Source organism: Pan paniscus, chromosome 4 (genome assembly GCF_029289425.2).
Source record: "Pan paniscus chromosome 4, NHGRI_mPanPan1-v2.0_pri, whole genome shotgun sequence".
NCBI lineage: Eukaryota > Metazoa > Chordata > Mammalia > Primates > Hominidae > Pan > Pan paniscus.
The window spans coordinates 173087524-173628397 of NC_073253.2; the positions used below are offsets into that span (position 1 = coordinate 173087524).

Below are 540874 nucleotides of genomic sequence, written 5' to 3' on the forward strand. Positions count from 1 at the left end.
CTTGTAGAGATCCAGGTGATGATGGGCAGCCTGGTGTACCTGCGGCTGGGCTTGGAGAAGTCACCCTACTGCCACCTGCTGGACAGCAGCCACTGGGCAGAGATCTGTGAGACCTTTACCCGGGACGCCTGTTCCCTGCTGGGGCTTTCTGTGGAGTCCCCCCTTAGCGTCAGGTACAACCCAGCCCTGTGAGGGCAGCACAGGTGGGAGGGTAGAGAGGGAATCATCATTTGCCAAGGCCCTGCCATGTGCCAGGAACAGTGCTCGGTGCTTTCAGAGACCGAAACTGGCTTTCTTAGTCATTCTTCAGGAGAGGAATTACCTGTTTTTACAGTTAAACTGAGACTAGGAAGAGTTATGGCCCGAGGTCACCATGAGGTCAGTGGCATGGTCAAGGTTCCCATTTTGTAAGGTCTCCTGAATGAGGTCCCTGCCTCTCTTGCACCTCACCCTGGATCATTGCAAGACCTTCCCAGCTAACCCACGCCCCTCTGCAGCCCGCCTTCCTCATGACCTAATGTCTTAAACACCACTTGCCTTCAGGGGAGATGTGAGTGGTTGAGTAATATGTATTCAGCACTGCTGCTGACACCTCCCTCAGAGCTCCCAGCAACCCTGGGAGGGAGAGCCACTGTTATCCTCCTTCTACAGATGAGGAAATGGAGGCCCAAGATGTGCACGCACTTGCCCAAGGCCTCGTAGGGAATAATGGGCACTTGAACCTGACCCCAGAGCCACACGCTCCGCCACAGTGGACAGCTGTCACTGTGTATTTAGACTGTTGATGGCACCTCAATATAGTGGACGGATTCTACGCTCATCTAATTTGTTACCATGGACTCAGTTTATAGAACGTCATTTCCCAGCAAGAACAACATCAGCACCTTAGGATGATTCTGTTGTGCAGGACTACCCTGTGCACTGTGGGGTATTCAGCATCTGAGGTTCCAGCCAGTAGGCTCCCTTCCCCATGCAACTGTCACGAGAAGGGAACCCCAACCTCCATTTGTTAGGCGGCCTAGTTGATAGCCACCATTATAAAGATGTGTTATGACTACACAGCAGGGTACGTCCTACAGGCAGGCTGGGGCCCTTTGGAACTGCTCACTGTTCCCTAGTCACACCAAGGACTTTTCAGTCATTAGGATGAGCAGGTATCTGCCCCTAGAGCTATAGGAAGTCTTCCCTGTAGGTTCTCAAATTTTGGGGTGCATTAGAATGAGTCTCTAGAGTCAGACATACATAAGTACATATGTGGCACCTTATGAACAATGTGAGGGATCTTTGAGGACCGATTTGACTGTGCACCATTTTAGAGCCCTGTCTCAAGGTCCATGCTGAAGCATGGCGCGCTGGCCCTTTTTGCCTGTCTGCTGTGATCTGAGCCACTCTAGCCCCTGTTCCTTGTCTGCAGCTTTGCCTCTGGCTGTGTGGCGCTGCCCGTGTTGATGAACATCAAGGCTGTGATTGAGCAGAGGCAGTGCACTGGGGTCTGGAATCACAAGGACGAGTTACCGGTGAGGCCTGGTCTGGGGAATCGTGGGCAAGAGGCACTGGGGAGGACAGCCATGACAGGAAGTGGAACTCACCCGCTTTGCTGCCCTTCCCAGATTGAGATTGAACTAGGCATGAAGTGCTGGTACCACTCCGTGTTCGCTTGCCCCATCCTCCGCCAGCAGACGTCAGATTCCAACCCTCCCATCAAGCTCATCTGCGGCCATGTTATCTCCCGAGATGCACTCAATAAGCTCATTAATGGAGGAAAGTAAGTTCCCCGTGCTCTACTCCACCTTGGCTTGGCTCTCCTACTGGCCACCCCGAGACGTTCTCGGTTCTCCTCCCTTTGCAGGCTGAAGTGTCCCTACTGTCCCATGGAGCAGAACCCGGCAGATGGGAAACGCATCATATTCTGATTCCTACCTGGAAGGAATTTTGTTGAAAGGGGTTTTCACCTGTGAGCCTTGGTCTGTCCCGGTAGGGTGGTCAACTTCAGTGGACTGTGGTTGGTTTCAGAGCGCCTGGCTGAGGAGTTCCACTGAGGGGAGCGCTGGAGCAGCCCTTTGGCAGGGGCTGAGGAGGGAGATGGACCAGCCCACGCCTGGCACCTGGCTCCATGGCATAAGGAAAGGGAGATGCTGGCCTCTGTGCTCCTGCTGTCTCTTCCTGTTTCTGTTTGACTTAGTAGCAACCGACAGAGTGGCAAGGGATTTGGTCTTCAGCAGTGGACATCCTTCCACCCCTGCCCTCAGCCAAGTCTCTTGCTGCCATGCCAATGCTATGTCCACCCTTGCCCCTCGGCCCAAGGGTGTCCAGCGGTGGCCCACCTCTTCCTCCCACTACAGCCTCAACAGTATGTACCATCTCCCACTGTAAATAGTCCCAGTTAGAACAGAATGCCGTTGTTTTATAACTTTGAACAAATGTATTTGCTGCCCTTCTCATTTCTCCTGGCCAACCTTTAGCCTCACTGACAAATTATGACCACATGTCTACCACACACAGGGACTGGGCACGGCCTGGTGGCTGCTGCAAACAAAAACATGGCCAGCAGGCATCCAGTGTCCAGGCAGGAAGAACCCAACTTGCATCCCTGACTGCGGGGAGCTTAGATGTCAGACCCCAGGCAAGGTGCTTTTACATATACCCATACCAGATCTTACTAACTCCATAGGAGAAATCCGTGTAATGGGATTCAGGAAAATGAAGTAACTTGCACAACAGGGTTCACAGCTGAGAAAGGAGAGAGCTTGGAGTTTTAACCAGATCTGACCCTCAAGCCCAAGCTATTTCCAGTTTATTCCAGGGTGCCTGAACTTGGCTGTTATGTATACTGAGTCCTGTGCAGGGCCTCTGACAGCAGGAAGGGGCCCCAAGTCTAAAATACTTGAAGGGATTGGGTTACTAGGGCCATTATGTTAAGCAAGAGAGCTTGGGGGGGATGCATTTTAGCTTCATATTCCTATTTAAAATGTGCTGTGTGGGTGGGTAAATTGCTTCCATAAGCTTCACAGTGGCATTTAAGGCTCCTGGGTTAAGTTAGGAATGGGGGTGTTCCTGATGTGGGGGCTTTAGGCTTCCATGAAGTGGGTCTGGGCCCCCTGCCTTACCTCACAGCCCCCATCTACCCTGGAAGAGGGAGTTGAAAATGCTGGGATAGCAGCAGGATCAGTTCTCAGCTTGAGCCAAAGCACCCGGCCCTGGGCAGCTGAGCATCAGCACAGAACCCTCTGAGTCCTTCGGGCTCTCTGCTGAGGAAGACTGCTTCACTCTTCCCGCCCACCAACTCGCTGGCCCAACCAGCAGCTGCTGCTTAAGAAAACACCCACAGACTCACCACATTTTAGTCTTAGCATTTACTTTCCCTACCCCACATTCTTGGAACAGCCTTTAGTTCTACAGGAAATGGCACTGATGGACAGAAGACTAGCATTACCTTCATGAAAGGGCTGTTAGAGCTGCCTGGGAAGAAGGCGTGCCTTGGGGAACTGGGAAGATGCCGTCAGTGTGGGTGGGCAGGAGGACAGCCAGTCGTCCTGCCGCCAGCCCAATAGCTTCCAGCGGCAGGTGCCCAGGTGCTACCGGAGCCCCTCATAGGGGTAGGGGCAGGGACTGCACCTCCTCCAGGCACTCATCGTAAGCCTCCTGGTACTCCTCATGGGGCTTGACCATTATCACACAGGTGGGGCGCTTGGAGCCTGCGGCTGCACCCAGGTCCTACAGAGGGGAAAGAAGTGCTGTTTGGAAAAAAGCTGTACAACCTGTATGCCAGGAAGTCACCAACTGATGACCCACCAGCCTAATCTGGCCCACAACCATGTTCTGTTCGGTCCATGTTCTATTTAAAAGCATCTTGAATTGGTTGCCATCATTTAAACTCAATCAGACTTTGAAGGCATGGTCCAGCCACACAGGGCCTACATTCCCACATGGCAACTATGAAAGGGCTCCAGCCCAGCAGGGGCTGTCCCAGTCCCTGCCACCCCCACTTCCTGTGCCTCAGATCTGGCCCCTGCTACGTAAGATAAGGACAGCTACAGGTCCCTCTGAGCCTAAACCCACCTAACCAGACTAACATGGGTGAAGCATCTTAGCTTACAAAGCTCTTTCACATACATCTATCTCTTTATTCTCATAGTCCACAGATAACTGACTATTCGGTTCTTACCATCAGGCCAAACGGTAAGTTCCTTCAGAACAGGGCCTCCTGCTTTATCCCAAGAAGTGATACTGTAGGTACCCAAGATCCACCCCCAGCCTCTATTTTTTTTTTGAGACAGGGCCTCACTCTGTCATGCAGTCTGAAGTGTGGTGGTGTATGATCATGGCTCACTGCAGCCTCGAACTCCTGGGTTCAAATGATCTCCTGCTTTAGCCTCCCAAGTGGCTGGGACTACAGGCATGTGCCACCACACCCAGCTAATTAAAAACATTTTTTGTAGAGATGGAGTCTCACTTTGTTGCGCAGGTTATTCCTGAACTCCTGTCCTCAACTGATCCTCCTGTCTTGGCCTCCCAGAGCACTAGGATTACAGGTGTGAGCCACAGCGCCTGGGCTGGGATTCCCACTTTACAAGATGGGAACTGAAATGCAAGAAGTAACATATCTGTAGTCCCAAAACTAAGAAGATGTGGAGCTGAGAATCCATCCAGGCCTGTCTTAGCTCCAACACTCCTGGCTCTTTCCCACACTCTCCTGCTATGGCAGACTATCCCAGACACCCCAGTGCTGAGCAAGGTCAGGGGGCCACGTGCTCCTTACCGTCTTAGAGGGGATATAGACATAGGGCAAATTTCGGTCCTCACACATGACTGGGAGATGGCAGTATACCTCAATGGGCAGTGTGTCTCCTGCCAAAACCATGATCCTGAAATGAGAGAAAACACTGTCATCTCTGGCTTGCTCCTTCCTTCTTTCAGTTTTAAGTGCTGCCCTGGGCTGGGTCTTAGGGATAGAGACAAAATTGTGTTTGGTGAGCTCTTTGGGGGTGATCTCTACCTCTTGGCAACATACAGGTGCCACCAAAGTGATGTAGTGCTCGGACAGGTGAAGTACAGGATGGGTGCCAAGGTGTATGAGCTCAGCTCTCTTTGGAGAGTCAAAAAAGGGTTCAACCAGGAGGTGAAACTTGAACAGCACGCTGATGGATGTGTGTCAGGCAGCCCACGGAGGGGCTGGGGCGGGGGTAGAGCATGTGGTGCGAGAATCAGAACGGCACCAGACACAGCCGAGAGACTGGCAGGGGACACCCCCAAGACCTTGAGTACCAGGCTAAGAAGCATGGGCTCTGTCCCAAGAGTGACAGGCAATGAAAGCTTGCCAGAGACTCCTCAGCCAGGGTTCCTAGCTGGCCAGGTGTCAAGGCTGGGGGGCAAGGGCCTCAGGAGCCTAAGACACAGAAGGAAAAGTCTGCTCTCCCATGCTGGATAACAGGCGGACGGACACACAAGGACAGAGCCCTCGGCTGAAAGAATGCTTCCGCACTCCTAGTGCTCCTCTGGGCCCTCTGCTGGCTCCCCTTCTGTTAAGCGCCTTTAACTGTGAGTGTTCCTCACAGCCTTGTCCTCGGCTGCCCTCTCCTCTCAGGACCTTCTTCCTGGCTGACCGGAGCCACTGCCATGGGGTCAGGTGCCATCTATGTGCTGAAAACTCCCAGATCTACTATCTCCAGCCTGGCCCTCTCTCTTCCATGCTCCAAACCCCTATAGCCATCTGCCTATTTGACAGTTCTCCTGGTGTGGGGAGGGGTGGAAGTCATGTGTCTCTACAGCACCTCAAAAACTTACCCAGAACCAAACTTGTGATCTTTCTACACAAATCTGGTCCCCCTCCACTGTTCACATCTCAGATTGGGCCCTCTGTCCCTCCAGCTGGGCATGTCAGAACCTAGAAGTCGTCAATACCTCCCCAATCTCCACATCTAAAAGTCCTTTCAAATCTGTCCCCTTTAACTCTGTCTCCACCATCACCTCTCCAGGACTACAGTAGTCTACTACCTGAACTTTCCCAAACCTACGCGTACCTCTCTAATCCTTTCTTCAATTGTCAGAAAAATCTTAGGGTGTAAAAAATAATAAAAATTATGTCACTTCCTGGCTTTAACCCCTAATAGCCTCCAAAGTGCTGAGTATAAAAACTAAATTTACTGTGGCCTACAATGCCCCCTAAGAAGGTAGCACTTCTGCTCACCAGACCCTCTCCTGCCCAGAGGCCCACTCTTTCTTCTGGCAGGATCCTCCCACCCGGCCCCCCCCAAATTAATCCCTGTGTCTTGAGAGCTCAGCTGAAATGTGACTGCTGAGGGAAACCCCCAGATGCGCCCTCCCCAGCTAGGTTAGATGCCGTTGAGCATCAGGTCTGCCCAACATTACTGATCTCTTGAGCACCTACAGTTTCACTTCTTGGGTTAAAGCAAGGAGGCCCTGTTCTGAAGGAGCTTACCATCTGGCCTGAGAGGGTGATAAAGGGAAGAAAAATGTAAACAAGGTTCAAACTTTGATAAATGCCATTAAGAAAAGTGGGGTGATGAAGTAATTATCATTGCACTCTGTTATTTTCCTTCATGGCTATCTATCACAACTGTAATTAGTTGTGTGTGTATCATTATCTGATGAATGAATGTCACTGTTTCCCCCATAACACAGTGCCTGAAAAAGAGTACATTCAATTGTTAAGGCTGCCAGGCGCGGTGGCTCATGCCTGTAATCCCAACGCTTCGGGAGGCTGAGGCAGGAGGATTCCTTGAGCCCAGGAGTTCAAGACCAGCCCGGGCAACATGGCGAGACTCCTCTGTCTCTGCAAAACAACAATAACAACAGCCAGGCGTGGCAAAACCTGTGGTCTCAGCTATTCGGGAGGCTGAGGTGGGAGGATCGCTTGAGTCCAGGGGGACGAGGCTGCAGTGAGCTGTGATCGCACCACCGCACTCCAACCTGGGTGAGAGCTAGACCCATCTCAAAAACAAACAAAAACGTTAACGTTCAGTTCCTTAAATACAGAGCCGGAGAGGGGTCATCCCTAGGACTGAGATTCAGGGCTGAGAGGATTAGGGCGGGGGCCGGAGGTAATCTGAGGCAAGGAGCGGAGCCCGGGGAGGAGGGTCCCTGAATTAATGAAGGTGGGTCTACTCTACGGGACTTAGCTTACACAATTCGCTTCACTTTGGAATTCACTTGGAGCTGGTATACGTGGTGCACCGGTATTGTTGTACCGGTATTGTACCAAAGGGACTTTACCGACTGCTTGATTGGCTTCTGTATATGGGGCTAGGTCAGAGTTAACCTTTTTACTGCGCGCCTACTAAGTAGAGATTTCTCCGTTAACGTTTAGAAATGCAAAATCCAGAGGAAGGAAGGTTCTTACCCTTTTTCTCCTTTGTTGACAAATTTCTGAACCTCTTTCACCCCGCGCCGAATCTGCTTCTGCTTCACCGCTGCAACGACAGAAGAGTCGGTCGGGGGCCTCGCTCAGCCACCCGCGCAGCCATCCCACCCGCGCACCCATCCCGGCCACGCCGCCGTCCGCCTCACCTTTCTTGATGCATTTGTAGAGCTTCCGCGTGAGGCGGCGAGAAGCCAGGGGCTGCGCGATGGGGTTCTGGTTGACCAGCAGCTCCTGGTAGGTGCGCTCCCCGGAACACGCCTCCGCCTGAGCCTCGGGCCCGTCGGGATCTGCCTTTATTTTGGTCATCGCAGCGGCCGCTGAAACCTAGTCCCAGGGAGGCGAGCCCACGCGGTCCACAGCTTTAGGCATCACTTCCAGGTCATCAGCTGCGCGAGAAGCCGCCGTACAACACGGCCAATCAGGAAAGGAAGTCTCCGACTCAGCCCAATCGTTGACGCCCAGCTTCGTAACTACGGAGAGCGGAGAGGGGCGGAGTCATGGTCCTTAAGGCGGGGCCATCCCCGGACCAAGGGACTGGGCGGAACCGATTAGGGCGGAGCGGAGGGAATGTGAGGCAAGGGGCGGAGCCCTGGGAATCGGGGCCGGAGAGGGCGGGGCTCTGGGTGCTGGAAAGGCTGCCTCCTTTTTTTTCTTTTTTGAGGCAGAGTTTCGCTCTTATTGCCCAGGCTGGAGTACAGTGGCGCAATCTCGACTCACTGCAACCTCCGCCTCCCGGGTTCAAGCGATTCTCCTACTTCAGCCTCCCGAGTAGCTGGGATTGCAGGCATGCGCCACCACGCCCAGATAATTTTGTATTTTTACTAGAGACAGGGTTTCTCCATGTTAGTCAGGCTGGTCTTGAACTCCTGACCTCAGGCGATCCGCCCGCCTCGGCCTCCCAAAGTGCTGGGATTACAGGCGTGAGCCACCGCGCCCGGCCTAAGGCTGCCTCCTTTCTTGCATAATTTTTCTTTGTTTTCTGACCCCTGGACCCGGCTGCGCAGGTGTGAAAGATACAGAGCAAGGAATGACCCCACTGACCTGCGTCTGCACCGCTTTTCCACAGATAGCGTGTGGCTCACTCTCATCCCGCAGGGTTCCGTTTCAGTGTTTCCCATGGGAGAGGTTTCCCTGGTGATTTTATCTAAAATTGCAGTCCCCTCTCTCTCCAAACCAGCATCCCTTCACCCGCTATTTTCCCGCAGTTCTTACCATTGCCTGACGCTACACATGCAGAGGGCCTAGCCGAGAAGCCAGCCGGGGCTGAGGGAAGGACGGCCCCAGCGAAGCCGGGAACAGCGGAGGGAAGGCTTTGGGGACTGAGCTCCCTGCCGTGCAGGGTGAGAGCTATGAGGAGCTGCCCTCTGGACGGGTCTGTAGAAGGTAAAGGGACAGAGCTGCCAGGGCGTGGGGGGCGGTGGCAGGCCGAGAACCAGTGGATCTTGGTATCTCTGATTAGCCTCTTCCACTATATTTTGGAACTCTGGATGGATATTAATTAGATAATCGCTGCAAATTACTAATTTGTAATACTAATTACCTTTGATCCTGATGTGGCAGGCCTGCCATTTTTGTGTTGCTGGAACAGGCCAGTAAGTAGAAACTTAGAAGTGTTCTGGTAGTTGTGGGTGGGAGCATAGGTCAGTTAAACCAACTTAAAAATTGGCCTTTCCCGGGTGTGGTGACTCGTGCCTGTGGTTCCAGCTACCCGGGAGGCTGAGAGGGGGCTCGCTTGAGCCCAGAAGTTAGAGGCTTCAGTGAGCCATGACTGCACCTGTGAATAGCCACTGCACTCCAGTCTGGGCCACCCAGAAAAATCTTGTCTCTAAAACAAAACAACAACAAAAACCTTGTAACTCTGAACTAAAGTGCAATAAATTTTGTTTTGCATCAAATAAAAACAAATAGGCTGGGCGCGGTGCCTCACGCCTGTAATCCCAGCACTTTGGGAGGCCGAGGCGGGCAGATCATGAGGTCAGGAGATCGAGACCATCCTGGCTAACACGGTGAAACCCCCGTCTCTACTAAAAATCACTCTGTCCAGCAGAGTGATGGAGAATTTCATTCCTGAGAACCCAGTTCAAACAAATTCAAACAAATGGGCTCGCTTGACTGACCTCACTCAGAGCCTCGGTTGTGAAGTCCCTTCAGCTCTTACATGGAAGGAAAAAGAAAGTTAACATTTATGTGGCGAGCATATTATATACAATATCTCATTCAGTGCTCACCAAAAAATACCTCTATGGTAAAGGTAAAGACTTTACCATCCTTTTACCAGGAATATATAACTTTATATTCACAATTTACTGACACACATAAAGGTGAATAGTTTGGTACAGCTCACACAAAGCTGGATTTGAACCCAGGTCCACTTGTCTCCAAGCCCAGACTTTACCCATACCTGTGATTTGACATTTGACTTCAGCTCAAAAGGATATGTAAATAGTGAAAGTGTAGGAACCTCAGCTTGGCCCAGGTCACACGTGTCTGCATTTTGAGCCATAAGACAGTGAAGCGCTGAGAACAAATATGTCTTCAGAAAACCACAGTGTTTTCTTTTTCTTTTTCTTTTTTTTTTTTTTTTGAGATGGAGTCTCGCACTTTGGCCCAGGCTGGAGTGCAGTGGCACCATCTCGGCTCACTGCAAGCTCCACCTCCCAGGTTCACGCCATTCTCCTGCCTCAGCCTGCCAAGTAGCTGGGACTACAGGCACCCACCACCACGTCCGGCTAATTTTTTGTATTTTTAGTAGAGACAGGGTTTCACTAGGGTTTCACCGTGTTAGCCAGGACGGTCTCGATCTCCTGACCTCGTGATCTGCCCGCCTCGGCCTCCCAAAGTGCTGGGATTACAAGCGTGAGCCACCGCGCCTGGCCCCCTTTTTTTTTTTTTAAGACAGAGTCTCCCTTTGTCACCCAGGCTGTGGCATGATCTCAGCTCACTGCAATATCTGCCTCCCAGGTTCAAGTGATCCTACTGCCTCAGCCTCCCAAGTAGCTGGGATTACAGGCACCCACCACCATGCCCAGCTAATTTTTGTATTTTTAGGAGAGATAGGGTTTTACCATGTTGGCCAGGCTGGCCTCGAACTCCTGACCTCAAGTGATCCACTCGCCTTGGCCTCCCAAAGTGTTGGGATTACAGATGTAAGCCACCGCACCTGGCCTGTTTTCTTTTTTTGTTGTTAACACACTGTGTATTTCTTATCTTTTTTTTTTTTTCGAGACGGAGTCTCGCTCTGTCACCCAGGCTGGAGTATAGTGGCCCCATCTTGGCTCGCTGCAAGCTCTGCCTCCTGGAATCACGCCATTCTCCTGCCTCAGCCTCCCGAGTAGCTGGGACTACTGGTGCCTGCCACTATGCCTAGCTAATTTTTGTTTGTTTGTTTGTTTGTTTGAGACAGAGTCTCACTCTGTCGCCCAGGCTGGAGTGCAGTGCCACGATCTTGGCTCACCACAACCTCCACCACCCGGGTTCAAGCGATTCTCCTGCCTCAGCCTCCCGAGTAGCTGGGATTACAGACACCTGCCACTGCACCCAGCTAATTTTTGTAGTTTTAGTAGAGACGGGGTTTCACCATCTTGGCCACGCTGGTCTTGAACTCATGACCTCATGATCCACCCGCCTCGGCCTCCCAAAGTGCTGGGATTACAGGTGTGAGCCACTGTGCCCGGCCACACCCAGCTAATTTTTTGTATTTTGAGTAGAGATGGGGTTTCACTGTGTTATTCAGGATGGTCTTGATCTCTGACCTTGTGATCTGCCTGCCTGGGCCTCCCAAAGTGCTGGGATTACAGGTGTGAGCCACCGCGCCCAGCCAACACATTGTGTATTTCTAAAGCCAGACTCAGAAATCTGTTCTGAACCGAGGTAGTTTTGCATGACTTTATTACTTTATGGATTTTGTTGGAATGGCTATTTGAGCTTACTTTTTTTTTTCTTTTTTCTTTTTTTTTTGAGATGGAGTCTTGCTCTGTTGCCCCAGCTGGAGTGCAGTAGCGCAATCTCGGCTCACTGCAACCTCTGCCTCCCGGGTTCAAGCGAGTCTCATGCCTCAGCCTCCCAAGTAGCTGGGATTACAGGCATGCACCACCACACCTGGCTAATTTTTGTATTTTAGTAGAGACAGAGGTTCACCATGTTGGCCAGGCTGGTCTCAAACTCCTGACCTCACGTGATCTGCCCACCTCGAACTCCCAAAGTGCTGGGATTACAGGTGTGAGCTACTGTGCCCAGCTGAGTTTACTTTAAGCAGTGTACAGTGACTGATAACATAAAAATTAATGGACACTGGTCCAGAGCTCTAAATGACAAATGACTTTAGGCAAGTCATTTAGCCTCTCTGGGCGTCAGTGCTTCACCATAAAGTGAGAAAGTTAGATCTAGATGGACTAAGGTCCATCTTTTAAAAAATTGGGGAGGATTTATTTATTTATTTATTTATTTATTTATTTATTTATTTATTTATTTTGAGACGGAGTCTTGCTCTGTCACCCAGGCTGGAGTGCAGTGGCACGATCTCAGCTCACTGCAAGCTCCGCCTCCCGGGTTCACGCCATTCTCCTGCCTCAGCCTCTTGAGTAGCTGGGACTACAGGCGCCCGCCACCACGCCTGGCTAATTTTTTGTATTTTTAGTAGAGACGGGGTTTCACTGTGTTAGCCAGGATGGTCTCGATCTCCTGACCTCGTGATCCGCTGGCCTCGGCCTCCCAAAGTGCTAGGATTACAGGCGTGAGCCACCGCGCCCGGCCAGGAGAGAATCTCTTGAGCCCAGGAGATCGAGACTAACCTGCAGGAGGACCACCTGAGTCTGGGAGATCAAGGCTGTGGGGAGCTGTGATTGTGCCAATGAACTCCAGCCAGGGTGACACAGCGAGACCCCCACCTCAAAAAAAAAAAAAGGAAAAGAAAAAAGAAACACTGTACCCTTTAGCTATCACCCTCTGACCTCCTTATCTTTCCTGAACTCTAAGCTACCACTAATCTACGTTCTGTCTCTATCCATTTCTGTGTTCTGGACATTTCATAGAAATAGAATCATGTAATATGCAGTTTTTGTGACTAGCTTCTTTTACTTAGAATAACATTTTCAAGGTTTGTCCATGTTACAGCATTTATTAGTGCTTTATTATTATTATTATTATTTTGAGATGGAGTCTCGCTCTGTTGGCCAGGCTGGAGTGCAATGGCATGATCTCAGCTCACTGCAACCTCTGCCTCCTGGGTTCCAGCAATTCTCCTGCCTTGGCCTCTCTAGTAGCTGAGATTACAGGCACGTGCCACCACGCCCAGCCAATTTTTGCATGTTTAGTAGAGACGGGGTTTCACCATGTTGGCCAGGCTGGTCTCGAACTCCTGACCTCGTGATCTGCCCACCTCTGCCTCCCAAAGTGCTGGGATTACAGGCGTGAGCCACCATGCCCAACCTAGTGCTTTATTATTAAATAATATTCCATTGTATAGATATACCACATTTTATCCATTCATCAGTTCATGGATTGGGTTGTTTCCACCTTTTGACTATTGTGAATAATGCTGATATGAACATTCGTGGACACGTGTTTGTGTGGGTATATTTTGCCGTTCCCTTGGGTAGATACCCAGAATGAAAATGGCTGGGTCAAATGGTAACTCTATGTTTAACTTTTTGGGGAAAGGCTAGGCTGTTTTCCAAAGTGGCTGCCCCATTCCTACCAACAGTGTATAAACATTCCAATATCTTTACATTTTTAACACGTTGTTATCTGACAAATCCAGTTTCTTGGAAAGAAACATTTCAAAGGGACTTATGAACAGAAGCCACGTCTGTGTCTCCAGTGGTGGGGAGACAAAATCGTAGATCCCCGCAGCAGTATCCCCAGATCCACAGCTTCTGTACCAAGGGAACGGGTTATTCAGAAGGGATGTGTGGACAAGCAAAGTATGATAACATCAAGGCTGTTTGACTTAATGGTAGGATTGATGGTAAGTACAGTCTCCTGTACAAGGAACAATAGATAAACTGGAAATCTTAGAGGCCTTCCTGGAACAGGAGTTAATCAGAAGCCAACATAGTAGATTAGCATCCAAGATGGAGTTGCTTTAGCCTCAACAGAGGAGTCTTAGGCTCATAGCAACATTGAGAGGGAGGTAGAGAGATTTCCTATCTGCCCCCTGCCCCACGCATGCACCTCCTCTCCCATTGTCATCTTCCACCAGAGGGTACATTTGTTACAGTTGATCAACTTAACATTGTCACATCATTACCACCCAAAGTCTATTGTTGACATGAGGGTGTGCCACAAGAGGGATGGCACCTGTAGGCTCTGGCCGGGGGGAGGGGGTGGCTATTGAATCCATTATCAGCCACAGATCCCCAGTTGCAGTTGGAGACAGGCTTTACTCTGGGCCACCAAAGTCTGAGCTTTTCCCAGACAGATTTGGTTTTGTTTTTGTTTTTGTCGTTTTTGAGATGGAGTCTTGCTCTGTTGCCCAGGCTGGAGTACAATGGTGCAAGTACAGCTCACTGCAAACTCTGCCTCCCAGGCTCAAGCGATCCTCCCACTTCAGCCTCCTGAGTAGCTGGGACCACAGGCATGCGCCACCACGCCTGGCTAATTTTTATATTTTTTGTAGAGACAGAGTCTTGCCATGTTTTTATATTTTTTGTAGAGACAGACTCGCCATGTTGCCCACGCTGGCCTCAAACTCCTGACCTCAAGCAATCCTCCTGCCTTGGCCTCCCAAAGCACTTGGATCATAGGCATGAGCCACCACCCCCGGACCCAGAGATAAATTTTTTGTCTGGGGGTTTCTAGAGGAACAGGAGGTGGTGGCGGATGCCAAGTGCAGCAGCTGTTTTAGTCCTGACTCTCACTTCCCGCTTCCTGGTCCTGGGGTGCCTGGTGGCTTGGTCTCCCTTGCAGTCCCCTTGCAGCCTTTCCTGGGCTGTGGCCCTCGACACCTGTTTCATCTATTGCCTTCTTCTATTCACTTTCCATAGTCTCAAAAGTCAGAAAAATGTTTCCTCTGTTGGGGCCTTTCCCTCTCATTTTCTTTGCTGTTTTGCTAAAGGCTGGCAGGCATTGTTGGGGGCATGTGTATGTCCACGTGTGCACAAAACCTGCCCTTCTCCACAGCACCATGCTGCCACCCACTGCTTAACAGGACTCTTGAGCAAGTAGTTCTTTTTTTTTTTTTTTTTTTTTTTGAGATGGAGTCTTGGTCTGTCGCCCAGGCTGGAGTGCAGTGGTGCGATCTCGACTCACTGCAACCTCGACCTCCTGGGTTCAAGCAATTCTCCTGCCTCAGCCTCCCAAGTAGCTGGGATTACAGGCATGCGCCACCACCCCGCCCGGCTAATTTTTGTATTTTTAGTAGAGACGGGGTTTCACCATGTTGGCCAGGCTGGCCTAGGACTCCTGACCTCAAGTGATCCACCCACCTCGGCCTCCCTTACAGGCGGGAGCCACCATGCCTGGCCTCTTGAGTAAGTTCTTGATGGTCACATTTTTTGTTCTTGTGCCCAGAAAATGCCTTCCCTTCTTCCAGGCCCCTTGGAATTGACATTGATGTTCCTGCCAGACTTTATTATTATTATTATTTTTTGAGATGGAGTCTCACTCTGTCGCCCAGGCTGGAGTGCAGTGGCATGATCTCGGCTCACTGCAAGCTCTGCCTCCCGGGTTCATGCCATTCTCCTGCCTCAGCCTCCCGAGTAGCTGGGACTACAGGCGCCCACCACCACGCCCGGATAATTTTGTGTATTTTTAGTAGAGACAGGGTTTCGCCATGTTAGCCAGGGTGGTCTCGATCTCCTGACCTCATGATCTGCCCGCCTTGGCCTCTCAAAGTGCTGGGATTACAGGCATGTGCCACCGCGCCCGGCCCAGACTTTGTTTTTTCTTGTTGTTGTTTGTTTTTGAGACAGTCTCCCTCCGTCACCCAGGCTGGAGTGCAGTGGCACTATCTCGGTTCACTGCAACCCCTGCCTCCCGGGTTCAAGTGATTCTCGTGCTTCAGCCTCCCAAGTAGCTGGGACTACAGGCATGCCACCATGCCCGACTAATTTTTGTATTTTTAGTAGAGATGGGGCTTCACCATGTTGCCTAGGCTGGTCTTGAACTCCTGACCTCAAGTGATCTGCCACCTCAGCCTCCCAAAGTGCTGGGCTACAGGTATGAGCCACGGCACCCAGCCTCCTTCCAGACTTTGTGCCATGGAGATGTGGGGGCCAGGACCATTGGCCCCTAAAGGTTCACTGAAAAATCACTGGCACAAGGCAGACAATTATTAGGAGTAAAGGGAATCTCACGAGGTTTGGGTCTGCACCGTGCATATTGGACTTTCCCTTCATTCAGAACAACTTACTGAGCGTCTTTATGTGCCCAACACTGTGCTGGGCATCGGGGGAGCCATGGTGAGCTAGACAGAGAGTGCTGGTCTCCCAAGGGTTCCGCAGGGGAAGTACCAGCCGTGGGAGCAATATAGAACTGGAATCTAGGAAGGGATCTGGGAAAAGTGCTCCCTACAGGATTTGTTGGATGTGACAGGGTAGAGGAGGAGGGTACTGGGAAGACCTAGGGGTGAGGAGGGAACGAGGGCAGGGCCGGCTGGAACAGCCACCCTTAGTGCTTACTGCAGCCTTCTTCATGGTTGAATCTTCCCATCCTACAAGGCAGGAAGCTACAGGAGGTGCCTGGTGGAGAGTCCGTCCTCAGAAATCATTTGAACAAATGACTTTTACAGACTTTTGTTCATCCCCTGAAGCTCCTGGGGTACCACTGCAGGATTTTAAATTGGGGAGTAGCATGGTTAGCTTTGTGTTTTTGGAAGAGCATCTAGGCTACAGCAGGGGAACCAGAGGGTGGGCAGGATGCCTGGGGAAGAGGGAGAAGAATGAGAGCAGCGAGGGAGCTGCGAGTGTGGCCTGACCCAGGATGATGGCCGTGAGGCTGAGCTAAGGGAGTTGGTGAGAGCGATATACAGGACACAAAAGGACTTTGAGATATGGGGTGTGGCAGTGGAACAAGAGGATGGGTCAGGCAGACAGAATTTCTAAGATAGCCCCCCAGAGATGCCCTGCCCAGAACCTGTGAGTATGAGGAGCTGTCACTCCTGCATATCTTCTTATTTGGCACAGTTGACTCAGACAGGGAGACAATCCGGGATTATCCGGGTTAGCCCACTGTAATCCCTTGAGACCTTAAAGCAGAGAGCTTTCTCTGACTGACGGCAGAGGGGCAATGACAGAGATCCCAAGAGCAAGCAGGATCTGAACGCTGCTCCCGGCTGTGAGGATGGGGGGACCATGTGTGAGGACCAAAAAGCAACCGCAGGAGCTGAAAGTGGCTGGATGACAGGAGGCGGGACCCAGGTCCTACAATCACCAGGAACTGAACTCTTCCAGCAAGAAGAGTGAGCCTGAGGCCAGGCGCGCTGGCTCACGCCTGTAATCCCAGCACTTTGGGAGGCTGAGGTGGGTGGATCACGAGGTCAGGAGATCGAGACCATCCTGGCTAACACAGTGAAACCCCGTCTCTACTAAAAATACAAAAAATTAGCCGGGCGTGGTGGCGGGTGCCTGTAGTCCCAGCTATTCGGGAGGCTGACGCAGGAGAATGGCGTGAACCTGGGAGGTGGAGCTTGCAGTGAGCCGAGATTGCGCCACTGCACTCCAGCCTGGGCAACAGAGCGAGACTCTGCCTCAAAAAAAAAAGAAAAAAGAAGAGTGAGCCTGGAAGGGGATTCCAAGCACCAGATGAGATCACGGCAGGTGGAGACTTTGATGGGAACCTTCAGCCCAAGCCCTGACCTCCAGGACTTCTGATGTACAGACCCGTGAGATAATACATGGGTGTCGTTCTCAGCCACTGAGTGGTCAGTTGTTACAGCAGCAATGGGGAGCGAATGCACCAGATTTCTGGACACATTCACTTCAGTGAAAACCAACATAGGGACCTGGCATGGTGGCTCACGCTTGTAATCCCAGCTCTTTGGGAGGCCGAGGCAGGTGGATCACTTGAGGCCAGAAGTTCAAGACCAGCCTGGCCACCATGGTGAAACCCTGTCTCTACCAAAAATACAAAAATTAGCTGGGCGTGGTAGTGGGCACCTGTAATCCCAGCTACTTGGGAGGCTGAAGCAGGAGAATCGCTTGAACCCGGGAGGCAGAGGTTGCAGTGAGCTGAGATTGTGCCACTGCACTCCAGCCTGGTGACAGAGCAACGCTCCATCTCAAAGGAAAAAAAAAAGAGAGAGAGAGAGAAAGGAAGGAAGGAGAAAGAAAAAGAAAAGAAAACCAATGTAGAGGGCGAGGCAGGGCAGGCTGGGAAAGAAAATTTAAAAAAAGGAAGGAAGGGAGGTAAAAGAGAAAAAAGAAAAGAAAGAAAGGAAGGAAGACCAATGTAGAGGGTGAGGCAGGGAAGGCTAGGAAAGTAAAAGAAAAAAGAGAAGAAATGAGGAGAGGACAGAAGAGAAAAGAAGGAAGGAAGAAGAGAAAGAAAAGAGAGAAGAGAGAAAGAAAAAGAGAGAGAAAGGGAGGGAGGGAGGGAAAAGAAAAGAAAACCAATGTAGAGGGGAGGCAGGGCAGGCTGGCAGGGGAAAGAGGTCCGGGGGCTCGGGATGGATAATAAGGGTCCCTACCTCATCAGGCTGTTGGGAGAGCCAAGTGCATGTACTGTAAGTGCGGCCGCAGCTGGAACCGGGAGACCTACGGTGGAAATGGGAATGGAGATCTGTGAGTTGTGGCAGAAAGGCCTCCACCTCCCACTGAGGCGTGACGGGCGGGGAAAGCAGGTGGCATTGTGCTGCCTGAGCCACCGTGCGTGGCCCCGTCGCCCGGGAGCCCGCTGTGGCCTCCTCTCCCTCGCCTGTACCGCCACCTCGTGGAGCAGTGTGGAATCGCCAGCAGTCAGGGCGGGCTTTGGTTCTGGGAGTCAGTACTTCTTATGACCATGCTCGTCTGACATCCGGCCTCTTGCTTCGCAGGAGGCAGACAGGCCATGCTCCTGCCCTAGAAAGTGAGCCCACTTCTAGTGAAGGGTCTTTAGAGCCCATTGATTCACCCTCCCGTCAACGGAGTGGAATGACGGAGGCCAGGCCCACACCCCTGAGCAAATCAGGTTCCGAGGTGGGAGGGGAACCCAGGCAGCCCTCCCTCATTCATTCCTTGGCACCTGTTCAGCCTCTGGCTTCCCGTTGGCCATGGAGAGGAGGAAAGGCAGGGAGCAGTGCGCCTCCCCCCTTCTGACCTGTGCTTATTCTCCAGCAGCAGACACCTGGCGCTGCTGGCCTTCCTTTTCTCGTGAGAGAGGAGGCATCTGTTTTTCTCTTTCTTCGTGAAAGACAGACAGGAGAGCAGCCAGGCCAGAATGGGGGATTGCGGGGGGCGTGGAGAACTGGGCTGAGGGTGTTTGGGGCTTGCTAGGCAAAGGGCTTGAGTGTCCGTCCAATTGATTTAGATCGAGGTCAGAAGATATTCTCTGTTAAGGGCCAGACAGTAAACATTTTAGGCTCCGTGGACTATACAGTCTCTATCGTAACTCCTCAGCCCTGCTGTTATAGTAGGAAAGCACCCAGAGACAATATGTAATCAAATGGAGTGGCTATGTACCAATAAAACTTTATTTATAAAAACATGGGGGCCGGGTGTGGTGGCTCATGCCTGTAATCCCAGCACTTTGGGAGGCTGAGGTGGGCGGATCACGAGGTCAGGAGATCGAGACCAGCCTGGCCAACATAGTGGAACCCCGTCTCTACTAAAAATACAAAAAATTAGCCGAGCATGGTGGTGGGCGCCTGCGGGAGGCCGAGGCAGGAGAATCGCTTGAACCAGGGAGGCGGAGGTTGCAGCGAGCTGAGATCGCGTCACTGCACATCAGCCTGGGTGACAGTGCGAGACTGTCTCAAAACAAACAAACAAACAAGCAAGCAAGCATGGGTCCGCGGGTCGTAGTTCGCTGACCACTGATTTGGACGGTGGTGGTGCCTACAGGTTTTTCCAATCAGATGCAACAGCTGAGGCTGGGGGCCGTGGCTCACGCCTGTAATCCCCGTGTTTTGGAAGGCCGAGGCGGGAGGATCACTTGAGCCCAGAAGTTTATCAGCAGCCTGGGCAACACACAAGACTTCTGTCTCAACAACAACAACAACAGCATTAAAGAAAGAAAAAATGATGCGCCGGGGTCGCGTCGGGCTGGGCCGGGGCGCGCCGTGCGAGCCGGATGTCCGGCCTGCGGGCGCTGCCGGGCTCGGGCTGCTGGCTGCGGCTCGCGCCTGCGCGAATCAAAAGCCAGACCAGCGCCTGCCGCTCGGGACCCACCTAGTGGGGACCGCAGCGGCTGAACTCGGGTGGCCGCTGGGACTCAGCGGTCATGGCGAGCATAGCGGTGAAGCACCTGAGCCAGGAGGAAGCCCAGGCCGTGGACCAGGAGCTATTCAACGAGTACTAGTTCAGCGTGGACCGACTTGTGGAGCTGGCCGGGCTGAGCTGTGCCGCAGCCATCGCCGAGGCATATTCCCCCACGTCCATGTCCAGGAGCTCCACTACTGTCCTGGTCATCTGTGGCCCGGGGAATAATGGAGGAGATGGTCTGGTCTGTGCTCCGCACCTCAAACTCTTTGGCTAACCAGCCAACCCTCTATTACCCCAAAAGGCCTAACAAGCCCCTCTTCATTGCGTTGGTGACCCCGCGTCAGAAAATGGACATCCCTTTCCTTGGGGAAATGCGCTCAGAGCCCGTGATGATTGAGCTGTATGAGCTGGTGGTGGATGCCATCTTCGGCTTCAGCTTCGAGGGTGATGTTCGGGAACGTTCCACAGCATCCTGAGGGTCCTGAAGGGATTCACCGTGCCCACTGCCGGCATCAACATTCCCTCAGGATGGGATGTGGAGAAGGGAAACTCTGGAGGGATCCAGCCAGACTTGCTCATCTCCCTCACAGCACCCAAAAAGTCTGCAACCCAGGTTACCCGGTCGCCACCATTACCTGGGGGGTCGTTTTGTGCCACCTGCTCTGGAAAAGAAGTAGCAGCTGAACCTGCCCCCTACCCTGACACCAAGTGTGTGTATGGTCCGCAGTGAGGGAAGGTGGGTGGGTATTCTTCCCAATAAAGACTTAAAATCGCCCCCTCAGAAAAGAAAGAAAGAAAGAGAGAGAAAGAAAGCGAGAGAAAGGAAAAAATGTAAATTAAAAAAGAAAAACATCACGCCATTGCACACCAGCCTAGTTGACAGAGCAAGACTCCATCTCGAACAAAAAGAAAAAAATTAAAAAGAAGCAACCGATGGGATCCACTTCCAACACTGCATTCTGCAAATATTCTGTATGTATACGCAGTACACAATGCTATCCTTCCCGTTTTTTCCACCTTTTTCTTAGGAAGTGTCCATGCTCTCTTCACAGAAATAGTAGCATACTACGCACAGCATTCTGCATTTTGCTTTTTAACATTTTTTAAAAGTAATTTCAGTTTTTATTTTGGATTCAGAGAGGCCATGTGCAGTTTGTTACCGGGGTATATTGCGTGATGCTGAGGTTTGGGGTATAATTGTTCCCATCGCCCAGGTACTCAGTATAGTACCCAACAGTTCGTTTTTCACTACTCATCCCCTTTCTCTCCTCTCACGTTGGCCAGGCTGGTCTTGAACTCCTGACCTTAGGTAATCCACCTGTCTCGGCCTCCCAAAATGCTGGGATGACAGGCGTGAACCACAGCGCCCGGCCTAGCTCCTACTTCTAAGTGAGAACCTGCAGTGTTTGGTTTTCTGTCCCTGTATTAATTGGCTTAGGATGATGGCCTCCAGCTGCGACCATGTTGCTGCAAGGACATTATTTCGGGTTTTTTGGCTGCACAGTATTCTGTGGTGAATGTGTGCCACATTAAAAAAAATTATTTTTACTTATTAAATGTTTCATATCTTCATTTTATTTTTTTTCTCTTTTTCTCCCCCTCAAGTTGAACTTCATTTTCTTTATCCAATCCACCACTGATGGGCACCTAGGTTGATTCTGTATCTTTGCTGTTGTGAACATTGCTGTGATAAACATACATGTGCCTGTGTCTTTTTGGTAGAAAAATCTGTTTTATTTTTAATATGTATCTACTAATGGGATTGCTGGGTCAAATGGTAGCTCTGTTTTTTGTTTGTTTGTTTTTGTTTTTGGAGACAGAGTTTTGCTTTTGTTGCCCAGGCTGGAGTGCAGTGGCACAATCTCAGCTCCCCTCAATCTCCACCTCCCAGGTTCAAGCGATTCTCCTGCCTCAGCCTCCCGAGTAGCTGGGATTACAGGTATGCGCCACCACGCCCAGCTAATTTTGTATTTTTAGGAGAGATAGGGTTTCTCCATGTTGGCCTGGCTAGTCTCGAACTCCCGATCTCAGGTGATCCACCTGCCTCAGCCTCCCAGAGTGCTGTGATTACAGGCGTGAGCCACCACGCCCGGCCTGTAGCTCTGTTTCAAGTTCTTTGAGAAACCTCCTAACTACTTTACACAGTGGCGGGATGAATTGACATTGCCAGCAGCAGTGTATTAGCATTCTCTTTTCTCCACAGCGTTGCCAGCAGCTGCTGTTTTTGACTTTTTAATAATGGCTGTTCTGACTGGTGTGAGGTAGTATCTCACTGTGGTTTTGATTTACGTTTCTCTAATGATTAGTGATGCTGAACATTTTTTCATACGCTGGTTGGCTACTTGTTGGCATCTTCTTTTGAGAAATGTCTGTTCATGTCTTTTACCCATTTTTAAATGGGATTATTTGGTTTTTGCTTGTTCAATTGTTGAAGTTCCTTATATATTTTGGATATTAGACCTTTGTCAGGTGCATAGTTTGCAAATATTTCTTCTATTCTGTAGGTTGTCTATTTATTCTGTTGATAGTTACTATTACTGTGCAGAAGCTCTTTAGTTTAATTAGGCCCCACTTGTCAAATTTTGTTTTTGTTGCCATTGCTTTTGAGGACTTAGTCATAAATTCTTTCCCAAGGCTGATGTCCAGAATGGTGTTTCCTAGGTTTTCTTCTTGGATTCTTATAGTTTCAGGTCTTACATTTAAATCTTTAATCCATCTTGAGTTGTTGTTGTTATTATTATTATTATTATTATTATTATTATTATTATTATTGAGACAGAGTCTTGCTCTGTTGCCCAGGCTGGAGTGTAGTGGCACAATGTCAGCTCACTGCAACCTCTGCCTCCCGGGTTCAAGTGATTCTCCTGCCTCAGCCTCCCGAGTAGCTGGGATTACAGGCACACATCACCATGCCCGGCTAATTTTTTGTATTTTTTTGTAGAGACAGGGTTTCACCATGTTGGCCAGGCTGGTCTCGAACTCCTGACCTCAAGTGATCTGCCCACCTCAGCCTCGCAAAGTGTTGGGATTACAGGCATGAGCCACCTTGCCCAGCCTTGAGTTAATTTTTGTATATGGTGAAAGAAAGTTGGTCCAGTTTCGATCTTTGGCATATGGCTAGCCAGCTATCCCAGCACCATTTATTGAATAGGGAGTCCTTTCCCTATTGCTTGTTTTTGTTGACTTTGTCAAAGATCAGATGGCTGTAGGTGTGTGGCTTTATATCTAGGCTCTCAGTCCTGTTCCATTGGTCTATGTGTCTGTTTTTGTACCAGTACCGTGCTGTTTTGGTTACTGGAGCCTTATAGTATAGTTTGAAGCTGGGTAATGGGAAGCCTCCAGCTTTATTCTTTTTGCTTAGGATCGCTTTGGCTATTTGGGATCTTTTTTGGTTCCAGATGAATTTTTAAATAGTTTTTTTTCTAGTTCCGTGGAAAATGACATTAGTAGCTTGATAGGAAGAGCACTGAATCTGTAGATTGCTTTGGGCAGTGTGACCATTTTAATGGTATTGATTCTTCCAATTCTTGGGCATGGAATGTTTTCATTTGTTTGTGTCCTGTATGATTTCTTTCAGCAGTGTTTTGTAGTTCTTCCTGTAGAGATGTGCCTGCTTCCCTTCGCCTTCTGCCATGATTATAAGTTTCCTGAGGCCTCCTCAGCCATGCTTACTGTACAGCCTGCAGAGCTGTGAGCCTATTGAATCTCTTGTCTTTATAAATTACCCAGTCTCAGACAGTACAGGGTGAGAACGGATTAATACAGAAAATATATGTTGAAATCCTAGCTACTTGAGAGGCTGAGATGGAAGGATTGCGTGAGTCTAGCAGTTCAAGGCTGCAGTAAGCCATGATCACACCATTATGTAACTGAACAGAAGGTGAGTTGCTTGCCATATGCAGAGTCCAATTAACGAGATCAAGATCTGGTAGAAATAAGATGATTTATTCCAAAGCTAGCTTAGGGGAAGAGGCACAGGCATCCTGCCTTTAAATGTGCCACTTCACCTTTGGAGCAGAAAGCAGGAACTTTTAAAAGGCCTGGAAGGAAGTGAGCAAGGTAGGGGGTCCTTATCTGCCAGCAGTAGAGCTGGTGACTGCTGGCATGTTCGTGGGCAGGCTGGTATCTCTCAAGGCAACCTCTTTAGGGTGAGAGTTTCTTAGCAGGAATGCTTCAGTTTGCAAATCAACTGTTAACTCTTGAGAGTTCCATCTTGGAGTCCAGTTAGATAAACTTGCCCGTAGGGAGTCTGGTGAAAGGGAGGTAGAAGGCTATATTTGTGGGTTTTTTTGTTTTGCTTTGTTTTGTTTTGTTTTTGAGATGGAGTCTCCCTCTGTCACCCAGGCTGGAGTGCAGTGGCACAATCTTGGCTCACTGCAACCTCCGCCTCCCAGGCTCAAGCGTTTCTCCTGCCTCAGCCTCCTGAGTAGCTAGGATTACAGGTGCCAACCACCACGCCCGGCTACTTTTTGTATTTTTAGTAGAGACGGGGTTTCACCATATTGTCCAGGCTGGTCTCGAACTCCTGACCTCAAGCGATCTGCCTGCTTTGGCCTCCCAAAGTGCTGGGATTACAGGTGTGAGTCACTGCACCCAGCCTATATTTCCATTTCTAAAAGGCTAAGTATAAAGTGGGCAACCGGGGGAAAGAGAAAAGAAGAGAGAGGAAAAATTAAACTACCCCCTAGAAAAATGGGGGTACTCAGTTACATTTCCCCACTGACAAATTCCATTCCATTTCTATGGGATCTGGGCACCATATTCATTCTGGCTACTTCCTGCTGAAAGGGAGCATAGCCTTTGGGCATCGGAATGGAACTGATGTATTTGGAGTTGTGAATATTCATGAGTACTTGGGCTTGCAGATGATGTTTGTTGGAGCAATATGGTGCGAGGTCTCGAGAGCCTCTGAGAGAATGCCTGTCTTGCATTCCTATACAGAGGGTGCAACAGCAGTGGACCCTACAACAGAGGGATATGCCCATCTCTGCAATCAGGGCCAATGTTACAAGCAGCTTTGCCACCAGGATGGTTCTGACCTGGACCAGGATGCCAACCGCTGGTCTAGCAACAGTGTGGGGTCAGACACACCTTTGATTTGTTGGTGCATGTTTCACATGGCTATCCGAGGCACTTCCTGAATTCTTAATTATCATGCAGGTTCACCACTGCCAATTTTAAGTGGATATGATGACAGGTTGGTTGGGTATATATATTTGACAGGCTACAAAAAGAGCTATGAATCCTCATGAAAGTGTCTCGTTTTTGAGAAAGGATCAGCTTAAATAGCTGTGTCTCATCCAGAAGGTGGCATTGGAGATGGGCTAGGCCTCTGCATGTGATGAAGGCAAACAGATTTTTAATAGGAGGTGTTTCCATGGAAACAGAAGAAAAACAAAGGTTAATGTTGGGCAGTTTATCCAGATGTTAGGCTCAAAGCATCCTTAATTACAGAGGAGGAAGGCAGTGGCAGTCTGACATGTTTTTCTCACCTGTATTGCAAAGAATAATATAGTAGTAATTTCACTGAGTCCAACTCAGAAAAATGGAAGAAAAATTTAGAAGGATTAATTTGGGATTGTATCCTGGGAAGAATTCAGGATTTAGTCCAAATTGCAGAAAATAATAAAAGCTCAAAAACAGTAGACAAGACTAGAATCTAACAACAGGTATACTATAGTTTTTTCTGAAACATAATTTTTCTCTCTCCAGTTCCCATTTTTACTAAAGACAAATCATAGTAGGACAAATTTATTTGAAAAATAACTTTTAGGGCCAGGCGTGGTGGCTCATGCCTGTAATCCCAGCACTTTGGGAGGCTGAGGTGGGTGGATCACAAGGTCAGCAGATCGAGACCATCCTGGCTAACGCAGTGAAACCCTGTCTCTACTAATAATACAAAAAATTAGCCGGGCGTGGTGGCAGGCACCTGTAGTCCCAGTTACTCGGGAGGCTGAGGCAGGAGAATGGCGTGAACCTGGGAGGCGGAGCTTGCAGTGAACAGAGATCGCATCACTGCACTCCAGCCTGGGCGACAGAGCAAGACTCTGTCTCCAAGAAAAAAAAAGAAAAAGAAAAAGAAGTTTTAGTCTTACAATACTTGGCCTGAGTATTTGCATAAAGTACAGCAAGAATAATTATTTGTCATATCGGCTTTTTTAAAAATTGGCTTTACTGGAACTTTGTTTTATAAGGAATCTCAGATTAAGACTTTTTAAAGCCTTGAGTCCAGCCGTGAATTTATCTGTGCCTGCAAATGCTATAGGAACTGGGTGAATTCCTCTCCTCAAGGTCCCAAGATAACTTGGGGTTCCTGGGCCTGTCAGAAAGTGACACTCTTGGCCAGGCACGGTGGCTCACGCCTGTAATCAGAGAACTTTGGGAAGCCAAGGCGGGTAGATCATGAGGTCAGGAGTTCGACACCAGCCTGGCCAAGATAGTGAAACCCCATCTCTGCTAAAAATACAAAAATTTGCCAGGCATGGTGGCGTGAGCCTGTCCCAGCTACTTGGGAGGCTGAGGCAGGAGAATCGCTTGAACCCGGGAGGCAGAGGTTGTGGTGAGCCAAGATTGTGTCACTGCACTCCAGCCTGGTGACAGAGCGAGACTCTATTTCAAAAAAAAAAAAAGTGATACTCTTTACTTACCATGGGTCAGGAAATGCTGTACAGGGACTATGTTGACAAGGTATGAGACCAGCTTTTCCAAGGGGCTTTATAGGCTCTGTAAATCAACTTTCATTCCTTAAAGCAGTCTGTTTATACCTGAAAGTAGCCATTCCAGTCAAAGCCTTGGTAAAGTGTCTCCAGTGGTGTCCTGTTACAAAGAAAACAGATTTGGGCCAGGCACGGTGGCTCACGCCTGTAATCCCAGCACTTTGGGAGGCTGAGGAGGGCAGATCACTTGAGGTCAGGAGTTTGAGACCAGCCTGTCCAACATGGTGAAACCCTGTCCCTACTAAAAATACAAAAATTAGCCAGGCGTGGTGGTGCACACCTGTAATCCCAGCTACTCGGGAGGCTGAGGCAGGAGAATCGCTTGAACCTGGGAGGCGGAGGTTGCAGTGAGCCCAGATGGCGCCACTGCACTCCAGCTGGGCCAACAGAGCGAGACTCCATCTCAAAAAACAAAAAAAAAAAAAAAAAGAGAAAAAACAGATTTGTATTGACCTTATGCAAATAACTATACTGCCATAAATTAAGTATACTTACAAATACTGACACCTAGCCAACCCCATGTTGGTCTTGAACTCATGAGCTCAAGTGATCTGCCTACCTCGGCCTCCCAAATGCTGGCATTATAGGCGTAAGCCCCTACACCCAGCCTAGGTTTAAGCACTTGATATTACAAAATAGAATCCCAGGTCATTATAAGTAAAAGGGAAACATCTTTAATCACGGACAGAGGGAATACTCAGTTCTGAATGGGACCCAGTAAAGACAGCATGAGGCCAGCTGAATCTGTCTTTTTTCTCTTCCCCCCTTTTTTTGGTCATTTATTCAAAAGGCAAACAAAAATCTTTCATTATCTTTTTTTTTTTTTTTGAGACAGAATCTCACTCTGTCACCTAGGCTGGCATGCAGTCACACGATCTTGGCTCACTGCAACCTCCATCTCCTGGGTTCAAGTGATTCTCCTGCCTCAGCTTCCCAAGTAGCTGGGATTACAAGTATGCACCATTACACCCGGCGAATTTTTGTATTTTTACTCGAGACAAGGTTTTGCCATGTTGGCCAGGCTAGTCTTGAACTTCTGGCCTCAAGTGATCCACCCACCTTGGCCTCCTAAAGTGCTGGGATTACAGGCGTGAGCCACCATATACAGCCAAAAATCTTTTATTATCTTTTAATATTGCACTAAAATCTTGTTCAAAAGAGAAAGCCAAATTTCACCTTTGCATTAGCATACTATTAATGTTAAACCTGATTCTTTTGTTTTGTTTTTTTTTTGAGATGAAGTCTCACTTTTGTCCCCCAGGCTGGAGTGCAATGGCGTGATCTCGGCTCACTGCAACCTCCGCCTCCTGGATTCAAGTGATTCTCCTGCCTCAGCCTCCCAAGTAGCTAGGATTACAGGCGCCTGCCACCACACCTGGTTAATTTTTGTATTTTTAGTAGAGAAGGGGTTTCACCATGTTGGCCAGGCTGGTCTTGAACTCCTGACCTCAGGTGATCCACCTGCCTCAGCCTCCCAAAGTGTTGTGATTACAGGTGTGAGCCACCACGCCTGGCTAAACCTGATTTGTTTTTTTGAGATGGAGTCTCACTCTGTCGCCCAGGCTGGAGTGCAGCGGCGTGATCTCAGCTCACTGCAAGCTCCGCCTTCCAGGTTCACGCCATTCTCCTGCCTCAGCCTCCTGAGTAGCTGGGACTACAGGCGCTCACCACCAAGTCTGGCTAATTTTTTTTGTATTTTTAGTAGAGACGGGGTTTCACTGTGTTAGCCAAGATGGTCTGGATCTCCTGACCTCATGATCCACCCGCCTTGGCTTCCCAAAGTGCTGGGATTACAGGCGTGAGCCACCATGCCCAGCCCTGTAAACCTGATTCTTAATAAAACCTTATAGACAAATCTATCCAATCCTAATTAGTTTGACCATAATGTAACATTTCCATAAGCCTTTTATAGCCCTTTACAAGTTTCTGTTAAACAGCAGCTCAATTCAAGAACACCTTGTTATTCAGACACATGGGCCCAGTTTTGGCCCTGCATCAATATACTCTTTTTTTTTTTTTTTTTTTTAAGACGGAGTCTCGCTCTGTCACCCAGGCTGGAGTGCATTGGTGCCATCTTGGTTCACTGCAACCTCTGCCTCCTGGGTTCAAGTGATTTTCCTGCCTCAGCCTCCCGAGTAGCTGGGATTACAGGCACCTGCCACCATACCATTTTTAGTAGAGACGGGGTTTCATTCTGTTGGCCAGGCTGGTTTCGAACCCTGATCTCAAGTGATCTGCCCACCTCGGCCTCCCAAAGTGCTGGGATTACAGTCATGAGCCACCATATCTGACCAATGTACTTTTATTTCAATATTCAACCTACAGAAAAACAAAATAATCTCCTCAAAATCTTAGCCAACTTGCTCAAACCCACAGAATTTTCTTTACAAGATCAATCCTTCAGAAATCCTTTACGACTTATCTAAATCTTCAATTTTGTCCCATTACTCTTTTAGATTAGACAATCCTTAAGAACTTCTGAATTAGACAAAATCATATTCCCTTGAACAAAAAATATATTTTCATATCTTACAATCTTTTACCAAAAACACATTCTACCTTCCTTATGCACCTTGCGTGTAAAACCTGTTTCTCTGGTAGTCTCAAGCATGTGTTACAATGTGAACTCTCAGCAGCTTTTACTTTTTGATGAAAATCCTCGTAGGTAAGCAATGTTAACCATGTATCAGGTTGTATATTAAAAGTCATAGAAGCAGTTTATGGCCTTAAAGTATCTAGCAGATAGTACCTGGCCTGCCTAATTTAGACCAAATGTATACATTTATTTTTTATTTTTTATTTTTTTGAGACAAAGTTTCACTCTTGTTGCCCAGGCTGGAGTGCAATGGCGTGATCTCGGCTCACCGCAACCTCCGCCTCCCAGATTCAAGTGATTCTCCTGCCTCAGCCTCCCGAGTAGCTGGGATTACAGGCATGCGCCACCACACCCGGCTAATTATGTATTTTTAGTAGAAACCGGGTTTCTCCATGTTTGTCAGGCTGGTCTGAAACTCCTGACCTCAGGTGATCCCCTCGCCTTGGCCTCCCAAAGTGCTGGGATTGCAGGCATGAGCCACTGTGCCTGACTTTTTTTTTTTTTTTTTGAGACAGAGTTTTGCTCTGTCACCCAGCCTGGAGTGCAGTGGCACGATCTTGGCTCACTGCAACCTCCACCTCGCAGGTTCAAGCGATTCTTCTGGCTTAGCCTCCTGTAGCTGAGTAGCTGGGATTATAGGTATGTGCCACCACGTCTGACTAATTTTTGCATTTTTAGTAGAGACAAGGTTTCACTATGTTGGTCAGGCTGGTCTCGAACTCCTGACCTCAGGTGATCCACCCACCTTGGCCTCCCAAAGTGCTGGGATTACAGGCATGAGCCACTGTGTCTGGCCCAAATGTATAAATTTTGAAGATGTTTTTATTTTACTTTATCAAGAATCTTTAAACACATGACCTAAAAGGCATTAATGTTTCTATCTTACTTTTTTTTTTTGAGACGGAGTCTCTGTCGCCCAGGGTGGAGTGCAGTGGTGCGATCTTGGCTCACTGCAAGCTCTGCTTCCCAGGTTCAAGTGATTCTCCTGCCTCAGCCTCCCCACTAACTAGGATTACAGACGCCTGCCATCACACCCGGCTAATTTTTGTATTTTTAGTAGAGATGGGGTTTCACCCTATTGGCCAGGCTGGTCTCCAACTCCTGACCACAAGTGATCCACCTGCCTTGGCCTCCCAAAGTACTGGGATTACAGACATGAGCCACCACGCCCAGCCTAAAGTTTCTATTTTTCTGACAACATATGTTTGATTTAAGCGATTATTATTATTATTTTTGAAATGGAGTTTGGCTGTGTCGCCCAGGCTGGAGTGCAGTGGCATGATCTTGGCTCACTGCAACCTCTGCCTCCTGGATTCAAGCAATTCTCCTCTCTCAGCCTCTCAAGTAGCTGGGATTACAGGTGCCCACCACCACGCCCAGTTAATTATTGCATTTCTAGTAGAGACGGGGTTTTGCCATGTTGGCCAGGCTGGTCTTGAGCTCCTGACCTCAGGTAATCCACCTGCCTCGGCCTCCCAAAGTGCTGGAATTACAGGCATGAGCCACCATGGCTGGCCTAGCTGTTTTATTCTTTTTATTTTCCTTTTTTTTAGAGAAGGGGTCTCACTATGTTGCCCAGGCTGGTCTTGAACTCCTGGGCTCAAGTGAGCCTCCCACCTTGGCCTCCCAAAGTGTTGAGATTACAGGCAGGAGCCCAGCCTGTTTTTATTAAATGTCTTATTTATCAAAAATTTCACAAAGATCATTCTGTTTGGATCAAAATTTTGCATTATAGTTTTATAACTCTTATGCAAACTTTTTTTTTTTTTTTTTTTAAATGGAGTCTCACTCTGTCGCCCAGGCTGGAGTGTAGTGGTTTGATCTCGGCTCACTGCAAGCTCCGCCTCCCGGGTTCACGCCATTCTCCTGCCTCAGCCTCCCAAGTAGCTGGGACTACAGGCGCCCACCACCACGCCCGGCTAATTTTTTGTATTTTTAGTAGAGATGGGGTTTCACCATGTTAGCCAGGACGGTCTCGATCCACCCACCTCAGCCTCCCAAAGTGCTGGGATTACAGGCGTGAGCCACCGCGCCCGGCTTTATGCAAAATTTTTACACCTAATAACATCTGGCAGAGATCAACATGAAACCACTTGATCAATGAATCCAAACGAAAATGTATGTTGACAATTCTTAAGACATTTCTAATATTATTTTGCCAATAATTTTAAGGCCAGCTTATTTTTTAAAGACTTTACTTAATTTATGAGTACTTCTTAACTTTAAGCCAATTTGGCACCTTGTGGCCACAACATGAAACAAAATGCCTGTACATACACATAAACACACACATACACACTCATGTAAAGCAGGCAGAAAACAAAATAGAGGAAGATAGAGCCTGGCTGGCTTCCACATAGGAGCCAGGTTTTACAAGTGGGGTGAGAGAAAGAAAGGAGGGGAAGGAAAAAAGATAAAGCAACCGAAAGGAAACGCTCCAGCCACTATAGAATGTGGGGTCGCTATCCACACTGTTATTGTTTGTTGAAGAAGGGATCACGGCCCACACACAAAGTCATACATTCATACGTGCAAACAAACAGCGTACTTCCAAAGGAGTCCAATCAGAGAGGCTGGGTGGGGTCTTCAATTTCCCTCCGCAGTTCCAAATGACTCTGCGGACTGCTGAGTCCCATCTGAGTAGAGCTCTCTTGGCGCCCCACATGCAGACGAACGCAAATGCTCAAATGTTATCACTGACAGCCAAATCTTTCTTTTTTATTTTTTTGAGATGGAGTTCCGCTCTTGTTGCCCAGGCTGGAGTGCAGTGGCATGATCTTGGCTCACTGCAACCTCCGCCTCCCAGGTTGAAGCGATTCTCTGGCCTCAGCCTCCCAAGTAGCTGGAATCACAGGCGCCCACCACCACATCTGGCTAATTTTTGTATTTTTAGTAGAGGCGGGGTTTAGCCATATTGGCCAGGCCGGTCTCGAACTGCTGACCTTAGGTGATCTGCCCGCCTTGGCCTCCCAAAGTGCTGGGATTTCAGGTGTGAGCCACTGCGCCCCGCCCAGCCAAATCTTAAGTAGAGCAGTGACACCCAAAACAAGGCAGAGGGCAGTCAGGTGCACTCCAACCAACTTAACCAGCTCCTAATGATGGTGGCTTCCCCCCACCCCACAAAAAAAGTGAACAAAGAAAGTGAACTTTCTTTGAACCAGGGAAGCATTGAAGGCAGCCAACATTGTGCCAGGAGGCAAAAGGGAGGTTTCCCAAAAACAAAAGCATTTTTGGCCGCTTCTGAGAAGTTCCTTAACATCCCCATCATGGGGTCTACTAGCCACGAGCGGCTGGTGCTCACAGGTGACCCGAGGCCTCACTCAGTAGTGAAAGCAGGTGGTCAAGCACAGGCCTGCCCGGAGCGCACAGCACTTCCCAGTCTGGGCCACCAGAACTGTAACCCAATAGCAGGTGAGTTGCTTGCTGCGTGCAGAGTTCAATTAGCAAAAGTGAGGTCTGATAGAAAGAAAGTAATGTATTATGAAGCTAGTTTAGGGGAAAAGGCACCACAAGCATCCTGCCTTTAAATATGCCACTTGGCCTTTGGAGCAAAAAGCAGGCACTTTTAAAAAGCAAGGGAGAAAGTGAGCAAGGTGGGGGGGTCTCTGTGTTAACTTGGTGCCTTACCTACTGGGCCATTGTGCTGGTGACTGCTGCCATCTTTGTGGGCAAGCTGGTGTCTCTCAGGCAGCCTGCTATAGGGTGAGAGTTCCTTAGCCGGCATGCTTCAGTTTGCAAATCAACTGTTAACCCTTGGTTTGTTCTGTCTTGGAGCCCATAGTTAGATAAACTTTCCCTGGGAGGAGTCTGGTGACGGGGAGGTAGAAGGCTATATTTGTATTTCTAAAAGGCTAAGTAGGAAACGGGGAAGGGGGGGAACAAGAAAAGAAGAGAGAAAAAATAATTAAATCATTCCTTAGATAGAGGTACTCAGTTACAACTGCACTCCAGCCTGTGTGACAGAGTGAGACCTTGTCTCTAAAATTGTTTTCAATGAAGTATGGCAATGTGTGCTTGTAGTCCTGGCTACTCAGGGAGGCAAGATGGGAGGATTCCTTGTGCCCAGGAGTTCGAATCCAGCCTGGGCAACTTATGGAGACCCTGTCTCCAAAACAAAACACAGAAAGAAAAAGAAAAAAGACGATGGCTCACGCCTGTAATCCCAGCACTTTGGGAGGCTGAGGTGGGTGGATCACCTGAGTCAGGTGTTTGAGACCAGCCTGGCCAACATGGTGAAACCCTGTCTCTACTAAAAATACAAAAATTAGCCAGGCGTGGTGGCGCACACCTGTAATCCTAGCTACTTGGGAGGCTGAGGCACAAGAATCACTTGAACCCCAGAGGCGGAGGTTGCAGTGAGCTGAGATTGTGCCACTGCACTCCAGCCTGGGTGACAGATCGAGACTTTGTCTCAAAAAAAAAAAAAAAAAAAAAAGGCCGGGAGCGGTGGCTCACACCTGTAATCCCAGCACTGTGGGAGGCTGAGGCAGGCAGATCAAGAGGTCAGGAGATCGAGACGATTCTGGCTAACATGGTGAAACCCTGTCTCTACTAAAAATACAAAAAAATTAGCCGGGTGTGGTGGCAGATGCCTGTAGTCCCAGCTACTTAGAAGGCTGAGGCAGGAGAATGGCGTGAACCTGGGAGGCAGAGCTTGCAGTGAGCCGAGATCGTGCCACTGCATTCCAGCCTGGGCAACAGAGCAAGACTCTGTCTCAAAAAAAAAAAAAAAAGAAGAAAAAAAGTTGAAATTTATCAACTGCCTTGTTAGTAGGTATTGATAAGACTGGTATCTTTTCTCATTTTATCTATTTATGTAATGAATTATATTAATTGAGTTTCTAATATTAAACCATCCTTGCCTGTCTGGAATAAGTCCACTTGAATATCATTTTAAATTATATTTAAGTGCTATTGGATTGTTGTTGAGATATAGGAAAAGCCAAAGTGTTATTCCTAGTCTCTCACTCAACAGTCAATACACCTGTGACCCCAGATGTGTGTATTTTCCCTCTACACAGCAAGCAAGCAATTCTCTGTCAGACACCTGCTGTGTGTCCTCTAATTCAGTTTAACTCTAACAGTATTTACCTGACGTTAGTGTCGGATCCCACACATTGAGGGCTCAGTCCCACAAGACTGTCCCCCACTTCAGATGTCAGTTGCAAGTCCAGACCTTTGGAACTTCTGACCAACTGGCTATACATTGGGGTTCCCATGACCCCTCCTCAGGTTTTATTAATTTGCTAGAGTAGCTCCCAGAACTCAGGCAAACACTTACATTTACCCATTTACTATAAAGGATATCACACAGGCCGACAGAAGAGATGCATAGAGCGAGGTATGGAGAAAGGAGTGTGCCACCCTGCAGGAACCTCCACGTGTTTGGCTAGCTGGGAGCCCCCTGAATCCCGTTTTTTGGGGTTTTAATGGAGGCATGATTGATTAAATCACTGGCCACTGGTGATCAGCTTAACCTTCAGCCCCTCTCCCTTCCTGGGAGGTTGGGGGCGGGGCAGGGGCGGGGTAGAGGGTGGGGCGTGGAGCTGAAAATCCCAGTCCTCTAAATGTGCCTTGGTCTTTCCAGTGACCTGCCCACCTCCTGAAGCTACCTAGGGGTCCCCCAGCCAGCAGTCATCTCATTAGCATATCAAAGACACTCTTACCTCTCTGGAGATTCCTCAGGTTTTAAGAACAATGTATCAGGAAGTGGAGAGGAAGACTATTTGTGGAGCTCAGGGGAAAAGGCCAGATTAGAGAAAGAGATTTGAATCATTTTCATAAAGGTGGGATTTCATGCCAGGAAACTGGATGAGCTCACCTAGGGGCGGAATGTAGACAGAGAAGGCAGAAGACGCAGGACCCAGCACTATTTCAAGGTTCATCCTCTGGGGGCATGCCAGCAGCTGTGCCAACAGGAAAAGGCTACCTGGGGGTCAGGCATGTTCAACATGAAGGCTCCATCTTCCCTTTTCTTCGTCAGGCACGTGTACAGTAAGGAGCAGACAACATGGTGCTCTCCAGGTAGGAAGCTCATTTGCATAATAAAACATTACAGTGGGGTGGACACTAAACGTCACACCTGGTCCAGCCAATCTTTGGGCCCTATGTAAATCAGACACCACATCCTCAAGCTCGTGTATGAAACCCGGTGCATTGCACCACTAACCAGAAGAGCCACTCAGCGGCCTCTGTCTCTCTGCAGGAGAGAACTATTCTTCTTTCTCTTTCTTTTGCCTATTAAACCTCCACGCTCTTTCTTTGTTTTTGTTTTTGTTTTTTTTTTTTGAGACAGAGTCTCACTCTGTCACCCAGGCTGGAGTGCAATGGAGCAATTTCGGCTCACTGCAACCTCCACTTCCCGGGGTCAAGCAATTCTCCAGCCTCAGCCTCCCAAGTAGCTGGGATTACAGGTGCCCACCACCATGCCCGGCTAATTTTTTGTATTTTTAGTAGAGACAGGGTTTCACCATGTTGGTCAGGCTGGTCTCGAACTCCTGACCTTGGATGATCTACCCACCTCAGTCTGTCAAAGTGCAAAGTGCTGAGGTTATAGGTGTGAGCCACTGCGCTGGCTTGAATGTCTACATTTAAACTAAAAAAAAAAAAAAAAAAAGGTTCATCCTCTGAGGGGGAACCAGCAAAAAAATATACGTATATAGAAAATTCCTTGGTAATGAAGAGGAAAGAGACACTAATACATGCTGCAGTGTAGCTGACCTTGAAAACACTACGGCAAGTGAAAGAAGCTAGACACAAAAGGCCACATATTATATGATTCCATTTATGTAAAATTTCTAGGCTGAGCGCGGTAGCTCATGCCTGTTATCCCAGCACTTTGGGAAGTGAAGGTGGGAGGATCACTTGCGCCCAGGAGTTCAAGACCAGCCTCAGCAACACCACCATCTCTACAAAAAAAAAAAAAAAAAAAGCTGGGCATGATGGCATGCATCTGTAGTCCTAGCTACTTGAGAGGCTGAGGAGGGAGGATTGCTTGAGCCTGGGAGGTCAAGGCTGCAGTGAGTTGTGATTCTGCCACTACACTCCAGCCTGGGCAACAGAGCGAGATCCTGTCTCAAAAAACATTTTTTGGCCGGGTGCTGTGGCTTGTGCCTGTAATCCCGGCACTTTGGGAGGCCGAGGCAGCAGATCACCTGAGGTCAGGAGTTTGAGACCAGCCTGACCAACATGGTGAAACCCCGTCTCTACTAAAAACACAAAAATTAGCCAGACATGTTGGCAGGTGCCTGTAATCCCAGCTACTTGGGAAGCTAAGGCAGGAGAATCGATTGAACCCCGGAGGCAGAGGTCACAGTAAGCTGAGATGGCGCCACTGCACTCCAGCCTGGATGACAGCACAAGACTCCATCTCAAAAACAAAAACCTTTTTTTTTTTTTTTTTTTTTTTTTTTTTTGAGACGGAGTCTCGCTTTGTCGCCCAGGCTGGAGTGCAGTGGCAAGACCTCGGTTCATTGCAAGCTCCGCTTTCCGGGTTCACGCCATTCTCCTGCCTCAGCCTCCAGAGTAGCTGGGACTACAGGCGCCCGCCACTGCGCCCAGCTAATGTTTTGTATTTTTAGTAGAGACGGGGTTTCGCCGTGGTCTCGATCTCCTGACCTCGTGATCCGCCCTCCTCGGCCTCCCAAAGTGCTGGGATTACACGCGTGAGCCACCGCGCCCAGCCCACAAAAACCATTTTTTAATATAAAATTTCCAGAATAGGCAAATCTATAGAGACAAAATAGACGAATGGTTGCCTAGGGCTCGGGGGAGTGTAGAGATGGGGAATGACTGATAACGAGTAAAGGATTTATTTTGTATGTGATGCAAGCACTCTAAACCTGTGAGGTGATGACTGCCCAGCTCCAAGTATGCTAAAACTATCGAATCGTGAACCCTAAGTGAATTTTGTGGTATGTTAATTATGTCTCAATAAAAACGTGGGGGACAAAAACAGAAGAAATGGCTAGAATGTAGAAAGATAATCTGGTGACTGTGGCATCCAAAGCTGCTTCCACCCTAGTGTGGAGTCCTGATAGGGAAGCCACACTGAGGAAGGGGTCCCAGGTGCGGGGGAACAACTGTTCCAAGAGACAGCTAATCACAGACAGCCTGCTGGCACAACATCCTGTTTCCAAATACCTTGCTCCTCATGTAGCCCCAGAAGTACAACTTCCTTCTGCACGTAGCTTCCTCCAGCATGACCCTATAAAACTTCCCTCCAGCCCTGCCTCTTTGCAGACAGCCCCTTCTCTGCTGTGCTGCCCACTGTAACCTTGCAATGTAGCTTTGAACTTTCTCAAATAAATCTGCCATTCTTTACCTATGACTGTCTCAGTAAATTCCTTTACTGCCTGTGACACCAGCCCCAGCCAGTTGCACCTGGTCAGGGTGCACTGGTCCCACCCATGAGAGGCCAGTTTTCACTTTTTTTGGCAAAATGGAGAAACATTAATTGGGGCCAAGAGTGCCTGTTGGAAACTCATTTCTTGACTAGCATTCTTATAAAAACAATTGTTTTTTAAAGACAGGGCCTCCCTCTGTCACCCAGGCTGGAGTGCAGTGGTGCAATCACAGATCCCTACAGCTTCAAACTCCTGGGCTCAAGTGATTCTCCTCCTGAGTAACTGGGACTACAGGTATGTGCCACCATGCCCAGGTAATTTTACAAAAATTTTTCTTTCATAAACCATAGTTTATACAATATCTTAGCTTACACTATTAACACTTTATTGAAAATATTTCTTTTTTTTTTATTATCTTTTTTTTTTGAGATGGAGTCTTGCTCTGTCGCCCAGGCTGGAGTGCAGTGGTGCAATCTCGGCTCACTGCAAGCTCCACCTCCCGGGTTCACGCCATTCTCCTGCCTCAGCCTCCTGAGTAGCTGGGACTACAGGCGCCCGCCACCACGCCCGGCTAATTTTTTTTGTATTTTTAGTAGAGATGGGGTTTCACCGTGTTAGCCAGGATGGTCTTGATTTCCTGACTTTGTGATCCGCCTGCCTTGGCCTCCCAAAGTGCTGGGATTACAGGTGTGAGCCAGCGCGCCCGGCCTATTGAAAATATTTCTATTGAAAAGAACATACTATGCAAACACATAAAAGTGTTTGGTAAGAAAACAAAAGCACATGTTTACTACCAGTGTGAATTACTAGCTGACAATGATCAACTTCTCAAATAAGAACATTAACCTACTCGTGATTGAAGAAAGAATTATCCTGTCTATGGGTGACATAAGCAACGTGGCCAGGACAGAACCAGTGGATGAAACCATATATCATTCCAATTTGGCCAGTTAACTTATGTAAGTGTAATGAAACAGTTAACTTTATTCATTAATATACTCAAACATTATCTTTCCTTCCAAGATTTTCAAAAATTTAATTATCCAAATAATTTAAGTTTGGTATTTCTATATTTTTCAATACATAAAGGGTCAGGAACCTCTTATACAGTAATGAGACGGAAAGAAAACAACAGCTTCCCATGAAGGAGGCCTAATATAGTCAAATATAAAAATAAGTAACGTAACCTCTTTTTTTTCGAGACGGAATCTCACTCTGTCATCTAGGTTGGAGTGCAGTGGTGCGATCTCCGCTCACTGCAACCTCTGCCTCCCGGGTTCAAGTGATTCTCCTGCCTCAGCCTCCCAAGTAGCTGAGATTACAGGCGTGTGCCACCACGCCCGGCTTATTTTTATTTTGTATTTTTAGTAGAGATGGGGTTTTACCATGTTGCTCATAGCTGATCTTAAACTCCTCAAATGATCCGCCTGCCTCGGCCTCCCAAAGTGCTGTGCTTACATGTGTGAGCCACCATGCCCGGCTGACGCCCAGCTGAAATGTAACCTCTTGATAACAGCCAAATCACTGTATTAGAAACATTTAAATCCAGCTCTGGGGGTCAAGGGTGAGGCATTTAAAAGGTTCCTTTAAATTAAACCAAGTAGATGAATTTTAAAAGAAAAAGCAATTTATGAACCTATGGACATATCATTAAGAAAGAAAAAAATTATTAGTAAATTCCAAAAGTTAAAAGGAGTTGGAAAAAAATCTAACTAGAAAGAAAAAAAATGTTGGTTTCAATTAAGGGGGGTTTTTTGGTCCATTTCATATAAGAGCTTACTTAATCTTTTTCCAAATGCGCATTTATTATTTGCACAGATACATACAAATTATTCCCATTTTAAAAGCCAGAATAAAAATATACATTAACCACAGAAGTACTTACTCTAACTGGAAAGAAAATGAACATGGCTCTATTCAAAACAGCAATAAACACAAAAGGTCAACATATATAAATCATGACAAGTGTACATCTTATTTTTGACAAAAATAAGTTCCATTTTTACATTAATGCGTCATCAGCTTCTATATTAGATCCTCTGACCTTATTTACATTTACTATGAAATTGCTGTTAGCATGTCACTCAAAGCCACTCAACTCAGAGGGTATCAAGTCCTGAGCTTAAGTAGGAAACAAAACTCCCAACTAAAATTTGAACATAAATAATTGTAAAGATCAGAGAATATTAAAATGTTTAAAAGTATAATATCTGGTACATAAATAACTCAAAAACTAATAATAAAGATGTACAGACTGTCAAAGAAAAGACAAGAAATACCCCTGGAATCAAACTGATTTTTCACTCATTCAAGATCATTTGAAGGTGTGAAGCTAACTTTCATTGTTCTTAAAATCCTAGGAAAGCCAAATTTTAAAAAATAGCATATGACAATGCTTAAGTTTAAAAAAAGTTTCTCAGCTTAGTCTCCAAACCAGGAAGAAAGTATTTAATGATTAAAAACAAGTATGAACTGGAAAGATATTAGACTAAAAGGAGGAATCATAATGAGCAGGTAAAAATATTAAAGGAAAGCTTTAAATGCCCCAGCTCAAAAGAGCATTTCTAATTGGCCATCCAAATTATTCTTTTAGATTATTTTAGCCAAATAAAAATAAATTTACAGATGGATAACTGAGGTCCACTAACATAAGGTAGAAAAAAAGTTTAAGCTAAAAATTAAATCTATATTTTGTTGCAGATAAATGTGAGATTTACCTACAGTCATTTTCTGCTGATGCTGAATTAAAAGCATGAGTTGACATCGTACTGACAGAAATGGTTTGACAGATATTTTCTTGGCTTTAAAATGGTTTTTTTTTGTATATGCATAGAAATGCAATGAGGATAAGAATAGTCTTCTGTATTGTCCGTACAGTTCATAAGGCCTTTGTCATTGTTAGTCACCTTAGATGTGAATATCAGTAGGGCCATTAAATTAAAGCTGGCCTGAAAGTTTTCAAAGTGCTACTGTTTCCAACTGATGAGATCTTCAGTTTTCTGGATTTTCTGGGTGACGATTATTTTCAATTCCTTTTTCTGGTGATATATACAAGAAGTTACAGCAGATATATAAAGGGAAGGTCAGAAACCTGCTGTCCAAGTTCATCACCACTTGTTCCTGATCCTTTTTAAGTATAAGTATTTGATAGCCAGTTGTTCTACTACATACTAGTTTTCCACTACTATCAAAAGAAGCCAAGCGTAATCTAAATGCTATGCTCCTTCGAGGCCGTAAACTGACAGACCCGCTGCCTGGCTGATTCAGTGTATTGCGTTTGAAAATGATGTATCCATTGGTGTAAATTACAAGTAGGTCAAAGCCGAAGTTAAAACCCGTCCAACACCAGCAGTATTCACCATCTTTGGCAAGCTTTCTACCACACCTCATGCTATTTCCCTCTAGGTCTTCTTTATTGATTTCTTGAGGCCCTACCTCACGGTCTTGTTCTGCCCGCAGCATAGCAAACCACTGCTGTTTATACACAGAAGACAGCCATTCTGAAGGTACTATAGCATCTTGTTCAATAATTCTTGCAGAAGCTAGGTCACTGATAATATATTGTAACCTTAAATGTCTGAATACTGACACAAACGGTTTTCCTGGTTCAGTTTCAAGAAAGGCCATACCTTCAAAATCTTTTCTCTGTTTAGAACACCAGACATCTGCTTCTGTCAAAAGCTGTTTTAAAGATCCATTCCAAGAAGGCACAAGTTGAAGGAACATCCACTTTTTTAGAGTGGTGTATACATCCATCTCCACTTGCATCACAAATAAGTTAGAGGAACCAATGAGCTGTTTCATGACATTTATACCGAGTTCTTTAAAAAGTTTAACATTCTGGTGAGTCATCAAATTGTTTAGAAGCCATTCAAGGCACTTTTTCTTTACAGAATCTAATCCATAGATCTCTACTGATGTGTAATAACCGCATACAGTTTTCACACTAATTGTTTCCTTCATTGTCTCACCACACTGCTGTATTAAACCATCCAGCTGCAGCATACAAGCTGCTGCCAAAATGGCAACAACTCGACTGGGTTTTATCAAGACATCATCTCGATACAGTGAACCAAACGCAACCTGCAGTGCCTCTACATCAATGTTCTGGTCAGGAATCTCCAGTTCAATAATATTCATGCTGGATTCTTTCCAAGAACCACTGAACATACTAGAAAAGTAGCCAGATTGACATAAATATATTTTGTGTAATCGCCATTCTTCTCCTAGAGCACAAATCTTAATGTCACTGTTTTCACCATTCAAAAATAATGTTTGATAAATATATTTGGATGTACTCCTTAATTTTTTCCTTGCAGGGGTGTTGAGGAGCGGCTGCTGCTTGTCCCCCTCCTCCTCATCCTCGTCCCTGTGCGAGTCCGGGTGACAGTAGCAGCAGGGCCCGCTGCTCCGCTTGCGCTTGTGACTGCCCGGGCAGTAACAGAAGCCGCAGCCCGCCGCATCGTCTCCAGTGTACGGCCTCCGGGCCGAGCCCCTGGCCCTGGCACCCTGTTCCTTCTGGGCAAGGGCTCGCCTCGGCTGGCCCAGCACCCGGCTGCTCGACGATCCCATGGGTCACGGCTCCCCAGGACTTCAGGGAGCCCAGAGGAGGGGGTCTCTGGCCATGGCCCGGCCGCCGCCGCCAGCCTTCCCCGAGCGCAGGTGCCTACACCGCCACCTTCGCACGCGCAGCCCCAACCGTTGCGGCGGACACTGCCGCCTCCAACCTCCGCACCCCTCCCCCACATTTTTTTTTTTTTTTTTTTTTTTTTGAGACGGAGTCTTGCTCTGTCGCCCAGGCTGGAGTGCAGTGGCGCGATCTCGGCTCACTGCAAGCTCCGCCTCGCGGGTTCAAGTGATTCTCCTGCCTCAGCCTCCCGAGTAGCTGGGATTACAGGCGCTCGCCACCACACCTGGGTAATTTTTGTATTTTTAGTAGAGGCGGGGTTTCCCCATGTTGGCCAGGCTGGTCTCAAACTCCTGACTTCAGGTGATCCTCTTACCTTGGCCTCCCAAAGTGCTGGGACTACAGGCGTGAGCCACTGCCTCCGGCCTAAAACAATTTCTTTTAGAGACAAGGTTTCACTGTGTTTCTCCGGGTGGTCTTGAACTCCTTGGACAGCATTCTTCATTGCTGGAAGCAATTCTCATCTGGCAGCCAAAACCAAGGTCCGTTTTAGAAGGACCACTTCCCTAGGAGCAAAGGTTTATTTGCAAGACCTGACAAAGGAAAATGTGTGTACCAGACGCTTGAGCCTAACCAGTCCAATGTAAATTTGCCACCAGGCACAAAAATAAAATAACATAATAAAATAAAATAGGCCAGGCTCGGTGGCTCATGCCTATAATCCCAGCACTTTGGGAGGCCGAGGTGGGTGGATCACATGAGCTCAGGAGTTTGAGACCGGCCTGGCCAACATGGTGAAACCCCATCTCTACTAATAATATAAAATTTAGCCAGGTGTGGTGGTGCACACCTGTAATCCCAGCTTTTCGGGAGGCTGAAATGGAGAATTGCTTGAACCCAGGAGGCAGAAGTTGCGGTGAGCCAAAATCTCACCATTACATTCCAGCCTGGACGACAAGAGCGAAACTCCATCTCCAAAAAAAAAATAATAAGATAAAATAAAATAAAATAGAATAAAGAGTTGAAGTCAAGCCAGGTACGGTGGCTGCTCACACCTGTAATCCCAGCACTTTGGGAGGCTAAGGTGGGCAGATCACGAGGTCAGGAGTTCAAGACCAGCCTGGCTAATATGGTGAAAGTGACCATGGCTGGGTGAAATGATCACTGCAGCCGGTCTGGGAAGGCAGAAGCAAGCAGAGGGCCTGGGCAGGATAGGCAGGGATTCTCTGCGGGGAGGATCTGTGGAGACAGGGGCAGCAGGATTAGGATGTCGGAATTGAGGAGGCTTTTGTCCTTGGGGGATGGAGTGGAGAAGCGGGGCATGGTCCTGGAAATTTGCCCTGCAGCCTCACCAGGCCATCTGGAAGCTACTTGTTGGGAACCCGTGTGTGTAAAGGGCTGACCCAGGCCCAGACCCGGAGGAACTGGAGAAGGGCACACACTGAGACCACCCGAGGGGTGTGCTGGAACTGCTTGGCCAGTCCTTGGGGATGGGATGGCTGGGGCATGTGGGTGTCCTCCTGTAAGAAAACAGGACTTGATGAGGAAGGTGGGAGGCTGTTCCAGGCAGATGGAGGTCTGTGCCCCCAGAGCAATGTAGGAGTCGCCATGTGGGGCTCCATCTTTGGTACGGTGGGGGCAGAGATTGGTGAGGGGCATCAGGGCCAGATATGTAGGTGTGGGGAGCCCTAGACGGGCCAGTGCTGCAGGGGGAGGCAAGGTCATGCCAGCGAGGTGGATGGGACGCTGGACACAAGTGAAGAGTGACCAGCCCTGTGGCTTCCTCAAACCTATGTGAGTGCCTGCCCCATTCCCAGATGAAGAAAACAGAGGTTTCAATAGGGAAAGTGACTTGTTCTAAATCCCAGAGTTGGGAAGTCAGGAAGCTCAGCCTCCTGATTCCAAAGGCAAATCTGGAGTTTCTGTTGGAGTTAAGGGGCCAGGTGAATGGTCTATGTTGACCAAAAAAAAAAAAAAAAAAAAAAAAAGCTCTGTAAAATGTTTAAAGAAGTTTATTCTCTGGCGTGAACCTGGGAGGCAGAGCTTGCGCCACTGCACTCCAGCCTGGGTGACAGAGCGAGACTCCATCTCAAAAAAAAAAAAAAAAAGAAGTTTATTCTCAGCTGATATGAGTGACCATGGCCTGGGGTACAGTCTCAAGAGGTCCTCAGAAAGTGTGCCTCAGATGGTTGGGTTATAGTTTGGTTTTATACATTTTAGGGAGACAGAGGTTACAAGCAAATACATCAATCAATACATGTAAAGTACACATTGCTTCAGCCTATAAGGGCAGGACAACTCCAGGGGAGTTACAGGTCATAGGTGATTCAAAGGTTTTCTGATTGGCAATTGGTTGAAAAAGTTAAGCTTTGTCTAAAGAGTTGAAGTGACTGGGTACAATGACTGACATCTGTAATCCCAGCACTCTGAGAGGCCGAGGAGGATGGCTTGATCCCAGGAGTTTTCAACAAGCCTGGGCAGCATAGTGAGACCCGGTGTCTACAAAAAAATTTTAAAAATTAATTGGGCATTGTGATGTGCACCTGTAGTCCCAGTTACTTGGGAGGCTAAGGTGGGAGGGTTACTTAAGCCCAGGAGGTCGAGCCTACGGTGAGCCATGACTGTGGCACTGCATTCCAACTCGGGGGACAAAATGAGACCCTGTCTCAAAAATAAAATAAAACAGGCCAGTTGCAGTAGCTCACACCTGTAATCCCAGCACTTTGGGAGGCCAAGGCAGATGGATCACTTGAGGTCAGGAGTTCGATACCAGCCTGGCCAATATGGTGAAACCCCATCTCTACTAGAAGTAGAAAAATTAGCTGGGAGTGGTGGCATGCATCTGTAATCCCAGCTACTCTGGAGCCTGAGGCAGGATAATTGCCTGAACCTGGGAGGTGGATGTTGCAGTGAGCCGAGGTCGCACCATTGCACTCCAGCCTGGGCGACAAGAGTGAAACTCCATCTCCAAAAAAAATAGTAAGATAAAATAAAATAAAGAGTTGAAGTCAAGCCAGGCATGGTGGCTCATGCCTGTAATCCCAGCAGTTTGGAGGCTAAGGAGGGCAGATCACGAGGTCAGGAGATCGAGACCAGCCTGGCCAATATGGTGAAACCCTGTCTCTACTAATAGTACAAAAATTAACTGGGTGTGGTAGCACACATCTGTAGTCTCAGCTACTCTGGAGGCTGAAGCAGGAGAATCGCTTGAACCCAGGGAGGCGGAGGTTGCATTGCACTCCAGCCTGGGCGACAGAGCGAGATTCCATCTCAAAAAAAAAAAAAAAAAAAAGCGTTGAAGTCAGTGGGAAGAAATGCTTGGGTTAAGAAAGGGGTTGTGGAAGCTGAGGTTCTTGTTACGTAGATGAAGCCTCTGGGTAGCAGACCTCAGAATAGATAGTGAATGTCTCTTTTCAGACCTTCAAAAGTCTCAGACTCTCATTGAATCTCTCCTAAATCTGAGAAAGTCCTGGCTACATTAATGGAAATTCTCTACAGATGCAAATTTCCCCCATGGGAGACAGCTTTGCAGGGCCATTTCAAAATATTGTCAAATAAATATATTTTGGGGTAAAATATTTTGATGCCCTTCAGGGTCTGCTATCTGTTATGTGATGTACCAGAGTCAGGTAGAAATTTGGCATCTTATTGCTATAAAAATTCTGTTTTGAGCCAGGCATGGTGTCTCACACCTGTAATCCCAGCACTTTGGGAGGCTGAGGTGGGTGGATCACCTGAGGTCAAGAGGTCAAGAGTTTGAGAGCAGCCTGGCCAACATAGTGAAACCCCATCTCTACTAAAAATACAAAAAATTAGCTGGATGTGGTGGTGGGCGCCTGTATTCCCAGCTACTCAGGAGGCTGAGGCAGAAGAATTACTTGAACCCGGGGGCCAGAGGTTGCAGTGAGCCAAGATCATGCCATTGCACTCCAGCCTGGGCAACAAGAGCGAAACTCTGTCTAAAAAAAAAAAGTCTGTTTTGTCAGTCTTATGATCTCTATTTTATTTATTTATTTTTAATTTATTTTATTTTATTTTTGAGACAGAGTTTCACTCTCGTTGCCCAGGCTGGAGTGTAATGATGCTATCTTGGCTCACTGCAACTTCTACCTCCCAGGGTCAGACAATTCTTGTGCCTCAGCTTCCCAAGTAGCTGAGATTACAGGCATGTGCCACCATGCCTGGCTAATTTTTTGAATTTTTTGTAGAGATGGGGTTTCATCATGTTGGCCAGGTTGGTCTCGAACTCCTGACCTCAAGTGATCCACCTGCCTTGGCCTCCCAAACTGCTGGGATTACAGGAATGAGCCACCATGCCTGGCTAGAATAAATATTTTATGCTTTGGGCCAACAGGCAAAATTGAGGGTATGAAGTGGGTAAATACATAACAAGAAATAAAACAAACTTCCATAATTTGGGGGGATTGTTATTGACAGAATGTAAAAGTTAATTTATGGATGCTGAAAGTTGAATTTCATACAATTTTTATGTGTCATGAAATATTATTATTTTGATTATTTATTTATTTATTTATTTATTTATTTTTGATACAGAGTCTTGCTCTGTCATCCAGACTGTGATCTCAGCTCACTGCGACCTCTGCCTTCTGGGTTCAAGCGATCCTCCTGCCTCAGCCTCCCAAGTAGCTGGGATTACAGGCACATGCCACCACACCCGGCTAATTTTTTTGTATTTTTAGTAGAGATGGGGTTTCACCATGTTCAAGGCCAGGCTGGTCTTGAACTCCTGACCTCAAGTGATCTGCCTGCCTCAGCCTCCCAAAGTGCTGGGATTATAGGTGTGAGCCACTGCACTCAGCCTGATTTTTTTTCAATGATTTAAAAATGTAAAAACCATTCTTTGTTCAGGGATCATATAAAATCAAGCAGTAAGCAAAATTTGGGCTATGGGCCATAGTTTGCCAACTCCTGGTCTAGATCTGCCCTGTTCATCATAGTAGCCACTGGCTACATGCAGCTATTGAGTACTTGAAATGTGGCCAGGGACAGTCACGATGGCTCACACCTGTAATCTCAGCACTTTTGGAGGTTAACGTGGGAGGATGGCTTGAACCCAGGAGTTTCAAGTTACAGCAAACTATGATTGCAACACTGCATCCCAAACCTGGGTGACAGGGAAAGAAAGAAAAAGAGAGAGAGAGAGGGAGGGAGAGAGAGAGAGAGAAGGAGGAGGAGGAGGAGGAGGAGGAGAAAGAGAGAAAAGAAAGAAAGAGAAAGAAAGAAGAAAAAGAAAGAAGAAAGAAAATAAGAAATAAGAAAGGAAGAAAAAAGAAAGAAAGAGGGAGGGAGAAAGGGGGGAAGGAAGGGAAGGGAGGGAGGAAAAGAAAAAGAAATGTGGCTGTACTGAATTAAAATATGCTTAGGTGTAAAATACACACTAGATTTTGAAGACGGTACAAAAAGAAAATATCCCAATAACTTTTTGTTTATTATATTTTGGATATCTCAGAATAAGTAAAATATATTATTGAAATTAACTTCACCCCCCCCCTTTTTTTTTTTACTTTTTTTAACTTTGTCTTAGTCCACTTTCTGTTGTTCGAATATCTGAGACTGGATAATTTTTAAAGAAAAGAGGTTTATTTAGCTCACGGTTCTGCAGGCTGGGAAGTTCCAGATTGGACGGCTGCATCTGGCAGCTTCTGGTGAGGGCTGTGTGCTGCACCAAAACGTGGCAGAGAAATGGAAGGCGGACCAGGTGCGTGGGGGAAAGGGGGAAAACACGAGGGGCAACCTTGCTTGATGACAACCCAACTCTGAAGGTAACTGATCCAGACCCAAGAGAGTGAGAACTCACTTCTGTGGGACTTGCATTAATATCCTGTCATGAAGGCCCATCCCTCATGATCCAAACACCCCTGAAAGGTCCCCCCACGTCTCAATGCCATTATATTGGCAATTAAATTTCAACATGAGTTTTGCTAGGGGCAAACCACATCCAAACCATAGCATCTTCTCACTGTTGAGTCACTTTTTAATGTGGCTATTAGAAAAATTAAAATGATACATGTGTTTGCACTTGTGGCTGTTTTGCATCCGTATCTGGTATACAGTGCTGCTCTAGTAGTGAAGGTGGAGCGCCCCGAGTGAGATGACCCCGATTTGCCTCGGGGGAAGTGGAAGGGCGTGGCCTGGTGTTCAGCAGTGGAGTGTGGGATCACGGAGGGACAGCTGGATCTCATTAAGGTGAAGTGGAGGGGCAGGGTTCACGGAGGCACACACTGAGGAAGCTTCTGCAGCAGTGAGTTGAGGGAGTGGTTAGGCTTTGCGGGTAGGGGACTGAGCTGTTTGAGGGTATCTGTAAGAGGCTGTGCAGCAAGGCAGGTGGCAAGAAGCAAGATGTTGGCTGGGCATGGTGGCACATGCCTGTAATCCCAGCACTTCGGGAGGCCAAGGCAGGAGGATTGCTTGAGGCTGGGAGTTTGAGACCAGCCTGATCAACATAGTGAGACCACGTCTCTATAAAAAATAAATAAATAAATAAAATTTAAAAAGCAAGATGTTGCCAAGCAGTTGGCCGAGGAGTGGTGAGTATGAAAGAGAGAGACCCTGCCCTGAGGGCTTTCTGTCTCTCACCCACCTGGATCAGCACACAGCATGTATTTGTCTTCCACTCCAAGCCTACATCCTGGCCCCTGTTGGAGAAGGGCTCTGACCAGTTCACTGGCAGAATATGAAAATTGTATGTTAAGACATGCATGGCATGAAGCCCTAAGAAGCCAAGAATCCTTTCTTTTCACAGCAGGAGAAGGCCTCTGGCTGTTTCCCTGTGTTGACTGGAGGCTGAGTCTCTGTCCTCGACACCCCACCCACTGCTGCCTCCTCTGCCCTGCCTGGGGAGCCCTGCCTTGTCTGGCCCTGTGCTGGGAACGGCCAGAGCTGGGGCTTCTTGCGCTTCCTGTTCACACCCGCGGAGCCAGCTTTGCCTTCCCCTCTGCTGTGCAGGGAGAAGGGAGGTGGGAGGTGCGGAGGGGATGGTCCTGTCTGTGGCTTCCTATTTCTTGGCTGGCAGGAGAAAGGCAGGCTTTCTGTGTCTATGTCTCTGTGGTCTTTCAGACTCAGCACTTGGGTAGGAAGATGAAAACCTCGGAGTGCCCCTTGTCTCTTTCCCTTGGGTCTGATCAGAGCAAAGGCTGGTGTGGTGGAGGAGGTGAAAGGACCTGGCATGGGGAGGCTGGAAGCCCAGCGCTGCCCTGCTCACTTTCCCCTCTGCCAGCCTTTGTTACCAAAAGGTTTGGACTTGAGCTTGGAAATGGATCATCTCTTGATCCTTCTCTAGCCTTTAGGGACAAATATACTAGAAGAAATGGTCAAGACAATTGGTGCCACCAGCAGGAGGCATAGCCAGGAAGCAGGGGGTGGAAGGGTTTCTCCTTGAGAGAAGCAAGCCTCTGAGTCCAAGGCCCTCCACCAAGCGGCTCTGGTCCAGTGTTCCAGCCTCATTGCCCATCCTGCTCCATGTATGGAGTTGGGGGTTGTCACCACACACAAACACAACGTTCTGCCAACTCACCCTCCTCGATGTCTCTGTTCATCCCCTCCTTCCCATCTCCTCCACTGGACCACTGCCATAGCAGTATTCACTGACTTCCAGTTTCCTGCGGGATAAATCTGAACCCTTTGTCGTGGCACCCAAAGCCCTTGCCCAGCTGCGCTGTCCCAGCTCCTCTTCATCGTGTGGAGCAACTTGCAGTTCTCCAAGCAGCCTCTGCTTTCTCAAGCTTGGAACCTGAGCTGTGTCGTCTTCTCTGCCTGCACCCCTTCTTTTCCATCTCTGCTGGAGAACCCCTGCTTAGCCTCAGTAAAGATGTTTAAGGGACAGTTATGCATGAGGGTTTAGAGCTCACAGACCCAGTCTGTCCTGGAGGTCAAGGGCATTTTGCTGGCAATTGCAGCCTCAACAATTCAATTGAGTAAATACATGAGTGAATAGATGAATTGTGGAATCAGAAACTGAGGCTCGGCCGGGCATGATGGCTGACGCCTGTAATCCCAGCACTTGGGGAGGCCGAGGCGGGCGAATCATGAGGTCAGGAGATCGAGACCATCCTGGCTAACACGGTGAAACCCCGTCTCTACCAAAAAAAATACAAAAAGTTAGCCGGGCATGGTGGCGGGTGCCTGTAGTTCCAGCTACTCCAGAGGCTGAGGCAGGGGAATGGTGTGAACCCAGCAGGCGGAGCTTGCAGTGAGCCGAGATTGCACCACTGCACTCCAGCCTGGGCGACAGAGCGAGAGTCTGTCTCAAAAAAAAAAAAAAGAAAAGAAACTGAGGCTCAATCTGGGCACGGTGGCTCACGCCTATAATTCCAGCACTTTGGGAGGCTGGGGTGGGTGGATCACGTGAGGTCAGGAGTTTGAGACCAGCCTGGCCAACATGGCGAAACCCCGTCTCTACTAAAAATACAAGAATTAGCTGGGCATGGTGGTGGGCGCATGTAATCCCAGCTACTAGGGAGGCTGAGGCAGGAGAATCGCTTGAACTTGGGAGATGGAGGTTGCAGTGAGCCGAGATCACACCACTGCAATCCAGCCTGGGCCAGAGAGTAAGACCCTGTCTAAAAAAAAAAAAAAAAAAAAGAAAGAAAAAAAGAAACTGAGGCTCAAAGAAAGAGCCCGCAGGTCCACACTGACCTAGTGGCAATGCAGACATAAACATAAACAAAGCCTGTTTTAGGAGCCACTGCTGCCTCTCAGAGGGAGACAGAAATTTCCCAGTTTAATAGGCTTTCTCCCCACCTAATCTGCAGTAGTGAGTCCTAAAATCTGTCCCTGTCCCAATGACTGGTGCCTAGAATGCTTCATAAAAGTGAGAGTCCAGCCCCAGAGGTCAGGGAGTCTGAAGTTTCAAAGACTACACAGGGGATAGTGTTGCAGACGAGGCCGGGCCCCTGTGTGAGCTGTGCCCACTGTGTGCAGCTTTGTGAGCTCTCCAGGAAACTGGGAGGATTAGGGTTTTGTATGTGAATCACATACTTCATTAAGGACTGATTCCAGAATAGGGCTCTAGCCATTTCTGATTGGTTTCTGATGGACAGAGGCTGCCTCTGAGACTCAGCAGGGCGTGGGGTGGCTGTTGCAAGAATGTGTGATTTTAGGGAGGCCGCCAGCAGATTCTCTCTCCAGATCTCTTACTTGTCTGTTTCAAGGATTTGACTTGAGATGTATTTTGAGATATATTGTTGCGGGGTGGCTGGGGGCCTGGGGGTGTCAGCAGGCAAAGGAATGTTCCCTTGGATGCTTCCACTGTTGCTGTTAGCAGTCACAGCAGCTCTCACAGCGGGCGCTGTTCTAAACCCCTAGCAGCCATCCTCCCATAGCCCTGCAGGACGGTGGAGAGACAGGTGCCGTTCTCTTTTTTTTTAAGATGAAGTAGGTTGGGAGCGGTGGCTCATGCCTGTAATCCCAGCCCTTTGGGAAGTTAAGGCAGGCAGATGGCTTGAGCCCAGGAGTTTGAGACTAGCCTGGGCAACACAGGGAGACCCTGTCCCTAGCTAAATAAATAAATAAGCTGGGTGTGGTGGTGCATGCCTGTAGTCCCAGCTAAGTGAGAGGCTGAGACGGGAGGATCACTTGAGCCCAGGAGGTCGAGGCGAGCCGTGATCACATCACTGCACTCAGAGCAAGACCCTGTCTCAGAAAAAATGTAAAAAAAGATGAAGAAGCTGAACTTCATGGAGGTCTGCTTAGGGATCCACATCTCAGATGCTCTTGGTCAATGTCAATAGGTTTAGTGGGACCCTGGAAGAAGACATTAGAACATGGTGGGGGCTGGGTTTAGCTGGACAGTGCCTGCCTCATCCGCTGGGGGTCACTGTGACTCAGCTCCCGCTGATTCTGGACACAGGACACTGTGGCCCAGTGTGACCTTAGCTGACAATTTTTCAAAAGTAACTGGATATATAACCTTGTGTAGAAATGCCATCATCTGGCAGGGCGCGGTGGCTCACACCTGTAATCCTAGCACTTTGGGAGGCTGAGGCGGGTGGATCACGAGGTCAGGAGTTCGAGATCTGCCTGGCCAACATGATGAAACCCTTTCTCTACTAGAAATACAAAAATTAGCGTGGTGGTGCATGCTTGTAATCCCAGCTACTTGGGAGGCTAAGGCACAAGAATCGCTTGAACCCAGGAGGTGAAGGTTGTAGTGAGCCAAGATCATGTCACTGCACTCCAGCCTGGGCGACACAGTGAGACTCCATCTAAAAAATATACATATATGTGTATATATATGTGTGTGTATATATATGTATATATGTGTACATATATATACATATATTCACATATATACATATATACACACATATATATGTGTGTGTGTGTGTGTGTATATATATATATATGAAAGAAATGTCATAATCCATAAATGTTGGCAAACAATTTTTTCAAATGAGCCAAACACTGTGTAGGACTGGGTGAGGTGGTGTGCAACTTTAGTCTCAGCTGCTAGGGAGGTTGAAGCGGGACGATCATTTGAGGCCAGTAGTTTGAGGCTACACTGAGCTGCAATCACGCAGGTGAATAGCGACTGCACTCCAGCCTGGGCGACACAGCGAGACCTCATCTCAAAAACAAAAACAGAACAAAGCACTGTACAGGGCAAGCAAGTAGGTTCAAGAGTCAACTTTAGTCCACAAGGTGCTGGTTTGAAACAGTATTAGTCTGTTTTCACATTGCTATAAGGAAATACCTGAGACTTGGTAATTTATAAAGGAAAGAGGTTTAATGGACTCAGTTCCGCATGGTGGGGAGGCCTCAGGAAACTTACAATCATGGCGGAAGGCACCTCTTCACAGGGCAGCAGGAGAGAGGATGAGTGCCAGCAGGGGAAATGCCAGACGCTTATAAAACCATCAGATCTCGTGAGCACTCACTATCACTAGAACCGCATGGGGGAAACCGCCCCCACGATTCGATCACCTCCCACCAGGTCCCTCCGATGACACATGGGGATTATGGGGATTACAGTTCAAGATGAGATTTGGGGCTGGGCGCAGTGGCTTACGCCTGTAATCCCAGCACTTTGGGAGGCCGAACTCCAGAGGTCAGGAGTTTGAGAGCAGCCTGGCCAACACAGTGAAACCCTGTCTCTACTAAAAGTACAAAATTAGCCAGGTGTGGTGGCGCACACCTGCAATCCCAGCTACTCGGGAGACTGAGGCATGAGAATCGCTTGAACCCAGGGGGCAGAGGTTGCAGTGAGCTGAGATCATGCCACTGCACTCCAGCCTGGGCAACAGAGCGAAACTCTGTCTCAAAAAAAAAAAAAAGATCTTGCATTCATTCTGCAGGCACTGGCGTGCCCACCGTAGGAGTCAGGGTGGAGGAGACAGACCTGATGCAGGGTCTCAGGGCGCTCACAGTCAATGTCAACAGTGTGGCCCATGTTCTGAGGGGCACCCTTCCTCGGGGTATGACACAACACTTCCCATAGGAGGAGGGGGAAGTCTGTTGAATGTTGTGTTTGGTTTCTGGGGCTGCTGTGATCAAGTGCCGCAACCCGGTGGCTTACAGCAACCCAGCTGTATTCTCTCACAGTTCTTGAGGCTGGAAGTCTAAAGTCAAGCTGTCAGCAGGGCCTGTGCTCCCTCTGAAGGCTTCAAGGGAGGATCTTTGCCCCGCTCCTAGTTTCCGGTGTTGCCGGCAATCCTCAGTGCTTCTTGGCCTATAGATGCATCACTGCCATCTCTGCCTCCGTGGTCATGTGGCATTTTCCCTGTGTGTCTGTCTTTCCCCCTCTAAAGTTCCCCAGTCATACAGGATTAAAGGCCCACCCTACTCCCATGTGGGCCTTTAATCCTCATACTCCAGTTTGACCTCATCTTAACTTGATTCCACCTGAAAAGACTATTTCCAAGTAAGGCCACATTCAGAGGCACCAGGAGTTAGGATTTGAACGTAACTTTTTTTTTTTTTTTTGAGACAGTCTCACTCTGTTGCCCAGGCTGGAGTGCAGTGGCACGATCTTGGCTCACTGCAAGCTCCACCTCCCAGGTTCACGCCATTCTCCTGCCTCAGCCTCCTGAGTAGCTGGGACTACAGGTGCCCACCACCACGCCTGGCTAATTTTTTGTATTTTTAGTAGAGACGGGGTTTCACTGTTAGCCAGGATGGTCTCGATCTCCTGACCTCGTGATCCGCCCACCTCGGCCTCCCAAAATGCTGGGATTACAGGAGTAAGCCACCATGCCCGGCTGTGAACATGTCTTTTGCGGGGGCACACAATTCAACTCCCAATGTGTACAGTAGTTAGGTGACATTTGGGAAGACTGTTCCAGGTAGAGAGAACAGCAGGTGAAAAGGCCCAAAGGCAGGAGGGCACTGGTGAGTTCTAGGAAGTAAAAGAAATTCAGCACAGCTGGAGTGGAGAGTGGCAAGGAGGTGCAGCTGAGGCGACTCATGCTGGACCTTATAGGCCAGGTGGGAGGGTGAGAGTAGGCCAGGCTACAGTTTGAGAGAAAAAAAAAATCCCAAATCTCAGTGCCAGGCCCAGTACAGGTTCATTTTCAGCTTGTGTCAAATCTGATGTGGGCCAAACAGCTCTTCTCCATAAGGTAGCTCAGCCGTGTAGAACACATGGTCGCGGGGTGAAGGGAAGTCTGGACAAGGCCCCCAGTCTCCATGGCCCCAGCCTGAAAGGAACTCTTCCACTCACAGACCACACAGCAAGGGAGGCTGGCAAGGTGGGGACACAGATTTCTGGGAGCCCCAACTGTCTGTCCCACTCGTATTCACCCGAAGTCAAGGCTAAGACTTCATCCTGACAGCACTGGGAAGTCAGCCAGGGTTTTCACACAGAGGTAGTGGCAAGATGGGACTTGCATTTTCAGTTTTTCCTTTTTTCACTGTAGCTCTCAGATCTTATGACTTGTGTTTTAGAAAGATTCATCTGGCTAGAGGACTCCCCTGAAGCAGGGGAGCTGGAGTTTGGTGGAGCGGGGAAAGTGGCTGCAGCGGGAGTTGGCCACAGCAGAGGCACAATATATTTGTAGTTAACTCATGCAACTTCCACCTTGCAGGCTCAGCCAAAAAACCGAAAAAAAGAATGTGAGAAAAATCAATTCATGTAATTAAAAAACAATCCAAAAGCATTTGTGTATGTCCTTTCCTAGATTGGAGATTGTCCTCATTTTATGCATATATTCTGAATAGCCCAAACCCAGGGAGTGTGTACTCTATGGGCCTTTTAAGAGATTTTCAGGGGTAACTGAGCTCCTGGCTGACTTGAGAACCTCACTGTCATGGAATTGCCCTCTACTCAGGCTGTGTAACTGAACCTAATAACAAAAGTAGGGAGGCTTGTGTCAAAAGGACTTCCTGCTGTTTCCCAAACAGTGTGGTGCCTTGCCTCTGGCAGAAACACCCTTGGATACAATATGAAGGCTTTGTTTATTTATTTATGTAATTTCATTTTTTCGAGACAGAGTCTGGCTCTGTCCCCCAGGCTGGAGTGCAGTGGCACGATCTCGGCTCACTGCAAGCTCTGCCTCCCGGGTTCACACCATTCTCCTGCCTCAGCTTCCCGAGTAGCTGGGACTACAGGCGCCCCCCCCACCACGCCCGGCTAATTTTTGTATTTTTAGTAAAGACAGGGTTTCATCGTGTTAGCCAGGATGGTCTCGATCCGCCTGCCTCGGCCTCCCAATGTGCTGGGATTACAGGCGTGAGCCACTGCACCCGGCCCGGCATTTTTTATTTTTTGCTGAGACTGACCCCTACCTGCCTGCAGTTCTTTCTAGTTTATGAAGTGTTTTCTAAGCCATTACCTTATTTGAGCTTCAGGATTATTTATTTATTTATTTATTTATTTATTTATTTATTTATTTATTTTGAGACAGAGTCTCGCTGTGTCACTTAGCCTGGAGTGTAGTGGTGCGATCTTGGCTCGATGCAACCTCCATTCTCCCAGGTTCGAGTGATTCTTGTGCCTCAGCCTCCCGAGCAGGGGGGACTACAGGCCTGGGCCACCATGCCCAGACTTTTTTTTGTATTTTTAGTAGAGATGGGGGTTCCACTATGTTGCCCAGGCTGGTCTCAAACTCCTGGCCTCATGGGATTCTCCTGCCTTGGCTTACCAAAGTGGTGGGATTACGGGCGTCAGCCACCACGCCCAGCTGAGCCTCAGAATAAATTAGATCTTTGATAGGAGATCTAATTTACATCAAGGAACTCAGAAGCTCAGACATACCTTGTCCCACAGTAGCCAGGAGCCCTGGAAACAATCCCCAATGTGGAGTTGGACGTGTGGGTTTCATGGCCACAGTTTTAGCTGTGGTTTCAGTATTCTTGTGTATAAAATATGGGTAACTTCACAAAGCTATTTTGAAGCTCCAGTAAAGCAAGGTTGGTGAAAGCATTTTGCAAACTGCTAAGCGCTGTCCAAATGTTGTATCCTCAGACTTTACACGTCACTGAAAGTGTTTCTGAGTCGTGCTAAAGAAATCCACGTGGAAGATTAAGGGAATTTATGCCTGCAGTAATGTCTTTGGGCTGCACCTACACTATTTTGACTTTGAACTTAATTTCCTGAATTACCTTCACTGCTTGGGGAGCTGTGCCCATCATCTCCTGCAGGCCACAGCCCTGGCCCTCATTTCTGTGGGTTGGCAAGGGCTGGGGTGGAGGTGGGGTGAGCAGTTTGTTAGAGACCTTCCTGAAAGCCTTGCTGCCAGATCTCAGTGACATGAGTAAGGTCGTGTGGAAATATGTGACTTCCTGTTATGGAATTAGCCTGGGACAGTGAAGAGTGGCCTTGGGGTGAACCAGAGGGCACTTGCTCACCTGGGTATGGGTATCCCAGCTGCACTTGATTGTTACTTTGGGGGAATGCAGTACAGTGTGAGCTAAATCTTCGGACTTTCCTAGAGAAGCCTGAAGTCCATGTATCTTCATTTTTCATTCTCAGGGCAACTCCAGTGCCTGGGTGGAGTTAGTGCCTGAGTTGGTTGTGTAGCTTTGGGCCGCTGCTCTTGACTTCAGTTTTCTCATTTAAAATTGGTGATCCACCTGAGGTCAGGAGTTCAAGACCAGCCTGGTCAACATGGTAAAACCCCATCTCTACTAAAAATACAAAAATTAGCCCGGCATGGTGGAACACACCTGCAATCCCAGCTACTCAGGAGGCTGAGGCAGGAGAATCGCTAGAACCCGGGAGGTGGAGGTTGCTGTGAGCTGAGATGGCTCCACTGTACTCCAGCCTGGGCGACAGAGCGAGACCCCCGTCTCAAAGAAAAAAAAAAATTGGTGATCTAGCTGGGCAACATAGGGAGACCCTGTGTTTACAAAAAATTCGCTTGGCGTGGTGGCCACGCTTCTGGTTCCAGCTACTTGGGAGGCTGAGGCAGGAGGCTCATTTGAGCCCGGGAGGTTGAAGCTGCAGTAAGCTGTGATCATGCCACTGGACTCCAGCCTGGGTTACAGAACAAAACCTTGTGTCAAAAAATAAAATAATAAAAATAAAATTGGTGACCATACCACCTTACTTTGGTTGTTAAGATACAGAAGAGAAAATGGAATGCCCAGCCCACCACACTGGTCCTGGCTGCAGGAATCCACTGGAAACGCTAGTTCCTTGTGTTCTGGGTTGCTATTTGGTAACCTGCAGGCTTCAGAGGTTGTAATCCTGCTTGCCTTGGGGCCCGCCACCCATATGATTAAAAGGAATAACGGGATTACCCAGGCCTTTAACATTTTGTGGTCAAGGAGATAATATAAAGGAGTTTTGTGTATTAGGAAGAGAACAACGCCCCCACCCTGTCCTTTACCTCGTGAGTTCACGAGTGGTGTATTTGTTTTGTTTTGTTTTTGAGACGATGTCTCGCTCTGTCGCCCAGGCTGGAGTGCAGTGGCGCGATCTCCGCTCACTGCAAGCTCCGCCTCCCGGGTTCACGCCATTCTCCTGCCTCAGCCTCCCGGTAGCTGGGACTACAGGCGCCCACCACCACGCCCGGCTAATTTTTTTGTATTTTTAGTAGAGACGGGGTTTCACCATGTTGGCCAGGATGGTCTCGATCTCCTGACCTCGTGATCCGCCCGCCTGGGCCTCCCAAAGTGCTGGGATTACAGGTGGGAGCCACCGCGCCCGGCCTCCGTATTTGTTTAAAAAAAAAAAAAAAAAAAAAAGGCCGCACGCGGTGGCTCACGCCTGTAATCCCAGTACTTTGCGAGGCCCAGGCGGGCGGATCACGAGGTCAGGAGATCGAGACCACCCTGGCCAGCATGGTGAAACCCCGTCTCTACTAAAAAAACAAAAAAATTAGCCAGGCGTGGTGGCGCATGCCTGTAATCCCAGCTACTCGGGAGGCTGAGACAGGCTTGAACCCGGGAGGCGGAGGTTGCGGTGAGCCGAGATCGCGCCTTGCACTACAGTCTGGGCGACAAGAGAAGACTCCATCAAAAAATAAAATAAAAAGGAAGAAAAAGAAAGACAAATGATTTACAGGAAAAAATTTAAGTAAACAAAAGTACAAATGCGATGTCAATCGTTCAGGTGGTGCCAGGGGACAGAGGACCGGGGAACACCAAGGTCTCATCGTCCCTGCAGAGCATCTCTGGGGGAGGCGACGGACAGGGCGCGAGCGCGGGGCTTGGAGGGCACCAAGGTCCAGGGGGATGGCGGGTTCAGTCCCAATCCCTCCGACCCGTGCTGAGGGCCTTGGAGGACCCCACTCGCCCAACCTCGGAAGCCCGGGTTCTGCCACTTCCAGCCACGCGTCCTTGGGCTGCGAAACTTTCTCCAGCCCAGTTTCCTCTTTTGGGACATGGGGAGGCGGAGGCTGCCAATGCTGGGATGGAGTCCTCGAGAGCAAGAGACCAGCGGCCTCGACGAGCTTACAATCCGATTAGGCCCTCCCACCGATGTGCTGTAGCTGCCCGCCGCCCTGGACCCGGCGCCGTCCCGCCCGGCTTCGGGAGCCCTCCGTAGCGGCCGTACTCGCGCGCGTTCTAAAATGAGGACAAAGCCCGCCCAGGTCTAGAGCGCGCGCGCCGTCGCGGCCAATGGGACGCTGACGCTAGGTTGAGTGACGGACTTGAGCAGCCAATGAGCGTGCAGTTTGTTGCGAGGTGGCACCCGGCTCCGGCATTATAAAGGGCGCCACGAGTCGGCATTGTCAGGCGGCGGCACCGCGCGGGAGGGAGCTTGGCTGTTGGTCGGTGGGTTCCCGTGCGGCGGCGGCCAAGGAGGAGGAGACACAGTTGGAGCAGCTCCGTGGGCTGACTGAGGCGAGGCCTCAGCAGCGCGAGCTTGAGTGCGGCCGAGCCCGCGGCGCCTTCCCCTGCTGGTGGGGACGAGCGGGCCCCGCGGCGTCATCGGCGGCGAGGTGAGCGGCGGCCGGCGGGCGGGAGCTCTGGCGGGAGCCGCGCCGGCCTGACGCGCTGTCGCCGCTGGTTGCAGGAGCCGCCGCGCCTCGGCCTAGCATGTCGGAAGCGGGCGAGGAGCAGCCCATGGAGACGACGGGCGCCACCGAGAACGGACATGAGGCCGTCCCCGAAGGCGAGTCGCCGGCCGGGGCTGGCACGGGCGCCGCGGCGGGGGCTGGAGGCGCGACCGCGGCGCCCCCGAGCGGGAATCAGAACGGCGCCGAGGGCGACCAGATCAACGCCAGCAAGAACGAGGAGGACGCGGGGTAGGTGCGGCCGCGGGCGGACGGGGGCGCCGCCTTTGTTCCGGGGCCGCCTTTTGTTGGCGCCACGCGGCGGGGGGAGGGGCGGCGGCCTGGCCCGGGTCGGGGCTGGTGCGGCCCGCGGACTGTCGCCGCTGCGTTCGCGGGCCGGGCCTGGCGCTGCCACTCGCGCTGGAGTTTGCGGGAGTTTGTTGGGTCGACTTTGGCGCCGCCCCGGGGCCGCTCGCGCGCTGCCAGGGCCAGGGCCAGGGCCGGAGCCGGCGCAGGGGCGGGCGGATGGCCCGGAAGAGGGAAAGCGCTCGGACCCGGGGCCCGGCGGCGTCTTGGGCCGCGCCGGGGGCTGCGTGGGCGGAGTTGGCGCGAGCCGGGGCCCGGACCTCCCTCCTCCGCCTCTCCCGGGGGCGGAGTCACCGTCTGAACCCTGGGCGGGCTTGGCCCCCGGAAGCATCGAGTTCCTTGAAACGAGTTCTCAGGAGTTGGTGAAGACGCTGGCCCTTTGCTACATGGTTGTAGAGCACATGAATTTCCAGTTATGAGTGGTTAGGTCCATACCCCTGGTGAGGTGGTCCTTTCTTTGCTTCTCACAGGCTGGGGCTGCAGAGCCTTGTTAAGCCTCGTTAGGGTCCTGGTTGAGTTCAATTTGGAGGGTAGTGGAGATTTAACATCTTTCTAAGGTGCTCCTTGCAGACTCTAAGGGTAGCTGTAGACTTCGTGAGAACTTTGCCAGGGCCAGTCCTTTCCAAAATCACAGCTTGCTTACAAGACTTGTTGCCATGTGTCTCACCCTGCCATTTCAGAAAAATGTTCGTTGGTGGCCTGAGCTGGGATACTAGCAAAAAAGATTTAAAAGACTATTTTACTAAATTTGGAGAGGTCGTTGACTGTACAATAAAAATGGATCCCAACACTGGACGGTCAAGAGGGTTTGGGTTTATCCTGTTCAAAGATGCAGCCAGTGTGGAGAAGGTAAGCTGGGTACTGGATTTCAGCAGTCTCGGTGGAAACGATTTGAATTCTAAGAGGACACCTTTCTTACAGCATGACTAGTTTGTGTGGTCCGCATGTGATTTGAGTGCTTTGGGCAAAACCCAAAGCCAGAGGTTATGTTCCGGTTTTTGAGGGGATGAAAATACAAATTAAGCTGGGAGTGAGAGAATGTGCTGGAGTGGTTCGGGAAGATGATAGTTGACATTCATTACCTTTTATGTGCCTATTCTGGGTGCGGTGCTAAACATCTGGGAGGATTACAAGAGAGTCCATGATTGGTATGATAGGCTTTTAGCCCCATTTTACAGGACAAAAACCAAAACCCTAAGGCTCAGAAATGTAAGTAGAAGAGGTCACAGCTAGTAGGGAGTGGAGGGAGGATTCCTTCCCCTGTGGCCCATCTTCAGCCTATGCTCTGAGTCCGTGCTGTTTTGCTTCTGGAGATGGGCGTCACGCTGGGACTGCTTGGGCAGGAAGAGCATGATCAAAGGCTTAAGTGTGAGGACTGTTTTCTAGGTGTCGAGGTAAACCAGCTGTACTTGAGGTTTGATGAAAATTGGGTTGGGAGGTTAAGCTGGGGTAGAATTTGGAGGGGGTGAAACACGTTTGTATCTGTACTGGTGTCTTTATGGCTTAGAGAGAAGGGCCTTGTCTGGCTCGTGCTGCTGAGTCAGCCTGACCCCTTTCTGTTGGAACAGGTCCTAGACCAGAAGGAGCACAGGCTGGATGGCCGTGTCATTGACCCTAAAAAGGCCATGGCTATGAAGAAGGACCCGGTGAAGAAAATCTTCGTTGGGGGTCTGAATCCTGAAGCCACTGAGGAAAAGATCAGGGAGTACTTTGGCGAGTTTGGGGAGGTGAGTGTGGCTCTGGGAATAGCCCATCAGCTGCCCCTAAGGCTGCCTTCTTTCTGGTCCTTGGTATCCTTGGCTGGCTAGAACCTCCCAGGCAGGGCTTATTTTTCACCCTCTGCCTTCAATGGGGTCTTTTCTCCTGTGAGTCCCCTATATGCTCTGGGGTAGGGAGGTATTGGGCCTGAGTTTGCCTATGCTTTTTGCAGATTGAGGCCATTGAATTGCCAATGGATCCAAAGTTGAACAAAAGACGAGGTTTTGTGTTTATCACCTTTAAAGAAGAAGAACCCGTGAAGAAGGTTCTGGAGAAAAAGTTCCATACTGTCAGTGGAAGCAAGGTAAGGTGTTCCCAGCTCTGCTTGGCCTCCTGTGCTGCTGGAGAGCTGGCCCTTAGAGGGATGGGTTAGGGGTTGGGCCTCATGCAGGAGCTCTCCAGGTTGGTCAGACTTGACTATTTCTGTGAAGCGTATGCTGCCCTGATTGGGGCAGTGTTCCGATCCTTGAAAGACTTCCTAGGCTGGGAGGACTGCCAATAAACAACACAGGATGTGAGGGAGGCAGGAGAAGGTGGCCTCTGTGAATAGAGCAGGTTGAGTAGCCTCTTTAGCTCCTCACTTAAAGCTAGAGGTGACAGTTCTAGATTCTTGAGTCCAGGGGTATGAAGCCTGCAGTTTAAGGTCTCAGAAGATCCTAGAACTTCTGCAACTCACTGATTCTCCTCTGTGGTGAAGTTTTTCTTACTCCAGAGCCTTTCTACCTCCTTCTACAACCAAGTCTTTGTCCACTTCCATCCACTTTGAGCACTTTTTTTTTTTTTTTTTTTTTTTTCTTGCTTTGAGACAGGGTCTTGCTTTGTTGTCCAGGCTGGGGTGCGGTAACACAATCATGGCTCCCTGCAACCTTGACCTCATGGGCGGAACGGATCCTCCCATCTCAGCCTCTCAAGTAGCTGGGACCACAGGCATGTACCACCATGCCTGGCTCATATGTTTTTTTAAAGCCTGGTCTCACCATGTTGCCTGGGCTCAAGCCATCCTCTGCCTTGGCCTTGTAAAGTGTTGGGATTACGGGCATGAACTGCCTCACTTGGTCTTCTGGGCACCTCTTTAAGTCAACCCTAAACCCAGGCAAAAATCCTTCCAAAGATCTCCCAGGGTCCTGGCCAGCTTAAATCCAGGGTCAGTTGTGCTTTCAAATGAGTGGATTCATGTGCAGGGAGGTGTAGCTCTTCCCCTCCTGAACTCTGGTCAGGGAAAGGGTAGTTCAGGCTTCAAGTTGGCAGTTGGGAGTTGAGGGTGCGGCCTGCAGTGGCAGGGTGTGGCAGGCTCTGTTTCTGAGCAGGAGTTGGCAGCCAGATAAGGTGGGACAGGTGGAACTCCTGGAAGTCTCTATCCTGGCTGGGAGTTTGGGAAGAGTGGATTAGGATAGTCTTAAATTTTCTATAAAATGATAGTCTTTGAGGCAGTTAGGGGAAGCAGTGGTTATTACTCCAGTGGACAGTGATAGAGGCCTTTTTCTCTATGTGCCATAATGGGAAATGGGTGGGAAGAGCCTCTAAGGCAGAGTTTAAGTGAAACTACTGGTAGTGAGTCTTAGGAGTAAGTATATTTAGTTGGTTATATTCAGTATTTTTAATTTAGTAGGATAGAATATATCAGATTGCATTATTTTAATTTGCCAATTAAAAGTATGACTGGGACACTGTAAAATGTACTATTTTTAATGGGTGTGCATGTCAGGATTTTCTTCAGAAATACACTGGTCTGGTCTAACTTATTAAGCAGGAGCACTTTAAAGTACCCCACCCTACCCCATTCCACCCCCAGTGGACAGAAAGGAAATTGACTGACTTGAGGGGATGCAGACATCTGGGTTATCCCAACAGACCAGTGGTTAGGAGGAGGGGGTGGGTAGCATTATGGCCTCGGGCAGGCCCCCCACCCTGAGCCTCTGAAAGCTGACTTTATCTGTAAGAGGGAGGTCAGGCTCGCCTTCTCAATAGCGTGTATTTGGATGAGATGAGTTTCTTCTGTAAAGAGAAAAAGATGTTAAAACCTCATTGTCTAAGGCCCCTCATCTGAGAAGTCTTGTCTGACCCTCTAGCCCAGCAGGACCAAGGTGTGGTGCCTGCTCCCAGCCTGTCCTCTGCTCCCCTGGGCTGCAGTTGGCCCAGTTGCCTGCCTCCATTAGATATGGAGTTGCTCTGGGGCTGAGATGCCCATCTCAAGTGCATTCTGTGGGAAGGGTTCTCTGCTGGAAGGCCTTTGGTTTTAGTTGGGATTCCATGAGCTTTAGCCCAAAGGTGGCCTCCCATACTAGCATATTTTGTTTCTCAGCAAATGGACCTGATCCACCATTTGATGTTTGTCGCAGTGAAGGTCTTTGGGCAGTCACTGCCCTGAGTTTGTCCTACTGGCGTGACCACTGTCCTCTTGACTTTTAGTGTGAGATCAAGGTGGCCCAGCCCAAAGAAGTCTATCAGCAGCAGCAGTATGGCTCTGGGGGCCGTGGAAACCGCAACCGAGGGAACCGAGGCAGCGGAGGTGGTGGTGGTGGTGGAGGTGAGTGGAACGTGGATGAAGCTAGGTCCTGTTTCCCTGCCTACATGGAGCCTTCCAAGCCTGTCTTGGGGCTCCCTCTGGTGCTGTGCAGCAGGGGTGGGCAGATTGTGTGAGGTGGGGGACGAACAGGAATAGGAATGGCTCTGGGTCAGGGCTGTATGCTTGAGGCTGTTGCCTGCTGCTGCCCCTTGGAATGGCTTGGGTGCTCAGGGCAGAGAGAGCATTTGTGTTACACTCTGGGGGAGGGGATGTGATGGGTGTCTTGGCTTTGTGGATGTCCTGAGTCTGGTACACCTGTGAGCAGGTAGGCAGAAGGGTGGGTAGGGCAGAGCTGTGCCAGGCATTTATCCCCTTCCATCCCAGGCCCCTCTGACTCCAAAGCCTGAACTGCATCTTTTTAAAGGCTAAGCTGCCAAGGAGAGTGGGAGTGATCAGAGTGACTGAGTGAGTGAGCTGCCTTGTTTGCCCCAAGTAAAGTTAGCATCCTGGTCTCTGATCCTCTGCTTGGGTCTCTCAGATGCAGGGTTGGGCCCAGGGCCCTATACACCAGAACAGCAGCCCCTTGGCTTCTGCCTGAGTTGCCACAGTAACCCTGCCACCCCAAAGGGCAGGATTTCCTCCATCCTAGCTCCTGCGTATGCTAAATGGTCCACGGGCCCCTGTGCCCTGCTCCCCCCACAGGTCAGAGTCAGAGTTGGAATCAGGGCTACGGCAACTACTGGAACCAGGGCTACGGCTACCAGCAGGGCTACGGGCCTGGCTATGGCGGCTACGACTACTCGCCCTATGGCTATTACGGCTACGGCCCCGGCTACGACTACAGTAAGTAGGAGAGAGGGAGGCCCCATCCGCTCACCCCTCGTCCCCAGGGGAGGCAGGACAGTGTAGGAGCCCACTGGCAGCAGGGGCTTTGGAGTCAGACAGGCCTGGCTCAGCCATGGGAGCTACTTGATTTTTGAGCCTTAGACTTTGGGGTCTTAGTAACATGAGGAAGGCAATCTCTGCTGTCACGGCTGGTGAGGGTCCTGGGAAGATGCATATCAAGCGCGTGACACAGGGCAAATGCTTGTAAATAGTAGCTGCTATGGTTGTTCTCGTCCCTAGGTCAGGGTAGTACAAACTACGGCAAGAGCCAGCGACGTGGTGGCCATCAGAATAACTACAAGCCATACTGAGGCGGCAGCAGGAGCGACCAACTGACCGCACACATGCTTTGTTTGGATATGGAGTGAACACAATTATGTACCAAATTTAACTTGGCAAACTTTCTATTGCCTGTCCCATGTGCATCTTATTTAAAATTTCCCCCATGGAAATCACTCTCCTGTTTACTATTTCCAGAGCTCTAGGTGTTTAGGCAGCGTGTGGTGTCTGAGAGGCCATAGCGCCATCATGGGCTGATTTTTATTACCAGGTCCCCCAGAAGCAGGTGGGAGGCTCTGCTTCCTGCTGCCGCTCTGCAGCCTGGACCTGTGGACCCTGGTTGTAAAGAGTAAATTGTATCTTAGGAAACCACCTTTTAATTTTCACCTTTTAATTTTATATTATTTGCGTCATACATTTCCTGTAACGGAAGTGTTAATTTTACTGTACTTTTTGGTACCTTTTGGGAATCTAATGTATTGTAAGGTATTTTACACGTGTCCTGATTTTGCCACAACCTGGATATTGAAGCTATCCAAGCTTTTGAAATAAAATTTAAAAACCCCCAAGCCTGGGTGAGTGTCGGATATGCTGTGTGAGACCTCTTGCTCAGGGTTGGGGGGCGGGGTGCCAGGTGCCCTGGACTTGGGGCTTTCTCCTGCAGCAGGCTCTTCCAGCTGCAGGCCCAGTTGTGGGGGTATCCTTTAAGGACTGCCCTGCCTAGGACTGAGCCCCCTTCAAAGAAAGGAATGAGAGGCCTATGGGGAGTGAGGATGGGGCAGTGATGAGGGCTTACATCCCCAGCAGGCATGTCCCCTCCTGGGACACCTTGGAACACCAACCTTCTTGGCTGATGAATGAAAAAATGGGATTCTTTACACACTAGGGCAGTGCCAGGGCCGTCTGAATTGGGGCACAATAGTGCTCCTCCTGGCTGGTGAAGAAAAGCCTGCTCTGGCAGGGGATGTTTATTGGCTGGATTGGAGCCCAACTCCAGGTCTGGTATTTAGGGCGTAAGACTAGGTGGTTACAAGAGGCAAGGGTGGGTTGGGGTTCCACGTGGATACAGCCCCATAGGTTTCAAGGGAGGATATAGCTGTTCCTGCCATCAAGTGCAAGCATTGGAGAATTTCCAGTGTTGAAGAAACTAACCTTTGGGAAGGAGCGTCAATCAACAAAAAAAAGTCTTAAAAAAAGGCTCAGCTTGCCGAGGCTGCTTGCTGCTGATGGTAAGGAACCCGCTGTGCATCTTCAAGAGTAAGAAGCAAGGCCCACTCACCTGGAGTACACTTAGGCAGAGCAGGGCTGGCTTAGGGCTGGAGCCTCAGCGTTTCACAACTTCTCACCTTCTCTTCCATGTCTGAAAAAGACCACAAAGCAATGCCAACTCAGTCACCTTTCTCTGCTGAAGATGCCCTGTTGACTTCAGTGTCCAAACTGGAGGACAGTTTAGAGATTGGGCCCTCTGGCTATCCACACCCATGTCCCATTCCCCAAAGGGGTGGCAGCAGTTTCCTGAAAAACAAAGCCAGCCCTCAGTTCTCCTGAGATTTGTAGGCTCTGTCCAGGATCCCTAAGCCTGTTCCGTGGCCAGCCTTTGCTCTCCACAAACACACTCCTATTCATCATATCCCTACCACTTCCAATTTGTGTCTAGCAGGGATGGGCCTCCCCCAGCTCCAGAGCCCTGGGATTAAGCATGCCTGTTTGCTTGGCTGGCAGTTCTGATCTCTACTGTGAGATGCAACTGTGCCTATTTAGGGTCTCACTGAGCTGTAAATGGCAACACAACCATGAGATTTCCTTGTAAGTGGATTTAGGGGGAACCCTGGGTTGACCACGACCATCCTAGGTGATGGGGAATGTGGGGTAGGGTTTTCATTTTGCGTTCCGTCAGTCCTCAGTGGTACCAATCTTTCAGCCACCCAGCAGCCTTGTGTGACCTGTCTCATGTACAGAATGAAACTCCTGCCATCTCTACATCCTAGGCTGGCGGTCATGGGGTCTCAACTCCCACTGTAGTTCTTATGGCCTGTTTCTCAGGCCCAGTACTGCTTTGTCCTGCATACATCTGATGCCTGCTCAGGCAGGCTGGGTGGTGGCTCACCTTCCACCTCCTGACAGCCCAGGAAGCTCTCTTAGGTACAGGCAGGAATAGGAGCAGATTGGGCCATGAAAGACCCTCTCTGTTGTTCCCTGCCCTGTCCAGAGGACATGTGCCTCTGCTCTTGGACTCTTGTCCCCTCCCTGTTCCATGCTAGGAGGCTCTAGTTGCTGGCTTCAGGCTGAGTTCTAGAGACATGGCCAAGCTCAGGCTTCAAGCTCACCAGTCAGAATGGCATCCAGCTTTGCCACCACCTGCCGTGCATTGTCCAGGCTGAAGCACATTGGGGGCTTAAACTTCAGGATGTTCCTCCCAGGGCCATCAGTGCTCAGCAAAACGTAGTTCTCCTTCAGCCTGTGAGGACAGGACACCCCTTCACATGGCCTTCAAGGCCTTCCTCAGCCTGGCCTTGGCCTCATGTCCAGTGCTCCAGCCACACTGTCCTCAGAGCCTTCCATGGGCCAGTTCCTGCCAGGTCACTTTACTGGTCACCTCTCCCAGAGTCCTGCGCATCTGGCCCACAGCAGCCTGCTTGGAGTGCGCTGCACCTGGCCCTGAGCCTGCTGCCCCGCAGAACAGGCACCTTGCCTCACCTAACCCTGGAGCCACAGTCCAAGCCAAGAATGAATGGCCACAGGGAAACACCAGACTGCAAGAGTCACCTGCATTCTCTGGTTTTCTGTGTGGTTTACGTGATGTATACTGTTTCCTTATATAGAGAATGTCCAACATTGCAGTTGGTGTAATGAGCTCCACGTGCCCCTCACCAGCTTCAGGCATCTTCCTGCCCTGTCTTCCGGGTTATCTTACAATTCCAGTTTAAAATGTCCAATTATTCTTAGGAAGATGGCTTTATCTTAACATCATTTGTAGCTAATAATCACTTTTAGTCCACAGTCTAACCTCATCTCTGAGATGAGGGGTCTGCATGATTGTGTTTATATTCTTTGATCATTGTCCCCCTTCTTTTGTAAACCTTGTTATTTTTATTTCTTGGGGGTGGGGAGTCTGCCTTCTGGTTTCATTTTCCTGTCCCAGTCTTCCTGGCACTGACCATGGCCATGCCAGAAAGAACAGGGCTTGGACTTTGGAGTTAGACGGCCCTGGGGCCAGATCTAGCTCTTGCCACCTAGCAGGGTAACTGCAGGTGACTTACCCATTTCCTCACTGAACTGGAAAAGCACCCCCAGGGTATTGTGAGACGAAAGAGCGGGCTGAACTTGGGATCTGTTTCCTTCCATGCCACCTGACCATTCCGAATCCCTGAGGCTCCTGGGAGGGGGGTAGGAGTAAGCTGGGGATGTGACTGACAGCAGAGAGAAGGCGGGACCAGGAAAGGCCAAGTTCAAATACAGCACAGAGATTTACATCAATACCACGCGTGTCTCACAATTTGAATAAGGACACGTCAAATACCAGAAGAGCTTTCCATGGTGGGCGTGGGGGAAGGGGTAGGCCTGGGGAATGGAGATAAAAGGGAATAACAATTCAACTAGAAGGAGAAGAAGTCCTGAGGACTTGGGGTCCAAGTGAAAGGACAAGCAAACCAGGGCATTGGGACCGGTGGAGTCTGAGTTCTGAGACACCCCCGACCCAGCTTAGGAGCAGGAGTCTTGTCCATCCCAACCACCTGTCGTGCGGCATGGGAACCCTGAGTCTAGTGCTGCCACAGCTCCCTGGTATGAATAGAGAAGGTGTTTCCCTTCTCCAGGCCAAGGTGGCATTAGGGGTTCCTGGGTCTGAGTGCCCTGCTAGCTTGGGCATTCTAGGCAGAGGTGCTGCTCTGGTCTGGGAATAGCCTGTATCTCATCTGCAGCCTTTGTAGTCAGGCACTGGGTACAGAACTGCTAACACCACTTATCTCTGTCCTCAGCTGATAGGATCAGCTGTCCCCCAACAACCGCCCCCACCCGCCAGCCCCAGCCCTCTTTCAATCAAGTCTGTGGCCCAGAGTGCCGGGGGTACAGATGAGGCTCCTTTCCACTGGCCCTGCAAAGAGGTACCTGTGGTGTCTCCTACTCCAGGAAGCAACTTGTTTCAAGAAGAAAATACCTTGATACCAAGTAGGCAGCCTCTTCAGTTGCTGGTGTCCTTGTGGCCTCATCTTTGATCAGATCCACACCAATGAAGAGCCCAACACCCCTGCAAGGGAAGGTGATGACATCTCAGGAGGCCAGGCCTGAGGGGCCAGGGTGCTGGCCTCAGCCTCTGGGCTCCTACCTGTGCCTCCTGGGGGGGCTGAGTGCAGGAGGCACCTTCAGAAGGTGGTGAGAATAGTTTCAGGGAATAACTGGGCTGGGAGAGATCTTTGGTGTGGACAGAGGAGAGAGGCTCAGGGGTAGCTAGGGATCAGGTCACGTCCTAGCTTTCTCCTCCCCAGGAGAGCCGTTTTGGGCAATAGCACCTCTCAATGTCTCAGTTCCTCTTGAGAGCGGACATAACCCCACCATCCCAGGTTGTTAGGAGGTGAAGAAAATGGTACCACACTGGGCCTTGGCAGGTGGCCCCCAGAGCCTCACCTGACATCCCCGACGATGGGATGTTTGATTTTTTGCTGCCCGAGGAGCTCCATCAGGAAGCTGCCTACACTGGTGGCATGATCCTGGAGCTGCTCCTTCTCCAAGACATTCAGGACGGCCAGCCCCACAGCGCAGGACACTGGGCTGCCCCCAAACTGAGCCAGGGACAAAGAACATGTCAGATGCCCTGGCAGAGTGGGCCATGCCCCAGAGTGAGGGTGAGGCAGAAGAACTGCCACACGTGTTCCAAGGCCAGTGGCAAGAGCAGAGGCCCCAAACCCCTTAGGGCGCACAGTCCTCAGCAGTAGTAAGTGGGGTTCAACATGGGCTGTCCTGGCTTTCCAGGAGCTAATGTGACTGCAACCCAGGTCAGGTATCCCTGAAGTACAGTAGGAGCCCCTAGAAGATACAGAATCAGAGGAGAGGGTGTCCTGTTTGTTCCCACAGGGCTAGTCTTTACCAAGAGAGGCTTTAAGGCCCCATCTCCTGGGCCCAGACCCAGAGGACTGGATTAGGCACTTCCTCCTCCAGGGAGAGTGAGCGCAGCACGCCAAGCCCCACCCAGGAAAAGCTGCTTCACACCCCTGGAGGGCTCTGGCTCCTTTCCCTCGCCCACCCTGTCCTCGTCCTGCAGGTGTCTGAGTGGAGACCTGTGTTTTAGAGGATCACGAGCAAGGTGTCTCCTGCAGACCATGTTTTTTGTTTCGTTTTTAAACTACATCTTTAAAAACATCAGCTTTGTTGAGGTATAGTTTACATATAAACTGTGTTTAAAGTATAAAGTTCAACGTGAGGTGACAAATGTATGTACCTGTGTAACCTCCCTCGCAGTGAAGTTACAGAACATTTTCATCACTTCCCGTGCAACCGTCTCGCTACTACTGGACCCAGGCAACCACTGATCTGCTTTCTGTTACTATGAGATGGCTACAGGGGGCTTTGAAAGGCTGTGACGTACTCCTGGGAGTCTAGAAGGCCATTCATATGCATAGGGATGTGCTTATGCCCAGTGCTGTGTGCATGCTCAGGTAAGATCTAGAAAGCCTAAGCTCTCACCACTGGCTACCTTAAGCCTCTGCAGAATGAGGAAGTAAAGTCTAAGGCAGTTATAAACTCTTGGCTGAGTGACTTATGGGTTCCAGGCAATTAAGGAGATCTAATGGTTAGAGGACCACTAAGCTAATCAAGCAGAGACTATAGTGGCCACACATGACAAAGAACACAACTTTACATAATTAGTTCAGAAAAGGCATTAAACAAGAAAAAGGCACCACCATGGGGAGGGAGGAGAATATGATTTCCACAGTTGCCACATTATGTTACTTAAAATGTCCAGCTTTTAACAAAATTCTGAAACATGCAAAGAAGCATGGCCCAGACACAGGGGAGGAAAAAAAGCAATCAATGCAAACTGCGCCCGAGGAAGCTGACACTGACCTTATTGGATAAAGACCTTAAATCAGATGTTACAAACATGTTAGCTGGGTGCAGTGGCCCATGCCTGTAATCCCAGCACTTTGGGAGGCCAAGATGGGTGGGTTGCCTAAGGTGAGGAGTTCGAGACCAGCCTGGGCAGCATGGTGAAACCCCATCTCTACAAAAAATAAAAATAGCCAGGCGTGGTGGCACATGTGTGTACTCCCAGCTGCTTGCGGGGTGAGGCAGGAGGATCACTTGAGCTCCAGAGGCTGAAGCTGTAGTGAGCCAAGACTCCAGCCTGGGCAACAGAGTGAGACCCTGTATCCAAACAAGCAAACAGAAACAACCCCAAAACCAAATATGTTAAGAGACCTAAAGGAAACTATACTTAAAAAATTGAAAGCAAAGCATGAAAATGATGTCTTACCAAAACAGTCTAATGATAGATAAATTATTAAAAATCAATCAGAAAATTTGAAGTTGATAAGCACAAAAAATGAAATGAAGCATTTACTAGAGAGGCTCAACAGATTTTTTTTTTTTTTTTTTTGAGACAGTCTCGCTGTCACCCAGGATGGAGTGCAGTGGTGCGATCTCAGCAAACTGCAGCTGCCGCCTCCCAGGTTCAGGCGATTCTGGTGCTTCAGCCTCCCAACTAGCTGGGACTATAGGTGCATGCCACCATATCTGGCTAATTTTTGTATTTTTAGTAGAGACGGAGTTTCACTGTGTTGGCCAGGCTGGTCTTAAACCCCTGACCTCAAGTGATCCGCCCACCTCAGCCTCCCAAAGTGCTAGGAAATTACAGGCGTGAGCCATTGCGCCTGGCAACAGCAGATTTAAGCCGGCAGATGAAAGAGTCAGTGAAAAAAAAAAAGTCAGCCGGCCGCGGTGACTCACACCTGTAATCCCCGCACTTTGGGAGGCTGAGGCGGGTGGATCATGAGGTCAGGAGATCGAGACCATCCTGGCTAACATGGTGAAACCCCGTCTGTACTAAAAATACAAAAGATTAGCTGGGCATCATGGTGGGCGCCTGTAATCACAGCTACTCGGGAGGCTGAGGCAGGAGAATGGCGTGAACCCGGGAGGCAGAGCTTGCAGTGAGCTGAGATCACGCCACTGCACTCCAGCCTGGGCGACAGAGCGAGACTCCATCTCAGAAAAAAAAAAAAAAAAAAAAAAAAAGTCAATTGAGATTGTCCAGTCTGAAGACCAGAAAGAAAAAGGAATAAAGAAAAACAGAGTCATATAGACCCAAGGACACAAGCATACCAACATGCAAATGAGTGTCCCAGAAGGAGAGGAAAGGGGCAGAACAAATATGAAAACGTTAAAAACCCTATATAACTTGCAGTGAATTGAATGTTTGTGTCTCTCCCAATTCATGTGTTGAAATCCTAACCTCCAATGTGATGGTATTAAGAGGTGGGGCCTTTAGGTTATTAGGTCACGAGAACAGAGCCTTCATGAATGCAAATACGGTTTTCTAAAACAGATCCCAGAGAGCGCTCACCCTTTTGACAATATGAGGTACAGCGAGAAGCTGGCTGTCAGCAACCCGGAAGAGGACTCTCACCAGAACCCCAACCATGCTGGTGCCCTGATCTTAGATTTGCAGCCTTCAGAACAGTGAGAAATCTGTTTATAACCCACCCAGTCTATGGTATTTTGTTATAGTTATAGCATCTTGAACTCACTAAAACATAACTTTTAAAGAAGTTAAAGCAGCAGTTAAATATCTTCCCACAAAACACAAGGCCCAGATGGCTTTATAGGTGAGTTTTTACCTTCAAAGGACAGATCATCCCAATTTTATGTAAAAGAAAAAGAAGAAATATTTCCCAATTTATTCTATAAGGTTAGTAGGACCCAGTTACCAAAACCCAAGGTATAAGAAAAAAATTTGAGCCAACATTTTACTCCTGAAAATAGAGGCCAAATTCATAAACAAAATATAATAGAATGCAATAATATATAAAAATGATAATATACCATACCCAAGTTTCATTTGTCCCAGGTCTGCAAAGATTAATATTAGAAAAGCCATAAATATAATTCACCATGATAACAAATTAAAAGAAAAAAATATTACTTTATTACGTGCATAAAAAGAACAGGATAAAATTCAATTCCTATTCATAGTAAAATCTCACAGTAAGTTAAGTAAGAGGAGATTTTCTTAACCTGATTAAGAATATAGTAAAAATCTAATCTAGGCCGGGTGCAATGGCTCATACCTGTATAATCCCAGCACTTTGGGAGGCCAAGGCTGGCAGATCACTTGAGACCAGGAGTTCAAGATCAGCCTGGCCAACGTGGCGAAACCCCATCTCTACTAAAAATGCAATAAATAAGTTGGGCATGGTGGCACATGTCTGTAATCCCAGCTACTCAGGAATTGGTGGCATACGAATTGCTTGAACCCGGGAGGTGGAGGCTGCAGTGAGCCGAGATCATGCCATTACACTCCAGCCTGGGTGACAGAGTGAGACTCCATCTCAAAACAAACAAACAAAAAAGTATATATATATATGTGTGTGTGTATGTATGTATGTGTGTGTATATATATACAAAAAAGTATATATATGTATGTGTGTGTATGTATGTGTGTATGTGTGTGTTTCTTCTAGATTTTTACCATATATATTTATATATATGGTAAAAATCTAGAAGAAACATCATCCTAAGTGGACAAATAAGCATTCCCATAAACTGGACAAGTACAAGGCAAGCACTGTCACTGCCTGTATTCAACTATCTGCTGGAAGTCTCTCACCCAGTGTAATATGACAGCTACCATTATTTGGAGATGATATAATTGTTTACATAGACAAAAAACAACCAAAAAAAGTCTGCCTATGAATTATTAGAAATAATAGAGTTTAGCAAGGGGATAGATGTAAGATTAGTATAAGAAAGTATTTTATACATCAGCTGCAAACAATAGATATATAAAGACAACACCATTCATGATAAAACTATCAAATATCTAGGACTAAATCTAATGATGTGCAAGATCTTTATAGGGAAAATTATAAAACATAAATATACCGTATTCATAGATAGGAAAAGGAATATTGTAAAGAAATCAGTTCTCCTCGGCCTGGTGTGGTGGCTCACGCCTGTAATCCCAGCATGTTGGAAGGCTGAGGTGGGTGGATCACGAGGTCAGGAGATGGAGACCATCCTGGCTAAGACAGTGAAATCTCGTCTCTACAAAAAGTACAAAAAACAAGCCAGGCATGGTGGTGGGCGCCTGTAATCTCAGCTACTCAGGAGGCTGAGGCAGGAGAATCGCTTGAATCCGGGAGGCAGAGGTTGCAGTGAGCTGAGATCGTGCTACTGCACTCCAGCCTGGGTGACAAAGCGAGACTCCGTCTCAAAATAAAAAAAATAAAAGAAATCAATCTCCTCAAACTGATCTAAAGATCAAGCAATTCCCCTATCAGAATCCCAGCAGAGTTTTTCATAAAATGTTTAAAGGTAACTCTAAAATTTAAATGAAAGAGAAAAGGGACAGGAATAGTCACAGGTGAAAGGGGACTTTTTCTACAAGATACCAGAACCTATTATGAATGTAAAACCTATTATGAAGCTCTAGTAATAATGTGGTACATGAACAGTAATCTGACCAAAACTGACCAAAAAAGTATAAAAGCCCTGAAACAGATCTTCTCATGTGTGAACTTTGGTTACATAACAGAAGTGGCATGTAAGATTAATGAACAAAGGGAGCAGCAAAAGATTTTTGAAAAAAGAAAAGGAGGCCGGGCGCGGTGGCTCACACCTGTAATCTCAGCACTTTGGGAGGCCGAGGCGGGGGAATCATGAGGTCAGGAGATCGAGACTATCCTGGCTAACATGGTGAAACCCCGTCTCTACTAAAAATACAAAAAATTAACTGGGCGTGGTGGTGGGTGCCTGTAGTCCCAGCTACTCGGGAGGCTGAGGCAAGAGAATGGCGTGAACCCAGGAGGTGGAGCTTCTAGTGAGCCAAGATTGTGCCACTGCACTCCAGCCTGGGCGACAGAGCAAGACTCTGTCTCAAAAAACAAAAAAAAGTAAAGGAAAACACTGTAGTATGACATGCACAAAGGATGTAATTGGATTCCTGATTCACATCGTGTACAAAAATAAACTCCAGATGGATTAAGGACCTATATGTCAAAACAAAATGTTAAAAGACTTAAGAGTAAACATAAATGAATATATTTTATAACTTGGAGTAGGGAGAGATATCTTAAACAATATATGAAAAACACTGTCTATAAAACAAAATGATAGAGTTGACAATGTTAAAATTTAAAACTTTATAAATATGTAAAGGGAGTGAAGACAGGTTATAAACTGGATGAACATATTCACAAATACACAATAGACAAGGGATTAGCATAATAGATATGTATGTGTTGGTATACACACACAAACAGACACACACATATACAAACAGACACAAAACTCCCACAAATAAAATTAAGCACTGGTAACTCAATAAAAAAAATGGGCAAAAGACACAAAAGACACAAATAGGCATTTCTTTTTTTTTTTTTTTTCTTTGAGATGGAGTCTCTGTCGCCCAGGCTGGAGTGCAGTGGCGCAATCTCGGCTCACTGCAAGCTCCGCCTCCCGGGTTCACGCCATTCTCCTGCCTCAGCCTCCCGAGTAGCTGGGACTACAGGTGCCCGCCACCACGCCCGGCTAATTTTTTCTATTTTTCAGTAGAGATGGGGTTTCACCGTGTTAGCCAGGATGGTCTCGATCTCCTGACCTCGTGATCCGCCCACCTCGGCTTCCCAAAGTGTTGGGATTACAGGCGTGAGCCACCGCACCCAACCACAAATGGACATTTCATTGAAGAGCAAACAAATGGTCAATAAACATATGAAGAGATACTTCATGTAATCTGAAATCAGGGAATGGCATATCAAGACCACACAAGCTACTGTTTTACGCTCCACTTGACTGGCAAAAATTAAAAGGCACTGAAGAAGATATAGGCCGGGTGCGGTGGCTCATGCCTTGTAATCCCAGCATTTTGGGAGGCCGAGGTGGGCCGATCGCTTGAGCTCAGGAGTTTGAGACCAGCCTGGGCAACATGGTGAAACTCCATCTGTACCAAAAATACAAAAAATTAGCTGGGCATGGTAGCATGCACCGGTGGTCCCAGGTACTCGGCAGGCTGAAGTGGGGGGATCACTTGAGCTCTGGAAGTAAAGGCTGCAGTGAGCTGAGATCGCGTCACTGCACTCCAGCCTGGGTGACAGAGTGAGACCCCGTTTCAAAAAAAAAAAAAAGAAGAATGCCGGATACAGTGGCTCATGCCTGTAATCCCAGTGCTTTAGGAGGCTGAGGCGGGCGGATTACCTGAGGTCAGGAGTTCAAGAGCAGCCTGACCAACATGGAGAAACCCCATCTCTACTAAAAATACAAAATTACCCAGGTGTGGCGCATGCCTGTAATCCCAGCTACTGGGGAGGTTGAGGCAGGATAGTTTCTTGAACCCAGGAGGCAGAGGTTGCAGTGAGCCGAGATCGCGCCACAGCACTCCAGCCTGGGCAACAAGAGCAAAACTCCGTCTCAAAAAAACAAAAACAAAAAAGGATATACACTATATACACTACTGGTGGGGTGTTAACTTGTGAACTACTTTAGAAAACAAATGTCATTATCTTTTAAAATGAAGGGTAAACACATACCATATGGGCCAGCAATTCCACCCTCAGGTACAGTCCTAAGAAAAACTCTTGCTACATGTACAACAGAGACTTATGAAAGCTGTTCAAAGCAGCACTCTTCATAATTGCAAAAAAACAAAACAAAACAAAACAAAAAAACATAAAAAACATGGAACGACCTCAAAGCACAGCAATAGTAATGGATGACTGAACTGTGGTACATTTATACAAAGATTATAAAGCAGTCAAAGCAAATGAACTTCAGTGACAGGCAATAGGGAGGATTCTTAGTGATATGGTAGAAAAAAAAATCCCCAGAGTATATACAGCATGATAGACTTCATATTAAGTCAAATAACAACTAAATAATATGGGATTGAGAGTGATGGTTACCATGGTTATTCAGAGTGATGGGTGGAGGAGGCAACAAGAGGGAATTGGGGGGAACATCTGGAGAGATACATGATATTATCAGGGTCTAAGCTTTCATTAGGGATGCTGGCTTCCCAGGTGCTTAGAACACTAATAAAGGTTAACTGAATAACTAGAAGAGGGCTATGCACAGACAGATGTTGAGAGTCTTCCATGAACCAAGGATTCTATCTAATTATGTACACTTGAGGGTCAAGTAAAACAAAGAAATGAACAAAAGTCAGGATGCTGCTCCACTGGGCCTTTGTTGTTCCCCTTACACAACCCACTTGATTTCCTGCTCAGCCTTCCAGACTGAGATCTGGTCTTGCCTTCTCTATGAAGCCTCTACTGCTTGTCCCACAGCTCTTCAGCCACCTCTTGCCTGGGATGTCCTTTGTGCTCTCACAGCACCGTGAACACACTATTTCCACTCATCCTCCACGCTGTCATGACCATGTGTCTGTGAGCCTGTCTTTCCCCGACAGTGAGCTTCTCTGAGGCTCTATGTGTCACATGGACAGAGTGATGGTTTTTGGCTGAATGCACCAAAGTGTCCCTTCCCTCACCCCTAAGGACATTATCTTGCCTTATCTTGCCAAATCCTGACATGTTTCAGTCCCCAATTCAAACTGGCTCTTTTTGAGGAACTTACAGTGAATTCTCAACCCTCTGTCCCTGCCCTTCCTCCTCTGGGCCTCCTCCTCTCCTCCCTGGATCAGTCTGCCTTCCTCCAGTTCTTTCTCCACACTGAGCACCAGAGATCTTTCCAAAGAGTACTCTCTCCAGGATTAAAACCCTCCTGTGGTCCTCACTCTTCAAGATCAGTGAGACTCCTCGGCTCTTTCCTGTGGGGCTCCTGCTGCCGTCCTCTCACCTACCCTGCAACTGCTGCCTCAGGGCCACTGAATATGCCATGTGTCAGCTTCACTCAGGGAAAGCTCTTGACCCTGTACCCCAAAGACAGGGAGCCACTGCAATGCGAACTCTGCTCCGAGATCATGTGTTACCCAAGCACACCACACTCCTCACAACTCTTAACCAGCTCAAGTTCCAGCACCTGACACAGGGCCTGGCACAGAATGGGTGGCATCTGCTGAAAGGAAGACAGGGACTCGTATTTTTGTATATATTTTATAAGACATGGTCCCTTGTGACAGCTTTTGGATTGACACTAATTTTAAAAGATGTTTTATGTTTTCTTACCTGACCTGGCTATAATCTCCTTAAGGACAGCGTCTTGGAAGCGTGTGCTGGGCACAGTGTTAGCCCTGTACCCTTTGCTGACTAAGGACAGGCTGATCACCGGGGGCCTATCAGAACCCATGTTGCTCCCTTGACTTAGAGCCATCACTCACCGTGTTGAAGTACTCAACGCCGGTGGCTTCAAATGCCCTCGCCACAGGCTGGGTTGCGGCCACGCAGGCAACAGGGTGGCCATTGCCAATGGACTTGCCCATGGTGACGATGTCAGGGACGAAGTCTTTTCCCTGGAGCTGGAAGGCCCAGAAGTGCTTGCCTACCCGGCCAAAGCCAACCTGGATCTCATCTGCAACAAAGACCCCTCCGGCCTTGCGGATGTGCCTGTGGCAGAGGAGATGACTGACACGGGGGCTGTGGTTGAGAGGGATAAGATCAGGACCCAGGAGGTCTCGGGGCTTTGCACCCTGGCTCTGCCAGCAGTAAGGTGGGGACCTTGGGCAATGGCTGGCCTTCTCTGGGCCATTATTTCTTTAAGGGCTTTGTCTCAAAATTCTGGCAGTCAGGACAGGCTGAGGTTGGGATTTGGACCAGAGGTTGGAAAACCTCATTAGACCCCTGCCCTCCCTAGGGCAGACCCCGCCCACCTACTCACTCTGCCACTTGGGAGAAGTAGCCAGCAGGGGGAATGATCTGCCCTCCCACACTGGGCAGAGACTCAGCGAAGAAGGCCGCAATCTGTGAAGAGATGGACATTGGGAACACGACCATGGGGTTGTGCAGTGACCGGCTTAGCGTGTCCTGCTAGTGCTGGCTTAGTCCAAGCAAGACAAGTCACCGTCAGTGCTGCACCCCTACTTTGGGTTCCATGTTACATCTGAAGGTTTGTGACTCAGTTTTCTCTCAGGCCTCCAGCCAACTCTTACTACCTGGATGCCTCCAGGCCCCTAGTACTTGGCATGCCCCAAACTACATGCACTGATTCTTCCACCATAAGCCAGTTCCTTCCCTGTCCCCCATTTTTGATCCACGCCTCCTCCCTCAACCCATCAGTCAGCACTGCCCAAGGATTCTACCTCAGCCCCCTCTCTAAACCTACTCCTTGCCCTCTGCCTGGACATGCCTGCCTCCTGCAGATTTGCCTGTTTCTTCCTTGGACTCCTGCAGAGGTCTTCTAACTGAATGCCTTTTCCAGTCCATCCTCCACATGGCCACCAGGGTGATGATGCCTCAACCCAGAGAACTGAGCATGTCACTGTTGTTTAAAACCCCTCAGTGACCCCTTCTGCATATGGCAATGATTTCCCAACCGTATTCAGCTTTACAGGTGGGAGGGCAGGGCCAATGGGATGGGATACTGGTCCCCCACACCTGTTGCAATCAGAGCAATCTCCTTTTTTAGGTTTTATAGAAGTGGTCGCAGAGCACCTGAAACACACAGGCAAGGCTCCCCTGGTCGGGTTCTGCTAACCTTTCTGGCCCCACAGGCTGCCTTTCTTTGTCGTACCTCCTGTGTCTGGCTCTGTCACTCCTTCAGTGAAGCCTTCAGAGAGCCCTCACCTGTCGCCAACAGTCTTCCCTCTGTTGTCACCGTAGGTAACACACCTCTCTCTCCTATGTCTGCGCCTCCACTCCATCTCCACCATACTGCCCGTCAGGCCTCCCCACAGCTCACTTGGGGCCTACTGGCCACTTCATGGTCACCTGACCTCAAGCCGCCGCATTCAAATCCATCCTCCACAGAGCCCTGGAGTCAGAGAGCAGCCCCGGCCCCAGGTCTTAGCGCTCTCCTGCTTAAGACTCTGGTGGTTCCCGGGGGCCTCCAGGGCAGAACTGCTGCTGCCCAGCATAGTTCTGGTGCCCTCTGGCATGTGGACCCTGCCTGCCTCTCCAGGATCAGCTCCTGGCCACACATTCACACGGTTCCTCAGCCACCCAATGGGATGCCCTTCCTCTGCTACTCCCCACCCCACCTGGAGTGGCTGACCCCTACTGTGTCAGAGAGCACCCCCTCCAAGGACCCCGCTTGGTACCTCCCAAGGCCTGCTCAGGCTCTGGCTGGCTACCATGCCCATGCTAGGCCGTGCACTCAGACTCTCTGCTGAGCCCAAACCGCCCCTATCCCGGATTCCTGGAGGGCGGGGCCTCGTTTGGTTTTCTCTCTGGGTTCCCAGCATCTAGCACAGTGGTGGTGACAATGGAGGTGACATTCACTGTTGGCTGGATTGGACAGGCGCGGACATGGTTACCTTCCTGCCCTTCTCCTGTGCACTGCTGACCACACGTTTCACCTCGTTGGCATAGGCCATAGCTGGGTTGGGGTGGTCCTCCCGGTAGGGGCCCCGGTAGGTGTCTGGGAGAGGTGCCTGTGGGGAGTGACAGCGCCATGTTATCCGGGCTTGGGGACAGGCCCCGACCTGTTGTTGAGTTGGGCAGTGCATACCACGTGGACCCACTCCTTCTGGCCATCCAGGTTGCGGAACTTGTAGGGACTGATGTCAATCAGGGAGCTCAGGTGGCCGTGATACGCACTGGGGAGGAGAAGGGAGGGTAGGCTCGGGTCTGGGCAGCACCTACTCCCTGGCCCAGTCTGACCATCGTCTCCCCACTCCTGAAGACACACAGGGGAGGCCAACTTTCCTGACAGAGCCCCCAAGTTCTTGGGCTGGGAAAGAGCACAAGCTTTGGAGTCAGCAACAATTCTTGCAACACTGCTGACTGGCTATGTGACAGCAGCTCATCATTTAATCTCTCTCGGTTGTTTTCTCTGCTGTGAAATGGGGTGGGATTTCCTCCTTCTGGTTTATAATGAATCTTAAATGTGTTGATATTGTCAGCCTCGGCTTTGTGCACATCACATACTCAATTCATGGGAGCTACTGCTGGGGTAGTTTGAACATGTACAATGTTGTGGGACCACCTTTGAGTCTCTTACAAAGCGCACTCTGCTCCCCAGAGCTCCCTTCCCAGAATGGTGGCCCAGGGTGACAGAGCCTCTGGGAGGTCTCAGGCCTGGTCCTCTGCCTGCCACGCTTGTCTTCAGTAGCCCAGGCCCCTTATCCTCCCTGCCTAAGGCACCCAGAGTCAGTCTCACGGATCATCAAGAAGCCTGTGGGCCAGGCTTCTGGGAACGGTAGGGCTGTGAGTTGCACTTACTGATCTAATACCACCACGTCCTGGTGTCCCGTGTAGTGGCGAGCCAGCCTCAGGGCCAGGTCATTGGCTTCTGACCTATGACCGAAAAGGTGGGCATGACTGAGAGAGTAGTCTAAGAGCTTCCCAGAGAGAAATGCTGAGGGCAGGAGGACCCTCCCAGCAGCAAGAAGATTCTCAGGACATCCACTAGTCAGTCACTTGCTTGTTTGTTTGGTATATATCAAATGCCTCCTATGTACTAGAAGCTGGGGGAAAAAGAGTAGGTAAAACAGACATGGCCTTGGCCCTTCTGGAATTTACATTCTCATATGTGTCATGAAAGTTGTTTGGAAAAAACCCAAACCATTGTTTTTCCTCTGCTTTCACACTACAACAATCAACACAGAAGACTTCTGTGACTCCAAAAAATATGTAAGGATTTCTCCCCACCAGCAGGCAAGCCATCAGTTCTGCAGCGGACACCAGCTGAGTGTCCTCCAATTCAATTCCAACACTATCTACCTAGAGACAGCATCAGATCCCACAGCATGAGGGCTCAATGCCCAAGCTGCCCCACAGCCCCCTGGGCACCAGTAGCAAGTCTGGGCCTCTGGAACTTCTTTTTTTGCAGAGATGGGGTCTCACTATATTGCCCAGACTGGAGACTCAAGCATTCCTCCCACCTCAGCCTCAAAGTACTGGAATTATAGGCATGAGCCACCATGCTGGCCACCTTTGGAATTTCTTTTTTTTTTTTAGACAGTCTCGCTCTGTTGCCCGGGCTGGAGTGCAGTGGCGCGATCTCGGCTCACTGCAGCCTCTGCCTCTCAGGCTCAAGCAATTCTCCTGCTTCAGCCTCCCAAGTAGCTGGGATTACAGGCGCCCACCACGACGCCCAGCTAATTTTTCGTATTTTTAGTAGAGACAGGGTTTCACCATGTTGGCTAGGCTGGTCTCAAACTCCTGATCCACCCGCCTCGGCCTCCCAAAGTGCTGGGATTACAGGCGTGAACCACCGCGCCCAGCTGACCTTTGGAACTTCTGACCGACTGGCTTCAAGTTGAGGTTCCCACAATTCCCTCTGTAGGTTCAATTTGCTCGAGTGGCTCACAAAACTAAGGGAAATACATTTACTGGTTTATTATAAAGGATATTACAAAAGATACAGATAAAGAGATGCATAGGGTGAGGTATGAAGGAAGGGCATGGAGCTTCCTGTGCCCTCCCTGGGTGCACCACCCTTCTAGAACCTCTCTATGTTCAGTTATCTGGAAGCTCTCTGAATCCAGTCCCCTTGGTTTTTATGGAAGCTTCATGACAGCAGCATTCCTTCTAGCAGGATATGGGGTGGGACCCTCTCTGGAATGAGTTGTATGACCCACCATCAGAAAGGTGGGGAAGATTAGAGTCCTGTCTTGGGCAGGTAAAAGGAAGGGCAGGAGGTTAGAGTGATTGTCTCCTGAGGCCTGACACACCCAATGTTGTAACAAAAGAGTGTAACAAGGGCTGTGGGAGTTATGAGCCAGGAACTGTGGACGAAAATGAATGCCTGTGTTTGTATATATGTGTGTCTGTGTATTTATATATATATGTGTGTATATACAAATACACACACACACGCCACCACAAAGCCAAAAAAGAAAAAGTGATCATTTTTCTAAGTGCTACGATGGATGCCCTGGGAGAGCGAGCCAGAGGGGGCATGTTTATGGGCTGAGCTGCACACCCCCCCACCCCCAATTTATGTGTTGAACCCCTAATCCCCAGTAGCTCAGAATGGCCCGTATGTGAACGGATATGGAGATAAGAGAGGTAATTACATTAAAATGAGGCCGTCAGGGGCCCCTTCATCCAATCTAACCAGTGTCCTTATAAGAGAAAATCTGGACACACACAGAGACACCAGGGACACCTGCACTCAGAAGACCAACCAGGGCCATCTCCAAGCCAAGGAGAGAGGCCTTAGAAGAAACCAACCCTGCGAACACCTTGGTCTTGGACTTCCAGCCTCCAGGACTGTGAAAAAATAAATGTCTTTTGTTTAAGCCACTCAGTCTCTGGTATTTTCTTATGACAGCCAGAGCAGACCAACACAGAGGGTCAGGGGAAGTGTCTATGGGGAGGTGACTCGTGTACTGAGTCTTGAGGGAGAAGTTTCCAGGCAGATGGAACAGCACGCACCAAGGCCTTGTGAAGGAAAAGAGCTCAGTGTGCTCCGGGAACCAGGAGAAGATGAGGGAGGCCAGGGTCTAAGGAGGGCAGGGTAAGAGAGGAAGTGGGGAGACATGCAGGGGACATGTGCACAGGGCTGGGAAGGAGGCTGAGTTTTCTTCTCAGTGCCATGTGAAGCCACCAAAGAGTTTTAATGAGAAAAGGGACATGAGTCAGCTCCTATTTTAGGAGGTGGCCTCTGGCTGTGTCTAATGGAGTTGACAAGAATAAAAGTAGAAGGAGAAGACCAAGGAGGAGGATGCCAGGTGAGAGCAGGTGGTGGCCATGGAGATGGAGAGGTGGAGGGAGTTAAAAGGCATCATGGAGATGGAGGAGGCAGGATTGATGCAGGACTGGGGAGCGTGTGGTTTCTGCCTGGAGCAGATATAGGTGGTGATGCCCTTTACAAGGCAAGATGAGCGGGGGTGAGTGGGGATAGCCTTCTTGGGCAGGTGAGGGAGAACAGTACCATGGTCCAATCAACCCTTGCCCTTTTGAACACATGAAGCTGGAGATGTTTGTCAGATGTCACAGGGGCAGTCAGAACCTCGAGTTGGAACACATGGGACATGTCTGGGCTCAAAAAAATTTGTGAGTCACCAACACATGGATGCTATGTAATACCAAGAGAATGGAAGAGATCACCTGAGGAGAGGGCTCGGAGAGAAAAGTGGCCCAGGATCAGCCCCAAGGAACAGAGGAGGAATCAGCAAAGACGACAGGGAAGGAGTGGCTAGAGAAGCTGGTAGAAAACAGGAGAGCACAGCGCCCTGGAAGCAAGAGGACAGAGCACTTCTGGAGAGTGGTAACTGTCAATTACTGCTGGGACAGAGTAAGACAATGCAGCAAAGAGATTGCTTTGGATTTGGCAACATGGAAGTCACTGGAATCCACAGAATAAAGCTGGTGGCATAAGAATGCCCCTCCTCCACCACCACTGAGGAAGCACCAGCTCCCTGCTCTTTCCAGAGGCTCCAGCACTTGACATGGGAAATGTCTGGGCTCAAGTTCCTTTCTTTGAACTGCTGTTACCCCACCTGTAAAATGAAGATGGTGAATTCCACTTCCTAAAAATTATCTGGGGGGCAGATGTCTGTACTGTGTGAGTGGCCACAATAATCATCACTATAATTCAACGCCACCACCTATGATTTGTTGGAATGTTCTCTCCCAGATACACTGTAATCGCCTGCCTGTTTGTCTCCACTGCCGATCCTAGTGTGAGCTACCATGACCTTTCACCTGGCCACTGAACTGGCACCTAACAGTGTCCACTCTTGCGCTCCGTTCCCTGTAAGACATCGTTTCCTGATTAAAGCCTCCGATAGTTTCCCAATGCTCTTAGGATAAAGACAGCTTCCTCACTTGGCGGAGAAGGCCCTAGGTGATGCGCCCTGCTTGCCTCCCAACAGCTCACAGCCTCTGCTTTCCCTTCGTGGACTTCTTTCGGTTCCTCAAGTGTGCTGGGTACCATATCCTTTCCTGCTGCAGGGCCTTTCCACAGGCAGTTCTGTGTGGTGACCAACCTTGACAAGAGTTTTGATGAGACTATTTTTTTTTTTTTTTGAGATAGAGCCTCTCTCTGTCCTGCAGACTGGAGTGCAGTGGTGCAATTTTGGCTCACTGCAACCTCCGCCTCCCGGTTCAAGCAATTCTCCTGCCCAGCCTCCTGAGTAGTTGGGATTACAGGCACCCACCACCACGCCCAGCTAAATTTTGTGTATTTTTAGTAGAGACGGGGTTTCGCCCTGTTGGCCGGGCTGGTCTCAAACTCCTGACCTCAAGTGATCCGCCCACCTCGATCTCCCGAAGTGCTGGGATTACAGGCATGAGCCATCGTGCCCAGCCTTGACGAGACTTCTGATGCAGTGGCAGCACCCTTCCTTCCTCCTCTTCTAGTTATCTCCTAGTCAGCTCTTAGCTTAACAGCCCTTCCTCAGGGAAGGTTTCCCTGAATCCCCAGGTCAGGTCCCCTCACTTTTTCTAGGCCTCATGATACCCTGTACACTTCCTCCAGAGCCCTCCTTGCAATTCTGTATTTCTTTGAAGAATCACTTGATGTTTTCCTTCCTTACTGAGCAATCCACAGGCAGGGATTTTGGCTGTATCCGTAAGGCAGAAATAAAGGAACATATTACCTCACTAAGCCCCAGCAATGATCCTAGAAAGGAGGTAATAACATCCTCCAATAAGAGACAAGGAAACTGGCTCCAACAGAGAAAGCATCAGGGCCTACAGCCGGGAATCTCAGGAGCCTGGTGCAGTGAGGGCTGCCTCTCCGAGTCCACACTCGGTCAGCTACACTACACTAGGCCCATGTGAGTGACTGTCTTTGTTACCGTCTCACCCTCTTCCCGGGGGCTGGCCACAGTCCACTTACCCAGAATTCAGGAAATAGAACACACAGAGCTGCTCCGGCAGGGTCTCTGACAGCCTCTGCGCATAGTCCACGATGTTGTCATGCAGGTACCGGCTGTTGGTGTTGAGCACCTGGTTCTGCTCATGTGCTGCTTGGACCACGAGAGGGTGGCAGTGCCCAACTGGAAGAGGGCCGCCTCCGTCACACGGCTGGCTCCACTCAGCCAGTCCCACTGGGCCTCCCCCAGCCCCAAGCTATAAACCCAGCCAGAAGAGATGTAGTTCTAGAGGGAGAGGTAGAAAGAGGGCAGTCTGAAGGCAGAGCAGGGAGAGAGAAGCTGGTTCTGGAAAGGCAGATCCAGGAGTTCCTGAGATTCTGGCAGAAGGAAAGCCGCTTCAGCAGAAGAACCCTGTCTAGAAAGCCCATGTCTTTAAGGAGGACTTTTTTTTTTTTTTTTAACAGGGCCTTACTCTGTCACCCAGGCTGGAGTGTATGGTGTGATCATGGCATTCACTGCATCCTCACACTCCCGGGCTCAAGTGGTCCTCCCACCTCAGCCTCCTGAGCAGGTGGGGCTATAGACACCAGTCACCATGCCTGGCTAATTTTTAAGTTTTTTTTGGTAGAGACAAGGTCTCATTATGTTGCCCAGGCTGGAAGGCCTTTTGAGGCTTGTATGACAAAAGTGGGGTGGGGGGTGACTGTCAACTGGTTTCACTTCACCAGCCAAGGGGGCTGGTGGTAATCTTGATTGTCAAAGGCCAAGGATAATAACAGTGAATATGTACTGAGAGCTCACCATGTGCCAGGCACATTCAGAGCAAGCTACATAAATTAACACACTTAATTCTCCAAACACCTTAAAGTGGGTACCTAGTATCATTATGTCTTTCACAGATAAGCAAACTGAGGCACTGAGAATTAAGTAACTTGCCCGAGATCACAAGTTAGTAAGTAGGGGACAGGGATTTGAGCCCAAGCGGTCTAAGACTAGAGTCTCTGCTTTTTTTTTTTTTTTTTAACCTCAACTTTATTCATCTTCCATGTGCCTGCTGAGTCTCAGACTCCCTTTCTTTCCATCAGCTCTGGCAGCCTCATCAAGATGACTGAATTCCTACTTCAGCTCCCTTGCCTAGCACCTGAGATGGCCAATGGGGTTGAAGCACTGCCATGACCCCAGCACTTGGGCAGCACTGTGCTACATTGCTGGTCACAGCCGGGCCATCTGCCACTTTGTGAGCTCATCATCAGTCCCAAGTGGAACTAGACTCACAGACCTAGATTGCTGACCCCTGCCTGGTTTAGCACAGCTCCAGATTGCAGAATTCCACAGCTATATTGCAAAGGCTGAGCCTCCTCTGCATATTGACAGTGCCTCAACTCCACCCAGGTTCTCCACACCTCTCGGCAATCTCAGGTCACCTTGGGACCAGGTTCACAGCACTGCCTTCCTCTCCTGCCCTGCCAGCCTGAGGTGTGATACTGACCGTGCGCCACATTGCTGATGCAATCGATGTATTCTGCCCCCTGTTCATCGTACATGTACTGCCCTTGGGCCCGGACAATCTTAACAGGATCCTCGGGAAAAAAGAGTCTGCAGGAAGAGCTGTGGGGACAGGCAAGGAGTGGACAGCCATGTCTGAAGACCGAAAGGGTGAAGTCTACTCATCACAGACCCCCGCCCACCCCTTCCCAGTTTCTGGTGGGGGGGAAATGAAAGCTTGAAGGGCAAGGTGCTGCTTCCCTGCCTTGTCTCTCCACTCCACAGGTGGTTGCAAAGGAGGAAGCAGATGGGGTAACAAGTTGCTGAAACTTAGAATTGTTTCTTAAAGCATTTTAAGCCTCTGTGGCCTCCTTGCTCATTTCTGCATGTGGCCACGTCAGTCTCCTGGATCCTGAGAAAAGGTGGCTGCCCCGTCCCACGGGGACTCCATAAGGCCGCGTGTCCTCGATGGGATGGGACAGGGCACCAACATTAGGTGCCTGGCTCTCAGCCCTAAACAGCTCCTTGCCAGCCACGTGGTCCTGCTGCCCCTCGCTGGGTGCCAGCCCTAAGCTCCAGTGGGAGGCTACCTCACCCACCGTCCCACCGAGGGCCCCCTCACAGGTCAAGTGTGCTGCCTGTGAACCGACTCCCCCGACTCTCCCTTGTCTGCCCTTTCAGCCCCCTCCCAGGTCACTCTCGAGCCAGGCCCAGGTGCTGCTGACGGGCCACCCTGGGTGAGGTCCTCTCAGGCGCCAGGGTGAAGGTCTTCTCCGGAGTAAAGGCTGCCAAGCGAGGCTGACACAGCCGAACAGCGGTGAGGGCGGGGCCGTCTCCTGAACTGGGCGGCCTGGAGACGGCGCTGTCGGGGAGGCGGCCCCGGAGACCACCCGCCGGGACTGCCCAACGGCGCCGCCCGCTTCGGGCCCTACAAGCTGCAGCGGGGCCGGGGCAGTGGCCGGACGGGATGAGTAGCAGCGGCTTCCTAGCGGGAGGCGCGTGCGTGGCGCGTGCGTAGTGCGTGCGTGCGTCGTGCGTGCGCGTGTCTCTCTGCGCAGCCCCGCGCCCCCCGCCGCCCGCCCCCCGCCCGGGTACCTGATGAGCCGTTGCCTCAGGGCCAGGGTGTCGGCCTTCGGGCGCTGGTCTGCGGCCATGGTGGGTGGCCGTCAGTCGGTGCCGTGACGCCACGCGGAGACGTCGCCGCGCGGGCTGGGCCTCCAAGGCCCCGCTCCGGGCCCCGCCCCTGCCTGGGTCGGGATTTGGGGCTCAGGTTCGCACTCGGCCCCGCCCCCAAGCGCCCGCGTTGCGGTGGTTCATTTCTTCGCTTGCCCGCTGGGCCTGGCAGCCTTCCAGCCCGTGGTCGTGTCTTGGCAGTCCCGCGCAGGAACTCGAGCGCTGCCCCGTCTCTGGTTCCGGGACGCGCCCCGCAGGCCCCGCCCCTGCGGCCTCCCTTCCGGGAAAGGGTCCCGGACGACCCCGCCCCTGCTCCTGGCGCCCAGGCGGGGCTCGGAGCTCCTGCAGGCCTTCCCTGGGCCAGACTCAGTCTTTGAGTCGCCTTGTGCATAAAATGGGATGAACTGTGAGGCCTAAGTGCGAGTATGTGACTGGTACCTTACCCGGGCCTGGTACACAGTAGGGGCCTCAGGGTGGGAGAAGCAGGTCCTAGGTTTTCCCAGCCCCATGAAGGGGCAGCAGGAAGAGCAGAAGGAGAGCCCAGGGTCCCTTCTGGGGCTGACCAAGGAGATCACCATGGGCTTGACCTTCAGGGCACCATAGTTCCTGCTAGAATCTAGGCAGGGTGAACCGGACGAGCTATATCAACGCTGAGAGAATCATGCAGTGTTTGGGCAAGAAGAGAGGTTGGGAATCCTCCTTGTGGTACATGTCGGTGACCCTGAAGCCCAGAAAGGGAAAGGGTTTTGTTGTCAGACACGCAGCAAGGCTGCAGAGGCTGGACTCCTACTGAGGTCTTCTTGACTCCCAGCCCAGGGAGTGAGAAGAAAAGGCCTCCCAAGGGGCTGGGATATGAGAGAAAAGCCCCCTCTTGGGGTGAGGCACTGGGGCTTTCTGCCTTGAAGAACCCTGGAACACGGGCCTGGGACTGCAGCAGGTGCAGGGGAGGCTCCTGATTGTCCCTTCTTTCTGTCCACATCATGATTCCCAGGCCTCTGCTTCACTCCCTCATTGCTGATTTCTTCTCTTCCCAATACAGTTGTAAGATGCATAAGGCATTTATTGAACTCCTGACCTCAGATGATCTGCCTGCCTCGGCCTCCCAGACTGCTGGGATTACAGGCCGGGTGAGCCACCGCACCCGGCCAATTAAGGCATTTATTAAAGAACATTTGGAGTTTCTTTTTTCTTTATTGTGTAAAATATACATAACAAAATTTTACCATTTTAACCATTTTTAAGGATACAATTCAGTGGCAAAAGTACATTCACATCGTCGTGCAACCATCACCACCATCCATGCAACAGGACTTTTTCATCTTCCCTAAAAGAATGGAATTTCTTATTTTTAACTGTAAAGCTGAATTGAATATTTTACATGATTTTTGGAAAAAATTCTTCCCAAATTAACTGCGAGGTTAACTGCTTGTGGCCTGTATTTTTTTTTTTTTTAAAGAAAGGGTCTTATTCTGTTGTTCAGGCTGGAGTGCAGCATTGCAGTCTCTCCCTCCCTGGGATCATGTGATCCTCCCATCTCAGCCTCCCAAGTACCTGCTACTACAGGTGCACACCACCATACCCAGCCTGTACTTCGTTTCTGAGGATCAAGACCTCACAGACCGTGTGTGTGTGTGTGTGTGTGTGTATTTGTGTGTGTGTGAGTCCTATTTGGGGCCCGCCTTTCAGCCCTGTCTTGCAGCCCAAACTCCAGCCACAGCTGTGGCCCCGTGCAGCTCAGAGGAATCGGGTTGGCTCAGGGGCTTTTCCTGCTTTAAGGCAGAGGGTGAGAAGGCTGTAGCTGGGCCCGGCTAACATCTCACCTGCTCCTGGGTCAAGAGGTGATATAGTTGGAGGTCAGACCAGGTTGAGCCATTTCCTGGGCCAGGAGTATCTTCTAGCATGGCACAGAACACCAGGAGGCCTCACCTTCTTCCTGCTCAGAAAAGCCCACTCCTTGTCTCTGGCCCTGTGCCAGGCACTCATCTGTCCTTTATTTCATGCCTGGCCCTCTAGGCAATGTTGGAGTCCAAGAGGGTAGGGGATGGAAGTGGCTGAGTCAGGATTTGAACCCAGGGCATGGTGTTTCTCAACAGGGTTGGCACTGGGATTCTTGTTGAGATGATTTGTCACTGGGTAGGATTGTCCTATGCATTTTAGGTGTTTGCTATCCCTGGCCCTGCCCCCTAAATGCCCAGGTGTCCTGCAATCATTGTGCTAACCAGAAGCATCCCATGTATTCCTAGTGGTCTCCTAGGGACCAGGAGGAAAGAGACCTGGTAAGTCCCCTTCACATTCATCTATAAAAAGGGATCGTTATCCTTGTGGTTAGTTTAGCTGTCATGGGACACAGCAGGGCTCAGTAAATGTACTTCTCTCTCTTCCAGAAAGGGGTACTTTGAGGCTGTACTGCCTTTCTTGGCAGGAGGCCTGAGGCCCCCCAGTCCTTGAGTCTCAGCTGTGAAGCAGGGTGCTCCCCAGTGTCTCGGCTGGGACCTTGAACAAATCATTGAACCCTCTACCGCCTCTGTGCTCTCCCCGGGCACTTTGAGGACTCAGCCCACTCTACATTTTTAAGCTTGCAGTTGAAACGTTTGCAGCCATCAGGATACAAGGTATGAGACCGCAAGGGGGCAGCAGTGGGCCAAGAATGCCCCATCCTGCCTAAAGGAGCAGGAGAGACCCCCTCAGAAGACTGGGGAAGTGGGGGAACACATGGCTTCTACCCCACGAGGATCTACCTGCCAATCACCCAGCATCATGGAGCTGCCTATCAGATTCCATGCTCTGCCAGACAAGTTTCAGAAGGACATATGAGAGGACAAACCCAAGAGCCTAGGTGCAGTCCCAAGCCTGCCACTATGTCCTGGCTGTGCATCCCTGGCCAGGTGACTACCCTCTCTGAGCCTCAGTTTTCCCCTATGTAAAATGGGCATATCGACACCTATCACACAAGCTCTGGGCTTCGCAGGGCTGGTGAGGGGATCAAGTGAGGTTCCTGGATGGAGGAAGGAGGGAACTGTGAAGTGTAGCATGCAGATGGTGAGGTTATGCAGGAACTCCAGAGGCGGCATGGACACCCAGTGACCTCCATCAGTCATCACAGCCCCACTGTGTTTCTCTTCCTTTTCCCACTACTGGCTTCCCTGTTGACCCAGACAACTGGCTGAGCGATGTGACCTTCCACTTATTGCCAGTTCCTTAGGGAGACAGAGGAGGGGACTGGATATATCCCTCCCTCCTTAGCCAGTGTGTGGCCGAGCCTCTTCTGCTTAGCAAGGCCGTGTCACAGAAGTCTGAGGGTGACCACCCATACTGTGGCCTGCCCTAGGCTTCAGTCCTTGGAGACTCAGACACCGTCAGTGCAATGCACCACCACCATCAGAGACACCATCACTGCAGGCCCTTTTTTTTTTTTTTTTTTTTTGAGATGGAGTTTCACTCTTGTTGCCCAGGCTGGAGGGCAATGGTGCGACCTCAGCTCACCACAACCTCTACCTCCTGGTTGCAAGCGATTCTTCTGCCTCAGCCTCCCGAGTAGCTGGGATTACAGGCATGCACCACCACCCACCTAATTTACAGGCATTACAGGATTACAGGATTACAGGCATGCACCACCCAGCTAATTTTGTATTTTTAGTAGAGACGGGGTTTCTCCATGTTGGTCAGGCTAGTCTCGAACTCTCAACCTCAGGTAATCTGCCCGCCTCAGCCACCCCAAGTGCTGGGATTATAGGCGTGAGCCACCACGCCCGGCCCATGGCCCTTCTTGCCTAGACCACCCTGGGTGTGCTTGGTTTTGTCATCTGTAAGACAGTCTCTCTCTTAGTTGTTATAGGGACCAGCTGTGATGACAGAAGTGGGAACACTTTGCAGGACTGTGGCCGTTGCTCAGCAGCCTTGGAGTCAGGAGGAGAGATGAAAATCAGAATTGAGGGTGCTTCTGGGTGAGGGACACACCCTACACTCTTCGCATAGTCTGCACTGGATCCTCACAGAACCACAATCTGAGTGGTAAGTAATGCCCTCTCGTTTCACAGCTGAGGTGGCAGTTTGCATTTTTTCAGAGGGCTGCAACAAGATCTACGATTCCGCATTTTCTCCTTGAAATATGATGTTGACACTTTCCCGTGGAGAGGTGGGGTCTAACTCTCCTCCCTCTACTCTTTCAGAAAGTGACACCACATGACTTCTGAGACTTGGCCCTAAAAGGTGACACAGCTTCCAACTGGCTGACCTGGGACAGTCACTTTCGGAATCCAGCCACCATGTGGGAGGCAGCCTGGGTCACGTGGAGAGGCCACAAGTAAGTATTTGCCATCTGAGGTCCCTGCTATAGCCAGAAGCAACCATGTGAGAGTCTGAGTGAGAAGCACCCACACTGAGCCCATTAACCACAGACTGCACAAGAGAAATCGAAATGATTTTCTTTTTTTTTTTTTAAAGAGAGGAATTTCTCTATGTTGCTCAGGCTGATCTTTAACTTCTGGGCTCAGGCAGTCCTCCCGCTTCAGCCTGCCCAGCAGCTAGGACCACAGGCACACATCAACCCACCCTACTAATGTTTTTGAATTCTTTACTTTTGGTAGAGATGGAGTTTCACTATGCTGCCAGCCTGGTCTCGAACTCCTGGGCTCAAGTGACCCTCCCACCTTGCCCTCCCAAAGTATTGGGATTAAAAGAATGAGCCGCTGTGTCTGGCCAAAATGACCATTGTTTTAAGGCAACAAGTTCTGGAGAGATTTGTTATGCAGCCGTCTGGTAACCGCAATAGAGGAGCACACAGGGGCTCAATTTGACTTGAGCTGACTTGCCAGAGGACTCAGCTGATGTGTGGCAGGACCAGGCAGTGAATCTGTGTCTTCCGAACTCCAAATCCCATCTTTGCCCTGACCCCGAACTTCCTCCTTTGGTTTCTGGGATGGCTCTTACTCAGGGAGGGTCCCCTTTTCCCTCCCCACCCAGCAGTGGCCAGGATGAAACCACAGCCAGAGGTGCCCCAGGGGCAGTCCACAAGCACAGGCACACCCAGACACGCACTTGTGGTTTATTACACACAGTGATCTCCATCTACACGGAAATGGAAGGCAAGCAGCCAGGATGGAGCTGGTTGCTGGGAACACTTGCTGGAGGTGGAAAAGCCTCTCGTCAGAGCGTGGGTGGGTCTGGTGGCAGGCCCCCTGCTCAGGCCAGCTGGGAACCAGCCCTGAGCTTTGCTTTGCCTGCACAGCCCACCTAGAGAGCCATTTTTGGCCAGAGTTCTGGGTGGGAGACTTGGGGCCAGTGAGACCCAGACTCTGAGTGGGAGGCCTGCCTCCCTGGGCCAGGCCATGTCCTATCTTGTCCCTCTCTGGGTGATATGGAAACAGAGACAGGAAGTAGCAGTCAGTCCAGGCTGGGCCCCTCCATCCCCGACACTCTGCTCCCTGGAGCTGGGTCCACATCACAGCGATCACAGAGCTCAGCCACTACTCCTGGCCAGAGGACATGTGCTCTCGTGGCAGGCTGGCCTCCTGAGGCCTCCTGAATGTGGTAGAGCTAGACCCTCGTGGGGGATTTCCACTCACTGCTCCCCAGGCCCAGCCGCAAGTGCTGGGCGAGTCTTGTCCAGGGGCCAAGTCTTGTCCAACTGCAGAGGCAGCTGGTTGTGGTTGAGTCTGGAGGCTGATGAGGCCAGGAGCAGCAGCAGCCGCTGTTCCACCCCCGGGTCTTCTTGGATAGGGTGTGTCCCAGGGACTCCAGAGTTTTGGGGGGCAGGTTCTTACAGGGCAGTACCACAGCTGAGAGTCTCTCTGCTGATCAGGTGACTGAAGGCCCAACGTGGCATCTTTCTAGCCTTGCCCGAGCCAGGTGCTTCTACCTTCGTCTCCTTCCTGGGAAAGTACACATCTCCCTGGTCTGGCCTGTCCACTTTCCGGCAGCTTCACATGCCGGTGGCTCTGGGCTGGGTGGGCACGCTCTTGAATGTTAAAAGGCCACAGGTAGCGCATTCCATGAAAAAAGATCAATATATTACTGTTTTGTTTTTACAAAAATTAAAAATGTCCACACGGATCTGTACAGGTGTGAGCTGGGCCTGTGGGTCACTGGAAAAGGAGGAAGACACTGAAGGTGACGAGGAGCCCGAGAAGCTCCGCCCCCATCCAGGCCACCTTGCCTGGCCTCCCCGGTCCTGCCCATTTCCTCCTATCTTCCCTCCCCCCACTCCCTCTCAGTGGGCCAGTTGGGATGATATCCCAGGGGGCACTGATGGCTTTGCCCTGCCTGGTCCAGGTGTCAGTTGAGTCCATGTGACCCACAGGATGCGTTATACACCATCACCCAGGACCACAGCCCCACGCCTCACATGCAAGATGGGAGAGTCAAAACCAGGGTCATGATGGGAAACCTGGCTATTCAGTCACTGTGCGAGAAGCCGCAGACACCCAGAGGTTTGAGTGACAGCACCCAGGCTCTGGGGCCCTCCCATTCCCCCACCCTCCTGGGGCCCTCCCATTCCCCCACCCTCCCCTGCCTCCCCCAAGCCTGCCCTGGAGACTCTTCCCTGCATGGTACCTTATGCCAGCAGCCAGGCACAGGCAGCCCGTCGGGGCCCTGGAAAGGAAGAAGGTTTCAGTGATGGGGATGGGGCCTGGGGAGCTCCTCTACACCCCACATGCCCTCCCCTGGTCTGTAGGGAGGTGCAGGCCAGGGAGCGGCCATGTGAGACTGCTGGGCCCCACTGAGGCAGGGGCACAATGCCTCCTCTGTCCACCCAGGTAGTGGGGTCATGGGGAACGACGGCCTCTCACTGAGCTTGTCCTGAGTGTGTTCCCTCTGTGCTTTGTGGGGACTGCTGTGCAGTGGCCAGGAACAGGAGGGCACTAGGAAGGGATGAGCATCGTGCCAGACACGCACAGGCTGGCCTGGGTCCTGCCGAGAGCCGTGTGGCTTCCTGCCTGATGTGACAGTGACTCTGGCCTGGGTCCTGCCGAGAGCCGTGTGGCTTCCTGCCTGATGTGACACTGACTCTGGCCTGGGTCCTGCCGAGAGCCGTGTGGCTTCCTGCCTGATGTGACAGTGACTCTGGCCTGGGTCCTGCCGAGAGCCGTGTGGCTTCCTGTCTGATGTGACAGTGACTCTGGCCTGGGTCCTGCCGAGAGCCGTGTGGCTTCCTGCCTGATGTGACAGTCACTCTGGCTCCTCACCCTGGGGCCTGCGAGCTTTCAGGCCTTGGGCAGAAATGGCTCCTGGAGGGTTTTAAGGACGGCCCAGGAATTGGCATCCTGCTCCAGCCTGTGCTGGCTGGAGCAGGGCAGGCTCAGGTTGCTGGGGGTTGGGGCTGGGCCTGGGGTAGGGCTATCTAGCGGCACCTGTGGTGCCCACCCAGCAGCCAGACATGAGCAGGGGCCGGATTTCCTCAGGCAGCCTGGAGGGTGGGGAAACTGGAGAGGAACAAAGACTGACTCATCAGGGACACCAAGGCACAAAAGATGTCATTCTGTTCCAAAGCACAGGCATGAGCCTCAGACACTGGGCATCCCCTGGAATATTCCCATGTGTACACCAGGGACCAGGCTAGGCACCAAAGGGAAGGTGGGGAGGAGGGCAGAACGGAAAGGAAGGCAGAAGCGAGGAAGGCCGAGGCAGAGCCAAGGGCCCTGGCTGCCCCGAAGGCCCACACAGCACACGGCACACGGCACACAGCAGGCCAGACCGCCTACCGCAGGGCATGGCCCATTGCCCCTCGCAGGGCCCCGCCAGCCTGGTGCCCCTCTCCGGCCTCCGCACGTGGGATTCTCCTGTTTCAAAGGAGACAAGGGCTTACTGATTTGGAGGGGAGTCCTGGTCCAGGGCCCGGAGCTGCGGGGCTGGGCCACCCTGCCCCTGCTGTCCCCGCCCTTTCTGTGCGCTGACCACTTCGCTCTTCAAGTCCTTTTCTCATTGACTTCTCAAAACTGTCTGAGGGGAGCGGTATCCCCCACTGCAGGGATAAGGACACTGAGGAACAGAGGCCAGAGGTCTGGGAGGGGGTCTCTAACTCTGGCACCGCTGGAGGTTGAGGCCGGCCTGCACACATCCCCGTGGCTGGAGTGGCCAGGTCTGAATATCTGTCCAGTTTTAGTATGAAAACCCAGCTGTTCTGTTTTTCCTGTCTTTTCTGAGCTCCACCGGAAGAGTGTGACATGTAAACCCTCCCTACTTTCTAGAAAAAGGAACTAGGCAGGGCACGGTGGCTCACACCTGTCGTCCCGGCACTCTGGGAGGCCAAGGTGGGACAATCGCTTGAGCCCAGACCAGCCTGGACAACACTGCAAGACCCCAGCTCTATAAAAATTAAAAATTAGCTGGGCATGGTGGTGCATGCCTGTAGTTCTTGGCTACTTGGGAAGCTGAGGCAGGAGGATCACTTGAGCCTGGGAGATGGAGGCTGCAGTGAGCCATGATCGCACCACTGCGCTCCAGCCTGGGTGACAGAGTGACACTCTGTCTCCGAAAAGAAATAAATGGAGCTGACTTTTGAATTGTGGTTGTTTCAGGCACCAGTGCCTGAAACCACTGGGGCTGGTGGGCTACCAAAGGCCACTGAGAGAGCACGGAAAGAGGTACAGGAAGGGTGTGGGGGTAGGCAGAGGGGATGTGGGGGTAGGCAGAGGGGATGTGGGGAAGAGGGAGGTGCTGCCCCAGCCCAGAGAGACTCTTCTGGGAAGGAGGAAGGAAGGGGAGGCACAGCCAGCCAGAGAGGTCAGGGTGGTCCCACCGTCTGTGCTTGGGGAAGCTGAGTTTCAGCCCAGCTTGGCCTCAAGCCCAGTGGGAGTCAGACCCCGACTTCCACCCCAGGCAGCCAGACCACAGCGATGGGGCTGGGGACTCACTGCCTCCGCCCCCAGCAGCAGCGTGTCTGTGCTAACTTTGGTTCCCTCCGCAGGGCCCAGCCCCCTCCCAGGGCACCGCTGATGACTCCAGGTAAAGCCCCTCCACTCCTCGTCTAGGCCCTGTCCACTTCCAGCCCAAGATGGCCCACAGTGGGCTCCTACTCAAGCCAGGCCTGTCCTGGGGGTGAAGAATGAGGGGCTGGGTTCCCCGAGTCATGCCCATGGTTGGGGGTGGTTAGGACCAGAGCAAGGGGAACCGTGATGATGGCAGTAGCAGCAGCAGTGGCCCTGACAGTGAGGAAGGCCAGTGCGTGACCAGTGGGGCCTCTGGGACTTGCAGCTGAGTTCTGAGACAGGGAAGATGTTGGTCTGACCCTGGCTGGAGGCCAAAAAGACCTGGGGCAGGGCCCTCCTCCGACACCTACCACAGGACACGGCTGGTCCAGGCCTGGTGGTCCCGGCTCGCCCTTCTGGCCCTTCACTCCTTTCCGGCCGGGGACCCCTCGTTCTCCCTGTGCAGGAGGGGAGATGGTGGTATTGGCCATGGCTGCCAGGCTTAGGAACCTCCAACATCTCTCCGAGAGAAGCGCGTGGGGCCAGCCTCCCCCTGCCTCCGCCCACCTGCCCAGCCCGGGTTCTCTCTACCTGCTTCACCTGAGCCTCCACTCCCACCTGCCTCCTTCCCCCTCTCCTCCTGCCCCAGCTCCCGTCCAGCTGCCCTCACCTTCTCTCCACGCTCGCTCCGATCACCTTTCTCTCCTCGGGGTCCAGGGAAACCCTGACAAAAGGATTAGAGGCTAAACCCGAAAATGAGGCTGGAGGTTTGCCCCTCTGTTACCGGCTCATCTCTGTTCCTCTCCCATCCACACGCCCACTTTCCCCCCTGCATATTCGTGGCACACGCTGGCCTAGCCCTAACTGTAGGTGATACACTGCTGGGTACAAGGCTGATGTAGGAAGAGCATGCATTTACGATGCCAGCTGGGCTTGCTCCAAAGTAGTCGCTGGACACCAACACTCAGGCAGAGCTGCTGGCAAGGGGCTGTCTCTCACATCACAGACGCGGCTGGCACTGGTCTAGGCTTGGCTGGGGACAGAGACCCCGGAAACCATGGAAGTTATGTCACTGTCTGATGGGATGAGAAATGGTGATCTCTGTTCTGTGCCCTTGGCTCAACTTCCTGCACACCCATCTGTCCATTCATCTATCTGTCCGTCCACCCAACCAAGGTGGCTTAACATCCACTAGGAACCGGGCTGTTGGCTGGACACTGGGGACAGAGAATTGGATTCATTATGGCCGGACATGGTGGCTCATGCCTGTAATCCCAGCACTTTGGGAGGTCGAGGTGGGCAGATCACCTGAGGTCAGGAGTTTGAGACCCACCCTGGCCAACATGGTGAAACCCTTAAAAACACAAAAATTAGCCGAGTATGGTGATGCGCGCCTGTAATCCCAGCTACTTGGGAGACTGAGGCAGGAGAATTGCCTGAACCTGAGAGGTGGAGGTTGCAGTGAGCCGAGTTCGCACCACTGCACTCTGGCCTGGGCGACAGAGCGGGACTCTGTCTCAAAAAACAAACAAAGAGGCCAGGCATGGTGGCTCCCGCCTGTAATCCTAGCACTTTGGGAAGCCAAGGCAGGCAGATTGCTTGAGCTCAGGAGTTCAAGACCAGCCTGGGCAACACAGTGAAACCCCATCTCTCCTAAAATACAAAAAATTAGCCATCCTAGCAGCGTGCACCTGTAGTCCCAGCTACTTGGGAGGTTGAGGCAGGAGAATCGCTTGAACCCGGGATACAGAAATTGCAGTGAGCCGAGATCATGCCACTGCACTCCAGCCTGGGTGACAGAGTGAGACTCCATCTCCAAAAAAAAAAAAAAAAAAAAAAAAAGAAAAAGAAAACAATTTTAAAAAGAGAATTAGATTCGACATGGTCCCTTGTTCATGTGTAACGGGGCAGGCAAGAGAGTGCTGATGACAGTCAATGCTCAGTGACAGAGGTGTGAAATAGGGGTGGTGGGATTCTGGAGGGAAGGGCTGTTCTATCACAGGTGGGGGTCAAGGGGAGTTTCTCAGCACGGTCCTCATTATAGCTGGGCCTTCTGGGGTTGAGGAGGAGCCTGGCATTTGCCAGGTAGAGCAGGTGGGCATGACTTTGAGATGCCACCCTGAGAACCAGGCCTCCTGGAAGGCAGCTGTGGCCACATTCATGGTGGCATGGAGTCTCCTTAGCTCCACCCTCAACTGGGCCCAGAGCCTGCAGCTGGTTCAGCATTGTCCTCTCCCATCCCTTCCCATTGATGGAACCCAGCCCCCCCGTCAGAAACCCAAGCTACAGCTCTTCCTTTCCCTCATCCACAGTTGCTCTCCCAGGTAATGTTCTCTTTTTTTTTTGAGACGGAGTCTCACTCTGTTGCCCAGGCTGGAGCACAGTGGCACGATCTCAGCTCATTGCAAGCTCCGCCTCCTGGGCTCATGCCATCCTCCCGCCTCAGTCTCCTGAGTAGCTGGGACTACAGGCACCCGCCACCATGCCTAATTTTTTTTTTTTTTTTTGTATATTTAGTAGAGACAGGGTTTCACCGTGTTAGCCAGGATGGTGACTATCTCTTGACCTCGTGATCCACCCGCCTTGGCTTCCCAAAGTGCTGGGATTACAGGTGTGAGCCACCGTGCCTGGCCGGTAATGTTCTCTTTTTAAAGTCTAGGGTGGGCACCAGAGTCCTTGCAGCCCTGCATCTGGGCCTATGTCCCTCAAAATAGCTACCTGATTTTCCTGAGAACAACCTCCCTTCTCATAACCCATTGATTCCACCCCAGTCCATGGTCTCACTAGTCAGGGCACTGCATTCCTATGGCTAAGTGACAGTTCAGCGTTGACCTAACTGGGACCAGGGAGAGCCCATGAAACTTCCTGTAGAACACTGGAGTCAAATTTTCTTTCTTCTTAGTTTGGGCCTGGCAGGATGCTGGTCTCGAGCTGCTGGCTTTACCTCACCACCACGTGGAACTTGATTTCCACAGGGAAAGCAGACAAGACAGGGTCAAAGGCTGAGTTGTGTTGACACAGTTGAGCCCTGGATCCATGTGTTGAACCTCCAGATTTTTCAGTTATGAGTAATTTTAAGCCAGTTTAAACTATGTTTTCTATGTATGCTACCAGAAGAGACTTGACATAATCAGCCTGGGCTAATACTTCCCTTCCTCTTCTTCTCAAATTACTGCTCTAGCTAAAGCCCTATTATCTGTCACCAGGATATTGCAACAGGCTCCTCACTGCTCTCTTCACTTCCTTGCTACAATGCATCATCCATCCATCCGTCCATCCCTCCACTGCCATCATCATCCATCCATGCACTCATCATCTATCATCCATCCATCCATCTCTCCACTGCCATCATCATCCATCCATCCACTCATCATCTATCATCCATCCATCCACTCATCATCTATCATCCATCCATCTGTCCATCCATCCCTCCACTGCCATCATCATCCATCCATCCACTCATCATCTATCATCCATCCATCCATCCATCCATCCCTCCACTGCCATCATCATCCATCCATCCACTCATCATCCATCCATCCATCCATCCATCCATCCTTCATCCATTATCCATCCATCCATCCATCCATCCATCCATCATTCATCCATTATCCATCCATCCATCCATCCATCCATAGTGGATAGACAGATGAATGGATGGGTGAGTCCATTCAATCCTCCATCCATGCATCCATCATTCTTCCATTATCCATCCCTCCACCCATCCATCCATCATCCATTCATCATCCACCCACCCATCATCCACCCACCCATCATCCACTCATCCATCACCCATCCATCCGTTCACCCATCCATCCATTCACCCATCCATCCATTCACCCATCCATCCATTCATTCATCCATCCATTCACCCATCCATCCACCCATCCATCCATTTATCCATCCATCCATCAATCCTGCATTATGCATTCATCCATCCATCGATTCATCCTCCATTGTCCATCCATCCTGCATCCATCCTCCATCTACCAATGTATCCATCCATTATCCATCCATCAACAATCCATTCATCTATCCACAAAGGACCTGCTCTGGGTTGTGCACTGGACTTGGCCATGGGGACACAGGGGGAACCAGTCAGTTGCAGTCCCAGCCCTGGGGAAAGGGGTCACACTTGAGTAGCCAGATCAGGTTACTGCATGAGGGCAGAAGATACACACAAGAGGCACCCAATTACTCAAAGTGACGATAAGACACTTACATCTAGTCCTGGCTCCCCGGGTCTGCCCTGAGGAGAGACACAGAGTGGGTGAGAGGGGTTGGGGAGGGGTGCTGGGAGCACAGATGCTGGGAAGTCCAGCCCTGTGGGTTGGCCACAGACATGGGGGCAAGGAGACCCACCAACCACGCAGGCATAGATGGAGGCCAGGACAGACCTGGCATCCACAGAGCCTGAACTCTGGCCCTGCGAAGTGCAGGGACCCAGTGAGGTACAGGGTTGGGGTCCCCGGGCTGAGCGCCACCATGACCAGGTGGCCATGGTTGGAGAGGGAGTTCTGAATGAGGCGGTTACCTTCTCTCCTTTGGTTCCTGGCAGCCCAATAAGGCCCGGTGGGCCAACTGGCCCCTGGATAGAAAAGGAATGAGTCAAGAGGCATGCTAGTGACAGGAATTAACACCTTTGGGACAAACAAGGCTTGTGAGACTCACAGGCAGGCCGCTGGGGCCTCTCTCACCCGATGCACCCTTCTCTCCCTTTGCTCCATCCAAGCCCTGGAGGCAAAGGAGGGAAATCAGTCAAGGGGAAGGGGTTAGACAGACAGTAGGACAGGCAAGCTTGGAGACTGCAAGGGAGCTGGGATGTGGACAGAGGAACAGATCCAGGCTCCCCCAGGCCTGGCCCCAGCTTACTCCCTGGTGAGGGTGATCAGGAGGAGCTCTGGCCATGCACATTGCGCCTTTTCCAGAACAGGCTCCCTCAGCCCCATGGAAGGTGATTACGGTCACACCCATTCCAAAGATGAGGAAAGCAGGTGCAGACGGAGGGGGGACAGGCCCAGCCACACAGCGGGAGGCAGCAGAGCTGGGTCCCCATCAGGCTTCTACGGCAAGCCTTGGACCCTGTCCTGATAGCAGCTGCCTCTTTGAAACATGAACTGTGGTGGCCTTAAGAGAAAGCAGAACCGGAAGTAGAGCACCTGGTGGGGCTGCAGGCTCGGGCCTGGGCTTCCACGATTCTCAGTCCCACATCTGGCCTCTGAGCTGGGGAAGCAGAGATTTGCTCACGCCAGGAGGGTGGTGTGACAAGGAGTGAGGCCAGGTGGCCTCCCCTTCTGTGTCTGCCTCCCTGGGGCAGGGCATGCGGGCAGGCCACACTCAAGGACTTAATGTAAGAGCAGGGAACATGCCATCATGTAATATACACCAAGCCCAACATTTTGTGCTTAGACTGTGGCAGCTGAGAGACAGATGTGTGTGGGGCGGGCTGGGATGGGGAGAGGTGGGGACAGTGCAAGGAACTGACAGGCACAGACAAAGGAGAAGGGGACAAGCAGTAGAAACGGTGGTGGACCTGAGGAGGAGAGAGGGACAGACTGGGGTCCCGGGCAGAGGGAGAAAGTGGGAGAGGAGAGCCTCAAGGGTGGAGAGGGGGGCATTGGCCTCAACGACATCGGGGAGGTTATGCCCTGGGGACTTGGGACGTTCAGGCGCTGGGAAGACTCAGGGATGGGCCAGGGCGGAGCGTCAGGCCCTTTGCTTTGCCCATTGGCAAGGCTCTTGGAAACTGCCCAGACGGTGAGTCTGAGGCCAGTAGAGGGGTCTATGCCCACTCACCTTGGGACCCTGGATTCCCTGGAGGCCCTGCAGGAGGAGGAAGCAGATAAGAAGGCTGGCTCCGGACCCTCTTGCAGTGGCCACTCACTGGCCCCTGGGGCCCTGTCCTGGGCTCTGCCCTCTGCCCATGTGCCCCTCCCTGAATGAAGAAGCCCGCTCTCTCCTGGGTCATGGCTCTGGGACCTAGCCCCCACCCCGCCTCTTGGTTTCCTGGCTGCTTCAAACCAAACCAAAGCAAACCGTCCTTACCATCGGGCCTGGGGGGCCAGGGGGGCCAGGGGGACCTGGCTCCACTATGAGCTGAGCCTAGGGAGGGTGAGAGACAGGTTAGTCACCCACCGCCTGTCACCCTCACCCACCCGCATCTGAGCTCATCGCACACTGCTGGATCGAGAGTCTCCTTCCTGCCCCCAGAGGGCAGAGTCTGGTGAGCAGGTGGCAGCTGGTCTGCGGAGCTTATAGTGAGCCGAGGTTGTGCCACTGCACTCCAGCCTGGGAGACATGGTGAGACTCTGTTCTCAGAGGGGTCTCGCTCCCCTTACTCTCCCTCCCCTACTGCCCTGGGTTTGCTCAGGCCAGGTGGCCTTTTTGTCCCAAGGCTCAGGGTCCCCACCCAGCCTGGACTGGGTGTTGGGGGAAGCCCTGACCCCCCCATACCCCCTTACCAGGCTCTCCTGTAGGCTGTCAGACGCCGACTCCCCCTTCTCCCCCTTGAGGCCGTCAGCGCCCTGCAGGACGGCATGGCCTGTGAGTCCTTTGTGTCCAGCACCTGTATCACCACCCACGGTGCTTAGTGACCTCCCTTCCTTCCCCCATGTGGCTCCTGAGAGCAGTCATCAGTTAGCTGTTGCAACTGAAAAGTTTTCCCTACATCCATGTACCACGCCCCGGGTGGTGAGCAGTGTGGGCTTTAGAAAGCACACGAGCAGCCGCACAAATTGTTTTCCTGGGGTGCAGGGAGCAACCAGGGGCTGTGAAGCAAAGACCCTGGGGTCAAACCCCAGTGCCCCCTCTAGCCCAGTGACCATCAGGGATGGACACTGGATGTGTCCCAGTGGTGGCGTAACAGCTGGTGGCTCTTCCAATCGGGCCACAAAAGCAACGAAAATCATGAGGACAACAGTGGGTATTTGCTGTGTGCCAGCCACCACTGTCAGCCCAGCCACGCATGCCCTTGAGGGAGGGGAATGATCACCCCCACTTTGGAGGTGAGGAAACCGAGGCCCTAGGAGGTTAGGTTGCTCGCCCAGGGTTCCAGAGTCAGCCAGGACGGAGCTGGATGCAAACTTGGGCAGTTTAGGTCAGAGCACGTGGCATAACCACCTGGCCAACGCGCTCCCATGGCCACAGCTCCTGATTTTAGCTGCCATCTGAGGCAGGTGGAAGGCTTCTTCCAGACGAGGAAGTGGAGGCCGGGAGAGAGGAGGACAACGCTGGCCCAGAGCCTAGAGTGTCCCCGGCCGGCTGGGCACTGAGACCGCAGGGGCTGTCAGGGTCATGCCCTGGCCTCCCCACAGCACGGGGGGCACACAGTCACCTCAGGGCTTCCACACAGGAGGCGTAATGTGTGGCCCAACCCAGCCACATACCGGGAGGCCGGACAAGCCCATCTCGCCTGCTTCCCCTTTGAGTCCTGCTGGCCCAGGCTCTCCTGGGTCTCCTTTCTGTCCTTTGGGGCCCTGAAAGCCACAAGCACAAGGGATGAGTGGGGCTCAGGAGGTCCCCTCCCTTCTCCCCCCAGCAGGTCCCCAGAGCTTAGTTCATGCTAGGGCCCCACTTTTTCTTTGTGGGTCCCCACCTCCAGCCACAGTGGCTGGGAGCCTTAGCCGAATGCAGTGGGGGTGGGGGTGGGGCACGCCACTCCTGGCTCATTGCAGCCGGGTGTGGGCACCGCAGGGCAGGCGCCGGGGCAGACAGGTGGAGCATGTGAGCCTGGAGCTGCCCCTCTGGGGGCACTCATGGGGCCAGCTCTGTGCTCACATCTCAGAAGCTAGTGGTGGGACTCCCCACCCCAACAAACTCTTCCAGCCACCGAATCCCTCCATTCAACCAATTACATAATGTCCAGGATGAGACACACACTGCGGACCCAGTGGGAAAGACTCACCCTCGAATAGCAAGTGACCCCACGAATATGCTCACGTCTGTATAGGATATCTCACACACACACACACACACACACACACACACACACACACACACACACACACTCTCTCTCTCTCTCTCATTGGGGCAATACCTACAATGCTCTTAGCCTTTGTGGCTTTTCACCACATGCCAGGCACTGCACTGAGTGTTCTCCATACACAGGGTTACTCAGCCCTGCCTGAGAGCGGGCAACTTGCCCGGGGCCTGAGGGCAGACCAGGGTTTGCACACAGGCAGCCTGGTGCCAGAATCCATGATTTTTGCTTTTCTCACACATGGTCTTTCTCTAACTCTGTGCACACATGCACACGCGCACACACACACACACACAGCCCAATACCAGGCACTGGCATCACCAAGGAAATGAAAGGCCCAGAGACCTTCTCTCCATCGATTCCTGGGGCACCGGGCAATCCAAGCTCGCCCTGGAAGGGAAGAGATGGCAAGAGGGGTTATGCCTTCCTTTCCTAAAGAGGTGTCAGCAGCCAGAGGGCCAGGACACACTGTGCACCCGGCCCAGGGTGGGTCTTTGCAGTTGGACCTCTAGCTGTGCCAGGACCCACCGCCTCCTCTGTTTCCTCAGCCCATCACGAGCAGATGTAGCCCATGGCTATCACCTGTAAGTTGTTATGTCACAGATTCGGGTGCTGAGGCTTGGAGGGTTAAGTGACTTGCTTCAGGCCACAGAGCCCAGGAACAACAATGCCGGGACCAGATCTGCCTGACTTCAAAATTGTTGGCTCTTTCTCTTGAGATAAATGGGCAGGATGCAAACGAATGGTGCTGTCACAGGGTGTGCACAGCTGTCCACCTGCCGGACTGGTGTGCTGTCACAGGGTGTGCACAGCTGTCCACCTGCCGGACTGGTGTGCTGTCACAGGGGCTGGGTTTTCAGTTCTTTATTTTTAGCTGGTGGATATTTATAAAACACTACCCCCAACAGCAGCTAAATATACATTTAATTTGTGTGCATATAAAACATTCAACAAGAAAGAACACTTTGACTCTAAAACAAGTTTTAATACATTAAAAAGATCAATATTGTATTAAAAAGAATATGTTTTGGCTGGGCATGGTGGTTCACACCTGTAATCCCAGCACTCTGGGAGGCTGAGGTGGGTGGATCACCTGAGGTCAGGAGTTTGAGACAGCCTGGCTAACATGGTGAAACCCCCCCTCTACTAAAAATATAAAAATTAGCTGGGCTTGGTGGCACAGGCCTGTAATACCAGCTACTTGGGAGGCAGAGGCAGAATTGCTTGAACCCGGGAGACAGGTTGCAGTGAGCTGAGATGGTGCCACTGCACTCCAGCCTGGGCAAAAGAGCAAGACTCCGTCTCAAAAAAAAAAAAAAAAAAAAAAAAGAGTATGTTCTCTAATCGCAAGATAATTTTTTTTTTTTTTTGAGACAGATTCTTGCTATGTCTCCCAGGCTAGAGTGCAGTGGCACAACCTCAACTCACTACAAGCTCCGCCTGCTGGTTTCAAACAATTCTTCTGCCTCAGCCTCCCAAGTAGCTGGGATTACAAGTGCGCACAACCACGCCCAGTTGATTTTTGTATTTTTAGTAGAGACAGCGTTTCACCATATTGGCCAGGCTGGTCTTGAACTCCTGACCTTGTGATCCACCCGCTCCACCTCCCAAAGTGCTGAGATTACAGGCGTGAGCCACCGTGCCCGGCCGCAAGATAATTAAATAAGAAATTAATAAAATATCTGGTCAGCTGGATACATTAAATATGAAAAAAACTGAAACAAAAAAGCAAGATACCTGGAAAAAAAATCTCCAAGTATTTCTAAATCCCCAAGTATTCTCTAAATAATCCATGAATAAATCAAAAGAGAGCTTAGAAATTATGTTGAACTGAATAAAAGTAAAATTCAACATATCAAGGTTTGTAGGATGCAGCTAAAGCAGATATGCTTATAGGAAAATTTATAGTTTTAAAAAAAGTTTTAGATTCAGGGGGTACACAGGCAGGGTTGTCACATGGGATTGCACGATGCTGAGGTTTGGGCTTCTAATGATTCTGTCACCCAAGGGGTGAACACAGCACCTGATAGGTAGTTTTTCAACCCTTGTCCTCATGCAGCTATAAGACAAATGCTTGGGGGACCACATAGCTGCTCCTCCCTTTTGGAATCTCCAGTATTTATTATTCCCATCTTTGTGTCTGTGTGTACCCAATGTTTAGCTTCCACTTTTAAGTGAGAACATGCAGTATGTGGTTTTCTTTTCTTTTCTTTCTTTCTCTCTCTTTCATTTTCTTTTCTTTTTTTTTTTTTTTTTTTTGAGACAGAGTTTTGCTCTTGTTGCCCAGGCTGGAGTTCAGTGGCGCAATCTTGGCTCATTGCGACCTCTGCCTCCCAGGTTCAAGCGATTCTCCTGCCTCAGCCTCTCAAGTAGCTGGGATTACAGGCATGTGCCACCACGCCCGGCTAATTTTTTGTATTTTTAGTAGAGACAGAGTTTCACCATGTTGGCCAGGCTGGTCTCAAACTCCTGACCTCAGGTGATCCACCTGCCTCGGCCTCCCAAAGTGCTGGGATTTACAGGTGTGAGCCACCACGCCCAGCCCATTTTCTTTTCTGTATTAATTCACTTAGGATAATGGCCTCTGGCTGCTTCCATGTAGCTGTAAAGGACATGATTTCATTCCTTTTTATAGCTGCATGAATTTTCAGTTTAAATGTATGAATGAGGCTTCCCAGGGAAATCTCCCAGAGTAGATCGAGCCCAGGAAGAAGGCACTCAGCCTGGGAGCCCAGGCCCTTTCTCTGAGCTCCCGGAAGCCACGCCAGGACACCCGGAGGGAAGTGGAACAGGGTCACAGAGCAGACAGGAAGAGGGAGGTGGGCCCTGGAGACAAATGCTTGGGGGACCACATAGCTGCATCTGCACTGACCTTGGCTCCAGGGATCCCTGGTGGCCCTGGGGGCCCCTGTGGTCCGGGAGGCCCCTGTGTGTGAGAGTGAAGCCGGTCAGTGTCATGGGTTAGGCAGGGCCTCCCTTCGCTACCCATCCAGCTCCCCACCTGGAACCAAGTCCCCGTCCAGCTGAGCTGAGCAGAGGCAGGGTCCTTGGGGACTGCTTCTTCCCCAGTCAGGTCAGGCCACACTGTGCAAGGCTTTATCTGGCCTCCAAGGCTTGGGGGAGGCCAGGAGGTGACACCCAGCGTTTGACAAGATACCAGTGTCTGCTGCCATGGACGGCCCTCTGCCCCAATCCAGATTTCCTCACGACGTTCCCCTGCTCAAGATCTTGCTTTGGCTCCCTATTGCCTCTCAAAGCAAGCTTAAATCCCCTGCTGGCATTCAAGGCCTGCCAAGAATGACATCCCCAATGGTGGCCCAGCACCACCGTCTCTGACTGTCCTATGAGCTCTCTGACCTTCTGGCTCCGCTGCCTGCCATCTGCTGGGCCTAGGGAGTTCCTTAGTCTCGCAGGTAGGGGTGGGGTCTCCCGTGTTTCCAGGTCTGACCCCACTCTCAAGCTCCTGTCCTGATCCAGGCTTTCTGCAGGCTACCTGCCACCAGGGCCCAGCTGGCCCCCTGCTCAGCCTCCACACTCCCCTCCCCTCCCTTCCGAAAAACTGCACCCTGCCCAGCCCCTGCCCCACCCCTGCCCCGGAAGCTCTAGGTCTCTCCCCTCCCGCCTCCCTATCCTGTGCCCTTCTTGTTGGTGTCCCATTGAGATGTCCCTGGCCTCCATCTTATCTACCCTCCCCTAGGCCCAGGCCCAGGACCTCCCTGCCTGGGGTCCCCCTGCTCCCTGCTCCAACACCTGCTTTCATTCACTGTCCATATCATTCCCTAGCTAGCCTTCCCCCAATATGTTTTTATTTTTTATTATTTTTTTATTTTTGAGATGGAGTCTCCCTCTGTTGCCCAGCCTGGAGTGCAGAGGTGCGATCTCAGTTCACCACAACCTCCGCCTCCTGGGTTCAAGTGATTCTCCTGCCTCAGCCTCCCGAGTAGCTGAGACTACAGGTGCGCACCACCATGCCCGGCTAATTTTTGTATTTTTAGGAGAGACGGGGTTTCACTATGTTGGCCAGGCTGGTCTCGAACTCCTCACCTCGTGATCCATCTGCCTCGGGCTCCCAAAGTGCTGGGATTATAGGCGTGAGCCACTGTGCCCAGCTGTGTTTTAATTTTTTTAACATCATCCCCTGCACGGACTATGGCTGCCTGCTGCCCATCAAATTGAGTCAGCATCTCAGTCTGGCATCCAAAGTCCATCTCTGGCTGGGCGTGATGGCTCACGCCTATAATCCCAGCACTTTGGGAGGCTGAGGTGGGAGGATCACTTGAGGTCAGGAGTTTGAGACCAGCCTGGCCAACATGGTAAAACCCCGTCTCTACTAAAAATATAGAAATTAGCCAGGTGTGGTGGCGCATGCCTGCTTGGGAGGCTGAGGCAGGAGAATTGCTTGAACCTGGGAGGAGGAGGTTGCAGTGAGCCGAGATCACACCCAGCCTGGGCGACAAGAGTGAATCTCCATCTCAAAAACAAAAACAAAACGAAGTCCATCTCCCAACTCCCTGCACTCATAGGGCTTCTCCCACAAGGCTAGGTCAGCCTGGGACACATCATGCATGTGCCTGCCGTCTGGGCCATGCCACGCCACACCACGCCACGCCACGCCACACCATGCATGCCTGGGGGTGGGTGCCACAGTTACTGCCAACTTGTACTTCCCCAAAGCCTGTGGGAGATAACTGGAAATGATGTTCAGGTGGGGCCAGGGCCCCCTTCCCAGTCTGGTCTCTGGTGACCACTCCTTCCTCACCCACTTTCCTTCTGGGGTACCCATGAGCTGCTGGCACCCAGTGCCTCTCTCCACTGGTGGTAAGTCCCAAGTTTACCAGCGACTGGGCTCGGAGGTCACATATCTCCCAAGGCTCTGGGGGCAGAGCTTGCCACTCTCATCCTCCCCATGGCATCATCAGAAGACCTAGCCCTCCAGCCAGTGTCCTCTGGGAAGGTCCCAGGAGACACTGGGAACAGACCCCAGGAAATACTCTGCCTCCTGCCCCTGAGTGGGGAGCTTCCCTTTTTGACTTGGCCTCTAGGGAGCTCGGGGCCACGTGGGCCACATTCACAGGGGCGGGTCTTAACATAGCCCTGATTTCCACATTGGGTGCCTAGTAACAGTTGGGGTCTTTGTGCTAAGCTGCCTCTAGTCCCTTGTGTAAAAAAGTGCAGGATTAATCACAAAGGGAGTGATTATTCCCTAAGGAAAAATCGTATCTAAGGCACATCCTGGTCCCACCAGGAACACTACCTTGAGGGCATCCAAGATCCTGCCATCATAGTCGATCACCACTGTGTCTCCCTGCTCGCCCTTGAGGCCTGGGGCACCCTGAGGCAGGAAGAAGAGTAAGAATTTCAGGGAAGAGCTACACTGAGTTGGAGGTGAAGTGGCAGCTGTCCCTGCATCACACCCAGAGAGAAAGCAATGGAAGAGCCTCGTCACCCAGGCCGCACGCATGCCCCTCCCCAGGGTGGATAGAGGGAAGGGGAGGCAGGCCCTGTGGCCAGCTGAGGGACCTGTTTCCACCTGGTCTGAGGGGCGGCTGTAATTGCCCTCACGTGGGCATTCAGGCCTGACCCCTGAGTTCTCAGGGGCAAATGGAAAGCCTGATTTTGATGTGACGCTCTTCAGATTTTTAAATGTTGGCAACAGAAAAGCCCCAAACCCTCCAAAACACAAAGACATGAGCAGGCTGGATCTGGCCCCCGTGCCTCCATTTCCCAGCCTCTGGGAGCGGCTGCACACGCCACGCACCCACACGCCTATTCCCGCCTGGTTACAGGTGCATGTCAGCATGCCCATGCCCATATGCTGCACACCGATTGTGCCCACTCACACGTGCACGCATGGCTGCTGGCCAGCCCTTCCCTTGTGAACCTCACTTCCCCACCCAGGCTGCTCTTTGCTTGGGGTACAGTGAAGGCTGGGGAGCACTTTGGTCCAGACCCGAGCCTATCCCTTGTGCAGGCTGGAGACCCTTGCCTGGGCCTCATTTGCCAGCCCTCCCCCGTCCCCAGTCACAGCCTGCCCAGAACTGCCTGGCTCACTGGCTGCCTGATCCAACCCCCTCCCGCTCCCCACCACCTGCACAGCCAGGCGGGGGCTCAGATCCATTTTGTATGGAGGAAGAAGCCAGCCTCTGGGAGCATGAGGAGACAGAGCCGAGGCCAGGATCCCGGACGTCACCCTAAAGGTAAGGTATGTTGATAGGGGCTGGTCACAAAAGATCTGGGGCAGGCTGGGGTGCTGTGCTCCTGGTGGCAGGGACAAACCTCCCTGTGGGGTGGGGAGAAGGCAAGGCCTGGCCCACTGCGGCAGGATCAGGCATACGACAAACAGAGGACCTGTGTCTGAATACATAAAGAAAGGAATTTAGGTGGACATGCGCTCGAGGGGACCGAGAGAGATCTGGCTTCATAATAGCAGGTCAGGACTCTTATTTTTGTACCTCCATATTTGAACATTTTACCCAAAAAAAGCACGTACTCTGGATTTTCAAAAATCATGAATAAATGAGTTTAAAAAGTAAAATACTCCCAGTTCCTGTAGCTCCACTGCTCCTCTGGGGTCTCTGTGGGGACAGGGGCTTCTGAAGCTATGGGGCCCCTAGATCTCATCCCTGAGGCCTTGCCTGAGAGGTGGCAGCTTACCCGGGGCCCTGCAGCTCCATCCGTGCCTCGGTGGCCAGGCTCCCCCTGTGGAGACATGCATTTGCAGCCAGAGGTGCAGCTGTGAAGCCAAAACACGCCTCCCACGACCCTGCCCCCAGTCCCCTCTTCCCAGGAGGGCCCAGGGCCCGAGTGCTGGAACCCTAACAGCCAAATGTATGAGAACAGCACTCCAGGAACGGGGCTCCTCCAGGGGCCTGCGAGACCCTCCTCTGACATCACTTCGTATAGAGATGGGGACGCTGGTGTCCAGGAGCCTGAGGCTGCATGGTGAGTTGGCCACAAAGCTGGGCACCAGTGGAGGCCTTGCCACTCACCCGGATTCACCACCGCTGCCCCCACACCAGCTTCTGACAGTGCTGAGGGAGACCCCTGGGTCAGGCCCTCCTGGGACTTAAAAGGGCAAATGAGAGCTGAAACCACATCTCCCACTCCCGACTGGGTGGAGGTCTGAGCGGGGCCCGCAGGCGCCAGAGCAGAGAGCTCTCACGTCACCTTCGGTCCTGGGGCACCGTCCACACCGTTCTCTCCCCGAGGCCCCATGCTCCCTGGCTCGCCCTGAAACAGACACAGCTGCAGTGAGAGCAAGTGTGAGACGGCACGTGGCGGGTGCCTTGGAGGGGGGCGTGCCTCGGGGCTGCCTGAAGCCTTGCGATTAGGCCTCCTGGCAAATTGTTACTGAGTCCATGGGGGGTGTGGGCGGATGGACCTCAGGGCTCTCCCTAGCCCAGGGGACTCAGGACCACGGCCGCCACCTTCTGGTGTGGGGCTTGGCACTTACTTGGGGCAGCTCAGGGGCTCAAGGGACATTTTGGAGACTGGCTGGCCAGGATTTGGTGGCTGTTGCGAGGGGTTGGGGGAGCAAGGCATGAGGATGACACCCAGTTCCTGGCTTGGGGACAGGGCAGAGAGTGAGGCCCCGTAAGATGGAAACAAGAGGGCTTGAGGGAGTGAGGGAGGCACATGGCCCGGGTGAGACGCTGGGCCTGTTGTGTGGTGGGGCCGCGGCCTTCCTCTGCCTCTCTCCGGCCTGCGCTGCGCACTGGCCTAGGAACCCGTGGTGCCAAAGGTCCAGGGTAGGGACTTCACCAGGTAGATGGGAACCATGGGAGGTGGGGGCAGGGGGCCACGAGAGGAGGGGCAGATACTCACCTTGGGCCCTGGTGGTCCAGGCTGGCTTGGTGTCCCATCGTCGCCCTGAGGAGAGGACACCTGGGGCTTGCCGGTCAGACCCTTGGGTGGCCAGTGGGCCCCTCCCTCCTCTGGACTTCCCGGCACACCAGTCTGCTCCTGGCATCTGCACTGGCACACGGTACCAGGCAGCTCCTCCCCACCCTCCTTGCCCCTCCAGGGCAGGTGTGGGGTCAGACCCATCTCTGTGTGTCCCCTGTTCCCACCAGCCCAGGGCTGGCATTTGCAGAAAGAACGGATGGGCAGGTGAATGAGGGTACATTCATCCATTCATTCCTCCTGTGGGCCAGGCAGCTGAGGTCCCTGCTCAGGTGGGGTCAGAGGAGGCCAAGGAAAACATTCAAATAAATACGAGGTTGGCTGGCACGGTGGCTCACGCCTTAATCCCAGCACTCTGGTAGGTCAAGGTGGGAAGACTGCTTGAGCCCAGGAGTTTGTGGCTGTAGTGCCCCATGATGGCACCTGTGAACAGCCACTGCACTCCAGCCTGGGCAACAGGGCAAGACTCCACCTCTACAAAAACCAGAAAATAAGAAATTAGCCGGGCATGGTGGCACATGCCTGTAGTCCTAGCTATTTGAGAGGCTGAGGTGGGAGAATTGCCTGAGGCTGCAGGGAGCTGTGATCATGCCACTGCATCACAGCTTGGGTGACAGAGTGAGATCCTGTCTTAAAAAAAAAATATATATATATATATACACATGCAAATAAATTCTAGGCACCATGTCAGGAAGTGGAGTAGTGTTGAGAAGAGAAGAGGGTGGCCTGGTGGTGAGGGACTGCAGGGAGGGCTTGTTTCAGCAGGTGGCCAGGGAAGGTCTCCTGGAAGATGGGAGAGGTTTTTTTTTTTTTTTGTAAGGTGAGTCTCACTCTGTCACCCAGGCTGGAGTGCAGTGGCACAATCTCGGCTCACTGTGAGCTCTGCCTCCGGGTTCACGCCATTCTCCTGTCTCAGCATCCCAAGTAGCTGGGACTACAGGCGCCCGCCACCAAGCCCGGCTAATTTTTTGTATTTTTAGTAGAGATGGGGTTTCACCGCGTTAGCCAGGATGGTCTCGATCTCCTGACCTCGTGATCAGCCTGCCTCGGCCTCCCAGAGTGCTGGGATTACAGGCATGAGCCACCGCTCTGGGTCTGGCTTTTTTGGTTTTTGAGACAAGGTCTCGCTCTGTTATCCAGGCTGGAGTGCAGTGGCACAATCATCGCTTACCACAGCCTCGACCTCCCGGGCTCAAGCTATCCTCCCACCTCAGCCTTGGCAGTAGCTGGGACTACAGACGCCTCTGCACCTGGCTAATATTTTTGAGTTTTAGTAGAGATGAGGTCTTGGTGTATTGTCCAGGGTGGTCTTTTTTTTTTTTTTTTGAGACGAGTCTCACTCTGTCGCCCAGCAGGTTGGAGTGCAGTGGCGCAATCTCAGCTCACTGCAACCTTCGCTTCCTGGGTTCAAGTGATTCTCCAGCCTCAGCCTCCAGAGTAGCTGGGATTATAGGTGCCTGTGACCACGCCTGGCTAATCTATTTTTGGATTTTTAGGAGAGATGGGGTTACATCATGTTGGCCAGGCTGGTCTTGAACTCCTGATCTCAAGTGATCCTTCTGTCTTGGCCCCCTAAAGTGCTGGGATTGCAGGCATGAGCCAGTGTGCCTGCTGGCCTTGGAGGAGGGTTTTGCTGAGACCTGAATGAGGTGAAGGAGGAGGCTGGCCCAGGAGAAGAGGCCGGGGAGGATAATGCTCATTCAGTGTTTTCAAGCTTGAGCTCACATCAGTGGCACCAGGGGCTGGTCAGACAAACTCTGGCCCCATCCCAGAGTCTCTGATTCAGTGGGTCTGGTGGGCCCCAGGACCACACTTTGAGAACTAGTGCCCCCCAGCCCTGAAGTGGGCATGAATTTGATGTGTTCGAGGAAGGGAAAGAATGAGTGAGTGAATAAATGAATGAATGAAATGAATTCTGGCCTCAGGGAGAGCGAGGACAGGGCAGCCACCTGCAGTGAGGGCTCAGGGCTGGTGGAGAGAAGGCCGCCTTCCCTGTGGGTTGGCTCCCAGCCCATCCCGTCCCCATCCCCATCCCCATTCCATCCCAGCCCCTGCCCTTCTCTCCAGCCACTTCCCAACACTGACCCGGAAGCTCCTCCATCGGCCCCTCTCACCTTCTTTCCAGGTACTCCAGGCTCACCCTGGGGGAGGCAATGGGGGGTTCAAGAGCAAGGTCAAAACCATAGGAGAGTGGCCCGGACCCCGGACCTCTTGTTCCTCGGGTAGAAGTGGCACTGATGACCCGTGCCCAGGGCCAGCCCAGAGACCCCTGAACGCTTCAGAGAGCTGCGGCGGACAGTCTTGAATTCCACTTCCGAGCCACTCACTCCCAAGCTCAATGACCCTGGGCAAGGCACTGTTCTTGAAAGTGGAGAGGTGACTCCTGCCGTCTCAGAGGGTTTTGGAGGATGAGGCGCTGGCTAAGCAAGCTCTTTCCCATCCTTCCTCCTCAGGCCAGAGGCTCCGTCTCTGTCAGCGAGGACCAGAGCCCGCCTCCCCACCCACACCCTCCCCAAAGAGGGCGAAAATGAAAGAGCTGGCATCTGCAGAGGCTGGACAAGCTAACATGGTGGGAAACCACGTCCACGTGAAAACCTGCACATGGACGCTGACATCAGCTTTACTCAAAACTGCCAAAACCTGGAAGCAGCCAACATGTCCTTCAGTCGGTGAGTGGGTAAATAAACTGTGGCTTATCATTCAATAAATAATAAACCCAGACATGGACTATCATTCAGTGCTAGAAAGGAATGAGCTGTCCAGCCATGAAAAGACATGGATGAAAGGTCAATGTGTATTACTAAGTGAAAGGAGCCGATCTGAAAAGGCCACACACTGTCTGATTCCAACTAGATGACACTCTGGGAAAGGCAAAACTATGGAGACAGTGAAAAGAGATCAGTGGTGGCCGGGCACGGTGGCTCATGCCTGTAATCCTAGCACTTTGGGAGGCTGAGGTGGGTGGATCACCTGAGGTCAGAAGTTCGAGGCCAGCCTGACCAACATGGTGAAACCCCATCTCTACTAAAAATACAAAATTAGCCAGGTGTGGTGGCACACGCCTGTAATCCCAGCTACTTGAGAGGCTGAAGCAGAAGAATCACTTGAAACCAGGAGGCAGAGGTTGCAGTGGGCTGAGATTGTGCCATTGCACTCCAGCCTGGGCGACAAGAGCAAGACTCCATCTCAAAAAAAAAGATAAAAGATCAGTGGTGTCAGGGGCTAGGGAGAACGAGGGATGAACAGGCAGAGAACAGAGCATGTTTAGGGCAAGGTAAATACTCCATGACACCACAGTGGTGGATACTTGTCAACACACACTTGTCCAAATCCAGAGTGTACCACAGCAAGAGTGAACCCTAATGTAAATGACAGCATCTAGGTGATGGTGGTCTGTCCACGCAGGCGGGTCATCTGTAGCAAGTGGGGGATGTCCACAGCGGGGGAGGGGGATATGGAAACTCTGTACTTTCTGTTTAGTTTTGTTGTGAAACAAAAACTGTTCTAAAAATAAAATCTATTTGGGCCAGGTACAGTGGCTTACACCTGTAATCCCAGCACTTTGGGAGGCCGAGGTGGGAGGATAACCTGAGGTCAGGAGTTTGAGACTAGCCTGGCCAACATGGTGAAACCCCATTTCTCCTAAAAATACAAAAAATTAGCTGGGCGTGGTGGCACACACCTGTTGTCCCAGCTACTCAGGAGGCTGAGGCAGGAGAATTGTTTGAACCCAGGAGGTGGAGGCTGCAGTGAGCTGTGTTGGTGCCACTGCATTCCAGCCTAGGCGACAGTGAGACTCTGCCTCAAAAGAATAGAAAATTAAAAAAAAAAAGGAAAATCTATTTGAAACCAAAAGGCTAATGTGTTTTATGATTCAACCCTTGCAACTCAGTGTGAAAAAGGCAGGAAAGGTTTACTGTGCCTCCATTTAACAGATGACTAAACTGAGGCCCAGAGAGATGCAGTAACTTGCCCGTGGTCCAGGAATTTGATCTCCTGACCCTACTGCCTTGGCTTCACTAGGGGTGGGGGGAAGAGACAGGAGGTGGAGGTGGTGGTGGGGGAGTCCATCCCACCAGATCTGGGGAGGGGCATGGGGAATGAGGAGTACTCACCTTGGGCCCTGGGGGTCCCTTTGGGCCCTGGAACAAGAGAAGAGAAGGTGTTAAATGTCATACTGGAGGCTGCTCCTGGGCCTGTCCTTCTTAGCATCCTGGCTTTGTAAAAGGTGACACCAATCCCAGAGAGCAGGAGGCTGGGCTGCCGTCAGAAGCAGGCTGGAGCTGCCCACCCTGGGCCTGACTCCTCAAGCCTGGGACAGCTTCTGCATTAGGGCTCAGGTGGTGGCAAGTGGACCACAGCCTCTGCACAGGAATGTGGAGCTACTGGAATCCCCCTGGCTGGTGCCTCACCCAGCCATTTCCCCAGGGTGGCTGGAGGGGCAGGTGCACAGGGGTCCACACACATGCAGACACGTACATGCAGAGGCGCGTGCACACACATAAACATGTGCGCGTGACCCTGCTGTCGGCGTGTGTGGGAAAGGGGCTTCCAGGTCTGGGAACCACGATCCTAGCAGGCCAGGCCTCTGGAATGCCCTTGATACTGACCATCTCGCCGTCTTGTCCGGGCTCTCCTTTGGGGCCCTGTGGAAGTGTGAGGGGACAGCAGTGAAAGATGCAGGTTGTCACATTGAACTGAGCCCAAATCTCAGGCCAGACCCCGGGCTGGGGCTCTAAGTACATTATCTTATTTCATTCTCGCCAAACCTGAAGAGCGAGTATCACTGTCCCCACTCCACAGATGAGAACGTTAGGCTGGGGAAGCCACTGGCCCGGCGTGACAAGTAATGGATGAGCCAACTGAGCAGCTGTCCTGGGGGGACCTTGCGGCAGTTTGGTGGGGATCCATCTGACTGGGGGGGGACCCTGGTGGCAGTCTGGTGGTGGCATGGGCTCCACAATGAAGGGAAGGACAGGCTGAGGATTCTGGGTTAGGGAAAGGGGTAGTAGGATGGGGCCTGGCCTCCAGACTTTGGAGACCCTGGGAGGAAAGCTGAGGCTGAGATACTATTGGGGAGCATGAGGGGAGGGGTTGATAAAGGTCTGCAGAGACAGTGTCCCCAGAAGGGTCTCAGGCTCAGGGTTGAGTCAGGATTGGGACTGGGATTGCAACTAAGGTCAGCTTAGGGTCTCTGGGTCTGTTTGAAGTTAGAGTTGGGTTGGGAGTCAGGGTCAGAGTCTGTAAGGTTCAGAGTTAGGGTCTGAATTGGGGGCGTAGACCAGGATTTGGGAATGAGTTAGAGGTCAAGGTCTTGATTGGGATCAGAGACCCAGTTAGTGTTAGATTTAAGGTTCGAATGGGATTAAGGGTCTGGGTTGAGGTTAGGGTTGGGTTTGGGTCTGGGGTCAGGGTCAGGATCTGAATTGGGGCTGGATCTTGGTTGGAGTTAAGTTTGGGCCCAGGTTCAGTGTCTGGATTAGGGTTCAGGATAGTGTGGGGTCTGCACTAGAGATGGGGATGGGGATGGGGCTGGCTCTGGAATCAGGATTTGGGGTTTTGGTCAAGTCCTGCGTGGCCCAACTCCATGCCCTCTCTTACCGCGGGGCCTTGTGCTCCCCTGGGGCCATCTTTCCCAGTGTCGCCAGGAGGGCCCCGGGCCCCAGGAGGTCCAGGGGGCCCCGGAGGCCCAGCAGCTCCATCTTGTCCTTGGTCTCCCTGAAAGAGATGAGCTTGGCATGACTCTGAGGGGGAGGGGGTCCAGCCTCCAGAGAGACGCTCCCTCAGATGGGCAGCCCCACGCCATCCCCTTCCCCAGCCCTTGGGCAGGCTCAAAGGGGAGGGCTTTGTTATTGGGCCTCTTGCCACTTACTGGGAGCTGCATGAAGGAACAGGTCCCCATACCTTGGTGTAAGAGGCCCTACAGGACCTTTTACATGCCAAGGAATGTGCCAGCTCTCCAGCGCCTGAAGCCCAGATCCAGTGTTTAGGAGAGAGATGGCACACGCTGCATGTGGGAGACAGCACGTGTGTCCAGCTGCCCCCTCTTCTTTCTAGAACGGGGTCTGAGTGTCTCCTGAAGGACCTTCCTGGTTGGTCAACTCCCACTTCATTTAAGTATGGAGGGGCACTCTTGGGCATTTATCCTTGTTCACAGCTGCTTTACTAGTAACAGCCCCAAACTGGAAACTAATCCGAAAGTCCTTTGGTAGGTGGAAGGTTAAGGAGCTGGGGTACATCCACGTCATGGAACACAACTCAGCAATCAACCCAAAGGAACAGGGCATGACACATGCAACACCTCAGATGCATCTCAGGAGAATTATGCTAAGTGGAAAAAGTCCATCTCCAAAGCTTAATACTGTGTGGTTGTATCTACATAACACTCTTGAAATGGCAACATTAAAGAGATGGAGAGCCCATAATGGTTGCCAGGCGTTAGGGATGGGGGGTGAAGGTGATTGTAACTACAAAAGAACAGCATGAGGGACCTTTGTGGGCTTACACAAATCGACGGGTGTGTTAAAATTGCACAGAACACACAAACGAGTGTGTGTACAGGTGGGGGCATCTGAATAAGGTTGGTGGATTTTATCAATGTCAATTTCCTGTTGTGAGATTGTACTACAGAGATGCAAGATGTCACCACTGGGGGAGACTGGATGAAGGGTACACAGGTGTTATTCACTACAATTACATGTAAATCTACAATTATCTTAAAATAAAAGTAAAAAAAAAAAAAAGGATGATGAAGGGCCACACGGTTTCTCTCATGCAGCAGTAAATCCCCAACTTTAGAACCTGATGTTAGTACTGGGGTCAGACCTCAGGCAGCCGGAGCCCCACCTCACGGCCCAACCTGAGAGGAAGGGAGATCACTGTGACTGGCACCTACCCACTGCCCCAGCAGTGCCCACCCTACACTTGCACAGGGCAGAGCCACAGGAATGAAGTACACCCAGGTCATGGTGCCAGTGGCTCCCAACCCTCTTGTAACAAAGAAAGGAAGACCTAGCACTGAGCTAGCAAGGATATCCTGAAGATGTTTTTTTGTTCGTTTTTTGTTTTGCTCTGTCGCTCAGGCTGGAGTGCAGTGGCGCAATCTTGGCTCACTGCAACCTCCACCTCCCGGGTTCAAGCGATTCTCCTGCCTCAGCCTCCCGAGTAGGTGGGATTATTATTATTATTATTATTATTACTATTATTTGTATTTTTAGTACAGACGGGGTTTCACCATGTTGGCCAGGCTGGTTTCGAACTCCTGACCTCAACTGATCTGCCTGCCTTGGCCTCCCAAAGTGCTGGGATTACAGGCGTGAGCCACTGCACCCCGCTGAAGATGATCTTATTCAACCTTTGTGATGAGCCGGCCAGTTCACTGTTATTGTCCCATTTTACAGACAGAATGGCTGGGGTGGGGGATTATTTGCCCAGGGTTACAGAGCTAGGGAAGGCGGAGGCTCCTCTCACTGCCAAGGCACGTGGTCCCTTTGAGACACTTCTTTTCATCCACAGATGTTCCCTGATCTGAAATAGCTCACCTCTCTAGCAAACTGCACTTAACACAAATTCACTTGCTTTCCCAATTAAAAAATCAGCAGAAGTTCTCAACACCCACCACTCAGGTCCTCCCCTCGGTCTGGCAGGGCCAGGGTCCTGATCAAAATATTACAGCTCCAGCGGAAAGGAAAGAAAACTGACAGTTTGGTTAGGTCACCAGGTATGGGTGGTGATGGTGGCGGGTGATTCCTGTTTTAATTTGCACTGAAGCAGGAAGAATTTGAAGACACCCCCTTAGCTCCCTGCTGCTCCTTTTATAAAGGGCCTCAGGCTGGGAACTACTAGCCTAGACTCTACTTATTAAGGCAGAAAATGGGCCTGACACTGGAGCAGATCCTGGGAGAGGTTCTTAGGCTCTTTCCTGGCCAGCCTGCCTGCTCCTCCCTCAGGGATTGGATGGCTGAGGTCTAACCCTGCAAACGTGGGGTGAGTTGGGGGTAACACAGCAAGCCATCAGGTCCAGACCCCCACTCAGCCAGTCTACCTTGAGGATCCGGCGATTGTACAGGTGATGGTCTCTACTTATAAAGCCCGGATTGAGCCGTGGGAAAACCATCTAGTCAGCAGATAGGTTGTGTGGTCAGAAAGGCAGGAAGGTGATCTGAAAAACTACAAGGCTTTTTGAAACCTGGAGGCAAAGCCACTTAACCAAGCCCAGAGAAAGGCAGTTAGGTGATCAGGTGTGCAGACTCCTTCTCCAAGGATGGCCGCTTACCAGCTGAGCGCCCACCAGCATCCACGCCACCTGCGGCCATGTGACGGCGCCATCACCCAGGGCTCCCGGCCTGGCTGCCTGCAACCTCCCAAGAGAGCCTAACCCTTACCCAGGGGCCATGAGAGATAATGGCAATTGGAGTCTTAAGCCACTACTTTTTAATTTTTTTTTTGGAGACAGTCTCGCTCTGTCACCCAGGCTGCAGTGCTGTGGTGCCATCTCGTCTCACTGCAACCTCTGCCTCCCGGGTTCAAGCAATTCTCTTGCCTCAGCCTCTCGAGTAGCTGGGACCACAGGCGCACACCTCCACACCCGGCTAATTTTTGTATTTTTAGTAGAGATGGGGTTTCACCATGTTGGTCAGGCTGGTCTCAAACTCCTGACCTCAAGTGATCCACCTGCCTCGACCTCCCAAAGTGCTAGGATTACAGGCATGAGCCACCTCGCCCGGCCATTAAGCCACTAAACTTTGTGTGTGCATGTGTGTGTGTGTGCATATGTGTGTGTGTTGGGGGGTGGTGTTCCCGATGACTGTGACACTGGGACCATGGGGAGGTTATCCACGAGGAGGGTTGGGGGATTGGGAGGAGATGCACTCTTCATGACCTCTGGGCCTCAGGACTTCTAGTCTGTTGAAGAGAGGGCATCCCCTTTTGGAATATCAGCTCCACACACCCACCAGGAAGCAAGCAGAAGGATTTTTCTCAGCAGCTAAAACTCAGCATGAGCGCCCTTTCTTTGACTGCAGAGCAATCTCACCAGCTTTATGTGGCTGGCACAGAGCAGCTGTCTTCGTGGGGCTTGGCCTGGCCAGCCCCCTTCCCTGCTCCTGCTCACAGCTCAGGGCCGCGGAGATGTGGAGCAGGCGCCTGGCCAGCTCTGATCACAAGCTGCAGCCCCGCTCTCCGCACTGCTGCTCCCACTACCTTTTCTTTCCCATAACAACCTCTTGGGGTGGGGGCTGTTCCCCCATTCACAGTTGAAGAAACTGAGTCTCAGAGAGCAAAGTGACTTGTTCAGGGTCACTCAGCTGGCAGGTGGCAGAGCTGAGCTTTGAGCTCAGTTCTGCTGACCCCAGAGCCTTCCCTCTTTTTGGGGTGCCAGCTGTCCTCAGGATGCTGTCTCCAGTCTGGGGTCACGTGCCAGCCCCACTGTCCAGCATCCACACTGGTAAGCATGGAGACCTGGCCATCTTCCAGAGACACTCCACCTGCGCAAGAGGGGCAGCCCCACAACCCAGGTCCCTGGGGGCTTCCACCGGTGCTACGGGTGGGGAAGAGCCCTCTCGGCCTCTTTCTGTGATGCGCTGCGGGGAGCTGGGACCCAGAAGCAGCGCCAGTTATGCCTCATTATTACACAAAACAAACCGTGTGGGCAGTGAGGGAGGTCATGCCTGGTTCTTACCCGGGGGCCAAAGTCTCCTGGTGCACCCTGGGAACAAAAGACAGGGAGAGGCATCACCACTGCTTTCATCGTTTCTTCACATTTCCCGTCGGGCATCTGTGCCCAGTGCTTCACAGACATGGTATGACTTAATTCCAACAAAAATAGCAGGCAGGCCCTATTTTTATTTCCATTTCCAACGAGGAAGCAGACACAGTGAGGCCACTTAACCTGCTCAAGGTCACACAGCTAGCAGATCCAGGGCTTGAAGGCAGGTAGGTGTTCCCTTATCTAGGGGGCAGCCCCAGCCATTCGAGGCCCCAGATATTGTGGAGCAGAGACAGCCCCTCCCACTGCGTCCTCTGGAAGGGACGGTAATGAGTAAATGTTGCTTTACATGGCCAAGTTTTGGGGCAGTGCATTAAGCAGCAATAGACACCAAGACACCAGTTCTCTCTGGTTTCAAAGCCCCTGATGGAATCACTTCTATGACACGGTGGCATCAGCCAAGGCCAGCAGGAAGGTAATCAGGACACCTGCCAACTGCACTAGCTCTCATCATTGACAAGAACGTTGAGACCATGACCTCATGCAATCTCTCCTGTGGCTCTGTGAGATTGGTCTTAATTTACAGATGGGGAAACTGAGGCCCACACAGCCCGGCAACTTGGCCAAGGCCACACAGTTGGTGGTGGAGCTGGAATGCAAAGCCGAGCTTCTGAACACCAGCTCCCATGCCTCCCCACGGCTCCCACAGCCCTGGTGGTTGGGCCGGAACCCTGCCTGCCTGGCCTGAGCTGCGGAATCACAGCAGGGCCCATCTGCAGATCTCACTTCCCATTTCCAAATTCCGGGTCGGGGGTGGACATGGTCCAGCTGTGGGAGCACCCAGCTGGCCCTGGCACACCTAGGCCTACTCTGGTCCCTCCCCTGATTTTACCGTGGGTAACACAGGTCTCTTCTGTCCCTTTCTGAGACACTTGGTCTCTGTTTTCTCGGGGGCTTTAGTGCCTGATACCAGGGAAGCCTTCCTCCCAAGGGGCCGCAGAGATAGCTGTCTGCCTTGTCTTCCTGAGGGGTGTCCTCCCCACAGAGAATACCATTAACAGTCATGGTTCAATCCCCCAGCCCTCCTGGCACCCCCCTTCACCATGAAGTCCTCTGGACACTCGTCATTCTGGGAACACTGGGCCTCCGAGTTTGGTTATGCTTTGGTCCCAGGAGAACTCAGGACTCAACTCTCTGGGCAGGCCGTATTGTCAAATGTAAGGCTTGTAATCATTTTAGAAGGTAGGCACTGCGATTCCCACTCTACAGATGGGGAAACTGAGGCTCTAGGAGGGGCTGTGACGTGCTCAAGGGCACACTGGAACTGGGGTTTGGAGGCAGGTTTCTGAGATTCTTCGCCTGCCTACCGCATCTGCACAGCCTCTGGCATCACTTACCTTTTCCCCTTTCGGGCCTGGAAGTCCCTGGAGAAGGAAAGTGGAGAAAGAACAGGCCTGAGTGAGGGGCCTAGGCTGGCTCCCCTTCTGGCTTCCCTATACCTCTGAGGGCAGAAGGGCCCGTGATGCTGGGCGGCTGAGTGGAAAATTACACATGAGCTCTCAGCCCTCAAAGAGAGCTGCCCTGGCTGGCCCAAGGAAGCTCCACACCTCAGTCCTCAGCATGAGGGATACGGGGGAATTGGGGGTGACCAGCAAGGGCCCACTGGCATCCTCGCAGCAGAGAAAGGGGCACATGCACTGGCCACTCCTCCCAGAGAGCACACACGGTTAGTTCCCCACTGCTCAGCACCCGCCCTGTCATTGTCAGTGGGAGACCACTGCCCCCAAGCCATCTTTCTGGAATCTGAGAAGCAGGCAGTAGACAGAGATTCTCTCTCCAGAGGCATTCTCTTCTTCTTTTTCCTTTCTTATTTCTTAAAAAAAAAAAGCATTCTCTTCTTTAATGGTAGCAGCTCCTTGGAGTATGGGCTCAATCTGTCCATCCCTGTATGAGTCATCCATCCACCCATCCATCCATCCATCCATCCATCCATCCACCCACCCATCCACCCACCCATCCACCCACCCATCCATCCAACTATCCATCCACCCACCCACCCATCCACCCATCCATCCACCCACCCACCCACCCACCCACCCATCCATCCATCCATCCACCCACCCATCTATCCACCCATCCATCCATCCACCCATCCATCCACCCACCCATCCATCCATCCACCTACCCATCCATCCACCCATCCACCCACCCACCCACCCATCCATCCATCCATCCACCCACCCATCTATCCACCCACCCATCCATCCATCCACCCATCCACCCACCCATCTATCCATCCATCCATCCATCCATCCATCCATCCATCCACCCACCCACTCATCCATCAATCCATCCATCCATCCATCTATCCATCCATTCATCCACCCATCCACTCACCAATCCATTCATCCATCCATCCACCCATCCATCCATCCATCCATCCATCCATCCATCCACCCACCCATCCATCCATCCACCCACCCACTCATCCATCAATCCATCCATCCATCCATCCATCCATCCATCCATCCACCCATCCACTCACCAATCCATTCATCCATCCATCCACCCATTCATCCACTATCCATCCATCCACCCATTCCCCCACCAATCCATCCATCCATCCATCCACCCACCTACCCATCCACTATCCATCCAACCACCCACCAATCCACCCATCCATCTATCCAGTCAGCATCCATCCATCCATCCATCCATCCATCTATATATCTACCGACTCACGCATCCATCCATCCACCTCAAATTACTTATTTAATTGTGCTTATGTCTCCCTGCGTGTTTTGCTCATCTGCTGAGGCTCCTGGCCCAGATGTTGAGAACTCAGCTTGATGCCCACCAGGGCAGTCTTGAGAATGTAGTGAGGACACTGTGCCTGTGCCTGCTGGGAGGGGCTCGCATGCTTTGAGGGCTGACTAGACCCCAGGGACTGTGCCGTCCACAGTTCTCCATAGGTCCACCCCTCCTATGAGAGAGGGGTTCATGTGCCCACTTGACAGACAAGAAGCCTCAGGCTTGGGAGGTTAAGGAGGCCTCCCTTGGTCACCGTCAGCAGGTAGTGGAGTTAGATTTGAACTCAAGTCTGACACCCAAAAGGCTTCTCTCTGTGCTGAACCAAGTTCCAGTGGCTGCTTCCCTCCAGTGCCTGCTGGTCACTCCTAGCCCCACGGTGGCAGCCCCAGCCCGGGACCCCCTGGAATTGCCCTGTCATCACTTACGGGCTTGCCATCCAAACCCAGGGGTCCCTGGAAAACGAGAGAGAGAGAACACAGGTTACACATGGGGATGACACTTCCTCCATGTCTTATGACCCAGGTGCACTATTCAGTGACAAGAAAACAAAGCCTGTGGGAGCCCTGCGTCTGGGTTCAGTTCATGTGGCCTGGGGCTGAGGGAGGGGGAGGCATCTGTGTGTTGTCTGCTGCCCAGAATCCCCTCCTCTGACAAGAGAGCCCAGTTCTTCTCTAAAGACCACCCCCCATCTCAACCCATGGGGTCTGGGTGGGCTGCTGGGGTGGGCATGTGACCGCATTCCCTTTGCCAGGGTGATGGGGTCAGCGATGAGCCTGGGATCCAAGGCGAGCCATGAGCATCTTGCCTGGGACTTAATGGTGGGGCTTTAGAGGCTTTCTTCTGATGGGGCTAAGCCTGGAGCTCCCAGGGACCACCACATGGCTTGAGAATAAGCCAACAGGGAGGAAAGCAGAGCTGAGAGACAGAGAGAAAGACAGGGTCGAGGGCCTGAAGCTGAAACTACCCCTGCACACATCAGTTTGAGAGCTAATCAATACTTTTGTTTTGCCTTCACTAAGCCAGCTTGAATTGAGCTCCTGTCATTTGTAACTGGCAGAGTCTTGAAGGCTCTTTGAGCTTCCCACATTGCTGCAGCCTTTGCAGACAACAGTAAAGCTGGAGAGAAGCCGAATCACACCAGGGTGGGTCCAGAGAGTGGGGGCACTCAGGGACCTCTAGGCCCCCTGCAGAGTCTGCAGAGGGCCAGCTGCACAGCAGCCCGTGCCAGACACCCCTTCCCCTGTCCACCTACCACTCACTCAACAAAGCCTCGCCTAGCTCCCCTCCGTGTGGGAGTGGGGAGGAATCCAGCTGGCAGGGATGCTGGGACCAGGGCCGCCTGGTCTCTGTCAGCCCCCTCTTCCTCCCTGCCACTCTCCCCTCACCCCCACATACACTTCACTCTTGGCCGCAGCAATGACGCACACAGCTCCACACTTCTGAACCTTTGCACACACTGTCCACCTGCCGGGCACATCCTTCCCTTCTTTGTCCATCTTCAGCTCAGTTACCTCCTCTTCCAGGAAGCCTTCTAGGGTTTTCTCCTTCCCAGAGTCAGCCCATCTGTCCCTGTTCCCACCACATATATTCTGTCGCATGTGACATGACCTGTTGTTAATGTGGGGTCTGTACAACTCTTCCCCTGTAGAGTCAGGAAAAGGGTCTAATCCCTGTGCCTCTGGTATTGGATGGGGCCTGGCAGGCAGCATGTGCCAGGAAAATGTGTGCGAAGTCAAACCAAGGAAGTATGGCAAGAACGATAATGCTGCAAATGCGCGCACTGCACAGTAGAAAGGGAAGGCGGAGAGGTGGAGAGGTAGAGGTTCTGCCAGCTCCTAGCCGGCAGGGCGCATTGTGGCGACAGTAACGTTGGGGTATTTGGACCTAACAAGTGTGTGTGTGGGGGCGGGGAGGGCCCTGTAAGCAAAAGAGAGCAGCCTGGCCAAGGCGGGATGGGGGACCCTGGAGGCGGCGGAGGAGCAGAGGGGCTGCACTAACCTCAGTGCCTCTCAGAGAGCAGCCTGGCCAAGGCGGGATGGGGGACCCTGGAGGCGGCGGAGGAGCAGAGGGGCTGCACTAACCTCAGTGCCGCTCATAGGCCCCTGACCGGTGGCCTTCACGCAGCCTTCGCTCAGGCTGTCCCTGCCTCTCTGGGCTTCCGCTGGCTGAGGACGGACTCCCGGGCCCAGCATCAGGGTCCTCTGTGGTTAGGGCCAGCTTCAGCCATTTGGTCACTCTGCACCCCTGTCCGTCCCGAGCTCTCTGGCTTCCTTTCCATCCTCATCCCTCGGCTCTCTGTTCCCTCTGCCTGGAGTGCCTTCCCTGCGTTTCCAGCTGGTAGGAGGCAGCTCGTCCCCCGGGACAGCCTCCTGCTCTGGGAAGACTTTCCTGGCCTCTGGTTCTGGACACAGCTGGGAGCTGGCCTCGTGCCTGCCAGGTAGGAGGTAAGCTGCTGGCTTCCCTGGCTCAACCTCCAGACTGCCTCGTATGGAGATGGCCCATCTGCCCATTCCCAGACGGTGTGAGAGTGGCCACTCCACGTGGGGCTCGCGGCCAGGGCCTTGCTGGCAGCAGGAAACCAGGCAGTTCTAAAAATTGGTGTCAAAGGGCTTCTGGCCACCAGTCTCATGGTCGCTGAGGGTTTGGCCATCAGAGTGATGGCCTGGGGACAGCTGGGGTCCCAGGAGAGTGGGAGTGGGGGCATTCCAAAGTCTTGGGGATTCAGGCCCTGGGGGCCCCGGGTCAGGGCCTCAGCCTCCATCACAGGCATAGTTCTAGTCCTTGCCATGAGCCTCCCAGGAGCTGCCCTAGCTGGACAGTGTCCTCTTGCCAGTTCCCGGCTGTCCTGATCCTGGGGTCCACACCCCCAGGCCTTCTGCCCTCGGTAGTACACTAAATTTGGCCCTGCCCCTTGTCCCCCTACCCCTCGACCCAAGCCCTGCTGGGTGTCCTCAAGGTCACGTCCCACTAGGCATCCCCACCTTGGACCCTTCCCCCGGGCCTGACCCCACACACATGGCCGCCAGTCCTTCCTGGGTCTCTTCAAGGAGCTCTTCATGGCCACCACTCAGTCTCAATCACACAGCAACCCTGTAAGGTACGTGTCATCATCCCCATCTTACGGAGAAGGAAACTGAGGCCCAGTGAGGGGAAGACCTTGCCTAGGGCCATGCAGCTGGAGAGGTCTGGGCCCTGGGTCTCCATCCTGTCTGCACTGCAGGCCCCTGCCGCGGTGCTGTCTGGCCTCCCGGCCACTCTCTCCTGCTCTAGGCCTCGGAAACCTCTGTTAAATCCTCCCTGCTTCCAAGGCCCCCTGGATGTGAAGCACGCAGAGCCACAGGGCTCTGCCTTTCTAGAAGTGCCCGTGGAAGGGAGCCCAGGCTGTCCCCTTGGCCTCAACCCCAGAGGGAGCATCTCAGTGCTGCCGGCTGCTTCTGGAAGTGTCCACCGACTGGACCTTATTATGGCTGCAGGCCTCCTGCCTCCTGAGCTGGACACTGCCCTCCGTCAAGCTAGGACTGTTCCTGGGGGGGGTCACTGATGGTGCAGCCTTTGGTCCCCGAGGCTTCTTTCTGATGTGTGAGAAGCCCCGTCCGTGACAGAAAACCAATTTTTACACCAAACGCCCTGCCTGTATTTGTGATCAGAGAGCTCTGGGAGTTTTTACAAGTGAATTCAGTGTGCAGCTTCCCAATAGAGGCAGAGGGTGCAGTGTGCGCAGTGCTCCCGGGAGCCCCCACCAAGGGCTGAAGGGAAGTCAAGTCCAATTCTCGGAAGCCGAGCCTGTGCCTGCACTGGCACTGAAGCTCCCTGTGTGAAAACTGACAGAGCAGACGGGGCTGGGCCAGCCCCTGGGACAGAGCCGACCCACAGCCAGGATGACACCTGGGCAAGAAAGCTGTCCCCAGGCCCCCGAGCTCTCTGTGTGGGGCAGTGGCTGACCTTGGAGAAGCTGCTGGGTGGGTATGGTCACTGAGGAGGGGACTCCGAGGTGGGCCGGGAAGGAACAGCCTGGCTTTGGAGTCAGATGCACCTACCTGGCTTGGGGATGTGATTCTGACCTCCCCTCCTGTCCTGGGGAAGTTGGGCCAGCCCTCTGGGCCGGAGGACTCTGGGCTGTGAACCTCCAGGGGATGGACCCTGCCCACAGTTACCCTACAGAATGCCTTTCCCAAACTGGTGTCCCACAGCACACTGCCCTGCAGGGTGCCAACAGGCTTGCCTGGAGACAGGGATTCCACGGTTGAGTAAGTCTGAGAAACACTGGGTTACACTCTGCAGAACAGGTTTCTTTCCTGCAGGGCTGTCTGAGCCGTCATTTTAGTTTGTGGGTCTTTGAAAGGACAGTGCTCCTTCCACCCCTGCAATGGGCTCAGTGGACTCAGCCTCAATGCACTCAGTGCCTGGCTGAGTCACAGCAAAGCAACTGCGGCGCGAGGCTGTGCAGACCATCTACAGATCAGGTGTTTCTACTGGTGGAGCGGGGGCTGAGCCCGGCTCTGGGTGCTCTTGAGAGGAGGACAAGCGCCTCGGGGAAGGGCCTGGGGCTGGTCTGAATGGAGCCAAGGAATGCATGGGGTGGGGGGCGTGGTCAGGCTGGACAAAGGCACGGCAGGGCAAGTGTCCAAGTGTCTAAGCCCGACGGAAGTCCTTCTGAGGAGAATGAGGGCTGTTCTGAGCAGCTGGGCGGTCTGAAAGGGCAGAGCCCCAGACTGGGCGGGGGCATGCCTTGGGTGGTGGTTGGCTGGCGGGGGGGGGTCTCTGCTATCTAGGCAGCCCTCCCCTGCCCCAGACAATAGGGCACCGGCCATCAGCTGCCCCGTTCCTCTCCCAGCATCTCCCACAGAAGGAGTGGGAAGGAAAGTAGCTCGGGGAGGTTTACCACCAGCTCACGGAGCGAAGGCCAGGGCTCAGCCTTGCAGGGCCCAGGTTCAAATCCCTCCTCTGAGCCTCAGCTTCCTCATCTATGGATGCCACAGCACTGTGCCTGGAGATGCTCATGACTGTCCAGCTCGCTCCCCTGCCTGATCAAAGCCCTTGAATCCACCAGAGGTTTTCAACGCCTTCTGCCCTCTGAGAAACCCCACAGCTGTTTACAAGCCTTGGTTCTGCTTTAAATCACTCTTTCCCCGTGGAGATCAGCCGGGCTCCGGGATGTTTCCGGATGTGTGAGAAACAAACAAAGCTCTGGGCTGCACATGAGCAGCAGGCCAGGCGGCCAGCTGTCCTGGGACCCCGGATGGGCAGCCCTCCCCCAGCCCTGGTGCTGCCTCAGTCCCTTGCCTTGCTCAGGGACTGGGGTGTCCCCGAGCCTCAGTTTCCTCATTTGTGAAATGCAGGTCATGCCATTCTCCTCTCAAACAACAAGTTCAAATAGGGTCCCAGGTCAGTGGCCTTTGTTTCCCAGACCAATGCAAGATGCGAAGCCCCACGGGCAAGCAGACACTGGATTAGGGTTTGCCCTGGCCCTGGGGGACAGTGCTGGGAGCGACCCATGTGTGGCCTTCCAAGACGCCGGCAGCAGGACCCTGGACGGTGCCGCCAGCTGTGCCACCCGTGAAGCTGAGGCTTTGCTCTCTCCCTCCCTCGGCCTGTTGCGTATTTCCTAAGCCGGGTTCACAGAGCCATCTTTTGAGGCATATTATCAAGTGTTGAAACCAGCCCTATAAACGTTATAAAGTTAATTAGGGAAGAAGAGAGGGGGAGGAACAAAAATAAACCAAGCTTGTGGCACACTCAGCATCATCATGAGGTCAGCGTGCTCCCTGACCCCTTCTCGGAACTGTTTTCCTGCTGCCTCAGAATCGCGCAGGTTCTCTTACAGGGTCATGGTTCCCTTTAACTGCTCTGTAGATACCAATTTGAACGTAAAAAACTACCTTTTCCCTACTCTTTTAGAGCCTGCACACCAGTGAAACCACAAAGTCAGCTGGTCGGAAGGATCCCACGGGAGCTGATTCACCGGAGTGCAGTCTCCACATCCTGCTGATTTCAGCCCCCCGGCCCTGACCGATCAATGACCCCAATTTTCCAGCCCCTCACCCTCCATGATCCCCTTAAACACCCTGGCCCAGAACTCCTTGGGGGGATGGATTTGAGGGTCTCCTCCATCTCCTTGCTGGGTGCCCTGCAATCATTAAACTCTTTCTCTGCAGCAAACCCTGCTGTCTCAGTGTAATTGGCCTGGTACTAACGCAGCAGGCATTTGAAACTGGTGGTCTTATAACCTTGTGGCTACAGAGGGGAGGTTTCCTGGTGAAGTACATTCGGGATGTGGAGTATGGTGGCTCCATCCCTGGAGTGTCTTGATGCTCATCTGCCGGGAAAAGCCTGTGCTGCTCTTCTTGCTCTATGTTAGGGAAAGGTCCAGGGCTGGCCCTGTCCTCCTGACTGTGGCCCAGCACTCCCCAAGATCGGCTCCAGCATCTGCTGAACTGAACCAAACAAATAAACTGGCCGCATTTAGAAGCAGACAGGAGTAAACGCTCAAATCGGCCAGAGCTGGGGGCCTGTCTTGCTTTCTGGCTGTAATTAATGCTGACGGTTCCTGTGAGGGAACGGAGCCCTCAAAATGCACTAGGACAAGGCCCCTGGAAGAAGGGCTTACCAGGATTATCAGGCCAGGACCTAGTAATTACGCCCCAGATGTTGACAATTCATCAAATTACAAGGCTGGTGGGGCCTGAGGTCCCAGCCTGGGAAGTGCACATTCCTGTGTGAAGGTTCCCTGAGCCTCCTCCCAGCTCTCATTAGAGCCGGCTGGTGGATGAGGGGTGGGTGGGCAGCCCCCTTCAGGGCGGGTCAGCACCATACGGTTCTGATTTCTCAGCCTAGGCTCTTTGTACACACATGGGCTGCAGCAAGACTGTCCGGGGCTTAGCAATTTCCCAAACTCAAATTCTTTGTGCTAGGGAAAGGAAGAAAAGACCCTCAAAGTTAGGTTCAGCCCAGCTGTTGCTGGTGCCCTGAGGGTGGCACAATGTTCCTCCTGGAGCACTTCTTCCTGGGACCTAGGGCATTTTGTAGAGTGGGCTCTGTAGTGACCTATGCACCTCAACTCAGCAAACTGTAGGAGCTTCAGCTGGGTGGGGTCCCAAGCGCTTGCACCAAGGTCAGAGACTTGCCCCTCATGTGCTCCTTGGCCTTGCTTGGGCTGCTGCCCTCTGTGCTGCTCATCTGTAGTGTGAGGGGCTGGAATTGGGCAATGTCTTTCCGGGAGCCAGGTTTTATTTGATCCGTGCAGTTAAAAGAACCCAGACTGGGCATAACGGCTCATGCCCGTAATCCCAGCACTTTGGAAGGTCAATGTAGGAGGATTACCCTGGCTCAGGAGTTTAAGACCAGCCTGGGCAACATAGTGAGACCCCATCTCTAAAAAAAAAAAAAAAGGTTGGGTGTGGTGGCACATGCCTGTAGCTCCCGCTACTCAGGAGGCTGAGGCAGGAGGATTGCTTAAACCGTGGAGGTTGAGGCTGCAGTGAGCTATGATGGCACCACTACACTCCGGCCTGGGTGACAGAGCGAGACTTTGTCTCAAACAAACAAAAAAACAAAGAACCCCAAACCAAATGAATTAGTCACATTTAAAAATTGCAACCTTTTACATAAACGTCCAGAGTTTGGGCTTTTCTTGAAAAGCCGGGAGATCTCGCAGACCCTGGTCCACAGGCTCCACCCTTCCCTGTGGTCTCACGCCTAGCCTGCTGGCCATGGCGAGGTGACTCGCCAGCTCTGCAGGGCATCTGATTTGTAACCCTTGGCCTAGAAAGTCTCCCAGGGCCCTTTCCGCTCTATGATGCTGTGAGGCTGTGAAACCGGCTGGCTTCTATTTTGGGGAGAGGGCCTGCTCGGTGATGCCTGAGTGTGCTGGAAGTAATTACATGTATGTCCATGTCACACGTCATGGCTAGCAGAGGTGGTGTTTACAGCACTGTGCCTTTGAACCGATCCCAAAATACCTGCTGAAATGACACATTTGCCCATGACTGGTGGGGAGAGACATGATTACCCTGTCAGGTATCAGAAAATACTGTTCCTCATTAAGGTGGCAGAGAGGAAAGAGCTTGACCCCCGTGGGGTGACGGAGGATGGAGGATGGGACTGGCGGGCCGGGATGTGTCTGACTGAGCTGCCCGGGTCACCAGCTCAGGCACAGAGGGCTGTTCTGGTGGAAGGAAGTCTGGGGGAACACACCATCAGCTCACTTTGGTGCCAGCCATGGATGGGGTGGAAATCCAGAGTAGGGAGCAGCAGCTGACCGGAAGTGTGACCTTCACAGAAGGGTGACCGCCACAGCGTGGCCAAACTCCACGAGGCAGTCTAGAGGGAGACAGCGTGACCAGGACAGCTCGCAGCACACACTGAAGCTGCAGTCACTCTGCCTCGCCCTGTGGCCCCTGGACCATGCCCAGGCCAAGCTCTGCCCTCCTGCCCCACCCTTGGGGCATGGTTGGTTTCCCAGCCTCCCTGAGAGCTGCCCCCTAGGCTGTGGGGTGGGCCCTCCTTGGTTTCCACAGACAATTGTCACCCACTGGTAAAGAACTGGTTGAAACCCTTAAAAATGCAAAGGATTTTTATAGAATTTGGATTTCCAGCTTCTCTGGAAATGTTGGAAGATGTGGTAGTGATGACTGCATGTGCGGAACTGCACCCCGATGGGGCGGGTGCCCCGATTCACCCCAGGCCCTGCCGTTTTCTCTGCTCTCCTGCGCCCAGCCAGCCTCATCCATTTTCTCCCTTGCCGGCGGCTGCAAGCGTCAGTGAGCCCGTGAGCCTGCAATGCTAGCTCAGGTCCATCTCTCCAGTCCTCCCACCCTCCTGGGCCAGCCTCCACCAGGCCCCCTACCTCCTGCCCCACATACCCATCCTTCCTGCACAGGGAAGGAGCAGGGTACATCCTGATGATGAGGTCCTGCCCCGTAGACCTGGGAGTGAGCTGCTGAATTTCCCTGGAGCGCGTTTCCTCCTCTGCAAACTGAGTGTGCTGCGGATGGAATGGCTCCCTGGATCTGGGCTCACAGCAGGCAGCAGAGGAAGGGTGGGTTGATGAGAGCAGCTGTGACGCGCTGGGCCAGCCTTGGGGCAAATGAAGCCAGGGAACAGAGTGGAGCTGAAGCAATGTGGGCCCTTCCCTCCCTATCTAGATGTCACTGGCCCTGATCACAGACCGGCCAGGCAGAAGCCTCATCATCCCCATTTCACAGATGAAGATCTGGAGCTCGGAGAGGCCAGGACACCAGCCCAAAGCTTTGCTCGAGCCCTGTGCCCTGCCTGCTGCCTGCCCCTCCTCTGGCTGCTGTAGCACCTGGCACACCCTCACCCACTGCCCTCAGGGCAAAGCTGTACCCCTGGCCTGGCATTCAAGGACAACCTCTTCCTCTTCCTCCTGAGTGCCTCCTTCCAGACGCACGTGTCACCTCTTCTGAGAAGCCTTCTTCAGCTCCCGCCCCCCCCAGTTTCTCACTTACGGACTCACTGCTCTGTCTTCCTGCCACCTCTCCTCCCACAGTGACCAGCCACGTGGCTCCAGTGCCCACCACAGACGCCCTTCCTGACCGGAGGATGTGCAGCCTTGGCTCGCACACCCCTGGTGATGTGCAACTCACTGCTCCCCGGGCAGACTGAGGGGTTTGCAAAGATTTTGTTTAAGCCTGGTCCTTCTCAGGCCAGACCCTCCACCTTGCAGCGCCTGGTTCAATTGTGCCCAGAACCTCCACGTGGCTGGGAAGACGAGGCCTCAGGTTCCAGCCCGGGGAGGGCTCTCAGCTTGGCTGGGTGGGGCTGTGGGCCCCTTTGTCCAGCCACCCGGGGTGGAACTCCGGAGTAGACAAGAGATGGCCAATTCCTCAAGGCTGGGTGCTCCAGGGCCACGGGCTTCTCACCTCCCCCTACGCCCTTACCATCCCGGCCCATCTTGGGTGCACCCTCTCTGGATGTTCCCCCTGAAACTCCCCACTTATCAGCATCCTCTTCACCTTCTGACTTCGACTCACACCTCCCTTCCTCAAGGCGGTGCCCCTGACCCCCACCAGGCCAGGTCTGGGTTACGGGAGCCCCGCCTCCTAGCCCTGGCCACGAGGCATAGTGAAGCTGGAATTTGTGGGAGTTTTTTGTTCTGTCTCCCACTCAACCACAGGCTCCAAGTGGGGAGGGACCCCTGGATGTGTTTCCCGCTACTGCATCCCAAATGCCGAAGCGCCTCGTACATAACGAGAACACAGTAAATACCCGCTGAATGGATCAACAACGGTGAAGGGAACGATTCTCTGAATGAACGTCCATCCTGCTGGCTCTCGTGCCCGGCCAGGGAACACTAGAGGGCGCGCTTGACTTGCCGAAGGGGGCCTCCAGCCCTGGCGGACTCTTGCGCTGGACTCCTGCCCTCGGGCCACAGCCTGGGCGATCAGCCAGGACGCTGGCCATTGAGGACGCAGGCCCAAAAGGGGCGCCTTCAGCCTCACAGGCTTCCCTGGCTGGCATTGGTAATGGACAGAGCAGTGGGAACGGTCCCTGAACCCAGTCCGTGTGCCCAACTCTGAAGCTCTCCTGCGTCATCTCCTTGGTTCCCCCAATAGCTGAAGGGGCTGAGGCTTGGCGGGGCTAGGGACGTGCCTGAGGCCACATGGATTATAGACCCCTGGGCCCATTCTGTCTCCACTGCATGGGCTGGACATCGTGCCAGCCCTGGGTCCTGGGTGGGGGCAGCTTCATACCCAAATCACTGCTTTCTCTTTAGTCTATTTGCTTCGAAGACCTGGGCTTGGCTCGGTGACCTTGTGCAGGTCTGTGAACATGTTCTTCCATGTGATGGGGCGAGGATGCTGTGGGGCTGGTCTGTTGCCTGGGGAAGTGGGAGGCGGTTCCAGCCAGTGACCACGCTGCAAACATATCACAGGCAAAAGAGCAAAGCGCAGGACCAACCCCCTCTGCTGGGCCCCTACACTGCTGTCCCTGCTAAGTCTCCTCCCAGAGCTAGGTGTGGACAGGAGGTACCTGGGCTGCTGCCAGGAGGATGCAAAAAACTGCAGCAGATACAGGAGTCATCTGGGAGCTGAGGGCGGAGCAGCAGCTCGGGCCCCACTGACCTGGGGTGGCTGCCTCCTGTGAATGGGCTGCCCCACATGGGACACTCACGGGGACACTGGGGACACAGTGCTGGACCAAGACAAGAGGCTGGACTCAAGAGACTCAGGGCCCTGGGGAGAACGGCCAGCATGGTGGCCCTGGTTGCATCTCCCTGAGGTTCCAGTCTGCGTGCCATTATCAGGGACTCCGGAGTCGGCTTTCATCCGGTCTCAGCTTCACTAGAATCTGGGGATTGTGGGGTGGCACTGTAGGGGTCAGACGGAAATGAGATGGAGGATGTTGAAATCTAAAAACAGATGAATTTGGGATATTTCAGATAAATCGTTTAACTGATTACATTTTTATAATCAAAGCTGTTTTTGAACTACAAGAGTGCAAGAGAGCGTGTGAACGTGCGGTGCTCCGTGGGCCTTTTTTGTTCACTTGATTAATTCCAAACCGTCCATCCGAGTTCTTCATTTCAAAATTGGTCCCAGGCCGAGGCCCCGTCTCACAGACCACATTTCAGCCCAGAGCTCTCGCAGTCCCCTGGGGCCCCGGCTGTCGCTGCTCCCAGGACTGAGGCCGGAGATGAAGTGCAGTCACCGCTCCCTCGACTCCAGAGGGGCTTGGGCACGGCGCTCCGGGGCCCAGGAGGTGCCGTGTGTGTGGTTTTGGGTGTGCTCAGAGCTGACCTGTGACGCCTGCCAGCCCTCGTTTCTGTTAGTCATTCAGGCTTCACCAGCAAATTAGTGCAACCGCCTCCTACCCGCACCCCTTCCTCCAGTTTCTGCCCTGTAGCCAGGGAGGCCTTTTCTACTTTTTAATAATTAATTGATTGATTTAAATTTTTATTTTTTTAAAACAGACGGGGATTCGGCCAGGATTGGCAGCTCATGCCTGTAATCCTAGCACTTTGGGAGGCCGAGGTGGTCAGATTGCCTGAGCTCAGGAGTTCGAGACCAGCCTGTGCAACATGGCAAAACCCTGTGTCTATTAAAAACACAAAAAAATCAGCCAGGCGTGGTGGTGCGTACCTGTATTCCTAGCTACTTGGGAGGCTGAGGCACGAGAATCACTTGAACCCAGGAGGCGAAGGTTGCAGTGAGCCGAGATCATGCCACTGCACTCCAGCCTGGGCGACAGAGCAAGACACTGTCTCCGAAAAAAAAAAAAAAAAAAAAAAAAAGATGGGGTTTTGCCATATTGCCCAGGCTGAGCATGCCCTGCTCCGTTCAGCTGCTCCTCTGCAGGGACACCCTGCACAGTGATACAGAACTGGACATTTCATTACCAGGGGAAGATTAGAAATTCTTCCTAATTTCTAATAATGGCTATGACACGGAGGTACGAATGAGGAGTAGGAGAGGAGGTGAAATGAAGAAATGGACTTTCAAGTTTAAGTTAGACTTAGTTTTTGTTTTTCTTTTTTCGTAAAGCAGGAAAGCATCCTAACAATTTGATACCGGGGTGGAATACAGTAGTTAGGAAGGGAGCAGCAGGGCTGGATACAGACAGGTATGAGCAGGAGAAACCAAACACCCACTCCAAGTATGTGTTTCTGGGGGTGGTCTGAGAAGCACTCTCCTGCCAATACGCAGCCCATCCTGGCCCCGGCCCTGCTACTGTAGACAGCTTGAGCGGCTGGCTGGTTGGTGTGAGGGAGTAGGGTCACATAGCCTGGGTGCTAATCCAGGCTTTGGCATGCAAGCAGGCCGTGTGTCTCAGCTAAGTCCTGTCACCCTCTGAGCTCAGATTTCTCATCTGTCAGGTAGGGCTGAAACCACTAGCCTCCCATGGTGAGACGGCATGCATGAGTGTGCACCCAGCAAGCACTCAATACTTGCACCTGCTTCCCTGGCACATTGGAAGGGCTTTGGGAGATGAAGGGTGACAGTCTTTTCTTCTCTGTTCCCAAAGGAAGCACCATGAGTGGGGGATCTCCAACCCCTTGGCAGTCTATCTCTGGGGACAAGTGATTTTTCTCTTTTCTTTTTTTTTTTTTTTTTGAGACATGGTCTCGCTCTGGTCTGTCACCCAGGTTGGAGTGCAGTGGCGTAATCTCGGCTCACTGCAACCTCTGCCTCCTGGGTTCAAGTGATTCTCCTGCCTCAGCCTCCCAAGTAGCTGGGACTACAGGCATGTACCACCACACCTGGCTAGTTTTTGTGTTTTTATTTTTATTTTTTTTGGTAGAGACGGTGTTTCACCGTATTGGCCAGGCTGATCTTGAACTCCTGACCTCAAGTGATCCATCCGCCTTGGCCTCCAAAAGTGCTGGGATTACAGGCGTGAGCCACCGTGCCCGGCCGGGACAAGTGATTTCTATAAACACAGAGTCAAGTTCCATCCCCCAGCCCTCGCCTCTGTCTTGGTTCTACTTGGTGCAGCTCTGGGAGCTTCTTTGGCTTCACTTTCTATCGTTTCCCTGTCACCTGCTCACTCACTCCTGCCACACTGACCTTGAGTGTACCTGAACACACAAAGCTTGCTCCAACTTCATGACCTGTGCACTTGCTTTTTCCTCTGCCGGGATCTCCCCCAAGATCTCTGCAGCTTTTTCATCATTTAAGTCTCACTTCAATGTTACTTTCCTCAAGAACCTTCTGATTATTTAATCCAAATTATACCTGTCCATTCACCCAGCCAACACTCTCATCACATCCTTGTTTTATTCTCTTGTAAGTACATTAAATGATATCGAAGAAATGTTTAAATAGCTTTCTGAATGTGTAAAACAAACCAGAAAGTCACTAAAGCTTAATGTTAAGAGTGAAGACAATCAAACTACCAAAGAAGAGGAAAAGCAAACATTGTGACATTGTAAATAGGAGATGATGAGAAAGTCTAATGTTTTCTGTGTAAGTCAAAGTTCAGGCAAGATTAAGCCCTGCATGAGTGACAGGTGGTTTCATCTTAGTCAGACGCCACAGTTTAGAGAAGGAAAAAGCGCTCGTGATAAACAAGATACCTCTGGGAAGATGACATTGAGCTTCTAATTATTCATTCCTCTCTATCCCAGGGCAAACTCCCATTCCCATATGGTTCTCTAAAGACTGTGACTGGGCCTGATCCATCTTTGTGCCACCCCAGTGCCCAGGCCAGGGTATGACACCCACCAGATTTGTTGAACACAGCCAAGCCTCCTATTTCTGAGATGGGCAAATCACTTTATCAACATAAATACTGATTACTACCCCAAAATGCAAAAGTGCCGTGCCTAGGGCTCCTCTGAAGGCTCAACTTTTGATTCACAATGTTCTGAGTTAGGAATTATCCCTATGCTGTTGATTCTATGATGTCTTCCGTCCCTGGACCAGTTGGGATCCAAAAGCTCTTAAACACGGGTGATTTCCTCTTTAAACTCTATGCCTGCAATTCCAACCTTTACCACGAGGTGACAGGATTACACAAACCTTATCAAAACTAGTTTAATCTCTGACTACTTCTAATTAAAATATGCCCTAAATTAAAACAATATTCATACATATATGTATATATTTTAAAACTTATATTGGCATAGCTTTAAAAGTGTAATACCCACAGTTGGCCAGCATTTGGGGAAAGAGACAGCATTTATTCATTGTTGGTGGGAATGTAAATTAGTACAGTCTCCTGGAGGGCAATTTGGCAATACACATCAAAAGTCTTACACATGTGCAAACCCTTTGGTGCAGCAATTCCACTTTTAGTCATTTATTCTAAGGAGATAATCATGGAAATAAGCTATATTTATTCCCAGGATGTTGACTGTAAGGGTGAAAAATTGTCAATATAAATAATTTAACTTTGAGACTAAATAAATGATATATCGGATCAAATACAATGTAGCCATTACATTCTCTAAGGATTTTTAATGATGCAGAAAAGTCTCATGCTATATTTAGTGAAAAAAATAGTACAAAAAAGTATGTCCAATGTAATTGTATTTTAGATTATGAGACTGACGTGCTGCCCACTGCACTAAGAAGGCACTTGTAATTCTATTTTTAAAGCAATAAATATAAAAGCAAACTTGGATATAAGAAATACTAGAACCACCACCAAGATAAGAGGACTTATCTGTGAGTGGCAGAATTAGAGATGCTTTTTCCTTGTGTTTTTCTCCATTGTCCAAATGTTTTACAATAAACATGCTTTTTGTTGTAATCAGAAGAGGCTGTTAATGCATCCTTGGGAGCAGAGAGGACAGGCCAGCCTCTGTACACGGAGGGCATGGACAGGGCGAGCTGGGCCCTTGTCGGCTCTGACTTCCTCAAGTCCACAACCTGCCCCACAGATGTGGGTGGCCCCTATGCCCCGTGTCCTCCAGCCACTCCTATCGGTCCACACATGGACCTGGTTTCAGCTGAGGGAGCCAGCCTGAGTTAATCCAGAAAAGCGCCGACAGTCTCCACCACCAGAGTCTCCTGCCGGACTCTATCCTTGCTGTTAGAAAGTGATAAGGTATTGGCACAAAGAGAAAAAAGTAAGTCCCCCCTGAGGCTGGTCCTGAAGTTTACTAAGCTACAAAAAAACACAAAAAACAAACAAACAAAACAAAAAACCAAAAAATGCTTTTTCTAAAACCGACCATTCTCAAAGGTGTTTTTCTTTCCAAATATTGCAAATTTATACTGAGTAGTTAGAATGATTTCTGAAACCCATCTTTTCTTCTATTGAGACTGTCAACGATGAGGAAAGACAGTGATATCTATGGAAGGGCTGCCACACACAGGACTGGAAATGGCCTCTGTGTCTCACACTCAGTTAACCCCGCTCTGCAGGTGTGATCTCCCCAGGCCCAAGTAGCCTGCCCAAGTCCACACAGGTGACTGACTCAAAGCCACGGTGATCCTCTGCACATGAGGGGCCTCCGAGGTGGCCCAGGCCCTTCAGCACAAGGCAGTCACCCCAGCCTCTGGGATGGCCACGTGGAGCCATCTGCAAATATACCCCAGGCTGAGAGCCGGGCAGAGCCCTCCTGTCCTCCACAGGCCAAGAGATAGGAATTTCCACTCAGGACTGGGCCCCAGGAGCCTGCAAAAGGTCCTCCCCTTCCTCGAGTGGGGAAGCTGAGCGGGGTGTCTGCCCCACCCTGTGGGTCTCACGGAAGGAGTGGCCCAGGTGGTGGTGTGAGAACGAGGGGTCTGGAGGCACACAGCTGGTCTTGCTCCTGGTGCTGGCGACGTGAACGCCCTGAATCCAGCCCACCCAGGGAAGACTCCTACCTCCGTGTGGAAATGGGGGTCTGTGTGTAAGCTGGGGCTGGGCGACCTCAGAAAGAAGGCCATCATGGGCTGTGATACCAGCTTCCTGGAGACTTTGACAGGGTCCCCTCATCCCTCACCAGGCCCAGCTTGCTCAGGCCTCCCAGTGACTGGGGAGCTGCTGGTAGAACCAGGGGCGGCTGCCAGAGCTGCCTACACAGAGGAAGTGGGGGGGCTTGCTGGACCCCAGCTCTCTTCCTTCCAAGAAAGCTCCCAGTGTCAAGCCTGAGGGACGCCCGCGGGGCTCCACACACATCCATCTCTCCATTCCCAGCCCCGACAGTCACAGCGCCCCTTCTCCAGGCCAGGCCCAGGTGTGAGGGAGCCCGATACCACCCCCACGCTCAGCTTCGTCTTTAATTCCCGACAGTCCTGTTGTGGCCCCAGGGACAGCAGCCCCGGGTTTGGCCTGACTCGCGTTCTGGGTGCTGTAAGCCAAGGGGCTTTCCTTTCCCCAGGCTTCACAGCGAGTGAGCTGCAGAGATGAGAGCCACGCCCAGCTACTCAATCCGCACCCAGCCTCCTGCCTGTCAGCCACAGGGCCAGCTGCCGGCACCCAACTGGGTCCTGGGAGGAAGGAGTGAGGGAGAAGAGGCCTCTGTGGGACGCAGACCCTGGCACCTGCTCTGGTGTGGCTGAGAACAAGCCCCCTGCCCCTCCCCCGGGGCAGCAGGCAGCATCCTCTCCGATGCTCGAGGCTGGTGGGGAACGGACCGCTGGGTCACTTTGCTCAGAGGAAACAATGGAGAAGAGGGGGAGGAAACCACTCATGTACTCCCCACCCTCTCCCCTCTGGACCTGTGAATACAGAGTAACCCGGGGTGAAGGGAGCTGCGTCATGCCAGGAGTGGTTCTGTTAGTCTCCGGTCCTCCCGAGCCGGTACTGGTACAGCGAATAATGCCAAGATGCGGGGCTAAACTTTCCAGCGAAAGCCTGTGCTTCCCCAAGATGCTGGACGCCCAAAGGTCCGGGCTGCCGTGTGCAGGAGACGGGAGCCTGACCCTTGCCTAATCAGAAGAGCAGCTGGGGACTGCGGCAGGGCCCTAACCCCGGGTGTGCCATGGGATGAGGGTGGGTCCCAGCTGGTTTTCACATTTCATTCTTCCGCAGAGTCTGAGAGGCCAGGCTGCTCATTGCTTGGGGAGCTGCCCGGACTGCCTGGGAGATCCCAAACTTGACTCAGCCCAGCACGGGGCCACTCCAGCATGAAGTCAATGTTCCCCAGAGTTACCACCAAGTCTTGGAGGGCTGGGTTTGTGACACATTGTGTGCCTTCATCTCTGCATTCACAGAGCAGGAACTTGAAGCTCAGCGAAGGTGAGCACCTTCTCTTAAGGTCACTCAGCCGAGAGGAAGCAGAGTGGACCCCACGTCAAGTCTCCCTGGTGCTGGGGCTGGCCTCCTCTCCTCCCCTGCAGGACCGGGGACCACTGCTCTCTATCGCCAGCCGTCCTGACTGCACAGATCTGTCCCGAATCAGCCAGCATTTCCCTCCCTGCATCCTCCTGCCCTGGAGGCACAAAATGAATCTGCCCCTCCCTTGACGGCCCTGCCAATCTCTTCTGCTGCTGGGCTCCCCCTGCTCTTTCTGACATCCCAGGACCTCCGGATGCTGCTGCCACGACCCTCAGCCCCCGCACAGGACCTGACAGCGGCACAGCCACGCTGCGTCTTGCTGCTGACGTGGTGCTCACTTGGCCGGGGCTAGGACATCTATCCCAGGAATGCGCTAGCTTTTGGGTTAATTTTAAGAGATCTGCCAAGGGATGACACCACAGCCAAACTGGAACCAGCCAGTCTCCTGTTATCGAGTGATGACGAGGCGCGGTGCATGGGACAGGGAGTCCTCTGCCCACTGGGAAGGGGCCCAGCCCTCCGGTGGAGCACGCCACAGTGCGGGGGCCGGACTGTTGGCTCTTGGCTGGACTTACTGAAGAAGCAGTGGCAGGTGGATTCAGTGCCACCCAGACACCTGCTCGAGGTGCTCTGCCTTGCCTCCAGGGCAGCCCTGGAGATCTGTGCAGCCTTTACCTCCCCAGAGCTCACGCTAATCGCCTCCACAGAAAGACCACGGCTGCTGAGGAGCAGAGGAGGAGACAGGAGCGCAGACAGAGTTAAATCAAGGCTCAGGGAAAGAATATTGGTTTAAGAGAAAAGGGTGAAGAGAGCAAAAAATAAATGACAAATTACCGGGTAGCCATCTCGTCCTGATTGCCCCTGTGGTAATTAATATGTCATTAATAATCAGAGTTTCGGCAGAAACCATATGGCAACACTTAGAGCTCAGTCAGGGCCCAGACCCACACCCGCCCCCCGACAGCTGGTTGGTGACTTCCTCTGCAGGGGGAGGACTCAAGGGCTCCAGGGGTCTTGGGGGCAGAGCAGCCCTTTCCTGCCTCAGAGGGCCAGGCTGGAGGGACCAAGAGCCTCAGGGCTTCATCGGGGCCCTGGGCACAGTCACATGTGTGCCCTCCCCACGCTGGCCAGGCATAGGGTAAATGCCACGTGGGGACGTGGGGTTCTGGAGGGTGGAGCCACAGCCACATGACCAACCAGGAACTGAAAATGCTCCTTAAACTAGGCCTGCAGAGAGGCCTGGAAGACAGCCTGTTTCCTCTCAGTTGCCACTGGGATGGGGTGAACCAAGAAAGAGAGCCTTAGAAGCCAGGAATATCAGGGGGCGTTCACTGTGGCTGGATGCTTCTCTGCCCCCTAGTTCCAGACCCTGGAGCAGTGACCACCCTGCCTGTGTTCCACACTTGGGCACCCATCTCCCAGGTCAGACCCTTCCAGGTCGCAGCTTGAGAATTTCTGCATTTGTTTAATTCATTTACTATTTTAACTGCCAAGTTAAAAAACAAACAAAAAAAACACTCTATAGCCCCCGGCGTTAGGTACTTCAGCAAGTTCACACACGCTAGCCTCTCTGAGACAGCCAGGAAGAACTCAGCTGCCAAACATCGCTTGAAGCCAATAAATCAACACAATCCTGCTGTCTTGCTTGGCTCACGGTGGGGCTGCATGCACCGAGAAGCCCAGATTCCGAAGGGCACTGATCGGGAAACGAATCATGGTACATGGAAGTAAAAAATAAAAGGGCTCATCTGAAAGGAATTCCTTGAGAAGGCTGATTTTGGCTCTGACTGTCAATGTGCTTCTTGAGTGGATTAACTGGGATTTACCGGGCTCTGAAAAACTGACAGCATGAATCAAAGGCAGGCACATCCTTTGCCCTGGAGAATGAATGGGATTTCTAGGGCCACTTGCAATCCCCTGCATTCAAAGCTGCCTCTGGCCGGCCAGGAGAAGTTCAAGGGAGCTGCCCAGTGCTTCCCTCATACCCTTCACACCCCTCACAAATGCAGTGACATTTTCCTCCTGCTCCAGTGCCATGCCCTCACCAGCCAGGTGTGTGCTCACAAGGTCTCAGCTGTCTGATCCACATTCTGGCAAAGAAGAAACATGAACCCCAGGGTCTAGTGGTCAAGCCCGACTAATTCCTGGGACAACTGCCTAACTCTACAGCTCTTTCTGCCAAAGCACGGGACACTGAAGCATCTAGAAACATCAACTGTCACAAAGCATTTTAAAGCTACGGGCATGGTGCTAGCATTTCTGTGTACCAAGGTGAGCCCAAGATTTGGTGAGGAACAGCCAGGCTTGTGCGCTGGCTCTCTTGCTAGGAAAATGGTCACAGAACGTTCCAGTGAACAGGTCAAGCCTGTGGAATTCTGTGCCTGCATTCATCTACAAATTAAAATATAACATGACTCCTGTATGACTGATTTTTTCCCCCCAAACACATGAGTTTTTGTTTTTGTGTTTGAGACGGAGTCTCATTCTGTCTGCTGCCCAGGCTGGAGTGCAGTGGTGCGATCTTGACTCACTGCAACCTCTGCCTCCTGGGTTCAAGCAATTTTTTGTGCCTCGATTTCCCGAGTAGCTGGGGTTACAGGCACCCACCACCACGCCTGGCTAATTTTTGTATTTTTAGTAGAGACGAGGTCTCACTATGTTGGCCAGGCTGGTCTCGAACTTCTGATCTCAAGTGATCTGTCCACCTTGGCCTCCCAAAGTGCTGGGATTCCAGGCGTGAGCCACCGCACCTGGCCACTTTTTAATAGGACTGATGTTTTCTGAGGACACACCTCCCTAACCAAAATTATGTTCATGGAATTGCAACAGAGAGAGAACCAAACATCTTATCTTTCAGAAGCAGACAGCACAGTCCAGGACACTTACTGGAGGACCTGCAAAACACAAGCAGAGAAGCCACAGTCAGTGTGGAAGGCAGAGTCCCCTCGCCTGTCCTCAGCACGGTCCCCTCGCCTGTCCTCAGCACGGTCCCCTCGCCTGTCCTCAGCACGGCTCCTGGCCACCTCTCCCCGGAAGGCTTTGATGCTGCCATGGCTGTTTCCTGCCACGGCCTGAAGCTGGGGGCAGAGCAGAAGGAGCACCTTTGCCCTTGGAGGGGCCGGGATGGTCACGGGGGTGGTGGTGACAGTTCCCACATGCATGGGTGCATGCATTCATGTCACCAGGCGGCTTTGGGTTCTGGCACTGAGTAGGAATTGGAACTTGTTCCTACTTAGGGGACAAGCTCTGGTGCGCCTGAGGGGATAGTTTGTTTCTATTGAGGGCAGACTGGGGGAGCAAACATTTTGGACAGAGAGAATACTGGGAGGAATGGCAAATGGGTGTGGCTTTTTGGGGGAGGGGGCTCCTGCTGCCCAGTTCCAGGGTTAGAAATGCATGAGGAGTAGCAAGGCCTGGGGCTGCGGCTGAGGCTTGTCTACCAGATGAGGGCTCACAGAGAACCCTTATGAGGCCCACAGGGGCTTCACCTCACAGCTTGTGAAGCATGTTGCATACTCGTTATTGCATTTGACCTTCCCAACCATCTTTTGTGAGAGGTCTGATGAACATCTCCACTGGACAGCTGATAACGCAGAGGTTCACAGAGCAGCGACTTGTGTGGGGCCACATCGTTGATTAGGGTGGAGCGAGCACATGCTGGATGGAAGGAGGTCTCCCAACTCTACCACCCCTAGGCTCTGTGCGCTAAGCCACGCGGCTGCCAAACCAGACCCCGAACCTCACTCAAGAATGAGGCCACACGGGGAGGCAGCACCCGGCAGTCAGCGGCCAGCACGATTTATACGTCCCAACTATGAGCCAGGAGCCATGGGGGTAACTAACGGGACCAGTAGTGAGTGCAAGAGGCAAGAGCCCTGACTCATGAATGTTGACTAAGCAGACAGATCCTTAAGAGGACATTACACAGGAAGAAGGCCAGGAAGCTCCATGCATAGCACAAGGGCCCTGACCCAGGCTGGGCCGAGTCCAGAGGGTGAGAAAAGAGGAGGGAGGAGTGTTGCAGAGATGGACAAGCTCAGAACATGCCAAGATCGTGGGCTTTTGAGGATCCAGGAGAGGTGAAGGCTGCTGCAGCAGAGGGAGGGCCGGAGAAGGCAGGGCCAGCCAAGCCCGGGGTTTTGTTTCCATGTCATGGTCTGGGGGGCTTGGTTCTAAGGGTGAAGGGGAGTCAGCGAAGGGTTCTGCAAGGAGGAGCGATGGGGAGGGGCAAGAGTGCACCTGGAGATGCGCTGAGGTGTCCCCATGCAGGTGCTGGTGGGTGAGGGGGGAGTGGAGAGTCAGAAGATGTTGGTCAGGGGAGAGATGGGGCTCGCACAGTAGCGATGCATAGAGGAAGGAGAGAGATGACAAGGATTTTTGGCTTGAAACACTGATGTACTCACACCCCAGGATGATGACATGGGGGACAGTGCTTTCCCCAAGTCTAGATCAGGGCGGAACAGAGCAAGATGCTGGCAACTTGGACATCCCATTGAGCTGACTCCTCACTGTCAGCCAATGACCTTGATTCCTATTTTCCAAAGCAAACAAAAGCTTTTGGATAGGTTCGCCATCGCCTTTCCAACACCAGTTGTATACATCTGTGCCTGAACCTGCACCTCAGCCTGTGCCTGCATCTGTACGTCCCCCGTGCCTGCACCTGCATCTGCAACTATGCCTATACCTGTACCTGCCTTTCCACCTGCCCCTCCTCCTCGATCTGTTCCTGCACCAGCACTCGCACCTGTGCCCGCACCTGCCCCTGCACCTGCCCTCCTCTCCATGTCTTCAGGTTAACTTGGAAGAACTGACCCACCTTCAATTAGGCCACTGTCCCCTCTGTATTGCCCAGAGCCTGGCCCCATCTACGGTCCCTCTGGATCTTAGTCACACTTGCCCTCTCATGCAAGTCCTGCCCAACAGCTCTGAAACATGCTCTAATTCCTCGGCTGGCAAAGCCATCCCTTGATCACACACTCCCTTCTATTCCTGCCCTTCCTCTGCTCTCTCCCTCACAGCAAGAAACAGTGGGAGGTGGCTTTAGAGGGGCAATGTGGGGCGATTGGGTAGGGCCTTGAGCAGAGAGAGGGTGAGACCTGGCTCATATTTTAAAGATCCCCCTGTGGGGGGTGGCAGGGGTAGAACCCGCAGGCTACTGCATGCTGCAGGGGAGAGAGGACAGTGGCTCACAGCTGGTGGTGGCAGTGGAAGTGGCGGATGTGGTTGGGTTCTGGATTGATTCTGACAGCACAGCCAAGAGGATCTCCCTAGTTTTGGCTTCAGCAACTGAAAGGATGGGGCTGCCGTCAACAGAGGTGGGGAGATAGTAGTGGGGCAGGCTTGGCTGAAGGGGTCAGAAGCTTGGCACACGTGGCACTGCTGGAAGTTAAAGAGAAGATCAAGAAGTCCTGGAAGCAAAGTAGAGAAAGTGTCTCAGGAGGGAGCGATCGCCTGTGCACAGGACGAAGTAACTGCCCTGCTGATGGGTCAAGTAAGAAGACCAGGAACTGGATGTAGCAATGCAGAGGCATGTCCAGGGAGTGACGGGAGGGGGGTCTGATGGGAGAGGGTTTCAGAGAGAAGGGGGTTGAGGGATGCGGACAGTGGGTGCTTTTGAGGAGCTCTGCTGCAAAGGGGAGGAAATGAACAGTTGCTTTGCGGGAGTGGGGCCTGGAGATGGGTATTTCTTTAGGATGAGAGACATGGCCACATGTTTGTAGGATGAGAGTGGTCCAGCAGAGAGAGAGGATTCGGTGTGGGGGAGGAGGGGAGATTCCTAGAGCCACATTCTTGAGGAGGTGAGAAGGGCTGGCTCTTGGCGCTGGCACAGATGGGGGCCTGGACAGTCCATCTGTGGAGACGGCAGGAGGAAGAGTGCCTGGTGCTGCTAGGCATGTGCCATGGAGGTGGGAGTTCGGGCAAGTTCTCTTCTGATTGTGCCAACTCTCTCAGTGAAGCAGGAAGCGAGGCCGTCAGCCTCAGGTGATGATGCTGCAGGAGGTGTTCGGGGACTGAGCGGGAGAGGCTGAGTGGGTTGGACAATGTGGCCTCAGCCAGGCAGCAGAAAGGGCCACGGGGGCTGGGGCTGTTTCTCTCCAGCTGGGTAATCTGCACGCACTGGAGTGGAGCATGTGGAGGGGACTGGGTTCAGTCCGGGGTGGGGCTTTTGCTGAGTGAGAATGAAGGAGGAGGGAGGAGCAGGGAGGTCTGGCATGGGGCAGCTGGCAGGATTCCAGCTGGAGGGGTGAGGGGCAAGGGGCTGGGATCCATGGATCTGAAGGCTGGAGATGGAAGGGTTGTGGGGGTCAGGAAGAGGGAATGGGCTGGAATTTGTGAACTGAGAATTTGTGGATGCTGCATTTATATCAGGCAAGACCTCTGGAGGGAGAGGCTGTTGTCAGAGGAGGCCAAGCCTATCAGAGGAGAGGAGGCCACAGAGTCCAGAGGCCAGGCTGTGTAAGGGGCTTCTATGTGGCTATCAAGATTCATAGGAATTCACCCAGAAGTACTGTGGGAGAGAGGGCTGGTGACCCAGGGGCTGGAACCGCCTAGCAATGAGGTGGGTGCACGTGGGATCAGAGATGGCTTCTGGAATGACACCCCATCACCACCCCAGTCTCCCATTCTGGGGCCAGGGTCATAGTTCTCAAAATGCAGATCTGATCCTGACACTTCCCTCCTCACTGTCTTGTTCCTAAGACAATGGCCCGAACCCAGTGGTGCCTTCCACGTGGTGATCTGCCTCCCCAAATCACTACCGAGCTCCCTCCCCAAATCACTTCCGAACTCCCTCCCCAAATCACTACCGAGCTCCCTCCCCACATCACTACTGAGCTCCCTCCCCAGTGCCCCACACCTGAGCCTCTGGAAACGGTAAGGGGAGATGTGTTATAACCACTAGTTATCACAAAAAAATGAAATTGGATCCCTGCCTCAGCGTCAACCAGGATGAATTCCAAAAGGATCAATGATTTTACATGTTAAGAAAACCATAAAAATCCTAGAAGAAAATGTGGGAACATTCCTTTCTAGCCTGGGAGAGGGCAGGCTTTTCCACCTATGGTTCATAATCCAGAAGCCATAAAAGAGAAGTCTGATCCAACCACATAAACCCAAAAAATGTCTGCAAGGCAAAAAGTCTTGGAAGCAAAGTCAAAGGCCAACCTAGGCCGTGTGTGGTGGCTCACGCCTATAATCCCAGCACTTTGGGAGGCTGAGGCAGGCGGATCACTTGAGGTCAGGAGTTTGAGATCAGCCTGGCCAACACGGTGAAACCCTGTCTTTATTAAAAATACAACAAAACAAAACAAAAAAACAAAAAACTAAAAAACCAATTAGCCGGCTGTGCTGGCGTGTGCTTGTGATCCCAGTTACTTGGGAGGCTGAGGCAGGACAATTGCTTGAACCTGGGAGGCAGAGGTTGCAGTGGGCCGAGATCACACCACTGCACCCCGGCCTCGGTGACAGAGAGAGACTCTGGCTCAAAAACAAAGCCAACCTACCAAACATATATCTAACTCATGTCACAAAGGCTAGATATCTTGACATACAAACATTCCTACAAGATATCTCTCAAAACATTAGCAACCTAGTAGAAACAAGATATCCAAAGATATGAATGAAGAGATCACAGAACAGAAAATACAAATAGCCCTGAAATATCTGGATTATGAATGAGGATTAACTTTTGTAGCTACAAGTGCTAATCTTCATTCATAACAAAAGAAACGAAGGTTAAAATTACAATCATATCAGATTAAAAAAATGAAAAAAATCTCATGACCTACTGTGTGAAGGGCAATGAGGACAGTCACCTCACACACTGGTGACAGGATAAATTGGAACCTTCTCTCCAGAGAGTGATCTGGCAATACTAAGATTTAAAATGTATGTGCCAATTGCCACAGCCATTATCCTCCTAGAAATGTATTCTGCAGCTATGTTAACACATATGTAAAAAGGTGTGGTATAAAAACAGTCCTCATCACAGAAGTGTTGAGATAGTAAAAGTATTAGAAATGGCACAGATGGAACTGATTAAATAGAGGATGGTGCAGCTGCAGATGGAATACTATGCAGCCATGAAAAAGGTAATGTTCTGTAAGTTCTGATATGGAACTATCTCCATGGCGTATTGCTGCATTTTAAAAGGATATAGAATGGCATGTAGTAAAAATGATCTGTAGACTTTTGTTTGTATAAACAGGACATCTCTAGGTGTGGGTGCAAGAAGTGGTCATCAGGGTTGCTTCTGAATAGGGGGGCCGAATGGCCAGAGGGCAGGAGCAGCAGGGAGACTGACCTCTCACCCTGGGCTCTTTCACACCATTGGATATTTGTGTATAGCTCACTGAGTCAAAAGCGTCAACACACTTGAACTTGACAGTGGCTGGAGAAAGCTCTGTGTCTTTGCTCCTCCCAGCTTTTGCTGCCTTTCCTCACACTCATGTCCAAGCTGCCTCCAGGGAAGCTCAGGCTGGGATTATTATTCTGAGAGCCTGAGGTCCTGAGAGCAGAGCCCTGGGGACTGACGTGAAGTGCAGCCCAGATGAGACGAAGGAGGGGCTGTAAGAGTAAACATCGCTCCCTCACTGAGCACTCCTCACGCACAGGCAGCTCCACTGAATGCGTTCCCCAGAGCATTTCACGTAACCCCTGCTGCAACCTCACTAGGGGCATTTTACAGATGAGGAAACTGAGGCCCAGTAAGGCTACCATGCCCAGGGTCATGTCCTCTTCTGACCTGGGGCAGAGAGAGGTGAGATACGCACTTCACGACCCCCGCAGATCCCACGCAGGGGCTGCTGGGAAGGCACTTTCGTCCGTGGGAGGACCCAGGCCCCCTTTCTCAGCCACGCCGTTTTTTTTTTCCTACCACAGAAAGAGCTGTAATGTGTACTGAGCTTCCCCAGAGGTCCCCGGGAGGGTGTGTGTCTGAATCACCCGGCTGGTGAGGCGGTAGTCCAGCCAGAGGCAGTCCCGTACGACCCTAAACCCATGGCACCATCCATGGTCTCCAGAGGGGTGGCAGAGTGGGAATGGCAGCATTCCGGAGACTGATCTCGTTGCTCGTGGGACAGTCCACCTCAAGCTCATCTACAAGACTTTAAAACACACTGCCCACCACTTCTCTTGGGCCCTACTGGCACCATGTCACCAGGCTACCATTGCTTCATGCCAGCACCAGCGTCACAGCCTCCTAATCCGACTCCTTCTCCTGGGCACCCAACTCCACCAGCCAGAGGGGCGTTTACAAAATGCCCAACCCCTTTCCAGGGCTTCCCATGGCACACGGAATGAAATCCCAACTCCTGGCCCAGCCTTCCTGCATGGCCCAGTCCTTGCCAGTCTCCAATGCCCTTGGGCACGGTGCTCTGCTCCACCCTTCCCTCTCAGTTCCCCAAGCTGCCAGCTCCCTTCAGCCTTAGACATTCACATTGGCTGTGTTCCTGCAGCCGGCATGGCATGGCTCCACTGCCACTGCCTTGGACAAACCTTCCACGACTGTGACATCCAAAGATGTCAAAAACAAGGCTGGGCATGGTGGCTCATGCCTGTAATCCCAGCACTTTGGGAGGCCGAGGCGGGTGGATCACCTGAGGTCAGGAGTTAGAGACCAGCTTGGCCAACATGGCAAAAACCCATCTATATTAAAACAAATATTAGCTGGGTGTGGTGGTGGGCATCTGTAATCCCAGCTACTCAGGAGGCTGAAGCAGAAGAATCGCTTGAACCTGGGAGGCAGATGTTGCAGTGAGCCGAGATCAGGCCACTGTACTCCAGCCTGGGCAACAGAGTAAGACTCCGTCTCAAAAAAACAAACAAAAAACAGAGATGTCAAAGACAAAGATGTCTCCTCACCCTTCCCCCATTGGTTTCTATCATCTTTCCCTGGCTATTTCCTTCCATGCACTGTTGCAATCGGTAGTGGTTATTTACTTGTGGGTCGGGGACTGTTTCTGTCAGCCCCCGGCAAGGCACTTCCCTAAGAGGGACCACATCTGCCCAGTTCATGCTGTCTCCTTGCTGCCCAGATTGGAGCTGGGCAGGCACAAGCACTTAGTCAGCATGTGCTGAATGGATGAGGGCTGAAGAGGGCAAGAGCGCCTGGAGGCCGTCACGTCTTCGGAGCCCTCTGCACTTGACTTCTTGTACTAGGTTTGTGCTGTGGCTGCCACAGCCTCTGGATATGGACTGTACGGCCTGCAGCAAGCTGGGCATCCAACAGTGATGGATGTGACAGAGGGGTTGGTCCAGGCCAGCCAGGGGTTCCTGCTTAGAAAGAGCTGGCTGCAGGGCTTCCAGGTGACCACATGGTGGTGCCCCGAGGCCCAGCCCTTCTGCGCACGGCCTTCAAACATGTGTTCCAAGCATAGGATGGTTCCACTGACTTTGCTGTCAGGAATGTGGGAGCAATTCAGTAAAAGCCAGATGACCTGGGAAATAAGTGAAAGCATCTGATGAAGTAGAGGGTTTGATGATTCTGGGGCCTCTTAGGCTGAATGGATGTGGCCCAAGAGAGTTCCTCAAACTGGGAACCTTGCCCATTCACACCTCGGGGTTAGGAGCAGGTGGGCAAGCTGCTTGCTGTGTTACCAGGTAAGCAGAGGTGCGTGGTGATCTTGAGAGTCCCCGATGCCCACCTTAAGCTCTTAGCCTCTCTGGGAACAATCATGTCTCCAGTGTTTCCCAAAGGGTGTGTCCAGCCTTCCTGAAATGCAAATGGGGAGGAGTATTTCCCACAGCCTGGCAGGGGCCAGGCCCACACACCAGGAGGTGAGGGCTGGCTTCAGTGGCCTGAGGCTGCCAGGGTCACTGTCCCTGCTCACAGCCCCACACCTGCTCCTCTCTGTTGCCCCTGGACTCCCAACTTCCCCTCTGCCTGTGACTTGCTCTCCCTGGTCCTGATTGAGCCTCTCTTCCTCTCCCATTCAGCCAGCTCGGGTAAGATGCTGCACCCTGGCTCCCAGCTCTCAGAAGCATGAACCCATCCCCAGAATAAAGACAACAACCTTCAGGGACTTTTCCCTAAAGGAGCAGAATGGGCCAGGCTAGTCTCGAACTCCTGACCTCAAGTGATTCACCTGCATTGGCCTCCCAAAGTGCTAGGATTACAGGTGTGAGCCACTAGGCCCGGCCTCATTTTCTAGTTGTTAAGATGGGAAGTTAGGCTATTGATTTGTCTCTAAAATCCTTACAGTAAAACACAGGAATAAATCTTCATGGCCTTGAGTTAGGTAATTGTTTCTTAGATATGACACCAAAAGCACAAATTACAAAAGAAAAAATTGATAGATTGGTCTTCACCAAAATTAAACTGGGGAAAAATGAAATTATATATGTATCTCAAACGAAATACAAAAAATCAATTCCATATAGATTAAGGATTCAAATGTAAAAAGAAAAAATTCAGAAAAAAATATGAAAGAGTATCTTTTTTCACTCGAGGTTGGCAAAAATTTATTTTTTCTTCAACTTTTAAGTTCAGGGGCACATGTGCCAGATGTGGATTCTTTACAATGTTCTATACATGAGATCATGCCATCTGCAAATAGAGAGAGTTTTACTTCTTTTCCCATATTAATGTCTTTAGTGTCTCCTTTTTGCTTAACTGTCCTGGCTAAAGCCTTCAACACAATGTTAAACAGAAGTAGCAGGAGTGAACATCCCTGTCATCTTCCTGACATTAGGGGTAAACCATTCAGTCTTTCACCATTAAGTATGCTATTAGTTAGCTGTGGGTTTTTCATAGATGTCCTTTATCAAGTTGAGGAAGTTTTTTTTAAATCCTTGATTTGTTGAGTGGATTTTTATTTATTTAATGATGGAGTCTTGCTCTGTTACCCAGGCTGGAGCGCAATGGCGCGATCTCAGCTCACTGCAACCTTTGCCTCCCAGGTTCATGCCATTCTCCTGCCTTGGCCTCCCAAGTAGCTGTGACTACAGGCATGCACCATCATACCCAGCTAATTTTTGTATTTTTAGTAGAGACGGGGTTTCACCATGTTGGCCAGGCTAGTCTCGAACTCTTGACCTCAAGTGATTTGCCTGCCTTGGCCTCCCAAAGTGCTGGGATTACAAAGTGAGCCACTGTGCCTAGCCTGGGTCGGTTTTTTAAAATAAAGAAAACTTGTGGATTTCATCAAATGCTTTATCTGCATTTACTGAGACGATCATGTGGTTTTATCTCTTATTCAATAATATGATGTACTGCACTGATTGATTTTGGATGTTAAACCAACATTGCATTTTTGGGTTAAATCCCACTTGGTTTATAATCCTTTTGCTGGATTCCTTTGCTTGTATTGTTGAGGACTTTTATGTCTGTGTTCATAAAAGACATTGGTCTATAGTTTCTTTTTTTGTGATGTCTTTGTCTAGTTTTGGTATCAGAGATAATCTTGCTTCAGAATGAGTTGAGAAGTGTTCTCTCCATTTCTATTTTTTAAAGGGTTTGTGAAAGATTGTTATTAATTCTTCTTTAAGTGTTTGTTAGAATTCATCAGTGAAGCCATCTGATTCTGGGCTTTTCTTTGTAAGAAGTTTTTTGATCACTGATTGAATCTTTCTCTTTGTTACATGTCTATTCAGATTTTTGACTTCTTGAATCAGTTTTGGCAGTTGTGTCTTTTAGGAATGTGTCCATTTCACCTATGTTATCTAATTTGTAGGCATACAATTGTTACTAGTGTTTCCTTTTAATCCTTTTCATTTTTTTAAGGTTGCTAGTGATGTACTTTCCTTTCAGCCCTGATTTTGGTAATTTGAGACTCCAGTGTTTTTCTTGGTCAGTCTAGTTAAAGGTTTGTCAGTTTTGTTGATCTCCTCAAAGAATCAACTTTTGGTTTTGTTGATTTTCTCTACTGTTTTTCTATTTTCCATTTCATTTCTTTCTACCCTGATTTTATGATTTTTTTTTCTTTTGCTTGCTTTGGGTTGTTTGTTCTTATTTTTCTAGTTTCTTTTATTTTTTAATTTTTATTTCATATTTATTTATTTACTTATTTATTTGAGACTGAGACTGGCTCTGTCACCCAGGCTGGAGTGCAGTGGCACCATCTCGGCTCACTGCAACCTCTGCCTCCTGGGTTCAAGCGATTCTCCTGCCTCAGCCTCCCGAGTAGCTGGGATTACAGGCACCCACCACCACACCCAGCTAATTTTTGTATTATTAGTAGAGGGGGGTTTCACCATGTTGACCAGGTTGGTCTAGAACTCCTGACCTCAGATGATCCGCCTACCTCGGCCTCCCAAAGTGCTGGGATTGCAGGCATAAGCCACCGTGCCTGGCTACTCTCCTTCAATTTTTTTCTTTTTTTTTTTTGAGACGGAGTCTCGCTCTGTTGCCCAGGCTGGAGTGCAGTGGTGAGATCTCGGCTCACTGCAACCTCCGCCCCTCCAGGTTTAAGCAATTCTCTGCCTCAGCCTCTGGAGTAGCTGGGATTACAGGCGTGTGCATGCCACCATGCCCGGCTAATTTTTTGTATTTTTTTTTTTTTTTAGTAGAGACCATCTTGGCCGGGCTGGTCTTGAACTCCTGACCTTGTGATCCACCCGCCTCGGCCTCCCAAAATGCTGGGATTACAGGCAGGAGCCACTGCACCCGGCCTCCATTTTCAAAGATAGTTTTGCCAGGTATAGATTTCTTTGTTGATAGTTTTTTTCCTTTTGTCATTTATTGAATATGCCATCCTACTGCCGTTTGGCTTTCATGGTTTCTGATGAGAAACCAGCTGTTAATATTACTGAGCATCCCTTTTCTGTGATATGCTATTTCTCTCATGATGCTTTCAAGATTTTTTTTTTTTTTTGAGACAGAGTCTCACTGTGTTGTCCAGGCTGGAGTGCAGTGGCATGATCTTGGCTCACTGTAATCTCCGCCTCCCAGGTCTGAGAGAGTCAAGCAATTCTCGTGCCTCAGCCTCCTGAGTAGCTGGGACTACAGGCACGCCTGGCTAGCTTTTGTATTTTTTTTTTTTTTTTTTTAGTAGAGATGGGATTTCACCATGTTGGCCAGGCTGGTCTTGAATTCCTGACCTCATGTGATCCTCCTGCCTTGGCCTCCCAAAGTGCTGGGATTACAGGCGTGAGCCACCATGCCTGGCCAAGATTCATTTTTTTTGCTTTTAGCATAGCAATGCAACTATGATGTGCTTAGGTACGTATCTCTTTGAGTTTGTCATCCTTGGAGTTTGTTGAGCTTCCTAGATGTGTAGATTAATGGTTTTCTTCAAAATTAAGAAGATTTGGCCATTTTTTTTCAAATATTCCTGTTTCTTTCTCTCTCTTCTCTCCTTCTGGGACTACCATTATGTGTATGTTGGGACACTTGATAGTGTCTTTGAGGCTCTGTTCATTTTCCTTCATTCTTTTCTCCTTCTGTTCCTTAGGCTGGATGATATCAATTGACGTATGTGCAAGTTTGCTGATTCTTTCTTCTGTCGGCCCAAATCTACTGTCAAAGCCCTCTACTGAATTTTTCATTTCAGTTATGGTATTTTGCACCTCCAGAATTTTTATTTGGTTCTTTAAAAAATACTTTTGATCTGTTTATTGATATTCTCCATTTAGATGGACATGATTCTCATGCTTTCCTTTATTTCTTCAAACATGGTTTCCTTTAGTTTTTTGAACATATTTATAATAACCAATACTATATCTCTGTCTAGCAAGTACATCTGGGTTTCCTCAGGGATAGTTTCTATTGACTGTACTTTTTCCTTTTTTACTGCCCTACTTTCCTGTCTTCTAATTTTTTGTTAAAAATTGGACATCTAAACTAATCTAATGTGGCTACTCTGGAAATCAGATCCCTCTTCTCCTTTCCAGGATTATTTGTTGTTGCTGTTTATTGTTGTTGCTCTCCGTTGAGGGCCTTTCCTGGACTAATTCTTTAAAGTGTGTCTTTTTTGTCATGTGCAGCTACTGACTTCTCTGCTTGTTTAGCTTAGTGGTCAGGTTAGACAGAGATTTCCTTGAATGCCTTGATCCAATGTCTCCCACTCTGTGCTGGCAGGCTGTGTGTGCTGGAGCACAGCTTCAATGCTCCACCTCTGTGTGTGCCGGAGCACAGCTTCAATCCACCTCTGCGTGCACCGGAGCACAGCTTCAATCCACCTCTGCGTGCGCCGGAGCACAGCTTCAATCCACCTCTGCGTGCGCCGGAGCACAGCTTCAATCCACCTCTATGTTTGCCGGAGCACAGCTTCAATCCACCTGTGTGTGTGCCGGAGCACAGCTTCAATCCACCTCTGTGTGTGCTGGAGCACAGCTTCAATGCTGCACCTCTGTGTGTGCCGGAGCACAGCTTCAATCCACCTCTGCGTGTGCTGGAGCACAGCTTCAATCCATCTCTGTGTGTGCTGGAGCACAGCTTCAATCCACCTCTGTGTGCGCCGCAGCACGGCTTCAATGCTCCACCTCCGTGTGTGCCGGAGCACAGCTTCAATCCACCTGTGTGTGTGCCGGAGCACAGCTTCAATCCACCTCTGTGTGTGCCGGAGCACAGCTTCAATCCACCTGTGTGTGTGCCGGAGCACAGCTTCAATCCACCTGTGTGTGTGCCGGAGCACAGCTTCAATCCACCTCTGTGTGTGCCGGAGCACAGCTTCAATGCTGCACCTCTGTGTGTGCTGGAGCACAGCTTCAATGCTGCACCTCTGTGTGTGCTGGAGCACAGCTTCAATCCACCTCTGTGTGTGCTGGAGCACAGCTTCAATCCACCTCTGTGTGTGCTGGAGCACAGCTTCAATCCACCTCTGTGTGTGCTGGAGCACAGCTTCAATCCACCTCTGTGTGTGCCGGAGCACAGCTTCAATCCACCTCTGTGTGTGCTGGAGCACAGCTTCAATGCTGCACCTCTGTGTGTGCCGGAGCACAGCTTCAATCCACCTCTGTGTGTGCTGGAGCACAGCTTCAATGCTGCACCTCTGTGTGTGCTGGAGCACGGCTTCAATGCTCCACCACATTACAACTCTGCCTTTGTCTTCATTTCCTGCTTGAACAATCTCAAGGTCAGCCAGAAGTGAGAGACTGGGGCTCTAAGACAGGTTTTTAATGGACATGTACATAGCTGATGTGCCTTCCAGATACCCTAGAATAAGCTGGAGCTTTTCAAAGCTCCTTTGAACATCTCATTCCCTATATTTTTATTGTAAGTTTTCAAGTCATCCACTGGTGTTATCACCTCAAGCAGCTTCAATGTTCAACAATTGCTGCTGATTACTTTTGTTAAGCATCCTGGGGACAGGGCTTTTCGTTCTAAGCAAGCTGTGCATAGGTCACTTAAAGACAAGCCTTGGGTATGGTGCTTTTCCATGGAGCTGCCAGACAAGTCAAATAGTGACAGTTCTCTGGGGATGAGCATTTGCAAGCTTCAAACCTGTTCTGCTTCCTCCAAGTGGCTGCTAGTTTTCACAAACAAGTACTGTGGTTGTGACACTGCTGTTTGTTTGTTTGTTTGTTTTTTCCTGACAGAGTCTAGCTCTGTTGCCCAGGCTGGAGTGCAGTGGTGCAGTCTCAGCTCACTGCAACCTCTGCCTCCTGGGTTCAAGCGATTCTTGTGCCTCAACCTCTGAGTAGCTGGGACTACAGGTATGCACCACCATGCCTGGCTAATTTTTGTATTTTTAGTAGAGATGGGGTTTCACCATGTTGGCCAGGCTGGTCTCAAACTCCTGGCCTCAAGCAATCTACCTGCCTCGGCCTCCCAAAGTGCTGGGATTACATGTGTGCACCATGCATGATTTTTAAAGCTGGTTTTTAAGGCTACCATGAGCTTGAGAGAGGAGAAAATTAAAATGCTACAAATCCTACTGTTCTTATTAATAGCAAAATTCAGATATTTCCTGATTAAACATTTCTTGGGCTGTGGCAAAACTTCTGTTCATTTCCAGAGTTCTGAAAAGGTTCGTCTTCCCCCTTGTTTTTGCTCCTTTATGGAGAAGATCTTTAGAAGTCCTCACTCCGCCATTCCAGAAGTGCTTCTTCCACTGGATTTTTAGAAAGAGTTTCTTGGGATCAGGGCAGATAAAAGACTCTAGCACAGAAACTGTTGCCCGAAGGCTAGCAGCTGTGGAGACCCGGTAAGTGCCTCCGTTTGTCTCTGTAGCTTTATGTGGGCACTGGCCAAGCAGTCTTCTAACTGTGATCTTCATTTGCCCGCAAGTGCCTCTTTCTCTCTCCCTTCTCTCCTCCTTCCCATCAATAAGCATTTATGGACCATCTCCTGAGTGGGGGCCTAGCCCAGCCCCTGCCCTGAGGAGCCCATGCTTTGGTGGAAAAGCAGGACAACTCTGCAGACCAAGCCAACACCTCAGGTGTGGGAAGCGCTGAGATGGAGGGAGGTGTCTAGGGCTGCGAGAGCAGGGGAGAGTGACGGACACTCTTGGGGATAGGAGGGTCTGGGAGGAGAGAGGATCCTGCCCAAAGCCCTTAGAAAGAAAGACGACTCCAGAGTGCAGGCACAGTTCTGGGATTCTCCAGCTAAGAAGCCAGCCAGGGGAAGGTGGGAAATCCATCCCATTTCAGATAGAGACATAGCAACATTGCAGGACTGTGGAGCTCCTGCTGGGAACTAGGGAGACTCCTGCACGGAAGGCAGGCAGGATCACCCTATCTGCAGGCCTGCAGCGGCCTCAGGGAGGAATCCCAGCCAGGCACTGCCCTACCTGGCAAAAAAGAGCCTTTCTCTGTGGGCGTGGTGGCTCACGCCTACAATCCCAGCGCTTTGGGAGGCCAAGGCGGGTGGATCACTTGAGGCCAGGTGTTCAAGACCAGCCTGGCCAACGTGGTGAAATCCCCGTCTCTACTAAAAATACAAAAATTAGCTGGGTGTGGTGACGCGTGCCTGTAATCCAGCTACTGAGGTGGCTGAGACATGAGAATCGCTTGAATCTGGGAAGCAGAGGCTGCTGTGAGCTGAGATTGTGCCACTGCACTCCAGCCTGAGTGACAGAGCGACTGTCTCAAAAAAAAAAAAAAAAAAAAAAGGCTTTCTCCCAAGAGACACAGGAAAAAGGCCTCCGGCCTCCTTATACAAGGGAAGGCATGAAAGCCAGGATGTGCATATGTGTGTAACTATCTAGAAATAAACTCAAGGCCCAGCCAAGGCCAATCAGAGAGGCACATCTGTTCTGTGCAGCTCACTTTGTTTTTGGATAGGCAGACAATCGGGACACCACACTGGAAAAACGAGGGGGAGGGATCCTGCCCACCCCTTGGCCAGCAGCTGGCCTCTGGCAAGGTACTGTACCCCTTGGAGCCTCAGTTTCCTCATCAGCAAGTGGGTATAATAACATATTCTTATCTTGCAGTGTCTGAGGATCGCATGAGATAAAGGACTTGAAAGAGCCCAGCACGGGGCCAGGGACCCAGTGAGTCTATCTTTCCTTGACTTTGAGGTTGTTTTAAACTTGAGTCATAAGTTAAATGGATTTTGGAGTAAGCTGAATAATATCATACTTTGTCCTAAAAAAAATGACTCTGTGTTCCTCATCTCCTTCCAAAAAGCATGTCAGGAACTTATAATAGAAGGCAATAAAACCCTTTACGAGGGTAGAAAATAAGAGCTGAGTAATAAAGTGTGTATTTGGCAGGGTCTCGGGTGATTACACACAGAAGCCAGGCTAAAGGAAGCTCCAGCCGTTGAACTCAAAACAGGCTTCAGCTTCCAGAAGTCAAGGCAGAGAGAGAAATGAAGGGTGCTTCTTGCCGGTGAGCGCTAAGGAGTGTATCTGGAGGGTCTCTGCGTAAGGAACTCGATGCTGCAAACCCAGTGGAACAAGGAGGCAGAAAGCCTGCGCCCAGCTCCAGGGAGAAGAGTCTGAGGCCTGGAGAAAACGTGCCACTGCCTCCCCTTGGGCCCAGTTGGCCCGGGGTCCTCTTGGTGGTGAGCCAGCCTGGCTTCATCACCATGGCCACCTCATGAAGTTGCTTAGGGGCTGGGCATTCATTCGTTCGCTGTTCTGTGCATTTACATGCCTGGGGGCTGCCCGTGCTGAGTGTGGAGCGATACCTCTTGGACAAAACCATTAGAGGTTTTTTTGGAGGAGATGCTTGAGCTAGGCTTGAAGGACAAAGGGTAATGATCTTGGGGTGGGAGTCCAGGTAGAGGAGGAGATGTTCTGGGTGCGGGAAGACATAAGAGTGAAGGCTCAGAAGGTGGAGAGCCCTGGACATCCATGGTGAGGCTGGAGGTGGGGACATGGCGTGGGGGGTGATGAGAGCTGCAGGAGGTCACGGCAGTGAGAAGAGAGAAGAGGACACGGGTCCGAGACATGGAGAAGGAGGCTCATGGGGACTTGGCGTGGGCAGGGAAGGGATCGAGGATGCAGCCAGGTGTCTACACAGGGAAGCAGGTGGCTAGATGCCTCCTCCCTGCGACGGGGAAGCCCAGGGAAGAAAGCTGGGGGAGATGCTGGCTTTGGCAAGGCAATGTCCAACCTCGGGGACCCGGAGGAGAGGATGTGGCTGGAGGCAGGGAGAGGACATGGTCAGTGTCACAGGAGTGGGAGACTGTGGGAGAGAGGAGAGGAGACGGCCAAGGGAGATTCATTCACGGGGCAGGTGGGTCCCGTGAGAATGGCAAAGGAGCCCAGGTCACAGATGAGGGAGGAAGCGCAGGGAGGACGCACAGCCCAGACAGCCGGGACTGCCCAGCATGGGGGAGTGGCCAAGGGTGGGGGTCAAGAAAGAGAAAGACAGCAAAGCATCCGGTGTGGCCATCAGAGGTCAGCATGACTTTAGCTAAGACGATGTCAGAGGGGCTTAGGGAAGAGTCCCTGGGCGAAGGGGGCAATCTGCTGGGGACTGGGTAGGCGGAGTTCTGGGTGAAGCAGAAACAGCAGGAAGGAAGGGTGGTGAATACAGGTGCCTCTGTGGGCTGCAGGGAAGGGAGGTGGGGGAGTCTCCGCCTGGTGGCTCTGCCAAGGAAGGACAGGCCACGTCTGGGGAGGGATGAAACCCACAGGAGAACCCGGTTGTGCTGAAGGACCCATGGGGGAGGGCGTGGCTGGCGGAGTCATCACCTTCTGCCTCAGAGAGAGGCGGCTGCTCTGGAGTGGGGGACTAGGGGCCAACAACGAGGTTTGGGGGATGACTGGGGGCAGAGGGGACAGTCCTGGAATTGTGAATGCCAAGAAGCCCGGGAAAGGCAGCACTGGGTGCTGCGGCCTCAGGAAACAGCAGCTGGACTTGGAAGGGGGAGGAGCACCTGCCCAGGGCCAAGGCATGACTCAGGGTGGGGAGCAGGTGGCCAGGCCCTGCAGTCAGAGCCTGGGGCCATGGTGGCTTCCAAGCCTCGGCTTAGGAGCTGAGAAAACCTGGGACTCACCAGGGTCGCCTCTTCTCCCAGGCTTGCCGCGCCGTCCAGGGGGCCCTAGACAGGAAAACAAGAATGCATTCATTGAGAAGGGAAGCTAGTGGACTTGGCTGGGTGGGGCATGCCCCAGCCACCCACCCGTCCCCTCGCAACAGCTTTCTGGGAGTGGCCTGCCCGAGGGGGTCTGCTGGCTGTGGAGGCGAGATGCATGGGGAGAAACCCCTTCCTTCTGCCACTACCTCGCCTGTTCCGCCAACCCCCCTCCCCAGGTGGCCGCATCCCTCATGCCCCACGCACCCATTCTGTCATTCAATCATTGGCTCACTCAGTCATTCCTAAGCCCTCCCCTAATCACAAAGATTCCCATGGGAGGCTCCTGAGGCAGATGCGTTTGCAGCTGAGAAACTTCAGACTTAGAAGAAAAGTAAGTGTGGGTTATCTCAGGAAAGCCCTGACAAACGCTGCTTCATATTTACTAAAGTAAAACAACAAAGCCAACACAACAAAGAGGCCATCACGGCCGCGCAGTGCCGAAATCCACTCATGACAGGCACTACACGATCCGCCTGCAGTCTCCGCCACGCGCTGGGGCCTCCAGCTCCTCCTTCCCCAGAGCCAGGGAGCTGCTCAGCCGCCTTCTGGGCTTCCTGTCCACGTCTGTCCTCCATCCGCGCGCTGTAAGCCCTTCTGAATTTACGGTGCAGGACCCCCTACCTCCGCCTCTGGCCCTCTGCCCACATCAGACCCTGAGACCAGAGTAACCTCAATGCTGAAGGAGACGCTTTGACTCTGGCCGTGGGAGCAGAGGTCTGAGGCCTCCCTCTCCCTCCCCTCACCTCTGTGGCGCTCACTGCCATCCTTCCTGGCGCCCCTTCTCGCCCCTGTTTCAGTGAAGTTGGGTGCAGGTACAAGATTGCAATGTGTAAATGGCATTTGATACGTCTTGCTCACCCACTGCATGCCAGGCTCTGGGCTGGGCCTGGAGGTGACAGTGGGACAGGTTGTGACCCTATGACAAGGCACTGCCCTTTCCTGCAAAAGCCAACCTCAAACCCCGTCAAGAATTTCCAGAACAACCACGAAGGAGATGCAGGAGACTGGCCCTGATCGCGTCTGTGGCAGGATGGAAAAATGAGTGTGGGTGTCTGTGTGTGTCTCTATGTATGTGTGTCTGTGTGCATGTGTCTGTGGGCATGTGTCTGTGTGCATGTGTGTCTGTGTGCATGTGTGTGTGCATGTGTCTGTGTGTCTCTATGTATGTGTGTCTGTGTGCATGTGTCTGTGTGTATGTATGTGTGTGTGCATGTGTCTGTGTGCATGTGTGTGTGCATGTGTCTGTGTGTGTATGTATGTGTGTCTGTGTGCATGTGTGTCTGTGTGTGTTTGTGTCTGTGTTTCTGTGTGTGTGTCTGTGTATGTATGTTTGTGTCTGTGTGTCTTGTGGGAGGTGCTTCCCAACTTTTGTTAAGGGAAGAGGAGGAGGGAGGGCCAGTCTCTGAGAAACAGCGAGAGAGAAGAGATCCCTTCAGGTGGAGAGGGGCCCTCAGTGCTATGCGACATGCCAAAAGCTTTGCAGGCCCAGGGGTGAGGCGAGAATGAATTTCTTGCCAGCCTCAGGGACCGGGGACTGGAGGTGAGGATGGTTAAACAAAACTTAAAAATGAAAGACATGTTACTTCTTGCTCCCCTGAGTTTTAAGGGCAAAAGTGCATGCCAGGGACGTAGCCCTTGGTTTTCTCCCATCCTGGACACAGACCCTGAATTTGGGGTTTATGCTGGAATTGCCAGGGGCTGTGTTGAGCTGGTGAGGCTAGGACTCTGGGACCCTCAGAACAGACAACAGCTCCTCATACTGTGTGGTTTTACAGCTTATGCGGCACCTCCAGGCCCATGCTCCTGGCCGAGGCCTGCGACACCCACACTGTACGGCCAATTACCTTCCTATCTCCACGTGCTTGTCCCACCAGCATCTCAGACCAGTTGTGGCCCAAACACCTGCCCTGGTCTCCTCCCCAGTGCCCTGTGCGGGGCTGATGGTGCCTGGGAACCTCCGGAGCCAGTCACACCGGATGACCGGCCCTGGTTATTAACTAAGCCCCAGGTTTGGGGGGCAGGTCAGCACTCTCGGGGGGCCTTTCCTCCTCGCTGGGCCTGTTTTCAATGAGAGCGAGGTATGGGAACGGGAGCCCCCCGGCACACGCAGCACCATGTTCCTCGGGCTGTAGGAGGAAGAAGGCCCCGTGGCCACCCACAAAGCTTCGAGGCTCTTGCCAGGCCTCAGGTTGTGCTCGGCTCAGTGAAGCTGCAGGCCCTGGGCCCGGGGCAGAGTGAGGGGACATGGCAGGAAAGGGGCCATGAGTGGGGGAAGTAGCCAGACTCTGCTAGAGCCAAAGCAATGCAGCACTGTGCTTTCCTGATGGGAATCACTGGGTACGACTAGGAAGTTCTCCGTCTGGGTAACTGAAGCCAGATGAGGACATTTGCCTGTGTTGGGGCGGCTGAACTAATGGATTTGTCTGGTGGCTCTCCTGGGTGGCATGGTTAGGCAGAGGCTGATGGGGAGGGATGCTGGCAGGGTGGGCAGCTGCCCAGGCAGGGTAGCGTGCCTGCCTCCCAGGGTCACTGGGCGATGCTCCCTGCAGGCCTGGAGCTGGGCAGGACTGGGGTGTTGCTGAGCATACAGGGCCTGTGAGCCACAGGCCAGGCAGGCTGGATGTGACCCTGACTGAATAGGGCCCTCGTGGAGGGAGAGAATGAAGCTGGTCGTGCACACTCCTGAGGGCTGATCTTAACCAGGCACGGTGCTGGGGGCGCCATGTGACCAACTTGCAGATGGACAAGTGGTCTACCCTTTATTCTGAGCTCTGTACCTAAATGTCCAACTCCACTGGGAGGCACCACTTCCAAACTCAAGCTCACCTCCCGACTTCCCACGCGCCCCCTGCCTCCCTTGTTACTTAAGTGCAGGTCCCAGGAGCACCCAAGCAGTCAAGCCAAAGATCCCCCCCGGGGCATCATCCTGCCCCAGCCCCCAACCTGGACCCCTTCCTTCTCAGCATCAGGCGAACGCTGCCCCTGCGCTTGGTCCCCCACTCTGCCACTCGCTCTGCCGTGCTCGATTCTCCCTCCTGGCACAAAGGACCTCCTGCAGTATGTACTCTGCATCTCAGGCAGCTCTGTGTCCCCAACTCCCACTGCAGGACACAACCAAGTGATGTGTGTTCAGGGGAGGAAGGAGAGAGAGAGAGGGAGAGAGAGAGGGAGAGAGAGAGAGAGGGAGGGAGGGAGGGAGGGAGGGAGGGAGAAGGGGACAGGCAGGTAGGCCTCAGGTCTCCTCACTGCTTCTGGGATTCTCCTGAAAAGACTGCAAGTCCAGCAAGCTCCAGGGCTTAGGAGAGACACAGGGCCACCTGGTCTGATGTGACGTGCCAGTGAGATAGGGAGTGCCTTCCACCCTTCCTTTCCCAGACTGCGAGAAGACAGGCGGTGAGGCCCTGGGAGAGGGCGAGTGTGCTTGAGCTGCGCTCCCTGCTGACTGTGGGCTCCCACTCCACTGCTTCCACCAACAGAGAGGCCAGGCGGGCTTGGAGACTGGATTGCGGGAGCTGCAGGAGTGGGGGCAGGATGGACGGCCTCTCCTGAGTCTCTGGACTATCAGGTGCTGAGAGCCCACCATGGGCAGTGACCTGGGTTCAGCATCTACTGGGTGCCAAGCCGGCTGCTCACCCAGTGAGCATGAACTTGGGACCCTTTTCCTCCAGGACTCCCTGTGCCCACCCCGCAGGCTCACCTTCTGCCTCGCCAGTCCTCTGAAGAAGGTGCTAGTGTTCCCTGCACAGATGAGAACCCTGGGGCTAAGCCAGGTGAAGGGGCCCACCTAACGCTGTGTTGCTAGAGCCTCCTGGAGCCCTTCATAGTCTGTGGCTCCCAAGTGCAAGGACAGTTGTGTCCCATATGCTGAGCTACCGGGCAGGTGGCCTTGGCGACCAGGGAGGCTGTTCCTCTGGGGCTGTGGTCCCTTTGCTGGGGCTGGCTGTGCCCCAGGGCATCTGGGCCTGGTGTGGAGCAGGTTGCCCCGGCCCCTGGGAGAGCAGGGCCAGCTTGGCTGCAGCTAAGACCTGGCTCCAACAAGCAAAACCAGGCCTTTGGCCAGGTGGTTGGCCTCAGAGTTTTCCCTTGTTTCTTGTTTTTCTTCTTTTCTACAAGCAGAAGAACCTTTCCTGCTGCTGCCTGAGACTCAGACACTCAGGACGGCACCGGGAGTCTGTCTTGATTGATCTGCTCATGTGGAGAAGGGGAAACTGAGGCTGCAAGGGATAGGACGGGTCTTGCCCATGGATGCTGCTGGAAAACTTGTCCCAGCTGGAGGGTCTAGCACTGAAGACCACCTTGGGCTGGGAGAAGGCCACTGTCCCCCACTCTGCATGGGACCCACACGGCTCTGAGCTAGGGGCTGGCTGCTGGGGAACGACAGTATTTCCCCGTGGGTGCCACCACAGTGGCATCTGCAAAACTTCCTTTCAGAGGCTGGGGCGAGAGGTGTGCCAGAGCAGGAGGGGAAGAACGTGACTGGTGGGGAAGCTGTGTCTTCTGAGCAACTTACTCAACCTCATTGAGCCTTAGAGTTTCCAACTCGGGAGGACAGAGGTTTGGGAGTGGTGGCAACTAGACCTGCCTTGCGGAATCATGAACCAGATGAGCTGGCAGCAGACACACCAGCCTGGGGTACAAAAGGGGTGCTTCTTTGGGACCCCAAGAAATAACTGGCTGCAGGGGCCTCTGGGCCATCACAATGCAGGGCTTTAATGTAAGTGGGTTCTTTCCCGTGTGTGTGTGTGTGTGTGTGTGTGTGTGTGTGTGTGTGTGTGTGTGTGTGTGTGTGTCGGGGTCTCACTCTGTCACCCAGGCTGGAGTGGCGTGATCACAGTTCACTGCAGCTTCACACGTCTGGGCTCGAGTGATCATCCCACCATGGCCTCCCAAAGCGTTGGGATTATAGGCCTGAGCCACTGTGTAACTGTTTTTTTTTTTTTTTTTTTTTGAGACGGAGTCTCACTCTGTTGCCCAGGCTGGAGTGCAGTGGCGCGATCTCGGCTCACCGCAACCTCCGCCTCCCAGGTTCAAGCGACTCCTCTGCCTCAGCCTCCCGAGCTGCTGGGACCACAGGCACGCACCACCATGCCTGGCTAATTTTTGTATTTTTAGTAGAGACGGGGTTTCACCATGTTGGCCAGGCTGCTCTCGAACTCCCGACCTCAGGTGATCCACCCGCCTTGGCCTCCCAAAGTGCTGGGATTGCAGGTGTGGGCCACTGCGCCCGGCCTGCGTAACTGGTTCTTATGAGTCCCCAGGTGGGTGAAGCTGGAGACACAGTGACTGCACCTCAGGAACGCTGCAGGCAGGTTTGAGGTGCCGACGCCGACGGAGCCCTTGAACGCACTTTGAGCAAAGTGCAAGGGCAGCCCCGTGGGAAGCCGGGAGCTTTTCCGTGTCCCTAATCACTGCCTGTCTGTGAACCTCAGGATGAGAATGCAGAGGCTGAGCTCTCTGGGAATGAGGTTTCTCAATGAAATTTCAGGGCGCCAGGTCTAGCACAGGCCAGCAAGGGCTCCAGCTCGTTGCCCAATGACTCTGGACATCTGAGAGCAGCATCAGCACAGTAAACAACTCCAGGGAGGCCTACGGCTTTCTCAGCACTGTTCGAGGCCAGACAAAAGGAAACCATTTCTAACTCATAAAAATCTCATCTCTGGTTGGGGTGGAGAACTCACGCCGCTGATCAACTCCAAAGGGGGGCCTCGAACCCCAACAGGCTTCCTCTGAGGCCTGAGCTGCAAGGATTTGGCTCTCTAAGTGGTTCCCCCCGCCCAGCCCTCCCGGCACCTCCCTCCCCAAGGACGCCCCCTCTAGCAATGCCTGTCTTATCAAGGTCCCTTCACAAACCTGCAGCCACCCCACCTCAGCCACACTGGGGACAGCCTGCGCAGGCCTCTCCCTCTCACCCTACTGGCCTGGCTGCTTCCTGTGGGCTCCTGACTGGTTGCTCCGCCCTCAGCCCAACCCTGGTCGTCCCTTCAGCAGCCCCTGAGGACAGGGGGTTCATGGAATCCACACAACAGTCTGTAAAGTGCTTTCATTTCTCTCCACTCTTTTCTTCCTATAGATCAGGGGAACTGAGCCCCACAGAAGTCAAGAATTACTACCAGGTGCAACAGCCAAAAGGTGGAAGCAACCCAAACGTCCACGGACAGAAGAATGAGCAAACAGAACGTGCACTGATACAGCGGGACGTGAGTCCGCCCTGGAGAGGAAGGAGTTCCTGCGCACGCTGCAGCATGATGGGCCCGGAGGACGTCACGCGATGGGAAGTAAGCCAGACACAGAAAGACAAATACGGAAGGATTCCACTTCTGGAGGCTCCCGCAGTCGCCAGATTCACAGGGGACACAGAAAGACAAATACGGAAGGATTCCACTTCTGGAGGCTCCCGCAGTCGCCAGATTCACAGGGGACACAGAAAGACAAATACGGAAGGATTCCACTTCTGGAGGCTCCCGCAGTCGCCAGATTCACAGGGGACACAGAAAGACAAATACGGAAGGATTCCACTTCTGGAGGCTCCTGCAGTCGCCAGATTCACAGGGGCAGAAGGTGGAATGGGAGGTGCCATCGGTGGGCTGGGCTAGGGGAGGCGAGACTGGGAAGTCGGTGGGCCCAGAGACTCTGTTTTGCAACATGGAGAGTTCTGGAGAGGGATGGTGGTGGTGACGGGTGCGTGACAATGTGAACATACTGAATGGCGCTCAAGTGTACGCTTAAGGATGGTTAAGACGGGCAATGTTATGGTATGTGTATTTTATCACAATTAAAGAAAACAAAACAAACACCCCAGGGGTCTCAGCTACCCCTGAGCAAGGCTGTGAGCCAGGCCGTCCTGATGGAGACTGTGGGGATGCTGCTGGCAGCCACAGCAGTGTCCCGTGTGAGGAGCCCGGCACTGTGGAGTCACAGAGGGTGGCATCCCCAAGGTCACACAGTGGGGAAATGGCAGAACTGGAATTGGAACCCGGGTCTGTGTGACTTCGGAGTCTGTCCCCTGAACATCTGTGTGTGATTTCCAGTGTGACCATGGCCAAGTGTTTCTCATCCCACCACGTGTCGAGTGTCCCTTCAGACCTGGTCCTTCTCAACACCACTGGAAGCCCCTTTATATGACCCTCTTCCCAGAACTTTGGGAGGAAGTGGGGTGAGACGGCCTGAATCCTCCCAGACCTTCAGTCTGGAGCTCTATGAGATTGCCGGGGCTTCAGGGCCATCAGGGGGTGCACCTTGAGCAGAGAAGGCAGGCGAGGTCCCTGGAAAAGAGCTTCCGAGACCAGATCATTAAAACATCTCCCCAGACCATTTCATTTGTTTTACAAGTCTCAGATCAACCTCAGAGCTGAAAACTGCCCAACAAGGGAGCATTCTCTCTGTACATTCCCAGCTTGGCCTCACAAAGCCCTCTGTCCCTTGGAGGAGTGAAGGAGTAGGTGTGTCCCAGTGGGTGTCTCTAAGGTGGGCCTGGGGACCCTACTGCTCCTGGAGGGGACACTGAGACCCGGAGAGGCTGGCCAGCTTGCTCTGGTTCAGCCAGTGCTGCGGGCACTGTGGTCCTCCAGGAATTAAAATCACAGCCTCTTGCTCAACAAATACAGTTCATTCCGAAGCTGCTTATGTCTCCCCCAGAGTCATCTTCCACCATCCATCATGCTGAACCGGGAGCCGAACAGCGCTGGGTCCTGCTGCTTGTGGGAAGGTCCTGAAGCCATCTGGAAAGCCAACACCACAGGCTGCCAGGGTTTTAAGGCACCGCCATGGTCTTCGTCTTCGTCATGTTTGTTTGGAACAACGGTTATTGTCCAGGCTGGTGACAGACCCCGACCACCCCAGTGACCAGAGCTGGTTAAGTTGGCTTGGACATGGTGCCATTCGGTGGATGAATGAATAAGGCCCTGTTAGGAGGGGCTGGGGTGGTGGGTGTCCCCAATCTCACGTTCACGGAGGCCCTCAAATGTGGACATTCATGTGCTCTACAAAGGAGCTGACAGCACCAGATACCAGACAACCACAGCGGCCTCCAACAGTGTTTAATAAAAGCAAGAGCCACCGGCACCATTTATCGAGTGTCAACTTTACACTTGGCCCCAATCTCGAGTCTACGGTATTAACTCACATATTCCTGACCTCAAACCCATGAGGAAGGCTATTATTGTTATCTCCATTTTATAGATGAAGAAACTGAGGCACAGGGAGGTTAATGGGCTTTCTGAGGCCGTACGCTGGTAGCCGGTGGAGTCATGCAGTTCAGATTGACAGCCAAGTCCTTAAACACTGCCTGGCTCTCTCTCATTAAAGACGATACTTATTAAAGGAGAGAGGTTAAATAGTCCACGGTTTTCATAACCTCTTCTTGGCATTTGTTATTTATTTATTATTTGAAACACCGGGAACCTCACAAAATAGAAGCTGCCCAGGATGACTCTCAGAGGTCTGTGAATTAAATGTCTAATTACAAGGCCAGTGTGATCGGCAGCCCTGGAGACCCGAGACGACTCCAGCCCCCTTTATGCATAGCACGCCCTCCTTGTGCCATCCAAAATGCCTGCAGTTCCTCTCCCTGAGTTAGGGCTGGTTCCTCTCCCTGAGTTAGGAGCGGATTTAGTTAAGCTTTTCCAATGGGATTAAGGAGTCCGGACCCATGACGCATCCTGGTGACATACCAGCCGTGCTGCAGCCCCAACACACCATGTTCTCTGGAGCTCCAAGAGCATCTCCCCAAGGGCTCGGGTTGGAGGGCTCAGGCAAGGGGGTGCCCGGTGGGCTGGGGATGGTAGGACCTGCTGACGGGCTGAGCCCAGCAGGCCACGTGCTGGGGGCTTTTACCATCTCCTCAATCCTCTCGAGTAATTCTGAGATGTACAAGATTGGCCCCATTTACAGATAAAAAACCTGAGGCCCACAGGCAAAAGGACCATCCAAGGCTCAGAGCTGGTCAGGCCAGGGCGTTTGCCCGCACCAGTGATGCCCTCCTAAGTTCTTCCTTTTCAGGGAAATGACTGTGGTTTTGGCACCAGAGCTAAACATGGAATGTCCCACCCAGAGGGTGCAACAAGAAGGACGGGAAGGGGCAGGGCACGGGAAGGGGACAAGGGCTGGTCACGGTCTCCGGATCAGACTGTCAGAGCTCTTGTCAGTGCCTCCAGTCAAGGGGCTGAGGTTGCCCAGGGAGGAAAAGCATCAATGTTTTCTAGTAGAAGCACTTCCTTTTTTTTTTTCCAAGACAAATAATCTTTTATTCATAGTCATGGTATCCTCCAGAGAAAATAAACTGATAATTGCTAATAAAAAAACAAGCACTGTATTCCTTGATTAGCTTGATTCCTTTGATTAGATTACAACAATCTTGTAGTCTCAAATTATTACGAGGTTAACAATAGGTTTTATTCACCTACTTTTTAATACAGCATCTCTTAGCTGAACATGAAACCCAGAGAATGTGTTACTGCGGAAACTGTGTTACATTTTTTTTCTTCTGAAGATGTGTGAAGAAAAGTTAGAGAGGTATTTGTTTAAGCAGTTTAAATATAATTCTACTTAGAATCCAACTGGTCTTCACGGATGGTCATTCCAGCACTATAAACTTATGTGATATCCACTAATACACGTTCGTAATTCGATGATTCTTAGATATTTACTTCTAGATAGGAATCAGTTAGATAGACCTAAAGAAGTTAGAAAGTATTCTGAAAAACAAAGAAACATATATGAAATACGTCTGGGTTTGTTACCTTCTTAATATAACCTGTCTAGAGATTTCCAGAATGAAAAACGTAAGGTTGGAATGACTTTCAGTACTTATTTTTAGGAAAAATATACCTCTTATTAGTTTAATAAGAAAAGATGTATCCTATAAAATATTTATGATATACAGAGTTTTAATGAAGTTTGAGTGATTAAAATTAAGCCTTGGCTGGATTTCATCAAATTCAGTGTGGAGCTTTGGAGACTCATTGAACAGTTCTTTCCTTAGATAATTACCTTGCTTAGCAGTGCTTCCTATCCAGACAGAATTCCCGATTTTTTTCACTTACTAAGAGAAGTCTGTGCCTTCATGCCTTTATAAATGGAGTAAAGCATGAATACATTTTCTAGGAAGAGGGATCTTGTTTATTGGAATCAAACTATTTTAACTAGAATTATAGTAAGGAAAAATTCCAACCACAGTGATATTTAAAATGGTTTTATTCTCTTTCTTAGCTTTTATCCATCTCTTTTTGTAAGCCACATACACTCGAACAAACTAATAATAACAGTAAGATCTAGTTTCAAGGTAGTGGACTGCAACATTGAAGTCTGTAGACTTCTTTGCAAAAAAAAAAAAAAACGTTGCTTGGCATTAACAGTTTTTCTATCAAATACAAAATTCTGAGTGAGTTACATCACTAGAGAGTATACGAGTCTTCCACTCTGGTCGGCTTATTCTATGGAGTAAGACTGATACTACTGCTTATCTCATAGTTTTGTTATGATAGTCAATATTTATTAAAAAACTCAGACTAATGTTTGACACATAGTAAATGCTAAAGACATGCTTACAGAATAAATAAATACATTCATAAATAAGTCAGTCTCTGTTCTAGTCATGCCATATTAATTACAATCCACACGCTAGAGTTTGTGATATTCTCTCTGCCTGCTTCCCCACCTCTCTTTCTATTTATTTAAATCCTATTATTCTTCAAGGACTGTGCAGATCCCACCTTTCTAAGCCCTTCAGGACAGACAACTCTGGACTCTACTAACCTCATGTTTCTCATTCACTCATTTGCACTTATGTGCAAATATCCTGTTTGCTTTATTTAGCCTTTATTGTTGGTTGTTAACCAGGCAAGGGCATTAGAATTCCCTGGGTTGCTTTTCTAAAATGTATATCCCTAGGCCAAACCCCTAGAATTGTTAGATTCAGTGAGTCCTGCCTGGCACCAAAACATGCACATTTTGAAAAGGTTCTTCAGCAAAACCAATATACGCCACTAGTCAAGATACACTGATCAAAATTACCTTTTGTTGCAGGTATGCAGATTTTCTTTATCAACACAATCATGAACATCTTGAAGACACAGACCATGCTTTGTTTTTCTTATGTAAACATGGCCACTACTGAATAACACTCCTCTTTCATGTTTCATTGTAAGATCTCTGAGAGTGGCGCCCAGGTTATGCCTTGCCAATGGGTTGGGGAACGTATTAGCCAGTTCTCATGCTGCTAATAAAAACATACCTGAGAATGGGCAATTTATAAAGAAAGAGAGGGTTAATGGACTCATGTGGCTGAGGAGGCCTCATAATCATGGCAGAAGGTGAAAGGCACATCTTACATGGTGGCAGGCAAGACAGAATGTGAGCCAAGCAAAAGGGGAAACCCCTTATATAAAACCACGAGATCTCGATGACTACCACAAGGACAGTATGGGGAAAACCACCCCCGTGATTCAATTATCTCCCAATGAGTCCCTCCCACAACATGTGGGAGTTATGGGAGCTACAGTTCAAGATGAGATTTGGGTGGGGACACAGCCACACCGTATCAGGGAGGGACAAAGAGAGCCACAGGTAGATCATTCAACTGTTGCCACAATTATGCTATGTCATGAATAACCACAAATCTTCAGTGATCTACCAAAAAAGGCCCTCTTGTTCATGTTTCCAGAATCCGCAGGAATAGGCTAGGCACCTGTGCTGGGTTTTCTCACGTATTTGTGGGGTCAGAAGCACTGCCTTTTGAAAGCCCCCAGCCTTCAGTGCCTTCCAGCGGAGACTTAAAGGGAGAGGTACTGACTGGGACTCCTTTTGATTGGCAGATGTAAGGCACGTGGGTGCCATGATGGGGAGCTAAGCCACAGGCCATTTCTCAGGCCTGGCAGAGCCCCTCCCCAGCCCCTTCGGCCCAGGCAGCTGAAGGGAGGACTGAGCAAAACCGATCGGAAGAGGGGAAAGCCCCTCAGCGTGCCTGAGACTATGACCCTTCCTGCCCACGGGGCTCAGAGCCATGAGAACATCTCTGAAGGGCCGAAGGGGCTGGACTAGCCAGCAGACCTGGACAGGAAGGGGAGGGGTGGGGGGACTCCAGAAAGGGGCTTTTGGTCGGGCGCAGTGGCTCACACCTATAATTCCAGCACTTTGGGAGGCCGAGGTGGGTGGATCACCTGAGGTCAGGAGTTCGAGACCAGCCTGCCCAAATGGCGAAACCCCATCTCTAATAAAAATAAAAATTAGCCGGGTGTGGTGGCGGGCACCTGTAACTTCAGCTACTCGGGAGGCTGAGGCAGGAGAATTGCCTGAATCTGGGAGGCGGAGGTTGCAGTGAGCCGAGATTGTGCCACTGCACTCTAGCCTGGGCGATACAGCAAGACTTCATCTCCAAAAAAAAAAAAAAAAAAAAAAAGGAAAGGGGCTCTCCAAGGTGGAGGTCAGGTGAACCTGAATATTTAAAGAGCCTGTAGCCAGGTGAAGGGAGGTGCTGGCTACAAAGAAGCATGTTGCCAACGCTGGCAGCAGGGCTGCTGGTACCCTCACAGGCGGCAGGTACAGCCATGGTGCAGGCTGTGTCGGTGCTGGGTGGCCAGCTGTGGGTGGGGGGCTGGGGATATGGCTCTTGCTACATGGGCTGGTGGCCTGTGGCTTTGGGCTTGGTCAGCCCCAGATCTGTGCTAGCGCAAGTAAGCTTTGCCCCAGAGCCTGTCATCTCCTGGGATCTTGTTTCCTGTTGGAAAACAGGCTCCAGAGAGGCGCATGTAAACCAGCACACCCCAAAGATCACAAATTCCTCAACTCTCCATTCACCCCGAGTCTTAATCACTGACACATGTACTCCTCTGAACTTAACGAAGGCCAGGATTTATTGCTTTCAGAGAATGAAAAGCTCTTTTTTTTTTTTAAACTTAAAAGGTCATTCGTGTGAGCTTTGATTTTCATGAGAATTCCTTGTAACCTGCCTGCTAAAAGCCCCACCCTATCCTACTCAGAGGTTCTAGGTGGGCAGGTGAGGCCTGGGGCATGGCCGGTGGGCGTGGGCAAGGCCTTTGGCAGGCACTTGCCAGGAGAAGCTGGGCATGCAACATGCGCCATCCGCTCCCAGCCGAGCTGACCCTTGCAGGCCTTGGACAGGGAACTCTCGGGGTTCCTCGGAACCGTGGACCAGCGCCCTCCTGAGGGAAGAGTGCAGCAGCCCGGCACGGCCCAGTTTTAACTTCCGCATCTCCTGGAGCTTGAGTGGGCACTGGGGTGACCGACTGTCAAGGTTTGCTGGGGACTGAGGGGTTTCCCTGGGCTCTCAGTGCTGAAATCAGGTCAGTCTCAGGCAAACTGGAACTGCGGGTCACTCCGAGGGCATCTGTAAGAAGGGAGGCCTCCCCCGCCCTATCTGCCCACTGCTTCCCCGCACCCGGCCGCATGCCCCTCCGTCACTCCTCAGGCCTGCCAGGCTTGCCCTGCCTTGGGGCCTCTGCACCAGCTTCCCTCTGTCCAGGGCTCTCCTCTGCCCATCTCTGCATGGCTGAATGCTTGCCGCCTCCTCGGGATGCCTTCCCTGACCACCAGCCTCAATTTTCAAGTGCCTGCGTCATGCATTTGTTGTCACATTTTCCTCTTTTATCTTCTTCCAGACACTTATTTCTATGAAAATTGCCTAGCTTTTTCTATGTGCTTTTCAGAGTTTATGGTTTCTCTCTTCTTGCTGGAACATCAGCTCCCTGAGGGCAGGGCTCCTGTACGCTGGCTCGTGGCTGCAGCCCCTGAGTGGGGCCATTAGTGGGGACCCCAAGGTGCTGGGTCCCCAGGCCAGAACAATGGTCGGCCTTGCTGGCACAGAGCCACCTGAATCGGGAAGAAGTGGGCACTGATGAGGCCCCTATGACCCCAGGCAGTGTGTAGCCAGGTTGTGCACAGGTGGACACAGCCCTGTGTCCCCTCACCTCATTCTCAGAGCAGGTCCCACGCGGCCCCCACGCCTGGCCCCTCAGCTGCCCAGCTCTGCAGGATGCTGAGGTCTGAGGAAGCCGCGCCAGCTGTGCAGTTTGCAGACCACAGCTTCGGAGGAGCCCGAGGGTGAAAGATTGGGGGGCTTGAGGAGCTGCTCCCAAATCCTGGCCTATGAGGCTACAAGGCCCGCCCAGTTCCCACGCATCCTTGCCTCACACCCCAGGGGACTTGGGGTGATTCATGACTTCTTTTTGACCCCCAGGGCCAGGGCTGAGGCCCGGCTTCCGCTAAAGAGTTTCAGCTGTTGGGCCGGGTCTGATGTGCCTGGCCCTTGTCAGCAGAGGGTGCCTCCCGGTGTCTCACACCCTCCTTTCCCTCTAAAGCCACAGCTCCCCGCTGTGGGGGCCTTCCGTGGGCCTGGAGGTCGCATGGGCCCAGAGCTGGATCCTGCCTCCCGCGCACTCCAGAGGTGGGGTGTGGGCAGGCTGTGCGCTCAGCCATCGGCGGTTCTTTGTCCTTGCCCTGAGAGGGCAGCCGCAGTGTGTCCAGCTGTGTTTTGGGCAGCAGGATTTTAAAAACAGCTTTATTAAGATATGATTCACATACCATACAGTTCATCCAGTGGTTTTTGGAAGATTACACTGTATTTGTAAATTTCTAAACTATTCTGTAAAAACTGGGGTAGAATACATAGCATGAAAGGTCCCATCTTAACCATTCTTGAGTGGACGGTTGAGCGGCATCAAGCACAGTCACGCTGTTGTGCGGCCACCAGCACCATCCCCCTCCAAAGCTTTCCTCATCTTGCAAAACTGAAATTCTCTGCCCATTAAACACTACCTCCTTATCCTCTCTCCCCATGGCTACTAGCAACCACATCCTATTTTCTGCCTCTGTGAATCTGATGACTCTGGGTATCTCATACAAGCGGAGCTCAGCAGCATTTGTCCTGTGACTGTCTTGCTTCCCTGAGCATGGTGTCCTCAAGGTCCATCCATGTTATAACCTGTGATGACGAGGTCACCTTCCCTTTTTTTTTCTTTTTTTGGAGATGCAGTCTCGCTCTGTTGCCCAGGCTGGAGTGCAGTGGCACGATCTCGGCTCACTGCAAGCTCCGCCTCCCAGGTTCACGCCATTCTCCTGCCTCAGCCTCCCGAGTAGCTGGGACTACAGGCACCCGCCACCACGCCCGGCTAATTTTTTGTATTTTTAGTAGAGATGGGGTTTCACTGTGTTAGCCAGGATGGTCTCTATCTCCCGACCTTGTGATCCGCCTGCCTCAGCCTCCCAAAGTGCTGGGATTACAGGTGTGAGCCACCGCGCCCGGCCCCGTAGCCTTCCTTTTTAAGGCTGAATCATACTCTGTTGCATGGATAGACTACGTTTACTCTGTCACCCAGGCCGGAGTACAGTGGCACGATCTTGGCTCACTGCAGCCTCTACCTCTTAGGTTCAAGTGATTCTTCTGCCTCAGCCTCCCAAGTAGCTGGGATTACAGGTGTGCACCACCACGCCTGACTATTTTTTAATTTTTAACTTTTTTTTTTTTTGAGACAGAGTCTCGCTCTGTCACCCAGGCTGAAGTGCAGTGGTGTGATCTCAGCTCACTGCAACCTCCGCCTCCTGAGTTCAAGCGATTCTCCTGCCTCAGCCTTCCAAGTAGCTGGGACTATAGGCACCCGCCAGCACGCCCAGTTAATTTTTTCTATTTTTAGTAGAGATGGGATTTCACTGTGTTGGCCAGGCTGTTCTTGAACTCCTGACCTCATGATCCGCCTGCCTCAGCCTCCCAAAGTGCCGGGATTACAAGCGTGAGCCACCGCACCTGGCCCACGCCTATTTTTTTTGTATTTTAGTAGAGACGGGTTTCGCCATGTTGGTCAGGCTGGTCTTGAACTCCTGGCCTCAAGTGATCCACCTGCCTTGGTCTCCCAAAGTGTTGGTGGCATGAGCCGCTGCATGTGGCCTCAAAAGATCATTTTCATCTGTTCCCTTGTGAACATGAGAGGCAGAATCCCTACCGTCCCAAAGGCCATTTCCCAAAGGGGAAAGATCTGGATTTGCGCGCTGCTTCTATGAGTGTGACCTGGAACGAGCTGGCTCCTGCCTCGGGGCTGCCAAACTGAGGTCCTGACCCCTCTCCAGGTCATGTGAGGATGAGCCGAGATAACCGCAGACATTAAACTTCTCACACCTCACTTTCCTCCGTCTCAAAATGGGCATTTGTACCCAATCCCAGGGCCTGTCACTCATGTGGTCATTCCAGGGACACCCACGGGAGGCCCTGCAGGCACTAGGGACCGGGAGTTGGGTCAGCCCTGTCCCTGGGGTTCCATGCGCAGCAACACTCCCAACACAGGCACGCACCACAACGCAGCGTGGACAGGCAGGCTGGGGACAGGCGGATAGCTCGGTGGGCTGTGCCCCCAGTGGGTCCACTTGAGGACATGCTGTCCCTGGCAGCTCAGGGGTGCTCATGCCCTTGCAGAGCCAGTCTCCATCTGCAGGGCCCTTCCTGGTGTCTGGAAACTTGGCCCTTTCGGAGGGAGGCTAAGCAGGACGGGGTGGAAGATGTGGGGTGGCGTGTGGCGCTGTAGGAGTAGGGGGTCCCGAGTGGGCAGGGGCCTGGATCTGGGGCAGCAGAAGGGGCTCCTGAGCCTGGGGGTGAGGGCAGCCCAGCTGTGTGTGGTTATCAGACCCAAATGGTCCTCACCATGCCCTGTGGTCCTGGAGGGCAGGGCCCTCGCTGGCCTGTCTCTGGGGCTTGGCAAAGGGTGGATGCACAGGGAATGTCCGTGGTCCTGAGCTCTTGCCCTTCCCAGACCCATTTCATTGCCCACAAAGGGCCCTGTGGTAACTGATCTCCCTGCTCTGATCCCCAGTCCCCAAGGCCCCTACTCTGTGGGGACCCTGGGGACTGCATGGGGCTGTTTCTCATCCATTCAGATGCTATAGTGTGGTCAGAGAGTTCTTGGTCTCCCCAGACACAAGCAGTCCCCTTCATTTCCTCCCTAGGTCCTGTGCTGCTTTGAGTGGGGTTGGGCTAACCGCAGAGGGTCCTTCCTGGGGAGAGGCTAAGGGGGTTCTGCTGGGAAGCTGGGAGCCCCTGCTGGGAGTGGCAGCCCCATCCTGCAGGTCCCAGGTCCTGCATCCAGTGCAAGCCTGGGCTTCTGCACTAGAGAGATGCCACCGTCACCTTGGCTGCTTCTAGAGCTCTTCGGAAGACCCTTCTCCCTGGAGCAGGGCGCTGGAATGCTGCAGGGAGCAGGGGGGTGGCTCCCACATGTGGACCTACCATGAGCCATGCGCTGTGCTGGGCTGTCCAGATGTCTGCTCTTCTAGTCCGTGCAGCCCTGCCAGGAGGTAGCATCAACCCTCCTTTGCAGATGAAGCAAAAGAGGCTCACAGAGAAGTGATATGTCCCAAGTCACACAGCTGGAACAGCTGGTGTGTGGCAGAGCTGGGCTGAAAACCCGGATGTGTTCAATTCCAAAGCACTTGCCTTTTCTTTTTTAAAGAAAAAGAAATGTGACGGCCTGGGGTCTCTCCATCTATTCAGATGCCATTGTCCATCAGAGATCCCTGGGCGGCCCTGGACACAAGCAGCTCCTTTCCCTCTTGAGGTCCTGTGCTGTGAGGGCTGTGGGTGGGCTGAGGCCCTTTTGGGGGCACGAGGGCTGGGGTTACTCTGGAAGGTGCAGGGGGTGCTTGGCCCCACCCCCGTTTCAGATTCAGGGGGGCTGCAGAATTTGCATTTTCAACAAGTTCACACGCTATGCCGGGCTGGCCTGGTAAACACACTCTGAAAACCAAGTGGCTTCCTTTTCTCTGTCTTCAAATATTATTTTCTCTTTTACGAAATATTTCCAGCCTTATGTGCTTTTCACCGTGCTGTGTTGTCTTTTATGTGCTCAGGATGGCTGGAGTCAAGTTGTGAGTTTGCAAAAACCAGGGAGACCCATTCTGGGTTCATCAACCGCTGGCGAGGATTTCTACTACAATGACCACGACCGCTGCTGCGTGGGGTGTGCTTACGGAGCAGTGCCCAGTCCTGTTCTGAGCCCTGTCACGCAAGTCGCTCCGTTGCTTTTCACAGCCACCTCCCAGGCAGAAGCCACCACCTTCTCACTCTACCAAGGGAGGGCGAGTCCCTGGCCCGAGGCCACACACACCACAAGGCCGGGGTTCCGCCCCAGGTGGTCCGTGCCACAAGCGCGCACCCAGCCTCAGGGTTCAACGAGCTGGGACAGAAGTGCCTCACCAGTTCTAACGGAAATGGCTGGAATGGCCAGAACCAAGGTCCTCTCCCCACCCGCTAATCTCTCTGACTGAGTTCCCAGGCTCTGTGAGCAGCATCGCCACCTACCTGGGAGCTCGGCGGGGGTTGCGGGGGGCCCCATCACATCCACAGTTCCTGCCCACCCCTCCAGATCCGAGTGGCAGCAAAGCCGAGCTTCTACATCACTGTCTGCACGCTGGCCCTGCAGGGCATTTTAGGCATATTAACCATGAACCTCACAAGCACCTCGCGAAGCAGCCACTATCACTACTCCCAGCTTTGCAGCTGTGCACTGCAGCCCCAAGAGGCTGAGTGACCCGCTCAAAGTCACGCAGTCAGGAAGAGAAAGAACCAGATGCTGAACTTCTGTCCCCTCCAGGTCCAATACCAGCGTCTCCCCAGGCTCCAGGGTCGCTGCCTCCCCACTGCCTGCCCCATTTCCTCTCTTGCCTCCTTCCTCTCATTCCCTACCCTTCAGTCAGGGCCATCCTTCTAGGCCAGAGATCGGATCATGCCACTTCCCTTTAAAGGCATCCACAGGTTCCCCGCTGTCTTTGGGACAGCGCTCCCTGGCCAAGGCCCTTCCTGGCCAGCCTGGACTTCCCTCCCCAGCCCGTTCCGCCCAGCTCCACTTGCCCTCCATGAGTTACTCCTAGCCCACCTTTAGCCAGACACCTGGCCTGGACATGCTACACCCCCTGAGCTGTGCTACTCAAGTCTCCAACATCCTTTCTCCCTCTTTTTTTTTTGGCCAGGAAAACTCCTACTCATCCTACAATACCCAGCTAGGACATGGACTTATGTCTTAGCCTTCCCAGCTGCTTACTCTTGGGCCAGGGAATCCACTTGCTACAGTGATTACTTAGCACACTGGGATGGAGCCGTCTGCCCATCAGTCCCATTGCCAGACCACGAGCTCCCCAAAGCAGGGACCGCGTTGGCTTGGTCTAGGTCCTCTGAGTGGCCCAGGCCCAGGCAGAATCCTGCTAAACAGGACCAAGGTGGACATTCACCAATGATCATGCAAAGAGGCTCCCAATTCCAGGGTGTCCACAGCGGCCTGTGCCTGGGTCTGATGTTTGCCGTGCACTGGGAATGGAGAGCATGTGGCCTTTTTCCCTTTTTAACTGTCGTGCCTGCGCTTGTGCCTGCCCAGTCTGTCCACTGGGGTGGGAAATGCCAGTTTATGAACCAAGGGTGAGCCGCCGTGGTCTTTCTAGCCAGGGCTGTTGGAAACCACTTGAGTGGATCTAGCCCTAGGAAATGGCTCTTAACCACTCCCCAGGGAGCGCCCGAGACCCCAGATAATAAGCTCCATGTGTGTGGGAGACAGGCCCATTTTTTTCCCCAAGGATTTATGAGCGGGGGAGTATTCTCATTGACCTCCATTTCAGGAAAGACCTCTTTCTGGAACACTTGCCGAATACTCCATCAACAGTGAAGCACACGTGCTCGCGGCAAGCCTGCCTGACGGCCCCAGAGCCAGCATATGTTTCTTGTCTCCTACGCATTTTAGCACTGGCTCTGGGGAATGCGTGTATTTCTGAACGTCCCTAAACACAGCTCTGACTGAAGCACTTATAATTTACCCTCCATGAAAGCCATTGCTGCTCTTTCCAAACATACTTGGAAGTGGATTCAAAGTTTATTTAGAGAGAACATTTAAAAAAAAAAAAAAGACCGAACGAGAGTGCTTGTGGATTCTTACTCCCAGCCCCGGCTCTCTGGGACCTTGGAATAATTCCTTCGGCTCACAGACATGACACCCTGAGAAGAAACCGTGAACATGTGAGCCCTGGCCGTCTGTCCACGCGGGCATGTCTCCAGTTGGTCCTCTCTTTATTTATTCACCTGTTATTCTATCTGCTTCTCCCTCCCTCAGACCTCCTTTTTCTTTTCCGTCCACTCATGTTCCCCTACCTCATCATTCATCCATTTCTCCAGCCCTAGAAAAATGACTCAATTCTTTTTATTTATTTATTGTTTTTGAGACGGAGTCTCGCTGTGTCACCCAGGCTGGAGTGCAGTGGCGCGATCTCGGCTCACTGCAACCTCTGCCTCCTGGGTTCAAGCGATTCTCCTGCCTCAGCCTCCTGGTTAGCTGGGACTACAGGCGCCTGCCACCACACCTGGCTAATTTTCGTATTTTTAGTAGAGACGGGGTTTCACCATGTTGGTCAGGCTGGTCTCGAACTCCTGACTTCGTGATCCGCCCACCTTGGCCTCCCAAAGTGCCGGGATTACAGGCGTGAGCCACTGCACCGGGCCAAAAATGACTCAATTCTTATTTGGGTGTGAATGAATGACTTTATTCATCCAGATAATCAAATACCCATTTGCATATTGGTTCATCCATTCATCCATCCATTAAATTAGCAATCTTTGTTCATTCGTCTTTCTGACCAGCCATCCATCAAAGATGTACTAATGACCCACTCTGTGCAAGGTACTGGGATACTTCAGTGAGTGCATCCCAGTTCCTGCCCTTGAGTAGCTCACAATAATCTGGGAGATAAGACGCAAACAGCCAATTACAGCACAGTGTGGGAAATGCTATTAGAGACATGTGCAGGTGCCCTGGGTGTCGGGAAATGGGCACTGATGCCTGGGAACAATTCTGGGTACAGAAGGGGCTACGGAAAACACCTGTGGAAAACCTGCCCACCTCTCCCTGTCTCCCAGAACCAGTGAGGCAGCCACCTGGGGTAGATCAGACTTCATGGCCACTCCAGGGCCTTGGAGACCTTATCTGCCAGGAATGGTCTTCTGGAATGGGCTGGTTCAGACTCGCCACTCCCTTAGTGATTCCTACAGCAGTCCTGGGGGGCCTGTGTTGCCAGGTCCACTCTGCAGTGGAGGAGACCGCGGCTCAGGCGACTGGAGGGGTGAGGCGCAGCAGGGCCCACGTGCTGGAGTCTGAACACTGGCAGACAGTGCATGTGGCCCTCTGCACCCTCTGTCCAGGGGGTGGCCCTCAGGACAGCACCAACCACTGGGCTACCTGCTCCCCTCTGAAGGCCTCCTGGGTGTTCAGGACCTAGGTCCGACTATTTGGGGTCAGGACTCTCCCTGCACCCCACACAGCTCAGAGCTACCCGAACAGTCCTGGCAGACAAGCTGCTCTCCCTGTGTGGGAAACTGACTGCTCAAAGGACCCCAGCAAGCCCTGCTGTGTCTCAGCACCTCCCTTTCCCAGCCTAGGGCTGAAGGACTGAGAATGAGGACCTTGCCTGCAGAGCAGGGACTGTGCGTGCCCAATTCCAGGCTCTGGCCAGGCCTGGGCTCTGGATCCTGTGGAGAGTGGCATGGTCCAATCAAGAACTCTGGGAGCTGGCAGACCCAGCCTCCCTGCCTGGGTGCGGATGGCAGGGCGGCCCCTCTGCCCTTTGGCCAAGGGTTCCTCCTCTGCCACGGCAAATGTCTGGGGCCATCCTTCCTGCCATCCACTCCCACATGTCCCCACTGAATTTCCTGTTCCTCATCCCCCGTCCCTGTCCACATGCCCCACTGCGTTTTCACCTCTGGGCCTCCCTTCCCCCAGGCTCTGCTCTTTCCATCCAGCCTCTCCCTGATCCTCATCCAAGGGGCCTTTCTAACACTGGCCAGGCCAGTCTCCACTAAAGGAACAAAACCAAAGTCCCACGGCTACCTTCTCAGTGCAGAGCAGCATGGTAAAGAGAGACCCAGGTACAAATCCTGACTCTCTCACAGGCTATTCCCATGAACTTGGGTAACTCAACGGCTCTGGGCCTTAGTTTTCCCACCTGTGAAATGGGTCTATTCATGGCTTTCTTAGGGAGCAGCTGTTAGCATTATGGCTGAGTATAAAGTAAGGCTTTCCCTCAAAACTATGCTTCAGAAAGGAAGGAGTCATTTTGCGTTCAAGCCTCTACTGAAGTCTTTCGTTTTAGGGGGTGCATGCTCAACTAATTACTCGAAAAAAAAGATGACAATGTACTGTTTGGTGCCGACACACAACCTAAACCAACCCCCATCAACGTTAGTTCTAGATGGTTATAGAGGTAACGCAAGGGGTCTATTAGAAAAATAAGAGGAGCCTGGTAGTTAAGGGTGGAGACTGAATGTACAAATTCATTTTCACTACTTCCAGAAGGGCAGAGAGGTCAGGAAAGGAAACGCCAGCAACAATAAGAATGCTGAGAAGCAGACAACGAGGGCTACCTGCCGATACAGAAATGGGCACGAACACAGCCAACCCCGGGAGGCTCTAGCTTTGGGGGTCCTGGATCAGACCTCAGGCTCCCCAGCCAACGAGCACTGTCAGCTCTGGCAGCTCAAAGCCCCTTTGTCAGGCAGAAAGCCCCCTCCAGGTGGCCAATTTCAGGTTTCAAGTGTCAGCTGGATTTTCTGCTCACTGTCCCCCACAGCCTGCTAGAAAGTTCACTGCCAAATTGATTTCCAAATTTCGTGAAACACATTTATTCCCAGGTGAAAACTACTGTATCTGATTTCTTCTGCAGATGACCCAGCCAACAGGGAAATCCGCTTTGTCTGACTTTCCAATTCACCCGAGTCAGCTTCCATTGCTCAGACAACTGGACGGGGCCCCAGTTCCCACTGCGTCCCAGCCAGATGAAGAGAGTGGGGCCTCGAGTCTGTCAGCCAGCCCTAGACTCTCCACAAGCCAGGCCCCAGGCTCCCCCTGCCAGCCAGGAGGCAGATAGTCCACAGACCCCAAAAAGCACCCATGCCTACCCACCCCCACCAGGAACGGCCACTGTTTCTCAGCCAGAAGTAGGGCTAAGAGAAGTCCAAAAAGGCCCCGCACCCACCAGGCCCTTAGGGCCCCCGAGTCACACCTGTCCCCTCAAGATTCTCTCTGGGCCATCACAGTGCACCCACACTTGGATGCACGATGAAAGGCTCACTCATGGCCGGGCCCAGTGGCTCACGCCTGTAATCCCAGCACCGGGAGGCCGAGGCAGGCGGATCATGAGGTCAGGAGTGTGAGACCAGCCTGGCTAACATAGAGAAACCCCATCTCTACTAAAAATACAAAAATTAGCCAGGCATGCTGGTGGGAGTCTGTAGTCCCAGCTACTCGGGAGGCTGAGGCAGGAGAACTACTGGAACCCGAGAGGCGGAGGTTGCAGTGAGCCGAGACTGCACCACTGCACTCCAGCGTGGACGACACAGCGAGATTCTGTCTCAAAAATAAATAAATAAATAAATACATACATACATAAATAAATACATAAATAAAAAAAGAAGAAAGAAAGGCTCACATGGAAGCTACCAGTGGCCTGCTCCCTGGTGTCCTCATCCCCTGTGACTATGGCGCCATCAGTTGAAAGATCCAGGAGGCGAAGGCCTGGGTAGCGTCCCCTGGCTGGAAGATCCCAGGAGGGAGAGTATTCAGCAGGGAGAGGTGCTCCCTGCAGGCTTCTCCCCTGAAAAGCCTGGGCCCCTGGGACCCTGGGACTGCTGCCCTCCCTGCAGGAGAAGGGCCTAGGGTCTCCTGCCCATTTATGAAGGCTCAACTCACACACGCGCTGTATTCTGTCGGCTTTGACCTCTTTCAGTTTATTTGGTGTTCAGTCCTCACAGCAACCCTGTGTGGTGTTACTCCCTCCTGACTGGGTCAAGCCGTCTGAAGCCTCCCTCTGCACACGGGTGCAGATCGAGCTATGGCTGAGCGCGGTGGCCCATGCCTGTAATCCCAGTAGTTCACAGGCCGAGACGGGAGGATGACTTGAGGCCAGGAGCTCAAGACCAACTTGGGCAACATGGTGAGACCTCATCTCTACAAAAAAATACTATATATGTACATATATGGTGTGCACCTATAGTCTCAGCTACTTTGGAGGCTGAGGCAGAAGGATAGCTGCAGCTGAGGAGTTTGAGGTTGCAGTGAGCCGAGACTGCACCACTGCCCTCCAGCCTGGGTGACAGAGTGAGACCCTCTCTCAAGAAAAAAAATAAAAAGATCCAGCCACCTCGCCTTGGCCTGTGTGGCCCTGTCTGATCTGTCCCTTGACACGTCTCTGTTCTCATTTCAGGTCCCTCTACCCAGTGAACCACTGGGACCTCCTCTCTGCTCTTTCACCCCAGCTGCACAATCCTCCTTCAGGGCAGCGGGCTCTGTGCCTGGGAAGCCCTGCCCACTCCCCAGCCTGGCTACTTCTTGTCACTCAGGTCTCAGCTCAGTGTCACTTCATCAAAGAGGCACCCACTGGCAGTCCTACTGAAGAAGCCCCGCCTTCACTCTGTCACATCCTGTCCTGGCTCACTGCATGTTTCCATTCTGCTAGAATGCAGACTTCTTAGCCGGATAAACCTCGTCTCTCTTATTTCCCAGTGCCTGGCATACAGTAGGAGCTTCGTAAGTATTGGCTGAATAAGTGAAATGAGAACACGAATGCCCAGTACAAAAGGAGTGACTGGCCCCAAGTTGCAAGCTGGCAGAGGCACTGCCTCCGCTGTCATGCTATGTTCCCTGCTGGGGCACCGGCTTGGGCGGCTTGGGGGTGGCTCTGTGTCAAAGGAACCTTCTGGAAGGCAGAAACGGCCCTTCTGGGTATATCTGGCAGAAGCAGTTGCAGCGCCTGCAAATCAGAGGAAAGTGAGGTCATGGAAGGTGGAGGCTTTGAGGCCAAACACACCTGGGTGGGTCCCAGCTCTCCAGTCACCTGCTGCATGGCCCTGGGCAAGCCACCTACACTCCCTGAGGCTCAGTTTCCCCATCTGTAAACTGGGCATAACATGGCACTTGTCTTCTGGATTGTTGTGAGGCTCATATGATGCCCTGCATAGCAGGCACCCGGCCAGGTGCCTCAGAGCCCTGTAAATGGTCCCCGAGGAATCCACGGCCCTCGGGGCAGGGTGCGGAGCAGGGCGAGGCTCTGAGGACAGAGGCAGCCACCGACAGGAGGGTGGGGCAGGAGTAAACACCACAGGGCGCCTGAGTTTGGACACATGCGCCTGGCTTCTGGGTTACAGGCAGGGCTGGGCCATGTGCAGAGTTTTTCATCTTTTAATCCCAGCTGTTATCAGCTGCTGGGAAATAGCTGAGCCCAGTCTCCTAGCTGGCACAGGCTTCCTCTGAATTCCACAAAGAGAACAAAGAGTTCCGAAATAGTGACACAGCTGTCCTGACCGGCAGCCCGGGCAGTCAGCCGGCAGGGCCAGGCCAGGAGGAAGGCACGCAAAAGCCAAGCAAAGCCACTTGGCTAGAGGGTGGGCACAGCTGCGGGAGGCTGCTGGAGGCCTGGCTGACTAGCCAGCCAGGGACCATCCCAGGCTCTGGGGCTGCTGGGAGACTGGGGGTGACCTTCTCTCTGAGCTGGGCCTGACACTGTGTGCTCAGGAGCCTTCTGGCGGTGTGAAGGTCCTGCTCCAGGACTACCCCAGGGTGCAAAGTGAGTGGCGTGGCTAGATCCCTGCTGGTGACACCCCCAGACACCAAAGCTACCTCCCTTTCCAGAGCTTGGAGTGGTCGTCTACAGCTTTTGGTCACCCTCTCCACACCTGGATGCTTTCCACAGCGCAAGCCCCACCTTCCAGCACTCACTGCACATTTCCCTGCTGCCTTGGCTGCTAGGATGCAGGTGTGATTTACGGTCCACCTATCAGAGGTGTCTCAGTGAGATTCGGACTCGGCAGAATTGGGTGGGGACAGAGCATGATCCTGAGCCAGCAGCTGGGAGGCAGCTTCCAGATCTGGCAGGAAAGCTTGGCAACCATTCCTGGAGGCACTGTTCTTTGAGGTCTCTGGACCCCTGAATAACCTCCCACTACCCTTTTTTTGTTTTGGCTTAAACTGGCTGGAGTGGATTCTGCCGTCTGCAACTATAAATCCTGACAAACTCCTTCATGACTCCCTGGCAGGGCTTCAAACTCCGCTGCCTACAGGGATACACAGGTTACACAGACACAAGAAACAGACTCGTTCAGCTAAAATCACAAGGCAGCCCACTTGGTCTATGTTTGATTTTAACAGAGATGTGGTTCCAAGTCACCTTTATCAGAAAAAAAGCATGCAAGCCCCATGGTAAATGGTGATTGACGCTCGACTTCCAGGCCAGAGGGACACCAGGAGTAGGGGACTGTGATGCCCTGGAGACGGGATATCCTATCTAGAGGGAGTGGCTCCTAGATAGTTCACACTGACCGTTTCCAGATCTTTCCATTTTTCAAGAGAAGCCAGACATCGGGATTTTGATGTGAAATATCTCTTATTTTTCATTTTTGACTCATGGTTTGTTTTTTTGTTTGTTTGTTTGTTTTTGAGACGGAGTCTCACTCTGTTGCCCAGGCTGGAGTGCAGTGGCCCGATCTTGGCTCACTGTAACCTCCACCCTCCGAGTTCAAGCGATTCTCTTGCCTCAGCCTCCAGAGTAGCTGGTACTACAGGCGCCTGCCACCGTGCCCAGCTAATTTTTGTATTTTTAATAGAGACGGGGTTTCACCATCTTGGCCAGGCTGGGCTTGAACTCCTGACCTCGTGATCCACCCACCTCGGCCTCCCAGAGTGCTGGCATTACAGGCGTGAGCCACCGCGCCCGGCTGACTCATGTTTTAAAAAACACCATGCAGGCCAAAAAAGCCCTGGAAGGTCAGCACCTTCCAAGTCTGGGTTTGGCCTGTGGCTGCCTTTGTGGCCATGGCCTGCAGGGTTAAGTTCCAGCTCTTGATGATGGCACTTAGGGCCCTTGGCATGAATCCAGCATCCTCCCTCACCATCCCTGCATGCAGGGACCCACAGTTCTTCTCTCTGTCCCTTATCCAGGCTGCCTCCCCACCCAGCCACGCCCTTTCATGTCCTCACTCCTCTGCCTGGCAACATGCCTGTGCGGCCTGGTCCCAGTGATCAAGCCCTGTGTGAAAAGCATCCCCTGCCTCCTGGACCCGAGGCTTCAGTCTTGAGGCGCCCACAGTCCCCTGCACACCCTTCCATCCTGGCGCTCCTCATCCTGGGTGGTGATCATCAGGGCCTCTGCCCCCAGCCCGGGACTGGGAAGACGTCCATCTGCAGAACAAGCCTGGCCTGTGACTGGCCCCCTGAGGAAGTGGGCTGCTCCTGGGGTCTCAAGAGCATCCATCCTGGTAGAACAGGGTGTTGGGGTGAGTTTAGAGAACGCAGCACGGGGAAGGCTGATCCACCCTGCTTCTTCCTGTCTCAGTGATATGAGGTCCCCAGACCTGGACAGGGCCCATGAGGTAGCCAAGGGGCAGCTGGACTCACTGTCCAGTGCGTGAGCCCCTGGTCAGTCCCCCTTCCAGATCTTGGAAATGCCTGTGCACCTTCGGAGAGAGGTTTTCCCTTTCTCCTCAGGGGAGTAGCTGGGGAGGTTGCAGCCAAGTTCCTTGTCCTCCACCCCATGCCCTGGGGATGTCCGGGTCCTCAAGGCTGTGGGCCAAGGGTACCCTGGGTCTTCTCTGCCCTCCGCTGCAGACTTGCCTCCCTCCTGCTCTCTGGAGTGCGGCTGTGGTGCATTTCAGTTCCCCAGACTCTAAGCAGCCTCACCTCACGTTTGTTAAACTCCCACTGTGTGCCCGGCGCAGTGCTGGGTGTGTCCACATCAGCAAGACGACCCACGACCATTCTCTGAGATCAGTCTCATGACGTACCCAAAGCACATGCCTGAATCGAGCCCACGCCCCTGAAGCCAATCCTGCCCTTTTGCCAAAAGAAATGACTTCTGTTTGTGGGCAGGAAGGGAGCCACCGGGAGGCACCGGCCAACCATGATTTCCGTTTGTGGGCAGGAAGGGAGCCACCGGGAGGCACCGGCCACCCTCTTCGTGCCTCTGGTTCCTCAAATGAAATAAGCTCATGGGAACAAGTCCACATTAGCATTTCAAAGAGGACCATAACTCGGTGATTACTGCTTGCACATGTGAGGGCTTCCCGCTGGGAGTGTTACCTAGTGGCACCCATGGTTTGATTTCCCCAAGTTGTGTGTTCCCTTACACATGGGAAATCTCAAGGGAGAGACACTTCCCAAGAAAATTACCTACATGGGTCTTGTCACCTACCTGCCGTCTGCACTTAAAGACAGCGACACGAACCCCACTAGATGACACAAACCAAGCGACTGGTGTAGTCTGGGTATTTTCACATATGTTGTCTCACACGTTTCTGCCAAGTCTTAGGAGGTGGGAATATTATTAGTAATTTCACAGGTAAGATGACAGGGCCCAAAGAGGTGGCTTTCTTAGTGTCACACACTTAGTGGGTAATGAGGTGACATCCTCAGATCCAGGCAGCTGACCACATAGCCTGTGCCTCCCCCACACCCCAGACTTGGATGGGGCTGAGCACGTTCCGACATTCTGTTCAAGGCATGAAGGGTTTCCTCCATAGGTGGAGACCACAGGCGTCCCTAAGAGCAGCCCTGAGGCTGGGGAGCCTGGTAAGTGGGAAGTCTCAGAGCGGCTCAGGGCCACAGACCAAACACAGTAACGGGAAGTTGAGGAGGGCCTGCCCTGGTGCGCCAGCCAAGGAGGTGTGTTCAGCAGCAGTGTTTCCTAATTAAAAATGAAAGGTGGGATTTCACAGGAATGCTACATTTTAAACCCTCTAGCCACTCAGATCTTTGAAGAGAAATGATGTGTTCATAATAATTTTGGAGTGGATAACATAATTTACAAATCACAAGTGTGTTCTGTGATTTAAAGTGATGGAAGGGCTTTCTGTTACCTCATAGTAACCAGGAATTTCAAGAGGCATAATTGAATTTTAATCCAGTCCCACAGGAAGAGCGGACCCCCTGCGCCAGGAGAAGGAATAAGGAAGACAAAAAGATGTCAGCTGCTTAGATCACATGACTTCCTGCTTATTTCATGAGCTGAATATGCAGTGCCTGGGCATGTACCAGATATTCCTTCTTGAAACTGAGCCAGGGCAGGTGGCCTGGTCCATGTGTATCTGGAGACCCTTGTGCTAGAATATGCCAGTCCTTCCAGCCATATAGAGACTGCAGTTTCAGTATCTCCCTATAGAGAGGAGAGACCAAAAAGGAGTTTCTGCCTTGCCTGCTTTCAGCATAGATGGACAATTCAAGGAGGAAGAACTGCAGCAAGCTCCCAGGTCTAGGAACTAGACCTAAGACACTGTGATCACTGGCAAAGTGATCACTGTGGCGAACTTCTTGCGAAGTTCTTGCAAAGTTGCAAAGTTCACTGGCAAAGTTCTTGCAAAATGCCAGTTTGCTCACTATATTTGAGCTACAATTGATCTACCATGTCTTTGCCAAGAATTCCAAAGGATTTGGGATAAGCAAATAGCCTTGCTGTATCGCCAGCTTTTAGGTGGCTATGTTTGGTGTCTGTTTCTGAGGTTCGTTTTGCCTTATCCAAGTGGCAGGCTAATGGGGACGAAGAAGCCCTCTTTAGCACGAGTGGAATAAGCCAGGTGCCCAAGGGAAGCCTAGAGTTTTGGGGCTCTGAGGAGGGTGAGGTGAAGTAAGAACCCGGCACAGGCTGGCACACACATTAGGTGTTCAATAACATCTAAAAGAATTCAGATATTTCTCAAAAAGCTAAACACAGAGTTACCATATGACCCAGCAATTCCACTGCTAGCTATATACCCCAAATAACTGAAAAGAAGTGTTCAAACAAGTACTTGTACATGAATGTTCCTAGCAGCATTATTCACAACAGCCAAAAGGCAGAAACAACCCAGATGGCCATCACCTGATGAATGGGTAAACAAAACATGGTCTATCCATACAATGGAATATTATTCAGCCATAAAAAGGAATGAAGTACAGATACATGCTATGACATGGATAAACCCTGAAAGCATTGTGCTAAGTGAATGAAGCCAGGCACAGAAGGCCTCAGATTGTGTGATTCCATTTATATGAAAAGTGCAGAATACGTCAATCAGAGATAGCACAGACTGGTGGTTGCCACGCAGAGGCCGGGGAGAGCCACTGCTTACAGGGGAGGGGTATCCTTTTGGGTGCTGCAATGCTTTGGAACGAGATACAAGTGACGGTGGTGTGACACTGGGAATGTACTCAACCCCACTGAAATGTTCCATTAAACTGGTTAATTTTATGTGATGTGAATTTCACTTCAATAATTTTAAAAAAGAATCCAGCTAATAGTTCATCTTCCTTTTGGCAGAGCAATCTGTTTCATCTTGGACTTAATGGTGCTTTTAAAAACAAAAATTAAAAGGAGGGAAAACTGGCTCTCCTAAGAGGGTAGAAGGAAAAAAAAAAAAAAGGCAAAGCTGAAACAAGTGCAACTTTCCTGCAGCTGGTTTTCCAAGGCCTCTGCTATACCGAGGCGTGGGTTTGCACTTGCAAAGAATAAACACACTTCTCCCGCAGAGCCAGCGAGCTGCTCAGAGCGGCAGAAACAGGAATCACCCAGATCTCTCCAGTCTGTCCCTGCCCCCTATTGGAATTCTATTTCCCATGGGAGGGAGGCCTGCGGAGGACATCAGGGAATGTGCAGCATGGAAGTAGCACGTGTGGGCCACGACACATGGTGCCAGGCCGGCCTCGCTCATCTGAGAGGGGTCTGAGTGTGGAGCCATCCTCCCCACAGCCTGCGTGCACTTGCTGGAGCGCAGAGACCCACGTGTGAGGGCGAGGAGAGCATGCGTGTTCCTGTCCTGGTGATCCCCGGCCAGACCCCGGGAAGGAGCAGAGGTTCCCGTGGGAGTTGGAGCATTTGTAAACCAACAGATTTCACCCACCTTTCCACTCTGGAGGCGGGCTCTAATGGCACAGTCCAGACGTCACCTCTCCTTAGTTTGAAAATTGGTTCCATAAATTGGAGTGAGTTCAAACACATGAGACCCTTCCAGAAACTGGGCTGACTGCCAGGCTCTCCACACATCCAGAGTGGGTGGAAAGACAGAGAGACGGAGTGGGGTGCAGGGTTATGGAGCGCATCCTTCCAGGGCCAGACTCCCTGCTCTGGGGGTAGGTGGGCTCTGCTGGGCTGGGGGAGGCGCTGTAGAGGGGGCAGGAGGTTGGGGACACTCAGGAGCCGCTGCTCTCCCCGCCATCCAGGACTGCAGGCTTCCTCTGTCCCCAGAGACTGAGGCTGCTCCACAGACCCCCCCTATCTTCCTGGCACGAAAGCATCACTCACTGTCCACCATTAGTGTCTGGTGATGGAAACAGGCTCATGGGGTCATGGAGGAGTCAAAAAAATGATAATTTTAATCATTATTATATTTTATGATATTATACAATCTATTTGTTTATATATTTTTTCATTATTATTGTTAAAATTATAATCCCTGACATTTATGGAGCAGTGACCTCATGCCAGGCACTGTGTTTTGCGTGTATCATTTCACCCAGGCTCCTGACAACTCCGTGAAGTGGTAGCCACTGTTATCCCCATGTTAGAGCAAGCTGAGAAACAGAGGGGCTGTACTCGGGGCCACACATCTTGGGAGTATGGGCAGGGGAACTGACCCAGGCGGTCTGACTCCAGGGTCCATGCTGTTAGCCATGACTTTTTGGTATCAGGTGCTTCTGAAAGTCCCTTGAGCCTTGCCAGGGACCCAGGCAGACAGCAAAGCTGGCACAGTCAGACAGACCCACCTCAGAACCAGGCTGGCCAGAGAGGGACGGTGTCAGTCTCAGGGCCTGATCTCCAGGAAGTCCAGAGGGCACAGTCCAGAGGGCACAGTGAGATAGCAAAGGCTGGTCAAGCCCTCAGAGTGATGCCCCAGGGACAGCAGGTGCTAATCCCGCAACCCACAGGACTCTCAGCAAGGACTGCCTTCCCGCAAAGAGCGTGGTACTGTGGCTCAGGTGCAAGCTGGGGCGCCGCTGCCGTCATCCTGGAAGCCCTTTAATGACAGCAGCGCAGCAGGTTGCTCCCCCAAGAATGGGGGTAGCTCCTGGGTCACCCAGCACCGGGTATGGGGTAGCTCCTGGCTCACCCAGCACCGGGTATGGGGTTGCTCCTGGGTCACTGGCCAGCACTGGGTATGGGGTTGCTCCTGGGTCACTGGCCAGCATCGGGTATGGGGTAGCTCCTGGGTCACCCAGCACCGGGTATGGGGTAGCTCCTGGGTCACTGGCCAGCACCGGGTATGGGGTAGCTCCTGGGTCACCCAGCACTGGGTATGGGGTAGCTCCTGGGTCACTGGCCAGCACCGGGTAGAGAAGTCGGCTTGTGTTTGGTGGGAACCATGTACTTAAACTCCAGATGATTTGGTTAATGGGAGGGTCCTGGGGAACAGAGACCAGCTGAGGATATGCAGATCCAGGGCATCAGAAGAGAGGGCGACCAAGTGCCCACACAAGGGGGATCCTCTGCCTCTTTTTCCTTCTGGCTTAACAGGAATCTGTCTAAATTACGTTTAAACCTGATGAGACTATCACAGCTGAATGAAGGCCAGAGACAGGTTGAGGCTTGTCTCTATCAACAACACATCTTAGGGCTTGGAAACAGAAGCTCAGGGCTGCATGAGCCTGTGGGTCATGAATTCACTGCTCCTGCTTTAGGCAGGAATTCCCTTCCAGCCTCCAGAGGAGTGCTCATGGGTCCTCCCCTTGAACACTTCCCCTGACTGGGAGCTCACTCCCTCAAAGAGAGGTTCATGCTGTCTTTGGATAGCTCTGCCTATTAGAGAGCTCTTCCTCCACTGAACTAAAACCCACTGCCTCAGGTCCACCCAGCACTCGTCTGGGTCCTTGGGGCCACACAGAACAAACCCAACCTCTCCTCACAAAACCTCCTAAGAGACGGACAGGCAAAGCCACGACCACAGTTTCCAGAATTATCTCTACAGGGTGTGTGTTCCTCAAGCCTCCGCCATCCTGAAAACCTTCTCTGGCCCTGCCCCATCCAATACATTCTGTCCCTCTGCACTAAGACTCCCGAAATGAGATCCTTAAGCCTCAGAGCAGAGCAGGGCAGGAAAAACACCTCCCTTGTTCAAGGCATTGTGCTCCTGTTACTACAGCCTCAGATCCTGCACTGACCAGCAGGCAGCTGAAGCCATGAGGGGATGGCGTGGGAGTGAGCCCATCCTTGGCTGTGTGGTGGAGAGGCATTCTCACTGACCCCACAGCCAGCTAGCATGTGTGGGGGAAAATAAGAGAAAAATGATGTAAGCACTGAGGATATGTTCCTTTATGCACTGGAGTAAACATGAGTGGGGGGACGTGAATCTGCCAGCGCCTCAGTGGGCCTCACTTCCCACTGCCTCGTATGGGGTGGGAGCCTCCAGCTGAACTCTGGAGTTTGGTGATGAAGACTTTCTTGAACTCAAGGGCTTCTGAATGCCAGCTCTAGCTGCTTTTCCCCAGCACTGGAGCAAACACGGGCTCTGTGGGGCTGGCAGAGAGAGGAAGCATTCCTGGCTTTCATGGGTAACCTGAGAGATTTTCAGGAGTGATTTGGAACATGTACAATTTTTGCCTTATGCAAGAATAAAAATCCCACCTAAAATGTGATTCTGCAACAACGACTTATGATTAGGTGGTGGGATGGGTGGGTGGCGGGTGGCTGTTGGGGGATGAAGAGATGAGTAGAGGGATGAGGGGTCGATGAATGGATGGACGGGTTAGCGAGATGAATTCTGGTGTTGCCTGTCTCTAGCTGTTTGACCTTGGGCATCTCACATGTTTAGCCATGAGATGGGCATCATACTCCCTCCTCACAGCGTTCTCATGAGGAATGCACCTATGAAAGTTCCTAGGCAGGGAGCCTGCTGCAGGGATGGGCCTGGCTGAGAACAAGGACACCTCTCTGACCAGCAATAAGCCTCACCAAAAAATGTGCTCATGAAAGAAAAACAATTATCCAAGAAGCATGTGTCAGAACAGCTTTGCTGGTGGCTCCAGCGCAGGAGGGGTAGAAGGGGAAATAAAAGCTGGTCTCCTTGGCAATTAACGTTCACTTCTGCTTTGCCTTAGACACTGAAGAGCCCAGCTCCACATCACGACTCCAGCTACCCTCCAGCCTTGAAGGATCTGAAGCCCACAGTGTAGGCTGCTCCGTTTGGTCAGAGCTTCTCAAATCCCTGGTGCATGCGAACCATCTAGGAATCTTGCGGAAATCCAGGGGCTGATGCAGAGGTCAGGAGTGGCCTGAAGTTCTCTCAGGAGAAGCTGATGGTCCCAGAGCACACATGGAATACCCATCAAGGCTCTGCATGTGTTTGGCTGATGGCAAACTGGACACCGGGGCTTCTAGTCCTCGGCCCTCCCAGGGGCAGTGAGGGAGTCTCACCGGAATGGAGGTGGGCGGGGCAAGGCCTGGCTTTTCTTACATGGTGCTCCCACTTTCCATCCAGAAAGCCATGCTGTTGCTCTCTTTGCAAGCATGAAGCGTGAGGCCAGGCAGCATGGCTGATGTGCATGGGCGCAGGGCTCAAGGTCAGACCCCGCAGGGGTGGCTGTCCTGCCAGGCAGAGATCAGCTGGTTTAGACCTCATACTGACCATACCCACCAGCTCTATTTCCCCCATTATGGAGATGGAGGAACTGAGTCCCTTGAGCTGAGACAATTGGGCTGACCTTTTTTGGGCCACATGGCTCCTGACGGTGGAGCAGGGCCTGGCTGCATCCCCCCACTCCCTGTCCAGTGCCTGCCCCACTAGGTCTTCTTTTTTAAAAAGTTTATTGAGACAGGGTCTCTGTCACTCAGGCTGGATCACAGTAGTGCGATGAGCTCACTTCAGCCTTGAACTTCCGGGCTCAAGCGATTCTCCCGCCTCAGCTTCTGGACTAGCTGGGACCACAGGTGCGTGCCACCATGCCTGACCCGTCAGGTCTTTACAAGGAGAATAAGAACCTTGGCTGGGGAACCCAAGATAGGTCGGTCAACACTTCCTTCAGCCTCCCTGAGTTGAGGCCTCCCATGCAGGGCACACTTTGGTGGCCCTCTCCCGGACCCCTGCTCCGATCGGGTACCCCAGAGCACAGAAGGAAGGGCCTGGCTAGCCTGGCTCTTCTGACCTGAGCAAAGGGGTCCCCCAGTGAAGGTTTTGTTTTCAAAATCTACAAGTAAACAGGACAAGGGTGGGGAGGTAGATGTTTTCCATGGACGGCTCTGCCTTGGGCTTTGCTCTGGGCCCTGGCTGGGTGAGGCTGGAAGAGGCTGGGGAGCCAGCACAGGGTCTCAGGTGTGGCCTGCCCACCTGCCCACAGGTTGCCCCCGATCTGCTGGCAGACCTGGGCCTCTTGTCCCTGACCTCGTCTCCCACTCACCTCTCTCCCTCATCCCAGTTTCAGCCACAGTAGTCTCTGTTGCTCCAGCAGCAGCCGGCACCCCGCCCGCCTCAGGACCTGACCCTTGGCTCTTCCTGTTTCTGGGGCCTGTCTTCCTCCAGACAGCACCTGGCGAGCCCCTCACTGCCTTCACGTCTTTGCTCACATGCCACCTTCTCATGGAAAACTGCCACCCTCGCTCTCACCCGGCACTGGAGACTGCCCTCACCTGCCTACCTTTTTTCGTAACACACTGACCTTCAGACCTGTGAAACCCTCATTTACCGCCTGTCTCCTCTAACCACAACGGAAGCTCCATGGCAGGGGGACCACTGTTTGCTGTGTTATCATCTCCTCAGTGCCCAGCTCTGAGCCAGGAAGTGCTTTGATTCCTTTGTTGAACCACTTCTGTGGAGGGCTGCTGAGTGCGGCTGCAGTTCCCACATGGCCCACGATGGAGGAATATTTGCACTTAGGACAGTGTCTCCCACCTGGAGCTCCAGCAGGTCTGGGATGGGGACTGCCCTCTGGCCGGGTGACAGCTGGTTACAGTTCACTATGTGGAATCGCTAGCACCAAGGTGGTTTCCTGGCATCCTTTTTCTCAGGCCACAACTCCCCTCCTGCATTTATCATCCTGAGTCTGTTTGCTCCATGTCTTCACCCACCTGGCCTTCACTCATCCGAAGGTGGCCTCACAGGCTGGCAGGGGCAGTCTGGGCAGTGGCTCAAAGGCCCCCTTGATACCTGCGGTTTCCTGGGCGGAGACACAGGCTGCTGCTCTGGGTTGAGCTTCCCTGGGTTGAGTGATGCCCCATTTCCCAGGTCCCACCGGCCGGAGCATCTGAGGCTCCCTGCTGAGTTTGGCTGTGCAGCAGTGGATCTGTGTGTAAATGCTGGGCACTGAGGATACACAAAAATCCCAACATGATGTGTACAGGATAATGCCTCATCCCAATCACATGTCCATTTGTGATTGTGTTTGTTAACAACCCTTTATCTCTTAGTGTTATAAACTCCACTTAAAACTGATTAAAGTCTCATTCTTGTCAAGAAAAAAAAACAAACAAACAGAAAAAGCCCATAGAATTCCACATAGAAGTAAGAGAAAATCTATACTGCAACACATTCGAGTGAAACTTAAGACCATCAGAGATAAAGAGATGCCTAAAAGTCCCCAGAGAGCAGAGAACATGACGAAGGAGCAAGACTTGGACAGAACCACACTTTCCAACAAACACGTGGACTGTAAGGCCACAGGGGAGGAATAACAGTTTTGAGTACTGAAGTGAACACTGAAATTTTGAGTACTGAACTTTGCACCCAGCCAACTGTCACCCAAGTGTGAGGGCATGGCCAACACATTCTCAAACACAGAAGGCCCTAGAAGTTGGCCACATAAAGACCCACGTGGGAAACACTCAGGACCAGCACATGGTTCAAGACATGAGAAGATCAAAGGGTGATCAGATTCCGAAGCGAAGACTGTTCCCCGCCTCCAGCCCCATCAATTAGCTAAGATCCAGAAGAGAAAGAGAGTGACAGGATGGGGACTAGGTGGAGGGGAGATCCTGGGACACGAGGGAGCAGTCATGTGACCGAGGAACATATGGATAACATTTTTATTTATAAAAAGAAAGGATTAACCAAGAAACCTAGAAAAGGCAGGGGACAAGCTGAAACCATAAACTTGTCGGTAAAAAGGCAAAGACTGTTGATTGGATAGAAGCCAAAATCCAGCTACAGGCTTTTTAGAAGAAAGACAACTAAGTCATAAATCAGAGGAATGAAGAGGAAGGGGTGTGGATGGGATACAGCTGAAATTTCTTGAAGCTGGATGTGGGGTCCGTGCATGGGAGTTCATGACGCTGTTCTGCTTGTGCAAACATCTGAATTTTTCCATTTATATATATATATATATTTTTTTTTTTTTTTTTTTTTTTTTTTTTTTGAGACGGAGTCTTGCTCTTGTCGCCCAGGCTGGAGTGCAGTGGCATGATCTTGGCTCACTGCAACCTCTGCCTCCTGGGTTCAAGCAGTTCTCCTGCCTCAGCCTCCTGAGTAGCTGGGACTACAGGTGCATGCCACCACGTCCAGCTAATTTTTGTATTTTTAGTAGAGATGGAGTTTCATCATGTTGGCCAGGATGGTCTCGATCTCCTGAGCTCGTGATCTGCCCACCTTGGCCTCCCAAAGTGCTGGGATTACAGGCGTGAGCCACCGTACCTGGCCTAAAATGTTTTTTAAAAGACCATTCTGAACCCAAATTTCTCTCTTCTCCAAAAGTCCAAGACAGCTGTCTATTCCTAATTTTTACATTATGCCCATCACTTGAACTTTTAGAAAAGAAATGAACGTGTAGAAACTGGTTTTATTTTGCAGTAATATAAGCATGGTCATCCCTTGGTATCTGTGGGGGATTGGATCCAGCACCCCCAAAAGATACCAAAATCCATGGATGCTCAAGTCCCTTACAGAAGATGATGTCCTATTTGCACATAGCTTACACACATCTTCAAATTGTTTCTAGATTCTGATACCTAATCAACATAAATGCTATGTAAACAGTTGTTACACTGTATTTTACACAGTTGTTTAGGGAATAATGGCAAGAAGAAAGGTCTGTGGCCGGGCGTGGTGGCTCACGCCTGTAATCCCAGCACTTTGGGAGACCAAGGTGGGTGGATCACCTGAGGTCAGGAGTTGGAGACCAGCTTGACCAATATGGTGAAACCCCGTCTCCACTAAAATTACAAAAATTAGCCAGGTCTGGTGGCGTGCCCCTGTAGTCCCAGCTACGCAGGAGGCTGAGGCAGGACAACCAGAATCGCTTGAACCTGGGAGGCGGAGGTTGCAGTGAGCCGACATCATGTCACTGCACTCCAGCCTGGGAGACAGAGCGAGATTCTGTCTCAAAAAAAAAAGAAAGGTCTGTGTTTAATACAAATACAACTACCCATTTTTTCCTAATATGTTTGATCTACAGTTGGTTGAAACCAGAGACACAGAACCTACTGAAACAGAGGGCCTACTGTATGCCCGTTGCCTCCAGAAAGTTTCCAAATTTCTCTTTGTTAAGATCACTGTAGCTCGGGCCCATAGATCTCATTGAAGATGGCGGGGCGATCTGTGTCTGGCATTACCAGAAGAGTCTTTATGTGGACAGTCTCAGGGACAACACGTAGAGAATTTGGGTCTTGATCCAGAAAAGAGAAAGTGCCAGTGGTTGCTGAGACAGAAGAGGTGAAAAAGGAACCTATTGCAGTGTGTCCACCCTCATGAAGCTGAGGATACTCACCACCTGGAGATCTCCAGAGTCATTTGGAATCTTATGTTAAAGAAGCTTTTGGTTCATCTCTTCCTGGTAATTGGCACGACATCTCCCAGGAAGATGGTCATCTAAAGTTCAATCTCTTGGCACATTTAGCTGATGGCCTGGGTCACGTAGTCTCTAACTCCAGACTCCACCAGATGTGCGGGGTTAGAGATGTTCGTGATTTCTATAATGTCCCTATTCAAGACAGACCTAAATTTGATGAACTCGGCGCCAGTAATCTGCCCCCCAGTTTGAAAATCACTTGGAGTTATACTAAGCAATTCGGAAGAGAAACACATTGAAATCATTTTTTTCCCTGAGCAAGGGGCCTGCTTATTAGACCTTTTGAAACTTCACCATGTGAAATACTACCAGAACTGTTCTCTAAACACACTTTTTCTATAGAGAAATGTATCATCTCTTTTTTTTTTCTCATATTATGAATGGGCAAATAACAGGACTTTCTATTTTTGTATTTGCTGAAACCATTTTTTTTTTTGAGACAGAGTTTCGCTCTGCCACCCAGGCTGGAGTGCAGTGGCGCGATCTCGACTCACTGCAAGCTCCGCCTCCTGGGTTCACGCCATTCTCCTGCCTCAGCCTCCCGAGTAGCTGGGACTACAGGTGCCCACCACCATGCCCGGATAATTTTTTGTATTTTTTTTTTTTTAGTAGAGACGGGGTTTCACCATGTTAGCCAGGATGGTCTCAATCTCTTGACCTCATGATCTGTCCGCCTTGGCCTCCCAAAGTGCTGGGATTATAGGTATGAGCCGTTGCGCCCGGACTTTTTGAAACCATTTTAAAATGAAATTAGATCATTAATAATTTATGAAAAATTTTGAGAGGACACGGTCATTAACTTGGGTTTAAGACAGGAGGACACTGCAAGTTCACACCCTTCATAGGCATAAAGTAGTTACAAGAAAATATTTTCATCCTGTTAGGACTCATATCTAAGATAGAGTTATAGAGTTATTATACATTGCACATATACAAATAAACTTGTATTAGATACCTATAAAATAAACATAAAAGCATGTTGTATATTACTGACCATTCTAGATTAATTTCTTTTGGAATTAAAGTAGATTTGTTTAAAAAAATCACTGTAAATTGTCAGGAATGAAAGAAAAGCTATGGGTTTAAATTGATCTTTTTATGTATTTATTTATTATTTATTTATTTTTGTTGTTGTTTGTTTGTTTTTTAAGATGGAGTTTCGTTCTGTCGCCCAGGCTGGAGTGCATTGGTGCGATCTCGGCTCACTGCAACCTTCACCTCCCAGGTTCAAATTATTCTCCAGCCTCAGCCTCCCCAGTAGCTGGGATTTCAGGGGCCTGCCACCATGTCTGGCTAATGTTTTTGTATTTTTAGTACAGGTGGGGTTTCACCATGTTGGCCAGGCTGGTCTCAAATTCCTGACCTCAGGTGATCCACCCGCCTTGGTCTCCCAAAGTGCTGGGATTACAGGTGTGAGCCACCAGGCCTGGCCACAAATTGATCTTTTAAAGTTAAACAGACATATGTACATACGTCTTAATATACATACAGGCATGTTTCTATGTATGCCCCTTCACATACTTCCCTAAAATCTGATTCTTGAAGGCTATCAACAAGAATGCTAATAATGGTTGCCTGTAGATGCTGAAATCACACAAGGGCCCTTTTCATTCTTTTCCTTCCCCCCAAAAAGATCATGTGTCCCAAGCTGCGTTTACGTAGCAACAGCTAACTTGTTTTCCCATCATGATTAATCAGAGTCATATGCAGCGGCCCGTCGGAGCCTCTGAAGGCTGCAGATAGACACCAGCCTCACACTGGGCTGATAAAGCTCCAGCGGAAATCCCAGCAACCCAGCCTTGGGTTGGCCTGGGAGGCTGATCCCTCACCAAGGCATGATTTTCCTCAGAGGTTGTGAAACAGCAAAAATCATTGGTGGGTCTCCTTACAGCCTCCAGGGACCTGAAAAGGGGACCGTGAGTCCATGCCCATCTGGTGAGCAGGGTGAGGCCCAGCAGGGTCTGGTGGCCCTGCTTGAGGCCGCCTCCCCCTCCTCCCTGTCCTCACCGCGCACTGAGGCACTGGGAGCCGCACTGGCCCGAGACCTTTCTGCAAGGACGGAAACGTCTGCTGAGCCACCCATATGGAAACTGAAAGCCCAGGTGGCCGTGGAACACCTGAAATATGACCAGTGTGACCGAAGGACTGGATTTTATATTTCATTTAACTTTTTAAATTTAAATAGCCATGAATGAACCTTGAACACATGCTAGGTGAAAAAAGCCACACTGTGTATGGTTCCACTCACAGGAAATGTCCCGAACAGGCGAATCCAGAGAGACTGAAAGAAGTAGACATGGGGATGCCAGAGCCTGGGGGGGGGGGGGGGGGCATGGGGGGAGGGGCATGGGGAGAGATTGCCAGGGCTTCTCTCTGGGGTGATGGAAACTTTCTGGAATCAGACAGTGGTGACGGCTGCACAGTCTGTGAATACACTAAAAACCACTGAGTCATACACTTTAAATGGTGAATTTTATGTTGAGTTATATCTCTATTAAAAAAAAAAATAGGGCCGGGCGTGGTGGCTCATGCCTGTAATCCCAGCACTTTGGGAGCTGAGGCGGGCGGATCATGAGGTCAAGAGATCGAGACCATCCTGGCCAACATGGTGAAACCCTGTCTCTACTAAAAGTACAAAAATTAGCTGGGCGCGCTGGCTGGCGCCTATAATCCCAGCTACTCGGGAGGCTGAGGCAGGAGAATCACTTGAACCCGGGAGGTGGAGCTTGCAGTGAGCCAAGATTGCGCCATTGCACTCCAGCCTGGTGAGAGAGCAAGACTCTGTCTCAAAAAAAAAAAAAAACAACCAAAAAAACGAAAAAACAAAACAAAGAATAAATTTAAATAGCCACATGGACTAGTGACTACCATACAGGCTAGCACAGTTCTAGAAACTTAGAGGGGTGGTCTAGAACTTTGATCTTCCTCCCCTGTCCTGAATTCATGCCTCCCAGCCCCAGCAGTGCCCCTCAGGGGTCTCGCGTGCCTCCATGTGCTTCCTGATGGCCTGTGACCTCACCCCCGCCCCTGTTCCCAGCCAGCTCCAGCTGCCCTGACGCCGCCCCCCGACTGGCCTTGCCTTGGCCTCTCCACCTGCCGCCCAGGGCTTGGGCGGGCTCTTCCCAGCAGCTCTGCCTCTTGCAGGGACCTCTGTTCCCACGCACTCGGGGCGACTCTGGGCTATGATCACCTGCTTTCTTCTCATGATTTTGCTGAAAAGAACCCCTCCTCTACCTCATTGCCAATGGCTTTTTCTTAGTGAGGAGGGGACACCTCAGGCAGAAGGCCACCCTAAACTGCCCCTGGCAGGGTCAAGACCCCATCCTGTCTCCCCCACCCCCACCGCAGCCCTGCCATGCTGCATTCTGGTCCTTTTCCATGTTCATGGCTACCTCCCTTGGCAGTCAGGGTTGGGTGTGTGGCCTCAGGGCTCCGAACGGGGCTGGGCCAGCAGGCATACCATCACAGCGGCTTCCCTGCTAACAAAGTGCCACACGCCCATTTACTACCTGGCTTCTGCGCTGAGCTCCCTGCCTGGCTGCAGAGCATTCTGCCTCAGGAGGGAAAGGGGTCTGCAGAGCCCCTTCCCAGGACCAGGCCCCCATGGGTGCCCAGTGGCTCCCACCTTCCTAAGTCTGATTTAGGGAGGGACTTCCAAGAGGTCCTGGGTCCTGCCACTCCACCTGCTCTGAATCCAGCCCTTCCTCAGCCCTTCCATCTGAGGCCCAGCCACTCTCTGCACACGGCCCAGGCCAACCCCCCAGCAGGGAGGGCGATCAAATTCAGGGCTGCAGCTCGTCCCAATGCAGAGGGTCAGCCTCCCCCACCCGCATCAGCAGCACAGGCCGACCCCCAAATCCCACCTGAACCCAAGCAGGAGTGGGGTGAACACATGTGCAAAGGTGCTCTGCTCAACTTAACACAGAAGGCGGCATTGTCTTCCTGCGTCTTGCCGGGCAGTCTGGAAGGGATTCTCGGTAGAGCCGACGAGGGCTTACCAAATTCTCAGCACAGCGAGAACTCGGGTGATTGATGCGGAGAAAAACATTTTTACCAGCCCCTCATCTGGTTTGTATTAAGAGGCTTCCATGCTTGGATTTTTTTTCCCCCCAAGGTAAAAACCAGCAATGAGTTGGGACCAGAGAAATAACAGGGGCACAGGCAGCTGGGTGAGGGGAACCAGAGCTGAAAGATGTGACAGAGGTCGGGGTAGGAAGCCCCTCCCCACTGAGGACTGGCAGGAGGCAGAGGCCCACTGCGGCGGGTGCCCAGGAGAATCACACCGGTGTTGATAACCCGGGTGACGCTGTGACTGGCTTCCTTTTTCACTTTATTAAAGTCACAATAGATTTGGCAGCAGACAAAAGTGGCTGGTCCCCTCCGGCCCTCCGCTAGGCGGGCCCATCCCCCATGCCCCACACCTGGCCCTCCCTAGGCGGGGCCACCCCCCACGCCCCACGCCTGGCCTCCCGTGCCTCCCGCTTCCTGCCTCACCTTTCCACGGCACTATCACCGTCCAATGTAATGGGAGGCTTTCCTTTTTTTTTGTCTTCTGTCTCCCTTGGGGGGAGCCCCAAGAAGATGGACTCAACACCAGAGTGTTGACTGAGTGAATGAATGATGGACCAAGTCCTACCGGGGTCCCCCAACCCCCACCTGGGCCCCAGGCTCCTCCTTGCAGGGGTGAGGGTGGGGGGAGGTCTGTGTGGCTCCAGCTCCACTAGTGGGTGTGATCTAGAGGAGGCCGCCCCCTGCAGTGGCCCCTGACTGGAGGGGGACCTCTGGTACCTCCCTGGGGTATTCTCTCCCTCCCAGGCCGGGAGAGGGTGGGCAGGACTTGGGAAAACTCCCACCCACAATGAGGCGCCAGTGCATGTGCACCCAGGGTCTCGGCTCCTATCAAGTCTCCCGGCCTTCAAGGTCCTCAGGCTCTCTGTGCCCCCTCTCCAGGCACCCTAAAACCAGGTTACAATGTAAGCTGGCTGTGCCCAGGAACACCAAGCCTGTGCCATGCTGTTCCCCTGCCTACAATTACATTGAGCACTTTCCCACGCAGTCAGCTTCTACTCAGTCCTCGGGCCGAGCACCCATGCCACCTCCTCCAGGACGCCCACCTGGTCATGCCCCTCTGGTCCTTCTTGCTCCCAGCCCTGCCTGGCTCTGAAGCGTGCTTCTATTTCTCCATTTCAGTCCTTTGCGCTTGGATATCATCAGCTCACCCTCTGACAGCTCTTTCAGGGTCCCAGCAGCCACCACAGTGCCTGGTGCACAGCAAGTTGGCTGTGTGGCTGCGTGAAGTTGGGGAGTGGCCGGCATGGCACTCCAGCACCCAGCACGGCATCTAGGGCGGGGCAGTCAGGAAGCAAGGCTGGATGAACAGAGGGGTGGCTGGGCCCAGCGCGATGTCAGGACTCTGCAATGTGGGGAGCAATCAGGAGGAATCTGGCACAGGTAGCGTGTGGCTGCCCCAAGGATTCCTCACCAGATAATTATAACCCGGGGTTCCAAGAGCCACAAGGAAGTGTGGATATGTTGCAATGACAGCATTAAAGGTGGAGTGATTCATTTTGCTGGGGGGCATCTGTTAATGGGACCAGGCTGCCCGAGACCCTGGTGCCGCGCCAGCCCGTTAGGCCCTGTGTGTGGCCTGCCCGCTCTACTCCCCTGGCCTTGACTGAAGCTGCGTCACTTTTCTTGTCCGAGGGCCTTTCCCTGCAGCACGCAAGCCTCTCTTCCTGACTCTGGGCCAGCTATGTTGATCTTCACTTTTAACAAACTGAGGTGCAGAATGGCCCGACAGCAGCTATCTATCCAACAGTCATGTCCCAGGCCGGAATCCTCCCAACCAGGGAGGGACCACTTCCTACCTGACATCAAGGACAGGGCCAGCGGGGGTGGTCTCCTGGGGTTGCCGACCCTGAGAAGGCCAAAGCCCCGGGGCTGCTCAGGCAGGAAAGTCACGCTTCGCAGCTCCACTGACTGTCCCTGCGGGGTGGCCCAGCACTCATGCCCAGCAAGAGACACGGAGACGGGCCTCTGAGTGTCAGGACGCTCACGATGAATGAGGTGCAGCTGCAACTGGCTCTGGAGGTGAGCAGGGGGATTCTGGCTCTAGAGAAAGATCTAGGTGGGGAGAAAGGGAGCAAGAGGAGGAGTGAGGGAGAGCAGGCTCAGCCTCCCGTGCTGGCAGTTACCTGGCGGATGAGGACGGGGAGCAGGAACCACATTTTCTCCCGCTGTAGAAGCAAACCTTCGGATGAGCAATAACGCGTGTGCACAGTGTGACTGGTGCCTTGGCGAGCCTTGCTGGGGACCTGTCTCAGCAGCCTCTGCCCAGGGAACTGGGAGCTCAGTGAAAACAGCCAGCAGAGAAATGACCCCCAGGGCTGGTGAGCTGCCACAGGACCCCCAGGGGCCAGTGAGGCCGCACTCGGCCCACTGTTTCTTTAACAGGAAGGATGAGACAGAAAACAGCGTCTGGAGTGTGGGGGAGACACGAGGTAGCAGCGCAGGCCGGGGCAAGGTTTGGGGTCACCTGGGGATCTCAGATTGGATCCTGCTGGGGACAGTGCTGATTTCTTGGTGCACAGCCTCTGGGCTGCATTCTGTGTTCCAGGCTGTTTGGGACTAATTGTGCCCCCCCAGTTTATATGCGGAAGCCCCTAGTCCCCATTGTGACTATATTTGGAGATGAGGCCTTTAGGGAGGCAATTAAAACAAAATGAGGTCATAAGGCAGGGCCCTAACCCCGAAGGACTGGCGCTCTTGTAAGAAGAGGGGAGGCCAGAGCTCTCTGTCTCTTTGCCGGGTAAGAAAACAGCAGCTGCCTACAAGCCAGGAAGAAAGGCCTCGCCGGAAATCAACTCTAATGACACCTTGGTCTCGGATGTCCAGCCTCCAGAACTTCGAGAAAATAACTTTCTGTTGTTGAAACCACCCGGTCTGTGGGATTTTGTTGTGGCAGCCCTAGCAGACTAAGGCACAGGCCCTAAGCTGGATACTTTCATCCCGGCTTCTCTACTCAGCTCTCGGGCGGCCCTGTGAGGGGGGCATCGTCCTCGCTGTCCTGGTCTCACCAAGAAGGTGCAAGACTTCGAGAAGCTGCAGGCGGTTCTGTGACTGGATCAAGTTTGCAGAGCTACGGCACAGTTGTCAAAACACCTTAGCGCTTTGGATCTTCTCTCTCTTAAAAGAAGAGACAGATAAAATGACCACTTTTGAAATCTGCAAGATGCAAATGCTATTAAAGAAATTAAACAAACAAAAAGAGTTCAGCCAATGAAGTGAGAACTTCTGCTGAAGAATGAACGTGGAGGAGGGAAGAGATGAGACAAACCCCCACGACCTTAGGTGTTTAGAGCAATTGCGCTTACAATTCTCATAAGGAGCAACAGTTCATTGTAAAGAGGAGTTTGAATTATAATAGATAAAATATAGAAGCACAGCTCCTCTTGATCTCCTTTCAATACACAGCAAAGACAAATCTCTTTACCTTCTCTCCAGAGAGGAATGCTGCACCCAGCTAAGAGACAAGGGCGATCCGTTTCTCGTGGCCTAATAGACAATGCAGGCTAAAAACTCTGGAAGATGCATTCTCTTTCTAAGCATGCCCCTCTGAGTGCAGTGGTCTGCCTGCTCACCAGGTACAAGATGAGATAAACATAACTGCTCCCCAGGGCTGCTGACAGGGGAGTCTCCGTCTCTCACACTTGTGTAGAACTAGGCCCAGCACGTCTGTTTGTCCATCCTCCTCACACTGAATATTTTGGGGAAAAAATAATGGAATTATTTCCCACTTGAGAAAAGGAGAGTTGGCAAGCTGCTCTCACATACCATTGAAAGGGGAAAATATATGAGAACGTCTTCAGAAGGTAACTGGCAATATACACTTCACAATCTCAAATGCACATACTCTTTGATCTAGCAACTCCACTCTGGGGAATTCATCCTCAGATATACTTCCACATATGCACAAAAGCATGATGTATGAGGAGAATCACTGCAGCGTCACGTTTAATAGAAAAAGACTGGAAACAATTCCAATGCCCAATAATGGGAAATGGGTGAAGTGAATTATGGCATACTCATGCAATGAAACTCTATGCAGCCTTTAAAAAGAATGGAGCAAAATGAAGCTATAAAAGTAGTAAAAAAAAGCTATAAATTTCTTTTATGTCTGATTTGAGAAAGGCCCTTTATATATGACACAAACCTCAGAGGCCATAAAAGACTGATAAATGGGAATACATTGAAAATTTTTTTCATGATGCAAACACAAAACCCCCCAAAGTAGTTAAAAGTATAAAACTATGAGAAAATATTTCCAACCCACATGAAAACTTCCTTAAAACATTCCTAGCAATCGGTGAGGAAGATGTGAATAGCCAACAGAAGAGTGAACCAAGGATAGGACTGGGCCATTTGCCGAAAAGGAAACGTAAGTTTCTCTGAGACATACCCAAGTCACCTTTAGTCATAGAGAATTGCAAATGACCTCTTCCCTGGGACGCAGCTTCTCCTCTCTTAGGATAAAGTAGTAACATGAAATAGTACCCACTTCCTGGGAAGCACATCCTCAGCTGCACGGAGGAGGCCAGGGTGTGGGTGACATCTCTCCGTGGATGGGAATCACCGCTGTATCATCACAGACGTTTGGACCCAGCAGGTCTACATCTAGGAATTTATCCCTCCCATGCACTCACCCCAGTGTCATTTAATGCAGCCATTCAAAAAAAAAACAAGGACATTCCATGCGGGAGACAAAACATCTCAGATAGACCATGATGTAGAAACAAGAGACAAAACTGTGTATGTTGTGCTACCGTTGAGTTAAAAAAAACCCAAAAAAACCCCAACAAAAAACAGGGAGAAAAGACTGTATTTACATATGTGTTTGTTTGCATGAGCCTAAAACACCCTGCCTGGGATGCAGGGGTGATTGGCACCCAGGCAAGGCAGTGTGGTTGCTGAAGGACAGGGGTGGTTGGGACTTTTCCCACTGGATACTGTTTTATATCATTTGAATCTTTTTTTTTTCAGTTTTATAATTCTTTTCCCCTATTTTTATTGAAGTATAATTGGCAAATAAAAATGGTATTGCTTGACTGACTGGGATAGGGTCTTCCTATGTTGCCCAGGCTGGAGTGCAATCGTGATCATAGCTCACAGCAGCCTCCAACTCCTGGGCTCAAGTGATCTTTCTGCCTCAGCCTCGAAAGTAGCTGCGACTACAGGCACATGCCGCCATGTCCTGCTAATTTTTTTTACTTTCTGTAGAGACAGGGTTTTCTTATGTGATATGGTTTGGATCTGTGTCCCCACTCAAGTCTCCTGTTCAATTGTAATCCTCAGTGTTGGAGGTGGGGCTTGGTGGGAGGTGACTGGATCATGGGGGTGGTTTTAATGGTTTAACACCATCCCCTGGGTGCTGTTCTCATGACAGTGACTGAGTTCTCGCGAGATCTGGCTGTTTAAAAACGTGTAGCACTTCACCCTTCGCTGTCTCTCTCTCCTGCTCTGCCATGTGAAGATGTGCCTGCTTCCCCTTCACCATCCACCATGATTGTAAGTTTCCTGAGGCCTCCCCAGAAGCAGAAGCCACTATGCTTCCCGTACAGACTGTGAAAACGCGAGCCAATTAAACCCTCTTTTCTTTAGGTTGGGTGTGGTGGCTCATGCCTGTAATCCTAGCACTTTGGGAGGCCGAGGCAGATGGATTGCCTGAGCTCAGGAGTTCGAAACCAGCCTGGGCAATACGGTGAAACCCCGTCTCTAGTAAAAATACAAAAAATTAGTTGGGCATGGTGGTGTGAGCCTGTGGTCCCAGCTACTCGGGAGGCTGAGGCAGGAGAATCGCTTGAAACCGGGAGGCGGAGGTTGCAGTGAGTGGAGATCATGGCCGCTGTACTCCAGCCTGGGAGACAGGTGAGACTCTGTCTCAAAAAAAAAAAAAAATGGATTTTTAAAATGCAGAATAGTAACTGTTTACATAGCATTTACATCATATTAGGCATTATAAGTAATCTAGAGATGACTTAAAGCATATGGAGGATGTGTATTGGTTATATGCAAATACTACACATTTTACCAGGAATTCAAGGCTGCAGTGAGCTAGGATCACACCACTGCACTCCAGCCTGGGCCACAAAGATCCTCAAATAAAATAAGATAAATAAAATAAATAAACAAGCATTTTATATCAAGGACTTGAGCATTCCAGATTTGGGTATCTGCAGGGGGGTCCTGGAACCAATCCCCCATGGATATTAAGGCACAACGCTATACAGATATGGAAACATTAAGTCATACACCTAAAATAGATGCAGTTTTCCAGCCTGGGTTACACAGTATATTAGGCAGTTCTCGCATTGCTATAAAGAACTACCGAAGGCTGAGTAATTTATAAAGAAAAGAGGTTTATTTTTATTTTTTTGGAGACAGAGTCTTGCTCTGTTGCCCAGGCTGGAGTGCAGTGGTGTGATCTCGGCTCACTGCAACCGCCGCCTCCTGGGTTCAAACAATTCTCCTGCCTCAGCCTCCCGAGTAGCTGGGACCACAGGCTCACGCCGCCAAGGATGTTAGCCAGAATGGTCTCGATCTCCTGACCTCATGATCCGCCCGCCTCGGCCTCCCAAAGTGCTGGGAATACAGGCTTGTTTGTATTTTTTTTCTGAATTTTTTTTGATCTGTGGTTAGCTGAATGCACAGATGCAGAGCTGCAGGTTCAGAGGGCTGACTGCGTATTGCGAAATGATTGACAGCACTGAGCTAGTGAACATGTTCATCGACTTGCGCAGTGATTATACCATTTGAATGCTGAGTGAGCAAATATCTTACCTATTAAAATTAATACAGTAAAATAAGACTGAGGCAGATTTCTATTTTCTGATATGGGATGATTTCCAAGATTTCTTGAAGTATAAAACGCAAGGTGCTGAGCACGCTGCAGCATGGATGAAGCTTGAAATGGTGCTCAGTGACAGACGCAGGCACAGAAGACCCCAGGCTTAGGGCCCCACTCTAAGAAATGTCCAGAATAGGCAAAGCCACAGAGACGGGAAGCAGAGGAGTGGCCGCCTGGGGTTGCGGAGGGGAGGAGGGCAGCCAGTGGGTACAGGACTTGTTTTAGGGTGACGATCGTGGTCTAAAGTTGATTGTGATGATGGCTGCACAATTCTGAACACACTGAAAACCACGAGTGGTGCACTTTAAACAGCTGGAGTCTATGGTCTGTGAACTGTATATCAATAAAGCTGTTATGAAAAAAAGGCAAGGCGCAGCACAGGGCGCAAAGCATTCCACAGCTTGTTTAAAAGAGGGGGCATTTGTTTGAGGTATGTCTGGGGAGAACCAGAAGACACCAGGATCGACTGCCTCAGGAGAGGGGCCTGAGCCCTGGAGGCAGGGGTGGCAGGAGGCATTCTGCCTCAGGAATGCATTCCTTCTTCCCAGAAAGAGAAAGGCAGGGTGCAAAGGGTTAAGGGAGAGAAGGAGAGACACAGGAAAAAAAAGGCAAAGGAAAGCAAAAGCCAGCGCCTCCCCAGTCCCCACATTAAAGTAGCCATTGCTGCCGGAGCAGAGCCGGCTTGGCTGCCTGAGGAGGAGGCACACGCCAAACCCAGCAGAGTGATGCCTGGGCAGGAGTTACGCACCCTCCCCCGGCCGCCTGGCACCGAGATTGGCTATGCAGCAGGAGGAGATGACAGGGCTCCGAGCCTCAGGAACCCTGGTGCTGGTCCCCACTGCAACCCCCTGGGGTCTACGCACTGAGCCTCTCCAACCCAGCACACCCGTGCCCACCTCTCCAGATAATTAGAGATGCTGCGTAAAAAAAAGCCTAACACAAAGCCTGACGCTCGTGGATGCTCAACAAAAGTTAGGCTGCCCTTTTCAAAACAGTGCTTCGAATCAAATGCAAGTATTGTCTAAAGTCTGCAGAAGAAAGGAAAATGAACGGAGCTAAAGATGTACTTCCCTTTACTCGATGCTGTTTTCCTGTTCCCTTCTGTTCTTTCAGTATCTAATTGCATTAAGCACGGGTTCCCTCCCTGGTGACCTGGGGCTTCCCAGCAGGAAGTGACCTTGAGGGCGCCTGCCCAGTGACCTGCTTTCTGAAGTGCCGGGTAGTGCATCCCCTCAGATGGTGACCTCCTTCCCTTCTCACAGGCTTCTGGTCTGTCCACGCCCTCAGGAGAATGCCTTTTCTGTGCTTTATCCAGGACCGCTCAGCTCGGAGCCGGCGGAGGTGAGCCTCTGCCCCCTGGGGTCGGGGGGTCCAGCTTGGCTGCAGGGCTGGGGCCGCACAGCCTCGACTCAGAGAACTCACAATGAAATCAGGCCGGGCATGCAGGCTCTTGCTGGGAACAGCACACTGGGGAATTGTGCGCCTTTGAGGTTTTAACTGTCCGCTGGGGAAACAAGTGAGTTCTTTAAAGGAAAACATATTTTGGAATCTGCTCTGAATGATACCAAGAGGCAGGCGGCCTCCAGAGGCCAGCCTTTGACTCTAGGCTGATGGGTATCACCCTTGCTTTCACGTTTGTCCCAAATATAAAGGAATTTACCCATCAGCTGAAATTTTCAGTTGTTATTTTGCTTAATGTCAGGTCAGATTTAAAATGTGTGTGTGTGTGTGTGTGTGTGTGTATGTGTATGTGTGTATGTGTGTGTATGTGTATGTGTGTATATGTGTATGTGTATTGTGTGTATGTGTGTGTATGTGTACGTGTGTATGTGTATGTGTGTGTGTGTGTGTATGTGTATTGTGTATGTGTGTATGTGTATGTGTGTATGTCTATGTGTATGTATGTGTAGGTGTATGTGTATGTGTGTGTATGTGTATGTGTGTGTGTATGTGTGTATGTGTATGTGTGTATGTATATGTGTGTATGTGTATGTGTGTATGTGTGTGTATAAACATGATATATACCATGTGTGATTTAGTATGTGTATATAAGCCCCCACTCATAAAATCTGCACCTATATATTAAATGTCTGTTTATTTATAAAGGTTCCTGTGAAAACAATTTAAAAATAAAGGGAGAAAATGATCCAGATTCCATCACCTTTCCATGACTGTAGTTAATATTTGGTGTAAATTTTTGTTCAGAACCAGATGTCAAATCCAACTGTCTAATAAAAAGCTTCTGATTTGCTTTGGAAGAGGAAAGGGTGATCTATAAACACAGAAAGCACAGAGTCACGGGATGGCAGCTCTCCAGGCTGAAAGGGGCTTGGGTGTCTGGCTCAGTTTTGATTCCGGCACTGCAGTAAATATTCACGCAACCCTGGGCAAGTCATTTAACCTCTCTCAGCCTCGGTTTCCACCAACACCCCACTTCTGGGTTGCTGCCAAGATGAAATAAGATAGTGAAGGGGGCTGGGTGCAGTGGCTCACGCCTGTAATCCCAGCACTTTGGGAGGCCGAGGCAGGTGGATCACTTGAGATCAGGAGTTTGAGACCAGCCTGGCCAACATGGTGACATCCCGTCTCTACTAAAAACACACAAAAAATTAGCTGGATGTGGTGGTGGCTGCCTGCAATCCCAGCTACTTGGGAAGCTGAGGCAGGAGAATTGCTTGAACCCGGGAGGTGGAGTTTGCAGTGAGCTGAGATCACACCACTGCACTCTAGCCTGGGTGACAGAGCGAAACTCTTGTCTCAAAAAAAAGATCATGAAGGGACTGTCATGGCCCCTGTCAGAGTGTAGGTTGCTCATAAGTGTTCATCTTCCTTGTCTGGTTTAATAAAAAGATTCCCGAGAGAGGTGTGGAGTGAAAACCCAGTCTACATTTCTCTCCTGCCGCACACTGGCTCTGTATGTCCAGCAAATGTTCACTTAGTAAAGTCGCAGAGCTCAGATCTTGTGTGCAAAGCCCAAGCTGGGAGGGGGCCCAGGCCACTTCTTTGAAGGGAAAGGAGGACAGACAGAAACTCAGAAATAGCCTATTTCTAGGGAGAAGATGGAGCAGGACTGGGATGGCTCCCAGAAACTAAGCATCTTCCTCAAGGGTGAAGGGAGAGGGAGCAGAGGAGCCCAGTGGAGAACGAGGAGGGCTGCAGAGGAGGTCCGTGGAGCAGGGGTGGGGTTAAGGGTGAGCTTACAGAAGCGGAAAAGCTTTTCCTGAGGCCAGAGCCTCGGGTGAGACAAGCAGCCGCTCGCATCATAGGTCTTTGGGGGCAGCTCCCACCCCACAATTCTCTTCCGTGGTCCCATAAACTTCCCAAATGTCCTGGGATGCCAGCCTGCTGACATGCGAACCACATCTCCAGGGATAGCCTCTCCTGCCCAGAAGTGGCCCCAAATTCTTCGCCAGACCAAGCACAGAGATTTCTCGGTTGGCCCCAAATTCTTTTTTTTTTTTTTTTTTAATTATACTTTAAGTTTTAGGGTACATGTGCACATTGTGCAGGTTAGTTACATATGTATACATGTGCCATGCTGGTGCGCTGCACCCACTAACTCGTCATCTAGCATTAGGTATATCTCCCATTGCTATCCCTCCCCCCTCCCCCCCCCACAGTCCCCAGAGTGTGATATCCTCCTTCCTGTGTCCATGTGATCTCATAGTTCAATTCCCACCTATGAGTGAGAATATGCGGTGTTTGGTTTTTTGTTCTTGCGATAGTTTACTGAGAATGATGGTTTCCAATTTCATCCATGTCCCTACAAAGGACATGAACTCATCATTTTTTATGGCTGCATAGTATTCCATGGTGTATATGTGCCACATTTTCTTAATCCAGTCTATCATTGTTGGACATTTGGGTTGGTTCCAAGTCTTTGCTACTGTGAATAATGCCGCAATAAACATACGTGTGCATGTGTCTTTATAGCAGCATGATTTATAGTCCTTTGGGTATATACCCAGTAATGGGATGGCTGGGTCAAATGGTATTTCTAGTTCTAGATCCCTGAGGGATCGCCACACTGACTTCCACAATGGTTGAACTAGTTTACAGTCCCACCAACAGTGTAAAAGTGTTCCTGTTTCTCCACATCCTCTCCAGCACCTGTTGTTTCCTGACTTTTTAATGATTGCCATTCTAACTGGTGTGAGATGGTATCTCATTGTGGTTTTGATTTGCATTTCTCTGATGGCCAGTGATGATGAGCATTTTTTCATGTGTTTTTTGGCTGCATAAATGTCTTCTTTTGAGAAGTGTCTGTTCATGTCCTTCGCCCACTTTTTGATGGGGTTGTTTGTTTTTTTCTTGTAAATTTGTTTGAGTTCATTGTAGATTCTGGATATTAGCCCTTTGTCAGATGAGTAGGTTGCAAAAATTTTCTCCCATGTTGTAGGTTGCCTGTTCACTCTGATGGTAGTTTCTTTTGCTGTGCAGAAGCTCTTTAGTTTAATTAGATCCCATTTGTCAATTTTGGCTTTTGTTGCCGTTGCTTTTGGTGTTTTGGACATGAAGTCCTTGCCCACGCCTATGTCCTGAATGGTAATGCCTAGGTTTTCTTCTAGGGTTTTTATGGTTTTAGGTCTAACGTTTAAATCTTTAATCCATCTTGGCCCCAAATTCTTTATCAGACCAAGTGTAGGGATTTCTCAGTTGCGAAAACCTAGTCACTGAATTTCACAGAAAGTAGAATAAGAATAGAAACTGCGAAGCTTTTTTTTCAAGGAAAGTACGTTTCTTTATTAGATTGCAAAATCTTTTCCCAGCGGGGACAGGTCAATTTAAAGTGGCGGCAGCCCTGCAAGGATGACGCACACATCCAGGGAGAAGCTGCCATGGGAACCGCATGCTCCTGGGGAGCCAGGCTGGGCCTCGTGTGGGAGGGGATGGAGGGCTGCAGTCGTGCCTAGGGGCCTGCCTGGCAAAGAGCAGGAGAACTGACCGCACACAGATCTGTGTTCAAATCCCTCACTAGGCTGCCAGATGCAGAACTGTTGGCAAACACCTCTCTGAGCCTCGGTGTCCCCACCTTAAAAGTGAGAATTACACCCCCCTATTTGGGTCACAGAAACATAATATGTTTCGAATGAGAAACATACTAGAAACTTGCACGGCACACCTGGCCATGGAGTGTTCAGGAGGTGTTGTCCTCATCCCACATGGAGCAGGTGCACCGGCTGCTGCTATGCTTCTGCTGTGACATCCTTCAGGGAACTGGGGGACCCAAAGAGCTCCACGTCCCTGGGCGGGCCAACAGAGCCAATGTGAGGGGAGAGAAATGCTACGCACCTGCACCTGGGGCTTAACCTCGAGCAGCTGTGTGGGCTTTATCAGGCCAACACGATGCTGAAGGACAACAGAAGACGTTTTTGACATTCGGCTTCGGACTCGGCAAACAGGGCTGGACTGAACATGTCTCAGGGACACACTCTGGCCACATCCTTGCTACCTCCAAGCAAAGGCTGCCTGGAGCTGCTGTCAGGGTCTTTGCTGGGTCTCTAGTTATTCTTGTGCCACTCACACCATGTTTTTAAAAACATTTTTTCTTTAAACTTTCTTACTTAAATAAAACATATTTTAAAATGAAACCTAAATTACTACCACAAAAGGAAAACCACTCTTCCCTGCCATAAGGTCTATTCTGTTTGTCAAAAAGGAAATTGACAAGTATTAAAGGAGTGTTAAAGAGGCACTAGGGACAAACTGAGACGATCTCTTGAGTCAGCTGGAAGGATTGGGAGAGATCTGAAGGCTTTTCTCCTGTGGAGTCACTTGTCTTTGAGTGAATATTGGGTTAATGCTTTCGAGCCCTTCCTCTGAGGAATGATCTTGGTGTGAATGTGGGCACACGTGGCCTGAGGAGGGTAGAAGCTGATGCTCTTAAGAGTCTCGCTCTCCTCATGTCTCCTCACCATTCCTCCGCGGGCTCCACCTCCCTCCTACAGGGCCCTTCTCCCCACCTCCACCTTCAACCCAACCCCTGGTCCCCTGGCCTTGTCTCCATCATACACCCCCCCACAGGACTCATGTTTTCCTACTGCCTCCACCAGAACCTCTGCACAGCACATTCCCACCATCACTACCTCCGCAACCCTGATGGCTCCCAATTCCTCTCCTGGGATCACCGACTCCATGCTGGACCTGTGACCCCTTGGGAACCGCGGTCACCTCCAAGACAGGTGCTTTCCCTATGTGTGCTCGAGCCATGCACCGGCTCTCACTGTCTCCTGCTGCAGATGAGCTAAGTAAGGTCCAGCAAGACCCGTCAGCAGGCGGGCAGGCTCCACATCCTGACGTTCCCGCCTCCCCTCCAGGGATTTTCCACCATCTCACTCTGGAACTCTCTCTGCAAACCACAAGCTGACATCACACAGGGAGTCACTAGACGCCCCCTAGGAAATGCTGAGTGGGAGATAAAGGAATTGTGATGCTTATGCAAAGCTTCCCTCCTCCCCTCCTGCAGATACGGGGTCATTGTTACAAGCAACAAGGAGGCTTCCTAGGTCCAACTTTTAGCGGACGTCGCTGCAGGTGTGGCAGGGCATTGAGGTGGGAACACATTCAGCTGGTGAGAGGCGGTGTGCAGAGCGGCTCCTCCCGTCCCTGCCTGTGAGCTGTTAGACAGACACACCATTCCCATTTCCACCCGGAGCCCAAGTGAATGGAGGGAGGCTGAGTTTGGAGCCAGGCGGCTGTGGGTCCGAATAGCGGCTCAACCACAGGCCCCGGGGTTGGTGGGGGCATGTCCCACTGAACCATGGACAGCTCTGTGTCTCAGTGGGCCCACAGCACGACACCAACCTCTGGGCTGATACCGAATCCAGGCTAAGCTCACTTCACCGAGGGGTGCCTGTGGCCTGCCAAGCAGCCATTCTCTCTTTTTTTTGCCGCCAGCACCTCACTTTTCCTTTGAAGAGCCACCCTCCCCACTCTCGGTCCCCCTGGATTTGTTAAGTCTTAGCCTCTCCCACCCACCCTTGCCACCGGCAGGTGACTCTGGCCTGGCTCACGGGCACACCCTCGTTTTTCTGGCTGCAATGACTGGCTCAGAGTGTAACATGTCACCCAGGAGTCTCCGCCATGGGACTTCTGTTGGAACTATTAGGCAAGAGGCTTTCTTCCTGCAGCTGCAAGAAAGGAGTAAGGCTAGAACTTTGAAGACTCCACTTCCTGAAGGTGAAGCCGGCACAGAGCAAAGCATCCCAAGCACTGGGAGAGGCTGCCCGATGGCACAGCCCAGCCCATGGCACAGCCCTGCAGCCCGACCCACCCCACAGAAGCCAAATCTATGACACACCCACCCCCACAGCAACCCACCCCCACGGCAATCCACCCCCACGGCAACCCACCCCCACGGCAACCCACCCCCACGGCAACCCACCCCCACGGCAATCCACTCCCACAGCAACCCACTCCCACAGCAACCCCACATATTTTGTTTTGTTTTGTTTTTTGGCTTTAAGTCAATTCAAGTTAGCTGTTTTTATGACAAGCAACAGTGTCCTAACAGGTGTAAGCAGTATTTTTAGGGAGTCAGACAACATAACTGCAGGGCACTAAGCATCAGCCCATGCCCTAGAGTTACAGTGTATCAAGGTTTTACCACATGTTAATTCTGGCCTCTCCTATAGGACCTATCATCCTCTTGTTATCTGCTAATTTGATCACTGTATACATTTTGCATCTCCAAGTTGTTGAAAACACTGACAGGATAGCCTAAGTGTAGAACCTACAGTCCAGAAGAAGAAATACCTCCTGGCTGACACAGTGCACTCACTCATTCACTGATTCACTCACTCCTTCATTCATTCAGTATCTATTGAGTCCTACTACGGGTCAGTCATAGTTCTAATTAGACTTGTGTGACTATTAACCAACCAGCTACACTCCCAGCCAGACTCTGGTCCCAAATGTCTCCTTTTCAGACAAAAACACATTAGGACGTTTTGGTCAGCAGCCATATGAAGTCCAAATACACTGGAATTAAACACTCCCTTGACCCACAGTCCCACAGGAGCGCCCTGTCACTCGGCCACAGAGCCGGTGGCCGCTTCACCTCCCCATCAGCTGTGGGTGGCGGCTGCAGTTCTGACACTGGCTCACCCCGCTAGTTTCCCGAATCCATCTCTCTGGAAACTGGCATGGTTCTGATGGCTTATCCATCACCCTCTGTTGTTCCTCAAAGGCACAGCCCTATTTCTATGATCACATTAGCAAGTCCTTTCCACACTCTGGCACAACCCATCTGGGTGTGGACACGTAGGTTCACGTAATGGGATTTGTCACACGTGGTCAGCACCTGCTATGTGGGAGAGCCTCCTAGAACCTCCCCACACACCCTTCGCTTTGCGGCCCTCCTGATTGTTCCCCACCAGACCCCTCCACCTGAGGTAAAAGTGGCAATCCAGGACTTGAGGCACCCGCGGTCTGGCTACCACCTCGGTCCCGCCCCGGGTCACATGGGGAGCTCTTCTTTGATCTTGTGCCACATGGACATTTAAAGCCGCATGTGCTTTTCTGCACATTTCCGCCTGTTGGTGTCTGGGCCCCTCCCTGGCTTTGTTTCCCTCCCTCCTGCCTAAGCCCACGTCCCTTGTAAGTCTGAGAAGAGAGCTCCACACACAGCCAGGACTGCCTGGCCCCACCCCTTATAGGAAGGCCGTCTTCCTTCTTCCTCCTGATATCTGCTTGCCTCATTTCTAGGTTTTGAATCTCTTGGTTTGGGATTGGCAGCTCCAGGCCCCCAGGAGGGTGAGCTGAGGGTGAAGCAGGCCCACAGGAGGGTGAGCTGAGGGTGGAGCAGGCCCCCAGGAGGGTGAGCTGAGGGTGAAGCAGGCCCACAGGAGGGTGAGCTGAGGGTGGAGCAGGCCCACAGGAGGGTGAGCTGAGGGTGGAGCAGGCCCACAGGTGGGGCCCGCCTGTGCAGAGGGTACTCAGCCTTGGTCCCCTGAGATGCAGGAGCTTGTTCATCTGGTGGAGTTGAGGCCGCGATCATCCCTCATGGGCCGTCTTCCTAAGGCTATCTGATCCTGCCTCTCCCATCTCCAACATCAGGAGACACCGAACTATAGTTCTAGAAGGGTGGTCGGGGAGGCGCCTGGGAACTCACCTGGCCCAGCAGTTGCACCTTTGATTAGCAGAATCACCCGGACAGCTTTTCCTGTCCCCACTCCAGAGGCTCTGAGTCACGAGGTCTTGGGTGGGCCTAAGGCACCTGGATCTACAAAAAGTGCCCCCATCCCCCATGACTCTGCTGATGAACTGCACAGGGGCTCCCCCTCACCTATGGGGAAGCCGGCACCTTGCAGGTTTCAGGGCACACTGCAGGGAGCCTGCCCAGGCCCCAGCCTCCAGCAGGCACAGCCAGCATTTCCAGTTCCTGGGGCTGAACTGGCTTGGAAGCCTGGGCTCCGAGCTGCTCACTCACAACCCTCGCCAATACAGCCTGAATTTATTAAGCAATGGGCTCCTCCTGTCAGGCGAATAAACAGATGCACAAGCAGATACAGCAGTAAAGAATAAACCGTAGGGGCAATAACAATCTCTTTGTAATTTCTCTTTGGGGTGGGCTTTATGATGTTGCTGTGTGTGTGCGTGTGCGTGTGCGTGTGCGTTTGTGTGTGTGTGTGTGTGTGTTAAAAATAAGCAAAATTGTTTTCCTGGGACTCCATCCAGGAACATTAGATATGGGGTCCAGCCCCAGCGCACAGGAAAGCCTGCTCAGGCAGATGGTGTGGGAGAGCGAGGATGTGCTTTGATGCATGGGGTAGAGGAACCCTAGGGGGCACTGAGACCTCGGTGGCTGTCCCAGGCTCTGTCCTCCCTGCACATGGCCTCAGGCAGCTCAAGGCTTAGCTTCCCACTGGCCTCCTCCCTCCCGGACGCTCACGCATTTCAGGTCTGACGGGTACCCGCCACCCAATCCCTCTTTCTTTGACGGGTACCCGCCACCCAATCCCTCTTTCTTTTGACGGGTACCTGCCAACCAATCCCTCTTTCTTCTGATGTTGACAGGATCAAGCACAAGCCTCCTTGGCAGGGATGAGGGGTCCTCAGGTCTGGCTGGGCCCACCCGGCTGCTTCCTGGTCTCTACCACATGCCCCAGCCCCACCCCACGGCCCGCCCAGCACCTGCCAGGCATGCAGTGGCCCCTCTCTTCTCCTCGACAACTGCGTGCTGTTTCCGGCAGACCCTTGCGTTTCCTGTTCTCTGCCTGGAAAGCCATGTCTTGTTCTCCACGTCCAGTTCTGATGTCACCTTTCTCACACCCAGGAGTCCTCTGTGACCTGGGAGGGGGCCCACTCCCCCTACCCTCAGCGCTGGGCACTGGCTTGTGATGGTCTCCCGGCCACATGGGGAGCTCCTTGAGGGCAAGGCCTGGGAACATCTGGAGTCAGTGAACACAGCAGGAAGGGGGGATGGTCAAGCACACCACGGGCTTGGAAGCAGACACGCCCAGTTCAAGCCCCACTCCAGCCCTCCTCAACTGGGTCACTCCTCACGGCCTGTGAGTTCACCTCTTCATCTGAGCTCGCTTCAGTTGACGCCCCCAGTGCCAGGTGATCATCTGCCGCTGTGTCCTCAGCATCTGGCCCAGCCCCCATGGGGACCATCTGTTAAAGCTCCATCTACCCTACGAGGAGGCGAGTCCCCAAGGGCAGGGCTGGGTCTGATTCACCTCTTCCTCCCCAGAGCCCAGGGTTCACTCTGCAACTCTGCTGGCTGAAGGGCCTGCTCCCAGCCCAGCTTGGCTGTCCGGTGGGGAGGGGCACCCCTGCCTTGCCCGAGGTTCCCTCTGCACCCCACGATGGGCGCTGCCTCCTCCATCCTCTGGCGCACCAGGTTAGCTTGACTTCAGGTGCCCTGCTGGTGTGGCTCCACCTGGTCGCTGGGGTCTGTCTTCCCAGCTCCCATCCGCCCTTCCCTGCATCCTCCTGGGCTGTTTCCAGTTTGGGGCCATCATCTCTTGTGCATCTTTGCTCACGGCGTCTTCTGCACCTGCACGCCCATCTGACCTTTCCAGACCAACTTCCACCCTGCCCCAACAGAGTGCTTTCAGATCACCCGCCCTGCGAAAATGTGTCGGTGATCACTGTGACTAGAACAAGTCCTCGTGTCTCTCTATGTGAGCCCCCAACCCACTCTCCAGCTACCCCTAGAACCAAAACAGCATCCTGCCGCTGCCACGGTGGTGCAGCCACACTGAGCATCCCAAACCTCGCCGGAAGCACATTCCTCCTCCGTGCCTGTGCTTCTGCTGATCTAAATCATTATCTATTGCTGGGGCTCACAGCAGATGTCGCCTCTTCCGGCGACTCCTTCACCCAGGAAGCAGGGTCCTGCCCTCCTCTGCAGCCCCACGTGGCCCACTTGGCATGAGTGGCTGGCTTGCTGGCCTTCCTGGCCACACCAGATGGGCTGCGCTTTCTTCACCTCTGCATTCCAGGTGTCTCCTATGGACCTGGAATGGGGTGGTCATGTGGTGCGTGTTTGTTGAAACTGAATTTTACATGGCAGGGATTTCAGACTCTTCTCTGGTTGGGTTTTGGGCTGACTGCTAAACAGTCCATTTGCTATCAGACAAAATTCAGTTGCGGTCACGTCAGACATTTCCTTTAGCCAAATCGTTATCTGAGGGTATCACTGGAATACACATCAGCACTAGCTTGATCTGCTTGGAAACCACCAATGGCATCTGCTCCGAGTCTTCCGATGATGTCCAGATGGGAACTGCTGCGCTTAGTGCATTTTCTATCATTAAGCTGACCGGAGCTCCACGTCTGAGAGGGGCGTTTGGCCTTGGGTGGGTCACGCCTCTCTGTGTGCCTGTTTCTCCTCTGGAGCGGCAAGCAGCAGCAGCCAGCGTATCAGCAAGGTCCCATGGAAGGAGGAGTGATCTCCATTTTGCTGATGCAAAGCACCCTTGGCAATCAGTGTCCTGCACATTTATACAGAGCTCCAAGCCCACTGTGGTAGACTGGGGCTTCCCTTGGTGGCTGCAACATCTGGCCTCACCACCGTGTTGAATGGAGGAGACCCTAGGTGAACACTAGGTCCCACTGTACGAGCAGGGAGCCCTGACGTGTTAGGGAGGCTGGGGGCGGGGTCAAACCAAGGACGAGCAGGCTGCAAAGGGCCCATGGGATTCTGCTGCTGAACAAATGCAGGCTGCCATCGTACAATGTGGCTCTCTTTTCTTTCCAGCATATCATCCAAACGCCTACTTCCCACTTCTGGGAACTTCTCGCTCCCAGATTCAGAAACTGTCCTGGGGCACCAGCAGGTGGGTACGCAGGTACACGTGAGTCCAGGTTTCCCAGGGGTACGGGCTGCCACCCTTCAGGCCGCGGCCTGGGTCAGGCACTGTGGAGAGTGGAGCAAGATGAGACCAGCTGCTGTCCTGGAGGGGCTCAGGGCTGGGCCAGGTGGCAGGACCTGGGAGGCACCCAGGAGAGCTGCTCTAAGGGAGACGTTGTGTGCACTGTGGAAATGCATGGGCCCAGTGGCGCATGGAGGGGCAGGGAAGGACTGATCAGAAAGGCTGTGTTTGAGCAGAGCTTTGAAGGGAGGGAGGATTTTGATGCTTCGAAAGGGCAGGCAAGAAACAGCTGTGGGTAGAGCTCAGTCTGTCTGGATCAACTTGTTTTGTCTAGAACTTTCCATGTGTGAAAGGCAACATGGGAAATAAATTCCTCATGGCTAGGGCATGGGTTAAGGGGGAGGAATACCATGGGCTGGGCAGGGAGGAGCTACCATAGTGTTTCTAAAGAAGACTTTATGGTTTCAAAGCAGTCTTAGGCTCACAACAAAATAGAGTGGAAAGTGCAGAGAGTTCCCATATCCCCTCAGCCCACAAACGCACAGCCTCCCCCATGATCAGCATCCCCACCAGAGGGTACGTCTGTCGGCTGATGAACCCACACTGACGAGTCATCACCCACATTCCATAGTGTACGTTAGGGTTCACTCTTGGTAGCATACATCCTGTGGGTTTGGATGACTGTGTAATGACATGTAGCCACCGCTATAGTATCACACAGAGTAGATCCACTGCCCTAAAAGTAGTCTAAGCTCCATCCATATACCCCTCCCTCCCCACACCACAGTGACTTGAGCAGGGGAAGAGTGGGGCCAAGCCTGGCCTCCAGAAGCCGTCGGCCTCCAGAAGCCGTCAGCCTCCAGAAGCCGTCAGCCTCCAGTCCAGAGTGGCACAGCCAGCAAGCTTCACAGCAACTTCCTTCCAGGAGGACCAGGTGCAGCTAGCACTGCTGCAAGCCAAGTAGGACACCAACCCCTTTTTATTGTTCCTGGGCTATAAGGTCACGGACTTGCTTTCCCCCTCCTGACTGATTCCTGCTGGCTCCAGGGCAGATATGCCCACGTCCCTGCACCCCGAGGGCTGCTCCTCATGGCAGCAAAGCCCAGCCAGGGCAGCCTGAGATGGGGTTGTGGGAGAGAAGGAAATGAATGACTGCTCAGTGTGTGTGCCCCTTCAAGGTTTAGCAAGCTCCCCGCACACCCACCTTCTTGACCCAGCCAGAGGTGAGGACCTTAGGCTGCATCCGTTGGCCCCTTCTGCCCTGGGGTGGGAGGCCGAAGCTATTCAGCGCGGGTCAGGAGGGACAGCATCAGTCATGTGAGCACAGCTAGGCAGGCCTCAGGGAGGCTGGCTTGGTAGGTGTGTATCTTGTCCTGTCCAGGGGAGACGAACAGTTCTGGGGCCCTAAACACCTTGACCCCTGGAGAGATGAAGCGCTCCCCCCCACACCACCTTCCTGTCCTTATTCAGACTCCTCTGGCTCCAATTCCAGCTCCCAGGAAACTTCACACCTCAAGAGGATGTGACCTGGGTTAAGGTGATGGCCTTCTGGAAACCAGAAGAGAACACCCCTCCATGGCAGGTAACAAGAGACGCTTCATCTTCAAGTCTTTTCTTCTGTCCAGAAAGCACTCAGAGAAATTACAATAATAAAGTTAGTCCATTATATGGTTTGGCTGTATCCCCACCCAAATCTCATCTTGAATTGAACGTGTTGTGGAAGGGACCCAGCAGGAGGTAACTGAATCATGGGGGCAGGTCATTCTCGTGCTGTTCTTGTGACAGTGAATAAGTCTCCTGAGATCTGATGGTTTTATAAGGGGAGTTTCCCTGCACAAGCTCCTCTCTCTTTGCTTGCTGCCATCCATGTAAGATGTGACTTGCTCCTCCTTGCCTTCTGCAATGATTGTAAAGCCCCCCCAGCCAGGTGGAACTGTAAGTCCATTAAATCTCTTTCTTTTGTAAACTGCCCAGTCTCAGGTATGTCTTTATCATCAGCATGAGAACAGACTAACACAGTTCAGCAGGGTAGAATGAAAAGGAGGCACAAAACAAGGGTTGAAACAAATGACCATGCCACGGGCCAGGATTTAAGAGGCAAGACCTTAGGTTCCAGGCCCTTCTAGATGTGGCCCAAAGTACTGAGTCACATTAATGTGGAACCCAGCCGGAGGAACCACTCAGGGCACATGCAGAATAGCACCCAACCAGCACCTAGGAAAAGGGCAGCCAGTTCCAGAACTAAGGCCAGCACCAAATTCATGCCACGTGTCTGCACGGCAGGTTCCCATAATCGATGTCACTTATGCATGACCCTCTTGAGATGTGCAGTCTGGATGGAATCAAAGGACTCACAAAAGGTTTTGAAAAGAGCATGCTGGGGAGAGTGCAAAGCCAGGCCGCTGGCCTGCAGGTCCTGGGCGTGCTTCTTCACCCTTGTGTTTAAAATGTCAAAGGAATAAAGAGATGTGGTGTATATACAATGGAATACTATCCAGCCTTACAAAAGGAGGAAATCCTGTCATTTGAGACAATATGTGTGAACCTGGAAGACATGACGCTAAGTGAAATAAGCCAGGCACAGAAAGACAAACACCACCTGATCTCACTGATATGTGGAATCTAAAAAAAAAAATAGAGCTCATGGAAGCAGAGAGGCTTCAGAAACTCGGCGGCAGGGGATTGGGGGACATTGGCCAACGGATATAGAGTTTCATTAGACAGGGGGAAGAAATTCAAGAGAGCTACTGTCCACAGGGCAAGGTGGCTCACCTTTGTAATCCCAGCACTTTGGGAGGTCCAGGCAGGAAGATGGGTTGCGCCCAGGAGATCAGCCTGGGTAACACGGTGAGACCCTATCTCTCTTTAAAAATAAAATGTTGAATAATAAAATTATTCAATCTAGTCAATCCTAAATTTGCTTAAAAGGAAAAAAATATTAAAATAAATAAACAAATAAATATTAGTCCAGCGTGGTGGTGTGCACCTGCAGTCCCAGCTACTCAAGAGGCTGAGGCTGGAGGATCCCTTGAGCCCAGGAGGTCAAGGTTGCAGTGAGCCGTGATCACATAACTGCACTCCAGCCTGTGTGACAGAGTGTGACCCTGTCTCACAAAGAAAAGATCTATTGTATAACATGATGACTGTGGTTAATAACAAGGTTTTGTATTCTTGAAAATTGCTAAGAATAGATCTTAAGTGTTCTCATTACAAAAAAAATGCTAAGTCCATGAGCTAATGGATGTTCGTGAGGTTGACGTCTCTCTCTGCCATGTAGACATATATCAAAAACATGCCGCACACCATATAGACAATGCTTGTCAATTAAAAATAAATACATAATAAATACATATAAAATGCCAAAGGAAAAATGTTCTGTGCAGAATTGATGAGGAGTCAGACCCTGAAACGCACATCCAAATATCTCCACTTCCCTATCCTACATGGGTTTGACTAGTGTCGCCAGGCAGCACCCCAGGCCTAGAGGGTGAGAGGCTGTGTGCACACTCAGACTATGGCCCCAGTTGACTCTCAAATCCTCACATGCAGGCATGCCCCAGCAGGAAGGACGACTGGAAGAGGGGCCGGCTGCAGCTCTGGGGTCGGATGGGTCTCGCGGGCTTGGTCCCAGCTGAGACTCCGCCAGTCCCGCCTCAAAGTCGCCCCTATACCTTGGCTGAGCTACCTGACCTTGGCATCGGCCCTGAACACTGGACACGCGGCGACGGGCCTGAGCCTCCCTCAGGGGCACTGTCACCAACCCCTGGGCCAAATGACCTTGGTGGCGCCCTGCCTGGCTCACAGCTCACCCACCCCGCATGCCCTGGGGATTGCACAGTTCTCCCTCCCGTGACAGGGCAGCCCTGTCCGCGGTCCCTCTTCCTGATAGTGAGCTTCCCACCAATGTAGAAGCGCCTTCCCTTCCTGTCATCTACTCTTGGCCACCCAGCTGAGCCCCCACCGCCCCAGGGGGCTCCACGAAGTGAATCTGAGGGTGGAAATGTTTCTAAGCATTCATTTTCTAGCTGTTGCCAACTAGAGTGAAATCCTTCTGACTCAGCTTGAACTCCAACTACAGCTCTGAAATCTAACAAGTTAGTTAAGAAGGATTTTAGAAAAGAAAAATTGAGCCTGACCAAGTCTGCGATAGGAAATCCAGTATCCTTTCTAGATTAGAGGCTGCACAGTGACAACCGTGACCCACAGGTGTGTTTTGTCTGGTCTGCAGAGTGTTTTTAAAACACGGGAACTCATAGCCCAGAGTTAAAAATCAGGCAATTTCACACACAACTCTGGATTTCTGGTTCCTCTGGAAGAAATAAGGTGATGGGGCAGCAGGGGTGACTCCAAAGACGGGGCTGACGCAGGGGGCTGGCAGACAGCGGGGCGTGCTGGGAGGCACTTCGAGAGAGTGTTGCCCAGGAGAGCGGTGCTGGGCTCCGATGTGGCTGGGAGCTGACACAATTTACACACTTGGCAGGAGCGCCGTTTCCTCCAGGTTTTCTGTTTCTTATTAAAGTTTTTAGTCCGAGGGCGTAGTTGCTGACTCCGGTGTTGGCGTTAGCCCTGGCCTTATTAAACAGAAATATACAGCCAAGAGGAAATGAAGAAGGAAGGACAGATGATGCCAAAGGGAAAAAACAGGGCTGGAGAACCAAAGCAGCGTCCACAGGAACGAAATCCTGGGGGGCGGGGGCTGCGGTCCCTGCAAGGGGAGAGGGTGAGGTGGAGAGTGACAGCACAGCTTCCGATTTCTTTTTTCCTTTTTCCAGACAAAGTCTCTCTCTATTGCCCAGGCTGGAGTGCAGTGGTGAGGTCACAGCTCATTGCAGCCTCGACCTCCCAGCCTCAAGCCACCCTCCCGTCTCAGCCTCCCGTGTAGCTGGGACCACAGGCACCCACCACCACACCTGGCTAATTTTTTTTGCATTTTTAGTAGAGACAGGGTTTCGCCATGTTGCCCAGGCTGGTCTCAAACTCTTGGGCTTAAGTGATCTGCCTGTCTCTGCCTCCCAAAGTACTGGGATTACAGGCGTGAGCCACTGCGCCCAGCCCCCAAGCTTCAGAGATTTCTCTTTCTTTCTTTTCTTTTTCTTTCTTTCTCTTTTTTTTCTTTTTCTTTTTTTTTTTTTGAGACAGAGTCTTGCTCTGTCACCCAGGCTGGAGTGCAGTGTGCAATGCCGGCTCACTGCAACCTCCATCTCCCAGGTTCAAGCGATTCTCCTGCCTCAGCCTCCCAAGTACAGCTTCAGATTTCTGAGAAGAAACTAACACTATGAGTACTGCCAGAGTAAGAAATCAAACCCTTAGTAAAAAGCACAGGCTTAACAAGACCCCAAAACACTGACATGGGTTTGATTGCCACTCACCAGCTGGCCTTGTGCCCTCGGACCCCCACTGGGTTTGGTGCCTCTCCTGGCCTTGGTTTTCTCAGCTATAAAATGGGCACAGCAGCAGTAATAACACAGGGTTGCCATGGGTGTGAGATGGACACAGGACAAGGGCAGGGCCGTCGTTTGGGTTCCGCAGAACTGACTGCCGTTCTCAGCGCAGCCCAGGCGCGAACCTCCAAGGTGTCCTGCCCCACACTTTATTTTTTATTTTTATTTTTTGAGACAGACTCTCCCTCTGTTGCCCAAGGCTGGAGTGTAGTGGTGCAATCTCGGCTCACTGCAACCTCCGCCTCCCAGGTTCAAGTGATTCTCCTGCCTCAGCCTCCCAAGTAGCTGGGACTACAGGCTCCTGCCATCAAGCCCAGCTACTTTTTTTATTTTTAGTAGAGACGGGATTTCACCATGTTGGCCAGGCTGGTCACAAACTCCTGACCTCAGGTGATCCGCCTGCCTCAGCCTCCCAAAGTGCTAGGATTACGGGTGTGAGCCACCGTCCTTGGCCCTGCCGTGCACTTTAACCTGAAGAGATGAATCTGGACAAAACCCAGTCGCTGGCATAATCCTGACATGCTGCTCACCCTGTTTCCTCCCATCCTCGTCCCAGGGGGCTGCCTCCCTCAGGAGAGGTGGGTGCCAAAGTTGTCACCAGGCACCGTGTGGCAGAGCGGGGCAGTCAGAGCTCGCTTTGAACACATCTGGGCAGGGCCTCGCCTGAGGAGAGCAGGGCAGGCACGAGTGGGGCCGGAGGGGAAGTGCAGCACCGGCGCCGGCACCCTTCAACTTCTCAGTTTTCTCTGTCGGTTGATTTGGACGCGTTCTCACAGGTCATATGCACCTTTGAGTCCAATTTTACTCACAAGGACGCGCAAGGGTACAATTCTCAGCACACGCTACCTTCTACCAAGATGGAGACAGTGGATCTAAGGCTATCTGCTGAATAGATCACAGAGTCGTAAGTACATTAATGGTGGCAGCAAGGGCATGGCTGATGCTCCGTGATAACCTGAGCCAATCTTTTCTCCTCCCAGCCTCTGCACACCCTTCCCTCTGCAACCCTTCCAACCCTGAGGTGCCCTTCCCTCCACATCTCTCCACTGCACAAACTCCTCCTCTCCCTTCCAGGCCCAGTTCAACAGTCCCTTCCTTGACGCCTCATAATGGTCACCACTGCCTGCCCATCTCTGCTGCTGCTCTTATCACAGACGCCGTGGACAGCAGCTCGTGGCCGTGCCTCCAACGCCTCCGTAAGGTTTTTGAGTGCGGTTAAAATCATGGGCTTGGGAACCAGACTGCCTGGGTTTGCATTCCAGCTCTGCCACCTGTGACTTCTCTGTGCCTCAGTTTCCTCATCCGTGAAATGAGAACAGCACCTACCTCACTGGGCTGCTGTAAGAGTTTAGATGAGTGAAGGTGTTGTCAGTGTCCAGCTTTAGTAAGCGCTGAAAACCTGTTAGTTAAAACCACTTCCCACCTGCTAGGATGGCTGCAATCAAAAGTCAGATAATAACAGGTGTTGGTGCAACGTGGCACGACTGGAACCCTCATACATGGCTGGTGGGAACGTGAAATGGTGCAGCCACTTTGGAAGCCAGTCTGGCAGCTTAATCAAACAGCTAAGCACAGAGTTACCCTGAGACTCAGAAATTCCACTCCTCGAGGCAACAGGAGTCAAATTATTGAATAACCCCAATAACCAACAACCCATAATCAAGTAGCCAAAGAGAAATGAAAACATATATCCAGAAAAAGTTTGTACACAAATGTTCATAGAAGCATACGTATAACAGCCAAAAGGTGGCGACAACCGGAATCACCGCCAGCTGATGAACGGATGAAGACAATGCGGTCGATCCACACACCAGAATATCACTCTGCCACTGAAAGCCGCAACATGCTACATGCCACAACATGGACGAACCTTGAAAAGATGATGGGAAGTGACATAAGCCACAGAAGGCCACACGCTGCAGGAGTCCATTTCTAGGAAATGTCCAGAATGAACAAATCCACAGGGACAGAAAGTAGATTCGTGGTTGCCAGGGGCTGGGGGAGAGGAGGGGAGGTGGGGGATGATAGCTACAGGGCATGGGATTTCTTCTGCAGGGGATGAAAAGGTCCTAAAATGGACATCTCTCCCCTGGATTCTCCAAACCCTACTGACTGCCTCCAGGCACCACCTTGCCCTGCATCCTGTCTTCTGCATGGCAGCCAGGGTGAACCTGTAAGAACCTAAATCAGAACTTGGCCTTTCTCTCGGAACCCTGCAATGACTTTCTGTCTCACACAGAGTCGATGGTCTCACCTCATGATGGCCCAAAAGGCCCTGTGTGGTCCCGCCCTGCCCCTCCGACAGCCTCGTTCCTGCTTTCCCGTCTTACTTCTCTCCCACCTTGCTGACCTCAGTCTCACCAGGCAAACGCTTGCTCACTGAGGTGGCCCCTGTGCTGGATCCCCATCTCCACCAGAAATCCACTTGACCCATTCCCTTTTCTTGCTTTCTTTTTTCTTTTTTGAGACGGAGTCTGCCTCTGTTGCCCAGGCTGGAGTGCAGTGGCACAATCTTGGCTCACTGAAACCTGTGCCTCCCAGGTTCAAGTGATTCTTCTGCCTCAGTCTCCCGAGTAGCTGGGATTATAGGCGCCTGCCACCATGTCTGGCTAATTTTTGTATTTTTAGTAGAGACAGGGTTTCACCATGTTGGCCAGCTGGTCTCGAACTACTGACCTCAAGTGATCTGCCCACCTCGGCCTCCCAAAGTGTTGGGATTATAGGCATGAGCCACCACGCCCGGCTCCCATTCCCTTTTCTACAGCTGTAAGTTGTGGCTCAAATGTCTTCCTCCCAGGGGGACCCCTGGCCCTGCCTCCCTACTCTATTTAATATCCCACTCTGCATACGCCACATCCCAATGTGATGAAGGCACAGTCTCATCTGTGCTTTCTCTTTTCCATAGCATTTGTCATCTTCTAAAGTACTACAGGGCATGATTATATTCATGATTTGTCTGTCCCCTTGCTAAACGGGCATGCCATCGGATCCGGGTTTCTGTCTGTTTTGTTATTTAGATAGTCTCTGCTATTGGTTGGTGCTCGGTGAACATGTGAGAAGGAACTCTGTCTTCACATCTCTCAGAAGTAGGTATTATCATTTCCGTTTCTCAGGTGGGACATGATGGCTCAGAGAGGTTAGGTGACCTGCCCCAGGGACCACAGCTGGGACAGGGAGTTGGGTGAGGCCCCCCACTGCCTGGTGCTGGGGAGACCCCTGCACTGCATCAGTGCCCCTGGTCCTCTAGACAAAGGGCAGCAGATGACCATAGCTGCTCTTTAGGAACCAGGCGCTGAGTTAGGTGCTTTAGATACACCACCTCTAATTCTCAAGCAATCCTGCAAGTTAGGCCTCTTACTTCCATTTAATAGAAGAGAAATCGGAAGCTCTGAAAGGTGAGGGAACATGCCCAAGGCCACACAGCTAGGAGACAGTGGAACCAGATGCTTCTTTGTGTAAGGGGTGCAAGCTTCCAGATGCAGCTGAGACCCTCCACCATCTGCACGGCGAAAGTCATGCCCTGTTTACTGCCAAGATAAGCACTGCTGGGGACAAAAGTGCCAGGGAGGCTAAATTAGGGCTTAGCAGGACAGGAGTGAAAGGGAAATAGCAAAAGGCTGCCTCCCATGACTTCATCAAAGTGAACCCTGGCCACTTTTATCTTCCGCCGAAAAGGCTGATAAATGCACAGAAGCCCTCCCTCCCCCTGGCACACCAGGAACCACAGAAACTGGACTACTCATCGCCTCTTGAAGGGGTCACGGGCTGGGGGATGTCTCAAGGACAAATGCGATGCCCCGCAGCCTGTTTCATGGGGTCTGACAGGGAGCCGGTTGCAGATGGATGGGACTACACGGGCCACGCGCAGGGAAGCGTCTGAGTCAGCAGTGGGCAGCGGGTAGGAACCAGCATCCACCCAGCAGAGCTATGACGAACGTAATTCCAACAGATCTTCTCCCGTAACGGGCTGGTGTTTCACATCTGTCAGACATAGAGCTGCCTCCCCTGAACATGCCATGTCTTTCCTTCCTGGCTGTGCAAAGGCAGTGTATTCCTCCTTCCTTTTCCGAGGGAAGGCATGAACTGCCTGGTGTTTCAGAAGTGAAATTCTGGCCCTCATCTCCAGGGGTCGGGGCCACCCCACTGCTTCTGGAGAATGAGCCCAAGGCATTCGGCAGTCGGTCCCGACATGGGTCTACCCAAACTCACTAGTGAAAAGTCACCACACAGCCAGACGTGTCATCCTGGGCCTTTTGCCTTTTCTTCACCCTCTGCCACCGGCCATGTGTCCTAGGATCCTCAAGCCTAACTTCCCTGGGTGCAATTCCCCATCCCAACCCCATCTCCAAGGCGGTCCCATCCTCCCCTGGACCTTCGATCTTCAGGGGTGTGGGAAGCCATGGGAGTGGCATGGAGGTGGCGTGGACAAGCGCACGAGTCACGGTCACAGTCTGTCACCGGGAGGCCGAGAGAGCAGGTGCAGGGCAGGCCGAGGGAACTCCTGCGAAGAGGTGGCCAGTGGAAGGCGCTTTAGGGGCTGGTGAGCCATCCTGTGTGTGTGGCAGGAGCTGGGGCCCAGGACACACGGTGGAGAAGACACTGGAGAAGCAGGCAGGGGTCAGTGGGAGAAGGGATTTACTCAAGAGCCAGAGTGTGCCAAGCACGATGGCACGTGTCTGTGTTCCTAGCCACTCAGGAGGCTGAGGCAGGAGGATGGGTGAGCCCAGGAGCTCCGGGCTGAAGTGCACACTAAGTTTGGCATCAATATGGTGACCTCCCAGGAGAAGGGGACCACCAGGTTGCCGAAGGAGGGGTGATCCGGCCCAGGTCAGAAGCAGAGCAGGTTAAAATCCCATGCTGATCAGTAGTGGGACTGTGTCTGTGAACAGCCACTGCACTCTAGCCTGGACAACATAGTGAGACCCCATCTCTTAAAAAGTAAAAAGAGCCACAGTGGTAGCTCTCCAAGGGGATAACAGGCCCCACAGAGCCCTGGGAAAATGCACATGTGCACAGACACTCAGTCTGCCCCATTTCAGGGTTTTCCTGCACCCCCCTGAGGACTGCAGTCCATGCCCCACAGCAAGTGGGCCTCCTCAAGCAGGACAATACCGGTATGGGACCTGTACTTCTGCCGCTGACTGGAGGGAGCGGCAAGAAGGGCAGGGCTGGGAAGCCTAACTGGGAATTGGCATATGGGTTTTTGGTAAATCCAGTGTGATCATAGTAGTAAAACCAGAGCTCAAGTGAGGGTTAGGGCTGGGGGTCACTAACACCAACCCAAGAGGGAGAAGGTGGCGTGGAGATGGGAGAAGTTCCCCCGCAGAGGCGACAATGAACAGAGCTGAGGGGATGTGGGGTGGGGCCAGGCAGTTTGCAGGATACGCAGGGATGGAGCAGCGCTGAGTGCCCAGGGAGGTTTGGTGCCTCCTGGGAAAGGTCACCTGCCTCAGGGTGAGGAAGGACCCTCATCACCAAGGCTCAAGGACAGGGTGAATGGAGACCGCTGGCAGGTGGCAGCGGCCGCAGGACGGAAGATCCTGAGGGAGACCCAGGCTTAGCCAAGCTTGCCCAACAGGTCTGACTGAGGCTCCACACAGAGACCCCATCCTTCTCTTATTCGGAATCCCAAAAGCTCTAAGAGCCAAGAGTTTATGTTAAACTGGAGTAGTTTTCAGTTGGAGGCAAGCCAGATTGATGTGAGGCTGTTTCTAGACTTTATTTATCTCACTTGCGGGTGTGTTTATACATTTCACTGCAGAAACATTAGCCTGTCTGGTTATGGGAGCTGCCCCAGAAGGATTCTGAATTCTGCACACGTCAAGCTCAAAGGGTTTGGCTAACAGATTGTGAACCTGCACTAGAGAAATTTGATTAAATTATTGTGTATCTATGAGACAATTAAAAAACAAACAAACCAGAAAGCTCTCCAAGACATAGTGATCAACTAAAAAAAACCCTTATTCATTTAACCAAAACTTGAAAGGTATCTAATGAGTCAGCACTGTTGACTGTAGATGCTAGGACTGGAAAAGTGAAACAAGCAGAAAAATACTAAACAAAACTCTCTACGTGCACTGTGTACCTCTGTGTGTGTACATGCAGAGAAAGAGGCCTGGATGGACACACATGAATCTGGTAATAGTAGGACCTCTGGGCAGAGGGGTCTTGCAGGGATGAAGGCAGCCTTTGACACGTTATTCTCTGTATTTTGGTACTTTTGGTATTACTTTTGTTTACAGTAAGCAAGAATTCATGTATTATCCCTGTAATTAATAGAGAAAAAACTAGAACTATAAAAATGAAAACACGCTGGGTGTGGTGGCTCACACCTGTAATCCCAGCACTTTGGGAGGCCGAGATGGGCGGATCACCGGAGGTCGGGAGTTCGAGACCAGCCTGACCAACACGGAGAAACCCTGTCTCTACTAAAAATACAAAATGAGCCGGGCCTAGTGGTGCATGCCTGTAATCCCAGCTACTAGGGAGGCTGAGGCAGGAGAATTGCTTGAACCCAGGAGGCGGAGGTTGCGGTGAGCAGAGGTCACGCCATTGCACTCCAGCCTGGGCGACAGAGCAAGACTCCATCTCAAAAAACAAAAAAAGAAAAGAAAAAGAAAACAAAAACAAGGAAAAATAACCACCCATTTAGTTCAACCTTATTTTATAGATGAGGAAACTGAAGGTCAGGGAGGCCCCACAGCCTCAGGTTGGAGCTGGAACCAGGCTCCACAGACTTTCAGGGCTAGTTCCTGAACCCATGCTGCCTCCAACATGACCTGTGTTTTGTGAACCGTGATGATCTATACACAAAATTCTACATGTGGCTTGTTTTGCTGAAGGCCTTTTTACCACTGAGGAATGGTTTTATTTATCTGTAGAAGCCACAGACAGCAGGGTTTGGAAAGTCAATGGGTCAATTGCTGCCTAGTGTTGGAGCAGGATGAAGACCAGAACCTGCTGGGGGGGACTGCAACCCTGGGTCACAGGTGACCTAGATGAGGGGGTCCAATGTGGCACACCAAGGCGGGGCCCAGCAGCGGGATGTGGACACTCCAGTGCAGCCACGTAAAACTTATCCTTGGATTTCTAGAGCATGCATTTGTGTATGTGTGTGTGTGTATGCTTTTTTCCTGTTTTTGTACTTCTCTCATATTTTCTTTCTTTTTCTGCTGAAGGGGAAAAGGCACTGTCACCACAGCTGCTGATCAGGAGTTCCAAGTTTTGATTTTTCAGTCGCAGTTGATTTCACTCATTATTCATTATTTTTAACAGAATGTATACATTTCTACGTAGAAATGTTTTTCAACGTTTTAAAACCAGAATGAGTGAATGGGAAGTGGCATTTGAGCCAATGAAGGAGGTGGTATGAACAGCACGGCCCTGGCTAAGAGGACGGCTGGGACAGAGGCAGGGAGGATCACATCCGGGGCCAATGTGGGGACCAGCCGCAGTGAGAGGGAGGAGAGAAAAGGCAGGGACTTCACCTGTCCCCAGCGTCCTGCTGAGCAGGGTCACAATATGAGTGCTTTCTGCCAGGACAGCCTTCCAGGGCAGTGGGTGTGGGGACAGCTGAGGCCAAGGCTGAGCAGGGCAGGGGAGTGGGGAGGGCAGGGCAAAGACGCACCCTGGAGATGTGTGGGCCCACCCAGCCGGCAGGCACATCTAGCTACAGCCGGCAGGCACATCTAGCTAGGCCCATTACAATCTGTGGCCAGTGCTACCAGGCAGATTTCATAGTCAAGTCCTAATTTTGCAAGTTTTCACCTGGAAAATCAAGGGGCCCTGGCCTCCCTGGGCCTAGAGGGTCTGGCATGGGGCCACAGTCACTGAAGTGGAGTCGGGTTCTGCCACTCCCTGCCCCTCACTCATCCACTCAACCTGTGAGGATTGGTGACGTTGCCTTCAAGAAATAATTAGGGGGTGGCTTACAAAGGTCCCTTCGGACTTGGGAAAGAAGAACAGTTAAGCCAGCAGCTGGCCCTCCTCAGGATGTAGGGAAGTGTGGAAGCTGCACCAGCCCAGGGGACCCTACCGGCTCCCCTACTCCCACCTTCCACAGGGGAAGGCCAGCAAGTACGAAGGCCATGGGGATGGCGAGAAGGCTGAGAAGTGCCACTCAGAGCAGAAGGTGTGTCCATGCCAGCAGGACCAGCTGCTTGGGACACCAGCACCACCGGGAGAGAGGGTCCTGCCTGTCGCTGGTCTGTGGGTGGTTTCACCTGAGCTGTGCTGTTACCATCTATCCATGCATTTGTGTTAGTGAGGACGGAATGGTATACAGAGCAGCAGGCTGTGATGCCATATGGGAATTCTGTGTCTCCAGGCCCAGGCCTAGCCACACAGAGGGTGATCTGGCCTGGAGTGGTTTTTTTTGAGACAGAGTCTTGCTGTGTCGCCTACACTGGAGTGCAGTGGCATGATCGTGACTCCCTGCAGCCTTGAACTCCCCGGCTCAGGCAATCCTCCCGCTTCGGCCTTCTGAGTAGCTGGGAATAGAGGTGGGTGCCACCACGCCCGGCTGATTTTTAAATGCTGTGTAGAGATGGGATTTCCCTCTATTGCCCTCACTGTTCTTGAACTGCTGAGCTCAAACCATCCTTCCGCCTCGGCTTCCCAAAGTGCTGGGATTACAGGCATGAACCATCACACCCAGCATTGCCTGGAATTTTTGGATCAAATTGGCCTGTGCCCCCTCCGGTGGGAAACCTAGGCATTCTGAGGGCAGGTTAGTCTTGCCCTCGAGTCTCCGTGTGAGATGGTCTAACCTACAGAGATGCCTATTTCTGGGTTTCGGTTCTCAGTCCGCACTGGAATCTTCGGGGGGAATGGGTGGGGCATTCTGGCACAGTCCCTGGGGGGCTGAGGTTTCTCAGCTGAGAGGCCGACGCTCAGAGAGGTTGGGTGTCTGCTGAGGGTCACACAAGAGTGGTGGGGGCACAGAGTCCCAGCTGCAGCTGCAGCTGCTGCGGCTGATCATCACCCACATTGCCTGGAGGGAGTGTCAGGGTGGAAAGGGTGGGACTGAAAAGTTCACAAACTGGTCAACCTCCAGGGCTTCTGTGTTTGTTTCCGAATCAGGTTCTTTCTGTGGGCACCGGCAGGCCTAGTGTTAATATATATGGACAGAGGATGAGAATCATGTTGGAAACGCCCCTTCGCCCTCCTCCTCCTCTGGAGGCTGGGCTAGAAGGTGGGAATCACCTAATGCCAGGCTGGGGCAGGGGACAGGGAGAGACCTGGAGGAGGCGGGACCTGAGGGTAGGCGACGGGGAAGAGTAGGGTGAACCGATAACCCACCATGGCTAGAGTGGGGGATGAGGAGGGCAGCCCAGCACCAAAGGTGGGCGGAGAAACTGTGTCCCCTCCCGCAAAGTCTCATTATGTTCTTAAGCCCCTCCAGTCCCAGGAGTTGGGAGATGGGGCCTTAGCCCCAGAGGGGTATGACATGGAAAAGAGAGCCCCAGGCCCAGGACTCGGGGGCACTGAAGAGGGAGAAGCACAGCTCAGGGAGACGGTTCAGAAGCGCCCTGGCTCTGGGCCCACACGCCCCTCCCCACCGCCTTGGCAGGAGTCAGAAGGCTGAGTGTAAGCCGTGACTCGGGGAGGCCTGGCTCCTTGGCTGGCCTGGAAGTCAAGTGAAACCAGGTGGCAACCAGGGGGTGGGGAGGAGCTGAGGACAGGAGGGAAGGGGGCCCACTCCAGTGCAGACCTGGGGAGGTGAGAGACTCCACCTGTCGGGGCTGGCTGGGCTCCTGAAAAGCTGACAGGAGCCAGGGGGTGTCTGTGATCAGGGCTAGGGGCTGCTGGTGCATGGTTCCCGGACTTGAGATGCATAGGAACTTGCTGGCAGACTTGTTAGAACCCAGGCTGCTGCCTCCCCCTCCCCCTCCTCCAGCTCTGGGTGCAGCCCAGCCATTTGCATTTCCGCTTTCTGGAACTTTCCTAGGTGCTGCGGCTACTGGTCTGGGAACTGCACTTTGAGAACCATGTCCTAGGCCAGATGCTCAGCTCCTGTTGGGACCAGCTTCCCGCAGAGATGACCTGCCTTATCCCTGCCCCACCTGATCAGAATTCTACAGACAAGGGCCCAGCCCCGACCCAGTCTGTGGTCAGGAAACCAGGACAAGTCCCCTTAAGGGGTCAAGGGTGGCTCCCTTGGTCCAGCTTGTTCCCCAGTCATGGCCCAGCCGGCCCCTTCCCGGCTCCCAGGGAAGTTAGCTCTAAGGTCTCTGCCACCTGCAGGCCTGGCACCCAATTTGGGATGCTGGTTACCCCATTCTCCAGGGACTCAGCCCCAGAAGACTGTCCCGTTGTTTCTTGGGGAGGTGGGCTTGGGGTTGGAGAAGCCCCCCATCAGCCGTGACTTGTGTCCCAGGACTTTTCGTGGGAACCTGGGCCCTCGGCCTGGAGCTGGAGCATTGTTCTCCAAGTCTGCATGCACAATCACAGTCCTTCAAAGTGTTAGCCGGGAGCCCCCTGGGGTGAGGTTTCGGGGCATCCTTAAATGGCCTGCAGGGCCTCTGGGAAAACCGTGCATGACTTCAGGCACTCCTTTGTGTGGTCACCTCCCCGTGGCCTCACGCTGGACATGGTAAAAGCAAACCTTACGACAGAAATAGAAAAAAAAAAAAAAGGCAGAGACGAAAAGAATCTCAGAAAAAGATAGACATGAATGGCTAGAGAGTTAAGAGAAGATCAAAATGGAAACCTGTTATCCATCCTGTTAGCAAACGAGGCCACGCTGTGTGACACGTGGGCCCAGGACTCCACCAGGCGGCCTGTGCAAGCCTGGGCTGCACCTCCTGCCACGGCCAGGCAGGTCCCACCTCTCTGCAAAGACCCCTCTTCTCTAGAAAGGGGTGATGGTAAAATAAGGCTGGCCATCGAGAAGACCGAGAGGCAGGGTCAGGGGCGGCACTTTTAAGATAGTGACAACGAGAGCAGCGTGGAGCGAGACACTGCTGCGAGCTGAGCTGCAATCGCAAATGCACGCAGCTCCCCGCCCACGGCAGTTCTCAAAACCCGGATCCCGCGACAGAGGCCCGGCCTGGCCACTGCCTGGCGTTTTCTCATAAACCAGCTTTCACGAGGTGTTGGCTGCTCAGTCTTGACATGAGGTGAAGCCTCAGGAAATCCCGGGGCTGTTCATCCGGGTAGTAAACCAGGCTTCGGCTTTTCAAGCCAGACCTCTCCTCCCTGCCCACCCCTCCCTCGGCTTTTTGGAGGCCACGTGGACGGCGCTGAGTGCATTCCTCTCCAGCGGCCCACCGGGCACTGTGCAGGGGCCGGCGTGCCTTACTTCCCTCCCTGCTCCTGCGCTGATTCTGCTCCTGCTTCAGAGATCACGGTTTGACACAGGAAACCAAGGCTCAGAGGAGGCAGGGCCGGGACTTGGACTCGGATGCGTCCAGTTTCAGAGCCAGAAGCCTCCTGGGGGCCTCACCCTCACCCACTGAATCAGAGTGGGCGCTCACAGGGTGCACATGTAACAGCCACCACGACCCTTGCACCACCGGGGGACGGCCCAGAACAGCCTGGGGCTTGGAGTCCCCCTGAGGGAAATGGCTGTGCCTTTTCCTAAAGCATTAAAAAGTCCGTAACAGAAAAGCGGGAAAGAGCCTGCAAGGAGGAAGAGCGCGGTGAGAGGTCAAATGGGTGGCGAGGCTCCCGCTCCTTCCCTGTGCCCAGCCTCCCTGCCTGCCCCATCCAAGCCACCACACTGGGCTGTCCAGCCCACTCCACGCCGGGGGCTCTGTCCCTAGAGCCTGAGCAGGTCCTGACGGGGTAGCCTTCTGTGGCAGCCCCTGGTGGCTGGACTCATGTTGTCACAGCTGGGGAACAAGCACTGGGATGGGGTTATCACCCACAGCTATAGGAGTGTGGGACTTGCTGTCTCCTGGGCTCTCACTCCTCAGGAACTGGGGCTCAGTCCTTTCTGCTCCTGGAGCCTCTCAGACTCTTCTCCTGACTGGGCCTTCCGCTCTGGCAGGGTGGGTTGCGGGGACCCCTCTGAGCTGCTAATGCTTCCCTCCCCCCAGGTCTCAGTGAGCTGTGGACGCGGGGAATTCACAGAGGGAAACACCCCCGCTCTATCAAACACCACCCCCACAGGCTCACACGTCTTCATGTCAGTAGGCTGGAAGCAAATGGCCAAAAATGGAAATGTTTGTGCTGGTGCCTGACTCAGTTTCTTTGCCCCTTATTCCTCTTAGGACGTGAGTGCATTCAGGCTCCAGACTCTTGGAGCCCCTGAGCCTGGCCGGTCTCCTCCAGGAGGGTGATGGGCACCGAGCCGGGGTGGCCCTGCTCTCCCTGTGACCCTGGCCGTGTGCACGTTAGGAAGTTACTCTCATGCCCTTCCCCCGAAGCTTCCCACAGACTGGCGACTGGCTGTCTGAGGACGTTAAGCGCATCATCTGCCACACGTCGTGGCTTGATGTTGACTCACACCTGGGTTCACAGAGCAAACTGACGTAGGAAACACCCAATCCAAAGAGGATGCTCCACAGAGGCCAGAGCTAAGCTCACCCACCTTCAAAGGCATCTGATAATAAAACCAGGACCTCTGGGATCAGAAAGTTCCCGTGTCGGCTGCCAGGATTTTCAAAAGATGTATTCAACCTGTTTTAGTCTGGGATTTCATACAATATTTCACTGATTTTCCCTACAGTCATAATACAGCTGACATTTCTCGGGAAATGAAAATCCATGTGTCCTAACCATCTAGTACCAAAGCAGAAGAAGGCAGAGTGCATAGGATTTGCAGATCCACAGCAGCATTAATAGGCAGCTGGAGAAATGAAAGCTTGCATCGCAGGCTATAATACAATGCTTGTATCCAACCCGGGCTTCGTGTATGTGGGTATGTTTTTCCAATATTATTATTAAAAATACAACATAGGCCAGGCGCCGTGGCTCACACCTGTAATCCTAGCATTTTGGGAGGCTAAGGCGGGTGGATTGTCTGAGCTCATGAGTTTGAGACCAGCCTGGGCAACACGGTGAAAGCCCGTATCGACTAAAATACAAAAAATTAGCCAGGCATGGAAGCATGCGCCTGTAGTCCCAGCTGCTTGGGAGGCTGAGGCAGGAGAATCGCTTGAACCCAGGAAGCGGAGGTTGCAGTGAGCTGAGATTGCACCGCTGTACTCCAGCTTGGCGGAGAGAGCGAGACTCCGTCTCCAGAAAAAAAACACAATATACTATTTCAGGAAATATTAGGAATAAGACTCACTCACAATCCCACCAACCTAGCACACATATTTCCATTTTTGGCCATTTGCTTCAGCCTGTTGAGATGAGGATGTGAGTCTGTGTCACCAGAGGGGGTCAGGGGTGGGTGAGTGTTTGAAAAAGTGGGGGTCTGTTTTCCTCTGTGAACTCCCCCGCCCCCACAGCTCACTGAGACCCGGTGGGAGGGAAGCGTTATCAGCGCAGAAGGGTCCCCGCCGCCTACCCCTGCCCCGTCAGGAGTCTGAGCAGACACCATGGGCTCCAGGAGCAGAAAGGACTGAACCTCGGTTCCTGGGGAGCAAGAGCCTGGGAGAGAACAGGACGCACACTCCTATGGCCGTGGGGAGGCGACCTTCTTTTGCCCTGATGCTCACTGGCTCTATGCTGTGCCACTGATCGGATGCCTGGTAACTTCCTCGGCCATTGCCCGGTATCATCAGACATTTGAGTGGCTTCCAATATTGCACTATTAGGATGGGTGCAATAAATACCCACAGGCTGACCTCGGCTTTGCCTCTGGACTTCAGCTCCAGGTTTTGTCTCTCGCTCCAGGCTTCCTGCTGTCCGACTTCCTGGCACTCTGCACCCCCACCTTATTTCTCTCCCACGGCAGCTTCTCATCACCACGTCTAGAACTAACAACACCCTCTTTTCTCTTTCATTTTACCCATCCTGGTGCTGACAGCTCACAGCAACCCTGCCCGAGTCTTCAATGGCCCCCACACACAGCCTCACCGAGGAAAGCCACGTTCTGTAGCCTGGTGATCACCCCCTATGCCTGGGCCCAGACTCCCCACTTCTCTTCCTCGTCTCCTTCCACATGCCCTTCAAATGTCCAGCCCTGGTCAAACTGACCCGCTCACAAGTCTCTAAGACACTGCTGGGTCAAGCCTCAGTGCGTTTGCCCAGGTGGGTCCCTCCACAGGAGCACTCCTCCCGAAACCCACCCACCGGACATGTTCCTGCTGCCCTCCTGCAGCTCACAGCACCCCTGCCCGTGAGCTCTCCCGGCGGGGTCGGGAACTGCCTGCTGCATCTGGGCATGCTCTGCACACTGCTCCAGGGGCTGCCCTCACAGCCGACTGTATTTGGGGTTTGCCTGAGCCTCCCCTCCTGGACCAATAACTTCTAGAGGCTCATGACCATTTTCCTTTTATCCCCAATATGAATACAAAGATAAGGTCAAAGAACACACTCAGTAAATACACGCTGAGCTAATGAATGAACGAACGACTGAATGAGGCAGTGGGTCTGAGTCCTCCCTACAGACAGTGTGGGCCATTTTCCCCCCGCGCTGTGCCTGCGGAGTTTCCCACTCCTCTGTCCCCGGCTTTTATACTCAGGAAGGAAGAGGGCCCAAGGAGAAAATAAGGAGCCAAAAGCAACCTGCCTGCAAGGCCTCCTCCCGAGACGTGGCAGCTGTGGTGGCACTGACAAGAACTGCCAGTGAAGGACAGAAATGGGCAAGTGGGAGGAGATTGATGCAGAAAGCCCCCCGCCACCATGGCCACCGCCCACCGACACTGCTCCTCAGGGCATGTCCACCCAGCGCACGCTCTCCATGGTGTGATTCTTCCAGTAGGCTCGCCTGCCAGAGCCCTTCCGTTATTGCTGGATGTGAAGTTCCCAGCCTCAGAGTCTCAGAAGCTCCCTGCCCTGAAATGCCTTTAACAGATAATTTTTCAGAGACTCCTGAAATGTAAGTCTCCCTCCAGCAAGCAGGTCTGTCAGAGATGCAAGACCTGCTTTTAGCGCTAGACCTGATAATCCCACAGCAGAGCCAGTTCTCCACTCTGCTGAAGAATTTAGGGCTGGGGTGGCGTGGGGATGAGTTGGATTTAATCTTACGTTCCCTCTTCTCAAAGGTGAAGAAAGGCCAGATGTGCCTGTTATCCCTGGAACCTGCAGGGGGCCGCTCAGGAGGTGGCTTACACTTACTTAAGCGAGTGACTTACATTTACTTAAGCAATGTTGGTTCTTCAGCGGCTCCTCCCAAGTCCTGGAAGCAGCCCAGGGGATCCCAGCCGGGAGAGGAAGGAGGCTCTGGGTTGCAGCATCAGTGGCCGTCTTCTTGCTTGTCTCTCCCACTGCCTGTCATCAACTTCCTCCCCTGGTGATTTTGCTGGGCCCTTCCCAGACATCCAGGAGCGGTGGAGATGGGCCTTCTGACTTATCCAGTGACCAGGCCACCGAGTGGCCTCCCTGCCTCCAGCCCAGCCCAGCCATCCTGTCTCCCATCACTGGCATCCGATGCTGTCACTCCCTTGCACTGAAACCTGCAGTGGCTCCCTATTGCCTATTTCCTCAGAACACAAAGCCCTGAGTAACCAGTCAAAAGGGAGTTTACTGCAGGACTTCTCAGGGCCTTTAGTATGCTAACATCCCTTGCAACTCTCTAAGGTGGAGATTGGAGGGGATTATACGATAAGATTTCCCAAACTTCTGTGATTGTGGAACCCTTTCCGCAGGGACATCTCATGAGTCAGGTGCTCCAGGGACACTGATTTGGGGATCACTAACTAAAGGCTAAAATTTACACTCCTTACCAAGGCAATTGAAGCCTTCATAACCCAGCCTTGACTGATTCCCCAAACCTGGCTGTCATGCTCCCGTTGCCTCAGTATGTTGCTTTACAAAATTTTTGCTGCCTGGAAGCAGCTTTCCTTTTCCTCCACCCAGCAAAGTCCCAATGCCCCTTTCAACACAGCCTCCTGGCCACCTCCTCCAGGAAGCCCTCTCCCACTCCCTTTCCAAAGGTGGGTTTGGCTACACTCTCCCCTGTGTGACAGTTACACAGAGACTCACAGCACACAGCAACATCTGCATTTAGTCAAAGTGATGCTTCAGTTTGCATTTCAAGACTAAGCTGCACAAAAGCTTCAGACCTCACCCAGATGGCGAGACATTCACACAGGGTCTGCAGGAGCTGATGTCCATTGGGGGAGCTGCACATTCTCATCCCTCCTCACAGAGGGTGCCCACTGACACTAATTCAATGAGTTATCTCTCGTTTTGCTGGACTTCCCTCCACCCCCAAGTCGTAGAAGTGGATTTGCATTGGTTAAATGTGTATATAACCTGATTCCCATGTGTAGAGTTAAGTGCCTTTCCCTTCTGCCTGTGGCCTCCTCCAGAGGTGTTTTGTTCTTCATTTAGTGACAGTAGAGTGACAAGGAGCTCCATGTCACATGGCTTCTCCCTGTGGCCTTGGTGAGCCCAAGGTGGGTATGAATACACCAAGCTGACTGCTTGCGTGACGGGTGGGCACATGCAGGCAGTGTGTGGAGAAACAGCTACGTCCAGCCCTCCTGAGCCATTCTCAAGTGGCACCGGCTGCCCCTGCCAAGACACCGGTAAGCTCCCCCTTGCCACTAATCTCACATGCTTACAGGAAAGACGCTCGGCGGCAGGAGCTAGCAGCGGGGTGCTCAGAGACTATGTGTCCTGCCAACAATGTGCTCAGGACGGATCTGTGGGATCCAAGCCACATCTGCTGAGGCTTTGAGAAAGTTCTGTTCTCCCTCTCAAAGCTACCAGAGGCCACGAAGGCTGGCCTTGGATTCAGGGTACTGGTTTGAACCCCAAGGACATTCTCACCCCAGTCCTTGCTCCAGGACCAGGATGAATGTATCATTTATTATCCAAACCAAGATATTTTAAGAGAGGGAGAGACCGGCTAACTTGCAGGAAGAACAGGCACACACTGAGACTGTCTGGATCATGTGGGATGTACGGTCATTGTAGCTACGACTGGCTGGCTGGAGGAGGACAGCAGGGAGCAAGGAGGCACATGGCCATGTGGCAGGTCACCTGCTGGTGCACTCCAGGCTCAGTGTGGCAGAAAGGTATGGCCGCATAAAGGAAGAGCTGACAAAGCCCCTCTAACCAGCTGCTCTCCCGAGGGTCCCCTGGCACAGAACCCCCTCATGTTCTCACCCCAAAGTGCACAGGACAATGAAGGGCAGAGACAGCACGATAGAGACCCCTGCAAGGCCTCCCAGTGCCATCTATGGGCACCTGAGTTACCAAGCACCTGTCATGGAGGCTGCTGTCCTGCAATCAATAAGGTTTTTAAAACCTGTCTGTTCTAACAAGGGTGCCAAGACCATTCCATGGGGAAAAACAGTCTTTTCAACACATGGTGCTGGCACAGCTAGATATCCACATGCAAAAGAATGAAAGTGGACCCCTGCCTCACACCATATGTAGAAATTAACTCCAGGTGGATCAGACTTACATGTAAGACTTAAAACTATCAAACTCTTAGAAGAAAACATAGGTGTAAATCTTCATGATCTTGGTATTAGGCAGTAGTGTGTTAATATGACACCGAAAGCATAAGCAACCAAAGGAGCAATAGATAAACTGGATTTCAAAACAAATAAACTTTTGTGCCTTAAAACAGGGGCCCCAACCCCTGGGCTGTGGACCAGTTTGTGGCCTGTTAGGAACCGGGCCTCACAGCAGGAGGTGAGTGGCAGGACAGTGAGCATTACCGCCTGAGCTCCACCTTCTGTCAGATCAGCAGCGGCATCAGATTCTCATAGGAGCATGAACCCTATTGTGAACTATGCACGCAAGGCATCCAGGCTGTGCACTCCTTATGAGAATCTAATGCCTCCAAAACCATCATCCTTCCACCCTTGTCTGTGGAAAAATTGTTTTCCACGAAACCAGTCCATGGCACCAAAAAGGTTGGAGACCACTGCTTTAAAAGATACCGTGAAGAAAAGGAAAAAGATAAGCCATGGAATGGCAGAAAGTATTTGCAAATCATATATCCGATAAGGGACCTGTAACTATAATATGTAAAGGATTCTTACAAGTCAGCAATAAAAAGACAAATAGGCAGAGGATGTCAATGGACCTTTCTCCAAAGAAGATAAACAAATAGTTACTAAGCACATGAAGACATAGGAAACGTCATTAGACATCAGGGAAATGCAAATTAAAGCCACGATAAAGTACCACTTCACTCCCACGAGGATGGCCAGAATAAAAGAGTCAGACAGTCAAAAATGTTGGTGAGGATGGGGGGAAACTAGAACCCTCATCCACAGCTGGTGGGAATGTAAAAAATGCTGCAGCAGCTTTGGAAGACAGTCTGGCAGGTGCTCAAATGGCTTCACACAGACTGCCATACGATCTAGTAATTCTGCTCCTATTTACCCAAGAGAAATGAAACATCTGTCCGTACAAACACTTGTACGCCCATGTTCACAGCAACATTATTAAAAATGGCCCAAAAGTCCAAGTATCCAAATGTCCACCAGCTGATCAATGGATAAGTAAAATGTGGTATATTCATACAATGAAACATTACTTGAGAGTAAAAAGGAATGAAGTACTGACACCGGGATGAACGTGCAGGAATCTTGAAAACATTACGCTAAGTGAAAGAAGCCAGACACAGAAAGTCACGTATTATATGATCCTATTTATATGAAATGTCTGGAATAGGGAAATCTGTAGAGACAGAAAGTAGATTAGCGGTTGCTGGGGGCTGGGGGGTTTGAGGGGAAATGATGGGTGGCTAGTAATAGGAGTGTCTGCTATTTTTTTTTTTTTGGTTGATGAATTGTTCCAAAATTTATTGTGGTGTTGGTTGCACTACTCTGTGAGTATCATAAAAACCACTGACTTCTGCACTTTACATGGGTAAACTGTATAGTGAGTTATATCCTAAGATTGTTATAAAGCAAAAGCAATCTGAATGGCTGAGCCCGCACGGATGCAGCATCACAATCTGCCCTGGGGGTCCTCGGAGCACACTCACCTTATTTATATCTTTCAAACGATGCACCTACTGCATTCCCATCTTTCTTCTAAAATATTAAAGAAATTGCATCTACAAGACACATCTTCAAACAGAAACACAAAAACCTTACAACGAAACAGGACTGCACAGGCCACGCCACCTCCAGAACTGCCCTGGCTAACTGTCAGGACAGCAGCAATGTTTTATCCACACAGAAGCACAAAGGGACAGAAACTGTGTTCTCTGCCTTCTTACTGAGACACGAGGCCACAGGAAGTCCACTCAGGATGGCAGGGTCCAGCGGACAATGGCCCCTGCTGCCACCCTCAGCCTAAATTCGGCTCCCAAATGTATCACGCTGCCCCACGGCCGGCTCAGCTTTTCACCCCTTGCAAATGTAATAGTGAGACCCCTCCTACCAACAGCCACATTGTCACCTGAAGATTGACAGTTCAACAGAAAATGCCGCATTAGAAGAGGAGGCCCCAGGAAGAACAAGACCCAACGTGGCCAAGCAAGAAAAGGAGAAAGAAGACCTAAGAGTGTGCCAGCGCTGAAGAGAAACACCTTGGAGGTGTCTGACAGCAGTACCACTGTTAGTGCAACTCCTCACCAGTACAGAACGCCCTCCCTCACTGGGTGCTCAAAACCACCTGCTCAGCCATCTGCATTTTGCAGAGAGACTCAGGCAGGACAAGAGCCCAAGGACCCACAGCGGGTGCCTGGCAGAAAAGCAGCTCAAGCTCAGGCCTTCGAACTCCCAACCGTGCATTGTTGCCGAAGTAAACGATTTGTTGCATGTACATAAAACATCTGGCTCGAGAGATGGCCCTGGCAGGGAGCATTAGCCTTAAATGGAATAGTTTTCAGCCTTAAAAAGGAAGGAAATTCTGACACATGCAACAACACGGATGGACCTTGAGGACGTTACGCTAAATGAAAGAAGCCACAAAGAAGAAGTCACGGAAGGACAAATGCTGGATGAGCCAAGCCAGGGTACTCCAAGTCATAAAGATGGGAAGTAAATGGTGGGTGCCAGGGCTGTGGGGAGGAGGAATGGGGAGTTATGGCTTAATGGGTGCAGAGTTTTAGTTCTGCAAGATGTAAACAGTTCTGATGATGGTTGCGCAACAACGTGAATATACTTAATGCCACTGAACTGTACACTTAAAAATGGTTAAGATGGTACATTTTATGTTATGTATGTTTTACCACAATAAAAACATTTCCCTGGCACCATTCAGATCATGTGAGACCAGCTCCCAATGCATGTGGAAGTAAATTGATAAAAATCATCAATCAAGACTCTCTTCCCTCTTTTCTTTTTTTTTTTTTTTTTCCAGACAGGGTCTTGCTCTGTCACCCAGGCGCAATCTCTGCTCACTGCAACCTCCACCTCCCGGGCTCAAGCGATTTTTCTGCCTCAGCCTCCCAAGTAACTGGGACTACAGGTGTGCACCACCACGCCTGGCTAATTTTTCTACAGATGGGGTTTCACCATGTTGTCCAGGCTGGTTTCAAATTCCTAACCTCAAGTAATCCACCTGCTTTGGCCTCCCAAAGTGCTGGGATTATAGGCGTGAGCTACCAAGCCTGGCCTCTTCCCTCTTTTCAACTGATATTCCAAGGGTGCCAAGGAGTGGGGAGGACCACCCCAACCCTGCCCACCAGGTGCCCTGACAGAAGGATGGGACATAACCCCTTGGTCCCAAGGAAGCAGGTGCTCAGTGTGGCCACAGACTGTCAAACCTGGAGCGAAAGACCTGGGAGGGCAGGAGGAAGGGAAGCTTCAGGGAGGAAGCAGAGGCAGGACAGGCAAGGAGGAGGCCCAGGGCTCCATCACAGGCAGAGCATACAGTCACTATCTGCACCTGTCCTGCCCTGCAGGCCTGGAGCCTCCTGAGGGCAGGTCCGGTACAGGTTTAACCCATGCCCTGATGCTCAGCCCAGAGGCTGGCACAGAACAGTGCCTGCCACACACTGGGTGAGTCAACCCTGAGCCCTCAACTCGGAGCCACTCCCAGCTGGAGAACAGCTGCTAGGCTGCATAGGGCCTGCAGCCCCACCCCAGGAATGCAGAGGCAGCCCCACCAGCCCTCTCTCAGCTCACTCCCTGAAGATCTCCAAGGAAGACAACTGTATTGACAGCGCGGGGTACTTTTCCTGCTCCAAGACATTAACTCATTTCAAAAGCCACGATGTTCCGGCCTCAACATGGTGTTCACGGCTAAACCGTGTGGCCTGAAGGTTCACATCTTTGGGTAAACTGAAAATCATCCTCAGCTAGCATTTGGCTGCAAGTTCAGCCTCCTGGTTCCTGAGTCCACCCTGACACGCAGAGGGGACTGCTGATGGTCTGACTCCCATCTGCTACACATGGGGAAACTGAGGCCCAGAGAGATGGTATGACTCCCCAGGGTCACAAGTGGGACATAGCAGGGCTAGAATTACAAGGCCCTGGGTCTCGGGCAAGGGCTGAGGGGAATTAGTTGAGCTGAAGTCATGCTAAGCAGCATTCTGCTCTCAGCTCCAAACGTCCAGGCTTGGTTCCGGCCCCGGCTGTCCTCCGAGAGTCTCTCCCCGGCGGGCAGGCGCTCTGGGCTCTTGCCCAGGACTGTTTGGCGTGGACTTCAAAGAGCAGAACAGCTGAGCATCTGGGGCTTCCCTGGTGTCCAGTGAACAAACGTCAAAGATCTGGCACCGAGGGGCCACCTGTCCCCATGTGTAGCAGATGGGAGTCAGACCATCAGCAGTCCCCTCTGCGTGTCAGGAAGGACTCGCAGGGGCTTTCTGGGACTCGGCTTGCTCCAAGCCTGGCTGTGCACCCAGCCTCCAGGAAGGGCTGTGCTGGGCCTCAGTGGCAGCATGGCTGGGCTGGCAGGACCTACTCAGGATCACCTTGGAGTCAGGCTGGCCTGGTCATTAATTCACTCCCTCCTGCCGCCACCAACATCCACTCAGCACTTCAGATACACCGGGGGCAGAGCTGAGGGGGAGACAAAGCAAAAGAAAACAGCAGGGATGCTGCATTAGCAAGACGCAAGGAGGGGGCGCTCCGGCAGGGCTCTCGCAGGAGTGAGGCGGGGCAAGGATTTAAGGACCCACAGCTGCAACGGATCAGACATACGTTTTGGGGGAGAAAACTTAAAAGTACAGCGAGGATTCAGTAACTGAGGCTTAACGAAGAAGCCAAAGTCATCAGGACACAGAACTCACAACTGTACTGCCCCTTCTAACATCAGTGCCCCCAGACACACCTGCCTGTTCACGGGCATCCGCCCCCACTCATGCCGCTGTCTTGGTTAGACAGCGCCTGGATAACCGTTACATGCCATAAATGCACCTGCTGTTTGAGGAGGTCATCTGTGCCTGTAATAATGTGATGCGAATCCACTGCAAGTGAAGCCACAGATGTTGTAAAAAGTTGCAGAATTTCGGCTGGGCGCAGTGGCTCATGCCTGTAATCCCAGCACTTTGGGAGGCCGAGGAGAGCAGATCACGAGGTCAAGAGATTGAGACCATCCTGGCCAACATGGTGAAACCCCGTCTCTACTAAAAATACAAAACTTACCTGGGTGTGGTGACACGTGCCTGTAGTTCCAGCTACTCAGGAGGCTGAGGCAGGAGAACAGCCTGAACCTTGGAGGCAGAGGCTGCAGTGAGCAGATATCACACCACTGCACTCCAGCCTGGTGACAGAGTGAGACTTCATGTCAAAAAAAAAAAAAAGTTGCAGAATTTCATGAAGTTGATGTGAGTGATGCTGTAACACTGCCTGGGTCTGATGCCGAGACATCAACAAATGGGGCCGGGTCTTGGCAGAGTGAACCCAGTTAACCAAAGATGATAAGGGCATGTTGGCCATGTCAAAAGAGAGCAACTTGGGTAAAAAAGATCAGGAAAGCCATATAGGAAAAGTGACGGAGCCTTTGAATATTTGTGCACGAGTAACTCCCTTTATCAACATGCTGTGGCGTTCAGATGTGAACAGTCTTCATGTGCTTTCACACGTTTATTTGTAAAATAACTCCAAAGAGAAAAAATTATTCTTTTTTTTATTAAAAAAAATTCTCAGTTGGGCATGGTGGCTCACGCCTGTAATCCCAGCACTTTGAAAGGCCGACGCAGGCGGATCACATTGGGTCAGGAGTTCAAGACCAGCCTGGGCAACATGGCGAAAACCCATCTCTACTAAAAATACAAAAATTAGCTGGGCGTGGTGGCACGTGCCTATAGTCCCAGCTACTTGGGAGGCTAAGGTGGGAGGATTGCTTGAACCTGGGAGGTGGAGGCTGCAGTGAGCTGAGATTGAGCCATTGCACTCCAGCCTGGGAGACGGAATGAGACTCTGTTCCCCCACCAAAAAAACTTCTCCCAGAGTTATAGCTTAAATATTGTTAAATGTAAAATTAATTCATTTTTACAATTTTCGGTTTCTATTTTCAAGATTTAGTCCCAAGGAAACCTTTGTTCACTATTTATTATGAAATTAAAAGGCCTCTTTCAGGGACCCGTTGTTCTCATAGGAAAGGGACCCCCTAGGCACGTCTTGTGCTAACACGTCTCTCGTTAGGCTGTGAGTGCTCAGGGCAGGTCTTAGCGTTTTCTTCTTTGCATCCCAGCACCCAGACAGCCTGGCACTGACGAGCTGCCCCACCAGGCGCTGGTAAACACACGGGTGGAGAGACTGCATTCTGCGTCACTCCGGGATGACTGCTCAGCTCCAGCGTACAGCAGTGCCCTTGCAGGGTCCCTGTGCACAGGCAGAGGGCCCTGGGCTTGTGGGCTTCAGTTGCTGGGGCTGGAAGGGGCACCTGGTCCATGGTCATGCACACGGATGCTGGCATCGAAATACATCCTGATCAGATGGCTCCTCACAAAGGAAAATCACTGACATGGAGTGTGGTGTTTCTGAGCAGGAGGTCAGCAGCCCCAGGACCTGCCTTCTGCTGCCCCTCCCTCCCTCACGTGCTGGGGAGCTGCAGCTGTGAGCAGCCAGCACAGAGAAGAGAGAGTCAGGAGTCAAAGGGAGGGCCCCTGGGAGGGAGAGGGAGGAAAAGTAAAGATAGACAGAGACAGAGGATCCTGCCAGCACTCACTAGCTGCTGGATCCAGCCATGGCTGAAGCTAGCCCAGTCCAACACTTTTACGTTTTGGGAGCCAGCACCTTCTCCTTTTTGTTGAAGCCAGTTTCTCTTGTTTGTGACTGGGCCACCTTGTTGAGCCGATTGCTGGGAACATGGAAGGGAGCAGTTGACAGCAGGCTGTCAACACAAGACCCACGTCCCTGCACGGGGGAAAGCACAGGAGACTCACCAAAAGCTCTGCAAACATGGGCTGTTTACCTAGTTTTAAAACAATCCTACTCAAGGGTTGTGGGGAGGGTAACAAAACAAACAAGCAAGCCAAAACCAAAGATGGTTTTTAAAAACAGAGCATCAAAAGGAGGCTGACCAAAGGAGGGAGGGGAGTAAACATCTCTAATTAAAACCTCACTCGAGGAGATACTAAAGTATCCAGAGCGGCCAGGCTTCAGACTTGGTCTCCAGGGAAAAATGTACTGACATGATTGTTCTCTCAGTTAGAATAATGACGGCCGCATGATTCTCATTCCCTTCGGCTCATCTGTCTCGGGATCCACCCGCGTCCGTCCCTAGGGGCCTGGGGACAGGGTTCCTGGCACTGTGCTGGGGCGCAGTGGAGTTGATCGATATTTGTTGGCTAAATGAATGAACCAGCAAGAACAGTCGGAGCCCAATTGGAACGCCTCTATCTTTTAAATTTTTATTTTTAAATCTACATGGAATAGGCTGGGCACAGTGGCTCACACCTGTAATCCCAGCACTTTGGGAGGCTGAGGCAGGTGGATCATGAGGTCAGGAGATCGAGACCATCCTGGCTAACACGGTGAAACCCCGTCCCTACTAAAAATACAAAAAAATTAGCTGGGCGTGGTGGTGGGTGCCTGTAGCCACAGCTACTGGGGAGGCTGAGGCAGGAGAATGGAGTGAACCCGGGAGGCGGAGCTTGCAGTGAGCCGAGATCGCGCCACCGCACTCCAGCCTGGGCGACAGAGCGAGACTCGGTCTCAAAAAAAAAAAAAAAAAAAGTCTACATGGAATAAAATGCATTCTTTTTGGTGCACAGTTCTTTGTGTTTTGACAATCGAGACACAGAACAGCTCCGTCAGCCCCAAAACTCCCTTGTCCTCTGTAGGAGGATCTGTTCTCTGTTCCTATAGTTTTCTAAAAATTGTGGTAAGACATACATAACATAAGTTACCATTTTAACCATTTTTAAGTGTACAATTCAATGACATTAAGTACATTCACAACGGTGTGCAACCATCACCACCAACCATCTCCAGAACTTTTTTTTTTTTTTTGAGATGGAGTCTCGCTCTATCGCCCAGGCTGGAGCACAATCTCAGCTCACTCCAACCTCTACCTCATGTGTTCAAGTGATTCTCCTGCCTCAGCCTTCCAAGTACCTGGGATTACAGGCACCTGCCACTACGCCCGGCTAATTTTTGTATTTTTAGTAGAGACAGGGTTTCACCATATTAGCCAGGTTGGTCTCAAACTCCTGACATCAGGCGATCCACCGGCCTCGGCCTCCCAAAGTGCTGGGATTACAGGCATGAGCCACCATGGCTGGCTATCTCCAGAACTTTTAAATCATCCCAAACAAAAACTCTGTACCCATGAAACACTAACTCTCCATTTCCCATTTCCCCCAGTGCCTGGTAACCTCCACTCTACTTTCTGTCTCTATGAATTTGTTTATTCTAGGTACCTCACATCAGTGAAATCAATCAATATCATCCAACTCCTTTTGGGTCTGGCATATTTCACTTAGCATAATGTCCTCAAGATTCGTCCAACTTGTAACATGTGTCAGCATTCCCTTCCTTTTAAGGCTGAGCAAATATTCCATCGTATGGATGGATCACAGTTGGTTTATCCATTCATCCATTGATGGACATTGGGTCATTTGTATCCTCTGGTTATTGTGAATAGTGCGGCTATGAACACTGGGGTACAAGCATCTGTTTGAGTCCCTGCTTTCAGTGATCATCCCTGTAGCTCTGCCTCATAAGAATGTCATAGAAATGAAGCATAAAGCATGTAGTATGATTTCTATTTTTGAGTCTGGCTTTATCTTGGCATAGCGCATTTGAGATCCACCCATGTGGTGTGTGTCAATAGTCTGTTCCCGTTTATTGCTGCATAGTATTCCACTGCACAAATGTACCACAGTTTCTTTACCCATTCTCCATTTGAGGGATATTTGGGTTATTTCCAATTTGGGTAATTATGAATAATGCCACTATAAACATTTGCATACAGGTTTTTGTGTGAACATAGCTTTCTTTTAGGTAAATTGCAGAGTCATAGAAGTAGATGTTTAACTTGATAAGATACACTACCCAACTGTTTTCCAAAGTGCCTATGCCATTTGACATCCCCCTAGCAGTATATGAGAGCTCTGGTTGCTCCGCAATCTCACCAACACTTGGTATTGCTAATTGCCTTTGTCTTTTTTTCTTTTGAGATGGAGTCTCGCTCTTGTTGCCCAGGCTGGAGTGCAATGGCGCAATCTCGGCTCACTGCAACCTCCACCTCCCAGGTTCAAGTGATTCTCCTTCCTCAGCCTCCCAAGTAGCTGGGATTACAGGCGCCTGCCACCACGCTCGGCTAATTTTTGTATTTTTAGTAGAGATGGGGTTTCATGATGTTGGCCAGGCTGGTCTCAAACTCCTGACCTCAGGTGATCCGCCCACCTCAGCCTACCAAAGTGCTGGAATTACAGGTGTGAGCCACCGTGCCCAGCTGCCTTTGTCTTTTAACCCATAAAGTATCCATTAGTTGTCAGATCTAAATAATAGAATAATGATAGCAATAAGAAGTGAGTGAATGAGTGAACTGGCTGGGCGTGGTGGCTCACATCTATAGTCCTAGCTCCTAGGGAGGCTGAGGTGGGAGAATTGCTTGAGGCTGGGAGTTGGAGGCCAGCCTGGACAATGTGGTGAGACCCTATCTCTAAAAACAGAGAAACAGAAAAACATATTTGGAGCCAAAAAAAGTAGCTCTCACGAAGACAGAGAGTAGACTGGTGGCTCCCAGAGTCTAGGAAGCAGGAATGGGATGAGGAGAGGTTGATTAATGGGCACAAAGAGACAGTTAGAATAAATAAGATCTAGTATTTAATAGATCAGTAGAGTGACTATAGTTAACAATAACCAATTGCACATTTCAAAATAGCTAGAAAAGAATTATTTAAATGTTTCTAGCAAAAAGAAAAGATAACATTTAAGGCAACTGGCTGTGTGTGGTGGCACATGCCTATAGTCGCAGCTACTTGGGAGGCTGAGGCAGGAGGATCACTTGAACCCAGGAGTTCAAATACAGCCTGGGACATAGCAAAATCCTGTCTCTTAAAAAAAGAAAGAAAAAACATATATATTTAAGGTGATGGATAAACCCTGATTTGCTCTTTACACATTATATGAATGCATCAAAATATCACGTTTCCTCCAAATATGTACATCTGTTATGTATCAATATGAAAAATTCAGAAATAGAATTAAAAATCCAAAAAAGGAGAAATGTTCCATGAATTCTGAGCACACACAAAAAAGTGAGTGAATGAATGAAAATACTATTTACTCAAAAAATTAGCCAGGCGTGGCAGTGTGCACCCACAGTCCCAGCTACTCAGGAGGCTGAGGCAGGAGAATTTGCTTGAACCCAGGAGGTGGAGGTTGAAGTGAGCTGAGGTCGTGCCACGGCACTCCAGCCTGGGCAACAGAGAGAGACTCCATCTCAAAAAAAAAAAAAAGAGAGAGAGAGAAAATACCATTTACCGAAATCTTCTACAAGTCAGACACATATCAAACTGTTACTGCACGCCAGATGTGGTACATACAGTTTACAGTGTTTTATCTCATTTAATCCTTACATTAGCCCCAATTTACTGAGGACAAGCCTTAGACACAGTGGAGGAATAACCTGCCCAAGGTCATGCACCCAGCAACGGCTGAGCCAGACCTGACCCAGGAGTTCCGGATCCAACACACCTCATGCCTCCCTCAATATGGCGCTAACATGCTACTTGCCCTTCCTCCCCTTGGAGAGTTTCAAACGCGTTATCTCCATCATTGCAACAGCCACTTGAAGGTGGGATTGTTCTTCCTGTTTCATCGATGGTGTCCACTCAGCCAGTGAGACGCAGAGGCCCCGGTGCCCGGCCCACCTGTCCTGAGCCCCAGCCTCCACCATATGCCAGGGCTCACAATGTGTAACGCCACTTCCAGGCAAAAGGCCTGAGCATGAAATAAAGGCCAAGACCTTCAGGTACCTTTCAGAGCCCCAAGTGGTCCTTATAGTTCCTGGCTGAGATGCCTCACAAATGTGTAACCATTGTTTGAAGCCACTTCCCTGTGCACCAACTGTGCCCAACACCTGCAACGCTTTCCAAGAAAGACAATGTGAGGCCAAAGGAAAGAAAAGAACAAATGCTTTTACACAAACACCCATTGATGTGAAGGCACCTGTGAGCCTTTTGGGGTGGCCCAGAAGGGGAGACCTGGGAGGCCCCCATCATGGCCTCGAAGCCACAGGCTTGTCCACCTTCTCGTAACAAAAGCCTCAAAAGAATGACGGATTTTTCTAAAGAGAAGTTCAAAGGATCTTTTCTGGCCTTTGGTGAGATTCCCGGGAACAGAGAGGCAAGGAAGACAGGCAGATGGGGTCTCCTGCACCCCGTGTCTCCCCATGGCCCTGCACACACCCTGCCTCCATTCATGTAGTGAACAGTCAGAACCGGAAGACGGCAGCCATTCGCGGAGCGCCTACTGTGTGCAGGCAGCATCTGCTTCCAGTTCCGGGGTTCTCTCTTGAGATCCCCTTGTGGGGTACCATGCCCATCACAAGGAGTGGCCACACCTTAGTAAGGTGCTCAATTGCAATCACTGCCACCATCATTCATTCATTTAACAATGAAGGACCACAGTCCAATGGAAGACACAGGTGTGGATGCAGCAAGGAGAGGCAGGCACCAGGTTTTCAGCAACACCAGGAGGGAGAAACCAGTGCTGCTGGGCAGGGCACACTTCATGCAGGAGGAGATTCTTGAGCTGTGTCCTTTGAGGAGTTTGCCAGGAAGAAAAGGGCACTCCAGGCAGAAAGAACAACACAGACAAAGGCACCAAGGCATGAAATTGAAATAACATGAAAATTTGGGGGAAATACAGCTGATTCCTTATGGTGAAATTGTGGGGTGGGAGAGGGGCTCGAGATGAACCTGGCCCAGCCCCTCCATTGGTCCCTGGGACCTTGATCCCCGCCGCACACAGTGGCCACTCAATAAATCTATGCTGCTGGCCAGAGACCAACGGTCCTGCAAGGGGCACGAAGACCATGTGTGATAACCAGACCCCTCATGTCCTCTGTCCCCTCAGAGATGCAGAGGCTCACGTGATATTGAGGATGGAGGCCTTGAGGGTTGACAGAGACCTGGGCCCACACCTCTTGGCATTCCCTGGGGTGTGCCAGCTGCAACTCTCCCTTTCCCTGTCTCACTCCCTCTCCCAGTCAGGAAGACAAACCTAGGACCAGCACACCAGGACAAGAATGAGCTCACTATGCAGCTAACCTTGATTTTGCTTTAACTTATAATAGAAAAGGAAGTCATCTACAAACCCTGGTGTTTTTGCTATTGTGGATAACACATAACCAATGACATCCCCATACCAGGTGCCCCTGCCGCCATGATCCCTCCTCAGGCTTGGCCAGGTGACCCCCTAAGCATCCCTTGGAGCCCATCTCTACCTCCCACATTCGCACCACAGGCCACAAACACTGGCAGCCCAAGGGCCAGATGGGCTTGCATGCCCACAGCGTGTCTGGTTCTGTGTTTGCTCTGGGAAGTGATGGATAAACCATAGCCCGGCTCTGAGGCCACCTCCACCCTGACGTTTCTGCCTTGGTTTTGTGAGTCAGTAAGTTCTCTTTTGCTTCAGCTAGTTTAAGTTGTTACATGTTTCAACACTTCTGATTAATATAGCTCTGTCCTCATTTACATTGTTCTTCAAACAAACTATGATTCAATTTTTGTATTTTCTTTCTGACCCAATAGTTTTAGGAGATTGTAAATCTCCAGATGGCAAGGTTTTTGTATGCTTAAACACTTTCATTATTAATGCCTCATTTATTACACTGTGATAAGAGGGAGAATTGAAAGAGGTGACTCCTTTCCTTTGCATTGTTAAAAAAAGTATCACATACCCAAATGTGACATGCAATCGAACGTACTGTTGAAACTCTGAAAGCATCCCCATTAAAGTCAGGAACAACATGAGGATGCACCACGACCACCACTACTGAACGGTTCTCCAGAAGGCCAAGAGAAAGGAAAGAAAGAGGATGAAAAATACAATTACTTACACATTGTATGATTTGATACTGTAAATCCATGAGAACAAACTAAAAACCACTAGGAGTAATGGAAGAATATAGTAAAGAGAATAGATGAAGATTTAATATTCAAAAACTAGGCTGGGCGCAGTGGCTCATGCCTGTAATCCCAGCACTTTGGGAGGTCAAGGCGGGTGGATCACTTGAGGTCAGGAGTTAGAGATCAGCCTGGACAACACAGTGAAACCTCATCTCTACTGAAAATACAAAAATTAGCCAGGCATGGTGGCATGCAACTGTAGTCCCAGCTACTTGGGAGGCTGAGGCAGGAGAATCCCTTGAACCTGGGAGGCGGAGGCTGCAGTGAGCTGAGATTGCGCCACTGCACTCCAGCCTGGGCAACAGAGTGAGACTCTGTCTCAAAATAAACAAACCAACAAACAAAAACTAATGGCATTCTCATGTACAAATAATAACCAGTTAGAAGGTATAGTGGAGAAGTGTCCCATTTTTAATAACTAAAAGAACAAGATAAAAAAAAACCTAAGAGTAAATTCAATAAGAAATCAAAAGATGTATATGAAGGAAGCTTAAAATAACTCTCCTGAGGGATACTGAGAAGGCAAACACAGTGGAAGACATGCTAGTTCTTGGAGAAGTAGAGACATGTTCAGCATTGAAAAGATGCTCATGTTCCTTATATTAATCTCCAAAATTGATGACATACCAATAACCATACCTACACTCTTTTTTTTTTTTTTTTTTCTTGAGACGGAGTCTCGCTCTGTCATCCAGGCTGGAGTGAAATGGCGAGATCTCGGCTCACTGCAATCTCCGCCTCCTGGATTCAAGCGATTCTCTTGCCTCAGCCTCCCGAGTAGCTGGGATTACAGGCACGCGCCACCATGCCTGACTAATTTTTGTATTTTTAGTAGAGACACGATTTCACCATGTTGGTCAGGCTAGTCTTGAACTCCTGACCTTGTGATCTGCCCGCCTCAGCCTCCCAAAGTGCTGGGATTACAGGCATGAGTCACCGCGCCTGGCTACCTACACTCTTTATTTGAAAACTTAAAATAATATTGGGATTCACGTGGGGAAAACACATATGATAGCTTTGATAACTTTGAAAAATTAGTGTAATGAGTAAAGACGAGCCAGAGTAAGAATTTAAAATGTTATAAAGCTACAATAATTAAAACAACTTGGCAAAAAGATACAGTAGACATACTTTCCCTACTCCTCTTGCTAAGTACAGCTAAAACCCCTAGACATTATATATACATATGAAGAAGACCCTGAAAGATGGAGAGAAACAGATCAGCTAGGCAACCTGGGGCCTGAGAAAGGACAGAGAGGTGAATTTACTTGTTTGTTTCGGTCTCATATATGCAGAACTGGGTGCTAAATAAGTTGGTAACTCAGAAACACCCACAGTGTCAGTGGAGCCCCATGGGGAGCAGTAATGAGGCACTCCTGCCCCACCCAGCAAGGGTGGCATCAGTGGAGGCCTAGTGGGGAGGTGGAACTCTCATCCCTTCCCAGTAGTAACAAGGAGCCCCTCACCACCTTAAGTGTCAATGGAAGCTCAGTTGAAAACCTGGACTTTCACCCTCCACCTGAAAGTAATGAAGTGGTGCTCCCTCCCCCTTTATCATCAGCATGGTGTCGGAGGGGGCCAGCTGAAGCACAAGATTTAACAAAATCCAGAGTCTCATAGCACAATACACAAAATGTCCAGGGTTTAATAAAAAATCATGCATCATACCAAGAACCAGGCAAACCTCAACTTCAATGGGAAAAGACAATCAACAGATATGAACACTGATGTGACAGAAATGTTGGACTATCTGGCACAGACTCGAAAACAGCCATTATAAAAATGCTTCAGTGAGCAATTATGAACACACCTGAAACAAATGAAAAAACAGAAAGTCTCAGCAAAGAAACAAGATATGAAGAGGAACCAACTGGAAATGTCAGAAGTGAAAAACACAAGAAATGACATGAAAATTTCAATGGAGGGCTCAACAGGAGAATGAAGAGGACAGTGGAATCAGTGAGCTTGAAGGCAGAACCAATAGAAATTATCCAAACTGAACAACAGAGAGAAAATAGACTAGGGAAAAAAAAGGAACAGAGCCGCAGGGACCTGTGGGACTAAAACAAAAGATCTGACATTAGTGTCAGCAAGAGTCCCAAGAGGAGAGGAGAAATGGAGTGAGACTAAAAAAGTATTCACATAAATAATGGCTGGGGAATTTCCAGATGTGCCCAAAGACCTGGGCCTACCAATTTAAGATGCTGAGCAAACATCCAACAGGAAAGAAACCGAAGATTTCTACACCAAGAAATATCATAGTCAACTTCTGAAAACTCAAGGCAAATAAAAATGTTTCAGAGAGAAATGACACCTCACTTACTGGAGAAAAGCAATTAAAGTGACAGTGGATTTCTTCTCAGAAACCACGGAGGCCAGAACGAAGTGGCAAACATTTTTTCAAGTGCTCAAAGCAAACACAAAATTCTATATCTAGTGAAAATATCCTTCAGGAATAAAGGGGAAATTAAGACATTTTCAGGTGAGGTTAAATTAAGACAAGTTGTCACCAGCAGACCTACCCTAAAAGAATGCCTAAAGCAAATTCAAAACTGGAAGGAAATAATTAAAGAAGGAATACTGGAACATCAGGGAGGGAGAAAGAACACAGTAAGCAAAAATATGGGTAAATATAATAGGTCTTCTTTTACAGAGTTTTCTAAATTACATTTGATGGTTGAAGCAAAAATTAGAACACCATCTAGTGTGGTTCTCAATATATGTACAGAAAACATTTAAGATACTTATGTAACAAATGGGGGAGTGTAAAGGAATGTAATGGGAGGAAAGGTTTCTACACTTCAATTAAACTGGTATAGTCACACTGAAAAATAGTTTGGGAGTTTCTTAAAAAAACCTCAAAAAACAAAAAACTAAATATACACTTATCAGGCCGGGTGCGGTGGCTCACGACTGTAATCCCAGCACTTTGGAGGCGGAGGCAGGAAGATCACCTGAGGTAAGGAGTTTGAGACCAGCTTGACCAACATAGAGAAACCCCGTCTCTATTAAAAATACAAAAATTAGCTGGGCGTGGTGGCAGGAGCCTGTAATCCCAGATACTTGGGAGGCTGAGGCAGGAGAATCACTTGAACTTGGGAGTCAGAGGTTGCAGTGAGCCAAGACCGTGCCACTGCACTCCAGCCTGGGCGACAAGAGCGAAACTCCGTCTCAAAAAAAAAAAAAAAAAATACACACACACACACACACACACACACACATATCATGTGGCTGAACAATTTCACTCCTAGATATTTATCTCAGAGATAGGAAATTTTTATGTCCACACAAAAACCTGTACATGGATGCTCATAATATTTGTATTTGGGTTATGTGTAGTAGCCCCAAATTGGAAACAACCAAAATATCCAACAATAAGTAGGTGACTAAGCCAACTGTGGTATATCCACACCATAAAATACTACTCAGCAATAAAAATGAATGAACTATTGATACATCCAACTTGGGTGGATCTCAAGGGCATCATGCTGAGTGAGAAAAGCCAGTCTTCGAATGCCACACATGGTATAATTCCAGTTCTAAAACATTCTTAAAATGACAGATTGGTGATTGCCAGAGGTTAAGAGTGGTGAGAGGTTAGAGATGTTAGGAACATTGTCATGGTATGATAGTGCTGTATAGTGACTGTGGTGGTATTTACACTAGTGTGTGTGTGTGATAAAATGGCACACTGCAACAACGTCAATTTCCTGGTTTTGATAGTGTACCAGAGTTACATCAGATGCAACTATTGTGGAACACTGGCTGAAGAGTACAAGGGACTTCTCTGTACTATTTTTGAAACGTTCTGTGAATCCATAGTTATTTGAAAATGAAAGGTAAAATTTTAAAAAGCCATTTGGCAGTGAAGAATAAATTGACAATATAATCACAAAGTATGTAGAACTCAGAAATGGATCCAAATACAGTTGAGAAATTAGAATGGCATAAAATGGCATTTCGATCAGTGCTAAAAGACAGATTGTTCAGAACAGATAAAATTGGATGCCTACCTCAGTCATTTTACCAAAATACATTCCAAATTTATCAATGATATAAATGTAAATATAAAATAAATAAAATTGTAAGAATGAGACCTTCATGAATTTATTTACATTAGATTGAGGAGCGCTTTCTAGGAGGATATAAAAATCTGGATTTCGTGAAAGAAAATACTGACACATTTGACTATTTAAAAACAAAAAACAAAAACTTATACATAGCAAAAACCATCATAAACAGGGTCATGCAACTAACATCAAATTGAGACAAACAGTTATACCATCTATGATGAAAGGTTAGTTTCTACATTAGAAATGCTTACATAATACAGTATGAAAACAGAAGTTATTAGAATACAGGACGAAGGATATGAATAGGCAATTTACATAGAGCAAAATGAGAATCAATTTGTGAAAAATATCCAACCTCACATTTTGTGTTTATGAATAGGAATACTTAATATTGTTAAGATGGCATCACTTCCCAAAGCAATCTACAGATTCAATGCACTTCCTATCAAAACTCCAGCCACCTTTTCTGCAAAAATGGAGAAGCCAATCCTCAAATTCATATGGAATAGCAAGGGGGCTTGAATAGCCAAAATAATCTTGAAAAAGAAGAACAAAGTTGGAAGACTCACACTTAACCAATTTTTAAACTTACTACAAAGCTATGGTAATCAAAACAGTGGGGCATTGGCATAAGGATAGATATAGACCAATGGATAAATTGAGAATTGAGAGTCAAACTCAATATCTACATGCCAAAGCATCAAACTGAACCTCTACCTCACACCAAATACAAAAATTAATTCGAAACAGTGGCTTAAATATAACATCTGTAACTACAAAATTCTTAGAAGAAAACACAGATAAATCTTCATGACAATGGACTTAGAAGTGGATTCTTAGATATGACACCCAAAATACATGCAATGAAAGAAAAACCTTCATCAAAATGCAGTACAATTTCAGCAAAACTTTTGTGTGTTAAAGGACATTATCAAAAAAGTAATACTACACCATACAGAATGCAAGAATACATTTTCAAATCATATATCTGACAATACTAATAGTAATTCAGAACATATCTAGAATATATAATCAAACTAAAAAACGCTTACAACTCAACAATAAAAATACAAACAACCCTATTCAAAAATAAGCAAAGGACCTGAATCGACATTTTGCTGAAGAAGATACACAAACAGCCAACAAGGATATGAAAAGATGCTCAACACTATTAATCATGCAACACACAAATCTAAACCACAGTGGAATACCACTTCACACCCACGAGGAAGGTTAAACCAACAACAATAACAACCCAGAAAATAACAAGTGTTGATGAGGATGTGGAAAAATTGGAACCTTTGTACACTGCTGGTAGGAATGTAAAATTGTTCGGCTCCTGTGAAAATGTTTGGTGGTTCCTCAAAATCTTAAACAGATAATTACCATATGACCCAGCAAATTCACTCCCTGTTATATACCCCAAAGAAGTGAAAACAGGAACTCAAATACATACATGCATGTTTACAACAACACTAATCACAATAGCCAAAGGTGAAAACAACCCAAATGCCCATCAAAAGATGAATAGGTAAACAAATTGTGATACACACATGGAACGAAATTATTATTTATCCATAAAAGGAAATGAAGTACTGATACATATTACAATGTGGATGAACTGAAAAAAATATGCTAAATAAAGTAATCCAGACACAAAAGGTGTTGTATAACTTACATGAAATATACAGAATATATAAAGCCATACAGACAGAAAGCAGACTGGTGGTTCCCAGGAGCTGGGAGGAGGGGGAAACGGGGAATGAATGACTGCTCAGTGGGTATAGGTTCTTTTGCGGTGATGAAAGTGTTCTGCAGCTGGATAAAGGTGGTGGTCGCACAACACTGTGAATTTATTAAACGCTACTGAGTTGTTCACTTAATTTTGTGCTATGTGAATTTCACCTCAATATTCAACCTCATACATAATTAAAGTCATTAAAATCCAAGCAAGATACTATTTTTGCCTATAGCATTGGTAGAACATTTAAAGTTTAACAATACTCTGTGCTGATGAAGATGTGTGGAAATAGAAACTTGTGTGTAATGTTACTGAGAGAATAAGTCGGCATCATTTTAAGGGCAATGTGGCAAAACTATCAGCAATTTAAAGGCAAGTTTTCATCTTTGACTAGGCAAGTCCATTGACAGAGTTTTTCCTTATAAACACACTCATGAATGTACGCATAACTGTAACATTGTATATAATGGTAAAAATGGAAGCAGAGTAAGTATCGATCAATTGAGGAGTGGTTGAAATAAATCATGGTACATTCACACAATGGAATACTATTCTAAAAAGAACGAGAAAGATCTGCATGTGACAATATGATCTCTATGATATATTATTCTTTGAAAATATAAGGTATGAGTAGTGTCACCTCATTTGTGTGAGTTTGTGGAGCATGGATACATTTTTTTTCTGTAAGGATATATAATAATCTGTTAATTGTGGCTACTTTCCTCAAAAAGAACTAGAGGTAAAGGAAGGGAAAGAAAACCTAGTTTTCATTTTACATTTTTCCATACTGGCTAATTTTCTTCTTACCACTAAATATAAACAAATTTACAGTTCTCCAATTCCCAAAGTCAAGAAGAAAATAACTTCTAAAGTCTGTTCTACACACAATGATTTTGGAATTCTGTATATCTTTCTTTACTTCTCTACCCCTTCCTTAATTTTCCAGTCTTTATTAACGTAATCTGGGATTACAGAGATCATATTTTTGCACAGTTCTTTATCTTTTGGTGAAGCATAATATACATAAAAGTGCACGTATCACAAGTGATATGACATTTTTAACATTTTACTCTTTTTTTGAAAAATAATTTTTGGATTTTTGGATTTGATTTTGTGACTATAATTTTAAATTTTCAGTGTCTCAATATATTTCATTGACTTTGGTGCTCACATAGACTTTCCTCTCTGGATTCTGATTTTGATTCCTTTTTTCCTTGACTGATTACATATGCTAAGCAGTTTTCTTAGAAATGCTAAGTAATATAGAGCCTGAGACACTGTACATCATCTGGAAATGTTGTTTCCAGTCTTCACCCAAGAATGACAGCACAGCCCTATATGGAATTGTTGAGTACAACCTTTTCTATTCCAATTCTGAGCCTGGGCAACATAGCAAGACCCATTTCTTCAAAAAAAAAATAGCTGGGCATACTGGTGTCTGCCTGTAGTTTCAGCTACTTGGGAGGCTGAGGCAGGAGGATCACTTTAGCCCAAAAGTTCAAAGTTACAGAGAGCTATGACTGTCACAGCATTCCAGCCTGGACACAGAGCGAGACCCATCTCAACAACAAAACCAAACACATTCTGTAGGCACAGTTCCACTGTCTTCTGATGCTTAGAACCATGGAGAAATTTGAGGCTATTTTGCTTTTGGATACTTTGCAGATATTGGTCACATGACTGTTTATGGTAGATTTTTTCCCCCTTGAATGCTTGTAGAATAGATTTTTACCCTTTAAATTAAAATAACTTGCTACATGAAATCTAGGTGGCGTTTTCCAATTTACCTTGAATTCAACGAGTCCTTTGATAGAAAGACAGAACTTTCTCAGTAAACTTTTCTTATATGTTCAATTATCCTCAAGATTCTTTCCCATTTATTCTACTTCAGTGCTTGGAATTGTGCCAGGCACTGATAATGCAGGAGTTCATAAGATATGGTTTCTGATCTCACCAAACTTTAGTTCAATGGGAAGGACAGACAGCTGATCAAGTAATTACAATGAAGAGTGATCACAGTTACAAGAAAGAAGTTCCAGATAAGATGGATCACAGGCTGCATGATTGCTCTTAGCTTGGGGTAACTGGGAAGGTCTCATTAGCCTATGTGGGGATGGGGAATCGGACAAGGTTAGCAGAGGGTTCCAGGCAAAGGAAACAGCATTTATTAAGAAGTTGGGAATGCCTGAATCTTAGGGGAAGTGTGGTATTGTTGTAAAAGCTAAGTATTATTATTTGGGGAGGTGGGTGGGTGTCAGTTTCCTCTTTTGTCTATCCAATGTCTGTTTCCATCTGCAGATAAGGTCTTGGGAGCTCCTTAGATCTGAGCCCAATCTGCTTGCATTTTTGACAGCTTCTCTGTGCCCTAAGCATGAAGTCCAAGCTGATGTAACCAGCCTGCAGCTGGGGCTAGGACAGCAAGAGGGCACATAATTCATGCTGCTGTGTGCTCCGGTCCTGCAGTGGGAAGACTCCCAGCTTTACAGAGGGAGCTGAGAAGGGGGACCCTGGCCCTCTGCTGTCACGCTCTCCTCTGTTGATCTCATGTGGGGAAACAACTCCGCCCTGTGCTGGGCCAGCATCAGCAACAGCATCAGGTGACTTTGTTATTCCCACAGCAACAGCAGTGCTGTAAATGAGTATCTACCACCTGCTGGCAGATGATTTATCTACTTGATTGCAAGCTCTCAGAGGGCAGGAATTGTATGTACCTTATGTCACCACCACCACCTGGCAGAGGGTCTGGGAGAGTGCCGTGGCTCTGGCATTAACTACAAATATCCTTTTAAAAAAAAAAAAAAGGACTTGTTTTCCCTCCCATTTACCACTTCTCCAAAGGCAGGTAAATGTCTGTGTAAAAAAAGGCAACCAGGGCCGGTGTGGTGGCTCATGCCTGTGATCCCAGCACTGTGGGAGGCCGAGGTGGGCAGATCAACTGAGGTCAGGAGTTCGAGACCAGCCTGGCCAACAGGGTGAAACCCCGTCTCTACTAAAAATACAAAAATTAGCTGGGCCTGGTAGTGTGTGCCTGTAATCCCAGCCTCTTGGGAGGCTGAGTCAGGAGAATCACTTGAACCCGGGAGGCGGAGGTTGCAGTGAGCTGAGATGACACTACTACACTCCAGCATGAGTGACAGAGTGAGACTCCAACTAAATAAAAAAAGGCAACCAGGAAAGCAAGTAGTCCCTGGGGCTGCTTCTCAGAAACCCAACCCAGCTAAGGCAGCCACATCCCACAGCCCTGCTTGAAGGCAAAGCAAGACCATCGAGCCCACCTAGGTGATGATGTGTGGAGGTGTGGGTAGGGGCGGGGAGTGGGAGGAGGTAACAAGGGCGTATGAAGTGGAGTGGGGTGAAAGGAGAGCCAGAAATGGCACCCAAAATGCAGCTGCTGCCGACCTGCCTCTCTGCTTCCACAATAAGATGAGGGCAGGTTTTTAAACAGTTTGTGCCTCAGTTTCTCAGCAGGAAACCCGGAATATGTGAGTGCTGGTTCTCTCTGCCCCAGTGAGCTGGGCTGCTTGGATTCAGCCTCTGACTCTCCCAGGAAGGAGCTCCAGTCAAGGATCCTGGCATCTTGCTTGGTGCAATGACACACTCTTTTCTCCAGTGGGGTCCACATGGTGCCAGTTACAGTGCTCAGTGGGGACGAGCCCGCCTTGCTGGGTGAGTGACGTGGGTCTGTGCCACAGTGGGAGTGCTGCAGACACTGAGCCACCAGGCTGAGTAAACACTGTGCTCCAAATCAGTCGAACGTCTAAAAACCGTCCTGCCCCCCACCCTCAGTGCACAGGCCGTGGCCTCTTTCTCCCCGGGCCCGGGCCCTGGAGCACGGCTCACCCTGCTGCCTCTCTGCACAGGCTTGCTGTTTCCAGCCGGCCTCCACGAACACTTCTACTGTCTCCTGACCTCTCCACAGCCAGAGGACACGAGGGACGCCCCTTGCAGATACTTCCAATGTGCTGACTGCTGGCACCAGAGGACAGTGCTGCCCCCATCCCGCCCTGGCTCCATGAGGGCAAGGGGACCGTGCGGGCGGCGGTGAGGTGGGCAGTCAGCAGACTGTCCCACGCCACATCTGTGCCCGAGCCCTGCTGCACAAGGGGATGCAGAAGAGTGAGCACGAGGTTCTTGCCCACAGAGAGCTCCCAGCCTAGCGGGAGGTAGAGAGGCAAACAAGAAAGACTGAAAACGCCTCGAGGGCACAACTGCAGACATCAGGGGCAGGATAAGGGAGAGGAGGTAGTGGGTGAGGCCAGGGAGGGCTTCCGAGGGAGGTGATTCCAGGGCTGGATGGGACCAGAGAGAGCTTTCAGGAGGTGAAGTCAGAGCTGGGCCCTGAAGGATGGGACCAGGGAGGGCGGACGAAGCTGGGGCAGAGCCAGAAATCCAGAAACAGTAGGCCAAGTCATGAGAGTCCCAACCACCAGCTGCCCCAGTGCCATTCTCACTCAGTCTAAACCCTCCCATTCATTCATTCATTCATTCATTCGCTCATTGACTACATACTGGTGACCTACTGTTGCCAGGGACCCAATATAGACAAGAGATGAGCATCCAGGTGGTTGTACATCTGGATTGCTTACATAATGTGTAAAACATGATGACCAACTAGTTGCCAGGGACCCAATATAGACAAGAGATGAGCATCCGGGTTGTTGAGAGGTTCAGTCTTAGAGATGCGCAAAGAGACAGCCCTGCAGCTGGCCTGCCTCCCTCAGGAGGCTCCCCGGGCCTCCATCGTGGCTGACCGGAGCTCGGCACCTGTCTTCTCCTTGGTGCCTGGATCAGCTTGGCCTTGGGGAAAACCCCGAGGGAGGCAGTGCTGCTGGTCTGGCTGCTGGGAGTGAGCCCGGAGGGGTGGGGCCCAGGAGGAGATGTAGTTGGACCAGGATGATACGGAGGGGTTAGAGGGAGATGGGTGGCTTCCACAAGTATTCAGCAGACAGGATTAACCATACCCACGCCTATTTTAAAATCATTTGTATGTGCTGAGTGCTTTGTGAACATTATCTCACTTAATCGTTTCAGCCGGTAGTAGTATCCTTCCCATTTCACAGATGAGGAAACTGAGGTTCAGAGATTAAATAACTTGTCCAAGGTCACACAGTTAAGTAGATAACTGATGAGATCTGGAGTGGGAGTTGCTAAGGATGACCCCGCAATCTAGTTTAAGCACACAGCCCCCAGGGCAGGGGCTGCATTCTGAGATGGAGAGCATAGCAGGGAGGAGCTGAGGGTGAGGGCAGGCTGTCAACACACAGGATTATGGCAAAGCCTCCGGTTCAGGCCCATCACAACCTGACCACAGCCCAAGATCTGGCCTCCTCTCCTCTCTCAGCCCTCCCCAGGTGTAATTCTTCCCCAGGAGACCTGGAGCTTCCTGAGACTTAGGGGCCTTGTGCAGTTCAGCATGAGCATAGGACCTGCCACCAAATAGTGCTTGTTGAATGAATCACGATCTGATTCACTCAGCACTGTCAGCAGTGTCGGCAGCGTTTGGTCCTGAAAGGAGGCTTGTGCTTACTGGAATGCTGGGCGAGGCGGTGCCAGTCTTTCCCAACGGATAGCTCTTCTGGATGTACATACAACACATACAACACACATGCATGTTCAACAGAAGGATGTAAACAGACACACTTACACAAAACATACACAGACATGCACACGTGTGCACACACATGCCAATCTAAGCTCAGAGGCTTGACCCTGCTGATTAATGCCTTCAGACTGACGCCAAGAAGTCCTGCCTTCCTCGCTACGTGTACCTCGCCAGTATTTTTACAGGTAAAGAATCTGACCTCTTTCTAGTAGCAGAGCTGTGCTTCCGATCACTGCCCAAAGGGGGAAATCACGCCCGCAACATTCTGGATGCTCCCTCTGGGAGAAAACCACAGCCCTGCCTCCCCATTCCATCCCCCATTCCCCCAGCGAGATATCATTATACAGCAGAGAACCACAGGATCCGTATCAGACGGAAATCCAACCCTCAACGATAAAGCGACATTTGAAAGAATGCTCAAGAACAGCCCCGTCTGATTAGACGGGGAATACTCATTTCTACAGGGAGTTATGCCTCCCCCACCTTGCTGCCCGCTTCATCCAGGCCAAGGAGACGGAGTTCATTAGCAGAACACATGTGGCTTGTCTCCACCATTAGGATAAAGATCACAAAATACCCGCAGAAATGAGGACGTTCTGAACCTCTGACTTGGGCCCAAAGAAAATTGCATTTTTTCTGTCAAGTTCAATTAATAAACATTTATTCAGAGCCTATTATTTATTCGGGTTCGTTTTTCAGTCCTGGGCCTCTCTGTCAAGAGTTTCTCCTCACTTCAGGATGGGCCCTGAGGAAGGAGCCCTGGGCTGCCAGTGGGTGGGGCTGCAGGAAGTCAGGCCTGTGGAGGACCCAGTGTCTGGAGGACTTGGCGCTCATGTGCCCCGATTCAAACCCTAGGTCTGCCACTTGGTTACTGTGTGATCTTGGATAAGTTACCTAACTTCTCTGTGTCTTGGTTTCATAATGTGTAAAATGTGATAATGATAGCACCTACCTCAGGGTGGTGAGGACTGAATGAGATAATACACATAGAATATGAGACTGTATGTATTCTTTGAAGGTTGGCTCTTATTATTACTACCATCAGGATAATTATCGGGCGAGCTGGGACCTCTCATGTGGGCTCCACCCTCAGTTTTCTTGCCCTATTAGACTTAAGACTTGAAGTTCCTCCATGCAGTGGAGTCCTTCCCCTACGTTTCAGCTTTCCTGGAGAGATCCTGATTCTGTTGTCCCCTTAGCAAGAAACTGGAACCGGCCCCTGTGCACCTATCTCGGCCATGGGGTCTCACTCTAGCATGAGTGCCACTTGCCCCGGCTGCCTGGTATCGGCCTGCTGCCCTCAGGCAGAGCCACCTACTCAACCCCCACTCAAACCCACTGGTGCTTGGGTGCCAGGCGGCTGGCCAGCCCTTTCACCAGCCTCCCAGCCCCACAGTGACCCACGCTGTGGAGCCTAAGCTCTGGCCACACCAAGTCCTTTGCAGGTGGCAGGCTGGAGATGGAGAGGATTAGAGAGAGAAGATCAGAAACAAGCCTCCAGTCCGTGCAGCATCCTCTGCTTGGCGGCATTGGGAGGCAGCCCTGGCCTAAATCCTTGGTTGTTACGCCTGCATAGTAAGCCATGTGGCCCTGATTCTGGCAGGACTGCAGAGATCCAGGTATCATGCAAAGACTAGGATCATGTAATTACAGATTTACTGTCACCACCCCCAGCCTGCCCCACAGCTCTAGAATGGAAGCCCCAGGAGAGCAAGGACTCTGCCGGCCTCATCCACTTCATAGTGCTTGGAATGAAGTCTGACCTATAGCAGATGCTCAAGAAACACTTGTGGAATGAACGCAGCAAACACAGTTGCCCCATCCTGTCTGCTCCCTGTCCTCCTCCACCCAGGCGTTGGCACTCGCTTTTAAGGTGAGGGGCATCACCCGGTGTCTAACGTGGCTGCGGCCATGCCAAAGTTCAGTGGCTGCTACCTGCTGGCCCTCTGTCCCTCAGTCCCTAGAGCCAAACGTCTTCTCTGACTGGGTTTTTGCTCTCAGTTGCTCAGGAACTCTGTTCTCGTCACGGTTGACATTGGTCTAACGTTAAGACGAAGAGCCAGTCGCATGGAGGGTCAGTGGCTGAGGACACAGGAACAGCAGAGCCAAGGCGAGCCTCCACCCTTCTCTCCCATGCAAAGCTGAGGTCACCGGTAACAACAGTAAACACTGACTGAAAACCTGTTCTGTGCCAGGCACTGGGCTCGGCACCACGACCTGAATTATCTCCTTTAATCTGCACAGCAAACCCTGGGGTCACTATGATCAGCATCAGCCCATTTTGTAGATGAGAAAGTGCTGGGGGGCAGTGGGTTGCAGACTGGGCATCCCTATGCCTCCCCATGTGCTGGCCCAGTCCCTAATGTCGGGGTGTGGGGTTTCCTCCTCTTCTCCCCACCTCGTGTTAAAGCAAACTAAATATGGCCTGAGAAGGACCCAGTACTTCTATAGTTGAGTCCTTGTGGATGAACCATAACCTAGCTTAATAGGCAGACAAAACTGAAAACCTAACTTAGTAGTATGCACCTGTAACAACAGCTGAGTCTTGGCCAATCCCAGCGGCCATCCTTCAACCACTCATAGACCGCTGAGTGTTCAAACTGCGTTCAAATAAGGCAAACGCCGAGCTGTAACCAGTCTCACTCTTTCTGTACCGCACCTCTGATTCCTGTGTGTCACTTTACCCTTTTTGTCTATAAATTCGTTCTGACCACGAGGCACCCCTGGAGTCTCTCTGAATCTGCTGTGATTCTGGAGGCTGCTGGATTCACAAATCATTTCTTTTTCTTTTTTTGTTTTCTCAAGTAAACTCCATCAAATTTAACTTGCCTGAAGTTCTAACACTTGTTTTCAGTCTCAGGGAAAAGCTGAACCAAGAACTGTTTTCAGCAAGTCTGAGTTTCTACCGCAGTCTCGTCACTTATCAGCCACATGGCTTAGGGAAAGCATACCACGCTCCTCACTTTCCTCTTCTATGAAATGGGGGGAATAGATGCACTTTCATGGGGCTGCCAAGCAGATCAAATAAGAGCGCCCGTGGGCAGCACTCGTGCCAGCACAGGCCATATGGGACAGGTGGTCAGTGAAGCCTCCACTCCCTCCTCCCCTCCCCCTCCTCTCTTTCCTCCTCCCCTCCCCCCTTTCCCCCTCCCCTCCCTGAGATGTGACCTCCCTTCTCCCCTGCCCCTTCTCTTTCCTCCTCCCCTCCCCCCTTTCCTCCTCCCCTCCCCTTTTCCTCCTCCCCTCCCCCCTTTTTCCTCCTCTCCTCCCCCTCCTCTTTCCTCCTCCCCTCCCCCCCTCTCTTTCCTCCTCCCCTCCCTGAGATGTGACCTCCCTCCTACCCTCCCCCACTCTTTCTCCCTCCCCTCCCCCCTTCCCCCCCCTTTCCTCCTCCCCTCCCTGAGATGTGACTCTGTCCTTCGGGCTACAGCACAACGGGAATGTGGGCTTTGGGCCTTGAAAGGGCAAAGAATCTCCCAAACAATGAGAAACTTGCTCCACTTTGGGGTGGTCTTCATGCCCATCCTGCGGGGAGGGCTGACCTCATGGGGGCCTTGGTTATTTTCATTTTATTTGTAGAACCTGAAACAGAGTTCCATTCCCAAGGAAAACCCTCATGGAAGCAGAAATAAAAACAGAATGTCTCCCTCCCTGGCGTGGGGGGTCACAGGATCCCAACCCCAGGGAGCCGCAGGGCCCAGCCCAGGAGGGGATAACTAGTGTTCTTTGTTGACCAGGAGGCTTAAAACACTCTCTGCTCCCTTGTTTCCATTTTCTCTTAATAAATAGATTGGTCTGGGAAAAAAGGTTCTGGAACTGTGAAAAGTTCCCACAGTGTAACCCACACTGTTTTTGAAGTGCAATATCAGTAAAAACGGTCATGATTTGGTTTTTGGAGATATAGGTTGACCTAATGAGTATGCTCAATAAGAAAAATATTTTTCTATAGGAGAAGAGCAACACGTAACTGGGCAGACACTGGACTTGGATCTGGAAGAACCTGGATTTCCAACCAGAACCCGCCCTTACTAGCTGTGTGATGTTTCTCAAATCACTCAGCCTCTCTGAGCTCATTTTCTTTATCCATAAGGTGGGAGTAATTATATCTGTGTAGGGAAACCGAATTTGGTAATGGATTAAAGTCTCAGCGCAAGATAAGCATGCTACCCACTCCACACCATCAAAGTCTGCCTTCTCCTCTCATGTAGATGTTTTCCAAAGGCCCTGCCCACTGCCATTTGTCGGAAACAGAAATTCACTCCATTAACAGGGCAGACAGGGCCAGGCACAGTGGCTCACACCTGTAATCCCAGCACTTTGGGAGGCCGAGGCAGGCAGATCACCGGAGGTCAGAAGTTCGAGACCAGCCTGGCCAACATGGTGAAACCCGTCTCTACAAAAAATAGCAAAAATTAGCTGGGCGTTGTGGCAGGCCCCTGTAATCCCAGCTACTCAGAAGGCTGAGGCATGAGAATCGCTTGAACCCAGGAAGCAGAAGTTGCAGTGAGCCGGGATGGCGTCATTGCACTCTAAGCCTGGGCAACAAGAGTGAAACTTTGTCTCAAAACACACACGCATGCACGCAGGCACCAAACAGGCAAAAGGTGCTTGTGAGGTGAAGAATGCCGGGGGTGGAGTGAATATGGGCGGGGCTGAGGCTGCCCAGGGGGCCTCCCAGCCCTGATAGCTCCTCCATGGGTCATGTCGGACATGCCTTTTCCTTTTAGGCCTCAGCTTCTCCAGTAAAATGAGGACTTTATCTCAGGGCCCTTCACTTTCCCCAGTCCTAAGATTGTATAAAAACGTAGCTAATCCTTATGCCCACATCTCCAAGCAAGATTTTGAAGAGCACACAGTGTCTGGATAACAGGTGAGCCCCTGGGGCTCCGAGAAGGACAGTTCCCAGCTCTGTGCAAGGAACATGCTGTCTGAAGGGACTCACCCAGCACTCAGCACCTTCTAGGTACAAAGCTCCTGCACGTTCTTGCCCGAATCCTGACACTTCCCACAGGCAGCTGCATTTTCCCAAAAGCCACTCTGACTGGCTCTTCTGCTTAACGTTAGACACGGTGTCAGCCTTGACAGTAACAGAGCTGCTGAGCAACTGAGAGCAAAACCAAGTCAGAAAAGACATTTGGCTCTGGGGACTGAGGGCCAGAGGGCCAGCAGGTAGCAGCTACGTGGGCAGCTCAGACAAGCAAGCGTGCCCAAAGGTGGCCCATTCAGAGGCACATCATCCCCCCACTGTCAGCACGTCTCTGAGCCACAGCAACCCAGCAGGCCGGGAGCTGGGAGGGACGGGACCTGTCAGCACCTACCCACTCACCCACCCCAACGTGGTCGCCATCCATCAGCCTCCCCATGTTTCCGGAAGATGCAGGGAATAAAATCACTCTGCATTTCCACGTAACGCCGGGGACTGTCACTGAAGACCCCAAACTGTCCCTTGTCCTCTGGCAATACAGTTAGGATAAATTACCAGACTATGTCATTATAATTGTAGTATAATTACTGAGTATAATTATAAATAATTATAAATCATGATTATAGATAGTCCTTGACTTAATGATGATGTGACTTATACTTTTCTGACTTTATGGCTGTGCAAAAGTGAATGACATTCAGTGGAAAGTACAGTTTGAATTCTGAAGTTTATTTATTTATTTTTTAATTTTTTAGAGACAGTCTCACTCTGTCACCCAGGCTGGAGTGCAGTGGCATAATCATAGCTCACTGCAGCCTGGAACTACGGGGCTCAAGCAATTCTCTTACTTTACCTTCCCAGTAGCTGGGACCACAGGCACACATCACCACGCCTGACTAATTTTTTAAGTTTTAATTCTTATATTTTTTTTTTTATAGAGACAGGGTCTCACTATGTTGCCCAGGCTGGACTTGAGCTCCTGGCCTCAAGTGATCCTCCAGTCTCAGCCTCCCAAAGCACTGGAGTTACAGGGATGAAGCACTGGGTCCAGCCTGAATTTTGCATTTTGATCTTTCACTGGGCTGGTGATATTCAGCACAATACTATCTGGTAATCCTGGGCAGCAGGAGGACCCGTAGCTCCCCGTCAGCCATGTGATCATGAGAATGAACCAGTGATCTATGGTGTACGGTAATCAACACATTACAGGAGACATTCCACACTTTATTATGAGATACGCTTTGTGCCAGATGAATTTGCCCAGCGTAGGCTCCTGTGAGGGTAGCCTGGGCTGAGCTGCGATGCTCGATAGGTTAGGGGCAGTAAATGCATCTTCCACCTCGGATGGGTGGATGGGGATGTGACCTCACTGTAAGTCGAGGGGCATCTGTGCATACAAGTGCAAACATGTACACACACACACAGCCCTGGCACGTCCCCTCTCCTTGTTTGATCCTACTCTAGCACGGCAGTCCTGTAGTCACATTCATCACCGTCCTCAGGTTACCCACGAGGAAACTGAGGCTTGGTGAGGGCTACCGCAGACCAAGGACCTAGAGCTGGGAGCACTGCCTGGATCCCGGCCTGCCCATGACGCTGCGCCTCACAATAATGCTCACTTTAATGTTGGGGTGCTCCAGACAGAGATGTCTGCGCGTCTGCAAACATGGTAGCTGTGGCCCCTCACCCTAATCCAGCAGATAATCCAGGAGGGCTGAGGACCAACAGGTGGAAAAAGCCCATTTTACAGATGAGGAAATTGACACTTGGAAGAGTTAAGTGACTTTCTCATTGTCACACAAATAAATAGCAGAACCTAAGGCCCTCTTCCTTCCTATCTAGGGGCCTTTCTCAGCTGCTTGGCCTTAGGGGAAGTAACGTGCTTGCTCCCTGCTCCAAGGCAGCGGACAGGAAGAAAATCAAGCAGCCTCCCTTGCAGGCCCGCAGCTATTCATTCATGCATCCTGCATTCATTCATTCACACTGCCTTGCCCTGCATTAGGTGCCAAAGCAACTCTCCAGTCCTCTCCAGGATGCAGCCTACAGGCTATGGAGGTGCTTGTTAAAACATCTTCGCCGCATTGGGCATGGAATGTCGTGTGAATGTGAAATCGGGCCTGCCCGCCCAGCATTCTAGGGCAAGCACTGTGCTCTGCGGGACGCACACACGGAACAGCCAGGCTTCAGGGAAAACCCTTTGATCCAGGGCCCAGTCATGTCCTCTGCTCTGCTGCTGCCCCCGGACAGACAGTAAAATGTGCACATCAGTTGGAGAGAGAACACTTCATGCTCTTCTCTGGAGCTGAACAAAGAGGGAGGCAGTGCTAGGGCCAGGACAAGACACACCGGCAATGCTCAGAACTGGAATATAAGGGCAGTTGTAGTCATTCGTTGTTCTGCAGGTCAGGACTAATGGTCCTAGACTTTCTTCCTTGAAGTAAAAATCCCCCAATTAAACCTGAACTGCCACAGTTATGGCTCAGGGTCTGACACCACTAGCTGGGCAGCCCTGGCAAGTTATTTATCCTCTGAGTTACAGACACTGAATCCATAAAATGCAGATGATAATCTCTCCTCCCAACTCCCCCAGGCCTTCTGGAGGATTCAGTGTTATCATGGGTGTAAAAATACCACACAGAGGGGGTTCAGTAAGTGATCTAGGGCACCCCGCTCGTTGGAGAAAACCCAAGAGGGGTCCTGGCCTCGCCTCCTCCTCAGGAGATGGACTGTCAGGGAAGCGAGCGCCCAGGCTGCCATCCAGTTCTGGAGGCTTCAGCCTCTCTCCACCGACCACTGACATGCCTTGGGGCATAGAATTTCTTCCTCTGTAAGATGGAGACAACGCATGCCTGGGCCAGTGGAGAAAAACGCAAAGCAGCCTGTAAAATCCAAAGCAAAGGGTAAAGGGTTGCGGCCGGTGTGGTGGCTTACGCCTGTAATCCCAGCACTTTGGGAGGCTGAGGCAGGCAGATCACCTGAGGTCAGGAGTTCGAGACCAGCCTGACCAACATGGGGAAACCCGGTCTCTACTAAAAATACAAAATTAGCCGGGCGTGGTAACTTATGACTGTACTCCCAGCTACTCAGGAGGCTGAGGCAGGAGAATCGCTTGAACCCAGGAGGCGGAGGTTGCAGTGAGCCGAGATCGCGCCACTGCACTCCAGCCTGGGCAACAGAGCAAGATTCCATCTCAAAATAAATAAATAAATAAATAAATAAATAAATAAATAAATAAATAAAATAAAATAAAATAAAGCCAATGGTGGCTGTTTCCCGCGCTCACCTCTGTTTCAGTTTCCTCATCTGCAAAAAGGTGGATCTGAACATTGACACCACAGGGCAGTTTTGAGATGTATGGAAATCAAACGAGATATCAGTGGTGCAACCGGCCAACACACGTCTGGCATTCAGTGGTACTCAGTGAATGCAGAGTTTGGGTCTGCCGGCAACTGGGGGGGCTGGGAGAAGCGGCGGTGAATGGCAGGCCGGCCATCTGCAGCTTCAAAGCTGGCTGCAGGGCACCACCAGCATCTGCCTCCAATGACTGTCTTGCTATCTGCTCTCGGCTTTTACTTGGAAAGATGCTTTGATACTGATTAACCAGGAGAGCCTGATGGATTCGTGTCTTGAGAGTGCCGTGGCAGAGGCATCTTCTGCTACTGCCCATGGAGCTCAGAGGGCTGGGGGCCAGCCGCTCCCAATGGACTTGTGCTCCGGTGAACACACACCCAGAAAAGGTGCCACGGTGGGGTCCTGAGTTCACCTCTGAGGTGGGAACCCCCTCCTCTGTTCTCTCCACAGCAGGGGTTGCAACCAAAGGGGCTCACATTCCTGCCACTTCCTTCAGTGTCTTTGTAGAAGTCTCGGTTTAGTGTGGTCGGGAAAGGCAGCAGAGATGTTAGACATCAGGCATTTTGTATACAAATAATTATTTCATAAACAAAGATCTGTAAGACCATCATCCACTGTTTGAAAAATGAAAAAGAGAAAAACCTACCCTCAAGCCCATCAACCCAAGAGAATTCTCCGTATCTCTGTGGATTCCTACCTAGTCTACAGCCTTGTGCAAATGCCCTCTTAGTCTCAACTTCAGCTCATCGCTTTTCGTCTTGCATTCTCCCCTTCCTCACTAGATGACCCACGTTTTTCCGTGTTGCTTCTTCACCTCTGTGTTTACCATGTCTAGTGGCTGCCCCATTGGGAATGCCTGGGCCACCCTGTTTGCGTGCACACTCCCACGCATGTCCCACTGCCGGACACAGACCAGCTTCCACCCGCGATCGCGCTCTGTGCTGCCATCCGGGCACAGATCCTGCTCTGGCTGTGGTCCATCCCTGTAGATGAGCCGCCAGAAGTGGTGGATGCCGCACACCACCCACTGCAGCCTGCCACCCCACCAGCTTCCCTACTGCTGCGGGATCCGAAGCAGCCATTTGAAGACCGGACTGTGAGACAAGCCGCAGAGAGAGAGAAAATATTTGCAAAAGGCACATCTGATAAAGGACTGTTATCCAAAGTATACAAAGAACTCTTAAAACTCAACAATAAGAACGCGAACAGCCCCGTTAAAAATGGGCCAAAGGCCTTCACAGATTCCTCATCAAAGAACATAGATGATGGCAAATAAGCATACGAAAGACGCTGCCCATCATATGCCATCAGGGAAGTGCAGATCCAAAATAACGATGAGGCCAGTGTGGTGGCTCACGCCTGTCATCCTAGCATTTTGGGAGGCCGAGGCAGGTGGATCACTTGAGGTTAGGAGTGCGAGACCAGCCTGGCCATTATGGTGAAACCCCGTCTCTACTAAAAATACCAAAAAAATTAGCCAGGCGTGGTGGTGGGCACCTGTAATCCCAGGAACTGGGGAGGCTGAGGCAGGAGAATTGCTTGAACCTGGGAGGCAGAGGTTGCAGTGATCACACCATTGCACTCCAGCCTGGGCGACAAGAGCAAAACTGTGTCTCAAAAAATAATAATAATGATGATGAGATACCACTACGTATCTATGAGTATGGCCAAAATCCAGCACACTGAACCACCAGATGCTGGCAGGGACGTGGAGTATTGGGAAGCCTCGTCCATTGCTGGTGGGAATGCAGAAGGGTACAGGCCCTTTGGAATACAGCTTAGCAGTTTCTTACAAAACTAAACATACTCTTGCCATATGCTCCAGCTATCTTGCTCCTTGGTATTTACACAAAGAAGCTGAAAACGTATGTCCATACAAAAGCCTGAACACAGATGATTATAGCAGCTTTATACATAATTTCCAAACCTGCAAGCAGCCAAGATGTCTTTCAGTAGGTGAGTGGGTAGGTAAGTTTTGGTACAGCCACAGTTTGGGATATTATTTAGCTACATAATATTTAGCACTGAATAATATTCTATTATTCAATGCTGAAAAGAAATGAGCTCTCAAGCCAGGAACAGACATGGAGGAAGCTTAAATGCATATTATTAGGAGAAAGAAGCTATCTGAAAAGGCCACATGCTGTGATTCCAGCTACATGACATTCTGGGAAAGGCAAAACTATGGAGATGGTGAAAAGATCACTCGTTGCCAGGGGCTGGGGGAGGGAGGGATGAATAGTTGGAGCACGGGGTATTTGGGGGATAGTGAAACTATTCTGTATGATACTATAATGGTGGATACATGTCATTGTGTATTTATCCAAACCCACAGACTGTCCAGCACCAGGAGTGGTCCCCTAATGTTAACTGTGGAGTTTGGGTGATGGCATGTCATTGGTTTATTAATTCTAAGGAATGTACCCTCTGGTGGGGGATGTTGATCCCTGATCCAGGGAGGAAGGAGTATTAGGAAGCCAATTTGGCTCTGGTCCAAGCCCTTTCCTCCAGTCCAGCCTTTCCAGCAATGAAGGTATCATCAAAAGCCCACATCTATGCTCACTGGCTCAGATATCACAGGGAAAAGAGAACGAGGAATCCAAAGTCCTGAGCAATCGTGTCCCCTTAGGTGACCAAGCCTTCTGCTGTGGGCTCCCCGAGGCATTTCCTGGGAGAAGGGTCTCTGGCTTCCCAAGATGCCATCTCTCCAGCCAAGAAGGTGCCCTGGGCAGTCCCCGAGGCTGGCCATCCCCTCTAGAACCTGCAGGACCATGGAGCCAGCTCTTTGCACAAGGAGGAGCCTTCCTGGATCAAAACCCACCAAGATAACAGGGAACCAGGGGCAGCTTCCAGGGCCCCTTCCTCATTCTGCTGCTCGGAACTCCTTATGACAAGGACTGAGTGAGTGTCCGGAGTGACTGCCAGCCGGGCCTGTGCTCTGTGTCCAGGAGCCGCGGCAGGGTGCCCAGCGGGGCCTCTTGGATGCTCCTCCTGGCTGGCAGCCCCTGCCCGGCCCAGGCCTTTTTAGCCCCTGAGCCAGGATGGCAGCCTCTTCTCCTGACCTCATTATGTCAGCGCCCGGATTGTGTGCTGGGGCTGGGCTGGGGACAGGATGTTTTCTGCTTCTCCAGGACATTGTCACTCTCTTGGCCTGTGATCATTCATTTCGGGGCCTCATTTTGTTCCTGAACTGGGCTCAGTGTTAGGATTTTAACCGCTCATCTGCCCAGATGGGGGCTGTGCAAGCAGAGTCTGCAAGCAACTCTGCCCCTGGAGTGGTGCCTCGTGGGGGTGGGGGCAGGGCTGCCTTTGCCTCCCTATTGTTTCCAAGCCAGCTCCCTTCCCGCACACAGACAAGGCAGGCCCTCCGTGAGTGTCCTGAGACCCTACCACACCCCAGTGCTGCCCAGGCCCAGCAGCCGGGGTGCGGGTGTACCTTCTTTTCTGCTCGTGATTGGCTGGGGCACGCGACTGCTCTGTAAACCAGGTGCAGGAAGGGCCAGGCAAATACTTAGGTATGTTGGGCCCCATGCCGGGCACCAGGGCATTTCAGCGCCTTTAAAGCTCCTCACAGCCTGGGGAGGTGGGTATTACCTCATCCTACAGCGGATGGGGCATGTGCCTCGGGAAAGGCCGGGACTCATCCAAGGTCACAGGGCAGAGCTGGGGCGCCACCAGGCCCGTCTACCTCAAGCCCAGCACCCCACCCCACACCACAGGCCTCCCCTCCACACCCCACGAGCGAAGGGCCCCTCCTCTGCCTTCCTCTAGAGAAAGTTCCCCGGCCTGAGCCTCACGGTGTGAAAGAAAAACAGAATGCCAGGACCTCAAACTCACCATGCCAAAGCGAATGTTAAGCTCAGAAACTGAGTCAGGCAAAAACTGCCTTCCTTTTTTTCCCAAACAGATAGCTGCAGTGTCACATGCTTACTTTAGCTTGTGTAAACTGTAGATTTAGTGAGTGGGAGATGAATGCAGAATTTTGGCTCCCCTCACTCCCTTCTTTTCATGTGTAAAACGTAGATTCATTGAGTGTCACTTCCCGGTCTTCCTGGTGAGGCTGCATGCACTCTCGCCTGGACACTGCCAACTCCCTACTGCCTCCCCCAGCTCATTTTCCACATTGATGCCAGAGGGATCTTCTGAGCACACGGCCCTGACTGTGTCCCTCCCTGCACCACCCTCTATGGCTCCCCATGGCCTACTGGCTACCGTCCAAGTGTCTGAGCCTCTGCTCAGAGGGTCTACAGTGTGGCCCTACTTCCTTTCCCTGACCTATGGCCTGGCTCTAACCCCACCTCCCTCTGCACCACTCCCCAGGCATGGCTAGAACTCTGCTACAGTTCTGTCCCCACTGACCTTGCCTTTCCCTGTGCAGGGTCACCCTTTCATGTTCCTTGTCCAGGCAGGCTCTGGAGTCAGCTTTCACAACCTGTCCCCAGGAAGTATGTTCAACCAGGGAGGTCAGCCAGGTACTCTGTCCCCTGAGGTGCACCTGGAAAGACCCACGTGCCTCAGCCTGTCATGCTGAACTTTTAAGAGCACCAGAAACTTCTGGGTGGAACTGTCACTTCGAGACCTTAATCTAGAATATGCTGCATTATCTTGATAGGACATTCATTTCCTGTCTCCCGAGAACGATCACACCCCATGAGGAATTTCTCCCATGCAAGCAATTAACAAAGACACACAGGTGACTTCACTGGGGCCCCAGGTTCCTGGGTCTCTGCCCACTGGAATTCTGCCACTCACTGTCAAGAATTCCAGAAACGGGTTCCGATTTCCTAAGGACATCAATGGCACCAGTTGCACAATTCCATCCTGGGGCTCATAGTCCCCTGGAAAGGACACAATGGGACGTGGGAAGACAAGGAAAGAAGAGTAGTTCTGCGCTCGTGAGAGGCGAGCTTCTCTCTTCCTAGGGGCTGCCAATACCCTGGCTCTCACCTCCGTGGGAAAGATCCATGTATGTCCACATGTGACGAGCGCAGCAGAGTGAGCACAGAGTGTGAGCGTGCAGAGAATACTGGGCTCCTGCCTGATGTTCAGGTAGGAGACTGAGAAAGGAAACTAACAAAGTTGGATGGTTTCTTTCAATGGCAACTTGGGAAATAGAGAATTCTGATAAAATGAGAACAAAATAATCCATTTGCTTGATTCAACACTAGTCACATTTTCTGAGTGCTGTGTCCCAGACCCTGGGATCTGGGTCTGTGATATTCTCTCCCAGCCACGCATAGGTGGTGCCTTGTGGTTGCTACGTATGGTGGGTACAGAGGCAGGTGAGTCCCTACCTGGGAGTCAGGCAGCATCCCACAGCCCTCACGTGATGCCCTGGGTGAGTTCATACAGACGTAAAGACATGAGCGGCCTGCTGCAGGAGCACAGGGCAGGGAGATGGTGGAGGAAGGGATGCCAGAGGGGGAAGGGCTAGGAAGGAGGAGCAGAGTTCTCCAGGCAGAGGAGGGAGACCAGAGCCCCAGGCAGCAAGTGCGGTGTGAGCAAAGACATAGAGGGAGCACCGCCAGCTTATGGGATGGCAAGTGGGTGGGCTGAGGATGCTGAATGACAGTGACAGAGGCATGAGAAGGATCCCAGGAAGGCCAGTGGGCCCAGGCTGCCAGTGGGGAGCTGGGCTTGGGGTTGCAAAACTCAGGAACTGCCCTCCTGTCACACGCAGGGTGTGTCCTGGTCAGAGCTGGTTTTGGAAAGCTCGTTCTGGGGGCAGACACCTCTTCACACACAGACTGTTCTGGGACACAGCTGCCATGGTGAAGTTCCCAAAGACACTACGGTTGACAGAATAGTGGCTCCCCACAGATAGCCCTTCCCTAATCCCCAGAACCCGCGAATGGTTCCTTCTGTGGGAACAGAAACTGCAGATGTGATGAAGTTCCGGATATCGAGATGGGGAGACTATTCTAGATTAGTTTGGCCCCAGACGTAATCACAAATGTCAAAGTGGAAGATCAGATACAGAAGAGAAGTAGGCGACGTGGCCACGGAGCAGAGACTGGAGTGATGCAGCCACAAGCCAAGGAACGCTGGCAGCGGCCAGGAGCTGAAGAGGCAAAGAACTGATTCTCCCCTGGAGCCTCCAGAAGGAAGCTGCCCTGCCACCATCTTGATTTCAGCCTTTCAAAAGACTCATTGCAAACTTCCGGCCTCAGGAACATTAAGAGACTAGATCTGTGTTGTGTTAAGCCACCAAGTTTGTGATAATTTGCTACAGCATCCACAAGAAACTAATACAGCCACCTTCTTGAATTGTCACACATTGGCAGTCACGAAATATCTCACTTGGAGAAGAGTCATATCAAAGTTGTCTGTGGTCACTTTGGCTAAGTAGACTAAACACGGGATGGGGGAAAATCTCTGACTCAGACTTTCTCTGGGCAAAGAACAGAAATCCATGAGAAACGATTTACCAGTTCTGATGCGAAATCTAAGAAGTTAAAAGTCCTGCTGAAAAAGAAAGGGGCTTTTGCAAACTGCTTGTAAGGTCTTGGAATAAAATCTGGTACGTCCCCTGAGTGTTTTAGGACTCTGGCTGCGATGAATCATTGCAGCATTCTTCAAGGTAACTTATAGAACCCTTTCCTTTTATTTCAAAGCTTTCAGGAAAAAGTGCTCACATTTATTCATGTGGACGAGGTCCAACTAAGAAAAGAGAAAGCACTCCGAGGAATTACAACAGAGGGAATTTAATGCAGACGGCTCGTTGCACAGGTGTTGGAGGAATTGAAAAGCCAAACAGAGGACATTTTAAATGACTCACAGGTCTGCAACAGCAGATAGTGACTACCACCCCTCGGCTGGAGTGATAAGTGGCAGGAGCTTGTGGGGACCCTGGCAGGAAATATGGGAGAACTACCCCATTTCTCTTTGCCCCACCCTCTCGCCTGCCTCCTACGCTCCCGGCAGGAAGTCAGAAGACCCAGGAGCTACAGGGCTCAGGGTCTGTCACGTGGAGCAGAGCAGGAAAGAAGCAGAGAACAAGGAGGCAGGAAACACCCAGAGCTGGGCTTGCAGACTGAGCGAGGCCTCAGTCACCCTCCAACTGAAGAGACTCAAGCCAGGAAGCAGGGAGAGGATGCGGGGCAGAAGCCAAAGGAAGTAGAAGGCAAAGAACCCCTAAGCCAATGTTCTGGGGCTGGTAAGGGCCCAGCCCTGGGACAGTCGTGCTGAGTGCCTGCCTGGGACAAGTGCCCCAGAGCCCTCCCCTGCTCTTCCTTGAGGTCCTGGGCACAGGCTCCCTTTCAGCTGTTCTGCTGACCCGTTTGGTCCTTACCCCCCTTGCACTGGTCACTAGGACTCCCCAGAGTTCCCTTCACCCACCAACCAATTCTGGCAACTCGAATCCACCACACCCCTTACCACTGGTAGCCCTGGACTGCTGAGACCATGGTAGCTGGAGTTCCCTTGGTTTCCCTCTCCGAGAGGTTTATTTCCCTCCTGACACCAAATGCATGGTGTCTTTTCCATCCTCCTTCCTCCAACACCAACCAGAAGTCCCACAGTTCAGTTCCATCCTGACACTCCTGGAAGTTGGTACGGACTCCGCAGGTTTAAGGCCCAGTCCCCCAAGACTGCTCCCACCGCAGAACCCAGCTGTAAGCTCTGGGCCACCAACTGCCAATAAATCAGGGGCTCCCACGACCGCCTCCTCAGGCTTGGTGATTTGCTAGAGTGTTTCACAGAACTCAGGAACACATCCTACTTACATTTACCAGCTTAGAAAGAATACAAATGAACAGCCAGATGAGGGGGTCCACAGGGCAGTGTCTAGGGCGGTCCTGAGGCAGGAGCTTCTTCTGTCCCTGTGGAGTTGGGGTGGGGTCGCCACCCTCCTTACACATGGAAGCTCTCGGAACCTCATTGCTGAGGGTTTTTATGGAGGCTTTACTACGGGCACAGTTGATCAGATCGTTGGCAGTTGGTGATTAAACTCAACCTCCAGCCTCTTTCCCCACCCCAGAAGTGGAGGGTGGGGCTGAAAGTTCCAGTCCTCTGACCCGCAGCTCTCCAGGGGCCCTGAGCCACCAGTCACCTCATTACATACAAAGACACTCCTATCACTCTGGATAGTCCAAGGATTTTAGAGTTCTGTGTCAGAACCAGGGATAAAGACCAAATACTTATTTTTACCACACTCTCATTCATTTAACCCTCTGTTAATGGCTGAATTGTGCCCCCTTAAATTCACATATTGAAGTCTTAACCCCCAGTACCTTAGGAGATTACTGTTTTTGGAGATGGAAACTTTAAGTGATTAAGTTAAAATGAGGTCGTGTGTCCTGATCCAACAGGACTGGTGTCCTTACAACAAGAGAAGATGAAGACACAGACACACACAGAAGGACGGCCATGTGAGGACACAGGGAGAGGCAGCTACCTGCAAGCCAAGGAGAGAGGCCTCAGGAGAAACCAGCCCTGCCCACACCTTGATCTCAGAGCTCCAGCCTCCGGGCCTGAGAAAATGAATGTCCATTGTTGATGCCACCCCAACTGGTACTTTGTTATGGCAGCGCACACACTCACACACCCTCCCAATGCCTCAGGAAACAGCGACTGTCATCTTCTCCACTTTCCAGATAGGGAAATCAAGGCTTAGAGAAGTGGGCTGCCCCAGGTCACACACTGATGCCCCAGGTCACACTGTGGGTCAGTGGCAGGCTGGGCTTTTCTGCTGGCCTCTGCAGCCTTCTTGGGTACCTCCTCCTCACGTACTCACTGGCCCCGAGGCACTGTTCTCCAGGACAGATGCAGCAACCACACATGGTCCCACCAGGACAGCGCCCCTGCAGCACGGTGGCCTCGGGCAAAATGCCTGGACCAGGACTTGGACATTGGGCGGCTGTGTGACAGGCATGGACTCTCACATGTCTGAACCTCACACCTCATCTGTAAAATGGTGAGGTTGGGTGAAGATCAAAGGAGAGGAGGGGCAGCTGAGCCCCAGCCTGGAGAAAGAGTCCCCTCTGGCGGCAATTCCCTGGGGCCTTCCACTGGCGCTCTTCCTGGGACCCCAGCTGGGCGCCTGGCCTTGCATCCCAGGTGGGTAATCTGGAGACAGTGGGGGGCTCTGGCCCTGGTGCTGCTGAGGGAGGGAAGAATCTGACCCTACCTGTGCCCCTCTAGAGGCCGGTGCCTCCCCAACATCTCCACTTCACCGCCGAGGAAACTGAGGCCTGGGATGGTGGAGGGCTGTGGGGTATCATTTTCTTAGGGCCCCAGTGCTAGAGCTTAATGGAGGTGGGATTCCAGCTCAGGGCTGGTTTCAAAGCCTCTGCCCGCTGCAGGAAGGCAGGCATCCACTTCTGAACCCTCGGTCTCAGCCCTTGCAGGGCAGCCCAGCCCCGACCCTGCCGCCGGTCAAGACTGTGTTTCCCAGGGGCCTCTGCTGCAGGGGAGGGGGTCGGCACCCGTCCAGAACCGCTCGCTCAATTTCCAGCCAGCACCGGATGCAGGCGCTGTGTGCCCAGCGGGGCGAGCAATAATCTTTTCGTCTATTCCTGGCTCCTGGAGATTTGCCTCTCTCTGGGGAAATCACTTTGGGGTCACAGTGAAATTTCTGTGACAGCTAATAAAGTAACCTTTCTGTTTCTGGAACCAGATCCTGGAGTCCGGGACCCCTGTGGGCTGTGTATTGTACTTTTTTCTCCTCTTTTAATCTCCGGATGAGGTGAAAGAAGGGAATGGGAGTGTGGCTCATTCCCAGCTGAACGGGACTTCCTGGCCCAGGCTGGCTCTGACATTTGCAAACATGGAGCTCAGGGACCACGGTGTCACCACTGGAGCCCCAAGTGATCTTCACCTATATGTGGGGTGATTCAGGAGTCCCAACTTCAACCCTCCACTTGGCAAACCTGGGTGCGGAGCCCTGAGCTGGGCACAGAAAGGCAGCCCAGCCCTGGGGTGCAGACCACGCATGGCTCACAGCAGCTGCCATGGTGGCGTTCCATCCCAGCTCTGCCACCTGACCTCAGGCGAGTTACTGAGCTCTCTCTCAAACTCAGTTACTTCACCTGTAAAACTAGATAACTACAGGATGCATCTCGTGGGCTTCCCGGGCAGCTGCAGAATTTCTGATTAGGAAAAGCGCGGGGGAGGGAGGTGATCTGGTTTCAGGGTGGTGAGAGGGAAAGCTGCTTTTGAAGCTGCAATTGCATGCAGGGCCCTGTTTACCTTAGATGGTATGTTTTGGAGGTGGCCCTGGAGAGGGCACCCCCATCCCCCTCAACTTCCCGGACCTGTCACTGAGGACTGAGTCAGATGACACGCAGAATCGTCTAACACGATGCTTGCCACATAGTTAGCACAGAAAATGTTGATGCCACATCATTTTAGGACTGTTTGACTCTTGCCCGGGATGAGTTTACAGAACAAGAGGGAGGCAGCCAGACAGCGGTCATTCCAAGTGCGCCACATGTGCTGGGCATTGTGGGCACGCACAGCAAGCATGCTTAACTCTGCCTGGGCATTGAAGGCCGACTTCACGGAGCTGGTGACATTTTTTTTTTTTTTTTTTTTTTTTTTTTTTTTTTTTTTGAGACGGAGTCTCGCTCTGTCGCCCAGGCTGGAGTGCAGTGGCGCGATCTCGGCTCACTGCAAGCTCCGCCTCCCGGGTTCACGCCATTCTCCTGCCTCAGCCTCCCGAGTAGCTGGGATTACAGGCGCCCGCTACCACGCCCGGCTAATTTTTTGTATTTTTAGTAGAGACGGGGTTTCACCGTGTTAGCCAGGATGGTCTCGATCTCCTGACCTCGTGATCCGCCCGCCTCGGCCTCCCAAAGTGCTGGGATTACAGGCGTGAGCCACCGCGCCCGGCCAGCTGGTGACATTTTAACCGAGGCACAAAGGATGCGCCTGGCCTCACCAGGCTGAGTGGGAGGGGAGAGGGAGGTCAACATGAGCAAAATGGGGGCATAGCAAGGACCCTCCTGGAAAAGTTGGGGGTGAGGTAGCCCAGACCCCTGAAAACCATCCTAGGAGGGGATGCTGAGTCCCAAACCCAGATGTCTGGTGTTTAGTGCTGTGGACAGTGTGGGAAGTGAGACAGACAGAGGCAGAAAGACCAGAGAGGAGGCTGCCCCCATCCCAGGCAGCCGGTGTCCAGGTCAGCGGTTCTGGCGAGCATGGGGAGAGGGCAAGAACCTCAGGACCCTGCAAGGCTGCATTGGGGGGTGGGGTCGGGGTGGCTGGAAGGGGAGGGCAGGAAGAGCAGGTGCAGAGGGTGGGGTACGTTTCAAAGGGAGAAGGCACAGAACACCAACTACGGTCCAAACCACCTGGAAACACCCTGTGTGTTCTTCCCAAAATGTGCCATTGTCAAGGATGCCTTAGGGCTGACTCGGAACAAGAGCTCCAGAATGCTGAGTGAGGTGCTGCTTCCCTGTGGCATCCCTGTGCAGCGGTGGTGACCAGCTAAGCCCTCCTTACTGAACAAAGAGGTGGGAACTCAAAGATAAACTCTGCTCATTCCGCATTACCCGTCCAGGCCACAGAGCTCACAGCTAACATTTATTGGGTACTTACCATGTGAAGACACAGTGCCAAGCCCCTGGCAGGCTTGGTAAAAACTCTTGAGAAGTGTTACCCCCATTTTGCAAAAGAAGAGACTGGGGGTCAGAGAGGTTTCACTTCTCAGTTAAAGCTGCACAGTGGTAGAGGGTGCAGCTGGGGTCGACCTGGCCTGCACAATTGACAGAACGCATTCAGAGCCTCATCTCTCGACTTGCTTGTTTCCTGGTGATCCCCCTAAGATCACAAGGCTGTGCAGAACAGGGATTTGAACCTGGGACTGTCTATTGCCAAGTCATATGTTCTTAATACCCTGCCCTCCACCTCAGTGGAGTATAATCTTGCTCTTTTATCTAATTCCTGGTGGGAGCAAGCCTCGGCCAGGAGGTCATTCAGCTGGGAGTGAGCCACACTCCTGTTCCTGCCCTTCACCTCATCTGGTGATTAAAAGAGAAAAACATACAATACACAGCTCACAGGGGTCCTAGGCTCCAGGATCTGGTTCCAGAAACAGAAAGCTTACTTTACTGGCTGTCACAGAAATCTCGCTGTGACCCTAAAGTAATTTCCCCAACCTCTGGCTCTTTAGGACCTACCTGGGATGAAACAAGGTGCCAGGAGAGGTTGGAGGAGCAGAACTGAGCCGGGTCCAGGGAGCAGGAGATCGCCAGGATCTGGTCCACTTCTATGGAATCCCCAAGCCCAGCAGGAGCCTCCCATGCCACAGCTGCCAGTGGATGAGGGGATGTGCAGTGGGGAGGAGGGTAGAGGGCTGTATGAGCTGGGCCCCAGCCGCTATCTGCCCAGCAAGGCATGTGGCCTGCCCAGGGCTCAGTCCAGCCTCTGAACATATGGCCCTGGTCCCACTGAGTTCTCAGGGCCCAGGCCCTGAGGGTACCCACTGCCCCACCTGGATCACACAGTCATGGCCCCGTACTCCCCTACTCCCCTGCTGCTCACCTGGCCCCTCTGTGGCCAGACCTACGTCTCCATCAGTCCCAGGGCCAGCTCCTTCCCAATGTTCATCAGCCAAGATGCGGGAGTCAAGAAGCAAACCCAGTCCTGGAGGGTGCTTGTGGGATGGGACCCAGGACCCCAACCAGCAAGGGGCCTGGGGGGAGGTGGGATGTGGGGTCAGCCTTGGCTGAGCTGAGCTGCTCATGCCTGGTCTGAGTGCCCACTATGGGCTCAGAGGCCCCTGACCACCACAGTGATTAAACTTGAGGTTTAGGCAGGGCTGCTGCTTAGGCCTCAAAAAAATCTCAGCTAATGTGTCTTAATTCCCTGGAAGAGGACCTGGGGCCAAAGACATGCAGGGGCACAGCTCCTCTGTGGCACCTGTCCCCATCCTCAGATCCTCTGCTGTGGCCCAAACCAAAGAATTAAGGGATTAAGCGTGAAGAACGCAGACAGCACCTAGAGAACTGAAGACACCAGGGCACTTGGTAACACAGTCCAACTTTACAATATCAAGCTGAAAGCACAGCTTTGGCCCCTCCTCAAGTTACTGCTTTAAGAGTTAAAAGATACTTGGGTTACATGAGCAGGAATGCCAAACACCTGGAGGGGGAAACAAAGGTATGTAGGAGCTATCATATTGTTTATTTAATTTACTATCTGAAAATATCTGGGCAAGAAAAGTAAACATAAGTGAGCTTTCCAGCCAGATCTGGGGTCCTGGTGAAATAAACCGCTTTACCTGTAGGAACGCAGTTCATCCCTGTATCTGACTGGTGTTTATGTATCATATGCTATGGAGACCACAGAGCAGGCAACACACAGCTAACATGCTGGTTCCTTACCCAAAAATACCCTGAAATTCCTCTGTATCTGTATTTGTAAATATTTTATGTAAACCAGATGGGTTTACAGAACACGTGCAGTGGAATCTGGTTTTATTTTTTAACAACATGTACTATAAAATGCTTCAGAAAAATAATCTGTACATTGAGAAGGAAAAAAAAGATTTCTGGGTCTACTTATGAAAGAGCGAGAGAATCAAGAACACTCTTTTAGGAAATGCTAGCATTAGAAGCATCTGCTCAGAACTGACTCTTGGGTCCAAACAAGTGACCTTCGAGCAGCAGTCCCCAAATGTGGCTGTGCGTTATAATCACCTGGGGAAACGTTACAACTCCTAGTGCACAGGCTTCCCCCTTTCCCAACTGCACCAAAAGCTCTGGGTGGGACTCAGCACTTTAGTAGTTTGTAAAACTCCCCTGGAGCGCCCAGTGTGCACCTGAGCCTGAGAGCTTGACTCAGCCCAGTGTGCATTCAAATCACCTGGGAGCTTGAACCTCTCCAGGCCCAGGCTGTGCGCAGATCAGTTACATCACGACCCAGCCAGCAGATTTTAAAGTTTTCCAGGTGATTCAAAAGGGCAGCCAGGACTGGGAGCCACTCCCCTTACAGGATGTGGGAACCTTCTGAAGGGATGTGACTGCTGATCCGGCCGTGCATGATGCATGGACAGGCAAGAGCCAGAGGCCCCGGCACCATCATCGCAGTCCAGATGGAAGTCTTGCTCCCAAGTCACCTCCATCTTCTCTCTCTCGGCCACTTGCTGATTGAGGCTGAGCCAGTTACCAAAGGCTCTGTGGCTCCTGCTCCTTCCACGCCAGACCCTGTTGAACACATCCCTGGACTCCAGCTCCTTGTCTCTGGGCCACCCAGGGCCGGAGCTTTAGCCCAGGACTCAGACTTCTCCCTCCTGCCTCTTCCTTTCCCTCTCAGTGACCCTCACCCGGCAGCTGGAGGAATCTTCTGAAGAGCAAGTCGCATCTCATCTCTCCTCTGCTCAAATCCTCCAGCAGATGTGAAGACACGAGATAAGCTGCTGGTGGGAACACGCCACGGTGCAGCTGCTTCAGAAGTCAGCGAGGCAGTTTCTTAAAGAGTTAAACATACGTTCACCATACAGTGCAGCAACTCCGCTCCTAGGATCTCCCCGGGAGAAATGAAAACATACGTCCATACAACTCACATGCAAATGCTCATAGAAGCGTCTTCAAAATAGCCCCAAACTGGAAACAATCCAAGCATCCATCATCTGGCAAATGGAGAAACTACAGTGTAGCCAATCAATGGAATACCACTACATGCTACAACATGGATGAGCCCCAGAAATGCGACACTGAGTGACAGAAGCCAGACACAAAGGACTGGATTGTAGGAGTCCATGTGTACACGGTTTCTAGAAAGGACAGATCTGCAGAGACAGAAAACAGATCAGTGGTTGCCTAGGGCTGGGGGAAGGAACGGGGATTGACGGACATGGGCACCAGGGCGCTTTTTGGGGTGATGGAGATGTTCTAAAACTGGATGCTGGTTGGACAACTCCATACATTTACTAAAAATCATGGCCCTGTCCACTTACAATAGGTGAATTTTATGGTATATTTCAAATAAAGCTGTTAAAAAAACAAACCACTTCCTATGGCTCACACAGGAGAGAGTACATCATCTTGCTGGACACCCAATGTGCTCCACCATCTGCAGATTTGCCTTTCCGGGACCAACTCCCCAGGACCCAAGCCCCGTGGAACTCTCTCCAGGCTCATGACCCCCTCTGGAATTCACCTCATAACTACCGCCAGCTTCTCCACCGCAAGCTCCATCTCATCCTTCAACACTCTGGGCAAATGCCACTTCCTCTGGAAGTCTGCACCACCGCTAGGATAATGCTTAGCAAAAATCAATCTCTCTCATTAGAGCAGTGCTTTAAAAGCTCACACTAATGGGTTGTGAAATCAACTGTGCTCTAACCAGTATTTTAAAAAATGAAATAGAAAAGAGAATGCGGTGTATACAGTAAGTACATTATTTCATGAGATGACTGTTTTCATCTTTCTTTTTTTTTTTTTTTTCTGAGATGGAGTTTCACTCTTGTTGCCCAGGCTGGAGTGCAGTGGTGAGATCTCGGCTCACTGTAACCTCTGCCTCCCAGGTTCAAGCGATTCTCTTGCCTCAGCTTCCTGAGTAGCTAAGATTACAGGTGCCCACCACCATGCCCAGCTAATTTTTTATATTTTTAGTAGAGACGGGGCTTCATCATGTTGGCCAGGCCGGTCTCAAACTCCTGACCTCAGGTGATCCACCCTACTTGGCCTCCCAAAAAGTAGGGATTACAGGCATGAGCCACCATGCCCGGCCTACTGTTTCATCTTTCTATGTGTGTATTATCTGTATGTGTACTCAATTCTGGGTTGCATATTTCTTAGGGTGGCTTGAGGTTTAGAAAGTTACGAAAAAGATTTCAACTAGACAAGGCACTCCTTGAGGGCAGGGGCTGTGCTCTGTTTCTCTCTGTATCCTTGTGGTCAGCATGGGGCTTGGGACCCAGAAATTACCCAATAAGACGTCTACTCTGTGAGAGTGGCTTTGCAAGCATGTTGATTAAAGGCCCTTTGTGTCGTATTTTTTCCCTCTCACACAACATGCAAACATTCTTTAAAAAGCTGTTTGTTGGCTGACAGACCACACCCTACAGTTAGACTGGCAGCAAAGCTCTGCAAGAAGTTCAATGACTGCTGTAAATCTCACTTATAAAACTAATACATACACATGCATTTTTCAGAGTGAAGACATATAGCCTAAAAATACTAATAAAATAATAATTCAAATCTAAAACTCCACATGGGACAGGCTGCGTAATTTGCAAAATGAGTGTGGGACCCTGTTCACACACTATTGAGAATTTTAGAGGGCAACTGCAGAGCCGGAAACCAAATTCAAGGCCTCTCGGTACAGGCGCACAGGGGCTTGCTGATGAAGCTGACCCCAAATTATAAAGACAGAGATGGGGGGATGTGGGGCTAGAGTTTCAAAGGGCTGCCTTAATGGTTCTTAAGATCCCATTTCACCCTGATGTTTGGAGAAAGACAAGCACAAACATGCTTTTGAAACAAACAAAATAGTCAAGGAACCCCTAACAGACGACACGGGGTGACGACGCGGGGTGGGCAGAATCAGCATTCGGCTCTACCACAAACCTCATCTGCTTGTCTTTGGGCTCAACATTCTGTGCCATTTGCCCAGATCTCAGAATCCCACCGACCCCAACCTGATGCCAGCAATGAAGGAAACCTGTGGGCCCCAAGTCATCAATAACAGGAGGACTGGGGTTTTGTGGAAGAAACCGTGTACTTCATAGCCTAAGCATGACCAGGCAGAGGGTCCAGTGGCTCATGCCTCAGTTTCCCTGCCCCAAATCCTCATCTGTTTGGCCAAGGCTTTGATTTTCAACCTGAGCCCCCACCCACGGGCCTGGCCCTCTGGGACGTCCAACTGAGAAACCACGCACGCTGAGTCCTGCAGCCCGGTCAGACCCCGAGCCTGGCCCCTGCTTTCTCCTCTTCCCCTTGGCCAAGGTCCCCAGATGATTAAAAAAAAAACAGTCGGAACTCTGTCTCTCTCTCTTTGTCTTAGGAAAGCTGGGATGGGTGGGTGGTCAGGAAAGAGGGAGAGGCCCGTCTGAGGCACAAAAGTCTTATGAAAGGTTCTGTTTGCTGGTAATTCCATGAGGAAAATTGCCTTTGACTGGTTTGTCCAAACAGGTTTGCAAATTGAGATGGGAACATTTTTTAAAGATCACCCCCATCTCCACATGATTTAAAATGTCATCATTTAAATTATGTGGAGCTTCTTTTGAGAAACGTTTTACCCCTGAGCATGTCAAAAGCAATTTCCCAGAGTGCAAGCTTTATGAATCTAACGTGATAGGCCCGAGCGTCTCCCTCCCTGACAGCTGGGGTCCCAGTCTGCCACTCGGGGAGCACCAGCGTGCTTCCTGCTGACTCAGGGAAACCCAGGGCTCCAAAGGGGCCTCACAAATCTCTCAGTCCCCTGATGATTAAAATCTTACTTTAAAGCAGCAGAAGCTGCTCTTTAAACAGAAGGCATCTCGCAGAGGCCAGGCTAGAGAAGAATCGGAGCGGAACAGCTCTGGCTGGAGGGAACACAGGCGCCAAAACCTGACCTGCTGTACTCCCCCTCGCCACCCCTGCTGGGGAAGGGCCTCTGCCACCCTTACAACTCTCCAGAGCCCAGCTTGGGAACCCGTGGTCTGTTCTGCCCCCCTCCCATATCCCTATTTCACAAGCAGGGGAGAATGAGCCACCAAACGGTGGCCTCCCACGGTCTCACCGAACCTTCGGCTGACTCCAGGCCGGCGGTTTCCAGCACCCCAGGCGGCCTGTTTCCTTTTAGTTGCCGGGAATTTAAGGGCCCTGAAAGGTTTGAAGCAGCTTGTGCATCTGTGTGGTCCCAGTGGGGTCTCGCTGTCCCACTGCCTTCATTTGAGCTCTGTGGCCTGCAGTCCTCAGTGGGAGGAAGCACCTGCACGTCCTCACCCCACCCACCTATAGCGTTTCCCTGAAACCCATTAAAGTCACTGCGGCAGAACCCATGTGAAGACACTTACCATGTGCCACTTTGGTTCAAGGCAGCAAACGAACCCTACTTTCTCAGTGAGCTGCAACTTCAGAGCCTCGAGCTCTCTTCCTAACCGGATCCGAACGACTTCTACTCTGGAAGGTGATTCAAGACCGGACACACAAAGGCCAAATGTCTTGCAGCCACTCGGCTCCTCTTTGTTCAGATTCTGGCCAGAGTTTTCAAAAGTTACGAACAACGAAAATCTTCTTCTTCTGGGGATGTCCAGTTCTGTAAATTTTTTGTAGTTTTTTGTTTGTTTTTTGAGATGGAGTCTTGCTCTGTTGCCCAGGCTGGAGTGCAGAGGCACGATCTCGGCTCACTGCAATCTCTGCCTCCCAGGTTCAAGTGATTCTTGTGCCTCAGCCTCCCAAGTAGCTGGGATTACAGGCGCCCGCCACCATGCCCAGCTATTTTTTTTTTTTTTTTTCGTACAGACGGGGTTTCACCATCTTGGCCAGACTGGTTTCAAACTCCTGACCTCAAGTGATCCGCCCGGCTCAGCCTCCCAAATTGCTGGGATTACAGGTGTGAGCCACCGAGCCCGGCCTTATTTTTGAATTTCTAAGCATTTTTTTATTAGTTATTCCTGATTGTATACCCTAATGGTTAAATAATGGGACCTATGTAATTTCTGATTTTGAACTATGCTGTCATCTAACATATGGCCACTTATAAAAATATATTATGTTAAGATATAAAGAAAATGGGCTAGGCACAGACGCTCACGCCTGTAATCCTAACACTTTGGGAGGCTGAGGCAGGTGGATTGCTTGAGCCTGGGAGATTGAGACCAACCCGGGCAACATGGTGAAACCCTGCCTCTACAAAAAATAAAAAAATTAGCCAGGTGTGGTGGCACATTCCTGTCTGTAGTCCCAGCTACTTGGGAGGTTGTGGTGGGAGGATCCCTTGAGCCCAGGAGGTCAAGGCTGCAGTAAGCTGTGATTGCACCATGGCCGGGGTTACAGAGCAAGATTCTGTCTCAATAAAAAATAAAAAAGTAAACAAACAAGATATAAAGAAAATGTCAACAAATCCCATCCCCTCCAAATATCTAGGTAGTTCTGTTTTATTAATCTTGCCAAATATTCAGTGAGGCCTTTTGATCTGAAGACTCAGGGAACTCTGTTGATTATTTCTTTCATATTTGTTTTTCTCTGTTCTCTCCTCCTAAAACTTCTACTTTGGATATGTGTAGTTTTGTATTAGAGTTTTCCTCTGTGTCTCTTATTTTCAAAATGAGAGGCAAATGACATGAGATGGTGAGACAGTGCACTTTAGTGGCAAAACACAGGACAAGACTGGGTGTGGTGGCTTACAGCTGTAATCCCAGCACTTTGGGAGGCCAAGGCAGGCAGATCATCTGAGATCAGGAGTTCGAAACCAGCCTGGCCAAGATGGTGAAAAGCCGTCTCTACTAAAAATGCAAAAAATTAGCTAGGTGTGGTGGTGTACATCTGTAATCCCAGCTACTCAGGAGGCTGAGGCAGGAGAATTGCTTGAACCTGAGAGGTGGAGGTTGCAGTGAGCTGAGATGGCGCCACTGCACTCCAACCTGGGCGACAGAGTGAGACTTTCTGTGAAAACAAAACAAAACAAACAAATAAAAAAACCCACACTACAAGTTCTTTAAGCCCTTTCTGCTTTAGTTTTCCCCATAGGTGAAATGGGGAAATATAAATATAATACAGTAGCTTACCTCATGTGAGGATTAAGCTACACAATGTATACACAGCACTTAGTAAAGTCTCTGGTACATCACGTGTGTTCAATAAATGTTACTTGCTATTTATTTCTGAGAAAAAAACATTGCCTGGCTAGTGCTAGTACCTAATATCCTAAACAAAACACTAGCAAATTTGATTTAAACACAGACTAGAAGAATAATACATGTGATCCAAGTATTATTTATTCTAGGATTGCAAAGATGGCTCTATATTATAAAATTTGTTAATATAACTTACGACATTAATTAGTCAAAATCATTCATTTAAGAATCTTTCCTTTTCCCGGTGATTTGAAATATGTCACTATAATGATACATTGTACTAAATTATTTTTTATACTGGGGTCTGTTTCAGACATTTCTTTGTTTCACTGATTTGTTTGTTCCTATACTGGTAACATCTGTTTTCACTATCATTACTATAGCTTTATAAGATATTTTAATATCAGATGCCCTAAGTGTCTCTCCCCTTTGAATTTTTCCCTTCTGAAATTTTCTTGGCCATTTGTACATGTTTATTCTCCTAGATGAAATTTATAATTATGTAGTCAAATTCCCAAAGCGTCCCATTATGATTCTGATGGAAATCGTACTAAATTTATATATGAAACTGAAAAGAGTTGACATCTAAAGTAGCCAACCAGTCATTTCTATGACATCACCACTTTGAACTACTTGCTACCTATTTGGAGAGGAAAAGTAGATTAGAAACTACATCGAAAAGATGAAGTACAGAGAGTTTAAATATTTAACTACAGAAAATTAAACCTTAGAAGCACTAGAAGAAAATATTTCTGCTATTAGGAGGGCAAAGAATCTTTCCAGGATATGACACCAAAGACAGATGCCATGAAGAAACATGTTTAGAATTAAAAAATAAAAAAAAAGATTAAGTGAAATTGAAAGGCAGCTGAGAAACTGAAAACCATTTTGCAAAATATATTCAAGACAAAAGATTAATATCTTCCATGTGTAAAAATCTTTTCCTTATCACCTGGAAGGGGCTGAAATGTCTGATGTAAAAGAGAAAAAAGTTACACAAATAATTAGCAAAATAACTATGACTGTCTAGTAGCATATAAAAAGTCTGCCACCTCTTTAATTACGTTAATTCAAATTAAACAAGAAAATTTTTTTAATCAAAAAATTTCCAAATATATATATTTTTAAACACATTATAACACCCAGTACAGGGCGTTCTTAAATAGAAGAGCTTTAAAATGTGCAAAGATGTAGCTATAAACATGGTCATACAATATTAATTAAAATAGCAAAAACTGAAAATAATCTAAATTTGTACAAATGGGGAATTTTGTGAAAAATATTTAATATCCTAAAAAGATGTTCACACAAGCATAAAACTACATGAAAAATAATGTTATTCAATTTAACAAAAGAAATAAACAGAAAAAGGAAATAAAGAATAAAAGGAAAAGAAATTATATATACATATTTTTAAAAATTCAGATAGGATACAGCCCATAATATTACCAGTGTTTATCATGCAGAAAAAGCAAGATTATATAGTTGATTTTAATTTTCTTTTGGCTTCTCTAAATTTTATACAACAAGCTTGTATTACTTCTTTCATTAGGAGAAAAAATTTTTTTTCTATATACATTTTCAAAACAGGAGAAAAAAAATCAGAAAAATGATAGCCACCGCTGTCATAGATACTATGAAGCCTGACATTTTTAAACATTGCTGACAGCACTATGAAATGCCGTAAACATCTGATCACCAATTTTGCAACAAAACTTCATATTTTATGACCTTGTGAATCTATCCCAAAGAAATACAGTTCAAAATACTGAAACAGTTATGCACATGAAAATGTTCACTGCAATACTGCTTGTAAAGGTGAAAAATTAGAAGCTAACCATGGTATAACAGAAGGGTAGTTAAATAGTACACACCTACTGAATGACTCAAGAGAATTTTTAGGAAAAGCCTTAACAGGTTGAGAGAAAACCAAGAGAAAATGATTGTTTATAAACTCTAATTATGAGAATAATCATGCTCATAGTTAAGAAACACCAAAAGGAAACATAAAAATTAATGATGGCTGTTAGGACATAGAATTACACGTGATTATATCTTCCTTATTTCTGTTTTCCAAATGCAGCTATATTACCTTTATTCTTTTTTTATTATTATTATTTTTTTTTTCTGAGATGGAGTCTTGCTCTGTCACCCAGGCTGGAGTGCAGAGGTACAATCTCAGCTCACTGCAACCTCCATCTCCCAGGTTCAAGAGACTCTCCTGCCTCAGCCTCCCGAGTAGCTGGGATTACAGGTGTGCACAACCACACCAGGCTAATTTTCGTATTTTTAGTAGAGATGGGGTTTCACCATATTGGCCAGTCTGGTCTTGAACTCCTGACCTCAAGTGATATGCCCACCTCGGCCTTCCAAAGTGCCCAACCACCTTTATTCTTTAGAAACATTATACAGTCATGTGCCACATAACATTTGGGTCAATGACGCATATACGGCGGTGGTCCCTTAAGATTATAATACCATATTTTTACTGCACTTTTTCTATGTTTAGGTGTGTTTAGATATACACATACTAACCATCGTGTTACAACTGCCTGCAGTGTTCAGTACAGTAACATACTGTTAAGGTTTGTAGCCTGGGGCAACAGGCTATACCACACAGCCTAGGTGTGTAGTAGGTTCTAACATCTAGGCTTGTGAGTACACTCGCTGATGTCCACACAATGACAAAATTGCCTACTGATGCATTACTCAGAATGCATCCCAGTTGTTAAGCTACATGTGACCATATATGGAAGAGAAAAAGAAGAAAAAGTAAATTAGATGGCAAGATGGAGAATATGTTGGAAGGAGGAGAATATGAAGGGTGTGAAGTAAGGCTGGTAGAGTACTGCCTAGGCTGGCAGGGACCTTTGGAATGTGGGGGTTGGCAGGTTTAAAGGGGCTGACTCCAGCTTCTGGTTGGGGCAATGAGCTGATAATGATGCCTTAACTTGGAGCATGAACAGAGATTTCACGGCATGTCAAGAGGAACCCACCCTCGAGGGTCTGAGTGTTGGTGCTCCCCAAAAATTCATATTGTTACCTAACCCCCAGTGCAACAGTATTAAGAGGTGGGGGTGCTTAGATTAGGTCATGAGGGCTCTCCCCTCGTGAACGGGATTAGTGCCAGTCGCAGTCCGTTTTGTTCTGTTAGTGCCAGTCGCAGTCCGTTTTGTTCTGCCATAACAGAATACCCGAGACTGGGTCATTTGTAAGGAACAGAAATTTATGTGGCTCATAGTTCTGGAGGCTTGGAATTCCAAGATCGAGGACCTAGCATCTGGCAAGGGCCTTCCTGCAGCATCATAAGCTGGTGGAAGGCATTACAAGGTGAGAGAGAGAGCAAGAAGGGACCAAACTCATCCTTTTATTATGAAGCCACTCCAGCAATAATGGCATTAATCCATTCATGAGGGCAGTGCCCCCAAGACCCAAATACGTCCCAGTAGGCTCCACTTCCGTATACTGCTGCACTGGAAATCAAGTTTCCCACACATGAAGTCTGGAGAACACACTCAAACCCTAGCAGCACCCTCATAAACCTCACCCCACGAGGATCAGCCCTCAGAAATACCGAATCTGCTTGCACCTTGATCTTGGACTTCCCAGCCTTCAGAACTGTAAGAAATAAAGTTTTTTTTGTTGTTTTTTAAATAAACCATGCTTTTTTGTCACTTAGGTTCATTTCTTTTTTCTTTTTAAAATAATTTAAAAATATATATATAAAATAAAATAATGGATTAGAGATGGGGTCTCCCTCTGTCACCCAGGCTGGAGTGCAGTGTTACGATCAGAGTTCACTGCAGCCTCCAACTCTTAGGCTCAAGCAATCCTCTCACCTCAGCTTCCCAAGTAGCTGGGATTACAGGCCAGAATTATGAGAAATATATTTCCATTGTGTATAAATTACCCAGTCTAAGTTATCTTTGTTATGGCAGCCCAAGTGGACTGAGATGCTATCAGAGGAACTGGGAGGCCCCTGGGAGGCCAACCCTGCCTGCCCTGTGTCTGGCCCTGTCTTCCCCCACGTCTGCCATTGGGAAATGGTCATGGGAAGCAGGCACCCCAGCCAGCCTGAACCCTGTGGTTCCCTGATAGTAACTGGCCATTCGCCTTCTGGCCATGACTCTGATAAGAGGTTTCTGGCTCAGAGCCGCTACAAACCGAGAGGTTTCTGGCTCACAACCACTACAAACCCGACAGCAACGACGCTGTCCTTCAAGCCTCATGAATAAAGCTGTTTTCTATGGTTGGATGCAAAAAGCATTCCCCCCACCCCTCTAAATGAAGGCATTAAAAATAACGCTCATTAAAGTCACCTCAGACAGGATAATTAAAGGTAGAACTGTCCCGGACTAAACACAGCTTTCAACCTCCAACGATGCCGCACCTCCCCCACCCCACCCCACCTTTTTACTATTTTTCCTAATTAGAGAAGTGGCCTGAGACACAGCAGAGCTTTTGTTGTCTGGTCTCGTATGTTTCTGAGAAAATTATACACAAAGCACCCTTTTGCAGAGCTCTAGAGACAAGGCATGGGCGCTGAGTGGCGTCCAGCGCCGGTTAGTGAGTGACAGGAACTGGACTTCACGCGTTGTGTCCAAATGCCGCTTTCACCCACGCTGGTCTAGCAGCCATCCGCTGACCGTATACCCGGCACAGAAGATCAACAGCTGACCTCCATTAACGGTGTGTGCCCCACCTCAGCAAGTTCAGATACCAGATTCCAGGTGACACCTTGTCACTGTAGGACCTGTTTACTATGAAATGGCAGCATTCCAAAGCCAGCCCCGGAGCAGGAACAAGGCTGATTTAGATGTGGGAATTACATACCCTCACGGCCCTATGGTGAAATAAAACATAATGCCAGACCCTGAGCCCTCCCATCCAGCAAGTAGCCCTAGGTATGTGGCCACCTGGTGTAGGTGAGAAGTGTCGTTTCCAGGTGCTAAGCAGGGCTCTAACTGCTGGTTGTCCGCAAGGATCGTTTTCCCCTTCTTCTATGGTAAGAAAAATGTTAGGATGGCATAAGCCTTCCTGGTCCCACATTCCCTTGCAGTTGGCGGAACGGATGGGAGTAGCTTCCTTCTCGGGCTCACTCTTGAGAGAAGGTGCGTGCCACCCCGCCCTTTCCTTTCTTGCTTCCTGCAGGCTGAGTGATGACCCAGGAGTAGGGGCTGGAGCAGCCAGCGGGGGCCAGGAGAGGACATCACACGCTGAGAACGAGGGAGCTACAGAACAGTAGTAAGCTGGGTGTCCACAGCCTCCGAGCCGCTACACCGGTGTCTGTGCTGTTACGAAAGAGGAAAACACAGATCTATCTTGCTTCACTATCTGGGGGTCTCTGTCATAGCAGCCCAACCTGAATCCTAACACACCATGGGTGGCTGAAATTAACAGACATGTTAATAGTAACAATAGCCAGCTTTTGTTGAATATCAAACTCGTGCCATGCAGTAGACTAGGTGCTCTCTCCATGTATTATCTCACTTAATTCCTCACAACAGCCTGGGAGGTAGGGACCATTTGTCCTGTTTTACAGATGGAGAAACCAAGGCCCAAGAAAGTGGGCAACGTTATCATGAACTGCAGACAGAGCCAGGATAAGAACACCCAGTTCAGGGCTCCTCCCCTTACCCTGTGCTGGGTACTAGCCCTAAGTTAGCAACTTTTTCTTTCTATCTCTAAATTATTTCTAAGAACGTACTACTTAAGTCAAGGTTAATTCTCAGCACAAATAGAATAAAGAATTATAGGTCTCTATGTTATTAAAACTAAATCCTTGCAGAACTCAATTATCAACTTCTATTAAAAAGGACTTTGTTTTCAAAGCAAGCTTTCCTGTTAAAAAAGTGGAAAAGAGGGAAAACTTTAAATCTATTGAACAATTATTTACATTTTAAGAACTGGTGTTTTCAAGACAAAACCCCCTAGAGGAGAAACATAAGATCATTTAACTTCTAATTTTCTTAATCAGTACAATTATTTCCCATATTCCTTTACTATTTGAATTTTACCCCAAACACTCTGATCTCTAGAAATCCTAAGAGAATAAGAAGCAATGAAAGAATTTAGTAATATGGTCACATTAAAAAATTAATACAGGCTGGGCACGGTGGCTCACACCTGTAATCCCAGCACTTTGGGAGGCCAAGGCATGCAGATTACTTGAGGTCAAGAGTTTAAGATCAGCCTGGCCAATATGGTGAAACCCTGTCTCTATTAAAAATATAAAAATTAGCTGGGTGTGTGGTAGGCACGTAAGTAATCTCAGCTACTCGGGGGCCTGAGGCAGGAAAATTGCTTGAACCCGGGAGGCAGAGGTTGCAGTGAGCCGAGATCTCATCACTGCACTAGAGCCTGGGCGACAGAGCGAAACTCCATCTCAAAAAAAAAAAAAAAATTAATACAGCAATCAATAGTTTTCCTATGGTAAAGACAACAGCCAGTGATTAGATCTAAAGAAAGAAAACATCCTATTTCTTTCACAGTCTAGACTATTTTATTCTAAAATACAAGATACCTAGAAATAAATTTAAGACTTATAATATCTACATGAAAGAAAAGTTTCAATCTCCTAAGAGATGAAAAGTAAGATTTGAAACAGTGGAGATGCATTTCATGTTCACGTTTTTCAGTAGGAAACATCATAGAAATAATAATTCTTATGTTAATCTATAAATTTAATATAATTCACACAAAAAATACCAATTAAGTTTGTGGGCAAACTTATTCTAAAGTTCATATGGAAAGCTAAAAATGCAAAAGTAGCTAGAAAAATTCCAAAAAGAAAAATAAGTAACAAGGGAGGATAAGTCCTATCAGATATCACGATGTATTATAAAGTCTAGGTAATTAAAAGGGTGACACTGACACATGAATAGGCAGATCAATGGAACAAAATAAAATGTCCAAAAGTAGACAAAACTGTGGACAAGAATTTATGAGGAAGGTGATACTGCAAACTAATAGGGGAAATATATGGAATATTCAATTATCAGTTGAAACAACTGAGAAGCCACCTGAAACAATGAAACTGGATTCACATCTCCTACTTTACACGGACATATTCCAAGCAGATCAGAGTTTAAAGGCAAACCTGAGACCATAAACTGATCTAAGAGAAACCAGGAGAAAAAGCTTTTGGAAGTTTGCAGTGATGAGAATCTTTCTAATCCAGGAACCATAAGAGAAAAGACTGATAACATGGCCTAGATAAAAATTAAGAACATGTGTATCTCTAGAAACTGCCATGAGCAAAATCAAAAGGCTAATGACGCACTGGGAAGAAAGACACTCCATTCATTCATAACAGAGCTTATTTCTGTAATACATAAGGAGCGCCGACAAATTGCTTTAAAAACCAGCAACAGAAACAAAAGCCATGATCAAACAATTTACAGAAAAGGGAAAGAGGTCCAACCACACTCATAATAAGTGCACTGCAAATTAAAACTTCTCCAAGATACAATTTTTTACCCAAAAGAATGGCCCAGATCCAATACCTGTTAATACATGGAGGTGAGGGGATGGTGCACCAGGAGCATAAAATAGAACCTTGATAATAAACAACTTGTCAATGTCCGTCAAAATCAGAACTGCTAATTGACCCAGGATTTCCACTAGGACCTAATCAGATATGTGTACCTACATGTACAGGAAATAATGGATATATACATTAATTCCATGATATTGTCTGTGATGGCAAAAGAGTGGACACAACTGGAATGCCCATGAGCAGAGGTCTGGTTAAAGAAACCAGGGCACATCCATGCCAAGGAATCCCACACGGCGAGAAAAACCAATGAAGAAGCTCTTTAGAGACACAGGGAAAGGATCTCCATGACATGCTGTTAAGTGAAAGAAACAAGGTGCAGAACAGTAAGTGCTGCATGTTGTGTGTTGTAAAAAAGGAGAACAAGAGACACACACACAACATTATCTCTGGAGGGTCACTGCATGAAACCAAAGCTCTGGTGTTCAGTGGGGAAGAGAACGGGACATCTGGAAACCAGCATACACAGTGCAGCCTACTCTAGCCCTGTGAAGAGATGACCTAGGGGTATCATGTTCTTCCAGCTATTAGAAGAAAGAGCATGACGGAGCACCCTTTCTTCTTGTCTCACTAGCCACTCACTTTCTGGGTCATTCCCGTGCCTGTGGTGCTGTTGTAAAGGGCTGGGAGGAGACTGGCCATGCGGGTTTGGAATTTCCCTCAATTCTGTTAACTGCAGGATTCATCCTGAAGCACCCACGCTTCAGCTGACCATGGAATCTACCCCTTAATTTAAAAGTTTGCACTTTCACAGACTTCCAAAGTACAGAGCTAGGAGGGTTCTTAAGACTGGCCCACAGCAGACTTCTGTGGATTCAATTCATTGGTTCCTTCAGTCAACCAGCTCTCCACAATGCAGATGAGGGCAAAGATGAGGATGCTCTTCTCCCCATTCCACAGACAGGTGAAACGACTCGTTCACAGTCACACGCTTTTTCAGTAGCAGTAGCAGACGAGGAATTCAAACCCAGGCAGTCTGTCTCACTTCTCACCACGATTCCACACTGACTCTCAAAACCTACTCCATGCCACGCCTGTGCCAGACCAGAGATATTAACATAAAAGAAAAAAATAGTTCCTAGTTTTTCAGGACCTTTGGTCTAGGAGCAGGGGTATAGATATTGTGGCCAAAGTTTGTAAGATAAAACCATTTTATAGAAAAAGTTTAAATATCACACTCTTAAAAAAAAGAGACGTATTTATTTTTGTCTTTGCAAACCCTGTGTCCCTCTTCATACGGTGGAGCACAGAAACAATTACACAGAAACACGACATGGGGACAGTTAAGCAACAGCCCTGAAAAGTGATCACAGATGAAGTTAAAAGGACTGTTTTCTAAAATACCCTGCCCACCCACCCTCAATCTTACCTCAAGGACCAGGTTAACAAAGCCAGGCGATGTTTGAGAATCGCTGACATGAAATGAAAAAGCTCATAGAGTACTTCATTCAAACGTTTTGAAATTTAAAAGCCTACGAAAAGCAACTCAGATCAAAAAGTGAACAAATGGTCACTTTCTCTATGGTTATCAAATAGTGCAGATAACCTAGGCCTGCAGGCTGCGTGCTGTCAGCTAAAAACATGCCTCCAGGAACAGGATGTGCATTGCTCTCCAGTGAGGTGATGCCAGGCGGGTGGGGGCAGGCCTGGCTTGGCTTGGGGTGACCAGAAAGGAGGAAAAGCCTGCAGTCTCCTGGTAAGGCATTTAACAACTGTGGGCCTCAGTTGCCTCGCCTGTGAAATGGGCATAATCACAACCTTTGGGCAGAATTATGAGACTCAGAAGAGCAGGCTCCCAGCAGTGACTCCCGGGATTCCCTTCTCTATCTCCCAACACACAAGATAACCACAGGCCCCTGGAGACCACATCCTCACTCCTGTGCAACCAGGGAAGGCCTGCCAGAGTGGCTGAAGAGTGAATTCCACGCCGGTGTGCAGGCGTGTTCATTAATCCTTTATTGAGTGTATTAGTTTCCCGTGGCTGTTAAAAAATACCACAAATGGTGTGGGTTAAACGACAGAAACTCATTCTCTCAGTTCTGGAGGCTGGAAGCCGAAGTCAGGTGTCGGCTGGGCCTGCTCCCTCTGAGCCCCTGGCTAGGGCTGCTCCATCCCCTTCCCGGCCTGTGGAGGCACCTGCCATCCTTGGTGTCCTTGGCCAGCAGCTGGGCCGCTCCTCTCTGCTTCTCCCCATGCACGTGACGTGCACACAACGGTGGCCACGCAGTCTTGTCAGGTTGGATTAAGGACCTGCTCCCCTCCAGTCTGACTTCATTTAACTCGTTACATCTGCAAAAGACCCTATTTCCAAATAAGGTCACATTCAGAGGAACTCCTGCAATCTTCCGGGGGGACACAGTTCAACCCGTACCACTGAGCAGTCACTAACTGAGTCACCGGTGAAGGCATGAAAAGTCACGCACGGGCCTGCCCGTGGGCCCGCCCTGAACCTTTCCAACCCGTTTGGGAGGAGTCCTGGTGCAGAGTGACAGCTGGGGGCCAGGCCACAGGCACCAGCATGGGAGGGCTGCCCGCCTGACCCCGGCATCGGCTGACACAGCAGGGTGGAACCCCAGGGGGGCTGCAGCCAGGGCGAGTCACTCAACTAAGTAAGCTTAGGCCCTCCTGTGTAGAGAGAGTGATAACAACACCTGGCCACCTGCATGAATAAGGCAGCTCTCAGGCCACAGAACCCCAGAATCTCAGCCCGGGAAGCACCATCCACCCAGCTGACCAAGCGAGAATCACGGGAGTCCCCCTGCGTCAGCCTCCACATCCAGGCATGACACCGGCCCTCCCTGGCATCTCCGCCATCGCTTCTGTGTGTCTCCTCTCTGCCACGCGGACGGACCGCACCTCGAGGCCGAGAGCTGGCACCTATCCCCTGCCCACCCATCCCACCAGGCTCCACGAGGAGGTCAGAGCGGAGGACCAGCCCTCTACACTGGCCCTATGTCTGACACTGGCTCCGTCAGCTCGCCCGCCCATCAGGAGGAAGCCAGACTCCACCTAAGGCCATTCCAATCAATAGACCACCGAGATGGTTTAACTTAATGAATAATTCTCAGGTGTATTTCGAAGAATAAACAGGCAAGAGTAGCTAAGACAATTTTTTGAAAAGGAAAAATAACAAGAAAGGGACTTGAGTTGTTAAGGTGGATTACATAACCACATGAATTGAAACAAATGGGCACTTGGTGCAGATTTTGAAAAGACTCTCATATACCAAACAATTTTGGGTACAATAGGAGAGAAAAACAGATTGTTCCGCAGACGGTGTTAGAACAACCAGTTACATGGAAGATCCTCAAGTCATATCCTTCCCTCAACCTTGCCACCATAATAAGTTACAGATTTTCAAAGAGTTATACGTAAAAATAAATGAAGTCTTCTATACTTCCCTAGGCTTCTATAATTCCATGGCAAACATGGATTACTTTTGTAGTGAGGGAATAAACAATAAAAATGGAAAAAATAAATGAAGCTTTATATAAACCAGAAGGAAATACAGCGAAACATGTAACCGATATCAGATGGGACTGGACAATGAGAGAAACAGTCAAAAAACTCGAGAGTTTGGCCGGGCATGGTGGCTCACGCCTGTAATCCCAGCACTTTGAGAGGCTGAGCTGGGCGGATCACCTGAGGTCGGGAGTTCGAGACCAGCCTGACCAACATGCAGAAAGCCCGTCTCTACTAAAAATACACAATTAGCTGGGTGCGGTGGCGAATGCCTGTAATCCCAGCTACTCAGGAGGCTGAGGCAGGAGAATTGCTTGAACCCGGGAGGTGGAGGTTGCGGTGAGCCGAGATCGCACCATTGCACTCCAGCCTGGGCAACAAGAGCGAAACTCCATCTCAAAATAAACAAACAAACTCCAGAGTTTAAAGTTTTAAAATTGTACTAGAAAAAAAAAATGATAAAAACTGAAAGGCTGGTGACAAAGTGAGAAAATTTTTTGCAACAAACGTAACAAAGGATTGTTTTTCTTAAGATAGTAAAAATGTCTTGCAAATCAGTAAGAAAAGCAAGAAAATTCCCTGATTTCCCCTCCACAGACAATTCAAAATGGAACTATAACCGTCCAACAAGCCTATGGCTGATAATGTAAACATGCAGAGATAAAACAACACACCCTGTTTTGGGTTTGTTTGGTAAAGAACCATTCATTACTATTACAGTTAATGAAAAATGTTAATCATGGTGCAGGGATACAGGCCCTTCCATGCACACCTTGTTCCAAAAAAGGTGTGGGCCACGTGTCTGAGGCACTTAAACACATCTACTCTCTTTCACCATCTCACTTCAGTCTAAGAGTCTGGACTAAAAGATTGAACAGAAATAAAAGTCAAAGGTGAAGATGTTTATCACATCATTCTTTTTTTCTTTTTTCTTTTGAGACAGAGTTTCACTCTGTCGCCCAGGCTGGAGTGCAGTGGCACAATCTCGGCTCACTGCAGCCTCTGCCTCCCAGGTTCAAGCAATTCTCCTGCCTCAGCCTCCCGAGTAGCTGGGACTACAGGTGCCCGCCACCACGCCCGGCTAATTTTTTGTATTTTTAGTAGAGACGGGGTTTTGCCATGTTGGCCAGGCTGGTTTCGAACTCCTGACCTCAAGTGATCCGCCCATCTCGGCCTCCCAAAGTGCTAGGATTACAGGCACGAGCCACTACGCCTGGCCACAGAGTTCTTTATAATAGCAAAAATTTGAATGTAATCTTAATGTTCAAAAGTAGAAAAAAATTTTACTTCAAATATGGAATATTATGCCCCCATTAAAAAGGTTTTCCTTAATAACAAAAAGAAGTGCCCAAACAAAACCAAAAGCCACTTAAATTGCGTTTGGTAACACAATTTCACAGATTGTTGGAGGCAGTGCTGCGATTATCATCCTCAGACTGCTGCATGTGTATCATGGAATAAAGCAAGTGAGTTAGGTGCTGCTGCTGAGAGGCAGGATTTTCAGCCAGAGTAAAAGATCATGTTAAGTAAAACTAGGTAGCCTTGAATTTAAACTGAAAACAGCAGCATGCACTTAAGATGCATTTTGTCTTAAAAACAAATAGGCAAACGTTTTCTAGTTCTGTGCTGAAAAGGCCTAATAACTAATGAGTTTCAATGGGTATCCACAGCACCCATATTCATTGTGGTCTCTATATATTTCCTCTTTAAAAGAACAGATAAGGTCAGTCTGGACCATCTTGTCATAGTGGAAGCAAAGAAACTACCAGGGACAATTAGGGTCATGTCAAAAGGACTCACATGCCACCCTGAAGCTCCCACCGTCCAAAGATGAGAACCCTTGGGCGTCAATAGAAATAACTGCGATTGACTGAAATACATTAAACAGGTTTAGATATGTGAGGTCATAATGGTACTAAAAACAGAACTCAGTGGTCACTTCTGGAGGATGCTGGGAACAAACTCATTATTTGGAAAACTGGTAAATAAGGGAGAAAAAATAAAAACATCCATCCTGCTGTTCCTAAGTGAACTGTACCACAGGGTAGCTGAACAGTGGATGCAGGGGGCGGGGGTGCAGTTCTCTTTGTAGAAGTATTCCAGATAATAAAGAAAGAAGAGTAACAGGGCCGGGCACGGTGGCTCACGCCTGTAATCCCAGTACTTTGGGAGGCCGGGTGGATCACTTGAGGTCAGGAGTTCGAGACTGGCCTGGCCAACATAGTGAAACTCCGTCTTGACTAAAACTATAAAAATTAGCTGGGCATGGCGGTGCACACCTATAATTCCAGCTACTCAGGAGGCTGAGTCATGAGAATCACTTGAACCCAGGAGGTGGAGGTTGCAGTGAGCTGAGATTGCATCACTGCACTCCAGCCTGGGCGACACAGCAAGACTCTGTCTCCAAAAAAAAAAAAACAAGAAACAAAACAAACAAACAAAAAATAAACAAAACAACGAAGAAGAGTAACAGGATCAAAATACCATTATTTTACAAATCCTTATAGAATGGATCTGGGCAAGCATGATCAACAGCTGTGAACGTCACAAAAAGGAACACCTTCGTTCTGTGCCTCCTGCAGGGTGCACCCCACCACTTAATATTCTTACCCCCAAAACCAAACCTGAAGCTCATGCAGCCTGCAGATCTACCCACCAGTTTACAGGAAATACAGGGGCAGAGGAATCTATTAAATGACACCACAGGAAGACAATCATCAAAATCCAGGTGGTGGGAAACTCCAGGACAAGGGACTGAGTTTTCTCAACAAATAAATTGTAAGACAAAATTAAAGGGAAGGAGGCAAAACCTGTGGGCTAAATGAGACTTCGCAGACTCAAGAACCAATCACAATATGGGAACCTTGATTGGATCCTGATTCAAACCACCAAAGAATCATGAAACAGTTGGGGAACTTGCACATCAACTGGATTGCTACTGGAAATTAAATATTTGTTAATTTTTAATTTGTTTACGTGTAATAAATGGTATTTTGGTGATTTTTAAAAATGCCTTTGACTTTTAAATATTTATACTAAATATTTGCCAAAACAATAAACATGTCTATAATTTGCCTCCAAATTACCCAGGTGGCTAATAGGTGGGAAACAAGATGTTTACATATGAAACAAGAATTGTGATTTAGTAATTGCAGAAACCAGGTGACTGGTATGTGGGGCTCACATCATTCTACTTTCGTACAGTGTTTGAAATTTTTCCATAATAAAAAGGGGGCCCGGGGGCAATGGCTCACACCTGTAATCTCAGCATTTTGGGAGGCCAAGGCGGGTGGATCACCTGAGGTCAGGAGTTTGAGACCAGCCTGGACAACATGGTGAAACCTCATTTCTACTAAAAATACAAAACTTAGTTGGGCGTGGTGGCGTGCACCTATAATCCCAGCTACTTGGGAGGCTGAGGCAGGAGAATCTCTTGAACCCAGGAGTTGGAGGTTGCAGTGAGCTGAGATTGTGTCACTGCATTACAGCCTGGGTGACAAAGCAAGATGCTGTCTCAAAAAATTAATATAAAAAGGGTTAGAAGACATTTCAAATAAGATTTTCTTCCCTAAACAATTTAATGACATGGAGAAATGTTCATGATATGGCCAGGATGGAAAAAAGCTACAAAACTAATAGAGAGTGTTCTGTCTTGTTATACGCACACATACAATTTTGAAGCCAAAAGAAGAAAATTCAACACGATGTTAATAACAACTGTTATCTCTTTATGGTGGTATAATGGGTGTTTTTAAAATCTCCTTCTTTATATTTTCTGTTTTCTATTATGTGTATGCCTTAGTTTATAATTATAGAAATAGATTTTAAAAAGCATCGAACCTGGGATTTGTTAGGGAAAACCCAGCTGTGATGTTCATAGTGTGTTTATTTCTGCTTTTCCTAATCACTTCCAACAGTCTCCTGAACAGCCAAGAACTCAGAGGATTTGCCATGCAGAACCCCCAGATTTTATCAACTAAACAATTCACAGCAGACCTACTACAGAAGCACCTTCCCCAGGCACAGACAGATGGCACCCACAGTTCTTTACCCCAAGGGGAAAATAACCACAAAGAAAAAAGCCCTTGGCAAAGATGAGCATGGCACTGCCCATCCCAGTAGGATGGACCAGCCGTCTAGCCACCGAGACAGGGCAGTGCCAGGTGGGCTGCTGGGATCTGTAAGGAAAGCTCTGTCAAGTGGAGAAAATAATCCTAATAACCTGTTCATCCAAACTGGGAAACATCATCTGGGCTCTCAGAAGAGCTTCTGTGAGAGGGCGAAATAGTAAAAGATGTCCAAATCCTGGTGTGGCTCTCCTCTTCTAGACGGGAAAACAGCTTTCAGGTTCCCACTGTCGAGCAGCCTCGGCTTCCCAGATGCTTTCCACGCAGTCTGACAAGTATCCCACCCTAGCTGGCTGCCTTTTGCTTCCAGTGAAAACCCACGGAATCCCTTTGCCCTGCTTTTCTTATCTTATGCCTGTTCCCCTGGCATGCATGGACATTTTTTGGCCTTCACATTTTATAAAAGGTCTTACCAGCCGTATGTTGCTAGGATATATGGACAAAAATAAAAAAACAAGCCCCAGACCATGCTGCCCTGTGGTCTTCAGTCAGTGGGGGAGGGAAGAGAGACACCCAAGATTGCCCCTTCCCCTATTCTATAACATTCAAGTTGTGGGGGTCTCAGCTCATGCCCCCATTTTTTTTAAACGTAAAGAAATAAATAGCATAAACTCCCATGGGAAAGTCGGATGGCAGCCCTTTAAGAAAGCTGCCCTCTAAGGCAGGTTGGGGAACAGAAACAAGCCACTTTACATTTTTGGCAGCAGGACCAGGGGACTTCCACGAAATTGTGCAGAGATGGGAACTGGCTGCAGCCCAGGGCCGAATTCCTCGTGCTGCTTCGCCCCTCAAGAACAAGTCACTTCTCCCAACCTTGTGGCCACAAGGACTCTCCACAGGAGCATCAGTGTGTGCCCAGGCTGGCCACCGCCACGAGGCCAGCCTGGCCATGTCCTGGTGACCTCTACTAGCTGTAATGGCTGTTTCCACCACAAGGGGCAGCCGCGGCAAAGACAGGCCCATCACCCACAGGCCTGGAAGAGGAGCTGAGTAGAGCCAGGCCAAGGGACCTGCCATCCCCAGTGCCTCTTGCTTTCCCAAACTGGGCTCTAGCAGTCGCTGGGCCTGGTTAGCCACAGGGAGAGTCCACCCAAGGAGGGCCTATTCGGCATCATGGTGAGCAGGCAATGCCCTCTGAAAGTACAAACCATTTTTTAATAGCTTAGATAACTGTGGGAATGCTTAGAGGGTATTTTAAATGATTTGTCTACTTGGAGAGACTGGAGTAGCCAGCATGCAACAGTCCTTACAAACAGAAGCTCCTGCTGGCTCACGGCCTTGGGCAATTTGCCTCAGTTTCCTCACCTGTAATACAAGGTAGAGAACCATATTCACCTAACAGGGAGTTTGTGAGAGGATAAAATGAAGTCTTGGCAAGCACAAACATGTTCTCCGCACATATTAAGGACACTGGTAGGGTTTTTTATCCTATTCAAAATAATAGGGGTTCAAGACAGCAATGGCATGTTGGAGGAAAATATAGGGGTGCAAATTGGAGAACACAGACAATGAATTCTACACAAGTTCAAGAACAGAAGGAAATGTCAGGGAAGAGGCGGATGAGTTGTGGTACTTCAAGGAACTGCCGCGAAAGTTCCTGTCCAGGCAATCAGACGGTGCACTGCAAATTGGTTTTGAGTTGGTGAGTTTGCACAGCACTGTGTTCTTGGCACCCAGCACAGCTGCTGGCTCATAGTAGGAGCTTATTAAGCATTTTGGAAGGATGGGAGGAGGGGCTTGTGATATAAGTAGCCATCTACTCAACATTTCCTCTGTGCCATGCATGGTAAACATTTCCACATAATTTAACTCTGGTTTTATTACTGTCATTTCACAGATGACATGGAGTCTCCAAGAGGTTCCCCCCCACCCAAGCAATCAGGCCCAATCCCCAACACAGCTTTTAAACAAAAGCAGCTGAGGCATTTACTCTGGTCAGTAATGAAAATTCAACATTCTTCTGTCACTGATGTAACTTATAGGGTGCTTTTCATATTGATTCCTTTTATCTTTGCATTTGAGGCTAAGATAAACCTGTATGCATTTAACTTACTTCAATCATTTAAAGGAATAAAGAACAAAAGAGAAGAATCTGTATTAAATCAGGCACAACAAGAGGAAGCATTTTTAACAAAACATTATGTTAAGAGCTTCGAGTTTCTATAAATCACCCCCATTGAGTAATCCCCAAATTACTATTGTTGTGCTATTCAGTATCCTCCATCCATAACAGCTGATGAAAATGCACAACCAGGCCAAATACAAAGGTAGAACAATTTTTTAACTTAATTTTGACTCTGCATTACTGAAACAACAAAAACAAAAAAATCAAAACCTTCCGGGATTTAACAAATTTAACCACAAATTACGAGTCAGATCCTCTCAACAATTAGATGCCTGTAGCAAAAGAACGTTTCCCACATCAAAATTCCCAGATTTTTCATTAACAAATGTCCCCATGGTTCCGTCTTCAGAGCTGGAGCCAAAATGGAAATTGGTGTGAAACTTGGTGAAAATTTACGGACAGCAGATGACTGCGGAACAAGGAGGAGAGAAACAGGAAGGCAGCGTTTGCTCTTTATTTGGAATAATTAGCAAAGCAGAACCAGCTGAAGGCTGGCACCATGTACCTTACGCAAAGGTTGCAAGGGCTGAAATGTGCAAAGGCCAAGTCAGCGGATGCTTAGGGGCAATTTCACGCCTCACCGCACAGCGACACAAAGGAAACTATTTTTTTAAGTGCATCTGAACTTCAGCAGCACGGATGGGCTTTTTTGCTCCAAAGATTCCAGTTATCTTGAGAGCTGCATACCCTTAAGCTACAAGCACCGTTTTTACTTCAGGCTAGGTAAGATGCAAGTAAATTAAGGATTTCTTTCTATTCTTTCCAGAAAATAAATAAGCATTTCTGAATTTTAAGTGTTTCAGAAAACTGCTTTTCATCAGATGTGTGGAAATAAGTTTCTTTTCTGAGAAAGGTCAAGATGCGTGTGGATTTGGTATTCTCTCCCTGGGCTGAGGCTGTGAGGTGGAGTGAAACTGTTATTGGGTCTGGAAAGGTGTGGGAGTAGGATGGGAGGAAAGGGCAGGAAAAGATGCAGGAATAATCACAATAATCATGATAATAGGAGCACTCCCTGCATGCCACACCTTGTCCCCCGCACTTTGGAAACCACCACTGGGACCCCACCCTATGAGGCAGGTATTGTTAGTGTCTCTGCTTTGCCGATGAGGAAGCCAGGGGAGGAGAAGTTGATGAACTCACTCCGTCACACAGCTGAGAGGCGAGTGGGACACAGGCTTCCCCAAGGATGCTTTCCAAATGTGCACGGTGGCCCCCAGCCCTGCCGTGGCGTAAACACAGGGGGTCTGGATGGGAACGGACGTTTTGTTTATAAACAAGGAAGAGCTCAAACATCTGGTCCTCCCTTTGTGGCTGCGGACACTGTGCAGGTATGAGCCCTTTGGCCTGCCTGGTCCATGCAGCGTAAATACCAGGAGGCCTGCTGCTCTTCGGAAACCAGCCTGGGCGTGCAGAGACCTCAGGCTGCGGAACGAACCTCTTGTTGTGGGCCTCCCGGCCGGGCGTGAGCACAGCCACAGGCTCATGGGGAGAAATCTGCCGCCTCCCCAACACCAGCTGGCAGGAGCTGTTCACCTACCCCCTTTTACTGCCGTAACATACACATAACACAAAATGTACCATCTTAACTACGTTTAAGCGTACAGCTCAGCGGCATTAAGTGCATCCGCGATACCTTGTGGCCATCACCACGTCGACTGCCAGAGCTCTTTCATCTTCCCAAAGTGAAATGCTATACCCACTGAACACTAACTCCCGATTCCGCACTCCCGCAGCCCACACCCGCCACTCTACTTTATGAATTTCACTACTCTAAAGACCTCCTATGAGTAAAATCGTGCAGTATTTACCCTTTCGTGTCTGGCTTATTTCACTTAGCATGATATCCTCCAGGCTCATCCCTCTTGGAGCACATGTCAGATTTTTCTTCCTTTTAGGGGCTCAATACTATCCCATCATGTGCATATACCACATTTTCTTTATCCATTCGGCCGCTGATGGTCACTTGTGTGGTTTCAATGTGCACGTACCCCACTTAGACACAATAAATAGTTTCTTCCTGGTGTAACACACATGATTACAAGCACATTGCTATTCGTAAGGTCCAGCCCCAGGTTACCTGTGAAGGCTGCGGCGGTCACTCAGCCCTGACGTGGAAGTGCACGAAAGCCGGCTCCGTGCTGCTAGAGCTTCCCCACTTCACCATTAAACAATAGAAAAGGCTGGATTTTTAAAGGGCGCCTAAATTTTTAAATGGGCAATGATTCAAATGCTTTAAGACACTGCAAGCCAAACAAAACTGCCCCAGATGTTGGGTGTAAGCTCTCAGATCCCGTGAGGCCTCAGCCTTATAACAATTCCATGTGGCAGAGTTCTGTAGATGAGGAAGCAGCGCTTAGAGAGGTTAACTGAGTTGCCCAAGGTCACACAGTGGCTCTGTGCTTGAACGGAAGTCTTCAGCTCTAAGCTCAGTCTCCTTCCAAAATGCCACTGCTGCCTACAGAACACCACCTTGTAAATGGCGACACGGTTTTCATGCATGATCATTAACATGGATGAAGAGGTAGCTTTGAGTAGGGCCCTAAAAATAGTTCACTTGATTTAAAAATCATATCCAAAGCCCAGCCAGGTGGGGACAGGGGTCTTATTAAGTGCTCCTGACCTCCCAGTGGCAAAAGAAAATAGCATTTCCACCTTCACAGCCTTGCACAGCGTGTACACGGAACCCATCAGAAAACAGGGGTCGGCCTTCCAGTTGTTAATCAGAACGCTGACAGGTGAAAGCTTCAGAGGCTGGGGGTTCAGAGATCCTGCAGCGAGCTCTGGGACTTAGAACACCAGGCTGTCGTTAACCCCTAGGGTGCAAAAGCCTGACATTCTTTAGCGTGACCGGACTCCCTAAAACTGGAGATGCTGGGCTCCTCTGGAGCAAGGAGGGTTAAATGGTGCATCTGTTTTCTCTCTCAGAAGGTCAGGAACCCAGGCACGGGTTTAAAAGCATTCTTCACACAGAGGCAGATAACCCCTCTGACATGGGCCTCCGAGCAAGCCTGCTGTGCAGCCTTGAGGAGCCCCTCCTGGCGGACAGGCCCACAGCACCCAGGGCAAGACTGGGCCACTTTCAGAGCCTGAAATAGGAAGAGGCCCACTCTGGCCTCAGTGTGCTTTCTGGCCCTCTCTAGAATATTCTAGCAGGCTCTGAGCCCTTTGGTGTCGGGAACGCAGCAGTGAACAGAAGAGCAAAGTCCCCGCGGGGTGGCGGTCACTTTCTCACGAGATGGGGAGGCAGAGTGACCGTGCTACACACGGTAAATAAGTAGACTGTCCTGGGGATTCAACAGCAGTGAGTCCTCTGAGGGACTGGCGTGCAGGGGCAGGGAGATGTGGGGTGGTCAGTGCCAACCAGCGGTGGTGTGGACTCGCTGCTTGCCTGGCTTCCTGCCTGCTCCGGATGGCGAGTCTAACTCAGAGCACACTTCAGGACACAAAACACAGTAGAGCCTCGGGGTGAGTGCACCTCAAGGCCATTGTGTCCACATCACCCTGGTCCCTCAGTCTCCCCTCTGCGCCACCTCTTTCCTGAATCCCATCCTGGTGAACGACCCCCATGAATCTCATCGTGGGAGACACACATCGGCCTCCAAGCCGTGGGCCTCAGAGGCATTGCAACGCAAACTCACTCCCATCATTGCCGGTGTTGGAGGCCTTCTAAATGCCTCTCCAGCCTCCTCCCTCCTCTCGGCCTCCACTTCCACATCTTTTAAAATGGGGGCATTGACAGGACCTATGGGGGTGGTGAGGATTTGATACATCTGCAGAGCACAGAGCAGCGCTTGCTAGCCACTGGTAGTAGCAATGGTAGTTGTCACCATTGCTGTTGACATAGTAGCTTGTTTTGAAAAAGTCAAGTTCTTTTTTCTTAAAGCCGTCACAAAAGCAAGCCTGGACCTTTCGTCCTGTGTTGATTCTAAGGCTTCCTAAGCTGGAAGGTCCCAGCTCTCAAACTCAGCTACGGGAAACTGAGACAGGTCTGCGCACCCCTGGCCTTACTACTTTCCAGGGGCCAGAGGAACAGGATGAGGCAGCACCCTCACCTTGAGCCCTGATGTCAGAGGCCCCAGGTTCTGGGTCTCACCAGTCCAGGGACCCACGTATTGCTGTTTCCTGTGTCCCTGCTGCTGCAGGGGATGGCCCTGCAGCCTGCAGCCCCTTGGCCATGCTGGAAAACACCTGAGCCATGGTTACCATTCATCTGGAGCCAAATGGGTGTCTGTATGGGATCCATTACATTTCCAGCCCAGCTGAGAAGGACTGTTGGAGCAGCTCTGGCCGTGCCAGGCTGGCCAGGTGGAAGGACAGCCACGTCTGGGGGTCAGCTGGGCACATGGAAGTCCGAGGAAGGCAGCAGAATGGATACCGGAGTTAGGAGATGTCGATTTGTGTCCCTAGCCTAGCTGTGTGACTGCAGGGGAAGCCATAGCCTCAGTTTCCCCAGCTGTAAAATGGGGATAATAGTCCCTGTGTTGTTGATTTATTTTGAAGAATAAGTGACATTGTGTATATATATATATGTAAAATGCCGTGGCAGCACATACAACTGCTGTTATGACCAGGTTAAGTTGGAGAAACTCGTAAGAAGGTGAGTTGAGACATGTGGACTGAACCCTGAGCTGGGGGTCCTTCTTTTATGTCCCCTCACTTACACAGGGAGCTAGCTCAGTATTCTTTTTCTGACCTGACATCTTTAGGGACAGGAACAGGAACTTCTGCTGCCTGAACCATTGAGGCCTTTGGGAAGGTCTGGGACACTGACCTCTCCTTGTAGAAATGTGTGGGTCTTGCCCTTCCCTGTCCCTGGTGGAGACCCTTCCACCCCCTTGGCCAGCAGCCTCTAAGTGACAAACGATCCCTGATTCTGCTCTGGGCCACGCTAAGCTGGGGGCTGGTGATGCAGGGTGACCCTGCCCCACTCCCTGCCTTAGGAAGTGTGTTCTTTAGCCGGACTACACAGAGGCGGTTTGTGTAGAGTGCAATCTGTGCTCTAATAGCTATGTGTGTTGTCTTGTTTAGGGGGCGGTAGTCGGAGGGAACCACAGAGAGGAGGTCCCCATTGCGCGAGGGTTTGAAGGATTTGTGGAAATTCTCTAGGTCTCTCAAGCTTGCAGCTGTGTGTTGCCAAATCCCCACCCCACGGCACACCCGCTTCGTGATTTCTGCCAGAGCCACAGACCTCTTCTCCTAGTACTGATTTAATTCTTTTTAATTGACTCATTTTTAAAAGTTATTTTTAAAGTAAACATTATACACTATGGTAAACAAAAAACCAGTTCCACTTGCCAAAAATAGAAAGAAACTCTAAAAATAAATACAAAGAAGGGAAGTTATGAAATTATAAGCGGATACTGCAGCAGGCTGGAGTCCGAGGCCTGCCTTCCATGCTAGTGAGAAAGGGAAACTGCAGGCGCTGCAGAGGCGTTAGGGACACACGGGCACCAACAGGAGCCTTTCTCCTGACACCACTGAGAAGGAACTGGAAGGCGGCGATGCTCTCCGGAGCGGACAGGCGTATTTAATATTCCACCCACGCATCACCTGACAGCCTCTGGGGGTGTGTGTTCCTTATGTTGGGAGTGGTTTCCATAGCTGGAAAAGACGGTGAGAAATCTGAGCGCCAGAAAGAGAGCGCCGGCTTTGGGGTGTGCTTGTGTGTTCACGAAGGATGAACACACCCACCCAGACCCCACCCAGACTCCAGCCAGAAGCCACGGCAAGCCACGGCAAGCCACGGCAAGCCGCCAGTGTAGAGCAGAGGACCCCTGCAGGAAGATCGGGAAGGTCTAAATCCAAGCTCATTAATAGGCCAGAGGGTGAGAGAGAACACGGAGGTGCAAGACTGGGAGGGGATGGAAGCCAGCACGTGGGTCAAAGGGCGATGGACTGGGCTAGGGGTCAGTGTGATGATGGTGAATGCAAGAATATCAACAACCACCGCTCGTCTCCTGTGGGCTAGACACTGCCTGCAGGGCACGAGATGATTATTTCGTTTCATCCTCACCCTGCCTCCCTCGTCTGCTCACACCCAGGCCTCACCCGGCCCGTCCCTCTGAGCTGACCTCAGGCTGCAGGCCACACGCAGAGCAGCTTCCCCTCCCTCGAGTCCCCCCAGGCAGCCTGGAGGGAAGGGCCGGGTCTGAGGTCACGGAGCCTGCAGCTCTCCTCAACTGTGTTCTGGGGCACAGGACCCCACATTTAATTTATAAATTCCCAACTTTTCAAATTAAAAAAAGTATTGTGGTAAAATATGCATAACATACAATTTCCCATCTTCACCATTTTTACGGGTACAGCTCAGTGCAGCAGGTGCATTCACACTGCTGGGCAGCCATCAGCACCCTCCACCTCCAGGACGCTTTCATCTTCCCCTGCTGAAACTCTGCACCCATTAAACACCAACTCCCCACTCCCCCCAGCCCGTGGCACCCACCATCCTGGTTTCCGTCTCTATGAATTTGATGACTGGGTGCCTCACATAAGTGGAATCATCCCGTGTTTGTCCTTCTGTGTGTGGCTTATTTCACTCAGCACCATGTCCCCAAGGTCCGTCCATGTTGCAGCACGTGTCAGAATCTCCTTCCGTCTGAAAGCTGAACCGTATCCTGTTGTGTGGATAGGCCACATTGTGTCTATCCATTCTGATAAACACGTGGGTTGCTCCTACCTTTTGGCTATTGTGAACAATGCTGCCCTGAACATAGGTGTACGAATACCTGTTTGGGTCTCCGTGTTCTTCCTTTTGGGTGTATACCTAGGAGTGGATGAATTCCTAACTTTGAACATGATTAGGCAGGAGCTTGTTACCCCTGGGACACTGCGCAGTGAGCAGGCTCCTGCGGCTCATCTCCCGCCCATCCCTCCCTGGTCCCAGCCTGGCCTGGGAGATGCACATCCTTCCTCTGAGATACTGTTGTTCTAAGCCCCACCACATTCTACGAAGCTCCATCACACACACACGCTGAAGGCTGAAACTCCAATTCTGCAGGTGCATCAGTTCCAAGAGTAGATGTTCGATGGTGAGGGGCCGATGGGCAGTCTGTAGCTGGGGCCCCGGGGAAAGACCACAGCTGAGCACTCTCGGGGGAGCTGGGCACAAGGCGAGCAGCTGGCAGCTGGGACCTGTCTTCATGTCCAACCACACTTCTGATGGAGCCCAGGGGACTTCCGCCAGCACCTCCCCTCTTCAGAGAGCCCCCGTCCTGTCTGCAGAGCCATCAAGAGGGCCCTCGCCGAGGGAAGCTGCCTGCCGCTGGTGATAACCAGAATCGGTCGTGGGGAGGAGGTGGCCATTCCCCCTCAAAGTCCTAATGGTCTCGCAGGGTCGGGCCACGGAACCGTCTCCAACCACTCATCCCCTGTGCAGAGGCCAGAAGGGAGCTTTCGTCATGCTAACTGGGTTTGATTTTTATCTTCCCAGGCACCTCCTCTCACTGGTCTTTCTCATGGCAATCATCACAGTTCATTTGAAAGTATTTCCACCCCATTTGTCTACCGGTGCAAGCAGTCACTCTAGCCAGCTAAATCAGTCCCTTTAAAACTTTATCTTGCTAATTCCAAAGTACTCCATCACCTCCATATCCAGACACTGAGAGGCTCAGCCTGCAGACATCTGCCTCACAGAGCAGCTGGCGGGCTAAACACATAAATTAATGCAAAGTCCTGGTTGGTCAACAACTGGTGCAGCTCTTCCTCAAGGCACTTCTCAGGGGCGAAGCCTGCTTTGAGCTGGCCATCCAGCGTCTGTCCCTCTTGGTCCGCTACCGTGAGCTCTTGACTCCACCTGACTCCACGCCCCCTGCCCCACGTCTTCCCTTAGCCAGCAGCCAGTGTCCTTGGGCAAGCACAGTGCCCATAAGCCGAGCAGACCCCTGGAAACCCACCGCCAATTAGAACTGTTCCTCACTGGAAAGACTGCCTAGACAAACCACCTAAAACCCAGGACGTGAGGACTCCCAGCTCCCCACCCAGACCCCAGCCGGAAGCCAGGGCAAGCCGTCAGTGTCGAGCAGAGGGCCCCTGCAGGAGGACTGGGAAGGTCTAAATCTAAGCTCATTAACAGGCCAGAGGGTGAGAGAGAACACAGAGGTGCAAGACAGCGAGGGGATGGAAGCCAGCACGTGGGTCAAAGACGAGGCCATGGGGGAAACACCCGCTCATACGACACAAGCATCCTGCCTGCTGGGCTGGAAATCCCGAAATTTCCCCAGTATTCCTGGAAGCATCAAGGCTCCCACAGAATACAGTGGCACTTCCCATAAGACACTGGACCCGGATACCTCCTGTCTCAAGGAGCCCACCGCCTCCAGGGCCCCACTGAGCGGCCGTCCATGCTGAGAGCTGCGCTGGAGAAGGCTGTGTGAAGGCTGCTGCGGTCACCCGGGAACCCTCAGGAGCCCCAGAGTGTGCACTTTCGTCCATTCCTAAATATTCCTTCCATAGAGTTACTGTGAAGATCCAACCAGACCCTCTGAGCAGGCTTTGCTAACTCTCAGCTCTGTGCAGTGCACGAAGTGGTTCTAAAAAGCATCTGCTCCAGTGCCCGGCTGCCTTGGGATCACCTGGGGATTCCTCGTGTATTGGTCAGGTCCCTGCAGGAAACAGAGGGCACCCCAATGGCTAATTTGCAGAGCAGTTAAGAGAGAGTTACTCAGGAAGCTGTGCACAAGGGACAGTGCAGTTCCCAGAGGTTGGAACAGTGGGTGCATTTATCACCCCTGAGTAATCATGTGTTTTATGTTTTCTTTCTTTTTTTTGAGACAGAGTCTCGCTCTTGTCACCCAGGCTGGAGTGCAGTGGTGTGATCTCAGCTCACTGAAAGCTCAGCCTCCTGGGTTCAAGTGATTCTCCTGTCTCAGCCTCCTGAGTAGCTGGGATTACAGGCACCCACCACACCTGGCTAATTTTTGTATTTTTAGTAGAGATGGGGTTTCGCCAGGTTGGTCTTGAACTCCTGACCTCAGGTGATCTACCCGCCTCGGCCTCCCAAAGTGCTGGGATTACGGGTGTGAGCCACTGTGCCTGGCCTGCTTTTTATATTTTCTGATGCTGTGAAATATCTCTGGGCCTTGCTGGCCAGGGAGAGACTCCCTTCCCGGGGCTAGCTAACTCCTAGAGATAGCAAGCACCTTGCCTTCGGACCTGCCTCTCCCTATCAAACCAACCAAGCCAAAGCTGTGCCCCAACCACCCGCTTTATGTAACTCTCACACCCCTGCCCTCATCACCCATGGGCCAGGTATGTGACAGCTAGAGACCAGCCCTGTAGCCCAGAGCCCACTGGAATTATTCCAACTGGCCAATCTGAACCCTGCTCAGCTTGCCTCGCCCCTCCCTTCCCACAGTCCATGCCCCAGCTCCTTCCACCCCGACTGACTCCAGTGCTTCCCCATATGGTCCTGTTGTGCTGTCGAATCGTCAGTAAGAAACTCTTCTTTCAAGCAGTTGTCTCCATGGTTGTCATCTTAATCCATGGCTGATTAAAATCCTGGGTGCAGGCCGGGCCTGGTGGCTCACACCTCTAATCCCGGTGCTGTGGGAGCTCAAGGAGGGAGGATGGCTTGACCCGGGGAGGTCGAGGCTGCAGTGAGCTATGATCATGCCAGGGCAACAGCGTGAGACCCTGTCTTAAATAAAAATCCTGGGTATTGTTTAAAACAACCCCAAGGACTGCAGGCGCTGAAGAGAGGAAGCTGCATGGAACAGCTGTTGGGAAAGGGGCTTGAAGGAACATCCCTTTGCTGATCCATCCTGACTCTCAGTCGAATCAACTGAGACCCAATGGGGAGCCACAGCCTATCCCAATGTGCACTTTTGTCCCAATGGGGAGTCAGCCTCCTGGGGCCCAGAGCAGGTGGATAAGGGTGTGGGGCGCACCTGGAGGAGCAAGTGAGGTGCCAGCATGCTTGGGTTCTACTCCAGGAAAGTCTGATTCCGGAGTTCTTGGATGGGGCCCAATAATTTTTCTTAAATGCTTCCCAGCTATTTCTGATGCACAGTCAGATATGGCTTATACATTATGAAAGGTAAGGCACTGTCAATATTAATAATATTAACAACGGCTGCAGCAGCAATAGCTACCAGCATCCATGGGTGCCAGGTGCTTATAATGCATCAGTCCTAATTTCCGCCCCTTAAAGGTAAGTGTTATTATTCCCATTTTGTAGATGGGAAATCTGAGGCTCTGGCTGGTTAAGTAACTTGCCCAGCATCACGTAGCTCGTCAGTGGAAGAGTTGGGATTTTTATCCAAAAGCTAGTAAACAGTCAGCCCTCCATATCCATGGATTCCATATCCATGGTCTCAACCAACCGCAGATTGAAAATATTTTTTAAAAATACACAGGCAGGACACAGTGGCTCATGTCTGTAATCCCAACACTTTGGGAGGCTGAGGCAGAAGGGTTGCTTGAGCCTGGGAGTTCAAGACCAGCCTGGACAACAGAGTGAGACTCTATCTCTACAAAAATTAAAAAATTAGCTGGATGTGGTCACACACGCCTGTGATCCGAACTACTCAGGAAGCTGAGGCGAGAGGATCGCTTGAGCCCAGGAGGTCAAGGCTGCAGTGAGCTGTAACTGTGCCACTGCACTCCAGCCTGGGTGACAGAGCAAGACTCTGTTCCCCATCCCCCCCAAAAAATCATAATAAAAATCACAACACAACAAAAAATCATACAAATAAAAATACAGTAGAACAATATTTACATAGCTTTCACACTGTATCAGGTATTATAAGTAATCTAGAGACTTAAAGTATGAGGGAGAATGTACTTAGGTTAAATGCAAGTACACGCCATTTGACTTTATTTTTTTAGAGACAGGGTCTCACTCTGTCACCCAGGCTGGAGTGCAGTGGCACAATCACAGCTCACTGCAGCCTTGACCTCCCAGGCCCAAATGACCCTCCCACCTCAGCCTCCAGAGTAGCTGGGACTACAGGCATGAGCCACTACACCTGGCTTTTTTTTTTTTTTTTGGTATTTTTTGTGAAGATGGGGTTTTGCCATGTTGCCCAGGCTGGTCTTGAACTCCTGGGCTCAAGCGATCCACTCACTTCAGCCTCCCTGAGTGCTGGGATTATACTATGCCATGTTATATGAGGGATTTGAGCATCTCTGGATTTGGGTACCTATGAGGGATCCTGGAACCAATGCCCTGAAGATACCAAGGGACGACTGACTATACTATTTCTACTCTTCCAACATTCCCTATGATCAGCCTTACCCTAGCAAAACCCCTGCACTCCCAAAACCTCACTGAGTGGGCCTCTCATGAACGCTGACACTGTCATCCAGCACCCCTATGGGGTTTTATTTAGGGTTGCTTTAAAAAGAAGCACTTTGAAAGCTTCGAAAGAAAGATGCTGAACAACCAGACCAGATTATGAATTTTGTGTTCAAATGAGTTAATTTCCCTTAATAAGGGTCAAATCATTTTTATTTCCCTGCAACCTAAAGAAACTGTGCTGAGCTTTAATGTAGACACACTTTACCCACCTCACCCCCCAGCCACAGGAAAGCTGACGTCATCAAGAGAACTGAGGGTGTTCGCAGCAAGGAACACGGAGTTACTTTGAAACATTCTCCAGAGCAAGAGTTCTTAACCTGGGCTACAGGAAATCTTCACAACCCTTAAATTACATGTGTGACTTCCCATCAATGCGCAGCTCTGTCCAAGTCCTTGGCTTTCATCAGACTCTCAAAGGAGCCTCAGAAAGCCAGAATTTTGTCTCGGTTTCTCTCATCATTGATTTTAAGGGTTATCCCGCCTAGTTCTTCTTTCCTTGTTTTCAGTGAAACTGTGACCTGCTCCAAAAACACGCAGTCAGTGAGATTTAGTTCCCAAATATTTTATGATAATATAGCAGTGGGCTACATATAAAATAAATGGTAAAAGGTCCTATTCCTTGGTCTTACTCATAACTAAATAACTTATTGGATTTCATTTTTGAGGTTTTTATTGAAAATATTTCTTCCTAAAACACAGTATCTCCTCTCTCCTTGTGAGATGTCAAAAAAAAAAATTTGTATTGAAACAAATCAGTGAATTTGTCGTATTTCTTTCTTAACCTTTCTAACTGTAGAGGAACATGGCATACAGAGGACTTACCTTTGAACACGTTTTTACTAAATAAATATTCATCGATTCACTCAGTACATTTTTATTGAGTCCTTTTCCAGGCACCAGTTTAGGTACAAGGGATTCCAAAGCAAACAAAAGAAAATCAATTGCTCCCAAGAAGCTTGCATTCCAGCAGGGAACACAGATTATAAACCATAAATTAGACAGAACAGGAGGCGGGGAGCGGATAGTAATAAGCGCTGTATTAGTTTTCTGGCTTAAAGCAACAGAAATTTACTGTCTCATTGTTCTGGAGGACAGAAGTCCAAAATCAAAGTGTGGGCAGGCCCCACTCCCTCTGAAGGCTTAGGGGAGAGTCCCTCCTTGCCCCTCCTACATTCCTGTGGCTGCCAGCAATCCCTGCCATTCCTTGGCTTTGTAGATCCATCACTGCAGTTTCTGCCTTCACAGTCACATGGCAGCATTCTTCCTGTGTATCTGTCTCTGCGTCTACATTTCCCTCGTGTTAAATGGACAGCGATCATCGGATTAGGGCCCACCCTAATCCAGTACAACCTCACCTTACCTTGATTACCTCTGCAAAGACATTCTTTCCAAATAAGGTCATATTCACACGCAATGGAGGTTAGGACTTTAACAGATCTTTTGGGATATGTTAAATTTAACGCATAACATGTGTTTTGAAAACAAAATTAAGTGGCCATATGGGAGACAGAGAGTGATGGGTGCTGGCGTGTCCAGGAGGGCCTCCTGGAAAAGATGCCATTGAAGCAGAAACCAAAATGAAGTGAAGGAATGAGCCATGGGGACATTTGGTGAAGGGGGTACAGGCAGAGACCCCGAGGCGGAGGTGCTGAGCCCCTGTGCCTATACTCCTGACTCTCAGAAACTACAAGATAATAAATGCTTGCTTTGTAAGCCATTATCTTTTACAGTAATTTGTTTGCGGTAATATAAAATGTGTGCGATTACCCAATAGTGGCCTTGCCTGTTGTGTTAGTTTTCTGCTGCTGCATAACAAATTGCCGTAAACTCAGCAGCTTAAAGCTTAACTCACAGTTTCTATAGCTCACAAGTCTATGCTCAGGGTCACACGAGGCTGAGATCTTGGTGCTGGCAGGGCTGTGCTCCTTGTTGGAGCTCAGAGGCCCCTTTCAAGCTTTTGTGGCTGTTGGTAGAATTCAGTTCCTTGCAGTTGTTGGACATATGCCCCCTTTTCTTGCTTGTTGGCTGGGGGCCACTCATACCTCCTGGAGGCTGCCCACAGCTCCTGGCTGGGAGGACCCCTGCAAAGGCCTCTAATTCTTCGAATTCCTTGGACATCCTCTATCTCTGATCTTTTGACCCAGAATCAAAGGACTCATGTGATTAGGTCAGGCCCACTCAGAATAATCCCCCTTTCAGCAAACTGGAAGTCAACTGATTAGTAACCTTCATTACAATTGGTGTGGACACAGCAGTGACTCCATCTTGGACGCTAATCTGCCATGTTGAACTCTGATTAGCCCCAGTCCTGTGAATGTCCCCTGATTTCTACTTTGTTTACTGTCCCTAGTGTAAGAACATGTCAACCTTGATGCTACTCCACAAATAATAGGCGTCATAATAGGAAATGGCGCATACAGCATGCCTGCCGTTCTGTAGGGCTGCCTCCCACTGTCTCCCTGGAGCACATACCCCTTTCCCAGTGATATAAGAGCCCTTGGTCTGTTGAGTAACAGAGTGGAGATCTACCTGTCCTGCAGCCACCCAAGACCACGCTTCTGTCTGTAGGTTCCCCAATAAATCACCCTTTACTGACAATCTGGATTTGTGTGCCTCTTCTTTGGTTTTTTGGCTCCTTTGGTATTTGGGGGCCGCTTTGCCCTTTCACTGAACAAATGGCAAAATCCCTTTTCTATATAATGTAACATAATCATGAGAGTAATACCGCATCATATCCACGGACCTGCCTACACTTAAGGGAAGAGAATACAAAGCGTGTGCGCTGGGGGCAGGAATCTCGGGGCTATCTTAGATTCTGCCTGCCATGCTCCTCTTCCACTGTGGCGCTGTAACCAGCAGCATTCTGTGAACTCCACAAGGGCCCTGGATGTGCGTGGTGTGTGCCTGTCAACAACATGGGCGGGGCCACTTTGGCCAGATCAGAGACAGTGCCAGGGCCCACTGGCTCTGTGCCAGCCACCACGCTAGGGACCTCCTAGGTGCAATGTCATCTCATCCTCCCTTTGGTGCAGACACTGTTAACTTCTCTGTTATGCAGATGAGAACACTAAGACTCACATGACTTAAACTACTTCTCTGAGATTCCAAATATAAAGTGGTAGAGCCAGGGTTTGAACCCGAAGTGTCAGAAAGTCAGGTTTCCAATCCTAGCTTTGTTATTTTCTACCTGTGTTACCCAACTCCTCTGGCCTCACTTTGCCCATCCCTATAGTAGGGTTAACAGAATATGTGGCTTCGGATATTCTCAGGGGCTGTGGTACGGGCTCTGTAAGCAATGACGGCTGCATCTGCCTCATCTAAACAGTAAAGCGCCATAAAAGGCTGAGAGATAGCGGCTGTTGACATGACTCTGAAGCACTTTTATTTCTATTTACTGGAAGAGGTTGTTTTCAGGGCAACCCAAGGATTCAGAAAACAACGAAACCGTGAAGTCATCTTGGGGCTCACAGAGCTCTGAGCAGGAGAAACAGGGCCTGGGGGTTTGGGGAAGGCATCAACTCATGTCATGGCAGAGGCAGAGAGGCTTGTCAGGCATGGATCTTCCCTGCCCCACTGGAGTCACAGAATCTTCTAGTTTTACCCATATTTATGCAGGGTACTGAGTCACCAATGTAACCCAGCAATCCATCTTGACTGAAAACAAATGGCTTGTTTAAATGAAAAGCAGACAGCAGAAGCAGAACGTCCTCAAAAGGGTGTCTTTCATGTCTCCTTATTAGGCGCCAGTGCGTCTTTTAGACAGTTTGTACCCAAAGGGAGAAGTGGTTAATCACTGTGCATGTTGCCTAATCAGGAAGCAAAAACCTTGAAGGACACCCGAAGTTCGTGTTAGAAATGCAAAACAGCCTGAACCCTCTGCGAGTGAAAACATGTATGTGTGCAACTGTCGACGTACCCCTCCTTCCTTCCCGCTCTTCCCTGGAGAAGGTAGAATAGGGAGAGGAAAGCCTTGTTGAAATATAGCCCGAGTCATTTGCTTCACAGGCTGGGATTCTTTCGGATGCTGGTGCTAATGGGTGAAGTCTGCCACTCTGATGCTTGCGAGAGCCCTAGGAGGTAGGAGTGATTGACCCCATTTCACAGATGAGAAAATTGAGACTTAGACAAAACTAGACATGAGAAGGCAGGTGCCAGTTATCAGAGAGGCAGCCTCCTCCTAGGCCCTTCATGCCACCTGAGGGAGGTCCCAGGGTGTGAGAGGAGGGAGCATGGGATTCTAGCCTTGGAGAGAACAGGCAGGGAAGAGGCTGGGCCTGGGTAGGGGGGTCCTGCAGGGCCTCAATCAGTTGAGCCAGACGGTATCCCCGAACCTCACTGGAGCATTAAAGATGAAAGCCCCTTCCGAGCTCTGTACAGGAGATTGATGTGTGAGATGGGAAGATGCCATCTTCACCAGGGCTTGGCCAGGAGAACCAATGGGTTGCCAAGATGCCTGGAGGGTCAGGAGAATGCAGTGAGGGGTTGAGACACCTTGGAAGCAACCTAGGGTTATCCTGGACTAGCTGGAACAACTGTTCCCCTGGGCTATGAGGAGTCCACTGCAGAGGAACTGGCCTCCAGACTCAAAATGATAGTGCCATTTCTTATACAACCTACATGCCACTTCCTCATTGCCCAGATTCTGCATATTTTCCTACCTCTGTTCCCTTTTACTTGGAAGTTGTGCTTTCCATCCAGTATCCTCCACACCAGCACCGAGGCCCACAGCCCGGGAAACATCTGGGTGGGCTCCCCTGAAATGGGTCCCAGCTGGGCGGCAAATGTTTCCTGTGCCTGCCAACCCCTCCCTTCCTGTGTCCACAGAGAGAGTGTCTGGAGAAATCAAGTTAATGTTTTCAATTAATATTTGGGAAAAATACCCGAGGCCAGTTGTTTTATCTTCGATGCCAGATATTCTTGGGTTTAAAGCAAAGTAGCCAGGAAAGACACTGATGGGCCTTTTGAGGGTACCAGAGCCTTCTGGGTGCCCCCTTGCTTCAGAGAAGACTCTATGAGAAGAATTCCCCCAGAGGATAAAGGCACAGAGCTCCTGGCTCCAGAAAGGCACGCGGCACAGACTCTGCCAGAATTTCTGGATTCGGGTGCCACACTGGGCTCCAAAATGCTGTCAGTGTGAGAAGAGGAGCTGCTCCTAGAAACACTGAGTTATCTTGTCACCCCGGCCTCCTGGGTGGGCCATGTGAGGCCCCGGGAGACAGCCACCTGCCAGGGCAGCCATCTCAGTGGCCCAGGACCTTCATCAGGACACAAGGATCACCCTCATGATGATGATGATGATGACGACGACCGTGGTAATGACAACAGCCAACACTCACAGATACTTAACACCATCAGGCGCTTTATGTGCAGGATTTCCTAGAAAGCAAGTACCCTTATTCATACCCATTTTACAGCTGAAGAAATGGAGGTTCATAGGGGTAAAGCCCCCTGCCCCAAATCACACAGCTATGGAGGTCGGGAGCCAGGACCTGAACAGAGGCTCTCACTCCCACGCCTGTGCTCCTAACCACAGCAATGAAAAAGACCCCGAGCTGCTGCCCTGATGTCCCTCCTGCCTCCTCTACTGGGCAGCTTCTCTTATCACCTGCCATGGAGATGCCGGCTCACCCATGCGCCACAGCGGCCGGTGACGCTGCTCTCCCCTCCAGGTGTCTACAGCTCTTTAATACACCCCAGGAAGACACATGGCTCCTTCAGACCAGAGTGCATGGGACCCGTTCCCAGGAAGTGGCCAGAGGGAGTCTGGGAAATGCCAGGATGAGATGATACATGTTAGGGACAAGTGGAGAAATGTGAATTGGGGTTGAAATTCTGTAATATTAAGGATTCATGTTAATCTTAGGTGTGATAATGACGTTATGGTTATGCAGGAAGGAAAAAAAAGCCCTAATCCTTGAGAGATGAACAACAAAATACTTGTAAGTGAAATATAAGGCGTCCGAATTTGCTTTAAAATATAGTCATGCCTCTCTTAATGACGGGATGCATTCTGAGAAACGTGTCCTTAGGCGATTGTGTCAGTGTGTGAACGTCATAGAGTGAATGAACTTACACAAACCTAGATGGGGCGGCCTACTGCACACCCAGGCTGTGTGGCACAGCCCACTGCTCCTGGCTACAAACCTGTACAGCCTGTTACTGTGCTGAGTACCATAGGCAACTGAGATAAAACGGTAGGTGTGTGTGTATCGAAACACAGAAAAGATACAGTAAAACGATGGTATTATAATAGTAGAGGTCCACAGGTCATATATGTGGCCCACTGTTGACCAACATGTTATTCTGTGGTGCATGATTGTACTCCAGAAAAAAAAAAAAAAAAGAAAATTTTTTAAATAGGTGGAGGAGATAGATGAAGCCTGATCAGAAAGTTGATGATAATTGTTGAAGCCGGGGGAGGAATCCAAAGATTATTCTCCAAACCAAACCAAACTAAAACTCTGCCTCCCTCAGACAGGTCAGGTTCCAGACCCGGACTCTGGAGGTCCTAATCCTGCTGCCCTGGGTCCACCGGTCACCTCGGAGTCTTCACGGTTTCCCTCCGCAGGAGCCAGAAGGAGTCCTCAAACAGTGAAACGCTGGTGCAGGGCCCAGTCTCCCAGAGCTCCTGAACCTGGTGCACCTCCCACCCCCAAGCCCATCCCAAGATCCCACTAACACCATTGCAACCCAGTTTGAAAGCACCAGGCCTGTGAGCATTCTTTCATTATTAACCATTGAAAATGACCCCAGAGATTTTTCAGCCTCCTGCTTTGAATGGCACGTCTCTGTGTTGTCTCATATGCAGTCAGCAGTGGTGTCTCCCTTATGCTGTGTTCAACAGCTCAAACCCAAAAGGAAACTTCACAGGGAAAATGAACAAGGTAAATCAAAATGTAATGGTCACGGATAATACCTACTCTAGACATCTAGTCAACAAGGATGCAAAAAGCCTGCTTTTCACAGGCTGGACTGTGTGAATCCATCTTTGTATGATATGTCAGGGATATCCACAGACATTCTTAACATCAACATTAAATGCGGGCTGGGCTGGCAGGGTGGCTCACGGCTGCAATCCCAGCACTTTAGGAGGCTGAGGTGGGAGGATCACTTGAGGCCAGGAGTTCGAGACCAGCCTGGCCAATGTGGTGAAACCTTGTCTCTATTCAAAATACAAAAAAATTAGCTGGGCATGGTAGCACACACCTGTAATCCCAGCTACTCAGGAGGCTAAGGCACGAACATTGCTTGAACCCGGGAGGCGGAGGTTGCAGCGAGCCGAGATCGCACCACTGCACTCCAGAGACTGTCTCTCAAAAAAAAAAAAAAAAAAAAAGAAAGAAAGAAAGAAAGCAAACGTGACTTACAAGCTTTCCCTCAGAGTTGTGAAGGAAAGAAAAAAAATGTGACCATAATAAAAAATACTTAACATAGATCAATGACCTAAACTTAAGAGCAAAAACTATAAAACTCTTAGAAGAAAACATAGGGGAAAATTTTCATGACACTGGATTTGGCAAATAATTTCTTGGATATGACACACGCAGCAGAAGAAAAACCAGATAAGCTGAACATCATCAAAATTAAAAACTTTTGTGCATCAAAGGACACTACTGAGAGAGTATAAAGACAACCTAGAGAATTTGCAAGTCATATATCTGATAAGTGATTAATAACCAGAACATATAAAGAACTCTGACAACTCAATAACAAAAACAAAACAAAACAACCCAATTAAAAAATGGGCAAAGAACTTAAATAGACATTTATACCTGGTCAAGGTATACAAATGCCCAGTAAACACGTGAAAAGATGCTCAATATTATTAGTCATTAGGGAAACGTAAATCAAAACCACAAGATACCACTTCATACCCATTAGTATAGCCATGATTAACAAGAGGGAAAATGACAGCATGGATGAGAATTCGGGGAAGTTGGTGCATGACTGGTAGGCATTAAAAATGGTGCAGCTGCCACATGTTCTCACTCACAGGTGGGAATTGAACAGTGAGAACACTTGGACACAGGATGGGGAACATCACACACCAGGCCTGTCATGGGGTCGGGGGAGGGGGGAGGGATAGCATTAGGAGATACACCTAATGTAAATGACGAGTTAATGGGTGCAGCACACCAACATGGCACATGTATACATATGTAACAAACCTGCATGTTGTGCACATGCACCCTAGAACTTAAAGTATAATTAAAAAAAAAAAAAAAGGTGCAGCTGCTGTGGAAAACAATTTGGTAGTTTCTCAAAAAGTCAGACACAGAATTACTATATGATCCAGAAATTCCACTCCTAGGTATATTCCCAAAAGACACAGATAGTTTTATACCAACGTTCACAGCGGCACTATTTACAACAGCCAAAAGGTTAACAACCCAAATATCCATCAACAGATGAATAACCAATTGTGGTGTATACATACAGTGGAATATTATTCAGCCTTAAATGGGAATGAAGTTCTGATACATGCTACTAGATAGACAGATGAACCTTGAAGGTATTTTGCTAATAAGCTTTTGAAAGAAGCCAGACACAAAAGGACAGATATTTTATGATTCCTTTTATATGCAGTATCTAGAGTAGGCAAACTCACATAGACAGAAAGTAGAATGGGGGATGGGCAAAGAGGGGACTGGGGAATTATCGTTTAATGGGTATGGAGTTTCAGTTGGGGAAGATGAAGAAAAAGGTTCTGAGATGGATGGTGGTGATGGCTGAACAACAATGTGAATGCGGTTAATGCCACTGACCTGTACTTTTAAAAATGGTTACAATAGACTTAGGCTGGCCAGGCGCGGTGGCCCACACCTGTAATCCCAGCACTCTAGGAGGCCGAGGCGGGCAGATCACGAGGTCAGGAGATCAAGACCATCCTGGCTAACATGGTGAAACCCCGTTGCTACCGTCGCTACTAAAACTACAAAAAATCAGCCGGGCGTGGTGGCGGGTGCCTGTAGTCCCAGCTATTCAGGAGGCTGAGGCAGGAGAATGGTGTGAACCTGGGAGGCAGAGCTTGCAGTGAGCAGAGATCGCGCCACTGCACTCCAGCCTGGGCAACAGAGAGAGACTCCATCTCAAAAAAAAAAAAAAAAGAAAAGACTTAGGCTTAGTGGTGCCTGCCTGTAGTCCCAGCTACTTGGGAGGCTAAGGCAGGAGGATTGCTTGAGCCCAAGAGGTTGAGGCTGCAGTGAGTTATGATCACACCACTGCACACCAGCCTGCGAAACAGAGTAAGACTCTGTCTCGAAAAGAAAAAGAAAAAAAAAATTAAAATGTCATATTTTATGTTATGTACATCGTGCCAAAATTTTAAAATGTGAATAGGATAAATAAGCAGGTCACCGATGACCATCTTAAGGCAATGTTATGCAGATATCTAGAGTTAAATATTTGCATGTAATTTCACACAGTTCTTCAAATGAGTCTCTTTTGGATTACTGGGGAGATAAGTATACGGAGAAGGCATTAGATGCCACATAAAACTGAGGAATTAAAAAAAAAAATCTTGAATGGTAGGAATCTTGGTGCTAGAGGCATCCCCAGAAAGACACTGTCAGAATTCAGCTCCAAGAAACAAAAGACCTCCGGGAATCCACTCGCCCTTCAAGACACAGCATTTCTAGATTCTCTCTGCTCACATCTTCCCCTTCTCCTGGCTTTCCAGCACCCCAGCTGACTACAACTCAGAAGTGGGAAGACACATGTGAAAAAATTATGAGTTCCAGTCTTTAAAAATTATTACAGTTTTAAATAATTACATAAAAATATTTACGTTTCCCAAGTCAAACCTAAAAACCACAAGGCATGTTCAGAAAAGCTTCACTTCTATTCCTAGGCATGGAGCCCTCTCCCATACTTGTTTTCTTTCCTTTTCTTTGGATTTTATTTGGGTTTCTCCCTCCAGTATTAGGTTACGGGGCCCATCTCCAGTGCGGCCATCTTTACCTACAAAGCACGTGGAGCCCATGCAGCGGGGTTCCTCTTCAAAGAAAACTGTGATGCTGTCAGCAGGAAGTGCACAAAGAAAAGGGATGTACACACTCGGCAATGCGCACTTGCTTCCCTTCACTACAGAGCACATTTTACTGGGTACCGGCTCTGTGCTAGGCAAGATTTTTTTTTTCTTTGAGGCAGAGTTTCGCTCTCATTGCCCAGGCTGGAGTGCAATGGCATGATCTTGGCTCTCTGCAACCTTCCAGGTTCAAGCGATTCTCCTGCCTGTTTTCTGAGTAGCTGGGATTATATGCCACCACACCTGCCTAATTTTTGTATTTTTAGTAGAGATGGGGTTTCACCATGTTGGCCAGGCTGGTCTCGAACTCGACCTCAGGTGATCTGCCTACCTCAGCCTCCCAAAGTGCTGGGATTACAGGTGTGAGCCACCGCACCCAACCAAGATTTTCAACAGAAGTTTGTTTTCATTCTTTCTGTTTTGGGGATTATTCTAATGTTAAATCTATTAAAAATTAAGTGAGGCAGAATGCACCAAAGAAAATTAACAGCATTTTGTTGAAAGAACGAAGATTGGGTGTCCCTCAAGGATGGCTCCAAGGTCCCCTCTGGGAAGCCCTTCTTGATTTACCCCACAGAGTTAGCTGTCCCCTCATCCTAGGAACCTCATGCAAGAGACCATTAGCAGTGACCATGAGACATTATGACTGTTTATGTGACTGGTGTGTCTGGCTCCCGAAACTGTAAGAACAGTGAGGCTAGGCCGGGCGTGGTGGCTCACGCCTGTAATCCCAGCACTTTAGGAGGCCGAGGTGGGCGGATCACGAGGTCGGGAGATCGAGACCATCCTGACTAACATGGTGAAACCCTGTCTCTGCTAAAAATACAAAAAATTAGCCGGGCGTGGTGGCGGGTGCCTGTAGTCCCAGCTGCTCAGGAGGCTGAGGCAGGAGAATGGCGTGAACCTGGGAGGTGGAGGTTGCACTGAGCTGAGATTGCGCCACTGTACTCCAGCCTGGGTGAAAGAGCAAGACTCCGTCTCAAAAAAAAAAAAAAAAAAAAAAAAAAAAAAAAAAAAAAAAAAAGAATAGTGAGGCCAGACACAATGTTTTCTTTCTTTCTGATAAATAAGAGCCCATATTTGTAAAGAGTCCAGCATATCGGAAGTGTCCCTTAGATGTTAGGTTCTGGCCAAGGACCCCCAGCACCTAGCAAAGTGGGCATCCAATCAATGTGGGTTGAACAGACAAATAAATTTAGAGGACCTCGCTTACGGCTCTGGCAATCTTGACCTAAAAAATTAATGAAATGTGTAAAAATGTACACCAAAAATTCTGGCAATATGCTATTGGTTAGCTTATGCCTTTATTCCCCACCTCATTCCAACAATATGAAATTGGTGTAGTTTTGTTTGTAAAGAAATGTCAGGATAGGCGGGATGTGGTGGCTCACGCCTGTAATCCCAGCACTTTGGGAGGCCGGGCGGGCGGATCATTTGAGCTCAGGAGTTCGAGACCAGCCTGGCCAACATAGCAAAACCCTGTCTCTACAAAAAATACCACAAAAATTAGCTGGGCGTGGTGGTGTGTGCCTGTAGTCCCAGCTACTTGGCAGGCTGAGGTGGGAGGATTGTTTGAGCCCAGGAGGTTGAGGCTACCGTGACCTAGGATTGCACCACTGCACTCCAGCCTGGGTGACAAAAGTGAGACCCTGTCTCAAAAAAAAGAAAAAAGTCCGGGTGTGGTGGCTCATGCCTGTAATCCCAGCACTTTGGGAGGCCAAGGTGGGCAGACCACCTGACGTCAGGAGTTCGAGACCAGCCTGGCCAACATGGTGAAACCCTGTCTCTACTAAAAATACAAAAAAATAAAGTTAGCCAGGTGTGTTGGCATGTGCCTGTAATCCCAGCTACTCGGGAGGCTGAGAGGCAGGAGAATCACCTGAATCTGGGAGGCGGAGGTTGCAGTGAGCCGAGATCACACCACTGCACTCCAGCCTGGGTGACAGAGTGACCCCATCTCAAAAAAAAACAAAAAAACAAAAAAAAACCACAGAAATGTCAGGATGAGTAAGCTGAGTACACAGTAAAACTTGACATTAAGAAGAAAATCTGCCCCAGCTGAGTGGCCAGGGGAACCTCAGCTCCAGCTGTTCATTGTGTTGGGCAGCAGGGGTGGGAGGGCTGCGGGGGTGCTTTGCAGAAAAAAGAATCGCAGCTGCAAATACAAATTGCATATTCCTAGACCTTTGAAAGATAACAAAGACTTCTGCCCTCAAATGATGATGCCCTGTGTTAAAATCACTCGGCTAGGTAGTTAAAACTGTTTGAAATGACCTGGTCACTTTCTGATGTGGATGTGCAATACACATGTAAAGTTGGGTACCAGATTTGACTCTTGTAAACTTCAACCAGGTAGTTTTGAAAACACCCTAGAAGTGAACAACCTTGAATGTCCTGAAGATGTGGGAGTGTTCGACAAGATTCAGGCAGCTGCAGAATGAGGACAGTTGTCAGTGGGTGACGTGTTCAAGCTGCTCAGGCCCCTCACCGGGATGAGCAGAAAGGTCAGCATTTTCTTAGCCCAGGGAGGCTTAGTACTCTTGAGGAAAAGAAATCCTGCACCATAAGTAAGATCCAGCGCAGAAAATACCCGAGGGTGAACCGTGATGAGAAGTCTCAGAGCGCACTGCGTAATTACCATGTGTAGAAAGCAAAACGTTGACAAGACACGGCCGTTAGCAAAAAGCCGAACGGTTACTACACTCAACGAGAAAAGGAAAGTGGGAGGGTTGAAAAAAAGAAACGAATAATTGGCAAATTCAAAGAGGCTCTTTCAGGAAGAGACAGTTGGGTGGTTTTGTGAAAGCAGAGGTGACTCTTGGACCACAAACGTGAAGCCCACAGGGAGAGCCAGGTGAAAAAGGAAGGACAGAAGCTAAACAGCCAAAGAAAACCCAAAGCGTACTTCAGACATGCCAAGGCCAAGAGGCCCTGTGTCTAAAAAGGAGCCCAAGTGAGTGGGACCAGTTGGAAGGCACACTTAAGAATGTAAGCAAGACTCACAGGAACCTACTGTGTCTCGCCTTGGACTTCAAGCTGATACTAAGATGGCGTTTCACACCCTGAGTGGGGAACCTAAGGAAACTGACGGGGGTGCTGAAATTAAACATCCCTCCTCTGGACCTCCAGGCTGCACCCCACCCTCGGCCACATCAATGGCACAGGACTTAAAACTGGACGCTCTCTATCCACTGGTAGCTCATGCATTCCAGAATCAACCTACACAGATCATGCTCCTCCCTCAGTGCCTGAGAGTTCTGCACAGGACGCTCTCAGAATCTAGAGGCTCCAGGCTGGGGCCAGGTCCAAGTCCCAGTTGACACCTCAGTGCCTGAGAGTTCTGCACAGGACGCTCTCAGAATCTAGAGGCTCCAGGCTGGGGCCAGGTCCAAGTCCCGGTTGACACCTCAGTGCCTGAGAGTTCTGCACAGGACGCTCTCAGAATCTAGAGGCTCCAGGCTGGGGCCAGGTCCAAGTCCCGGTTGACACCTCAGTGCCTGAGAGTTCTGCACAGGACGCTCTCAGAATCTAGAGGCTCAAGGCTGGGGCCAGGTCCAAGTCCCAGTTGACACACTATCTCCAGCCCAGGCCAGGGCTTCCCTGGTAAATCAATCTCTGAAGGCAGTCATGGTACCAGCCTCAGTTTTATTTATTTATTTATTTATTTATTTATTTGGAGAAGGAGTTTCGCTCTTGTTGCCCAGGCTGGAGTGCAATGGTGCGATCGCAGCTCACTGCAACCTCTGCCTCTTTTGTTCAAGCGATTCTCCTGCCTCAGCCTCCTGAGTAGCTGGGATTACAGGCGTGCAACCACCATGCTCAGCTAATTTTTGTATCAGCCTCAGTATTATTTTAAAGGAACTTAAAATGGTTAAACTTTAAAATGGGGTGAAATGAGGCAGTCCCCAGGATGGCCAGACATTTATGGGGCTGTAAGGTTCCCAATGTGATGCCTGTCCGGGGAATGACTCCGGAGAGTCCTGGGACCGACTCCGGAGAGTCCTGGGACCCAACTGCCACAGCGTCTCCTATCTCTCCTGGGAAAACTGGGAGGATGGATAAGTGACAGTGGAGGCAGAGAAATTTCAGTTTAGCTGCTCAGCATTTTCCCTAACTCACTCATGATAACTACATACCCAGTTCCATCCTAACTCGGAACAGCCAGATCCCACTGAAAACCCTGGATCACTGGAACAGGAAGACAAGAGCCACATTTGAAACTGCCTCTGCTCTAGGTCATCAACTTTCTCTAATTTGGCGTCCCTGCCCCATCAGCTCTGTGCAGAAGAGCACATTGTGGCTGGGGGTTAAGAACAAATAAGACAGTGCTGGCTGTGAGACCCTGGCTGGGTTACTTAACCTCCTTGAAACTGCGGAACAAGGATATGAAGGCATGACTTCACTGGGCTACTGTGAGAATGATGAGAATAATGCACTAAGCCCACGGCAGGGTGCCTGGCACACACGGAGCACTCCGGGGAGCTATTGTTCTCACTCCTCATTAGGAGGGACAAACCTGAGATGAAGCTCTTATTTGGCAAGGTCTGGGTGATCTGGTGTACTCAGGCCTCTCAATTTATATGAAAAGTCAGAATTCAATTAAGGGAAGATGACATAAACCCAAGAAAAGCCTGCTAGAGATTTGCCCAGGAAGAGCCCTCTCCCCTGTCACCTGCCTGATGGGGAGTTGCTGAATTTTCACAGCATCATCCTCAAGGCTCTCACAGATCAGAGCAGAATCCCTGACCCCAGACCCGGAATCTCTAAATTCGCATGTGACCTCCTCTCCCTTTGTGGCACATGAAGATTTCTAGTGATCTCTCCAGGCAGAATACAGTATTCCTTCCTTTCCCTCACCGCCACCGCCATCAGACGCCAACTATATTCAATGTTTTCGTTAAAATGCAACATGAGACCTATCGTTGAAGTCTTGCACCAATTTTCTCTTCTTATCCCCAAACTCAGATTTGCATAGCAGGCCGCCACTTTATAGACAAAACGGTGCGTGGAGTTTGAAGCACACATATATGCCTATGACTCTTTAAAAAAAAAAAAAAAAACGCTTTGAGGTATGATTGACATGAACAACTGTACATATTTAATGTATACATTCAATGAATGTAAATTCAAGGAGGCACCAGACGAGAGTTCTGGAGCTCCGTGAGGGTAGCTAAGGAAGCAAATGGGATGGGCTCTGCCAGGCTTGGGAAGGAAGAGGTGGTGTCTGCGCACTCACCTGGACTTCTGCAAGGTCAGCAAACACAGGAGCAGTCGCTGAGCAGCGGTGCAAACACGCCCAGCTCTCCAACGGGTGCTTCACTGCACTTCCCTGCAGAGACCATTCTAAACCAAACTCAGTGCCTGGGAAGGCTCTGCCCCTCAGGACCTGCCCCTCATCCTCGTGGCCTACTGCTGTTGACCTGACTGGATGGAGGGGTCCCTAGATGGCTGGTGTGTCTGTGAGGGTGTTTCCAGGGGAGATGGCATGGAGGTCAGTGGGCTGAGAGGGGAAGACCTGCCCTCAATGTGGGTGGGCACCATCCAAAGGCTGGGGGCCCAGTAGGGACAAAGCAGAGAGAAGGGGAACATTCAGCTCCCTCTTGCTTCCCCTCCCTTCTGGAGGGAGACACTTTTTCTCCTCCTGCCCTTGGACAGCAGGCTTCAGGTCCTTCTGCCTTTGGACTCTGCAACCCCCTGGGGGCTCTCAGACCTTCAGCCTCAGACTAGGGGCTGCACTGTCAGCTCCCCTGGTTCTGAGGCGTTCAGACTTGGACTGAGCCACGTTACCGGCTCCTCTGGTTCTGCGGCTTGTAAACACAGCCTGTCATGGGACTTTGCCTTCACAACCATGTGAGTCAATTCTTCCCAATAAATTCTCTTTCACATGTATCCTGTTGGCTCAGTCCCTCTGGAGCACCCAGACAACTACAGCACAGGAAGCAGGGCTTCATCACAGACTGGGGCTGGGGGAGAGGCAGGAATAAAGGCTGTGGACTGTCAAAGATACCCAGAGAGGGGCTAGGAAGTCGGGAGGGTGGGAGGTGCAGCAGATGCAGCCACCGGGCACCAAACTGCAGCAAGGTCTCTGACCCCAGCTTCTTGCACCTCACCACAGGATGCAGCAATTCCGCTCCTCGATACAGACCCAGAGGCCATGAAAGCTGGGACTTGAACAGGTATTTGCATACTCATGTTCCTAACAGCACTATTTACAATACCCAAGAGGTAGAAAGGACCAAAATATCCATCAACAGATGAATGGATAAGCAGTTTGTGACTATCCAGACAACAGAAGATCACTTAGCCTTAAAAAAGTTAGGGTGGCTGGATGTGGTGGTTCACTCCTGTAATCCCAGCAGTTTGGGAGGCCGAGGTGGGTGGATCACCTGAGGTCAGGAGTTTGAGACCAGCCTGGCCAAAATGGTGAAACCCTGTCTCTACTAAAAATACAAAAAAGTTAGCTGGGTGTGTGGTGGGCGCCTGTAATCCCAACTACTCAGGAGGCTGAGGCAGAAGAATCGCTTGAACCTGGGAGGCAGAGGTTGCAGTAAGCCGAGATCACACAACTGCACTCCAGCCTGGGCAACAAGAGTGAAATTCCATCTCAAAAAAAAAAAAAAAAAAAACACACACACAACGAGAGAGAGAGAAAAGGAAGGGGATTCTCACGCATGCTACTCCACGGAGAAACTTTGAGGATGTTAAGCTAAGTGAAATAAGCCACACAAAAAGGATAAATACGGTAGAATTCCACTGAGAAGAGGTATCTAGAATGGACAGATTTACAGAGGCAGAAGTAGAATAGAGGTTACCGGTGCTGAAGGGAGGACGCATGGGAAGTTGCGTTTAATGGGTACAGAGTTTCAGTTGCGGAAGATGAAAATGTTCTGGAGAAGGATGGTGGTGATGGCTGCACAATACTGTGACTGTACTTAATGCCACTGAGCTGTACACATAAAAGTGGTTTAAACTTGGGCAACATAGTGAAAAAAAAAATCTTTAAAAAAATTAGCCAGATGTGGTGGTGTGCACCTGTAGTCCCAGCTACTAGGGAGGCTGAGGCAGGAGAACTGCTTTGGCCTGGGAGTTTGAGACTGCAGTGAGCTATCACTGTGCCACTGTACTCCAGCCTGGGTGACACAGCGAGACCCTGTCTCAAAAGAAAAAGAGATTTAAATGGTAAATTTTATGTTATGTATGTTTTACCACAGTAAAAAATGTATATAAAAAACTGATAGAACTGGATACCTAAAAAGAGTGAATTTACTGCATGTAAATTATACCTCGAGGAGCTTGACTTTAAAACAACCTCTATCTTCAGGGAAAAGTTATAATTCATTCTTTCTTTATTCTATTCCACTAGGCTTGCCTGCTTGAGGGGAGTGGGGAGAGACAGTGAGAGAGAAAGAAAGCTAAGAGAGAAGAGAGAGGAGAGAGACAGAAAAAGAGGAAAGAAGGAGAAGAGAGAAGAGAGAGGAGAGGGGGAAAGAGAGAGGAGACACAGAGGAGAGGAGACAAAGAGAGAGGAGGAGGAGAGAGAGAAAGGGAAAGAGAGAGAGGAGAATGAGGAGGGGGGAGATTACTAAAGGACACTGTGCTGTTCCCAGAACTCAAGACCTGCCCCTCATCCTCGTGGCCATCTCCTCTCTTCTCCAGCCTCTCCCAATTACACGGTCTAAGCTGGTGACCCCAAGAGGACGACAGTTCTCCTTCTGTCCTCCATTACGAACTGCCTGAGAAGGACAGCCCCTCCCACGTGAGCTCACTCCCAGGACAATTAGCCTTGACTTGGTGGCAGTCAGCAGCACAGACATGACTTTCTGCAGAGGAAGGGAACTGTGCACGGTGGAGCCACCCACTGCCTACAGACAACGGCTAAACCCTCAGAACTACATTTAAGGATCCTCAAAATCTGGCCCAAAAGCTTCTGTGTAAACCAAGGATGAAAACTGAAATGTGGGTGGGTCATAACAGGGTGTGGCCTGGGACAGGAGCACGAGCAGAGAGCGGACCACAGAGCCTGGGGCAAGGGAGATTCCACGTCCCCTCGAAAGGTGTTCTGGTGAAAAAGAAACACCTTGATTTTTTTTTCCAATTTTTAAATTCATTTATATTTTAATTAATTAATTATTTTGAGACAGAGTCTCACTCTGTCACCCAGGCTGGAGTGCAATGGTGCCATCTTGGCTCATAGCAACCTCCGCCTCCCGGGTTCAAGCGATTCTCCTGCCTCAGCCTCCTGAGTAGTTGGGATTACAGACACCTGCCACCACGTCCAGCTCATTTTTGTATTTTTAGTAGAGACGGGGTTTCACCATGTTGGCCAGGCTGGTCTTGAACTCCTGACCTCAGGTGATCCACCTGCCTCGGCCTCCCAAAGTACTGGGATTACAGGCATGAGCCACCACACCAGGCCAATTATTCAATTTTTAAATATTCAATTCAATTAATACAAATTGAATTTAATATTCTATTCAGATAATTTTGAATTGAAGAAGCATTGAAATTGTATTCAATATTACTAGAGAAAAGTGCTCAATATTATTATTTTTGAATAAAAATACTTGAATCAGTAAAAATAACTATTATTTGGCCATGTTATGAACTGTATTGTGTCCCCCCCAAATTTATATGCTGAAGTCTTAATCCCCAGTACCTCTGTTTAAAGAGGGAGTTCAGGTCAAAGGAGGGAGTATGGGCAGCGCCTACGCCAACAGGACCAGTGTCCTCCTGAGAAGAGAATGTTAGGACTCAGACACACGCAGAGGGAAGGCCGTGTGAGGACGCAGGGAAGGCAGCCGTCTACGAGCCAGGAGAGAGGCCTCAAAATGAAACCAACCCTGCCAACACCTTGATCCTGGACTTCCAGCCTTGAGACTATGAGACAATACATTTCGCTGTTTGAGCTGTGCAGTCTGTGGTATTTGTTATGGCAGCTCAAGCAAAGAAATCCAGGCCATACAAAGGAATGAAGCGCTGCAGTGATCCATGCCACAACGCGAATGCACCTCGAGGATGTTACACGAAGTGAAGGAGGCCAGGCAAGAAGGCCACATCTCGTATGACTCCACGTACACGAAATGTCCAGAACAGGCCAGTGTCCATCACCTGTTCCCATAGAGGCCCCACCTCACAACAGAGGCTCCTGAGAGGTGTCTGGCCTGGGCACTGGGAGCACAGATCCAGAGCCAGGCTCTCTGCAGTAGAATGCCAGCTCCATAGTTTCTAATCCCAGGACGCTGGTTAAGTGGCTAAACTTCTCTGTGCCTCAGTTCCTCGTCCGTGAAATGTGGGCAATTATAGCACTTACCTCACAGGGAATGGAAAGGATTAAATGACTTCATTCTAGAAAGTGCCTGGCCCTTGGTAAGCTGCTCTTAAGTGTGATCTGTTAAGGAAAGCTTTAGTTGTTGGTTGACTGTTGGTCTCTTACCCTTTAAATAGAAATTCCTTGAGCACAGGGACGCTGACTAGCTATTCCTGTTCTCCAGCATCAGGCACTGAATGAGTGAGGTTCTGGTCCTCGCTGTGAGGGAAAGGAGGTGATCTCCAGGCACCCCCAGCTCCCATCTTCTGTGGATCTGGGAGCCCAGGACACACAGAAATCTCTTCCCCAGGCCATACACCATTCCTTATCCATCTGTGGGCCCAGCCCACACTGAACCTCAGTCCACACTGAACCCTGCTCCACGAGGCACGGAGTTCACCAGGCCTCCAACTTGCCTTGCAAAGGAGCCATGCTTTGCAGTGGCCTCTGGGCTATTCCAATGTAGGAAACAGGTAGGGTCAAGGGTGCCGCTGGCAAGTAGGACCTACCCTATGGGGCCTTGCAGGCCTCCATCCACGTGGGCCACCCAGCCTCATTCACAGAGTTCTCCAGGTCAGCCACCTGCCCTACTCTGCACATGACACTCACACCAGCATTAACTCATTTTTGCAGGAGTAACCTCTGAAGACCAGCCCTCAAGTTTCAAGGCCCTGCCAGCCGCTCTGGCCAATCTCTACACCTCCAAGGTTCCAGAGAGGAAAGTTCAAGGCAAGAGTTTTCTCTGTTGGCCCATTCAGGCCTGGGTAGGCCAGAGGTGGCCAGCAGACGTGACATCTGGAAATACAGTGGCTGCATGCAAAGGATTACAGGCCTTTCCAAAGCAAAGCTGCCGAACCCCTCGGGGACCATCTTCCTGGGCTGATGCACTGAGGACCCCTGGCCCTTGGCAGGGTCTTCTGCAGGGGAAACTAAATCCCACCAGCAAATGTCAATGCATGCAATGGTGACAGGCCACAAGTCACTGCCAATCCAAAACCTACTCTTTCACAAATCCCAGAACAGACTTTTATTAGGTATGAGCCACTAGCGTGAATGTAGCTGCCACTACTTAAGAAATTGGAATTTAAGCCCCTCTCTCCTGTATGTGGGAACATGAAGGTTTGTTTTGGCAATCAGATCTGTTTCCAATTCAACTGTTAGAAAAATCACATTAGGCAGGGGTGAACATTATACCGGAGTGTGGATCACATCTTGTTTTGCAATACTCCACAGTGTCTCACTTATATCAAGAGGAGGCTGTGAAAATCTTACAACATTCCTCTGAAAAATGAGCTTTCATTCTCCGACAAGGACATGTGAGATTTTGGTCCAGGAGACACTTGGAGAGACGACCAAGCCAGACAGCACACAGCCCTTCCTAGGAGAGGTGGGGAGGTGAGCAGAGACTGGCCCAATAGCAGCAGGTCACATGCCATGAACGTGATGTGTTGGGAGGATGGGGGTTGCTCCCCACAGGGGACACCTCTGCATCAAAAGTGCTGGGTAATTTGGGAGGCCGAGGCAGGCGGATCACGTGAGGTCAGGAGTTCGAGACCAGCCTGGCCAACATGGTGAAACCCTGTCTTTACTAAAAATGCAAAGTAGCCTGGCGTGGTGGCACGTGCCTGTAATCCCAGCTACCTGGGAGGCTGAGGCAGAAGAATCACTGGAACCCGGGAGGTGGAGGCTGCACTGAGCCGAGATTGCACCATTGCACTCCAGCCTGGGTAACATCCATCTTAAACAAAAGAGTGCTGGGTGAGAGGTGACTTGCTGCCTGGTTCCCCAAACAAGAGGGCTCTGCTCCCCGGTACATCCCTAACACCTTCAAACAGCCCCTTTCCACCTCATCCAGTATTTAGCAGCCCTCCTCTGTTAGTCACAGCAGTTGCCCTCCTGAGCCAGGCTTTGGAAGACCCCTGACATCGAGGTGGGCCACAGGGAACAATGACATTTTCCCCACCTGCACCTGCACACGCATATCTGCCTCTGGGTCCCGGAACGCCCAGAGACACATGTGGATGGCATCAAATGGTAGGTGAGGGTACAGAGTTTTCAGCCCCAATAATGACATGCCCATAGTCAGATGTGGGTCTCGCAAAGCTGGGGTCACCAGAGACACTGCCAGTGTCTGGGACCAGTCTCCTCTTGGGCCTGCAGGTTGAGGTTTGCCCAGGACCCTGGCACTCAGTCTCCATGTGGGTAGTTGTTAGACATCAGCCTGCCGCCAGGCATGAAGCTGTGCTCCCTGCACTGCAGGCTCCCTGCACCCCGTCCATCAGCAGCAGGGCTCCCGGTGTGGCTGAGATGTCAGAGGCACCCTCTGCACAGCCTGAGATAGGACTAGTGAGGCCACGATGAACTGTAATTCAGAAAGGATGAATTTGGGTTACAGAGGTTAATATTCTGCTCATGGTGAGAATCATAAGTGATCAAAGTCAAGGGCATAGAGGATGGTCTGACATAGCCCCAGACCTGGGGCCAATCGTGAACTTCAGTGAGGGAAAGACCCAGAGGCACTACTGGAATGAATGAATGAATGTAAGAACATTTAAACTTAACAGCCCGAATCCTCTGGAGAGATGCTAGATGCCACTCTGAGATGGGGGAGAAGGGTGGGGAGTTGACTGTAGGGCACCAATGCATGGAAAACAGACTGGGAAGGAATTTGCTAGCCTCAGATTATGAGGGAGGCTAGAACCATAGGGATGGAAGAAGCTGGTCAAGGAGAGTGGGAAGGGGAAGGAAGGAGAGAGGGCACGGGGGCCAAGAAACAGCAAGCTGCAATATGAAAATAGTGGGGGCTGAGCTAGAGAGGCTCAGGAGACAAGTTAAGTAAAAGATGGGAAGGAATCCCCATAGGATTGACAATGGTTAACATCTGTGAATGCTTTCTAGCTGTTCCAAGCACCTTCCCTATATTGAGTCTCTTAGTCCTCATGACAACTTTGGGCAATAGACACTATTACTTTTCCTATTTTTCAGATGAGAAAACTACAGCCCAGAGAGGGTAAGTAACTTGCTGAAATAAGTAAGTCTACGGTAAGTGGCAGAGAGATACGAACCAGGCAGTTGAGCTCCAAACCCATGTTCTTAAGCGCTTCATTTCACCCCTTTGGTCAGAAGGGATAGCCAATAACTGAATCAATGCATGGGACAGGGTAGGAGGCAGGATTCTCACTGAACGAGCTTGTCCAGGGTACCTGAGTGCTGCCATCCATAATATGGGGGATTAAAATACCGACCCCCTTTCACCTGCTGGGAACAGAATGTGTGTTAGTATACTCTCAACTCTCTGGGGAAATGTCTTAGTATATATACGGTTTAGTTTTTAATCTTAAACAAGATGAGGCCCTGAAGCCACTCACTCTGCCCCTGCTCCACAATGAAGGGAAAGGGAGGTAAATGGAGACTCCAGTTCAGAACAGTCTGGACACAGCTGCCCATGAGAAAGAAGGGCAGAGAAAGGAATGCCTTCTTGTTCTACGGGAAGCCACGCTCACTTACTCATGTCTTAGGGATGAAGCTTCAGAAGTTGTAGCCAGACTAATTTGCATAAATATTTCAGATTAATCTTTTTTGATATTTTAAGAATACATGGGAAGAAAATGTAAATGTAAAATATTTATAAACTTTAACTTATTTTACTTATAACTTGCCTCTTCCCATAAAAGAGCTATTTAGGTAGATATGCTATAAATGTTACTATAGACATACAAGTAGAAATCATGACTATGACAAAGAGGAGGAAGCCCATTCTGAGGACTAAACAAGCCAATATGATTTGGCATCTGTTTTTAATCAATGACTGCTTCCTGGCAGCTTGGGCAAAAAGGGAAATAAGATGTATTACAAAGCTCTTGCCATAGACAGAGGAAGTAGGCTAATCCCTCTGGCAAAACAAAGCTTTTCCTGGCACTCAATTCTGAAAGAAATTTCTCATGTTAAATCTTACATAAAAAACACAGTGACTAATAGCCTTCTGAAACATGGGAGCGTGAGACCTGATTTTTAAGGCCCAGTGGCTTCATTGGGCCTCTCTGAGAGGATCCTTGTCCTCCTGAGACACATTGTCTTAAGCTCCTAGAATTCCATTTGGTTTCCTGGCTGAGGACTGAAAAATCTCATCTCAGAACTCTACGTCTGGTATAATGGCTGTCACGGTGTTCTGTGGACAGGAAACACTCTTTGAGTCAGTACTGCTACCAAAAGAAGCAAATGGTTTGTCAAGGATCCCACCCACTACATAGAAAACAAAACCATGAGCTGTGCAGTGCCAGAGCAGCAAGGAACCTGAGGAGCCACGCGGTCCTATTGGTAACAGAGGCATGGCTATCAGGACACAGAGCCTCAAGTCAACAGCAAAGGAAAGTGGGCTGGAATGTCCAGCTTTGCTGCATCAAGATCCTCAGAAATGGCTCATATAGTTCCATGGCAGTGTATCCCCATGGCTGCTGGCCGTTGGAGAAGCAAATCTGACCTGGAGGAAAAATTCTCCAATTTAGAGTAAGGAGTCCCACAAATGATGGTCAAGCAATGAGCTCATAATCAAAGATTAACATGGAAGAAGGCAAGGCCCTGTGGATGAGAGTCAGGAGAAACAAGAAGCAACAAAGATGTCTCTCCACCATACCAAAATGACCAGAAATGGAATTACAGAACAGCTACATATAAAATGTTTACAGAAACATGTAATCACAAAGATAAGGAAACAAGAAGAGACTACGATGACTGAGTAAGAAGTTTTGGGGGAAATGTAGCATCTATACACAAAAAGTATAATGGTTGAAATAAAAACATTTAATGGGTGAGTTAAATAGGAGATTAGATAAAGCTGAAGAATTAATGAACTGGAACATATATCAAATATATTACCAAGAATGCAATTTTATTAAGACATAATGTGGAAAATAAAAATGACATATGAAGAACAGAATGAGTCCCCAAAAGAAAGAATAAAAAAATGGAGAAAAGGCATATTTAAAAGAGAATATATATAAATTTCCTATGACCAAGTTGAAGAAAAAGAATAAATTCACAACTCTAGGAAGCAAAACATCTGAAACAGGATAAATAAAAAGAAATCAACACCTATGTACAACGACAGTACCCAACATCAAGACAAAGAAAAGATCTTAAAAGTATTTATAGAGTCCGGGCGCGGTGGCTCACACCAATAATCCCAGCACTTTGGGAGGCCAAGGTGAGAGATCACTTGAGCTTAGGAGTTCGAGACCAGCCTGGCAACATGGCGAGACCCTGTCTTTATTTAAATATATATATATTTTAATAAAAGAACTTAAAAATAAAAAAGTAAAAATAAAAAATTAAAGAAACACATTTTACCTTTAAAGGCATGACTATTAGAATGACAACAGATTTATCAACACAAATACTAGAAGCCAGCAAATGGTAGAATATCCTCCGAGTGTTGAAAAAAAAGTATCTGACAGCCTAAAATTGTGTGTCCAGTAAAACTAACAATTAGGCTTTGTGCATCTTACTATTGATTAAGTTTACTTCAATAAAAAATGAGAAAAATAGTAGAGTGTGTGTATTACAACTGATACAAACAAATGAAAAGAAGGGAATATAAACACAAAATAAGATCATTATAAAGGTGAGAACTAGATAAGCCTAGAAAAAGTGAGACAATTGGAAATATTTTAAAATTATTTTTAAGTCCGAATAAATCAATAAATACTACATATCTAAGTAGAGTAAAATTATTAGGTAAAAGAAACAGATTGACAATTGGATGATTAAAAAATCCAACTATGTACTGTTTACAGGAGACATGCCTAACGTATAAAGGACATAGACATATTAAAAGCAAAAAGTGGCTGGGCACTGTGGCTCACACCTGTAATTCCAGCACTTTGGGAGGCTGAGGCGAGTGGATCACCTGAGGTCAGGAGTTCAAGACCATCCTGGCCAACGGTGAAACCCCATCTCTTCTAAAAAAAAAAAAAATTAATCAGACATGGTGGTCCTTGCCTGTAAGCCCAGCTACTCAGGAGGCTGAGGCAGGAGAATTGTTTGAACCTGGGAGGCGGAGGTTGCAGTGAGCTGAGATCACGCCACTGCACTCCAGCCTCAGTGACAGAGTGAGATTCCATCTCAAAAATATAAAGAAATAAAATAAAAGCAAAAAGCTTTAAAAACACATTTGACTAATATCAGCCAAAAAAGGAAAGAAAACAGAAAAAACACCCACACATAAAACCCCACAAAAATATCAACACTCTCAGAGAGATTTTTTAAACGCACCTATGAAACCGGACATGGTGCTATTTTAAAAATTCGAGGATGAAAGAGATCTCGCTGCCTGAAAAGGAGGAGAAGGGAGGGATAATTTTACAGCGGAAAAATCAGACACACGTTGCCCCACCAGATGACTGAAGATCAACATCAGCAGCGATGTCCCGTTGATCTTACGTGCCTTGATATAACGTGATGAGAAGGATACTTCACCTCTGTGACCTTCCTCCTACATCTCCATCAGCCCAGTTCAACCATGAGAAAAACATCAAACAAACCCAAGTTGAGGAACATTCTACAAAATACCTGACCAGTACTCCTCAAAACTGTCAAGGTCATCAAAAACAAAGTCTGAGAATTTATCACAGCTAAGAGGAACCCAGGAAGATATGACCACGACTGTAACGTGGCATCACACAAACTGTCATGTCAGTCTCTTAAAAAGTTAAACGTATACCTAATAAATGATCAACCATTTGACTCCAAGGAAATGAAAGCATGTGTTCATACAGAGACTGGTCCAAGAATGTTCCTAGCAGCCTTCTTTGTAATAGATAAAAAACTGGCAACAATCCACATATCTATCAATTAGCAAAAGGATAAACAAATTGTGTTAGAGACATGCAATAGAATAGTACTTGACAATAAAAAAGAACAAATTATTTATAAATGCTACACCATGGGTGAATCTTGATATAATTACGCTGAATGAAAGAAACCATATCAAGCAAAATGGTCCATACTGTATGATTACAGTTACATAGACTTCTTGGAAGCCCATAATAAGTTATAGTAACAGAAAGTTGGTAAGTGGTCACCTGGGAATGGAGAGAGGGTGGGGAGGTACAGGGAGGAAGGATTACAAAGAGGCAGGAGGCAGAGCTTACTCTGTGGAGAAGCAAAAAATAAAACGAAGAGGCAGGAAGGAACTTTTAGGGTGATGTATACGTTTATTTTCTTTATTGTAGTGATGGTTTCATGAGTGTATGTATACATATATGTCAAACTTACCAAACTGTACACTTTAAATGTTAATTTCCCATTATATTTCAATGAGACTGTTTAAAAATATGAAATTGAGGCTGAGCGTGGTAGCTTGGGCCTATAATCTCAACACTTTGGGAAGCTGAGGCGGGAGGGTCACTTAAGGCCAGGAGTTGGAGACCAGCTTAGGCAACAAAGCAAGACCCCATCTCTACAAAAAAAAAAAAAAAATAGTTTTAATTAGCCGAGTACTGTGGTGCCTGCCTCTAGTCCCAACTGCTTGAGAGACTGAGGTGGGAGAATCACTTGAGCCCAGGAGTTCGAGGTAGTAGTGAGCCATAATTACACCATTGTACTCTAGGCTGGGAGGAAGAGCAAGAACCTGTCTCAAAAAACAAACCAAAACAAAAAACAACAAAACCCAGAAAAAGAAAAAAAAAAAAAAGAAATTGGATCCCTACCCCATAACATACACCAAAATCAATTCCAGGTAGATAAACAACTTAAATGTGAAAAGCAAAAACATTAAAATTTTTAGAAGAAATTATGAGAGATTCTCTCTCTAAACTTGGAGTAAGAAAATGTTCCTTAAACAAGAAACAAAAAGCACTAACCCTAAAATGAAAAAAGAAATAAAGACAGATAAGTGCAACTAGATTAAAATCAAGAACATCTGTCAAAACAGATGTCAAAAATACAATGAAGAAAGTCACAAACTGGGAAATATTTTCAATAGGTGTAACATGACTTCTCGACTAAGGATTAGTATTCAGAATACATAAAGAACTCTTACAAGTCAATAGGGCCCAGTTTCTAGGTAGATGGAGTAGATATAGTTTTCCCTGTTTCTCCCACTATGCACAAATAAAAGCCCAGGGCATTATATATAAAATATGCATATAAAAATGTAAGAAGACTCTTACCACGAAGAGAAGACAGGCCAACTAGGGACCTTGGGACCCAAGGAATGATACAGCAGTCAGTTTTCTGGCTTTTCTTTTTACCTCATATTTCCCAGACTTGGAGCTGAGGAAATGAGTAACCTGGAAACACTAAAAGGCACAGACCAAAAAAAGCCCCAACAGGCCGGGCACAGTGGCTCACGCCTGTAATCCCAGCACTTTGGGAGGCCTGGGTGGGTGAATCACCTGAGGTCAGGAGTTCGAGACTAGCCTGGTCAACATGACGAAATGTCTCTACTAAAAATACAAAAATTAGCCAGGCATGGCGGCGGGCGTCTGCAGTCCCAGCTACTCGGGAGGCTGAGGCAGAAGAATCGCTTAGAGCCCGGGAGGTTGCAGTGAGCCAGATTGTGCCACTGCACTCCAGCCTGGGTGACAGAGAAAGGCTCTGTCTCAAAAAAAAAAAAAAAAAAAAAAAAAAAAAAAGTCCCAGCAAAAGCCTGCTCTTTCTAGCCAAAGGACCAGGGAAGGGGCATCCTGGTATGATAGAGGGCATTAGGCAACTGCCACTCTAATCCCTCAAGAGGCTGTGCTGAGGTACGCCAACACCCCTGCTGGGGTAGCCTCAGACAAGGTTAAGTAGGGAGCTGGGCCTTCATGTGAGCAGGCCAGTGACAAGGTCCCACCTGGGGCACCACTGGAGACCAGGAACTCCCACCCAGCCCAGCACTTATCAGGGCCCTGCCTTGGGTGTCCGCAGAGACCTTGCGGGGAGCCTGGACTTCCACCTCCACCCGCAGTGGGCGGCACCCACCCTTCCCCTGCAGGGCCATGTCAGGGAAGGACGGCTAAAACAGAAGGGCACTAAGAAGGTGTCAATAGGACAAAGACCGACAATCTGATCGGGAATAGGCAAAATACAAGCATAGAAAAGAAGATAAGAATCACGCTACCTTCTTAAGCTGCTTCCATGATCAATGATCTGTACTTAAAATCATTTTCACATATGGTAAGTAGCAAACAAGAGGTGGTATTCTTTCTTGAGATGGAGTCTCGCTCAGTCGCCCAGGCTGGAGTGCAGTGGCGTGATTTCGGCCCACTGCAAGCTCTGCCTCCCAGGTTCACGCCATTCTCCTGTCTCAGCCTCCCTAGCAGCTGGGACTACAGGCGCCCGCCACCACGCCTGGCTAATTTTTTGTATTTTTAGTAGAGACAGGGTTTCACCGTGTTAGCCAGGATGGTCTCGATCTTCCGACCTTGTGATCCGCCCGCCTCGGCCTCCCAAAGTGCTGGGATTACAGGCGTGAGCCACCGCGCCTGGCCAACAAGAGTTGGTATTCTTATTTCTACTTCACAGGATGTGACACACATACACTCTAAACACATGGAAAGATCCTCAGTGTCCTTAGTAATCAGAGAAACTCTTGTGGTTTGGATTAACCACAAAGAGACAATAATTCATAGGCCATTTACACACTAGATTGTCATGAAAGTAAGAAGTTCATCCACATCAAGTGCTGGAGAGGATGTGGAGCAACAGGAAGTCTTGTTCACTGCAAATGAACGTTAGGACGTTTGGAAAACATTTTGGAATTATATTGAAAAGCTGAACATTCACATAGTTGACGATCTAGCAACGCCACTTCTGGGCATAAACCCTAAGGAAACTCTCACACACACCAGAAGACGTGCACAGAGACGTTCCCGGCAGCACTGTTTACTGTAACAAAGAACTGGAAATACCCGAAGTCCATCATCACGCCCACACGCCCCTGAACTGCAGCACACACTGCACGCAGTGTGACAGCACAGCACCAGGACTGAATGAGTGACAGCTCCCGACCACCAGCAGCACGGGCCAACCCCACACACGATGCCAGTCACAGACGAGCACAGTCAGGAACGTTAGAAAAACCCAAAACAATGAGCTTTCTATTTTATAAAAAGGAGAGAAAGTGGGGGAAAGATAAATTCTTTAAAAACGTCAATGCTGGCCAGACACAGTGGCTCACGCCTGTAATCCCAGCACTTTGGGAGGCCGAGGCGGGTGGATCACCTGAGGTCAGAGTTCAAGACCATCCTGGCCAACATGGTGAAACTCCATGTCTGCTAAAAATACAAGAATTAGCCATGCGTGGTGGCTGAGATAAGAGAATCACTTGAACTTGGGAGGTGGAGGTTAAAGTGAGCCGAGATTGCACCACTGCACTCCAGCCTGGGCAACGAACAGACTCTGTCTCCAAAAAAAACAAAAGTCAATGATGTAAAAGACAAAGACAGTCTGTGGAAATGCTCCTACAGATTCAGGCAGTGCTGAGGACATATCACTGGATCCTGTATTACAGGCAGAAAATGCTACAAAAGGGCATAATTAGGTCAATTCACTGAAGTTAGTGACCTTAATGTGGTTGTGTAAGAGAATATTCCTGTCATCACCCTGAAGTATTTAGGGGTGAGGGGCTGCACATAAGGTGACCACATCAAATGGTTCTGATACAATTATGTGCACGTATGTACATGCATGTGTGTGCCTGTGTGTGCAAAAAGGGAGGGAGGGAGAGAGAGATAAATAATTTTAAGAATGGGGTAAAATTTAAAAAGGTGAACTTGGGTATAGGATATATGGGTGTTCTTTGTAATTTTTCAAACCTTTGCAACTTTCCTGCTAATTCTGTGAATTTGAAATTATTTTAAATAAAACATTAAAAAAAAGAAGGGGAAGGGGCATACAAATTAAAACTCCAGGTAAGGATTCCCCAAGGCGGAGCGGGCAGAGCCCTGGGCTAGGTCCGGAGGGGAGGGTGCGGGCTTCCCTGCTGTGTGTCTCTCCTTGGGAAACACGTCCTTGGGTGTTCATGATCGCATTTTGCTTTGTGACCTGGACACTATCTTTCGTATGTTATCAAGTAATATGCTGGAAAAGATAAAAAAGAGTTCACCTCATCTCAGCAAAGACATTCCTGGCTGTACCAGGTGGAGCTCTGAATTGCTGTGGCCTGAGTTCCTGTCATCTTTTCGTCTGAGGCATAAAATGAGTCACATATCTTCTTTGTTTTTCATCCCCCACAATTTCCCATACAACCGCACCCCCGACCCCCGATTTCCGATACTCTCAGGCGGGGACAGGAGGCACTGAAGTGTAAGAGAAACTGCTAAGTTGGGCAGACAGACCAGTTAACTGCTCTGAGTTTTAAAATGCCAATTTTAAAAAAACCTGCCTTCCCTTGGTGAGAGGGTCAGCTGCTGGCTCTGGGACTCAGGAGGCCTGGCCTGGGGGTCAAGAGGCTGCCCATGGTGGGGCGGACCCTGGGAGCAGCAGCAGATGAAAACGAGAGGATGGGGACAGGCAACAGGTGGGACCCTCGAGGTCCCTGCACAGGAAAGGGCTGCGTCCTAGCCAGAAAGCAAGGTTTGAGGTGTGGGCTCAGGCACAGGCTGGGCTCTCAGTGGGTGATGGTGACAGCTGCCACGATGTGGACTGGAAGTGGGTGTGGGGAAAGGGGAGGTGCAGCCCCCGTCTGCAGGTCCTAGAGCAAAGGTCAGAAGCTCAGAAGCTGGTCCCCGCTGAGAGAAGTCAGGCATGTGTGAGGCGAAGTGCGCTGGCCAACAGTGTGTGTGCCTTGACATGCACTGCGTAGGTGAGAGAATCTGGCAAACAAGGGGGTGGCCAGCACTGCTCCAGCCACCTGCAGCCAAGTAGGAATGGCCCCGTGTTGGCAGATGTTCTGATTCTCCAAGGGAAACCAGAAATCCGAGTTTTACATGAGATCTGTGAGGATTCTGAAGTGTTGGCTCAAAGCACCTTAAAATGAGAGGCAGGCCTGACAACTACAAGATGGCCCCAATAGGGACCTCCTTACTGAGCGCCATCAGATTCCTGGGGTGGCCATAACAAAGTTCCACAGACCGGTTTAAAGCAACACATGTTGACTGTCTGGTACTTCTGGAGGCTGGAAGTGCAGGATCAAGGCATCAGAGGGGTTAATTCCTCCTCATGGCTGAGGGAGGGGTCTGGTCCATGCCTGGCTTCCGGTGGTGTGCTCGAAATCGTGGCGTTCCTTGACTTGTAAGTGGCTTACGCCATCTCCACCTTCATCTTCACTCGGTATTCTCCCAGGGTGTGTGTGTGTCTAAATTTCCCTTTTTCTTTTTCTTTTTTTTTTTTGAGACAGAGTCTTGCTCTGTCATCCAGGCTAGAGTGCAGTGGCACGATCTCAGCTCACTGCAACCTCTACCTCCCGGGTTCAAGCGATTCTCCTGCCTCAGCCTTCTGAGTACCTGGGATTACAGGCGCACACCATCATGCCCAGCTAATTTCTTTATATTTTTTGGTAGACGGGGTTTCACCATGTTGGCCAGGCTGGTCTTAAACTCCTGACCTCAGGTTATCCGCCCACCTCAGCCTCTCAAAGTGCTGGGATTACAGATGTGAGCCACCACGCCCCTGCCTAAATTTCCCTCTTTCATGAGGCCACAGTTATATTGGATTAGGGCACGTGTTAATCACCTCATGTTAACTTGATCATGTGCAAAGGCTCTATTTCCAAATAAGGTCACATTTGCAGGTACCGGAAGTTAGGACTTCAGCATCTTTTTGAAGGGGCACAATTCAACCCATAACACGAAGGTAATCTGCAGACAAACAAAGCAGTGATGGAGGCCCAGGAGGACTATGGTGGGGACTTGGGGGGCATCCAGAATGGGCCCAGAGCCAGGGACAGGGTGTCCAATCATTGGAACTGGACAAAGTGAAGGAGCTGTGCCGGACAGAGCCTGTCAGTGAGGGTGCAAACACCTTCTGAGACAGCAGACCCCAAGAAGAAGACACAAAGGGCCAGGACCCATGCTGAGTCTAAGCGGACCTACAGGTAAACCAGCCCCCCAAGTCCATGGCTGTTGGGGCCTTCAGACTATAAATGAGGTTTCCCATAGGACATACCCACTCTGCACTGCGGCAGAGCCAGTGAAGCACATGGTAGGCTGGGTCTGCTGAAGGCCGGGAGGAGGAGGGTTGAACAAACAGAGAAAAACAAAAAACAGCACAGGCCTGCTCTGGGCCGGCGCCGAATGATCATGTCACTCCTTCCCCCTGGGCTGCAGCCTGTCCTTGCAGTCAGGTCTCAGCCTGGAGGATATTTTCCAGTCCTGGGCGAGGGTGGTTTCCGGCCTACCAAACGACTGACAGTTCTTTAGGCCTCAGGCTTCCTGGGTGCCCCACACCACTGCAGCCTGCACACCAGGGCAGCAGCTGGTGCGTGCACTCCAGGGACTTGATCAGAAACCAGGGGACCCCAGGGTACATCTGCAGGCTGGCTTCAGGGGCAGCAGAAGCCATGGATATAGCCTATTCCTCCCCATCCATCCAAGGAACATCCCCCTGGGCAGGCATGAGCAAAGAGCAATGCCTGGACCAACAAGGAACTCCGTGGGAGGTGGGAAGTAGGGTCTGGACGGGAGCAAGAGGCCTGGTGTGGGGCTGTGGTCACTCCTGACCATATTAACGCAATTATGTGTGGAATAAAGCAAGGATTTAACACTGCTGTTTCTAATTCTCACTAATGACAAGATTTTTCTTAATTTATACTTCTTCCCTCACAATGAAAACCTTCTCAAAGATATTAATACAATTACTTATGGTTACATATGTAAATTTGTATATATCATAGTTTCAAAACAATACCATTTTTATTACCAACAATGAGACTACCGAACACAGTTTAGGTTTTATTTGTGGTTCTTTTTGTCTCTTTGTCCCACTTGGAATGCACGAATTACTGCGTTCAAAGTCACTCGAAACAATTCTCTGTGAGGTTAAGCCATCAATTTTGTATACAGGACCGTTTGTTTTCAATATTAAGAGATGGTTTTTATTCTTTTTGGTTTAATTTTGTTTTCTAGTTAAAAAACACTTGCAGCGTTGCAAAGCCAGCTTATAAAACAGGGTACATTTCTGTTTGTAGCCTTGTGGTTTATTCTTCCATTGTCTCCTTTTCAAAATAAAAGCAAATATGTAGACACACTCCTATTTCCTCCTTTTTCTTATATAAAAGGCAGCATATTCTCTACACAGTTCTGCACCTGGGCTCCTCCAGTCAGCAATATCCTGACAGTAACTTTGTGGTGATACGTAGAGTCCCTCCTCATTGCCTCTTACAGCCCCACACAACACCACAGAGTGGGCGGACACTGTCCAGCCAGTCCCTTGGATGGATCCTTGAGAAACTTCCGATCTTTAGCTTTACAAAGAGTGCTGCAAGGTACAGTCCTGTTCACGTGTAAGTTCATGCTTTTGGGAAGACTCCATTTTGAATCCTCCCCCTCACTGTGAAACCTTTAGCTGGCCACTTCCCGTGCAAAGCCTCAGGTCCCTGCTCTGTAAGACACTGATAATAATAGTTTCTAGCTCACAGCTCAAAAGGGCCTGGTGCATGGTCGACAGTCAATAAATGTTTGCTGTTTTCTTTCATCTGAGAATCTTGATTCCTCATTAGTTTAGAATTCTAGGTTGATAGTTCTTTTCTCTCAGCGTTTGAAAACTTCTTATGCCACTTCCTCTGGCCTCCATAGTTCCTGAGGAGCGATCTGCTGTCATTGACATTGCTTTCTCCCCATAAGTAAAGTGTTGCTTCTCCCTGGCTGCTTTCAAGTTTGTTTCTTTGTCATCAGATTTCAGAAAGTGGATTTGTGTTGATGTGGGTTTCTTTTTGTTTATCGTATTTTGGATTTGCTCAGCTTCTTGAGAACTGTGGGTTTGTGTTTTTTGCCAAGTTTGGAACATTTCAACTATTATTTCTTCAATTCTTGTCAGCTCATCCCCTTCACCTCTCCTTCTAGCATTCTGATGACATAAATGTTAGATCGTCTATGATAGTCCCATGGGTCTCTGAGGCTCCGTTCTCTCTTTTTATTTTTTCTTCTTCTTCTTCTTCCTTTGGTCTATTTTCTCTCTGTTGTTCAGATTGGGAAATTTCTGTTATATCCTATCTTCCAGTTTACTGATTCTTTTCTCTGTCACCTCTGTCCTGCTGTTGATACCATCTTTTGAGTTTTTAATTTTGGTTTTTGCATTTTTCAGTTCTAAAGCCCTCATTTTGTTTGTATCTTTTCCATTTCTGTATTAAGACTCTATTCTTAATTTCTCATTTGTTCCAAACACATCTGCAATTGCTCACTGAAGCATTTTTATAATGGCTGTTTTACGGTCCTTTCCAGATAATTCTAACATCTCTGCCATCTCAGTGTTGGTGTGCACTGTTTTTCTTTTAATCCAAGGTGAAATTTTCCTGGTTCTTGTTATGACAAGTAGTTGTTCATTGAAACTTAGACATTTTGAGTATTATAAAATATTCAAAGTCTGGATCTTGTTTAATCTATCTTAGCCAGCTCCCATGACACCACTCTGGCAGGAAAAGATGGGGGTGCCACTGCGTTGCTGTCAGGTGGGGTGGACACCAGGTTCCCCACTCAGTCTTTGTTGATATCCAAAGAAGAAAGAGGCTCTTTGGTACTGCTGTGGGGAGTTCCCAGGAGTTCTATCTCCTCACTACCGATACCATCGTGGCCGGGAGAGGCCGCTCCACCGACACCATGGAGAAGGGTTGGTATTTGGTTAGGGCAGAGCAGTTCTTACCTAAACAAGTGCATCTGGCGAGGCTAGCCCTCTCCCGATCCTTTGGCTAGAGAGCAGGCTTTTGTTGTGAGGTCACCACTGTGTCATTCCTTGTGTCCCAGGGTCCCTAGCTGCCTGCCTTCTTCTCCCCATCATAACAGTCTTCTTATGTTTGTTTTGTATGTAATGTCCAGGGCTTTCAGTTGCACTTAGGAGGAACAGAGGAAATATTTCTCCTCTCTTTTTCCAGGACTGGAAGTTACTTGAAGCCTTTAAAAATATGTTTCAGATGCCAAAGTGAAACAAAAATAACACAAGGTCAAGTACCTTTCCCTCTCTGGGATTCAGTTTCCCCATCTTTAAAAAATTGATCTAGATCCCAGCTTCTCCATGGATGGTTTACAGTAGCCCCTGAGGGCTTGTCAGAAATGCAGACTCTCAGGCACCTCCCACCCCCGCCCACCCCACCGGCATCAGACCTCCAGAATCAGAACCTGCATTCTTTTTTTTTTTCTTGAGACAGAGTCTCACTCTGTTGCCCAGGCTGGAGTGCAGTGGCGCAGTCTCAGCTCACTGCAACCTCTGCCTCCTAGGTTCAAGCAATTCTCTGCCTCAGCCTCCCTAGTAGCTGGGACTACAGACGCCCACCACCATGCCCGGCTAACTTTTTTGTATTTTTAGTAGAGACAGGGTTTCACCATCTTGGCCGGGCTGGTTTTGAACTCCTGACCTTGTGATCCATCCGCCTCGGCCTCCCAAAGTGCTGGGATTACAGGCGTGAGCCACCGCGCCCGGCCAGAACCTGCATTCTAACAAGACCCCAGCTGAGATCTGGCACATTGAAATTGAAAAACAAAGCTCCTGGTGACCTCTAAGGCCACTTCTAGCTCTGACCTTAACGATCGTGGGCTTTCCCACCTCCGCACCACTGCCAAAACACACTGACCTTCCCGCTCTGGCCACCATCTAAAACACACTGACCTTCCCGCTGTGGCCACATGGCACTAACCAGCATCTAAGCACAGCACCATCCCACCACCGCCCCGCCCCAAGCGTGAAGCTTCCTTCGACCACCCAACCTGGAGGGAGCCTCTGGGCCCCTTAAACAACTGTACACCGGATCATTAGCCATTAATCATGCACAGTCCAGGGACAGCTTGTCTGCTTTCTCTTCAGCTACTATTTAAACCATAAATCATGTGTTATTATTAAGTTTCATATCTTCTCTGAAACCCAGGATGTGACAACTCCTGTAAAGCTCACGGGGAGCTGAGATCAACATTTCCGTCCTTAGTGTTCACCATCTGGTCCTGCACGTAGGAAGTACGCAAAGCCTTCACCATTTACACCAAGAAAGTGCTCTGCATACAGCTTCCTTGTGTCTCTACAGTTAATCACGAGAAAATGCTATGATTTATGATCTTAAAAAGGATAAGTGAATCTATTATTTTCTGTTACCTTTTAAAAGAAAACATTTTTCTTCTTAATCAATACCCAGTGCTGGAGAGATTGCCCTGAAACTGGCACTCACATGCTGCAGTTAAGTTGACAGAATTAGAAAACACACTGGCGCCTGGGCGCGGTGGCTCACGCCTGGAATCCCAGCACTTTGGGAGGCCGAGGCGGGAGGATCACTTGAGGTCAGGAGTTCCGGACCAGCCTGGCCAACATGGTGAAACCCTGTCTCTACTAAAAATACAAAAACTAGCCAGGTGTGGTGGTGCACACCTGTAATCCCAGCTACTCAGGAGGTTGAGGCATGAGAATCACCTGACCCAGGAGGCGGAGGTTGCAGTGAGCTGAGATCGTGCTACTGTGCTCCGGCCTGGGCAACAGAATGAGACTCTGTCTCAAGCTTTAGGAGATATACCTAATGCTAAATGACGAGTTAATGGGTGCAGCACACCAGCATGGCACATGTATACGTATGTAACTAACCTGCACATTGTGTACATGTACCCTAAAACTTAAAGTACAATAATAATAAAATAAAAAATAAAAATAAAAAATAAAAAAAAAAAGAGAAAAGAAAATAAAACACATTGGCAATGCATCAGATGGGACAAAGATGCCTCCAGGAAGCCCACTCCTGAAACTTTGTAACTTAATTAAAGAAAGGTAAAAGTTTATTCATATGAAGAGTCATATCTGTACAAGCAAAAACCTGGATATAATGTAAATGCCACATGCTGAAGTGTGGCACATCCATTTGACGGACTCCCACGGAGCCATTTGAAGTCATTAGAAAGGCTGTGTTCAAATAGAGGAAAATGCTTATTTCACCCTAGGTAAGAAAATCAGGCTATAGAATAAATATATGCTAGGATTATAACTCATATAGGCAAACAAGAGCTAAAAAGGAAGGAACTGGAAATTATATTTTATTAAAATTATTATTGTAAGGTGGGAGACTGGGTTGAATTTCCTGTTCTTGTTTTTTTCCCCCAACTTTTTCATTTTGCTAAATTTTCATCAAATTTTTAAAAACTTTCTTTAGTGACACCAAAAGAAGATTCAAAGATCACCGTGGGACATTCACTGAGGAACAGATCAAAGCCCATTTTCTTTGCAGGTTCATTCATAATTCCAGTATATGGGATCTGACAGTTCTGTGACATTTGAATTAAGAGCCCAGGTCTCAACATTGAGTTCTCAGCAGCTACAGATCAAAGGAGGTCTCCAGGCTGGAAACTACTCCTTTGAAAGAGAAGACCTTCATTCTTCACCTCTGGCTGTGAGTTGTCATTCCTTCTTTCCCCAATCCCTGCTAAGATAAGACTCTGCAGAATGCAATGGGATGCATGCTTGTTAAAAGAAGGAAAAACCTTTCAAAATACCCTTACTCTGCTTTCCACAGCACTTTGCTCATAGGGAATCTCTAGTTCAATCCCAGTTCCTGGAGTAAGCCCTGGCGGAGGTTAAACTCTGGAAGGAAGGCATGGGCTCAGGCTCACTTTACTGGTGACCATGGGTCCCCTGAGACACAGTGACCTGTAGTGGACAGCTGCCAGTCCTCCCACCAAACTGCACAGGACCCCCAAGCAGCTCCTGAGCCTCCTCCCTGAGACCATTCATCCATCTGTAAACTGAGGACATTGATGCTTTCCCCACAAGTTAAGTGAGGTGGTGATTTTCAACATCCGGGAACACTGCAGTGATTAATATGTGTTAGCATCTCAGATACCACCTACCAATTTGGCAAAAAAAATTTTTAATTGGTACCACTCATTGCCAGATGAAGATGGGCACTCTTGCACATTCCTATTGGGAGTAGAGATTTCATAACTATCTTTTTGGAGGGCCATTTGGAAATACTAAGTGTAACTGAAGCTTCGGAAACCTGAGTGTCATTTGACCCAACAATTCCCTTTCTGGGCATATGTTATAAGGAAATGGGATATATGAACAAATGTGTATGAACATGGCTCTTCACTGTAGTAATTATCTGTAAGCAGAAAACTGGAAACAGCCTAAGCGTCCACCTGTAGAAGACTGGCTAAACGCATTTTGGCACACGCTTTCAGTGGTCTCTTAGCATTAGTGGTATTGTAGAATTGTAATTGATCACATAAAATACGGTCATGGAACGTTAGGATATCTTGTACAATAATGTTTACTGTGTAACTCTGTTTTGTGAGAACTTTATCTATACATTGAGACAAAGATATAAATGTACCATATATCTGTGGTATCCAATTTGAGAAAGAGTAAATCATTTATGGACTTTCCTGAACCAGATATATCCCAGGTGTCCACTCTGTGGCAGGTGCAGATGTGAGTTAACATCGTCCCTGTCCAGCAAGGGAGAGAGATAGATATAGAGTGTGCCAGGGAGAAAGGGGCAACAGAAAGGTGTCAGGTGTGCCACTGTGTGCCAGGATGTCAGCAGCCCTGCTCAGATTCTAAAGTGAATCTTGAAGGTGGCCTGGGCAGCACCCTCTCACTGTGTCCCAGCTCAGAGAGGGGACAGGGCTTTGCATGAGGCTGGACAGGTGCAGAAGAGAATGACTTCCATTCTGCTGTAATCTGCAACTGCAAAAAGAGACATTCTCACGCCCCCTTCCACGCAGCCCCGAGCAGGCTTCGTCAGGACAACGGAGCCCTCACTGAGTACCCGTGACCCAATCTGACAGGACTGACATCCACTCCATGCCTATTCTGCTCCTGCCACAAGCACATGCATCTTTTCATCCACACCTCCCATTTTCCAGGTCATGGAAGTACCCAGGGTCATGCAGCTAGTAAGAGGCAGAGCTGGGATTTGAATTTAGAGGTGTGTGCCCACCACTCCACACTCACTGGCATTAACCCGTGCCCAGTGGCAAAGGGAGCTTGAGAAAGAGAAGGCCATATTCCAGGGGCTCAAGCTGCAGGGAACAGCATGCGTAAGAGAGCAGATGGAGAGGATGAAGGCTGGATGCTCCTGAGCACCTGACCACCTCATTCCAGAGGGCGCAGACCTGGGACGAGATGGGCTTCAGCTGGGCCCTGGAGGAAATGATGGCCACAGAGGTGGTGGCGATAACAGCTAACACGTGTTGAGGCTTTACTGCACTACCACGCACTGTGCCCAGTGCTGCCCCTTCTTAACTCACTTACCTCCCCCCTGCAACCTACGAGGTGTGTACGTTTAGGGACTCAGTTTACAAATGATGACACTGAGGCACAGAGCTTAAGTAGCTAGCCCAAGACCACACAGCTGGAAAGCAGCAGAGAGGATCTGAACCCAGCCCCACTTTTTTAGTGGCTTAAAACAACACAGATGTATTATCTTAGAGTTCTGTAGGTCAGAAGTCCAGTACAGGTCTCACCAGGCTAAAATCAAGGTGTAGGCAGGCTGTGTTTCTTCCTGGAGGCTCAGGGAGTATCTCTTTCCTGCTCATCTGGGTGGTTAGCAAAAGTCAGTTCCTGTGGGTGTAGGACTGAGGTCCCCACGTTTTTGCTGCTGTAATTGAGGGTGGATCCCAGCTCCTAGAGACCACTGCAAAAGTCGGTTCCTATGGGTGTAGGACTGAGGTCCCCACGTTTGTGCTGCAGTAATTGAGGGTGGATCCTAGCTCCTAGAGGCCACTGCTTAAGGCCCCTCCCTCCATCTTCACGGTCAGCACAGGCAGGTGGAGCCCTTCTCAGGGTGTGTCTCCTGCCTAACTTTTTCCATCATCTTCTGCTTTTTTAAAAAATTATTTTTTTAATTGCAGTAACATATGTAAGATTAAAATTTTGCCATCTTACCCATTTATAATTGTCCAGGTCAATGGCATTAAGCACATTCACGTTGTTGTGCCACCATCACCACCATCCATCCATCCATCCACAGAACTTCTTCATGTTGCAAAACTGAAACCTTGTCCCCATTAAGCAGTAACTCCCCACTTTCTCCTCCCCCAGCCCCTGGCACCCACCATTCCACCTTCTGTCTTGATGAATTTGATGGCTCTGGGTACTTCATATAAATGGACTCAGGCTGTATTTGTCCTTCTGCGTCTGGCTTATTTCACTCAGCATGATGTCCTCAAGGTCCATCCATGCTGGAACATGTGTCAGAATCTCCTTCCTTTTTAAGGCTGACACTATTCCATTGTCTGAATATCCTGTAGCACAGACTGCTTATCCCTTCTTCCATCAACGGACACTTGGGCTGCTCCCACATCTTGGCGACTGTGATTAGGGCTGCTGTGAACATGGGAACCTCTTTCCAAGCCCCTGCTTTCAATTGTTTGGAGTATATCCCCAACAGTGGGATTGCTGGATCATATGATAGTTCCATTTATCATTTTGTGAGGATCCTCCATACTGTCTTCCATAGTGGCTGCTCCATTTTGTATGTGGAAGCCCAGCAATCTGAATCCACAACCTGTGCCCTAAAATTCACCATACTTGGTCCACATCCTGAAGCCACAGAGCCTGGGGCCACAAAGATGAATGGAACTGGGGCTCAGAGCCCAGGGGGGAAGCTGACACAGCAGCCTGCTGCCCCGACAATGCACAAAGGGGCCACTTTGGGACTTCAGGGGTGTGGGCAGCACAGAAAAATCTAAATTTGTAACTGACATGTATGGGAGGAAAAATACCACATTCCAGGAACTAGTCACGTTTTCCCAGGCTCAGAATCCCAATTCTTCATAGGGCCCAAGTTACTCTCATCCACAAATACAAAGCACTGGCAAGAAATACAAATTATGATGCGGCATTTTCAGAGCTTGTCTTAAAATTCAGAACAAAGCTCAGTAAAGGGACCAAATCTCATTTGTGTTTTCTGCTGAGGTTCCAACTTATATTTAGAGCTATTTCCCTCCAGAGTCCAATGAAAGACAAGTCACTCTCTTCGAAGCAAACTTTTCCACATGCTCAAGAAAGTTGCCGCAGGTTGGAATGGATCCCACCCAAGAGCCATGTGCTGTGCATGCTTCTGGGAGGCAGCTGAGCTGCAGATGGGGAGGAGGGCACTGTGCCAGGCTCAGATCCCACCCAGCCCTCCTGGGGACATCTGCTACAGGGGACTTTCCCTCTGGAAGCCACCCTGCCCAGGGCCTCCTCTGCTCCTCTGCACTGCCCCAACTGCAGCAGCCTCCAGCCTCCCTCCCTGCAGCCTCCATGCCCAGGCAGTTTCCTTCTGCAGTCTGCCTTCTCCAGGAAGCGGTGAGTGTTGGGTGTGAGCCTGTCCTTGTGCTGGGTAGGGTCCGCCCAGGGGCAGCACCAGAACAGAATCACTGCAGAGGTTTCCACGGGGTGGAGGCCACTAACCAGCCAGAGTAGGGACATGTCAGATCCACAAACGCTCCCTGGCCCTCGAGTGCCTGAAATCATTCCTGCTCTTGCCCATCCCACTCCAGGCTCCTCAGGCCTCCGACCTACCTGCCCATCCTGGTGCACTCAGCACCACTCCTTCTTCACCCAGGAAAACAGAAGGCCTTTGGGCAACCTTCTCAGCCTTCAGTACCTACCTTTCCTTCAGCTTGGACCCCCGCTCCCCGCCTCTGCTGGACCCTAGGTCTACATCTGCCCCAGCTCTGCGGCTACAGAGCCCTCAGCTTCCTGCACACTCGGGGCTTCTCCCTCTTGAACCTGCTACCTGCATCGTGCCCCTTTCCTCCACAGCCCACTTGCCTGCTCTCCTTCCCTTCCACACCTCCCACCCACATTGAACCCACTCCCCCAGTAACGCACCAAGTGTTCACAGGAGCTCTCAGCTGCTGGATGGAGTGGATGCGGTCCAGCGCTCGGGGTCACCCGGGCCTTCGCCACCCTGCCAGACGCCTCTGCACGCCCTTCCCTTGTCTTGGTGGGTTCCTCAGGCTCAGTTCCAGAGTTTCTCTTTTTGTGTCTCTTTCTGTCTCTGCAGAGCTGTCTGGAGGCCTCACCTCCCTGGCAGATCCTGAGCTTCAGAACCAAATACTCCACGGCACCCTGGGAGCTCCACCTGCCCCGTCCTTGTCCTCATTTCCACCGCCCTACCCCTCTTCCCGTGCTTCAGGGCCTCCCAGCCCAGTCCCTGAGAAACCTCCCTCACTGTTTGCCCCTCTCCCCTCTGTTGTCTAATGACACCCAAACACCTGCAGAAGAATCGCCCAGCTCCTGCGCCTCTGGTCCCCAGAGGCTGAGCAGGCTGGCCCTCGCCCACAGCCCCACTGAGGCCTGGCCTCCTAACATCCCACCCGCACCCAGCTCAGATGCCAACGTGCCCAAAGGCGCTGCCCGATGACGGCTCTCTGCCAGATCTCTCTGGTTTTAAGTTCACCTCTCCTGCCCACAGTGTGAAAGGACAGAGGCTCTGAGCACCAGTGTGCCTCCTCCCCTCCTCTCCGGCATTCCCTCCAAGCATCCCTGCCCTGTCCCCTCCCCAGCCCCCTGCCACCACCAGGCATAAACTCAACCTTCTAACCGTGCTGAACTCATTTCCTGGAACGCGCCAGGCCCTGTCTCTTTCCACGTACTGTTTGATCTGACTAGAGAAGATGTGCATTTATCCACTTGCCAATTCCTGCCTTTTCCTTTCTTAACTCAGGTGTTGCTTCCCTTTGGAAGCTTTCTGCCTCCTCAGGCCTGGCGGGTGCCCCTCCTAGTCTCCCCCAGGCTCCCCAGATGCTCCTTGAGGGACCGTGCCCACCTTGTCCACCCCATGATCCCTGCACCTCACACCTATCCTGAAGCAAACTAATCAGTAGTTAAATAAGAGGAGGAGGGTACATTACGGGCTGTGTGTGCGACCAGTAGCTGGTGGGAGCGGGCTTCCTGCGCAGAAAGCTGCAACATCTGTGGCTTTGTGTGTGGAAAGCGCCTGTCACTGAGGTGGGCATGCCTCCACATCAACACACTGGGCCAGAACCCAGTGGGGACGGGGCCTCCAGGCTGCGGGGTGCTGCCACAACCACATCCATCCTCCCATCCATCCGCCACCTGCCCACAGCCAAGAAACAGCCAGAAGTGCCCAGCAAGGCATGGTGAGCCATACCAAGGAAATGCAAGCCCCTAACAGCTGTCAGTCTTATTCCACTATTGTATTCCCAATGTCTAGAACAGTGCCTGGCAAACATGTGGCTTAACAAAGATTTGTTAAAGGGATGGATAAGTGGATAAAAGCAAACCTGTATCCCTAACTGGTGGGTGAGAAATGAAAAAAGCAATAGCCCCACACCAAAGGCACAGTGGAAGGGCTTAGAATGCTCCCCTGAGATCTGTCTATACACAGGCACTGTGGAGGGAGAGGGCCCATGTCCCTGTCACTAACAGTGCTAGGCAGTGTGCAGGAAGGATGCTAACAGGACAGTCTGTTAAATCCAACCTAATGACACCTTAGCCTCACGACAGGTTCCCTTCTCTCTCTCAACTCTCTCTTAGGGCTCAGGCTCTCGGTGACAGCAGTTTTTTTTTTCTTGTTGTTGTTTTTTTTTTTTTTGAGATGGGGTCTCACTCTGTCGCCCAGTCTGGAATGCAGTGGCGTGATCTCAGCTCACTGCAACCTCCAACTCCCTGGTTCAAGCGATTCTCCTGCCTCAGCCTCCCAAGTAGCTGGGATTACCGGCACGCGCCACCACGCCAAGCTAATTTTTGTATGTTTAGTAGAGACGGGGTTTCACCATGTTAGCCAGGATGGTCTCGATCTCCTGACCTCGTGATCCGCCCGCCTCAGCCTCGCAAAGTGCTGGGATTATAGGCGTGAGCCGCTGCACCTGGCCAGCAACAGCAGTTCTTTTTGCTGAACAGCATCTTGTAGTCTGCAGTCCTTTTCACCAATTTTATCATCTTCCCTCTCTGCCCGCAGCCCCATTTTGTAGATGAGGAAACTGTGAGCTCAGGGGCAGAACGTTGTCAGCACAGAGCCCAGGCCTCAGACCAGAAGGCCAGTGCCCTGTCCACCTTCACAGGCCATAAAGCCAATGGCTGCTGCAAACCCAGCTGGTGTGGGGTGGGCAGACCCACAAGTCTCCCATGACCAGGCACACAATGTGCATCCATGAAGGGTCCAGGAGCAATACAACAGGGAGTATCAGGCTGTGGGGAACAAGTGGCCGTGCCCTGCACAATGCCACACAATTCTGACAGGGACTGCCAGGTGGAAAACTGGGCCCTGTGTGGTCTGATCTCCCAGTTTTTCCAAGAGAAGCCAGAAATCATGATTTTAAAATAAATTTTCCTGATTTTTGACACATTTTCCTAGCTGGATGCATCTCACAGGTGTCAGTTTGCAAACCCTGGCCTGCCTGTGTTAAAGGATGTTTGTCTCACCGGTCACTGGTGCTGCCCATCACTGTATCTAAGAGCCTCGCACAGGACACAGCAGCCACCAGGCCTGTGATAAATACTGTCTGGTGTAGTGGTTATTGGTTGAATGGATGAGTGATGTATAGATGGATGCATGGGAGGATAGATGGACAGACAGATGGAGGATGGTCAGATGGATAGAGTTGGGTGAATAGATGGTCAGATGATGGACAGATGCATGGGTAGATGGATGGATGAATGGTCAGATGGATAGATGGTTGGATGAAAGGATGATGGATAGATGGACAGATGCATGGGTGGACGGATGAAGCATAGATGGAAGATGGTTAGATGGATAGAGTTGGGTGAATGGATGGTCAGATGATGGACAGATGCATGGGTGGGTGGATGGGTGGATGGGTGGATGGGTGGGTGGATGGATGGATGGATGGATGGATGGATAGATGGAGGATGGTTAGATGGATAGATGGTCTGATAAATGGATGGATGGATGCATCTGAATGGTTGGACAGATGCATGTTGGATGGTCAGATGGGTGAATGCATCGAAGGATGGATGGATGGCTGGTAAGGAAAGAGGGAAGACTGGGAAGGAATCAGTGTGTGACTAGCAAGATTGGACAGCCCTTGACTTTGCTGCCAGAGCAGAGGCTCAGTGGAGGTAGCCAGTCATTGGTTCCCCAACTGTAGTGCAGACAGATCTATCAGTTCCTCCAAGACCCCTTCTGAACTGCGCCAACACCTCATATGACTCCTACATGTTCTCCTCATCACTGAAGAACTGATATGGAAGCTACTAAGGCCAAAGGACAAAAGCTAGGCCATTTTGGACCAGGGCTCAGGGCTCTGTCGATGTGTTTGGGAAGAAAGCACCTATGAAACATCTCTCAACATGACAAAGCCATGAACCAGGTTGCCCCGTCCATGATCAATGAGACAGAGCAGACAGGAGGGGAGCATATGTATTCAGAAGTGAGGTGGACCAGGGTTCCAATTTCAGCCCAGCCACACATTAGCTATGTGACCTTGAGCAAATCCCTTCTCCTTAAGTGAAGCTTAAGTGTTTCCATCTGTAAAATGAGGTCAGGCGATCCACTTCCTACCATGCTGGTGAGGATTCAATGAGATAACACTCTGTGCACGACCCCAGCATACAGCCTGGTTTATAGTAAACAATCCATCAATGTTAGTTTAATTTCATTCCATTCAGTTGTCCAGACGGTATTAGGAAACAAAGAATTTATAGGAATAATTTAGAGGAATTCACAGTCCTGTGTCACTAAACAACAGGGTTGTATTCTGACAAATGTGTCCTTAGGTGATTTTGTCATTGTGTGAACTTCACAGTGTGTACTTACACAAACCTAGGTGGCAGAGCCTACTACACACTGGGCTACGTGGTGTAGCCTATTGCCCCCAGGCTACAAACCAGCACAGCATGTCACTGTCCTGAATACCATAGATGATTGTAACATAGTTGTGAAAGTATTTATATATCTAAACATACCTAAACATATAAATATGGTATTATAATCTTACGGGACCACCATCATACATGTGGTATATCGTTGACTGAAATGTGGTTATGGGGCACATGACTTTATTACATTTACTCGCTAAAACTATTTAAAGCTGGCCGGGCGCGGTGGCTCACACCTGTAACCCCAGCACTTTGGGAGGCCAAGGCAGGCAGATCACGAGGTCAGGAGATTGAGACCATCCTGGCTAACACGCTGAAACCCCGTCTCTTCTAAAAATACAAAAAATTAGCCGGGCGTGGTGGCAGCCGCCTGTATTCCCAGCTACTCGGGAGACCGAGGCAGGAGAATGGTGTGAACCCGGGAGGCGGAGCTTGCAGTGAGCCGAGATGGTGCCACTGCACTCCAGCCTGGGTGACAGAGCGAGACTCCATCTCAAAACAAACAAACAAACAAACAAACAAAAACAAAACTATTTAAAGCCAACATTTAAGAATGAGGTAAACTGTGCATCAATTGATGGATGGATAAACAAAATGTGGTCTATCCATGCAATGGAGTATTATTCAGCCATGAAAAGGAATGAAGCACTGATGGATGCTACAACATGGATGAACCCTGAAGTCCTTATGCTAAGTGAAAGTCAGAAACAAATGGCTACCTATTTTATGATTCAATGTATATGAAATATCTAGTCTAGGCACAGTCACAGAGACAAAGTAGTTAAGAAGTTACCAGTGGCTGGGGACAGGGGTATAAAGGGAGTTATTTATTAATGGTTACAGAGTTTCTGTTTGGAGTTATGGAAAATTTTGGCAATAGGTAGTGGTGATGGTAGCACCACATATTGGGGATGTAATTCATGCCACCGAATTGTACCCTTCAAACGGCTAACATGGCAATCTTGATGTTATATATTTTTTACCACAACAAAAAAAAAATTTCAAACAAACCAGAAAAAGAATAAGGTCTTAGCAAAGGAAGGATTCTTCTAGTCTGTCTAAAAAAAGAAAGAACTTTGTGCCACATAAACATTAAAAACTTGCCGAGTTAACCGGATGAAGGTGTCTTTTGCCCTTTGAGACCTAAAATGTGTTTTCGGTTTATGAAATGAGATTTGGAAACGACCTGGATGTTTTGCTTTATGTAATTTGGGGGCAGGAGAGAGGAAAAAGAGAAAAACTAACCAGGCGAGTTACTGCCTTTGGAAAACAACCAACCTTAGAATCGTGTTTCGGTCCTCTCAAATGAAGACATCCATATTTAGCCCACGTGAGTCCCAGTCCACACAGACATCACAGCAACAGGAGCAGTCATCTACCACACCCCAGGACCGGGAAGAACTCGCCACGCTTCCCCATTCAGCCAAGAGATTGTTCAAAAGCTGCACAAATGCTAACCCCAGTCAACCATCCACAGCTGCCCTCAGCCCACAGCTGTGCCTGCCCGAGATTGTGACGAGCCGGTGGTCAGCACATGTAATGAAGCAAGGGGGTCACTGGAGAAAGAATGTACCCAAGGGCAGGCGATGTGCTTGTATCTGAGGACAACGGGGACAGTGGTGGAGGGCACGATAGACGCGCTGTCTGTGATCCTCCCACAGTCTGACGACAGGACCAACACCAAAAGATGTGATCCAAGCAAGCGCTAAGCACCCATGCAAGGGCACTGCCCAGGACCAGACGTGGCCGACGGGGACTGCCAGCGAGCTCTGCCCAAGGGCATCCTTCCCATTCAAGTCTCCCCCCAGTCTCTGACAAGAAGATCCACCTTGATGCTATGGACCCCAAGTGTGGCTTTACGGTACAATTTTAACACAGAGATCATTTCGGGAATGAGTTGGGCACCCCCTGCCCTACACTCTATTTCTCTGGCCCAGCCTCCCATCTAGGTCCAGAACTGAATGTAAAAAAACTCCAGCCAGGCGTGGTAGCTCATGCCTGTAATCCCAGCACTTTGGGAGGCTGAGGCAGGCAGATCACCTGAGGTCAGGAGTTCAAGACCAGCCTGACCAACATGATGAAACTCTGTTTCTACTTAAAAAAAAAAAAAAAAAAAAATATATATATATATATAGAGAGAGAGAGAGAGAGAGAGAGAGAGAGAGAGAGCGAGCACGTGCTAGGTGTGGTGGTGCGCGCCCGTAATCCTAGCTATTTGGGAGGCTGAAGCAGGAGAATCACTTGAACCTGGGAGGAGGAGGTTGCAGTGAGCTGAGACTGCTCCATTGCACTCCAGCGTGGGCAACAAGAACGAAACTCTGTCTCAAAAAAAAAGAAAGAAAGAAAAAGAAAGAGAAACCTCTATGATGTGCACAAGTTCTGAGCAATCTACACGGCCTGGAGTTGAAGACATGTCACTGGGAACCGACAGGCCAGGAACACCTCCAAAGCTCTGCTCCTGTCTAGCCACAGATGGCAATCTTCATCTCTGTGTCCATGGAAGCTCGAGGATGGTGCTTTCTTGTCATTTCCTTTCATTTATTGCTTTATCAGTGGCTGTAAGTGTTTCCATCACCAACCGAACAGCATATGTAAACCAGCACACCCTGAAAAAGGTTCATTGAAACCTGGAATGATGAACAACTGGAAGGAGACTCTGCCCAATGCAGGCAACACACATTCCAGATTCTGACATCCTTGTTCTCCCAAGAATCACTGCTGGGACGCAGCCACAACACAACCTGAGCTGTTACCCGGGGACAGGCAAGTTCCACTACCTGGGCTCTGAACATGGCTGTCACTCACTGCAACCACTATCTCCTGAGACCTCTCCTATCTACGACCCTTCCTTTTCATGATCTCTGACAAGGACTTCAAAAATACAAACCTCCACAGGAATGAGCGTCTGCGGGGACACTGGTTCTGTGTCATATGGGAGGGTCTCTGGTGTATCAGCCGGGACCTTCATCTCCAAGGGTCAGAACCTGGGTCACGCTAGCTTAAATAACAGAGAACGTACTGCCCCTCTTGACTGAAAAATCCAGGAAGATTCAGGTCTGGCTGGATCCAGGCACTCCAATAACATCACCAGGGCTCTCTCCTTCCCCATCTGTCAGCTGTTTCCTCCATGTTGGCTTCACTCCCAGGGGAGCCCCCTTCACACTGTGGCCCCCTGCAGCTCCAGACCACATCCTGCCCGCTCTCCCCAGTGGAAAGAGACCCTCTCTAGTTCAGAAGTTCCAGGAAAATCCTAGAATCTGTCTCTTATGAGAATAACTGGGTCACATGGGTATCAGCAGAGCCTGGTGGTGGGGTCAGCCCATCCCAAGATACATAGCTTGGGAATGGGGTAGGGACTTTACCCAAAGGGAAATCAGGGAACTGTCACAGAAAGGATGGGGGATGGATGTATCCAGAAAAAAATAACCCATGCTCAGCACAGGCAAAGGTCCTGGAAATGGTCAGGCATTGACCTGACCAGCTCTGGCCTGTACCAGCCTCCTCCCCCATGGACCACCTGGCCACACCTGCCCATTCTCCTGCAGACCTGGCCAACTTCCAGGCCACGCTGACCCGAGGCAGGGCTGGCTCTTGCCCTGCTGCCTGCCTGACGCCTCCTATGCCCCTGAAGCAGGGCCTTCTTTTTTCATAAGGGCCCCTGTCTAGAGTCCTAACAGGCCATGTGGCTCCACAACAGACCCACAGATCACTCACTCACTCACACACTCACTCACTCACACACTCACGCAGCAATGCAGTCATTCATTCATTCAACAGCTGTCTGGGAGCCCAACACTCTGCGGGACTCCATTTACACACACACCACCCACCTAAACTGCGTAACTCTTTATGCTATGTGTTTTCATTTTAAGATGAAGAAAGAAACTAGGGCAACAAGAGGTTAAATAACTCGGCTAAGCTCACATGGCTGGTAAGAAATGGCGACACAGCGTGCAGACCCCAGGACCCAAAGGCTTTATCTAAAACAATCAGTGCAAAATGGAAAAAGATAATGTGTCCAAGGCTCATAGGAAAAACTTCATTAACATGAAAAATGAAGATCAGGTAAAATGTATCCACAGGCAAAGCACGGCCTAGGCCAGAAGCACTGGAGAAGAGCCCAAAGCTCTTTACACCTCATCAGCTGCCTTAGGAACACAGGCCTGACCTCAAGACCTCCATATGCCTCTAGAGGGAAAGCAAACTCATACAAACTTGAAGATGGTAACAGCTTGAGGTAGTCAGCACTGCACAGGCAGGCCCAGCGGAGGCGAGTGTCCTGGGAGTGCTGGGAAGGAAGAAAGCACAAGGGCTGCAGTAACCCAAGAGGGCTTCCTGGAGGAGGTGAGGCTCGGGGTTCCTGAAGGAGAGAGGGCAGAGGGCCAGGGAATGAGCAGGAAAGGCATGTGGGAGAGAGTAGGCCCTGGGGTCGACTCCTGTGGGTTTTGCCTTTCCAAAATCCTTCCCATACTTCCAGTAGTACCCTTCTGGCTGCCCCGGGAACTGCCCCTTTGCCTGGATCAGCCCATATGGGTTTGCAGGGAGCTGACTCTATCCCCTGACCTGGGGGGCCAGGCAAAGCCCCACACCCTCTCAGTTACAGTGACAGGCTCACGGGACATGTAGCTGTGGCTGGACCAGGGAACGTCCTCTATGGGACTCTGCTGGCATGCTGAGCGAGAAGGACATGGGCCTGGTGGGGAAGTGTTTGCCTGAGAATGAGGCCAACACACAGGACTGCAGAACCCAGAGGTGAGCAAGCCCACCAGGAGGGCATCTGCGGCTCCCGAAACCAGTAAACTCCAGAGCCCAGTAAGTTCTCTTTGAACTGGCTGAAGCCAGTTTGAGTCATGTTTCTGTCATCTGCAATAAAAAGAGTCTGATGCTGCCGTGGAGCTTCTTGGGAGAAGAGAGGGGCCAGCGAGTCTACAATGGGGTGTTTCCGTTGCTGGGCCAAGGATAGAGGGGGTTCAGGCAAGCCACAAAGGACCTGAGCCCCGAATGTGGATTCAAACCCAGACTACAGCCCCCAGTGTTCCCTCAGCCTCACTCCTCTGCTATCCAGACATGGGGCTCCATAAATGGCAGCTGTAAGGGTGAAAGAGTGAGTCCATCGCACGCTCCTGCACTCCTGTTTATTCCATTAACTGCCGTAGGAAACTGTTCCTATCCTTACTCATTCAAACCGCTGCCTTCCAAAAAGACAGCCTCCTTCGTCCTAGCACCCCAGGGTGCCGTGGTAGGCAGGAGAGGGCCCAGGCCAATGACAGCCAGGACGGGGAGGGGGAAGCTGAGTCCGGAAGCCAAGCCACATCTTGCAGGGCACTTGGTGTTGAAGGGGGTCAAGTCCAAGTCAAAAAAGGGGGGAGTTGGACCCCAGAAGTAGAGCCCAGGTGGGTGTGGACAAGCAGGGCTCAGGGAGGCAGCAAGGCGGGAGGCTGTCGGTGAGGAGAGTGGGGGACAGCACCAGGCATGCTGGCAGCAAAAGTGCTGGACCTGGGGCTGGTCTGAGCTGACTGACACTCACCCTCGCCCTGAGAGCTCTCCCTTCTGTGCTGGGGTGAAGGAGCCGGGGTCTAGATGTTTCCACGCCATCCCTGCAGCCTCCTGACTTTCTATGTGAAGAGCCTTGGCCTTTTCCATCTGTCTGTCCTGAGATCAGCGATTGACCCCCTCATCTCTCTTCCCTGGGGCTCTGCCAGCTCCAAGGGGCCTCCGGGCACCCCGCAGCCTTCTAAGAGAACGCCTCCTGCTCAGGTTCTATTTCCAGGAGGCGGCTGGCCCGGGTGGATGGTGTATCCCAAGCTTGCCTGGGCACAGCACCACGTACAAACTGTCCTCATGACTCAGTTACCAACGAGGGGCCAGGGGAGGGGTGCCCTCTGCCAAGACCTGGAGACAAGTGCACGTCCCCAGTGGAGCACAACCTCAGCCAGCCCTTAGTGCACGCTCCGTGTGCTCCCGGGGACCCCACTGCCTTCCACTACAAGCTGCCACTCAGACGCCCCTGCCCACGCCCCTGCCAAGCTCCCTGCAGCCTGGATACTGAAAACCTGGCGGAAGCCTGATGGGCTTGGCCCCAGGCAAATGCAGCGTCTTATTCCTCAGATACAGCCCGAAATGGAAGATGCCAAGATAAAACGTTTCCAGGATTTCTTGGCATGAAATAGCTCCCCACATTCACACACGCAAAAGGATGACTTAAGTGTACATGAATCAGAAACACCTGGACACTTTTCTTAAAATAAAACCGAATTTCACATTCAAGGAGAAGGCCTAGAACACATTTGGCATTTTGGCAAACACCGGGGCTTTCGGCTGTGACATCTGTGCACCTCAGACGCGGTTCCTGCTCCCTGGGCACTGGGACTGCCCCAGTCCCCGCCTCTGGCCTCCTGCCACCTGTTCTACCCCTCAGCTTGCTCACCTCCTGGAAACCCTTGCCCCTCACCTGTGACAAGTCCTGGCTTAAATATTAGCCCTCATTAAAGCTCTTCCTCACCTAAGCCCACTCACGATCACTCATTCACCCTTTCACCGTCTCACACACTCCCTACAGGGGAGACCTGTGGTGGTTTCTGCTGTCTCCGCTGCCCCCTTTTCTGCTAATGACAGCCTCATTTTTCTCCCTGCCTTCCCTCATCCCAGGTCACAGGGTTGAGTGGGACTGACCCCACTCCCCACTCGCTTCAGGGATGGGCACACATCTCTGGGCTGGTCTTCACTCCCTGGCCACAGTGATGAGTTCCAAGATGAGCAAGTGACTTGCACTCATTAAATGTGAGTCAAGGCCGGGCGCAGTGGCTCACGCCTGTAATCCCAGCACTTTGGGAGGCCGAGGCAGGTGGGTCACAAGGTCAGAGTTTGAGACCAGCCTGACCAACATGGAGAAACCCCATCTCTACTAAAAACACAAAATTAGCAGGGCATAGTGGCACGTGCCTGTAATCCCAGCTACTCGGGAGGTTGAGGCAGGAGAACTGCCTGAACCCAGGAGGCAGAGGTTCCGATGCGCTGAGATCGCGCCATTGCACTCCAGCCTGGGCAACAAGATCGAAACTCCATCTCAATAAAACAAGTGAGTCCATCCCTCAATGCTTGGACTTCTCCCGAAATGAAGGGAAGAGGTGTTTTGTGTCCACTGGGATTTCTGATCCCAGAGTTCTTGGCAGCCGTCTTGCCACTGCTTAGAGACGGTGTATCAGTTACCTATCACCTCAAAACAACATGACCCAAAATGCAGTGGCCTAAAGCATCAATGTATTGTTTCTCAGGATTCTATGGCCTTGCAGGGCTGGGCAGTTCTGCTCTGCAGAGCTACGGCTGAGGTCCCTCGCGGCTGTTCTCCTTAGCGAGTTATCTAAGATGTCTGGAATGTCTGATATGGCCTTGTCCTCCAAGGACTCTCTCCATGTGGCGTCTCTTCAGCCGACAGTCTAGCCCTGGGCTTCTTTACGTCTGGGTGGCTGGATTCCGTGAGGATGTGTCGCAAGATGACAACCCTAATGAGCAAGCGGCTCCTCCAGCCTCTACTTGTATCACACTTGCTAGTGTCCAGTTGGCCCAGACAAATCACAGTGAAGCCCAGAGTCGGTGTGGGAGGGAACTGCACGTGGCGTGAAGCCCAGAGTCAGTGTGGGAGGGAACTGCACGTGGCGTGAAGCCCAGAGTCGGTGTGGGAGGAACTGCACGTGGTGTGAAGCCCAGAGTCGGTGTGGGAGGGAACTGCACGTGGCATGAAGCCCAGAGTCGGTGTGGGAGGGAACTGCACATGGCGTGACCATCAGACGCCTGGTTTCTTGGGGCCACAAGTGCAACTGTGTAACACTGAGGTGCAGGGAGGAGTCTCCCTTCAGTCCTGGCACCCAGTGATGCCTGAAGTGAGAAATCTACCCGTGGCCTTTCTAGTTACATAAACCAAAATCAAACAAACAAAATTCATTTTTTTTCTTTATTTAGTCACGCCACTCAGAGTTAAGTTTCTGTCACTGACCAATAGAGAGACAGACGCTCCCTCTGTGCCAAGCCCAGGGTGGACACGAGGGACATAGACTGAAAGCAGGCACCGCTGACTTCACAGGCAGAAGTGCTCCCAGGCCTCTGTCTCCCCAGCAAAACTACACATCTCCCGTGAATGGGGCCAGACCTCAGGCCTGATTTAAACTCCTCGTGTCCAGCATGGTGCCAGGCACACAAGAAAGGGCCAGTAGAAGCGTGTGGATGAACTGTGATCATAGTGCACCTTTCAAACACTGCTGTATAATGACTCTCAAAGTCTTGTTTTATAAGGTAGCAACTCTCAAAATCAACCAGGTATTGTTTACTTTTAAGACGAAGGAAGATCCCGCTCTAGCAGTCAGGCCTATCTGATAAAGCCTGTTCCATAACAGTTTTTCTACAGTCTTGCCCTGAGAAGTCTAGCCTCTGTTGAATTCTGGAATAGTGAAAATCAGCGTGAAAGAATAGGAACGCTGAATTTGAAACCTACAGATGCACAGTGGCTTTAAGCAGGTCCACACATCTTTTGAGATTCTTCCCATCAAAAGGCAGAGTGTGGGCCAGGTGTGGTGGCTCAACCTATAATTCCAGCACTTTGGGAAGCTGAGGTGGAAGGATCATTTGAGCTCAGGAGTTCAAGGCCAGTCTGAGCAATATGGCAAGACTCCGTCTCTGCTAAAAATAAAAAAGATTAGCCGGGTGCAGTGGTGCGTGCCTGTAGTCCCAGCTACCCAGGAGGCTGAGGTGGGAGGATCGCTTGACCCTGGGAAGTGGAGACTGCAGTGATCCAAGTTGATGCCACTGCACTCAAGTCTGGGTGACAGAGAAAGACCTGTTTCACAAAAAAAAAGGCAGAGTCTAACTTCTGTCCCCTTTGAATATGAGCCAGACAGAATCACTTGCTTCTAATGAAGAGAAAGTGACACAGTGATACTGCATGGCTTCCCGGGCCACTTAGGAAAGGCGATGCAGCCTCCTCCCAGCTCCTTCACACTTAGAACCCACTGGCTAATTTGTGAGGAGGCCAAGCAGCCAGACCAAAGACCAGGTATAGATGTTGCAGCCACAGCTCCCTCCAGCTGAGGTCCCTGCCACCATCCAGCGTAACCTGCCAGACAGGTGAGTGAGCGAGCCTTCAGAGGATCCCAGCCCCAGCCTCGTTCTAGCCTCCCTCCCAGCTGACACTGAGTCAGCAGATACCAGCTATCTTTGCTGAGCCCTAATGAAATAGAAGATTCATGAATGAAATAAGCATTAATTTTTTTGAGGTAGAGTTTTGCTCTTGTCGCCCAGGCTGGAGTACAGTGGTGCGATCTCAGCTCATTGCAACCTCCATCTCCTGGGTTCATGAGACTCTCCTGCCTCAGCCTCCCAAGTAGCTGGGATTACAGGCACACGCCACCACGCCTGGCTAATTTTGTATTTTTTAGTAGACACGGGGTTTTTCCATGTGGTCAGGCTGGTCTCAAATTCCCAACCTCAGGTAATCCACTTGCCTCGGCCTCCCGAAGTGCTGGGATTACAGGTGTGAGCCACCGTGCCTGGCCGAAATAAGCATTTTAAGCTATGAACTTTTGGGATCATTTGTACCACAGCAGTAGGTAACGGGAACAAGATGGAAGGGGCTGTAGAGATAATACAGTTCAACTCTCCCATTTGAGGGATGGGAAAAGGTCCAGAAGATGGCAGCGACTTGCCCTAACATGATCCAGTGTGGGGTGGGAACCCAGGTCTCTTGATGGCAAGTCTAGTGCTCTCCACATGACCTGCCTGGGGCTGACACAACTCTCATTCCAAACCCCCTGTGGCCTGACCTAGCTCTGTCAAGATGAAGGTCTGCCTGTTAAGGATGGAGAGATGGAAAGATAAAAAGAGCCTGGGATCCTGAAACACCCCTGAGCAGATACACCAGCCCCGGACTTTCTGCCTCTGGAATTATCATCCTGCAAGAAGATAATCCCCCTGTGTTTAAGTTAGGGATTCTGTTCTTGGCAGCCAAATGCAAGCCCAACGGATAGGCTGGCTTTCAGACTGCACTGGATTCAAAGTTCCTACTGTGGTCTTTCCAACTTATTTTGTTATTGTTGCCAAAAACCATGTAACTGAGATGTAACTACCACCAGGGGCCAAGCTGAGAGAGCTTCCCACTGCCCTGCTAGGCTGCCCTTGCTGCGAGCGAGTGCATCCTTGCCCATCCTCGGCCTTCTAAGCGATCCCTGCCCCGGCATCCTGCACGCTCCCTCTGGCCAGTGCAGCATGAGAGGAGCCTGGTTCTCCTCTCAGTCCTGGAGTCACCGAACCACAACACCAAACTCAAGGTGGGCTGCCTGAGTCCTCAGAAGGGTGAGACATGACAGGTGACACAGCCCCCAGCTGACAGCCAGATACAGGGTGGCCCCCAGTGGAAAGATGCAACCAGCCACATCCCATGAGTGCAGGCTGGCTGGGGTGTGCCATCTGCTGACGTGGGCAGAGCTCACTCGGAGACTCCCCTTTTTGGTCCTGTTCCAGCCAAGATCTGAGTGACCTCCATCCAGAATCGAAAAGCTGAGCCTCCAACTGAGGGATGTGCTCCAGGCACATTGTTTGCCAGCCTGTTGACTTAATCAGGTTATTCCTTAAAAACAATCAGGTCATTAAGAGGAAACTTTAGTAACCATGTCTTGGGCAAGGCCCCTGGGAGAGGCTCATTTTGTGGCTGAAAACCTGGGGATGGAAGTGGCCTTTTTAGGAGCAGCCTTAAGAAAGGGAGCAGCAGAACTGTCCTCGGACCAAATGCTGCCCATATGCAGCTACAAGGGCCCCCAAGGTGCCCCAAGAAACAACAGTCCAGAGACACAGACTCAGCCGAGCCCCGACAAGATGCAGCTTACAGAGCCATCTGCACCTGGCACTTCACTCGAGTCAAACAGAAACCCCATACAGGCGAGGGGCTATTACTGTTCCCATTTTACAGAAGGGGAAACTGAGTCTTGAGGCATTTAAGGGACTTTTCCAAGGACACATGCAAGTGAATGGGCACCGTGACTGGGTGTTGTGTTCCCCAGAAAAATGCACGTGTTGAACCCCTAATCCCAACTGTGATGATGGCATTTGGAGGCGGGGCTTTGGGAGGTAATTAGGCGTACATGCAATGATGAGGATAGGGCCCCGGTGATGGGATTTGGGTCATTACAAGAAGAGGTGGGAAAGACAAGAGCAGCTTCTCTTTCTGACATGTGAGGATGTGGCAAGAAGGCAGCTGCCTACAAGCCAGGAAGAGGCCTCGCCAGAACCCGACCACGCTGGCCCTGATCACAGACCCCCAGCCTTCAGAACTGTGTGGAATCAACAGCTGTTGGTTAAGCCCTGAGCTGTGGGGTCCCTGGCTGGAAGCTCCTCTGCTCTCTCCCTTAACCCCTGCCTTGCCGGAGCATCACTTACCCCTCTGAGAGTCACTTTCCCTGTCTGTAAGATGGGGAAATGCCTGCCCTACAGGGGATTCTAAGGAAAAATGAGATTGTGACTACCTTGGAGATCTGAGAACTAGGAAGCTCTGAGGCTATACAGATGAAACTATTTTTTTTATTGCGGTAAAGTGTATGCAGCATAAAATTTACCATTTTAGCTATTCTTAAGTGCACAATTCACTGGCATTAAGTACATTCACAGTGTTGTGCAACCATCACCACCATCCGTTTCTAGAACGTTTTCATCATCCACATGGAAACTCTGTGCCCATGGAATAACTCCCTCAGCCCGTGGCAACCGTGACTCCACTCCTTCTCCAGGACTACTCTAACTGCTTCATGAAGTGGAATGCTACAGTGTGTGTCTTTGCGACTGGCTTATTTCACTCATCATGACATCCTCAAGCTTCATCCATGTTGTAGCATGTGTCGGAGTTTCTTTTTTTTTGAGACACAGTCTCGCTCTGTCATCCAGGCTGGAGTGCAGTGGCGCGATCTCGGCTCACTGCAACCTTCACCTCCCGGGTTCAAGTGATTCTCCTGCCTCGACCTCCCGAGTAGCTGGGACTACAGGTGTGCACCACCACGCCCGGCTAATTTTTGTATTTTTTTAGTAGAGATGGGGTTTCACCATATTGGACAAGCTGGTCTTGAACTCCTGACCTCGTGATCCGCCTGCCTCAGCCTCCCAAAGTGCTGGGATTACAGGCATGAGCCACCACACCCAGCCGTTTCCTTCCTTTTTAAGGCTGAATAATGTTCCACTGAAGGAATATATAATATATAAAAATATTTTGTATCATTCGTCTATTGAAAAGGAAGCTCATTCCTTAGGGAGGCTTCAGTGGACACCCAGTGTGAACCACACACACAGACTTCCTCCCACACTGGAGTTTGGTCCAGTATCAGCAAACTCTCTCTCTCTTTCCTTCAAATCACTCTCAGGTCCTGCCTCCCACAGGCTACAAATAACCTGACAGTCTCCCCATTAATATTGGATGGCCAAATTCTGCATGCCTTAGGCCACTGGGGCTGCGGTAACAAAATACCATAGACTGGGCGGCTTATAAACGTTTATTTCTTGCAGTTCTGGAGGCTGGGAAGTCCAAGATCAAGGTGCCACAGGCTCAGAGGCCAGTGAGGGTCTGAGTCCTCATAGACAACCATCTTATTGTACCTTCACACGGTGGAAGGAAAAACAGGCCTTTCTGGGGTTCATTTCCTAAGGGCAATAATGCCACTCATGAGAGCTCCACTGTCATGACTTAACCACCTTCCAAAGGCCCCGCCTCCCAACACCCCCGCCTTCACGGTGAGGATTTTGCTGTATGAATTCGCAGGGACATAAAACTCTGTCCATCACATGTCGTAAGGGAGGGGGCACTGGGCTCAGCCCCATCGCTCACTGGCCAAGTCAGAAATAGCGCACAGAGGCCGGGCGCGGTGGCTCACACCTGTAATCCCAGCAATTTGGGAGGCCAAGGCGGGCAGATCACGAGGTCAGGAGTTCAAGACCAGCTTGACCAACATGGTGATATCCCATCTCTACTAAAAATATAAAAATTAGCTGGGCATAGTGGCTCATGCCTGTAATCCCAGCTACTCGGTAGGTTGAAGCAGGAGAATTGCTTGAACACGGGAGGCGGAGGTTGCAGCGAGCCAAGATCGTGCCACTGCACTCCAGCCTGGGCGACAGAGCAAGACTCCAAAAAAAAAAAAAAAAAAGAACAGAAAAGAAATAGTGCACAGAGCACATGCGCACGACCAGATTACAGTACAGGCCCTGCCCCACACTCTTAATAAATCCCCATAAAAACTCTACCAGGTAGGTAGCACTTTTCCTGTTGACTAAAAGAGGTTATTACACATAATTTTGCTTAAAATCCACAGATTCCTTCTTTTTCCTTTTTCTTTTTTTTTTTTTTTGAGCGGAGTTTCACTTTTGTTGCCCAGGCTGGAGTGCAGTGGCGTGATTTCGGCTCACTGCAACCTCTGCCTCCAGTGTTCAAGCGATTCTCCTGTCTCAGCCTCCCCCCCAGTAGCTGGGATTACAGGCGCCTGCTACCACACCCGGCTAATTTTTTGTATTTTTAGCAGAGACAGGGTTTCACCATGTTGACCACGTTGGTCTCAAACTCAGGACCTCAAGTGATCTGCCCGCCTCAGCCTCCCAAAGTGCTGGGCGTGAGCCACCGTGCCCAGCCCACAGCTTCCTTCTGACTCCAGAACTCATGCTGAAGGCCCTGACGCTCTCAGAGCCCTGGCTTCCTTATCTACTCCAACAGGCTGCCAAGCCTCGGTCACAACACAGCTCCCTTCTGGCTCCAGCACTCCGTGGGTATGGGCAAGGCCACGAGCTGAGCATGCTCCTGTGAGCACCAAACAAGACAAGGACTCTGAAGGCGCTCTGTATACCGCATGCCAGGCATCACTCTCCCACGCACAGAACAGCAGTGCGCAGCCCAGAGGCCCAGCTGGCGGCTCACAGGGAACCCTGGTGCCTCAGCCCCTCCAGGCCAGGGTCAGAAGCCTGGGCTACAGAAACACAAGGCGTGGTCACAGGAACATGCGAACACTGGGAAAGAACCAGGGGTGGGACGTGGCTCCAGGAGCTGGAGGCAGACCCATCACCCTGCATCCTGTCTGAAGGGCGCCGTGTGCCCAGCACGAAGTGCACAGAGCCAAGAGAGGAGGTCCCAAGTGCTCACCTGAGCCAGAGTCCCCAGCCCCATCGTGGAGAGGGTTCTGAGAGGGTGGGCATCCCGCCATGTGACCCTTAGGTCAGGCACTATCTGCGGGGCAAGGGAGGTGCCTGGCCCAGTGTGAGGGTCCTGGTCAGGGGATTCCGGCCACCTTTTGCCATTGTCTGTTCTGACCCCTGGATTCCCAGGACCCAAGAGGGTCATGACCCATCAGGGCAAGGGCCAGGGCCCGGGCCTTCCTCCAGGTAAAATGCTGACAACCCTCTGAGGTGGAAACTGTCCCCAGGGATCTGGTCTGCCAGAGGCTGTCCCTGGCTCTGAGGCCACCAGCAAGGCAGCCACTACGGAGGATGGGCCTTCAATACAGAAATCTCCTTTGAGGAACAATTCACTGCCATTCCCACAAGGCTGTCGTCACCCTCGGCTGGGGACGCGGCTCATGCCGTGGGGGTGCTCGGGGAGTGTGGCTTTCCCCGGTCTGCCTGCCTCCTCACGGGAAGACCACGAAGAGCTGGAGACAACAGCACCCTGACAGTCCAGGGGATGGACCGGCGTGGAAAGCCCCAGTGGGGCTCAGAGAGACTCTCACATCCCGACCACATCACCGGGAAACTCTAGCACAGTTCCTCGCTATGCTCACAAAACCCAGAGGGCCCGAATCTGATGTCAGGGTCCCAGGTGCGGCTGCTTCCTCTGCTTCAGTGTCCACACTGTCTACAAGTTGTACAATAAGGACCAATCACCGGATGCATCGTCCAGACCACGGACATGTGCAGTCAGTCACCCTCAGTCCCCTGCAAGGTCTGAGGCCTGCTGGGAGCCTCCCAAGCCTGATGGCCTCACACTTCTAGGCCCACAGCACTGAGTCCCAGGCTCTGAGCTCCGGTACCTGCTGCACAGGCCCATTCAGGGTTGCGATGAGGGCATCCCTATGCGGCTCGGTCCCATTCTTGAAAGCGATGATGACCCTACAGAGGCTCTGGGAGGGGCTGGGACAGCCCAGAGGTTTCCCGGGGAGGTGGGGCATGTGCTGAGGGGGTGGAGGATGCACATTTGGGTCAGAGCTGGAGAGCCAGATGTGAGCTTTTGGCAGCCACAGCTCTACTGAGCCCTCCGCCCCAGGCCCTGGTGACACCTGGGCTGATTTATGGTTCTACCACGGGGCCTGCACTGGGAGCAGCCATTAGGATCTGATCCTGCAGAGCCACACAGGCCCATCCTCACCGCCGACGGCTGCTCCTCTGCTCCTCCGGTCCATTCCTGCTTACCTTCCAGAGACACACACGGCACTGGCCTGGGCCAGACTCCTCACACCTCTGAGCTGTGGAACACAGCGAGTGACATGATTTCCATGGAAGGCGTAGAGGGAGGGGGTCCCACATACAGGCCGGGGGTGACAGGGAGAGGAGCACCCCTGACCACCCGTGTCCCCATCTCTAGACTTCTCTTAGGGGGTCTGGGGCTCGTAGACGTGCCACCAGGTTCCTGCGAGGCCCCTCCCTGCCGCACCCTCAGGGTCTGCTAGTGTGGGCTTGAGGCCCGGAGTCGTACTCAGATTCTGCCAGAAGAAAGAGCTCCAGCACTCAGAGTCAGAAACCACTGGCCTCAGCAGCTCACAGATGGGGAAACTGAGGCTGGGTGGGGCTGGGTGAAGGGCAAGCAATATTTCCTGAGTCATAGAACTAGTACCGAGGAGAGGAGAACAGTGTCCACAGACGCCTGGGACTGACGGAGGACAAGGGGTGTCCTCAGAGGGAGTCTGTGGCAGGGGGTGCTGGCATGGGCTCCCCACTCAGCAGACATGAGGGCCGGACCTGTCCCTCTCTTGTCTGGGTGACAATTCTGTAAAATGGACACCACGGTCTGCCGAAGGCGGCTGTGGGGCAGCATCCAGCCACAGGGCAAGGCCATGACAGGCGCCTTCTTTACTGAAACTGTGTGTGCAAGTGGTAAAATATACGCCGCACGGCGTTTAAGTGGTGAAACGTGCGCGGCACGGCGTTTAAGTGGTGAAGTGTACGTTTAAGTGGTGAAATGTACGCGGCATGACGTTTAAGTGGTGAAATGTACGCGGCATGACGTTTAAGTGGTGAAATGTACGCGGCATGACGTTTAAGTGGTGAAATGTAAGCGGCATGACGTTTAAGTGGTAAAATACACGTGGCATGACGTTTCCCATCGCAGCCACAAGTGCAAGGCTCAGTGGCGGTAAGTACATTCACACTGTCGTGCCACCATCACCACGTCTGCCTCCAGAACTCTTCATCTTCCCAAACAGAAGCTGTCCCCGTTCTCCCTGGCCAGCCCCTGGCATTCACTCCAGGTACCTCCTATGAGTGGAATCACACAGTATCCTTCCTGTTGTGACTGGCTTAGTCGAATTCATCCACGTTTGCAGCCTGTGCCACAATTTCCTTCCTTTCTGAGGCTGAATCGTATGCTATTGTATGGATATGCTGCATTCTGTTTGTCCATTCATCTGTACTACAGCTCATCATCATCCTGAGCACAGAGGAGCTGAAGGGGAGATGCTCCTCCCTCCTCCTCACACAGGAGCCCCAGAGGGCTCCTTTACCGCTCAGGGCTGGGCACTGCACCTCTAGGAAGATTCCTGCAGAAGCTCACACTGGAAGAAACTTCACACCTCTCTACCTAACTGGAGTGAAAAGCTGCTTGTTTTTTTATCTTTCTAACTTCCAGTTTGTCAGGGACCCACGCTTTTATAAAATACACTAAAATGATGTGGTAGAAAAATGAAATTTAAATAACCAAAAACATAAAAGTACTTGCCCATTTTATTAAAAAATTAGATTCAGTAGACATAAAATTACTGTTTAAATTGCTTTCATAAAAGTTTCCACACATTCTCCATTTCTATTCTAATCTTGTTAGAGAAACATCACAAACAGTTCAAGGGCTGGCATCCATTTGCAAACCACATTTTGAGTAGCACAGCCTGGAGCACTGTTTCACAGCAAACTTAAACAACTAAATGCCCATCAATAAGGTAGCTGTTAAATATGCTTTGGTATATCCCTATTATTATTTAGCAATAAAAAATAATGAAGCACGTGAGTTAGCAATTCCAGTCCTAGGTATCTACCGAAGAGAAATGAAAACATATGTTCCCACACACACTTGTACAAGAATGTTCATGGCAGCACTATGCCTAATAAGCAAATAGTGGAAACCCACATGTCCATCCACTGATGAAAGGGTAAACACACTGTGGAGTAGCCATACAACAGAACATTACTCAGCCATAAAAAAAGAATCAAGTATGGATACATAGTAGAGCACGAATGAACCTTGACAATATTACACTAAGTAAAAGAAGCCAGATGAAAAAGGCCACATGTTGTGTGATTCCATTTACATGAGATGTCCGGAAAAGGCAAGGCTTTAGAGAAATTAAATAGATTCGTGGTTGGCAGGGCCTGTAGGAAGGGGCTTAGGGGTTGACGGCTAAGGGGACAGGGTTTCTGTGTGGGGCAATGAAAATGTTCTGAAAATAACTGTGGAAGTGGTTGCACAACTCTGTGTATACTCTAAGAACCACTGAATTGCATACTTTAAACAGATGAACCGTACGGTGTCTGACTTCAATCTTAATAAAGCTGTTATGAGAAATAATGAGGCCGAGCACGGTGGCTCACGCCTGTAATCCCAGCAATTTGGGAAGCCGAGGTGGATGGATCACCTGAGGTCAGGAGTTTGAGACCAGCCTGGCCAACCTGGTGAAATCCTGTCTCTACTAAAAACACAAAAATTAGCTGGGCATGGTGACAGTGCCTGTAATCCCAGCTACTTGAGAGGCTGAAGCAGGAGAATCACTTGAACCCGGGAGGCGGAGGTTGCAGTGAGCTGAGATTGTGCCATTGCACTCCGGCCTGGGTGACAGAGCAAGACTCTGTCTCAAAAAAAAAAAAAAAGAAAAGAAAAAAGAAAGAAAAAGAAAGGAAAAAAAAAGAAATAATGAAGCAGAGTTCTCTATTAAAACATGTGACTTAATTACTTAAAATCTAAAGAAAATTCTAGGCCTGGATATTTTCACCAGTGAATTCTTCCAAACACTTCAGAAAAAAAGCAACACTAAACCTTACACACTTTTTTCCAGAGAATAGAAATGGGGTAACATTTCCCAACTTGTTCTGAGACCAGCATAACCTTATACCAAAACTGGACCACAGAAGAACACATATTAGACCATCTTTCTATAAAGACCGATGCAAATCCTAAACAAAAGATTAGCAAATTGAATCCAGCAACATATTAAAATAATATATCCCATCCAATTGGTGTTTATTCCAGGAATGCAAGCGTGGTTACATCCTAAAAATCAATCAATATAATGCACTGTTTTGACAGAAAAAAGGGGGAAAAGTCATATGATCATCTCATAAATTTAGAAACACTATTTGACAAACTGTAACACCTAATCATCACTTTTTACAAAAGCCCTTTAATATTTCCTCTGAGTTCAGTTATGAAACCAGGATGCCTGCTATTTCCAATTCTATTCAGCACTACTGAAGGTCTTAGACAAGCAATTAATCAAGTGAAAGAAACAAAAGGCATAAGAATTGGAAAGGAACAAACACAACTCTAATAATTTATAGATGGTATGGTAGAAAATACATGGAAAAATATTAGAATTAACAAGTACGTGTGGCAAGGTAGATACAAGACCAACATGAAAAGTCATCACCAACAGAAAGCAAATTTTAAAAATATTATTATTTAATATTCACACAACATTTAAATTCTTACCTATCTACACAAGTTCACACACAAAAAATTAAATTCTAAGAATAAATCTAATAAAAGATGTGTAAGACCTCTACTCTCAAAACTATAAAACATTATCAAACAAAATAAAAGAAGACTCAAATACATGGAGAGAGATACCATGTTCATGAATCGGAGGCCTGAAGAGCGTAAAGATGTCACTCTGTCTAAATTAATACATATTCAATGAATCTCATTCAAAATCTCAGCAGGGTGGCTGGGCGTGGTGGCTCATGCCTGCAGTCCCAGCACTTTGGGAGGCTGACGTGGGAGGATGGCTTGAGCCTAGGAGTTTAAGACCAGCCTGGGCAACACAGTGAGACTCCATCTCTACAAAAAAATCTCTGCAAAAGGAAGCCAGGTGTGTTGGTGAGTGCCTGTGGTCCCAGCTACTCAGGGGGCTGAGGTGGGAGGATCGCCTGAGCTTGGGAGGTCCAGGCTCCAGCGGGCCATGTTCACGTCTCTGAACTCCAGCCTAGGTGGACAGAACAAGACCCTGTCTCAAAAAATGAAACAAATAAATAATTTTTAAAAATCTCAGCAGGGCTGTTTATCTTTTTTATTTTTAAGGGAATTGTCATTTTAAAATTTCTATGGAAGTGCAATTGACTGAGAATAGTCAAGGCAATCCTGAAGATCTAACCTCTATTCTATTATCAATACTAACTATCAAGTTTTGGGAATTAAAATAACAGTATCGACACATGGATAGACAAATAGAACAGAACAGCAAAAAGATCCAAAAACAGACCTACAAAGCCACCAGAATAACTAAAAGAAAAAAGACAGAAAATCCAAGTGTTGGGGAGGATGCAGAGCAATTGTAATTGTCAAACACACTGGGTGGGACTATCACCCTCTTTCAAAAATGATTTGGGGCCGGGCACAGTGGCTCATGCCTGTAATCCCAGCACTTTGGGAGGCCAAGGTGGGTGGATCACTTGAGGCCAGGAGTTCAAGACCAGCCTGGGCGACATGGTGAAACACCGTCTCTACCAAAAATACAAAAATTAGCCGGGTGTGGTGGTCCTCGCTACTTGGGAGGCTGAGGCAGGAGAATCGCTGGAACCCAGGAGGTGGAGGTTGCAGTGATCTGAGACCTTGCCACTGCACTCCAGCCTGGGTGACAGAGTGAGACTCTGTCTCAGAAGATTTGGAACTATTTACTAAACATAACATATGTATACCTTACGCCCAGCAATTCTGCTGTAAGGTTTGTACACAACAGAAATGCATACGTATGTTCACTGAAAGACATATACTACATTGCTCGCAGCAGCTCTCTTCACGACAAAAACTGGTTACTACCCAAATGCCCAACAACAATGCACAAATGAACAACCCTTAACTGCATGCAGCAACATAGATGAATCTCACAAACAATGCTGAATTGCAGACACAAGAATCCATACCACGTGCTTCTATATGAAGTTCAAATGCAGGCAGAACCAGTCTCTTAGGTGAGAAATGGGGATTATGTGCCCTTGGGACACTAGGGGAGTCTGGGGGGGGGTCTGGCCAGGTGCTGTTTCTTGGCCTGGACACAGGTGTGAGCTGCACACTTACGATATGTGCTCTTGCTTGTAGCAGGTTACATCTTTTTATTGTTGTTTTGAGATGGAGTTTCACTCCTGTCGCCCAGGCTGAAGTGCAGTGGCGCGACCTTGGCTCACTGCAACCTCCGCCTCCCGGGTTCAAGTAGTTCTCGAGCCTCAGTCTCCCGAGTAGCTGGGACTACAGGCACCTGCCACCACAACCAACTAATTACAGGCACGCGCCACCACGACCAGCTAATTTTTGTATTTTTATTACAGACGGGGTTTTGCCATGTTGGCCAGGCTGGTCTCGCCCGCCTCAGCCTCCCAAAGTGCTGGGATTACAAAAGTGAGCCACCGTGCCCGGCCCTGTAGCTGGTTACATTTTAATAAAAAGTTTGTAAAAATTCGGCAGACATCAGAGGTACTGATAAGTTTATTAAAGTGACAAAAGCTAGAATGGGTGGCGGAGTCACAGAATATGAAGTGTGTGAGGACCCACTGCCTTTCTGCCCCTGAAGGAAGGGCCTGTGCTGGTCACTGCAGCCATCCCTCTGGCTGACCGGGAGAAAGAACAGGAAGACCAGAGTGAGAGAGTGCTGGAAACAAACCAGAAGGCTGTTACATCGCAAAGGGTGAAAACTACTGGTGTGGAAAGAAATGTGGAAGAGGTCCAGGAAGGCAGGGAAGAAAAAATACCAGAGCTCTAGACAGAAAAATGGGAAGGTGGAGAGGAAGGGGGAGGGGAGGGCTGGCAGCTCTGGGGAGAGTTCCCTCTCTGACTCCTTTGATGGCGTTTTGGTGTAAATCTGAACAGTCTCTGAGTAAGAACGGCCGGGCCTCTGGGGTTCATTTAGGTTGGGCTGCCAGAGAATGGTGCTCCTATACTGCGAAGTCAAAACAGTTTTTAAAAGTGTGTTTATACCATGCATTATTTTATTTCTGTAAAAACTAAAATGTGTATCATATGTTAAAGCACAGCAAAAGCTCTGACAGAACACAGACTACACTCATACAATACTGACATCCTAGGGCATGGGATTAGATGGGGTGGTGAGATGAGAGTACAGGGAGACTTTCTTTTGGGGTGGTGAGATGCGTGTACAGGGAGACTTTCTTTTGGGGTGGTGAGATGCGAGTACAGGGAGACTTTCTTTTGGGGTGGTGAGATGCGAGTACAGGGAGACTTTCTTTTGGGGTGGTGAGATGCGTGTACAGGGAGACTTTCTTTTGGGGTGGTGAGATGCGAGTACAGGGAGACTTTCTTTTGGGGTGGTGAGATGCGAGTACAGGGAGACTTTCTTTTGGGGTGGTGAGATGAGAGTACAGGGAGACTTTCTTTTAACTGTGGAGCTGTGTGTGTTCGAGGGTTGGAGAGTGAGATCCTTTTGAGAGCATAATTGGCTTGTGTTTTTTTTTGTTTTTGAGCCGGAGTTTCGCTCTTGTTGCCCAGGCTGGAGTGCAATGGCGCGATCTCGGCTCACTGCAACCTCCGCCTCCCGGGTTCAACCAATTCTCCTGCCTCAGCCTCCTGGGTAGCTGGGACTACAGGCATGCACCACCACGCCTCGCTAATTTTGTATTTTTAGTAGAGACAAGGTTTCACCACGTTGGCCAGGCTGGTCGTCAACTCCCAACCTCAGGTGATTCTCCCACCTTGGCCTCCCAAAGTGCTGGGATTACAGGCGTGAGCCACCGCGCCTGACCTATAGTTGGCTTTTATAACAGTACTTTTTTTAAAAAATAAAAGGATGACAGCCTGCTCAAAAGACTGGGGCCATAGGGGTTCTTCAGGAAGAAGAAAAAGGCGTGTTCAGTTATGAAATAAGCCACTCCTAATAGTCCTAAACAATGCCTGGAGTGAGCCCCGGGGGATTGTGACCCTTCCACAGGCGGCTGCAGGGTCTGAGTCTCCACCTTTGGTGTTGTGGGTGGCGGAGGCAGATACCAGTACACCTGGGCCTGCATCTCTCAGCTCCTCCTCCATCACCTCCACCTTCTTTCACCAAAACGGCCTGTCTTAGCCTGTTCATGCTGCTATAACAAAATACTATGAATTGCATGGCTTACAGATTTAGTCTGTGGGGGCTGCTCTAAGAAAACCTACCAGTGGCTTGCAAAAAAGACTGGGTGGCCTACAAACAAGGACAATGTGTTGCTCACAGTTCTGGAGGCTGTGAGGCGCCTGCAGATTCAGCGTCTGGTGAGGCCGTTTCCTGGTTCATGGATGATGCCTTCTCCCTATAACCTCACAGGGTCGTGGGGGTGAAAAAGCTCTCTGGGGTCCCTTTTCTAAGGGCACTAATCCCATCACAAGGGCTCCACTCTCATACCCTAATCACCTCCTAACACCATTACCTTGGAGATTAGGATTTCAACATATGAATTTGGGACACAGGATTCAGTCCACAGCATAATCTCCGAGGCATTTCCCTCCTTACACTCTCCCTCCTCCTGCAAGCACTCTTCCCACCTGAGTTTATCACCCCACACAGTCCCCTCCCATGCCACCCTTCCTTCCCCTTCCCACCCCACCACCTCCCACTGAAGTAAAGGGACTAGTGCCCAGGGAACAGAGCTCGCCGCTTACAGAGCCCCCGCCCCAGCCCCCGCTGGAGCTCCTGGATCCCAAGGCGGGGAAGGCAAGTCGGAGGATGCGCACTTCAGGGAGGATGCAGGTGCAGGGCCGGGGGCTGGGAGGCACCACTTTGCCCTCCTGAAAATTAAGCCCAAGACCTGCCACGGCGGTGGGGAGCAGTCTCCCTCAGAAGGGGTCCCCTGTTCTCTCCACCTGCCCCAGAAAACAGCAAGACCATTGGCCACCCCCGCTGTGAGTACTCTGAGGCCCAGAGGTACAGCTAGGAAGCATGTCCCTCCCGGGTACAGCTGACATGTTAGCAAGCACTTTGGACAGCACAGCCGGCCTCTATCCCCACTGTGAGATGGGCAGTGCCACAAATGGGAGGTGACGCTCAGGGGCGGTCACCTTCCAGTCCTGTAAGTGGCAAAGCTCAGAGGCACTGTGGGCTCAGCCTCCAGGTCACCTGCTGCCCCCGTGCCACTGGGGTAGTACATTCAGGCCAGACGTGGTGGCTCATAGCTGTAATCCCAGCACTTTGGGAGGCCAAGGCGGGTGGATTGGTGGAGCCCAGGAGTTTGAGACCAGGGAGGCCAGGCTGAGCAACACAGCAAACCGCGTCTCTACAACAACAACAACAAAATTAACAAAATTTAGCCAGGTGTGGTGGTATGTGCCTGTAGTCCCAGCTACTTGGGAGGCTGAGGTAAGAGGATCACTGAGCCCAGGAATTCAAGGCTGCAGTGAGCCGTGATCATTGCACTCCAGCCTGGGCAACCGAGTGAGATCCTGACTCTAACGAAACAATAACAATAAATAAAAATAAATGAAGTAGTACATTCCCCACAGTATGAGGGCCATAGAGGGGGTGGGGGGTGTTCTAGTTCCTGGTGGGGGAGGCGGGTGCCCCTCATGGGTGGTCTGGGCATCCTCTGCTCCCTGGGCTATGCCCTCCTCTTGAGCCCCCACGCCCCTCACAGTCTCAGGCTACGGCACTTTGAGCCTCTCCCTGTGCTGGCCCAACAGTGGGCTCAGGTTCCGCACGCGGCTACTTCTAAAGACATGACCGGACAACAGGCCACTTCAAGCCCATTAGTGTCACGAAACTCATGACCTCACAGGGAAGGCAGCTCTCCCAGCATTCAGTCCTATTTCTACAGGCAGAACTGAAAAGAATGAAAAGAACAGTGGGTGCCAGGGGCGGGGAGGAACAAGAGCCTTTGGGAAACCGCAAGGGGACACGGAAGAAAAGGACTTTAACACTCGGCCTGCCAATAACCTACAGGGCAGCAAAAGGAACCTCAAGTTCAAGGGCTCTCCTAAAAGCCAGGAGTTGCTTTCTCTTCATGGTTGAGCAGAAGGTCTGCTGAGGGATTCTGGCCCCAAGTGAACCGAGGGTCTAAGCAGGGATGATGTGCTTTTCCACAGGGCAGCCACAGAAGGAACTTGCACCCTGGCCAAAGCTGCAGGCACAGCTCCCTCCTATCACCCCCACATCCCACTGCCTGAGGTCCACAGGTCGATTCCCACAGGGATACATGAACAGACATATTTGATGCCTACTGTGTGCCAAGCATTTCCACATAAACTTGCCTCAGTTTATCCTCAAAACAAACCCACAGGGTACATCGTATTACCCCATTTTATGCACAAGGAGTTGGAGAGTTTTAAGAACTAGGTAACTGGCTCGAGTTCCCAGAGCTGGGCCCACCTGCATCCAAACCCTGACACCCCTCCTCCACGAGGCACCCTAGCTTCCAAGGAGCCAGGAGGCTGCCCGGGAGGTGCTCACCCTACGTCTCAGCCCTGCCCTGGAAGCCTCAGGCTGAGGGGTGGCCACAGGGTCCCCACCTGGCCAGTAAGACTCTCTCTCCCCTCCACCTCAAACAGAGCCATGCACACATGAAATATGGGGTGGCGGGGGGCAGATATGTGTAAGAGGCCTCCTGTTCCCGAGGTGGGGGTATCGCCCCTCCGTTCCTAGATCCCGTTCCTGCCTAAATTCCGGAACCATCCTGCACCCCATCCTTCCCAAGCCTCGATCCTCATGCATTTCTTCCACTGTTCGCCACTTTTGTCTAGATAGGCAGAGGAGCTGGTTTCTGTTGCCAGCAACCACAGGATGCTAACTTGTTCACCAGCCATCTCAGCTCTTCTCCCAGGACCCTCCCTGGATCCCCTCCCTCCTCTCTGCTCCCAGGATGAGGGTGCAGACCCTGCAAAGCTGGCCGTCTGCCCCCCAGAGCTGCCTCGTCCTGACACTGGGGGCCGTCCCAGGGCCTGGCTGCGGTGACGCGCCACTAACACTTACTGGACGATGAGGTAAAAGGACTGAGGGTTCACGAGGGCAGAGTGGGACTGGGATGAGGGAGCCAAATGCAAGGATGAAGGGAAAACAGAAAACTGTCCAGGTTTCTGCCACAGCCAGTCCTATTTGTACCATGTAGCAAGGGCAGCTATTTCTGTCCATGACACCCGCTTCCATCAGCCCCACAAGGACAGAAGGCAGCCTGAGGCAACTCCGTGCCAAGGGTGTGGGCTTGGCAGGCTCACAGCAGAGATTGTGGGCACCATCTCTGCAAGGCCAGGGGCACCCGAGCTGTGGGGCAGCACAAGGGGCCTGTGTGAGGCCCCTGGAGGAACACGGAGGAGGCACGGGGGCTCCAGGGCAGAGAAGCCGGAGGGAAGCCGCTCGCATGCAGAGTGGCCTTCCAAGCTTGGGGGGCATCCTTCTGGGAGTGCCTGGGTCCACAGAGCTCCCAAACTCTGCTCAATTCAGGCAATTTGGGAAGTAAAACAAGAAATGTCAGCTGCAAAAGGTAGAGAAGGCTTTTCAGGAAAGGTATTTCCAAACTATTTCCCCGTAGGGAATACATTTCCGTGACACTGAGTGGCAAGTACCCCGACAGTATCTGATTCACGCCAGCACCAAGCTAAATGCAAATGACTTTCAATCATCAGCCCCTGGGGCACACGCGGAACTCAGGAGAGCCGAGCCCTGGCCCGAGTCACCTCTATGACCAGCAGTGAGAAAAAAGGCGGGTGGCGAGAACATGGGAAAGAACATGCGTAAGAATATTGGCTCTCCTGGGCCAGATTTTGGACTTGATAGTCTCCATAATCACGTGAGGCAATTCCTTCAAATAAATCTCTTTATGCATGCACGTGTGGGCGCACACACCCACACCCCACCACACCCACACCCACACCCCCATACACACCCCCCCCACACCCACACCCACACACTCACACCCACACACCCCCACACGCACACACCTACACCCACACACACCTATACCCATACCCACCCCCACACCCCCCCCACACAGACACACACCCCCACACCCACCCACCTACACACACCCACACCCACACCCCCATACACACCCACACCCACCCATACACACATCCCACACGCACACTTACACCCACACACCCACCCACCCACACCCACCCACACACCCCCCCCACACCCACCCACACACCCACAAACACACCCACCCCCACCCCCACACACACATACCCCCCCTCCCCCCCTCCACACCCCCTATTGGTTCTGTTTCTCTGGGGAACCTTGGCAAACACTGTAAGGAACAAAGAGGCCTGCTGGGCTCCGGGCTAAGGAAGGCAGCCAGCATAGCAGCATCACCCCCAGCACCGTGTGTACAGATGTAGTCAGAATCACTGTGACAAATGCCCACTCCGGCCGGGCCCTGCACTGCTGCCTCCACCTTTTTTGGGCCATTTAATCCAAGGGCTGATTGCATATCTCCTCTCATACGTCCCACAGTCATGCCAAAATTATCAGATCTCAACAAACTCTTAATCGTCCCCGTCCTGGTCCTGCTCTCATCATGGCAAGTGGCACCAGTGAGTTCCCAACTCAAAAATCGGGGCATCATCCAAAAACTGGGAGTCATCCGATCTTCCCTCTCCCTTGCTCCCCCTCACTCAGTCAACCTCCACGTCCTGCCAATGTCCTGTGGGGATCCCTATCCACATCCTTTGCCTATTTTTTTTTTTTTTTTTTTTTGAGACGGAGTCTCGTTCTGTCACTAAGCTGGAGTGCAGTGGCGTGATCTCGGCTCACTGCAACCTCTGTTTCCCATCTTTGCCCCTTCTTTACTAGAGCCTCTGGCTTGTCCTTATTCTTGTATAAGAGCACTTTATATCTCATGCATATTAACTATGTATTTGTTGTATGTGTTGAAATTGTTTTTTCAGTTTGTCACTTATTTTCAAACTTGAGGTGGCATTTGCTTTCTATACAGAATTTTTAAAAATGTCCATCAAGGCTTTTTAATAGAAAACAACAAAAGCTTAAATAAAAATAAATGTCTATCAGCAGCAGACGAGATGAATAGTAATATGTTCATACACTGCGACAGCACGCTGCAGTGCTCCATTGTAGAAACGACAGTCACAGGAAATGACTAGACCTGCAAGCATCCATACAAATACTTCTTTTTTTTTGAGATGGAGTCTCGCTCTGTTGCCCAGGCTGGAGTGCAATGGCGCGATCTCGGCTCACTGCAACCTCCGCTTCCCAGGTTCAAGCAATTCTCCTGCCTCAGCCCCGAGAAGCTGGGATTGCAGGTGCATGCCACCACACCCGGCTAATTTTTGTATTTTTAGTAGAGACGGGGTTTCACCATGTTGGTCAGGCTGGTCTCGAACTCCTGACGTCAGGTGATCCACCCGCCTCGGCCTCCCAAAGTGCTGGGATTACAGGCATGAGCCACCATGCCCGGACTCATACAAATACTTCTTGAAAAAAAAAAAGAAGGGATAAAACAGATGAAAAGACACACAAATAACAAGTAGTAGGACAATAAAATATATTGCCATGGTACACGTATTTAATAAAATATATTATACAGAAAACATGCAGAAAAAGTATAGCTACCAACTCAAGACATTTGTTGCCTGGCAGAGAATAGGGGAATGGGAAAGGAACTGGTACCTTGGCTCTGTCTAAAACATTTCATTTCTCGGCCAGGCACGATGGCTCATGCCTGTAATCCCATCACTTTGGGAGGCTGAGGTGGGCAGATCACCTGAGGTCAGGAGTTTGAGACCAGCCTGACAAATATGGTGAAACCCTGTCTCTACTAAATACAAAAAATTAGCCAGGAGTGGTGGTGCGCTCCTGTAATCCCAGCAACGTGAGAAGCTGAGGCAGGAGAATCGCTTGAATCCGGGAGGCAGAGGTTGCAGTGAGCCAAGATTGCACCATTGCACTCCAGCCTGGACAACAAGAGCAAAATCCTGTCTCAAAAAACAAAACAAAAACAAAAACAAAAAAAATTTCTTTAACAACAAAATAACCAACATGAGAAAATTATGTTACTCATTAAATCTAGACGAAACAGACATCAGTATTACATTCTTCTCTGTACTTTTTTATATATTTGAAACATTCTGTAATGAAAATGAAAATTATTTTTTAATATTAAGTAAAGAAAGGATCTGGTTGGGTAAAAGAATGATCAGATACCTCATGAGACTCCATTCTTGCTTCTAGCAAATTACCATAATGTGCAAATATATCATTTCTGGAATCTGAAGTGCTCTACTCCCAGGAAACTAGGAAACCTAGCAAGTTGTTTTATCTGTGAGAGCTGATCTGAGTTCACATAACTTCACTTAGTTTTTGCCCAAATATGTAAACTAAAGAAGATTTTTCTGTCTATACAGAAAATTTAACCTTTTAAGCTTAAAATGTTCAAGGAAATGTTTTCTTCTATGGCAAGGTTTTTCAACCTGGGCACTACTAACATTTGGGACCGGATAGTTCTTTGTGGTGGTGGCTGTCCTGGGCTTTGTAGGACACTCAACAGCACCCCTGCCTCTACCTAGTCCATATGCCAGTAGCACCCACAAAGTATGATCAACTACAAATGTCTCCAAATATTGCCATGTGACCTCCTGGGGGCAAAAGAGTCCCAGTTGAGAAGCACGGCTTTATGGTTTCTGACTTCAGTGCCAGGCTTATAAAATCTGTTTCTACCACGTAATTTTAAAAAGTGATGTATCGTATTTTTGTCTAGCCAGCCATGGTTGTATTTTTTTACATCTAGATCTTCAATCCATGTGGAATATACCCCGGCATAAGAAGTCAGGTAAGAAGCCAGATATTATTACTGCACTGAACCTGTCCCCCAGGAAAGGCCGCTACAGCATGTGGGTGAGCTCCTGGCATAGGGGGGCGTGTGATAATGACACCCCACAGAGTAAAAGGCTGCACCTGTCACTCGATAATTGGCACGGAGTTGGCCAAGCTGGGGTCAAGACAGCTCTGGTCTTGTCTTCCCAGAGTTTCAGGGATTCTCCGCTACAATTAAACCTGATGGTGCTCTCTAAGTACTGGGTCAGTGGCAAATGTTCTAGAAATCTGTTTTCTAACAGATAGTCTACCTTTCACAGAATCTTCATCATCTCCCCAAACCAACAGCAAACCGCTTGATTCTGGAACCATCTGGAAAATTCTGAGGGTCTTCCATTTTTGGAGAGAAACACCAGAGCAGGTGGTTAACTTTGTGTGTCACTGCTCTTGGTTTGAACTTTTGTGTGCTTTCTAGTAATTTAAAAATATATATTAATATATGTTATATATTATATTAATATATTTTATATTTATATATTTAAATATATATAAATTATTTTTCTTTTACATTCCTGTTCAATTTCTATAGAATTTAATGAGTATAATGGGCTCCATCTAGTGGTCACAAGAACATCTCCAGATTCCAATCGTCAGCACATAAACTTCAAGATCTTTATTTATAGGACATGACACATTTTATAATTGATAGACTCAGGTGGTTAAACTATGCTTTAAGAGAAGACTTCTAATTATTTTTTTCCTTTCATCAGTGGGTCTTACAAATTGGTTCTTCAGGTCCACTGCCCAAAACCATGCTTACCATCTTCTCTTCCAAATTGATCCCTCTTTGGGGATTTCCTGTTTCTGCGCAGCTTCCCCTCCCCAAAGGCATGCTGCTTCAGGCTTCTCTGTCTTCTCCTGTGCCCACCCACCCAGTTTGTGAGTTCTGTCCACCACATGACCCAGTGCCTCTCACAGCTGTTCCCGGCTATCAATTCTCATGGCCATTCGACAGGGCGTTATCAACCCTCCTCCCCGTGCCTGGCACCGTGCTGGACTTAGGGGATGCTGCAGTGAACCAGGCAAGCTGTCTCCTGCCCTGAGCACCCCCTCAGGGGCCCCTCTGTTGGAACCAAGTATGATCTAGTCTGTCCTTCATGCTGTTTCCAGAGCCCTCGTCTTAAAGCTAAATTCCACTCAGACACCATCAACTGTGTCCCATGGAATAAAGCCTCAATCTCTCCAGACCCTGGACTCACCCTCCCCCCTCCCACTGCCACCTTCCAAACAAACAAGAGTTCCCACCGGTGCTCGGAGCTCCCCTCTGCCTCCGCTCAGGATGTCAGTCTCTCAGAATGCATCCCCCATCCCAGGTGGCTAACCTGACAACCAGTCTTCGAAACCTTGCCCAATTATCATCTTCCCCAGGAAGGACCCTCCTCCAACCCAGATCCTCCTGACCTGGAGTGATCTCTCCTTGTAATTTCTGTAGGACTGGTGTTTCCTCAGGACTCATCCTATTCTCCGCATCTGTTATGGGTCTTGTACCTGTCCTGCCTTCCTCTAACAACTGGGTCTGCAATTGCCTCTAAGAATCTTAGTCAATAGCTCCCCCAGGACCAGCACAAAATAGGGTAGGAGAGACGAATGAATGAATGAATGAATGAACAAATGAACAAATACCTATGCATAGTGAAGCGAGGGAATGGCAACCAGCCTCCAGAGTATTCTCGTGCCCCCCAAAAAATCAGACACACAAATGACCTCCTTTCACTTGGCAGAGTCTGACATACCAAGGTAGCTGCCTTATAGGCCACTCAATTTTGCCATAAACTCAAGTCGACTGAGATTTAATGCTTATAAATATATACGTGTATCATTTTAAAAAATTCTATAAAAAATAATCCCCAAAAGGGTAACTATTTCTTGCATTGAAATCCTATGAGAGGCTGGGCAAGGTGGCTCACCCCTGTAATCCCAGCACTTTGGGAGGGGATCTTTTGAAAGCAGGAGTTCGAGACCTGCCTGGGCAAAAAAGTGAGCTCCTAACTCACCAAAAAAAATTTAAAAAAAAAAAATTTTTTTTTTCAGACAGAGTCTCACTCTGTCGCCAGGCTGGGGTGCAGTGGTGTGATCTTGGCTCACTGCAACCTCTACCTCCCGGGTTCAAGTGATTCTCCTGCCTCAGTCTCCTGAGTAGCTGGGACTACAGGCACGCACCACCACACCTGGCTAATTTTTGTACTTTTAGTAGAGACGGGATTTCACCATGTTGGCCAGGATGGTCTTGATCTTCTGACCTTGTGATCCCCCCGCCTTGGCCTCCCAAAGCGCTGGGATTACAGGCCGTGAGCCACTGCGCCTGGCCAGGAAAATTTTTTTTAATTAGCCATGGTGGCACACGCCTGTGGTCCCAGCTATTATCCCGGCTGAGGCAGGAGGATCACTTGAGCTCAGGAGGTCAAGGCTGCAGTGAACCGTGACTGCACCACTGCACTTCTGCCTGGCCGACAGAGTGAGATCCTATCTTAAAAAAAAAAAAAAAAAAAAAAAAGTACTAAGAGAGCATGTGCCCTTCGCTAGGCTCTTTTCCAGCCAACAAAGGCAGTAAGGCAGTAAACAGGCTGAATATGAGCAACTTTTACCACTTCTGTTCCGCTCTGTGACATTTTCCATAAACTATCAACGAAATGTATCAGGTTCTGTATAACTTCCACATTGTGCTTTCTACGGTCCTAAGTGGAGTTTCACTCCTCTACGCAAACTGCCAAATGTTTTGATGGAGCAGAGGATTTCTGACTTGCATTAAACTCTGGATTATTATTCATTTCTGGAAAATCACCCAACACTGCAAGTACAGTGCCCATCCTTGGAAACCAAGCACAATGTCTCTGCAATATCCTGCAAGGATCCAAAAAGACACAAAAACAAAACGAAAAGGATGACACCATTCTGGAATGTTCCTGACAATGTCCAGGCAGTTTGAGCCTGGTTAGTAACAAGTGCAAACAGCGTGAGGGGCAGAAGCCCAGCTCTGCTCGAGGCCTTCTGGGCACGTGGGTGGCTGATGAGGGTTCACGGCCACACACTTTCCTTTTCTGTTTCTCTCACTCCTGTATCGCCAGCATCTTCATACCCACGTCCTAGAAGAACGTGCCAGTAAAGTCTGCCAAGCCCTCACTCTTCCCCTCCTGAAGATTCCCAGTGGCCTCCTACTCTGTGTCTCTTCTCCCTTCCTCTCTGGCAGCTCCCGACTGATGGCGACGGACCTAACAACAGACAAGCTCTGAGGACGCAGTGCCAGGCCTCGTTCTAAGCTGTCTGCACATGTGAACCCATTTGATCCTCAAAACCATCCCATGACACAGCTACTCTCAGAAACCCCACTTCACTTCACAGGTGGAAAACCGAGGCACAAGGAGGATAAGTGTGAGGTCACGGAGCCGGTGAGCAACAGAGAATCGGGCCACACAGCCTAGATGGGAAGTCAACACACTTTCCCCTGGGCCACGCTGCCTCTTGGTGTGTTTTATTTTTTCCTTTCTTCTTTTTTTTTTTTTCTTTGAGATGGAGTCTCGCTCTGTCACCCAGGCTGGGGTGCAATGGCTCAATCTTGGCTCACTGCAACCTCTGCCTCCTGAGTTCAAGCAATCCTCCTGCCTCAGCCTCCTGAGTAACTGGGATTACAGGCGTGCAACACTACGCCCAGCTAATTTTTGCATTTTTAGTAGAGATGGGGTTTCGCCATGTTGGCCAGGCTGGTCTCGAACTCCTGACCTAAGGTGATCTGCCCACTTCGGTCTCCCAAAGTGCTGGAATTACAGATGTGTGCCACCACGCCCAGCCCTCCTGGTGTGCTTTAAGTGGAGCCAACCCTTTGGTTACACCTTTGCGAACCACCTGGCGGTGACTGGGCCAGCCGTCGCCGGAAGAGTCTGGTCACCTACTGCTTGTGCCCAGCTATATTCGTTCTCTCTTCTGGGAAAAGATCCTAATTTTTCGTGAAGGAACCACCCTCCCCGACACCACATGCTTCTGCTATTGCCAACCCTCCCCCACTTTGTCTCCCCTGGTTCCAAGAATGGTCACATGACCCACCAATGACCTGGCCCATCAACGTGTCCCATGCTCCAAGTCAGTGCAATTTTTCAAGGAGAGGCGCCTGCCCCAAGCCAGGCAAACTGGGATCCATTCTGGGAGGTCTGGGAGGTAAAAAAGAAAATCGTGGTAAAAACATACAACATAAACCTGAGCATTTTACAGCACCAAGTTCCAAGATTAAACACAACAACCATCCCCTCTACCCACTTCCAGGACTTTTCATCTTTCCAAACAGAAACGCGATGCCCCTTAAACAACAGCTCCCTGCGTTAGTGTCTGGGGGTGGCCATAAAAAGGTACCACAGACGGTGCGGCTTAAACAGCAGAAATGTGCTAAGGTGCCGGCAGGCTGATTTCCTTCTGAGCTCATGGCTCAGCAAAAGTGTCTTCTCCACGTGTCTTCACATGGCCTGCCCTCTGCATGGGTCTACGTGTCCAAATCTCCTTTTATTACAGGGACAGCGGTCATGAGGGCCCACCCTAAGGCCTCATGTCACCTACTCTCCAAGGGAACACTGTTATCTCCAAACACAGTCCCATTCTGAGGCCCTGAGGGTTAGGACTTCAAGACACGAATACGGGAGGACACAGTTCAACCCATAACACTCCCCACGCCCCAATTCTGAGACTTTCGGGAAAGAACAGTGCTGTATCTGCTGGGGTTGCTGAGCACATGTGATATACACCTAGAGCTATACTGGCAGCCACCTTCCCAAGCATAGGTCACTCCAGCAGAGGCTGTCTGAAGACAAGCGGAGAAGAGCTGAGAGAGGAGAGCGAGCCCTGAGCCCAGATGGACCTGAAGCCAGCTGCACCTCAGACCTTTCCATTTCTAGTTGTCTGCACCAAAAATTTCCTTTTTCGCTTTATTAGTGCAGGGTGATCAGAACACTAATTAATGTTCTGATGCTTGTAACCCAAAGAGTGAGTGAATGCAAGGGCCAGAGTGACCCATGGCTCCAGGAGACGCAGAGTGGGACCACAGGGCAGTTATTTACAAGGCGGAGTCAAGACTCAAGTCCAGGTTCCCAGGCTCCAAGGTGCCGGCCCTCACCGGTTCCCTGGGATGCCCCCGAGTCACTACTGTTCACAGACGGTGGAGGCCGGACCATAGGGCAGCTCCCAGGCGGAGGCTTCAGGACCCACCTGGCCAGAGCCTCCCTGCAGGAACCTGTGTTTGCTGCGGTAAAGCCCAGCCTCTCCCCACAGACTGAGGGCTCCCGTCCTTCAGTCAATACCCTCAGGCCTGCAGCGTGCCTGGGAGAAAAAAGCACGAGGAAGTCAGACAACAGGCTACACAGCAGGCCTTCTTCCCTCCATCACAGCACACACGCAGCCCTGTCTGAATAACACAGGGTGGGAAATGACCCAACTGTCCTTGGCGGGGACTGGCCAAGTGCATTACAGGACATCCCAACAGCATGGCCAGATTCTTTCCTGGACCAAAACAAGGCAGCAGCTATCTCGGATACACAGACGGGCACAGACCACCTCAAAGAGAAAGGGCAAACCCATGAACAAGGCAGCCGGTGAAAAACAACGCGGGATAACTGTTGCGTTATTTAAAAAAAGGAGGAGGAGGAGGAGTTGCTACTTTAAAATTAGTTGAAATGGGCCCGGCGCGGCGGCTCACGCCTGTAATCCCAGCACTCTGGGAGGCCGAGGCGGGCGGATCACCTGAGGTCAGGAGTTCGAGACCAGCCTGGCCAACATGGTGAAACCCCGTCTCTAATAAAAATACAAAAATTAGCTGGGCGTGGTGGGAGGCATCTGTAGTCCCAGCTACTTGGGAGGCTGAGGCAGGAGAATTGCTTGAACCTGGGAGGTGGAGGTTGCAGTGAGCCAAGATCGCACCACTGCACTCCAGCCTGGGCAACAAGAACGAAACTCTGTCAAATAACATAACATAACATAACATAACATAACATAACATAACATAACATAACATAACATAACAAAGCTGAGTGTGGTAGCTCATGCCTGTAGTCCAACACTTTGGGAGGCTGAGGCAGGTGGATCACTTGAGGTCAGGAGTTCAAGACCAGCCTGGCCAACATGATGAAACCCCGTCTCTACTAAAAAAACAAAAATTAGCCAGGCATGGTGATGGGAGCCTGTAATCTCAGCTACTCGGGAGGCTGAGGCAGGAGAATCGCTTGAATACGGAAGGCAGAGGCTGCAGTGAGCTGAGATCGCGCCATTGCACTCCAGCCTGGGCAACAAGAGTGAAACTCTATCTCAAAAATAAATAAATTTAAAAAATGAAAAGTAAAATAAAATAAAACAAGACACAGGTCTGCCGTGGCAAAAAATTACCACAAGCTCTCCCAGTTCTAGGGGCAAGAAGTCCAAGTTGTCTGCGGGGCGGGCTCCTCAGGGAGAGTCCCTCCCACACCCCTCCATAGCTCTGGTGGCTGCAGGCATTTTGGTGTTTCTTGGCTGGCACACGCAGCACGCCAATCCCCACTCCGCTGTCACCTAGCCCTCTGGTCTGTGCGTCTCTGTCTCAAATCTCTCCTTGCCTCATCTAAGGACAATTGGCATTGGATGTAGACACACCCTAAATGCTGAATGACCGATTCTGAGATCCCTAATTACACCTGCAAAGACACTATTTTCCAAGGTCACATTCACAGGTACTGGGGGTTACGACTTGGACATATCTTTTGAGGGCGACAGGATTCAACCCACTACACTACATTTTATTGAGGATGGGTGCAAGGCTCACCAGAGCCAGCTCAGGACCCCCCGCCAGTCCTCCTGCCAGCGATATCCACTGGCTGGGGTGAGAGAGAAGCCCCTGCCACCACACTCAGCCTCGCAATGGGTGGCACATCCAGAAGAGCCGCCCCTCCTCTGGCCTTGCTTATCTGCCTGCTGCATGCTAGGATCCAACAAAAGATTCTGCTGACTCCCCGGGGTTCCAAGGTGGGGAGCTGCAGCCAGCTATAAGCAGACAGGGAGCCCCACTGCAGAATGTGGTCTATGTCTCCACGCTCCAAAAGCCCGAGGGACACGCTGGAGAGCCTTGGAGCCTTGGAGCCGGGAAGAATAGGAATGAGTTAGGACTTCTGGTGTTGGAGACAGGGCCTCTGTTCTTTATAAGACAAGGGGCTCATGGGCCAGCCTGCTGGGGTTTAGTGTTGATGAAGGTTCTGGTCTAAGGGGCTCTCGAGGTGACAGGAGAGAAAGTGCAGGCATGGACAGGGGTGTGCTGAGGGGTCTGGCTAGGGTCGTCATGCTGCACCCCAAGGCCACACTGACCACACCTGCCAGGATGGCCTCCATCACAGCCTGGAGTTCCTGGGACAGCATCAGCACGGTGCTGATGATCAGCAGGGCTCCCCAGGGAGCCGGGGAGTCTACCAAGCCTTCCTCTCGGTGGGACTAGAGGCTCTGACCAGCCCTTCAGCCCCCCATGGTCTTCCCAAGACCTTCTTGGGGGCCTCTTTCTAGAGGAGTTCAGGACCCCTGTTCCCTGCTCCCCACTCCTGATGGAAGGCAGGACACAGGTCCATCTGTAGTCACTGGCTTTAACTTATACCTTCTCCATAACCTCAGAAAGGCCCCCAGAGCCTGCTTCAAGATGTTATCATTTACTGATAAAGACCCTCAGTGCTAGTAAGGGGCAGACCCAAGATGTGGCTCCAGTTCTGATTGATCCGGGAGCTCCATGCCAGCTTGTGTCCCCCTTCTCCCACTCTCCAGCCATCATCTGTCTTGGGGACTTTCAAGCCTTCTGTTAGTAACCCACAGCAAGAAACCCATCTCACACCATCCAAGTCCAATCTACAAATATTAATAGCCAAAACCAAAATTTCACTCGGGCCTTTTTTATTCCAGACTTCTATGCTAGCTCACAATCTCATGCTAGTGGTTGCTGGCGGCAACCCACTAAACTGATTTGGTATCTCACAAATGGGGTGTGACTCCCAGTTCAAAAAACACACACAGGTATGCATCCAGTAACACTCAGAAAGAGGGGGACGAAAAAGAAGGACTGTTGGCATTTTACACATTTTGCAGATCATCTAAAAATCCGTTTGTGGATGTGAATTTTTCCTCCAATTTAATTGCAATTTCTGACTTTTTTTTTTTTTTTGATGGAGTCTCGCTCTGTCACCCAGGCTGGAGTGCAATGGTGCAATCTCGGCTCACTGCAACCTCCACCTCCCAGGTTGAAGCAATTCTCCCACCTCAGCCTCTCAAGTAGCTGTGACTACAGGCATGCGCCACCATGCCTGGCTAATTTTTTATATTTTTTGTAGAGACAGGGTTTCACCACGTTGGCCAGACTGCTCTCGAACTCCTGACCTCAGGTGATCCACCTGCCTCGGCCTCCCAAAGTGCTGGGATTACAGGCGTGGGCCACCGCGCCCGGCCACAGTTTCTGACTTCTTGATCTGTGAATGGAGTCATTCCCTTGTCAAATCCTCTTTCTCGTATTGAAATCTCAGAGGTCCTATAAAGGCTAGCTCAAGCTCAACCATAAAATTCTTCTCCCACCTGGCCCTCAGAGACGGAATTTTCACACCATGAGATATACCTTTGCAGAAATCTCGGGGCATCTCCCAACCCTGGGATGTTTTCAGTGAGTTTGGTTTCCGGACACTTGGCTAATGGAAGGAATGAGAGAGAGGACAAGGGACACTGCGCAGCTCCTGTCTTCTCTGGACCAATAACAAAAGTCACCTTTCCCTGCATGTCGAGAAGTCTGAGACACATCACCCAAAAGCCACCTTTCCCTGCACGTCGAAAAGTCTGAGACACATCACCCAAAAGTCACCTTTCCCTGCACGTCGAGAAGTCTGAGACACATCACCCAAAAGTCACCTTTCCCTGCACGTCGAGAAGTCTGAGACACATCACCCAAAAGTCACCTTTCCCTGCACGTCGAGAAGTCTGAGACACATCACCCAAAAGTCACCTTTCCCTGCACGTCGAGAAGTCTGAGACACATCACCCAAAAGTCACCTTTCCCTGCACGTCGGGAAGTCTGAGACACATCACCATTTTCCACTCATCCACTGGTATCAGACACCATTCTAAGGGAGGGTCATTCTAACCCTGAAAACACCAGCGTTAGAGACCACACACTGGGCCATGGCCTGTGCAAAGCTCCCCTGAGGACACCCAGGAGACCTGTTATGAGCCTGGATTTGAGCCATGTGGATTAGAAGTCAACAATTCCTGGTTTCATTCACAACCATCCTGGTCTGCACCAGCAAAACCAAAGAGAGTCTATGATAATTTGAATAATTCAGACCTCATTGCCTGTTTCCTTCTTCTGCCTCCACCGCAAGAAATGAAAACAAGAAGGCTAAGTCCACTATTTATCTACCTTCTGCACGTCTGACATAGAGCTCTGGTTGCAATGTTGGTACAGTGGTGGCAACTGGGGTTCCAGGCTGTCACCTCCCATCAGTTCACACCCCTTTCTCCATCTTTGAAATGGGCCAGTTGCTACTTCCCTACCATCTAAGTCTTCAGGCAGCTAAGTCATCTCCGACAATGTCTTAGCTCCTCCACCAATACCACCCAGCAAACCGAGTCCGTTTACTTTGCTGGAAACCGACCAGAGAGCCTGCCAGGGTCAATGTGGGAAAGAAAGGCCCCAGGCCAGTGCACGAAGACGACAGCCTGACACCCCAGTCCACCTTCTGGACCATGCTGTTCTCAGCAATCCCAAGCAAACGGCGGCCAAACGCAGGAGCCAGAAGGGAGCTCAACCTTCACTTACCTGGGGGGCAGACACATTCGGATGGAGCTTCCCGAGCAGTCCGGATCTTCGCTAGTCCGTCCAACTTCTGAGCCGGAAAAAAAAAAAGAAAAAAAACAAGGAGAGAATGAGTTTCAGAACAGAGAGGGGTAAAAGTGGAAACATCAGCAAAAACAAATGTATCTAAACCATCTACAGTGCTGGGGCTGTCTTTGAGACCATCTCTCAAAAGATCCTTAAACTCTACAGGGAATTTTAGAATGAGGAAAAACAAACACAAACACTAAACAGTTACTGGTGAGTCCCTGAAAATGTGGCAGGTTTCTGCTTTGTTACAGCATTTTCAAATAGAATACCAAGAGTTACAACGACAGAAACAGCATCCTGCAAGTCAAGAAAAGCCACAGCGACCACCAGCCCTGCAGGGAGGGAGGCTGGGGCTGAGGGAGGCCTGGAGAGGGCAGATCAAAGTTAATGCTCCAGGCGGCTTTCTGCACTCACAAGGCCACCCCCGTCCACACCCGGGAAGTCCCAAAACCCCATGGCTGCAGCCCCTCCTAGCCCACCAGCCTGGGACCTGATGGCCCGGGTTGAATCAACCTGATGAAAACATTTTCCTTTGTTGTTTTCTGTTTTCCATTTTCCTTTCCTCTTACCAGTGGGGATCCTTGGCCTAAAAAATTTGGTTCAGTAAAAGTTAACAAGAATCCCTACACATGCCCAGCCCTGTGCCAGATTTGGGTGAAAGGAAAAGAATTACCACAGAAAGAGGGTCAAAAGGCACAGCTCCCCTACAATGCAGGGACTGCTCTGGCAGGCTCCTGGCCCGATGGAACCCTATGGGCACCCCTGAGGCCAGAACAAACGGTCCCTGCCCCACAGATGAGGAACGCAAGCTTGGAAAAAAAGAAATTTGTCCCACATCCCAAATCTAGGTTGAGCGGAATGAAGCAATTGGCCCAAATCCCAAAACTAGCCAGAACTTGAGTCCCAATGAAGACACACAGTTTTAACCTTTCTCTAGGGGAAAAAAAAAAAATCCCCCTAAAAGCAAAACAAAAGAGCACAAATCTGTGCTGACCTAAGTGAACAGTGCAGCGCCACCATGAAAACCGAGGGCTTCATGTTCAAACATGAAACAGTATTTTTAAGCACTGGGAGGAGAGAATTTGCACAGACGACAAGACCCCAGCCAGGCCCTGTCTGCCTCTGACTGGAACAGCCCAGGACCGGGAGACTTCACCAGGGCACCTCCAGCCACCGGAAAGGCGCTTCACAGTTCCACTCCACCTGCCATTTCAGCCTCATTTTACAGACGGGCAACAAGAGGCACAGAGAGCTAAGCAGATCCTAAAACAGAAGAAGTTACCATGGTCAAAGTGTGTCTGGAGTTGGTTCCTGCCGGTGGGTTCGTGGTCTCGCTGACTTCAAGAATGAAGCCACAGCGTGGTGGCAGGCGCCTATAATCCCAGCTGCTCGGGAGACTGAGGCTGGAGAACTGCTTTAACGCGAGAGGCGGAGGTTGCAGTGAGCCGAGATCGCGACACTGCACTCCAGCCTGGATGCCAGAGCGAGACTCCATCTCAAAAAAAGAAAAAAAAAAAAAAGAATGGAGTCGTGGGCCGCGTACAGTGGCTCGCTCACTCATACTTTGGGACGCCGAGGCCGGCGGATCACCAAGGTCAGGAAATCGAGACCATCCTGGCTAACATGGTGAAACCTCGCCTCCACTAAAAATACAAAAAATGAGCCGGGCGTGGTGGCGGGCGCCTGTAGTCCCAGCTACCCCAGAGGCTGAGGCAGGAGCATGGTGTGAACCCGGGAGGCGGAGCTTGCAGTGAGCCGAGATGGCGCCACTGCACTCCAGCCTGGGCGAGAGAGACTCCGTCTCAAAGAAAAGAAAAAAAAAAAAAGAATGGAGCCGCCTACCTTCCTGGTGAGTGTTACAGCTCTTAAAGATGGCACTGACACAAAGAGTGAGCAGCAAGGAGATTTATTGCGAAGAGGGAAAGAACAAAGATCCCACAAGCTGAACGACCCACGCAGGTTGCTGCCGCTGTTTGGTGGGTGGGGGGGGCGCGGGCGGGCTTTTATTCCGTTATTTGTCCCCGCCCATGTCCTGCTGATTGGTCCACTTTAGAGAGTGCTGATTGGTCCACTTTACAGAATGCTGATTGGTCCATTTTACAAACCTCTAGCTAGCTACAGAGCGCTGTTTGGTGCATTTTTACAGAGCACTGATTGGTGCATTTTACAAACCTCTAGCTAGCTACAGAGCACTGTTTGGTGCATTTTTTACAGAGCACTGATTGGTGCATTTTACAAACCTCTAGCTAGCTACAGAGCACTGATTGGTGCATTTTTACAGAGCACTGATTGGTGCATTTTACAAACCTCTTGTAAGAAAAGTTCTCCAAGTCCCCACTGCACCCAGGAAGTCCAGCTGGCTTCACCTCTCAAAAGCAATACCAGGGCAGCCAGAGGGTACTCCAGGGGGTGCCTTTAGGCGCACTCACTCCTCCATCATCACTGCACTCCCCAGCCCTGACTCTGCAAGTCCTTGACTTGCCCTGTAAATCGGAACCTGGCTAGGCCTCTGGATGCCAGGCTCCCAGCTTCCTGCAGGGACTGGACCTGCCACTCCCTGCTGCTTTGGATGGAGCTGCCCAGCTGTCCCACAGGACCCTTGTGAGCAGCCTGGGCCAGCCCCCAGCTTCCAAAGGCCCCCCGCAGCCTGTGGGTGAGAGCTGCTCCACCCAGGCGCAGCAGACACCACCGCTACTAATCCCCACTCCCAGCAGGGCTGCCTGGAGTGGAGTCCATGAGGGGCTGAGGCTTCTGCGCAGAATGGAGCACACTGGCCACATCTGTCCCAGTTGAATGGGGGGCCCATGCAAAAGCTGCACCCTTGAGCCGGACCTCAGAACTCACTTTTTTTTTTTTTTTTTTTGAGACAGGGTCTCACTCTGTCATCCAGGCTGGAATGCAGTGGCACCATCTCCGCTCACTGCAGCCCCAACCTCTCAGGCTCAAGCAATCCTCCCACTTCAGCCTCCTGAGTAGCTGGGTATACACGAAGGTACCACCACACCCAGCTAATTTTTAAATTTTTTGTAGAGACGGGGTTTCACTATGTTGCCCAGGCTGGTCCCAAATTCCTGGGCTCAAGCAATCCTCCTGCTTTGGCCTCTCAAAGTGTGGGATTACAGACGTTGAGTCACCGCGCCCAGCCAGAACTCACTCTTTTCCCCATTGTATTCGCAGATATTAAAGCAGATTTCAAAATGTACTTGGAGAAGAAACCCAACATTTTAGTTTAAGCCAGTCAACCTGTGTAAGAAACTCTCATCTGTTTTTATCAGTGCTAGACAGGACAGAAAGGACTTCCACACTGATTTCATTTTTTAAACAAAAGCATTTCATGCCAAAAACAATTCACTTTTAACAACTGCTGTCACACTTGGGCTACTGCTATCACATCTGAACCTCTCCCTGAAGGGGGAGAAGGATTTTATCAACTACTGATAGGAAACACAGTTACTTTTGAGCTCCTCTCACCTTAATATAAAAAGCTAGGTACTGTTGAGGCTAGCGGCGGGATCACAGGTTACTGGGATTGTGCTGGTCATTTATCCTAACTCCTTTTGTGCTTTTGTTTTTCTAGATTAGATGGTGAATCTGTAAAGTTTTCTCTCCCAGACCCCACCTCTCCCCCACCTCCAGGCCCCTCACTTTCTGTATCCTGACTACTAAGAATACAAAGTGAAATGTTTGAATTAGAAACCCAATCTCACAATCTTTACTTCATGCTCTTTTTTTTTTTTAATCCTAAGAAAATATTCCTTTGTGTCCAGGTTTGTAAAAATGACTTAAAAGCCTCAGCATTTTACATTCAATTATCTGGCAGCACCCCCAGCATCTGCAAACAATATGGTCCTGGTTTTACATATGCAAACAAGTCCTGACTCTAAAAGTAAATAAAGGATGAGTTTCTGAGAAAAAGACCAGAGACTTTGGGCAAGTTCCCTTCTAGAAGTACTGGGAAGGAGAACTTGAAGTCTGGGGGAAGGGCGGCAAGAGCTCAGGGAATCAGGGAAATCCTGGTTTTTAGAAAAGCATTCATGACATGGTCAGAGGATACGTTTATTAACGATCTGTCGGGGCACTAGTCTTGAACACTTCACCAGATGTTTGATCACATCCTTAAGTGGTTTTGTTCTGAGGAAATATAGATTGACATAGAAAAGAAAGATGCAATGATTTATTCCTGTAAAACGCTGTAAATAATTAAGACATTTCTATCCTTTGACTAAAAATTCCTACTCTGGAGAGTATATCCTAAGGGAATAAATCAGCAGAAGCAAAACATGATATTTATGCAGAAGCTGCACCGTAAAACAGTGGGAATGGTTTAGTGAAAGATGTGGAATCTCCTTGATGCAACTGTCACATCAGGAAATAGCATTATGAAGACTGTGTAGCAACAAGGAAAAATGCTTATGCTACAATAAATAAAATGTCTACATTGACGTAGAAACACAGGCATGGGGGAACAGCAACTAACAAAACAACCCACATGGGTGTTGGAATGATGGTGATTTTCTTCTTTCTGGGCTGTTGTGATATCATCTTCTCAGTGAAAAACAAAAAAGTCTGGAAGTAGAAGAGACAATGTAAACCCTTGAAATCCCCCCGCTGAGGGCAATTTCGGAGCGACAGACTCTGTCTCCTCAGGGAGGCCCAGCTCCAGGGTCCATCCTGTGAGTACATGCACACCACAGACACCAGAGGAAGGGCTTGTCAAGAACCAAATGCTGACCACAGGCACAGCTTCTCTGCTCCCCTTCTACCTGCTTACGAAGAGACAGTTCAAGCCTTCTCACCACCACCAGCAACCCGAGGGGACTCCCTTTCCTGACCCCTTTAAACGTTCTCTTTTGATACCCCACCACGATGATGATGATGACAAATACAACTGAAGTATTATTATCAAGACTGGATTACATATTATGGGCCAGACACTGCGCCAATTGCTATTATCTTATCTATTCCTCCTGATAACCCCCACGCGGCTGGGATTGTTATTACACCCATTTACAGATGGGAAAATTGAGACAGAAAGAGAAGTGTCAGGGCTGGACTTAAATCCTGGTAGCAACTGACACGGATCATAGATGACAACCTCTGCTCTCAAGTAATGTTCCTATCTACAAACATTCTTTAAAGCTATCAGGGCCGGGCGTGGTGGCTCACACCTGTAATCCCAGCACTTTGGGAGGCCGAGGCAGGCAGATCACCTGAGGTCAGGAGTTCGTGACTAGCCTGGCCAAAATGGTGAAACCCCATCTCTACTAAAAAAAATACAAAAAAAAAAAAAAAAAATTAGCCGGGCGTAGGGGCACATATCTGTAGTCCCAGATACTCAAGAGGCTGAGGCAGGAGAATCACTTGAACCCGGAAGGCAGAGGTTGCAGTGAGTGAGAGCAGCCTGGGCAACAAGAGCAAGACTCCATCCCAAAAAATAAATAAAAAATAAAAATAAAGTTGCTATCAGAAGCCAAGCCATACATAACTCAGATAGAAACCAGTACAGTGTCTGCAAAAGGTTGGGAGAGTGACAGGAATTAACTACAAGGGCAGCATGGAGGAGATTAAGGGTGACAGAACTGTTCTGTGTTCTGTGTGGTGCTGGGATGGTGGACACGTGATTATGCATTTGTCAAAAACCACAGCACTGTCCATCCCAAAGAGTGACCTGTAATGAATACCAATTACAAACCAAAAGTCAGGATGCTGGAGAAACCCAGGCTAGAATAACAGATCTAACTATATTAAAGTTGTATGGCATAACCTCACTGAAGGTTGGGGAAAAGTGTAGCTCACCTAAGTAATGTTGCAAAATGGTGTTTTCATTGAAAACTCTAAGGCTGGCCGGGCGTGGTGGCTCACACCTGTAATCCCAGCACTTTGGGAGGCAGAGGCGGGAGGATCACCTGAGGTCAGGGGTTCGAGACCAGCCTGGCCAACATGGTGAAATCCCCTCTCTACTAAAAATATAAAAATTAGCCTGATGTGGTGGCGTGCACCTGCAATCCCAGCTACTTGGGAGGCTGAGGCAGGAGAATCACTTGAACCCGGGAGGCGAAGGTTGCAGTGAGCCAAGATCATGCCACTGCACTCCAGCCTTGGCAACAGAGTGAGACTCTGTCTCAAAAAAAAAAAAAAAAAAAGAAAGAAAGAAAGAAAGAAAAGAAAACTCTAAGGCTGAAGACAAAAGGAATCTGATGTAAACACTGTACTCTAGCTAGGCGGTAAAGATGTTTCTCACAGGGATTCAGGTTAGCAATTTTGAAACTACTTTATATACACATTAGGGTTGAACAGATAAGTAAACAAATTATGAGCAATGAGAGCCAGGTTTCTCACTGTCCAAGAAAGAAGTTACAAATAAGCAAAGGAGGAAAGCTACAGTGAACCCTGTGGTGCTGAATCAGTATCGAAGACATAACTATGAGGTCATGTTCATGTTCTGTACACAGATAGATACATACAGAAATCATCACAGATATGTGCATCTAGAGGAGTCAATATACATGTTTCTACACCTCCCTCTGTCTGCAGAGAAGTTCTACAAACAGTCATACCCTAGTAGTAACAAGCACACACAGTACCCAGATCTTGGTCTCTAATATCATTCTCCAATAAAAGGAACCAGGGCTTCTTGGAGAGATGAGAAATGAGAAATTCTAGGGCCAAGGCAGAAAAAACACAAGATGAGCCTGGAGTCTTACAGTGCCCGAAAGTAAGGAAGTGCTTTACAAAGGGGTTGGGGTCAGGGGCACTCATCAAAGAAACATAAGAACCAACCTGAAAGGCTGGGTGCGGTGGTTCACGCCTGTAATCCCAGCAATTTGGGACACCGGGACGGGCAGATTACTTGAGGTCAGGAGTTCAACACCAGCCTGGCTAACATGGTGAAACCCTGTCTCTATTAAAAATACAAAAATTAGCCAAGCATGTTGGATCAGGCCTGTAATCCCAGCTACTTGAGAAGCTGAGGCACAAACTGGGAGACGGAGGTTGCGGTGAGCAGAGATTGCGCCACTGCACTCCAGCCTGAAAACCAACCTGAAAGAGCTTAGAATGGCCAAAGCTGGAACAATTTAAGCAACAAAATAAATAATGTTGTGTGGTCTTATAACACAAAGAATAAATTAAATATCCTTGAGTCTACAGTGATATAAATGATTGAATAAATAAATGGAGAGAAGAGATAAAACTTCCTTACAGAATTCCAAATAATATATGTAAATACTTCCCTCTTCCCGGAGGTGAAGCTAACTTCCCCTCCCCTTGATATGGGCTAGACTTAAACAATAACTTTATAATGGAGAAATCTGGCAGATTTCCCTTCCCTCAACCAAGTGATCAAGGTTCATGTCACAGGAATACCTCATGCTGGCCCCATGGGCCCCCGATGGGATGCCATGAACATGGCAATCCACCTCAGTGGTATTCTTTCCAAACGCTCCTCATGAGAAGTATTAGACTATCCCAAATTGTGAGACATTCTATAAAATACCTGCTTAATATGTCTCAAAACTGTCAAGGCCATGCAAAGCAAGGGAAGACCGAGAAATGGTCATAGATTGGAAGAGACTAAGAAGACAGCACAATCAAATGCAATGTGTGTCCTAGATGGACCGTGGAATAGGAAAAGGACATTAGAGAGAAGAAATGGGTGAAATCTAAGGTGTAATTTAGTTTTAAAAAAAAAAAAAGCCTAATCACAAAGTCACTTACCACCAAATAAGATATAGCCTTGTTATTTTTTAGAATGGATTTATTTTTTTAACTGAGGTGAAATTCACATAATCATTAACATAAAATTAACCATTTTAAAGTGAACAATTCAGTGGCATTAAGTACATTCATAATGTTATACAATCACCCCCTCTATTTTCAAAACACTGTCATCACCCCAAAAGGAACTCCTGTATCCTTTCCTCCCTAACCCCAGCCCCTGCAACCACCAGTCTGCTTTGTTTCTATGGGATTTATCTATTCTGTATATTTCACATAAGCAGAATCAACACCACTTGTGATTTCCTTGCCCTTTGTCTGGTTCCTTTCACTCAGCATGATGTTTTGAGACTCATGCACATTGGTGTGGATCATTCATTCCTTTTTATGACTGAATAATATTGCATGGTGTCTACACTACCATTTGCTTATCCATTCACTGATGAACATCTGGGCACTTTCCACCTTTTGGCTGTTGTGTATAGCACTGCTGTGAACATGAGTCTACTTTTATTTGAGTATCTGTTTTCAATTCTTTGGGGTATAAACCTGGGAGTGGAATTGCTGGGTCATATGGTAATTTCACATTTAATTTTTTGAGGATCCCACCAAACTCTTTTCCACAGTGGCTGAGTCATTTTACATTGCCACCAGCAACGTATGACAGTTCCAATTTCTCCACATTTTTGCCAAAAGATCCTGGTGGATGTGAAATGGTATATCATTGTGGGTTTGATTTACATTTCCCTAATGACAAATGATGTCGAGATACTTTTCATGTGTTTGTTGCTCATCTGTATATCCTGTTTGAAGAAATGTCTGTGCAAGTCCTTTGCCCATGTTAAAATTGGGTTGTGTGTAGTTTTGTTGTTGAACTGTAGGAGCTCTTTATAGAATCTGTATACTAGACCCTAATCAGATATAGGATTTGTGAATATTTTCTCACGTAAATTCTTGATCAGGATTCTAACCACCTCCAACCAAGATGCAATATGAGCGTGTTAACATCATCTTGAACGTTGGTGGAAGTTTTCCAATGGTTTCGTGCTGGTCTTCACATTAGTCCTTACTGAGATCTTGCTACATTAAAAGTGGGATATTGTTACTAATATATTTGATCTGATCCTCTTTAGTTAACAGTAATTGTATTCGTTTTCTATTGCTGTATAACAAATGCCACAAAGTTAGCAGTTTAAATACACACTGACTATATCACAGTTTGTGTGGTCAGAGGCTGGGCATAACTGCAGTTGGTCTCTGCTCAGGTTCTCGATGCTGAAATCGATGAGTCAGCTGGGGGTTTCTTCCTGGAGCTCTGAGTCCTCTCTCAAGTTCATGTGGTTCCTCCTGGTTTAGCAGGAAGGCCTCATTCTCTTGCTGGCTGTTGGCTGGGGACTCTCAGTTCCCAGAGGCAGCTCACAGTTCCCTGCCACGTAGCCCCTCCACACCCCTTCATGCTGCACATCCCTGACTTCAGGAGGGTCCTCATCCCTTCGAAGGGCTCACTTGGTTAAGTCAGGGCCACTGAATAATCTCCTTTTTCACTAACTCACAGTCAAGTGATTCCTTCGTAACTCAGTCATAGGAAGATAGCCCATCATACCCACGGGCTCTGCCTGTACAGGAGAGGAGGGAATTGTATAAAGCATGTTCCCTAGGGAGCAGGAATGTTGGAGACCATCTTAGAACTCTGTCTGTCACAGTATCACAGTTCATTTCTTTTTCTTTTTTTTTTCTTTTGAAACAGGGTCTTGCTCTGTCACCCAGGCTGCAGTGTAGTGGCACCATCATGGCTCACTACAGCCTCAACCTCCTGGGCTCAAGTCATCCTCCCACCTCAGCCTCCCAAGTAGTTGGGACTACAGGTGCCACCAAGTCAGGCTAATTTTTCTATCTTTTGTAGAGACTGCGTTTCATCATGTTGCCCAGGATGATCTCAAACTCCTGAGCTCAAGTGATCTGTGCCTGCCTCGGCCTCCCAAAGTGCTGGGATTATAGGTGTGAGCCACTGTGCCTGGCCTAATTTCTTACTTTTGACAAATGTACTGTGGTTATGTACATATGTACACTATGTACATATGTTTTTCTACATTAGTACATTAGTTTTTCTACAAACCTAAAATCATCCCCACATTTTAAAAAGACCAGATCATGAATTTACACTTATAGGCAAGATAGAGTGACAATGACTAGATTTGCCATTCTGCCTAAACAACATCAACAACAAAAGCCACAAATGTATTCCTGCATATAAAACAATAATTTTGAAGATGCTAGGGCCAGGCAGGCAAGGACAGTGATCTTTGAGACAGGCAACAACTGCTCTAGCTTCCCACCTGGGGAGTGGCCAGGCTGAGCACATGGAGGGGGGACGCGGGTGGTGCCTGGCAGCCTCCCGAATTGAAGACATGGGGCTGAGAGCCAAGGGAGGCCGAGGCAGTCAGAGTGTGCGGAACACAGGACTGGAGAGAAGAAAGCCACCAAGATCTGCTGAGGATCCCCTTCGAGTAGGAGGCAGAGGGCCTAATCAGCCCCTGCAGGCAAGGAAATGACTGAGGTCAGGGAACGAACCACCGAAAAGGATTCCAGGGCACCGCAGACAGCATTCACACAGGGGCCGGGAGAATGCCCGATCCCACCAGCCAGGCCAGTAAACCTCATAATCCACCATGAGAAAGTACTGAGGAGAGGCATGGCGCGGTGGTTCACACCTGTAATCCCAGCACTTAGGGAGGCCGAGGCAGGCGGATCACCTGAGATCAGGAGTTCGAGACCAGCCTGGCCAACATGACGACACCCAGTGTCTACTAAAAATACAAAAATTAGCTGGGCATAGTGGCAGGTGCCTGTAATCCCAGCTACTTGGGAGGCTGAGGCAGGAGAATCGCTTGAACCCGGGAGGCAGAGGTTGCAGTGAGCCAAGATCGCACCACTGCACTCCAGCCTGGGTGACAGAGTGATCAGAGTGAGACAGTCTCAATAAATAAATAAATAAATAATAAAATACTGAGGGGAGCACAAGGAAGGGCCCTGCCTTGCTAGTAGGGAAGAATTAACCCTAGGGCCTAGGTGAAACACTGCTCTAGTCCCACCTAATGGATCCCAACAAGACCCTAAAGGACCAAACTATTTCCAAGTAACTTAATTGTGGCATCACACAGCCCAGGAATATATATACAAATGCAAAAATATTCAGCATCTCATGAGGTAAAATTCATCATGTCTGGCAGAAGAATAAGAAGTTACCAGCAGGAAAATAGGCCCTATAATGAACAAAAAAATTAATTAATTGAAACTGGCCCACAACTGCCACAGAGGTTGGAATTAGCACACAAAGACATTAAAACAATTATTATAACCGTACTGCCTATGTGCAGAAAGCTCAGCAGAGACAACAAAGTATTGAAAAGACCTAAACTGGGCTGGCCACAGTGGCTCACGCCTGTAATCCCAACACTTTGGGAGGCCGAGGCGGGCGGATCACAAGGTCAGGAGATCGAGACCATCCTGGCTAACACGGTGAAACCCCGTCTCTACTAAAAATACAAAAACTAGCTGGGTGTGGTGGTGGGCGCCTGTAGTCCCAGCTACTCGGGAGGCTGAGGCAGGAGAATGGCGTGAACCTGGAAGGTGGAGCTTGCAATGAGCCGAGTTGGCGCCACTGCACTCCAGCCTGGGTGACAGAGCAAGACTCCTTCTCAAAAAAAAAAAAAAAAAAAACCTAAACTGAAATTCCAGAGATGAAAACTACCAGGTCTGAGATGAAAAATATGGTGGAAGGGATTAATGGCAGATGAGACATTGCCAAAGAAAAGATTATAAACTTGAAGACAGCAATAGAAACTACCTAAAATGAACACATAGAGAATTATTTTTAAAAGGAAAAGACAAAGAAGAGAGCTAGTGAACTGTGGGACTTCAAGTGGTCAAAATATGTGTAATTGGAGTCACCAAACAAGAGGAGTGAGAAAGAGCAAAATAGAAAAAAAAATTTTGAAGAATAGTCAAAAAGTGTTTTCAAATTTGGTGAAAATTATAAATCCACAGATCTAAGAATCACAATGAAACCCAAGCACACACACAAAAAAATCAAGAAAACGACACCAAGATATATCATAATCAGATTGCTTAAAACCAGCACTAAAGAGAAAATCTTAAAAGCAATCAGAGAAAAATGACATATACATGAGCAACTGGAATTGTCCTACACTGCTGGTGGGAATCTGAAATGATGTGATGGCCTTCAGCAACAGTTTCTTAAAAAGTTAATCATACACATATCATATGCTCAGCCATTCCACTCCAAGGTATTTACATCCAAGAGAAATGAAAGAATAAATCCGTACATGGACTGGCATGTGAATACTCATAGCAGCTTTATTTACAATAGACAAAAACTGGAAACAATCCAAACTTCCATCAATAGCTGAATGGATAAACAAATTGTGGTATATCCATATAGTGAACTAATACTCGGTAATGAAAAAGAATGAATTAACTATTGTGCAAAAGCAGTTCTTTGTATAAGCACTACATAAACATACTAAAGTATCTCTCAATAACTACGCTGAGTGAAAGAAACCAGACTAACAAAGAGTGTGTTATTCCACCCAGAGAAAAATCCTGGAAAATGAACAGGAATCAATAGTAACAAAATCAGTGGCACCTTGGTGGCAGGCAGGGAGGGATGGAAGGGAGGGAACTGAACGAGGCAGGAGGAAACTCTGGAGGGTGAGGGATGCATTCCCTATCTAGACTGTGGAGAGGGTTTCATAGTTGTGCATAGATGTCAAAATTTACTAAGTTGTGCATTTTTAATTTGTGGAGTTCACTGTATGTCAATTATACTTTAAAAAAAAAGGCAAACAACAAAAATCCCAGGCCGCGGCTTCTACAGGCTTGGTGGGTGGTGGAGTGTGTGTCCTGGGGACAGAAGCCATCACACTGAGCCTCAGGTTCTGCCTGGCTTCGGTGACAGGTAAAGCACCCGGCAGAGTCATGGCAAAGGCCAACTGTGAGAGCGTCTGGCCCGGCCACCGCACTTGGCAGGAGCCGCTTGGCTTTTCTCTAAGAATGTGGGTTTAATCACTCCCATTGGCACACTGAGTGACTCTCTTTCAAACCACGTCAGCAAACGCATTTCCTCAAGGGTCCCTGCTAGGTCCTGAAATACATTAACATGTTTTGAAAGGGTTGGTCTACAAACAAATGGGATTCCTCAGTAATCATTCACATTCACATTCACTATTTTTTAAAATTATTTTTGTAGAAAATATTCACAGCAGTTTTATTAATAATAACCCAATACTGGAAACAACTCAAATGCTCATTAACAGGAGAATGAATAGATAGTGATATAGTCATACAATGAAATACTACTCTATAATACAAAGAGTTATTGATACGTGCAAATACATGAATAAATCTCAAAAGCACTATTTTAAGCAAAAGAACCACACATAAAAGAAGACATACCATACCATAGGATTCTTTTTTTTTTTCTTTGTTGAGACAGAGTCTCGCTCTGTCACCCAGGCTGGAGTACAGTGATGCAATCTCCACTCACTGCAACTTCAGCCTCCCAGGTTCAAGCGATTCTCCTGCCTCAGCCTCCTGAGTAGCTGGGGGTACAGGCGCCCGCCACCACGCCTGCCTAATTTTTGTATTTTTAGTAGAGACAGGGTTTCACCACGTTGACCAGGCTAGTCTTGAACTCCTGACCTCAAGTGATCCACCCACCTCAGCCTCCCAAAGTGCTGGGATTCCAGGCATGAGCCACCACACCTGGACCTGAGGGTTCTATTTATATGAGGTTCTGGAACAGGCAAAACTGAGCTATTGGTGATAGAAAGCAAGATGGCGGTTACCTCTGGGTGGAGACAAGAAAGGGGCATAGGGAATTTTCCGAGATGTTAAAAATATTCTGTACTTATTGGAGATGTTGGTCATGGGCGCATATATTTGTCAACATCCATCTAACTCTACACTTAAAATCTGTGATTTTATTGTGTGTAAATTATATCCTTTCTTTTTTAAGAGTTAGAACAAAAGAAAAAAAGTAAGTTGCAGGATGTGGAGGGAAATTCTCAGTGGAATCCCACAAGGAAACCGTGCCAGCCCCTCAATTTGTCCAAGCATTGTACTCGCCACGGGGTTGGATGACTCCACAAATACTGCTGTTTGCTACACAGATGCCAATGAAAAGGTTGCTCCCGGGAAATGTTTGGAAGCCGCTTAATGCTCCTTGCAGGGAGACATTCAGATAACATACATTGTTTCCCCAGAAATATACACACTGTGAAAGAGAAGCTTACTCCAAAAGGGTGGCTCAAAAATACAGCATTCTGTTTCTTGCGGCAACTGGTTTGCAGTGTCAAGAAACGTAAGACAATCTATGTTGTCTTTCCCACTTCACGAATGCTAAACGCTGAAGGTATTCAGCTTAGCATCTCCGAGTTGGAGAGAATGAGGACACCATCCACCTGACTTCTCTTCAAACCAGAGTCCCTTCTCCAGCACTCCTGCTCAATAGGAATCCAGGCGCTTACCTGATTTGGCATGTGAGATCAGTACTTCCCAGCCCGTTCTTTTGGGACAACTCTTCGTTTGCTTTCAAGTTCTTAGCAGTCATTAACTAGCAATCTTCATCCTGGTATCTTTTATGTGTCAGTCGCTTTTTCCTTCAGAAGAAGGAAAGGACAGCTCCGCACAGCTCCGCACCTGTACTCTTAGGGTCAAGGGGAGCCAGGCTGTTCATCTGGTCCACCCTTTTTCAACACCACTTCTTGCCTTATGAGTGCGGCAGAAATATCCTCTAATGAAAAGAAAAGTGTCCTCCTTTAGGAAACAGGAACCTCCAGGTCTTAACTACTATCCTGGGACTGAAGTCAGCCACAAAACTAAGGGATAATTGGGCAGTTAGGAAGCACCTCTTAACCTCAAAATACAACCCTTCCTAAGGCTGTCTTTCCACCATTACAGCTTCACTCGTGTAGGGAATGAAGGAGCGGCCCCTCTTCAAAGACCCCCTTTGAAAATGCAGCATTTCCCAAGGAAAGCCACGTATTCAGCTGCTTATTAACAACAACATGTTTTTCGTGTTAATTTGCCGTTCACAACACACTCCTACGTGTTACCTCCTTAGGCCCTCACTGGGAGCTCCTGCAGAAGATCACGGATTATTATTATTTCCACCTATCTTTTTGGAAGATAAATCTCAAGCAGTTCCATGGCTCACCTAGACCACCTAGATGGGCAAAGCTGGCAAAGCTGGAACTAAGAAGCAAGTCTTCTCACAGCAGGTCCTGTGCTCTTCCCATAGACAGGGCACCTGCCACCTGGTCCTCACCATTCAGGAGACTGATTGCTGTGAGAGCAGAAACAGAACGCAGGACAGTTCCTGGGAAAGGCAAGAAGAGTGCATGAGCCATTGTGTTGGGGGTGAGGAGAAGGGGCTCAGGACAGGAAGGAAGCGGGCACCAGGCCCACCTTCACTTGCTCCAAGTTTTGCCAGGCATATCTGTCCTCAGAGAAACTCACATACACCAGGTGTTCGGAATATGACCGTAGCCACAACTACTACACAATCTTCCAAGCGAGCAAGTCAATCCATTGATTCCTCTAGTAGCGATGGATAAAAACCCAACTCAAATTGGCCTGGACAGTGATGTCGAGAGGGGCTCGGTCACGAAGCCGCAGTGCTTTTGGCAGTCCCTCAATACCCCTTCAGACTGTGTTTCCCTTGCGCAGCAAGTCGATGCTGGGAGCTCCAACTTACAGCCGTTGGGGGTGATTTTGCGAAGGTAGTTTTTTCAAGCAAAGTTCAGTTCCCTAAAGCATACTGGCTGAAAAAGTCTTGCCCTGCTGCCCAATAGCCCACTGGCGTTGCCATTCATTATCCTTTTTTTTTTAGACGGAGTCTCACTCTGTCGCCCCAGGCTGGAGTCCAGTGGCATGATGTTAGCTCACTGCAACCTCTGCCTCCCGGGTTCAACCGATTCTCCTGCCTCACCCTCCCAAGTAGCTGGGACTACAGGCGCCCCCCACCACGCCTAATTTTTGTATTTTCAGTAGAGACGGGGTTTCGCCATATTGGCGAGGCTGGTCTCGAACTCCTGACCTCGTGATCCACCCGCCTCGGCCTCCCAAAGTGCTGGGATTACGGGCGTGAGCCACCCACCGAGCCCGTCCTCATTATTTTTCAGAGACACACACGGCTTCTCAGAACCCGCCCTCCAGGGTTCCCCATGCTGGGCCGGCGCAGAGACCCATCCAGGCGGTAGGAGCGGGGACAGGCGCGGGGTCGTGGAGGGCCCCGGGCTGTTCCTGCTCCTCGAACTCTCTCCTCACCACAGCCGCGGTCTCCTCCCCGGGCCCCGCGCGCCAGGCCCTGCTAAAAGCCCCAACGGGTCCCCCGGCGACCGCCGCGCCGGCCTCTCGGTCCCGTCCCCCGAGGCGCCAGGCCTCCGCCTCCAGCGCGGGCCCCTCGGGCAGCGCCGCCCCTCCCCCTGCCCGCACGGGAGGCCGCCTGGGTTCGGCTTTGGACCAGGCGAGCAGCGCGGCGCCGGCCGCTCTGCCGGGTCAGCCCTGCGGCGGTGTCTTCCCCGCTGCGCCCGGCCCCCAGCGCCGCGCCGAGGGAGCGGCCGGCGCCCGTGTCCCTAGCGCGGTACTGCTTCTGCCTGAGGACTCCCCGCCGGGGTCCTCCCTGTCGCCGTCAGCGCCTCCGCGCCCTGTGGGCCGAGGCCCCGGCGCCCCTGGCTCAGCCCAGCTCCCAAGGCCCAGCGGGTCCCTGCTCCGCCGTCCGGGGATCCCGCGGCTGGTCCGGAGCCCGGGGCGCGGCCCGACGTTCATTCCCGCGTCCTGGCGGGGGCTGCTTCTTCCCGAGCCCTCTCCCTGCGGCTGGTGGTCCCAGCGTGCTGGCCGCGTCTCCTCTTCTCGGGACACCAGCCCTGTTGGATCAGGGCCCCCCCACGACGACCTGTGCCACCTCATCCGCCTCTTTAAGACCCCATTCCCATGGGCGGCCGCATCCGGAGGCCCAGGGGTGAGGACTTCGCCACGTGAAGGAGGCACACGATTCAGCCCATGACACCGCCACCTCGGCGTGGAGCTGTAGGGCGAAGCTCAGGCACTCACCGAGGACAGGACCCGGGGACTCCGCTGGGGCTTTCAGCAGGGCCTGGCGCGCGGGGCCTGGGGAGGAGACCTGGGGAACAGCCCAGGGCCCCCCAGAACCCGCGCCTGCCCCCCGCTGCCTGGATGGGGTCTCTGTACCAGCCCAGACCAGAGTGAGTGCCAAGGGGGCTCCTCCGGCCGCGCTGCGCCCCCGCGGGGCAGCCCCAGAAGGGCCATTGCTCAGTCCTCACCAAGACCAGCAAGGCGGATTCGGCCAGCCCCTTTCCAGAAGAGGAAGCCGAGGTTCGGAAAGGTCAACCAACTTGTCCCAGGACGCTGGCCGGTTCAGAGGCAGCTCTGGACTCAGACCCAGGCCTCCCAATTCTAAAGCCCACTGCATGAGCCGTCAGGGCCCAGCTACAGGGTCTTTCGGGGACACTTGGACGGGATAACTTCCACAGTGAGGCGATAAGGTCAGGCTGGTCCCATCTGGGTACCTTATAAAGTCTCTCACTTTCTAAGTGAGATGCCTGTACAGTGCCCACACAGCATGCACACACGTGCATGCACACACCCACACGCACACACACACTCATGCACACACACATGCATGCACACGCCCACATGCACACACTCATGCACACACACGGATATTTATGTGCATATGCATACATGCACACGTGCACACATACACCCATGTACACACACATATGCACACATGCATACTCCTGGCACACACGTGCACACACACCCATGTACACACACATGCACACATGCATACTCCTGGCACACACATACACACTTCCACCCTCACACTAGCTCACGCTCACACACACTCGAGTCCCCTTGACATCATGGGAATCTTCCCTTCCTGACTGCACCACAACCCTGGTCTGAAAGGAGGCTGCAGGAGGGAACCGCCCAAGCCCCACACAAAAAGGCGCAGTTAAAGCACAGTTAAATCAATGAACAGATCCGGCATTTTTTGTGTGATGTTCCTCCCGGGAGGCCCAAAGTTGAGTAGATTTTATTTAAACTGTCTTTTCAAATACATTCTAATTGCTTTATGCCTTGTTTCACAGCTCAGAGTTGGAAACAAATTCCATTTTAGAAGTTGCCATTACCCATTTGCAAGCGCCGCCTTCCCCCACCCACCCCTGCCCCCCAAAAATTCCATGGCTACATCAGGAGAATGGATTTTCTCATTTCCCAGTGTGAAGCGAAGCAGATGTGTGCGAAGCCTCTAGCTCACCAGGTTAACCATGAGCACTTTGCCGTGTTGCCGCCATACCGCATGATTACAAAAGCAGACTTTTTTTTTTTGAGACAGAGGACTCTCTTAATTAAAGCAAATTGATTAGGTATTTGTGTGCCCTTTCACAATGACAAATCCATACAATTATTTTCATGAATAATTTTATTTTTATTTTGGTCATGACTTTTTAAAATTAATGGAAAGTCTCAGTCTGCTCAAATGATAAACCAAAAAATGGGGTCATGAAGCAAATTCAGTCTTTGCATTTCTTCAACAACCAACTCACATTTCTCTGCTCCTTGACTCAGAGGCTGGACATGTGCTAACAGCTTTTTTGCTTCTGTATATCCTTAATAGGATGGCAGAATCCCGGTGTTAAAAGAATCTTAAAGTCAGCCGTGTCACCATGGAACCTCGATTAGCAAACAGATGTAGACATTCCTTCCAAATTCAGTCAAAGAAAAAACTCTAATACCAGCAGCCATGTTCAGGGTGTGCACGACATGCTGAGTGCTTGGGATACATCCCCTTGTTTAATTCTCACAGAAACTTTGTGAGACAAGTACTATAATCCCTGTTTAACAGATGGGCAAACTAAGGTTTGGAAAAACACTCATTTACCGGAGGTCACACAGCTGGAAAATAGCAGTGCTGGGATGTGAACCTGGATGTCCTCAAGGCTGAAGCCTTTGTTTGTTTTGAGACGGAGTCTTGCTCTGTCGCCCAGGCTAGAGTGTGGTGGCGAGATCTCGGCTCACTACAACCTCTGCCTCCCGGGTTCAAGAAATTCTCCTGCCTCAGCTTCCCGAGTAGCTCGGATTACAGACACCCACTACCGCGCACGGCTAATTTTTGTACTTTTAGGAGAGACAGGGTTTCACCATGTTTGCCAGGCTGGTCTCGAACTCTTGACCTTGTGATCCACCTGCCTCAGACTCCCAAAGTGCTGGGATTACAGGCGTGAGCCACCGCATCTGGCCAAGGCTGAAGTCTTCCCTGCCACTCCACGCATCCATCACTTACAGATGTCTACAAGGATGTCCACACTCACAGAAAAAGCTGCTGCTCAAAGCCAAATCTTGTTTCCACCAGGTCTGCCATGAGGCTGTGGAAAGGGCTAGGGATTAGGAGTGAGGCTACTGGGTCACCTAGGTTCAGGTGCCCACTGCCACCAGGGGCCAATCGCTGCCCCTCTCTGGGAGGCTGGATCCCATCTTACCCACAGTAGAGCAGCTGTAGAGAGAGGAGGCTGCTGAGAAACTAGAGGACATGAGGCTGGGCATGGTGGCTCACACCTGTAATCCCAGCACTTTGGGAGGCCAAGGCGGGTGGATCACTTGAGATCAGGAGTTAGAGAACAGTCTGGCCAACATGGTGAAACTCCATCTCTACTAAAAATACAAAACTTAGCCGGGTGTGATGGCGCATGCCTGTAATCCCAGCTACTCGGGAGGCTGAGGCAGTAGAATCACTTGAACCTGAGAGGCGGAGGCTGCAGTGAGCCGAGATCGTGCCATTGTACTCCAGCCTGGGCAACAGACTGAGACTCCATCTCAAAAAAAAAAAAAAAAAAAAAAAAAGAAAGAAACTAGAGGACATGTATGTGAATCCGCTGCCCAGGACACACATGGGACGCACACAGTTGTTTAGCCTCTAGGAGTACGCCGACACGTGACTTTCAGAGGACATCTGCAAGCTTATTTTTTTTTTCCCAATGGTTCGTGCTTAGTCCTGAAATATGTTTCTGGACATGATGAAGGGATGTTCTCTGCGTGCCTATGTCAACAGTTAAAGATTAATCCTGATTCAACACATGATGAAAATTGCATAAGGGAGAAAGCTGGAGGTGGTGTGTGGCCTCTGGAGAATTTTCCCAAACTGAATTACATTCGTTCACATAACGACAAATCACAGTGAGGGCCAAGCACGGTGCCTGGCACCACTAAATGCTGCTCAAGAAAGGTTTCTGGCCGGGTGTGGTTGGCTCATGCCTGTAATCTCAACACTTTGGAAGGCCAAGGTGGGAGGGCTGCTTGAGCCCAGCAGTGAAAGACCAGCCTGGTCAACACAGCAAGACAAAAACTTTACAAATTAGCCAGCTGTGGTGGTGCTCACCTGTAGTCCCAGCTACTCGGGAGGCTGAGGTGGAAGGATCACCTGAGTCCAGGAGTGGAGGCTGCAGTGAGCTGTCATCCCACCACTGCACACCTGCCTGGGTGACAGAGCGAGACTCTATCTCAAAAAGAAATAAACTTTCCACACCAAACTGATACAGGGGCCTAATTCTGAAATGAAACCTTCAAACTTAAAGGCTTTCTTTGTTATCAATTGCTTTTTGCTTTTGACAACAATGATAAATCCAACTGAAATTAAAAGTTCAACTAAAAGATATATTGAATCCACATTGCCCATTATAAAACTTGAAGCACAATTTCATAATGGTCCCACAGCTTCCGAATACCACAGGAGAAACCTGTCTGTCTCAAACTCAGATGTTCTAAAATTAAAACGAGGCTGAGCGTGGTGGCTCATGCCTGTAATCCCAGCACTTTGGGAGGCCAAGGCAGGCAAATCACCTGAGGTCAGGAGTTCAAGACCATCCTGGCCAACATGGTGAAACTCCGACTCTACTAAAAATACAAAAATTAGCTGGGTGTGGTGGCACACACCTGTAATCCCAGCTACTCGGGAGGCTGAGGCAGGAGAATCGCTTGAACCCGGGAGACAGAGGTTGCAGTGAGCCAAGATCATGCCACTGCACTCCAGCCTGGGCGACAGAGTTAAGATTCCGTCTCAAAAAAAAAAAAAAAAAAAATTAAAACGAAAAACAAAGCCCGAAAGACATCCTTCTGTATCCAGTTACTCCACATCCCAAAGAATAACAGAAGAAAGAAACTTTCCCCTCAAAACCACTGACTGTACCACTGACTGTACCATTATCTGCACTAACAAAAATAGCGGGAGGGTGTATGCCACGTTGATAGTAGGATGCAGATTTTCTTGATGGGATATGCAAGATTTTCTTGATGGGATATACGATACAGTCATCACACATGACCCTAAAGATGAGGCATCACCTGGAAAAATGTGTCCGATGTACAGTTTAAAAGCAAGGTATAAATGGTATGCATTCTGTGGTTAAAATTAGGTGAGCAAATATCTGTCTACAGGATGGATGAGAAAGGATTATGCAGAAAGTGAAACAGCCCTTGGTTTAGGATGGTAAGATTATTGGGTAACATTCATCATGCTAAATCAAGACATAGCTTGGTTATTTAAAAAAGAAAAAAGCGCGGGGCAGGGGCAACAGGTGAAGTAGCTCAGATCTGTAATCCCAGCATTTTGGGAGGCTGAGGCAGGAAGACTGAGGCTAGGAGTTCAAGACTGCAGAGAGCTATGATCACACCACTGCACTCCAGCCTGGGAGACAGGACAAGACTCTGTCTCAAAAAAAAAAAAAAAAAAAAAAGGAAGGGAGAGAAGGATGGGCAAGCCATCATGCCATTTCCCGACCTGAGAGTCTAGGTAAAGGAGGCAGCCACAGCTCAGCGGCAGCAGGAGCTGGAGCACTAATGGGCACGTCAAGGGGCAAGAATGCGACGTGCAGCTGCCTGGAGGAGGGCACTGTGAAGGATCTCCACCTCCCCAACACCCGCCACTGCCCCAGGGAGGGACTCAGAATTATTTCGAGAGAAGGGAGCAATGTAGAAATCTGTGGGGCAGAGAGGGCTCCTCTGAAGGTGCAGGATCACATCCACACTTCGCGAGGTCCTGAAAGCAGAGGACAGCGGGGCACAGGGCTCACAGCGCACCCCTGGCTGCGCCAGCCCCACCTCACAGCCAGAACTGAGGCTCAGAGAGGCCCCCAGGCTCCTCATCTAGAGCCTTCCCCTCCAGCCCTCAGCATTTTCCTCTTCCAGACTCCGCCCTCCAAAAGCACCAAGCAAGGCGGGACAACCCCCAGGCTACATGCACCTCACCATTCCGGTCCCGAGGACTTGGGGTACTCCCCAGACTCCCCAACCAGGCCAGAGACATCCTCTGAGAACACTCCCCGTGAGAACATTCCCCAGGAAGCTGATGAAAGTGGGCAGAGAAACAGGGACCTGGGAGTAGGTGGCCTGACCTCGGCACAGCCGCACTGTCCCAGACTGAGAGCCAAACCCACACACACGGTTCGCAGACATTTGTCCTTTTCACTCCCTTCTTCCAAGGCAGCCTGCAAACCTAAGGGAGCTCAGGCCTGGCCCTGCATGCTCTTCCACCTCTGTGACATTTCTCCCCCTGTAAAACAATGTCAGTAACCTCTGTCTGTACATCTCATGAGGCTGTTGTGGGCAACTTTTAGGATTTGAAGTAACTTGTAAAGCTGACATTTTGTAAGCACAGTATATACAGAGAAGCACAGATTTCGACACCGCTACCGATAAACCCAAATTTATCAATGTTCATAAACCCCTAGAGAACAAGCACCCACTGGCCTCCCCACTGGATCAAAAATCCTTTCATTGAGTTTCATGCCACTGAGGTGGAATTTCTCTAGAACACAGCTCCAGCTTAGAGCCCAAGCTTCTCATCCTATTCCTTGGATGGTCACCTACTGGTTTTGCCGGCCCCATGTCCTCTCCCCTTTCTTCCAATAATACCACTCCAAATTGTCCTTTGGGATCAGCTTTCACTTCTTGGTCCCTAGAGCTCCAGTGGGGTTGATCGTGCACACACATGAACACACACACACAGACACAGCTGAGCCTCGCCCATCAAGAGGCTGCCCTGCGGGTCTCAGTGACCAGGACGGGCAATCCATATTGTTAGATGCAGGCTGTCTGTACTGATAAATGCAGGCAATCCACACTGGTCCATCAGAGGGAATTAGGGAGTTTCTGCTGGGACTGTTGGAAAACAGAAACTAACACTAAGGATGTGAATCTGGAGTTGCTGGAAGCTTCCCTGGCACTTTATGGGCAGAGTGAGGTCATCCTTGAGAAATATGGAGCCAAGAGGAAGAAACAAAATCCAGGCACCTCGAGCCGGGCCTACACAGACACTAGCCTGGACTTCTCCATTACTCAAGCTAATTAACTCCCCCCCACCCCACCTTTTTCCCCGATTTTTATTTGTTGTTGAAACAGCCTCAGTCTGTCACCCAGGCTGGAGTGCAGTGGCGCAATCATGGCTCACTGCAACCTTAAACACCTGGGCTCGAGCAATCCTCACACCTCAGTATCTCGAGGAGCTGGTCTACAGGCTTGCGCCACCATGCCCAGCTGATTATTATTTTTTTTGAGATGTACTCACCCAGGCTAGAGTACAGTGCCATGATCTTGGCTCACTGCAACCTCCGCCTGCCGGATTCAAGTGATTCTCGTGCCTCCCAAGTAGCTGGGATTACAGGCACACGTCACCATGCCTGGCTAAATTTGGTGTTTTTAGTAGAGACAGGGTTTCGCCATGTTGTCCAGGCTGGTCTCGAACTCCTGACCTCAGGTGATCCACCCACTTCGGCCTCCCAAAGTGCTGGGATTACAGGTGTGAGCCACTGCACCTGGCCACACACACACACACACACACCTAGAAATAAATACATATATATATTTTTTCCTTTTTTTTAAATAGAGACGAGGTCTCGCTATATCGTCCAAGCTGGTCTTGAACTCCTGGGCTCAAGTTATGCACCCACCTTGGTCCCCCAAAGCACTGAGATTATAGGTGTGAACCACCAGGCCCCAGCCTGAATTCTTTGAAATTAAGCTGCACCATCTTGGAGTCACGTCACATTGCTATTTGAGGGTAAAAGGATCCAAAGGCATCTAGAAAGGTTGAAGCTAATGGGATGCTGCTCGGTGAGGGAAGGAGGGACAGCCTGCTCTGGAGACCATGACTGTAACTGCACCCGCTCTGGAAGGGGATTTGGAGGCCACAGTCAGATATGGCTGCTAAGAAAGCCAAGGAGCTGGGGGAAGGGCAGGATAGGAGGGGGTAACAGAGCTTCCCAGACACACAGAGTGGGTGCAGGTGCACTGTATGTGGTCTCTGGTAGACTGACTACCTTGGTCCTTGGGGGCTGGGGAGTGGCTGGTCACCTCCAGCCTAGCGTCCTCTTCCCTTCCTGCAGTGAGGGAAGTGCTACCATTCTCTGCATGTGCTATGGTATGGGAAAGCTGGCAAGCAATGTCCTAGAGTGCCACCCTTAGTCACTCACTTCGGGGGCAGAACAGCATCTGCTCAAGGGTTAAAGGCCAAAGACTGCAACCAACGGGACTGTGCCAGAGACAATCCCAAACCCATCAACCTTCCCTTCAGCTGTGGCCGGCAGCACAGCTGGACAGCAGAGCCCCAAGGGAGGCAGAAATTTTGTGGTTGAAGAATGTTCCCAAAATGTGGTCCTTGGGAAACACCAAAGTGGAAGGAAGGCCCAGTTATGAAAACTTAGGCGGGCCAGTGGATGACTGAACCCCCGCTCTGCCCCAGCCTCCTCTGGGGTGACAGCAGAAACATTCCATGGCCCCAGCAGACACTGGGGTAACGCTCCACGGCTGACCCTGGGGTAACACTCGTGGCCCCAGCTGACGCTCGGGTAACACTCTATGGCCCCAGCTGACTCTATGGCCCCAGCTGACTCTAGGGTAACACTCCACGGCCCTGACTGATGTGGGGGTAACACTCCACAGCCCTGGTTGACACTGGGGTAACACTCCACGTCCCTGGTTGATGCTGGGGGTAACACTCCACAGCCCTGGATGACGCTGGAGTAACATTCCACGTCCCTGGTTGACGCTGGAGTAACACTCCACAGCCCTGGTTGACGCTGGGGTAATGCCCTACAGCACTGGCTGACTCTGTTGGTTGCTCCCCAGTAGCCATGCCCAGTCTTCCTTCCTACCAAAGCCTCGATTCTGTTCCAGCGGCAACACGCCCAGCCTCAGGGGATGAGTCAAGATTGGCCAAAGCCTCCTATGGCGATCGCATTACCCTTGCCAGTGACAGGGGGATGGTGACCCTGTGACCTAGCTCTGGCTAGTGGCTGTAAGTCTGCTGAAAGGTGGGAAAGTTTTCCCCTGAATTGAAATTAAAGAGACAACCTCTCAAGAAGACCGCTCTCTTCCCTGCCCCCTTCCCTTCTACCCAGGCTACTCTTGGGTGAAGACATAGGTTCACAGCTGCAGCAGCCACCTTGTGACCATGAGGAAAGGACAAGAGAATGGCAGAGACTGAGTGGTACTCAGGTGTGGCCAAGTCGCTGACAGACCCAGGATGTGTTGACCGTCTTCCAAGCTTCTCCTGTAGTGTGTGCTAAGTAAGGACACTCGGATATTCTGTTACTTGCCATCAAAAGCATATTTACCATCCTGTACTTTTCCTGTCTGTTATCATATTTGCATACATGGGAGCTGTGACCACACTATCAGAGAGAGGCAGTGGAAGAGGTTGGATGACAGAGCTGGTAAATGGTGGGACCAGGCCTCAAACTCTCTTCTGCTGATAGGAAACCTCAGGCACGGTCTGCTCTGCTCTGCCTCTGGTATAAATTCATTCAGCTTACAGATTCCCCAACCTCAGGGGCCATGCCTCAAACCTTCAAAGCCGATGTGGAAAAGTCCAATCCAAAATGACAAAATATGTCTGTGAAAGGAACGCCCCAATCCTTGGCTCATTCTAAACATGCTACTATTATTATAAAGCTCTCCCAAACTGTTGCAAGGAAAAGAAAAAAAAAAAAAGGACAAGAAAAGAGTGGAGAGAGAAAGTGAACATGCCAGGAAGTCATTGAAAGGAAACTTTTTTTTGTTGTTTTGGGAGCCAGGAAATGTCAAGGAAACAAATGTAGCTATGATTTACACTGCATCTCCAGTTGTGCCATGGAATTCAAAAATAGGCATCTTAATTAAAACTGACAGCAGAGAGCAGCCCTGACAAGTAGACAAACCACCAAAGAGGCTGAAAAATCTCCATTTGACTCTGGGTTGACAGTATTTAACCAATATACAGAGTTGATAAGAGAGAAGGAAAATGCGTAAACTTTACTCGAGTCTCTGGGCTTTTCTTGTTTTCAAACTGATTGGTCTGGACAATGGAAGGCCAACAGCCAACAATAAATCCATTGTAAGCTGGCATGGTCTCCTCTGAATACAACTAAATATTTCTTTAATCCTTGCATTACATTTTTTACTGTATTATGAAAGCCATGTATTCTAAAGTTTTAAGCTTTTATAACATTGTAACTATAGGTATAAGATGGGGGGATTGATTACTTAGGCAACCTATTTAAAGCACTTTAAGAGGAAAATATTAGATTTTTTTGCATGAATATTTTCACATCATAGTGAAGATACGATCGTTCATGGCTCTTACTCAGAAATCTTGTTTATCTCTTCCTTTGTGTGCCATGGGAAGGGTCTTTAATGATCATGAGTTGACATGAATATTCCTTTCTTGTAGCTTCTGTATCTTCATTATCGGGCACATCAGCCAGTCCCAGAAAAAGTTATTTCACAGTTCTGTTCCCAAGGGAACAAAGAGAGTGGGTCCCATATTAACAGTGGCTTTTGTTGGCTTTTTTTCCCCTGACATTAAAGCCATGTATGGTTGGCAAGGATGTCTTTTCTTTAATGTGGACATGGTTTCTGCCTCTGGTTCTCTGGAAACGAGTTTGCTGTAGGACAAGCTGCCCGCACACTTACATACACAACTACTTCAGCGCTGGCTTAAAAGAGGCTTCACTGAGAACAAATCAGAACTGAAAAACAGCTTCAAGTACAAATGTTCTTTTCTTCCGAGATTTTCAGTTCAATATTTATTTGGCTTTCATATCTAATGGCTTGAAAAAGTATCTATACATCTAATTAGAGTTAATTACTCACTCCCTGTATGTGCCTCCCACCGTGCTCTCCTCCCAGCCAAGGAACTCATTGTTACCGGCCAGGCTGTGTACATTTCCCATCCAGTGACATTTACAAGAAGAATAGCTTCTAGCAGAAACAGGCTGGTACCCTAAGAGAGAGAAGCTGTCTCACAGGGGCCACCCAAACAACCAGAAGTTCAGCCCCAACTGCACTCATACTGCACCATCTCTGACTCTCCACTGGCGGGAAAACCCAGCCAGCTTACACTCCACGCACAGCATGCGCCTCAGATACCCAGCTGGGATTAGCGAGCAGGACCACGTGTGAATGGCACAGCAAATTCTCCAGAATACAGGGTTCCCTGGATTCTAAGTTTTTCTCTTGCCTTTCTAATCAAGAACAGAGAGAGAGAACACACACCCTGTCCAATAACTCATTGTTCAAGCACTATAGTTCACCCAGGTAAAATCCAGTGCAGCCGGGAGGGGGGAAGCCTGGGAGAGCAACTGCACAGTCTCTCCCGCTGAAGTTCAGGACTCAAAAATCAACACTTCCCAGCAGTGGCTGCCTGCCCAGGATGCCCCTCCCTCCTAAAATAGACACAATTTGTAGTTCCTTGTAAAATGGTTGTATCAGGACTTCTGATTTACTCAATCAGGGCTTGCGGTTTATTTTTAGCAAATAAGAGAGGCCTCCTATGAGAAAGAGCAGCCACACTTATAGCACTAACAGGTAGAAACTTTACTGGCCCTCCATAAATCAATTCAACACCCTGGTCTCCAGGGATTTGCCAAAAGCTAATGGGCGGCAATTATGAAACCATCGCCAGGAGTTTCCAGCAGGGCTGAGAGAGTTTTAAGTCTGCAGGCCCTTTCAAGGGTAAAATAGGAAATCATTTCATGAAGCAGCAATTTTACCCAGAACCCAGCTAGAAGAGATGTGATCCTAGCTTAAATTACAGTGACTAAGAAACAGGTGGGGTGAACAAGGAGGTGTGGTACGCAGTCATCTTCTCCCACTTTCCTTTGGAGTCCAAAGGAACTCAACATTGGAAACACAGCTGGATACGTTAATAAAGATCCCAGCTGGGCAGTCTAGGGAATTGGGGGTGTACAGGCCAGTCCTCCCTCTCCTCCACCTTGAAACCCTGCCTGTTTTCACACAGCAATTGAGGATGCCCCCTTGGACAGTGACCTTGGGGTCTGGGGCAGCCATCTATCCCAGGAGGAGGAGGAAGGCTCGGCAGGGGAGGCTCTGGCCAGCCCACCAGGGCCTGTCCAGTTTTGTGGGGAGGGGAACTGCCGCACATGCCGTACAAAAGGTGGAGGCTTTGACCAACATGCTGGGTGAGGGCTTTGAGGACCCAAAGGTGGCTCTTTCTTTGAAGACACACAGCAGCCATCTTAACCCTTAGAAGTGTCACAGAGCCTCATATGAGCTTTCAAGTAAGCTGTGGAAGTCGCGATTCCCAGGTAAGGGACGGGAAACTCCGGATGTCCTGCGAGCCCACACCCCAGATGGCACCGCCTGAAACCAGAATCCAGGTCCTCCACCCCCGATTGTTTCTCCTTCCCCTCATCTTACCAAGTCATGTGGGCGCCCCCACCCCCATCCCCGAGGCCTCAGTGCGACGGTGACGGCTCAGTCTTGGGGCCTGAGCTGCTGGAGACACACTGGAGCACAGCGGGGCCCAGCCCTCGGGCCTGTCTGAGGCTTTCCTCCGCCGTGACCACCGCCTCTCCAGGTGTACCAGCGTTGGTTAGGAACAGTAGGTGCTACTGGTCACAGTCACCAGATACTTCCCACGAGCCTCATCTTTATCCCCGACTCTGGCCGCCGGCGGGAAGCGGCGTGTCCGAGCGCACACCCCGTGGAGACTGACCCTAGGTCTGTTACTCCAAAGTCCCTGGTCTCTCCTTCCCCTTTCTCGCGGCCGCCTGCCTGGCACGGGACCCTGAGGCCGGAGCGGAGACCGCAAAACCCCTTGGGGCCGGCACCCCCAGCCTCCGCCTTGGCGCAGACGCGCCCATCTCTGGGACGGCCCCGAGCGCACGCAGCCGGCGGGCGACCCTCCTCCCAGAGACCTGCAGGCTGCCCCCGGCTCCCAGCGTACCGCCACCCTCAACCCGACACACCCAAGTCCGCCCCAGCCACGCGCCAAGACGCTCACCTCCCGCAGCAGGCGCTCCAGGTGCGGCTCGGCCCAGGCGTCCAGGGCGCCTGGCGGCCCCGCGCGCCGCAGCAGCTCCCGCTCCTCCTCGAGCGCCGCCACCCGGCCCTGCAGCGCGGCCGCCTGGACACCCAGCAGCAGGCAGGCAGCCGCCGAGCCCACGGAGAGCAGCAGGCACAGCGCGCTCACCGCCCGGGACCCGGCCGTCGTCGCCGAGCGCCCTCCGCCGCCGCCGCCCGCCGCATTGCCCTTCCCCGCGTCGCCGCCGCCACCGGCGCGCTCGCCTGGGCCCATGGCGCGTTCGTCGCGCGTGGACTCTCCGAGGGGGCGGTGCTGCTGGGGCAGAGGCTGAGTGCGAGAGGAGCAGGCGGGACAGCCCGAGGCACGAGGTCCGCCGGGCGCGGGGGTTAGCCTCCGGGTAGCAGCGGATCGCCGCGCACGCCCCCTTCGCCGCAGCCAGCTCCTCCACAGCGGCCACTTTGGGCAGTTTCCTCTATGCAAATAGACCCTGCCAGAAAAGGAGCAGGGACCCACCCAGGGGAGGAGCGGCCGGGCTGGCCCCGCGCGGCGAGGGGGCGGGGGCGAGGAAGGAGCTAGCTCCTCGGAGCCACCCGTCGGCGCCAGGCTGATCCCACGCGCAGCGCGCACCTCTGCCCTCACCTGTCCCGGGCGCCGGCACCCGCCCCCGCACGCACCTCTGAGGCTTCCCCAGCCCAAGTCCGCACTGTGGACCCCAGAGGTCGGAGGGGAGCCCAGCGACACCGCGCCCCTTCTGCAGCCCACCCCTGGCTGGAGCACCCACCACTCGTGCCTTAGCACATTCCTCTAAACTTGTGAATTACCTTTCTGACACTTGTAAAAGTTCAAAACTTCAAATCCTGCAAAAAACTTAGTGGGTCTGTCCTAGGTGGTGGATTAGCGCCGCTTCGTGGCGGAAAGCGACCTCTGCGCACTCACAGTTAGAGAGGCAGGGTCGAGATTGCGCCAAACGGAAATACGCCTCTTAGAATCTTCTCACGAGTTCTTAGCTGCCGGACTTCGGTGCGGGAAACAAAAATGGTAAGACTGTTTCTGGCCTGGAGAGGGCTTTTGAGAAAACTGAGACTATAACGAATGGGAAAGATTCAGAAAATGAACTTCAAGTCTTGTTCAACTGATGACTTAATTCTGTATCAGACGCCCAACTTGGCCAAAAATTATGATCTAGTATGCACCACACTTAACCTGTACTGCGATTCTGCTGCAAATTTAAATCACAGGGCTGAGGCAAGAAGGCTGTGGCGTACAGCCTGGGTCCAGAGAACAGAATGAGTGGCACTAACGAGTCTTGGCAGGAAAGGGAAGAACTGCTGGAAGTCAGGCTGGGTTCAGATTCCTACCAGGCATATTCATGTCCTAAATGGGTCCCAGGTAACTCTTTCGCTAACTCCTGTAATACCTAAATGAAACAACAAACCAGCCGTTCAGATCTTTGTGATTTGAGTAACCCCCCAACCATTTTCTTTTTAAGAAAAATAACGTTATATCCATCTTCCCTCTCACTATCTGGATATCTTCTGGTTATCTCATTTCTGTGGATACTCACCTTTTAGAACTGTTGAGCGCCTCTGGCTAACATGTTCCGTCTCCTTCCCTTAATTCAGAGGGGAACCCCTGAGATGGCCGGGGGTTATGGTTGATAGACTTGGCTCTGTGCTAAGGTCTGGTGTATGCCCAATAGAATGAAAAGTTGGCCTCATTCTGAAAAGAGGCCAACACCCTCTTACAAGTCAGCACTACATTTCTTACAGGCACATAAACTGCACACCACCTACCTATGTTAATGTTACTGCATGTATTGTTTGCCATGTTCCTGAAGCTTCTGTGTATTGAAAAAGCCAAGCTCACTGGCCCCTGGGCCTCTGCCCTTGCCTACCACCTCACTACCTGCATTCCTGCTCTCAGATCGTTAAACGGCAAGCCCCTCCTCATCCTCCAGGTCAAGGTTCTCAACCTCACTGCTTCTAAAAGACCTTCCCAGACTGCCCCATTTAAGGTGGCCCACAAGATTCATCAGGGAATTGGGGTGGCTGAATTAAGATGGAAATACTGTCTACAACTCATTCTAAAAGGCAAAAAAGAAAATGACTTACTTGTGTCCATTAGGGTCCTGGAAGAATAGATGGCATCCTCAGAGAGGGTGACTCAAGACAGCCTGAATGTAGAGCCACTTCACAAAGTGGAGATCAGAGGGGCCAGCAGGGGAGGCCGAAGCAGCACTCTGCGGGTATTGACAGTGGGAGGCCATTACCATCCCTAACTGGGAACCCTGGGGAACTCAGAGCTATAGAAGAGGGCTGCTCCACAGCACCTGTGGCCCTTGGTTAAGGGGAACAGCCTCTGCAAAGCCATGGCTTGAAAGGGAGGGAGCTCACAGAATAAATACTCAACTGCTCTCTCCTGCTCTCTGATCTACTGGGGCCTTCCAACGACCAAACCTCCAGGGCAGGGGCCAGCCTCCTAGAGGGCAGAGAGCAGAGGCAGAAGGAAGAAGGGCAGATCTTGAGGGGGAATAAAAGAATATCCACTAACCTATCGTGTGTAGCATCACCTAACAGGTAGACAGCACTTACACCAATCCCGCTGCTGCTGCCTATGAATGGCTAACCTGTCAGCAATAGACTAAACAAGGTACTCCTCAGGCAGACTAACTGGCCACGTGGTGGCAAAACAGCTACTTTGGATTCCCTCCTTCCTGCAAGGACCAGTGGTTTGCCCCTTACAGGGACAGCACCAGCTGTGGGCTTGTCTTTCCTGCCTGCAGAGCCTCAGCCAGCATTGCTATCCCTACAGAATGCCCAACCCACAGGTACAGGATCTCACACACCACCACACCCAACCAGGGTACCCATTTTACAGTAAAGGTCTGGGGCTGAACCCATGGACCAAGGAATCCACTGGTTGTGTTGCATCCTGCACTGGTCAGGAGCAACCAGCCTCACAGAATACTGGAACTGCCTTCTGAAGGCACAGATGAAGCACCAGCGCAGAGGCCACTCCCTGAAGGATTTAGTGCCATCTCTCAGGATGTAGTGTGTGTGTTAAATCAGGAACCTCTGTATGATGCTGTGCTCCCAGTAAGAATACGTGGGTCCATGAACCCACGGGTAGAAGCACTAGCCATCCCTCCCCATGACCCCATGGGGGATGTTATGCTTCCTGTTAGAGAGTTGGAGGTCCTAGTTCTCAAAGGGGTTACATTCTTGCCAGGGGACACAGTAGGGGTTCCATTAAACTATAAGCTATTGCTGCCACCCAGGGCACTCTGAACTCTGTATATAGGGACCTGAAATCAAGACGGCACCATTTGGCAGAGGCAATTGACCCTAATGAGGAGGAAGAGGTAGGGCTGCTTCCATACAGGGTGCAGGAAAGAATAGGCCAGGCACCTCATGATAACGCCTTTGCCCAATTACAACTGGAACAAAAATGTGTAGCAAGCCTGACCTGATGATCTACAAACGCTCAGACTCTTGGAGATAAAGGGAGCATATCAAACTATTTTATAAAATAGGGATTATTTGGGTCAGATAGGGTGGACAACCACTGAAGAAGGAATGTTAATAATGAAAAGGTTCAAATATGTTCAAACTGCTGTTCAAGAAGGCATGGATATGTAATCCAGTTTATAAAAATTTTCAGCAGAAAATTGTTTAAATTAAGCCACAAGGTTTAAAGGGATAGCAAAGGGTGTTGCGTTTTTTTTTTTTTTTAATAAGGTAATGTTATTTAAAAAAATTTTTTTAAGAAGGCAATGTTAAAAAAGGCACCAGGTTTTGATTCAATGCCCAGATTCTAGTTCTGGCTTCACTAATATCTCACAGTATAAACTGAAACAAGCTATAGACCCTCACTTTTTATTTATTTATTTATTTATTATTATTTTTTTTTAGAGGTGGGGGTCTCGCTATATTGCCCAGGCTGCTCTTGAACTCCTGGGGTCGAGCAATCCTTCTGCCTCGGCCTCCCAAATGCTGGGATTACAGGGGTGAGCCACCATGCCTGGCCACCTTTTTGTTTTTAAAACAGAGATATTGACATGGACCAGATTTACTATCTGACTATTTAAAACAACTAAAAAGCCAAAAAAAAAAAAAAAAACTGTATAAAAACAGCAGTTTTCGAGACACCAGACATCAGGCATTAAAAGCCAGTGATCCTTTGGAGACAGGAAACAAAGTGAACCCAAGGACTGCCCTGGGTTCCTACTCTGGAGAGATTTTCCAGGACACAGTGCAGGTAGAGCCAGCGGAAGGTGAAGAGAGAAAGCTGAGTCCAGGGAGGCCAAAGCAGTTAGAATTTGCAGAGGAGAGGACAGGAGAGGGGAGAGCTGCACAGAGAATTAGAGATCTGCAGCTGGTTCCCCTGAAGCCTTCACCTGAGAACTCATCAGCATCCCTGTGTGAGGAAACTACCAGAGGCCAGGACGGAATAACCCAAAAGGATTAGACTCTAATAACTGGCAAACACAAACCCTTACAGCTCACTAAGCCAGGCATAGTTCTTCCTACCAACCAGTGTGGAAAATCTGATAACTCAGAGAACGTTGGGTAGAGTACTCAAAAGGTTTTTGCCTCGGTAGTGGGGAAAATACTAGCCCTAGACTAATTGCTGCCCTGGTCCTGTCTAACAAAGCTTAAAACCCAAACCTGAAGAGATCAAACTGATTCAAATACTTAATCATGTCCCACAATAAAGCATACAGAATTTTACCCAATAAGGTAAAACAAAAGGTAAAATTACCAGGCATGCAAAGCAGCAAGAAAATATGACCCATAATAGAAGAAAATGCAATCAATCAAAACCAACCCAGAAATAACAGAGATAACAGAATTAGTAGTAAGCAAAGCTATTAAAAGCTGTAACTGTATTCCATATGTTCAAGGAACTAAAGGGAAGATTTAACATGTTAAGTAGAGGTATGAAAGATATCTTTTAAAAAGACTTAAAATTCTAGAAATTAAAACGATAATGTTTGAGGTGAAAAATACATTGAATCACATTAAAGGCAAATTAGACACTTTGGGGCAAAAGATCAATGAACTTAAAAATATATCAATATAAGCAAAATAGTGAGAAAAAGACTGAAAAAAATGAAGAGCGTCAGTGATCTGTGCAATCACTTCAAGTAGCTTAATGTATGTATAACTGGAGTCCCTGGGGAAGAGGGCAGAAAAAAATGTTTGAATAATGGCTGAAAAACTTTTCCAAATTTGATAAGAACTATAAACCCACACACATATCCAATAATTTCAAGAAACCCATGCACAAGAAACATGAAGACAACCACACAAGCCACATTATAATCAAAATGCTTGAAATGAGCAAAAGAAAACAATGTAACCAGAAAAAGAGACACAAATACAGTAACAAGGATAACAGCAGATTTCTTTGTTGGAAACAATGCAACCCAGAAGATAGGTAAGCAACATCTTTTGTCAACCTAGAATTTTATACCCAGCAAAATTACCTTTCAAAAAACAAAGGCTAAAGAGTGACTTCTAGACATACAAAAGCTGGAAAAATTCATCCACCATCAGACCCACAATTTTAAAAATGTTAATGGAAGTAATTCAGGCAGAAGGAAAACCATGCCAGATGGAAATATGAACTTACACAAGGACTGAAGAGCATAGAAAATACTAACTCTGTGGGTAAATATAGGCTTCTTTTCTTATTATTTAAATCTCTTTTAAAGATAATCAATGGTTTAAAGCTATATATATATACACACACACATATATACACATACATATATACGTATGTATACACATATACGTATATAGATATGTATGTATATATAGTGGGTTTTTAACATGGATGGTTTTTAACAAGGATGTATACTATAAACTCTAACGCAACTGCTAAACACACACAATAGTTATAGCTAATAAGTCAGCAAAGGAGATAAAGTGGAGTTACAGAAAAATAATCTAAAATAAGGCAGAGAAAGAGGAAAATAGTAATAAAGAACAAATGGAACAGAAAATATCAAGATGGCAGATCTAAACCAAACCACATCAACAACTACACTAAATGTAAGTGGTCCAAACATAACTAAAAGGCAAAGATTGTTAGATAGGATAAAAAAGCAATATCCAACTGTATACTGCCTATAAGAAACATTTTAAAGACACAAAAAATTAAAAGTACACACATAGAAAAAGGTATTGTGCTAACATTAAAATCGAGATAATCTCTATTTGCACTCACTCATTTATATAATTCCTATAGGGTGAAAAGCAAAATAACAGGAAAATTATTTGTAGGCTATAGAATACTGTATAAACCTAGGGGGAATAGATCAAGAAATGGTGAAAATAATAGCTTCTATTCACTAGCACTTTATGTAAATAATTTCAATTAATCCTCACAACCCTCAGGAAGTTGTTAGTACACCACTTCAAAGAAGAGGAGACTAGAGAGATTATGTAACTTGTCCACATAATACAGGTGACAACAGAGTATGAATCCAACGAACTCTGCTGGCAAGCAGACCATATTGTTCTCATGTAGTTGTTGTGAGGACACTCTAAATATTTAAATGTTTCTAGAGTAATCTGAAAAGTATAAATAGTGAGGTCTTTTAAAAGTAAACTTCCCTATCAATGGGATACTCTAAATATCATAAAGGTTTGCTTTGGTCATTCTCAAAACTGTACTTGCTCATGTTGTCTTTAGCTAGGGGTAAACCAAGAAGCTTTTGAAGACACTTGATTGTTTCTGCTTTAAAAACTGTTTATAATGGAAAAATTTTTAAGTCACCTGAGTGGCTGGGGCAGTGGGATCTTCCAAAAATCTATTAAACTTTACTTCATTTTGTTACACTGACTGCTGGCCTATGACATTCCAGCCTCAAAGGGTATTTAATTCAGGTGTTCTTTATTAAATCTATGCCTCAGTCTTTTTTTTTTTTTTTTTTTGAGATGGAGTTTTGCTCTTGTTGCCCAGGCTGGGGTGCAATGGTGCAATCTCGGCTCATTGCAACCTCCACCTCCGAAGTTCAAGCGATTCTCCTGCCTCAGTCTCCCGAGTAGCTAGGATTACAAGCACCCACCACCACACCCAGCTAATTTTTGTATTTTTAGTAGAGACGGGGTTTTGCCATGTTGGCTAGGCTGGTCTCAAACTGTTGACCTCAAGTGATCCACCTGCCTTGGCCTCCCAAAGTGCTGGGATTACAGGCGTGAGCCACTGTGCCTAGCCTCCTCAGTCTTTTAATTAGATATGATTTCTCCCCAGAATTGTAACCGTTAAAACCAAAAAAGGAGTGAATGTTAAAAAAAAAAAAAATCTGAATAGTGAACATACTTCATTGTTAAATACAAATTTCTTTGAAAGTTCTACTCCTTCCAATTTCAGTGAAATGCTGCAATAAAAACTGGGTTGTTAATGGATCAAAAACAGAATTCTTGACAGTAATTTCTGGTGCCATCAAGAACAATTAACATTACTTGAAAAACAAGAAGTTGGCCAGGCACAGTGGCTCACGCCTGTAATCCCAGCACTTTGGGAGGCCAAAGCAGGTAAGATCGCCTGAGGTCCGGAGTTCGAGACTAGACTGGCCAACATGTTGAAACCCCTACTAAAAATACAGAAATCAGCTGGATGTAGTGGCACACACCTGTAATCCCAGCAACTCGGGAAGCTGAGGCAAGAGAATCGCTTGAACCCGGGAGGCGGAGGTTGCAGTGAGCCGAGATCGCACCATTGCACTCCAGCCTGGGCAACAAGAGCAAAACTCTGTCTCAAGAAAAAACAAACAAACAAACAAATTGTCTGGGCTTAAAACATTTATAGAAAAAATAACTGCTATTTCCTAGTGGAACTACCAAATGCCAGGTAATCTGCTAGATGATTTTAATCACGCTGTAACATGGATATTACTTCTAAGTAACCCCAAGTAACAAAGTAAAATTACTTTACTTGGTTGAGTGTCAGAGAGGATCTGGGACTAAGGTTCTAACCATGGTGCAAAAAATCCAAGTCCTTTCAATACACTAAGCTGCTACCTCAAGGAATTAGATGATAAATAAGAAATGAAAGGCAGAAAGAGCTAAAACCTTTATATTACAGCTTCAACCTAGAGGCTTAATCCCAGGTACAACTTTTTAAGAAAATGATACATCACAGGTGCTGCATACTTCTCATTTAATCACCTCAGGAAGTACACCATCAGGTTATCAATCTTAGGCTGTGACTGATCACTGAGTTCACGCATTGCCAGCCCAATCCTCCTGATAAAGTCCCCTGATAAGGTTTGGCTCCCGGTCCCCACCCAAATCTCATCTCGAAATATACTTCCATGTGTCAAGGGAGAGAGGTGATTGGATCATGGGGGTAGTCTCCCCCACGCTGTTCTCATGATAGTGAGTTTTCACAAGACGTGATGGTTTTACAAGGGGCTCCTTCCCCTTCACTTCTCTTTCTCCTGCCGCCATGTAAGATGTGCCTGCTTCCCCTTCTGCCATGATTGTTAAGTTTCCTGAGGCCTCCCCAGTCATGCAAAACTGTGAGTCAATTAAACCTCCTTCCTTTATAAATTACGAGGTCTCAAGTAGTATCTTTATAGCAGTGTAAAAATGGACTAATACATCCTCCAATTTTCACCCAATTTTATGAAGTATAAAATTGTTAGTAGTTTGTCCCCTTGCTGTCAGCAGGAGTCAATTGAATTCAACTACTCTGAAAATTTTCATGAATGCATGGATGAATAAAAAACCTCAAGAAAATGAGTAGCAGCAGCAAACTGGAAATAATCTACTTAGCTGCACTTTACAAATGCCTCCTAAGAAAATCAAGCTTGACTTCAATGGAATTTCTAGAAACAATTCAATGGAATTTCTAGAAATAGTAATTCTATGAGGTATCAAATTATTAAGAAAAATATCTAAATTACAAAGGATTCATGTGCATTGGCCATTCTAAATCTTTTTCCCTTTTAGTGTTGAAGCCCAAGGCACTGTCAAAAAAAAAAAAAAAACAAAAAACCTTGGAACTTGAGAAAATGAGTTCAGAAATACAAGGAAAAAAGGCAATTAAGAGTAGGAACTTGAAAGCTCAAAGAAGAGGGGAAGGAAGGTTGACAAAAGACACTCAATGATCCCAGAGGTACCGCCGTAACCTCTAAGCATTGCATCTATCCTAATTTCTTAAAGTTTCGTTTTAATTCCCGAAATTCCATGAATTAGGCCTAGAAATTAGCAAATACCCTTTGTGAAGAACGTAAATTTTCAGAAGAGACAGGGGGTTAGCAATCAATAACTTCTTAGTAAGAAATAATGTGAATATTTTTATTTCCTCCTATATCCTGAGATCAGCTACTCTGAGTTTTTCATAGAAAGTAAACACTAATTTGGGAACTTGAAGCACTTATTGGGGGAAAGGACAGGAGGCTTGGGTAGTACAATGGCAGTGGAAAAAATAAAATGAAGGGGAAAATAAAGGATAGCAAACACCTTAATCTGTAGGGCTACACTGGTAAACTCAGGAAAAACCTTGTTTTTAAACATCAAATGCTTCTTTAAAAAAATTATCACATACAGTTCAACTATTCTGAAATAAAGTCACTGTATTTGGACTATATCAGAGGCCTAAACATAATGTATGCAGTCAGTCTACAATAAACTTTTTGTTTCAGCTTTCTTAAACTCCTAGTCTACTTTAGGAACACAGCCTTACTGTATTGACAAATGTTGCCCCTAAGTAACATAGAAAACCAAGCTTGGTTTCATTATTTGTCCTACAAGAAAATCCCATGCATTTTATGTTTAAAATACATAAACGGATTAGCCAGGCACAGTGGCTCATGCCTTTAATCCCAGCACTTTGGGAGGCCGAGGCAGGAAGATCACTTGAGGTCAGGAGTTTGAGACCAGCCTCGACAACATGGTGAAACCCTGCCTCTGCTAAAAATACAAAAATTAGCAGGACCTGGTGGCACATGCCTGTAAGCCCAGCCACTCGGGAAACTGAGTCAAGGGAATCGCTTGAACCCAGGAGGAAGAAGGTTGCTGTGAGCCGAGATCACGCCACTGCACTCCAACTTGGGCAACAGAGCAAGACTCAGTCTAAAAAAAAAAGCAAAACATAAACAGATAAAACTCCAATATTTGTGTAATGCACTTATGAAACAGGGATACTTTTAACAAAAATTCACCTGTATCTGGAAATAAGCACTTAGGAATTCTACAACAAAAAATATTCCTACCTGGCTGACTGAACCATAGCAACAGACATTTTTTTCTTTTGCCCAATTAAGTAATTTACCACATACCGGGTTTTTGTTTTGTTTTGTTTTGTTTTGTTTTTTGAGACGGAGTCTCGCTCTGTCGCCCAGGCTGGAGTGCAGTGGCACAATCTCAGCTCACTGCAAACTCCACCTCCTGGATTCAAGCAATTCTCATGCCTCAGCCTCCCGAGTAGCTGGGATTACAGGCGCCCGCCACCACACCCAGCAATTTTTTGGTATCTTTAGTAGAGACAGGGTTTCACCATGTTGGCAAGGCTGGTCTCAAACTCCTGGCCTCAGGTGATCCGCCTGCCTCGGTCTCCCAAAATGCTGGGATTACAGGCGTGAGCCACTGTGCCTGGCTCCATATAGTTTTTATGTGAAAACAAGGACAGTAAAAGAACAACAACAACAAACGCTAAAGTCAAAAAGTTTATGTAACCAATCAATTAAATTCTGGAAATTTCAGCAGCACTTTCTACCCAAACTGCTTTCCAATCAAATCCTCTTTCTCCCGTAAGAATTATCACAAACATAAATTGCCTAATTAATAAACTTAATTCTTATAGGTTTACATATTTATGTAATTTGATAAACAGATGCTGGCCAATGTTAAGACTCCTAAGGACTTGGTATTAAAAACTGAAACCTCTCATCAGAATTTCTATTTTTATATCTGTGACTCACCAAACATACTTGGAAATGTCCATTTTCCAAGCTAACTTTCCAGTTAGATTTTAATCTTAAATAAAGTGTGTATGTGGTTTTATTAAACAAACTGTCACAATGGACAAACTGCACGCCTTTCCATGAATGTCTGGTTATCACCCTGATATCACCCAATGAAAAAGAATACAACACTTAAAATTTAATAGAATTCTAACAGTAAACATTTTCTGAGTTTTGGTTTCTAGTACCTGCTTATCTAGAGTTAATAATAATCACCCGTTCAACAATTACAGAAGAAAAACTTTTAAAGTTAAGTTCTAAATTTGAAGTATATAAAGAATATTCCTTTAAGAATATAAAGTAGTCAAGATTTCCTTTTACTCAAAAAAAATCACTTCAGAGGTGACCTCCATGTACAAAAGGCAAGATCAATCACATTTATCACTGGACACAAAGGATATTTCAAAGGTATTTAAAAATGGTAATTTCAAAAAGAAAAATTAATTTTAATTTTTCTAATGCATTATCAAGACCATACTTGCTTAACAAGTTAATTATGCTATTGATACAAAACATACAATATTTACACTTAACTGTACAAAATAATTTAATGTTTACAAAAATATTAGAATGTTTAGTTGACTGACACAGTCTTAAGTAATCTCTTCTAGAGAAGTATATAGTAAGACCACTGATTCCCATTTCATTTCTTTTTTAATAAGTCAAAGAAAGGATGCTGCAATGCTTCATCCAAGGTAATTCTTTGAGTTGGATCATATTCTAACATTCTTCGAACCAGGTCAAACAGTTTCTCATGTTCTTCATCATGACAAAGCATAAATTCCTGGGGGAGAAATGTTTTTGTTTTAAAAAAAATTATTAATAGTGCAAACACGTGGTTTATTTAACCTTTAATCTTTTTTCTTTTACCTTCAATGGTTTGCAGCGTCTCCTAACATATCTACCAGCAGAACTGTGTTCATCCCAATCTAGCTGGTTATGGTGAAAATACTTGCGTTTTCTACAGAAAAAAAAAAAAAGTCCGGATTAGTAAAATAACAAGAGTCGTATCTTTACCCTGCACCCATGAGGGGAGACATGGAAAGCAGCTCTCTCTAGGTGTATAGACTTATATATATGCATACAATTTTTAAAAACCTCAGCAACAATTATATATCGGACACCTCATATCCTCCACCCTGTGAGGTTTTAGTCTCTCAACTAAGTTGTTCCTATCACATACGGAACAATGTCAGCTTAAAACTAGGGGCCCCCTGGATCCAGTCCTAAAATTCTGTTTTCACTAGATCTAGAATGGGGCTGGAAATCTTTAAAGAACTCCCTCGGTGGCTTCTGCGATGAAGCTGTGTTTGGAAATACCACCTTGTCTAAGAATATACAGCTGGTTAAGGACAGAATAAATTTCACACTTAGAGTGATATGATTCCAAAACACAAGCTTTTCCATATTCTATGTATTATTTTTACATCGCCTTAAGAAAACATTTATGCAAACGTAAACTTGAGTTAAAAAAAAACAAAACAAAAAAACCCAAAAGCCATTTTGTTTACTAGATCAGTGGTCCTCAACCTTTTTGGAACCAGGGACCGGTTTCATGGAAGCAGATCCGGGGAGAAGGGATGATGGTTTGGAATGAAACTTCCACCTCAGATCATCAGGCATTAGATTCTCATAAGGAACCTTCATGCAACGTAGATCCCTCGCGTGCGCAGTTCACAATAGGGTTCACATTCCTATGAGAATCTAATGCCACTGCTGATCTGACAGGAGGTGCAGCTCAGGCAGCAATAATGCTCACTCACCCGCCACTCACCTCCTGTTGTACAGCCCAGTTCCAAGGGGTTGGGGACCCCTGCACTAGATCACAAGGTAAATATTTTTTATTATATTAGTTTTTAAAAACATGGCCTAGTGCAGTGACTCACACCTGTAATTCCAGCACTTTGGGAGGCCAAGGCAGGCAGATCACCTGAGGTCAGGAGTTCAAGACCAGCCTGACTAACATGGTGAAACCCCATCTCTACTAAAAATACAAAAATTAGCTAGGCATAGTGGTGGGCACCTGTAATCCCAGCGACTCAGGGGGCTGAGGCAGAAGAATCACTTGAACCCAGGAGGCAGAGGCTGCAGTGAGCTGAGATCGCGCCACTGCACTCCAGCCTGGGTGACAGAGTGAGACTCCATCTCAAAAAAAAAAAAAAGGAGTAAGATGAAGTTAGAAGTTACCTCCAGTACAGGAAAAAAAAAAAAAAACAGTCAAAATCTATAGTCCTTGGAATCAGTATTACAACAACGTTGGGTTTTCTGTAGTTTGAATCTATGCTATTGCACATATCCAACAAAAGGCTTGAATCTTAAAACATACCTTGTTTTCTGAATCATGTGTTGTGGTATGGGTCCTAATATTCGTTCCATCATTGCCAGGTGCTCTTTACTATCATGAGTCTAAAACATGTAAGAAAAAGAAATTTAGTACTCTCCATTTCCCTACAAACACATTAACTTGTTTAATCTAAAATTTTAGTTTCCTTATTTGTACTTCTTACACTGTTTAAAGAATAACTGGGCAAGGTTACCAGAAAAACTGTCTCCTCATTTAATCAGCTGCTTAACCAAAATTAACATCCAGTACCCAATGAATAGTTCACTTGTTAACACTTACTACTCCCAGGCAACAGACATACATACAGTCCCAATAATTCTCTAAACAATTCTGAGCTAGGTATGTGGGAACATGAATTTCAAAAAGGTTAAGATACTACCTCAAAGTCATATAGCTCATATATGAGGAAAGTTAAGCTATCAACCCATGTCAAAGCACATATCCTTAAATTAGTAACAGAGGCTTGGCTAAAGTAGAATACAGAAAACAGTCAAACTTACAGCCGGAATGGTATGCTTCTAGAGCAGAGGTTGGCAAACTTCTGTAAAGGGCCAGATAGTAAATATTTTAGGCTTGGCTCGTCATGAGTGGTCCCTATTGCATACTCTTCTTCTTTTTGTAAAAACAGGCACCAGGCAGGATTTCACCATGGGCCAAAGTTTGCTAACCCTTGTTCTGGAGAGCAGAGGCTGTATGCAACACTTTTAAAAGAAATCTATCAACTACTGTGCCTTGCATATTGCTTCCAAATCGTTGTGATACATGACAGGAGTAAGTAATACTAGCTTCACATTTTAAAGAAATTCCTTAGTTTAAGAGTATTTTGCAGGGTGGAGTTAAAATATAAACCACCTCTCAAATAATATATACTTCATTTAAAACTCAAAGTGATTTATAATCACAAAATCACCTGAAGCATCCATTTCATATTAGTCAGATTGATGAAAGCATTCACTTTGCTTAACTTTTTCTTGACCCTACAGCTCACCACTGCAAAACCAGACAATACCTCCCAGAACTGATTAATAACCATGATTCTAAGACATCAAACTTATCTATAAACTCAGAGTACTTTTCAACAGGATCTCTACAGATTAGACAGAAACAGAAATCTGGCGAGGTGCCCCACGAACAGGGAATTCATCATTGTGCAACAGCTGCCTAAGTGACTCTTAGCCCATCATAGCTGCATGCCCCCTGCACTGCTCTAACTTCAAATCAACCTCAACAGTACTAGCTGGGATCTCCAGCCCCTCTTCCCCAAACAAAACAACACAACACCTTGATCATACCACGACCCTATTTAAAGTTCTTCAATGGTTGCATCACCTAAAGCTTTCAAGAATTTAAATTTCAGGCTGGGTGCAGTGGCTCACACCTGTAATCCCAGCACTTTGGGAGGCCAAGGAGGGCAGATCACTTGAGGTCAGGAGTTCGAGACCAGCCTGGTCAACACAGCAAAACCCTCTACTAAAAATACAAAAAATTAGTGGGGTGTAGTGGCTCGTGCCTGTAATCCCAGCTACTTGGGAGGCTGAGACATGAGAATCACTTGAACCCGGGAGGCAGAGGTTGCAGTGAGCTGACGTTGCGCCACTGCACTCCAGCCTGGGTGACACAGTGAGACTCCATCTCAGGGAAAAAAAAAAAAAAAATTAAGATTTCAGATGTAAGTACAACTTAAGGACAGAGTGGAAAAGAAAGTAGAGTTTCCTACTTTTTGTTTTACCAATTAAGGACTTTTTATTTTTAAAAGCAAACTACCAACAACTATGACTATCATGACATAAGAGACATTAAAAAAAAAAAAAGCAGGAGGGATAATCTCTAAATAAGGGTCAGAATGGCAAACCTAGACAACCATTTTCATTTTGGACCAGTCTACTTTTGGAATCCACTGACTTCTAGGATCAAACCAATACCTTGTGAAGTCTTTTATGAATTGATCCTTGCCTATTGTTATAATTTTCCCATTTATACAAGACACTCTGACAACGCTATTCTTCCCTGAGTAGAATATGTTCCTTTACTCCTCTGTGCATTTACAGATACTATTTCTTCTTCCTTATATGCCCATTGCACTCCAGTTTTCTAACTCCTCCTCCTCTTCCTATGTTCTCAGTGACGCCTTCTCTAAAGAAAGTAATTATTCACCTTTCCTGGGTTCTCCCTACCTACACTTTGTCTTTTTTTTTTTTTTTTTTTTTGCAACAGAGTCTCACCCTGTTGTCCAGGCTGGAGTGCAGTGGCATGATCTCGGCTCACTACAAGCTCCGCCTCCCGGGTTCACGCCATTCTCCTGCCTCAGCCTCCCGAGTAGCTGGGACTACAGGCGCCCGCCACCACGCCCGGCTAATTTTTTATACTTTTAGTAGAGACAGGGTTTCACCATGTTAGCCAGGATGGTCTCGATCTCCTGACCTCATGATCCGCCCACCTCGGCCTCCCAAAGTGCTGGGATTACAGGTGTGAGCTACCCCGCCTGGCCCTCCCTACCTACACTTTCTACGTTGTTCCATCACAGCAAATGCTACACTATACTGCAATAGTTTTCCAATGTCTTTTGCATGACTTGAGAAAGATGTTGTCTCTTCACCTTTATGTACTTATACTTAGAAATGCCTAAGACATTATAGATGCTTAATACTTAAGAGTAAAATACAATCCCTTGTTGTTCCTGAATTCTTTTATAAAAAGGAATAAGTGACTCGTTCATGGCCATATTGATAGTCAACATGACTATAACTGAAAACTGGCCACATTAACACTACTGCAAATTTATGAAGAAGCTCTACAATTTAAAAAAGGAGACAGTATGAACCATATATGAACCATGTGTTACGAACACTAATCACATGCAAAATTAACTATGATCACTCACTCATAGTAATATTTCATTCAACTGTGGTTTTAAAGAATGACCATTTTGCCTAAGTTTTAATCTCAAGAATAATGATGTATGGCAATTTTCCAATATGGAAGTCAAAACTTTAGCATACCTTTAACGTTTACAATTTGTTATGAATTATTAAATGGAATTTACTAGCCACGTACCTGAAAGACTGTGAAACCAAGGTAATATTCAATAAGAATGCAACCTATGCTCCAAACATCACAAGGCTGAGACCAACCTAAAGCTATTTTAAAACAAATAGAAACATTTTACTATGCAAAAACTTTTAATTGACAGTACATTAAATCCTTCCCTATATGAGTGCTCCCTTTACAGAACCCATTTGGGAGAATACGACACCAAATTCAGGGTTTATAGTTCTAGTTTTACAGCAAATGCTATTCAACACACTCCATAGTCCATATGCTCACATCAAGACACAGTATTCTAACTAGGGAGGGGTGCATGTTATGTAAAATAAAAGGGGGCTACCATTTTCCAAGTATACAACCAATTCGTGCAAATATTCCATAGTCTCTGAACTGTTTATATAATGGGAGAGCACTGCTGTTAAAACCATTATTATGCTCAGTTCATGGTTAGTCCAAGAATTTTTATATTTTATTAGCACAAATACAGGTTTATAATTATCCTCAGAATGAAATTACTAATGCCTTATCAATTATCATCAGCTTGATGCATGAGTTTACTTCTTCCGTTAAGAGAAATATTACCGTTTTGCACAAATTGTATAAAAAGTATAATGGGAATTTTAAGCAGTTTCACCTATAAGCAGAAATTACAGACACACTGGAGCTCAGAGAGGGATCTATATATAAACATCAGGGCTGTCTACACATGATTTTATATACTTTCTCCTTCAGAATTCTCAATGGCAGTATTATTCAGATCAGAATAAAACATCTAGCCTTCTTAAATCTATACTGACTGGGAAGGAGAAAGAACCAACCACATAGATATTTTAATATTTCAAAGATCAAATATTTAGTTAAAAAATGTATAAATAAAATCTACATTCAAAGACATTTCAATTACTTTCATTATCACTGAAGTTAAAGATAAAAGAAGAAATATATTCAAGTCAATATATAATGACTTAAGTCATTTTTGTTAACCACCCGCTCCAGTGTCTGTCATTTGAACAAATGCATAATAATAGAGCATGGGCCAGGCGCGGTGGCTCATGCCTGTAATCCCAGCACTTTGGGAGGCCGAGGCGGGTGGATCACCAGGTCGGCAGTTCGAGACCAGTCTGACCAACATGGTGAAACGCCGTCTCTACTAAAAATACAAAAAATTAGCTGGGCGTGGTGGCAGGCGCCTGTAATCCCAGTGACTTGGGAGGCTGAGGCAGGAGAATGGCTTGAAACCGGAAGGCAGAGGTTGCAGTAAGCTGAGATTGCGCCACTGCACTCTAGCCTGGGCAATAAAAGCAAAACTCCATCTCAAAAAAATAAATAAACAAATAACAAAAATAAAAAATAACAAAAATTTTAAAATATATATATATAAAAATTAGTGGGGTGTGGTGGTGTGCACTTGTAATCCCAGCTACTCAGGAGGCTGAGGCAGGAGAATCGCTTGAACCCGGGAGGCAGAGGTTGCACTGAGCTGAGATTGCACCACTGCACTCCAGCCCAGGCAACAGAGTGAGACTCTGTCTCAAAAAATAAATAAATAAATAATGGAGCATGGTTTCTACCTATTAACACATACAAAATCCGTAAATGCTAGAGCTTGGACCTCATAAAAGTTTTATTTTTCAACCAGGCACGGTGGCTCACACCTGTAATCCCAGCACTTTGGGAGGCCAAGGCAGGTGAATCACAAGGTCAGGCGTTGGAGACCAGCCTGGCCAATGTGGTGAAACCCCATCTCTACTAAAAATACAAAAAATTAGCTGGGCGTGGTGGCGGGCACCTGTAAGCCCAGCTACTTGGGAGGCTGACACAGGAGAATCGCTTGAACCCGGGAGGCAGAAGTTGCAGTGAGCCGAGATCGTGCCACTGCAGTCCAGCCCGGGTGACAGTGCAAGACTGCGTCTCAAAAAAAAAAAAAAGTTTTATTTTTCAACCACTCCTATCTCCCAATTTAGTCTTTTCCCAGGTGACTGTAATCTTCTGCAGTACACCATTCTAAATCATCTCATTCTTGGATGAGTTAGCTTTTATACCCAACATAAGGCCAACTGCCTACTTCAACTCTAGCACCTGACTACATTTTCCTCTCCAATTGAATTATGCCTTCATCCTCACTCCACAAACAAAGGACCTTTCTATTCTCCCAATCTCCTGATTCTTTCTCCTCAAGGCCAGGGACTCCAATTTCAGATTTGTACTATCCCTTGCTTGGCCACATTTGGAACTTTATTAATAAGACTGACCATATTCTGGTGGGTGCAGTGGCTCACGCCTATAATCCCAGCACTTTGGGAGGCCAAGGCAGGCGGATCACTCGAGCCCAGGAGTTTGAGACCAGCCTGTGCAACATGGTGAGGCCCTGTCTCTGTTATAAAAAACATAAAAATTAAAAAAAAAAAATTCCTTGGCCGGGCGCAGTGGCTCACGCCTGTAATCCAAGCACTTTGGGAGGCCGAGGCAGGAGGATCACCTGAGGTCAGGAGTTCGAGACCAGCCTGGCTAACATGGTGAAACCCCATCTCTACTAAAAACTATAAAAATTAGCCGGGTGTGGTGGTGGGCACCTGTAATCCCAGCTACTCAGGAGGCTGAGTTAGGAGAATGGCGTGAACCTGGGAGGTGGAGGTTGCAGTGAGCCGAGATGGTACCACTGCGCTCCAGCCTGGGTGACAAAGTGAAACTCCATCTCCAAGAAAAAAAAAAAAAAAGGGGGTTACTATATACTATATTTTACTCAATCTAGGATAGCACACTGTACGATGCACCACTGTTTGATATACCAATAACAAAGAAAAAATGCCAAATATTTGGGGAAAAATCTGATTCTTAAAATGAGGAATCTATTGCCTTCTAATCTCTGAAAATACCTCTCTGTCCACTATCTCTTCCCATATTGCTTTCTTTTACCCTTACACAGTAGCTCCTTTCAATTTGTACTAGGCAGAAACCCTATTATTACGCATTTAAAAGACAAGCTCTAGAGTTGTGCTTGTTCAATATGGTAACCACTAGCCACATGTGGCTGTTTAAATCTGAAATAAAATTAATGTAAATTCAAAACTCAGTTCTCCTCAGTCACACTGGCCCCACCACAAGGTAGTCAGTCACGCACAGTGACTAGTGGCTACCATATGGGACAGTGCAGAAATGGAACATTTCCGTCATCAAGGGAAGTTCTGTGGGCAAGAGCTGCATAGGATTCTTGATTTCCTCACTCCTTTACTACTCTACTCTAGGTAAATATCAAGAGTTTGCTTTTACACTCCTATTCTGAACTACCAAGTCCCGTTGGACACACAAAAAAAGTATTAAAATACGATTCCACAAAAATGCTTTACAGTCTAACCTCAGTTGGACCTAACTTTAGGCTAAGTCATCAGCTTATTACATTCAACTGTCTTGATATGCCTGATCTGAGTGTTTCCCAATGTCTCCAGGCTCCCAAGCCAGTCTCTGACTTCCCTGATTTATTAACACACCTGATCTATAACTTTTAATGTTGAGGCACAACACTCCCCTAATAAGTCCCTTCTTATCTGAAAACTCTGCGCCTTAACTCATTTTCTCTCCCAGACTTTCTCACATCAAGGGTTATCACAGGAGCTCTCTTAGAGAAGCCTCTTTCTTCTCTTGACCTTTATCCGTCCTATATCTAGACATCTGCCAACCAGTTTCCTCAGTATTTTTACCAGCCATGTGCTTTTGTGATGGCATGAAAATAGGTACTCATATAACTTCAAAATCACATTTCTTTGATGCATTTAGCTAACACAGCCTGTTCTCTTATGATCATTTAAGATTTACTTGTTCAAAAATAACCACCACCTGGAATATCTTTCCCAGACAGTATCACATGTTTACCACTCAGGAAAAGTATTTATAGCAATGTCCACACATTTTTTATGAAAATAGAAAATGTTTTCTGAATCCTGCTGAGAAGATCATACTTCCCCACCCCACCAGTAAAGCTGTAAAGAACAAAAATCTCTTCTTCAATTATAATATCAGAAAGCCTGGTGTCTACTGACCCAAAATGACCTCGGGAGCTCTGTAGTGCCGGGTAGACACCAAAGTACTGTGATGTTCATCATCATACGTTGCACTTCCAAAGTCAACAACTTTGATATCTGTGTTTTTCAGTGTGCGTTCATCACGTTTCTAGAGAGACACAGTTGAGTAAACATGAAACTCAATAGATACATTTTATAGCGCTACTCAAAAGGCCAGCCCATGAATTATCTTCTTGATTGTCAAAGTAAGCTCATGAGAAAGGCAAAGAAGGATTACTTCTCTTTGGTTAAACATCAGGATATAATAAGGCTCAGAAGTGAAATTCCTCATCCAAAGATCATCAAGTTAAATTAATTTTAAAGACAACCACCCAAATTAAAACAAGTCTTTAACTTACCATTTTAGAATTATATTTGACTACATAGTCAGACTTCACAAACAAAATATTTTCAGGCTTCAGATCTGTATGGGTTAATTTATTATGATGTAAAACTACAAGAGAACAAAAACACATTATTAGTTTCACTTACAAACTTAATTTGTACTAGGAGGGAAAGGAGGACTGGCAAAGGATACAGTGGTCAAGAGACGATTCATCTTTACTTGTAAAATGTCTGTGTTTTTAGTGACAACATTTGGATATATAGCTTGTATAATAAAAACAAGTTTTCTGGTGCTTAAAGATTTATCTTAATTGTTAAGGAGGTACAAACGTAAAAAATATTTAAAAATAAAGATTTATTGCTGTGCACAGTGGCTCACGCCTATAACCCCAGCACTTTGGGAGGCCGAGGGGGGCAATCACAAGGTCAGGAGATCGAGACCATCCTGGCTAACACTGTGAAATCCCATCTCTACTAAAAATACAAAAAATTAGCTGGGCATGGTGGTGGGCGCCTGTAGTCCCAGCTACTCGGGAGGCTGAGGCAGGAAAATGGCGTGAACCCGGGAGGCTGAGCTTGCAGTGACCCGAGAGCGCCACTGCACTCCAGCCTGGGCGACAGAGCGAGACTCCGTCTCAAAATAAATAAATAAATAAAAATAAAGATTTATCAAGTGTACTTACAATTTATTGACTGGCAGATCTGATACGCCATCTGCCTGATGTGGTCAATTTGAAATGGCAGAAAGCTGTTTTCTTTAATGAAATCGTAAGTACTAAGTCCCAGCAGTTCAAACACAATACAAACATGACCATGATGATCAAACCATTCTAGCATCTGGACACATCGGCTAAAACAGAGCAAAATAATAATTCAGTTTATGGAAATCTGAATATTTCATGTAATATGATGGCTCCTAGGTGAAAGTTATACTTACAAGACACTATTGGGATCAGTACTATTTAAGTGCTCTAATACTTGGATTTCTGAACGAGCTGCTTCACGGTAACGGCCTACATTTTTTACGATTTTCACTGCTACATGCATGCCATCCCTTAAAAATAAAATTAAGATAAAAATGATAAATGTACAAGAGTGAGCTGAAGCCATGTTATGCTCTAAAGCATAATCTTAATTACCAATTCCTCTATGCCATTTAAAATAATCTTTCAGAACATATTATAGCAGATTCCATATAACATCTTCTTAAAACATTTTGATAAAATACTTTATATGAAGTGATAATTCCCTTAGTACTTATGAGTTTTAACGTTTGCTCCCAGAATTTTAAATTTAATTACATTTTATACAACAACAGTTTTAAAAGATATATACAAATGTAAACCAAAAATAGGATATGCTACTGTTGAAAGCATTCATTCATTTACCAGGCTAGGCCTACTCTGTGCCAGGCAATGCATAGATATTAGTGATTAAAAGACGGGGTGTGTTCCTACGTACTTCAAAGTCTAATGGAAAAGACAGACACAGAAACAACTTAGACTTCTTCACAGAAGAGGTGACACAGAACTGAGTCCTGAAAGATAGCAGGGAGTTTGTCAGATTGGGAAGGAAACATCCAGGTAAAGGAGACCCCAACTCTAAGTAATGGAGCCCAGAAAAACCTTAGCAGATGCACTGATGCCAGTATACAGAAACAGCTACAGGGGAGGGCAGTGGGCTTTAGACTGGGGCATCTGTAAGAATGCTTCCTAAAAAGTATAGAGCCATAAATGTTGCAAATCTTCAATTTATTTTTGTCTTCCTTTTTAAACCTAATCTACCTACAGATGAGCCAGCATTCAAGCCTTCTTTTTCACTATGACCCTTCCACTTTACAAAACCATACCCATCTCTTACTAGTGTAACAAGATGTATGCCCTAGGCTATAAAAACATTTGGGGCAAACAAACATGTATTCTAATGGCTGGATACAAAACCTTTTTCCACATCCAGCGGTTTCCAGTTCATTGCTTTCAACAAGGCCCCAACGAATGTGAACTGATAAGTCACTAAAAAATTTTTTAATGCTTGGCATATACCTCAAGACTTAAAAGAACTCTAATAAGATTACTGTGACAAAGCTTCTACTCCTATCTATTTAATTATATGACGAAAAAGTTTTCTCAGTGCTTGTATCCATGAAAATGAAAACAGAAAACATACAATGCTAGACAGTCAGATATTTATCTATGGCTACATGTACTCATTTTTTTAGAGGCCTCAACTGCCCCAATAAAGGAAACATTCCAGGCCAGATGTGGTACAGGTGTGTGCCACACGTGACTACAGGCTCGCACCTGTAATCCCAGCACTATGGGAGGCTGAGGCAGAAGGATCACTTGAGGCCAGGAGTTCCACACCAGCCAGAGCAACACAGTGAGACTCCATCTCATTAAAAAAAATTTTTTTAAAGATACATTTCATTAAATACACCAAGACTTAGACTTTCAAGAAATTCTAAAAGGACATTAATGGGATGACTGGTGAAATCTGAATAAAGTCTGCAGATTAGTTGGCAAAATTTGAAAACAAATGTATGTATAATGATAAAGCAAATCTTATAAAACGTAAACATTTGGAAAATGGGTTAACATTTGGAATATATGGGAATTCTTTGCACTATTTTATCAATTTTTCTGTAAGTCTGAAAATATTTCAAAATACTTTAAAGTTCAATTTACATTCACATATTTGTTGCAGAAAAGCAAAATGTGGGGATAATTTAGGATAGTATTTATGGAAAGTGAAATGACAATAAATTCAATAATAAAACATTTCTAAGTATTCAAGAAGAGTTTGTTTATGGATGATGGTAGGTATCAAGCTGCTATGGTATTTAGATTCCCTGAAATGCATTTAGAGAGAGGTAAGTTTTATTTTTTAATATTAATATTTACAACAGGTTGGAAATTACATCCTTCCCAAATAATTTATGATAAAAAATTTTGTCATTTTAGAAATGTGCAGTTTCGCAAAAGTTCTAAGAGCTTCACTTACAAAAGTTTTCAAGCCACAAAATAGAGGTCCTAGAGGAAAACGGTAAAATGAGGCAGAGAGGGTCAAATCACAAACTTTATTCTCTAGTCCCTAGATAATAAAATGTCTTTATAGTTTAGGAAGCTAACTCTTAACATTTAAGATTAGACATGCTTTATTGCCTCTGTAATCCGAAATTGCCAAATCTTATATACAGGGTCAAGGGCCTTAGTTCTGGAGTTCTGGGAAATTCCTTCACTTGAACATCCACTTTAATTTCAATGATTTCCCCCTGTTGAAATTTGTCATCATTCTTTTTTTTTATTTTTATTTTTTTTGAGACGGATTTTCACTCGTTGCCTAGGCTGGAGTGCAATGGCACAATCTTGGCTCACCGCAACCTCCGCCTTCCTCCCCTCCTGGGTTCAAGTGATTCTCCTGCCTCAGCCTCCCAAGCAACTGGGATTACAGGCATGTGCCACCACACCTGGCTAATTTTGTATTTTTAGTAGAGAATGTATTTCTCCATGTTGGTCAGGCTAGTCTTGAACTCCCAACCTCAGGTGATCCGCCTGCCTTGGCCTCCCAAAGTGCTGCGATTACAGGAGTGAGCCACTGTGCCCGGCAGTCAGCATTCTTAAGATCCACATTCACGGTAAATAAATCATACACAGTTCAAGAAACTTTGGTGAGTAATTTACCCCCCAAAACACGTGGCTACCATTTAAAATATCTTCCATCTTGGCTGGGCACAGGGGCTCAGGCTTGTAATCCCAACGTTTTGGGAAACTGAGGCGGGTAGATCACTTGAGGTCAGGAGTTCAAGACCAGCCAGGCCAACATGATGAAACCCCATCTCTATTAAAAATACAAAAACTAGCTAGGTGTGGTGGCAGGCTCCTGTAATCCCAGCTACTTGAGAGGCTGAAGCAGGAGAATCACTTGAAGCCGGGAGGCAGCAGTTGCAGTGAGCCAAGATAGCACCACTGCACTCAAGCCTGGGCAACAGAGGCCCTATCTCAAATAAATAAATAAATAAAATTTCATCTGAATTATGAATCTTTCCCCACCAAAAACATCAGAATGTTTGAAAAGGAAAAAACAAACTTACATGCCATGATCAATGCACTCTACAACTTTGCCAAAGGCTCCTTCACCCAAAGTGTCCACGATTTCATCTAGAGTGAGGAGGGAAAAAGAGGTGTAAGTACCTGAGTACAAACTGTCTAGTTCTTCAAACAATGAATGCTTAAGTGTGGAATATTTTCAAATGATCTCTAACAAAGCATAACTAAGGTTTCAGCACTCAAATTATTTTAGTTTCAGCTGCTACAAAAACAATTAGATAGAGCTATCTTTCTTGCTCTAATCTCAAATTCCACTGATTATTTTGGAACTTTAGAATAGAAATATTTAAATTCTACAGAAAAGAAGAAATACAAAAGAACAAACAAACCCACAAAAAACAAAATAAAAAAGCAATGAAGAGTTCTTTAGCCCCCCGCTGACAAACTATTCTTAAAAAGATTATTCTTTCTGCAAAGTTTAAAAAGTGTTGAAAAATATTCTATACATCTTGCTCTTAGAACGTCTCCACTTTGACAGATCAGGTGACCCTCCTCATCATCCTCTATACTCCTGGATCTTTTCCTTCGGTGGCTCTTCTGGAACGGCAAGTGGGCAGCACCAAGATCGTCCAGCCAATCAATATATCAGAGTGAATTCAGGGCAGAATACGCAATTCATTCAGCGGGGAGATATTCAGGCATTCAGATAAGCACCAGGCCACGAACAGTTGGCAGGAGCAATTTCAAATTCAGTCCCCAGAAATTCACAGGGCACAGTTTATGTTACAGAAGAAAAACATGGCAAGGAACAGATTTTCAGATAAGATACTTAAAGTGGCAATAGAAAAAAACAACACAATTGTCTCTTTAAAATACTGATTTAATTGAAGTCTGAAATTTAAAGAATGCAATGTCATGATTTACTTATCTCTTGCTATAAACAGCATATTCTGTGAATTGAGATGTCTAGTTTGTCAGAAAAATGTTTTAAAATGTCAAGACTATTTGAAATTATTCTAATTTAGCAATATTTTAAAATATACATGATTAAAATAAAAGGGGAAAATAAAGGCTAGTTAATTTCAATGTTCAATCTAATAAAAACTAGTTTTACTGAAGAAAACTTGGGGAGAAACTAATTCAAAGTTCACTGTTCAAGCAGGTGAAGATGTCTGAGTGTTAAAAAAAAAGGGGGGGGGGCAGACTTTTTGGATGTTTCCCATTCAGCACCCATTTTCACAACTTCAAAAGAATTCATTGCAGACAATGATGCACTGGACTATGGAACTATGCTCTATGCAGGTTAGTAACATTTAGGTGTCCACCAGTGCAATATTCCACATTTATTTTCAAGTACCAGATAAAGGGTTTCTAAGAAAAAAAAAATGCTTAAGATGAAAGAAAAGATATGGGTGCATGATTTTTTCATAATATGTTACAAATAAAAAAATAGTTTTATTATTAAAATCAATAAACTCATTATCTGGTCTGCAGAATATGAGGAAATGTGGGCAAATGAGGGCTAGCTAATAAATATACAGATCAGCTACAAGAATTTGGAGGTTCCCTTTAAGGATTTAAGTAATATAAATACAATTATAATATATCCAAATAGTATTTTTTATATATATATATATAAAAAATTAGAAACTTATCAGCTCATTAAGAGTACACACAAATAAAACTCCACTCAAATTGAAAACAAAACCAATCATACCGAACGTGACTGATGACTTGAACAGTGTCTATTGCGCTTCCTTTTAGGACTGCTTCTCCTGCTGCGGACTGAAGATTTACTGCAGTGGATTCGATACCCGCTTTCAATGTCTCTGTGATAATGTCTAGGAACATATCCTTCACAGTAGTCATTCCTGTATTCATCAACGTATCTCCGGTCCCGATAATCTCGCTCATTCAAGGACCTTGCTTCTAAATAATGACTGCAAACACATGAAAAGATTTCAAATTATTCTCTTCATTCTGCAATAATGTGGTTCAAACAAAACATTTTCTCAGAAATTCTTAAACAACTAACTCAATATAAGAAAAAAATTCAAACAGATGAATTAGCATTTATATTTATCTCATAAAGCTTAAGAAATAATTTTACTTTAACAAACAAGCAAATGGGCCCATTATAGAGTTTGCTGTCAAGCACTTCACACCAAGGAATAAAGCTTGAGTCAAATCATTAATTCATGTCTAGTGTTTACTTGATTAAGTGTTCCTTTACCTTCTGCACCTGTATCTAAGCTGTCTTAGTCTCTCACAGAGGTACAATCAGAGGCAGGCAAAAAGGATTCCTTTCTCTTGTAATGTAAGAGCATTTTAGATATCCCTGGCACAGAGAGAATTCTTTCATGAAAGGTATATTAGAGCTACAAGGAGCCTTAAATGTATTCCAGCCCTTTCATTTTACCGACGACTACATTAAGATCCCTAGAAGAAAAATGATTTACCAAGGTTGTATAACAACATTAGTGACAAAAACTAAAATATTTTCAAACCACTATTATACAGGCCAATTTTATTACACACATCATCTATCATGTCTCCTCTACTCTTTGCATTTCTAGCCTTGTTATTTCTGTTTGAGAAATAGACAACATAGCTTTTGAGGACTGCCTCATGTGCCAAAGGCATCTAAAATATATCCCCCTAAAATAAGAAAGGGATCCTGTAGTTTAGCATTACAGTAGTTCCACCACCCTACTTCCCTTTGCATTTCTAATTTCCTGTCATTCCTGTTTGAGAAATACCTAAGAAACAACAGAAAAAACCACCATCTAGTGCCATCGTGCTTTAATCTACAGATCCCTTTGAAAATCTGCTGAAAGCCATGGACTCTCTTCCCTAAGAAACACATAAACAAAACTTGGCAAGGAATTTCAAAGGTCATGGGCCTCAGGATGTCAATGGATCCCAGTTAAGTGGCCTTGATCTGATGGAAAGAAAAGGACATAGATTCAATTGGCCCAGTTTCCCGTCCCCCTCTCTACCTGGGATGAGTGTCCTCTTCAACAGAGTGCGAAGCTTCAAGAGGGATGCACATGGAGCACTGAGGGAGAGAGGGGACACCTGCCCAGTCAGATACATCGGCTAAAATAAGCCTAACAAGCAATGGAGTGACGGATGTTGACTAGATTGCCCTCACCAACCCCTTTCCTTTCCCCAGAATATGCTGTCATTCTTTTTCCCAGGGGGCTGGTTTAGGCAGAAATAGAAGCATCTTTACAACTACTACCCAATAGGGCTAGCATAAAATCCAGGCTGGGGAGATACAGAAACCCGGTTCTCTTTCCCTAGCATCAGCTTTAAGTTGTATTTATTGGAGAAACAACTCAGGATATTTGGGTAAGACTGTGGGTAGTCTAGGTTAGAGATCTGATCAGTTGGCTTGGAACTGTCAGGGACAGATCACCAATACAATAAGCTAGACGTGACCATACTCTTAAGGGCATCCTTCCCGTAAAAGTCCAAAATCCTTCTATTAGAAAAAACTAGCACTAACAATCTTTAGCTGGAATACTGCATGGAATTAGAGCTGCTAAGCCATAAACAACGTATAGAGTAACAAAACATGGAGTGAACACCATGAGGACAAACTAAAAGGATGAGAGTCTCTTCAATAGATAATGGCCGATGACCAAGGCTGAGAGATTATATAAACAAAGTCTACAGAATTACACAGGCTATGGACAGGGTAGACAGGATGAACAGACTGATTTAATTTTTTAAAATATCCACTGAATGCCCAGTGAATATTTCACTATAGCCTTTCAAATAGCCAAGACGGATGAGGGTAAGGGCATTCGTTTTTATATCCACACAGGTCCTGTGGGAGATAAAAAAAAAATTATATAAGGCAAAGTCCCTGCCAACAAATAATGAACAATTTGAGATTACTCACATAAAAATGAAACAAAATCCAACAATGTAGGAAATTCTAAAAGGTTACAACACATGAGTGCTTAGAGTCAGAGATGGGGAAAAAAATCGGTTTAAAATGGTCAGAGAATAATTACAAAAAAGATGGAAATAGAGTTGCATCTTAAAGGGAAGCCAGGATTTGGAAAAAGTAGAATACAGAAGAAATTCCGGGGGAGAAGAATGGCATATTACCATCTTAAATTCATATGGCACTTTTAGCCACAATGGCTTAGAGAAGGAATTGTCTATGCATTACTCAGGAAAAAGACAATCCCAGCAAGAGCAATTTTCACATAGGGGAATGTAGACAAATAAGTAAGCTGAGAATAGCATCATTAAAAACCCTGCATGCTAGGCTAAAGAGTATTATTTCTCAAAGGACGGTCTATTTATCAACAGTATCAAATATGGAGTTCTTATTAAAAATGGTAACCCTGGGCCTTAGGTCATACTCACTGACTCTAAATCTGGTCAACATACCTCCAAGGTGATTCTTATTCACACTAAAGTTGGAGAATCACTGGTTTAAGACTTGATACTTTATGTTACAGGCTTCTGACCACAATATATAAAGGTAGGGTTTACAGCCACATCAGTCTTTCTAATGCAGAATGGATTAACTAAGCCTGTAGAAAGGGAGACCAATTCACAGGCTACCTCCAAAAGACAAATCATAAAGAAAAGACACTCTGCAATATATATATGACAAATGGTTAAAATATTGTAATAAAAAGCTCTTCTAAATCAATAAAAATACTTTAATAAATACGCTAAGAATAAAAAGATGTTCAAATGATCAATAAATATATGACAGCGGACAAATTCGTTAGAAATTTAAAAATTCAGTTTAATCAAAACATTATTCTTGGCCGCCTTTCAAAACAGCCAAGATTGGTGAGAGCATGAAGGAGCACGTTGTATAATTTGGCAAACTCTCTAGAAAAAGAAATATGAACCTGTAGCAAGAAATAAGAGTTCACATGCTTTAACTTAAAAATGCTTCTTCCTGGAGTGTATTTTCAGGAAATAATCAGTGGCAAAGATTTAGAAACAAAGATTTTTTTTTTTAATTATAATTTTACAGCTAAATAATGGGGACTAATTTCCTACAGAGATTACCATCTTTATACTTTTCTGCATTTTTCAGTTTTTTGTTATTTTATAAAAACACTCAAAGTTTTTGATCTTCAAAAATTAGAATATTCTGGATCATGGTAAACGCTGACCACCAAACACATCTGGTACAAATATCAAAGCAGGTACTGGCCTGGTGGTTAACTGGACTCAGTATCATGTTTACGTAGTTAACTGTGAGCACAAATGAACTGTTCATCACTCATATCACTTCCTTTCTATATATACAACGTATAATTATCCTATGAATAACCAGTACTATGACGTTAAGCCTTAGGGTTTTTTGTATTTATTAATAGTGGGGTACAGATGGTTTTTTTTAGTGTACTGTACATTAATTATTAATTATCTCTGGTCTTTGAAATCCTGTCATAAACCTTCCCCCTTCCCCTTATATAATAATGTGTATGAAGCACGATTTGTCTGCACTGACTACAAATAAGCTCAGTTTGGCAGAACAAGTCTGTTAACGTGGAGAAGGAAAGAAATTACATACTGTTTTTTAAAGTAACCCCAGCTGGCTAATTTAGAAAGCAATCTGGTAAACAGTCCCAATGGAACATCTGCACAAAACGAGAAAACAGAACCAACAAAACAAACGAAAAAGGGAAATTAATGAAAGTGAAAACTTACCTAGCCTTTCTTTAATCATTTAGAACTTTAAGATTCCTTTAATTCTATATAAATATATTACCTCCAAATTTTACACTGGTAAGAATACAATAAAACAGGACACATGCTGTTGCAAGTTTTTATTGAGGCCATTTCCCAAATTACTAGCTACCACCTATGCAAAAGAATAGTTCTTAAATAAAGCCAGCTTCTAAAAATCCCAAACATATCCCTTGGCCTCATCTACAAATATAACCTGTATGACATGGTATAAGTGACTAATAATACATGCTGCTTTTCTCTGCTGGAATAACTCCTCCCCTATAAAACCCTACCTTATTTCTGAAACAATGAGCCCTACAACATACCCATCTCCCTCCTACATACAAGTTAAAGGTACTCGTTGGGCATTCTATCACTATTACTTAACTTTTTGTGTGTCATCTCCCTAATCACGTTACTGGCAGTTGGGACTCACCATGTTATTTAATACATTTTACATTCACTTACTGATCAACTGTCTCCTACCTACCACTCCCAGGCAGACAGACATACATAAGGATAAAGAACTTTGTTTTATTTACAGCTGTAGCCTCAGCGCCTATGGTCTAGTCTAAAATAAGTACTCAAATATTTTCTAAACGAATATTTGCTGACTGAATTATAAAACAATTTGACAGATGAAAGCTATATAAGCAAATGACAAATCATTTAAAACTATTAGAGCTAAAATGCTAGTAGTTCAAGAGTTAATTTACCAATCAGATTCTTTAAACTGGTGATGTGGTTTACAATGCCTGTTCTCTTGTGTGCTACTATGAGATCTCCTTTTCCGCTTGTGACTTCCACGGTAGCTTTCATGTCCCCAGCTTTCTCTGCTATCCCAATCAGGACAGTGAGTTCTTTTGGAATGCCGCATCTGTTGATAGAAATGAAAAGGGAATTGTGGAGGTTACAGATGTGTGATAGGTAAATTATTATATATTAGTATTATTTAAGTTATCAAAACCCAACACACGGTCTTACAGGCTCCAAAATCTTTTTAGGTGGTAATGCTTCCCAAGGCACTGGTATGTCAGATGACTGCTAAGAGGCATAGAGATCTAGTATTAAATTGTGGGTAATACTGATACCTTAAGACATTTTTTTTTTTTGAATTCTGATTACATCCAGGACAAATTCTCAGCTTGGTGCTTGTCTTCATCTAACACTTGCTAACTGCCTTTTTAAAAATTAAAAAAAAGCGGGGGGGGGGGGCCAAATAAAAAGGTTCAGGCCTAGTGTTTCCAGCAGACAAGAGTATTTAGCTAAAAATTAGTAACGTTTTTATTTATCTTGTTTTATTTTGTTACTTTCTACTTATTAGTGATTTTCCAATTAAGTTATTGACATATTTTCTTTTAAAAATGTTAACATTAAAATGTGAGCTGATTTAAGGAGAAATAATATCAGTGTCATGCAGCTTTGGCAAAGTACTGTAATACAAATAACTGAAGTGCAAGACAAAAACACTTAGGGATACTAAATATGGGAGGTGACTTTGTTTTAATGGTAAAGAGCTGTTCAATGATGAAGCTTCTTTTTCTCAAATTCTCCATAGTTCTTTTCTCTAAATCTCAGAATGACTCTAAGCTTTGAGAATATTAGTTCTGTGTGGATAGAACACAATATTCAACAGAGAAACTGAAGAGATATAAAAAGGTGATTTTAGGCCGGGTACGGTGGCTCATGCCTGTAATCCCAGGATTTTGGGAGGCCAAGCCCAGGAGTCTGAGACCAGCCTGCGCTACACACAGTGAAACCATCTCTACAAAAAAATTTTTTTAAATGTTTATGTGATTTTATGAACTCATTTACTCTATCCAACAAGTTCATTTTCTTATCCAGCAGTTATTCTTAACCTTAAAATCTATTTGTAGTAAATCTGGAGTAACTCTGAAAAAGAACTCAACCTACAAGGATGCACACTGAAGCATGGTCACAGTGAAAGCAAACGATAACGGTGACATCTGACTTTATTTACAAACTCCAGTGCATAACCTGGGTTCCTTCCAGGCTCAGCATCTGTGCTCAAACAATATAACCCCTATCTGTCTCTCCCCATCTTAATTATTTTCCAAAGCAGTTAAGTTTTAACAGTCAGGCCCAAATTCTCCTAAACAGGGTGAGTTTAAATGGTAAAAAGAGAAGAATTTCACAATTCAGCAAAGAGCTGAAAAAAGCTAAAATGGAGTAAAACCCACTTAGTTAACCTCATTCAGCTTGCCCAAATGACTAATAAGCAAACAAATGCAAGCAGAAATTTAAATGATTTTAAATGGATTAAAGGTTTTGAAGTGATGCAGCTTCAATTCTTCGGGGAGGTGTTCCACAAGAAAGTATGTGTCACGCCATCAGAGTCTGATTGCCACCAGATAGTCAGATATTTTAATTCACTCTTGCTGATTCTAATTCTATACCCATCAAGCATCCTTCTAAGGTGGCTCTCAGCTCACTTTACAGAGGAAGAGAAGGCACTGATCAGGCCAAACAGCAATTCTAAAACTCTTGTTAGCGTCTCAATGGAAGTGAGCATTCCGGTTTGATACAAATGGAGTCACTTCCATATGGGAACGTGACATGAATAACAGCACACATTTACTTGAGGCAAAAGGCCAAAACACAAACTTTCTTCATTAGAGCTATCAAGAAAAATTTATGGCTGGACGCAGTGGCGCCTCATCCCTTGAGCCCAGGAATTCGAGACTGGCCTGGGCAACACGGCGAAACCCTGCCTTTCCAAAAAATACAAAAAATTAGCCGCACATGGTGACTCGAGCCTGTAGTCCCAGCTACTGGGACAATCACTGGAGCCCAAGGAAGTCAAGGCTGCAGTGAGTCATGATCACGCCACTGCATACCAGTATGGGCGACAGTGAGACCCTGTCTCAAAAAAAAAAAAAAAAAAGAAAATGTGTATTTCAAGTGCAGTTCTTCTGAAGCGTTCCGTCAAATACCAAAGTTGTATTTTAACCACATCAGGAACTCAGCTTGGTTAAGCATTTTTAAATCATAGCAAGCAAAATCACATCTGATGACCGAGGGTTATTATTATGACCCTCCATTACTATGAAGTTTTTTTCAAGACTTATGTGTCTTCTTCAGTTTTGTTTTTTCCTCTTCTACTGTAAGTCTGCCACAACCAGCTAACCTCCAGCAAAACAGAACTCTCAAATTATCAGTTAATATGCAAACATTAAAATAAGAACGAGCTCCCTTGTGAGAGTCCAAAATTCTTCTCAAGTTCACTACTTCAAATGTAATTCAGCTGTTAGTCGCAGCCTCTGACCTCCCCCACTCACCCTGCAATGTTCAAAAATATTTTCTCTGGAGGCACAAAGATCACCCGACCCACGTTCTACGTGGTAAGGTTCCTTCGCATACATAAAAAAGAAAAGCTATCTAGAATCATGACACTGCCTCTAATAAAGCATCCTACATGCTAGAGTAGGTATCTTTCAAAAAATAATGACACAGTGGATCTCATATGTAGATCCATCGCCACTGCCCTTAAGATCCTGTAGTTCTCGACAACTTTACGCTACGTACATGGCTTAAAAACATCGAAACAGGTTATAAGTTTAGGATTGGATGGCTCCAAGAGGACTGCATTTAATGGGTTACAAGCCTGCAGGGGTGTGTGAAAAGCACAATCGCACAGGACAGCTATGAGGCAAGACAAAGTGGCTGGCGAGTTCAGTTTGCGGCGGTTTCCTAAGGATCGGATAAGCATATCTGGGCTATTTTAGGCAACCAGGGATAATAAGATGCAAAACCACCAGAAACGCAGGTTCGCCGCAACAATGTTGTGTTCAGCAGGGCACAGAGGACTAGCCTCCGCAGATTTCCACCTCTCACAAGCAGCCACTGCCCTCAACCACCTGGATTTGCACGGACGCCCGGTCCCCTCCTCCCGGCTCCTGGGCACCCGGCCAGTGGCTTTGGCGCACTCAAGACAGGGGCACATGCTTGACTCTGGAAAACCCCCGAAACGCTACAAACGGCCCAGGCCAGGAATCCAGGGGAAGACTTGATCTCCGACAACACGAACGCCAGAGACGGCTCTCGAAGGGTCTCCCGACAGGTCCTAGCGCCCGCCGGCTGGAAGAGGTCCCGACGGGGTTAACCAACAGCCGCGCTCGCCAGGCAGCAGGGGACCGCGAGCCCACGGCCTCCGGAGCCGCGACGCGAGCGGCCAGGGCCCTCAGAGAAGGGTCAGCGGCAGAACCGCGACGCCCGAGCAACTTTCGGTGCTGCCGGCGTGCACCAGCCGAGCAGCGCCTCGCAGAACTCCCAACTCAGCTCCAGAAGCCCAGGCCCCTAACGCGGTCGTTTCTCCGACACCTGGCTCGGAGACCTAAAGACCGACAGCCGCCTGTCCCAGCACACACCATCTGCAACCCTACCTCCGCAAAAGCAAATGGCCCTTCGGCCGAGAAATGTCGCCAAACTGCCGTCTTCCCTCCTCGGCCGCTGCGACAAACACCCCACAAAATGGCGGCAGCGCCGTCGCCCTAGAATCCCCCGAGTCGCCTCTAGCACCACCTACGCCGCGCGAACGCGCCTGCGTGACAGAGCCTTGCGCGCTCCCGCCGCTCCACCTAAGGGCGGGGCTCCACGTGACGTAAGAGCGGGACCCGAGCCTCCACACTGCGGCTGCGCGGCCCAAGCATTTCCACCCCCGCCCCCCCACCCCCCACCCGGTCCCGGGGCCTCTAGGCCGGGAGGGTGTTTACGTTCTCTACGGGCTTGGGTGGAACCGGGAAGGAACGCCCGTGTCCCGCCCTAAGTGTGTACCGCGTGTCTGCCCCCTCCCCCGGGACCTCAACTCCCGCAGCCGGCACTCGACAACGGCCCCAAAACCGCCCAGGGCGGGCCTTGGCTGGTGCCTGGGCTGTTCCCTGGACTGGGTGCTTGTCCAGCCCACTTGGCGCTTCCAGTCTAAGGTGGATTCGGATAAAGAGGCTGTCTCAGAAAACAAGCTCAAGGGGTGCTCATCTTTTCAAGGCACGTGCTCCTATTTAGAACAAAACAAAAACCCGGAGGTTTCAATGGAGACTCCTGACAAGGTTTTCCTGTTAGGATCCCTACCTCCTGAGCAGTTAAGGTCGCTGGAAGTTTCCCTAACGAAGTTTTCCCCATTTTTTTTGTCCCTGCGGGCTGATTTTATTCAAGGCTGAAAAATGTCTCTGAGCTAGTGATAGTCCGTTATGGGGCTTGCTTACCTCAAATAAGGTATTCTGCAGTTCTGAGAACCCCCAGGCAGTTCCCCCGTGTAAGTATGTAACATGAGAAATATTAGGGTCAAAGTCGGAGCCCTGTGGGGAACACTTAAGGGCCAGAGGGAAAGGGGCCTGAGAAGGAATGATCAGCAGAGGAGGAGAACCAAGAATAGGGTGTCAAAGCAAGGAAGGGCTTAAGTGAGGGAAAGGGTTTAGGTAAGGTGAGACTGAAGATCGTCGGGGGGGACGGCGGGCGGGGTGGGGGTTGGCTTCTGTATTCTGACGGGGATTCGCTGGATAAAAGGGAAAGCTAGAAATCAAAATTGGGAGGGTAGGGTTGAACTGTTGCGGGTATTAGCCCAATAGCATGTGGGAGACCTGTTATCCTGTTAGGTGAAAGGAGGGAACGGAAATACCTTTAGTGATCTAACATGATAGAAACTTGTGCCATCTGGTTTGGGTAAGTAGGGTAAATTTAGATAAATCTCGGAGATTGTACAGCATTTCAAAAAGTAAGTTGAATTTTCATGGAGTTTGCACTCCAAGAAGTGAAGTTGAAAAGAAACTTGGAAAACTGGAAGGGTAAACTCTTTATGCTACAGAATGAAACAAATGATATTATTTTCATCTAGAATAGCCACCATTTTTGCATCTACAAATTTAAATCTTACTCATCCTTGAAGGGCCATTTCTTTAAGATGCTGTCTCTGACATGAGTTCCCACCCATTTCCCGGCTCCTGACTACTCCAGTTAGATGTGAAGTCCTCAAATCGTGGAGTATTTGGAGCCACCTGGTATGCTAACAGATTTTGCCCAAAGAGCGAAATGTATTGGTTCTACAATTGATTACACATCCTGTCTCAAGGGAATCTATTATATAGAATGTCGAGCTGACTGGTCTGGGCGATAATACAAGGTAGAGTGGGGCTCAAATTGCAGCATATGAGAATGTAAATTCAAGCTGGCACCAAAGAATGTTCTCCTGTTTCATGGAGTAGGAGAGATCCTGCCTCCTGCGGTTATAAGAAAGTGTGGTCAGGACAGCCCACCATTCTGCTCAAAAAAGCAACACTATGTTAAAAAGCAGCCACTTGAAATGCCACCTACAGAGGCCTTTATATTATAGACGTCACACACACTGTTACCCAATAGTAGAGTCTGCTTTGTAATTACATTCATCTCGCTTTAGTGTTTTAATTTGTATGCCACCAAAAGGTCTAATGTTTAAAAGTGTGTAGTGATCAGAAGGAAGCTGAGAATGACTAGCACCTCTATGCTATGTGATGCAGCACTATGGTGCCCCTAGTCACTCTCTGTGGCTTTGTGCTGAGTTTGGAGACAAGGACCTGATTTATATTGTCTTTGGTATCTCAGGCCTAGAACCCAGTAAATATTTGTAGGTTGTTTACATAAGCTGCTTTGGGCCATTTGGCTCAGGTGGTTTAAGGTCAAAGTGAGTCAGTTAAAGGTAGACATTTCATCCTAGCATCACTGCACCAGTTAGCTTACCACCCTTTCGTGGCAGCCTCAACCCTTCCTATTAAGTCAGTTACCTGGCAAGACTTAATGAAAAGGTTTATCTAAATTTCTGAGAATCTACTACCAATACCAGAAACACTGCCTAATCCAGTGGTTTCATCTCTACACAAGAACAGTATGTCCAAAAAAACCTTTGAGTTAACTGATGTGTCCAAGCAGCTAGTCAAAGGCTGGGCACGGTGGCTCACGCCTGTAATCTCAGGTTGCAGGCAGAGGTGGGTGGATCACTTGAGCCCGGGATTTCAAGACTAGCCTGGCCAACATGGTGAAATCCCATCTCTACAAAAAATACAGAAAAAAAATTGGCTGGACATGGTGGTGCATGCCTGTGGTCCCAGCTACTCGGGAGGCTGAGGTGGGAGGATGGTTTGAGCCCAGGAGGCAGAGGTTGCAGTGAGCCAAGATCGTGCAACTGCACTCCAGCCTGGGTGACAGAGCCAAACCCTGTCTCAAAAGCAAAAACAAAAAGAACTAGTTTAAGAATTTTTTTGGCTGGGCGCGGTGGCTCACGCCTGTAATCCCAGCACTTTGGGAGACCGAGGCAGGCGGATCATGAGGTCAGGAGTTCGAGACCAGCCTGGCCAATATGGTGAAACCCCGTCTCTACTAAAAATACAAAAATTAGCTGGGCATGGTGGCGGGTGCCTGTACTCCCAGCTACTTGGGAGGCTGAGGCAGAAGAATCGCTTGAACCCAGGAGGCGGGGCTGCAGTGAGCTGAGATCGTGCCGCTGCACTCCAGCCTGGGTGACAGTAAGACTCTGTCTCAAAAAAAAAAAAAAGAAATTTTTAGCTTTGAAGAGCAACCAAAGGAATATTCTTATCACATATTCTAGGATATGTATACGACATGCTTAACTTCAGACATCAAAAACACTCATATATGAAAGCCAGGTTTTAGAGTAAAAGTCTAAATTATTGTGTAAATTAAACAAAAGCTTATTACCGTATAGAGTAACCTTTACAAAGGTATAAACCTTTGCAGTTATAGCCTCTGTTATTAGCTGCTGGTTACTGATACTAATTAGACTTGCTTTTAACTATCAAATGCTCATTCTATGCTAACCACTTCATATACATGATCTCATTTAATCATCTGAATCCTATCAAGTGATCATTGGTTATCTGCCCTAGATCAGTTATCAAGTCCCGGAATCAGGATTCAAACCCAGATCTTGCTTGCTCCAAAGCTCTTGCATTTAATCCGTTCTACTGACTGCTTCAACTTACACAACAAAGTACGTGGCAACTTACTTTCACTTAGTCATTAGAGCAAACATGCTGAGTCCATCTTTCAGCAAGATCAAAGGTTTGTCTTAAAAAACCACTCTCCAAGGTAATATATCATTGAAGTCTTCTCACGATGACACAATGGATCTGTTTATCTCCAGCACATCAAGGTCACTAAAGGTCTCAGTGCCTTATTTGCTATTTAACACTGAGTCACAAAGGGTCTCCCAGGCATCCCACACTGTCCCAGATGAGTAACATCCCAGCTGCCTCCAGTGTTTCCTGATCTATAAAGCAAGATTCAGTGGCACCAAACGGTGCTAGAAGCATTCTCTGGTTCACAGCACACTTCGCAGTGTACATGTGAGGTGGGGAGTGGAAGGGTCCAGGGAGGGATTTAGCTCAGAGGTTGTGTAGGGGAATATGATAGACTGGTCTTTCCAGCCTCCTTGTCAGTTTCTGCTACCACCAAGGAAAGGGTCTGAGAGCTGAGTCACAGCCGAATGTGCCTTTTGGATACGACTGCCACACAGACTGCAGTAACCTTCAGGACTTCTCATGCTATTGGTTCTAGAAACTGTAGCATATCAACAATTTAACATATGTCCTGCCGTTTCGTGCCCAAACGCCCTTGAAAGAGGAAGTAACAATGTAACAATTTAAGCCGACTCAGTAATGGGTTCTTAGCTGCAGTGGGTTAGCCATATCATCCCTCTCCATTGATATAGAACGTCAGGAATTGAACTGAGATTTGTTTCTGTCAACTTCAATTATTGGCTTGATGTGGAGTCCCTGGGTCTCAGAGCAGTCCCTAAAATGTCTTATTGATTTCCTAATATCTGTCACTTATTACCCTATAAGTCATTGTACCCCAACACTGATCTGATTCAAATCCCATTGAAAAAATTTTCCCAGATGTGTTTTCTCTGACGAATCTACTTAGTGATTTTCCCCCAGCATTTAAACCTTCTTATAAAAGTCTCCTGGTTGACTGTGTTATCATTGTAGATCAGATATCAGACTAAAGACTGTGATTGTCTTGGACAATCTATAGGTCTGTGTTGGACAAGCCTGGATATACAGAGACATTTGCAAGAGCTAAATGACCTCTTTAGAGGCCATTTCTCTTCTTTTTTTTTTTTTTTTTTGAGATGGAGTCTCGCTCTGTCACCCAGGCTGGAGTGCAGTGGCACGATCTCGGCTCACTGCAAGCTCCGCTTCCTGGGTTCATTGCCATTCTCCTGCCTCAGCCTCCCAAGTAGCTGGGACTACTGGGACTACAGGCGCCCGCCACCATGCCCAGCTAATTTTTTGTATTTTTTTTAGTAAAGACGGGGTTTCACCATGTTAGCCAGGATGGTCTCGATTTCCTGACCTCGTGATCCACCCACCTCAGCCTCCCAAAGTGCTGGTATTACAGGCATGAGCCACCGCGCCCAGCTTTAGAGGCCATTTCTCATTCACGTTAGTAAATTAGGGTTTACTATTCAACCATCCAATGAAACCATTGAAGAGAAAGTATATTTACCTAAATCCTAAATATTTAAGGAACATTGTAGAATCCTACATAAAAGTATGAAAATATGTAACATATTTGTCTCTAAATCTTCTAGGGTTACTCTTTATTTTAATGTATAAATATCGATGTCCTATTTCATGTAATTATAGGAAGTATAGCATCCTTCAGAGTACTCTGATGACTTCTGGAGAAGCTGTTAACTTTTCTGGTAGCCCCCGTCACGTCTTACTCTGATTTCTGTCTTGGTTCCATCTCTCAGTTCCCCTATACTATCTCATCTGCAATTGCTGTCCTTACTTCATAAAGTTTTATGCCAACTTTGGACACAGATCCTTTGTCCTTTATTTCCCAAAGCCTATTAATACATAGCTTTAATGAGGAATAGGCTTAAAACTTTGAGGATGCAAGAGTCTCCCTGTATTAGTCCGTTTTCACACTGCTATAAAGAACTTCCTGGAAACTAGGTAATTTATAAAGGAAAGAGGTTTGACTCACAGTTCCGCGTGGCTGGGAAGGCCTCATGGCAGAAGAGGAAGCGGGCACCTTCCTCACAAGGCAACAGGGGAGAGAAGTGTGTGTGAAAGAGGAATTGTCAAACACTTATAAAAGCATCGGATCTCGTGAGAACTCACGATCTCGTGAGAACTCACTTGCTATCAGGAGAACAGCATGGGGGAATCCACTCCCATGATCCAATCACCTCCCACCAGGTCCCTCTCTCAGCACGTGAGGATTAAGAGGATTAAAATTTGGGATGAGATTTGGGTGAGGACCCAGAGTCAGCCGTGTCATCCCATTTATCCTCGGTCTCACCTCACATGCTTTTAGTTACCCGCAGTCAGCTGCAGTCAGAAAATATTAAATGGACAATTCCAGAAATAAAACCTCATATGTTTTAAATTGCACACTGTCGGGAGTAGTTTCATGAAATGTTGCACGGCCTGGCTCCCTCCTGCCCGTGTGGTGAATCCTCCCTTTGCCCGGTGTATCCCTGCTGTATCCCCTACCTGACAGTCACGTAGTAGCCATCTGGGTTGTCAGATCCACTGGGACGATATCACAGTGCTTGTGTTCAAGTACCCCTTATTCATAATAATTCTTGCCCCAATGCACGACAGTAGTGATGCTGGCAATTTGGGTATGCCAAAGAGAGGCTGCCAAGTGCTTCGTTAAAGTGGAAAGGTGAAAGTTCTCGACTTAAGGAAAGAAAGTAAAATCATATCCTGAGATTGCCAAGATCTACAACGAGAGCAAGTCTTCTATTTGTAAAACTGTGAAGGAAAAAGAAATTCATGCTAGTTTTGCTATTGTACCTCAAACTGCATAAGTTATAGCCACAGTGCCTGATGAGTGCTTAGTGAAGATGGAAAAGGGATTACATTTGTGGGTGGGAGACATGAACAGAAACGTATTCCAATCGATGCCAACTGAGTTCAGTACTGTCTGTGGTTTCAGGCACCCACTGGAGGTCTTGGAACATATCACTGACGATAAGAGGGGACTGAGATACTGGAGGGTGGGTACGGCACAGAAGTGAAAACAGCTTAAAATTTAGTATCAGAATTCACAATTCTGAAGGTGCCAAATCATCCCCCATTAAATAGGGTCATCTCTTACTGGCCTTTCTCTCCTTAGGTCTCAACCAACCAAGTTCCTTTGAATCATTCTCAAATTTTCTTTCAAGAACTCTCTCCTTTTGGCTGGGCATGGTGGTTCCCGCCTGTAATTCCAGCACTTTGGGAGGCCGAGGCAGGCAGATTGCTTGATTCCAGGAGTTCGAGACCAGCCTGGCCAACATGGCAAAATCCCGTCTTTACTAAAACTAGAAAAATTAGCCAGACATGGTGGTACACACCTGTAATCCCAGCTACATCAGGAGGCTGAGGCACAAGAATTGCTTGAACCCAGGAGGCAGAGGTTGCAATGAGCCGAGATGGTACCACTGCACTCCAGCTGGCCGACAGACTCCCTCCTTCCTTCCTTCTTTCCTTCTGTAGTTATTGGGCACTTACGTATGCCACATACTGTTCTAGATGCTAAAGATACAAAAGTATATAAGACAAAGTGCCTATCCCCATGGAGGTTAGGATGCAGTGGGAGAGAGAAAAAAATGGAAATAAATAAAATACTTCAATGTTTTACATGTGCTATGAAAGAAACAAACTAGAGACTGAAAGAATAACTGAGGATGGCTTATTTTAGGTGGGCTGGTCAGAAAAGGTCTCTTGGCAGCTGTAACGTTTTAGTTGAAGCTAAAGGAAAAGGGGAAGCCAGACATGTGAAGGATGGGATAAAAACCTCCTGCAAGTCTCATTGAACTCCATGAGGAAATTGTAGGATGCTCATGGAAGATTTGTTTGTCATAGGAAGAAAAACTTGGAAACAACGTAGAGATCCATCATTAGGGGAATGAATAACTAGAAAATATATATGGATACTACATATCGGTTAAAAGCTATGAACTAGGATTTATGTATAGCATATGAACAGACCTAAGAAACTTAATGTTGAGTGGAGAAAAAAACTCGCGATTTACAAAACCATTTTTGTGGATATTTAAAAACCCACAACTACCCTACATATTTTCAAGGCCACGTGTACGACTGAGTAAGTGACTTGAGGAAAGATTGGAAGGACAATATATGAAACACACTGGAGATGTGCTTCTCAGAGGTCTGAACTTGGAATAGGAGACCACTGAGGCTCGGCATTCCGTTTCCTCTGCAGCTTTGCCACCGGACAGCTAAATCCTTGGTCTGATTTTCAACACAATGTTCCCTATGGCCGCAGCAGGCCTTCTGTCTCTACAGTGTGCTTTAACTTACAATTGACTGACCTGAGCTTGTCATTTTCCTTCTTCAAAGTTTTTTGTTTGTTTGTTTGTTTGTTTGTTTGAGATGGAGTTTCACTCTGTCACCCAGGCTGGAGTGCAGTGGCATGATCTCGGCTCACTGCAACCTCTGCCTCCTGGGTTCAAGTGATTCTCTTGCCTCAGCCTTCTGAGTATCTGGGACTACAGGCATGCACCACCACGCCCAGCTAATATTTTTGCATTTTTAGTAGAGACATAGTTTCACCATGTTGGTCAGGCTGGTCTCGAACTCCTGACCTCAAATGATCTGCCCACCTTGGCCTCTCAAAGTGCTGGGATTACACGTGTGAGCCACTGTGCCTGGCCTCAAAGTTTTAAAAATAACCAAAGGCAGACAACTCTTACACAATTCTTATAATTGCCATTGCCCCCATGCTATTCGAGTGCTTCCAGCTACTGCATCAGCCAATGTTTCACCTCCACCTGGAACTCATTCCAGTTCACCACCAGTGAGGGTTTTTCTAGACCCAAGGGCTATATTCTTTTTCCTATTTTACCACCTTGTCTCCCTTAGAAGTAATGATAATGGGCATCCTTGCCTTATCACTGTTTGCGAAGGGAATGCTTCTAATACCTACAGGTCATATTTGGCAGGCTTCCAAATTAACCTGCCTGGGGAGGTCTTGTGGTTCCTGATGACCTTCTGTCCTGAGCAAAGAATCTTCCTGTGAGTTCCTCAGATTCTTGACATACTAATTAATGCATAACCCACTGACGTTGAACAAGACACTGATTTGTTTCTGAATCCTGAAGTTTTACTGATTGTCCTGCACGTAGAACACTGTAGCCTGCATGCAGTCATCTGTAGCCAATGATTGTAACCTCTATACTGTACCCTCCAATGCAGAGGGTACGACTCCTCTGGGAAGGAGTCCACTCCCTTCTCCTAAACTTTCTTATAAAAGCCTTCCACCTTGTAGCACACTCTAGAACGTGCCAGCCTTCTTGGTGTGTCTTCCCAGGTCAATCCTCACATTTGGCTTCCAATACAACTTTATCAAATCAGCCTTAGTTTTGGTAACACTTTCAAGATTTTAGTTAAGTTTGATGTTATAACTTTTCTTCTCAGTATGTTGTGGAAATATGTTCACCCCAATAAATGTTTATACACAGTCAATCTTGTTGTTTTTTTTTTTTTTTGAGACAGAGTCTTGCTCTGTCGCCCAGGCTGGAGTGCAGTGGCGCGATCTCGGCTCACTGCAAGCTCCGTCTCCCGGGTTCACACCATTCTCCTGCCTCAGCCTCCCAGGTAGCTGGAACTCCAGGCGCCCACCACCACGCCTGGCTAATTTTTTGTATTTTTTTTTTTAAGTAGAGACGGGTTTCACCATGTTTGCCAGGATGGTCTCGATCTCCTGACCTTGTGATCTGCCTGCCTCTGCCTCCCAAAGTGCTGGGATTACAGGCGTGAGCCACCATGCCCAGCAGTCAATCCTTATTATTAGTGAGGGGATTTTGTATTTACAAAGTTGCCTACTCACTAAAATTTATTTGCAACCCCAATTCAATACTTGAGGCACTTACGTGGTCATTCACAGACATGAGCAGAGCAGCAAAAAAAAAATGTTGCTCAATGCAAAGATTCCCAGCTGAGTTCAAATAAGGCTACCTCTGCCATCTTGTTTCAGCTGTCATATGGAAAACCAGTGCCCTTTTCATGGTTTATTTAGTGCCACATTTCCCCCATGTTTGTGTTCATTGTTGATGATTTGGCTGTTTAAAGTGGCCCCAAGCACCATGCTGAAGCGCTGACTAGTGTTCCCAAGTGCAAGAAGGTCGTGATGTGCCTTATGGAAGAAATACATGTTAGATAAGCTTCATGCAAGCATGAGATATAGTGCGCTTGGCCAGGAGGTGAATGTTAATGAATCAACAGTGTATATTAAATAAGATGTCTTTAAGCAGAAACACAGACAAAAAAAGGTTACATACTGATCGGTTGATGAAAATGTCGTGAGCAGAGTCTCACAGGAACTGTACCCCCTGTATTTCCCCGGAGGTAGTGGTTCAGTATTCATGGACTCAGGGTTCACAGCCACTCTGTAGAACCTAACTGGTGCCAAATAATGAGAATCAACTGCATACATTTAGATTAAAAAAACATTAGATACATTAGATGTTGCATGGGAAAATCCTTGTACTGAAAACAATTCATTTTCTATCTGAAATAAATTCTTTTTTTTTTTTTGAAATGGAGTCTCGCTCTGTCGCTCAGACTGGAGTGCAGTGGCGCAATCTCGGCTCACTGCAAGCTCCGCCTCCCAGGTTCACGCCATTCTCCTGCCTCAGCCTCCCGGGTAGCTGGGAGTACAGGCACCGGCCACCACGCCCGGCTAATTTTTTGTATTTTTAGTAGAGACGGGGTTTCATCTTGTTGGCCAGGATGGTCTCGATCTCCTGACCTCATGATCTGCCTGCCTCAGCCTCCCAAAGTGCTGGGATTACAGGCATAAGCCACGGCACCCGGCCACCTATCTGAAATAAATTCTAAGTATCTAAGTGCTGTCTCTAATTGTATTTCCCTGATGATTTGGCTCTCCTTAACAGTTCCTAGTTTTGCAGAATTTGCTTATAAAATTCCTTGCAGTTACAATCTACGTTCCATTTACATTGTTACATAGTTTCTACAGTGGTCGTATCAACTTATTTCATTCTCTTGTCTATTAACTCATTAATGAGAAAATACTCTCAACATTAATATTATGAGCTATATATGTATACACACATATACAGCTATATATCCATACTGCATATATATTGAACATCTGTTATCATAAAATTAATGACTGAAAAGTGATCTTCCAATTTGATCCATTGAAGCACATAATACCATCTTTCAAGGAATAACTTTCCATTCTTCAGTATTATTTTACATCTCTTGATCAAAATCTATGTAAAAGAATAACATTCTTCAAAACCCACTTCAAAAGACAGCAGTGGCAAGTGTCATAAAAATCATCCATTACAATTCAGAATTTATTTTTCTTTTCTTTCTTTTTTTTTTTTTTTGAGACGGAGTTTCGCTCTGTTGCCCAGGCTGGAGTGCAGTGGCGCGATCTCGGCTCACTGCAAGCTCTGCCTCCCGGGTTCACGCCATTCTCCTGCCTCAGCCTCCCGAGTAGCTGGGACTACAGGCGCCCGCCACCACGCCTGGCTAATTTTTTGTATTTTTAGTAGAGATGGGGTTTCACCGTGTTAGCCAGGATGGTCTCGATTTCCTGACCTTGTGATCCGCCTGCCTCGGCCTCCCAAAGTGCTGGGATTATAGGCGTGAGCCGCCGTGCCTGGCCTTCTTTTTCTTTTCTTTCTTTCTTTTTGAGACGGAGTCTCACTCTGTCGCCCAGGCTGGAGTGCAGTGGCATGGTTTCGGCTCATTGCAACCTCCACCTCCTGGGTTCAAGCAATTCTCCTGCCTCAGCCTCCCAAGTAGCTGGGATTGCAGACATGCGCCACTACGCCTGGCTAATTTTTGCATTTTTAGTAGAGACGGGGTTTCACCGTGTTGTCCAGGCTGGTTTCGAACTCCCGACCTCAGGTGATTTGCCCACGTCAGCCTCCCAAAGTACTGGGATTACAGACGTGAGCTACCGCTCCCCGGCCAGAGTTTCTTTTTATTTTCACAAGCAAGGTTGTCCCTTTTAAGAATTGCTTGACACTTAAAGGGATGACCCTTTCATCAGCTCTTTCTTTAACACAAGATTAAACGATGTGAGCTGGCCAGGCTTCCACCCATTGCCCAGAGAACCTGTGTGTGGGTTGAGGAATGTGTTTAACATTCAACGGGTTAACAAATCTGCCTCAGCTTTCACTTCCTGCTTGTACGGGGTGTCGAGGTCAGTCAGATGCGAGTATAAACTAGGGCCTGTCTTGTTCCCTAGATCTCCCTTTTAAATGTTTTGCTGATTGCTTGCTTGCCCCAACTGTTATCACAGCCTTAGGAGATTCCATGCTCTGCCGGCCTCTGATTGCTACCAAATATTATTGTTTTCAAAAAACCAAGGAAATAGAGCTTTTCCTTGAAGCTCCAAATCATTTCAGCCCTTTTGGCACCAGTAAGGCAGCCAGTCCCACCAACACTGCACCATGGAGCTGGGGCAAGGGCAGGGGGAAGTGAGAACGGGAGCAGTTCTAAGATGATGTGTCACACACTTTGTTGATCTTACTAAGGTTCAATAGTTTCTCTTGAATAAATGATTTTCAGCTTGTTGTATGCCTTTAATTTCCAGAGTTCCAAAGTAATTGTTTTTAGTAATTTGCTATTTATTTTTTAGTTGCTGCTTTTGGGAGAGAATGTGTCAAGGTCCTCTCTCTGTTCTTCTAGAAGCTCCCCATGGGTATAATTCAAAATTTTCTGTTTTAATTTAATCTAATATATCAAAAATATCATTTAAACATGTAATTTATATCAATATTGTTATTATTATTTTGTAGAGATGGGGTTTCACCATGTTGCCCAGGCTGGTCTTGAACTCCTGGGCTCAGGTGATCCATCTGCCTCTACCTCCCAAAGTGCTGGGATTACAGGCCTGAGCCACTGTGCCTGGCCTATATCAGTATTATTAATGAAGTATTTTGTTTTCTTTTTTTTTTTCGTACCAAGGTTTTATAATCTGATATATATTTTACACTTACAGCTCATCTCAATTTGAACCAGTTACATTTTCAGTGCCTAATAGCCACATTGGCTAGTGGCTACAAGATTGGACACACGGTTTTAACTGTTGCTAAAGTAAAGAAATGCTGCTGGTTTTTAGATGTTAATCCTATGTGTTGTCACCTTGCTAAATTCTCTTGTCATGTCTAATTTCCTGTCTTTAAATTATCTGCGGCTTTCTAGTAAAAGATTGTATCATCTGCAAATAATAATGGGCTTGTTTCACCTCTTGGTCTTTACACCTCTTATTTATTTTTCTTCCGTTACTGTGCTACCTAAGGTGACCAGTACAGCTACAAATGGAAGCAGTGATCGTGGGCAACATTGTCTTGTCAGAGCTTACAAGAAATATGTTAACATTTTGCTGTTAAGAATGCAGTCCGTAACAGGTGTTGATAGCAACTTTTCATTAGATTGAGATGGTTCCTTTCCATTTCGAATTCATACACTCACATTCTTGGTGAGCATTTTATTTGCTTTTTATTCTTCTTTTGAGATGATTGCATGATTTTTATAGTAATATAAAATTACATTTAGAGTTTAACTTTAAGCTACTTTTCCATTCGTGGAAAAACCTTTTATATACTATACTTTTCTGGGTCATTGCTGCAATTTTTTAAAGGCTTTTTGTGTCTATGTCCATGAATGAGATTGGCCCCCACTCTTTATTCTCCTGTAATTCATTATCCATCCAGAAGTTGGAAAAGTCTTAGAAATACTGAACTCATTACTTCTCTACAGAAAGCTATCAAAATTTTCTAAGTTTATTTAAAACAAATTTAAAACCATTATTCCGGCCAACAAGGCCTTACAAAATCTGGTATATCTTATGCTATTCTCCTTCAGCCTTTTTCAGTGCTACTCAGTGTTTTTCTGGATAGCCTATCTAGTTCATTAAGACAAGAAAGAGAAATAAATGAATTGCAGAAAAAAAACTGTTATTATTTGTGGATGTTATCATTGCATGTGTAGAAAATGGAAAATACATCTGTAATCCCAGCACTTTGGGAGGCCGAGGTGGGTGGATCACCTGAGGTCAGGAGTTCAAGACCAGCCTGTTCAACATGGTAAAACCCCGTCTCTACTAAAAATACAAAAATTAGCTGGGCCTGTTGGCGCGTGCCTGTAATTCCAGCTACTTGGGAGGCAGAGACAGGAGAATTGCTTGAACCCAGGAGGCGCAGGTTGCAGTGAGCTGAGATCTCACCACTGCACTCCAGCTTGGGCGACAGAGCGAGGCTCCATCTCAAAAAAAAAAAATAGAAAAAAGAAAATGCAAAATAAGGCCCAGCATGATGGCTTACTCCTATAATCCCAGCACTTTGGGAGGCCGAGGCGGGCAGATAGCTTAAGCTCAGGAATTTGAGATCAGCCTGAACAACATGGTGAAACAACATCTCTACAAAAAATACAAAAAAATTAGCCGGGCTTGGTGGCGCAGGCCTGTAGTCCCAGCTACTCGGGAGGCTGAGGTGAGAGAATCGCTTGAGCCCGGGAGGCAGAGGTTGCAGTGAGCCAAGATTGTGCCACTGCACTCCAGTCTGGGCAATAGAGCCAGACCCTGAATCAAAAAAAAAAAAAAAAAAAAAAAGAAAAGAGAGAGAGAAAGAAAGAAAAAGAAAGAGAAAATGCACAACATAACCTGTAAATCATTAGCAAAGTTGATGGATATAAAATCAGTGTAAAAAAATCAAATATGTTTCTGTCAACAATATATCTTAGCAAAGTTTTATCATTTCTACCATTTTACCTTATGGTAAAAATGATAAAACTTTACTAAGAGATCTTCAGGAAGACCTACATAAAGATACCAAATTCACTGGGTAAAAGACTCAATATGAAAAATACTGCCTATTCTTTCCAAATTGATCCATTAGATCAATTACAAGCAAAATCCCAATGGGGCTTTTTGTAGAAACTGAGAAGCTGATTCTAAAACAAAGTGATAAAACTACAAAAAGCCACGACTCGCCAAGTGACTTGAAGAACAAGGCGAGAGCACATGCTCTAACAGAGATTGTAGTGAACCTATAGTGACTAAGACAGCGTGATGTCGGCACAAGGATAGATAAGTAACCCAACAGAACAGAATAGAGAACCCAGGAACAGATCTCCATACGCCGGGTGCCTCCGGAAAAAGATTCCGGGACTCTGATATTTGTGGCACGAAGTTTCATATGGAGTATTCTCAGGAAGAGCACCTTGAGGTGAGCAGATGTGTTGCCTCAGCTGGTCGTCTCAGGAAATCTGGGTCTGAAGTCACCCTTCACAGTTGTCCCAGTTGAGTTAGGAGGTCCTGATCTTTATATTCCAATGTTGACCAGTCATTAGAGGTAGGCTGACCCCAGGGAAGGCATGTAGCTTTGAGAAAGAAGCTTCCTTAGGTTGAGGGCCGTTTCTAGACAATGACTCATCTGTAAGCTGGCAACCAGAGCAGTGAGTGCACTGGTCCTGAAGTGGGATATGGGTGGCACAGCACCGTGTCCACTGCAGGCCACCCTTCCACTGCAGTAAGCCCTTGCCATCTGGAGCTACTCTTCCAGGTTTCTGGCTGGTCTCTTTTCCTGATGGGTTAATGGGATGAGGTTTGGCCCCTTCTGCTGCAGCTTGTTTCCAGGCCACAGCTGGTACCCACTGTCTCCCTCCACTTTCCAGCTTAGATTCTCTGCACCTGTGGCTAGCTCCTTTGCTGGTCTTGGCGGCTCATCTGGGACGGTAACCCAGGCCCTCAACCCTGTGTGGTCTAAGCCCCTAGTCACCTCGTCCTTCTCAGGCCACGGCTTACTTACTTGTCCATTTACTGTTAAGACTGGGAAAGAGGCTGGGCATGGAGCCTCATGGCTGTAATCCTAGCACTTTTGGAGGCCAAGGCAGGCAGATCACGAGCTCAGGAGTTCAAGACCAGCCTGGCCAACATGGTGAAACCCCATCTCTACTAAAGATACAAAAAATTAGCCGGGCATGGTGGCACACACCTGTAATCCCAGCTACTCGGGAGGCTGAGGCAGAAGAATCACTTGAATTTAGGAAGCGGAGGTTGCAGTGAGTTGAGATCACCCCACTGCACTCCAGCCTGGGCGACAGGGCGAGACTCTGTCTCAAAAAAAAAACAAAAAACAAAGGCTGGGAAAGAGGGTACTGAGATCACCCGAATGGGTTGCTCAGTGTCTCACTCATCCTTCGCGTCCCCATGGTGTAACAGCAGTCCGGCCTCCTCCTGATCATCAGGGTTAGTCACCTCTGGCGGGATCCTGACTCTTTTTCTTGCCTTCTAATCTCTTGGCACAAGACGCTCAAATGAATGGGCAACAGGTCAGCTGTAGCTTGAAGTTTAATGGGACATTTTCTGTGTCTTTCTGCATCGTCCCTCTGAGACCTAAGACCTCTCAACCCACAGAGTGTAGAATTGTGGGGAAACAAAGCACAGACTCTCCTCGTGGTGTTTTTGCCCCATCACAGATATCTCTAATACTGTAGGGTCTTTCAGATTTTATAGCCCAAGGGACAGGGCTGTGTACACCAAAGCTGAGACCTGCTCCGTAGTCATTTCCTGCTCTGGGCCTCAATCCTGAGTAGCTTTTCCTATGGTCATGGCTGGCCTCAGAGGACGGCCCCCACTGAGCTTCTCGGTGATGCTGGTGACCTTCTCATCGGCACTTTCCTTATCTCCTTGGAGGATGGAGCCTCTTCCAGGCCCTCTCACAAGGCAGAGTCAGCTGATGAGTAGAGCACATCCCCTCTAGCATGTCTCCTTCTGGGTCTTATGTTCCCCTCATCTGCCATTTTCCACAGCACTTGCAGCATGTGCACTTCCTGCAGGGTGACAGGCACTTTCCCCAGGCTTCATCTGTAGCAGCACGTTAGCTTTGTCTCCCAGGGGCCTTGCCTCAGTGTTAGATCCTGTGTCACAGCAGAGGGCTCCCGTATCAATAAACTCGCCCTCCCAGGCTTCTGTTGCACAGCTCTTGATGAGCACCTTTGGGATCCAGCCCATGTTTCCTCTTTCAGCTCCTGCCAGTGCTGTGAAGCAAGTTCACTGTGCTCTAGTTACCACACTGTCTGAAACTGGTAAGACAGAACACCCACATACAAATTACATGAAGAGGGTTTGTTACTTACTCATAGGAAGCAAGGGACAACGGAAGCCCAGGATTCATTGGAAGCTAATCCCCAGGGCTCAGGAAAGCCCCCTGAGGTTGGATTGGAGTCTTGCTGTGGTGTGTATGCTCCACTTGGACTGCAGCCAAAGGGCCATGGAAGAAAGTGCATCCTGGGTTTTATGCCCCAGGGCAACGTGACTCACTGGAATAAGGCATTGAAGGACATCCTGTTTCTGGGGTAGGGGGGACTGGAACAGAGCCCAGGCCTTTCCAGCCAGCTTCTCCTTATCTCACATTGTTGTGTTCCCAGCACATTCTATGGTTTTTCCTGAGAACTGCAAGTAAGAAAGAGGAGAGAACTGGGTTGGTCCAAGGCCATCTGCAGAACTGTCCTGCAAGGATTTGTTGGCAAGGTCCTGCAGTTCCTTTGCCTACAGTTCTTTCCTTCCCTTAAGAGGCCCAGCACTTGCCTGGCCAGATTATGTTGTACCTTGACCCTAGTTACTGGTCTTGGGAGTGGGGAAGAGGGGATTGATCCTGAGAAGGGTGCATGCTTTCCTTTAAAGCAGAAGCCTCCAGATCTTCTTTACATCTTCAAGCATGGAAGCAGCACTGACCTTTAACAGGGAAGAACGGGCCACTTCTGCAGACCCAGGAGGTTCAGAGCAATGTAATAATGCAAGATTTTTTAGTGCTTCAACACAGATATCCCTATTTCCAGTGTCAGGCTCCTATTCCTTCCCAATTAGGATCCTGACTTTGGCATAGCAAACCTACTGGAGTTGAGCATCCAACCTTCTCTGGAATTCTACTATTCTTATGTCTAAGTCCTGTGAGTACTTGCCATGTTCTCTTTCTTGGCTTAGTGATTGCTTTTGTATTTGTTTTATGAGTTTTCAACTCTATGTGCCATGGTTTGAAAGTTTTTGTCTCCTTCAAAGTTCATGTTGAAACTTAATCCCCAATGCAACAGTATGAAGAGGTGGAGCATTTAGGAGGTGATTAGGCCATGAGGGCTGTGCTCTCACGAATCGATTAGTGCCTTATTAAAGGGCTTGAGGGGATGAGTTCACCCCTTCTACCTGTTGTATCAAGTGAAGATGCAGCTTTTCTCACTTCCGAAGAAAACAGTGTCCATGCCGCCATCTTGAAAGCAGAGACCAGGTCAGCACCAGGCACACCCAACCTGCCAGTACTTTGATCTTGGACTTTCCAACCTCCAGAATGGTGAGAAATAAATTTCTGTTATTTGTAAATTACCTAGTCTGTGGTATTTTCTTATAGCATCACAAATGGACTAAGACACTATGGGAAAGCTACGGCCAGACAGGCCAAATCTGGCCTGCTGACTGTTTTTGTAAGTGAAGTGTTACTGGAGTACAGCCACACCCATTCACTTACCTCTTGTCTATAGCTGCTTTCCCACTACAGTGGCAGAATCGAATAGTTATGACAGAATGTATGGCCTGCCAAAGATGAAAGCATTTATTATCTAGCTAGTTACAGAAGAAGTTTGTTGAGCCCTTCTTTCTACCATATATTTTAATTTGCTCTTTTTGTATATGTATTATATCTCTCAATCTAAAAAAAGAAAGAAAATCTAGCAGCTATCCACTCATCCTGAGAACATATATATAATTATTATGCCTTCCTATAAACAATTGTTTGATTATTTAAAACCAATCTAAATATTTGCCAAGGGCCTTCATGGTGAAGGCTCTACACACCAGCCTGTAATTTAGGTTTGGGGATTAGTTGAGTCACACGTGGGAAACCTGCAGCCCACCAATCTCACCTCACTCTTTTATTCCCCTTCATGCTGCTGCAGGCAAATTCCTTGATTCAAGGAGGAACACCAGGTGACTGTCTGGGGGGTCACCAAAGGTGACCTGAAAAGCCCTTTTCTGCACTGGAGACATGACGTTGGAACAAGGACAACATCTCTAATATCAGGAAGGGTACCAGAGGTGACTTGCTGGGAGAAAAGGTGAGAGCAGGGAAGAGAACATGTTTACTATTTGGGGGCATAGTACATTTGGAACAGCGACCGTGGAGGTCAGTTATAAGGCATGTAGATGAGCAGAAGGATCCCTAGAGAGCTTTACTCCCAGAAGGAGGAGATGGAGACGTCTGTGTACATGAACTTGTTCACTGAGAGCAGCTGTGATGACGTGCCTATAATCAGACATGTGGGTAGGAGTGACAGTGTGCCAGAGCCTAAGACAGGGGTGGTCGGTGGGTCCTTTGGGGAGTGACAAGGGGTAGTGGTTGCAGCCCCTCCCAGTGTGTGTGTGTGTGTGTGTGTGTGTGTGTGTGTGTGTGTGTGTGTGTGATGGTGAATGAAGGGGAAGGGATCATGGTAATGCATGATATTGCAAGGGTGATGGGAGCATTGGCTTGCTTCTTCATCCTTACAGCTGGGGTTGATGCATATTCTTCCACCTGACTCTGTTAAAATCTTTGCCTTTTTAAGTAGCTGAGAAGGAGGGCGGGGGTAGTGTCATGTTGTGAGCTGAGTCACAGGAAACTTCGGCTGTCAGACACATATGGGGAAAGGGTGGCAATCTGAGAGGTAGGAAGAGGATATTTCAGGGGAGAGTGGAGGAAGCTCAGTGAAAGGGAGCTTGGTAGCTCCTGCTCTCCCAAGCATTTTCTAGCTGGATGGGGATCACGTAGGTCTTTCTGATCTCCTCAACTAGGTTGCAGCTGCCTTTGTGTTCTGACAGCCAATAGCTCACTTCCCGTCCTTTCTGTTCTCCTTCCTGTAGGGTAGAGAGTACTTTGTGGGGAATGTGGTTGGAAGAGCTGGGAAACATCTGCTACTGTGGGGCACAGGTTTCCAATTAGAACATGTGGAGAACTGGCTGGATCTAGTGCAGGGTGGGCCCCGCTCCATCACCACCCTTGATATGAAGTGGCATTGTGCACCTTCATCTTATTTTCCCTAAATAAGAAATGCTTTCTACTTAAGAAATTCTGCCAAGAACTCTGTTGCCACTGGTCCTCGTCTCCATGTCCTTACATGCCCCACAGCTTGAAGGAGAGGAGCCCTCTCTTCAGGGCCTGCATTGTTCTCGTAACTTCTGTCTTGCTATGCCAATCCTCAAGCCTAGGGAAAGGTGACTGGAGAGACTTAAGAAAAGAAACTGTATCGGGCCAGGCGTGGTGGCTCATGCCTGTAATCCCACCACTCTGGGAGGCCGAGGTGGGCAGATCACCTAAGGTTGGGAGTTCGATACCAGCCTGACCAAAATGGAGAAACCCCATCTCTACTGAAAACACAAAATTAGCCGGGTGCGGTGGTGCATACCTGTAATCCCAGCTACTCGGGAGGCTGAGGCAGGAGAATTACTTGAACCCAGGAGGCAGAGGTTGCAGTGAGCCAAGATTGTGCCATTGCACTCCAGCCTGGGCAACAAGAACGAAATTCCATCTCAAAAAAAGGAAAGAAAGAAACTAAATCAACATAAGTGGGTTTGATTATTTAATAAAAGTAACTGTTCTCACTGTATTTCAATGTAAAATGAATCTAGGAAAAGTATTACTAGTTATGCAGGAGCTATAGAGGAGTGTTGTGATGGTAATCTAATATTCTTGATTTGAGAATATGTAATCTTCTGCTTTCTGTTATTGTTTGCGTGTGTGTGTGCATGTGCGCTTATGTTGCGTGCACGCACACCGTAGGGATTCAGGACAAACCAGTGTCATCCTGTGGATATAAGTATGTTTAATCACCTTTGTTAGTTGAGGGAGAGCATGGTGGATTACATTATTGTTTACTAAATATTCACTCCTTCTCTATCAACGTCCATGGGAAGAGGATAATGCCCTGCTCTATTGGTTCAGGCCTCAACCATGTCACCTGGCCAATTAAATGTAGGTAAGAGTGACGGTGGGCCACTGCGTAAGCCTTACAGTGTTTTGCATGTTTCCCACGCCCCTCTTACACTCCTGCCTTTCACCTCAACCAAAATATGCCTTGGATACATACTGGTCCAGGGAGGAGGAGAGACTCATGGAGCCAGCATAGACCCAAAACCCAGCTTGGACTCAAACCCAGCTGGGCCCCTCCAAGATCAGCCAAACGCAGCCACACTGCAGATGTGTGAGTGAGAAATAAAGGCTTACTGTGGGCAACTGAGTTTTGGGGTGTTATACACACTCTTGTCAAATTAGCTAACTGAAATGGAGACTTCTAAAGTCCTAATGTCTAATCTCCCCTTTTTCCTCAGTAGTAGTTCTCCTACCCAATAGTTAGCTGCTGCTAGTCACTTAGCCGAAAGATTGTATGTCTCTGACTCTTGCAGATTGGTAAGGCCTTGTAACTAGTTCCAGGGAATAACAAGTAAGTAGAAATGTTCCTAAATGGAGACGGTGTACATTTCTGTTCTTTGCCCTCCTCCCGTGGGTATAGCGCAGGTGTGATGGCTAAATCAGGGATCCATAAAGTGCTGCCTACTGGCTGGCCAGATGTTTTTAAAGTTTTATGAGAATATAGTCATGATGGCTGGGCACAGTGGCTCACATCTGTAATCCCAGCACTTTGGGAGGCCGAGGTGGGAGGATCACTTGGGCCCAGGAGTTCGAGACCAGCCTGGGCAACATAGTGAGACCCTATCTGTATTGAAAATTTGCAAAAAGTAAAAAAGATAAAAATATATAGTCATGCATATTCATTTGTACATCATCTGCTGCTTTTGTATTACAAAGGTGGAGCTGATTAGTTATGGCAGAGACTTCGTGGCCAGCAAAGCCTCAAATATTTAGTCTCTGGCTCTTTGAGCATGAGTTTACTCACCGTTGGCCTAGAATGTGAACTGCCTCCTTATACCATAAAGAACCTAAGAAAACAATATGCTATAATACAATGCTTTTTCCCTGGGAATTTCTTTCAATATTTACTAGTGTCCATCTACCTTTTAATGTTTTTCAGAGATGGGATCTCTCTCTGTTTCCCAGGGTGGAGTGTATTGGCATGATCATAGCTCATTACAGTCTCAAATTCCTGGGCTCAAGCAATCCTCCTGCCTCAGCGTCCTGAGTAGCTGGGACTACAGGTATGTGCCACCATGCTGGGCTAATTTTTTTTTAAAAAGTTTTCGTAGAGACAGGGTCTCACTATGTTGACCAGGCTGATCTTGAATGCCTGTCCTCAAGCAATCCTCTCGCTTCAGTCTCCCAAGTAGCTGGGATTCTGGGCTCAAGTCATCTACTTATTTTTTATTTTATTTATTTATTTATTTATTTATTTATTTATTTATTTATTTATTTATTTATTGAGATGGAGTTTTGCTCTTGTCACCCAGCTGGAGTACAATGGCACGATCTCAGCTCACTGCACCCTCTGCCTCCTGGGTTCAAGTGATTCTCCTGCCTCAGCCTCCCTAGTAGGTGGGATTACAGGCACCCGCCGCCATGCCTGGCTAATTTTTGTATTTTTAGTAGAGAGGAGGTTTCACCATGTTGGTCAGGCTGGTCTCAAACTGCTGACCTCAAGTGATCCGCCCGCCTTGGCCTCCCAAAGTGCTGGGATATCAGGCGTGAGCCACCGCGCCTGGCCCATCTACTTATTTTTAACTGATATTTGAAAGAAGGAATCATTATTACTAATTATAGTATACAATATTTTCTGTGCATCTTAGTCATAGACACTTTATTGATATTGGATTGAACTTTTCATTGAGTTTCTATGAAGGATGGTGTGAAGCAGAATGGGGACTAAGACCTGGGAAGTGTCTACATTCAAGAGTCTTCCATGTGGGTGCTGGGGAGAGGCACAGGGGTGAACAGGGTTAGCAGGGTCACAGCAGAGCAAGAACAGGGCTGAGGACGAAGTCCTGGGAGCAACAGAATTTGTGGGGTGGGAATAAGAGTCCGTGAAGGAGGCCAGAAAGTCAGGAAGGGAATGCCAGAGAGGAGCAGACCTCAGGAGCTGTATAAGGGAGGGAACTGAATTGCGCCAAGAGTGGTGTGAAAAGCTAAAGGAAGACTATGTTAGATAGGAAATAAGAAGATAGTGATGTAAAAAATTAGGAAGTCCATTAGCTCAGTATGGGGGTGCATGCCTGTAGTCCCGGCTACTCAGGGGGCTGGGGTGGAAGGATGGCTTGAGCCCAGGAGGTCGAGGCTGCAGTGAGCTGTTACTGTGCCACTGCACTCCAGTCTGGGCAACAGAGTGAGACACCATCTCTACTTTAAAAAAAAAAATTAGAAAGTCCCTAGTTATCAGGGAAATGCAAATTTAAACCACAATGAGCTACAATTTTCCCTCCCCGACTAGAACGGTTAGAATGAAAATTAGATAATATCAAGCGTTGGCAAAATATAGTGAAATTAGGCCAGGCGCAGTGGCTCATGCCTATAATCCCAGCACTTTGGGAGGCCCAGGCGGGCAGATCACAAGGTCAGGAGATCGAGACCATCCTGGCTAACATGGTGAAACCCCGTCTCTACTAAAAATACAAAACCTTAGCCAGGCGTGATGGCGGGTGCCTGTAGTCCCAGCTACTCGGGAGGCTGAGGCAGGAGAATGGTGTGTACCCGGGAGGGGGAGCTTGCAGTGAGCCGAGATCACGCCACTGCACTCCAGCCTGGGCGACAGAGTGAGACTCTGTCTCAAAAAAAAAAAAATGTAGCGAAATTAGACCCTCCACACATGGATAAGAATGTAAAGCAGTGCAGCCACTTTAGAAAAGTCTGGCAGTTGCTCAAATGATTAAACAGTTATCATATGACCCAGCAATTCCACTCCTGTTATATACCCAAGAGAATTGAAAACATGTTCACAAAAAACATATACATGAATGTTCATAACAGCACTATTCATTATAGTCCAAAAGTGTAACAATCCAAATGTGCATCAATGGATGAATGGATAAACAAAATGTGGTGTTTCCACACAGTGGAATATTATTCAGCCATAAAAAGGAATGACGTGCTGACACATGCCACAGCATGGATGGACTTGGAAAACATTAAGCCGAGCGAATGAAGCCAGTCACAAAAGGCCATACATGGTATGATTCCATTCATATGAAAGTACAGAGCAGGGAAATCTACAGTGAAGGAAAGCGGATTAGCGGTTGTTTAGGGTCGGGGTGGAGGATGGGAGTATGGGGAGTGAAAGCTAAAGGGTGTGGGGTTCCTTTTTGTGGTGAGAGAAACATGCTAGAGACCATCGAATTGTGAACTTCACATTGGTGAAGTGTATGGTATATGAAACATAAAGCTCAGTGAAGCTGTTTAAAAAATTAGGAAGTCACCAGTAGCTTTGAGGAAGCATTTTTAATCAAGTACGAGCGATGAGGCCAGGATCCTGGGTGTGGTATGTTGAGGGTGATTGGGAGTTGCAAAGTGATGAAGGGGAAGCAATGCTGAGAGGTTATTTCAGGTTTGAGAAGATGTGAGGCTGCTTGGAGAGCAAGAGGAGGTAACCTGTCAGTGGAGAGGAAGGGGGTCGTCAGGGAGACAGTGACGGTTGATGGAGACAGGGCCAAAGGACATTCTTAGGGGAGGGACAGGTGGCAAGTGGAGCTTTTGAAGAGGAGAGAGGCCAGTTTCCCCCTAAAACACGAGGGAAAGAAAGAAGAATCCTGAGAGCTCATCGAAAACAGGAACCACATCAGATTTGTTTTTGTAATCTCCGCATCTAGCTCAATTAATGGGAAATACACATTTATTCATTCACTAAACATTTAATGAGGGCAGACTGTGCCAGGCACTACTTTCCTGGCTAGTGATCCCACAGCAGCCCTCACAGACAAAACCTCCATTCTAGTTCAAGGGGGTGAAACAGCACACAGGCTGTGGAAGAGTTGTTAGCATTCACCAAACGTCCATGAGTGCCTCTATTTCCCAGCTTTCCTTGCAGTGAGGCTGAATCCACATGACTAGTTCTGGCCAATGGCCTGTGGGTGCATCACTTTCAGGTTGGGGCAATAAAGAGCCAGTGTTTGGCCTCCTTTTCTCTTCTTCTGCTATGGTGACCTTGGAAACCACACGTCCATGAAGCAATACGGATCCTTTCTGTGTGCAACGTGTTCTCGCCTCTTGATTTGCTTTGATTCTCCTCTCTATCTCCTCTTCCATTTCCTTCTCTCTGTCTTTCTTTTAAGTGCTGGTCACAACAGGCTAAATGATTTCATGAGTCACGAATAAGCTCTTTGAGAAATATTGTTCTAGATCGACACTTAATCTGCACATGAAGCGTAAGGGATCTTGTTAATACAGGTTCTGGCTCAGTAGGTATGAGTTGGGGCCTGAGAGTCTGCATTCTAAAAAGCTCCAAAGGCAGGGTGCAGTGGTTCACGTCCATCATCCCAGCACTTTGGGCCCAGGAGTTTGAGACTGGCCTGAGCAACATACTGAGACTCTGTTTCTACAAAAAAAAGTTTAAAAAGTAAAAAAATTAAAAAATGAAAAGCTCCTAGGTGGTGTGCTGCTGCTGCTCCGGGTTCAAGGGTCACAATTTTAGTAGCAAGGTCCTAGAGGGCATCCCTGTGCCCCTGGTAATGTCATTTTTGACAAAAGTGTATCTCACTGGAGTAATACACACATGCAGATGTAACAGACTTGCACATATGTATTCTCATGTACATGTGTCCACCACACACGTGTGCCCACAGATTTGTGACCATACACTCCTCCCCAGGTACCCTTACTGGTATCTGTCAGCTTAAAAATGAGATATGTTCAAACATTTTGTTAATCGGTGTTTTGACCATGTGCCATTTAGTTGCATCTGGTGAGTGGGTGAACACACAGTCATCCTTGAGAACAGTCATGGGGGTGGATGGAGGGGAGATAGTGGGGGAGGAAATAAATCAAAACTCCAGCAAGAGTCAAAGGGAGCATCCTGTGCCTGGCAGAGTCCTCACTGCACTTGCTGGGCTTCATCCAACCCCTGTGTACCCATGGGGCACTTCTGGGGACATCAGTCATAATTCCTGCTTTCTACAACCATCCCTTTTGATTTTTACATCATAAATAAAGTTCATCTGTGTCTGTTGACATCATGCTGTAAGTCCCATGGCGTCCCAGTCTCATAAATCTTCTGCCCTTTTTGGCAGCCCCACTAGTCTCATTTATTATTATTGTTGGCATCGTTGTTGTTTGCTAACAGTGATGATTCTCTGGGAACAGATTATATGAAAATATGAGCTTTACACAGAGAATAGCATTAATGCTGATGTTGAGTCATCAGCGTGAATACCGCTGAGGTGAGAGGTGATCGTAAGGGCCTCTGTACCGTCATGTGGCGTTTTAGTGTTTTGATGGGAAGCTTTTCATATACAAAGTAACATACATTAATTTGAAGCTACTATAAGAGGAATGTTTGCAAGCAAACAAAACAAACTTTTTTTCAAAAATGTGCCATTAAGGAACATAATAAGTCATTGAACATCCTCTAGTGTAGAGTCATAAAAGCCTTACAAATTCCATCTATTCTTTTTCAAGGTACTTAAAGGAAACGCGTTCTATAGAAGCCAATACTCAGCCTTAGAACAATTGCTACAAATTATTAAACTCATGTTATGAAAGTGGGTGCAAGACATGAGTGAATGAATGGGTTACAGAACAGTGGAAGTAAATCACACACATAAATCACACTTCCAGCCGGGCGGTGGCTCACACCTGTAATCCCATCACTTTGGGAGGCTGAGGTGGGTGGCTCACGCCTGTAATCCCATCACTTTGGGAGGCTGAGGTGGGTGGCTCACGCCTGTAATCCCATCACTTTGGGAGGCTGAGGTGGGTGGCTCACGCCTGTAATCCCATCACTTTGGGAGGCTGAGGTGGGTGGCTCACCTGAGGTCAGGAGTTTGAGAGCAGCCTGTCCAACATGGTGAAACCCCATCTCTGCTACAAATACAAAAAACTAGCCAGGCGTGGTGGTATGCGCCTGTAATCCTAGCTACTCGGGAGGCTGAGACAAGAGAATCGCTTGAACCCGGAAGGCGGAGGTTGCAGTGAGCCAAGATTGTACCACTGCACTCCACCCTGGGCAACAGAGTGAGACTCCATCTTAGAAAAAATAAATAAATAAAAGTAAATCACACTTGCACTCAGTTTCTCAGCCATGCAGGGTACACCTGCTTACTGTATCTTTCCCAAGAGCCATATAATTATGAAAAGAATAAGACTTTCCCTTTTATTATTTTAAAGACAGAGTATAAAAAGTATTTGTTCCTTTAAGACCACTTTATTGAGGTATGATTGACATATAAAGAGCTGTACATATTTAATGTATCCAACTCGATGAATTTAGGCATAAGTATACCCCTGTGAAACCACCACCACCACCAAGGCCATAGACATGCCCATCACTTTCCCAAGCTTCCTCCCACCCCCTTTATTATTATTATTATTATTTTGTGGTAAGAGCACTTAATAGAAGATCTGCCCTCTTAGCGAATTTTAAGTATCCAAGACAGTATTGTTAGCTATAGGCACTATGCTGTAGTAGGTCTCTAGAATTTATTTATCTTGCATAACTAAAATTTTGTACCTTTGACCATCACTTTCCATTTCTCCTCCTCCAGCCCTTGGCAACCACCATCCTGCTCTCTACTTCTATGAGTTCGACCATTTCAGGTTCCTCATCACACTGAAACCAGGCAGTATTTGTCTTTCTGTATGTGGCCTATTTCGGTTAGCATGATGTCCTCCAGGCTCAGCCAAATTGTCACAAGTGGCAGAATGTCACTTCTGTTTTTATGACTGAACCCCATTCCATTGCATATACATACCATGCTTCTTCATCCATTCCTCCGTCGATGGACACGTCGGTTGTTTCCATATCTTGGCTATTGTGAATAACACTGCAGCGAGCATGGGAGGGCAGTGTCTCTTTGAGATCCTGATTTCAGTTCCTTTGGATAAATACCCAAAATTAGGATTGCTGGATCATATGATCGTTCTATTTTTAATTGTTTGAGTAACCTCCACACCGTTTTCCATAATAGCTGTACCAATTTACATTCACGCCAATAGTGTATCAGGGTTTCTGTTTTCCCACATATTCGCCAACACTTATCTTTTTTTTTTTTTTTGAGACAGAGTTTTGCCCTTGTTGCCCAGGCTGGAGTGCAATGGTGCAATCTCGGCTCACGACGACCTCCGCCTTCCGGGTTCAAGCGATTCTCCTGCCTCAGCCTCCTGGGTAGCTGGGATCACAGGCATGCACCATCATGCCTGGCTAATTTGTATTTTCAGTAGAGACAGGGTTTCTCCATGTTGGTCAGGCTGGTCTCGAACTCCTGACCTCAGGTGATCCGTCCGCCTCGGCCTCCCAAAGTTCTGAGATTACAGGCGTGAGCCACTGCGCCCGGCCATTTCGTTTTTAATATAATAGCCATCCTCCCAATGAGGTGATCTCTGATTATGATTTTTTTTTTTTTTTGAGATGGAGTCTTGCTCTTGTCACCCAGGCTGGAGTGCAATGGCGCAATCTCGGCTCACTGCAACCTCCACCTCCCAGGTTCCAGCGATTCTCCTGCCTCAGCCTCCCAAGTAGCTGGGGTTACAGGCATGCGCCACCACGCCCAGCTAATTTTTGTGTTTTTAGTAGAGACAGGCTTTCACCATGTTGGCCAGGCTGGTCTCAATCTCCTGACCTCAAGTAATCTGCCCGCCTCAACCTCCCAAAGCCCTGGGATTACAGACGTGAGCCACCACACCCAGCCAGTACCCATTTTTAAATTGGGTTATTTGGAGGTTTCTTTGCTAGCGAACTGTTTGAGTTCCTTGTATATTGTGGTTGTTAACCTTTTATCAGGTATGTTGTGGATGTTAACCTTTTATCAGGATGTGGGTTGCAGACAGTTTCTCCCATTCTGTAGGTTGTCTTTTCAATTGTTTCCTTTGCTCTGCAGACCTTTTAGTTTGATATAATCCCACTTGTTTATTTTTACTTTTGTTGTCTGTGCTTTTGTTGTCATGTCCAAACAATTATCACCAAGACCAATGTCAAGGAGCTTTTCCTCTATGTTTTCTTCTAGAAGTTTTACAGTTTCAGGTCTTACGTTTAAATCCTTCATACATTTTTAGTTGATTTTTGTGTATGATGTAAGAAAGGAGTTCAGTCTCATTCTTTTGCCTGTGGATATCCAGTTTTCCACACCATTTATTGAAGAGACCATCCTTCCTCTGTTTTATTTTCTTGGTGCCTTGTTGAAGGTAAGTTGACCATGTGTATGGGGAAGAGCATTATTCCTGGCTTCTCTACTCAGCACCATTGGTCTAGGTGTCCATTTTTAGGCTAGTACCATACCGTTTTGATTACTACAGCTAAAGTAGTAGCTTTCTTCACCGAAAGGAAGCTTAACAGTATTATTCATAAACCGTAAAATTTTAGTTTACTAGGGTAGAATCTTTCAAAAATGGCATATGGGAAAGTATAAACGGATGGGTTTCTCACTAAGAGAAACTCTGAGCCCAATTTAGGACCATGAACAGATTAATTTCTGTTTATACTAAACAAAGTGTTATGTAGAGAATCTCTTCAATCTAATACTGTTTCTTATGCTAAAATATAGCTGTCTTTTTTTTAAAACTATTTAGTTTAGAAACCATTTCAATGTATACATTTCCCATACTTCTGTTCTTCCAAAAGATAAGCACATACAAACACCTCGTGGTTTCTTTTGAAATTCCTTCCATGAGAAAGGTGAGCAGGAAGAAACGGACAACAGCTACAAGCCTGTCATACTCTTGTTGGATTAAGAATCTGGGAACCGTTGGTCAGGTGCAGTGGCTCACACCTGTAATCCCAGCACTTTGGGAGGCCAAGGTGGGTGGATCATCTGAGGTCAGGAGCTCAACACCAGCCTGGCCAACAGGGTGAAACCCTATCTCTACTAAAAATACAAAAATTAGCTGAGTATGGTGGTACACACCTGCAGTCTCAGCTACTTGGTAGGCTGAGGCAGGAGAATTGCTTGAACCCTGGAGGCGGAGGTTGCAATGAGCTAAGATAGCGCCCCTGCACTCCAGCCTGAGCGACAGAGTGAGACTTTGTCTCAAAAAAAAAAAAAAAAAAAAAAAGAATCTGGGAACTGTAAACCATGCCCTTCCAATAAAGGCAATTTTTGTTGGCTATTTTGGTGCCTAATCGCTTGTGTGTCTGCCGGGAAAATCCGACAAGAGCAGCATGTGTGCGTGGTGTGTGCACCCTCAGTTCTGATGAAGGCCTGCTCCCTCCTGCACTAACCCGGGGTGCTTTCACCCACTTTAGACCAGCGTGAGGTACGGCTTTGCATTCCAATGACGACACGTTCCAAACTGATTTGGCAGCACTGTTTAAGTGCTACAAGGAAACCAGTAAAACAGAATCCTGAATCAGAATCCTGACGATTCATACAAAAATTAAAACAGGTCTTAAATCTCAAAAGTACTTATTACCACCCTGTGGCCACATACCCCTACACTATGGCAAAAATGGAAATCCTGCAGCAGCCAGATGTGTGAGAGAAGGGAGGTAGCCCTCCGTCCCAGAACAGTAAACAAAGGAGCTGCAGAGCCACGGAGCACTGAGGAGGGCTGTGCTCTCCAAACACGGCCCCACTGAGACACGCCTCCCTCAGCAGACTTTCCTGCAGACAGGTGTACTGACAGATGGATGTTCAGACACGCAGACATTCAGAGAGACACACAGATGTTCAGACAAGTGCATTCTGGCTGGGCGGGTGGCTCACGCCTGTAATCCCAGCACTTTGGGAGGCTGAGGCAGGCAGATCACCTGAGGCCAGGAGTTGGAGACCAGCCTGGCTAACACAGTGAAACCTCATCTCTACTAAAAATACAGAAATTAGCTGGGTGTGGTGCCGGGCGCCTATAATCCCAGCTACTCGGGAGGCTGAGGCAGGAGAATTGCTTGAACCCGGGAGGCGGAGGTTGCAGTGAGCCAAGATCGTGCCATTGCATTCCAGCCTGGGCGACAGAGCGAGACTCCGTCTCAAAAAATAAAAAATAAAAAACAGACAAGTGCGTTCTGACAGATGGACAGACATTCTGACAGACAGGTGTTCAGACACATGAATCAGAAATATGCATGTTCAGACACAGATGATTAGACACATGGACAGATGTTCCATTCAGAGAGACAGATATTCTGACAGATGGACAGAAGTTTAGACAGACAGACATTCCAGCAGATGGGCATTCTGACACACAAGAAGTTCCAACAGAAGATGTTCATACAGATGTTTGGACGGACTGACATTTAGACAGATGGACAGAAGTTCAGACAGACGGACATTCCAACAGATGGATGTTGAAACAGATGGACAGACATTCAGACTGTCAAATGTGCATTCTGACAGACGGGCGTTATGACACACAGATGGTCAGAGATGGACTTTCCAACGTATGGATATTCCGACAGATTCATGTTCAGAAAGATGTAAATGGATGTTCCCAAAGGAGAGACTTTCAGACAGACAGATGTTCCTACCGATGGGTGTTTTCACACACAGAAATGCAGACGTACAGATGATTGGATAGCTCTTCATACTGATGGACACATTGACCAATAGATGCTTAAACAGATAGATATTTGAACAGATGGACATTCAGACAGGAGGTCATTTGGGCAGGCCAACAGACATTTAGACAGATCACTTTCAGACAGATGGACAGACATTCAGACAGATAGACATTTGGACAGACAGACCTTGGGACAGGTGGAAAGATTCACACACACATTGTGGCAGATGGGCATACTGACTGATGGACATTCAGACACGTGAACAGATATTCTGGCAGGTGGGTGTTTTGGCAGACAGGCATTCTGAGAAGATATTCAAATGGACAGATGGTGGACAGATGGACAGGAGGAAACATTCAGATAGGTGGGTGCTCAAACAGATGTTCGCTCAGTCACAAAGATGTTCAGACACACACATGTTCTTACAGGTGGATGTTCTGACAAACAGAAATTCAGACGTTATTGGAGGATGGAGGGGTGTTCAGAATGATGGGCATCAGACAGACAGAGTGTCAGAGAGCTGGATATTCAGACACATGGCCAGATGTACAGATAGATATTTGGACAGATGCCCAGATGCCCTGACAGACAGATGGCCGTTGAGACAGAACAACATTCAGACAAATGAACAGACAGACATTCAGACTGATGGACTTGTGGACATAGGGACAGACATTCACATAGATGGTTTTTCAAGCAGATAGGCTGAGTATCTGATAGACAGACTGGATCCATCTGAAGGTCTGCAGGTGGACAGATGTTCAGACAAACAGGTGTTTTGGGAGAAGGGCGTGCCAATGTACAGCAGTTCTGACAGATGGATGTTCAAATGCTTGTTCCTGTAGACTGATATTCAGACAGATGATATGCATTCTGACAGACACACATTATGACAGGACAGTGAGGAAAATGGACGTTTGGGCAGACACAGGCCATTCCAGCAGATAGGCGTGCCTACAGAACATACCCTGTGTGTCAGATGCTCGTACGTGGGAATGTCTGTCTGACAAGCCGACTTTCTGTATGTTCCAGTGTCTATCTCTCTGTATGTCTATCTCTCTGCAACTCTGTCCATCCGCCTAAACACCTGTCTGCCTGAACATCTGCCTGTCCGTCTGGGCATCCATGTGTCTGAGTGTGCATGTGTTGGAATTGCTGTATGTTGGAATTCCCATCTGTCATAACATCCATCTGTCTGAATGTGTTTGTATGAGAACCCATCCACGTGTCTGACCATCCTTAAGTCTGAACATCTTCATGTTGGCACACCCATCTGTTGGAACATCAGTTATCAAAATGTCTGTTCATCTCTCCAAACATTTGTCTATCTGAATGTATGTTCTTCTGTCCTAATGTCCCCCTGCCTGCCTTCCTGAATGTCAATGGGTCCAAACATCTGTCTGTCTGAACGTCCATCTGTTCACTACAGAGTTTATAAAACTCTTGTGAAAGTGTCCCTGTAGGTTGTTACAGAATCAGGAGGACTTCAAGTGAAACAGGAGACTCGAGAGCAGGTTTGGATGTGGGATTAGGAAGAGAATTTGAGGTACTATTCACCGGAGAACCGAAGGTGGGATCATGACTACTAATCCTGAGAAAATGCCCCACACCTAACCCCAGAGCCTGGCATATCAAAGACCAACTCCCCTTATTGTTTCATTTTTATGAGGCCAAGCCTATGTCTGACTGTCGGCTCCTCCTGTGGGCAGCCTGGTGAGGGAGGGAAGCTCTAGGGAGTCCATGTCTTCCTCCTGGTCCTGTGTGCACACAGGGAAGATGGGGCTGGTGCCTAATTAATGTGATCTTCAGGACAGGTGATTTGAGGTTGTCAGAGTAACACAAACTGAGACTGACGAATCTCAGGTGGAAAAGGATCTGACAGGCAGAAGACTTGGGAAGGCACTGGATCCAGAATTTAGCCAGGACAGGGAGAGAGCTGGACCTGACTGGTGAATCACAGGGAAGCCTTTGATTTTGTTTGTTGTTTGTTTGTTTGTATGTTTGTTTGTTTTTGAGATGGAGTCTTGCTCTGTAACCCAGGCTGGAGTGCAGTGGCACAATCTTGGTTCACTGCAACCTCCGCCTCCCGGGTTCAAGCTGTTCTCCTGCCTCAGCCTCCTGAGTAGCTGGGATTACAGGTGTTCACCACCACGCCCGGCTAATTTTTGTATTTTTAGTAGAAATGGGGTTTCATCATGTTGGTCAGGATGATCTTGAACTCCTGACCTCGTGATACACCTGCCTTGGCCTCCCAAAGTGCCAGGATTACAGGTGAGAGCCACCACACCCATCTGCAGGCAGCCTTTGTGACGATGGTCACGGTGGAGATGATGATGGATGTGACAATGATGGCGGCCGCCAGCTGCTGGTGTTTAATACCTGCCAGAGCTTCTGCTGGGTCTTCTACATGCACTGTCACATATATTACTCATGCTTATGTTATAAGGTCAGTATTATGATCCCCATTTTAGATAATAAAACTGAACTTTAGAATGAAAATGTCCCTTGTGTGAGTTCACTTGTACATTAAATGTCAAAATTGGAAATAAAAGCCATTTCTGACTACAGAATTAATCCATTCACCCCTTCATTACTTACATCATAACTATTACCTACTAGCAGGCCAGGCATTGTGCTCAGTGCTAGGGAAAATACAGTGAGGGAAAAAAGGCATAATTCCTGCTTGTGTGGACTTTCTTCTCCCGGGGGCGTGGAGGCAAACATCTATAAAATATGTGTCTAGTCAAAACCTGGTGCTAAGGGTGAGGAAGAGAATAGGACGGTGGGTGTTGAGGGCGTGGCCCAGGGCACCTGATCAGCCTCTTTAGGAGGCTTCTCGGAGGAAGCCGCATTGAAAATGGGGAGAGCGTGGGTTATGGGATGAAGGATGGGTTGGGGTACAGCATTCCAGGCAGAGGGAAGGACATGCTGCATCTGAGCTACTGGAGGAAGGCCCCTGATGCTGGGATAAGGAAGGAGAGAAAAGTACAGGGTGAGGCTGCACAGGCCAGTTCATTTTGGATCCTCTGGGCATCTTAGGGCCCGGGCCTCTCTTCTAACAGCAAAGGGTAGCCATTGACTGGACCGGACGAGGTCCTTTTTATTTATTTATTTATTTATTTCGAGACGGAGTCTTGCTCTGTCCCCCAGGCTGGAGTGCAGTGGCACAATCTCAGCTCACGGCAAGCTCCGCCTCCGGGGTTCACGCCATTCTCCTGCCTCAGCCTCCCCAGTAGCTGGGACTACAGGCGCCCGCCACCACGCCCGGCTAATTTTTTTGTATTTTTAGTAGAGACGGGGTTCACCGTGTTAGCCACGATGGTCTCGATCTTCTGACCTCATGATCCACCTGCCTCAGCCTCCCAAAGTGCTGGGATTACAGGTGTGAGCCACCGCACCCGGCCGAGGTCCTTCATTTTTCAGAGCCTCAGCCTTCTTGTCTGTAAATTGGGACACCTGAGGCCTCCTTCACAGGCTTCCCATGAGTATTTGGTGAGAGAGTTAACCTGAAAGCTCTCAGCACAGTGCCTGCAATGGATTGATTTCTGTAACTTTACATAGAGACCGAGATGTTTAAAGAAGAGAAATCCAAAATAATCAAATCATATTCCTGTAAATAAAGATAAAAAGAAATAGATGTCTTTGGTCTGAAGGGACGAGTTACAGGCAGACTAGGATTCAAGGGCATGAGCCCATAGAAGTGGTTTGTAGGCCCAGAGGAGGAGACAGGAAACAGCAGGCATTAGAAAGAGCTGAGCAGACACTCAGTTTAAGTTGGGCTGCTTTAGCTACGGTCCAAACGCTATTTCTTTTTTCTTTTCTTTTTCTTTTTTTTTTTTTTTTAAGACCGAGTCTCACTCTGTTGCTCAGGCTGGAGTGCAGTCGCGCAATCTCGGCTCACTGCAAGCTCTGCCTCCCAGGTTCACACCATTCTCCCGCCTCAGCCTCCCGAGTAGCTGGGATTACAGGCACCTGCCACCACGCCCAGCTAATTTTTGTATTTTTAATAGAGATGGGGTTTCCCCAAGTTGGCCAGGCTGGTCTCAAACTTCTGACCTCAGGTGATCTGCCTGCCTCGGCCTCCCAAACTGCTGGGATTACAGGTGTGAGCCACCGTGCCCAGACTCCAGATGCTATTTCTGAACTCATCCCTGTTGTCCTTTCCGGGTTTGGGGAGGTGTGAGAAGTGCCCAGCACCGCAGGCCAAGGGATCGCTGGCTGCCCATGGCCACCACCTTCCTGGACTTAGAACCCTTGGGAAGACCTAGCCTGTGCAGCTCTGTCCTTCTCTCTCCTCACAGCCCTGGTTCTGAGGTCTTTGTGAAGCACTGAGACACTCCCATTGTCAAAGCCCACAGCTGGTCTCTCAGCTATTAGATTGGTGCCATTACTTTTAATGGCAAAACTGCAATGACCTTTGCACCAACCTAAATCCATTCTCCTCACCTCATTCCCTTTGTGTCCTCTGCTCCCTGCTCTTCACTGGGGGTTCTGTTACTTGAAAGGGGTCCCAATCCAGACCCTAAAAGAGGGTTCTTAGATCTCGCACAAGAAAGAATTTGAGGTGAATCCATACCATAAAGTGAAAGCAAGGTTATTAAGAAAGTAAAGGAATTAGGCCTGGAACAGTGGCTCACGCCTGTAATCCCAGCACTTTGGGAGGCCGAGGCAGGCGGATCACGAGGTCAGGAGATCGAGACCATCCTGGCTAACACGGTGAAACCCCGTCTCTACTGAAAATACAAAAAATTAGCCGGGCGTGGTAGCAGGCGCCTGTAATCCCAGCTACTCGGGAGGCTGAGGCAGGAGAATGGTGTGAACCCAGGAGGCGGAGCTTGCAGTGAGCCGAGATCGTGCCACTGGACTCCAGCCTGGGTGACAGAGTGAGACTCCGTCTCAAAAAAAAAAAAAAAAAAAAAGAAAGTAAAGGAATTAAAAGAATGTCTACTCTAATAGGCAGAGCAGCCCCGAGGGCTGTTGGTTGCCCGTTTTTATAATTATTTCTCGATTATATGCTGAACACGGGGTACATCGTTCATGCCTCCCCTTTTTAGGCGATAGAGGGGAACTTCCCGACGTTGCCACGGCATTTGTAGATTGTCATGGCGCTGGTGGGAGTGGAGCAGCGAGGATGCCCGGAGGTCACTCTCGTCACCATCTTCGTTTTGGTGGGTTTTGCGGCTGTTTTACTGCAGCCTGTTTTATCAACAAGGTCTTTCTGACCTGTATCTTGTGCCGACCTCCCATCTCACCCTGTGACTTAGAACGCCTAACCGTCTGGGAATGCAGCCCCGGAGGCCTCAGCCTTGTTTTACCCAGTCCCTATTCAACACGGAGTCGCTCTGGCTCGGACGCCTCTGACAGTCCTACCACAGCGACCTGCCTCTCCAGACCATCCACCCTTGGAATCGTATTCCCAGGAGCTGTTTCCACTATGCCAGAAGATGATCGTTGTGGTTCTGCTCTGTAAAACCGTAAGGCCAGGGAGCAGCATCTGGCAGCTCATAGCACCCAGAGCTTCTAACTCCTGCATTTTCACCTGCTCCCTGGTCCACGTGATGCTCTGTGGGGGTGGCTAGTGAACCCTCCTCTCTCCCCAGATGCAGGCCCTTATCTGAGCCTGGACACATCAGCCTGGAGGGCAGTGAGGGGCCAGTCACTGCCTCCTACTGTGTCCTGGGCTGCTTCCTGGCTGTGGTCAGCTTTTCTGTCACTTTTGCAGCTGGAAACCTCTGTGATACCTTCTGTGAGGCCAAGTTCCTCACGTTCTGCATGCCCGTGGTCCCACAGTGTCCAGGCATCCTTCCTGCTCACCAACCCGCACACCAGGGGCAAGGCCGTGGCGGTCAGGGAGGTCTCCATATTGGCCTCCAGCCTGGGGTTGCTGGGATGCGTATTTGCTCCTAAATGCTACATAACCCTGCTGAGACCAGACCAAAATTTGGTTATAAAGAAGGAAGGTTTGAGGAACAGCATATTTTCGGGAGCTTCGACTATGTTTGCACAAATCGTGAGCATCTCGGAGAAAAAAGGAGCATTGCTATACTTGTACATCTTGTTTCTATTTAAGATTTGTCTATATTCTCTCAGGACGAGAGAATCCTCCTGTCATAACCATCCAGGACACCCCAATGCTCATGAGGCTCACCTCAGAACAAAAACATTTGAGACTTGTTGGTGTACCACGTATCAGGCCACGGAGAGTCTTATCGTTTCTCTGCCTTGTTCTTTTGTGGGAGCTGCTTATTTCCCTCCGTATCTTTAGACAACAGTCTGGTTGCCTACAGTCCTGAGACATACTTCTCTAATTCCTTCTGCTTGTTGTCTCTAGAGCCCACTAGAGAACACACTGTTAATACCTGAGCCATGCATGCATTCCTTCGGCGCTTCAATACTTTTCTTTTGTTTTTTTTTGAGGCAGAGTCTTGCTCTGTTGCCCAGGCTAGAGTGCAGTGGCGCAAGCTCGGCTCACTGCGACCTCCTCCTCCTGAGTTCAAGCAATTATCCTGCCTCAACCTTCCAAGTAGCTGGGATTACAGGCGCACACCACCATGCCCAGCTAATTTTTGTATTTTTAGTAGAGATGAGGTTTCACCGTGTTGGCCAGGCTAGTCTCGAACTCCTGACCTCATGATCCACCCGCCTCGGCCTCCCAAAGTGCTGGGATTATAGGTGTGAGCCCCCGTGCCCTGCTGAGCTTCAGTACTTTTCACTGTGCATTGAACTTAGCAGACTCTTTTCTGCACCTCTTCATATCCCGTCATCAGCCAGGAAACAGCACACTGTTAGGGTGACCAACCATCCCAGCTTGCATGGGACTGAGGGGTTTCCCAGGACACAGATCTTTCAGTGCTGAAGATGGAACTGTCCCAGGCAAACCAGGATGGCTGGTCACCCTGACAGTGATGTGGATTCAGGCCACGCTTTGAAGCTGGGCAGATGGTGGTGCCAACATATGCATTCTTTGATTTACTTTAGTCCATGTCCTTGGACAGTTCACAAAACACTTCTGAACCTCATTTTGTCTCATTTTCCAAATGGAGGTAATAATAGTCAATGTGTAGCACTGTTCCGAAGTTGAAATGGGCTCATATGTGTCAAAATACGTCCCTTGATATTTGGTGAGCATTGATTATCTTTGCCTGGTGTCATCTAAATGGGCATGATGAGGTTGAAGTCTTAGGATGCAGACTGATAGTAGACATATATTATCCCAATAACCGTTTCTCGCATTTTTTTTTTTTCTTGAGACAGTCTCATTCTGTCACCGAGGCTGCAGTGCAGTGGTGCAATCTTGGCTGACCACAGCCTTGACCTCCTGGGCTCAAGCGATCTTCCCACCTCAGCCTCTGTAGTAGCTGGGACTACAGGCACACATCAATGCACCTGGCTAATTTTTGTATATTTTTGTAGAGACCGAGTCTCCCCATGTTGCCTGGTCTCAAACTTCTGGGCTCAAGGGATCTACCCACCTCACTTCCCAAAGTACCGGGATTACAGGCATGAGCCACTGCACCTGGCCTCATTCCTCACATTTGTGAAATGCTTCATTCTTTACTGAGACTCTTACTGCATTAGCCTGTGCCTGCTCATGTGGGAGTCAACCTCAGCTGATGGTGGCCAGTCAACAGGGATAGAGGGGCCTGGTTAGGACTGGATGAGGCTGGAGATAAGTGGGTCACTCAGATGCCACAGGGGTTAAGCTGAGGGGCTGAGAGGCCGAGGAGTTCAGCTTTGCTGGGAGTGGCCCAGGCCCCCCAGGCAGTCCTGACTGTTCTTGAGGAGCAGAATCTGAGCACAGGAGCCAGAGAGGCCTTGGCACCTAGAAGCCTCCCACAGCTGCCACTTGAGTCCACTGCTCCATTCAAGGTCCTCTTCTGGGCCCCAGACCTGGTCCCCATGTTCTCTTTTCCTGTTGCAGTCACTGGGCAGTCCGCTTTTCCTCCCCAGCGTCTACCCCCATTCACTCTCCCCAGTGCTGACTTCCGGGTCCTCCCCCATCGCTAACCCTTCTTTGTTTCTAACTTCAAAGATGACTTCTCAGCCCTTGTAGGTTTCAGGCTGATCCTACTGATCATTTTAGATAGCAGCTGAGTGATGGCCATCATCACTAACATGAGGAAGTTCAAGCACCTCCAGGGCTCTTTCCACGATGACTCCTGACCCCATAGATTGAGAGAGAGAAGCCCTCACTGGGCACCCCTCTTGACTGTCATCCCTACTCACTGTCCATGTGACTCCACTGTGGGAACACACATAATGGCCTCACCTTCTGATATCCAGACACAATATAGGGAGAACAATATTAACAGCCATAGTCACTGTTTACTCTTATTGAGGGTTTGGTATATGCCAGACACTAGATAAAAACTTTCCAAGGCTGGGCATGGTGGCTCATGCCTGTAATCCCAGCACTTTGGGAGACTGAGGCGGGCGGATCACCAGGTCAGGACATCAAGACCATCCTGGCCAACATGGTGAAACCCCATCTCTACTAAAATACAAAAAATCAGCCAGACGTGATGGTGCATGCCTGTAGTCCCAACTACTCGGGAGGCTGAGGCAGGGGAATCGTTTGAACTCAGGAGGCAGAGGTTGCAGTGAGCCAAAATCATGCCACTGCACTCCAACCTGGTGACAGAGCAAGACTCCGTTTGACTTTCTTCACAGAATTGGAAAAAACTACTTTAAAGTTCATATGGAACCAAAAAAGAACCCGCATTGCCAAGTCAATCCTAAGCCAAAAGAACAAAGGTGGAGGCATCCCACTACCTGACTTCAAACTATACTACAAGGCTACAGTAACCAAAACAGCATGGTACTGGTACCAAAACAGAGATATAGACCAATGGAACAGAACAGAGCCCTCAGAAATAATGCCGCATATCTACAACTATCTGATCTTTGACAAACCTGACAAAAACAAGAAATGGGGAAAGGATTCCCTATTTAATAAATGGTGCTGGGAAAACTGGCTAGCCATATGTAGAAAGCTGAAACTGGATCCCTTCCTTACACCTTATACAAAAATTAATTCAAGATGGATTAAAGACTTACATGTTAGACCTAAAACCATAAACACCCTAGAAGAAAACCTAGGCTTTACCGTTCAGGACATAGGCATGGGCAAGGACTTCATGTCTAAAACACCAAAAGCAATGGCAACAAAAGCCAAAATTGACAAATGGGATCTAATTAAACTAAAGAGCTTCTGCACAGCAAAAGAAACTACCATCAGAGTGAACAGGCAACCTATAGAATGGGAGAAAATTTTTGCAACCTACTCATCTGACAAAGGGCTAATATCCAGAATCTACAATGAACTCCAACAAATTTACAAGAAAAAACCAAACAACCCCATCAAAAAGTGGGCGAAGGATATGAACAGACACTTCTCAAAAGAAGACATTTATGCAGCCAAAAAACACATGAAAAAATGCTCATCATCACTGGCCATCAGAGAAATGCAAATCAAAACCACAATGAGATACCATCTCACACCAGTTAGAATGGCGATCATTAAAAAGTCAGGAAACAACAGGTGCTGGAGAGGATGTGGAGAAATAGGAACACTTTTACACTGTTGGTGGGACTGTAAACTAGTTCAACCATTGTGGAAGTCAGTGTGGCGATTCCTCAGGGATCTAGAACTAGAAATACCATTTGACCCAGCCATCCCATTACTGGGTATATACCCAAAGGATTATAAATCATGCTGCTCTAAAGACACATGCACACGTATGTTTATTGTGGCACTATTCACAATAGCAAAGACTTGGAACCAACCCAAATGTCCAACAATGATAGACTGGATTAAGAAAATGTGGCACATGTACACCATGGAATACTATGCAGCCATAAAAAATGATGAGTTTGTGTCCTTTGTAGGGACACGGATGAAGCTGGAAACCATCATTCTCAGCAAACTATCGCAAGGACAAAAAACCAAACACCGCATGTTCTCACTCATAGGTGGGAAGTGAACAATGAGAACACATGCACACAGGAAGGGGAACATCACACACTGGGGACTGTTGTGGGGTGGGGGGCTAGGGGAGGGACAGCATTAGGAGATATACCTAATGTAAATGATGAGTTAATGGGTGCAGCACACCAACATGGCACATGTATACATATGTAACAAACCTGCACGTTGTGCACATGTACCCTAGAACTTAAAGTATAATAATAATAAAATTAAAAAAAAAAAGAATACCCTGGAAAAAAAAAAAAAAAACTTTACAAGACACCAGCCAGGAGCAAGACACCAGCCAGGAGGAGGGACCTGTAAGTGAACTCACATCTGGGCTACGCATCACTTGAAGGCAAAACTCAAGAGACAAGCTTCCGTAAAAGAAAGTTAGCTTTATTTGATAAGTGGGCAATCCAGGAGGAGGCAGTGATGTGTGTTCAAAGACTCCTTCTTTGAGTTGTGTCTCTAGATCAGTGGTTTTTAAGGGAAGTTAGGGAAGTGCAAATGATGATCAAAGCATTCTTTGCAACAGCAGCTATGCGCGCAGCCCCAGGCAGGCAGTTCATCGCTGCTGTCTTGGTGAGCGTCTTGTGACCTTTTGCAGGCACAGCCAGACTCTTCTTATCTGGTGGTCGAAAACTGCCAGGCAGCCTGCTCCCGGGATTGTTAGCGCATATCTCTCTCACCTATGCTCAAGGTCCTCTTTTTCTTGAGGCTGTTTTTAGTGAATAAGTCTACCAGCTTCAGCAAAGCAGTAATTACACTCGAGCAAGGAAAATTCTTCTTTAACATGGAATCAGTGCTGATACAGGCCCACTGCCTGAATGAGGAAAGCTGGGCCCCAGGAGACAAAGTGCCATGTTCCAGATCCCACCGGGACCAAGGAGCTGCAGACGCAGTGACACTCATGCAATGAGGACCTGCCACGTGGGGATGTGGTCACATATATCACAGGGGGCTAAAGGCAGAGAGCAATTCAAGCCCCAGAAAGAAAGCTGGCACGTGCCAGCAACGCAGAGACCTGCAGCAGCTCAGGCACAGGTTAGGAAACTCCAGATCGACTTGCAGGTGCTGGTCTGAGGAGGGAGTTAGAATTCACCCTGCGTGAATATCCCCCATTGCCAGAGAGGGAGCTGGTGGAAGGAGCTGCAGGGGCAGTGATGAGCTGTCATGCCTACTCACCATCCACAGCCACATTCAACGGGCTCTGGGAAGAGGCAGCGATGATTGCTCCGACAGGCTGCCCAACCGCTCTACCTGCCTCCCACCAGTTCTCACACGGCAGTCGGTGCAATCTTTCAACATATCAGCCTTCAAAAGGAAGGAAATTCTGACGCATGCTACAACACGGAGAAACCTTGAGGACATGATGCTAAGTGAAAAGAACCAGTCACAAAAGAACAAATACCGTATAAGTCCACTTATATGAGATACCTAGAGCATTCTAACACAGAGCATTCTATAGAAAGCAGAATGGTGGTTGCCAGCGGCTGGGGGCAGGGGGAGCAGGGAGTTGTTTAACAAGTACAGAGTTGCAGTTTTGCAAGAGGAAAACGTTCTGGAGATGGATGGTGCTGATGGTCGTACAACAGTGTGAATATATTTACTGCTGCACTGCATGTACGCTGAGAAATGGTGAAGATGATAAAGCTTATAGTCTGCATTTTTTGCCACAATACAAATTAATAATAATAATAATAAAATATCACACCCCTGCTCCCTCCAGAGGCTCCTTCTCACGCCTAGAAAATCTAAAACTTCTTGCCATGTGTGTTTGTTTCCAAGAGCCGCTGTCACCAAGTTCCACAAACCGTGTGGCTTACACAGCAGATATGTGTTGTCTCATGGTCCTGGAGGCTGGAAGTCCGAGATCAAGGTGATGGCAGGGCCGGTTCCTTCTGTGAGAGCGGATTTGCTCCACACCTCCTGCCTGGCTTCTGGTGGTTTGCTGGCAAGCTTTGGCATTCCTCAGCTTCTAGAGGCAACACCCCAATCTCCACCCTCATCTTCACGTGGTATTCTCCCTATCTCCAAACTTCCCCTTTTTATGAGGACACAGTCATAGTGGATGAGGGGCCAACCCTAATGGCCTCATTTTTGTTTGTTTTGTCATAGCCTCCTTTTAATCTGATTACCCCTGTAAAGATCGTATCTCCAAATAAGATCCCATTCTGAGGTATGGAGGGTTAGGACTTTGACATATGGATTTTGGGAAGATACAATTCAACCCATAACACCGTGGCTCTGCAAAATGTGAGCCCTGACAGCCTGTGGCCTCGTTTCTTAGCGTTCTCCCCTCCACTGCAGGGCAGCCACGCTTACTTCCTTGCGCATCCCCCAGTGCACCAAGCACTGCTGTCTTCCGGCCTTTGGGAATATAACTCCTGCAGCTACAGTTGTGCCCTTGTCTTATGGAGTGCCACAGCCACAGCAATGTAAGAAACATGTAGAGCATCATCCCAACATGAAAACGCCTCTTCCCACTCACTTCTGCTCTCAACTTGGCTGTTCCTGGAGAGCTTCGTAAAGTGTAGGGATTTATCAAATTCTAATTCCATTAGTTTATTCACTTGTTAAACAGTTTCCTCTTTCTCATTCACTGATTCACTCTTCCAACAAATATTTGCTGAATATCTACTTTATTCCACACAGCCTGCAGGTGCCCGGGACTCACTGGTGATTGACACAAATGTCTCTTCTTCTTCTAGCTAATGTCCTAGCAAGAGAGGCCAAACACGGACAGTGCAAATAAATCGTGAACAAAATGCGTGATGCTGAAAGGTGATAAGGGCTTAGAGAAGAAGAGGAGTGACAAACGGGGTCTAAGAATGTGAGGGGCAGGTTCAGTGACAGCATGGAAATGGGTGGTCAGAGGTCTGTGGGAAGGCAAGAGCTGAGCGAGGATTGAAGACACGGAGTGAGCCACAGAACCAGCCATGGCGCTGTCTGGAGGACACACATTCCAGGTTGAAAGAATTGTTAGAGCAAAGGCTTTGGCGAGGAACTTTCCCTGGTATGTTGGGGCTGCAGCCCGTGGGGTTAAAGTGGACAAAGGGGAGAGTGGTCAAGGAGCAATTCAAAGCAACTTGGAGCAAATTTTTCGTGTTAGGGCTTTGGTTTCTGCTTGATTTAGGGGAGAATGTGCAGAGCTCTGAGCATGTCACGGAATAGAGTAAGGGACAAAGGTAGACACAGGAAAGCCCACTAGGAGACTGTTACAGAGGAGAGATGACTGCCAGGGAGAAATGACGTGGGTTAAACCGGATGGGGAGCAGTGGATGGGGTGAGAAGAGAAATATCTGGAAGGTCCAGCCGTCATTCCTTCACAGACTGGATGCTTGCGGGAATATCAGAGGGCACGAGTGTTCACAGCCTGAGCAACTGAAAAGGCAGATTTCCCTTCAGCTGGGACAGGAAAGGCTGTGGACAAGAACAGCAGGTCTGCGGGGGAAGACCCTCAGTTCTGCTCTGGACTGAGCTCGAGACGTCTAGACGTCAAAGTGGAGGTGTCATAGGAATTTCTTTTTTTTCAACACCACGTTGGAGGTCACAGTAAGAATTTCTGAGCTGAGTTGACGGAGACTTGACATCATGGTCAGCAGTAAGAACAAGCGCAATGACAGTAATAATAGCAGTAACAACAGCCCCAGTCTGCTGTCTTGAGTGGACAGACCACAGAGCTCTCAGGATGGCATGTTCCACCATCCCCAGTGTACACAGAAGGGCTCTGAGGCACAGGGAGGGAAGGGCTGGCTCTAGCTCACCCAACAAGCTAGGGCAGACTGGGGCTAGAATCCAGTTCTTCTGATCCCATATCCATCTCCTGCTTTTTTCTGACACGTAAGATGTTCTTTGATCCAACAGAACAGCCCCCTTTCCCTGAACAGATGCTGTATCTTCCCACTCTGCCAGGAATATCTGCCTCGCATCCTGACTTCCTTCTGACGAAGCCCATTTCCAATGCTGCCTCCTCTTCATGTGGGCATCGTCCACCTCTCTCCTTTCTCCTCTGACTGCTCCGGTCGCTCCCTTGCTCAGCCTCCGTCTCAGATTCCCTGATGCTCCCCGGAGACAGGGCACACATCCGACTCACGCCCAGACCCCAAAGTTCCTCTCCTTGTGAACTCACAGCGGGGGCCACTCAGTGTGATTGAGTGGATAAGGGAAGGGGTGAATGCATTCCACACTCAGTAACCATGTTTGTGGCGCCCTAGAAGATGCAGATGCAGGATATGCTTATTCATTTATTCATTTGAGACATTCTTAGCCATTGGAAGCACTAACTTCTTAAAAATGTGATAAAAGCTGTGAAATCTTTTGCCAGAAAACTGCACATATATACACACGATTTGCAGATAGATTCAAGGGGGTTATGAATTTCAACCCACCTGCATTCCTTAGACTTCAAATTAAGCATCTCTATTGCTGCGTACCACAGAGCTGGGGATCCAGGCTGGGCTAAAGTATAGCCCCGTCTACACTCTGGGACACCCACTGAGTTGGAGTTCAGTCTGTCTTAGATAAAAATATTCGCAATCACTACACAGCTGCTTCCCACATTTTCTCCCACAGGGCATGTGGAGAGGAGTCTGGCTTAAGTGATCTCCGGGCAGTGAAGAGGAATCTGTTGTCATGAACAATGGTTTCTATCTCACTTGGAGTTCAGGGATTTGTGGACCATCAGAGGCAGATGTGTTTAGGAGTTGTCGGAATTTTAGCATGATGCCTAGACTGTGGTTGTGGCTGATGCCTGCTCTTCTATCATGGATTGGCTGCATTTCAGAAGTGTGTGGACTGGTAAATGACAAATAAGTAAAAACCCTGTTGTTGATAAATTAGAATGGGTTTTCCACTGGTTCATATAGTAACCTGTTGCTATGGCAAAAGAAAAATTAGTTCTTTTGTAGGAGAAAGGAAATTTGTCATTCTCAGAGCTAAGTGGAAATTCATTCTTCTCAGAAAAGCAGAAGGGAATTTCTCACTGTCTCTTGGTGCTTAGGTAAGAAAGGCCTGCGAAGGACAGGGTCTGTGAGAACAAAATGAGAGAGTGGAGCGCCCCAGACGGAATGGGGAATTGAGGCTGTTGATCACAAAAATGCCTTTCCCTGGAAGCATCTGTTATCCAGCGCCAGCTACAGGCTGAGAATCTAAGCCTGGCCTGGGAAGAAGGTAAGTGGTAAGGAGACAGACAAGCCAGCCCAGCGTTGAATGTTGCAACGTGATCCCCCTGTAGGGAGATGTGCAGAATTCTGAAGCTGCATGAGTGGAAAGACAAAGAGCTAAGCCACAGTTCTCTCTGAGGCCAAGCAAAAATTCACATATTCCCTAAGCCCCAGAAGACAAAAATGCACTGGGCTCAGGAGGGCCAAATCTAAAGAACAGGATGAAGCAGACACTGACTGAATGTTGCCAGAACTGCAACAAAGATTTGACTCAGCCCAGTCTGTTGTTTAACTCAGATGATCAGATCTCACCCAGTCTACCTTCTGGAAGAAAGACAGACTCTCTCTGGTGGAAGATGAAGACATCTGGGGTTATTACAGTATTTCACGTACAATGCCCAGTGCACTAGTGAATGTTATGGGAATGTAGAGACAGAACCTGTGAATAAAGCCTGGGAGAATCAAAGCAGACTCAGGAGCAGACACACAGGTCATAAAGGACTTTAAAATAATCATATGTTCAGAAGAGTAGAAAAGAATGACAAAATAGATGGAAAGGCAGTAAATTTCAACACAGAATTAGAATTTATATATAGGACTCATATATACATATATGAGTCAAATGGACATTTTTAAAGCTAAAAACACAATATGTATAATTAGGAACTTATTGGAAATAGAACAGGGTATGGCAGAGATTGAAAAGGGAAGAATATGGGACTAATAAATAAGAAAATAAAATGATAGAAAGGATCCAAACTGAAACACTAAAAGAAAAAAATTAAAATGAAGAGGAGAGTGTAAGATAAATGTGGGACACAATCAAAAGGTTCAATATAAATGTTATTAGAACTCCAGAAAACAAGGAGAACGGGGCAAGGGCGGCAGCAGTAACTAGAGCAGTAAGAAGGGAAATACCTAGCGCCCACCCACACCGGCCTCCCTGTCTCATGGAAAGGGAAAATGAAACACAACAGAGAAGTGTGGTGAAGGTCACAGCCCAGGGGCCACAGGCCCATTCACAGGCTGAGACCTAATCCTAAGACTTCAGAAGGCTTCCCTACCCCAAGAGTTGACCATCACATCAGTAGGGCTCAGCAGGGGACAACTGAAAACACTGTGTGTCTCAGACATTATGTAGGAAGAGGTCTCTAGAGAAACCCAAAGACAACAGGGGAGGCAAAGCAAGGACACCAGAAGGAATGTTAGCCTCTGATGCCTGCAGCATAGTAAATGCAACCTAGGTCTTAGCCAGATAAACACAAAACCTCACAGCGAAGGCCTACTTACCTCAGTTCCTTTAACCCAGGACAAAATGTCTGGCTGTTAACAAAAAATTACAGAGCATATTAAAAGACAAAAGCACAGTTTTAAGAGACAAAGCAAGCATCAGACCAGACTCAGATATGGCAGAGAGGTTGGAGTCATTAGATTGTCATCTTAAAATTATAATTGGCCAGGTGCAGTGGCTCACACCTATAATCCCAGCATTTTGGGAGGCTGAGGCAGTTTGATCACCTGAGGTCAAGAGTTCAAGATCAGCCTGGCCAACATGGCGAAACCCTGTCTCTACTAAAAAATACAAAAAGTTAGCCAGGCGTGGCGGTGGGCACCTGTAATCCCAGTGACACTGGAGGCTGAGGCAGGAGAATCGTTTGAACCCAGGAGGCAGAGGTTACAATGAGCCGAGATCATGCCACTGCACTCCAGCCTGGGCAACAGAGACAGACACCATCTCAAAAAAACAAAAAACAAACCTATAATATGCCAACAGCTCTAGTGGAAAAAGTAGACAAGATGCGAGAACACATATGTGTTGGGGTGATCAGACCCAACACCAGGTCGTGGGGGCGACGAAGCCTGGTGGAGTCAAAGGATTGAGAAAAAGACAGTCTGAGAGAGAGAAGTGGGACCACAGGGCCATCACTAGTGTATGGAGGCTGCGAAGGCCCTGAGTGCTGGGGCCCCACGCTACTTATTGGTAATCCAACAAAGAAACAGGTGGTGAGAATGTGGAGGTCAAAAGGGCGCGTTGCATCAAGCACATGATTTACATGATTTACAGCTGTGATGGTTTAGCATTTGCTCTGCTGCTTGAGATCATGGAGAGCAGGTTCTTTTAATTCAAGATACAATCGATCCTGGGAGAGCAAAGAGCAAGGAGCCAGCAAGTCTAGACACATTCTAGAGCCACGAGACCTGGACTGTATCCAAGCCATGAGGGGTTTTATGCCCTGGGCTTAGACTACGGTGCGACAGGGCAGCCTTCCACCCTTTAGCACAGAACTGGGTGTTCCAAAGGCCACAAGAGGTTTTAGACCCTCGCCCCCGGACATGCTCCAAGACTCTTTTACATTATGTCAGACATGCAAGCCCTGCCTCAGCTTCTCCCAACACCCAGCTTTTCCCAACACATATGTAATATAAGCAGAGAGATGGAAACTTTAAGAAAAAATCAAAAGGAAATGCTGGAAATAAAAAGAAAAACTCACTATAATTGAAATGGAGAATGCCTTTGATGGCTTACCAAAAGATTAGACATGACTGAGAACAGAATCAGTGCACCTGGAGGAATGCAAAGAGGAAGAAGGAATGGAAAAGACAGAGCCTATCTAAGAACTGTGGGACAATGAGAAAACATGTAAAAAATGGACATACAAGAAGGGGAAGAGAGAAAGGAATTTCAAAGATTCTTTTCTAACCAAAGCATTTATGGCTATAAATTCCCCTCCAAGCTCTGTCTTAGCTTCATTCTACAAAATGCTTCTAATTTTGTGTGATTTCTTCTTTGACTCATGGAATATTTTGAAGTATATTCTTTAATTTTCAAATATTTGGGGTTTTCCTAGATAACCCCTTGTTTTTTATTTTAATTGAATAATGTCTAGTCGGAGGCATATTCTGTAGGATTTCAATCTTTTGAAATCTGTTAAGGCTGGGCACCTTGGCTCACACCTGTAATCCCAGCACTTTGGGGTGCAAGGCTGGAGGATTGCCTGAGGCCAGGAGTTTGAGACCAGCCTGGCCAACATGGTGAAACTGTCTCTACTAACAATACAAAAAATTAGCCAGGCGTGGTGGGCGCCTGTAATCCCAGATACTTGGGAGGCTGAGGCAGGAGAATCACTCGAACCCGGGAGGTGGAGGTTGCAGTGAGCCCAGATCTCTTCTCCTCTTATAAGGAGCCATATTGAATTAAGGGCCCGCCCTACTCCAGTATGATCCTGTCTTAATTAATGACATGATTTCTAAGGAAGTTCACATTCTGAGGTACTGGGGTGGCAGGGCATTTGGGGCGGGGTGCGGGGTAGGGACACACTTCAACTCAAAACACTTGCTAAACTCATTTATAGTTCTAATGTTTTTGGGTGGATTCCTTAGGATTTCTATATACATGATCATGTTGTCTGTAAATAAAGGTAGCTTTACTTCTTCCTTTTCTTTTTAAATATTTTTTTTCTCACTTGATTCACTGGCTAGAAGTTTTAGTACAATGTTGCATAAAAGTGGTAAGAACAGATACTTTTCCTTACGAGGAAAGAATTGTCTTTCATCATTCAGTATGATATCAGCTGCTGGTTTTTTGTCCCCTTTTAAGTTAAAGAAGTTCTCCTCTTTTTTAATTTTATTTTATTTTATTTTTTTGAGACGGAGTCTCGCTCTGTCGCCCAGGCTGGAGTGCAGTGGCGAGATCTCGGCTCACTGCAAGCTCTGCCTCCCGGGTTCACGCCATTCTCCTGCCTCAGCCTCCCGAGTAGCTGGGACTACAGGTGCCCGCCACCACGCTCGGCTAATTTTTTGTATTTTTAGTAGCGACGGGGTTTCACTGTGTTAGCCAGGATGGACTCGATCTCCTGACCTCGTGATCCGCCTGCCTCAGCCTCCCAAAGTGCTGGGATTACGGGCGTGAGCCACCGCGCCCGCCCAAGAAGTTCTCTTCTATTCTTGATTTGTTTAGAGTTTTTAATTATAAATGCTTGTTGGATTTTGCCCATTATTTTCCTGTTTTTATTAAGAGGATCATGGGTTTATTTTCTTTATTCCATTAATATGATACATTACATTAATTGATGTTTGAGGGTTAAGCCCACCTTGTATACAAGGGATAAATTTCAATTGGTCACGGTGAATCACCCTCTTTATATGTTGGTGGGTTCCGGTTGATAGTATTTTGTTGAGGATTTTTGTAGATTCATGAGGGATATTAATCTTTAGCATAGTTTTCTTGTGATGTCTTTGTCTGGCTTTGTACTAGGTAGTACTGGTCTCATAGAACAAGTTGACACATGTTCTGTTCCTTGTTTTCTGGACAGGTTTGCAAAGGGATTGATATTTTTTCTTCAGACGTTTGGCAGAATTTGCAAGTGAAGCCATTCAACTTGGATTTTCCTTTGCAGGGAGAGATTTAAAAATATTTATTTTTTTAAAGTAATTGTAGATGCAGAAGAATTTGCAATAATAAATAGATATCTCTGTGTCCTTTATCCGGCTTCCCTCAATGGTGACATTTTTATATTACTGTAGTACAAAACCAATTTGGGAAATTGACGTTGGTACAATACTGTTAACTATATGACATCTTAACCAGTTTTTCTCTCTCCCTCAGTCCCTGTCCTGTGGCAACCACTCATCTGTTCTCCGTCTCTACAGCTCCTCATTTTGAGAATGTTATATAAATAGACTCATACACTTTGTAACCTTTTCAGCTTGACTCTTTTCAGTAAGTACAATGCCTTGAGATTCACCCAGGTTGGTGATTACATCAATAGTTCATTCCATTTTATCGCTAAGAAGTATTCTCCTCTATGGTTGTGCCAGAGTTCGTTTAACCATTCACACACACATTGAAAGACTTGAAGTTATTTCATTTTTTTTAAACAAACAAAGCTGCCATCAACATTTGTGTACAAGTTTTATGTGAACACAAGTTGTCATCTCTCACAAAGAAACACCCAACAGTGTGATTGCTGGGTTGTATAGGAAATACATGTTTCGTTTTATAAGGAACTGCCAAACTATTTTTCTAGAGTGGCTGCACCTTTTTTTTTTTTTTTTTTTTTGAGACGGAGCCTCGCTCTGTCGCCAGGCTGGAGTGCAGTGGCGCGATCTCGGCTCACTGCAAGCTCCAACTCCCTGGTTCAAGTGATTCTCCTGCCTCAACCTCCCGAGTAGCTGGGATTACAGGCACGTGCCACCACACCCAGCTAATTTTTGTATTTCTAGTAGAGACGGGGCTCACCATGTTGGCCAGGATGGTCTTGATCTTCTGACCTCATGATCCATCCGTCTCGGCCTCCCAAAGTGCTGGGGTTACAGGCGTGAGCCACCGCACCCGGCCTGGCTGCACCATTTTACTTTCCCGACGGGTGTGTACTAGAGATCCAACTTTTCCACATTCTCGCCAGCGTTTGGTGTTTTGTTTTTTAATTTTAGTTTATTGTGATAAGTGTGTAGTAATATCTCATTGTGGTTTCAATTTGCATTTCCCAAATGCCCAATGATATTCAACATATTTTAATGTGCTTATTTGCTATCTGTACTTAATTTTTTTATTTTTTCTTCTTTGAAAGGCTCCTGTTAAAGCAAACTAAATGTGGCCTGAGAAGGACTCCATACCTCTATATTTGAGTCCTTGTGGACAAACTGTAACCTAGCTTAATAGGCAGACAAGATTGCAAACCTAACTTGGGAGTATGCTCCTGTAACAGTAGCTGGGTCTTGGCCAATCCTAGAGGTCATACTTCAAACACTCGTAGATTGCTAAGTGTTCAAACAAGGCAAACGCCAGCCTGTAACCAATCCTGTTGTTTCTGTACCTCACTGCCGATTTCTAAGTGTTCAAACAAGGCAAACGCCAGCCTGTAACCAATCCTGTTGTTTCTGTAGCTCACTGCCGGCTTCTGTATGGCACTTCTCTTTTTTTTTTGTCTATAAATTTGTTCTGACCACAAGGCATCCCTGGAGTCTCTCTGAATCTGCTGTGATTCTGGGGCTGCCTGATTCACAAATTGTTCATTGCTCAATTAAACTTCTTTAAATTAATTTGGCTGAAGCTTTTCTTTTAACATCCCATACTTACCCATCACTGGGGCCTTCCCTCACTTGCCCTGAACTAGCACGACTTTGTGTATACACATCTTTCCAGACCCCCGGGGTAAGTTGGGTCTGAAACATCCCTCCTTGGCTGTCTCGTCCACTGGCTATCCCTGTTAAATTCCTGGTTGGCCTACCATTTGGATGCTTGTCCCAACCAATATCTTGACCTCAGGATAGCTGCAATATTGGCTTTATGTGACTGTTTGCCACTAAGATCCCTATTGTTTTTTACAACACCCTTGGGCATTGAATTTTCCATGCTCTGCTATGGACAGACAGGAGAGCTCCCGATCCTGAGGACCTGCCCTGCGGCTGGATAGAACATCTATACCACGGGGGAAGGGGAGCAGTGATTGGAGAACTCCTAGACTCTCTATCTTCTGACCAAACGTCAGTAGATTTTCTTGAGTAAATGATTCTCAATTTGTTGTTCCCCTTTGGTACATTTTCAGCATTTAAATAGCTGTTTTTGCCAATTTTATCTAGTTATATTGTTGCTTCTTGTGGAGATGATTGGTGGCTCCTAACTCAGCCATTTCAGAAGTTCGTCTCTCGATCTTCTCCATTTTCATCATGTGTTTTGAAGCTCTGTTATTAGATGGATACATATTTATGACTGATACGTCTTCCTAGTCCATTGATCCTTTTATAATTATAAAATATTTGTCTTTAACAACATATTTTATCTGAAAGTCGCTTTTTTTTTTTTTTGAGACAGAGTCTTACTCTGACTTGCCCAGGCTGGAGTGCAGTGGTGTGATCTCTGCTCACCGCAACCTCCACCTCCCGGGTTCAAGCAATTCTCCTGCCTCAGCTTCCTGAGTAGCTGGAATTATAGGCGGGCGCCACCACGACCGGCTAATTTTTGTATTTTTAGTAGAGATGGGCTTTCACCATATTGGCCAGGCTGGTCTCGAACTCCTAACCTCAGGTGATCCACCTGCCTCAGCCTCCCAAAGTGCTGGGATGACAGGCATGAGCCACTGTGCCCAGCCCTTAAATTTTATTTGATATTAGTATTAGGTATATTATGCTTATGTTTTGTTTTTTGAGACAGGGTCTTACTCTGTCAGCTGGAGTGCAGTGGCACCATCTCAGCTCACTGCAGCTTCGACCTCCCATGCTCAAGTGATCCTCCCACTTCAGCCTCCCAAGTAGCTGGGATTACAGGCACTGCCACCACGCCCAGCTAATTTTGGTATTTTTTGTAGAGACAAGGTTTCACCATGTTGTCCAGGCTGAAGTGCCATGACTATTTACAGGTATGGGTATTGCACACTACGACCTCAAACTCCTGGGCTCAAGCAATGCCCCCACCTCAGCATCCTGAGTAGCTAGGACCAGAGCCATGCACCACCACGCCCAGCTAATGTTTTAAAATTTTTTGTAGAGATGGGGTCTTACTTTGTTGCCCAGGTGGGTCTTAAACTCCTGGGCTCAAGCGATCCTCCCATCTCAACTTCCCAAAGTGCTGGGGTTACAGTCTGAGTCACCACGCCTGCCTATATGCTATGTTTATATGGTTTATAGATTTCCTTCCATTTACTTTCAAATATCCATGCCTATGTTTAAAGCAGATTTGTTATAGACATCTAATGGTTGAGTCTTTCCTTTTTCACTCATTACTGCAATCTGTGCCTACTGATTAGAACGTTTAGTATAACTGTTGACATTATGCCACCTTCACATCATAGGTAGAGACCCTACAGCTCTATAGTTCCATTGACCACCATCCTTTATAACATAGTTATTATAAATACCACAGTTGGCCAGGTGCGGTGGCTCATGCTTGTCATCCCAGCACTTTGGGAGACCGAGGTGGGTGGGTCACCTGAGGTCAAGAGTTCGAGACCACCAGCCTGGCCAACATGGTGAAACCCCATCTCTACTAAAAATACAAAAAATAGCCAGGCATGGTGGTGCGTGCCTGTGGTCCCAGCTACTCAGGAGGCTGAGGCAGGAGAATTGCTTGAATTGGGGAGGCAGAGGTTGCAGTGAGCCGAGATCATGCCACTGTACTCCAGCCTGGGCAACAGAGCAAGACTCTGTCTCAAAAAAAAAAAAAAAATTACCACAGTTACATGTATAACCACAATACAATACCATACTTTTTTATTTATATAAATTTTGGATAAACTAAGAGAACAATTTAAAAATATCTACTCATAGATTTACCGTTTTGTTGTGCTTTGTTGCATCTACTTTCATTTTCCTTAAAATATCTCCTTCAGCATTTATTTATTTATTTATTTATTTCTTGAGACGGAGTCTCGCTCTGTCGCCCAGGCTGGAGTGCAGTGGCGCGATCTCGGCTCACTGCAAGCTCTGCCTCCCGGGTTCACGCCATTCTCCTGCCTTAGCCTCCCGAGTAGCTGGGACTACAGGCGCCCACCACCGCGCCCGGCTAATTTTTTTGTATTTTTAGTAGAGACGGAGTTTCACCGTGTTAGCCAGGATGGTCTCGATCTCCTGACCTCGTGATCCACCCGCCTCGGCCTCCCAAAGTGCTGAGATTACAGGTGTGAGCCACCACACCTGGCCTCCTTTAGCATTTATTACAATGCAGCTCTACTGGCAAGAAATCATCTTTGTTTTCTTTTACCTGAAAGTATTTTTATTTTCTCTTCAGTTTGGAAGAATAATTGTACTAGATATAGAATGCTGATTGACAGTTTTGCTCTTTTAAAGAGGTCTACCCAACTCTTCTGCCCTCTGATAAAGAACTGTCAGTGGTAATTTTCATTTATTGTTTCCTTGTATGACATGTGCCATTTCCCTCTGGCTGATTTCAACATTTTGTCTTTATCTTTGGTTTGTAGTAGGCTGACTATTATGTGCCTAAGTGAGGTTTCCTTTAATCCTGTAATGTGATTCTCTAAATTTATGGCTTTCATTCATTGAAAAATCTAGGGACATTGTTTCATTTCGTTTCTAAAAAATTGTAGTAAGAAGGCCAGGCACGGGGCTTATGCCTGTAATCCCAGCACTTTGGGAGGCTGAGGCGGGTGGATCACCTGAGCTCAGAAGTTTGAGACCAGCCTGTGCAATATGGCGAAACTCCATCTCTACCAAAAATACCAAAAAAAAAAAAAAAAAGAAGAAGAAGAAGAAAGAAAAAATTAGCCAGGCCCGGTGGCATGCACTTCTGGTCCCAGCTACTCCGAAGGGCTGAGGCGGGAGGATCACTTGAGCCTGGGACAGAGCAAGACTCCATCTCAAAAAAAATAAAACATAAAAAGGCCGGGTGCCATGGCTCATGCCTGTAATCCCAGCACTTTGGGAGGCCGAGGCAGGTGGATCACCTGAGGTCAGGATTTCAAGACCAGCCTGGCCAACCTGGCAAAACACTGTTTCTACTAAAAATACAAAATTTAGCTGGCATGGTGGCGGACGCCTGTAATCCCATCTACTCGGGAGGCTGAGGCAGGAGAATCGCTTGAACCCACGAGGCGGGAGGCGGAGGTTTCGGTGAGCCAAGATCGCACCATTTGCACTCCAGCCTGGGCAACAAGAGAAAACTCTGTCCCCTCAGAAAAAAAAAAGTAGTAAGAACATTTAACATGAAATCTATCTTCCTGACAAATGTTTAAGCCCACAACACAGTATTGTTAATATAGGGACAGTGTTGTGCAGCAGCTGTCTAGAGCACACTCATCTGGCATAACCGAAACTGTCCACCTGCTGAGCAGTACACCTCCATTTATGCCGCCCCCCAGCCCCTGACAACCACCATTCTACCCTCTGTTTCTATGAGTTTAGCTTTTTTTTTTCCCAAGACGGAGTCTTGCTCTGTCACCCAGGCTGGAGTGCGGTGGCGTGATCTCGGCCCACTGCAACCTCCATCTCCTGGGTTCAAGCGATTCTCCAGCCTCAGCCTCCTGAGTAGCTGGGACTACACGCACCTGCCATTACGCCCAGCTAATTTTCGTATTTTTAGTAGAGACGGGGTTTTACCATGTTGGTCAGGTTGGTCTTGAACTCCTGACCTCAAATGATCCACTTGCCTCGGCCTCCCAGAGTGCTGCAATTACAGGCATGAGCCACTGCACCCAGCCTAATTTTTGTATTTTTAGTAGAGACGAGGTTTCACCATGTTAGCCAGGCTGGTCCCAAACTCCTGACCTCGTGATCTGCCTGCCTCAGCCTCCCAAAGTGCTGGGATTACAGGCTTAAGCCACCACACCTGGCCGAGTTTAACTATTTTAGATATATCATACAAGTGGAATCACGCAGTATTTGTCCTCTTTGACTGTCTTATTTCACCGGAAAACAGTATGAGTTTACTAAGAAAATTAAAAATAGAACTACCATATGAACCAACAATCCTACTTCTGGGTATATGCAAAAGAATCGAAATCAGAATCTCAAAGCGATATCTGCATTCTCATGTTTATTGTAGCATTACTCACGACAGCCAAGATACGGAACAACCTAAGTATTCCACATCCACAGATAAAGAAAATGCGGTGTATACCTAAAATGGAATAGTATTCAGCCTCTGAAAAGACAAGTGCAGCTGGGTGCGGTGGCTCACACCAGTAATCCCAGCACGTTGGGAGGCTGAGATGGGTGGATCATGAGGTCGGGAGTTCGAGACCAGCCTGGCCTAGATGGTGAAACCCTGTCTCTACTAAAAATACAAAAATTAGCTCGGCATGGTGGTGGGCACGTGTAATTCCAACTACTTGGGTGGCTGAAGCCGAGAATTGCTTGAACTGGGGAAGCAGATGTTGCAGTGAGCCAAGATCACGCCACTGCACTCCAGCCTGGGCGACAGGGTTAGATTCCCTCTCAAAAAAAAAAAAAAGAGTGCATTATTTCTTAAAATTTTTTTTTCTGTTTCATTTTTTTTTCTTCTCTCCTCCTAACCCACCAGTTACAGAGATTTTTAAACTCTATGTTTTCCACAGAGCGCTTTCTTTCTTTCCCACTATCCTTCAGACAAGCATTTCCTTGGATCTGTCTTCAAATTTACTGACACTTTCTTCTGTCATCTCCAATCTGTAGTGAAGCCCATCCAGTGAAGTTTTCTTTCAGATAGTGCATTTTTTTTTTTTTTTTTTTGAGATGGAGTCTCACTCTGTCGCCCAGGCTGGAGTGCAGTGGCACAATCAATCTCGGCTCACTGCAACCTCCGTCTCTTGGGTTCAAGCAATTCTCCTGCCTCAGCCTCCTGAGTAGCTGGGATTACAGGCAAGCACCACCACGCCCTGCTAATGTTTGTATTTTTAGTAGAGAGGGGTTTCACCACGTTAGCCAGGCTGGTCTCGAACTCCTTACCTCAGGTGATCCACCCACCTCGGCCTCTCAAAGTGCTGGGATTACAGGCGTGAGCCACCACACCCGGCCAGATAGTATATTTTTAAAGTCAAACATTGTTTCATTTTCACACTGGTTTCTTTTTCTCTGTTGAGATATTCTAGTTTTTCATTTGTTTCCAAGCATGTTTTTATTTACTTTCTTAATCCTAGTTATCATACCTACTTAAAAATTCTTATCTGCTACTCCATCATCTGGATAATTTAAAATTTTTTGATTTTTTTTCTTTAGAATAGGTCATGTTTTTCTGTTTTATATTTCAATAATTGTTTTTAAATTTACCCTTGACATTGTGAATAATAGATTGTGATTCAGTTAAGGGTAAGGGAGTGGGGGAGTAACACCAGATTGGATTTCGTCTAAGGGAAGGTAAGAGCACATAAATATAAGAAAGAAAATGTAGAAAATTCTTTAAAGACTTTTTTTCTTTTTTTCAAAATAGAGTAAATGAAGTGTTAGCTGGAGGGTAAAGTGAAGTCTGGGGAAATTTTTAAGTTGGAAATATTAGAACACATTTATAATGGGAATGAATCAATAGACAGGAAAAAGTTGGACAAGGTAGAAGAGAGAGGTGAAATTCACTAGGTCAGAGTATCTGAGTGGGATAGAGGGATGGGAACTATCGCACCTGTGGCCTTATATAAGAGAGTGAATGGCAGCTCCATTCCATCACATTTTCTGTGACGATAAAAACATTTTGTATATGTGCTGCCTGATATGGCAACCACGAGCCAGCTGTGGCGATTAAGCAGTTGAAATGTGGCCAGTGCAACTTAATACATGAATTTTAAATTTTATAAAATGTAATTAATTTAAATTCGCAGCTAGTGGTTACTGTACAGAAGAGCACAGATCTGTGGTAACAGGAAGGATGAGGATGTGGGTACTTGTGTGAATGTGGTAATAGGAGCTGTAGAAATTCTGTTTTGTTCTCTTTTCATTTCTTCCCTTTTTCACTGAAGTAGAAAACACTGTTATCAAGTGAGTCCAGATCCAGTAAAGAAGTGTGGAGGGACTGAAGAGAAAGCAGTCGTCAAGATCGTCTCTTGGAATAGTAAATGGTTGAAAGATTTCATCCATGTTGTTGTCTTGATTAGGTTATGCTCATCAGACCCCCCAAATCTCAAAGCTAAGATTCATTGCTCATTTTCCATGTCAGCTAGTATTAATACTTTGAGGTTAAGAAACTTCTGAGGGATTACAGACCTAGCTTCTTTCCAGTGAATCATTTTGTCCATCTTAATGATTGTGGTTTAGCCTTTTTCGTGCAAAGATTTTCAGCTTTATCTTACATAGTTGAGAAACATATTATACAATGAGAAACATTTGAATCTTTCACACTTGCAAGTCCTAGATTATTTGGGTCTTCTCATTTCTTTTTAATCCCTGCTTGCTAAATTTTTTTGGATTCATCTTTCCTTCAGAGTTCCTTGTCAAATGCAGAACCAACTAATAAATAAACCACACAAGGCCAGGCTTGGTGGCTCACGCCTATAATCCTAGCACTTTGGGAGGCCGAGGCGGGCAGATCACCTGAGGTCAGCAGTTCAAGACCAGCCTGGCCAACATGGTGAAACCCCATCTCCACTAAAAATACAAAAAATTAGCCAGGCATGGTGACGCACACATGTAGTCCCAGCTACTTGGGAGGCTGAGGCAGGAGAATGACTTGAACTTGAACCAGGGAGGCGGAGGGTACAGTGACCCTAGATGGTGCCACTGCACTCCAGCCTGGGCAACGAAGCCAGACTCTGTCTCAAAATTAAATAAATAAATAAATAAACAAATAAATAAACCACACCAGTAATCATGTATTTCTCAGCCTCTTAAAGCTAACCTTTTAGGTCCATGCCTTCTATAATATTGCAGGGTACCGTTTTACAAAAAGGTTTCCCACTACACAACATGGGTTGTCAACTTGATATCATCCAATAGGTTTCTTAGCCACCTGCTGTCTGGACCCAAAGGCAATGCCTTATGTTTGCATATTACTGCATGCAAGTTCTATCAGTCAGCTTTGCGGCAATCACAAACGGTCCCGGCTCTAAGCAGCTTACGTTAGACAGGTTTTATTTCTCTTACCTGCTACTTGTGAGCTGCAGCTCCGTTCCTGTATAACACACATGTCTTCTTTACCCCAGTATGAGGTATTCTAGTACCTGCACTGAATGAGCAAACTGTCATTCTCTGGCAGAGAGAAAGCAGCAACGGCGTTGGCTCTTAAAGCTTCTCTTCAGAAGTAGTGACTATAACATCTGCTTACTAGTCATTGGGCAAACCAAGTCTCGTGGCCAAACTCAACGCCAATGGGTCGGGGATGCATACTTCTCCCTCCTTGGGAGTCTGCAAGTCGGTGACGGAGGGGAGCCAGCAGAAGCTCTCCACGCCCTATCATTTAGGATTTCTATGACAGCTTCATTATATTGGCAGGATTGATTAAATCATTGGTTGTTGGTAATTAACTCTGCTCCCTGGAGATTGGGGAATGGGCCAAAAAGTTCCAAATCTCTAATCACCAGGTTGGTTCCCTTGGCAATCAGCCCCTGTCCTGAGGCCGTCCAGGAGTCCCAAGCCACCAGTCATGTCATTAGCATACAAAATTGCTTTGGAGATTCCGAGGGCTTTAGAAGTTGTGCGTCAGGTCACTGGGGCAGAGACCACATATATATTTTCTTACTATATGCCTGTAGTTGAAAGTTTCTCTTTCCAAGAATACCCAGTCCATTTACATTTAGTTAATTATCTAAATAGGCAAGAGGTAGCCCACCTTAATCCAATCACTCATTGAGCTGGATCCAAATTGGTCTTCACTGTATGTCAAGTTCAGCCCTCCTGCTAGGGTGTAAGCCTACAAGGTTCACAGCTGAATACCTGCGGTGTTATCGGCCCCTGAACTCCGGCTTTTGTCTCTACTGTGCACAGATTTTCTGCCTCTCAGCTCCTGCTTTCCAAGCGGCAAATATTCACAGGGGAGAAGTCACTCCAAAGGCCAGGCTGGCTTCTCAGGGCTTCCCTCCTGTCTGTGATGGAAGCCCCATCACATGACCGGGCGCGGTGGCTCACGCCTGTAATCCCAGCACTTTGGGAGGCCGAGGCAGGCAGATCACGAGGTCAGGAGATCGAGACCATCCTGGCTAACACAGTGAAACCCCGTCTCTACTAAAAATACAAAATTAGCCGAGCATGGTGGTGCATGCCTGTAATCCCAGCTACTCGGGAGGCTGAGGCAGGAGAATCGCTTGAACCTGGGAGGTGGAGGGAGGTTGCGGTGAACTGAGATCACGCCATTGCACTACAGTCTGGGCTCGAAACTCCATCTCCAAAAAAAAAAAAAGAAGCCCTATCACGTCTTGGCTGCCTTAAGAGCTCCTTAATTCCTTCAAAAATATATGTTTTCTGTTTTGACTGACTTTTCTACGTTTCTTTAGCAAGATAATTGGTCTGAAATCAGCCATTTGACAATTTCTAGGATGATTTTTAAATTTTTTCATTTTCTGGGCCAGGCGCGGTGGCTCACGCCTGTAATCCCAGCACTTTGGGAGGCCGAGGCGGGCGTATCACGAGGTCAGGAGATCGACAC

General features: G+C 49.0%; 8 protein-coding genes and 2 pseudogenes across 32 annotated transcripts in view; 5 read left to right on the forward strand and 5 right to left on the reverse strand.

Moving 5' to 3' along the window:
• Positions 1–2421, forward strand: part of RMND5B (required for meiotic nuclear division 5 homolog B) — a 17710-nt gene extending 15289 nt beyond the window's left edge. For all 9 annotated transcript variants that reach the window (XM_008970494.5, XM_055113074.2, XM_003805369.6 and 6 more), the window contains 4 exons: positions 8–173; positions 1415–1517; positions 1611–1765; positions 1850–2421. In XM_008970494.5, coding sequence (XP_008968742.1) covers positions 8–173; positions 1415–1517; positions 1611–1765; positions 1850–1913 — 488 coding nt within the window. In that variant the 3' untranslated portion in view covers positions 1914–2421. The remainder of the gene's footprint in view (positions 1–7; positions 174–1414; positions 1518–1610; positions 1766–1849) is intronic.
• A 917-nt stretch (positions 2422–3338) lies between these two features.
• On the reverse strand, positions 3339–7848 carry NHP2 (NHP2 ribonucleoprotein). 2 transcript variants are annotated; one of them, XM_008970518.4, is made up of 4 exons: positions 7528–7848; positions 7361–7430; positions 4760–4865; positions 3339–3714 (listed from the first exon to the last, which is right to left on the reverse strand). In XM_008970518.4, the coding sequence occupies exons 1-4, from the start codon at positions 7685–7687 to the stop codon at positions 3589–3591; spliced, it is 462 nt and encodes a 153-aa protein (XP_008968766.1). In that variant the 5' UTR covers positions 7688–7848; the 3' UTR covers positions 3339–3588. The 2 variants fall into 2 exon arrangements, with proteins under 2 accessions (XP_008968766.1, XP_034817009.1); XM_034961118.3 differs by lacking the exon at positions 4760–4865 and having other exon boundaries at positions 7528–7822.
• Positions 7849–19536: 11688 nt separating this feature from the next.
• LOC117980448 (NAD(P)H-hydrate epimerase-like) lies at positions 19537–37626 on the forward strand (annotated as a pseudogene).
• Positions 37627–40364: 2738 nt separating this feature from the next.
• On the reverse strand, positions 40365–41945 carry GMCL2 (germ cell-less 2, spermatogenesis associated). Its single transcript, XM_063604326.1, has one exon. It carries the CDS (start codon positions 41943–41945, stop codon positions 40365–40367), a length of 1581 nt encoding a protein of 526 aa, XP_063460396.1.
• Positions 41946–59068: 17123 nt separating this feature from the next.
• HNRNPAB (heterogeneous nuclear ribonucleoprotein A/B) lies at positions 59069–65759 on the forward strand. Of its 2 annotated transcripts, XM_034961137.3 has the most exons (8): positions 59073–59342; positions 59417–59648; positions 60443–60611; positions 61331–61489; positions 61693–61824; positions 63930–64047; positions 64729–64869; positions 65152–65759. In XM_034961137.3, the coding sequence occupies exons 2-8, from the start codon at positions 59440–59442 to the stop codon at positions 65220–65222; spliced, it is 999 nt and encodes a 332-aa protein (XP_034817028.1). In that variant the 5' UTR covers positions 59073–59342; positions 59417–59439; the 3' UTR covers positions 65223–65759. The 2 variants fall into 2 exon arrangements, with proteins under 2 accessions (XP_034817029.1, XP_034817028.1); XM_034961138.3 differs by lacking the exon at positions 64729–64869 and having other exon boundaries at positions 59069–59342.
• Positions 63186–89180, reverse strand: PHYKPL (5-phosphohydroxy-L-lysine phospho-lyase). 8 transcript variants are annotated; one of them, XM_003805373.5, is made up of 13 exons: positions 88805–89180; positions 87714–87832; positions 86248–86407; positions 81678–81752; positions 80965–81052; positions 80771–80887; positions 79177–79259; positions 78680–78905; positions 69814–69968; positions 69347–69436; positions 67518–67648; positions 66470–66550; positions 63186–63515 (listed from the first exon to the last, which is right to left on the reverse strand). In XM_003805373.5, exons 1-12 carry the CDS (start codon positions 88861–88863, stop codon positions 66501–66503), a joined length of 1353 nt encoding a protein of 450 aa, XP_003805421.1. In that variant the 5' UTR covers positions 88864–89180; the 3' UTR covers positions 63186–63515; positions 66470–66500. The 8 variants fall into 8 exon arrangements, 5 of the variants coding, with proteins under 5 accessions (XP_003805421.1, XP_024784516.1, XP_063460397.1 ...); XM_024928748.4 differs by having other exon boundaries at positions 78680–78935; positions 88805–89138; XM_063604327.1 differs by having other exon boundaries at positions 69814–70212; positions 78680–78817; positions 88805–89134.
• Positions 89181–93908: 4728 nt separating this feature from the next.
• COL23A1 (collagen type XXIII alpha 1 chain) lies at positions 93909–445074 on the reverse strand. Of its 2 annotated transcripts, XM_034961132.3 has the most exons (29): positions 444572–445074; positions 415408–415474; positions 164188–164232; positions 146742–146749; positions 144690–144716; positions 126611–126637; positions 124772–124798; positions 123348–123374; positions 119270–119386; positions 118279–118314; positions 117784–117810; positions 115783–115809; positions 113591–113635; positions 112934–112996; positions 112421–112465; positions 111021–111098; positions 108639–108692; positions 106112–106156; positions 105174–105263; positions 104250–104312; positions 103834–103890; positions 103585–103611; positions 102460–102522; positions 102323–102376; positions 102011–102037; positions 98459–98512; positions 98160–98246; positions 95435–95473; positions 93909–94965 (listed from the first exon to the last, which is right to left on the reverse strand). In XM_034961132.3, exons 1-29 carry the CDS (start codon positions 444863–444865, stop codon positions 94963–94965), a joined length of 1623 nt encoding a protein of 540 aa, XP_034817023.1. In that variant the 5' UTR covers positions 444866–445074; the 3' UTR covers positions 93909–94962. The 2 variants fall into 2 exon arrangements, with proteins under 2 accessions (XP_034817023.1, XP_054969050.1); XM_055113075.2 differs by lacking the exons at positions 93909–94965; positions 95435–95473; positions 123348–123374; ... (5 more) ...; positions 415408–415474; positions 444572–445074 and adding exons at positions 96336–96660; positions 121713–121799.
• On the forward strand, positions 111124–132327 carry LOC129397855 (uncharacterized). The gene is made up of 3 exons (XM_055113079.1): positions 111124–111963; positions 116122–116337; positions 132084–132327. Exons 1-3 carry the CDS (start codon positions 111579–111581, stop codon positions 132098–132100), a joined length of 618 nt encoding a protein of 205 aa, XP_054969054.1. The 5' UTR covers positions 111124–111578; the 3' UTR covers positions 132101–132327.
• LOC117980449 (large ribosomal subunit protein mL50-like) lies at positions 202414–203954 on the forward strand (annotated as a pseudogene).
• Positions 445075–455260: 10186 nt separating the features above from the next.
• CLK4 (CDC like kinase 4) lies at positions 455261–479754 on the reverse strand. 7 transcript variants are annotated; one of them, XM_034961139.3, is made up of 14 exons: positions 479530–479754; positions 475843–476003; positions 474969–475035; positions 471126–471348; positions 469915–470005; positions 469453–469519; positions 466300–466416; positions 466046–466212; positions 465377–465471; positions 464997–465126; positions 460969–461051; positions 457897–457976; positions 456441–456531; positions 455261–456354 (listed from the first exon to the last, which is right to left on the reverse strand). In XM_034961139.3, exons 2-14 carry the CDS (start codon positions 475943–475945, stop codon positions 456214–456216), a joined length of 1455 nt encoding a protein of 484 aa, XP_034817030.1. In that variant the 5' UTR covers positions 475946–476003; positions 479530–479754; the 3' UTR covers positions 455261–456213. The 7 variants fall into 7 exon arrangements, with proteins under 7 accessions (XP_034817030.1, XP_054969055.1, XP_003805423.1 ...); XM_055113080.1 differs by lacking the exon at positions 479530–479754 and adding an exon at positions 472408–473243 and having other exon boundaries at positions 475843–475913; XM_003805375.5 differs by lacking the exon at positions 474969–475035 and having other exon boundaries at positions 479530–479744.
• Positions 479755–540874: the final 61120 nt, after the last annotated feature.

Bases quoted from the DNA above. Each gene is read 5' to 3' on its own strand.
- CLK4 (XM_034961139.3), bottom strand. From the start codon at position 475,945: ATGAAAGCTACCGTGGAAGTCACAAGCGGAAAAGGAGATCTCATAGTA. The intron at 457,977-460,968 runs GTACGTGGCTAG...TACATGTTTTAG, and splicing joins TTGGTTTCACAGTCTTTCAG to ACTCATGATAGTAAAGAGCA. The intron at 456,532-457,896 runs GTATGTTTTAAG...TTTTTTCTGTAG, and splicing joins CACATGATTCAGAAAACAAG to AAAACGCAAGTATTTTCACC.
- PHYKPL (XM_063604327.1), bottom strand. From the start codon at position 88,863: ATGGCCGCAGACCAGCGCCCGAAGGCCGACACCCTGGCCCTGAGGCAA. The intron at 81,053-81,677 runs GTAAGTGCAACT...TCTCCTCCCCAG, and splicing joins GACGTGGTGGTATTAGATCA to TGCGTATCACGGCCACCTGA. The intron at 70,213-78,679 runs GTGAGTGATGGC...TGTATCTTCTAG, and splicing joins GCGTTGAGTACTTCAACACG to GGGCTCCTACTGTACTTCAG.
- HNRNPAB (XM_034961137.3), top strand. From the start codon at position 59,440: ATGTCGGAAGCGGGCGAGGAGCAGCCCATGGAGACGACGGGCGCCACC. The intron at 60,612-61,330 runs GTAAGCTGGGTA...CTGTTGGAACAG, and splicing joins ATGCAGCCAGTGTGGAGAAG to GTCCTAGACCAGAAGGAGCA. The intron at 61,490-61,692 runs GTGAGTGTGGCT...TGCTTTTTGCAG, and splicing joins ACTTTGGCGAGTTTGGGGAG to ATTGAGGCCATTGAATTGCC.
- LOC129397855 (XM_055113079.1), top strand. From the start codon at position 111,579: ATGCTGCACACCGATTGTGCCCACTCACACGTGCACGCATGGCTGCTG. The intron at 111,964-116,121 runs GTAAGGTATGTT...CTTCCTCCTCAG, and splicing joins TCCCGGACGTCACCCTAAAG to GCCAGAGGCTCCGTCTCTGT.
- COL23A1 (XM_034961132.3), bottom strand. From the start codon at position 444,865: ATGGGCCCAGGCGAGCGCGCCGGTGGCGGCGGCGACGCGGGGAAGGGC. The intron at 112,466-112,933 runs GTGACGTGAGAG...ATGTCTCCACAG, and splicing joins ACGGTGCCCCAGGACCGAAG to GGGGAGCCTGGCCACCGAGG. The intron at 108,693-111,020 runs GTAGTGTTCCTG...TCTCACACACAG, and splicing joins GGATCTTGGATGCCCTCAAG to GGGCCTCCCGGACCACAGGG.
- NHP2 (XM_008970518.4), bottom strand. From the start codon at position 7,687: ATGACCAAAATAAAGGCAGATCCCGACGGGCCCGAGGCTCAGGCGGAG. The intron at 4,866-7,360 runs GTAAGAACCTTC...CTCTCATTTCAG, and splicing joins GTCAACAAAGGAGAAAAAGG to GATCATGGTTTTGGCAGGAG. The intron at 3,715-4,759 runs GTAAGGAGCACG...TCCCCTCTGTAG, and splicing joins TCTATATCCCCTCTAAGACG to GACCTGGGTGCAGCCGCAGG.
- GMCL2 (XM_063604326.1), bottom strand. From the start codon at position 41,945: ATGGGATCGTCGAGCAGCCGGGTGCTGGGCCAGCCGAGGCGAGCCCTT.